The following is a 407,635-nucleotide window of genomic DNA, read 5'->3' as shown; positions in this document are numbered from 1 at the left end:
TAAATAAAGCAATAACAAAAACAGGAACATTTTAAGAAAGACCTACTAAGATGAGATGTAATCAGAAGGTTGCCGGTTCGAATCCCAATCCGCCAAGGTGACATGCCACTGAGCAAACACATACTGCTCCCCAGGCACCTGTCATGGCTGCCCACTGCTCACCAAGGGTGATGGGTTGAAAGCAGAGGACACATTTCGTTGTGTTTACCATGTGCTGTGCTGCAGTGTCTCACAATGACAATCACTTCACTTCACTTTCACTGTATGTAGGAACTGGCGGATATAAACTGAATATTTTAGGTGCTGATACAAATTTGTCGTGTTGTCTCGTGTTGTTGCATTTTTAACTACACTGTTGCCCGACTCCATATCAATTCCTCCCGGGTCTGTCGTTGTGACGTCATACATACGACTTGTAAAATGTGCTGTGTTGTTCAGGGTGGGTGTGGATCTGAATGATAGATGAATAACTGAGTAATAACTGAGTTGTGGTTTTCGGATAAAACTGTATGAAAAGTAACAAATCTTCTGCAATAATATTATGCCATTCTCTCGAAGTTTACCAACTGACTAAACTGACACTGGCTATCTAGTCTGACTTCAGCGTTCCGGTAAAGTTATTTTTATCTATTGTTCTTCCGCGGCAGGTGGTGAGTCAAATAAAAGTACATTGTCCCTTCAATGCAAGTACACATAATATAAATTGCAACATTTTGTGTTTATGTAATTGCAAAACAAGATAGTCACATGGCTTTATTCATTTGATTTAGAACACACCCTTTCCACCTCTCTAGGCTATTCCTGGTTCAGTAATAAAAATTTTAACATAAGGAGAACTTATTGCCCACTATCAGAACACTGGTCACAGGGAGAACCTGATATTTATTTATTTTGCAGCCACATTGATACGCCGGAAATCCGGTGTGGCACCTGAATACTATAAGCCCTGCATTCATGGTTCCATGCATTGTTTTGCATTATAGACCAGCTCTGTGGTGGGTCTGGGGTTTGCCTGGGTTCTCCTCTCAGCTGGGTATAACTGACGCCCAGACTACCTCCAAGAGAAATTACCCATATTAATCCCAATCATCTCCTCTGCTCCCTTTCAGTGCAGCACAGAGCTTCTGCTTGTAATGTCCTACAGAGAAACCCAATTTCCAATTCTCACTTGCAAGGTTCCACATTGACTTTGCCATTCCATCAAAGTGAAGTGATTGTCACATGTGATACACAGCAGCACAGCACACGGTGCACACAGTGAAATGTGTCCTCTGCATTTAACCCATCACCCTGAGTGAGCAGTGGGCAGCCATGACAGGCACCCAGGGAGCAGTGTGTGGGGACGGTGCTTTGCTCAGTGGCAACCTTGGTGGACCACTGCCCCATCAGTCATACCTCCTTTTTTTCCAGGACTGTTGTCATTAACACACCAGTGGAGCGTCTCCAGATCAATAGGATCATGCCCAACTACCCACGATAAAAAACATGTAATGTTTGGGTGGTAGTAGTGGTTAACACACTGGTGGCCTAGTGGTTAAGGAAGCGGCCCCGTAATCAGAAAGTTGCCGGTTCGAATCCCGATCCCCGATATAGATGTTGACTGTTAAACTCCCTGATCTCTCAAAAGTGGCTTTCATTTTTTCTTGCTAGTAGCTTGTTCTAAGGGGTGAAATATTCTTTGCAATCTTCTACATAACCTGCAACACCATAGTCACTTTCTTTCATAAAGGCATTTTTCATCAAGCCAAAAACGGGATGTTGCTGCTGGACCGGTACTGAAACTCTACTGCTACTGATGCAGCTGCAGCTGCATTTCCTACAGGTTGCAGACCTGTGGGATCCCATCAAGTTCTCTGCATCTGTTCTGAACCAGATCTACAGCATGTGAATCTGTTTATTATTTCATTTATCTTCAAACTTGTTGGATAAAGCAACAGCAATTAAGAAGAATGATGCCGGGAGGCTGAAAGTTAATCAAACACTTTCACAGTGAACAAACCCTCAGGTCCAACAGTGCGTCTCTGACAGCAGCCAGCTGTTGCTGTGGTGACAGGCCGCTGTTGCGTGTCATATATTGGCTGCCTGTGGCATTATGCAGAACGTTTGTGTGAAAGGAAGTGTGTTTTTCAGCTTTGGGCAGTCAGCTGAGAGACAGATAATGATGGGTGCCTATGTAGTACCGTGTAGATGTTAGTTGGGATAGTATCACAGGAAGTTACAAGAGTTCCACAAAACAAACAATGAGCTGAACATTTTCAAAAAGGATTTGTGTCCAGACATAGTCATTTCTAGGTCACAAAAACATTCTGCATGGAGGATTTTTCCTTTATTTGTTTCCTTTATAAAAATGCTGCATGGGGAATACTTTCAAATGTGATGTAAAGAACATTCTGAATATTTCAGAGCGTATAATAAACATGCAGGTATTCACTGGGTTAAATAGAATTGCATTACTAAAATAGAGATTTTATTAATGCAAGGACACACCTTCTGATTCACTGTGTTTTCTTTATTTTCGTGACCATTTTGTGACCATTGGTAGATTCTCACTGAAGGCATCAAAACTATGAATGAAAAAAGGTGAAATAACTGAAAACAGGTTTTATAAATTCTTCAAAATATCCACCCTTTGCTCTGATTACTGCTTTGCACACTCTTGGCATTCTCGATGAGCTTCAAGAGGTCGTCACCTGAAATGGTTTTCCAACAGTCTTGAAGGAGTTCCCAGAGGGGTTTAGCACTTGTTGGTCCAGCTCACCCCAAACCATCTGGATGGGTTCAGGTCTGGTGACTGTGGAGGCCAGGTACTTTTGTTAAGTACATAACTCATAACATAACTGTGTTCATTCATAGTTTTGATGCCTTCGGTGAGAGTCTAATGTAAATGGTCATGAAAATACATTGAATGAGAAGGGAGCTCTGGCTCTGTGTGGAGCAGCAGAAAGGAGGCAAGGAGATTATGGGGTGAACCGGGGCAGACTAGAACAGGAAGATGGCTGACTTGAGGATGGTCCAGGAGCATGGGTCGGACAACGCATGAGACAAACAATCTGGGTGCCTGTCATGGCTGTCCACTGTTCACTCAGGGTGATGGGATAAATGCAGAGGACACATTTCACTATGTCCACCATGTGCTGTGCTGCTGTGTATCACATGTGTCAATCACTTCACTTTCTTAGTGTATCTGGTGTATCTGGGAATTTAATTCAACAAAGAGCTTTTATACTGGCTGCTGCCCGCTCTCACTTCCTCTTCCGGTTCTGCTTGGCTGATCTTGCTCCCTCTGGTGGGCTGGAGGTGGTACGTTGGCTGTGACAAATATATATCCAAATCAAAACTTAATTTGACACAATTCTATATTATGTATTCAGTCATTTTTTGTCCCATTCTATCTTGTATTGAAATAGATTTAGAGGATGGATGGAAACGTTTTTGTAGCAAATAAAAGTAGAAAAAAAAACATAAGAGCTTGTGGTCAATTAATACCATACAGGGTTTCTGCAGATTTAAGGAAGCCACATTTAAGACTATATAAAAGACTTTTGAAAGGCCACTTTCGTTAAATTCAGGGATCGGGGCAGTGGTGGCCTAGAAGTTAAGTTAAATCCCGATCCGCCACTGAGGTGCCACTGAGCAAAGCACCATGCCCACACACTGCTCCCCGGGCACCTGCCCACTGCTCACCAAGGGTGATGGGTTAAAAGCAGAGGACACATTTCATTGTGTGCTCTGTATGCTGTGCTGCATTATATCACAATGACAATCACTTCATTTTTACTTTCATTGAGGCCTACATATCTCAAAGGGCCAGGAGTTTTTCTCGGCAGACACTGTGAGTGTCACGGTACCAGGGCGGGACCAGAATGTGAGTGGGTGTTTGAAGAAACGAGAATCCCTGATGCGTTTGGATGCAACTGAGGGAGGTAAGTTATCTCCAGTTTAATCTTCGAACAAGAGCCGGCATGAAGGGACAGGTTGAGAGGGAAGGAGATGAACTGAATAAATCTGACGAGTTGAGGTGACGATGTGCAGTGGCCATCTTGCCAATTTATGGGAGTCATGTCACCTCATCCCCGTGTTGCTCCCAGTCAAATGGATGGAATCATGTGACACTGAGAGCCAGATGCTCTTCTTACAATATTAATTGTATTTTATCTAAATTAACATATTATTATTTGATATATGAATTATTCAAATTAGTGTAATTTTTTTGCCTTTGTCAAAGTTACCAGACTCATATTAACTGTCCTGTAGCAAGCCACTAGGGGCAACTGCAATATTTTCCATTTCTTATTTCAGAGCTGCATGATTCCTGAAAATATTGAATGATAAATGGCACTTGCTTGCCTATCAATAAAAAAATTACTGAATCATGCAAATGTGCCCACTGCAGCTTAATGAAAATAAATAAAATCTCGATCTGCCAAGGTGCCACTGAGGTGCCACTGAGCAAAGCACCGTCCCCACACACTGCTCCCTGGGCAACTGTCATGGCTGCCCACTGCTCACTAAAGGTGATGGGATAAATGCAGAGGACACATTTTGTTGAGCCATCGTGTGCTATGCTGAGTATCACAATGACAATCGTGGGTCCTGAAGTGAAGTGTGTTAAACCACTCTTGCTATGACTGTTTGTTGGGGTTATTTAATAAAGCGTTAGCATTTTTCTACATCCCTGATGTGATGTGGTACCTGACCAGATTATAAAAAAGGTGGTTACACTGGGGGCCACGGCCGGTAGTCTTCCCCGGTGTCCGGAGGCCTGCTCGTTGTCCTTCCCGGTTTATATGCTGGGAATGGTCTGATTGGGCTGAACAGTTTGAAATGGTGGCAAGTGTGAATAATTGGGATGATGATTTGAAGTTAAAATGTGGGTATAGACACCCAGGATTTGCTTGCTCGCAATCACTTCATTACAAATATTGAGCAAGGGGACACAAGAATGCAGCTGTGTGGTGGCAAGCCCGGCACCATTAATGAGGCCTCAGAGATAGAAAGAGCTTACAGCTGAATAGTGTGTCTCCTTCAGCTCGAGTGTGTGGTGTGAGTGCGGCAATCAACACGGAACTGTTTAAAATGATTGAGGAGCTGTTAGGAGCTGAGCTACATAGGGGAGTGGCACCGGTGGCTCCTCCATCTAGTGAGTGGCCCGGGAGCCTGCATGGCATTAGCCCCCTCAACTTGAAGGCTCTGACGTGGGTTTGCGCTTGGAGCGTCCCCCTCAGGCTAAAGGTGTGTATCTGGATGTAAAGGTGGGGTGGTAGGTGATGGATACTGGAGCTCAAATTTCAGTTTGGTCTACTACCATTCCGGGGTGTGAGACTTTGGGAAGTTATTCAGGGAAGGTATATGTTGCTAAAGATGGGGAGATCTTGTCTCTCCCAGGACCACCACCTGCCAACTGGATACCCTGGCTGTGGTGACCAGTTTCCTAGTGACTGAGACCTTGCCACCAGATTTACTGCTGGGTAACAAGTTATTTTTGAAATACGGTGTTGTGCTGGATTTAAAGTTGCCGCTCTACAGGACGCACTGGATGAAGCAGATTTGGACATGTTCCGAAACAGCTCTGAAGATATCAATGTGTTTATGGAAGCGGTGTGAGTTTCATTGGGAAACTAATGGATGATACTGTTCAGAAAACGATCGTTAGAACGTTTCCCAATCAGAAGTCGTGGGAGGATAAAACCATCCCCGATGTTCTCAGATCTCACACCGCTACCTATAACGCGGGGCTTGCATCTGGGAACATATAAAACCATATAAAGCTGTGTCATACAACGTCAGGGAAGCGGTGAAGGAACTTGAACAGAGCCTGTGGCAGGGACTAAGAACATTAATGGACTATAAAGCACCAACATCCGGTATGATGAATGCGGACGTGTCTGTGGCAGACGAGCTGGATTGTTCGTCCCATGCGTTGTGGTTTTCTACGTTGGTTGACCCTTGTGCTTTTATAACCCGGCAGGGGTTGTATGAGTTTAATGTGTTGGGGTTTGGTTTGTGTAATGTACCATCTACGTTTCAAAGGTTAATGGACCACGTTCTGTCAGACTTACAGACTTACAGACGTACCTGGACGATATAATTGTGTTTGGTATAACATTTGAATGTCTGTCATGTCTGCATGAGGTTCTGAATAAAGTGCGGGGGAAAACAATGGAGTGTGTGGTTGGGTATGCTAGCTCTGACAAAGCAAGAGCGTAAGTACGCAACAACTAAAAAGGAACTCTTTTACAAAATATTGTTGGCTCTATTTGCTGAGGAGACCATTCGCTTTGTGAACTGATCATCATTTCCCTTGGAGGGTCAGCTGACGTAGATGGAGCAGCTTGCCAGATTTCAGTACACAATTGTGCATCGGCCGGGTAAGTTACATGCAAACACAGATACTGCGTGTTTTTGGGAAGAACGGGGGAGGAACTTGAGGTCCTTAAACTTTTACCTTAGAAATATTGCAAAAAATAAGAAACATCATCTCAATGCACAAAACAGAAAAGTTGGTCTATGCCTTTATTATCAAGGTTAGATTACTGCAAAGTATTATTGTCTGGATGCTCTAGTAAACTCCAGCATGAGTAAACTCCAGCTAGTACAGAATGCTGCAGCCAGAGTCCTAACTAGAACCAGGAAATTTGACCACATCACCCCAGTCTTACAATCACTGCACTGGTTACCCATCAAATTTAGGGTTCACTACAAAATCCTACTTTTGACCTATAAAGCTCTAAATGGTCTCGCCCCGCAGTACCTGAGTGTACTTTTAGTCTTTACGACCCGCCACGCCCCCTGCGGGGTCACTACTGGTACCCAAAGTACAGAAGGTCACAACTGGGAGCAGATCCTTCTCATATAGAGCTCCACAGTTGTGAAACAGTCTCAGTGTTTAAATCTAAACTGAAAACACATCTGTTTTCTCTGGCCTTCTGTTCAAGTCTCAAACACAATATCAATTATTAAATTTTCTTTATCACACAAGCACAGACAGTGTTAATTTCACCTTAGTTAGGCTGTCCTAGTTAGGGTACCAGGCCACTGAAGCACCAATAGAAGAGGGTCCCTATCTGTATCACTCTGTATCGCCGACCCGCCTTCCCTCTACCCGGACGCTCCCCAGCTAAACGGCAGCACAGCACCAGCGCCCCCACCTGCTGTAGAGGACGCCCACCACCCTCCACACCACACACCCACCACCATCTCCAGCAACACGCCCAGCCCTGTGTGGGATGTCCCTCTTGTCCCAGGACCCTTCAGCGGAGCAGCAGCTACATGCCAGTCTTTCATAACATCCTGTCGCGTTTACTTGGCTGCTCTTCCCTCCCTCTCAATACATGGAGAAGACCACTACCATCCTCACACGTCTGACTGGGTCAGCATGGGGCTGGGGCACAGCCCAATGGCGGCAGGGAGAGAAAGACAGAATGAGTTTTCAGGACTTCCTAGAGAGACTGAGGGCGGAGCTTGATTGGCCAGAGCCTGAGCTAGCAATTGAACCCTGCCCCACCACCACACCCAGTGCCAGTCAGGATCTGGTGCTAGAAGACCCAGCACTGGCGGGTGGTGAAAGGGTCGCGTCCCCCGTGATCCTGGCTGTGCCCCCTGAGGAGGTCCAAGAGAGACCAGAGAGGGAGCCAGATGACCCTCCCTTCTGTCTGTCTCTCTCTCTCTCTGTGTGTCTTTTTTTGTGTCCGTATGTTGCCCCCACTTCCCCTCTTTGTGTCCACCAGATGGCGACCCAGCAGCGGAGCCGAACCCCTGGGAGGAGGTTCCTGACCCGACTTTTCTGGTCCAAGATCAGCCCCAAGGTACCCCCAAGTCCAGTTGGGGGGGTGCAGTTCGGGTTGGGGGATCCTCCTGAGAGGAGGGTGGGTGGTAAAGCGACAGAGCTGGGTCCTCCGGTAGGGTCCCTTTCGGGGACGAGTCCTCTCTCTCAGGAAGAAGGATAGTGTAGCAGATTATGTCCAGGTAACATCAAATGTGATACCCTGTACTGCTGTGGATCTGTCTTTACCATAAGTCTCTTTATCTGAATTTTACTGCTTTGTGAGGAATAGAATCGCTGTGCTTTAATTTGAATAAATAGGATGGACATACCCTATAGGGCCCGGGATCGTAGAAACCAAGGCATTTCTAAATCCAGATTCATTCCACTAAGGTATAAATGCCATGGACCTGGAATCTTACACCGCCTTCACCGAACTGTATCATTGGTAAGCCCCTTCCTCACATATACAGCACACTCAAATATAGCAATCGAGATGTCCCTGCATCAGTCCATGTATAATAGAAATTGCATAATTTTGTGTTCATCAATTGCATAATCTTACATTGCGATTGTGCAACGCTACCCGGAAGTTAACAGCATATTACTGACAGATTGAAGGTTTGTCTCATTTGATTAAGAAAAAAAATAATGTAGGAACATACTACATGGGTGGTAATAGCCTAGTGGGTAACATACTCACCTATGAACCAGAAGACCCAGGTTCAAACCCCACATACAGTCATTGTGACCCTGAGCAAGGGGGGACTGTCCCTGTAACTACTGATTGTAAGTCACACTGGATAAGTATGCCTAAGTATTCCTGACTCAATAATATAAGCGAATATTTTATTACAAGTAGAACACGTTTGACGGTGAGTGCTGACTTGAGCCATCTAGCTCCATAGGCGCTTATTCCGATCTCATACATAAAAATGCAAAACACATATGAAAGTGAAGTGACAGTCATTGTGATACACATCACAGCACACGGTGTACACAACAAAGTGTGTCCTCTGCTTTTAAACCATCACCCTTGGTGAGCAGTGGGCAGCCATGACAGGCACCCGGGCAGCAGTGTGTGGGGACGGTGCTTTGCTCAGTGGCACCTCAGTGGATCATGATTCGAACCGGCATTCTGATTACGGGACCGCTTCCTTAACCGCTAGGCCACCACTGCCCCATAGAAATTTTCCAAATTATTTAGAGGTTACCAGTAAATGAAGAATTTTAACTCATCCGATTAATAGTTCTTTATAATGATATTTTAAACCTGCAGATAAAAAAAATATTATTTTTTAAGTATTAGTCTGTGTGTGTGGGTTTGAAAATATAAGCATACCCATCCCCAAGCATACCCAAGTATGGCACATAATATGAAAAGAATAAGATAAGCAGCTAGTTCATTCACATCATTCTTTCAGAATAATCCCTCAAAAGCTATTTTCACCATTGATTTATTCAATCTGTTAAATTTCTTGTAATGTCTCTCTTGTCCTCCCCATTGGAATATTTTCCCTTCATTGTTTCACATTAACACATGCAGACCATGAACTCCTTTTTTACTGAACAGTCATACAGTCATAGGAGCAATCTGATTACTGTCTCTTTCTCTTTCTTACTGTCTGTGAGTATATGGGTAACTGATTTATGGGCCTGTTGTTTTCTCAAGCTTTACAAGACACACAGCATTCCTGAGAGAACTGATTTATCCTTTTTAACTCAAGCAGAAGCCAGCTGCACACCAGGGGCTTACAGCTGGGGTCATATGTTTACATACATATACTCATCATGGACATGAATGTCATGCTAATTTTGGGCTTTCAGTTATTAAGTTCCGTTTACAGGTTGGGATGATTGCTTAAATCACACAGGGTCAAAATTATACATATAAGCTGAAATCTATATCCAGCAGTTGTGACGTTGATAACCTGACCAGTTTTGGCAGCCTTCAGACATAAACTGTGTGGGAACAGCAAGGAAATGCATTTGTGACAAGACAGTGAGGGAGCATAAAAGTAGGAAACATAGATTATTACTGACACATGAGAGTAAAAAAGGGCAGACAAGATATGAAAATGACACCACTTTCTGTGCCAGGGGAAGGAGGACATTATAAGGCTTCCATTGTGGAGACTGTTTCCCCAGTCTCTCCTGTGGTCTCGTGTCCTGGAGCCACCATCTTGCCATCTTCACGCTCCTTGATGTCATGATCCGGACCGGAGTTTCACTGTTGTCATGTGTAATGTTTCACCTGTGTAAATTGTATGAAGCTGCCCTGTTCGTTTCTGTTCGCGGTCAGGTCCCTGAAGTTATGTTCCATGTTCACCAGTCTCATCGGATGTCACCCCTGTCTTGTGCTTCACCCATTAAACCCCGGTTTCATGATGTCATGCGATTGCGTCCTTCCTTCCTTGTCTTCTCGTCACCCCCTCTCATCGTCTCCGAGAGAGAGACGATGAGAGGGGGGGAGAGAGCAACAGACATCCAGGGGCGGAACCCACACACAGAAACATGAAACATGTTAAGAATTATTTCATTTTTTAAAATGTAAACAGATTGTAAAATCTGTTTTCAGAACCATACTGAAGTTAACCAGATAAACATGAACCAGGCTTCGACCTTTTCTCTTGGTGTGCAGAACCTTGTGAAGATCGAGGCATCGCTGGGAGGCAGGGCTCATTGTCGGACTGTCAGTACAGGGGTTAGTTTGTGTGATCTGGCTGGGTGGGGAATGCTTTGAGGAGTGCCAGTGTCAGCGCTCGAGTGCCAGCGCTCAAGACTAGTCAGTGCGTGTGTTGGAGAGCACCGCCTGCAGTGTAGAGTGCCAGTTTCAGTGAGTGCAGAAAACGATGCACCAAATGATCCACCAAATGTCGCCCCAGAGAACCCTGTGTCCCAGTTGCTTGTCTTCCTCCATCTCCTAATGGATAGTCATTGAACCTGTGTGAGCTTGGCATGCTCTCCCTGTGTTTGTGTGGGCTTCTCCAGTTTCCTCTATGAGGCATGCACACTAGATGAAGTGTCTGTACGTGTGGATGTGCTCCTTTGGTGAGTGCCCAGTGTCCCACGGTTATGGAAAGTGAGTGAAGGAGTTTTGTGATGTTAATTGTTCTATTGTTATATTAATATGTACAAAACGCACAGGGTCTGTAATTTCTTCCTGGTAGAATGGTGATAGTACTTACTAAGACACGTGAAGTGAAAATGATTGTCATTGTGAAACGCAGCAGAGCACACGGTGCACACAACAAAGTGTATCCTCTTTTTAACCCATCACCCTTAGTTAGCAGTGGGCAGGCATATCAACAATTTTTGTGATCTGTGATCATAATGAGGGGTAATCAACTTTCAGAAGCAGAAACTGGGAAAATCCATAATGATACTGCCTCACTGAAAACTGTGGACAAACTGTTTTCCCTCTTCTCCTGGTGCACCTAGTCATCAACATGCCAAACTGAGATCCTCTCATACAGAGGATTCCAAATAAGGGCATTGAGATCTTTGCTGTAGTAGCAGATGCTTTACCTGAGCAAACTTATTTGTTTTGGGATACCAATTTTCCAAAAAAGTTGCATATGAGGCATAAATACAGATGCCAGAAGAGACATGTTCAGCAATTACTCCAGATGCTGTGTAAACCTACTTCTGTGGAAGTTGCTCCCTCATTCTGGCTTTGATACAAGAGTGGAGGCTTAGCCATGGCAGGCCCTGCCTCTCAGCAACTGTTCCCATGTTTACCCAACTCTTGTATTTAGATTGTACACTGCAGATTGGAAGACATGAGTAAGTTGTATTGTTTTTTTGGTTTGGGATTAAGGAATGTCATCTGGACTGGCATGAAGCTGACACCCTGGTCATTATGGACAATCTCAGGCACTGCCTGCACACTGCCATAAACAACCAGAGGAGCCTGTTCAGTGACAAGTCCAGACACGGCATCAAATTGGAGGCAGGAGGGGGAATAGAAGGAGAGAGGACGACTGGGACACAAACTGGACAATCAAACATCACTGACTGAGAAATAGGACACATGATTGTTCAATTAATAATCAGAATAATGAACTTTTATCCCTTCAATATTTTTATTGCTCAGTGTCTCTGCGTGATTGCTGATATTTTTATACTTTTAATATTTTACTTTTTGTTATGGTAATAATTTTATATTTTAATATAATTTTTATCTTTATTTATTTCATCACTGTATATATTTCTTCTTATATTTTATATTTTATTCCAGAGGAATCTTCCCGAAGAATTAATAAATTCTACTTACCTACCAATGTGATTCACCAGTTCACCAATCAGAAATCTCTCATTAAAGCTCTGGAGTCAACAATGTTTCTGTTTTCTGAATATTAAAATGCTCCAAAATATGCAGACTAGTGCTTTTTAGCAAATTTAGATAATCATGTATTGTATACATTTGTATACTTGTATAGCCATAACACAGCGGTAAAAATCGCAGCAGAGACGTTTGCTTTTTGAAGAACTTCACTCCAAGAGACAGGACACACCATTAGTATTCATCAAGGCTCTTCTTGATGAAGCAGCCTCTCTGTTACCCTTGTCTCTGCTCTCTTTTTTGTCCATCCTTCTATCTTTTTGCCTGTCGTTTTAGATGATAATTGACGCTCTTAGACAAGATCAACTGTGACCCAGAATAAAGCACTCAAAGTGTTTGAGACCAGACCTATTCACCATTCGTCTGTTGTGTGCTAACTAATTACACTCTGGGCAGAAAGATCCCCTCTGCTTATTGAATTCATATCAGATTAAAGGTAGCAGACAGACTCTCCCCACTCTTCATCTAATTCATTTTATTCTCCTCTTTGTGTCTTTTTCTCCCTCTGGTCTTGGTTTTTCTACACATTCTCTGCCATACAGTCTATCCCTAGTTGAGTATTTTTAGACTACTTTTTTACTCCCCTGTTCTGATGTACAGAACGGAACTCCACACCTGGAATACTAACCAAGCACCAATAGTCCACAAACATACCTGCATTCTGGAGCACAAGGGATGTACCATGTACAGACTTTTGGTTTAAGTGAATCCTTAATTATTGAGCACGGCATTCAATACAGGGACGATTGCAAGATGAGAGTTCATTCTTCTTGCCACTTGAGGGCAATATTTCCAAATGTATTAGCATTAGCCGAGATGGGGGTGGAATTTGTGTGTGAGTGCATGTGTGTTCCTGGAAGTGGCTGCTTCTTGTACTACCTTACCATTTGTTGCTAAATCAGGGCTGAGAAAAAACAGTGGCACATTAACCTTTTCCTCCACAGAGCAGTGTTCTCCCAGGGGTGTCATCTGAACGGAAATGGATTAAAAAGATCCTAGGAAGGGGGACCGTGTATGCAAAGAAATGCTCTTCATGTGAGGTTGTTAGCAGCTCAGTAGAAGAGAGAGGGATAATGGGTAAGGGCGATACACCCCCATCCATCCCAGCTGGTCCAGCTCAACTGAAAGGTGTTTACTGATGGAGAACACAGAGAACTGCGCTGGGATCATTTAATCATGCACACGTGGGAGAAAACACACATGCGTGTACACATGTGAAATCATGTTAGCCACTTCCATAATCTCATTTCCACTGAGCCTCTGACTCTGGCTTTTAGTAGTCTTTTTCCATCTCTAGAAAGCGTTTCATCTTGTCTGATGGTACACTGGGGAGGCCTGTTTTTCGCTGTGTTCAGAAGTAGGCTGGATAAAGCTCTATAAATTTGTAATGTATATTTATTTTAATGCAGAGCAGAAGAGTGAAGCGCATCGGTATTTTGTACAGGAATCATGAAAATTCTGCTTTATATATCAGGTTTAAATCCATGTGGCTCCAAAGAATACTAGTTACTCATTGACTAAAAAGTGGACTAATTAACAAATGATATACATAGCATACGTTTACTTATGCTTCTTTATTAAGAATACCAAAGTTTTTTTCAGATGCTCTAAATTACCAACTGTGTGTCCTGTTGCATTAACAAAGGGTGTATGTGGGTAAGCCCAGCGGCACCTGGGCATAAATGATAGTGAAAAGTAAAGTGAAAGTGAAGTGATTGCCATTGTGAAACAGTGCAGTGCAGCACAACACACAGTAACACAACAAATTGTGTCCTCTGTATTTAACCATCACCCTTAGTGAGCAGTGGGCACCATGACAGGCGCTTGGGGAGCAGTGTGTGGGGATGATACCTTCATCAAGGGGACCTCAGTGGTACCTTGGCAGATTTTGATTCGAACCAGCAACCTTCTGATTACAGATACATTTCCTTACCCGCTAGGCTACCATAACTACACATATGTAGTTACAAAACTATAAAAATATTCAAACTACACATGAACTATCTATCATAAAATATCCAAATATCCTGCAGTGTTATTTATAAAAGAGTTTATTACATTTAAAGGCTGTACACCTTCAAAAGCCATCAAAAACGAGAATAAGTAAATATGCTACAGTATAAAGTAATGGCATTTTAATATATATCCAATAATTGGTTGATCCATCATAAAATATCTACGCTACAGTGTTATTTATAAAAGAGTTTATTACATTTAAAGGCTGTACACTTTAGGAAGCCATCCTAAAATGAGAATAGCTAAATATGCTACAGTATAAAGTCATGGCATTTTAATATAATAATTGGTTGATTCAGGGCTGAAACTAATGAATCCTGCGTAACATAATAAGATAATGAATTAATATACTACTTCAGCATACCAATTAATAAGGAAAAAAAATACATCAAAAGAAAACATTGGCATATCAGCATATTTATCTCTATTAAAATGAAGCTTTGAAGCTCCTTTTACATGTCTGACTCTACAGTGCCTCAAGAAAGAATTCACACCCTTTTTTCCACATTTTGTTATGTTACAGCCTTATTCTATAAGAGATTTGTGTATACATATATTTTCTCCCATCCTTTACAGCTAATTCTCAGTCAGGTTGGATGAACAGTGACATTATATGTATGTATATGTACAGGGACAGTATGTGTATGTGTACAGTGCATCCAGAAAGTATTTACAGTGCATCAGTGTTTCCACATTTTGTTATGTTGCAACCTTATTCCAAACTTGACTAGATTACATTTTTTCCACTAGGATTCTGCACACAACATCCCCCAATGACAACGTGAAAGAAGCTAACTTGAGGTTTTTGCAGATTTATAAAAAAATAATAAAAAACGTATTATATAAGTATTCACAGCCTTTGCCATGAAACTCAAAATTTAGCTCAGGTTCAGGTTTCCCATGATGATTCTTGAGATGTTTGATGGGTGTGGATTTTTAATTGTAGTCCACCTGTGGAAATAACAACATCGACATGATGCAAAGTCTATAGAAGGTCCCACAGTTGACAGTTCATGTCAGAGCACAAACCAAGCATGAAGTCAAAGGACTTGCCTGTAGACCTCCGAGACAGCACAAATCTGGGGAAGGTTTAAAGGTCCCAATGACCACAGTGGCCTCTATAATCCATATATGGAAGAAGTTAAAAACCAACAGGACTCTTCCTACAGGTGGCCGGCCACCCAAACTGAGTGATGAGGGGAGAAGGGTCTTAGTTAAGGAGGTGACCAAGAACCCAGTGGTCACTCTGTCAGAGCTTGTATTGAAGATTGAAGCCCCTCCTCAATAAAAGGCACATGACAGCTTGCCTGGAGTTTGCCAAAAGCCACCTGAAGGACTCTCAGATCATGAGAAACTAAATTCTTTGGACTTTGGTATGAATGCCAGGCTTCAAGTTTGGATGCATCACGCTCATCACAAGGCCAATACCATCCCTACAGTGAAGCATGGTGGGGGCAGCATTATGCTGTGTGGATGTTCAGTGGGGCCTAGCGGTTAAAGAAGCGGCCCCATAATCAGAAGGTTGCCGGGTCGAATCCCGATCTGACAAGGTGCCACTGAGGTCTCCCTATAACTTTAATTATTGGTCCACACCATTGCCAAGGCAAGGATCAATAGTGAGTATAAAAGTGAGTATATTCAAGTTTCCTGGTCTTCTGCCTGCCTGTCTGTCGCTGGTCATTCAGTTTATCGCCTGATCCTTCGCCCGCCGCTCTTCTGTCTTTTGCCTGGCGTTCCACCTGGTCTCTCGCCTGCATTCCACCCAATCTCTCTCCTGCATTCCATCTGGTCTCTGGCTTGCATTACCTTGACCTGACTCTGCTCGGAGTCCACACTCAAAGTCCATGGCTCAACTTTGGCTTGACTCGTCAAGCACTGTATGACTTCATATCCTATCGTTTACATTACATTTACATTTAAGGCATTTGGCAGACGGCCTTACAACGTGCTTCCATGTTACCATCGATGAAGTGGTCAGTTCTGGTTCATTAGGACCCCCAATTATGAATACAATCTTTTTATTCACTCTGTTGTAGATTCTATACATAAGTTTGACAATAAAAAGGTTACAAATTAATCTAAATATTCTCTAAAGAGGAAGGTCTTGAGCTGCCGTTTGAGCTGCTGTTTTGACCTCGAGGGGAATTGCTCTATACTCCAGCAGTACTGGAGTATACGAGGTGCAATGCGAGGTGTTATAAGGGCTGTGAGGTAAGATGGCGCTACTCCATGTTTGGCTTTGTAGGCCAGCATCAGTATTTTGAATCTGATGCGTGCAGCTACTGGGAGCCAGTGGAGGGAACGTAGCAGAGGGGTGGTGTAGGAGAACTTGGGAAGGTTGAAGATCAGTCATTTTGTATGAGTTGTAGAGGTCGGATGGTACATAGAGGTAGTCCAGCTAGAAGGGAGTTGCAGTAGTCCAGTCGTGAGATTACTAAGGACTGAACCAGTATCTGGGTGGCCTGTGTTGACAGATAAGGGCGGATTTGTCTGATATTGTAGAGAAGGAATCTACATGAGTGGGAAAGATTGCTGATGTGAGTTGAGAAGGAGAGTTGGTTGTCTATTATTACTCCAAGATTGCGGGCTGTTGTAGAAGGAGAGAGCTGTGAGTTGTCCGTGTAAATAGCAAGATCCTGATGTGGTGAAGAATCTGCTGGAAAAATATTAGTTCAGTTTTGCTGAGATTGAGTTTGAGATGATGGGCTGCCATCCAAGATGAGATGTCGATTAGACATGCAGAGATTTTGGAAGCAGCATGTAGATCAGAGGGAGGAAAAGAGAAAATGGGTTGTGTGTCGTCGGCATAGCAGTGGTAGGTTAATCCATGTGAGGAAATGACCTCGCCAAGTGATCTCGTGCAGAGGGAGAAGAGGAGAGGACCTAGCACCGAGTCTTGAGGGACACCAGTGGAGAGTCTACATGAGGCAGTGGTGGATCCTTCCCAAGTCACTTGGTAAGATCGCTCATTAAGGTAGGAAGCAAACCACTGCCATGCTGAGCCATGAATTCCAAGCCTCTTCAGGATAGACAAGAGAGTCTTGTGGTTAACGGTGTCAAATGCTGCTGAGAGGTCGAGGAGAATAAGAACTGAAGACAGTTTTGCCAATCTGGCCGCATGAAGCTGCTCGGTAACAGCCAAGAAGGGCCGTCTCTGTAGAATGAGCTATTCTGAAGACAGATTGGCTAGGATCCAGGAGGTTGTTCTGTGACAGATGAAGTGATAGCTGTTTGTAGACACAGCGTTCAAGTATTGTAGAAAGAAATGAGAGGAGGGAAACTCGTCTGTAGTTGTTGATGTCTGTAGGATCAGCGTTTCTTTAGGATTGGAAAAACCCTGGCTGTGAGAAGAACCCATGGCCAGATGAGATTGAGCTGTTTATGATATAAGCAATGGGTGGCAGTGGCCTAGTGGGTAAGACACTCACCTGTGAACCAGAAGACCCAGGTTCAAATCCCACTTACTACCATTGTGTCCCTAAGCAAGACACTTAACCCTAAGTTGCTCCAGGGGGGGACTGGCCCTGTAACTACTGATTGTCGCTCTGGATAAGGGCGTCTGATAAATGCTGTAAATGTAAATGTAAGCAATGAAAGGGATGAGGTCAGGAGAGATTGCAGAAGGTATTGGATCTAGTGGACAGGTGGTTGGGTTGCCTGTAGATATTATCTGAATGATTATCAGATGTGAGCTTAGAAAATTGATTTAGAGCATTCGTAGACTCTTCAGAGGGTAGAGTAGGATTTGTGGTGGAGAATGTCTCACAGATTTTTTCAATCTTCCCTGTGAAGTAGTTGGCAAAATCATCAGCAGTTAGAAAAAAATGGGCAGGGGGAGTCGGTGGGTTGAGTAGGGATAAGAAGATGTTGTGGAGTTTTTGAAGGTTGTGGGCAGAGGCTTCCAGTTTTGCCTTGTAGTTTTAGCAGCAGTGAGGTTAGTGGAAAATTTGTGCAGAAGATTCTGGTAACACAGTAAAAGGCAAGATGATTGCAGTTTGTCTGGTGAAATATTAAGAAATATTAAGATGTGGGAGAGGCATTGGTGTGAAGGACCAATTTTGTGATATTAAAAGGCCAGTACCACCTCCTCTCTCAGTCTTTCTAGGGGTGTGGGAGAACGTGTAGGCAGAAGGGAGGGCAGCAGGTGTAGTTGTATTCTGTGGGGATATCCAGGTCTTTGTTAGCACCAGGAAGTCTAGGGAGTGGAGAGTAGTTAGACCAGAGATGAAATTAGCTTTTTTTAACAGCAGATTGACAGTTCCAGAGCCCACATACCACTCTTGTTTGAGAAGTAGAGGACAGGGTGGAGTAGATGAGGTTGTTGGTAACAGAGCCTCTGCAGCGTGAGTATGTTTGCCTGGGCCTGTAACTAGAATAGTTACTGGAATAGGTTTCAGACACATTGTTGCTGTGAAATAAAAGGCTAAATGGAAAAGGAGGATTGAGGAAAGATGCAAGGTTTGGATTGACAGACCTTCACTATAAATCCCTCAGTCCTGCCCCCTAATTTACACCTCAGAGGAACCTGAAACTATCACTGATTGACCACCTGAGTAAGATAAGGATGACAACACTTAGTGCTGCTTAAACACAATCTCCCATTCAATACACACCACACAACTGGTAGTTCTACAGAGTCCTACAGCTGAAATTACAAATACACACATGGACAAAATTGTTGGTACCCTTCAGTCAATGAAAGAAAAACTCACAATGGTCACAGAAATAACTTTAATCTGACAAAAGTAATAATAAATAAAAATTCTATTAAATTTAACCAATACATAGAGCTGGTGTGCCTTGGCAAAAAGTAAAATTTTTGTCTCATCTGTCCATAGGACATTCTTGTGGCTTGTCCTCATGTGGTTTGGCAAATTCCAGTCTGGCTTTTTTATGATATATTTTCAACAATGGTATCCTCCTTGGTCATCTCCCATGAAGTCCACATTGGCTCAAACAACGATGGATGATGCAATCTGACACTGATGGTCCTTGAGCTTGAAGTTCTCCTTGGATCTCTTTAGAAGTTTTTCTGGGCTCTTTTCTTACCATTCGTATTATCCGTCTCTTTGATTTGTCATCAATTTTCCTCCTGCGGCCACGTCCAGGGAGGTTGGCTACAGTCCCCTGGATCTTCAATTTCTGAATAATATGTGCAACTGTAGTTACAGGAACATCAAGCTGCTTCGAGATGGTCTTATAGCCTTTACCTTTGACATGCTTGTCTATAATTTTCTTTCTAATCTACTGAGACAACTCTTTCCTTCGCTTCCTCTGGTCCATGTTAAGTGTGGTACACACCATGTCACCAAACAACACAGTGACTACCTGGAGCCCTATATATAGGTCCACTGACTGATTACAAGATTGTAGACACCTGTGATGGACACACCTTGGATAAACATGTCCCTTTGGTCACATTATTTTTTTCTTTTCTAGGGGTACCATCATTTTTGTCCAGGCATGTTTTGTGAGTTTACTTTTTAAAAGAATTCTGTTGAAGCATGGTTGAAAATCAATGTCTGACTTTTATTAGTTAAATTTCATAACATTTTTATTTATTACTTTTGTCAGATTCAAGTTATTTTTGTGACCATTTTGAGTTTTTCTTTCATTGACTGAAGGGCACCAACAATTTTGTCCACGTGTGTAGACAGTAAACAAAGTCTAGATCCTACCTTTCCAGAAGAGACAGATACATCAATGGACTAGAAGCAACCACCGGCGAGAAGGCCCAAGCAAGAAGCAGAAACCGTGCCAGCATCCGGGATTTGCTGCCAGGCAATGCAAGAACACCGCCAGATGATGTCACAGCCTCTCTGAGAATAGGAGCACTCATACACGCATACCAAGCCACTGGTACATTTCTAATAATGGGGTAGCCACTCATTGCATCTCGGCTGTCAGCTTAAACAAGTTATCTGCAATACCTTTCAGCTCGTATGAGTTTTAACCTGACATCTGCTTAAATGAGAGCTACCATCTTATCCTTATACTGGTATCATGATTGGGTGTGAATGTGGGGATGAATGAAACCTTATCATATATGTTTCTATACTCCTGTGTTTTATGTGGTTCATTATAACAATAGATTTGTCTGTTTAATAAAACCGATAAAATGTACCCTACATATCCATTTAAGGCACCATATCCATTTTGTGTTATTCCCTGTGGGCTTGGAGCATTCCATGCATTGCCCCAACTATTTTGGCGCTCACTGCCATGCACACAAGAGGACAACTTGGCTCATGGGGTCCTGGACTGCACAACCCTGTTTATCCGCTGGATTGGGACGCTGGGAGACCGAAGTGTACATAACTCTGGCTCAACAATCTGGTTAACAAGTTTGTGGGTTGGGATTAGATTGTTTTCGTATTGGTTGGTGGGACCAGTAGCCTTGGATTTTGAACCATCATGTTGCTGTGATTTCCAGATCCTGCAGGTTCACTCTCTACAACATTCGCAAGATTAGGCCTTTTCTTTCATAACAGGCTACGCAGCTCCTTGTCCAGGCAATGTTCATCTCTAAACTTGACTATTGTAACTCTCTCCTGGCTGGTATAACGATAAGCAAAAGCACCGTCCCCACACACTGCTCCCAGGGCACCTTTCATGGCTGCCCACTGCTCACCAAGGGTGGTGGTTAAAAGCAGAGGACACGTTTGTTGTATCACTGTGTGCTGTGTTTCACAATGACAATCTCATCACTTTCAACACAAAGTCACATGTTTAAACCTCACTTACTTAACACTTAACCTGGATAAGGGCGTCTTCTAAATGTTGTTAATGTAAATATCAAGTAAGCATGATATGTACAGTACAGGCCAAAAGTTTGGACAATGTGTTTTCTTTATTTTCATGACCATTTACAAGGGATGCACCGATACCGATATCTGGTATCAGCCTCGATACCACATTTTCTAAAGTACTCGTACTCGTTAAAAGTCCCCCGATACCGGGGACCGATACCATGGTCTGAGAAATGTCTATGTTTGAGCGCGTGTAAGGGGTTAATCGCAGGCCCCAGTGCCCGCCCCTAGGCCCCGCCCTCAGCTCAGAGCGGGGAGAAGGCAAGGCGAGACATGTCAGCCGTGTGGAACTATTTCGAAGTGAATGAAGACGACAAAACAAAGGCGGTCTGCAAATTGTGCTCAGCGAAATTGTCCATAGGAGGCTCAAAAGGTAGCGCATTTAACACAAGTAATTTAATCAAGCACCTAAAATCCCAACACGACAACGAGTACAAAGAGTTTACCCACGCTTCTAAACCAACACAACCCACGCTGCAGCAAACTCTTGTAAGACGAGAGAAAATATCCAGAGACAATCCACGTGCTGTGAAAATAACGCAGGCAATTGTAGAGTACATTGCATTGAGTGACCAGCCACTCGCGAAGGTAGAAAATGTGGGATTCCTGCGTCTCCTCCATGTTCTGGAGCCCAGATATGATGTCCCAAGCCGCCGCTACATGACTGACACGGAGCTGCCTAAACTTCACGACTCCGTGAAAAAACATATCCACAGCCTACTGCAAGCCTCCTCTGCGTTTAGTTTCACCGCGGATATTTGGACAAGCAGTGTTAGCCCCGTGTCGCTAATTAGCCTAACCTCCCAGTGGATAGACGAGAGTTTCACGCCGCAACGAGCCATATTACATGCGAAACAATTCCGCGGCTCGCACACCAACCAGGCTATAGTGCATGTTTTTGAGGAAATGCTCCAGACATGGAGTATACCTAAAACATCAGTACATGTTGTTAGAAAGCTGTTACCTGTAAATTTAAATCATGTTTTTATTAAGTACTTGGAATCGGTATCGGCGAGTACTGAAATGTAAGTACTCGTACTCGTTTTACAAAAAAGTAGTATCGGTGCATCCCTACCATTGGTAGATTCTCACTGAAGGCATCAAAACTATGAATGAACACATGTGGAGTTACGTACTTAACAAAAAGTGGAGACCTGACCTCCACAGTCACCAGACCTGAACCCAATCGAGATGATTTGGGGTGAGCTGGACCGCAGAGGGAAGGCAAAGGGGCCAACAAGTGCTAAAACCCCTGGGAACTCCTTCAAGACTGTTGGAAAACCATTTCAGGTGAAGCTGAAGCTCATTGAGAGAATGCCAAGAGTGTGCAAAGCAGTAATCAGAGCAAAGGGTGGCTCTTTTGAAGAAACCCAGAAACAAGTTAACGTGACTCCTATAAATTGGCAAGATGGCCACTGCCAGCTGCTCAGTCATTGTTTGACACATGTCAACTTGACTCGGCTCATATGTACTGGCTATAAGTAAGACCTCCTATTCTTCTCCTCTCATCTCCTTTCTACTGCTTCCTCTCACCCTGCCTCATCCCAAATTGAACTTGAAACGCGAACGACAACATCCGTGTGGTGTTGCAGCTCTCGTTTGCATAGAAATTTGTGGGGGAACTTACCTGCCTTTTTGCGTCATTTTCTCCTACACATGCTCACGTTCTGGTGAGAATCTAACAATTCAGTGAGAATCTACCAATGTAAATGGTCATGAAAATAAAGAAAACACATTGAATGAGAAGGTGTGTCCAAACCTTTGGCCTGTACTGTATACCAAGCATAAACCCAAGCATACTTGTGAAAAACTTCACATATGTTATTGCAAACATTTATCCTGTTTTCTTGAGTGAGTGACCATCATCTCATCTTCTGTTCTTAAAATTGTAGACCTTTCCATTCCGGAAAATCTAAATAAATTTATTAAGGGGCAGCAGCTGTCTTCCAATCTTCATATGCTTTTGGATTTAATTTATTCAAAACAACCCTACGCTGATCTGGAAATCGTGATTTCCCTTGATGCAAAAAAAACTTTAACAGGGTGGAGTGGCAATACCTTTTTACAATTCTCCATAATTGCCCATTTTGGAGACAGATTACTTCCCTGTTTTCGTCTCCTTTATATGTCTCCTCATGCTAGCGTTCATACTAATAGCAACTGCTAAATGAGGACTTAGCATGAAACGAATCAGAGGGTCACCACAGCCACCACCACTGTAACAACTAAAGTTTCAGGGATTTCCAAATGCACCAGTAGCATCATAATGGACATGCAATGTACACCATGACACTGGACTACACTTTGGACATCTCCACCTCTACAACTGTAGGCCTTTTTCTCATATTGGACAAATAATCCCAAACCCTGCACTGACACCATTTGCAGGCTCTACTCTACCCTGGAAGGGGGTCCCTCTCTGTATCACTCCTTCCCAAGGTTTCTTCCTTTCTTTTTTTCTCTCTCCTAGAGTTTTTTGTGTGGAATTTTGGGCTACATAAGAAATAAATGTTGTTGTTGAAGAGTTCATGTGATGGGTGTGTAAAGCCCTTCACAATGCTGGTTGCTTCTCTGATGCAGCGTGTGTTGTAAATGTCCATTATGGAGAGAAGAGACACTCTGATGATCTTCTCAGCTGTCCTTAATTGCCGCTGTAGGGTCTTGTGGTCCGATATGGTGCAGTTCCAAAAACCAGACAGTGATGCAGCTGGTCAAAAGTAGAGGTTCTCTTCTAGTTGAAAGAACTTTGTGTTCTTGACAATCTCCACACAAGCTCTGTCGATGTTCAGTGGGGATTAGTCCCTCTGTTCTCTTCTGAAGTCAACATTCATCTCTTTTGTTTTGTCCATGTTCAGACACAGATTGTTGATCTTACACATGTCCATCAGTCTTTGCACCTCCACACTGTATGCAGACTCAATGTCCATGCTGATGAGACCCTCCATGGGTCATTGGTCATCTTATGACATGCCTCTCTACCCTGACCCCCATTTGGCTAAAATCAAAGCCAATTTGGAACCCAAGTAGCCCAAGTTGGATTGCTGCTGGATCCTAATGAGATCATTTCCCTGAAATTAAAGCTCCCTTTCCTTCTATTAATGAGTGTCACATTGGATCGATATTTTGTTTGCTGTCTTGCTCACACTCTCTCACCTTATTAAATAGAGATGACACAGCAGCTGAACAGAGCGCTTTTCCATAATTGTTGAGCTGGTATAATTGCAAGCATGCTACTGTTGTACACTGATTTGGAGTGCAGCGAAGTGCTTAGCCACGCATTAAAACTGAAGTGGAGAGACCTGTTACTTTAAATCAAGCACCCTTTTATCAGGGCACGTTCTGAGCAGCCATAAACATAGCAAGGCTGTGAAAAGTCCTCTAATGCCAGGAGCAATGTGGCCTTGTGGCAAAAAAAGCTATTATAATTGATGCTTCTCTGAAGTTTATCACAGACTCATTTTGTCAAGCTTTTGGTCTGTGAAAATGATCACATGGGGTGAAATGGGTGACAGTCATGTTCACAGATATATTTGTTCAGGTGTCACATGGATTGAGGTGCTGCTCTACTAAATAACAAGTAAACACAAAATAATGAATCAGTTTACCCGTGTGCAGAAAAGGAGTATGAGAATGTATTAATCGGTTTTCAATTAAATAAGCCTTTTTAAATATAATTCTGAGTCCACAGTATTTCTATGAGAATGTGGATATGAACATCAAATTCACTCGCCTTCTTGGACTGTGTGGTACACAATAAGGAGGACTACATTGGAGGCCTCAACATTGAAGTGTTGTCCAATCTTTGATTGATCGTCACAGCCTGAGTATCAACAGCTCCGCCCACTCCTTCATCCCGGCCAGCCCAGTGGGGTTTTGAGGGGCTGTCACCTTTTCCAGTTTTCAATAAAACAGGGCAGTGCTTAATCCAATCAGAACATGGTTATGAATGGGTAGATTTCCTCGATGTCCACCACAGAAAGAGCTGCAATGCACACCACTCTCCAGATTTCCCACCCGTCCATGGCGTTACATGCTGCATATATTCCAGAAGGACATTCAGGTTCCCCTGCACCTGGATTCTCTCCGAAAAGATCATGTCACTTGCGTTGAGAGTCCAGTTGACCAAATCGATGATTTCCTCAGATCAGAGAGCAGATCTGGGAGTGTCTCTCAAACTATGACAAAATAGACGAGACAAAGAAGCAAGCAAAGTGTCAGGATTGACTGCAGCTGTGCTCAACACCGGTGGCCAATCCTGACAGCGCTTAAATGCCAGATGTTTCCGCCCCTTCCAGGTCTCCGGCATTTTCGTGGACGTTAGTGCACTGTTGAGTAATTGTGTATTTTCAGTTCTGGCAATCGCCACACGCCTGCGGGCAAGTTTACTTTCTTTATTGTAGTAAAATAGCTTTCGGCCACCGCGCCCCTGTTTATTTGTATTTATTGTTTATTTGTTAATAAAACCCCCTTCACAGCATGTCAAACCTCTGCGCTTCCTTCCCCCGTACGTCCGTAGTCGTGACAGAAAGAGACTACCAATGTTTACCCAGGGTGACTGTCCCTGTCACTATTCATTGTACGTTGCGCTGTACAAAGGCATCTGATAAATGCCATAAATGTAAATGACACCAACTGTGGTGTCAGTGATGGCCTAGCGGTTAAGGAAGTGGCCACTGAGGTGCCATTGAGCAGAACAGCGTTCCCACACACAATTATTTCGTAATTCTGACCTGAGTCCACCATCAGCTGCTTATTTAAGCAATTGGCTCTAGAGGGCAAGATCATCATCATCACCCTAAAATGACACTCACAGAGGTGGATGAATGAAGCCACCCCTTCTCCAGGCTGTTGCCAGCATGTCCACAAATCAGCACTGAGCAAGGCCAAACCAGTATCCTCCCAATATAGACCCTCTAAATTAACAAATACCTTGACTGCTGTGTTCCTCTGATCACCCTTTAACAACTATACTATGATACACTGCCCTTCCCTTTGGGATGTGTGCCACCCTGACTTCCCACTTTATTATAGAAACAGCACCATATGCTTCTGCGTGTACTGTGTTCATGCATACTCTCTCTCTCTCTCTCTCTTTCTCTCTCACACACACACACACACACAGGCACGCACAATATTGAAGGAAACAGCTGACAAAGGACACGGCTGTGGAGCAGGATAGCCTGCAGACACAGCCAGTCAATGATTTGTACATCTCCTTCTCCTATTAATTAAAACCGGCACAGCACTAACAGACAGCATAGCCTGTGGGCTGAGCAGTGTGTATATGTGTGTAATAAAGATGGGGGCGTAATTATGAACCATGTTCAAGCCTATCTCGCATGCAATGCTTTCTCACTTTCCAAAAATTTTCCTTATTCATAAATCTTTTTCAGTTTTGTCTCTCAATCATTCATTACACCATCCATCACTTTAACAGCATTTCCTTCCACCCCACTACTTCTCTGAAATCCCTATTGTCTTTTCGAGTAGGAAATCTCCCAGCATCCCTTTTTCATTGTACTGTGCACTGACCAAACATCACCCTGTTCAACTGAGCCCTACTCTCAACTAAGCAGCAGTGGACAGAGGCTTAGCAATGACCCTGCCGGTTAATACTGGCACCTCTCCGAAATCTGTGCAGCTCCCTACGAATCCCCTTTCTGGGCAGTAGCATCAGTTTTATTCCTGGCACTGCCGGTTGCCATGGAAAATAAATGATCCCAGCATCAAATAAAATGAAATGCAATTGTGTGGTATTCAAAGTGGATTTGGCAGTTGTAATATTGTGAGGAAAAATGGTTATAGTACAGATGCACACCCAGATAACTGTGGGAAGATGGTACATTGCAGCATCTAAAGGGGGAAAAACCGAGCAGGATTCTTGATCTCCCTCTCCCTGTTGTAAATCATTTACTAAGCCAGGTGGTTTGAAGTCCGTTTCACTTCAGACAAACTAGAAAATTTGCAGTCCTGTCATAACATTCCTCAATTATGCATAATGCTTTTTTTACTGCTGAGGTTTTCTTTTCCCATCTGTTGAAGTTCCTCTCCAGCCATCCAAAATGTTTGCACAAAAGGAAAACAGTAATTAAGCAGAAATTAACATAAAACTGGGATAATACCTGGTGGTAATAGTATCTCAAAAGAATGATTATGTGTCTATCATGTTATTATTTTGAGATACTAACTCAATGTTACTAAATATATATATATATATATATATATATATACATTTCTATTTCTTAGTTAGTATCTCATATATATATATATTGGCATGCATTGTTGTTAGAGAACTTTACTATTGTTCATGACCATCTGAGGAAAAAAAAAGATTTAAAACAAAATTTTACATTTGTGTTTCTGTGCACTTTTGTGACTTTTATTCCAACCAGGGTCAGTAGAGCACACAGAATGTTTCGAGCAAAGCTCCAGACCAGGGAATAAAAATAATTTTAAAAAAGCTGTGCTGTGTGTTCTGTGGCCATTTAGCTGACATGTGATGAAAAAAAGTTGCAGAAAAATATAACTAGCATGAATGCTGTTTCAGACTCAATAAGAGGCATTGCTGCTCTCTGACACTGTGCAATGTAAAAGTTTCACCAACTAAAACTAAATCAAAATGTAAGCTAACACAAGCTTAATAAATGAACTGCAGATTCTTCAAACTTCATTTCAAAGGTTCATTTTAAAGGCATAATAAATGCTTTGGTTAAAACAGTAAGTACAGACTCAGTTTATTATTTTATGACTAAGAGACTATATTTGTATTATTTTAAATGGTTCACATTTTAAATTTTATGCAAAGCATTGACTGTTGAAGTACAAATTGTTACACCAATAACAGGCATTTCCTCAACTGTACTTACTGTACTAAAGTACTTGTTAGCCACTAGAATTAAAATGCCTCCAGAACGTCATAATTAAAAATGACAAGAAAGATGTGTACAACATGATAAACTCTACAAAGTGATTAATTCTAATAGATACAATTAACAACCCTGGCACCAGTAAGGACTATAGGGAAAAAGGCAAGCTGACGGAGGCAATGTGATACTTTGAACCTGTAGCTGTGATCCTCAAATTATTATGGAAACATAGTTCACAGTTCACTAAGGTACTACAGGGTGGTACCATTAAGTGCTTTATAGGTCAAAAGTAGGATTTTGTTGTCAAGCCTAAATTTGATGGGTAGCCAGTGATCATAAGATGTGGTCGAATTTGTGGTTCTGTCACAACCTTGAGGCCAGGTGAACATAGAGGAGGACGAAGAGGTGACGAGATGAGGAGGAAGAAGGACGCAATCGCCCTTTTGAACCGGATTATGACAGGTTCTAGTTAGAACTCTCTCTGCGGCATTCTGAACTAGCTGGAGTTTACTCATGCACCTACTAGAACACCCAGATACTAATGCATTGCAGTAATCTAATAAAGGTGTTGACTAACTTTTCTGCATCGTGCATCATATTTCTTATATTTGCAATGTTTTGGGATGAACCAAGATGGCGCCCGTGTTAGTGGCCTAATGTCCATCGCTACCCTTTCTTCCCGTGTTTTATTGTCTTATTTTTATGTGCTAGAGCTACTGTGTGTTCACTGTTAGCTTACGACCGTCATACAATTTTGGAATTTGTGTGTCTGCCGCAACGTGGAGTCACCGGAATCTGTGGCTGCTGTCGCAGGGCGGTGGTTTAGCTGCCGCCTAAATACAATAGGGATGTATTAAGTGAATTTTCTGACATCCTGGCAGATTTCATGTCCAGATACGATCAAATGATCATCGTAGGAGATTTTAATATTCATTTGTGCTGTGCGGACAAGCACATAGTCAAGGACTTTCTGGATGTACTGGACTCTTTTAATCTGGAACAATCTGTAAATGGGCCCACTAAGTAGCAGGGACTTACACTGGACCTTGTTTTAAAACGTGTGATATCAGTAGGTAAAATCAGTAGGTGACGCAGGGTTCTTAGATTATTTTGTGTTATTTGATTTATTTGTGTTATTTGATTTTATGCTTGCCATTCACCCCGTGAAGCTGTGTGTTCTTGCTCGGCTCCACTGTGTTTTAAAGACCTCCACTACTGCTTATTTTTGTGCCTCTTTTATGTGTAACCAACCCTCACTGTCTGACAACCCTGAGGAACTATTACTCTGATTATCTCTGCCTGCCAAGATGCTCCGGACCAGGTAGCACCACCTCAACAGTCAAGGCCAAAATCCGAACCATGGTTAAATGCCACCACTCGTGCTATCAGACAAGAGCGTAGGAGTGCTGAGCAAAAATGGAAAAAAGATTGCAGATTTTCTCTTGAAATGGTCCGTAAGCACTGACAGTTTTATCAGAGGGCGGTGAAAGTGGCTAGAAATAAATTCTATTCTAACCTAATATCTAGTCTTTCCATAACTTAATTTTTAACAAGCTAAATTCCATTCTTAACTCTCAGGAACCTGAGCCGTTAAAGTCCTCTGCTGATTCCTGTGAAAATTGTAAGCATTTTTTAAATGAAAAAGTGGAATGCATTAGGGCCTGGATCATGCCACCTATTGGCCACCTGTCAATTGCACCACAGAATGTGCAGTGTTAGACCAATTTGAGCTGGTCTTTCTCTCATATGTAGAACAACTTGTTGCTGTAATGAAACCCTTGGGTCCCCCTTAGACGTTCCTCCTTGCCTTTTAAAAGAGGCATTTCCAATTTCGGGGCATTTTATACTCTCCACCATTAACAGTAGCCTAGTCTCTGGTGTGGTGCCAAAAGGTTTTAAGCATGTTGTTCAACCCCTGTAAAAAACAGGTCTCAACACCACTGCATTGTCAAGCTTTAGGCCCAATTCAAAGTTACCTACAGCCCTTCTTGAACAGAACTGCAATAGTGGAAGTTTTTCAGTCTGGGTTTAAATCAACATCACAGTACAGAATCGGCTCGGGTTTATCAATGGGTATTAGGGGTCCAGCCCTCAAATTGCTCAAATTATATCTATGTGATAGATGCCTCTGTGTCTCTATTAAGTACTTTCTCATCTTCAACGTCGCTTCTGTGGGGGGGTACCACAGGGCTTCATTCAGGGTCCTCTTATATTCTCATTGTACTTACTTCCTCTTGGAGAATTTTTTTTCAAAAACACAATGTTTCTTTTCATTTCTGTGCAGATGACTGTGAACTTTGCTTTCCCCTTAAGTCTATCCAACTTTTCCTTGACTGTCTGACTGATGTCAAGAGGTGGATGACCTCAAATTTCCTGGACATAAATTAGAGTAAGACAGAATGTATGCTTTTTGGTAGTGGTGACCCCCGTATTGACCTCACTTCACTAACCTCTTGTGAAAAATCATTGATTATAAACCTAGGTGTTAAAATGGACTCAACTCTGAAAATGGATGAACAGGTTAACAATATTGTGAAATCTTGCTTTCATTACATCCTGCCTTGACTTCTGTAATTCACTGCTTTTTGGGATCAGTCAGACCTCTCTAGCTCGCCTACATTTAGTACAAAGTGCAACTGCACGTTTTCTCATTGGTACAAACAGGTGAGATCACATAACCCCGATCTTAGCCTCACTACACTGGCTCGTTGTCTGTTTCAGAGTTTAAAATTTGTATTTGTTTATAAATCAATGAATGGCTCGGCTTCAGCCTATTTGTCAGACCTACTTCATTCTTACACTCCATCCTGTTCTCTCAGGTCTTCAGACCAGAGACTATGTACGTTCCTAGGTCACATTACAAGCTCAGAGGTGACCCGGCATGTGCAGTGACCACACTTCGTCTATGGAATGACCTACCAATCAGTGTCAGGCAGGCTCTGTCAATAACTGCCTTTAAATGTAATTTAAAAACTCACTTTTACACCCTGGCTTTTAACCCACTATGAGGTGGTTCTAATGCTGTGTTGTATGTGGTTTCTTATGCAGTCCTTTCTTTACTCTTTTACTATGTTGTCTTATATGTTTTCTGTTTTATTCAACCCCTTGTTAAAATTCAAATTGCTGCATGTTCTTCCTTATTTTATTTTATTCTGTTTTTTTTTAATTCTTCATTTTTAATAAACTTTTGTCCATGTCTGTCCTGTTCCTGGTAATTTTAGCACTTGGTCAGCAAATTTCTGTTTCTGTTTATGGTACAGTATGGTACGGTATGGTGTACATTTGAATCGAACAATAATGTAAGGCTGGAATTTGGAATCTAAAAGACAGAATTGATGGTGGTCTCCTCTGACTTCCGGTACTGCACTGTTTTGAGTTGGTGATACTTCCAAGGACTTCTTGAATTTCCTCTAAATTAAGAATTACCTAAACTCAACAAACGTAAGACTCTAAACGTAAGTTTGTTGAGCTAGAGGAGCGCATCCGGCATTTTCATCTAATTAGGGAATCAGAAGTCTTCCTAGACTCATTTTTAGCCCCTGATGCACACCAGCCCTATCAGCCAGTCTGTGTCTAGCCCAGCGCCGGTAGCAGTAGGGCAGCGTAAATCACGCAAGCGAGCTACCGAGGCGACCTGTCAAGTTCCTCCACCACCAGACCGTTATTCAACGGTTCACATTCAAAACCATTTCTCCAACCTCAGCAAGGCATCCGCTGAGTCCTACAATCCACCGGCTCTAGTCAATGGCGACTCTACAGTTACAAATGTGAGGATAGTGGCACCAACGAATAAAATCTTGTGTTTTCCTGGAGCCAGAGCGGCCAACATCTGCACCAAAAAAATACAGGCGGAAAATAACCATAGATATAATAACCATAGTCACGTCGGCGAGCTGACCGGGGAAAGAAGCACTGAGGCGGGACATAAGGGAAACAATGATTTATTATTTATACAAAGAAACAAGGCACGATGGCCAAAAACGGGGAAAAAAGGGGAAAACAAAAACTAGCCCGCAGGCGTGTGGTGATTGTCAGAACTCAAAACGGTTACCAGGTTCACAAATAAGATCCCAGTTCATAACAAGAGTTCACTACAATGCAGCCGCTACAGAATCATGGCCACTTTATTTCCTGTCTGGATGGGGGACAGGTGATTTCTCCAGTATTTGGTGCAAAACGTACAAGTGATTGGGTGCAAATTAGGTCCTGCTACGCCAGTCAAAAATAACTAAAGATAATTTTGAATCACTTCTTCAACAGGTTTGATTCATCTGCCACAGACTCTCCCCCAAACTGCCCTCTTTGATGCAGTCCCTAACATCTGCTGCAGACACCACCACCCCCACCTCTGTTTACACCTCCTGTACACCCCCCCATTCACACCTCCCCTACACTTCACACCGCTTACACTGCTCACTGCCCCCGCCCCCCCCCCAACCACGGCATCCAGTACCCATCCAGCACACAGCTCCAGCCTGTCTCTCCAAACTATGCAGGTTAGGAGAGAACTGAGGAGGATGAAAGCCTATGGAATCAGCTCAAGGCTTGTCAGGTCCTGTGTAGATCAGCAGCTGATCCTGGCGCAGCTTCAGCCTATGGTGAGCTCATCACTGGACCCACTTCAGTTTGCTTACCAGCCTGGCATTGGACTGGATGATGCCATCATCCACCTCCTACATCGTTCCCTCTCTCACCTGGAGACCGCTAGGAGCACTGTGAGAATCATGTTCTTTGATTTCTCCAATGCCTTCAACACCATTCTACCCACAATCCTTAGGGACAAGCTGGAGTCCACAGGAGTGGACCATCATCTCGCCACATGGATCCTGGACTACCTCACTAACCAACCACAGTATGTGAGAACCCAGGGCTGTGTGTCAGACACGGTTGTCTGCGGTACGGAGGCCCCGCAGGGAATGGTTCTGGCGCCGTTCCACTTCACCATCTACACTGCAGACTTCTCCTACAACTCAACCAACAGCTTCCTGCAGAAGTTCTCTGATGACTTTGCAACAGTTGGCCTCATCACTGATGAGGACAACAGGGAGTACATAGAACTGACATGGGACTTTGTGGCCTGTTGCCAGCAGAACCACCTCCAGATCAACACCGGAAAAACCAAGGAGCTGGTGGTAGACTTCCGCAGGCACAAATATCCTCCACTGCAACCACTGAACGTCCAGGGTATGGACATTGAGGGTGTGGAGAGCTACAAGTACCTTGGGGTTCATCTGAACAATAAACTTGACTGGACTCATGACACAAATGCTCTCTACAAAAAGGGCAGAGCAGGCTGTACCTGCTGCGGAGACTCAGGTCTTTTGGGGCAGCAGCGTCTCTGCTGGGGACAGAAAGAGACTGAATAGGCTGATCCGGAGGGCCAGCTCTGTTCTAGGATGCCCTCTGGACCCAGTGGAGGTGGTGAGTGACAGGACAATGGTGGCTAAGCTGTTATCCCTGTTGGACAACATCTCCCACCCCATGCAGGAAACTCTGACAGCACTGAGCAGCTCCTTCAGTGGCAGGCTACTGCACCCACGATGTGGGAAGGAGAGGTTCAGAAGGTCTTTTCTTCCAACCACTGCGAGACTCTATAACCAAGACCTAACAGTTGACCACTCACACACAGACAAACACACACACACACTTACATCACGGTAATTACCAACTGTACAGATGTACCCTTTGCACTTTACCCATTTTACCCATTACTTTCCCCATTGCACATGTGTAGATCTCAATTGTACATTTGTAGATATATAGATATACATATTTATTTTTTGCTGCTGCTATTTACCTGTTTTTGCTGCTATTACTTCTGTTTCTATCCACTTTCTGCCATAACAAATGCAATTTCCCACTTGTGGGACTAATAAAGGTTGATCTTATCTTACCTTATCTTAAAAGATAGAGTGGGTTTTTTATTAATAACTGGCCAACATTTCAGGGAAGCCTGGTCTTTTTGGACTGAGCGGGTGCCACTCAGTTATTTAAAACACAGTGTCTGTTTCAACAATTTATTATCAGTTACCATCATTCCTACTGAACGTACCACCAGCACCTCCAATATAAGAATAGGGTCATTAAATGTTAGATCTCTCAAACCTAAAACGCTCATTGTCAATGAAATTTTTTCAGATCAGGTGTTTGATGTACTGTGCCTGACCGAAACTTGGTTAAAACAAAACGAATTTGTAGCATTGAACGAGTCTAGTCCTCCTGGATACAGATATGTACACCAACCTCGCTTAACTGGAAGAGGAGGTGGCGTCACAGTAATTTATAATGATAACCCTGGTATTACTCATAAATCCGGACATGGATTTAACTCTTTTGAGATCCTCTATAACAACCCGGTATAGCCCATGTATTCTCGCAAAATAAAAATTCATTCCATTGATTATAATTAATAAACCCCATGGACCTTACTCCGAGTTTCTTAGTGAATTTACAGACTTTGTTTCTAACCTGGTTGTATCTGTGGATAAAGTCATAATGGTCAGCGACATTCACTGTGATAAATTACAAGACTTGCTAAGAACAGCATTCCTGTCTATACTAGACTCAGTTGGAGTTAACCAACATATAACAGGACCTACTCATGAAGGTAGTCACACACTCGATCTCGTACTGACCTTCGGTTTAAATATAGAAGATATAGTTATTCTTCCGCAATCTAGAAGATATAGTTAATCTTCCGCAATCGCTTTTAAAATATGTCTTAGACACAATAAACTCAACCCCACTCAATATAGATTCAAACGGACAATTACATCAAGTACAGCACAGAGGTTTATTAATACCTTACCAGATTTATCAACGCTGATAAACTCACCATCAGACCCTGCTGAACTCGACCAAGCGACCATATGTCTAGAATTTACCTTCGTAGTTCTGCTCAAAAGGAAGATATTAAGAGACAAAAATTTTATACCTTGAGTGATCACACTCACTTGCTTAAGAAATGCCAAGTTAAACGTATTCCGAATAGTGTGGAAGGAGAGCCTCCTTAACTATACGAAGGCTCTTAGCGCAGCTCGATCAACGTATCTGTCCTTGTTAAAACAAGAACAAAAATAATCCCGGATTCCAGTTTAACACTATAGCCAAGATAACCAGGAATAAGACAGAAACAGATACTACCACTCAATATCATGATAGTACCAACGGTTTTATGAATTTCTTTAATACTGAAATAGTTACGAATTACAAGCACAACAAACAGCTCCATCGATATTACTATTGAAAATAATCTTCAAATAGCTGACCACCGATTAGAACGCTTCAACCTCCTTAAAGATCATGAATTAAGCATGAACAAAGATGTCCCTTTATTCCAAGCAGTTATCACCAGTAAGCTCAGTAGCAAGCAAGCTGGGAGCAGATCCTTCTCATATAGAGCTCTGCAGTTGTGGACCGGCTTGTAGGTCAGTGTTCGGGACTGTGTTCGGGACATTCTCAGTGTTTAAATCTAAATTGAAAACACATCTGTTTTCTCTGGCCTTCTTTAAAAGTCCCAGATGCAGTGTCAATTATTAAGTACACTTTATCACACAGTCCCCCTGTTAAATTCACAGTGTTATTCACAGTGTTAAATTCACCCTAGTTAGGCTGTCCTAGTTAGGGCACCGGGCCACTGTAGCACCAATATACTACTATTACCACATATTTCAGTACCAGTCATACAATGCCACCGTCTGACACTGCTTCTGTTTGTTCTCTGAGACACTGACCCAGAATACTGGCAGACTCCAGTTAAAACACCACCAGGTAAATCCTGGTTCATGGCAACTGCTAACCGATGATGTTGCATGAAACAAACCAGAGGGTCACCACAGCCACCAACACCGTAACAACAACATCTTCAGGGATCTTCAAATGGACCAGTACAATTATAATGAACACGTAATGTACATCATGACACTGGACTAAAACCTACTCAGCACTGTCCAGTACCTCAAAAAAAAACAAAAACAGATACTCTATATTACTGTTTGGACTTTTCCACCTCTACAACTGTAGGACCTTTTCCTTTCTTGGACAAATCATCAAAAACCTTGCACACCAATTAAACTTTGAAATTTGAGTGGAGCCTTCTACAAACATTTGCATTGTTTTTAGTGTATTGTGTTTCAGTATTCTTGTATTTCACTGTGTTAGTTTTTATCTTTTTATGTTCTATAATAAGTGTTAGTCTTGAGCTTATGCTAAAAGAAAACACCAGCTTTTTGATTTGCTCATTTGCAGTCAACCCAGGAGTTAGTACTTCTCATCTTTTTTTTTTTTGCACAATGCCCAGTCTTGACACCATTTGTCTGTAGGAATTCACTACAAATAGATAGAATTTTGTTTAGCTGCTGACCCATGGAATCAGATTGGTGTCAAAATTTGAAACAAAACTTTCCTAATATCAAAGAAAAATACGACATTGAAATGTAAAACATTGCTGGCACATTTTTGGCACAATTCTTGCTTCTGGGTGGGGCTTCCCCTCATTGGCTAAAATATGAGGCACGCTGGAAAGAGCCGAACTTCCCATCACAACTCTGAACCTTGAGATGCGCGCACAGCAGTAACAGCCATTTGCAATCATATATGAAACTAAATTTGTGCATACAATCAACTGCACGATTAATCAATTGTAAGTATTCATTAAATACGTGGATTATTATGTGATCCATATATGATCCTTAATTTCTGAGTCTGTTCTGTGTGTTCGTGTTCTTGAAACCCACATATCTTGCAGTGATAGAGTTGCAAGAAAAGGGTATGTGTTCTCTTATATTAAACTGAAGATTAGACAATTTTTCTGAAAATGTTCCTTTAATATCTAATAAATTGTTAGCATTGTCAATTCAGGTTAAGTCTTTAAAATAAGTTAACTAAATGTGAAATGCTTTGGTTTTGTTAATTATGTTTTTATACACCCTATGTAATCTGTAAACTACTATTTTTCTTTTTCACTTTATTTGATTTGCAATATATATATATTTTGCCAGTCATTTTTCTTGCTGCCAGTCATTTCTTTACTGTTTTATGGTATTTCACTATATATTTGTTTAAGAAAACAATATTTCGCTGCTGAAGGTAATTTATCATTATTATAATAAGAAAAACTGTACATTTTAATTGATCATTAAAATACAATGGGGAAAACTAAAATAATGGTATCTTTCTGCTGAATTGACTCTATTGACTCTGAATTACTGAAGTTATTTGATCATAAAAGTAAATTGGAAAGAAGTGTAAGATAACAGTATTTTCCATCAAAGCGTTACAGGCAATTCATGTGAATTTAATGTTTTTGCACGTAATTTGAAATAAAGTCTTTTACAGTCATTTTAGGAATTCTCTCTGGCAGCTGTACATTTCAACTGTGGGAGACAGGATTTTTTGTACACTTTTACAGAAAATAAGCATTTGGTCGATAGCAAATGTTCATCTCAATACTTTGTAATTTAACCTTGGTTGGCAATGACAGAGGGCAAATGTTTCCTGTAGGTCTTTACCAGATTTGCACACACTGTAGCTGGTATTTTGGCCCATTCTTCCATGCAGATCTTCTCAAGAGCTGTGATGTTCTGGGGCCGTCCCTGGGCACATATTCTCTATTGGATTGGGGTCTGGAGACTTGCTAGGCCAGTCCAGAACCTTGTAATGCTCTTTAGGTAGGCACTACTTTGTTGACCAGGCAATGTGTTTGGGATTGTCATATTAGAAGATCCAGCCATGTTTTATTTTCAGTGTTCTAACTGATGGAAAAATACATTTGCCAAAAATACAATTGCTCGCCATTGTCGGCGAGTTGACGAGGAAAGTAAGCGCAGAGTCAGGACATAATGGGAAAAAAATATGTATTAAACAATAAAGGAAGCCAGGCACGATGACCAAAAACTGTGGAAACAAAGTATAAGAACCAAAACTAGCACGCAGGCATGTGCCGATTGCCAGAACTCAAGATAATTTAACACAAACAGCATGACGTGAGGAGAGCCTTCAAGAGAGTGAACACCAGGAAGGCAGCAGAACCAGACGGCATCTCGGGGAGAATCCTCAGAGCCTGCATGGACCAGCTAGCACCTGTGTTTACAGAGATATTCAACCTCTCTCTATCTCAGTCGGTGATCCCCACATGCTTCAAGGAGTCCATCATTGTTCCGGTCCCCAAGAAAACCCATCCTGCCTCCCTCAACAACTACCGCCCTGTAGCCCTCACCTCATTAGTGATGAAGATCTTTGAACGGCTGGTCAGAGACTTCATCATTTCTTCACTACCAGACACACTCAACCCGCTACAGTTTGCGCTCCGTCCCAACCGATCCACAGACGACGCCATGTCATATCTCCTCCATACAGCACTCACCCACCTGGACACTCGAAGGGAAATTATGTTAAAATGCTTTTAACACAATAATCCCTTCCACACTCACCACCAAGCTGGAGCCTTAGACTCAGCTCATTTCTCTGTCAGTGGATCTCCAACTTCCTTCCTGACCACAGGCTGTAAGGATGGGCGGACATGTCTCAGCCAGCATCCCTTTCAGCACTGGAGCCCTCCAGGGCTGCGTCTTCAGCCCCCTGCTATACTCTCTGTACACCCACGACAGTGTCGACAGGCCCACCACGACAGTGTCGTCAGCAAACTTGATGATGGTGGTAGAGTTAGTAGTGGCTGTACAGTCATGGGTGTACAGGGAGTACAGCAGGGGGGCTCAGAACACAGCCCTGGGGGGCTCCAGTGCTGAGGGTGATGGAGGCTGAGACATGTCCGCCCATCCTTACTGCCTGTGGTCTCCCGGTTAAGAAGTTGGAGATCCACTGACAGAGAGATGAGCTGAATCCCAGGTGCTCCAGCTTGGTGGTGAGTGTGGAAGGGATTATTGTGTTAAATGCTGAACTGTAGTCAATGAAAAGCATTTTAACATAATTTCCCTTCCGAGTGTCCAGGTGGGTGGTAGTAGCCTAGTGGGTAACACACTCGCCTATGAACCAGAAGACCCGGGTTTGAATCCCACTTACTCCCATTGTGTCCCTGAGCAAGACACTTAACTCTAAGTTGCTCCAAGGAAACTGTCCCTGTAACTACTGATTGTAAGTCGCTCTGGATAAGGGCATCTGATAAATGCTTTTATCAGAGTGCTGTGTGGAGGAGATATGACATGCTGTCGTCTGTGGATCGGTTGTGACGGAACGCAAACTGTAGTGGGTCGAGTGTGTCTGGTAGTGAAGAAATGATGAAGTCTCTGACCAGCCGTTCAAAGATCTTCATCACTACTGAGTAGGGCTGCACGATTTGGGGAAAAAGACATATTGCGATTATTGAGATCAATATTGCGATATGCGATTGCGATATGATAAACATACAAACTACTTATAACCTGAAATGCCCAGTGCTTTCAAAATACAATATTCTACAAAATTAAATAAATCACAAAAAACTCTTTTACATTACTGTCGAACGACAAACCCTGGTAAGGCTAAACAACTGTTTTGATTATATTTGGCCATTATAAAATCCCATATTATAGTTCTTACGTTTAACCAAAACATTGTTTGGAGGTTGACTTGAACTCAGGGATGCATAGCTTTGCTAGCTTAGCTAAGGTTAAGATTTGTAAACAGAGGTGAATTTTTAGCCGCTAGCCATAGCATCGCTAGCGCCTTTAGCTGCAGCCTCGAAGTGAGCATAGAACGTATTTAGCTCTGGCCTAAGCTCTGTTGTATTTAGCTTTGGCATCCTCAACCAGGAGGTCACAGATCTTTTTGTGACATGCTATGCAGCTTAGACAGCAGGGCATTGCCTCATGATGTATGTAAGATTCATATTTGGAGTTGCAGCAAGATGCCCCATATGCCTCTAATGATGCTTTCTCAGGTTGGGTACCGGTTGGCTCTCAGAGGTGAATTTCTTTAGGAAACCTTCAAAGTTTGAGAAAAGTTAACTAAACAGCTAAGAACAGTCTAAATAGTTAATGCCTACGCTTAGCCAAAACGTTGTTTGGAGGCTGACTTGAACACTGGGATGCATAGCTTCGCTAGCTTAGCCTAGCTTAGCTAAGGTTAAACTCGCAAACTTTGAGAGAATGAGAGAATGGATCGGATATGTTGCCGATCCAATCCATGTACTAATCATTTAAATTGCAGCTTTTTGCGTTCATGTAATCGCACAGACTGACATCACGATTATGATTGCGATTAGATTAATCGTGCAGCACTAACCCTAACCCTACTGAGGTGAGGGCTACAGGGCGGTAGTCGTTGAGGGAGGCAGGATGGGTTTTCTTGGGGACCGGAACAATGATGGACTCCTTGAAGCATGTGGGGATCACAGACTGAGATAGAGAGGTTGAATATCTCTGTAAACACAGGTGCTAGCTGGTCCACGCAGGCTCTGAGGATTCTCCCCGAGATGCCGTCTGGTCCTGCTGCCTTCCTGGTGTTCACTCTCTTGAAGGCTCTTGAAGGCTTTCGGCATCCTCAACCAGGAGGTCACAGATCTTTTTGTGACATGCTATGCAGCTTAGACAGCAGGGCATTGCCTCATGATGTATGTAAGATTCATATTTGGAGTTGCAGCAAGATGCCCCATATGCCTCTAATGATGCTTTCAATGATGTAATGGCGCTCTTGGAACTGAACTCTGCCTTTTAGTGGTGGTAGTAGCCTAGTGGGTAACACACTCGCCTGTTAACCAGAAGACCCAGGTTCAAATCCCACTTACTACCATTGTGTACCTGCGCAAGACACTTAACCCTAAGTTGCTCCAGGGGGACTGTAACTACTTATTGTAAATCCCTCTGGATAAGGGTGTCTGATAAATGCTATAAATGTTTTAGTGGCTACCATCTAAAAACACCGTCTCCGATGCCCCGGGTGCAGGACACAGAGGAGGAAGGTGACATTTATTCCCAAAGCTGTCTTTCTTTTGAACTCCTGACATCCCCCCAAAACAACTACACTCCTCACCAGATTGTGTGTCATCTGTTGTGTTATATAAAAACTGTTATATGCACTGCTCCACTCTGCATGCCTTTTAAATTGGGAAATTTGAATTGAATTCCCAAAACATTGTGTCCCCATGCAACACCAGTCAACACCAGAATGCAAACTCATCCTTTCTCCAGTCCCAAGTGACTGGTTAGCTCACCTTTGGAGGTTGAGTTGAGCTGTCTTCAGTCAGGTTTAAGGCTGACCGATTGTGGGAGTAACATGGAAACGAGGACTCGGCTCCTATCTCCTCGCCACTTCGCAAGACCGTTCCTGCACTGATCGAATCCTTTTGTCCTGAACTATTTCCTTTTGTCCTGTCCCGTAATCTATTGTACCCTAACACGAACGTCAACATCCGTGTGGTGTTGCGGCTCACGCCGGTTCACGTTCGCAGATTAACTCGGAGGGAACTTACCTGCCTCCTTGCGTCCCACCACACCAAAGTTCCTTGTGTCCTCCTACACGTGCTCATGTTCTGATTCCGGTGACTGTGACACTGATTGTGTTATAGGGTCAGTCAGAGTAGTGTCTGGTGTGCCACCTGCTCTTAACCAAGCCTTTTCAAGCTCTTGAGTGAACTGGTGAACTCTTGAGTTGCCTGATGGTTACTCTTCGCCCAGTCTTCACCTCTGCGCTCATCTCATCCACTCCGGTGTTGGCGGGGAGTTGATTATCAGGATCTGCGCCCGTTGTTGCATCTTATCAGGCTGGGTTTGGTAAACGCCAGATCAAATCAAATCTACATCCTCAAGGACATTTTCTTACTTCACATAAACTGGACTTTTACTTCACATAAAACTGGATGTCTCCTGGTGAGCCCAGCGCTCTAGCTAAACTTCTGCAATATGTCTGTTAATATTTTAATTCACCATGGTGTTTGGGATGCAGAGGAGGCTTACCTATGTATTTAAATCCAAATTCGAGTGCAAACAAATCTTTTTGCTTGCCCCTTTGAAGGCGTTTTAATTTAATTTTTTTGTACTGGGTCATTTGCCTACGATATTCTGTGTGGTGGTTTATCAACCTAAATACAATAAGGACTTTTAAAAGAAATTTCTGACTTCCTGGTGTACACTGGACCTTGTTCTAACATGTGTGGTATCAGTAGGTAACCTGAAAATTGGGTTCTCAGGGTTTTCACATCATATGCCAGTGTTATTTGATTTTACTGTTCAACATGTGAAACTGTGTGTTAAATCTACCACTACTGCTTGCTTTTGCACCCCTTTTACTTAATTCTGCCTGCCAGTATGCTCTGAACCAGGTAGCACCACTTAAACTCCCAACAGTCATGGCCAAAATCTTAACCATGGTTAAATGACACTACTCGTGCAATCAGATGAGAGTGTAGGAGTGCTGAGCTAAAATTAAAAAAAAATTGGTTGCAGGTTTCTCTTCCATGAGCTCTGGTGGCATTATAAAAGGGCTGTAAAAGTCACAAGATGTACATTCTATTCTAACCTAATATCTAGAAATTCAAATAACCCCCACCTACTTTTTCACACACACATTGTTAATTCTCAGGAACGTGAATCTTGCAAAAAGAAATCTCTGACCAGCATTTCACCGGTAAACTGTAGTTCATTGCAGTAATCTAACCTTGATGTGATAAATGCATGGACCAACTTTTTTGCATCGTGCATTGAGATTATGTTTCTTATCTTTGCAATATTTCAAAGGAGAAAGAATGCTATCCTAGTGACATTATCTACGTGCAAATTAAATGAGAAACCTGCATCAATGAGGACACCTAGATACTTTACTTCAGTACTTGGTGAAATAGAAAAGCTATCCAGGGTTATGATGTAGTCAGCCAGCATATGTCTGGCTGCTTGAGGCCCAAGTACAAGAGCTTCCATCTTATCAGGGTTTAACAGACGAAAGTTGGTGAGCATCCACTGTCTAATGTCTTTCAGACAATTCTCTATTGTGTTCAGCTGCTTCCTCTCATCTGACATTGCTGACAGATTCAGCTGTGTTTCGTCAGCATAGCAACGAAAGCTAATACTGTGTTTGCGAATGATGTGACCTAAAGTTAACATGTAGGGAAAATAGTTAAGGAAAATAGTAACGGACCTAGGACAGAACCTTGTGGAACACCAAACTCTACTTTACTATGTGAAGACGAATCACCATTGATGTCCACAAACTGATACTGATCACTCAGATATGATCTGAACCATACGAGGACTATTCCCTTAATCCCAACAACATTCTCTAACCTGTCGAGGTGAATAGCGTGAATAGGTTGGATATTCATCTATAATTCGATGACTGCAATGAAAATCAAGTTTTTTAATAAGGGGTCTAATGAATGTTACCTTGAACAAACTTGGTATGTGCTACGCGACAAATGAATAATTTTAAGGATAAGATTTATTGCTACTTGTTTAAGGAAACTTGTAGGAAGTAGATCTAATGTGTTCTTGTTCTTGTCTATTAACGAGGAGAGATACGTCAATGTCATGATCCGGACCGGCAGGGGTGACTCCGGAGTTCGGACCGGAGTTTCATGTTTGTCCTGTGTAAAGTTCCCTGATCGTGTTAACCTGGTGTATATTTATATAATTGTATAAAACTATCCTGTTTGTGTCTGTTTGCCGTCGGGTCGTTGCGTGTTAATGTTCCCTTGTCTCGTGTAGTCTGTATTAATCCCCTGTGAAATCCTGCGTATGCGTCTACCTTCATCGCGATCCAGGGAGGCGTGGTTCATCGGGAGGACGTCTGCTCCACAGTTCCATGTTCAAGGTTCCATCCGCCATCTCGTCCGGATTCCAGCGACTCACCTCCAGTAATCGCCAGTTCCCCGCCATGATCCAGGTGATGTTTTTATTGGTTCCCCAAGCGTGACAGACTCTCGGCGGCCTACGAAAGCTACTGTGGGGTCGAGAGGATCTGTCACGCTGTCAATGTTCCCCCTGGCGATTCCGGAGGCGGGGAGTACGAAGCTATCCTGTTCGTGTCTGTTCGCCGTCGGGTCATTGCGTGTTTATGTTCCCTTTGACAGTCGAGTTAAGGAGGCACTCCTTCCATGCTATTCGGAATACGTTCAATTTACTTCGACAGCATTTACATTCTAATTCCCGGCCAGTCTTTTTCAAGTGAGATCATTACACCAAGGTTTAAATTTCTGACTACCTTCCTTTTGAGCAACATTAACGTAATATGCAGTGTTAATTCTAGGCATTTGGTCACTTGGTCAAGTTCAGCGGGGTCTGACGGTGAGTTGATCTGCAGTGATAAATCTGGTAGGGCATTAATAAACCTCTGTACTGTACTTGATGTAATTGTCCATCTGTCTCTTTAGCATGGGAAGTTGATTTTATTGTGTCCAAGACATATTTTAAAAGTGATGAGGAAATGATCTGAGATTATTTCGAATTGCGGAAGAGTGACTATATTTAAACTGTACAAGATCAAGCTTGTGACCACCTTCATGAGTAGGTCCTATTATAGTCTATAGTCTAGTATAGACAGGAATATTTCATTTATCACAGTGGATGTTAAAGTCGCCGACCATTAGGGCTTTATCCACAGATACAACCAGGTTGGAAAAAAGTCTGAAAATTCACTAAGAAACTCGGAGTAAGGTCCACGGGGTCTATAAATGGAATGAACTCATGATTTTTATTTTGTGAGACTACATGGGTTATGTTGGCATAGAGAATCTCAAAAGAGTTAAATCCATGTCCAGGTTCATGTGTAATACCAAGATTATCATTATAAATTACTGCGATGCCACCTCCTCTTCCAATTAAGCGAGGTTGGTGTACATAGCTGTATCCAGGAGGACTAGACTCGTTCAATGCTACAAATTCGTTTCGGTCAGGCACAGTACATCAAACACCTGATCTGTAATAATTTCATTAACAATGAGTGTCTTAGGTTTGAGAGATCTAACATTTAATGACCCTATTCTTATAACAGAGGTGCTGGTATGTTCAGTAGGAATGATGGTACCGGATAATAAATTACTGAAACAGACATATTGTCAGCATATTTATGAGTTTTATTATTAACGTTTCTTGTAGAATCTCTTGTTTTAATAGAGCGAGGTAAAGACACAGTGTCACTATTGTACACGCTGGGTGGCGACTCTACGCAAATTGCGGATGCTCGGTTTATCCAGTCTGTCTGCCGCCTGGTCTCAGCTCTGGCGAGTTCTTTAATTCTAAGACTGTGAACAAGATTTTTAACTGAGTGGCGCATGCCACATTCCATCTCACCCAAAACAACCAGGTTTCCCCCTAAATGTTGGCCAGTTATTAACTGAGAGGGGAAAAGCGGTTCTAAACATGAACCAGTCAGTGGCGACCTGGTGGTGGGGGAGATTGGTTGGTCGCCCCAGTTGCTCGCTTGCGTGATTTATGCCGAGCTGTCACCCAACTGCCCTGCTGTCCTGAAGGTGCTACTGGTAAAGACACTTACCAGCTGACAGCCGTGGATCTCCTGTGTTGTAATCATTGGGTCTAAGGTTGGCCTAGTGGGTAAGAAAGAAAAAAAGTTAAGTGATTGTCATACACAGCACAGCACACGGTGCTCACAACGAAACGTGTCCTCTGCTTTTAACCCATCATGCTTGGTGAGCAGTGGGCACCATGACAGGTGCCAGGGAGCAGTGTGTGGTGACGGTGCTTTGCTCAGTGGCACTCAGTGGCACCTTGGCGGATCAGGATTCGAACCAGCAACCTTCTGATTATGGGGCCACCACTGCCCTTAGTAACATCCCCACACACTGCTCCCCGGGCACCTGTCATTGCTGCCCACTCCTCCTTCAGGGAATGAAATAAATGCTGAGGACTCATTTCACTGTGTGCACTGGGCGCTTTGCTGTCTAATCCTCTGTTCAGTTACCGTAATTTTTGTTAACTTATCACTAACTCACTCTTTTCTTTATCCTTCAACATCCTGTGAGAAGAGTTTCAAAAGTATCAACTTAATAGTTATTGGCCTCCAGTTCCCAATCTCAATCAGTTGTTCTTGGTCAGATGACATGTGCAACAGAAATGATCTGGGATCTTCCCAGTGACCAACAATGCATTAAACTGTCCCATTTCCATAGAACCACTTAGTCCATGTTAGTCCATTGGGACCTGCGGCCGATTAGTGGTACATGGCCGACAGGTTTTGCCCAATTTCTTCCATCATCATCAGACCCTCGAACACAGTATTGTCAGCCATCACACAGTGCAAAGGACCCCAGACCCCCATATTGAGTGGATGTTTTCCACCTCTTGTGAATACTGCGGTCGCAGCTCTCTTCAGGTCATTGATCCCTCAGTGTAGTTCAAGGCTGTTTCCTCACCATTCTCAAGATCATTTGTACCCAATGAGGTGAGATCCTGCATGGAGCCCATAATTGCTCCAATATTTGATCTTTACTTTACTTTACTTTACTTTATTTAGCCAAAGAGACTTACAAGAGGAAGACACCAGCAATTCTCGTTCGATTTCTATAGAATATTGAGTTAACAAACTAAGAGCCCTGATAAGGCTCAAACTTGTCAGTGAAGAGCATGCTCAGAGATTGTTAGGTGCTAGACAAAGAAAAATTATAATGTATTTATACATTTTTGTATTGTTTGTGCAATGTGTACGCATGTGCGTGTGTAAGTGTTAGATTTGTCTGTAATATTTTTTGAACAAGAGGGTTTTCACCTGCTTTTTAAAAGTGGTGATAGTCTCGGCTAGTCGTGTGGAGGAGGGCAGGTTGTTCCACCAGCCAGGGACAACAACGGAGAACAGAGATGATTGGAATCGGAGACCCCGTGAAGAAGGAATTTTTAGTCTCCTTTCATTTGCTGATCTGAGAGAGCATGCAGGAGTGTAGCTAGGTAGTATTGTATTGATGTAGGAGGGTGCAGTTCCATTTACAGCCCTGTAGGCAGCATCAAGAATTTGAACTCAATGCGAGCAGCTACCGGGAGGTAAGAAGAGGTGTAACATGGGTGTATTTTGGCTGATTGAGATGAGACGGGCTGACATATTTTGGATCATCTGGAGTTGTTTTATGGTGACTGCAGAGGCTCCAGCCAGGAGAGAGTTACAGTAGTCGAGTTTGGAGATGACCATTGCCTGGACGAGGAGCTGCGTAGCCTGTTGTGAGAGAAAAGGCCAAATCTTGCGAATGTTGTAGAGAGTGAACCTGCAGGATCTGGAGATCGCAGCAACATGATGGTTCAAACTTAGTCTGTTATCTATCCAAACTCCAAGGCTTTTTGCAGATGCCGTGGGTGTTAACAGTAGCGAGCCAATTTGAATTGAAAGGTTTTGCTGAGGGGAATTGTTGCCCGGAAAGATCAGAATCTCGGTTTTGGATAGGTTGAGGTGGAGGTGTCGCTCAGACATCCATGCCGATATGTCTGAGAGGCAGGCCGAAATTTTTGTTGCTATAGTAGCATCTTCTGGTGGGAATGACAGATAGAACTGGGTGTCATCAGCATAAGAGTGATAGGAGAAGCCATGTGATTGGATGATGTGACCAAGTGAGCGAGTGTATATTGAGAATAGAAGGGGGCCAAGGACAGAGCCTTGTGGAACCCCTGTGGTTACCCTAGAGAGGACAGATGTCTCACCACCCCATGATACCCTGAAAGACCTGTCGTGAAGATAAGAGGTGAACCAATCTAGGACGGTTCCTGTAACTCCTAAATCAGAGAGTGTGGTGAGAAGAATTTCATGGTTAACTGTGTCGAAGGCAGCATCTCTTTTCACCAAGCTTCTTGCCTATAGTAAATTGTACACCTGTACAAGACTAGGAGCCAATCATGTCGCTGGTGTCCTTAGTTGACCAGTTCAAACAGGTTTCATTAATACAGGTAAAGAGGGAAGGATAGAAGACCTTCTTAAAGAAGAAGTAACAGGTTTGTGAAGGATAGAATTCTTGCTTGTTTGTATATGCTTAATACTTATTTTCTGTAGTATTATACAAATAAATTGTTTAAAAATCATACAGTGGGATTTCTTGGATTGTTTTTTCTTTATGTGTACATATGATGATACCCCTCTCATCATTTTAAGTGGGACAACTTGCAAATGCTTTTTCCCCACTGTATGTATCCTGTGTTGTTGTATTAAATGCCTGTCTGTTTCCATGGAGTCATGCTCTTGTGTCCTTCCTACCTGCGCAACTGTGACAGAATCTGCACACAATCCACTGGACGCAGCTGACTGCTTCGCTGGAGGACTCGTACACTCCCTGGGGTGACTTGAGGTCCAGATTCCTGGCAGGCTCTCTTCCTGGTTCCCGGTGAGGTCAAGGAGGTCTGCACTTCTGTTTCCCAGCTGACGTTGTCCAGGAAGAAGGGGACTGGTCTGTCCTGCCTCATGATGGAGGAGCATCTGGAGTCCGGAAGTAGTGGAAAATTAGTTTCCAAGATTTCAAAGAGTGTGGGACTTGGATCACTGCCTGAGGACCAAACAGTTCTTTCCCCTGGATATGCCCACTCTTCCTAAGATTGCCTTGGAGTTCCATGGCCTTTATGTATCATGTCTTGTCATATTAAATCCATGTCTGTTTCCCTGGAGGTGACAAAATCAAGTGTCACTGCATAGGAAATGGCTTTTTTTGGTGCAACTCATTCCAGCTGTCAAATCCAGGCATCTGCTCAGGAAACCTGTTGAAACATGCTCTTGTGTCAGCCTCCTAGCATGGTGGAGGGGGGACTGGAGGCCATGTTCACAAAGAATACCAGATGCTGGAAAGTATTAGTGGGTCTTATGGGGCTTGTCGTTATGGATTTCTGATGGAGCGACACAAATCGTGAGCTGCTAATGGCAGCAAGTAGAGGGTGTCAATGAAATCTCCAGGGATTGTTCGGGGGGGGGGGGGTTCTGAGAGCCAGAGTCGTTAAACAGAATTCTTAATGAGCACTTTAAAGATGCCATGAAACTTAGTAAGTCTTCACTTTTTAGAGCTACACAACTCAACTTATGTAAGTTCTTCAGAGCACATCTTATAATATATGACAGCCACATGGGGAGAAGTTATCTTCATATGCTTGACACAATTAGACAACCATCACTCTCAAGTAACCCCTTTATTTCTGAGACAGCCATTGGCCAGAGCATGACAGATGCAGCAAACATGAATTAAATGTTTCATTTTGTCGGAAGGCTGAATACAGCTGGCTACTTTAAAGAGGAACCACAATCCTTTGGTAAGATGAAGGTCACTATGCATCTCAGGACAAGGCGAGTGTGCAGAGTGTTGGTTTGCTAGCAATTCTTCTGCTGTGCTGCGTTCAAATGCTTTCAGCTAATGAGTGCTACACCATTCATATCTTTAATGATTCATAACCACACCAGTCCTCTGGCCCCTCGCAGGATAATGACTGGTTCTTATTAGCATTGCAGAATACTCTTAAGACAATATTATTCAGCTTGAAATTTTATTTTTTCATATCAAAATGACACTCTATGAAAACAGTGTAGGACTACTTTGTACAATCTTGTGTATAAAAACAAATGAGGGCAAGGCCCATGATCTATCCATATTTCAAGCCACTAAGGTCACACAGATCCTGGTGGGACAAGGGGCACAAATTCCATAAAACAACAAGACTTTGTTCTTCATAGCCTTCTTATTTGTGCACCATAACTCCAGCCAGTGCACTCTGAAGATCACAGGTTGGGCAGGGAATCTGTAGGAGGGATTTGGAAGTAAGCTGGATTTGGAAATAAAAAGACTGTTCTGTTTGAACAAATGTGAACCCCAGCTGACTGAACCTCAGAAAGAGGAAAAGATCCATAGACTTCATGGCCACGTCATCAAGAGGACTTTTCCTGAGCTTCACATCAGATCTACCACATCCAGCCCTGCTAGGATCCCGGGATCAGGGAGAAGATACACATTTTTTTTCCTCAAATTTGCTGCATCATTTCAAGGGCTGCATCCATCAGATAATCTTCAAAAAGGCTGAAGTCATTGAGACAGAGTTGCGTATGGATAGTTTCCTTTTCATGTCATCACTGGCATGAATCTTATAGGTCCACAAAGGATCCAAACTTTAAGCCCAATGAGTCTTAACCCTAACCCTGTAGGATTATTTACAGACCAGCAGAAAAAAGTTGCATGGGACATGCTTGTCGTGCTGCTGTGATGGATGCAGCCTCTGATCTGAGACACAACAGTTCAAGCTGCCTAAATCTTTACTTACCTGGAAAACAGATCAGCTGCAGAGTTGTCAATATAGCTGCAACATACTTTTAAATGAATTCCTTTTATTAATTCATAATGACAGGGCAGTGGTACTTGATTAGTTTCAGTTACCAACACCCTTTACTGCAAAACATTTTTTCTCTTTATTGGTATTTTTCTCAAAAAGGAAGAAACAAAAGTAAAGGATATGGATAATAAGACCTCAAACTGGCTCAAACTGGACTTTATATGAGAAACAAACATAAAACAGGCCCAGATAATATCTGATAACATTTGGTTGGAAAAATGGTGGCCTGACTCCAGGCGTGGTGGGTCTAGAGTCTGTCTTAAATAACAGCAGCTGGGTGCTTATATCCAGTGGGAAAGGGAAGACAGATGAACAACAATTCTGCATTGCTGCTCATTACCTCCAAAAGGTTAAAAAGGCAGACTCGTGCCTCACCATCTGTGGCTATACAATGTGCTGACATTACGAAAGCCTTTCAGCAGATGGTTTCAACTTTGAAAGAGAAAATGTCAGGACAAATCATTAGCCCAGGATAATTATGGGTTTTTACCTCTCTATTTAATGTCTCTTCTGTTGGAAGTCTGTTCCCTTAAACTGTGTGGCATAACAAAACTAAACTGGATGACCAAGGTTGTTGGGTTGGTAGTACAATCCTGGTAGTGCAGCCTGAATTCAACCCCGCTTTCAGACAGATATAATGGGAATTGTTCTATAATATCCATGTCAACCCACAGATCTCTGAGTCCCTTCTTAGCACCGGAAATAACACAGTGCAGGGCCTTTGCTATAGCTCATTAAATTACAGTCAGATTTCTCACAAACAGCTGCAGAAAGAACACTACTGAAAATAAACGGCATTCATAAACCCAGGTGAATGATCAAAGTGCCACTAATACAACTAGGCCCAAAAGCAGAAAGAGGTATGTTGGGCCAGTTCTGTAGAGGAAAGAAAGAAGGAAAGAAAGAAACAACTTCATTTCCTGCTTTTCTTGAGACCTTTGTGAAAAAGGTGGACTGTTTAAATCAATAAGGCCTCTGAACTCTCTCTTCATTTTGGCACATGTGGCCTTTTTAAATGGCACCACTCAAAGGCTTCAGTAAAGGCCTTCATCATTAGTTTTGCTGTAATTAAAAACAACCTGGTCTCATGGGAAATGAATTTTTTTTCGCACAAATTTGTGCTCCAATTTTTTGCGCAGATTCGACAAGCAAATATCCACCATTTATTAAAAGGGACCGTTTCGATTTAATTGCAGCAGTTGATACATTCAGTATAATTTTCATGCATACACATTTGCATCCCTACTGGTGTTAGTAGAACACCAGTAGTTGTGCTGTTTTGAGTCATTGCTAAATTAATTAGAGTATTGTCAAGAGCTGCACACATAACACTGTTCCAAAAAGACTATTTCAATTAAATATGTTATGACTCAAAAAGGACAGTTAAGTATTTTACTTTAGCACTGGCACATATGTACACCATCATTCAAAAGTTTAGGGTAATTTAGAAACGCTCATTTTTTGGATGAGAATCAAATCCCATTTCATGTTTATTCATTGACCCTAAACCTTTGAACTGTGGTGAATATGTGTATGCATGAAGATTATACAAAATGTATGAACTGATATTCAAATCAATGGCAAAATGGCCCTTCTAATAAATCTCAAAATATTACAATTCGATGGCTATGCCATCATAATGTTCTATCCCTTAAACTGCAGGCTTCTCTTTAGCACCCAAGGTGGATGTTTGGGTGTCGAATCTGTACAAAAAAATAGTCAGAGGTATGTAAGTCCAGGTTGTGGAAAAAGTAGGTCCATTTTATGGAGGGGGGGGATGACGACGACACCTCAGAGTCTATATATGCACTGTAAACAATTAGCAATTAGATCTTTTCTGATGATACATTGAGTGTGTGTATCAGGTATGAAATAGGTTTTAAAATAAAGGTCCCAGTAAAATATTAAGTGCTATTTTCACACAACAGATTGTAAGACAACCCCAAATAGGTTAAAATATTTTTTTCTCTTTTTTGGCTTTTACTCAAAAAAGCATGAAACAAAAATGAAAGACATGGCTAATAAAAATACAAAACAGAAATATAAGGGTGACTTAAGAGAGAATCATACAAGGGAAACTACAGAGCGGTCGAGGCTGCAAGAAAAATAGGAGAACAAATATCAGAGGATGGCACATATTAATAAAATGTCCCTCCCTTAACCCATACAAAGACGTGGTTGAGTAATCCATTAGGATAAGAAGAGAAGGAGGGATGAAACCCCTCTAGGTTGGGGACAATTGGGGGAAGTTTTTTTTCTTTGTTGCTCTATAAAAAGACTGGCGCAGAAATATCATTTTTTTAAAACTTCAAATCAGGTGAAAGAGAATGTTTTTTTCAGAATATAACCAAGACATTTCAGAAATAGTTTGTTTTAAAAAGCCCACCCTCCAATGGCCCCTGCATGTCTGAAAATATATAATTGTATGGTCCTCTCTTTTCGTAATTCACATTCTGTTCCATTCTGTCCATGGTGAACAGAAGGGCATTCCGTTTGGCCGATGCACTGGTGCATGTTTAGTCTGTAACAGGCATGTGTGGAGTGTGTCCATGAGACACGTGTGTGTGTGCGCGAATGTGTGCCCATTCTGTCACACTTCTGTCTGGAAGTCGCCTTCAGATGTGTCAGGAGAAAGGGTGGTGGAGATGTCCCAGTTCTTGTTGTGGAGCTCCAGTCTATCCTTCTGGTCACCAGGGAGACGTGAGGGATCAGGGGTCATGCTCTTGAAACTCTCCCAGGAGGGCTGGTCCTCAAGGGTGGATTTGTCCTACATGAAAATACATGTACATGACCGATCACACACAGAAAGAAAGAAAGAAAGAAAGAAAGAAAGAAAGAAAGAAAGAAAGAAAGAAAGAAAGAAAAAGAAAAAGTAAAGGTCAGAATCATACCTACTTCAATATTAGTCATACACTTGTGAGATATTTTTGTTCCTTTTCTGCAGCTTTGCCTCTTATTTTCTGAGCAGAAAAGGACATGCTAATGTGGGTCATGCACATCCTCATGTCATTTTTCTTTCGTCATGAAGAGATATAATAACCATGTATAATAACCTAATAAAAACATAATCAGCAGTTTGCGCAGAAAATGTTAACCTGATTTCACAGATGTTGTGCCTCTGCTCTGCTCCAAAACAAAGGTGCACTGAAATGGTTCTGCTCTTCATGAACCCCTGTGTATACAGTAAATATATGAACCTGCCCATCACAGAGGCACAGTGTGTAAAAAGGAGCTACAGAGAGCCATTTTATGATGCAAGGCCTGCTTTGTGTGTGTGTGAGAGAGAGAATGAGGTAGAATTAAACCTAAAGTCTCTGTATTTAAACTCTCTTTGAGTTTTTGTGTTATATATTCTCGCGTTTCAGACGTTATGGCCTGCAATGACCCAATCATATGCCTTAAATGTTTAAAGGTTTTCCTCATAAAAACAGGTAATGAAAATGACTTCAAACAAGTATAAAACCAAGAAACATAGTTGATACTAGACTGATGTGCAGAAACATGCAGAGGCCACACTTTACGACTTGCTTTTACATATACAATTAAAAAGATTCATCATAAAATGTCTTATAATAATTTACTATGCAGTATTTATGTAAATATATATTTTTGTTAGTTCTGGTGTAAGGTATTTCTCACACATATCAAAAAAACATTAAATGTGAAAATGAATTACGACTGTTGATTCTATTCTCACATCTCCCTGAAAATATCCTCTCCCCCCCCACCCCCACCCCCCCCCCCAAAAAAAAAAAAAAAAAAAAAGCTCATAAACATCAGTCTTGGTCCATTTTAAACAACATTTAGTTTGAAAGTGTTTTTTTATCATCTGAGCACGCAAGGAAATGGGTCATCTGCATTTAACTCATTATCCAACCTGCAACCTTCCGTATTTTGAGTCTGCTTCCTTTGCCGCCAGGCCACCACTGCCCCATATTCACAGTCAAGTGTTGTAGGCTGACAGTTTGCAAGTGAGTGAGCTGCATTGCATGTCCCCTGATAAAGGGCTAGCGCAGGGCTAATGCTAATGCAATGGTCCTGTCCAGACTCTGCTTCATCCTGGCCTTGCCTCCCTTTCTCTAATTTTCTTGCTTCCTCCGGTTTCTTTTCTGCTCTTTTCTACTTACACTCTGAGAGTTCTGTTCACCTCCAGCTGAAGAAATGCTCCACAGTTTTCCCCTCTGTTGTCATAAAAGGATAAATAGAAAGATATAGAAGGACAGAAAGGAAAAGGACAACAGTCAATGATGCTGGTTTACCTCCAAAAACCAGTCTAACCTGGACCTATTTAGCCAGTAAACAGAACAAAAGCAGGACAAAGAATGCCAAATAATATTCTCTAGTGAATCACCGGCAGTTCTCACTTTAGTTCTTCTGCCACATTAATCATGCATAGAGCTGTTTTGGACGAGGGTGGCTGAGTGCACTCAGAGGAGGACAAGGGACCTGGTGTGACTTGGATGAGAAAGTAAAATCGGTCCATAAAGGGTAGATGTTCTTAATAAACAGTTAGATTTAGAAACTGTGGCTACCTGATAATATGGACAGACTTCCTGTTGATGTTTGACACTGAGACAGATCTATTGAGAATTCAGTTCAAATTCCCTTCCACTCTATGTACATTACCAAACATAATATATTTATTATGAGCATGGTCCTACACTTATTAACATGACCAGTCAACTGCAACAATTGTGATATGTATTTTCTTGAACTCTTCCAGAATCTGGGAGAGGACACAGGAGCCCTGAGCTTCTGTACTGAAACAAGAATGATACTGAAGATTGACGATGGATTTACAAACTTCAGGTCCTCAGATGAGGGCCATATTAAAATGCAGACAAACTGTGCATCTTAATTTCCAGATACTAACTAACAGCTGATAACGCAGGAGTGAAAAAGGCAGTGAAAAGAAGGAACAACCAAAATGTATAAGATCACAACTATGGCCACAAATACTAGGAAGATGAAAGGCTGAAGGTCAGATTAAGGTCACACTGGTAGGAGACTGAAGCAGAAAGCATGTTGTGGCTGCACTGCATAAGGGGGGGACAATAAGAGCTGTTCAGTTCTACAGCTGATGGGTGAAAACACACACACACACACACACACACACACACACAATGGCAAGAAGTATGTGAATCGTTTTGAATTTCATGGTTTTCTGTCATAAAATGTTATCAGAAGTCAAGAGTCAAGAAGAGTAATGTACCTGAAATAATAACACAAAATAGATTTTTCATGAACAACCATAAACAACTCATATTGGCAGTGGAAAAAGTTTGTGAACCCTCAAGATAATAACCTCAAAACTAATTGGAATCACGTATTAGAATACCAGGAGGCTTGTTAAAAAAGTAAGTTTGGAGGTGTGGACCACAGCTTCTTTGATAAAATCCACTCAAATGTTTTGAGTTTGCTATACACAAGTGAATACATCTATGTGAGAGAGCTTTTAGAGGATCTACAATCAATTGTTTTGCATAAAGCTGGAAAGGGATACAGATAAATTACAAAAGACTTTAGAAATTCAACAGTCTGCAGTCTGAATTGGAGACTATCCTAGAAAGAAGTGAAAAAAGAGCACAATGAAGATTCAATAAAGAAACAAATACAAATAGGGACAAAAAGTTTTTAGAACCCACCGATTGCGCAAATTGTACCACTTAAAAAAATGAGAGAGGTCTGTATTTTTCATCATTCAACCGTGAAAGACAGAATGTAAAAAGAAAATACAGGAAATCACAGGAAATCTAAATTATTTGTATAATGAAATAAGTATTTAGCATCTACAAACAAGCATGAATTCTGGCCCTTGCAGACCTGTTACTTCTTCTTTAAGAAGCTCTTCTTTTTACCTGTATTAATGTCACCTGTTTGAACTCATCATCTGTATGAAAGACACAAGTTCACACCTTCAAACTGTCAGACTCCAACCTCCACAAAGGCCAAAACCAAAGAGCTCTCTAAGGACACCAGGGACAAAATTAGACACCTGCACAAGGCTGGGATGAGCCAATCTACAATAGGCAATTCAAATTGAATCACTGACATCTCAATTGACCTGGGGCTCCATGCAAGATCTCACCTCATGGGAAATGGCCCAGAAATACACAGGGAATCTGGTCAATGACCTGAAGACAGCTGGGACCACAGTAAGGTGGTAGCCCTACTCTCAGAACAAGATGAGTCTAGTTATGCTCTAGAACAGTCTTTGATAGTAGAGCCTAGTAGGTGCTGAGAGTGTGAACATCATCGGAATGCCCAGATACATTGCCAAGTAAGTAGAAAGACGCCTGGAGGCCCTGTGAAGGTGCAGGAAATTAGACCAAAATCATAGATCCTTACTAAGCCACCTTGTGAAATGCAAGGACGGGTGCACTCATGAGTGCACTCTGTGCAGTCAATCATCTCTGGTATATCCCAGCACAAGAGACATGAGGAAAAGATTGTGGCAGTGTCACAAGCAAGAAGGAGTAAAGAAAACTTATTTTTGCAGCAGAAGATCCAGAGACTTTGCCAGCTTAAAGTTACCTACAAGGGTAAAACAATCAATAAACTGACTGGCGCAGAACTGGGTAAAAAAGCAACATTCAAGTGGTGGAAAAAGGAAGGCAGTTGCTTGAGTCTGCTATTCTCGTGATCATGCCAAATGTGGGTAAGGACCCTCTTGTCTTTTTGATGACTGCTCCAAAGATGTTCTCAGCTCCATCCGAGACAGCACATACTCTGAAATGAAAAGAGCCCAAGCGGAGGAGGAGGGTGAGCTTAGAGCTGACCGAAGGTAGTGGTTAAGGAAGCGGCCCCACAATCAGAAGTTTGCCGGTTCAAATCCCGATCTGTCAAGGTGCCACTGAGGTGTCACTGAGCAAAGTACCGTCCCCTGTCATGGCTGCCCACTGCTCACTCAGGGTGATGGGTTAAATGCAGAGGACAAATTTCACTGTGTGCACCGTGTGCTGTGCTGCTGTGTATCACATGTGACAATCACTTCACTTTAACATTTACATTTAAGGCATTTGGCAGATGCCCTTATCCAGGGTGACTTACAACGTGCTTTCAAGTTACTATTGATGAAGTAATCAGTTCTGGTTCACTAGGACCCCAACTATGAATACAATCTTTTTATTCACTCTGTTGTAGATTCTGTTGTAGATTCACCACCGAGGGGCCAAGACAGAGAAGAGTCTAGATGAATGTCTTCCTTTTACCTTCAGAGATGGAGGGACCAGGCGAGCAGTACTATAGGCTCGGAGTATACGAGATGCAGTGCGAGGTGTAATAAGGGCTGTGAGGTAGGATGGTGCTACTCCATGTTTGACTTTGTAGGCCAGCATCAGTATTTCGAATCTGATGCGTCCAGCTACTGGGAGCCAGTGGAGGGAACGTAGCAGAGGGGTGGTGTGGGAGAATTTGGGAAGGCTGAAGATCAGTTGTGCATTTTGTTTTGATGGTACATAGTTTTAGGTACATAATTTGCGAGATTACTAAGGACTGAACATCAACATTTGTTTCTTATATAGCCCAAAATCACATACAGTATGTCTCAATGGGCTTTAACAAGCCCTACAGTTGAAACCCCCCACACTTGACCCTTCTGCACACAAGAGAGAAAAAAAGAAAGGAAGAAATGTTGGGAAGGAGTGATAGAGAGAGGGACCCTCTTCCAGGGTAAAGTGAGCCTGCAAGTGGTGTCAGTGCAGGGTTTGTGATTGTTTGTCCACTAAGAGAAAAAGGCCTATAGTTGTAGAGGTGGAGAATTCCAAAGTGTAGTCCAGTGTCATGGTCTAGATTACATGTCCATAATGATGTTACTGGTCCACTTGAAGATCCCTGAAGCTGTAGTCATTACGGTGATGGTGGCTGTGGTGACCCTCTGGTTCATTTCATGCTAAGTCATTGTTTAGCAGTTGACCAGGACCAGGATTTATTTGCTTGACTTTTCACTGGAGTCTGCCAGTAGTCTGGGCGCTTGATTCCGTGTCTTGGAAAAAACAAACAGAAGCAGCAGCAGACGATGGCACTGTACTATCGATACTGAAATATATGGTTATAGTGGTATATTGGTGCTACAGTGGCCCGGTGCCGTAACTAGGACAGCCTAACTAGGGTGAATTTAACACAGTCTATGTTTTACTAGGTGATTGTGTAATTAAGTGGACTTAATAATTGACACTATATCTGGGACTTTAACAGAACTTTTAACAGGGACTTTACTATGTGAAGATGAATTACCATTGATGTCCACAAACTGATACCAATCTGAACCATAAGAGTGCTATTCCCTTAATCCCAACAAGATTCTCTAACCTGTCAAGGAGAACAGCGTGATCAATAGTGTCAAACGCTGCACTCAGGTCAAGCAGGACAAGAAGAGAGATCCGTCCCTGATCAGAGGCCAACAGCAGGTCATTAACCACTTTAACCAGCGCTGAACCAGTAGCTGGGTGGCCTGTGTTGACAGATAAGGGCGGATTCGTCTGATATTGTAGAGAAGGAATCTACATGAGCGGGAAAGATTGCCGATGTGAGTCGAGAAGGAGAGTTGGTTGTCTATTGTTATGTGGCTGTTGCAGAAGGAGAGAGCTGTGAGTTGTCCAGGTAAATAGCAAGATCCTGATGTGGTGAAGAATCTGCTGGAATGAATATTAGTTCAGTTTTGGTGGGATTGACTTGGAGGTGATGGGCTGCCATCCAAGATGAGATGTCGGTTAGACATGCAGAGATTTTGGAAGCAGCATGTAGATCAGAGGGAGGAAAAGAGAAGATGAGTTGTGTGTCGTTGGTATAGCATTGATAGGATAAGCCATGTGAGGAATTTAATGAAATGGCTAAACGGCAATAGGTGTAACTGCAGAGTTACTTCTCCTCTTGTCATGTTCAGGAAACAGACTACATAAGGAAGCATTATGACAAGCAGTGTGGGACAAAAACCTGCTACAACTGGATGAAGAAGAGGGAACAAAACAAAGCCATATTTGAAAGATACCAGATACCAACCTGGTAAATTTATTTGATAACGGACCCGACTGTACTCCCCTGATATTCTGTCCATGTTCAGAAGTTGGGACAGTGCTTAGTGGTTAAGGAAGCGGACCCGTAATCAGAAGGTTGCCAGTTCGAATCCAGTGTTTCACAATGACACAATGATCACAGTGTTTCACAATGATCACTTCACTTCACTTTTTAATAGTACTTACTCCAAACACAACCTGATATGACAGCACTCCCTGCTGGTAGACCCTGGGTTATGATGGCCTCCCTGTGACCATATGACCTGCTTTAACATTCCCTCCCTTTTACCCCTTTTGTTAATCTGTGATGATTAAATTAACATCACTGGATGGAAAAGCAAATAATAATAATAATAACCCTGAAAGGACAGTACACAACAACGTACTGACATAAACTAGCCCAATCCCTTGTCAGCTGAGGGCAGTGGTGGCCTAGCAGGTAAGGAAGTGGACCTGTAATTTCCGTACAAATCCAGAGCCGCCAAGGTCCCCTTGATGAAGGTACCATCCCCACACACTGCTCCCCGGGCACCTGTCATGGCTGTTCACTGCTCACTAAGAGTGATGGTTAAATGCACAAGACACTTTTAGCTGGGTGCACCATGTGGGGCCATGTATTGTGAGATTTTGGGCAAAAACCTCCTTCCATCATTGAAAGAATTGAAGAAGAAACTTGGTTGGATCCACCATGACAACAATCCCAAACACTCCATCTGGCTACGTTAAAAGCATTACAATGTTCTGGAGTGGCTGAGCCAGTCTCCAGACCTCAATCCAATCCTGTGCAGAGTGACAGCCCAAAACATCACAGCTCTTGAGAAGATCTGGGCCAAAATACCTGCTATAGTGTGTGCAGACATGGTGAAGACATACAGGAAACATTTGACCTCTGTCATTGCCAACAAAATTACATTACAAAGTATTGAGGTGAACATTTGCTTTTGACCAAATATTTTCTGCACCATTACAAAAATGGGACAAATTGAACAAATTGCATCGGTGGCTGCCAAATACAATGACAGTGGTGGGGCAATGGTGGCCTGGGGGAGTGGTGGCCTAGCGGTTAAGGAAGCGGCTCTGTAATGAGAAGGTTGGCGGTTCGATTCCCGATCCGCCAAGGTGCCACTGAGGTGCCACTGAGCAAAGTACCATCCCCACACACTGCTCCCCGGGCACCTGTCATGGTGCCCACTGCTCACTCAGGGTGATGGTTAAATGCAGAGGGCAAATTTAACTCGGTGCACCGTGTGCTGTGCTGCTGTGTATCACATGTGACAATCACTTCACTTTAATTAATACTTTTTTGTCCAACTGCAGCTAAAATCTGTGTTCGTGAGTCTACAGTAAAACATTGTCCAAGCAGGATGTTATGGCAGGACATGAGATATGGATGTCTGAGGCTTGTGAAAAGGCTAATTGACACTCCACAACGGTTTTGGCTAAATGTATTGTGGACTGATGAGACTAAAACAGAACTATTTGTGAAGAGCATGCAGCACTACATCTGGCCTAAAAGGGCACTGCACATCATTGTGAAAACATTATAATCCAAACCATGAAGTGTGATGGAGGATTTGGGCCTGCTTTGCTGAATCAGGGACTGGCCATCTTGTAGTTATTTAGCAGAAGATGAATTCCCAAATGTATCTAAATATTCTGTAGGATTATGTGATTGTGTCTGTACATCAGCTGAAACTCTGCAGAAGTTGGGTTATACGAGAGGACAATGAACCAAAATACTGAAGCAATTTCACAACAGAACAGCTTCAGAAAAACAAAATCAGCCAAGTCAGAACTCATACCACAACCCAGTGGAGGTACGATGGGATGACTTGAAGAGGTCCAGGACTATGAGACGTCCAAAGAATATGACAGAGCTAAAGCAGTTCTGCCAGGAAGAATGTGCAGGTTTGAGAGATACAGGAAGCACCTAGTTGAGGTTATTGCTGCCAAGGAGGATTCAACCAGTTATTAATTCCAAGGGTTCACATACTTTTTCCATTAGCAATATGGTTGTTCTCAATAAAGACATTGATATTTTGTTTTGTATTATTTAGGCATATTACATTTATCAGTTGAAGATCTGATCACATTATGTGAGAAAATTTAATGCAGAGAACTATAAAGTTCTAAAAAAAGTTTTCACATATTTTCTCTTACCACTGTATACATAAATACAGCAGGACAACCAAGATGGAGAAAAGAAAAAGAAAACAAGCATTTGCAGTGGTGTTTTCGATTACACACACACCACACACACTGTTCCATCTAATGGTTTTACCTTTCATCTTTTTGGTCCCCATCGGCCTGGTGACTCCCTGGTTACAATCAGACTATGGCAGAAAATGCCAGAAGACACAACCCATTGAGAACAAACCACACAGATACACACACACAAACACAGATCATAATGACATTATGCACAAATGTCTTGAGTTCATTATGAGCTAATGCTAGTGTTGCATTTTAGCTTAAAATGAAAACAGCGTATTCAACGCAGAACCAAGCCTGCAAATTTAATAAAACATAAAATACAGTTATGATATGAAATGTAAACACAAACACAGGGGATGGCAGCCAAAGAGACACAGCTGGAGAGAAGTATGATTCTGTTGAGAAGAATGTGTATGGTTTGAAGAAAAAAACATGGCATATTATCTAAATCATGAAGATGAAAATTTCCAATAAATACCTTAATAAAATAATAATTAGAGAACCTTCCATGATTATTGATAGAAAACCCCTTACAGTAACCTGTAGTGTAAAGGCGTGTCTGTATTCAGTGTCATACTGGGAAACACCACTACAAAGCCTGGTTGTAAACAGCAACCATGGTTTGATGTTACCCTCAGAAAAGCTGTGCTAACATAGCAAAGACAGAAAAAGCAGCTCCGCACATGGCAAATCCATCTTAAATATCTGTCCGCTGTGTCATTGCTGTAGCTCATTAATACATTGATACTCCTTATTAATGGGGGAGAAAATATCAACTCTGCACACACTCAGACAAAAAAGGGCATAAGAATCATTTAAAAAAGTTTCAATGAGAGAAATCTATTTCTGAAGTAATGCCTTAGTAATGAAAATGAAAATAGAGAAAAAGTGTCATACTATGTTATTCAAAATATAAACAACTTAATTCTAACATTATTTTAACATCTTCAGTGAACTGACAATATCCCAGAAGACCTTAGAATAACATTGAATTCTGGTTCCAGTGATGTCAGCTGTCAGCTGACACTATTTTATGAGGCTTTCCAGGCTAATGTTTGTAGTATGATCAGGGTTAATGTAAAATGACTGTTTAAACTGTTATTGTTTAAGAATTAGATCAGTGCCCTAAAATTCACCTGAGCTAGGGGTGCAATAAAATATATGAAAAAATTCTAACTAACATATTTTACACAGTGCGTAACTGAAATATCAATTATCAAGCATTAACGCACAATATCAACACATTTGGACCGTGATATTACTTTAATATGATTACTTTTTTATTATAATTAGCATTTTAATATATAAATGAATGTGCTGATTAAGGATCAGCATGTTATTTCAATTACATATTGCTCACTTTTATGGCACTGAATACCAACAAGTCTTTCCAACTGAGATTTGGGGTTCATATCTAATTATCAAAAACTATTTTGATAATGATTGAGTGGGTTAAGGTGGTTCATCTAATGAAATGTCCCCATTGTTGTTGTTCTGATTATCAACTTCTTGTCCTAGAAATGAGGTATATAGCCTGTAAGGGTGCTCAGTGCTCTGACTGATCAGTGCCTGTACACGAACTTGTTTGTATTCAAGTTAAATCAGGGACATGCCATCAGAGAGACACAACAGGGAGACAGGGACTGAGAGAAACAGGCAGAGTAGACATTAGGGACAATACATATTTCAGCACCCCGGCTGTGCTTTTTCACAGCGGTTACATTAGGCTGAACAGATTGAACATGGGTATTAGACCACGATCTATTTACCTCCATGCTGGAGGTAACTGCATCTCAAACTGCATTAGCCCACTCACAGACTTAAGCACATGCAGTTCATCAGTTTTCACTGTTGGCCAAGGATGGGGGGAGTGGAGAAGGCCAGGAGATAATGACTGAGATAGGAAGATTTGACGAGAGGCAGGGGAGAGGGAGCTTCTAAGAGGGTCGAACCCATGGGAGTCTCACCATTCTCAGTACAGGGCAGACTGGGTCTTCTTTTTAGCAGCTAATGTCTGACCAATATCAATATTTTTACAACTCTTTTAAAAATGTACTTTAAACAGTACAAAGAATGTGTATTTATGAAGTGGTTTATGTGCAGATTATAAACGTTTTTGAAATTTTTTAATAATTATCATGGCTGGGTTTGCCGCAGAAACACACATAACGTTACAGTGAACTACATCACATCACACAAACTACTTCATTTTTATTCACAAAGCGAGCTGGGCAGAAGAAGGGGGTTTTGGGGTGCAGTTAAATGCTTACGTTGACTCTCTTTGTAAACGAAGCTCATTCGCCGTGTTAGTGGTTCAACATTTCTTGGAGGAGGTGGTGGAGGAACCTGTGAAGGCTGGATGGTTAGAGGGGCATTTGTGTCTTTCAGGGAGGAACGTGGCAAGACAAATGGTGTTCAAAATCTGATTACAGATACGAATACATTTATTTCTGAAACATTAATTTCCATGTTTCATCAAATACTGACTTATAAAATAAAATCAAACACCCAAACACCCAAGTTTGCTCCACAACAAAAGGCACTGAAGTAATCGTTCCACTAATCCAACTTTTTCATAATGCATGTGATATTATCCAAAAACATCAGTGAGGAAATGAATTTGGTGCTTAATGGGACCTTGCTAAGATCAGAATATTGTTGAGGTAGCTGTGTTTTAAAGAGGCACTTTGGGTTATGCATCTACATAGAGAGCAATTATTAATTGTTTTCAAATATAAAACTAATGAACAAAGAGTTAATAAAAATCTTAATATGGTGTACAGATTTGTTTTATTTGTTTATCTTTGAAATATAGAATAAAGCTGAAGGCCTTTTGTGCTCCTGTTTATGAAATGCTGTTTAGATATAAAATGCTTTATTCAGAAATGCTTGTTTTGTACTTCAACAAGATCTATTCTTAAATGACTGATTCACAGTGAAGTTCCCCAACAGTGAATGTGTGAGGGTAAAACACTACAGTTTTTTCCTTTCTTGGGACTAAATTCACATTTAGGATTAGGATCACATTGGGATGTCACCTGATTGTGACATTACAGAAAGTGTCTAAACAATCTCCATTCTTCACTAGCTCCATTACACCGTCATTGCTGTATTGTCACAATAACCTCCCTTGTTGCCTGATGGTAAAATGTTAAATACGATATCACTCATCAGCGTAATTGCACCTTCCTGTTAGACGAATTTGTTTGAGAGGCACTGTGAGGGCAATTGGGCAGCAGAGTATGTGATGTATGCTACACAATTGGTTAGTATGGACAAGTGAGTAATATTTAACACAATGCACATGTCCAAGAAAAGAGCTGGGTCACCTAAAATATTCTTAAGGGAACAAATTATGAGAAACTTCGTATTTGTTTAGCTCATAGAGGAAAAAGGTTAGATTCAAAATCTGAAAACCAAAATATTCTTTTTATTTAATTAAAATATTACTATAAGGTATATACATAACTACAACTTTATTGTGAAAATAAATAAACAATAAAAAAACCTGACTTCTGGCTTCTAGAATATTTGCCCCAAACTTTAGAAAGCCTTGTCTATTATCTTTACATTGCATGTGCAGTCAGTCTGTTACAAAAGTTGAGGACAAGATGTTGACAGAAACTGCGTTTCATTATGGCACAAATAAAAAAAATATGAAATAATTACTAATAAAATAAATGTGCTTCTATAGTCATGGTGAAGTTATAGAAATAATATTTAAGTGATACAACTGAAAAATGTGCACAACCCTCTCATGTTAGTGTGTCCCATGTGCTTATTATTAATTACTTGTCTGTATTAAACTTGATTGTGAAAGAGTGTAAAACCATTTTACACCTTCCTCAGGCGGTCATGGACCATCTCTGCCAGCTTCTGGACCTCAGTAAATTAAATCCCAGTGAATGAAAAGCTGCATTGTTCCCCACTGCAGGGACATTCCAGCATCCAGGACACCATCCGGACACCCAGATGTCCCAGTTGCTGTAAGTTCATAAATAAATGTTGCGACAACCTGTCATCCTGTTTTTTCTTCACCTGCAAGGTGGACAAAAGCAGCAGTTTCTGGATATTCCCTGGCTGCCACAGACAACGGGCTGGACTCCATTTCAGTGACAAGTAAAGTAATACTTCGATAATACTAATGAGTAATGTGGTAAACAGTGGTAATATTACAGTTATGAAGTAATGCTGCTGTGCACATAGGGCAGTTCAACAATGAGCATTAGTAAGCCTTTTAAATGCTCCCCGTCTTCAATCATGCGCTTGCATTAGCACTTGCAATGTCAAAGTAGGGCCCTATAAACCATCATGTTTTTTGGTGATAATGTGTGTGCATGTATATGCTCCATTAAATATGGTATGGATTTCTAAATGTTATTATGTCATTAAAAGTTTCAGTGGTACACAGAATAGTTCTGTATTACAAATTTTACTAAATGTTATAATGAACACAAAACACATTATCTACAGAAATTCTTTCATGTGACAGGTGAGAATGTGTAAGTGGGTGATTCTCACAACTGATAATCAGCTCAGTCATTAATGTGAGCTTGACCTCTGATCAAGTAAGCGCAATCCTTGGATAGCTCTCCCCACGCGGGTGGTCTTACAGACATTCGCATATTAAATAGGGTTTCCTGTCTCTTGCTGTTTCACACGCTAACCATGACAATCAACATAACAATATTACTTACAGCATATTATTGCTACATAAAACAATATTAAATTACATTTTTTATTTATCTTTTAAAGTGTATTTTGTCAAAATAATTGAAAAAAAAAAAACGATTTTGCACTTATCTTCAAGAATGAGTGAACTATTTGACTAAGTATAAGGATTCTGAAGTTAATGGTTGGGAATTCAAAGCAAAGCATGTAAATATATATAAAATACACACACACACTCACACACACACACACACACACACACACACACACACACACACACACACACACATATATATATAAAATTACCCCCCCCATTTAATTAATCTTTTTTGTGCAGGTGCATTACTTCAAATTGAAGTCTATTTGAAAATAGTGAATATTTTGGTTACAAGCATTCTTCTAACCACAATGTGGTCCTATAGATGTGCCTTTGGCTATCTGACAGCTATACGTTAAAGTAACTACTGCAAGCTTACAAAACCAAGCCACAAACTGGATTGCTATTACAGCATTCTGAAAATTTTTGAACTATCTTTATGTTACAAATACAACTTTCAGTTTCCCAGATGAAAACACAATTGATTTAGCAAGATTTACAATTGATGTGCTCATTTAGTAGACATTGAAGGTCATCCCCTTCAAAACATGGTTTTTATAATGTACATTGGTATACAGCGCCTCTCATCAGGACAGTGCTGATGGCTTCTGAGCAAGACAAAGGTGACAGAAGCAAGGAAATCCTTCCTGGACAAAAGAAGCCTCGCAAGTAACCAAGAACGATGGACCCATCCTGGATTCATTTATTTTCGAACACAAACATAAAAAATAGAGTCTTCATCCATAATACCTTGTTTAGTTAAGTGGTTGTGTTTGGGTGGTAGTAGCCTAGTGGGTAACACACTTGCCTATGAACCAGAAGACCCAGGTTCAAATCCCACTTACTACCTCTGTGTCCCTGAGCAAGACACTTAACCCTAAATTGCTCCAGGGGGACTGTCCCTGTAACTACTGATTGTAAGTCGCTCTGGATAAGGGCGTCGATAAATGCCGTAAATGTAAAATGTAAATGTAAATGTGTTTGAGCATACTTGGACAATACAATTTTTTCTTATATATTTTTGTCTTATATATTTTTTCTTATATATTTTGTCTGAAATTTTGTCTCATGTAACCAAATGCTGCTTATTCAAATCTGCCTTTCATAAATTATTCTGAGATTTACATTTACAGCATTTATCAGACGCTCTTATACAGAGCGACTTACAATCAGTAGTTACAGGGACAGTCCCCCCTGGAGACACTCAGGGTTAAGTGTCTTGCTCAGGGACACAATGGTAGTAAGTGGGATTTGAACCTGGGTCTTCTGGATCATAAGCGAGTGTGTTAACCACTAGGCTACTACCAGATAATGTATTCAAGATATTAATAATCAATAAGGTTTGCAAAGACTTGACCTATTCTATCTATAACCATTGGGTTAGAGGCTTTTCCTCAGGCTACATGTAGGAGACCAAGTGACAAGTTCAGAGGGTTAGTAGAGAAAACTGAACAGATCAAGGTAGAGGAGAGTTATGAGAGCCTCTTCTGACCTTGGGATGTCACATGACCAAGAACATGACTAAGAAAATCTGACACATCAGAATTGATTCACACTTAGAATTAATGCCCTGTTGAAAAATTCTCTTTGAAACAGTGAGGGGAAGAATTGTTCATTCAACAAAGCTACAAGCTTTTATATAGGTATTTTCTGAAGGACTCAAAAGCAATAATAAGCTCACATGCAAATCAGAATCAAGCACATGCAGTCACCAGGAGCTGTGATAAATATTAACCGTCTTTCATGGGTCCCTTTTAAGCTGATGCTAGCATTAGCATGTTAGCCTCTTTAAAGATGAGACACATCATGAACTCTTTGGAGACGGGTGCCACCATGTGTTAAAGAGTTAGTGCAAGGTGAGGGGATTGGGTGTGTATGATTTCCCATGTTTTGTTTAAAAGTGTGGGGCGGTTTGGTGCAAGTGGGCCAGTTTTGTTTTTACAGTAGCATATAGAGGTCACGCCCCAAAAGTAGACTCTTACCTTAAATGTGGAAAGGGCAGGGTCCCTGTTATACCTGTCTATGGTGTGGAACTTGGAGGAATGGTTGAGCTCATGGTAGAGTTCAGAGTGTCTTTTACGAGTGTGCATCACTTTCTGAAAGGCAGGTACAAACAAAAAAACAAAAGAAAGGGGGAAAAAGCAGAATAAAAAATAATGTAAGGGGGAAATTAGGAAGAGGGGCATCAGACAATGCAGTTGTCTGAAATGGGGAAAACACATTGGGTTGAACTGACTCAAACAGTCAATTATTTCTTGGCATTGTGAGTGATTTTGGGCAGACAGGGAACAGCAGCGATCTCCCCCTGCGCTGAGGGACCACTGCTTACTCACCGGTGTCCCAGTTTAATTGGCCGCAGTTTGGAATGGACCAAGGCCAGCTTATCGACACAGCTACTCTCCAGAGGAGACTGACACCAGGGCTTATCATGACCCTGGCCAACTCTCACAGTGAATACCAACTCCAATTAAGCCCTGCTTGGTACAAGGCACCCCCACTACTTACGCCTCTGTCTCAGTCTTCCTTTCCTCCAGTTGTCTCTGTCCATTCTGTCAGCGCTACTGACACTTTGTGGTTTACTACCATGCATACTTGACACCATTTTTGTTAAAAGTAGGGTCTGGGGTAAGGTGTTCTCCCTGAACAGAATCATGCAAAGCTGGACTAATGTCAACCAAATCTATTATTTAATTTTTTAATATGGCTCCTCCACAGCCCAAATAAAGGTATAAAACAAATCTCCAATCACTTTTGTTGAGTTTGAAGTTGGGGGGAATTATAAGGCCAATTGTCATTTGCTATTCAGGAGGCAAATAACTGATTAAAGAATTGTTTTCAATCATACAGTTCAATAAAATAATCACAAAAAGCTGGCTCAGAATACTAAAATGTAGCACAATGCCCTGCTGAATAGAAAGAAATTATTTAGGAATCATCTCGTGTTTTTTCTTCAAACAGGTTCATGCTGTGTTCATGCTTTTTCAGTTTTGTATAAAGCTGCATTGTTGTATACCCTCCATTTAAACAACCTGTGGACATGTCTGAATTCCTCAAAACTACAATCAAACTTTGTAAAGATCGAAAGCAACATTTTAATCAGATGGCTGAACTGCTACTTGCAGGTTGGTAGGTTGAGAGTGGAGATTTGCTAGATTCAAAAGGCTGGTCCTGCCACAGTGAGCACACTCTGCCTCTCCCAGGGCCATTACAATCCGCCAAAGGTCATCAACCACACACACACAGCTTTCTAAGACCAGCATGTCTTCAGCCCTAATCTACTGATATAGGATAATTTTTTTAAAGTTGCATTTCATGTGCTAATTTGTTAAGAATTTGTGAAAAATGTTCATGAAAAGCCTTGTGCCTCATAAACCAGGGCTGAAGAGACACTGCTAAAGACTAAGCACGGACTGGACAGCTCCAAATTGCCAAATGCAAAAATGAGACATAGCGATGCCATTGGCTACTCTACTTGCTAATTAAACCTCTGGCTAAAAGCAGACAGAAGCACATAGAACCAGGCTTGGGACAGAGGAATGGGGTCTTACCTCAAAGTCCAGCTCAGAGTACCGTACTCTTTTCCTCTGGGGTAGGGATAGGGTGGTGGAAAGGGGGAAAGAAGACATGATCAATGAAAGCAATTCACTTCATCACCTGAAACATCCCACTGTCCACTTCCGTAAAGATGACTGCCTGATACCACCCAACCGTTTCTTTGAGGTGAAGCTTATGGAAATTATTGTTAATGACCTTCAACTAGTCTGGAGCCTTGAGCCTTACAGCAAGAAACCGTTTGAACAGGCATATTTTTCAGGAGTAGGGAGAGTAGTGTTTGCATGTTTGAGAGTAGCAAGTGATGTGGAGCATATCAGAGGGAGCCCAAGCAGCATCTCAATAATTCATAGAAACTGACATGAAAAAAAAAAATCGCTCAAGGACATGGACATGACTTTTCACAGACAGCTTCTCAGAGCCTTTCCACCCAAAGCAATAGGACCACCAAACTGCATTGAATTGGCAAGTAATTTTAATGAACATTGTTCACAGTAGAGAGCATAGTAACTAGCACCCTGCAACTACAACCTGAATTCCAGAAACATTGCAACATTAAGTGTTCATTTTATTCAAAATATATATTCTATTCACAACAGAATACAGATAGCAACAAATGCATAATGCAAATGCAAGAAAAGCTTATATTAAATGAGATGCTTGCTGCAGGTCTCTAAATGGTTGGGACAAGGGCATGTTTACATCTCTTCTTTTCAAAAAACACTTTGAATACACCAATAGATTATTTCATCCACAAAGGGGTGTGGTCATTTTGATTTCCATTCTTTGTTTGGAGGAGGCATGCAAGAGGTGCATGAGTGTCGCTTATGTCACAAACACCTACATAGACGTCCCATGACTGTGGTGCTGAAATAAAAGTCCTGCTCTACTCATGTCATGTCTGTCTCCCTCTATCCGATCTCCCTGTATCCTGGTATATATGCTGCTTTTCAAATGAGTGAAATTCAGTGAAAGTCAGTAAAGGCTCTATGGCTGTGAACTCATATTTAAACACATGAATCAACTATCTTGGTGTTTTAATCAAAACAAACACTTGTTTCTTAATTAATTAGCATGCAAGCAGTGTGGCTTCTGCCAGTGAAACACATGACAAATCAGGTAAAGGCTAAGTGGTGGGGGTGACTTTCCTTATCATAGATAAAATATAGTTTCTTTTTCATTACTTAACCTTACAAATGTGTGAACCGCTTTTGGAGCCAGAGCCCCAGTGTGTGTTTGAGTGTGTGTGTGTGTGTGTGTGTGTGAGCCATGCTAAGGATCTCATGGTCATTTCCTATGGCTGTCTCCTTAGCCTTATTTCTTTGCATCCCTAGGGTAGGGTTGTAATTATAGACTTTGCTCAGGTGATGGCTTAAATGCAGAGACCACATTTCACTGTGTGCACAGGGAGTGTGACAACTAAACAATTTCACTTACACACACACATAAACACACACACACAGAGGCTGGAAACTAGAATGATATTGTATATATGAAACCGAGGTGTGCAAGGCTTCAGGTCTCCAATTTTCTCATGAGAGAACCACTCACAGTGGCTACACTACACATTTAAAAGTGGCATAAAATACCCAAGTCACTGTTTCCAAAGAGAGCAAAAACATGTCTCTCCTAGCCCTGACAGCCCTGGGTTCGAATCCCACTTACTACCATTGTGTCCCTGAGCAAGACGCTTAACCCTAAATTGCTCCAGGGAGACTGTCCCTGTAACTACTGATTGTAAGTCGCTCTGGACAAGGGCGTCTGATAAATGCTGTAAATGTAAAATCATGAAAAATCATGTATATGTTCAACACTACAAGGCTTTCCACACGATTATTGAAGCTAATCAGAAAGGTTTCAATTTGCTAGGGAGCATAAAAAAGGTCCTGGGGTCCGATGAGTCCAGCTGTACCCTGTTCCAGAAGAAAAGTGAATGAAGTGATGCAGCCATCCTGCCTAGTTCCTGTGGGGGCGGAGCCATAATCTGGACTTGCTGCAGTTGGTCAGGTCGAGGTTCAACAACAGAAAATGAGGTCAGCTCCAATCCTGAATCTACTGAATGACCAGGTTATTTCTCAGTGAATTTGTCCATCCCTGGTGGCGTGGACATATTCCAAAATGACAGGATTCATCAGGCTCAAATTGTAAAAGAGTGATTCAGGGAATAGCATTTTCACACACAGATTATCAAAACAGTACAGACCTTAGCCACACTTTGGGGGTGCCCTTCATCTCTACAAGATCTTTTTCATCAAAACAATGCCACACCAAATGCACGCTGTAACCAAGCGATACACTTTAAAAATGTAAAAAGCCACACGCTCTAATACTAATAGAACATTTGAGTGCAGCCTGCCACTCTTGTGCATCTGTATTGTGACCATGCTGTTTCAGGACTTACCCAGTCCATGCTTGGTTGGCCTGTGGTCTATGGTTCCGCTACATGGTTCTTTAGTGTGAACCCCAGTTCTCATTGATCTACAATAACTCTATGGAAAGTTATAATAACTCTGAAGACCGCAGTGTATTGTGAGGCTGTTTGTGACAGTTTGTGGGACAGGGTAGTGGATTATGCTTAAATTGAAGGAAAGAAATATTTATTCATGCAGAGAGAGATAGAGAGTATTCATTAAACCCTGTGGTGCAGAAATCATTCATTTCTAGACTGCTAACCATTTTCTGCACATGGAGGCTGAAGGAGTTTGCACCTGCGGAAGCAAGGATTACATTTCTAACCCTTCTGCATCTGCCATATTGTGTACAGTTCCCATTGTCATAAGGGTCAATAACTGACTTAATCATCGTACTCTCTTGGTAAAGCTCATTAATAGTTTTTAAATAACCTAACCCATGAAAAAGCTCTCTTTGGCAAATGTGTGAAAGGTCATTTTAGATGGAGAATGAGCTACAAAAGCTGATATCAGAACAGGCTTCTGACGTAACCTCAGGGCATAATCTGAAATCCTGTTACTCCAGAATGAAGGGAAACATAAGACAATGCAGCTGCCTCCATCAACTTCATACTCACCTCCAGGGATCCTGCAGAGAGGACGGTGTGGGTGCTGCCCATGTTTCGCGGCAGGGTCCTGGTTCGCTCCACAGTGCTGGAGGTGAGGACGTGCCGAACAGAGGGCCTGGGTGGCTGCTGCATGGTGTGGGCTGGCAGGTGTTTGAGTGTGCCATAGGAGTGACTGATGTTCACGCCTACATGATCGGTGACAGAGTAAGGGTCACCTTCAGTGGGTTGAAGTGTCATGGGTGATGGGGGTGGTGGGAAGGGGGGGTCTTCCATTGTGATGTTGAGTGGCTTCCCTTCATCCGTAGGGGGTGGTGGTGGCTTGAGGCTGATAGTCCTACGAGGGAGAACCATATAGTCCCCTTCACTGGGCCCTACACCAATTCCACCTCCAGCCGAAGCCTCTGTAGTGGCAGCTGGGAGGGCCTGGGAGGGCCGTGCCCATCCCAGTCCGCTTTCGGTGCACAAGTACACCGGGGCACCATGCTGTCGTTGGACCTGCTGCTCCACATTCATCTCCTTCTTGAGTGATTGGTCATTCAGCTCATTGAGGGTGGACAGAGGGGGCACCTGCACCAGGAGAGTGGCTGGAGGCACGTTGCCTGGCAAACTGCTAAAGTTAATGCCCTCTGTGTGGGATGCCAGTTTGGGGTCGTCCTCATCATCCAGAGAAATGCGGGACAGTGTGCCAGTGATGGTGGCTGGGTTGCAGGTGTTCACTTCCTTGAAAATGACTGAAGGAGGATACGAGGCAAAGAGCAAGAGGAACAGAGAAAAAAGAGAGAGAGAACAAATGTAGGTGAAAGGACAGAGAAAAAAGATTATATAAATATAGACAAATACATAACACACCAATGAAAAGGGGGTTGGGGCCATATGGAAAAGAGTTATTGAACAAAACTGCTGTGAGGGGAACAGGTAAGAGATATTACACAGAATGAAGGCAAGGAAAACTAAGAGGAAAGCAGACGGCTTATTTCTGGAGTCCTTCCTGCTCTCAGTGGTTGCAATTCCTGCCATTTTCCCAGGATGCAGGTCTATGCTGTTGCTGTGCTCTCTGGAGGTCCGGGTCTCAGCTGGGTAGGACTAACCAATGGCAATGCTCTCTGCTTGGCCGTCATTTAAAATCTTACCCAGCTCACACACCACAAACAAACCATTTATAAAAGGCGGGGTGTGCACAAGCTTTTCATGTACATGTGAGAAAAAAGATAATAACAGGCCAACTTTGAAGCCCTTTGAAAACTAAACTAAATACGAATTATTGCTGAAAAACATGTATTTTACTGTTTCTGTCTTGATTAAATGATGATGATCTTTTTTCAGTGAAACTAATTCATTTCAATTCATTAAACATAATTTGGTAGGGTTTTAACTTTTCATTTTTAACACAAATTGATTCATAAAATTCAGGTTAATGCAGGTTTTTCTACAAAAATGGGGCAGTGGTGGCCTAGCGGTTAAGGAAGCGGCCCCGTAATCAGAAGGTTGCCAGTTCAAATCCCGATCTGCCAAGGTGCCACTGAGGTGCCACTGAGCAAAAGCACCGTCCCCACACACTGCTCCCCGGGCACCTGTCATGGCTGCCCACTGCTCACTCAGGGTGATGGTTAAATGCAGAGGACAAATTTCAATGTGTGCACCGTGTGCTGTGCTGCTGTGTATCACATGTGACAATCACTCCACGACAAGACTTTTGTCAGGGACTGTATGTCTTAATCTTTTTGGTATTAAAATACTTCAAGCTACTTTGTTATTTACAGTGTAACCTTATTAATATTATTATCTAGCTCTGGCAACCCTCATCAATTTCTGTAGCACCACTGTTGCATTTAACATGTAGCCAGGCATTCTACCATAACCAAAATGTGCCCATTGAGAAAAACTCAATGGGCACTCAAACATTGAGTTTGAGCTAAATAAAAAATAAATGTTGCTGTTGTAGTATACAACATGGGTACAAATTCTGTTTTACTATGAACAGTTCAAAGAGTTAAACTAGGTAGTTTTGGTGCATTATCTCAGCAATGAAACTTGACCGGAACTAAAACAATCAGAATCAGAACCAAGTATTTACCTAGAACCAGAACGAATAAAAAGAAACAAATCCCTTCCCCATCCCTTAACACACAAATGTCTAACTGCAAATTTAAAAGATATTTCTTAATATAGCCGCAGTTCATTCATCAGATGATCTAATTAAATTCCCATTGTAAATAGTAAAAAAAAAAACTAAATAAAACTGCCATTGAAAACAAATATACTGAATATCTAAAGATGGCAATCATGTAGACATTTAGGACATACCAGCTGCTTAGTACAAGTTATAACTCCAGAGTTCTAGAGTGTTCTAGAGAGGTCTAGATTAGATTAGATTATTAGATTATTTCTCTGACTAAATCAACTACATATCAGACTTTTATAGTGTGAAAGTTCTGATAAAGTTTGGAGAATAACAGTTTAAAACGGTGAAGAAAAAAAAGAGCCTGAGACCTACCTGTTTGACATGCAAGGTCCACATCTTTCTCAAAGTCCGTCTGCATGTTGGAGAAGAGGATGAGAAATTATTAAGTGTGTGTCTGAAGTAATTGTTAAAGGGTGTATAAACACCCTGGCTCCATTGTTTGGTCACTTTTACAGATTTATTTGTTGAACGAGGGAATGGATAAATGAACACATACCTTTCAAACAATAAAAAACTGACCTGTCACTTTCTTATTTACACTCACTCAGTGACTGAGAATATTTGGGTGGTCTCTACCCACCAGTGACACTTATCCACTCTTACCAAAACCACACCAATTCGAGGGGTGATAGAGTGCTGTAATAAAACTGCACATGAATAGAGGATTGGTTTAAAACATCCATTTCATCACTCATCATCAATATTTAATTGCAGAGAACACAATTGAACTGCCTTGATTAGGCAAGTGCCAAAGATTAAACTTCCCATTGTTGCAGAGAAACACTTTGCTGTAGTGCATTACAGCATTAAAAGCTGGGTGACAGTCCGCAGTGCCACAAAATCACAATGCCACATCAGAACATGATCAAGAAGAGCATTCCTGGTAGGCAATTTAAATAAAAAAAAAAAGTCAACTGTGGTTTAGAGGTCTGTTTTATTTTTTCAACCTGTCAAAGAGGGATCAGGTCCCTGCTTGATTCCCTGATTCACATGCAGACCAGGTAAGTCCTTGCCTACCAAATAAAGCTTTGAGTGAAATCTTTCCACAGAGCTTCACTGGGGATATCACTGCAAAGAAGTAAAGTATAAAAGTAAAAGTTAAGGAAAAGTAGGATGAGAAACAAGGACAGAAAGAGAGTAAGAGAGACACACTGAGTAATCATAGTTAAAGCGCTTTTACTGCCTAACCAGACAGTAAAGACTGTACCCTGGAAAGGTAATATAAGCTCCTCTGAGTTTGTGAATAACATTCATTATGGATATGTAAGAGGTAAACAATTGTAGATTTTAAGATAATGAGGTCCAAAGTTTGGGTGCACCAGGGTGGTGGATGATAGTGCCAACAAATCTGTTTATGCAGAGCTTTAAATTAATTTGACCTGATCACTTGTGATGCCAGAAGCCACAATCATTGCAGAATCATTTTATTATTTTCCGTTTTTGTACTACTATTTTTAGATGTGTACAGCAGTCGTTTTGAGTGCAAAATTTAGGACTATCAGGCCAATGATCTGTTATGATCTGCGTATGCTTATTTGTTATGATCTGCTAGTGCTGCATTTGATTCGGTTGACCACTGCATTCTCCTGAACAGATTGGAAACTCTTGTAGGAATCATAAGCTGTGCACATTAATAGATTAACTCATATCTTACCGGTTGTTAATATCAATGGTGAATGACGTGTACATGCATTGGTCAAATATGGAGTACTCCAAGAATCCATAATAGGTCCTATATTGTTCTCTCTATATGCAGCATGTTACCACTTGAAAGTATAAAATCAACTTTCACTGTTATGCAGATGTCAGACAGCTGTACATCAGGCAGTTGCAAAGAGAAACCAAAATACCTAAAACAGAGAACTACCTAAAACAGAGACTGGACATTAAAGAGAGAACTTACATTTACATTTATGCCATTTATCAGACGCCCTTATCCAGAGCGACTTACAATCAGTAGTTTCAGGGGACAGTCTCCCTGGAGCAACTTAGGGTTAAGTGTCTTGCTCAGGGACACAATGGTAGTAAGTGGGATTTGAACCTGGGTCTTCTGGGTCACAGGCGAGTGTGTTACCCACTAGGCTACCACCACCCCTTCATCATGTTAAATTAGAAAAAGATTGAAGTAATGGCAGAAGGAATCTATCAGACTTCTCAGTAAATGTTGATTGTCCTCGTACCACCATATGTACGACCACCGAGGAAGTCATAACTGACAGTGATCAATCCTTTGACTCTACTTAACTTGGATGCCTGACAGCATCTATCAGTAAACTCCAAAAAGCTCAAAATGCCACTGCAGGAATCCTTAATGGAAAAAGAACATTTGAACACATTACTTCAATTCTGTCTAAGCAGGAAGGTTATTAAAGAGAAAACATGCCATGAACTCTCTCCTCAGTAAGGAGAGACAGGATGGCGTGCTCTGGCTGCAGAAGCTAGATAAAAAATGTGTGTGGTGTTAAGAGGGGATAAACTGAAACAGATAAATCACAACTGGAACACAGAGCAGCCAGAGGGTGCATTCTCAGGGCTGGGGTGAACCACTCTTGCTTTTTATGCTTATACTAATAAACCATAGATACATCTCTGAGTCCTTTATTAGTTTATGAATAAATTCCCCCAGCGTTAACTGCACTGGCCACCTGTAAAATTCTGCATTGACTATTAAATTGTACTATTAACATACAATCCTCAACAGTGACTGGACCCTGATTACCTGAGTGACTTGTTAACAGAGTACTGCCCTACACGTGACTTACACTCACAAGAATGTCCTAGATAGTCCACCGGGGTCATTGTTGCACTCGACATGTACAGAGGCATCTACCTTAGCCACTCAGAAAAAGCCACCCGAGTTTAATCTCTCCCTCTGAGTTACTCTAGACTCAGGGCATACCCTGTACCTTCAGATACTGATCGATCCTTTCTCAAATGCCCTGTTTTCCTGGACAAATCAATACCAGCCTTGCTCTGACACTCTACCCTGGAAGGGGGTCTGACTCACTCCTTGCCAAGGAGTCTCCCTTTTTTAGCTTAGCATGAGCATCTTAAATTTGCCATCATTACATTTTACTTTTATGTGCTAGGGGTTTTTCACTATTTTTCATTTCAAGAACTGATTAATATCACCTATTGAAGAGTGGAATATATAGATTGCAAGTTAAAAATGTAATTTACTTAACCTGACAACAGTTAGAATGTTAGGGACGATTCAATTCTGTAGCTGTATTGTACTGTTAACCTTACAAATGCTTATTTAGCTCTCGGCTCTGCTCACCATCTAGTCACAGCACACATCCAATACTACAGCAAACACAAATCTACCTAAGAAGCCATTTGCTCTATCCAGACATACAGTTATGTGGTTGAGCTTGTGGCTGACATGTTGACTTTGGTTGTAGTTGAGGCAGAGGTTGTGGTTGAAGTTTTGGTTGAGGCTGTGGCTACCGTACAGAAGCCCTGGGTGGCAACCTTGCTGGCAGGCCTGGTGGCACAGCACCGGGTGTCTGAGGGCATCATAGTCTGGCCCAAAGACATGAGGACTGTGGTGCCTTGGCTGGTGGTTGAAGAAGGTTTGAAAGATGAGAGAAAAGGAGGAGTAAGTGAGCAGTACTAGATGAGTGGAGGACTAGTGGGCTGTGAGATTTCCACAAAAAAAGGAGCAACGATTGATTGTTAAGATAGACTTGTGCCAGATAGTATATAGATTTCAAATGTTCCTCCATGAACCAATACATTCAGAGCATTTTATCAATAATCCTATTAATAACAATCCTCCTTAGAAAAAATCCTGACACCACTTTGGCTAAAGCCAAATGAATGTAATAAAGTGTTTTTTGTTTCAGAACATGCTCTCTTTAGATGAGTGTACTTCTTAGAGGAGACTTTACTCATGAATAATTGCAACACGCCTTGCCAAGATTCTATGGATGTTTACAGCTTTGTCTTGCCTCATACACTACATTGACAAAAGTACTGGGATGTATGCTTGGGCTATTTCAAAACTTACCTGAGTATATTTCTCAACAAGGGATGTGAGTGATTTATTAAAAATGGTTGGGTAATGGTTAATCTGTGTCTGTAAATGACTATGATTTTACAGGGATGATGTTTCCCAGAAGACGGGGCGAAGAGAATGTTTGTGATCGGTCATGACTGATCCTGCCTGTTGCCTGGATGAGATGGAGTGGGATGGTATTCACCATGATCTGCACCTGGCCATTCTTGCAGGAGTCTGGAGAGTTCTCACTGTTATCCTTACATCCACCCATCCAGCAGCGCACAGCATCCTGGACCTGTGGGAGGTGAAACTAAATTCAGCACACCTTGTTACTAATGGTCGGCATCTAACTTTTGCATCAAGTCAGACAGCCTTGTTGTTGTACTAAGATATCATTTATAAAAATTAACAGTACTAAAATATCCCTCACAGCAGGATGTGAATTAGATATTAGAGCTGACTGAAGAGCTGTTTGGTCTTAAAGCAAGTTTCAAGAATCTGCAGGGACATATTACAAATGTAAACATGTTAATTGTGGTAAAGGTTGACAGGGAAATAGGCTTTAATGTTGCATATTATGCAATGTTGCATACTATGCAATTAAACAAAATTATCCTGAATTTTCTGAAATGAGCCCACTAGTATGAGTTCTGTAGTTCCGTTACAGTCCATCCTTCTCTTCACATTCATCCCTCATCCCTTTCAGGCACAATGCCGGTGTTAACTATGCTAAACAAATGATCTTTCATTCTTTCAAACTCACTTACTGTCTTGCCTCTCTAGTGATCCGGCATTTTTCAATTACTATGCTGACCACAGCTATGCTCCCTCCCTCCCCTCCTCACTTCACACATCAAACTCGGTGTGTTCTTCTGGAATCCAGCCCGAATCTGCATGGCTCTGTCTCATTATTCTAAAGCTATTAGGGATTACACCAAATCCTTTCTGGGGATTTTCATATATTTACCAAAATAAGTCCAGGATTTATTCCATTCTAATCCCTGTGATATTGATTTAACATATATAACTTAGTAAGTCACCATGATCCTTTTTTATCCAATTTCTCAACAGAATTTGATTCCAGCCACTGTATTGTGATTAATGTGATAAACAGTGACACTTGATTGAGGGAAATGAGTGTGTTGCGTTGTGTCAGTGTGTTCAATTTTTTCAGGGAGGTCCCCTTTACTTTTTTCAAGGTATGCTAATCTATTTAAAATGCTGATACAAGGGTCTTTTGCAAGAATTCATGGTCTAAAATCACTCTAATCCAGTGCGTGCTTATGATTGTAGAAATGGAATGGGAAATGGATTTATGTCAAATTAACAGGAGAATTACCTGAACAATGCTATTGTAAAAGACTCAGTGGGTTTAGAGAATGTTGTGTAGCATTATAGCCTTGTCGTTATTATCATTTGTGAGGCAAACTGTGCTTTAAAAAATCACGCATGCATATGTACATGCAGACTCACCTCTCTGCGCATGGCACAGTGCACAGTGATGATAACAAAGCCCTGCACTGAGTCGAAGACGGCAAAGAGCACCTGGAACAGCGTGGAGCGGCGGTCTGTGATGGCCAGCACCGCACTCATCCATGTCAGGGCTAGTAGGGGGAGCACAACACACGAACTCCAAAGAGAAGCCCTGAGGGGAAACACAGCACCACATACTTCAGTCTCCAGCCAACAGGATGGTAACAACCAGGGCAAAAGAACTCACGGAATAAGAATTCTCAGTTTAAGTTTTGAACATCTGGTTCCTTCAGCAAGAAGACACTTCACTTTAACTTTTTAATACCGGAACTGACATGTCTCACAAAACCTGACATTAGTGAGATGGAACATATACAAATGAAATGATGTGTTCTAAACCCTTCATGCCATATTTCTGATTTTATATGCTTTTCACTATGGATAAGATAAAATAAGATGATTCTTTATTAGTCCCACAAGTAGAAAATGTACATTGTCATGGCAGGAAGTAGATAAGTAGACAATAACACAGACACTATGTCGACTGTATAATATACAAGTTCAATGTACAAATAAGCAAACAAATAGTTCTAGAATATAAAAAATAAAACAGTGAATGTGAGTTGTAAAAATAACAAATATGTCGGCACTAAGGAGAAGTGGAGATGGGGTACTGGATGTGTGTGTTTGTGTAGTCAGCTGTTGTAGAGCCTGACAACGGTTGGCAGGAAAGACTTTCTGAATCTCTCTGTCCCACATCGTGGGTGCCGCAGCCTGCCACTGAAGGAGCTGCTCAGTCCTGTCAGGGTGTCCTGCAAGCCCATTTGGGATGTACACAGGTATGTAAATTGGTGGCCCATATCAGCCTCATCTCAATATGAGCACAAATGATATGAATAGCAAAAGCCAGCCATGATTTACCCATGGTGCCTCTCTTTTCTCAAAACCAGGACTGAACCAAAATAAACAAAACTACTCCTCTTACCTAGTTTATAGTTTCACCTTTATTGTCAAATTATTTTGCTATGAATGAAAAACAAACTTGGATGGATTATTTATCTAACACAGGGTTCAGCAATCTCTAACACTCAAAGAGCCATTTGGACCCGGTTTCCACAAAAGAGAAAGCACTGGAAGCCCCAAATACTTTTTGACATGCAAAATGAAGACAAGTCTAAAAACCCAGCTGAACATGTTGGTGGAAAAGAGGAGATCTGGTCACACTAAGATATCGGTGCTATGCTATCTTTAAAACTCATTAAATATTGCAAGCAACAGTTCTGATTTTGAAACACAACTCTAATTGAACAAAAAAAGTTCCCCAGTGTGCCCCAGGTGATAAAACCCTGACTGGAAAAGGCTACACTGATTATGTCATTTTGTTTAAAAGGATAATATTAAACCTTTTCTATATAATTCCTTGAAATAATGAAATAAGTATGTTGTACAGTCATTCCACCCAGTAAAACAAACAGTTCAAAGAAATCACAAAAAAATGGTGTTCTTGTTGCTGTGCTGTTTCTGTATGGAGGTTACAAATGTCTGAAATGAGCTGGGATCAAATTTGGTCACACACCCACACAGACTTTTATCATGAGAGCAACATAACCCACCATATAGCCCAGTGTAATTAATGGCTGAAGTCTGATTGGATACACTCAAGCCCCTCCTAAGGGCACAGCCTGAACAAATAAGATTACCTGTCCAGTTCAAGAGAGGCCAGGCAACACACAGTGATTGGAGTTGGTAAGGAGTTAACAGACGGGGCTCTGCCTGGCAGGTGGTTGTGAAAAACGAGTGAAAAACTGGCCCAGTGGTGGTCAGTGTACAGAAAGTTTTACAGTTTTCTATTTATAGTCTGTATAGTATTTAAGTTTTAGTTTGTTTAACTAAGGGGGATCTGTGTGAAACAGTATTTCAATACACAGTATACTGTGTATACTGTTGTACTGATAATAAATCTCTCTTGAATCTTAAAGAGACAGTTTACAGTGCTCAACCAACAAACAACCAATTCACTATTGCATCAGACAAAAAGACAAGGATATTAGGTTATCAATAATCTAGTCATAAAAAAGAAACATCAAGAGATGAGAAAAGGATATTGGAGAAAAATAGATCATCCATCATTACAGACCTAAGTCATCAGAAATTCTTGTGCAGCATCTCTTGTGATTGTGTTTTGACCTTACCTTCCTCAAAGAAAAATGCATTGGATTAGAACTGGAAAAATCCCAATACACACTTAATAAATAAACTAAAATAGAGAAATGTGGCTGAAAAAAGCCTTCAATTATCTTTTTTTTACCCACCCCACATAATAACCCCATTCTCAGTTAAAGAATATAATGTAATAATATAATTCAGGTTTTTAATCTAATCAATTAGCAACCCTTTTCACATCTTAAGCACACACGGTCCCTCAACTATTAAGCATAGTAGTATCCTACACCTTCCACCTTAGTAGTATCCTACACCTAGCTAAAAAGAAAGTCGAAGATAATGTACTGTCAGATGTGCATCAGACAAAAAGTCAACTAGTGGATTAGGTTCTATATAGAGACAGTTAGAAATATTTCTCTCCAATATTTAGGCAAGGACATGAGCCGTATGGATAAGGAAAGCATCCTTAATCCCTTATTTAACGGGGGTCCACATTGGGATAAATTGGAATAAATAAATAAATAAATAAAGACTGGACAATTTACCCCTGGACTTATGCACAACTTTAAATTGTAGAAGACATTGGAGGCACAGAAGGATATTGAATTAACTAATTTGAGTATGAAATCCCATGTGTCCTCAGATAATCCTGGCCCCAAATCCATTTAATCTCATCCAGAAACTTTTGATGCCCACCAGTTTGTCAGAAATGAACTCCTTACGAGTAAAGTAAAGAAACGTAAGTATTCAGTGTACTGATGCTTCTGGAACAATTGTTATCTGAAATCGGAGAAAATGTCTGATATGCAGATATCTGAAAATGTCATTGTCAATTAACAGATCATTTAAATATATAATATATAAAATATATAATCTATGCAAGTCTTAAAGTATAGGATTTGAAAAGAAGTATGTGAGTTGTGAAAATTGTTCTATGGTAGCCAGTGAGTCTTCAGAGGGAAGAGTAGGGGTTGTGGTGGTGGAGAATGTCTGGCAGATGTCTCTGTGAAGAAGTGTGCAAAATCTTCAGGGGTTATGGAAGATGGAGCAGGGGGAGTTGGAGGATTCAACAGAGATGAAAATATGTTGTATAGTTTTTGAGGGTTGTGGGCAGAGGTTTCCAATTTTATTCAGTAGAAAGTAGATTTAGCAGAGGTGAGTTTAGTGGAGATGTTGTGTAGGGGTTTCTGATAATGCAGCAGGTCAGTGTCGAGTCTGAGGTCTCCAGCTGGAACCCCTGCAGTTTGCTTACAGGGCAAAAAGGGCAGTGGATAATGCAGAGACTATGGGGCTGCATTAGCCCCTGCAATACCTCGACTGTCCAGGGACTTATAACAGAACTCTGTTTGTGGACTTTTGTCTTGGATTTTAATACCATTGTCCCAAATCTCTCCTCCAAACTCTCCCAGCTCACTATGTCAGTGGATCACCAGCTTCCTGACAGACAGAAAGCAGCAGGTAAGGCAGGGGGATACCACTTCTGGAACACGGTCCCTCAGTGTCCTGTCCCCACTGATATTCTCCCTCGACACCATTCACTGCACCTCCAGGAATACAGATGGTAAACTCCTGAAGTTTGGCACGACTATCATTGCACTCCTTCAGGATGGTGAAGAATCTGCATACCGACAGAAAGTTGAGCAGCTGGTACTCTGGTGCTGTGAGCACAACCTGGATCTGAACAAGAATGTGGAGCTGACAGTGGAATTCAAAAGATGTCCTTCAACACTGCTCCCCCTCAGCATTTCAGACGGCCCAGTGTCTTCTATGGGTACCACCATTTCCCAGGACCTGAAGAGGGAGACCAACAGCTCTTCCAGCAGAGGATGTAGTTCCTGAGACAACAGAGGAAGTCCAATCTTCCACAGGAGCTGCTGACCCAGTTCTAGACTGCAGTCATTGAGTCTGTCCTGTGCTCCTCCATTACTTTCTGGTATGGAGCTGCCAATCAACAGCACAGGAACCAAGGGCAGAACACCTGATATTTCAGTCATTTGTAATCTTGTATATATATATCCTGTATATAATTTTTGTATATATAAACTTTTATTATATTGTATTTTTTTGTAGTTTCTATACTGCTGTGCTTGAGAAACACCATTAACTGGAATCAAATTCCGTGTTATGTGTTCACTCACATACTTAATAAATGTGATTCTGATTATGTTGGTTGGAAGAAGTCCAATGCAAATGTATTAAGATAATGTAGCACCAAACAATACTTGTTGTCCAGGTCTAGCCACACCACATGTAGTTCTTCTCCTTTCTCTTGATGGTCTGAATCTGGCATGTTCCATACAGTCTGAAAGCCTGGGACACCAACGTCTTATACATACAAAATGTAATAACTCTGAACTGGTGAAACATCCACTGCTCTCTGCTTCAGCACATAGCAAGATGCCATCAACTGACTGCTCCTTGCAGAGTTGCTATACTGGGTCATGATTTGTCTCACTATCTCTTTAGAGACCTCCAGTGATCCACTGGTTTTCTTCTCTAAGAGCCTCTGTGCTTGTCGGAACGCATTCTTAAAGAAGCTTGATCCCTCCTTTTTCTTCCTTTCGATGGATGCGCTCATCTCATCTATCCCTTAGGGCTTTTAGGCTCTTTTTCTCCATCTCATCTGCTTTCTTTCAGTGCTTGTGGTGCTGCATTCTGGTTGAAGCAGAGCATTCTGTTTCAATATAACTATACTATATAACTATATTAACTATAGATATAACTATATTAGACCTGAAGTCTGACCTTGTGATGGTTAGACTAATGATGTGAAGAATATTAATTTATAAAAGAATCAAGTGTAATTACTTTCAAATAGTAATATGACACTTATCATTTGAAACAAATTACATTTCCAGTGATTAATCTTCCCAACACTGGTTACCATTGCCTTGTTTGTCTCATTGTCTTAATCCCAATTTAGAATTTTCATGTGTATCCAATTCACAAGTATCTGAATACATAAACTCTTAAATTTAGTCGCTTGTCTCAGGTCCATATCCCCACATGTTCTTTTCTGTTCCCATTCAGTTTGGACAATACCTAAGATATTATCCATAGTGATGTTATCAACCCTCCATGCCTGTTTTCTGTTCCTGTTTTCTTAGCTTTATAATAAACTTTTACCATGTTATAAAGTTGTAGCTTGTCCCTTCACTTAAACAAAAGCCATGTAAGTTTCTTTCAATAACATAAGATAACCTAAGATGATCCTTTATTAGTCCCACAGGTTGAAAATGTACAATCTAAGTTATGGTAAGATTCTAAAGCAAACCATCTATTTTTTCTAGATCTTTCAACACCAACATGGCATTTGGCAACACCAACAACATTTTTATTAACAATATAGAAATAATTGTCAAACTGTCATCATAATCTGGTTTTTAAGAAATGACGAGGTGAGCACAACCACATTTAGAAATTAGTGTGTGTGCAGATGATTAGAAGTTGCAGTTAAAAAAAGTTAATGGTTTATACAGCCAGGGGTGGTGGCTAAATGACCATTAAAGAAAGAAATCAAAAAAATAAAAAGAGAAAGAAGAAGATGGTAGAAAAATGGAATGGGACTAACATGGCGCTGCTGGCGGTGGAGCTGGACAGGGCGGTGCTGGAGATCACCCCACACTTGGAGCATTTGAGGAGCAGCCGGCTACGGACCTCCAGCGGTGGACTTCAGGATGGCACGCATACATTCACAAACCAACACATACAAAGAGGGCAGAAGGAGTCACACATACATGCAAGAGAAAGGGAGGATCAAAGAGAGATGCAGTTCACAAAGGGCAACAGAAATGCACAAACACATGAGGGAGGGATTAAGAGACACACAGTGAAAGAGAAGAAAAGAAAAAATAATCAAATTAAAATTGAATTCAACAATTGTTGACAGCAGCAGCATAATGAAACACAGCTTAACTCTGTGAAACATACATAACATACAGAAACCAATCTGTGAGTCTGTGGATGTGTGTGTATGAGAGGGAGAGGGAGAGAGACACTTGAAAGTGAAGTGACTGTCATTGTGATGCACAGCAAGCACAGCACACTGCACACAACAAAATGTGTCCTCTGCATTTAACCATCACCCTTAGGGAGCAGTGGGCAGCCCGGGGACAGTACCTTGATCAGTGGCACCTTGGCAGTTAAACATAATAAAACATATGGGAGCTGCAAAGAACAACAGCATAATAAAATAAATGTGCCATATTGAAATCATACTAAAGTGAACTTCTGATGTACTGTAGATGTAACACATCCAGATAATGCAGTTGAACCACCCCTGCACATATACATTCAGTTGGACTGCAGGTGCTCTGCATTTACTCCAAAATAGCAAGAACTGACAGCACCTGCCTCTGGATTGACAAGGGATAAAATGTATTTCATTCACATAAAAAATTTACGCAAGCATGAACTGTACAGTGTTGTAAAACTGTCTGTTTGCTATTCAAATCTTTCCAACTACTGCATGAGTACTTGATGAGGGAAACTTTTTTCTTACTGCTCACTTTACTAAAAAGAGCCGACTTTCAGTTCCCAAATGGCTCCTCAGCTTCCTTCTTGCTCAAATTAGCACAATAATAAGGTAAATACTACAAGAGAAAATTTCAGGAGTAATTTCGATGGGCCTGTCCAGATGTTGGTGTTCTTAATAAAGTTCCGATCGCAAGAACGGGGTTGCTAAAGATTCTGTAGGCAGTTGCTGGTGTTTGGGGAATATTAGTCCCGTAATGTAAGGATACTAATGCTAATGTAACAACGGTCGGGGGCGTGACCAAGGTGCACAGGTAACATTTGGTGACATTTGGGACATGTTAACATATTAGCATGCTAATGCCAGCTTCTAGCATGCTAAGACGGCAGGTCAAAAACAAACGTTGCTAATTTTAAAATTAGCGGGGGGGTTTTAAAATTAGCATTCACAGCATTCTTATGGGGTATTTGATCCTGTTTGAGTGTTAATGGCTCAGCTAAGCCCACTTGGACCCCTTAGAAACATAATAGGACATTTCACACATTTCACACAGTACTAATTAAATTCACGTAAAATTAATTTCTAATATATGATATTGAATATGTGTTATTTATTTTCCCATTCTAACGTGCAACATATTGTTTTTTAAAATATATTTTAAAGTACTAAAACAAATTGTTTTGTACCTAGTTTGACAAAAAAAATTAATTAAATGTACACAATTTATAAAATGTGAACTACAGACAGTGAAACAAGACAGAGAAGGTTAAATAATAAAATAAAAAATTCTCCCTCCATCCGCTTTCTCTCGCTTTCTCAGCGCATTTGTTGTAGCCCCGCCCTCCTTCTCCTGCTCATCACTCACATTTCATGTAGTTAACCTATCATGTGCACGCAATCATGTATTTTCTATTGCCTAGTTTTTTACATACATAGTGAAACAGCTCATGATCAGGCTCAGGCTGAAGCACTGATGTGGGTTGAAGAATGGGGGACAGGTGTGAAGTGGCAGGCTTTAGTAGGATGGGCTAAGACAGATGAACTTCATAATGGAAACTGTATTTAAGTATGTGTAATGTCACATCCCTGTTGGGAAAAGAGCTGCAGATGGTGGACAGGTAACAGCTAGATATACCCAGACTCACCTCCAGCGAGAGTGGAGGTTCCTGAGGGGGGTGGAGTCTCTCACCAATTTGCAGTTGTTGCAGGTGTGAGGTCTCACTCTAATGTAAGTCGCTCTGGATATGGGCATCCAGAGAAACCTGAAAGGAGAAGACTGCGAGGAACAGTCTTCCGGATCTGAATCTGATTGCTGAAACATCATGTTCAAACAGTTGATGACCAAAGCAAATTGTCAGGATCTTTTGGGGATGATTGGCAGAGCTCATTGTGCAAGATTAGGTCAAATTCATGGTCAGCATGTGATCAGGGATAAAGACCTGATCTCCAAATCATCCCATGTGGGATTACATGAAAAAAAGACCAGAGGATGTGGGGTTTCTTCTCCAACATGTTTTGAATAACCTGGCAGCAGAATTTCTTTGAAAACATTGTTCAAGTGTACAAAAAAGAATTAACATTTATCAGACGCTCTTATCCAGAGCGACTTACAATCAGCAGTTACAAGGACAGTGCCCCTGGAGCAATTTAGGGTTAAGTGTCCTGCTCAGGGACACAATGGTAGTAAGTGGGATTTGAACCTGGGTCTTCTGGTTCATAGGCAAGTGTCTTACCCACTAGGCTACTACCACCCCAATTGATGGCAATTGAAGGCAAAGGGTATCTGTCCTGTTGGTCTTGTAGTAATGGGAATTCTGTCTCTTTTCTGGTTCGTATAGTTCAGCTCACTTAAAAGAGACAAGGACACATTTCGTTGTGTGCACCGTGTGCTGTGCTGCAGTGTACCACAATGACACTTCACTTTCATTTAAGTTTAGAAGAAGGTTTATCTTCCAGCTAGTGGTGGGCCGTCATCGGCGTTAACGTGCTGCGTTAACGTGAGACTCTTATCGCGCGATTAAACGTGCTGCGTTAACACGAGACTTTTATCAGCGATAAAAAAAATATCCACGTTAATCTATTCACAAAGTTGGGTTGGGAGCTGGGTCTATACTACGCAAGATATTGTGCCGGAGTTAATTGGTTACACTAGATTTATAAGTATATTTCTTCTTTCTTGTCTTTTATTTTCTTATTTCCTTAAGACTTTTATTTTGTTTTTGAGACCTGGTTCAGGTCTCTTGGACATTTACAGCATTTATCAGACACCCTTATCCTGAGCTGTGAGAGGTGCGTGGGGTTTGTGTGCCATAAGTTATTTCTTTCATTTTAATTTATCTACATATAATATTTTGCATGTGTGTTATTTTGTGAATATTTTTTTTTATGTTCTTTTAATACTGTATATTATAGAGAGAGGTGCAGAAAGACGCGACCTTGCTTTTTGTACAGAAAACACTTTGCACAGAAAATCTCTTGGGTGTCAGCTCATCATTTGTGGTTCAAGAAACGAAATCAAAAAGTTACACAACGCAGAAGAAGAACCGCTACACTATGATGACTTTCACCTTGATATTTTAGCGCGGATGTATACCTAGCCGAATTACACTGTAGGGGGCGAGAACGAGTCTTTGAACTGTGAAATTACCACATCAAACGTGACGTGGTAACATGGATGCAGCTTTTTAACTGAATAAACAGTTGGTAAACACAAGTACATCTTATTGAACATAATTTATTTTCATCACCAATTATCATAGTAGAACAGCTTTCTCAAGCAGTTTGTGATGCATTTTGGAAACAGGAGATGAGCCCCAGGTCTAATGCGCCACCTGGCTTGAGAAACCTGTTCTCAAAGACTTACTTTTAGTCATTATTTGGGAGGCAAATGCCTTTGGCAGAATTCAAATGAGCCATTTTAATCAAAATGAATGTAGATTAATGTAGATAAATTTTTCCTACTCTAGGTTAATCTAGATTAATTTTGTTTACTGTAGATTAATCTAGATTATTTCTAAAATTAGTTATATTAATATAGATTAAGAAAATTAATCTATGCCCACCTCTACTTCCAGCTGTATTTAGTTGAAGTATGATGGGCCTCATCAGTAGTGGCTGTAAAGCCCATTGCGACATTCTGCTTGTGACTTTGGGCTAAACAAAATAAACTGTTGTTGTTACTACCAAAAACAATGTAAATGTAATAAATGAATGATTAACATACAAAACTTTATATATAACATTTGTATTAATTTTATGGTTTATAACATAGTAAAGAATAATACATTTTAAGGTCCAAAAACAAAGCCATCTGAATTTGAGAAATAGATCCACTGTTTTTATTGTTTTTCTCACTGCATTGATGGATGTACAGTTCTCATGTGCTGATGCAGGTTATTTGTAGAACCTGTAGAGCCTGCACTCTGCCTTTGTATTATCAATGTAATTGGAATGTAATTGTATTTCTGTGCATGCGATTGCTGTGGGTGTGTTCGACTTTCACAGATTTTTTTGCCGACTTCAGCTGGCACCTCAAACGTCATCACCATGTCACATGGTATAAAAACCTTGCGAGCGAAAGATGATTTAAATCTCCCAAGTCAAACCACCAAAGCGCCGGTTACGTTAGATCTGGGGCAAATGAAAGGAATACACACAGGAAAACACAGCATACAGTTTCCAAGTAAATCACCAGTTTCCATTTACTAACATGGAGATGAAAAATGGAAAACAAATATTTTTTTCCTTTTTCCATTTCCCTACAATGAGTGGAAAATGGCCTATGATGCTATTTCCATATTGTTCTTTTCACAGTGAAAACTGATTGAATGCGGTATACACATGCTTTTTCTTGAATGGATGTTTAGTTGCACTGTGACTTTTTCAATAGTGCTTCTGTCTTTTAATATCAATTTTTCTCCAAAAATTCAGACCTTAATTTAACTGTGACGAGTTGCTCTGCTCTCAGTATTCTGTATTCAGTATTTTTCCAACAAGGGCTCTAGAGTTTTTGTACTGGTTGCACTGGTGTGCCAAACTCTATTTCTTAGGTGCACCTAACATTTTGTGCACCTAACTTTTCAACGGCATCGCATCTAACAATGCTGTTTTACAGGTTCATGTATTTTTTTTTTTTTATCTCATACAGGCAACATGAAAGTGAAAGTGATTCGCTGTCGCTTGTGACATCTCAGCACAGCACCAGGTGAACATGTGGTCTCTGCATATAACAATCCCCTGAGGGAGCAGTGGGCAGCCATGCCAGTCGAACGAGGAGCAGTGTGTGGTGATGGTGGCTCAGTGGCACTTCAGTGGCACCTTGGCGGCTCGGAATTCGAACCAGCAACCATCTGATTACAGATCTGTTTCCTTATTGCCCCTTGTTATTGACTTGTAAATGACAACAATCTGGTTAACAAAGTCCATTATTTGAAGCACAATTGTACAATTGAAAGGTAACTTACTGAAAATGTGTTTGTGTTCTAAAGGTCTTCAATGAGCTGAAATTAAACATGATAAATGAAATAAAAAGAAAATCCAAATTAAAGCAAAGTCTGAGGTGTGAAAAATTGACCATGACAAATGACGTTAAAAAAGTACAAAAGACTGGTAACACAAAGCATGTTTGTACAGTCATGTTGTTCAGCATCTGCTGCCACAATAATTTTATGTTTCGGGCTTTTAAAAGCTGTACTTGTTGAGACTGGGTCTACTTCTATGGCCTGAATAAAACTCTAAGCTGTGGCTAAATCCACTCCGTCTATCCGCACTTTCAAACCTACAGGAGTATCACCACGCCCAATCATGCTTCACAATCTCTCATTGGTTTAGAATAACACATGGACCTAATATGTGTTTGTTGCATGAACCACAGGGAGTTTGTCCTCAAGTACTGGTGATACCTATACCTATGTAGTCATACTGTTTTGAACAGCAGTACACGCGCACACCCACACACTTTAACACACACACTTTGGGATTTTGTATTCATAATGTTAATTATCACAAATCTTAGAATGAAAAGGCCTTTATTGTTAATCCAATAAACCATGTCACTAGTCACAAGAACCAGCAAAAAGACCAGGAAGATATAAATACACTATATACAATAAAATATCAATAGGATATCTGTATACGGTAATAGCATCTTCACCCTCAAATCACCTCATAATTGAACTCACATAATTAATAAGCATGGATCAGTCTTTGCAGCTTCCATTTGTAAAAGATATAAAGAAACAACAATAACACACAATCACACCATCAATGTAGAGGAAATGGGGAAATGAGAAGGCGTTATGGGGTGGAAGTGTTGTAAACACCGCAGGCTATGGATAAGCACAGCCCAGATGCTTAATGAAAGGCACTGTTCCCAACCTTGGCTGAACCTGGCTAAGCATTCAAGCAACACAACCGCAGCTAGCCAGAAACGTGGGTGGCTTTGAATACAAGTGATATTTCTCATCACAAGCGGGATAACAGATTGAAACGTTCTTGCTAATAAAGCTGTCATAACTGAACACCCACATGTGTGCGTTTATGAAAGAGAGATATTTTTAGGTGCAGTACATATCTCATCTGTAGGCCAATTATTTTCACCTAAGAATGCATGCTGCTGATGCTCAGGGGACAAAATAGTAGATCTTCTCAACCACAGTTAAGAATCAAGTTGTAATAGATCACTGAAAAACAATGAGGACAGGGAGGGCACCGTGCTGCTCCACCTACCCAGCTCGCTGCTTTTTAGACTTGTCTGAAATGCCATCCCTGGACATCAGCTTGTTGAAGACCACAATGCCGATCAGCATGTTGACCTGCAGAAGAGAGAGCAGAAATATTTAGTGTCAGGATCACGGAGGTTAGAAGTCGGGCCAAGTACCCCACCTTTCACCCTCTTCAATCATCTCTGTACCTCAAAATATTTCCAAGAAAACACAGAAAATGTACATTTCAAAAACAATTACAATGGCCTCACTCACATAAAAAGGCATGGTTGCAGACCAGTTCATAAATTGAGGCTTATTGACTAATATCTTTAATGCTCAAATTTAAGTTTTTTTATTTTCATGAATATAAGCCTGAAAAGCTTCACATACATTTATGTACACAGGCATGTTTCAAAGAAAAAACTATTACATATAACCGCCATTCCTAGCTACCATAGTCATTTACAATATGAAGAATGTCTGGACAGGAGTTTTGACCCATTAAATGTCTTTTTAATGGACCTAAAAATTGTTTCCTATCAAGACAAACCCTAATGATGATTCTTTGTACAAATGCTCTTTCTGCTAATATGGCTTAGGTCCAGCTAGCAGCTTTAAACCATAGTTAATAATGAAAACGGTTTTTATTTTGTGCAGAGGAAGACGTTTTCAGCTCCCTGTGACCAGCCGTCAAAGCTAGAAACACGGTAGTCGAGGCCTAAGGCCTCACCGAGTCACACAATCTGACATATTGGATGACCCCCAACCGTGAAATGCACAGAAACAATGGAGAGGCCTTTGGCCTGACCTATCCGCACAAAATGACTTGGTTGAATTGGTTGCATTGGGGACTACGGGACGGCCACAATTAGTGATTAAACTATTAAAAGTATGAAAATTTGCGATTTGCGGTTTAGTGCACAAACACGACTTTTATGTCAGGTCGTGTAGAATTTTGTTCCGAATGGTTTGACATATGGCTTGGCTCGGTCGGATTTACGGTCTGCACGTAATTCCCCAAGAAGTGTTTTCGGAACGCGTTTATTATCCTAGTCCAAAATTGGACTTTTTTGGACTTTGTGTCCAGATGGTTTGACATACAAAAAAGTTTTGATGTTGTCCCATAGATCTCACCAAGAACGACGTTTGTCTTTGTCTGATTTACAGATCACGCACAATTTTGGAAAAACAAATAAATAAATATTTATTATAAGAATGCACACCAGCGTGCTATATATCAAAAATTTGTACTTTATTGTGCAATTACTTTTATAAGCAATCGCACTGGGCGTGGCCGAGCTATTAATGCTCAAACAGGGTCATTTGCCCATTAGAATGCATTGAATGCTAATTTTAGCATTGGTAGCATTTGTAAGATGGGGCCCCTTTTAAGTGGTACAGCTACAGTGTCATTGCCAACAAATGGAGCCCTACAAGGGGTACTGATAGAGCAGCAGCGCCAGCATTGTAATTCAATGGAATCTTAAACCAGCAGCTTCATTAGGATGCCAATCAGCCACATTATTAAGACCGCCCGGTCCTTTGGCCACTTTATTAGGGACGACCTTTCCTTCGGCCACTTTATTAGGGACACACAGTCCTTCGGCCACTTCTTTAGGGATGCCCAGTCCTTCAGCAACTATAATAGGGACGCCCGGTCCTTCTGTCACTTTTTAGGGACGCCCTGTCCTTCGGCCAATTTATTCGGTATGCCTTGTCCTTCGGCCACTTTATTAGGGAAGCTCGGCCCTTCAGCAACTTTATAAGGGCTACCCGGTCCTTCGGCCACTTTATTAGGGATGCCCTGTCCTTTGGTCACTTTATTAGGGACGCTCGGTCCTTCGGCCACTTTAGTAGGAACGCCTGGTCCTTCAGCCACTTTATTAGAAATGCCTTGAGTTAACATGCAAATTTTTCAACATGCTCCAAACCTCACCTAATTAAACGTGACGCATCTTGGCCACACCCTGTTAGCATTTTTTATGTTAATGCTAATGCTAGCATGCTAACATGCAAATTTTTAAACATGCTTCAAACGTCACCAAATTTAATGTGACATGGCGTGTTTTCGTTTTTACTCCAAACGTCACCAAATTGAATGTGACACAGCCTGTTTTCTGTTTTAGTTTTGCTAATGCTAACATGCAAATTTTTAAATATGCTTCAAACATCATGTTTGCGTTTTTGATGTTAGCATGCTAGCATGCAAATTTGTAAACATGCTCCAAACGTCACCAAATTTAACGTGATACATCTTGGCCACACCCTCTTAGCATTTTTGATGTTAGCATCCTAGCATTAACATGCTAACATGTTATCTTTTCAACATGTTCTAAACGTCACCAACTTTCACATGACCATCTGTTGCATTGGATACAGCTGAGACTAGCTCAGGAGGCCATGCCTGCTCATGTGAAAAACGCCTGGACAGACCAATCAAAATTTCCTCTGGAATTTTGGTTTCTAGTTATTATTATGGATATGATTGGCTTGGTTTTTCAAGATGCTGGTATAGAGAGATTACCTGCAGCCAAGTCTCTATTTTATGCCTCAACCATCCAATAACACCAAACATTGTATTATAAAATGGTATTTTATCATATGTAGACTTTAACCTGGTACAATATGTTTGAGTGAGTGAGTCCCAGTGCTGGCTTCTGCTTTATGCACAGACTTGCTGGGTAAAATCCCACAATCTGCTGGGGGCCGAAATAATTATTTTTTCATTAATTAGAATTGTTTCTCGAAGGGTGGGCTGGACCAAAAAACTGCAAAGCAGAACACAAACTGAGGCAATTACCTAAACTTGAAAATCAATAATATTAAAATAGAGACACTTTTCCATGCTTTCTGTCATTGTATTGTGAAATGAAACTTACCAGAACAATAACTGCAGCAGGACCCACAAAAGCATAGAGGAGACCACCTTCAAGGGACAACCAGCAGCTGATAGAAGGAGAAATAGAGTACAGAGAAAAGGAGAGAGAGAGAAGCAGGAGAAGAGATTTTACAGCTTTCTGTCAGAGCAGTCAGGAAGATTCTCCATGTCTATCATTACGTTCTAGTTCCCTGAGTGCAACATGATATTCTAAAAGCAGAGATCATTATGAGATCATTGCTCACAATGTGTCTGTCAAAAGGAATGTTGTTATTTAAAATCATGAACTATTCAGAATGTTGTCAGGTCAGACTGAACCGCAAGGTAAATATGGCTTTCTTTTAAAACACATGCACACATTCAGTACATTGAAATAAATAATAGAAATGTAATTTTTTTTTCAGTTAGTTCAAATATAAATGGACCTTCCAGCTTCTGCTGCATTTACATATTAGTTCAATAGAAGACAAACTGCACTTCCCAAACAGGACAAATCTAAGTCAATATTTGATGGTATTTCCCTTTGCCTTTAAAGCAGCATCATTTATAAGTACACTTGTACAAAGGCAGGGATTTTGTAGGAATATATTCAGGCTTTATAATGCTCTACTTCATATTACCTCCAGACTACTTCCTAACACTAATACACTCCAGCACTTTCACTTTCAATCACTTCTGGACTCCATCCCCCCAGAATCCTTGCACAATCCTTACTCATTTGCACACCTTCACCCTACCTGTTACACTTTTTTATGTTAAAAACATAAAAGTGTAATATTTGGTTATGTTTGCAATATTTGCATATTGGTTCACTGTATACTTACAGTGCAATATTTGCAATACTGTGGTCTATAGCAGTCAATAAAGCATATCATACCATGTATGGCTGTGTATGTGACATATAAAATTTGAATTTGATTATTCTACCTCCATATCCACAGCCCAGTGATGTACAGTGCATCTGGAAAGTATTCACAGTGCATGACTTTTTCAACATTTTTTACGTTATTACAAACTTATTACAAAATGAATTAAATGTATTTCCCTCAGAACTCTACAAACAAATCTGTTCCTGCAGCTAAAAAATATCCACATGATTTGTGGCTAAAGACAATCCCTGTCTCGGAGGTCTACAGACAAATCCTTTAAATTCATGCTTGGTTTGTGCTCTGACGTGGGACCTTATATAGACAGGTGTGTGTATTTTTCCACAGGTGGACTCCAATTAATCTGCAGAAACATCTCAAGGGAAACAGGGGCAGTGGGGCAGTGGTGGTCTAGCTGTTAAAGAAGCGGACCTGTGATTGGAAGATTCAAATCCTGATCCACCAAGGTGCCACTGAGGTAAACTTGATCAAGGTACTGTCCCCACACACTGCTAACCGGGTGCCTTTCATGGCTGCCCACTGATCACTAAAGTCATGGTCAAATGCAGAGTACACATTTTGTTGTGTCACTGTGTGTTGGGCTACAGTGTTTAACAATGACAAACTTGGCCACTGCGACATCCTCCAGGCTCCAAGCGGGCAGACTGCACCACCACCAAGACCCCGTGGTAAACCGGAGGTTTGTCGAAAGCGGTGCGTGAGGAGGCGGAAGCGCGGTAAGTGATCCAACCTGCAGTATCATCACTGCTCCACTCCAATGTGCGCTCTTTGGACAATAAACTGGACTGCCTAAGACTTCTTCTAGCCTACCAAGAAAAGATAAGACATTGCTTATCTTCACCGAAACTTGGCTGCACGATGGCATCGCTAACTCCGCTATCCAGCTGGACCGCTGACCTGCTTCTGGGCTGAAATCTCTGCCCTTAAGCACAACATGCTTAAAGATGCAGCCACCTATGACCACTCTGTGGACTTGGAGGAGTACACCACCTCAGTCACCAGCTACATCGGCAAGTGTGTTGAGGATGTCACTGTCCCCAAGACCGTCACCACCCGACCAAACCACAAACCCTGGTTCTCTGCTAAGCTGTGCAACCTGGTGAAAATCAGGGACAAAGAGGCTTATTCTACAGCCAGAGCCAACCTGTCATGGGCCATTAAGGAGGCAAAGAAAGATTATGCAGAGAAAATGAACAGCCACTTCACGTCTTTAAAAGACACACACCGCATGTGGCAGGGGATCCAGACCATCACAGGCTACAATCAAACACATCAGGCCTGCAGCATCAAGCCCTCCCAGCCAGATGAGCTGGACAACTTCTTTGAAAAGTTTGAGGCAAAGATCATGGAGCCACTGAGGAAGACAACCCCTTCTCCAAACAACCAGTTTGGCATTCAATACGTCATCCTTCAGAAGCTGGTGTGGAAGTTGGACATTCTGGAAATAAGATATCTATGCTGAAGCTGAGCTCATAACAAACAGGCCCCAGTCTGTGAAATAACACCTCTAAGGTCCTCAGACAGAGGACAGAGATGCATGCTCAGCCCACTGCTGTTCACTCTGCTGACACACGACTGTGCTGCATAGTACGGTTCAAAACACATCAAGTTCGCAGATGACACAACAGTAATGGGGTTCATCACCCCACGAGTTTTCTTACAGAGAGGAAATAAAACATCCTAGACCACAACAACATTCATGAAGTATATCAATTGAGATTTCATAGCTGAGACAGTGCTGGTTAAAGTGGTTAATGACCTGCTGTTGGCCTCTGATCAGGACCGCATCTTGCTGCTTGTCCTGCTTGACCTGAGTGCAGCGTTTGATCACGCTATTCTCCTTGACAGGTTAGAGACTGTTGTTGAGATGAAGGGAACAGCCCTTGTATGGTTTAGATCATATCTGACTGATTGGTATCAGTTTGTGGACATCAATGGTGATTCACATTCACATAACAAAGTAGAGTTTGGTGTTCCACAAGGTTCTGTCCTAGGTCCGTTACTATTTTCCTTATACATGTTACCTTTAGGTGACGTCATTCGCAAACCTGGTATTAGCTTTCATTGCTACGCTGACAACACACTTGTATTTATCAGCAATGCCAGATGAGAAGCAGCAGTTGAACAGAATAGAGAATTGTCTGAAGGACATTAGACAGTGGATGCTCACTTTCTCCTATTAAACCCTGATAAGACAGAGGCTCTTGTACTTGGGTCTCATGCAGCCAGGCATAAGCTGGCAGACTACTTCATAACTCTGGATAGCCTTTCTATCTCACCAAGTACAGAAGTAAAGGATCTAGATGTCCTCATTTATGCATGTAGATAATAACACTGGGATAGCAGTTAGAAATATTACCAACAATTAGAAACATCTTCTCAGTGCACAATGCAGAAAAGTATAATTGCTCTATTGGGGTCTGTGTGAAACACAGACAAGAAAACAATCTTTATTCTTGAAATCTTTCATGGCAAAGGCAGTGGATACTAATGTACATGTTTTTATATTTTTAATAATTTTGACAAAACCTCATGTAAACTTTGTTCATGTTGTCATTATGTTGGGTGCATGTAGCATGTAGCAAGATTTCTATCTTGGAATAAGGCTGTTACATAACAAAATGTGGAAAAAGTGATGTGCTGTGAATTCTTTCCTGTCTTTATTGTTCATGTTGAACATTAATGTATTGCATTTAATATTTAGTGATTTAAGATAATCTAATTTGGCTCAATTAAAGTTGCACAGTCCTACAAGAGTGGTTTCTGTGGTTTGAGCGGGTCAGTGGTGGCCTGAAATGGACCCGTAATCAGAAGGTTGCCAGTTCGAATCCCGAGCACTACCAAGGTGCCACTGAGCAAAGTATCATGGCCATGGTTTCAAGATATGCAGTTCAAGCTCTTGAAAAAGCACAAAGAAATGGGCAATGTTGAGTATTGTAGATGCAGTGGTGCAGCCAGGGAAACACATCCAGCTCATTTTCCTTAGAAATTGGAAGATGTCCTGATCTGCCATTACTTTAGAACTGAGAAACCAGAAATGTCTGCATGCAACAGTAAAGCATGGTGGCGGTTCCTTGAATGCTTAAGGTTGCATTTCTGTAAATCGACTTTGTCCTGAATGTTGTGAAATACATGCAGATGTACTTATCCATCATGTAATACCATCAGATAGGTTTATTAAGAATCATTATATCATATATCTTTATAGAATCATTATATTATAAAGATTGGATTGATATAAAAAATGTATTAATGTATGCTCATTTTGCTCATTCAAATGGCATCGTAAAGATAATTCTATTACATTATATGTTTTTTTAACCATTGGTCATCCTGGACATCCTGCACCAAAATGTGCTGGTTTTGAGTGAGTACTGCATTGGGTGTGTCTAGTAAAGGAATCATAATTTCATAAACACTCACTAGCTTGCTGTGCCATAGCCTCTGGCGCGGGTGAAACCCACTGACACTGCCACAATAAGGGCAGGGAGACCTGCAGAGGGAGGATATGAGAGAGGACAGGAGAGACATTATGGAGACAGTGAGAGTAAGAAAGAGAGGTAGAAAGATTAGGGGAGTGAGAAAATTTCACATAAATTAAAAAACACTCATAAAATTTTTTTTTAGTTTTGTCCTTAAGTAAAATGAGGTTGTTTATTTATCATGTGGAGACACAGTGGAGTAATTTTTACTTTTTAACTCTGAGGACTGCTGATATCAGAGAGTATATCAAAGGATGTACTGGAAAGAGACACTCCACTACTCAAAGCTCAAGGCTACCTTGTCTCACACTCTACTGTCTAACATGCTCTCTAATCTGCATCTCTCACCAAAAAGAACAAAAGAAGTTGTCACTCTGGGAACTTATTTTGAGATTGCAAAACCAAGAACTATTAACTGTCATTGGTTCCTCAGATTCTTTTTCAAGGCTGCGATGAACTGAGCAGATTTCAGAAGTATGTAAGTGTATATGTCTGTGTACAGTAAAATATTGTAATTCATGTGAGTGCCTGCATCTGTAATATTAGCGTATTTTTGTGAGTTGAAGGGTGCTTTAGCATTAATCATGTCTATAAATTATTCTTGCCTATGCTGGGGCTCCTAATGAGTTTGTGTCTGAAATATTCATGTAATTAACAACGCACTGATTAATGCTGTAAATTAGACAAAACTGGAGAAACTTGCATGCAGGAAGCAGGAAAGGAGGGGGAACAAAACTAAGGCAACAAGAGTGCAGGAAAAAGAAAGTTTAAATGAAATAATGAGGCCCAGCTGAGCGCCGCATGGGTCGCCTCATTACCACCATAATCAGCATCCTACTCCCATCTTTCCTTTTCTCCTGCTCTTGATTGGTATGTTTTCATTTCCATAACAATATTCTAACTGTTTGCAGGTGAGGCCTGCCATTGGTGCTTCCATGTTGCAGGGCACAATCACAAAAGTGCGGAAAACCAATCCCAGCGCATTATCTCTGAACTAATGCATCTGATAAGTGGATAGTAAAGAAATGGAGCTGAATGTGGGTGTCTCCTGTAATTGCTTGGACATCATCCCAGATTTCCTCTGTGATGAATCTATAATAGAGATGTTATCCTGCTGCACCAAAATTACAAGCTTGTATAGAAACAAGATGCACAAGGTTAGGTGTTGACACTGAGCCTCAACATTTGAGCAGGGTGACATACCAGACTGTGGCAGTTGTCTCAAATGTGCAAACCAATCTCGACATGCAATATTCTGAAGCTTATTGATTACACACTTACAGGAGTAGAAGACATGCATCAAATGTGTTTATTTGCATCCTAAAGAAATGAATTAAATACAGAGCCAATTATTCTGGCATAAAAATGTGCACCATGAATAGGATTTACAGCAGATGCTGCCACACAAAATAAAATAAAAATGTGTGTGCCTCCTACCTGATTACTTGGTAAGTAAGATACAGCAAAAACAAACCACCTGTTTAGTACCTTTTTACCCCCCAAATGGGCTTGTTAGTTGGGGATGGGTGGAGTAACTGTGATTTAACATTGCATAGTGTGAGTTTTACTAAATGACAATACATATTCTAGAGAGAATTTTCTGATTTTAACCATGAATGAAGCTACATGAGTGAGATTAAACCACAACCATATGTGTTCCTGATGTCGCATCTGTGGTTCACTCAATCACTATCATTCCTTGTGGTAAGTGGCCCAGAAGAAATGCTGTATGTGGACCACATTTGGGCAAGAATAATTTTGTTATCTGGGTTAAGACTTCCAAAAGCTTTCTTTATGTCCAATAAAAATTACACAAACATCATTCCCTTAAAGACTCATTAATTGATTGATTAGATTGTGGTGGCATTTGAGTGGGTTTAAGTGGGTTGCCTACCCCAACCCAGGCACAGGAAGCGTTTTCGGATGAGACGGGTCCTCATCTTGCCAATCACGGCCAGGTAGGACTGCCACGCCTCCGTCAGAACCCAGCAGAAGGAGGCAAGGAAGAAGAAGTGAAGAAAGGCAGCTGTGACAGTACACAGTCCCTACAGCAAACAGAAGACAATGGGCCGCAAAAGAAGAAAAGACATAAAGAGTGAGAAAAAAAATGAAAGAAGAGCCAATAAAGGTGAGAAATCTTTTTTAAAAAAAAAATTAACCTGCCAGCCTCCTCATTGGCCCTCATTCTGACTATTACTGAATGCATAACTTACATAGGTCTAAAGGCAGGGGAAAACTGCATGTTTGATTTTAAATCTTGGTATATGAGGTTTGAATGTTGAGCGCAAGATCAGTGTGCGCCTGGATTATTACTACATTTAAAGAACACTCTACCATGTGAAGGCCAGTGGCAAAATTTCTCTAAATACCTTGAAAAAGGAATAAACCTTGTGAGGAACCAAGACTCAGGGAGCCTAACCTCCTCTAGTCAGAACTGAATTGTCCTGGTTTATTCAGGAATAATTAATCCAGGACTCCCCTTAAAGAATTTCCAATGAACAGAGCCAATATTATTTTTTGTGGACACCACTCAGTTATCCAAGTAGTCAGTGACGAAACGTGACTATACATTTCATTGCCACATTGGCTTGGAATCAGACCAGAGCTAGAAATATTTTTGCTTGTTCACAGATCTCTTTATTATCATTTTAGTAATTTCAGATTGATGCATGCAAACATCATTAATGCCAACATGTATTACAATTTTAAAGAACCTTTTTTTTGCCAGTACTTTTGATGGTTACTCTAGTCCCAGGAATGCAGTTAACTTTTAAAGATTGTTTTGCTACTTTCATGTTTCTTAAAATAGAATTAGAAGAATGCGTTCCTCTTCAGCAAGAAATGTGACTCTGCGAGTGGTGTCTGTTATGAACACAACTAAGCTGCCAATATTAAGTTTTGGACTTAATATTAAATCATGAAAGAATTGCATGACTTCATGTGAATGGCATCACTATTTTCTCACCCATCACTCTGGAACAAAGTAAATCTGGACTCAACAGACCACATGACAACAGACAACAACAACATTTATTTCTTATACAGCTCAAAATCACATACAGTATGTCTCAATGGGCTTTGACAGGCTCTACAGTTGACACCCCCCACACCTGACCCTTCCGCACACAAAGCAAAACCCCACACAAAAAAGAAAGGAAGAAACTATGGGAAGGAGTGATACAGAGAGGGACCCCTTTCCAGGGTAGAGTGAGCCTCTAATTTGTGTCCGTGCAGGGTTGGTGATGATTGTACAGGACTGTGGCATGGTGCACATTGCATGTCCATTATAGTGCTACTGGTCCATTTGAAGATCCCTGAAGCTCTGGCTGTTACGATGGTGGTGGCTGTGGTGATCCTCTGGTTTGTTTCATGCTAAGTTGTCTCATTAGCAGTTAATTGCTAGGGACTAGGATTCATCTTGTGGCACCCAGTAGGTGCTGCGACATTGATGTGGATCCAGGCAATCATCAGTGTTTGTTTAGTACCTGACAAATGGTCATTTGTCAAATGGTATTTGTGTTTGCGTTTTGTAAATAAATAAATACTTACAAATTGCATCTCTTCTTGAGCCTCGAGTTGTGACAGAATGCCACAGTCAACATAAAATTTCAAATTCAAATTCAAATTTTGTTTGTCACGTACACAGTCATACACAGTATGATATGCAGTAAAATGATTTTGTGACTGCTATTGACCTCAATATTGCAAATATTGCAAGCATTCAAGTGAAACCAATATACAAATATTGCAAGCATAACCAAATATTACTAATTTATTTTTTTAAACATCAAATATGTGTAACAATTTCTTCAAAATTCTGTGGGGATTGAGTCCAGAAGTGATTGAAAGTGATTGGAGTGTATTAGAGTGTATTAGATCTGTCCTATGTAGTGTTGTTGTTGTTGAGAGCTTGTATGGCCTGCGGGACGAAGCTCCTCGAAGTTCATAAGCACCTTAGAGGGCAGTCTAAAGTCTCTCAGGCGTCTGAGGTCGTAGAGATGCTGCCGGGCCTTTTTCACCACGGTGTTGATGTGACAGGACCATGACAGGTCCTGCGTGATGTGAACACGAGGTAACGGAAGCTCTCCATTGGGATCCTGCTGATTGTTCCTCTGGCACCAATTCTCCAGATTTCCAACCTCTTCCTGGTAGGAAATGGTGGTGGAGTTTGTAGTGCCGGACACAGTCATGGGTGTACAGAGAATAGAGCAGGGGGCTCAAAACACAGCCCTCGGGGGCTCCAGTGCTGAGGCTGAGACATCCGTTATTGTTCTTAGTCCCTGCCACAGGCTCCTAGAGTCACTCAGTTTGAGTTGTGACTAGTTTCTTCCTGTAGCGCTGCTTTGCCTCCGTCACCGCTTTCCTGACGTTGTATGACACAGCTTCATACGGTTCCATGTCCCCGGAAGCAAGCCCCGCGTTATAAGTAGCAGCGCGAGATCTCAGAGCTTTTTATCCACCCACGGCTTCTGATTGGGAAACGTTCTGACAATCGTTTTATGCACAGTATCATCCGTTAGTTTCCCAATGCTTCCATAAACATGTTGATGTTTTCTGAGCTTTTTCAGAACATGACCCAGTCTGTGTCTTCCTGCGTCCTTTTCAGCGGCCACCGATTGGTTGCCACCTCCCTCTTCCTGTTTGAGCTTTTGTTTGTATTTAGGCACGAGGAAGGTAGCGGCTTGGTCGATTTACCAAATGGTGGACGAGATTGTGCTCTGTAACCATCCTTAATAGTGTAACTGTGGTCCAATGTCCTATCACCCCTGGTGGGGCGTGTGACGTGCTGATGAAAGTTTGGCACTGCGCGTTTGAAGCTGGCATTATTAAAATCCCCTGCCACAATAAGCCCTGCATACCGATGCTGTGTCTGGTTACGAGTGAGTGCCTAATGCAGCTGGCATAGGGCAGTGTCCATGTCCGCTTTTGGTGGAATGTAAGCAGTGTTGATGATGACTGATGTGAACTCCCCAAGAAGATAAAAAAGACGACATTTGATGGTCAGTAGTTACAGGTTGGGTGTGCAGAAGCGTGCAAGAAGAACAATGCTCGCATTGTTGCACCAGCGGTTATTTACCATCAAGCACACGCCGCCTCCCTGTGTCTTCGCCGAGCCGAGAAGAACTCGGCCGGCTGGATGGCGTGGTCCGGCACCGCTGGGTTCAGCCATGTCTCGGTGAAGAAGAGGAGGTTGCAGTCCCGAATATCTCTCTGGAACTTTACCCTGGCCCTGAGGTCAACAAGCTTGTTCTCCAGTGACTGGACGTTGGCGAGCAGGATGCTAGGCAGGGGTGTCCCTCAGCATCTTCCTGACGCCGGCTCATTTCCCCCGGGGCTGCCGCTTCGCATCGCGTCCTTTGTATATTAATAGGTGTCTGTATTATACCAAATGCGCACAATGGTTATGGTTTTGCTGGTGAAGGGTTGCTAAAACTTAACTTAAAAGACAAAAACAACATAAACAAAGTCGGAGCACTCGCGACAGCAGCCAACCTCACCCCCTGAAGCACAGACAAAACTGTAAGCAGAGGAGAAGACAAAGGCAGGCACCAGCAGGGATCACTGGAAGGCCAGCCTGGGGAGTGTTGCGCTATGACGAGGGGAGCCGTGGTGTAGCGATGACCCCCACAATCGAAGACAGCGGTACATGTGACAGGGACGTATGGCGCTCCGCAACGTGGAACATTAGCGGTTTCGGTGTGATCTGTGAAACTCGGAAGTACGTCGGACTGTTTGTGAGTGGCTGGAGGGACAAGGCGGAGAAAGCAGTTGTCAGCAGCGACTAGGCTTTGTGGGTGGGTGTCGCAAAGGTTGCGCCCCCCCCCACTGTGCATGCACTGATGAAAGAGAGACTCTGTGCATGTGTGTCTGTGTATTGCCCCTGTTTCCCCTCTTCTTGTCCCCCAGATGGTGCTACCAAGTACACCCCCGAGGAGGAGGTCCCTGACCCGAAATCGCCAGTTGGGGCAACTGGGGCTGAGCTGTGAGGGGCCTGGTGAAGCACCCACACTGACAGAAGGGGTACTCGGCATCTGGGCAGTCTGGGACTGCCTCCTTGCACGAGTGCTGAAGGCAGCAGTGGTGGCATGTGGTGGCAGGGGCTGAATGTCGCCTGATGGCACAGCCCTGCGGTATGGGTATTGGTCCCTGGAAGGTCCACGACCACCTCACAGCGTGGCACAGGGATCCTTGCAGGCATCTGCAGGTATGTGTAGTGCAGGGGCTGCACATGCCCAGTAGGTTTGGCCCTGTTGTCTGTGTGCAGATTGCTGGAGGTACCAATGCCGCCATGCTGGACAATATCAGGGGAACAGCCAGAGGGGCAGGGTCCCCCAGAGCAGGAGCCCTGTGCTTGGCTGTTTTGTAAATAAATACTTCCATTCCAGTGTCACTCTTCTACACCTCACCTCTTCTTGAGGCCTGGGTTGTGACAACTATATGGTCAAATGTTGGTAGCTAATGTAAGCTTGGGTCATAGGTAGCAGGTACTATAATAAAAACTGCTACATAGGAAAAACAAACATATGTGAATAAAGTTAATCTGATAGCATGCAGTTGTATAGGACAATACAGCTGCCACTACCACTATGGGTGGATGGGAGAATATATTAATTGGTCACACGAGAATGAAAATTAAATTGCAGCATATCCTGTCCTGAGACCAGGCTTATGCTTTGAGAAGGAGCCCTTTTTCTTTTTACAATTGCCACATACAATCTCTCTAGGTCTATGACAGACTCAGTTTTTCAATAAAGTGGCTTTATTGCAATGTCCTTTGTAAAAGACAAAGAACATATAAATCTGTACTGAATGCCCCTGAAGCAATATTGAATGATATGAGTGGCTGAAGATGGTAAGGCTCAATTGCGCTCTCTCTCTCTCTCTGTTCCTCTCTTTCACACACGCACACATCTCCTCCGGTTGTCTGTCTTTGTTCTGTTCTGAAACGATGTCAGATCTGCTTATGCTACATCATCCTGTCAAAAGCTTGATGGGGTATAGTCCTCCACCAGCCACATTCTGGAAAGGAATATTTTACCTCAGGCCATACCACATATTTCCTGGCGGTATTTGTGCACTGGGCAGAGTGCTTGGCAATATAGTGGTACAAGATCGATGTCTTTTCAGAAGCAAAACAGTGGTCAGAAGTTCACATACAAGTTAAATGTAGGGTGGAATGACTACAACATACATCTTTAATGATAAAAACAAGAATTTGGTGTAGAATGTTCATATGCATTTGAATTTACTGAAGGTGTATTTTATACATAAGACATTATGGATTAATAATTTTTTTGCCACACCTTGGACAGGAGTGTTGGGTTATGATCACGCTTTATATTTCAGTTGTTGTTTCGTGTCTGCATCGGTCTTTAATGTTCTTTAACAACTGTTGCATTGCATTTTGATTTACTTTTATGTCCTGTTTTGCGTTCTCAGTACCTTGTGGCATTTATTTTTCCAATTTAATAAAACCCCCTTTTTGTGCCTACTCCTGTGCACCACCCTCATGATCCCACCACAGTTTACAAATTGAAAAGGCATGTAAGGTGTAAAGGTATCCTGTGCGATTTCTACACTGCCAACAAGCAATGTTCACGGTCTAAACACACCTGGCAGACCGAAAGCACCTTACATTTTCTCCTTCCTTGCAGTGTCACGGTAAGGTTAAACGGTTTATTAAGTCACCATAATCAAATTAAAATCTCTGATATATTCTGCCTTTCCTCCAAGGTGGTTTGATCGATGCTTTGATGCTTTGTTTCTATTGGTTGCGTGTCAATGCATGACAACGGCAGAGGTCAAAGTTCAACAATATTTAACTCTGACTGCGGAGTCTGCAAAGGCTGTGTCATGCCGCTTTGTGTCCTTAGTATGCTTCAGTCACACATCCCATAGGGATTTAGTGTGCAGTAATATGGTGGACATATTTAGTTTGTGAAGGACATTAGTGCATGCATAATCCGTTATATAGCTATATACCTCGTCTCTGTGACAACAGAAAAGGCTTTGTTTGATAGAACTTATTAGACTGCCCAATACACAGACAACTGAGTTATTCCGAGATAATCAGTTAAAACAATTGTGCATATGAACAAGTTAGTGAGTAGTTTGACATGAACTGGAATGGCAGTGCAATTGTCTATAGTCGAACAAGTTGAATTGTGACAATGCCATCCAGAAAAGAAGCCCCTGTCGCTAAATTGACACAGTCAAGCTTGAGGAATGATTTATTGTCAGATGAGACAAGATTTGAGATGTTGGCCACAATGAATAGATGTTTTTGGAGAAGTGAACATGGTGGTTTTCAAACTCAAGAATACTGCTTTGGGTTTTTGCTCTCAGAGGCACTGATACGTGAAATAATGACAAAGATAAATTAAGTAGGAGGACTACCTCAAAATCCCCTCAGATCAAAAGCTAGACAGTTGAAACTCTACATCATATCTATTGACAATGTGTGAACTATGCTTAAAAGAACACTTCATGCCAGAAAATCAAGAATTTTCAATCAAATATTAGTTTGGGTGCATCCTGTATCTGTATATAAGACCCAGTGCTAGTTTTTACTGTTACAGGCCATCAATCAAACAGGTCTCTGTTTTCTCTGAGACTGATCGGATTGTGTTAGTACAAAGATATAGAACAAAGTAGATGCACAGACACAGCCAACCCTTTTCAAATCTAGAGGGATGAAGAAACTGCTTACATCAGTGTTATTTCCTTTGCCTCCAAGCATACACTTACCTTGCTGAGTGTCTGGGACTGTCCCACCAAAATAAGTGTGTTGGAGGCCAGTATGGAGAGGCAGAAGTTCACTAAAATAATGGACCTCTCTGAACGAATGTACCTGTGGACAGAGAGAGAGAGAGAGAGAGAGAGAAACCACTTTATGACAAAAGTCATGTTACACTGAGGTCCCCGGGCCCCTTTCATGGCTGCCCACTGCTCACCAAGGGTTGATGGGTTAAAAGCAGAGGAAACATTTGGTTGTGTGCACAGTGTGCTGTGCTGCAGTGTCTTATAATGACAATCACTTCACTTTCAAAGGGAATAGGTGGTAGTGGTTTCTAATGGGTAAGACACTCATCTATAGAGCAGAAGGCCACAAAGTCCCAGGCTCAAATCCCACTTAACCCTGAGTGTCTCCAGGGGGATTGTCCCTGTAACTACTGATTGCAAGGCGCTCTGGACTGAATATGCTGGCTTCACAGGCTCTACCCTCTCCTGCTTTCAGTCATTCCTCTCTAACAGGACACGTTACATCCCTTCCAGAGACCTGTTCCAGTCAGCCACAGTTCTGAAACTTTGGGAAGTTCAGTCCAGCTATCTTCTTAATAATGACCAAATCTGTTTTCATCCACCTCATAACGGCAACAACTAGGGATGCTCATATTGACTGTTTAACCATTAACTGAAATAATGCATTTTGAGTGATTATTACTATCAGTTAAAGGGTTTAAAATGTTTATATATATATTTTTCATTATTATTATTAGTAGTATAAAGTTTTGCTGCATAAATATGGTAATAGGGCGTTATCATGTGCAACCACACGTGCCTTCAGACATATTTTGCCGGGCAAACAAAATGAAGTGAGCAAAAAGAAGTACTGTGTTGGACCATTTCAACAGAAAGGCCAATGAAGTGACTTGCAAAATATGCTACGGGGTATTAAAATACACCAGTAGTACAAGTACGATCGCAATATCACTGGCGAAGCAAACATTCACAAGCATTGTGCAATGAAGGACAACAAACATTGCCCTCAGTGTTATCAGGGAGAATATGTGATGCACAGCGATCTGAAGAGGTAACTCAGAGAATCTGCTCAATGATAGTTCAGGACATTATGCCAATCAGTGTCGTCTGTGGTGAAGGTTTTCGAGAGCTGCTGAGCTATATTGAGCCTAATTACGATATCCCATCAAGACCTACTATTACCCGTAGAATTGAAGCCTGGTTTGAGGAGAGGAAAAAATCACTTAAAGCACGACTAAGTTGAACAAAGTTTGTGGCCCTTATGACTGACTGCTGGACAGCACGTACAACTGAAAGATATTTAACAATAACTTGCCACTACATATATGAGAACTGGTAAGTTAATTCAGCTGTCCTACTAACACAGAGTATGTCAAGCAAACACACAGCTGAGAACCTCGCAGCTAAACCTTTCCGTTTTGTAATCTTAATTTGTTATTTAAGTCAAAAATATTTAGTGCAGGCCTATTTATTTTATTCTTCATTTGTTCATTCATTTGTTTTCGTCTGTTGTCAGAAACGCTGCAGGTGCGTGAAAATAATCCAGATTCTACATTTACATTTAAGGCATTTGGCAGACACCCTTATCCAGAGCAACTTACAACGTACTTTCAAGTTCACTCTGTTGTAGTGTAACACTCGTACCACCTCTGCCACGCCCCCAGCGGTCGACCTCTCCCATGTATTAGTGTGTGTTCTTCCGGGGTTCACTAGCACCCTGATTATTCCCACCTGTTCTTCATCACAGGTAAGTGGTGGTACTCACGGGTGCTTAGCGGGATAATGACTTCTGATCGGTGATTGGTTCGTTTAGCGGTAATAGGTCTGTCCACTCCTCTTTATAACCAGCCGGTCCCTTTAGTCCTGCGCTTGGTCCCCCTCACACAACCGGAGTTCATTGCTGCACCGTATGCTGTCCTTAATGGCAATGACAGTGAGCCCCACGGTAGGAATGCAACTCAACGCTCCCCTCTATTCTCACTACAGTTCCACCACGCAGTTTTTTCCCTGAGTTTAAATAAAATACGCATTTCTCATTTTCAACCTGCGTCCTCCACCTCAGCTAGAGGGGAACGTGACATGTAGATTCTGTACACAAGTTTGACAATAAGAAAGTTACAAGTTAATCTAAATATTCTCTAAAGAGGAAGGTCTTGAGCTGCCGTGTGAAGGTGCTCAGTGACCCAGCTGTTCTGACCTCGAGGGGAAGTTCATTCCACCACCGAGGGGCCAAGACGGAGAAGAGTCTAGATGAGCGTCTTCCTTTTACCTTCAGAGATGGAGGGACCAGGCGAGCAGTACTGGAGGCTCGGAGTATATGAGGTGCAGTGCGAGGTGTAATAAGGGCTGTGAGGTAGGATGGTGCTACTCCATATTTGGCTTTGTAGGCGAGCATCAGTATTTTGAACCTGATGCGTGCAGCTACTGGGAGCCAGTGGAGGCAACATAGCAGTGGGGTGGTGTGGGAGTACGGTGGTGTACAGGCTTCCGCTCACTTCCGCTTCCGGGTTGCTGTCTCCCTGGCTGATCTTGCTCCCCCTGGTGGGCTGGAGGTGGTATGTTGGCGGTGACAATATTCTAATCTGATCAGGTAACGGTTAATGTTTGGTTAACGAACAGCGGATTGGAAAATTAATCGAAATGAGCATCCCAAGCAACAACAAAACATCTCCAAGCTCCATCAGTCTCTGACCAAGGTGCCACTAAGGTCCTCTTGATCAAGGTACTGTCCCCACACACTGCTCCCCGGGCACCTGTCATGTCTGCCCACTGATCACTAAGGTGATGGCCAAATGCAGAGGAAACATTTTGTTGTGTCACCGTGTGCTGTGCTGTGCTGCAGTGTTTCACGATTACAATCATGTAACTTCTACTATATAACTTTTGCTGCTGTGAATTATGGGCGACTTTTAACTTGGAACAAGATGTTAGAAATTACCCCACAGAAAAGTGGGGAAAAAAAGCAAACCAATCTGAACATAATAAATGAGACAGAAATGGAGAAGAATCACATTGAAGTGACATGACAAGCTGTATAGGCAACATCTAATACATCTAGCAATGCTAAGAGTCTGAAAGGTAAGTATTACATATATGCACCTTAAGCTAAGTTCTCATACTGTAATCATCTAAATAAAACAAATTAACAGAATTATAAAAGCTAAACATTATACTCAATAGCTTTTTCAGAGTATTGTTTTCTTTTGGTGTAACAATATTACAGTAAATTATTTAAGCAATTTTAATCATGCTTAATCAAAAAAGTAACTTGTTTGCTTGACTTATGCATTATGAACACAGAGTGCTCCAGGTTTATTTTGATTGTTTTTGGCTCTCTGGTCTTACAGTTGAAAGATCACTTGTCCTGGTATTTCTGACCCAATGGCTATTGGGCATGGAATGGGGTGGTCAGAAAAGGAGAATACTTCTTGATCACTTCTTGGAATATGGGAAACTATCAACAACACACACACTAGAATGCAATGATGTTGTAAACAAGCCAGATGAGTGCAAACTTTTTAGATGCCATAATACTGTCAGGAATAATACCCTCAGTCTTATCAACAGGGGAATTTAATCATAGATTAAACCGGGTACAGGGACAAATGACCAAACAAGGATAGGACATGGCAAGAAGGCATCTATACTAATATTCACAGATTAACACAATCAGATAGTCAGGGATACACGACGGTGAACACAAAACTCTGGTCTGGGAAAAATATCCACACATGACAATATCATGTTTGGAGGCCAAAAGGCACTGTATATAATCCCCAAAGAACCATACCAGCAGCTGTATGTTTGGAGGTGGGAAAACCATGGGGTCGGACTGTATTTCAGCATATGGCACTGGCACGGTTCATATAATTGAAGGAAGGATGATTGGGAAAATGTACCAAGAAATTCTTGATAGAAATCGGCTTCCATCTACCAGGATGATGAAATGAGGGATGTTTCAGGAGGACAATGATCACAAACACACAGTCAAGGAAAATCTTAAATGGTTTCAAGGAAAGAGATAAAAGCTGCTAGAATGGCCCAACTAATTACCTGACCTGAATCCTATAGTGAATCTATGAAAAGAACAAAACCTCAGAGTTCATATTAGTTGCCCACATAACAGTCAGGATTTGAAGACTGTGTAGAAGAATGGGCCAACATCGCATCTGAGAAATGAATGGATATAATTGCTCCCTATAGGAGGTGTCTTGATGTTGTCATCTGTGTTTCCTGTGTTGTTCTTTTATGACACATAACAAAATTTATGGACATCTACGGTTTGATGTGTGAATTGGATGGGTTGTTACGGGCAACTGGTGATAATTTCTTGTCGATAGCAAAAAAAAACTGATTTTAAAGGAAAAGAAGGAAACATTTTATATTAATCTCAGTGTTTTAGAGCAACTAATAAGTTTTATAATTTGGCAACATTTTCTAAAACATTTGACCTATGTTCTCACATATGTTGTGCAATATCCAACAAGCAATCACCACTTGATCTGAAGATATTCATGAAGATATTTTTTTTTTTTGTGAGGAGACAGTAAAGCGATCTTTAAGTCTGCTAAATTTTCTTCCTACACACATTCTAGCTTGACTTACTTTGTAATTAAACCATTGCTGATGTGTCCAACAGTTGACACTGTTTGCACTGAATCAAGCGCCCAGAACACCTCCAGGGTCCAATGAAGGTACAACCAGATGAATCCTAGTCCCTAGAAGTGAACTGCTGACAAGACGACTCAGCATGTACCAGCACATGGGGTCACCACAGCCACTACCACCATAACAGCTAAAGTTGGACTTTTTCTTTTCTTGGACAAATCATCACCAACCCTGCACTGAAAACAATTGCAGGTTTACTCTACCCTGGAAGAGTTTTTTTTTTGTGGAGTTTTTCAATTGTGGGGGGTGTCAACTGTAGGGTCTGTTAAAGCCCATTGAGACATACCGTGTGTGAATATGGGCTATATAAGAAATAAATGTTGTTGTTGACACAACCCACACCTTGACCTTTTCTGCACTCAGGAAGAAATCTTGGGAAACAATGAGTCAGAGAGGGACCCCCTTTCAGTCCAGAGTGAACATCACATCCTGGACAGTGGCCAAGATGTGAGTAGTGAGTGAGTAGTGAAGTGAAAGTGAAGTGATTATCATTGTGAAACACTGCAGCACACCACACGATGCAGACAACGAAATGTGTTGTCTGCTTTTAACCCATCACCCTTAGTGAGCAGTGGGCAGCCATGACAGCAGTGTGTGGGGATGGTGCCTTGCTCAGTGGCACCTTGGTGGATCAGGATTTGAACCGGCAACCTTCTGATTAAAGTTAAAGTGAAGTGATTGTCACTTGTGATACACAGCAGCACAGCACATGGTGCATACAGTGAAATGTGTCCTCTGCATTTAACCCATCACCCTGAGTGAGCAGTGGGCAGCCATGACAGGCGCCCAGGGAGCAGTGCGTGGGGACGGTGCTTTGCTCAGTGGCACCTTGGCGGTTCCTTAAGCCGCTTCCTTAACCGCTAGGCCACCACTGCACCTAAAAGTAGTTCCCTTTTCCGCTGCAGGCAGGGTTTGAACCTCAGCCATTGCAGCTTTTAAATCCATATTACATGGTCTACTATGATGATATTGGTACATCTCTCCAGCTTTCAGGTGATCTGGGGTGATCCTTTATATAGAGGGCCTCCTAAAAATGGATTACTTTCTAAAAGGCAGTCTAAGTGTATTTGATGAGTTGTATGAAGTATGTGTGGGTGTGTGTTTACCTCCAGAAGGCAGTGTATATGAGTAGCAGGATTAGAAGTGCTGTGCAGGAGACCCCACAGCCCACCATCAGCGGCACAGATGGCATACTGGAGGGACCCATGTCCTAAGAGAGAAAAAGAGAATACTGATTATTATTATTTCTCAATGTAGTGACATCTACATGAATGTATCAATCAAAAGGCATTAAACTGGTAATCTACTTCACCCGGGGCAGGTGTATACACCATTCACTCAAACACTCACACTTACAGCAAATTTAGCAGGAGTTAACAGAGAACCTGGAGGAAACACAGAATGTGAAGGCAAACTCCACACACACCATTTCCAGATGGCAGTCCCAGCTTTCACCCAGTAGTGATCCTAAACAAATCCCAGACTCACACTCACAATTCAAGGTCATGGAGTTATAGACCACACCACAATTTAGTCCTTGTCTGTTTTTGGCCTTGGTCTTGGTCTTGGTACCCTCTGGTCCCCGCAATGTCTTGGCCTCGGTATAGGCAGTCTTGACTACAACACTACAAAGTTATGCTATTGTAATATATTTGGATTGTCTTGGTGAAATATCAAAGGGCTTCCCAGAGATCAAAAGTCATCTGAATGGATGAGAGCATGTCATTATTGCCTTTGCAGATGTGCAAGCTGCCAGATCCATAGTCAGGGCCAGGCCGTGGCATAGGTAATATAGGCCAAAGCTAAGGGCGGCATCCATCCAGGGGGCACCACAAACGGGAGAAGGAAAAAAAGTGTTTTTAAAACTAGTTGGAATAAATGTCTTAATATGAAAAGAACAAGACTATATTAATTTACTAAAGCCTATTATAAAGCCTTTCTGCATTTTTTGTGGTCCTCCTAGATTCATCAGGCTCTGACCTTCAGCTCTTACTGGGTAGGTTCGCAGCAGAGTCTGAAGCGGCTGGGTTGAGGATCAGCACCTCCAAATCTGAGACCATGGTTCTCAACTGGAAAAGGGTGGCTTACCAACTCTGGGTTGCTAGAGAGGTCCTGCCTCAAGTAGAGGAGTTTAAGTATCTCGGGTTCTTGTTCACGAGTGAGGGAACAGGCGGATTGGGGCATCGTCTGCAGTGATGCGCACACTGAACCGATCTGTCGTGGTGAAGAGGGAGCTTAGCCAGAAAGCAATGCTGTCGATTTACTGGTCGATCTTTGGGTAATGACTGAAAGAACGAGATAACGGATACCAGCAGCCGAAATGAGTTTCCTCCATAGCGTGGACAGGCTCAGCATTAGAGATAGGGTTAGGAGCTCGGTCACTCAGGAGGGAGTAGAACCGCTGCTCCTCCACATCGAGAGGAGCCAGTTGAGGTGGTTCGGGCATCTGGTCAGGTTGCCTCCTGGACGCCTCCCTGGGGAGGTGTTTTGGGCATGACCTGCCAGCAGAAGGCCCCCGGGTCGACCCTGGACACGCTGGAGAAATGATATCTCCAATGTGGTCTGGGAATGCCTTGGGGTCCTGCCAGAGGAGAGCTGGTGGAGGTGGCTGGGGAGAGGGCTGTCTGGGGTTCCCTACTTGGTATGCTGCCCCCGCAACCCGGATAAGCGGAGGAAGATGACGACGACTATTAAGTAGTAGTAGTAATAATAATAATAATAATAATGATATCTAACTTTACTATCGTGCCACCATGGCACACCCCCTCCTTTCCCACTACACTATGGGAAGCCAAAAGGGTCAATAATCTCCAAGTTCACGGCTCATTTTTTAAGCAAACACTATGTTCTGGGGGCACCACATAAAATCTTGCCTAGGGATCCACATTTGTTATGGCAGGGCCTGTCCATAGACACCAACACAGTACCTACCAAAAACTTCCACACAAACTGGCCTCTGACAGTAAGACTGGGACCCCACCAGTCCTCCACCCGAAAGATCGACGGCAACAACTATTGTTATTTTGTCTTGTTTATTTAACACAGAAACACAGCATTTCACCAGATTCTCAAAATATGTTGATAATATTATGTACTGTTGATGAAGAAGATATTACATCATTATGTAATTGTTCCACAATTTGTAGATGCATCTTTACTGGAAGCACACAGTCTGTGTAATATTATGATGCAGGGTTGCTTTAGTTGATCAAGTTCAGCAATATCGTGAGGGAATAAATGCTGAAAAAATACTGATTGATCAGTGATCAGTTTTCTATCGGATGGCAATGATTCATTCAGGTTTATAGTCTGGTTCAGGGTGCACGAGCATGGATTGTCTACTACAGAGGACCAACCTCAACCCCATTGGGAATTTTTGAGGTGTGCAGGAGACTTTACACAGTAGTTCGACCCTCCAATTGTGAAACTGAATACAATCAAATGTACGAGTGTGATACAATTTTTGTGTGTGTGTGTGTGTGTGTGTGTGTGTGTGTTTGTCAGGGCAGTATCAGGCACTCAGCAGCACTCACCACCCTTACAGGCAATAGCCCTCACAAACCATGGATAAAGTGCACACTGTACAGCTTTAGTTCTCCTTATTTTGCAGCTACAAGCTTTAATAATCTCTTGAATTATGAATGATAGGTAATTCAAGACAAGGATAGCAATTTGAAATTTAATGCTCTATAACTGTACCGGAAAGAAGGTATTGGAATGGCAATTGTTTAGAGAACTTTCATATATAGCATTCTTGAAGCAAGAGAACTGCATAATTTTTAGGAGAAGGACATGCTCCAAATTGCAATCTGGAGTATTCATCGTCTTAATTCCAGTCAATGGTTGAAGGCTTGAACTGTCCTGTGTGACCCATTGTTATACAGTACAGGCCAAACGTTTGGACACACCTTCTCATTCAATGTGTTTTCTATATTTTCATGACCATTTACATTGGTAGATTCTAACTGAAGGTATCAAAGCTATGAATGAACACATGTGGAGTTATGTACTTAACAAAAAAAGGTGAAATAACTGAAAACATTCAGTGAGAATCTACCAATGTAAATGGTCATGAAAACAAAGAAAACACATTGAATGAGATGGTGTGTCCAAACTTTTGGCCTGTACTGTAAATTAATGTCATCTTGACTAGAATACATTGCATCTAATTCATTTAATGATACATTTTTCCTAATCAGTTTACATATCAGAATGATATTTCTTAATAATCCGATACATTTTATTGCTCTTAAATTCAAAATTACAAAATAAATTGCAAGCAAGAGTGAAGTAGGTGCTAAATAATGTGAGAGGTCATATTAATAAGATTTTAAAAATATTTTTATTTAAAAAATGGAAAACTCTAACGCTCAAAGAGCCGGTTGCCGAGCTGGGATCCAGGAGATTTTATCACAGCATCATGAAAAGATGAATTAGGGGTTTTACAGTTCCCACTCTTCTTGCACTCGGACTGTCTCGCGTTACTTCTGCTCGCCGGCACTGGCATTTTTGCTTTGGTTCGGACGCATCGGCACACGTGTTTTGCGTCAACGCAGTAGATGACATGAACACATTGGGCCCGCCCTAATCTTGACCCTCCGATTCCAAGATCCAAATTCATTTGTGGAATAAAACTGCAGAAATGAAACTGCCCCGCTCCGAGATCAACTTGGCTGAGATGGCCAACATCAACAAACTAACAAATTATATTTTAAATGTATTAAGGTTCCTAAAGCTCTGGCTTCCCATGGGGCAGCGGACAAAGTAAAAATATTAAGTGACTAAAGGTCCCTGTGACGTCATCACTTAGAATGACAACAATACAATAAATTAATTTCCCTTCTGATGTGACAATCCCAGCAAAAGTCAGAGATATGGGACACAAAAGAGTTAAATGCCAATAATACTGAGCTTGCCAGCGCTAATCCAACATTACAAGAGGTGGGAAATGTGGAGGACCATGGTCAAAACATGGAGCATGTGCTGAGCAAGATGATAAAAGTATAAAGTACTCAGCTGGAAACATGATATCCACTGAGCTGGATATCTAGAGAGCACATCTGAAGATGGATTCTCTATATTTACATGAATTGTTTGAGTTATTATTTTCTTAAATTCTTACATTTTTAAAGTTGAATTTAACTTTTGACCAGCTGATGAACAGCCTGTTTGAGGTTAAATGCAGTTTTCAATAAATTACCTACTCTCTAGATTGTCTCTTCCTCATGTTTCTTCCTTTTTGCTTTTTCAACCTGCTCACTACAATGAGATTTTCCAAGGTCTTGCAATTTTGTTCAGGAGTGTGTGTGAATGCGTGTGTGGCAAAGTGGAAAATTAACAAAGCCACGAATAGGTAAGAGCCCCCAATTGGATAATTACTGCATTAATGGTTATGTTTCAGCTGCCAGCAAGTTATTTTAACTGAATTGATGCAGTGAGCAGTGTCTCATTTCTTAAACAACCATGTCGAAAAATACATTCTGTGGTCATGGAAGAGATATTAATAAGTTTCAGGAAATTCTAATTAATATCAAGCATCAATCAGTGCCAATCAAAGAAAACAGGAGATTAATAAAATGGCTAAGAACTGGGTATGTCTAATTAAAGACTAGAGGGAAAGTGGGGAACCGTGGAAGAAATATCGGTAGAATAAGATGTTTGGTGGAATCAACAGCTGAACTGACTACAAGCATTTCCACAGGCACAAAGTGAAGGAACCTCAAGGGTTTGGGACTAGTAAGTCATGTAGCCTTAAGAAAAACACTGATTACTGAGGCTAATCATAAAAATGGACTGATTGGACTGAAGGTCACGTTGCTTTATTTACCATGTTCCAGAGTGAGGGGGTGGATCAGGGTATAAAGTGAAGCAGCCATCATGCCTAGTTCCTACCATACAAATTTCTACCATTACATTTAAATTTACAGCATTTATCAGACGCCCTTATCCAGAGTGACTTACAATCAGTAGTTACAGGGACAGTCCCCCCCTGGAACAAGTTAGAGTTAAGTGTCTTGCTCAGGGACACAGTGGTAGTAAGTGGGGTTCTTAGGAACCCTAAGAGATTGGTTTTCCTCACTCATGGGAAAATACTTTAGACACAAAATTTAAAAAAAAATTGTTCATATACCAAGAAATGAGTTGGGCTGTGTAGGGTTTGCACCGGTGTATTTTGAGTAAAAGAGTAACTTTCTTCCATATTAAACGTGTGAACATTTATTGAAATAGCGGAGATCTGCCCAAATGATGAGGAGACTCAGGTGTGTCTTGTTTCACTTCCTGTGAAAAGGCAGCAAGACAGCAGAAATAACAGAGGGGAATCATGAGCTGTCTATCCTACCAGGCCCTGGGGCAGTGCTGGGGCTGAGCAATCAGGAACCAAGTCTATTTTGAGAACAGGAGGTTTAACCTACTTCTCCTCACTCTCCCAAGTGGTGATTCATCCCTTTCTCCATCTGTACTATAACTCATTATGACAATGAGCAATACTCATAGAACAAGAGAAACAATGAACAACAGACTAAAAAGACAGAAAAAGTGACAAGAAAATGAAAAAGAGGTGAATAAACTTAAGAGCAAAGCAACTGACAGTCACATTAATCTTTAAGAAGAGTGACTCCCTGGTATAAAGCATCCTGAGACATCTGAGATAAAGCCAATGTTTGTGTACACATGCTTCTTCCCCCTCCCTCTTTACATCCTCACTGGGCTAACATATTCTTCTGACCCAACTCCACTCAGTTCCCATGAAACTTGTTATTTCCAAGACCCTCAAAAAAAGTGCCAGATTGGTGGACTTTGAGACACTGTAGGGCCCAGGGACAAACCATCTTCCCAATCGCCTCCGGATAAGAGTTTCCTTAGCCCAGTTCCTTGGAACCCTTGAAGAGTTGCAGATGTTCAGGCGTGGTTAGCATGTAGCTATATGACCCAGAATAGGTGAAATGGGGAGCAGCAAAGCGGCCCTAAGAGCAAAGTTGGTAAGGTGTGGTTACTTTTAATAAAGAAAAATATTCTGCATAGTGCAATAGGACATCATGGCCGTTACTAAAGTAAATGATTAGCATGCTCCAAACCAAACGGCAAGTGATAATTAGCCAGTCAGTACTAGAGCAGAAGATCAGCATACCCAGCAAAAGGACTTATTGCTGCTTTTATTTTGTGTTCATAGGATCAATATTCCTGATGCGCTAGTGCTACTACGTAGGACATCAGTGTAGAATTGTTACTAACTGCCTTTTTTGCCCAGTCCCCTTCTTTCTGAGGTCAAGAAGAGTATAAATTCATTTGAGGTGTGAAAAGAGGCGTTAGACTGGTGACTATTACAGCAGTGGAGGTGAGTAGAAGACACGTGATCATACAACAGCCACAGAAAAGTCTTTTGTCCTTCAGCTAGTCCTCTGAGCGCTCTTAGCATGCAGGGTGGATCAGTTCACTGCTCAAATGTTTCATTTAGAGAATAGTGAAACATATGCATTATACAACAATCCATCCATCCGGGAAGGCGTCAGACAAGCTGTGTCTCATTTCATAAGACGCCTGCAATCCGTGAACAGATCAGCAATGATCAGGCCGGCGAAGAGCTGTGAGGCTGACTGTGTGGACAGATGATCTCGGTTAAAATAACGGGATGGAAGATCCACTGGCTTATACTGCACTATAATAGAACTTCACTTACTGTGCCTATTAATGATCTCTTTAATCTGTGTTGCTATTTATGTATGTGCCTCACAAATATAATGTTAGCTGTATTGCAGTTAAATTATCCAATTAAATTTCAAAATAAGAACAATTCCATCTTCTAGATTTACACAAATAAATCAATTAAAACAAGAAATGTTATTTATATCTTGGGTAGAAATAATGAATGAAGGAAGCATAATTACTTCCAAAGGCATACAATAAATAGTTTTAATTTATAATTAACTACAGAGGCAAACTCCAAATATTTTTATAAACTCAGATTAAAAAGGAGCCTACTTTCTGAATTATTTAAATTCCCGCCTCCCAACATGTCCCATAATCCTCCCACATTCTCTACACCCCTTAGAAATGGGTGGTATCAATGGGTATCACAAATGTGATCTCCACTGTAAGCATCTTAGGACTCTGAGGATTTTTTTTACATGTCTACGGCATCTTTGCTCTGTCAAACAAGGAATTTTTCACAGAACAGTAGAACTGTTGTGCTTTTTATTAATTTATGGAAAATAAAAAGAAAACATTTGATACAGTCTTTGTAACTTTGTGAGCAGAGAAGATTGTGTGTGTGCGTGTTTGACTGAGTGTGTGAGAGTAAGATGAAGAAGGTTTAGGATGCTGACCGGCATCCAGCAAGCGTCAGTGCATGTTTAATGGGAAGAAAATGACTTGCCTGTTAATGGCTATGTTTATTCCCCATCTGTAAATGTCATTGTAATACACAATGAGCCCCCACCCCCTCCTCTAACAGCACACTGTCATGCTGCTCATCAGCCTTGTATGGAAATCTAGCAGCAACAGGAAGCATTTATTTGACAGCGAGAGTGTGGAAAATTGAGTTGTGGGGGTGGGGTTTTGCAGAAAGGTCAGAGCTCCATCTGATGAGAATGACCCATTTAATACAAACCCAGCCCTCTGAGGGCACACACACATATAGAGTTTATTACAATGTGGAATTCTCACTCAAGCCAACCTTGAGCCTTTTCCTGAGATGTGTAGAAAAGAACAATGCAGGTTTAGGACCTGTGCTGGTGGCACAACGGGAGCCTATGAAAATGAGCTGGACAAAAACAGATGAGTTCAGAAAAAGATTACAGAACCTGATTCTGGGTTTTTGGTTGTAATTTTGCAGAGGCAATAGATTGTTCTCCATATTGAGCATGACGACAATCATGATAAATGTTCTCAAATATATGAAGGAGAAAGCAACTTGGCCCAAAGGCTGGTCATATTTAGTGAACAGTGGTGACAAAAGGACAAATAAAAAGCTAATTTTTTCATTAGTTTAGTGAAGTGAAAGTGATTGTCTTTGTGACACACAGCAGAGCACACAGAGCAGATAACGTGTCCTCTGCTTTTAAACCATAACTCTTGGTGAGCAGTGGGCAGCCATGAAAGTTGCCCGGGCAGCAGTGTGTGGGGACCGTGCGTTGCCTCTTCTGATTACGGGGTAGTTTCCTTAACCACTAGGCCACCACTGCCCTTAAATGTTCTATGTAAAGTGCAACAAATAGTCATCTGTGAAAAACAGGCTTCCACACACTACCTTTGACTAAATTAAATGCAAATTTTCTTATCAAATCAATTAATCAGAATGCTCTGAATGGAACCTTTCTTGAATCAGGATCATAATCTAATTCTACATTCAAAAGCTCAAAATAAACACAGTTATTCATATTTTATATCTAGACCTTTTTACTGAATCGATGGATTAACCAATGGCAATAGTGCAGACTTCAGACCTCCATACTGAAGACCTCAAATTGCATAGGGATGGTAGTAGCCTAGTGGGTAACACACTTGCCTATGAACCAGAAGACTACAGAGTCACAGGTTCAAACCCCACTTACTACCATTGTGTCCCTGAGCAAGACACTTAACCCTAAGTTGCTCCAGGGTGACTGTCCCTGTAACTACTGATTGTAAGTCGCTCTGGATAAGAGCGTCTGATAAATGCCGTAAATGTAAATGTAAATGCATTTGTCAAGTGGACATCACTTCCTTCTGGAATTGATTATTCTTTTTTATTTCTTAGAAACAGAAATACCCGTCCAGTGAATTTTATACCATCCTTTTGCTATATGAGTCGCAGTGTCCCATTCCTACAAAGTGACTGTCTTTTTTTCTTTCAGACTGGTGTTTTTGCACTTCATCACACAGTTGTTCTACCCTATTATTTTCTCACTGGCTTTACTTACTTTTCACTCTCTCTTTATAGTGTCAGGATAAACACAGGACCATAGGAGCTTTGCACAACTGTATAAATTGCCGTAGTAAGGGCTGTAGGTATGGGGTTTACCTAACTCCACTTTCCTTCTTTTGCAATTTTGGTGGAATAAAAGGAAATATAGATGCTGCTCAATGAGCAAATTGCACCAGCGCTACTTTGAGTCAATAAAAATACTTACTGAGCACTTACTGAGAAACTATTTATCTTCTATGATGAAAAGCAAATGTAATTCAGTGCAATGATAGAAGACATTATGACCATAAACAATGTACAATCATAAAGTGGAATGCTGGAAGTCCTCTCAGGCACTTTGGAAGTAAGTATGGCATGAAATGAATCTTTTCTTTTGTTCAATGCTCATGTTGTTTGGAGTTCAATATGAGTAGACAGGAATGGACCTTTATGTTACTTGTGTTGTCCTGACTCCACGGGAGTGAGTTGAGAGGTCACCGGAAAAAGAAAAAGATCCGGAGCGGAGCTTGAAGAGCCATATTGCAGGCTGCCGGAGGGGTCAGCAAGGTCGCTAAATGCAGATGTAGTGTAGAGACTGATCGGAAAAGGAATGAAGTTAGACTTTTAAGTGCTTCACAAACCACATAGAACTGTGGATAGTGAACTGCGAGTACTCAGATCTCCAAACACAGAGAACACAGAATCCATTTGCAGTGTGCAATGTTGAACTTTATTTTTTAAATTTAATCAGTAGTAAATGTTTGGTTATTTGGGTTTAAAGCCAGTTTCATGATAAGGTTAAAATGAGTACAAGGGTCTGTAAATTGCATGCTATATTCTGGGCTTTGTTAATGTGTGATGGATATAGTAAACTAGTTTACAAGTGTACAAGTTACAAGTGTTTGATTTATGTTGCCTGCTGGATTAATTACAATCCTAATCAATTTGTGTTAAATGTTAGTAGATTTATCTAATTAGATATTTATCAAAATATCTAATGAAGATAATCTTGTAATTATATTTTTGTGTTTATTGTTAATATTAAGTCAACTCAGAGTAGCCCTGATAGGATTAACAGTAAAGGGGCGCTAGCTGGTGCTGGCTGGTGCAATTCTGTCCTCAAGGCTATTTTCCATTTCCCAGCCACCCCTGAACCCGCCGTGCATATCAATCACCTTAATGGGCTGCTTTCAGCAACAGAAATAAATAAATATCATCCTCAAAGACAAAAAAGGGTCTCCAATCACTGGGGGCTTGACAGCAGAGAGTGAATATGAGAGGCTGGAAGAAAGATAGTGAGAGGTTGGCCCTTTACCAAGTGTTTAACAGAATAAGCAGCTACAGTCCAGGCATTAGCCTGGACAACTGATGGCCACTGCAGACATATTGCGCATGAAAACTGCCCATGGCAAAAAAGACACAAAGGAAAAAAAGTCTCCAGCTGAGTTGACTGCATGCTGAATTCTGCCATTTAAAAGCCACAAATTAATGCATTAAATGTGTACATACAATCACAAGAAGCCTACACTGAATGAAAGTAAATGGTAGAATTGTGAAAGAGGCATGTGGTTTTTCTAAAAAGACGTGACTGAAATTCCAATAGAAGTTCATGCCTGTTTCTCACTAAAAGAAATTGGGGGGGAAAAACAACTGAAATGATGTGGAAACTCAGGAGAAAAAAGGTTCTGTACCCTCAGTGGAAAGTGTGGTTTATTCGGACTGCTTATGTAACATCTAAACTCAAAAGGGGAGATACATATGAACAGCTATTCCATTCTGATGGACAGCAAACAATGGTCTAGGATTTTTAGGTCACAAAGGAAAAACCAAGGTCTTTGTCAGAAATGCCTGATTAAAAACAGGAAGAGGAAGAGTTAAACTGTGCTTAACTTTACTTTACTTTACTTTACTTTATTTGGCAGACGCTTTTATCCAAAGCGACTTACAATGGGAAGACACCAGCAATTCTCGTTCGATTTCTATAGAATATCAAGTATACAAACTAAGAGCCCTGATAAGGCTTAACTGTGCACTAGGAACTGAAAAGCACTGAACTGAACACTGGATAGTCTGGGGCAGTTAAGGAAGCGGCCACATAATCAGAAGGTTGCCAAATCTCGATCTGCCAAGGTGCCACTGAGCTGCCAATGAGCAAAGCACCGTCCACAGTCCGAGCGCCTGTCATAGCTGCCCATTGCTCACCAAGGGTGACGGGTTAAAAGCAGAGGACACATTTCGTGTGCTGTGCTGCAGACATAAAAACCAGTACGTAGTCATTAGAAGCACAATTTCACAACGGGTCTGTAACCACAACCATACCATAACTATTATAATACCTCATTTGCATAATTAATATTAATACTGCTATGGTGGAAGCACTAAGGTACTGAGCGGGCAACAGAACTGCTAGTCCAAGAAACCACCTCTTTTAAGAGTAATAAATAGAAACAGTGTGGAATAGTATATGAAATATTATCTGTAGCTTGTAGAATGAAATCCTAGCTTGTCTTATGTTAACTACACTCCATTTTCATAGCAAAGTCATCTCATGCACATGCATCTCATTTTACCAGAATTTGCACTAATTAACTATGAGTGCTCTTCTAGATGTATTCCATGTAACATGCAGATGTAGATCTACAGTGGATGTCTGTATCACATCATAGATAAAGCACAAAAGCTTGACATCATATTTATTTAAAAAGATAAATAAAAGAACAAAAACAGAACAGATGTCGACCAATGTGGGTGTCAGGATTGCCTGCAGCTGGGCTCCACACCGGAACCCAATCCTGACGCCCCATAAATGCCGGAAGTTTCCGCCCATTTGGGGTCGCTGGCATTTTCGTGAACTCTCTGCACGAACTTGACCTGGTTTAGTTTTATGTGTTTTGAGTTCTGGCAATCGCCACACGCCTACGGGTTAGTTTATGTTCGTAATTTAAGTTAAATTGTTTTCGGCCACCGCGCCATTGTTTATTTGTATTTCTTTATTGTTTGTTTATAAATAAAACCCCTTCCCAGTATGTCAAACCTCTGCGCTTCCTTCCCCCGTAAGTCCGTAGTCGTGACAGAATGCCAGCGACCCCCCCAAAAGCGCAGAGGTAAAAAACAGAGGAGAAGAAATGCCGCGAAGGACGCAGCGCGGCGCGGCGAACGCGGACGCCAGGGGAGAGACGCGCCGCCCGTTCTGGTGGAGCGTTTTCTCCCCGAGAAGCCGTGGTACGCGGCGCCGAGTGATGACGTCATCCCCGGGAAACTCCGCGAAACCCGGAAGCGACAACGTCGGCGGGTGAGTGGGCGGAGCGAGGACGTTGGCGTCGGCAGCAGCGAGGAAGTAACGTGGGCAGCGAGCGCAGAAGATGCGACCCCCACGATCTTCGGCATGTCGAGCCAAGAACTCTGCGCTCTGCTGGCAAGGCTCCCCGTGGACTGGGATGACACGGACGACGACGAGAGCACGGGAGACGAGAGTTGGGCTCCGCCCATCGCGCCAGTCTGCGATCGTCGCAAGGTCCGTGGGGACCCACGTCACTTCCAGGGGGGTGAGAAGCGGCAACAACGGCGGCGTTCCTCCAGCGAGGAGGTGGGCAGCCTCCAGCCCGAATGGCCAGAGTACTGCCCCTGGGAGTTGATCGCACCCTGGGTCCAGGATGTCCGCAGGGTGGACGACCCTCGGAGTCACAGGTGGGAGGACACGGATGACGAAAGCGACAATGACGTGGATTTTCGTTGGGCAGTCGGGGCCGGGATGGCTCCACCCAGCGCGCGCGTCCGAGATTGTCGCGACATCCGTCAAGATCCACGTGACTTCCGAGGGTATGAGGTCGACACGGACCAACACGAGGATGACGCCGATTGGGCAGTCGGTGCCGGGATGGCTCCGCCCATCGTGCCCGTCCGTTGCGAGGTCCGTGGAAACCCACGTCAGTCCCAGAGGTGCGACAACAGTGAGGAGGAGGACAGCGATGCGGGCGTAAGCTGGTGGAACAGGGCGACAGGAGGTCGCCAACCAGCAACTGCACTGTCGGAACTGCCTCACAGGGAAGATGCCCTCCCAGTTCCAGTCGCCGACCCGCCTTCCCTCTGCTCGGACGTTCCCCAGCTGAACGGCAGCGCATCACCAGCGCCCCCGCATGCTGGAGAAGACGTCCACCACCCCCCACGCCACACGCCCACCACCATCTCCAGCGACGCTGCCTGGCAGCAGGGAGAGACCGACAGGAGTTTTCGGGACTTCCAGCAGAGACTGAGGGCGGAGTTTGATCGGCCAGAGCCTGAGCCAGGGATCGAACTCTGCCCCTCCACCACATCCAGCGCCAGTCAGGATCCGGGGCAAGAAGACCAAGCACTGGCGGGCGACGAGAAGGTCGCGCCTCCCGAGATCCTGGCTGTGCCCCCTGAGGAGGTCCCGGAGTGCTCAGAGAGGGAACTAGACGACCCTCTCTTCTGTCTGTCTCTGTCTGTGTGTGTGTGCGTGGCATATGTGTCCGTATGTCGCCCCCACTTCCCCTCTTTGTGTCCACCAGATGGTGACCCAGCAGCAGAGCCGAACCCCAGGGAGGGAGTTCCCAACCTGACTGCACCGGTCCAAGGCGAGGTGGACGAGCCCCAAGGTACCCCTAAGTCCAGCCGGGGGGGGTGCTCCCCCAAAGAATTTTTTGGGGGGGGTGCAGTTCGGGTTGGGGACTCCTCCTGAGGGGAGGGGAGGTGGGGAAGCGATGGAGCTGGGTCCTCCGGTAGCCAGTGAGGAGGGCGGGCCAGGCATGGGCCTGCGTCTGCCTCCAGAGGGGTGGAGCGCCATAGAGCCCCCGGGTAGGCATGAGGACCCAGCTGGGACAGACAGGAAGAGGGCCTGCTTGTCCCAACGGACGCAGAAGGGGCTAGCCGGATGGTCTGGCAATGCCCCCCCCTTGGCACCAGGGCCGTGCAGCGAGAGGGGCTGCATAGTCCAGAAGGCACCAGCCTGGGGTGCCTGGAACAGTCGCCGGAGGCTCTGGGACAATCTCCCTGCGCGGTGCAGGGGGTGACACAAGACGTGTCAGAGGGGACATGTGGAGACAGGGCCCACACGTACCCAGATGGATTGGCCCTGATTATTGTGTGCAGGTACGGGAGTCCGGGGCCGCCATGCGGGACCACGCCGGGGAGCCAGGCCGAGGGTCCGGGGCCGCCATGCGGGACCACGCCGGGGAGCCAGGCCGAGGGTCCGGGGCCGCCATGCGGGACCACGCCGGGGAGCCAGGCCGAGGGTCCGGGGCACGCCAAGCGGGACCACGCCGGGGAGCCAGGCCGAGGGTCCGGGGCCGCCAAGCGGGACCACGCCGGAGAGCCAGGCCGAGGGTCCGGGGCCGCCAAGCGGGACCACGCCGGGGAGCCAGGCCGAGGGTCCGGGGCCGCCAAGCGGGACCACGCCGGGGAGCCAGGCCGAGGGTCCGGGGCCGCCAAGCGGGACCACGCCGGGGAGCCAGGCCGAGGGTCCGGGGCCGCCAAGCGGGACCACGCCGGGGAGCCAGGCCGAGGGTCCGGGGCCGCCAAGCGGGACCACGCCGGGGAGCCAGGCCGAGGGTCCGGGGCCGCCAAGCGGGACCACGCCGGGGAGCCAGGCCGAGGGTCCGGGGCCGCCAAGCGGGACCCACGCCGGGGAGCCAGCCCGAGGCACCGGGGCCGCCACGCCTGACCACGCCGGGGAGCCAGCCCGAGGGCACCGGGGCCGCCACGCCTGACCACGCCGGGGAGCCAGCCCGAGGCACGGGGCCGCCACGCCTGACCACGCCGGGGAGCCAGCCCGAGGCACCGGGGCCGCCACGCCTGACCACGCCGGGGAGCCAGCCCGAGGGACCGGGGCCGCCACGCCTGACCACGCCGGGGAGCCAGCCCGAGGGACCGGGTCCTCCAAGGGGAGGATACAGCAGGGCAGGAGCCCTGTGGTTGCCGCCGTCCGCCCCGCCGCCTCCACTGATGGTACTGTTGGGGCTCCGAGGACGTAGCCCTTGGAGGGGGGGCTCTGTCAGGATTGCCTGCAGCTGGGCTCCACACCGGAACCCAATCCTGACGCCCCATAAATGCCGGAAGTTTCCGCCCATTTGGGGTCGCTGGCATTTTCGTGAACTCTCTGCACGAACTTGACCTGGTTTAGTTTTATGTGTTTTGAGTTCTGGCAATCGCCACACGCCTACGGGTTAGTTTATGTTCGTAATTTAAGTTAAATTGTTTTCGGCCACCGCGCCATTGTTTATTTGTATTTCTTTATTGTTTGTTTATAAATAAAACCCCTTCCCAGTATGTCAGACCTCTGCGCTTCCTTCCCCCGTAAGTCCGTAGTCGTGACAGTGGGATAATATTCTAACCATAGTAGACTGAAGACACAGAAGGGCACAGGATCAACTGGATCACATTTGGATCAAGACATACATTTTTCCACCCTTTAATGGATCATTTACTGATTAAATCACTATGCTTTGGTCCAGACGGCTCCCAATTACAAAAAGGTGAAAACGTAATAAATCATTATTATTAAAGTAATACTGTCCCTCCCCAGACTCCCAGCAGGATTTTTGTTTTTTTCTGTCCAGCCGCATTAAACTCTGTCCTGACCCCAGCACGCCAGCGGTTCAAAAGCCCCTGACAGCTAAATAATTACCAAATAACATCCCCTGTGTTTACTGCCACATGGTGGAGCTTAGCCCAGATGCTCATTAACAAAGTAGACAGCCTGATTTCTGCCTTATCCAACAGCGTGAGTGCAGGAAGCTGGCTCGGGACACACCATCGCAGCCAGGGGAGCGAATGGTTGTTGATGTTACTGTTGACTGGTAGGCTGTGCTGAACAGGAAAACTCTGCTATTACCACGAGATTGTACAAGCAGCGTCAGTCAGTCTAAGTGAAACTAGAGGACACTGACAGCCTGCCTACAACGTTTCAGCCACAGTGTAAATTCAGTGAGTAAAGTGACAGGGCCGATTAGTGTCAAATCAGTGGTACAAAAATATAGCGAGTGACATTTATATATTAGTCTAGGATGAAGAGGAGGAGAAAGGAGTAGAAGAAAATAAAACATACCTGATCCTTAGCTTTCTGTGCTAGTACAGCAAAAGTGGAGATCTGGTTGCAGAGGCATTTGGTGTGGAGAGTTGTAGATGGGAGTGTCTGACAGGCCTCAGAGTCCCAGTAATCTTCATCAGTCTCCCTTTTGGATTTTGGTGAGGGAATGGCACAGAGGAAGAAAGAGAGAAAAAAGTTATGAATGTCATGGACAGGTCAATTAGCATCCAAAAGTTGCATCATCGCCTAATTTGCACCTTTGACGACTTTTACATTTGTGGGGTTGCATCAATACCCCAGTATTACTGTGGTGATAGCACAGTTTACCTGCTAGGTTTTAACTTCTGTGTATATCTGCAGATGTTCAGATGAGTGAGACACTCTGAACTGCAACAGAGGCAGCAGAGAATGTCCAGGTGGCCATGGACTAAGAGGAGTGATCCATGGCCTTATGGGACAGTCTGGCTGGGTCTCCTGGCTCAGAGTATACGAAACACCCAGTTTACCCTGGATACACCGCTAATGATGCATCCCAGTGCATCCATAGAATCTTGCAACATTTCAGTCTAGTTTTATAAGTGACTACCAGGAACAGTCTGGTTGATAACCAGAATAAATTTGGTGACTACTGGAAAGACAAACCAGCAGACAGACAGCAACATGGGGAAGGTAGAGGTGATGGCCCAAGCTGAACTTTCATGATGAAGAACCCAAAAACCAGCTAAAGATATATATTGGAGTACCTACCAAAGAAGAGGAAGACGGGAACCAAAATGGTGAGGACAAATGAATGTGGAATCATGTACGCCATTCCATACCACAAGGCTGAGAAAATGAGAAACCACCACTTGGTGAGGTCTGAGTGTATGACAGCGAAGTGGCATGGAAAGGAACAATTAAACCAGTTTCACCACCCATCCCTGCATGACCCCATGAAGATGCAGACAGTTGTGCGAGATGCTCGAGCCACCTCAGCCCATGAACTATAGTCATGGGGCTGTGATGTGACACGATGAAAGAGCGAATGTCAGTGGACGTGGTACCAAATCGTGAGATGAAGCAATGCGGTGGGTGAGTACACCATTTACTCACCCACCCACCATCCTGTTCATTTGTAGTTTTGATGCCTTCAGTGAGAATCTATCAGTGTAAATGGTTATGAAAATAAAGAAAACATGTTGAATGAGAAGGTGTGTCCAAACTTTTGGCCTGTACTGTACATACTGTATGTTCTCACTTGCTCATAGAATAGAATAAGATCATGAGCTGTGTAAATGAGAGCTGGAGTCATTATAAGCTCACGTGCCATTTTCAAAGGAGCCACAATTTTCAGCCATTACAACCTCCAGTTTCAAACATTCACATCTGTTTCATGTCTTTTCTTGTCTTGCTGCTTTCAATGCAGCTCTTTCTGCATTTTTATTCGCCTCTCTTTCCTTACTTACAATAAAATTGTCAAATTTGGTTATACTAAACACAAAAACCTTACAACAACCATGATAATGACAGTGTTAGGAATCTGTCACTGGGTAAAGAGGACCATTTTGGACAGCAAAATGGATCATATTTTCCCTCTGTACGTGGGGGAGGGTTCTGTGCAGAGTGCAACTCTGCTGCTAAATCAGTGCAAATTAACGCTCAATTAACTCTGCACATCTAGCATAAACACACGCACACACACGCACACACACTGCATACACAGGTGCTCATGCCACACACGCACACACACACACTTGGCTAAATTCCCCTATTGTTAAACAAAATGACAAAATGAACTGCAGAATACAGACATCATGTAAACCCGGTCTTACATGATAATAGTCATGCAATCTACAGCATTCATGGGTGGTGTTTCCATCTCTTCACTGTGTTCTTGAGTCCCATAGATATTGCAGGCTCTAAATTGATTTATGTGTGTGTGTGTATGGGTGTGACTGTGCATTCCATTTTTATATGAGGTCAGTCAGGAAAATCACTTCCAGGCACATGGACATAACATGCACAAAAACTAGTTATTGCATAGGAAGTCATGATTTACAGACACACTGACCCCAGTGTTGCCCCGACAACCCTGACATATGGACTCCACTCTCAATCACAAACTGATAAAAAAGGGCCATATACATGCCACATACATCCCAGAAAACACCTCAGAGTGTGATAGTGGCATAATAATGCTTTGACACACACATACACCCACACACACACACACAAACCATGGCATCTTCTGCAGACATCTGCCAGGTGAGTCACAGTTTCAGACTGTGATTCATGCATGATCTATATTTAAACCACAAGCAGCATCTTCCATCATTAAACATACTGCATGAGTCCCAGGTGTGTATTCAACATGCATATACAGACACAGAACTCACTAGAACAAGCTCTATTCCATGTTAGAAATGATCAACAACTGATCAAGATTATTTGTACGTATTCCCTCACAATATAAAGTGTTGTTCACTGCAAAAAGTAGGTCTGGTGAACACCGTCACTGTGCACATGGTTTTTGTGATTTGTCATTTTTAAAGCAGTCAGCCATAGACATGTAGGATATTCAGGGGTAAAGCCAAGGACTTAATTTGGAATTTTATAAGGGTGAGGGTGTCAGGATCCGGTCCGAAATGGGGGTTACTCCGGTCCAGGATCCGGACCGGAGTTTAATTGTTGTCCTGTGTAATGTTCCCTAATCGTTTTCACCTGTGTTTAATTGTATAAAGCTGCCCTGTTCGTTTCGGTCCGCTGTCAGGTCTTTGAAGTTCTGTTCCGTGTTCACCAGTGCCTACGTCTTGGATGTCTCCCCTGTCTTGTGATTCACAATTAAACCCCGGTTTCGTGATGTCAGGTGAAAGCGTCCTTCATCCCACGTCTTCTCGTCACTCTTCGTCCTCCTCTCCGTTCACCCGCCGCGTCATGCCCGCATGGACGTGAAAGAGGGGTTGTAAAACCTTAGACCATATTGTGAAACTTGTCACCATTCATTGTTCAATAAATGTTTTTATATATTTGTAATTTATTTATTATTTGATGTATTAACATGAATGAGTATGTGAAGGCAATTATAAAATAACGTCCACACACAGCTTGCCTGAAGCTTTTACTCATGGTGAACATTTGGGAGGAAACCCCAAAATTAGACTTATAACTTGATGGAATTCGTGTTAATATATCCCATTTATATATCAGTTATATGTCATTCAAATACGAATATGTCTTTATTTCACCTTTTTAGTATATTCCCCTTTTTCCATTAATTATGGTCACAATGTCATAAAACCAGCTGCTTTAGAACAATAGTAATATACTCCCTCAACATAATGATAGCGCTGCACATATTCATGAGAAAATATCTATATATTGAGCAGCATTTTATGAAACCTGAAACCAGTTGGAGGGGACTCCGGATCCAGGGTTTTGTAGTGTTGATGTTGTTTGCCTGTTCCCCTGATGTTGTCTGTATATAATTAGTCCATTTATATCTAGTCCTTGTCAGGTCAGTGTATGTCTCTATGCCAGTCGCTGTATGTTGTCCAGTATGCCGTGCTGATGTTATTAGTAGAACCCCTGTCTCCGTGAAGAACGTGCGTCTTGTGTTTCCTGTCTGTCATGCCGAATGAAATTGATTTGAAGCTACACAAGCCTTCACAGGCATTTCTGTGGAATTCTGCTGCATCAGTGCTGGCAGAACACAGCTAACATCTGTGTGTTGTTAGTACAGCACCCAGTGTCTGTTCCTGATCTGATGGGACGTGGTTATGGGGATTTGACGATTATTGTCAGATTTGACCCCCTTTTGTTTCTGAACCAGCCAGAGCTCTAAAGGGTTTTATTCTTTTCAAATCAAGATGGGTATGTTGGATCAACGGCGGATCAGTGCAGCAGACTCACATCTGATGGGCACATGCCAATCTCCTGTCCCCCCACTGAGAAACCTTAAAGGATTAGAACAGCAATCACCATGGTGACACAGTGGGGCAGAGGAGGAAGTAAGGGTGCATCCTGACTCCTGTGGAGATCTGAGTAACCTGGTATGATGGGCTAAAAATAACACAAACACTGGGGTCTCGTTTATAATAATTGCGTGTGCACCAAACGGGACCTAAAAGATGCGTACGGCTCTTGCTACACATACGCTGTGAAATAGAGAAAAAAAACCTGGACTGGAAGCATATGGAATCTTCAGCTTGTTCAGTCAGTTCCAGACAGGCATTTATGAGGGGGCAGAAAGAAATGTGAAGGGGGAAATGTTGTTTAAATGGATTGGACTTTGTCATGTTCAGTTTAGGGTCACACAAACCCCCTGACCATGATAAGGTGACAATCCTCCATTCCTAAATATATATATTCCTCATCAGATTATAACTAAAATATAACATTCTCTTAATTGGATGGCCTATATCAATTCTCACTGATGCCAGTATGAACAAAATTAAAAAGGGTTAGCATACTTGACGAAAGGATGCATCTCACAGCATTAACTTTCCCATTGTGAGCTGCTGGAGTGGAAACTTTCATTTGGGTCTGGGGGACGGCTCTATGCAGCAGACAGGCTGACAGTGCTGCTTGTGGGATCAAACTGGTACTGTGAGAAAAAATTGTACCCATTTACTGTACAAATGTAGTTATATTTATTTATTAGTTTTTAATTATCTCACAAGTTGCTAAGATTTTTAAGACAGAGATTTGCTTCTTATTGTAAGCCGGTTCATTTTGCTCTTCCCTCTTAAACAGGGCATACACTGCAATTTTGTTCAACGTCACTGCTGATGTGGGTTCTTCTTCTACTTATGCCTCCGATGTGTTTGTGTAAAGTGAAGTGATTATCATTGTGAAACACTGCAGCACAGCACACAGTGACACAACGAAATGTGTCCTTTGCTTTTAACCCATTACCCCTAGTGAGCAGTGGGCAGCCATGACAGGCGCCCAGGGAGCAGTATGTGGGGACGGTGCTTTGCTTAGTGGTACCTCAGTGGCTGTTTCCTTACCTGTTAGGCCATACAGTGTGCGCACATAAATCGTTTTTTCCACATTGCGATTTATTCGTACAGTTTTTAGCTGGGTATTTACCCTATGACGCGAAATAACCAGGCAAAGTCACACAGTGTATGTCCATCTTAAGTCTAGCACTCGTAGCCTATACTTGTCAAGTCAGGTTCGGGTCCAATTGTTTTTGGTTTTGTATGCCACCCCTCTACTGTGACCACCAAACTATCCACTTCACTCACAAGCACATCTAATTCAGTTTTAGAAAAATGCAAATATTCATGCAAACAGTCCCAGGTAGAGAGCGATTTATAAAGCATATATTACGTGCACATATTTTCTTGGCATACTTAATTTTGATCTTTTAATCGTATACGTGCACTTTTAATGAAACCCCCGACCTTTAGACCTAAATAATGACCTTTTATGACTTTTGTAAGGACTTGTAAAATAGATGTAACATTGTTGTAAGCCACTTTTACTGAAAATTGCTTCATTATTATTTTAAACCAGTGGGTACTTTCACCTCTGCACGCACTTACACACACACACACACACACACACACACACAATAGTGGGAGCCAGTGATAATCCGTCTTATTCTGAGGAGGTAATTATCTTCAGTCTGCTTCCACAACCCGGCAGCTTGCGCTAAATGGGTCCTGCGCTTTTACCATGAACACGGCTTCTTAAGGGTTCTCAGAAAGTGAGGGACAGCCAGAAAGTGAAAGCAAGTGGGCGCGAGAGAGCGAGAAGTATGGATAATTAATAAAAAAAAGCTTGCCACTACAGATCTCAAATTAAACTAAATTAAAGTTAATAGCACTTCACAGCATGCACACCCACAAAAGAAAAACAGGCTTAGGTCTGTCGATGTTTGATGGTTGTGAATTGAGCCTTTCTGAGAGTTCTCTGCACACTGGCTCATTTAGATGCTTTCTGCAGAAATGATCCATCTGTCCATGGCCACAGACTTTAAAAAAATGTACAATAACAAAAAGCATAAACGTACGTGAATCAGTCAGCTGCATATATAACATATATAACAACTCTTTTACACAATAAATGCTGCAGGACACAAAAGGACCAGAGCCATCACTCTGCAGTGTGTGTGTGTGTGTGTTACAGCCTACTTCCGACATGACTGTGAAGATATTGTGCGTGTGTGTGAGAGCGGTATGTGTCTTAACCAGAGGCTAAGACCAGGATAAATCTTTGGATCACACAAATCGGCTCATATGTACCTACAGCTTTATAGAGCAACATACAACACGCACACATGCACACACACACACTCCTGCCTATGGTTGCAAGCTCTGACCTACTTTTTTATAAACTGAGTGTTAGAGACCCGCAGGCTACAGGGCACCACTGTCAGACAGAGTGAATATGGAAAGTCAATGACGTCAAGTCAATGATGCAAATCTAACAAGGCTAAAAAGGAAAAAGGATCCTCAAATCTAGCATTAAAAGTGACTATTGGTTTGTGGTGTTATAAATAATGGTGTGGTGACTCGCTCCCTCACTCCTGATGCTAATTGCTAAGCCTATTTTGAAGATTAGCCATCCTCCTTATGTGCTCGATGTAGAGCTGGCGTCCTAGCGGAGTTAGCCTAGCATGAGCCAGGTAACGTGTATATACACACACACACACACACACACACACACACACACACACACACACACACACTTTTCTATCACAAACACTCTGTATGGATTCCTGGACACAAAATCCAGTTGCACTACATGCAGCACTGCAACACCAGCCACACTAGTGAACAACCACCTGCATATGAATACTGTATCTCACACACACACACACACACACACACACACACACACACACACACACACACACACACACACACACACACACACACACACAGAAAAACCAGATTTCCTTCTTTATCACATCACGTGCAAAAACCGCTAGAGAAAAGCTGTGTGTATGAAAATCTACTCACCACGGTGCGTGCTTGCTCTGCTGTTTGTGTGTCAGTGGGTGTGTCTGTGCGTTACACTCTGAGTCTCTTTGGGACTTGACAAATCAGGGGAGGGGCCAGGGTTAAGCCAACACCTTTGCCCTCATAGCTCCGCCCCCTCACTGCTCAGTTACCCCCCCAGGACAGTGAGAGGGAGAGACACGGGAAAGGAAGAGATGAGAGGATGGGTGTGACGTTCCTCCTTCAGGTGTTTCTTCTAAATATAGCAGAACATTAGCAACCCAAAACACCAGATACACACAAAAACTACACACAAACCCATGCACTTCCTCACTGTAGGAAAGAAGGAAAAAGAGCCAAGCATCCACATCTTTTCAGTACACACAACAGAGTAAACATGATAAATATTAGCTACACAAATATACACCAACATACAACCGTATGGACCCGCAAAAACGCTCCGTCTAAACTGTCACTGGGGATTACAAATTGAGATTGACACAACAGTAAATACACAAATTACATGAATACATGTAACAATGGAGTATGTGTGTGAGGGAGATTATTTTAAAAGGCATAATCCCCCGTCTCCTGTCCCATTTAGTGATTCTCCATATATATCGACCTATAATTTCCCCGCCCAGTCACTAAAAGCCTGTGGATGAGTGTGTGTCTGTGTGTGAAGTTGGGCTAAGTGTACAAAATCTGACCTTGGTGTGGATTAGATTCTGGATTAGGCAGATGCAGTGAATACAGCAGCCCCATCACCCAAAACCGACTAGGAGAATCCTGATCCAGTTATTTATCCGACACACTCACACACACTGATTTAGAGCCAGGATTAATGGTGAAGATGCTCTGCTATGAAGTGAAAAGTGAAAGTGATTGTCATTGTGATACACTGCAGAACAGCATACAGTGCACACTAGAACATTGGGCAGCCATGACAGGCCCCCGGGGAGCAGTGTGTGGGGACGGTGCTTTGCTTAGCTGCACCTTGGTGGATGGGGATTCTGATTACGGGGCCACTTCCTTAACCGCTAGGCCACCACTGCCCCTATGAGTTCTACATTAGTATTTACTACTAGTGTACTGTGAAACTACAATACTGCTCTTTGTTAACCTGATCTGATATTGATTCAATATTGCAAGTAATAATTTGTCAATTTTATTAATTATCTCCTCTCACATCTGAACAATGTCTTCTGCTCTAATGTTCATGTCAGGACCAGTTCCCACCGTGTAGCTCGGGGCTGTTTCCCACAAGGTCAGATCTGGCATGGAGCACCAGGTCGAGGGAGATGACCGGTGACATTAATACAGGTAAAAAGTGACGAATAGAAGAGATTCTTAAAGAAGAAGTAACAGCTCTGCAAGGGATAGAATTCATGCTTGTTTGTAGGTGCTAAATACTTGATCCTCTGCATCATTAAACAAATAAATTCATACATGTGATTTCCTGGACTGTCACACAGAATTACAGACCTCTCTCATCTTTTTAAGTGGGACAACTTGCACAATCGGTGGCTGCCAAATACCTGACTGTACAGATATATTTACAAATCGGTGTAGATTGATATACAAATATCTTGAAGAGCTGAATGCAAAATAAACCAGTGCCAAGATTATTAAAATTGGTGCCAGTTATTGAATGTTTTTTATTTGCACGCATCCTCCTTCACTTTGCAGAGTCTGCAGAATCTGCAGAATCTACTGTGTCAGAGCTCTACTAGGCACCAGCTATGCTCCTCTAGGTGGCGGATTTTTAATGTTTCCTGGGTTTTTATGGCTCTGGAGAAAACTGCATTTTGTCATTATACACGATTGACATGGAAGAATCTGCAGAAAGACCTAAAATTGGACACAATTCGACAAATATAAGATGACATATGATGAAGTTTGATTTGAATGAGAATTTCGTGGAAAATAAAGGTAAAATGGAATAAAAAAAAAAAAAATTATGTGATGCACATTCAGATTCCAAAGATGGGCCGAATGTTCACCCACTCACTTACACACACTCGCCCACATTGAACACAAACCGATCTCCACAGCAAGCAGCCACATTATTCACCAGGATGAGCAGTTAAGGATTCTGGGTCACTGCATAGATGTGCTCAGGGCAAGGTCAACACTGCAGAACAAAGTTATCAATGTACAAATGTAACACACACACACACACACACACACACACACAAACCAGTCAGTGTTGTTTCAAACCTTTCTTTCCTATAAATATTAGTTGATATTTCCTTCACGCCACAAAAAGTGTGTTCAGAAGAATCAGCTCACATGTAAATGATAAAAAGAATATGGTAGTGTGTGTGTGTGTGTGTGTGTGTGTGTGTGTGTGTGTGTGCCTTGTGAGCAAGTGTGTTGTATTGTGAGGGTGTGGGGCAGATGGTTGGGGCATATGGGCTGACAGAAAACTCCACTGTAAACAAAGCGAGGCAGCCAGTGTGCCATGTTCATGTGTGGCTGGGGTATTAGTGCTTGAACAGCAGCAAGGGGACACCGTGGTTGGATGGGCAGATTTGTACTCCAACTTGCAACGTAATCCCCAACTGGCTGCCAATGTATGCCTGCAAACACACAAATTATACACTGGCACCAATATTTCTAATACACTATAAATGGTGCAAATAAGGTCACCATCACACCAGGTAGTGTTTTATGCAGGTGGTAATGCCTCTTTGGATCGCTATGGATTACATTGGTTTACTTGTTTGCCGGCCATATGGTTCACCTATTTGCTCAGTTTTGTTGTTCATCTTTGTACCCTCAATTCCAGGTCCGGACAATGTGAATAATAATAAAAAGCCATAATGCTTGCAGTGATTCCTCCAGCAACAATTTCATTTCAGTACATATGTTCTGGACTTCTATATGTTAACTTACAGCAGCTCTAGCACCCAATATGGACTGAAGCACAGTTTGTATTCAATTCAATTCAAGAGCTTCAATGTCAATACAACCGTATTCACCTTCAGATACGTTAAAAGCAGAAGACACATTTTGTTGTGTCACTGTGTGCTGTGCTGCAGTGTTTCACATGACAAACACTTCAGTTTACAGTGACTAATAGCAGACATTGTTAGAACTTTGGCTTCATTTCTAAAAATCAATGTGTATGTGAAATGTTTTATTAACTAGTAGATAATATAAAGTGTCAAGTGATTTCAAAAGGCAGACCAACCAAAAAGATGTTCCCATTGTTCCAGGTTTCCAGAACATTTTAAGATCAGATCCACTTTCTGCTTTAGATACTTACTGCTGGTTTTAATTTTTATTCATTTGAACAGCAGAAGGATTCCACACAAGCAGATCCCAGCCCACACAGTTTATGACTTGGTTCACTCAACATTATTATTCATTATGAACACCTCTGGAGTGAGAATATTCTGTCCTGAGAAAAGCTGGCCCAAGGAGATTTCTACTGCCGTGTGTTATCTCCCGTCTTTTTATAATGTAATGCATAATGTATAACATTACATATAAAAATTCAGTGGTAGTGGTAGCTGCATAGAGCTTTAAAATAGAACTTGCTTATTTAGACACACATGTTAATCTAAGACAAGGCCTATACCGGCCTGCATCTCACTTACTCTCTTTCATCTCCAGCTGGTGAGAAGATGCGGTAGGAAGAAGTTGTGCTGTGAACACTGAACTAATTACTGAAGTGCTTCTGAAAGCTCTCGCCTGGCGTCCACAGCAGGTCTGGAGTGACAAGGTGTCAGATTTGGCTCTTTCATTCCCTTATGTCATCTCCTCTTCCTCTCACAAAATGTGTACCAAGATCAGACTCATTTTCCTTTGTGCTCTTCTACCATCTGTGCTGACACGAAGCAGGAGTGTTTTGCTTCAGTCCTCAAGGTTGGAACCACACACACACAGACACACACAGACACACATTCCTTCACTGATGCTCACAGTGATGCACACAGTTATACTCTTTCAGTGAGAATTACAGAGGAGTCACATAACCCAAAAAAACTTTCTTTTGCTGAGGGTTAAATATTCAGATGAATGTGTGAGTCTCAGTTTTGAGTCTGTATTTTTACTGAATGGGACTGGCGCTCTTTCTCTCATCATTCCTGTTGCAGAAGAGTAATGAACACCTACTGCGTACTTCTAAGTTTATCTACAATGAACAAGAAGCCTGCCAGTAACGTTCATTAATTCACTTTCTTATAGGTATCTGCTGTTTTGGCCATGTGAGGATGCTTTAGAAAGGGGAGTGACTTATCGCTAGGCTTAGCTGGCATAGGACAAATCCGTTTTTGTGTCTTGGGTTCAGTCTAACCTTATTCATTATGGATCAGCTGAAGTCCAAAAATGGAAGTTGCATTATGACACTTTCTGAAACTGTCAGGGATGAGTGGGAGAGAAAATATGGATGCAAAGCACGACTCACAAACAAGGGATTTAATAAATAATAAACAAGGGACAACAGACAAATGACAATGGTGACAGGACATGGCAAGGTTACATTTATACTGATAATCAGTGATGAAAACAAACAATCAGGTAACAAGAAGCACAAGACAGAGAACATGTCAGGATCGTCACAGAAACCCATGTACACTGGGACCTTTGTAGTTCTTTCTGATGAAGCATACAGGGAACAGAATTGTGAATTGTGTAAAAATACAATCATGTCAGCTTCTTTGTATTGTATTTCTTTTGTATTTTATATGTTGTATTTTATATTTTCATTCCATTTACATCTCTGATCCATTAAACATAATTCAGAACATCATTTGAAGGGTTTCTTGCTAATACATCAGGAGGAATTACACAGACATTTCCCCTCATATTTAATGTCAAGTTTAATATTGAATGATCATCCAAGGCTAATTTTACCCTTTAAACTCCAGCAGACTGCATTATCCACAAATGAACATTGGGAGATAGTTGACAGCCAGTGTGTTGGGTGTTTGCAATTTGTGTGATATTAACCAGCAATTTCTTTAAAGCATATAAGTATTCCCCACATTCATTTTCATGCTTCCCTTTGGTCTGCAAACATAGCAACAGTTTGACGAAGAAAGAGAGTGTCAGGATTGCCTGCAGCTGGGCTCCACACCGGAACTCAATCCTGACGCCCCATAAATGCCGGAAGTTTCCGCCCGTTCGGGGTCGCTGGCATTTTCGTGAACTCTCTGCACGAACTTGACCTGATTTAGTTTTATGTGTTTTGAGTTCTGGCAATCGCCACACGCCTACGGGTTTGTTTCAGTTCATTATTTACGTTAAACTGTTTTCGGCCACCGCGCCATTGTTTATTTGTATTTCGTTATTGTTTGTTATAATAAAACCCCCTTCCCAGTATGTCAAACCTCTGCGCTTCCTTCCCCCGTAAGTCCGTAGTCGTGACAGAGAGCTTTAAGTGTCTCTTGGGTTATTTCAAATCTTAAATACAAGAGATGTTTTGATCTGATCATCTACTATGATACTATGTCTACTTTAATACTATGACCGATGCATTCTTTCTTTTCCTCTCTCCCACCCTCGCTTTTATCTTACTTTCTCTGTGGAGATGCTAAAAATCCTGTCCTTTTCACACGTTCACTCGGCTGAAGGAAAGGGCAGTTCGACCTGTTGCCAATTAGCAGCCTTGGCCAGAGAAAGGAGAGGACACACAGGGCACATTTCGCTTGTTTGGTTTTGTAAAGTCAAAGACGTTCTTAGGATTTTCATAAACAGATAAAACCAGGACCGCTTGGTAGTTATGTTCTTTTTGTTGGAGTGTAATTATTTCTGTCACAAAGTAGATGACCTTTAATTATGTCTGCAGATGTGATGTATTCTCAGATTCATTTTTAAATCATCCAGAACAAGAAACTTGCATTTGTGAGAGCTGTCGATACCTACAAGTCTGATGAATGATTAATAGATTACCTTTTGTCATGATCCGGTCCGGCAGGGGTTAGTCCGGGTCCGGTGCTGGGACCGGAGTTTCATGTTAGTCTTGTGTGATTATGTTTCCAGATTGTTATCTGGAAACATAACTGTCCTGTTTGTGTCTGTTCGCCGTCGGGTCATTGTCAGGTGATGTTTCCCCTGTCCTGTCTACTATGTATTAGGAAGTGAAGCACACGGTGCACACAGTGAAATTTGTCCTCTGCGTTTAACCCATCACCCTTGGTGAGCAGTGGGCGGCCATGACAGGCGCCCGGGGAGCAGTGTGTGAGGACGGTGCTTTGCTCAGTGGCACCTCAGTGGTACCTTGGCGGATCAGGATTTGAACCGGCAACCTTCTGATTACGGGGCCACCACCACCGCTAGGCCACCACTGCCCATAAAAAAAAAATTCACTGATAAGAACAGATACTATACTTGATCTTAGCCAAAAGGCAGAGAAGCGATATGAATTCCCTGTCTTGTGACGTCTGTGTGTCCTGTGTGCATATGTGTCCTCCTTCCTCGCCTTCCAGCCATCGTGATTGAATGACCCGACCAGATTTGGATGCAGCCGACGCCACCCCGCTGACATCCAAGAAGCCACTTCCCACGACATCACCGTCTCGTCCGGATTTCATCGACGCACCTCCGGTAATCGCCAGTTTCCTGCCAAAGTCCATGCCATGTTTTTATCGTTTCCCCAAGCGTGACAGACTCTCAGCGGCCTACGAAAGCTACCGTGGGGTCGAGAAGATCTGTCACGCTGTCCATGTTGCCCCTGCCGATTCCGGAGGCGGGGAGTACCGGGCTCTCTGGCCTCTCTGTCGCCTTCTGGATGTATGTCGGTGGGGCCGTGGTCTGGAATACCTGGTGGACAGGGAAGATATGGGCCGGCGGACCGGTCCTGGGTTCCCCGGCGGAATATTCTGGATCTTGCCTTGCTCCTAGACTTCCACAATCACCACCCTGATCTGCTGGGCCCATCAGGTGCCGGGTCTAGGAGGGGGGCTCTGTCACGGCCAATACACCTCCAGTCCACCAGAGAGCGCCAGACCAGCCGGGAAGACGGAAGTGAGCTCTTTGATGAATTTATTCCCAGAGACGCTAGCTTTATTTAACCACGCCTGACTGATTAGAATCCATGACCACGACCTTTGCCTGTCCCTGACCTGGAGCCTTGCATGCCCCTTTTGTTACCGCGATCGCCCAGCGGATTTTACCTTGTGATCACGACCTTCGCCTGCCATTGATCTTGAGTTTGCCTGCCCCTTTTGCCAAGATGATCTCCCATGCTACCCCACCTTCCTGCCACCCCAGAAGTCCTTCCGTCACCTCATTCCCGCTACCCCCCACGGAGCCTGTGTTCCCCTGCGGCGCGTTCACGGCTACACTCCCATTCCCACTCACTCACTGCCTCGTTCTCACCGACCAAGTGCCTTTGGACCTCCTCCCCAGCTCATCCAGTGTCCTCGCCCAGTCCGACGACCTGTCCCCTCACTCCAAGCATGCCTGCAAATGCGTCCCCGAACTCGCCCAGTGACAATAATTGATAAGCAATAGTGCTAACTCTCCATGTGTTTTGCCTTTTATGATGCCATTAACTGTCCACTGGTGAGCCCTCAACACTTCAGTGCTCCAGGGTGTTCAGACAATTCCCCTCCTCAGAAGAATCAGCGGTCTTTGGTCCTGAGGCCTGATGTGTTGTTCTATTTCAAGCAGAACCACTCATGACCCTGAGTGCATTATTGTGATTATTACTCATTTTTTTAATAAACACTGAGCTCCATTAAACCGTTCCATCGCCTGTTGCTATGCAACACCAGTCAATTAGCAGACAGGTAAGCAGCAGACTCTTGACTGCTCACAATGTAAATAATGTGCAATGACATTTGCAGTGGTAATTGAAAGTTTGTGAATCACTTAGCAATTCTTATGTTTCTGCAAAATATTGACGATGACCAAATTAAACATATGAGACCAAAAATATTATTCCTGCTCATATATTAACTGAGAAAAAAATCTAATTCCAATCAAGAATCTATGGAAATCTATGAATGCACCACAAATCTGCAACAGTGCACCTTCAGAGATCCAGTTTTTGGGGACCTCCTCGCAGGCATGGTGCTGATGTTTTTCCACTATTTCCACTGTGAACTTGGAAACAAGCATTCTACTTTTATCTTCAAGAGAGCAGAATGCCAGAATCACACTGAGAATTGTGATCAATTAGAGCTACTTAAACCAGATTTATCTGGATTCTGTGTTAGTCGCAATATTCAAATGAACTGCACATTGGCAGAAACAACAATGACCCAAGTCAGAGATGATTTGGAACAGCATGACATCAGCACAACACATTGTTTTCACTGTTTGAATTAATATAAATTTTCACGCTAAAGATTTTTCTCTTGGCTGGCAGACAAATAAAGTGCGATCACGGGTGAGATGACGTTAGTCCACAATTGCACAAGAATTTCCAATTGCAAATTTCAAAAAGAAGCTCCCCCTTCCCCTTCTTACTCTGGCTTATCACTTCTGTGCATCCCTGGGGAAATTTTCCTTCCTGAAAGCTCATTTGAATGATCATATTTAAACATTGCTTCTGATTGATGCAAAGTAGCCTATAACCATGACAGCTTTCATGGATTTAAATCAGACTCAGGCATTTACTGCGCCATTCAACCCAGGCCAGCATCAACAGCAGCTAACACCGGGCCATGTTTACAGCAGCCCCTAGGCACAGCCTCACACACACCACTTACAGCTCATTTCAATCGAGCTGATATGTCGAGGACGTGGGAGAAATTGCACAATTATTTAACAATGCTGTCATAAAGCACGTTGTACATAGAGGGGTCACTGAAACTGACCTGAACCAACCTGGTACACTCTTTGTGAGGCATGTTGCATCAGGGAAGTGAGCATGAGCAAATACCTTCATTTGCATGTAATAAACTCTGAGTTCACGGCTGGAGAATCAGATTTTTTGACAATGGCATACCTGCAGCCTTGAATGCTGCTGAGCTTTAGATGATATGTGGCCACTCTAGCCTGTGCTCCATACGTTGAATTCTTTGTAGTTGGACGAAAAAAAAAAAATAGAATACAAATAATGAGAATGTGTAATGATTTAATAACATTGTATGGATTTTGTTCACATGGTGCCTTGAATGGTTCCATAATCGAAATTGCGTACTGCTTTAATATTAAAGCACAGAAAAATTGTAGAGAGTGCGAATGGTGAGGTGAGTGTGAGAACGTATGCAGCTCGATTGCTGTGCTGCTCAGGGGACTTATTTAAGAGGAAGTGTGGAGGTGTAAATAAAGCCCACAGCCGATAAAGCGGCAGATGAAAAATGACTTCAGGATGAAAGCCACTGCGGCTCTCAATTCATCTGAGAACTTCTCTCGCAAAGCTAAAGCATGGATTCCCCCAAGGGTTTCCACTGTCCTGGACTCAGATGGGTATCGCAGGACTCAGCCCTGCGATAAGGATCCCTGAGCCGCGTCACTGCATTCACCTTCCGCTGATTGAGAATTGACTTTGTTGTGCTGTTAGATGAGAGAGAGGCACGCTTCTACTGCCTTGTAATTACGCCCCGCCCCTCTCCCTCCACTGTTGGCCTGTCACCATGCCGACCACTGTATTAATGATATCTGCAGTATTCTACTGTGATACAGTGTGTCTTCGGGGAGTTAAAATGAAAGCTTTGTCTGCCACAGGTGCAGTGTTGTGACAAGCAGAGTCGTCTCCTCAGCTTATAATCGCTTTTCAACATGAACACAGGACGCTGCTCTCTTTCTCTTTCATTCATCTTTTTTTATCATTATCTAACAATGTCAGCATGTGAAGAGAGAAGAAAACAAACATATACACACACAGAATGTTCTACCACACAACCACAGAATAGGCATGGTAAATCAATATCTCAAAAGCGGATGCCTCTCTTGGCTCTGAGTGGTTAAATGCACCAAAAACAGAACCAAAAGTCCAGTGGAGTGAAACTCTGGACCCATCTGAATACATCTGCATCAAAACACTATGTCTTTGCACTAATGTGTAAAGATGAATGGTTGAATCACTTACACATTGCTGTATTCCCACACAACACACAGAGGATCGGTGGTGCCCTGGAAGTAGAAAGAGAATGATTTCAAATGTTTGCAAATTGAACAGTGCATTGCATAATTTTGTGATTAAGCATTAAGTGAATGCAGTTTATATATTGATAGATTGTATAAATGTAGGTTTTTCTTTTATTTACAGCCAATAGTTTTCCCTACTGCTCATAACATGTATCAATAGTTCATTTAGACATGATTGTAAATATGTCAATACTGACATAAAGCATCCCTAGTGGAAACTGCTCCTGTACAGATCCAGCTGCCATGTAAAGATCAGGCAACTGAACCACTGCATTATGGGATCTGCGGTTTTTATGTTATCAGTGCGTCATATCGCCAGGCCATAATAATAGAGCTATTTAAAGTGTTCACGCAGGATGTGGCCCACGCCCCCGAAAGCTTTGCCATGCTTACAGTAGTCTATTATTAACCAACAAGGATGTGATTGGAATACAAGGCTGGAGCTGCCCCAGAAGGGACAAATCAAAATCACTCATATTCCGGGATGCCCCGAAGTATAATAATGTAAATGCCTCTTAGTGGTGGAGGCTGGAACTTGAGTGAACTGGACTAAACTGATTATGCAACATATTGGTCATGTATTGGATGGATGGATGGATGAACAAACATTCCTTAGTCTGTCCCCAGTCAGGATCTGCTGCTGCTGAAGGCTACACGCATCTGCTCGCTTTTCATGCAGTCCATTTGTGGCAGTTGCGGTTTGCCGCCATGGTGAGCCAGTGTGATGGGCAATAGCCTAACAGGGGTGTCTACTGTATACTGTTTAATTACACATGAATATACAGATAAACATGTGGAGGGTGGGGGTGGGGTGGCTAAAGGACCCACTGACACATATATCAGCCATCTCACAGAGAGATATGCTGGCATCGCTGAACAGATGTCCACACAGGCAAGAGACACATATCCCATTCCCACAAAGCCTAGCACTCCAACATCTGTCGCCTTGGAGAAAGATAAGCATAGAGGCATCTATTTGCCATGAAAGGTTAGCACTCCCCAGCAGCTGATTACCCACAACTCCCTGCTGTGCAAGACAAGTCTCCCCTCCTCGGTCCTCTAAGGTATTACGGTGCGGGTGTGTGTGCATGTAAGATTCCTGACCCCAGAATAGACTCAGCGGTGCCTGTACCTCCACATAAATGTGAGTTCATAAATGCATGTTCATTCTCCAATGATAAATACATCATGATCATGGATCAGAAGCCATGCTAATTGATTTAGTACCTGCTCACAGGGCATGAAGGCCCAGATCTTTATTTTGTGCAATCCTCAACATATTAAAGGGTCACTGCTAAAGTTCAATCTGCTTCAATGAGAAACGCAACATTCTCAGAGGTATTAAAAAAACAAATGAGGTGGAATGGTCATTGAATGGATTGTGTCATGAAATCCATGTGTGTCTGTGTGTGTGGTCTTACATTAAGCAGAGGGGCCAGCTCAACAACCACCATGGGCTCTGTGAGTCTGGGTTGGGGTCGTACCATCACGGTGAGGATTTTAGAGTTGATCACCATTGGGTCTCTAGTAACACAAGAAAGAGACACTGAGAAATTAGTAAACAGCGGCATGGAGACGCTCTGTAAACTGTGAAGGATTGTGTGCATGGGGGTGTGTGTTGATGCCCGTAGGGCGCAGCATTGGCAATCTTCAACCTCTGTTCTCCTCTGAAAGCTAATGAGGCTTTCAGATAACAACCCCAACAACACCATACATATTCAACAGCATGATCCAACACACAAATACATCCATACCCAGCTCAATATGTACAGGACTGTGTATGGGAGTGGCTGTTTGTACAGAATGAAAGAAGGTCCATAATTTCACCAAAATGTAAACACACATGCACTTACTTTGCTGCTGGTAGAATGGATCCAAGAGTGCGATAGAGGATGGTTCCGATGACAAAGTAAGTGGTTTCATCTGATTCTGAAAATCCAATAATCACAAATGCAGAAATTGTATGTTTATTTTGCACAATAGTGAAGTATGAAATAAGCTTATGTAGAATCCAAAGATATATTAATTCTCAGACATTTCAAACACCCCAAATCAAAAAACATGCTCTGAGCGACTTAGCAGAAATTTTGCAGAATTTGAAGAATTTTACAAGGATGAAAAAGGGTAAAAATCACCCAAGAAAAACTGAAAGATTCTTAGCTGAATTCAAAAGCCTTCACAAACCGCAAAAGCATTAATTCAGTACTGACTATGCTTCAGATGCCTCTTTCATAAGAATTCTATATGTAGCTGACGGGAAGTATGTTTACTGACCTTTATTGTAGATGTGATACATCTACAGTTGATCAATAATATTTCATTTTCAGCCTCATTATTCCAATTATTTGTTTGACCTTCTAAGTGATAGCAAGTGAGTTATCATTGTATTGAACATGTGAACAAGAAATAGATCCAGACTGGATAAATTTGTCTGTAGGTCCATTGAAGGCTTGGAGAAACGGCAATTAGAAGTTGCTGAGACGCATGACTCATTCTAGAAAACCATAGCCGAGTCTATCATTTCATTAGCACCTAATCTGCCCCTGATGGACTGTGTCACTGCAGCCATTTAAAACTATTACCACAAGTGCTCTCCAACTCCCTTAACTGCTGCTCTGACACTAACATACTCAATGACGTCAATTATGTTTTAGTGTCACTTGCCACTGACAATAGTTACTGATCCATTACTGAGGTTGGCACTGTCACCTTAACACACAAACACAAGTGCCCATAGTGTCAATTATCACTGCAGTAGACCCAATTCTAAGGCTGCTGGACTGATGATGAAAAATTAATAACTTATGGTTTGTTAAGCCAATGTACACTCCACTATTGTCCTTTGTAGACAACCAACTTCAAATCATTGCTGTGGGTTGGTCTATAGCATTGAAGAGCGGGTAAGGAAACAGGATGGCTGCAGGGCTGCAATATGCAGTATTAATAGCTTTATTGTATTTGTATGCTCCCCTGTTCATTCTTTCTCTGCTTATCACTTTTTTATCAGCCAGTCACCAGCCAAACCCCATTTTTTTCTGCCATTCTATCTATAACCCTTTTTTATTTCTTGCATAAGATACCAGCACCACCATCATTAACTCTGGAAAAAGAACAGGTAAGACAGAAGAAGACAGCGAGACAGGGAGGTTCATGGACACCGGAGAGCATGAGATTTATATTCTTTGTGCAGAGTCAGTGCACCAAGCTAGAAATCTCTCTCTCTCACACAGACACACTCACACACACACACACACACACACACACACACACACACACACACACACAGACATACACACACTTGATCTTACCCTCAGAGGACAGGGTGAAGACCTCTTTAGGGATGAAGAGTTTGTCTTCTGCAGCACGGGCCCAGTCCTTCATCCCCCTACGTCCCTTCACTGGGAAATTGATGTCACTGGAAACGGCCGAAACTGGTTCACGCTGGATGGATATGACTGAAGAAGGAGAAAGACAGAGGGATTTCAAATAGTCTAAAATGTATTTTCCTCTCCGCACATCAGAGCCCATCACGCTGTGTACAAAATTACAGATGGAGAATGATAATGAACACAGCAGAGTTTAGGTACATGCTGCATGAGCTTTTACTACTCGGTATTTTAGAAGAGTTTGGCATACATACTGGGGTCGTTAAAAACGAATGCAGTATAAAAAATGATGTGGTGGACTGTGCACTGGCCCAGACATTTCAGTGGGTTTGCGTGCAGAGAGTTTAAGTTAAAAGATAAAAACTTCAAATTAACATCAGATTATTGTTAGTTATTATTTATGAGTGATTTAAAATGGTGGAAAACCTATATCACTTGATCTATACAGTTGTTTGATTTTACATCCATACTAAACTCCCTGTCATTAGCAAGAAACATTTGAAGGATTCCTAACCCTCATATTAAAAAACAATTTCGAATATCACTAGGCTTGGACCATGTCACAATCTATCTTGGGGGGTTAGTGAAGGTTTACACTCACTGAGGTTGTTGGTCACAACCAGAAAGGTCTGGAAAGGTTTCTGGGACTCCCCAATGAAGTGGATGAAGTCTTCAACCACTTTCATCAACAGAGCCGCACCTGGAGAGACCTGATGACAGAAGCAGAGAGAAAAAAATTATAAAAAGTCCAAATTCACACACTGACATTTACACTGGAGCCCCCTTGCAGTTGTGGGGACCAGTTGTTCATTAAATTCAATTTAAAACAGGAGTCCATTTCACTACGAATATTATCAATACCACAACGGAGACAGACATTATCGTAATGAACCAGGGAGATTTACAGAGCATATAAAGGAAGATGCCTTCACTTGCCCCACAAATATAATTTCAATCCATCTTTGTTCATCTGTCATGATACTCCCAAAGGAACGCATAAAATTGGCACTACAGTTTCTATAGTTTCTGTCTTTCATTTTTCCCATTTATGGACAGGGAAAGAAAGAAATTCTGTAGCCTTGGATTGCAACCCATAACAACAGCAGCACTGGTGGTGATTTCACCACCCTGAATAACCTTTTTTAACCTTTTGTAATTTGTAATTCTGTCATCATGTTGGTGTTAGTGGCATAATTATATAATGGCTTTGGAGCAATAAAATAAAAGTAATTTTTTTTGCTGACTTTCCTGATCACAGGAATAATACATAACATATTCATGCTGCTATTGTTCAGTCAATATATAAATATATGTGTATATACTGTTATTTGCATGCCAGAATAATGCCATAACTTCACTGCCAAAATGCTTATTGCCATCTTGGCAAGACCCTAAACCTATGGTAACTAATCCAGACCTTCTGTGTGTTGATAAAGCTGTTCTGAACTACACTAAACTGTAGTTCCAAGAAAACAAATAAAAAAACAAAAAAAATACACTGAAGTTAACAATTTTTTCAAAGCCTGCTGCCTGTGGCGTTGTTAAATGGCACAATCTAGCCTATAGATAATTTCCAATGTGTTTCACCAGCTGTCACTGAATCTGCGTGAAGGATTCACCCATCGGGACAGGGATGCATAAACTCAGAAAAGGAAAGCAGGCAAAGACCCAGAAAACTGATCCACTGATCTGGAATTTAATGGTCTAGTGTTGTTTTCATCAACAAAATGTATCTCTTTTGATATGACAAAGACAAGGCGTGATGCACTATAAATGCTGGTCATGTGATGATAGCTTTAACATAAAAATATCATATTGTTGATGAATATTGTTGATGAATAAAAATTAGGCTAAACATGGTTTATGAAAATAAAATCTATTCTAAAATGTCTCTTAATTATCGTTAATGATAACAAGATTAAATGTTTTTTCCTCTGATTTAATCGCATTATTATTATTTTTATTATTATGGTGTGTTATCAGACGCCTGGGAGAAAATGATAAAGCTATCTTTGGATGCACTTTCATTACAAAGAAGTGGAAAATAAAACATGGGATGTGTGGTCGAAAAACATGTCTGGAATAGATCTTTGATGTTGTTTTTGTCTGTTCTACTTTGTAATTGTACTATATCGACTGGGTTAAATAGAAGTGTGTTACAAAATAAAAGTAAAAATACAATACAATACAAATTAAAATTCATTGACTAAAGAAAATGGACAAGGGAAAAGGCAGTAGTGGCCCCGTAATAAGAAAGTTGCCAGTTTGAATCCCGATCCGCCAAGGTGCTTCTGAGGCGCCACTGAGCAAATTAGCGTTCCCACACACTGCTCCCCAGGAACCTGTCATGGTGCCCACTGCTTGCTAAGGGTGATGGTTAAAAGCAGAGGACAAAAAAGTACAGCCAGGAGAATAAAAGCGCAGTCAGGGATATTTTAATTTAGATATTTGTGTTTGGTCATGTATGTATATTGAGTCCAGTAGCTACTCCTTGAAAAGGTGTGTCTTTAATCACCACTTAAAGATGGACAGGGACGTTCGGATGGCAATGGGAAGTTGGCAAATGGTCTGATTCATCTGATATTTTAAAGGAGGTATCTGTAACACTGTCAATGTATGAGGAGAGGTCTTCATCTACTGTAACGCCAATACCTGATCAGTGGTGGGGCAGTGGTGGCCTAGCGGTTAAGGAAACAGCCCTGTAATCAGAAGGTTGCCGGTTCGAATCCCAATCCACTGAGCAAAGCACCGTCCCCACACACTGCTCCCCGGGCACCTGTAATTGCTGCCCACAGCTCACCAAGGGTGATGGGTTAAAAGCAGAGGACACTTCACTTTAACTTTCATTAATGTTCCTTCAAAGGAAGGGGCTCCAAGGATGGAGCCTTGCTGTAAACAATCTGGCTGGGGCAGACTGAATAGACTGAAGATTTGTTTGTGACTGAAATGAATTGAGGTGATTATAAGAAGTTCGTTCCAGGTTTTTGTAAAGAATCAATACTAGTCTGTAGCTGTAGTCAAGAAATGGTTTCTTCCGAATTGGTGACAAATCTGAAAGCAGAGGGGAGATGACCAGTCTGAGTATGTACAAGATGTGAGGGAACAGAGCCTTTGATGAAATGGGATCAGATAGAGATGTGTTTGAATTGATGGAAGTCCAAATTAGTGTCACATCCTCTGGAGAAAGTGGTGAGAGACCAGGAAATTGTGCATCACAGGATGGTAACTGGTTGGAAAGTAGCTTGTTGATGGTAGGGAAGGATTGTGCCATGGCATCAATCTTTCCATAAAAGAAGCTGGCACAGTCCTCTGGTTAGAGAGAAGAGCAAGCAGGAGCATGAGCAGATCTGAGGTGTGCTGAAGAGGGTTGGATTTTGAAGGAAATCTTGGCAGAAATTAGGTTGAAAGCAAACTGAGATAAAAGAGAGAGACTGTCACAGGATGTCTGATAGCCATGGAGGCTAGAGGGGAGACCTGCTATGATCTGGAAGATCCAAAGAGCCTGTTTATCTTCTTTATGCACCTGGGGCTCTCAAAACCTTGTATTTTTTTACTTGAAATGCAGAATTAGCAAGAAGAAGTAGTTGGAGTATAGGTACATACAGATCAGATGTTTAGATTTTCCATTGTCATTTGAAATATACTTTCCACTTGTTTTGTATTCAAATGAATGTCAACAAAATCTAGCTTTTTAGACCTACAACTTTACTTTTACTATACTTTATTTATTTATTATCCAAAGCAACTTACAGGAGGAAGACACCAGCAATTCTCATTGGATTTCTATAGATTTTGAGTTTACAAAACTAAAAGCCCCGATAAGGCCGAACTTGTCAGAAATTGTGGTAGTTGTGCAAGTGCTAGACGAAGAAAACATTTTTTTTACATTTATTTTGTGCAGTGTGCATGCATGTGCATGTGTAAGTGTTAGATTTGTCTGAAATACTTTTTGGACAAGTGGGTTTTCAACTGCTTCTTAATGGTGGTAGTAGTCTCGGCTAGTCGAATGGAGCAGGACAAGTTGTTCCACCAGCCAGGGACAACCATACTTCTTTTTTTTTAAATAAAAGACAACAATTCTGGTATGAAATGTGTATGCTCTACTCAATGATGATTCCTGCAGGAATCATTTGTGCTGGTGTGCTGTTTTTTTCCTGTGATATGGATGGGATAGACTCCAGCTTCCATGTAAATCCTGGATACGATGAGTTAAAGGGCAGATGGAGATTCCAATTTGTGGGAATTACATCTTCATTTGGAAAATGATTTGATGGACTGTGGATGTGTATTTCAGCTTTGAGTGACAGTGTCACTCTGAATTTAAGGAATAGGAGCTTTCCTCCTGAATGAAGAAGTGCAGTGATAAATGACAATGACCACTGTGCTTCCAGAGTGATGTATGGCCTGTTTTGTATGGAAGGGCAATATGATTGGTTATTGAGAACAGATGGGGCTCTGTTCCTGGAACAGGAGGGCCACTGAGAATGATTAACATACTCACACTAAGGAGGGGTGGGTGGGTGTGAGTTGGGGTGGTATGTAGTGGAGTATCCAAATCCGTATCCAAGGTCAGAGGGATGGCAACGCTGTGGTCTCACATCATTGAACTTAATGGCATTGCGCATCTCCCACACAAATCAACACAAATCAACACCTGTTCACATGTACTGACAGACATGCCCTATTAGCTGTGTGTCTGTGTGCCAGTGCCTATGAGGGTATACTGACATGACCATTTAACGTCTGCTATTTTTAAAAAAATTACTACCTTAGATGAACCTAGAGTTAAGCTGTACAATGAATCCTCCAGTTTCATCCAACAAATATAGTCAATCCAGAAAGTATTCACACTCCATCACTTTTTTCCACATGTTACAACCCTCTACATACCACCCCATAATGACAACGTGAAAAAAGTTTACTTGAGGTTTGGCAAATTTCAAACATTTAAAAAAATAAATAAATAACAAGTATTCACAGATATACTCAATATTTGTTGATGCACTTTTAACTGTAATTGCAGCCTCAAGCATTTTTGAATATGATGCCACAAGCTTGGAACACCTATCCTTGGCCAGTTTGGCCCATTCCTTTTTGCAGCACTATTCAAGCTCCATCAGGTTGGATGGAAAGTGTCAGTGCAGCCATTTTAAGATCTCTCTAGAGATGTTCAAATTCAAATTCAAATTTTACTGGTCACATACACCTTCTGACTGATATGCAGTCAAATGCTTTCAATCAGATTCATGTCTGGGCTCTGGCTGGGCCACTCAAGGACATTCACAGAGTTGTTCTGTAGCCACTCTTTTGATATCTTGTCTTTGTGCTTCGGGTTGGTGTCCTGCTGAAAGAAAAACTGTCGCCCCAGTCTGAGTTCAAGAGCACTCTGGAGCAGGTTTTCATCCAGGATGTCTCTGTACATTGCTGCAGCCATCTTTCCCTTTATCCTGACTAATCTCCAAAAGTGAAGCGAAGTGATTGTCATTGTGAAACACAGCAGCACAGCACACGGTGCACACAAAATTTTGTTTTTCATAGTCATAAGAGTCCTTGAGGTGCCGTTTGTCAAACATCAGGCAGAGAAGAATCTCCTCAGTTCATATCTGCAGGAATCACACAGTGCCCATCGGGTTCTCCCTGACTAAGGCCCTTCTCCCCCTATTGCTCAGTTTATGTGGACAACCAGCTCTATGAAAAGTCCTGGTGAATTAGAAATTCTTCCACTTATGGATGATGGAGGCCACTGTGCTCATTGGGACCTTAAAAGCAGCACAAATCTTCCCCAGATTTGTGGCTGGAGACAATCCTGTTTTGGAGGTCTACAGACAATTCCTTAGATGTCTTGCTTGGTTTGTGCTCTGAAATGAACTGTCAACTATGGGACCTTATACAGGGTAAAGAAGTTTACTTCTGGGTTGAGTGACCCCTTGGTCCCCCATTGCCCCCACTGTGGATGTGCATCTGCAAGGATCTCATGATACAATATGTATCACAATACATGGGTCACAATACGATTATATCACAATACTGTACATAACGGTCAACAGCACCACCTGGTGAAATAAATTTGTATACAAAGTAAAATTTAGCAATATTATGGAGTATAGATTACACCCCAAGTAATATTCATGGACAGTAAAGTATCGGGGAGATCAGTGAGGATGTGTCTGCCTCCTACAACGCTGTCTGCAGAGGTCCTGAATTGCAGATGAGCATACTGGAGTCCATGCCAAACCTCCTTAGCCATGTTAGCCTAACATGGCTAAGGAGCTTGGGGCAGTGGTGGCCTAGCAGTTAAGAAAGCGGCCCCGTAATCAGAAGGTTGCCGGTTCGAATCCCGATCTGCCAAGGTGCCACTGAGGTGCCAATGAACAAAGCACCATCACCACACAATGCTCCCCAGGTGCCTGTCATGGCTGCCCACTGTTCACTCAGGGTAATGGGTTAAATGCAGAGGACAAATTTCTCTGTGTGCACCATGTGCTGTGCTGCTGTGACAATCACTTCACTTTATTTATTTATTATTTAGCTGCTTGCTGAGGAGCTGCTTGCTGCTGCTTTTGTGATCACACCAGTGTTATGTGACCAGGTCAGATCCTCACTAATGTTGATCTCCAAGATCTCCACCTCTGGATGCTGTTGTTTGAGCAGCAGGCTGTTGTCCTGACACAAGGTTAGGGCACTCACTTCCTTCTCTGTAGACAGACTCGTCTCCATGAGAGATGCCGCTGACAATGGTGATGATGGTATTGTCTAAAAATGTAATAATGGCACATGCTGTGGAGAGTGAACAGGTCATTTTCATGTCCCGGTGGGGGAGGACAGTGTGTAGTGCCAGTGCTGTTGCATCATAGGCGAACTGAAGTGGGTCAAGTGTCGCAGCACTTTTTTCAAAACAGGGTGTTTGTGGTCCTCTTCAAAATGTGGGGATTGCAGACTGGCAAAGGGAAAGGATAGAAATGTCTGTTGAGACATGGTAAGTGCGTACTATGAGAAAACATCCTGGAACGTTTTACAGTCTAGGAGCTTTTTGTGTGTTTATTTATTTGAAGTTTTATCACACATCTGCTGTCCTTTTCCAGCAGAACCTCAGACTTTGTATTTCTCTCAAAGGGGGCATAGGAGGTGTTTAGCTCCTCAGGGAGAGAAGCAGCCACTACAGCTCTCTCTTGTGTCTTTAATATATTCCACATTTGTCTGCTGCTATAGTAGGACTCCTTTTCACAGTTTTTATCATCTTCCTGTACTCTCATGGGTCTCTGGGTTTAAAGCAGCATTGCTTCTGGTTTGAGTAAATCCAGTAAAATGTCATTGATATATTAATGAATGTATCCAGTTACGTGTTCTGCTTGTTTATATTATCAGCAGCAATCTGGAAATTTTCCCATTGTCCTCCGAGCATAATGTTTCCAGGTGTACAGTTCATCCAGTGCCTTTTTAGAACTTCTGTATATAAAGAACAGTAAAGAAAACTATTGTAAACTCTCTGAACAGACATAAGGTCATAAGGTGATCAAGGTCTGAAAAACTGTTGTAAGTACACCACCATTTGTTGGTCATCCATGCACACAGCACTTCAAATCCTTCTCTCCTGGACATATCTCCATATCTCCTAATGTAAAAATTATAGAGCAAAGTAGTTTTTATTTCGGTAAACAAGGTAAGACAAATCTATTCATGTCTGTTGTCTGTATATCTGCAACTACAGTGGGTATGAAAAGTAGTCAGATCCTCTTCAATTTTTCACTCTTTGATATAACTATAAGAAGGTTCTTAGCTCGGCTCGATCGACGTATCTGTCCTCGTTAAATAAAAATAATCCCGGATTCCTGTTTAAAACTATAGCCAAACTAACCAGGAATAAGACAGAAACGGATACTACCACTCAATATCATCATAGTAGCGACAATTTTATGAATTTCTTTAATACTAAAATAGTTACGAATACAACAAACAGCTCCACTGATATTTCTAAGGAAAATAATATTCAAATAGTTGACCACCGATTAGAACGCTTCAACCTTATTAAAGAGCATGAAATAATTAAATTAATCTCGTCGTCAAATCAATGTACTTGCGCTTTGGATCCGATTCCAACAAGGTTCCTTAAGCAAATAGCACCCGATATTATAGATTCTATAACTCGTCGCTTAGCACCAGCCACGTACCAAGTTCGTTTAAGGTAACAGTCATTAGACCCCTGATTAAAAAGCCTGATCTTGATCGCAGTCAACTTTCAAATTATAGACCGATGTCCAACCTTCCGTTTATATAAAAAAAAAAAGTCGTAGCCCAGCAGCTGAGTGCATACCTAGACAGTAACAATATCCACAAAGTATATCAATTGGTATTTAGACCTCTGATCAGGGACGCCTCTCGCTGCTTGTCCTGCTTGATCTGAGTGCAGCGTTTGACACTATTGATCACGCTATTCTCCTTGCCAGGTTAGAGAATGTTATTGGGATTAAGGGAACAGCCCTTGAATGGTTCAGATCATATCTGACTAACCGATATCAGTTTGTGGACATCAAAGGTGATTTGTCTTCACATAGTAAAGTAGAGTTTGGTGTTCCACAAGGTTCTGTCCTAGGTCCGTTACTTTTTTCTCTATACATGTTACCTTTAGGTGACGTCATCCGCAAACACGGTATTAGCTTTCATTGCTATGCTGACGACTCACAGCTGTATCTGTCAGCAATGCCAGATCAGAGGAAGCAACTGAACAAAATAGAGAATTGTCTGAAGGACATTAGACAGTGAATGCTCACCAACCTTCTCCTGTTAAACCCTGACAAGACAGAAGCTCTTGTACTTGGGCCTCAAGCAGCCAGGCATAAACTGGCTGACTACACAATAACCTTGGATAGTATTGAAGTAAAGGATCTAGGTGTCATCATTGATGCAGGTCTCTCATTCAATTCACATGCAGTTAATGTCATTAGGATAGCATTCTTTCACCTTAGAAATATTGCAATAATAAGATATATCATTACAATGCATGATGCAGAAAAGTTGGTCCATGCATTTATTACATCAAGGTTAGATTACTGCAACGCATTACTGTCTGGATGCTCTAGTAGGTGCATGAGTAAACTCCAGCTAGTACAGAATGCTGCAGCCAGAGTTCTAACTAGAACCAGGAAATTTGACCACATCACCCCAGTCTTACAATCACTGCACTGGTTACCCATTGACTACAAAATCCTACTTTTGACCTATAAAGCTCTAAATGGTCTCGCCCCGCAATACCTGAGTGTACTTTTAGTTCTTAGCGACCCGCCACGATCAATGGATACTAATGGTACCCAAAGTACAGAAGGTCACAGCTGGGAGCAGATCCTTCTCCTATAGAACTCTGCAGGTGTGGAACGGCTTGCCTGTCAGTGTCCGGGACTCAGTGTTTAAATCCAATCTCAAAACCTATCTGTTTTCTCTGGTTTTTTGTTAAAGTCCTAGACCCTCATTTCACTTCATTTTGACGCAGTGTCAATTATAAAGTCCAGTTTATCACAGAGCCCCCCTGTTAGACACAGACAGAGTTAAATTCACCCTAGTTAGGCTGTCCTAGTTAGGGTACCGGGCCACTGTAGCACTATTACCAAATATTTCAGTATCGGTCATATGATGCCACCGTCTGCCGCTGCTTCTGTTTGTTTTCTCCGAGACACTGAATCAAGCACCCAGACTACGGGAAGACTCCAGTGAAGAGTCAAACAAATAAATCCTGGTTCCTGACAACTGCTTAACGAGGACATAGCATGAAACGAACCAGAGGGTCACCACAGCCACCACCACAATTACAACTACAGCTTCAGGGATCTTCAAGTGGACCAGTAACACCATAATGGACATGTAATGTAGACCATGACACGGGACTACATTCTGGACTTCTCCAACCCTACAACTGTAGGACTTATTATTATTTTTTCGTTCATTCTTTCCTATTGTACAAATCATCACAAACCCTGCACTGACACTGACTTGCAGGCTCACTCTACCCTGGAAGGTATCCTATGTGTATCACTCCTTCTCAACCCAAGGTTTCTTCCTTTCATTTTTCCTTGTGTGGAGTTTTTCCTTGTGTGCAGAAGGGTCAACTGTAGGGCCTGTTTGAGACATACTGTATGTGATTTTGGGCTATATAAGAAATAAATATTTTTGTTGTTGGTATATTGCAGCCGAAAATCATTGCTAAATCAAGTTAATTTTTTTCCTCTTTAATGTACACACAGCACCCCATATTGACAGGAAAATACAGAATTGTTGACATTTTTTGCAGATTTAATAACAAAGAAAAACTGAAATATCACATGGTCCTAAGTATGATAAGGGGGTCTGAATACTCTTGGTACCCAATGTATACTGAGTCATTCTAATGTTTGTTATTGTCACAGCACCAGCACGGGACCAGAAAGTGGGCGCATGTGGGAAGAAGCGAGGAACCCCGGTGTAATTGGACACAAGTAGGCAGGTAAGTTTCATCCGGTTTAATCTGCGAACGTGAGCCGGCGTGAGCCACAACACCCCATGGGTGTTTACATTCACGTTTTAGGTAGGATTGGGGAAGGAACATGTTGAGAGGAAAGGAGTTGAGAGGTGAGGAGACAAAACTGGATATTTCTTACTTGGTGAGAGGTGATTCTGCACAGTCGGTTGCAAACACAAGCAATCAATGACTGAGCAGCTGGCAGTGGCCATCATGCCAATTTATGGGAGTTACCTTACCTCATGTTGCTCCCGGTCACATGGATGGAATCACGTGACAGGTATCAGCATACCACAGGTTGTAAAGAAACATTTACACTTACGGCATTAACCAGACACCTTTATCCAGAGCAACATAATAAAAAGTTGAATAGGACACTGACTGATTGAGTTTTATCACATCTGGAACTCGGTGTATGTGCTTGACATTAATTTAGATTATATGTATGGCTTTGTGTGTGTGTGTGTGTGTGTGTTTTTGTGTGTGCGTCTGTGTCCATTAACTGTTGAAAAAGATGAAGCAGGACATGTTCCACCTACCACAAGATTGCTAAGAAATTGGCAGCAGTCGTAACAGTGATATCAGTGGCCTGTTTCAGAAGGTCACATAACTAGTACACTGTAATGGTTTGACTGAACTTGTAAATGACTGGAGATGTTTCAAAGGGACAGAACTCATTCATAGTGAAGTGGTTTTAACACTGAGCCTGACCAGTCTGTCTACATCTAACTCACCAAACATGAACCAACACTATTCAGTGAAACTCAGATTCAAACACAAACACAAACAAATAAACACTGTCATTTACTTACCTGGTGAGCATCTTCCCATTTTTTTAGGTTTTCTATGTCCAACATCAAGCTAACTATCTGGAAGAATTTCTGCAAAGGGAAAGAGGAGATGTCGTGTAATCAAGGAAGAATCCTTTCAGAAAGTTTACTACAGCAAATATACCATTATTGTTTGGCTGTGTATGTGAGCATATGGATATTCCCCACAGTGGTGTCACTGGCACGAAAAAATGTGTGTGTTATAGATCAACCAATCATCGATCTTGATGGGTTGATATTAGGGTTGATATTAGGCATTTTGTTGATTATTGCTCGCTGTGTTTCATTTTATCGATCACCGATCTAGCGCTATTGTCCTTTTTGTAACACCCCACCCACAGAAATATTTCTAATTGGCTATGTTTCCTGACATTAAAGACTTTACAGTCATACTCACTGAACATCACATATTTCCTAGTTATACTGCGGAAAATGCCAGACTGTCCGAACTCTCGTTTTGCTGTTATTGTGAGCTTACCAAAAAGTGATTCATTAGCTAAATAAAAAAATCCAGGCGGAACACACTGCTTTAAAAAGGATAAGATGATTTGGTGACTGCAAGTGTGAGTCATCATGTCGGCATTGGACACCATTTATTAGTAATAATAACTATCAGCACTAAAAACTATGAATGACTACCTGCACGTCGTCGGGAGCTGGGGTGTAGGTTGCTCGTTTGAAGGTGTCCGTCACATTTCGGAGGATCTCCACGGAGAATAAGAGGTCCCCGCTGTAGAAGTTCTGCTGGGACATCAGCTCTAGGAGACTCCTCACGACCTGAGACATCCCCTCCCCCGCCAGGGTCCTCTGACCCTTCGCAAGATGCTCTCGCAACTAGGGAGACACACAAACACACACATTGACATTAAAAAGCCATATGCACACAGTAGTCACCCCTCACAAGTCAAGTTCAGGGAGCCAAGTTTTAGTTCACATTGCAGATGCAAATAAAACCCCACATACTAAAGTACGCACATTCTATCCAATTCAAGGGGATTCAAGATTGGTTTATTGTCAGTACAACAGTATGCACAGTATACCGTGTATTGAAATACTCTCTCACACAGACCCCCCAAAGAAATATATGTATATACACTAAACTAAATTATAATAACTAAAACGTAAATACTGTAAAGATCTCTATATGACAAAAATGAAACTTTTCTGTACAATGAACAGAACAAACAGGACAAGACAAACATGCAAAATGAGCAGAAATGTCAAAAAATAAATTGAGATGTGCAAAATTCAGCACTGAATGCAGGCTCATAAAGAAACCCTGTCTTAGTCACACCAGATCCCATAAGCACCCTTAGAGCTCATTATGTAATGTGGCATATGTGGCTAAAACCCTAACAAATTATGTTTTTTTCATGTTTCACTGAAAAAAGATGTATCATTTAATCAAGACAGAAAGATCAAGTTTTGGCAAGACAAAAGTTTTGTCGCCTATACCGAAATTGAACAAATTTACTGGAAAAAACAAAAATATGTCAGCAAATTAAGTAGTGGTGCTGTGAGATCCAAATGTAATATCTTGTATGACTTCCATGAGCTTGAAGGACTGCATCCATGCGGTTTGGCAAGGATTCATACAATTTATTGATGAAGTCACCAGGAATAGCAAAGAAAGCAGTCTTGAGTTCATCAATATTCTTTGGTTTCATCTTCCTCTTTCATCCTACCCCACACATGTTCAATGATGTTCATGTCTGGTGACTGTGCTGGCCAATCCTGCAGCATCTTGATCTCCTTGGCCTTGAGGAACTTTGATGTGGATATGGACGTATGGAGCACCATCCTGCAGTAGAAGTTGGCCTCTTTTATGGTTGGGAATATAAAAGGTAGATTTCTTGGTATTTCAGACTGTAAAGAACCACAATTGTCCTTTTATGGTTTTCTCATTTTTCTTGATACAATAATAACATCAATATATTTATAATTATATTTATTTATATGTTTCTAATGTGGGTCATTTATGTATTTGTGATGGTGTGTGTGTCTGTGTGGTCTTGTATTTTGTCCTGTGGCTGGCGCTGTGGTTTGCGCAGGAGGAGGAGTTTGATTAATATGGCCTGCAGGTGTTGATTGTTAAGTGAGCTGTGCCATATTCTGTTCACTGGTTGCCCAGTTTGAGCTCCATGTGTATAGGTGAAGAAGGTCTTGGCCGCTTGTAAGATAACAGAGGAATTGAATTGTCATGCTGTGTTTGCATTCCTTGGTGAGCGCAGCGAGGTATGTTCATTTTGGGATCCAAGGGTTGCTACACAGACTATTGTTGTTGCCTTCCACCCTGCAGATCTCTCGCATACCCCCATACTGGATGTAACCCCAGACATGATTTTTCCACCACCAAACTGTTTTCTGGGTGAATCTCGGGTCCATGTGGGCTCCAGTAGGTCTCCTGTAGGTCCATCCTTTTAGCCGGCTGTGGGCCTTGGCAAATGCCACACGGTTTTTCAATGGTCTTTTGTTTAGTGCTGTCTTCTGGGCACTGATTCCACCATGGAGGTTATTGTGAGACAGAATCCGACAATCTGTTCTGGTTGACACACGGACTTCAGGTGACCAGAACTCGTGGAGCTCTGCTGCAGTGGAAAATGGGCTGGCCTTGGATTTTCAAGTCAACAAATGGTCCTCTCAAGCAGTTGTCATGTGGGGACTGCCTGACCTGGGCTTCAAATCTTTTTTTTAATCCTCTGTACTTGATACTGAGACACATTGAAGGTGTCTGCCACATCAGCAGTGGATCTGGTCTTCAGACTCTTGATAATCAACACTTTAGTCTCAGGGTGAATCTTAGGCATGTTTGCAGAGGTCTAGTTGCAGTTGATGTGAGGTCTAGTGTACTGGGGTTCTTTTTATACACACTTCAGACCTAATTGATCCATTATTAGTGACAGGAGAAGCTCTGTCACACGGTGAGTTCTGTGACGCATTTGCAGACATGCTAGGGCTGGGGAGGAGGAACGGGGGCGTTTGGTCTGTGGGGGAGAGACTGGCGGGGAATGGGGACGTGGAGGAAGTAGTGGACGCGCTGCAGTGCGGCGGGAAGGGAAGTCGGGATCCGTAGGGGTTACCGGGGCAGAGGAGAATAGGAAGACGGCGGGTTTCAGGGTTGTCCAGGAAAGTTGGTGGGACGGGAGGACGTCTAGAGAGGCAGGAAGGAAGGCAGGGGAACATGGATGTCGTCGTATATCGAAGGGTCAAGCAATTCTCGGAGTCGGGGGCAGGCGAAGGTCGTAAATCATGGGTCGATAGATCTAGGACGTGGTTTAAAGGAGCGAGCGTCTCGAATGAGTAGTCTCATACAAAGAGCGTGCAGCGTCTCCTCGGGGTCACCCGACTTTTATACTTGACGCTGCACGCTTCCGTTTCCTCTTCCGGGTCGTTGTCTTTCTGGTTGGTCTGGCGCTCTCTGGTGGGCTGGATGCATGTTGGCCATGACAAGCTCATATGACAAGGTCAACAACACTTGTCTTTGCAAAAATTTACTCAATGGGCTTTACCAAGCTTTGAATATTAGATTACTTTTTGACAGTTTTGTTTTGCACTGAAACATTATTATAAAAGCTGTTGGGAATAATTTTTTTTTTTGTAAAAAATCTTGATTTTAAATATATTTCAGTGGCACTTGAAGTCAATTTGTACACAAGCAACAAGACTTTTGTCAGGGACTGTATTGTGGTCACTTAGCAACATTATACAGTTCAGATGGCCTTTAATCTAGTTTTTCCTGTATTTGACTAATCATGTTTTTTTCCATGTTTGTTTATAGTAGACATGTAATGGCTCAGGGGTGATCAGTCACATTTCTTCACTTTATTAACATATATATGCATATTTATCTGACAACCAACATTTATTACAAATATACGGTAGGTATTCAAACATACGACTTACAGATAAATGTAAATATCTATATTCAAGTGAGATGCATCGGGCGAAGCTCGGAGGACCCCAGTAAGCAACTCCATTAGAAGCCAGTAAACAACGACGACTAGCAGATCCTGGAGAAAATGGGGAAAACAGAAACACATCATTAACAAAGATCAAAGATCATCTTGCCATTGTGCAGTCAAATTGTGCCTGATGAGCCAATATTTTGTGTTGCGACCACTATTTTCCAGCACAGCCGTAACTCTGTCAGACCTCAAGACCCATTGGCAGATATAGTGTTCACAGAAGACGGCCACAAAATAGTAGAATGGGAAGTCAGGGGAAACGAGTGGAGATGTGGAGCAGATGCGTATGAAGCATTGGATATGAGTGTGATACCTACTAGGCTACTACCACCCTGTGAAAACTATGAGTTAAAAATCTAAAATACATTTATTAACTCATTAATTAAAATTCTGTAATTTTCTAGGGTTGTGTCCTGAAAAATTATTAGTTTGAGTTTGAGTCTTGTTTGAAGAAATTGTCAAGCTACTTCAACTGAAGTTGAATGAGTGTTTCACAGAGACCCACCAGTGGCGTTTGATGGACACTTGTTGTAGACGGTCTCTCCTGCTGATGTTCGCTTCCAGGTCATGGAAAGCAGATGCTCATCCTTGCAGATCTCATTGGGCGCTGTGGGAAAACAGCGTGTGTGAAAGAGTATATGAATGTGTGTAATAATGTAGAAATATGGAAAAGCATAAGAGCTGCACTTTGGAGTGAGTGATCAGAGGGCAGGGAAGAAAGAAATGAGAGAGAGAGAGACTAAAGTTGAATAATATCTCTGTTCTAAAGTGATTGGCTGATTGGCAGAAACTACAGTACTGTGAAAAAGTTTACTGCACATGTGAAAAATAAGTCTTTTAGATTTTTAAATGCTTTTAAAAATGAAAGTGGCTATTTTCATCAATTAACAAAATGCAGTGAATGAACAAAAGTGAAATGTATATCACATCAACGTTTGCTGTGACAATCATTGGTCTTCAAAGCTGCATCAATTATTTTATGTATGTTTGCACACAGTTTTAAAGAACTGTGCCTGTAAGTTTGCTCTTTTGCTTCTGTCTCATCATGTAATCCCAGACAGACTCAATTATGTTGAGATCAGGGCTCTGGTGGGGGCATATAATAACTATGCGGACTCCTTGTTCTTTGCGCTCTCCAGGCTTTTGGTGAACAAACTGTTTTCTGCTACAGCCAAATATTTTAAATATTGATTGTCACGCTGGTTTGACATTGCGAGGAAGAGGATCTGGAACGATGGCTGGACATGGCGAGGAAGGAGGACGCATATGAGCAATGTCACGAAACAGGGGTTTAATACATGGTGAACAGGACAGGGGAAACATTAACAATGACCCGATGGGGAACACAACAGGGCAGCTTTATACAATCAGACAGAGGTGAAAACAATCAGGAAACATAATAGCACAGGACCAACATGAAACTCCGGTCTGAACTCCGGAGAAGCCCCTGCCTGAACGGATCCTGACGTTGACTCATTAGATCAAAGCCCCCCAGGTCCTATGTTTCTATGCATAGTTGAGTCGCTTGGACTTGTTTCTATGTCGCTGGGGTGGCTCTTTGGCTGCAACTCTTCCATGAAGCCACTTTCTGTGGGATAGACCTTGGTGATGAAGCATGACTACCTTGTGTCTTGTTGCTGTGTTCAGTCTTGCCATGGTGTATATGACCTGATGACATGTTCCACAACCCCACTTTTGGCTGTTCCATATCAAATTTTAAGCCACCTACACAGTTGTTTCTGTTTCAGCAAAATAATCATACAGAATCTCAGTCTTTGTGCAAGTGTACCTATAATAAATGGTAATAAAACCAAAATACTATTTTTTATTTCGATTTTCCCTTTGTTTGCTCACTTTACATTTTGTAATTTGTTAAAAGCATTTTGTATACCTGCCTAAAAAACTTTGCACAGCACTGTATATCTACCACATCCTAGCAGAGGTCAGGAGCCTCTGCATTTTTTATCTTTCTAAAGCAACAGCTATAGGAACAATGGGAGAACAGTCAGCACAGACGAGTGAAGAATACAGAAAGAAAATGTTACCATCTATGTCTTACTTCCAATGCATGGTACTGGACTGATTTGACTCATTTGTCTGGTTTAATTCATGTACATAAATTCATATTCATATTGGCCCCATTAAAATATGTCTGAAAAAGTGGTATCAATCAGCAAATGGATCCGATTAAAAAATAAAGTGTCTTATTTTCATGGCCGTTTTATATTAGCCAGCACAGGCCGAAAGACACACACACATTCACTCACCTGGACACTTCTTTTCATTGCATGCTCGCACCTCCTCTCCAGAACCATCACAGGGGTAGCCCTGGATACCAGTACCTTCACACATCCTAAAACGACGCTGCCAGCCGGAGTCACATGTCTTGGAACAGAGGCTCCAATGGTTCCATGCCCCCCAGTTACCCCCCCCTGGAGAGGGCAGAGATGCAGGGAGGGGAGGGGTTTGGGTTAAGTGGAAGCGTAAGACATGGAAAATAAAATAAAAAACACGAGGCAGTAATGGAATGGTGTATACGTTCAAGATACAGAGCTGCTATCTCCCCCCAATGTAGCACAGTGTTAGCTGAGTGACATTCTGACATTTCCTGTTCTGCTTGAGACAGGAAAAGCAACCAGTGGTAGGTTCACTGCTCAATTAAATATTACGCAAAAAAAAAAACTACTACCTAAATATTGCTACAGATCCTGATGACAGTTTTACCAATGCAACCTGCTATTCTGCAGAAATGGTTTTAGGAACAGGAGTTGAGGTCCTCAGAGTCCTCAGATTTCAATCTGACAGAGTATCTTTTGGATGAGTAATCTATGGAGGCACTAAAGAGGCACTAAAGACCTAAGGACTTAATGGATTGCCTGCTAATGACTTGATCCATGTCTCAGTGGCTCAGCATTTCTGGCAATATATGAAATGTGTCTGGTGTGCAATATTTAAAGCCAGAGTGTATGTCAGGGTGTATCTGTAAGTATCTGCACTTTCATGAAAAATAACCATCCTTGCCTTTATCACAGTAGCACATCCTCTTTTAGAGATGAACAGCAGAAAAAGGTACCATACCGTAATGTTCTACTTTTAGGATATGTGTACTGTAGTGCGTGTGCGGGTGTGTGTAAGGTTATATATGAATGTGTATGTCTTACCCCCACAGCTAGGGTTGGAACACTCCCGGGTGTCCGAGTGGGAGCCCTTACACTCTGCCCAGCCGTGAACGCTCACACTGCAGCGACGCTGTCTCTGCTGAGAGCCCACCCCACACGACACAGTACACAGAGACCATGTGGACCATTCTAGCCACTGGCCCTCCACTGAGAGAGAGACAGGGAAACAGACAGACAGACAGAAAGAAACAATATTAGAAAGATGACAGAGTGACAGAAAGACAAAGAAGTACTATGAAACCCTAATGGAAAAAAGTCAAGTAAGAAAGAGTGACAGACTGTATTAGACACAAGACAGACCAAAATGAAAACCAGAGAGGAGCCAGCAGTCAATAAGACAAAGGTGACAGCAGCCAAAAGTGAAAAAGAGGACAGGAGGAAAGTAAACACTGCATACATCTTCTGTAGGACACTCATTAGCTTCCCTATGTAAAGTCTGCACTCAGCAAACCCTGCCTCTGTGTTGTAGAAGGTTCCATGGTTTGGTATTGTTTCAAGAGCTTTTTGTCATGTCAACCTTGTTTTGTGGAGCTTTATAGAAAAAAAATTAAAGAACTCTTTTCCAAAAGAATACAAGGGGTAAAGATTATAACCAGAGCCAGAATGGAACACAACTCAAAAGGTTTTTTTTATAGCTGGGTTAAAAAAATGCTTTCAGACTATTCTGTTGAATAAAACACAAAGAACAGCACTACTGCAGAACCAATGATTGTAAATTCTACAGTACTAGCACATTGCAGAGCATTTTCTTGAAGGAGGTACCAAACAGTTTAACCTGAATAACTGCAGAAAATAGTCCAAGAGTCTGTGCTATGAAAGTCTGCTGTATACACATAATTCTTAAATTTGGGAATATTTTAAGTATTTGTCAAGCAGCTACAGCATTCAGGTTAAAATGCCAGGTACATGATTGAGTAACTGACACAGATCTTCAAAATCATTTATTATTAATTTTTGGTTTTTATTTTTCACTTCTGTTTGAGGTTATTGTCCTGTTGTTCCACTGCACCTTTTAAGCAGATGCACTGAAGGTAATTTTGAGGGAGATCTACGTCTTGGCAACTTTGTGACTGTTCTTATTTTGTTTCTGTATTAACTGTGATGCAATGGCATGGACATTTTTGCACCCTTCTCATGCCTGATACCTTTCAAAAAGTAGATCTCTTTTGTGCTTCGTAAGTTCTCTGTGAACCAGGGCTTTTGCTGCAGCAGACAACAGAGTAAATGTCAGGGAAATCCCACTAGGAAGCTGGAGTTCTTTTGAGGGTTTAATTGATTAAATGTGTGTACTCAAGAAGACCTCTGCTGAAGTACCTTTCAATTCAATTACAGCTTTCAAGGTATTAATTTAAAGATTTGCACACTTATGTAATCAGCTTATTGTTTTTTTTATATCATTTCTATTTGTTTTCTAACAAATTGTGCAGATAATAGGCAAGGTGGTAGTAGCCTAGTGGGTAACATACTCGCCTATGAACCAGAAGACCCGGGTTCGAATCCCCCTTACTACCATTGTGTCCCTGAGCAAGACACTTAACCCTAAGTTGCTCCAGGGAGACTGTCCCTGTAACTACTGGTTGTAAGTCGCTCTGGATAAGGGAGTCTGGTAAATGCTGTAAATGTAAATGTAAGAGGTCACAATAAAGGTGGGGAACGTTTTTAAATGACTTCTGCTGTCTAATTGTTTTTTTTTTTTTTAAATGTAAAAGGTATGCATTAATTATGAGAAATTAGATCTTGCTAGATATTAGACAAGACAAAGTTCTAGACAAAGACTACACAAAATTCCTGGAGATATTGCTGACAGGAGATTAAAATCTGATTCCAGGACAGTTTCAATTCTCCAGTCAAGTGCAAACTTGATGATACAGACTTGATGATCGTAGTTGGTGGTGAAACTGTTTCTGCAGAATCTTGATAATCTATGTTACAATATGAATACAATAAGATGTATTCATCATACAAACGTTTGTAAGTCATAGATTTGTACATCAGCATGGCTCACAGAATAAAACAGAAGGGGAATTAATTAATTAGCAGTGGATTAAGGGTTAAAACTAAATTTCCTTTAATTTAATATTGAAGGTCTGTTAACGGAGGATAATAGTCTATAACAATGATGTTGAGATGCTTAGTATAAATCCAAATCCAATGATCCAATGACTGCTGAATGTTTTAACACACAAGGAGGTGCACAATCTTTTATACATAATGGATAAGGAGGTACTTTTCTTCCCCTTATTGATACTGCATATTTGATGCCACAAATGTCAGCTACTGTTTCATGTATGATGGATGAGAGTGAGCCAAGGCTGTCTGTAAGGCAACAGGAAGGACGACATTAGGCTGATTCATCCCGGTTTGGTCCTAGCCTCCAGACCTTTTTCACATGGTGATGTTTGCAAATCACACAGAGACTTGTGGAAGCATTTTGTTTGCCTGAAGGAAAACCCATCTGGGGTCTAATGATTATTTTATTAGCATATTCATACACTCTAAAAGAATGTAGAAAAAAAGGTCAGGTATTTCCAATGCACCTGTTTCTATTCTTTTTATAGTAAATAGCGATATCAAGCTTCCACCTAAAGCAAACCCTTTTAGCAAGGGCAACAATAGATTCAAGGTACAGATGTTCCCGCCAATTCTCAGTGTTCCACGAACAGTTAAGGGGGATGATTTATGCAAAATATAAGATGATCATAATATATTTGGGGTATATTACACAGTGCCTATATTAAAGGTAAATGGGGGGGTTGCATCAGGAAGGGCATCCAATGTAAAACTTTTGCCAAATCCATTTTGCTGACAACCAGGTTGGTTAATCCGCCAAGGCGACCTTTAATGGGAGCAGCAGCAGGGAGACAACAATTTAGTCTGGAATAGCTTTCCGTGACCTGCATTGGATAATATAAATTATAATGTTCACAATCAGGATGTAGTACTTATTTCAAAAGAGATTATGGATTTATGTGTTTGTTTAGTATTATTATTGCCAGGCCTCCATTTTCAGTTGTCCTCTGTATTATGACAGATGAATATGAAAATATTTCAGAGCAATTTAAAAGTTCACTGGAACCATTTTTCTAGCAAATGTCATTAACCTTGGGGTCTTTAGAGACTGTGATGAATCAGTCATGGTTAAATGGCTTGACAGCCTGTGGACAGCCATGTGTCATTTAAAATATGTCCTGTAATGCATGTATGCATTCTCAGGTTCCTTAGGGGATTACATGCTTCTTGTTCTTTGTACCAGGAAATGTGTGTAAATGGACCACTGGGACGGGCCATTCCTGAAAGCACTCCATTAATGAGCCCCTTCAGAAACAACTCTTACCCACTCTTGGCTCTGACCTCTACTCTGTTTAATGTCAGACTTTGGAGCAGGAAGCAGCCTTGCCCTCAGCCTCCACAGGCACGTTGCATTGGGTTAGCTAGCCCTGTCACTAGATTAGCCTAGTGGAGCAGTGGTTGGCAGAGCGGGTGAGGAAACAGACTTGTTATCAGAAGGTTGTGAATCCTGAACCACCAAGGTGCAACTGAGATGCCCTTGATCAAGGTACCATCCCCACACGCTGCTCCCTGGGTGCACTGCTCACAAAGCATGATGTGTTAAAAGCAGAGGACACATTTTGTTGTGTGCACCCTGTGCTGTGCTACAGTTTTTCACAAGGACAATCACTTCACTTGTCTCACTTCTGCCAAACCCAATTTGCAGCTCTTGAGAAATGTGCCTGTCTGGCACATCTGGGTCTTCATCTGTCTGGCCACTGCAGGACGCTCATAACACTCATAAAACAAATAAGACAATAAGAAGGAATGAGAAAAAAAGAAGAGCATTAAAGTATAACTATGTTTTAACTTAACAAAAAATAATGTATGGTTGTGCTTCAATTCTCACAGAAACATGTAGCAAGCTCACACAGAAATAATACAGTATGAAACACCAAGCCGCACACCCCTTCATGTCACTGCATGGCTTGGTATCTTGTGGCCAGCTATCAGTAGCAGAATGGACTCTAGAGAATGGTTCTAGAGAATTTGGAACACTATTGGAGCACCACATGATGATAAAAGAAATCATTCTTCCCCTGCTCCAAGGTCCACTTCTGTGATGCACTGTGAGCTCTGACACCTTCCTATCATAACCAGTATTATTGATTTCAACAACTGCGCTACAGTCAGATTGGACAGCCTGTGCTTCACAAGGGCACCAAAGGGCACACACACACACACACACACACACACACACGGAGGAAATATAAAAAGCATGAACTGTTACATTTACACACATTCATACATTAAAAGTTCCATAGCTGGTGCTGCTCATTTGAAGGGCTTGGACAGTCAAATCTGGTTGGGCACATTTATTTATTTTTTTACGTTTTATTCTTCTAAAATGTATAAAGCATTGTGCCAGACTGGTTAAAATATAAATTTTACTGACAGAAGACAGTAGTGAAAAATGATGTCGATTATGTCAGTGAATGTACAGTACAGTATGTGTGTGTGTGTTTTGAAAAAAATGCATGTTACGCTCCCAACTCCACTCACCATGACAGAGCTCGGCCTCAGAGTGTGTGTGTGTGTGTGTGTGTGTGTGTGTGTGTGTGTGTGTGTGTGAGAGAGAGAGAGTATAACAAGGTAGATGTGGTGCTATGGAATTCAGGATTGGTATAAAGTTGAGTCTGCTGACAGGCAGTAATCATTGTCAGTCAAACTGGCCACTCTGTTCATTTTTGACACTGTCCCGCATTCTGTGTCAACTCAGGGCCTGTTTCTTCTTCAGGTAAGAACAGTGCTCTCCAAACTGCTGCGAAACTGAAATGTAGCATTATGATGATTTATTGCTTATATTGGCTTGAGTATTGCAAATCTGAAAATAATGCAGAATGGTTTTATGGACATAATGATGCAATGATGTAACAAATTAACTCTGAGGGTTCAAAATGAAGATGGTCACTAATATTGGTTTAGCAATGGCCTCTGCATTAAATAATATGGGTTTTAGAGATAGTGAGAAATTGAAAATTTGGCCAATGTTTTCTGGCAAAGACCTGAGACTGAAGAGACTGGAACAGACAAATGGACACTTTAGAAGAGGTTAAAAGACACGAGGCAGACAGTGACAGTGACAATGAGAGAAAAAGGAAAAATGCATCATATTGGATTCAGAGATCTGAAATTGGGGTAAAACAGTGGCTGAAAAAAACATGGACACCACAGTGTTTCTAAAAACTGAAAACTGAAGCAACCACAGGTCAATCAGTCCTGCCGGTTTTAAATGACATCAGTCCCTTCCACTGATTCAGGCTCTAAATGAAAATTTGTGTAAAAAATGAAGGTGAAGGCAATCAAGCCACGGTGTCCATGTGTTTTACAGTCAATCATAGAAAATGATGAATGACTAAGAATGCTGCAATCATAAACTGATTAGAAATTTGACCAATTAGACCAATCAAGCCTCATGAAATACCAAAACAAATCAGAATAAAACAATAAACAGAAAATCAATCTGAATCATGGTTTTATACAACCCAGGTCGACTGAAAGTAGTTACATGTGGAATATAAAAGTTGACAGAACAGAGAGGCCAAGAAGTTGCAATAGAGAAGCATTTGGCCATTTGGTATTTCAAATAGATTTTACGTTACAAATGATGAATATACCACCAGATTTCTGAATATACAACCAGTTTTATGAATATAATAGTTTGCAGTTCGGTACAAATTCTAAATTGATAATGATGGGGCAATGCACTGATATTCAGTTTGTAAATATGCCCCCTGTCCTGTGTTGCTGGAATTAAATTCAAAATGAGTAAAGATTTGCAAAAAATCAGTTTAAACATTAGATATCTTGTCTTTGTAGTGCCTTAAACAGAATATAGGTAGAAAAGGATTTGCAAATCATTGTATTCTTTTCTTATTTACGTATTTACTTTATTGGAATAGGGGTTGTTGTACATAGAATTAAATTGAAGTTAATAAATGAAGGTGAAATGACTCCCTTCATGATGTTACATGGTCTGTGAGGAGAGTGAGGAGAGAGATGAAAATGGTACTAACCCGGGCACAGGGCTATATTGCAGAGTTTGGACTGCACCTCAGGGCCCGAACACACCTTGCCTGGCTGCTGGGGGGCCATGCAGTTACGTGTCCGGGTCCGGGAGCCACGGCCACATGTGACAGAACACAGGCTCCATGGAGACCACTCCTCCCACAGCCCATGCACTGAAAACAACAGCATACAGCCAATGGAGATGAAGAGAAATAGCAGAGGACATACCAGGAAGCAGCGGTCCCTCTCCTTGCCAGTGATGTAGAAGAAGATAAATTTCAGGAGAATTCAACCCCACCCAGCCCTCCAAAATAGCCTAGCCTTGGGGCAACAAATTGAGACTTGATCTAGGGAATGCTGATATGTGAGTGACTGAGAGAAAAAAGAGAGAAAAGAGAGAAAGAACATGGCACAAAAAGGAATGATGAAGCAGCCTCATCTTTTCTGGTTAAACGCCACAGATAATAGGTAAAAGGCTGAACATTCATGAAGGTTATTGAATTCAGTTTTTTTCTCCTCTTCCCTCTCAGATGAAAAGCAATAGAATTACTCACTATTCTGATTGAATATCAATAACTATATTCTGCATATGTTTTTTTCTCTGTCCTTTTAATAAAATCAAGATGTGCTGAGAGAATTATGCCTCACACCTTTATTCAGGAATAGATATAAATTGACTTGAACTATATTACAAGCACCGTCCTCACACACTGCTCCCCGGGCGCCTGTCGTGGCTGCCCACTGCTCACCAAGGGTGATGGTTAAATTCAGAGGACACATTTCGTTGTGCGCACTGTGTGATGTGTTGCTGTATATCACAATGACAATCACTTCACTTTTTATATGAATAGATACGAAAGTCTTTCATATATATCATGCATATGCAGAAGAAAACCAAAATATTCCAAACAAAAAACACTTTTTTTGTAATCTAATGAACAGAAATCTGGAATATAATTTACAGATGCATAAGGAATTACACATCAGATGCATAATTCCTTTGTATATGAAATATGCCATGGTGATGGGGTGTGCAGAATGTTAGAATGACTAGAGGTGAATTACAGAATATTGAAGGATGGAGAGCTGGAGAAGTTTTATAAAATGCACTGTAATTACTAAGAGGTGTAGTCCAATACAATAAATAAATACATATTTTAATGTAAGACCAACTAGTGTGCATATTGGCAATGAGTATAGTGATAGGGGAAAAAAGAAAGACAGATCAGAAAGTCCAAAATGAAGGGAAAATTTACTTGGTATCTAAAATCTTTTGACGTCATACACTGCACATGGAAGAAGAGTTAAATATTCTGCAGGAAAGAGAAGAAAAGCGAGCTCATGAAAGCAGAAGAGACAGGTAGAATGAAAAGAAATTCTGGAGAAACAGAACTAGCGAGAGACACCATCTTGAGAGAGATTTATAAAACAGCACCAGAGATCGGAGACCCTTCCTTGTTGGGCAGGAAGGTGGTATAAATTATGGATGTCAATGAATTATTGATCCCTGCTCTGCAGTGCAGGATCTGAATCTTCACTGTGCCTGGGCTGGTGTAATGCTCACGTTCCTGGGATCAGCGAGCAAGACAGAGAGTGCGAGAGAATGGCTTTGATAAAATACCTGTGGCTAGATTTTGAATGCATGAAAAAAGTCAGTTTTCATTTTGTCGACCTGTTAGAAGAGCTAGTCATCATTATGACTCAAAATTAGGATGAAATCACCATTAAAGACCCACCAGGTGATCCCACCAGAGTTCAGATTTTCACCTGCATGAAATCTCCCCAGTGCTCTCCGGTCCTGTTCGGTTACCAGGTTTCTGTCTCTTTTTTTTCTGTTTATACTTCATTTTAAACCATCACGTTGTGCACTTGTGTCTTCAGGACATCTATTTATTCTCAGCTGAATGTTTTTTTTCTCTCAGTAATAAACAGAAGGCCTGTTTCAATGCAGATAAAAGGCATTTTTAAATCTCTTTATTTATCCGTCAATGCTGGTACTGCCTCATGTTTTTGTGGAAAACCAATAAATATATTGAACTCATTTCTCAGTTCTCAGGCAAAATTGATGAAGAGTACAGCGTTCTTTTTTGGCCATACCTGTCCTGTAAATGTAGTTCACACCAGTTTCAGGGCCGCAGTCAAAAGGATAAGCTGCAGAAGCAATGAACAAGCTACTATATATTCTTATTTGCAGAATACAGAAAAAGGGACCAAGTAGGAAAGTAGGAAGGTGTGATTAGAAACGCAGATCTTTAATAGTGTTTGCATATGTGACATATTGACAGACATGTGCTTAAATCATCCAGAAGAGAGAGAGCTGGCAAAAATTGTGCATTTCCCATTTTAAACTTTATTAAAGATTGTACTCTGGCTGACAGAAATAATTACACACCAACAAAAGGGTTTTCTACTGGTGAAAGTTCAAAACCAGTGCTCTAAGCTGTAAATGTTTTTTTAGATGAACTTTCAACATTCCACATTTAAACGGATGTATTGTTGTGTGACATTGTTGAAATCTCCCCTCCTACCCAGACCCAGACCCAGACTCAGACCCAGACCCAGACCCAGGCCCAGACCCACAGGGAGGTTGTCTCCTCCCTGCTGGCTGAAAGTCCCAGGAGAGAAGAGCCCTTACTGAGGAAAGCTATCTTCTGACACCACCTATTGGCAAATGTCTGGAACTGCCCCTTCTGCCCTCAATATTAGAGTGAAGGTTGAAATCATACATTTTCTGCATCTCTGTGTAAGAAATACAAACACAACACTGGATCCTCAGGCTGCAGCCCTAAGAAAGTGATAGATTTGTAGGATCTGAAAAAAGGCTTTCACTAAGGGTTCATTAGCAAACAATATTCAATTTGCAAAAGGATCCTGACCTTGGCACGGGATTCCTGACTGTGCTTTAAAGATGAGATTAAGTCTGTGATGAATAAGAGCATGAACAATGAATTGAATCAGACCCATTGTTAATATAAAAGAGAGTTTCTGAAGAGGAGCACACAAATCAAATGAATTTAGCACTGCTAGTTAACATTTCAACTGGGGAAGTAAAACTGCAGTACAGAATATCACATCTTTGTTCCTCAACCATGCCACTGCTACTGTGAGGCGGACAAATGAAAAGACATGCACAGAGTAAGTCTATACTCCATTCTATTTTTCCATTAAACAGGCCCAGAGGGAGGATAAGAGGGGCCTGATTGCATCCTCACTGCTTCCCACTCATCAATCAGGACGTATCTTTGTCTTTGTGAAGTTGGAAGTCAGCATAAATGGCTTCATACAACAAGTGTTGCCATATTTCTCATCACCACGCAGCGTCTACAGATTATTTCATGAAAATATTCATATGTACATCAAAATCAGAAAATGGACAATGGTCATTATTCAGCCAGAGCCAAATTCACACAGCTCTACGTAGACATGATAAAACACTTTAATAAAAGTATTTCTGGTCGTAGGGTTTGTGAGTACCTTTTAGTTAGTATTGTTTATGAGCAAGACTACATAAAACTAGAGAAAGTAGAGAAATGTGGAATGCAGCCGACATTGTGCAGAGGCGTCATGCGAGCTCAGACGTTAAATAAAAGATGCTGGTTGAGGTCTGCCCAGAAACATGGTGCATGGCTCATTAATAGTGCTGCTTGGCCACTGTGTTCTGAATAGCACGTGTCAGGCGTTTTACCCCACGCTGTGGTTCTGGCAGATGTTAACGCTACAGTAGGTGCCAAGTGCCAGCTCAGGTGGAGTCGGCCGTGATCATGCATAACACACCATGGAGCACCTTGTAGGCCAATGTAGGTGACAAGCTCATGTGTCTGAGCATCTGCTCAGTATGGCATCTTCAATGGTAAAATGATTTTGGTTTCAGATGAAAAAAAACTGTATTGGGATTATGGCATCATGGGATTATTGAATGTGCACAAGTACATTATCTTCATTTGATGGTTGATTGATTGATAGCAGCACAGACTGGATCAGAGGCTCAGACCAAAATGTCAACTCATTCATTAAATACCTGCTAAAGTTCAAACCGAGCATCAGAATGAGGAACAAAGGGGATTTAAGTGACTTTGCACATGGCATGATTGCTGGTGCCAGACAGGCTGGTCTGAGTATTTCAGAAACTGCTGATCTACTGGGATTTACTGATCTAATGGTGCGAAAAAGAAATATCCAGTGAGCGGCTGTTCTGTGGACAAGAGGTCAGAGGAGACAGCAACCGAAATAACTAGAGCACCTTTGGGATTTGGTGGAACAGGAGATTCACATCATCGATGTTTAGCCGACAAATCTGTGGAAACTGCATGTTTGAGATGGCTCATCTCCTCCTTTACTTGAGAAGTAGTATTTTACAAATTATTTACAAAATGAGTAATTGAAATATGCTCTCAAGGCCATAGAGATTTCATGTTTATGTATCTGAGGTGCACCAGAGCTACAGAAATATTGCTAATATTCAATAATATATTAAATATTAGCTGTCAAGTTATTGGTGGTTTTTGTGTAGTTTCTCCCAACCTGAAAAGAGTTGCACATCAGAAGGAGACCATTTTATTTAGTTGTCTTCCAGATAGGTAAGAACACTTTTTTAAAACAGCATTTAAAACCCCATAAATAGCCTACATATATACAACCAAGTCAGTACAAATGTCTATCTTTAATTTTATTTAATTTATATTTAAATCATTATCTATATTTAAAGGTCCCTTATCATGAAAATTTGACATCGTGAGATTATTTAACATTAATACGAGTTCCCCTAGCCTGTCTATGGCTACCTCCCCTAGCCTGTCTGTTTTTCATACTTTTTCCACCCAGATAATTTCCCGCCCCTCCCCTTAAACATTATCTCCATCGACTGTCACGGCTTCCAAATGTGAGAAACATTGCATTTGCTGAGTGATTGGATGCAAAAATGAGCACAAATTAACTTTCTTTAGTTCTGTCACTTAAGACTCTGAAGAACCAGTGGGATCATTACATTTTTTTCTGGAAAAACGCTAACATAACATTGCTGGTTGTGGTTGGTGAATGGTGTTGATGACGTAATTTCCGCAAATGCCTGTTCAATTTATATAGGCCACTTTCCTCCTAATCCCGCCTATCTCCTCCTCATTAGCATTTAAAGCTACAATAACCAAAACGGTGCATCCTGGGGAAATTTCATTGTGGGACTGGATCAAAGTGGATGTAACAACTTCAGAAAATTCAGGAAAGGTTCAGCAGCAGTTACAGTGGCTCTTACATTCTTAAATTATCTTTCAAACGTTGTAAATGAAACCACCGCACAGCACCCACACAAGCCACTGCAAACAAAACCAGCCAGTCAGCTATCGAACACACCTTCTCTTTTCCAAACCGCATCGCAGGTGTAATGTCATGTGACTCTTTGCTGCCGCTCCTAATCCAACCTGTCTTTCCCTCATAATTCCTATTTATTTAATGATTTATAAATTCCCACTAAAATCCATAGAGTCCTAACCCAAGTGTAATTTGACATTAGAACATAACATCACTTACAGCTGTCCCCGTCGTGCTTCCGTAGGATACAGTACAGTCAAAGTATGGTATAAATAATTAAAACAAAGTAGAAGTTTTTCATTGCAAATAAATAGTATCCTGTAAAACCTATTCTTAGTGGGAAAATGCTTTAAAAAAATCCCACCTCAGCCAGAATGCCAATAAGAAGCCTGCAAACAACAATCTTTTCACTGGAGAGACTCAAAGTGACAGAACACTTCCATTGGTTACTTCCAAAAGTTAGTTACTTCCAAAAAGTTAGTTAGCATCTATTCTTCATACCCATATCACATAATAGCTAGTAAGATGATGCTAAACAAATGATCACATCACATCCACATTGCCATGATATGCAGTAAAATAAAACAATAATAAAAAAAAACGGCACAAAAAAGGAGCAACCTGATGGAGCTCACAAAAAAGGTCTTCCACACTTGTGGCATCAAAAGACTTGAGTCTGTAATTGCTGCCAAAGGTTGTGCACACTTAATTCATTTTAGTCATTAAATAAAATGTGAGCACATTTTTTTTCACAATTATAGGGAATGTTGATGTAAAAGTGAATCAGGCTGTAACATAACATTGAAAAAGTGACATGCTGATTTATTCACTGTATTTTAACCATGTTTTTCCAAACAGCAATTCATACATACTCAAAATTCCACCTCAAGCTTTCAATGTGTTGTCCTTATTTGTAATGTGCTTTATTTAATCAATTTTCAGCAAGTGCCTACAAAGGAGCAGTGTACAGTGCATCAGTTAAAAAGCAAATACAACAAAACTCCAGTGATGCTCACAAAGAAACGTTGAAATTCATGGAGCTTTCTGTTACTGATAAAAATTCTGATAACATCATTATGCATGAGACAAAAACATTGCATTTAGTTATACTATAATGTGCTGTGTAGATTATCTCTGTCATGCATATTTGATTTCTATCTGCATGCTTGAAAAAAAGAAACAGATTCCATTCAACGACTAACTGATAGAGTGGAAGACACAAAACGTGTGGGGAAGATACCCACATACTGTGACTTGTGATGGATTACTGTGCTTGTCTATGTCCTTTCGATATTTAGCTGATTCAACTGTTCAAAACCATTTGATTTCATTGTTTTCATGATCTAAGGTGAACACAATCAATCCACATAATCAGTAACATGTCACGCCCTCAACCTGTTTGTCCCGTTCACCTTGACCTCTCTTCTCAACTCTGATCCAATAATTCAGTCAACACTCACACCTCTCAGCCCTGATTAGCCTCATGATAAACCCCGCATACCAAACCACCAGTGGACTGGTACCCCTGCTGACTCTCCGTCTCTGTCTTGACACAGTTGTCAGATGTACAGAAATGAAAAGAACCTGTAAATGTCATTTTCAAATGACATCCACGGTGATGGATTTCAGGAAAAAACACAGTTCAAATCATTTACACAGAACGACATCAAGCTGAAAGTGAAGCGTAATTAAGTGAACGAGCGCTTTACAGTGTGACGTGAGTGTGTGCGGGGGACAATACCTGATTGGTGCCTCTGCTCACCTGGGCAGGTGGCGGTGTTGTTACACAGGCGTGTCTCGCGGAGTGGCCCGCTGCACAGAGTTCCATACGGTGATGACACACATGAGCGTGTGCGCACTTGCCAGCCCTGGCCACACGTCAGGGAACAGACGCTCCACTGAGACCACTCTTCTGCTGCAGGGTCCCCTGTGGGTTTGCGTATTTATGGGAATGCATGGTTTTGCATTGAATTGTGTACGTATGGGAACGTGTTGGTGTTGAAGTGAGTGTTAACACAGGTTTTTACGTTAATATGAGTGTTATGTCAAATTTGTTTTGAGTTGAAGTAAGTGGTATGTGTTTGTGTCCATTTGGGAACGAGCAGTTTTGGGTTTTGTGTTTAAAGGGAAGAAAGAGAAATTATGTAATTGGACCTACTTCACGTCTATACACCCATGTGCAGACGGCGCATAGAGCATAGATGGAGCATTTGGTTTGGTCTTAATTTTCTTCATATTTCATGCTGAGGTGACACAAGGACAGTGACTATGTAGCACTAGGCTTCTGTCATGAGGGGCAAGGCTCCCCTTCCTTGTATTAAAATGCTGTTGATTATTTTTAGGTTACAATTTTAAGCCCATGTCCTTGGATCCAGGCAACATCACACAGCAAACAGGCAAATCTAATTAATTACACGTCTTGTAATCACATTGCATCTTCATTTGCATGCCATGAGTCAGACCTCAGCATTACCCGCTGTGTGTGAGGGTGTATGTGTGTGTTTGTGTATATGTACCTGTCTGAGCTTGAAAAACTCCAGGCTGATCAGCTGATCTTGGACGCTGAGTCTTCACTTTTTGATCATCATCATCAGGGTCTACAGACAGAACAAAGCAAGAGATGAACACACACACACACACACACACATACACACATACACAAAATCAACTCATGAGTGTAAAAAGAATCTTGAATTAACTGATATCGAACAGATACATTTCCAATAAAATAATATTCCCTGGCAGAAGAAGATGTAAAACTATACCCTTAACTTTGACCTTTAAAATCCAATCCAGAATAAACACTTAATAAAATGTAGCCTGAAATAATACCACAAGGGATGACATTAAAAATAGTTCTCCTCAAAACATACACAACCAGGCAGACCAAATTCTGATTCCTTATATGAAACTAAATGACAACAGAAAATGACAACACTACAATACCTGACAATATCTCCTTTTAACTGGAAGTGATATACACTATAATAAAATACACTAATTGCACTAATACTGTTGCTTTCAAATCTTATATCATTATATCAGAGCAGTGGAGGAATCTCACGCCAACACCAACATGCAATGTCCATGACCTTTAGTTAGGTTCAATTACATTTGATTTGATTCCATTTTTAACCCAGCTGTTTACAACAATTCTGAGGTTGCAGTACCATTTTCCAGTGCACGATGTCAAACATCATATTCATATTCAGCAAGATCTTGTTTCTGAAATAAAACATTTGAAGTGGAATCCTATTCAAAAGACCCGTAATCTAGAGAGGGACACTCACGCAGAGAGTAATAAAGAATTATTTTGAAAAAACAACCACTTATTCTTACTTATCCTAGAGTAAATGTACATTGAGAATAGTTCTCCATTCCCCAAATAACCGCATTCCCAAAAGGAGGTACAGAACAAAATCATCGGCTCTTATTATGATTTATATTTCTGTGAGGTTTCGGGCCCTCTGCTACATTTATCATGGTTTTCATGCACCACACCAATCTGACACACCAGAAAATCAGCGTATTGTATTTATTTTGTGAACTTTATTTATGAAACTGTCACGGGGCTGTGGTGTGACGTGATGAAAAAGCAAATGTCGGCGGAGACATGGATGACACAAAGTGGTGGGTGAGTCTCCACCGTTTACTCTGCGAGCACGTTCAGCGAACACTGCAGCCCACACGGAGGTTAACGCTCGCATAACAAAACACAGCAAACCGGGAATCAGGGTTGAGGAAAGCAGCAGAAAGGATCGGATTACTGGAGATGAGGAGAGTTGAGGTGAGCTGAGTCGTTGCCACGCTGACAAAAAATGACTGAGCACCGGCCGGCAATCAGAACGCTGATTAAATCCATGCTACCATCCACGCTACCACGCAACAGAATTCACGTTACAGAAACTTCAATTAACACACTATTCATTTATGTACAGTGCCAACACAACGCAACTCCAAGTCTATCACTCTACTGTGAAATCAAACTGTCCACTTAGGAAGCAACACTGATTGACAATCAATTTCACATGCTGTTGTGCAAATGGAATAAACAGGTGAAAAATATAGGAAATGAGCAGACATCCCCAATAAAGGCGTGGTCCTGCAGGAGGTGAAAAAAAGCCAAAATCTAAGTATCCAGTGAAACTGTGAAAATGTTCAATTCCTTATTAACAAACTGCTTTTTTTCCTTTCTATAGCAGACATAAATATACCAGTTGTCTTTACTGACAAATGAGCACACTGACTGCTGATATAAGAAATAAAGGAAAGTGCCCTGCCCCACAGAATACTACAGTATTAGTTCAATTTGAGCAATGTAATATATGGAATACACAAGATCCAATGCATATTCCAGTGAATACAGTGCATCCAGAAAGTATTCACAGCACATCACTTTTTCCACATTCTGTTATGTCATAGACTTATTATGGATTAAATATTTTCCCTCAGAATTTTACACGCAACACCCTATAATGACAATGTGAAAAAAAGTTTACTTGAGGTTTTGGCAAAAAAAAACAAACAAACAGAGAAAGCACATCAAAGCATAACAACAACAACAACATTTATTTCTTACATAGCCCAAAATCACATACAGTATGTCTCAATGGGCTTTGACAGGCCCTACAGTTGACACCCCCCACACTTGACCCTTCTGCACACAAGGAAAAACTCCACACAAAAAAAACTCTAGGAGACCCTCTTCCAGGGTAGAGTGAGCGTGCAAATGGTGTCAGTGCAGGGTTGGATATGATATAATGATAAGTCCTACGGTTGTAGGGTTGGAGAAGTCCAGGATGTATTCAGTGTCATGGTCTAGATTACGTGTCCATAATGATGTTATTGGTCCATTTGAAGATCCCTGAAGCTGTAGTTGTAATGGTGGTGGTGGCTGTGGTGACCCTCTGGTTTGTTTCATGTTTTGTCCTTGTAAAGCAGTTGTCAGGAACCAGGATTTATTTGCTGGTCTGATCACTGGGGTCTGCCAGTAGTCTGGGTGCTTGATTCCGTGTCTCGGAGAAAAACAAACAGAAGCAGCGGCAAACGGTTGCACTATACGACCGATACTGAAATATGTGGTTATGGTGGTATATTGGTGCTACAGTGACCTGGTACCCTAACTAGGACAGCCTAACTAGGGTGAATTTAACTCTGTCTGTGTCTAACAGGGGGACTGTGTGATAAACTGGACTTTATAATTGACACTGCGTCTAAATCAAGTGAAATGAGGGTCTAGGACTTTAGCAAAAAGCCAGAGAAAACAGATTACTAGATTGAGATTGGATTTAAACACTGAGACTGTGTCTGAGTCCCGGACACTGACAGGCAAGCTGTTCCACAACTGCGGAGCTCTATAGGAGAAGGATCTGCTCCCAGCTGTGACCTTCTGCACCTTTGGTACCAGTAGTGACCCCGCACCCTGAAGGATCTAATGTCCTTCAGACAATTCTCTATTTTGTTCAGCTGCTGCCTCTGATCTGGCATTGCTGACAGATACAGCTGTGTGTCGTCAGCGTAGCAATGAAAGCTAATACCGTGTTTGCGGATGACATCGCCTAAAGGTAACATGTATAGAGAAAAAAAGTAACGGACCTAGGACAGAACCTTGTGGAACACCAAACTCTACTTTACTATGTGAAGACGAAACACCATTGATGTCCACAAACTGATATCGGTTGGTCAAATATGATCTGAACCATTCAAGGGCTGTTCCCTTAATCCCGATAACATTCTCTAACCTGGCAAGGAGAATAGCGTGATCAATAGTGTCAAACACTGCACTCAGATCAAGCAGGACAAGCAGCGAGGTGAGTCCCTGATCAGAGGCCAACAGCAGGTCATTAACCACTTTAACCAGCGCTGTCTCAGGGCTATGATGAGGTCTAAATCCTGATTGATATACTTCATGGATTTTGTTACAGTCTAGGTATCCGCTCAGCTGCTGGGCTACAACTTTTTCTAAGATTTTTTAAACGGAAGGTTGGATATCGGTCTATAATTTGAAAGCTGACTGCGATCAAGATCCGGCTTTTTAATCAGGGGTCTAATGACTGCTACCTTGAACGAACTTGGTACGTGGCCGGTGCTAAGCAACGAGTTAACAATTTTGAGGATAGAATTTATAACATTGGGTGCTATTTGCTTAAGGAGCCTTGTTGGAATCGGATCCAAAGCGCAAGTACATTGATTTGATGACGAGATTAATTTGATTAATTCATGCTCTTTAATAGGGTTGAATCGTTCTAATCGGTGGTCTATTAGAAGATTATTTTCCATGGAAATATCGGCGGAGCTATTTGTTGTGCTTTTAATCTTCTCTCTATTTGCGACAATTTTAGTATTAATGAAATTCATAAAAACATCGCTACTATGATGATATTGAGTATTCACAACCTTTGCCATGAAACTCAAAATTGAGCTCAGGTGCCTCCTGTTTCCCCTGATCATCCATGAGATGTTTCTGCGGCTTAATTGGAGTCCACCTATGGAATAAACAGTTGACAGTTCATGTCAGAGCACAAACCAAGCATGAGGTCAAAGGACTTGCCTGTAGACCTCAGAGACAGGACATCTGGGAAGGGCTACAGAAAAATGTCTGCTGTTTTTGAAGGTCCCAATGAGCACAATGGAAGAAGATCAAAACCACCAGGACTATACCTATAGCTAGCCAGCCACCTAAACTGAGCAATCTGGGGAGAAGGACCTTAGTCTGGGAGGTGACCCAATGGTCAGAGGAGAACCTTCTAGAAGGACAATCCACAAGTAAGGCATGTGTGGTAGAGTAGCCAGATGGAAACCGCTCCTTAGAGGTCCCTTTTATATGTCTTAGTGGCTCCCCCCTGAAGTCTCTTTCCACAACCAGGAAGTAGTGTTGCCGTTTTTCCAGGAAAAAATTATTACGATGATTACGATTACGTAATGATGGCAACCAGAACGCCCGGGGAATGAACGAGATGGTCCTTTGGCGTCCTGGATGGCCAGAGAGGACAGAGGAGTGACGCCAGTAAAGGACATTGGACTGGCAGGTGTTGGGAACGTACAGGCACCCTGGTGGGACGTTGGCGGGGCCAGGGTCGGACATCTGGGCAGTCCGGACCTTAGTCTCCAGGGACCACCGGAGAGGGCCAAGGATGCGGTGGGACGGATTGGTTCGGATTCAGAGGAAGACATTTACATTTACAGCATTTATCAGACGCCCTTATCCAGAGCGACTTACAATCAGTAGTTACAGGGACAGCCCTGTGTCGCTGCTGTGTCGGAGATAACTTCTGTGAGGAAAAAGCAACACAGGTGCAGTTTCTGGTCTAGGCCACGTTGTGAGAGGACAGTGCCAGCACCCACCTCTGATGCATCCACTTCCACAACAAAAGAAAGTGAAGGGTTCAGATGTTGGAGGACAGGGGCGTTGGTGAAAGGACGGCACAGGGACTTGAAGGTGTGGATGGCATCTGGTATCATGTGAAAAGGGCGTGTTGAGGGTTTGGTGAGAGCAGTAAGTGGGGCTGCAACTGTACTGTAGCCACGGATGAAGCAACGATAGAAATCATGTGACAATTTCATTCATTCATAAATGGCACTTGCTTACTTATCAGTAGAAACTCACATAAAATCAATAATCACCAAATGTTATTTTCCCAATACAGCATCTTAATAAAAATAGATAATAAATAATTCAATAATTTCTCATTTTTGGAAAGATGTACTACATGTAGTAATACATGATGGATGTAAATGGGATGTTTTAGGTGCTGATACGAATTTGTCATGTTGCCTCGTATTGCATTTTTAACCACAAGTTCCCTCCATATCTATTTTCACCTGGTACTTCATTGTGACGTCCCACATATGACTTGTAAAATGTGCAGGGTGCTTTAAGTAAGCAGTGCTGTTGTAGGGGTTGGTGTGGCTTTGAAATGCGAATAAACACGGAGTAAAAACTGAGGTGTTTGGATAAAACCCTGTGAAAAGTAATAAGCCCCCTGCAATAATAAATACTCTGTATTTATTTGGCTCACCACCTGCCATGAAAGAACATGAGTTAAACCCAGGGTTTTTGTCACGATGGCTGGACATGGCGAGGAAAACAATCACCAAACAACGGCCCAACGAAGAACAGACACAAGCAGGGCAGCTTTATACAGGCAGACACAGGTGAAAACAATCAGGAATCATAATCACAGAGGACCAACAGAAACTCCGGAAATGTATTACATTGAACATTGATGCTCTAAGAGAAACATTGTTCACAGTTAATTAATAAATCACAAACAATCTTGGGGATGCCCTTTCTGGTTGCATATTATTATAACCTTATTATTGAAATAATTGAATCATAAAGACTTTTTTAATGTTTCCTACATGCACATATGTGTATGTACATTACAGCTCTGCTAAGCAGCTTTGTTCCCATCACAAGATTAGTCAAACATTGATAATTATTCCTGTAGCATATAGATACATTAGATTAAATGCAAAAATACAATTTTGTATGTAGATTTTATATGTATCTCATTTACATTTACATTTACCTTTACGGCATTTGGCAGACGCCCTTATCCAGAGCGACTTACAACGTGCTTTCAAGTTACCATCGATGAAGAGATCAATTCCGGACACACATGATCTCATATATATGTTATATGTATCTCATATATATGTTTCATTAATACATGCATATAAAACAATCTAGGCATCTGCTAAACTAATTTAGTGTGATACAGACACAGACAGACATATTCCATTGATAGCTCTATCAGTCTAGGCAGATGGATGCCATACTCCAGAGAGCTACTTTTCCTGCTCTGTCCAGCACTGAAAGCCACAATGCACTGAGGCATAACCATAGCCTCTGTCATAGACATAGAAGGACAGTAAAAGTGAATGGATAAGGACAAACATAAGAAAAAACGCCAATACTGTTTATAACTTTTAGAGGGTCACAAAGAGTGTTTTACTTTAAATTGAGCACTTTTGTCTACTGTACAGCAATTTATCACTGTTTAATACGTGTAAATTGAGCACTGTTGTCTACTGTACAGCAATTTATCACTGTTTAATATGTGTAATACTACAAGAAAAGACCACATACTTTGACTTTGAATAACAAAGCTGATTCTGACCCAGAATGGGTACTCCCTTCACATTTGTACTTGTCCTTATAAATAGTCTAGAGTTGATTAAAGGAAATATTTTAAGGTTCAAATCCAATGTGCCACTGAGGTCTTATTGAACAAGGTACCATCAGCACACACTGCTCAACATAAAGTATATATATACACTCGCATTCAGCCTCTCAGCAGGTATCACTATCACTGCCATATTTGGGGCGGGGTCCAAGTTCATTCAACCATGCTTCTCTTATTTCAGACTTTTGCACTGTGTACGGCTGTAATAACGGAGGATCAAGGCTTAACATTTCATAAGTAATATTTTATTTTAGCATCTTGTATGTTATGAAATTTTGTGTTCAACAAATAATGTTATTACAGACCAGAGCATCTGTCTTCCCACCCCACCCCATAGAAAGACACCAACTTCTGTATATATATGTGTCACGGGTGGGCTGGACATGGCGATGAAAGAGGACGCATTCGCACGATCACAGGACAGGGGTTTAATATGAACTACACGAGACAAGGGAACATTAACACGCACAATGACCCGACGGCAAACAGACACGAACAGGATAGCTTTATACAATTATATAAATAGACAGCAGGTGAACACGATCAGGGAACATTACACGAGACGAACATGAAACTCCGGTCCGGACCCCGGATCCGGAGTCAAACCCTGCCGGTCCGGATCATGACAATATATTTTATATTCATTGTCTATAGTTCTTGATATATTTATACAAAACACCTCTGTGTATAGACCTGTCTTGTCTATAGTTTTTTTCCAAATAAGCAAGTAAATGGAAGTTAATGTTTTAAATATATTAAATATAAAAAATAAATTATTTTCATAGTGACCTGCCTTCAGTGATCTCTTAAACCAGGAAATGTTGACAGGCTGGTTGTTATCGCCTGTAGACCTGTATTATGTTCCTGTTCCTTGTTGTATGTGGCTTTAATAATAATAAAGTGTTTCCTGAATTTAGGATATCATGTAACTATTTTTATAATTATGAAAATTTAATGGTGATTAAATCATGAATGGCTCAACAGAAATGAATTACAAAATAAAACAAACAAAACACAGCAGACTAAGGCTATTTAGACTCTGATGCAGCAGCATTTGAGCTCCATTGAGCTTACTTATCGTGCCCTGTTGTTTGCAATCGAGGCTGCAAGGAATTAATGCAATCTGCTCATATTGGAACCATTTAATTGGCTGGCAGCATTATCATATGCAGAGGGTCCAATGAACCATTTAAACCACCCCACACCCTCTTCTTCTCTTTTACTCCTTGGTCCATCCATCCTGCACAATTATGAGACAATTATGAGGATAAATATTTCAAAGCCTCAAATCCATTTATCTTTATTACTGCTAAACTGTGTGTGTGTGTGTGTGTGTGTGTGTGTGTGTGTGTGTGTGTGTGTGTGTGTGTACTATAGTGGGTTGCCAAAGTATTCGGCCCCCTTGAACTTTTCCACATTTTGTCACATTACAGCCACAAACATGAATCTATTTTATTGGAATTCCACGTGAAAGACCAGTACAAAGTGGTGTACACTTGAGAAGTGGAACGAAAATCATACATATTTCTTTACAAACAAATAACTGAAAAGTGGGGTGTGCGTATTTATTCGATTCCACCTGCATGACTGGGTGACCACCGAGAAAGTTTCATGGTTAATTATGTGCCTTTCCAAATCAACTCAGCACACAGTGCACACAACAAAATGTGACCTCTGCTTTTAACCCATCACCCTTGGTGAGCAGTGGGCAGCCATTATGGGGCCGCTTCCTTAACCACTAGGCCACTGCCCCTCACATGTACATGTGCTTTATTGGCTTTATTTTCTATTTTTATTTTTATGTTTGAGTTGGACCATACAATACAGGATTTGGTACTATTGTGGCCACCACTAGGACCATTAGCACCTTATCTGATGAAGCTCTAGCTCAGTTGCAGGACTGTTTTGCCTTCACAGATTGTAGTGTCTTTGAACATGGCAACCTAGAGACTCACACAGCTGCAGTGTTGGGTTAAATCATGCACTGCATGGACACTGTCACCACGGAAAAGTGGGTCCGGGTGTACCCAAACCGTAAACCCTGGATCTCGAGTAAGGTTCAGGCACTGTTAAAGACACGTAACTCTGCATACAAATCAGGTGACCAGGATATGTACAGCAAAGCAAGAACAGACCTCAAAAAGGCATCAGAGAAGCAAAGCAGGACTACTCATATAAGATATTGGATTACCTCTTAGACAACAACCCCAGAAAGGTATGGGAAGGCCTGAAACACATCACCAATCACAAAGGCAGCGGAACAAATACGGAAAACATGGACATCTCTTTAGCAGAGGAACTAAATCACTTCTTTGAGAGAAATGTTTTGAGCTCAGCCCACACACACTCACCCTCCAAGAACACTAGGTTCGCAATGCGTTCAGAGCAGTAAATCAGAGGAAAGCTGCTGGCCCTGATGGAATACCTGGGAGTGTGCTCAAAGTCTGTACTGACCAGCTGTCTCCTATGTTCACCAGACTTTTCAACCTCTCCTTCTCACAAGTCACTGTCCCTCACTATCCCTGAAAACTGCAACAATAGTCCCAGTCCCACCACCATCAGTGGCCTTAGTGACTACAGACCCATTGCACTGACACCCATGGTTGCAAAGTGCTTTGAGAAGCTGGTCCTAAAGCACATAAAGGACCAACGCTGATCCCCCTCCCCTCTCCATAAAAGGTGATTATGTGGAGAGAGTGTCCTCCTTCAAGTTCTTCGGGACCCACATCTCCAAGGATCTGTCTTGGCCTACAAACACAACTGCCCTAGTGAAGAAAGCCCAGCAGCGCCTCCATTTCCTGAGGGTCCTGAGATGGAACAGGGTGCAGACCGACCTGCTGGTGTCCATCTACCGAGCCACAATCAAGAGTGTGCGGCTACACGACATCCCCGTGTGGTACGCTGGTTGTACAGTAGCCGACAAGAAGAAACTCCAGAGGATCACCAGAACAGCAGAGAAGGTGATCAGCTGCCCACTCCCTCCCTGGACTCCATTGCCAGCTCTAGATGTTTCTCCTGAGCCAGGGCGATCATAAAAGACCACTCCCATCCTAACCACCATTCATCATACTGCCCTCTGGTAAAAGGTTCAGATCCATCAGGTGCAAAACCAACAGAATAAAGAATACCCATGGGCAGTCAGAACTCTCAATGTGCGAGTGTGTGTGTGTGTGTGTGTGTATGTGTGTGCAGATTTCTTCAGTACAGTAATCCCACTGCTGCTATTGACTATGGGCATGTGCAATATCCTGGCAATGTGCAACTACCAATTTACCCAATAGTTTCACTTATTTCTACTGACCAAAGCCCTCCTCCCCTTATTTATCATACCCCCCACATTGCTCTTGTACCCATATATTGTGTATGTAGTGTTTTTATACTGTTTTCCTGCATCTTTGTGGTCTTGCCAACCAATTTCATTGCCCAGGTAACTGTACAATGACAATAAAAAGTTTTTATGGGGTGGTCTGAACACATTATATTTGCACATTATATTGCCTGAAAATTACTATTCTTTTTTTTTACATCAAGGCCGCCCTGCTTACCAGCTACCAGAGGAACCAGCACTGTCGCTTACAGGAAGAGCCCCCAACCTGTACTGGATATTTGGGGCAGCACCATCCGTGGCTGGACAAAGGGGTATTTTTGGGCCCCGATTCCCTGCAAGGCTGGCAACTTCCCGTCACCCACTTCCACCAGTTTACCCACGCGTTGGCGTCTTCCTCCTCGTTGTCCATCTCTCCCTCACTGTCCTCACACCACTGGAAGTCATGTGGGTCCTCACAGACCACTCAACGATCTGGGACGGGCACGATGGGCAGAGCCATCCCAGCACCGACCGCCCACAGGCGATCCTCCAGCACTCCCCAGGCGTGTGCCGATTGCCAGAACTGAAAACAACTAAACAGCTAAGTTGTAGGGTCCACATTAAAATGTTGCAGCCTCAATGGGCTGCTCAACAAGTCCTTATAACCAGGCTCCAGCCATGTCTACCTGATAAACCATGGCTGGAGCCCTGATGTCAAGCAGATTTGCGCCAGGTACATCTGTACCCAATCGTGACAGAAAATTAGAAAGAAAGAAAGTGAAGTGATTGTCACACGTGATACACAGCAGCACAGCACACAGTGCACACAGTGAAATTTGTCCTCTGCATTTAACCCATCACCCTGAGTGAGCAGTGGGCACCATGACAGGCGCCCGGGGAGCAGTGTGTGGGGACGGTGCTTTGCTCAGTGGCACCTCAGTGGTACCTTGGTGGATCGGGATTCGAACCGGCAACCTGCTGATTACCGGGCCGCTTCCTTAACCACTAGGCCACCACTGCCTAAAAAAAAAATTCAGGGGAGAGCGCGAACTCAGTCCCCTACTACAAGAAATTATGCAGTCGAGATTCCCACATTTGGGGAATTCGCAGGGGTCAGCACAGCCGAAGTGCAATGGCTGAGCCTCGCCCTGGGTGAACCGCCTTCTTGATCACGGTATCTCCCCTGCCAGGTAAGTAATTAGACTTTGTGAGATTATTTAACATTAATATGAGTGCAAACCAAACATGAGAAGCATTGCAGTTGCTCAGTGATTGGATGTAAAAAAAAAAGTCCCAATTTTTTATTTCAGTTCCGTTACATGAGACTGAAGAAATGGTGGACATATTACTCTTTTTCTGGAAAAATGGCGACATGACTTCCTGTTTACGCAAAACAGGATGTGTTCATGCCGTAATTTCCACAAATCTATAGCCTCCTCATCCCGTCTTGGGGAAATCTTAATGTGTGGGTTGTTAAAAGTTTGTTCGTTGTGTAGCAGCAACTGTTAGCGCACATCTTAGTTTCTGGTGATGGGTTTGGGTTTCTGCTACATTTCTGCTCCACATTCTTTGCACACCATTCTGAAGTGATGGATACCAAACATGATCTACTTAGTGTTTCATTGTAGCATAAAATACCTTTTACACTATTACACTTATTACAAAAATATGATGGCCAAATGAACATTGTCTGAGTCTTTTTTTGTGCACTGTTTTATTGATTTCATGTAAATGATTTCATGAACTGCTTGCAGGTGGTCGTCCCGTGGGTGTCTGGTGGTGGAATGACACCCAGTACAATTATATTAAAACAAAACTTGTTCATTTGCTGACCAAGAACCACAGCAAATGCTGTAATCTTTTCCAGTATTCACAATCCAGAAAACCCAGGTTGTCAGAAGAACCATGGAACATAACAGAGCAAACATTCATAACATCTGACCCTAAAAACCCCAATCCCATTCTCAACAGTGCCACAATACTAGTCAACCAATATACTTATAGTAGTACTAAAATAGTTATAATTCTCTACATTTTCATTCACAAACTATAATTAGTGCAACATCATCATCAACCATGAACAAACAATGTAGTTCAGAATTGCTAGCAAACCATGAATCAGTTGCTTGGTATAATGTCCTTGGAAAATTGTTCTGTCTACAGAATGTATTATGACTATAATCAGAGCTGTGACAACATTTACATGTGCAATATGCATAAATACAATGCAATTGTAATAAGAGAAATAATAAGAGAAATCGGACATTCATCTCCCAAAATCACAGGCAGTATATCAAAGGCTAAACTGTTTACTCCAGCACAGTCTCACCAGAACAGAGATGTTAGCGCCCATCAGGAAAGACACACATTAGTGCTCAGTGCCGACTGCCATTTCTCTAACCTGTTTATGAGCAACAGGCTCATAATCCATTTCCCATGAGCACCTGCTCTACAGTGAGCAATAGTGCCTAATGCTTCTCGTCCTTGCCATTCGACCCTAATCTGATCTCCTGAGCACTGCAGAGCAGGATTTAGCAGTAAACAAGACAGATAAAGCTCGAGATGAAATCTGCTGATAGATAACCTTTGAATGAATGCCACATTGCTACTGTTCTGGGTGTACCAGTTCTGCCTCTTTATAATTCATTCATTCCTTTAAAATCACTCACTCACTCTCTTTACCCCACCCCCACACACTTATGTTTATATAGTCCTTTTCCAGCACCTTCTATTTCCCTTCCCCCCACATCTCTCTTCTTCCATCCAATGGCAGTGAGGGCCTAGCGGGTAATGTTACGAGGAAGCGTACTCAAGGATTGCGGGTCCGAATCCCGAATTGCCACGGTGCCAATCAGGTCCCCTTGAGCCCCTTTATTATTATTCCATATCATATAATTTTCTCCACTGCCTCCTGCTTTCCATGGAAATGTGTCAAGGAAAGCTGGGAGCCCTGTGCTTGTGTATGCAGTCTGTAATATAGCTTAGCAAGGACCAAATGTCCGAAAATAAGCAGAAACTCAAATTTTGCATACACGTATACACATGAAACATTATATGAAACCATAATTCAGAGTGATTTGAAATCATTAGTTACATGTTCATTCTGCCAGGTTGAGGGATATTTGATTCAATTACGATTGTCGATGCATCATGATTCATCCAATCAAAATCCTACATTACTTGACATTATGTTTTCATATACATTGGTCACAGTGACTCTGGCATCCGTGGGGTCAGTGTGTGACACCACGTTGTGGACAGAGTGTGGACTGAATGTCGACCGGTTTTCTGCTCGGTCAGGAACAGAAAAAATAAAATTGTCCACATATGCGTTCAGCACCAACGTTGCGCGTTAGGATGGCTTATAAGTGCTGCTTGCAACTACAAAGCACAGAAAAAATGCGTACCGTGTTCAGAGGGAATTCATTTTGATGGTCCGTGTGGACGAGGCCGAACTCCTAACTGGAGCGCGCTGTACTCTGATGAGGCAGCCACAGTCACTACTGGCACTACTTTTTAACTAAAATTTTTATAACACCCCCCGAAAATCCCCAAGCAACAATATAATCGATTGTGTTCTACACTGCATCGATAGAGAAGCATCCACATCTGCATCGCGATGCATCGCTTATTAAATTCAAAACAGCCCTGTGAATTAAAAAAAGCTTAAATCTTAGAGTAAAATGTTTTATTCATCCACATGTCCATGTAGAACTGGTGTTCTTAATAAAGTGTCAGGTGAGGGTAAATGACTGTATCGCTGTGGGTGATTATGAGGCATCGGAGGATTAGACACAAGATGGCCTCTTTCCTTGGACGCGTTATCTGCTGCTGCAGCAGCCTCCTCTCACGTCTGCTCTTGGCAGGTATCAGGCCCAGGAGGTGACATCCAGCGTACCCAGCACTGGCACCATGTAAAGTCCCCCCGCTAATCCCATCCAGCAACGGCAGCAACGCTGGACATTACAGAACACACACGTCTAAAAAGTGAAGGGGTGCAGTTACACCTGACGGAGACGGAGCCCAGAGAAAGAGGATTTGGCACACAGCCAGCCTGAGCCAAAGTCGCCTTTTGTCACGGAGGATGTGGATTTGGCTAGGCGGAGAAAGGAAGGGGGATAGAAGGAGAAAGGGAGAGAGACGTTATTACAATAGTGTGGAGAAAGATGGGGATTTCACACTCGCCACCCTCTGCACCCAGCAGGGGGCTGGAGAGAAGTGTGTGTGTGTTGTCTATCGGTTCTAACAGACAAACAGCAGTGTGTTCATGGGAATGTTAGTGTGAACAACGAGCTGAAATATGGTTCCAGGAGGGGACATAGGAACATGTATTTTGAATTGTACAGATTCGCGTGTGTGTGAGGTCTGTTGCTCTTTATCAATTTGCAGAAGCAGAGCCATTCAGTACACTCTCCTTCCTAGAAACAAAATGGTCTCCCTCCCTCCCCCTTCTCCTTCCAGCTGCATAAAAAACACACTACCTACTGCCGGATGCGTTTAAGGGAAAAGGAGGACATCTGGGAGGAGAAAGAACAGGGAACTCTGCTGGGATATTAGTGAGTGGCTTAGTGATCAGTGAACTGCAACCCTTACAAATGAACAGTGAGCATGTAATACGGGAAAGAGCGCAACAAATACATACAAATACATATTGTATATGTAGGAAAAATGTGACTGCACCACCTGCAGGAAGAGAGAAGATGACGCACACCTCCTGTCACGTGTGTAGGCACTAATCAGGTAACATGCAAAAATTAAGATTATTTAACAGCTTAGTCAGCAGTGAAGAGCCACGGGCCACAATATAAATGAAAGAGTACATTTCCCATAGGGCCACCATGCTTACTACTCTCCCTTCCCTGAAATGGCCAGATAACAGTAAACAAGCAGTTAACAGGGACCTGTAGGACTCAGCAGCTGGGCTTCAGATTGCTGGAGCAAACATGAATCCCTGGATAAATCAGTGTGTGTGTATTATTTTCCCCACTGGATCATGCCCTCCCCCAGCAAATGCATGAGTACAGAGCTCAGGAGAGAGTTTATTTGCTTGGAGGTGCTCTGATCAATACCATCTGCTCCCATCAAGCATGTTGGTAGATCAGAAGTAATGCACTACATCACGCTAGAGACGGTCTACTGGAGGTGGTGGTGGGTGGAGGGGTTTTATCCTCTGTGTGGAATCACCATTTGAAGAACGTTAGTATTTCAAGTTTGCACTGCATTCAAACACCATTAACCAGCCTGGTAATGATAGGTCAGGCCCTCTGTTATTCAGGTTCAGAGAGGATCATGCCAAGCTTTGAAGATCTAAAGGTGGAAACTTTTAAGAAAGTACTTAGGGATGTCATGAATATGTGAGAAGGGAAGAGTGTTTATCAAGACAGTATCTTAGGTTTAGAGTGCATATGACATCTACATAAATGACACTGTGTGTGTATGCTGCTCTAAAAAGACAAACATGCAGATGTGTTCATGCTAGCATCTTTTTCTTTTTAACTAGCATCTTTTTCTTTTTCATGTACATGATCAACATATAGAAATCCACTTAATATGCAAATCATATAAAAACTGCTCAGACTCCTTCATTTTTAACAAGTTTAATTTAAATCATCCTAATTTTTGGTATTCTCTATACTTACATAATGAAGATGTTAATGAGCCAAGGGTTGAGATGAAATTCCATAATATTGAAAACTACAAGCACACACACATACACACAACAACAAAGAATTCTCTAAAATCCGCCATAAAGCAGATGACCCATCATGCTGTCAGAAATGAAACTGCACTCTGCAGAGCCATGAGGAGAATGATGGCTGGAATCCACCATTTATAGGTGCAGACAGGGAGGCAAATTGAGAAAAGTATGTGTGTGTGTGTGTGTGTGTGTGTGTGTGTGTGTGTGAGCCACCACTACTAATCCATCTGAATAGCCCCATTAAACTGGATTAGTTGTCTTCATATCTGATTGACCTTACAGCAGACCCCAGTGTCTCATCAGCAAGCATGGCTGGAAACAGAAAAAAAAGGTGTCATCCCTTATCACATGTCCACTACACTCACACACACACACACACACACACACAGTTCATTCTTTCATGTGATGTTTTTTGTCTCCCTCTCTCCTCATATCAATGTTCTTTGTGAATCATTGAATACCAAATGTAGTTCAACCAGACAGACAGAGAGAAAAGTCATACCAGACACATACAGTATTCATTTTAAATTGTCTCAAGTCACACACAAATGCACAGAAAACGGCCTTTAACTTAGCTAATGTCATGTTCAGTGGAATGACACAAAAGGGCAGCTGAAATACAGACATCTTTCGTGGAAGCAATAAGGGCCAATCAGGAGACCAACAAGTGGCAAGTTGGGGATGACAACAACCAACCAACAAAACAGCTTGTAAGGTCAGTATTTGTCAGTCTTGAAAAGTGCCTGGGGAGCAGTGTGTGAGGAAGGTCCGTTGCTCAGCAGCACCTCAGTGGCACCTTGCAGGTTCAGGATTCGAACCATCAACTTTCTGATTACGGTTCCTCTTTGGCTTGGAGGACATGGCATTCATAATTTCCAAAATCTATTTGAAATGTTGACTCGTCAGACCACTGCACACTTTTACATTTTGCGTCAATCCATCATAGATGATATGTTTTGACTTGTACTCGTCAGTCCATCGTAGATGATAAGTTTTGACTTGCACTTGTAGATGTAACGATGGACTTTGTTAACTGACAGTGGTTTTCTGAAGTATTCCTGAGTCCACGTGGTAATATCCTTAAAATACCTACAGAATGGTGTCGGTTTTTAATGCAGTGCCGCCTGTGGGATCAAAGGTCCAACCAGATGATGGTTTTCGGCCATGCTGCTTACATGCAGATTTCTCCAGACTCTCTGAATCATTTGATTATATTATGGACAATAGATGTAGATGAAATCCATAGATTCCTTGTAATTGTACATTGAGAAACATTGTTGTTAAACTGCTGGACCATTTACCCATGTAGTTGTTCAGAAAGTGGTAAACTTTGCCCCATCCTTGCTTGTGAATGATTGTAAAGCCTTCTGGGGGTGCTCCTTTTATACCCAATCATGACAAACACCTTTTACCAATTCACCTGTTCACCTGTGAATCATGCTGCAGGCATCAAAGTCAAATAAGTGAAGATTTGCAAAAAACAATACAGTTTATCAGTTTGAAGATTAGATATCTTGTCTATTTAGTGTATTGAGTTGAATAGAGTTGAATCAGAAAAGCTTTATTTATCCCAGAAGAAATTGTTTGTGCATGACTGCACATCTCAGACACAGACACAAAACAGTCGAATAATGTAGGGATAGAGAAATAACATAATTTAAAAGGAAAATAAAAATTGTGTGTGCTTATCGTGTGTGGAAACACTGTCCCTGATTCAACTGCGCTCATTCTAACAGATCCCACCTAAAAAAGGACAAACAAATGGCGACAACGAAATAAAGTCTCTCTAATAAATACACGCAAAAACAAAATAAAACTGAAAAATGGGCACAGGGACCTACACAAACTCTCAGGGTGAATCTTTACAAAATATACGTGCAACACAGATGAGCAACAAGGTGTGGAGAGCAATGGTGATTGTGTGCAGGTATTTGGCATGGAGACCAGCTGTGAAGGGACATCGCCCAGAAATGGTGTATTTTTTTCTCAAGCCACTCCAAGTAGTTAGGCTGGTCGAATTCTCTTTTTCTCTCTTGCAGCTCCATCAAGCTCTCCCAGGAGTAGGTAGGTTGTTTTATCAAATACATTAACTTTAAACGTGCCACTGGAGATTTATTAAGACCCAAACTATAAAAGCTGGTGTTGGAATTGTGATTTGCTTTGTTGAAAGTGTTGTTATGGCCATTACACTGAAATGTTGCTTGAGCCTGTACATTTTTATTGAGAATCTGAGATATTGACAAATGGCAGTTACTGGTGCTACCCCCACTATGGAAAAAAAAGCAAATTCAAAAAGAGCTACTGGCTTGTCATTTGAGCTTAGCCAGGCCACCAGAATCTATTAGTGGCTGAAACTCTTCTACCTCAGGGTTTCTGGACACATCCACTCTGCTGTCAGTGTCAGACAGGCGGATGGGAGCATCTCTCTGCCCTCTTTGGCTGAATGTCATCATTTCAGCAATGGTGACGCCCCATTTACTTGCAGGAGTAAGACAGCCAGGCCTCCATCGCCGGGTAGACAGCTGGACATGAGATGCTCGATACCACAAGGACATCAGTACTTGAGATTAGTGCACACTCTGAAGCTCAGCCGAGCTCAACTCAGAAAATACTGGGGAATAAAAAAGTAATAGGAATGAATCATTTGAAAAAGCAAAGTTCACATGTAGGACTGGTTTCTTTTTGCAGAATTTAGAATAAAAACTACAAGAACATAGTAGGTCCAGAAGCACCATAGCAACATCATGAGTGGGTACCTTCATGACTATCACTAAAAAAACAATTGAATAATGCTAAGCAGAGGTGCATCGCAAGACTTTGCAATATAGTGGTAAATTTTGAAGAAAAAGAAAGTTTTTCATCAATACTTTTAGATTTAGTTGCTTAACCAACAAATAAAGTGAAAAAAAATTCTATATCTGGTGTGATTGATAAAATTATACTGACAAACTTGATCTTTGTCTCAGTCACTCACATTCACACCAAATCCACCAAAAATTCTTCTGTACAATTGTACAAGACATCATCCATTATATGCTTGTTGATAGTAAAGTACCACAAAGGAGGTCTGACAGCTCATGCAGGTTTAATCCTGGATGAATCAGGTTGATCCTTGGTTCCTCTCAAGGTTTCTTCCTATTTTGCTCATGGACTTTTTACCGGCCACTGTGGCCTTTGGCTTGCTCACTATAGGGAACCTGAGCACTGTCCTAACTGTTAGGTGCAATGTGCGAATGTACATTGTAAAATTGATGCTACATAATAGGTGACAATGGGCATTTTTTTACTATTTATTCCTGTATGGCAGGAATAGCAATGTGGTGAAACTGCTTCAGTGAGTAAAGATATCTTTCGACTTTAAAAAAAGACACCTTTGTCAAAATGTTTCCTTAGGATATAAGGCTTTGGTTTGTAACCAGATATTTTTTTTACTCTTTTGAATTGGAGAAGTGTGGAAAAATACGAAGGGGGCATTGAGCAGAGTGACCTAGGCTGCATTTCAGATCATGAGTGAAGAGAAAACACAAATCTATATGAGGAATCATTTAGGAAATATTTCAGACTTTTTGTTACACAAACACATGTGAAACACATACACATTCACACATTTCATATATGTGTGAGCAGCTCATATGTGTGTGTGCGTCCATTTCACCTGTATCTGTGTGAGTATTTCATATATGTGTGTTTTCAGGTTTTTTGAACATATTTTGGATGTTTAAAGAAACATATCTCTGTAGTCCCATCTCTGATCACTGGTGGAATCTCACTGAATAATGACCCCACATCTGGTTAACACACTCATATTCCCACTGCACTGAGGAGCTTCTTGATCTGACTGCAGAGGATGGTTAAGTATCTGAAAGGGTCTAAAGTACATGATAGGAGAAAAAGCCTACTATTATCGTTTAAAGTGGCACTCAACACAAAATCTATATTTTTATGATTCAAAGGTTGGCTGTTTCTGTCAACATAGCACAGGGTTTTCTTCCACTGAAACAGACCACATCAAAGCTAAGGGAGGGACATTTGATTTTTCACTTTCTTCTTGTGATCAACTTTCTTCTTGTGATCTTCATACTCTGACTTAGTAACATATGCACTAATATGCTACGCCTTTGCAGTAATTTCAGAGGTCTTATTTTTAGAATATTGTAAAATTAGACTAATAGCCCCTGCTGTTGCTGAGATTTTTTTAGGGTGTGTTATTTTAATAGTGCTAGCTCTTAACGGGTTAAGAAGCACTTAGTGAGTGTGTTTGATAAAGCTCAACATGTATTAAGTTTCATCTGTCTAATGACACTCCCAGGAAACAGTTGCCGATTTTGCGTTTTGATTACTATTAATAAGCACACTTCAGAATAGGCCACATGATGGCAAAATGGTTTGTGTTGTGATCTCACACCACTGAAGAAGCAAGTTTTAATCCACTCCTAGTACTGCCATGGGTTTCCTCTGGGTTCTCTGGTTTCCTCCTACTAGACACTAGGTGGCTTAGCAACTCTGAATTGACCAGACATGAATATGTATGTGCATATATGAGTGTATGTAAATGGAAAAATGTCAGAATATAATTGTCACTATACATTAGTAGTTGATACACAAACATTTGGTTTGAAATGGCACAGATGCTGGGTCTGGTATCGCCTGGCCTAGACATTACACCTGACAACTTTAAAATAAGCAGCGATCAATCCTCTTCTCCTGCTGCCAGAAAACTTTTAAACAGGAGACAAAAAAAAGCGCGCCGCACAATAAAGCACAAACATGGAAATGACAACACTCTGAACAATGTAAATCATATGTTGCAAACCAGTTGATTTCCATGAAGGGAAAAGACACAAAGACTGAAAGATTCAGACCAGAAATAAGATGTCCAGTGAAAGAAACGGTATGCTTAAGGATTCACAATGGAAAGGCAAGTCACACAACAAAAGCATCCTAAAATGAAAAGAGACAGAATTGTACACACACAGGATCTTTCACATGAATAAGGCAGCAGAAATTGTACATTGGAGCGTTCACATAGGAAACACAGGAGAAATTGTACACTGGAGCATTCATAAAGCTAAAAGACAGGAGCAATTGCACCCTGAATCGTTCATACATGAAATGGTACAGTAGAGATTACAAATATGCTATGTCCAGCTCTATAGCTCTTCCATGCTCACCTGTGAATCTTCTAATATAGTAAGAAGGCGTGGTTACTCTTACTTGGCAAATATGAATGCTTTGTGCGTTCAAGCATTCATATGAGGCTACAAATGATAATAAATGAGTGTTAATTTCAAATGTCTGTGTGGACGAGGCTGAACTACCTGGAGCTGCCACAATCACTACCTGCATGACAAATTGTTATGCTGCTGCCAGAAAGTCACTATGATATGAACAATTATGTTCTACACTGCATCAATGCAGAAACATCCCTCTACAATAAAAGAGGTGCCACCCAGTTTTCAGGGTTCTGGCATTGAAACACAAACCATGAATACCACAGAGATGCCTGTTGCGCTCCTCTCGTTTTGATTCCGTTTTCTCATCTTATTCTTTGGGACTCCAAGTCCTGTGCACATTTAAGTTATTGTCTTGCATTTCATTGTGTTTTGTATTTTCAGTTTGAGGTGTGTGGCCCCCATATCCTTCCAATTTCGCTGTTTCCTAAAGTAGAGGACTATATGGCCTATAGAGGCCTACACTATCGATCACGCTATTCTCTTTGCCAGGTTAGAGAATGTTATTGGGATTAAGGGAACAGCCCTTGAATGGTTCAGATCATATCTGACCAACCAATATCAGTTTGTGGACATCAATGGTGTTTCATCTTCACATAGTAAAGTAGAGTTTGGTGTTCCACAAGGTTCTGTCCTAGGTCCGTTACTTTTTTCTCTATACATGTTACCTTTAGGCGACGTCATCCGCAAACACGGTATTAGCTTTCATTGCTACGCTGACGACACACAGCTGTGTCTGTCAGCAATGCCAAATCAGAGGCAGCAACTGAACAATATAGGTATTGAACAATATGGGGAGGTAGTGGCCTAGTGGGTCAAACACTCGCCTATGAACCAGAAGACCCAGGTTCAAATCCCGCTTACTACCATTGTGTCCCTGAGCAAGACACTTAACCCTAAGTTGCTCCAGGGGGACTGTCCCCTGTAACTACTGATTGTAAGTCGTTCTGGATAAGGGCGTCTGATAAATGCCGTAAATGTAAATGTAAATATAGAGAATTGTCTGAAGGACATTGGACAGTGGATGCTCACCAACTTTCTCCTGTTAAACCCTGACAAGATAGAAGCGCTTGTACTTGGGCCTCAAGCAGCCAGGCATAAACTGGCTGACTACACAATAACCCTGGATAGCCTTTCTATTTCACCGAGTATTGAAGTGAAGGATCTAGGTGTCATCATTGATGCAGGTCTCTCATTCAATTCGCACATAGATAATGTCACTAGAATAGCATTCTTTTACCTTAGAAATATTGCGAAAATAAGAAATATCATTTCAATGCATGATGCAGAAAAGTTGGTCCATGCATTTATTACATCAAGGTTAGATTACTGCAATGCATTATCCCACAGTACCTGAGTGAACTTTTGGTTCTTTACGAACCGCCACGCCCCCTTCGATCAATGGGTGCGGGGTCACTACTGGTACCAAAGGTGCAGAAGGTCACAGCTGGGAGCAGATCCTTCTCCTATAGAGCTCCGCAGTTGTGGAACAGCTTGCCTGTCAGTGTCCGGGACTCAGACACAGTCTCAGTGTTTAAATCCAATCTCAAAACCTATCTGTTTTCTCTGGCTTTTTGCTAAAGTCCTAGACCCTCATTTCACTTCATTTTGACACAGTGTCAATTATAAAGTCCAGATTATCACAGAGTCCCCCTGTTAGACAAAGTTAAATTCACCCTAGTTAGGCTGTCCTAGTTAGGGTACCGGACCACTGTAGCACCAATATACCACCATAACCACATTTTTCAGTATCGGTCGTACAGTGCAACCGTCTGCCGCTGCTTCTGTTTGTTTCCTCCAAGACACGAAATCAAGCACCCAGACTACTGGCAGACCCCAGTGATCAGACCAGCAAATAAATCCTGGTTCCTGACAACTGCTTTACAAACCAGAGGGTCACCACAGCCACCACCACCGTTACAACTACAGCTATAGGGATCTTCAAATGGACCAGTAACATCATTATGGACACGTAATTTAGACCATGACACTGACTACATCCTGGACTTCTCCAACCCTACAACTGTAGGACTTATTATTATATCATCCCCAACCCTGCACTGACACCATTTGCAGGCTCACTCTACCCTGGAAGGGGGTCCCTCTCTGTATCACTCCTTCCCAAGGTTTCTTCCTTTCTTTTTTTCTCTCTCCTAGAGATTTTTTTTGTGTGGAGTTTTATCTTGTGTGCAGAAGGGTCAAATGTGGGGGGTGTCAACTGTGGGGCCTGTCAAAGCCCATTGAGACATACTGTATGTGATTTTGGGCTATATAAGAAATAAATGTTGTTGTTGTTGCTATATGTTGCTATAAGTCCCATATAAGTAATAAACACTGTGGCAAAATGGGCCCTTCCCTTATTTCTGTTATATGACACCAAGAATCATGGACAGAATCTAGAATCTTACCTGTCTAATAAAGTCCCAAAAGTGAAGCATGGTGGTGGCAGCATCATGCTGTTGGGGTTTTTTACAGCTGCGGGAACAAGATGACTGGTTGCTATCGAGGGAAAGATGAATGCGACAGAGTACAAAGATATCCTGAAGAAAAACCTTCTCCAGAGGGCTCAGAACCTCAGACTGGTCCGAAGGTTTACCTTCCAACAAGTGTCTTGTGATGGCGTGAGATCACCCATGCCCTGTTTAATTGATTAAATCCCCTTTGCAGGCATCTTTTCCTTGCCTCGTCTACCTGACAATTCGCATATAAAACCTAACATGACTAATTCCTGCCTAATATTGAGAATGACCCTTTTTGTTTGCATCAAGACACCACTGGACACATCAAGACATGGACTCCACTAGACCTGTAAAAGTTGGTTGTTATGCCTGGCACAAACTCCTATATGTTGCTAGGTAGCGACTCCATGGATTGGATATTTCTAGCCCATCACACATATTGAATAGATATCTGGAGAATTAGGAGAACAAGTCAACATCTCAAACTGTCAGGTTTCGGTCCGGAAGGGAATACTCCGGGTCTGGGGTCAGAGTTACGTGGGCGACCTGTGTAAATATGATTCCTGATTGTTTTCACCTGTCTATTCCTGTATAAAGCTGCCTTGGTTGTGTCAGTTCACCACTGTGTCGTTGTTGGGTCGTTGATGTTTCCAATGTCCTGTGTTCGTGTAATAAGGTGTAATAAGTTGCCTTGTGTATATGTCCTTTTTCCCTCTGACTACCATGACACAAACTCATTTTGTATTCAGTTTTGTATGCGGTCTCACAAGACCATCCAAACTAACTCAGATACTACTTGACATTATGATGTTACATTATATTTACATTTCATTTTTATATGTAGATTTTTTTAGATATTTTTGTACATTGTATATTTATTATGTGTAACATGGATGGGGCTTAAAGTCTACTATTTACAATAGAAAACACAAGGAAATTAATTAGAAAATGGCATCACTTGATGGGCCAGGAGTGCAATGGCGTTACACTGAAAAAAGAAAACATTGGATAAATATTTTTAAAAAATTATGAATCAGTCCCACATAATATTTTAGCATTGAGGTAATGTAAATAAACCAATCAAACCTGCTGCAACCTTGTTTATTTACATTTTGTCAATGGTAAAATGATGGTGGGGAGGTGAGGCATTGTGGAAGAAGTTGGATCCAGTGAACTGGTGGTTTGGTTGTATGATGAGTTGTAGGATCTCTGTTGATGTCAGGACAGACAAATGTACCAATATGGAGTAAGGGGAGACCTGGGTGTGCACCAACAGATGTGTTTGATTTTTTCTCAAAAAACAACACATTAAAATGTAATGTAAATAGTATGTAATAATAATACTGTAATTTTGTAGGAATATTGAAGGAGGTTAAGTGCACAGCAGCGGCTCTCAGCATTTCCTTGTTGAGCTGATCATCTCATCATCAGCTCATCAAGTTGAAGAAGGTGCGTTAGTGTTGTAATAAAAAAAATAATGGACTTGAAATGTCTGCTGTTGAAATAGCAACACTTTTTGTAGGTGGTCTCAGCAGAGCTGTATGCCCCCAACACACAAATATTTTGCCCAAACCTCAGCAGAGGTTAACTGCAGGAAACTAATTTTAATGGTACTTTATGCAAAAATTGGTTCATTTTTAAAAATTCTGACTTCACCCTCCCCATTCACCAATGCTTTCCATCTAAAGTGGTGCTGAGGGGTTAGTCTGTCCTACATTGCGGTGGCATCTCTTCATTTCTACTCCTGTCTAGTGCACCTCTGCCCCCTCCCTACGTCTCTCACACTCTTCCCCTTGACCATTGTCGTGCCATCACGCCATGCTCTTTGTTTATACGCTACATTTACAATCCCTCTCCTCATCAGGAAACGGTGCTGACGGCACTTCTCTGACCTACATAGGGCTGAATGCTGCCATCTCACTGGCTCGTGATGGAGGTCTGGAATTTCATTTGAGACCTATGCATCTCTCACATGCCCTGCTATGAGACATGGTGGGAGAGGAGCAGAGGCTGGTGGGAGAGGAGCAGAAATTCATTATCTTTATTCACATCTCTAATAGCACTTTGTAGCTCAATCGGAATAATGTATACCAGGCAACTATCATAACTATTTCTAATTATTATACTGATAAAACATCTCCAGTCATTCTTCCACTCTGCTAACATATTTCTCCCACTCAGGAAAATTGAGGAAGCTTATATTATTTTGGTATAGGTATTTCTTTCTGTTTAAAAGCACTTCCTTGTCCACATTACAAAAGTTGCCCAATATTAGTACACTTAGTTATAAATCACTTAAAAGGGTCCCAGAGTGCTAGCTTAGACTTACATAACAAAAAATAAAGAATTTGTTTGTGGCAAATCATTAGTACTGAACTTATGAGCTCCTACACAAATGCACATTCATGTGCGGCATGCAACCCTACATACATTTGTTTAATCTACTTAATACTAAGGCCAGAAACAACTAAGCTAGTTTCATATGTATTACAATTCTGTGGTTATACTGTGTTCTTTGGTAAATGCCCCTTTCAGTTGTGCCCCTCTCTGCCCCTTTCAGTTGTGCTTAGCCCTCTGCCACCAGGTTAATATGAATACATTCTCTATGGGACATGAACTATTGAAAGCTATACAAATACTATTATATTATTATGATAGAGTAGTGAGTTAATTAAGACGGTGTTGTACAGCAAATTTCAAATGACTGTAGAAATCAAGAAGCCCTATGATTCCCTACTCAACGCTGCACATTCAGGATTGATGAGAGCAGTGACATGGGCATAAACCAATGCCACAAGAAGACCCCATCTCCTGTACAAGGAAAGAGAAACAGAGGATTGGTCAGCACCTCCGTTCATATAGTGTTCCTCAAACCACTCTGGAAACTTTTTGCAGCCTGGCAGTTTTATAGTGATGAACTTTGAAGTACTTTGATGGTAGTAGTAGCCCAGTGGGTAACACACTCGCCTATGAACCAGAAGTCCCAGGTTCAAACCCCACTTACTACCAACGTGTCCCTGAGCAGGACACTTAACCCTGAGTGTCTCCAGGGGGGGACTGTCCCTGTCACTACTGATTGTAAGTCACTCTGGATAAGGGCATCTGATAAATGCTGTAAATGTAAGTACAGTAGCTCTCTACATGGATCAGTGAGCCATGGCTACCCACGATCCTGTTGTTAACTTGTTTTCCTTCCTCAGGACACCTTTGGTAGGTCTTAACTACTGCAGAGCAGAAACATGACTTATTGGATATACTAGGACCATGTCATTAAGCCATGACAATTTAGCCCTAAAATGGTAGCTCAAATCCTTAAGATTGCTCATTTGAGACAATCAGTGATATTCACTTCATCTGTCAAGATTGTGGCTGAAAAATACTGTAACTGTAAAATATGAATATTTGAAAAATTAACTGAAGTGAAAGTGAAGTAATTGTGAAACACAGCACACAGTACTTGGTGAGCAGTGGGCAGCCATGAAAGGCACCCAGGGTATTTGCTCAGTGGCACCTTGGCAAATTGAGATTTGAACCGTAAACCTTCTGATTACAGGTCTGTTTCCTTTCCCGCTAGGACAACCATATCAATAACTAAATTGATATGGTTTAATAGCTATAGGTTTTTAATAAACATTTATTAACATATAGCCTTATCTTAGTTTCTTGCCATCTGCTGAGGTTCTATGCATGGCAAGGCAGGGAGGCACTCACACAAACTTCTCCTGATGCGGCATCCGCACATTCGGTAACCCGTGTAAATGGCTTGACTTCTTGGCAGAGGAGGCAGCGGAGAGGAGCGGCTCCCGCTGATTCTGTTTGTCAGGTGGAATCTGCTCTCCACTTGTGGACTGCAACTGGGAAAATTAGCCACAGCATTCACTCTAATGGGAAAAGAACATCCACTCAAGCATTTATTGCTGTAATCAATGCAATAAATGGGCGCTTTTTCATCTCAAGGGTGTTTCCAAACACGCTGAGCTGGGGTCGCAGTGGGTCCTGTAACAAGCTAAATTACTAACAATCGTTAGGAGACCATGGAAACAGAGAGCAGTTGCTCAAAGGTTCCCCCAAATACAGGAACTAGGCCTTGTGGTGATATGTTTCAATGTCTGTGTCCATGGGGAACAAAATCTAGTTAACTGGGCACACTTTGAGCTGGGACAGTAATATGGATTTCAATTAGGTTCAGTCAGTCTCCTTTAATAATCATGCAGATGTCTCCAATGTTAACCAAGTAGATTAACCTTCAATTTAAAAGTTATACTCACTTTGCTAAATAAACATGACAGTGGTGTATTAAATACCAGACAATGGGAAATATATGCTTTCAGAAAGGTGACGTAGCCTTCAAATTTTAATTAGCAACAATTCCATAGGAATTTTAATTAAACAAAAAAAAAAAAAGAAAAAAAACTGATCTTCAATACAGCCGTTCTACAGCATTATTCTCCAGAGCACTCAGATGTTGCCTACCTAGAAAGCATATTTCAGCACAAACTGGAGCCACAGTGTCACGATTGTGATGACATAGTAGGAATATGTTCTGCTCCATAATGACAACTGGAGGAGGACAGAGGGATATGGCAGTGTCTTAAGAAATAATTGGAGCAGTACAACTGACAGGTGCCCCCTCAGACACTCAACTTGACAGCAATGCCACTGTAGGAGCATCCTTTTCTGAAGCCCCTGACACAGACAGTGATCCAAGAGCAGCCAGACCCCACCAGTGATGCCTTTACACCAGCTGATGAAGATCTATTTCATCAGTTGGAGAACTGCAGTCTAAAGAGGGCCAGACAGTTAGGGCATAACCTTGACCATGGGTCATTACTTTCATTTACTGCATAATCCACACTATGCAAGCAGGCAATCATAATAATTCGGCCTGTCAATTTATTAAAATATTTTAACAAATTAAATCACACACTTTGCAATGCACTAATCACTACTAATTGTGCATAATTCTTTAACTTGCTTGCTTTAATTCTTGCCTACAGCTATGGCAAAGACAAGCTTGGAAAAGAGGCTGAAATGGGGAGTGACAGAAAGATGTGATAAAAAGAACCTGCTGACTCAGACAGTATTGAAAATGGGAAGATTGCTAAAAAGCTAACCCTAGAAAGCCCCTTAGCAAGAATACACAGTCGAGCATTAGCAGCAGACAATTCAGCGTGAGCATTGAAATGAAGGCTAACTTTCAACAGGAACACTAACCTAGCTTACCACAAAGAGGACAGGTCTTTACTCTGCTGCACGCCTTCTTGGACAGACAGACCGTCGTCTGCTCATTTTTGCACTTTTACACAGACTGACACACACTAAAGACAATGGGCTCTATTGGGCATAGAGCACATCAAGACATTTTAACTAATAAAAGTATCTTCCTTATGACTGTCATTAATCATATGTCCATTTGTTACCCACCTAGATTACATTGATTAAATACATTTTCCTCAGAATTCTACAAACAACGCCCCATATGTGTAGAAAAAGGCTGAAACATAAAAAGGTCATGCACTGTGAATACTTCTGAGTATTCCATTTGAGTCTGTTTTCTTAAAAATTAGATGGCTTACTTCCTATAAATTGTTTGATGATGGAATTTCATCTGAATGAAAAAAGTCTCCTTCTTAACTTTTACTCTTTTCCCCAAATGAAGACTTCCTGAAACCCCTGACCATTGGCAGAGGATGTGTGTTGCCCACCTGAGGGAATAAATATAGAAACTTCATGAAAGTCCTTGCTGGCTTCAAGACTCAAAGAATACCGTCATCAGTTATCAGTGCAAATAGTCTCTTCCTGAATGGCTTTTCAACCATTATTATAAAACAGGATGGAAGAGATATTCAAGCAGACAAGGAAGCTCACAAAATTCTTTGTCAGGAACACCACAAAATCCCAAACCAGGCAGAATCTCAAACATCGACAAAAATCTGAAATGCAAAGTAAGAAGAGCTGCACGAAAGATCAGATAAAAGAATGAGCTCTAAATGCAATGCTTTACATATACATTATAAAAGATAATTCTAGATAATTCCAGAATTATTTGTTGCACTTTATCTTTGATGATACAAAACACATTTTTTTAATTACATACTTTTGATTACTATTGCAATGGTTTATTCTTGGGGTAAGTCTAATACTATAAATGTAATAGTATTACATAAACAAAATGGTTATGCCCAAAAGTAAAATACATATTTTATGAATAAGTTCATTCAACTGATTCATAGAGCAGACTTTGGTTTGTTCCTACACATGCATATTCATGTAACCGGACATTAACCACCACACAACTAGTTCTCACATTCATAATCATTCAGTATACCCAGCAATGTTTCCTTATTTGACATTTTAATGTTGGTTTTGATTACTGAATGAAAAATACATTTCAGCATATTTAAAACAGAACATAAAGGCTTTGCTTGCAGCTGATGTGGGAAACATTAGATACAGAATTAAATATGACAACTGATGAAATTTAAATGGCTTAACTGATTGTTTTCAGTCAATATCTCTAGCAAAGAGAACATAACATGGATTCCAGGATTGCTGTTTGCAAGTTATCCCCTGGTTTCAGCTAGTTTTTATTAGTTGGTGTGGGAGACACAGTAGAGCCAAACAGCAGGCAGATATAATGACAAGTTTCTGCACTCTAGACTTTCTGGCAATTCAATGTGTAAACAGGCAACGTCTCTCCCTGTGCTTGACTCCCTCTCTCTTTCAGCCCATGCTCGACAGACACCTTCCATCTCCTACTGATCAGAAGAAAAATATTCCCTCAAATGAGGAGATGGCAAAAAAAATTCACAAAAAAGTATCAACTCTGACATATCGGTGTTACCATGGTTGTGTAGTTCTCACAATATCACATCGGGAGCGCACCGGAGAGAGAAAGGGACTGATGATGAGGCAGGGAGAAGGTGAGAAAAAGAGAGAGAGATCTCCTCTCTCCTCTCATTAGCCTGTCTGCTCAGCATAGTGTCTCACACTGCCTCCAGGGCAGTCGGGATCTTGCTGGTGTAGATAGCAATTTTCATGGGTAGGAGGTTTCAAGATTCTTTTCAAATCGACAAGGCAGGAGCACTTGGTAGGAAAAAATAAACACAAATAAAAAAGCCAGACCCTCCACTAATGGATCAGTCGTGTCTTTTGAAGGATCTGGAGTTGTTAGCCATCGATTTTCTAGCAAGCCAACCATTTTCTCTTCCAAGTCACTGACCAGAGTGGCTTACAGGCAGCCCTTGGGCACATATATTGAGCATCATGGTCACCTCAAACCTCCCCAGTGTGCATTTTGACTGCTTAAAGACCAACAATTAGTGACAATGGCTTAGGTGCCTGTCAGCTTGAACAGACAGAGTTGGCACTTGAGTGGAAGAATGGGAGGTCAGGGCCGTTTTCTGGAGGCCTGGATACCATTTTGATGTACTACTTGCTGATTTTTGCTCATATACTGTTACTGTTTGGGTATAAGAAAAAAAACACAACCTGAGCTTCTGTGCCTGGAGAGTCACAGCAGGCAGCACAGTTTTGGTTGAACCATTAGTGGAGGAGCATCACTCTGCCTCAGCCTCGGCCTCAGCAGCACTTTGGCCTGCTGTCTGACACTGGTTCCTAGTGTGGTGGGCAAGAGGATAAAAGTTCTGAGAACTGCCAGGAGAGAACAGATAACCAAGAACCATAGTTATGGGCATCAGCATGGAGTAATAAGTTGAGGCAGTGTGAGGGAAAATAGCTGGGAAGCATTAGAGATGGTGGCACAGGTGATAAGATCCATCTCATACATTCACCTGCTGGCTGTGCTGCATCGACCTAAAAGCAGTTGGTATTTTTCATATACAACACAAATTAAATGAAGAAGAACGGCTGGCTTCTTCTGGTCCAAACTATGTCAGGGGGACAAATCAGCATTTCCAAAACAGCGCCAAAGAGCAGCATTTCCTGTCTTTAGTATGATGGCTCTTGCCACTGAATAACACCTGGGATCCTCAATAGCAGTGGGATCTAGGAAACAGCACTCGCCATCCCCCAGAAGCAACATAAGAACAAGTTGGCTATTCAGCTCTCAACAGCACTACAGAACGTCACCTCAAAGAGGATTTCCTGAGAGTTTTGGAAAACTGGTTTTAACATTGCATGCTCAGAAGATCAGAATGAATATTAAAGGGAGAAACTTGAGGCATGTGCCCACTACTCTCCAAGTGATCTGGTCTCGTCGATTGTAATGTCTATGCAGTGATGCAGACACTTGACTAAGATAAATAGGCTAAAAGCCCCAAGTCTGGGCTCCTCACACTGAGCCCCCTCTCTTCCACCACAGCCTAGTTAACCCCAGCTAGCTACTCAAAGTGGTCATGCGATGAAGAGAAAGGGTTGCCATGGATACAAGAGCAGGCGGCTCAAGAAGTGTGCCGTGAATATTGAAAATGCCATTTCTCAAGTGCTATGAAAGGGAGGGATGAAATGTTGTAAAATCAGTATTGAAGAGGGATTCTAAATGTTGGATGGGCAGCCATGAATGCTGTATTTGGTAAAGCTGCACATCAACCCCATGATAATCTATTCTTTCATTCTGTAAACACAAAAAAACAGACCAATACAATAATTAATAATAAAAATGCATTATGACTAAACAAGTCTGATAGGCCAATTTTCTGTCATTTTTCCAATGCGTAGTTACTGTATATGCTTATTAACTGAAAAAAAGTCTGAAAGAACTGGTGAAAAAGATGTATTTATTGCTGACAGTTTTGACTCACTGACATAGCTTGCTACACACAACAAGGTTTTATTTGTTCAGTGGCTTTTGCGTTGGGTTTGTGGGTTTGTGTTTTGAGGTACATTTTTTCATATGTTTTCATGAGAAATGTGCTGAAATGTTTTGGTCTCGTAACGCATAGCACTGAAGCCATCCATCTGCAAATCTGTAGTTACAGCTGTTTAGAAGAACCCACCACACAGCATGAGGGTTCCCCATGTCTCCCTCTGCCTGGTTTGTGCGTCATGTTGTGTGTTTGTGTACCTGCCAGAACGGGGATTGACGGGGAGGGGAAGGGGAGGAGTGTGTGGAGATGTGAGTGAGAGTTACGCTGGGCTGGGAAGTGTGAATGCCTGGGCACGTTTGGGTTTACCATGGCGCTGGTTGAAGGAGTCGCTGGTGGCGTGGGAAATCTATATTGGCGGCTGGTCTTGGTGTCGGGGACGGCATGTGGGTCGGGCAGCATTTGTGGTCTGTGTTGTTTTTATACTGGTTGAACTTGACCCCTTTGTTTCTAGACATGTCTTCCTTTTTCCCTACCCTCGCTGTCCATCATTTCCATGACAGCTGGTTTTAATACAACAGGTAATATAAGTATTTAACACATTAACAATTGTCTAAATACACACATTTCTAACATGGAAATCTCACCAGATTTCAGTAAAAAGAAATCTAATACACGCATACAAAAAAGCAACCCATAGACCCGTAAAGTTGCATAATAAAATGGAAAAACACACAGAAATAGAACAGAAATTCATTTAATAATTGATTTTGTTGGTGAGGACAGCTTCAAAGTGCCTTTTGTATGGAGAAATTAGACACATGCATAGCTCAGGTATGATTTTGGTCCATCCTTCCACAGAAACAGTCAATGGACCCCTTCAAATCCATGGACCCCTCTCTGTACCCTGAGCTTCAGTTCTTGCCATAGATTTCCTATAGGATTCAGGTCCGGTGAATGGCTGGTCCATTCTAGCAGCTTAATGGGTTTCAGAGAAAGAAAAAGTTTCCTTTACTGTTTGTTTGGGATCATTGTCTTGCGGAGAGGTCCACCCTCATTTTATCTTCATCATGCTGGTTGGTGGCAGCAGATTTTTTTTTTATCAAGAATGTCTTTCCTTCATGATGTGGGGCTTTTTTTCAGCATGCAGCACTGATTGAAGTTCCTACCTCCAAACGTCACTGTTGATGTGGTGGTATTGGTTTGATATTCCTTTTGACCTCCAAATGTGGTTTGTCATATGGCATTCAAAAAGTTTAATTTTGGTTTCATCTGACCAGACTGTATTATCACAGTATTTCACAGGCTTGTGTAAATGTACAGGAAACTGAACACGCTTCAACATGCTCTTTCTTCAGAAATGAGCCTGTGTGGTGAGCCTGCATAGCAATTGAGTGCATTACTTATTATATTCTTTGAAACCATTGTACCTGCTGATTTCTTTCTTTCTCGAGCTGGAAATCTTGGAGGAAGCACTTGTTCATGGCCAATTTCTGGTGAAATTATGTTGTGTTCACAGGATTATGGCTCCACCCGTGCTTACTGGAACCAGTAGAAAAGATACCTAACAGATGCTATCAGTATGCTTTGCAAAGTGCTGGGGTGAATTTGTAGGTTTTTATCCATCATGAGACAGGTCACAGTATAGGTCATTTGGGACTGATCCAGCGGATTTTAATTTGCACTTACAAAGTTGCAAGATCGATAGATTTTAGTTGTTGTTATGACTTTCCATGTCTTGTTGCTTCTGCCTTTCTTTATGTGTCAGTTATGTGGATTGGTGACAATTTCATGTTAATAGTACTTTTAGGCGATGTGTTCAACACCTGTATTTTACCCACTGTAAATAAGTCACTATGTGCTTGAACTCTGAAGGCTGACTCTCTATTGCTCAATGCAGCAGAGATGTCTGATAACAGAGGACATGCTGATGTGGCGGACATGTCCAATCAATGTCAGACAAATATGTACACAGGCAAACAGCCCTGTACACAGGGTGTGTGCACAAACGCAAGCGCTTGGCTGCCATGTCAAACTGATTGATGAACCTCTTCACATATATTATATCCTATACACACACACACACACACACACACACACAATCACACAACAAATGTCTTTACCCAACAGTCAGATCTCAAGGACACAACTATCCGCTGCATATTTTTGCAAGTGTATGCGTGTGAGAGCACAGGAGATACAGATCTCAAGGTTTTATGTGTCAAGTTTATGTACATGAGGCAGTTCCAACACTGATCACGAATTCTTTACTAGCGCATAAACAGTGCAAATTGAAAAGCCACATCAGTGGTTTCAGACTCCTACTGCATTTTCAGAGGGAGGGGGAGAAAAAGAGAAAGTAAATCCCAGCATCCTGGTTTCTGATGTGTGACAGCAGGTGTATAATTGCAGAGACATCAATGAAAATCCATGAAGGTTTATTTCATGCATGCATGCTAGTGGAGAACATTTTACATGAGTTTCACATTTATTTATTTAACACATATTTTACAGCAGCCAATGCAAATTATGATTACTCTGACCCATTTTACATACGGAATACAAAGCAGTAATTTCCTTTATCTCTTCGCCCTCTTCTCCTCTCAGCTCAGTGTCTAGTGTAGGCAGGTGTGTGAATGTGTTGTTCATGTGGGTAAATTCTAACAGCTGTTCTTGACCAAATGTTAATCATCAGTTCGCTTTATTTTATGTTTAATGAACTCAAATGCAAAACCCAGAGCATTTTTAGTGCCAGTCCCATGCCCAGATGAGTGTGGACATTCACTACAGGAAGTGCATCATGTCTGATTTTCCTTTGCTAAATCATTTACTGGATCAGTCAAATCCCAGCTTAAGAGCTACAGCCATCAGTGCTGTTAGCAGACACTGTGCCAGTAACCAGTTGCGGGGACAAGATGGTGAAGGGCTGAATTTTGGGTAGGGGCAGATCTTATATGATAGAGAGTTGAATGTGTTGTATTCAGTGTTATTAGCATATATTCTCCTCAAGTTGGAAGACTTCTGGAGTGCGTGGGACGAGTAGGTGGAAAGTTGAAAGAGAGGTGAGTGGAGTGGACTTCAGTGTTGGCATGTTGGTGAAGCAAGCCGAGGTGATTTTTTTATTGGTGTAGTAACACATGATGACATAAGAGGTGATGAAGATGAAGATAAAAATTATGATCATTAGTTATTAACTGGGGTTTGTCCATTCCGAATATGTCACTTACACAAACATAATTGTCATTTACTCTTTAATCCAATAATTTATTTACAATAACCAAAACACTGCAGTGTTTGCAGAAGCTTGCAGAGTGCTGCATCGCAAGTCGTGCGCAACTTGCCGCTTTTCATGCCGCTTTTTGTTCCTCTGAGCAAAGGACAGAGGGCAAGGAAACCTGGTGGTGGAACGAGGAAGAACAAGGGAACACATGATGGTGAAGAATAAGTAGAATAGTCAGAAACAACAGACAGAAGTACAAGAAGATGAGGAATTAGGTGAAGGATAAAGATACGCTTTGGTGAGTTGTATGAACAGTTGGACACTAAAGAGAGAGACTGGCACTCATTTCAAATGGCACAGGGACTAAGTTGGGAAAGAAATGCAGCATGTTACGGTGATTACATTAAAGATGGATATATTCTCACATGCACGATAATACTGAATCAGGAAGAGGAGAGGGTTTAAAAACACACAGTGTTGGTAAGTGAGAGGATGCCTGAAACGTGGAGAAGTCCAAGGCTGATGTGTAGAACTATATTAACTAATGTAAAGTGAAGTGATTGTCACATGTGATACACAGCAGCACAGCACACGGTACACACAGTGAAATTTGTCCTCTGCATTTATCCCATACATTTTGTGAGTGGCACCCGGGGAGCAGTGTGTGGGGACGGTGCTTTGCTCAGTGGCACCTCAGTGGCACCTTGGTGGATCGGGATTCGAACCAGCAACCTTCTGATTACGGGGCCGCTTCCTTAACCGCTAGGCCACCACTGCCCCAGTGGTACAGAACATAGTAACTACTTAGGGTAGATGGAGGTAGAATTTCCTTTAGCTCTAAGCCTTTTGCAATGAAAATGGACAGGTCGACAGACAAGACCAAACATTTACAGCATTTATCAGACGCCCTTATACAGAGCGACTTACAATCAGTAGTTACAGTCCCCCTGGAGCAACTTAGGGTTAAGTGTCTTGCTCAGTGACACAGTGGTAGTAAGTGCGATTTGAACCTGGGTCTTCTGGTTCATAGGGGAGTGTGTTACCCACTAGGCTACTAGAAGTCCCTGTGGAGTACCATGTTTGCAGACTACATTGTGATCTGTTGTGAGACAGAGAGTTTTTCTGAAAACAGAAAATCAGTAAGGCTGTATTTCCTCAATAAATGCAGCTAACCAACAAACTCTATTCCTCCATCCCCACCTCAGTCTGCTGCCTACCTTCTCTCCACCCCTCACAACCATTTACCTGATTCAGTTATTTCCCAGAACACACAGCAAAGTCAAATATATGTATGTCATTACGCCTAACTGTCACATAGTCATGGTTAACTGGCATATTTTGACTGGTATAAAAATGTGTAATGCAAAGACAACAGTCACACAACACAAACACTATTTGTGCAGTCAGGGACATTCACTTATTTAACCCGCTTTTAAAAACCGAGGCAGCTCACAGACCACAGCAACAAAACTATTCAGGCATCTCAACACTTTTTGCATGTCTGGGTGTTCAACTCAACCTTAAATTGTTCAATTTGCACATATCAAACAGTAAATTAGTAAAATGTAGATTTAAAATCGCCATAATTCACCTTAAAACTAAACATCTGATCAGTAGATAAACATGAATCATAACCACTAATTAGACTGAGTCAGCCATGTATGACTAATTATAATGATGTACTCATCTAAAACAAATTCCTGCACATTGGGCTTTATAAAATAAAATAAAAATAAAGATAATTCCAAATTAACAAGAGAAATGACTGATATTAGTACACAGCGTTTCCTCTGTAATGTGACACCATCAATTACAGGTCCTCCAGTCAACACGCATCACTGGTGCCAGTTTTAGAAAGACCGAGTCAGGTAAACATGCCTCTTCTGATAAGTGCAGTCAGCCAGACGTTGCTTCTAACTCGGTGAAGCATTTAATACAAGGAATTGATATTGGTGTTAATGCAAACAGATGTAGACCATTCCCTGCATACCAGCCCCGTCCTCACACCGGAATTCATTGCGGGGGTCGGCTCAGCAGGAGTACTGAAGTGTGAGCACACAGGGGTGAGCACGTAGTAACATCTTTCACCAAGCTGAAACCCCAATGTTAATGCAGATCAGCAAAGGTCCAAACGGTGTCCTGTGGAGAGAGTGAGTTTTGGAAGAGTAAACTAAGAACCACTGCCTCACAATTGAGGATCCTGGGGTTCATTCGCTTAGTGCAGCCTGGTTTTACTGCAATGACAACATGCACTCATAGTGCATGAAGTATGAGCAAAAACTGCTCCGTATCAGTAGAGGGACTGAGAAGAATATCCTAAAACAATACCTGGTTCATAAATCTGCTTTTTTTGCCCAGATTACCATGCATACAGTGCAGTAAAATGCATTAGGCACAACTGACACTAGGTTTAGGGACTACGGTGTATTTGACAGATGCTTGCAATTTATTGTGGCATTTTATTCTGTTCATATCTGTTTAAACTTTTCCTTATACTTCCGTTACAGCCAACTGTGTGGTCTGGACTGTTTAAAGTCAGGTAACCACTGAACACAAATGCGCGCACACAGACACACACACACACACACGCACGCACGCATACACATAGCAGATGTGAGGTCATGATTAAGTGACAGCAGTGCCTTGGCATGGTAGTTTGGTGTCAAATGCCCATTGTTAACGCTGCTGCATGTTGTGGTCTGACTAGCACATGCCCTCTCTGTCTGAGAGGGAGACTGCCATTCCAACTCCCCCGGGCACCCACTGCCAATCTGCTCCTCATAAAACCTACTCCCAATGCACACCCATCAAAGGAAAAACAAGCCCCGGCATCCTCACAGCCGAGGCGATAATGGAAAAACCCTAAAATATGCACGTCTAGCAGCTATCATCTTTTTATTGTTTTATTTCTGTTCATTCTGACATGTCACTGGTAAGCCATCAATAGACTTTTGAAAAAAAAATTTTCACACTGAATATATTTACATTATATACAAGTGTTTATTTATTTTTTTAGCACAGCAAAAACATATTGTAATTAAAAGTTTGAAATATCAAATTGCTCAGGGAAGTAAGTGGAGTTTTATACCTGGGACTTCGTGGTCTTTTGAGTCATAGGTCAGTGCGTTGCCCATTATGCTACTACCACTCTACGGCTGTGAACAGCTCATCAGTTTAGTTCTGAATACGTGCGTGTGTTTATAAAATGCTAGCACCTCTTTAAGACATGCTCAGCTCAGGCAAATTAGGAATTAACTGTGAGAAGGTCTTTTAGTCACCAGCACGGCTTTTAGTCACCAGCCACGGCTGAATGACGTGATAATCAAATATTATGATGGTGCATGGATTTTGGGTGGCTAAAGTCTCATAAAACCTTGTACAACATGCTCTTTAAAAGCTCCTGCAGTGGATTTACAAAAAAAAAAGCAAAAAGCTTAATGAAAGCAAAGTAAATGAAGAAAAGAGAGGCAAGACATTTTATTTTGACACCCACACATGCACACAAACAGTACAACATCAGAAAGCACTGACATCAGCTGTGTATGAATAGCACATCCGCTCTCTGATGACTAGGAGTTTAGCTGAAGTTCTGCAAGTTGTGTCACTGAGAGAAAGAAGAAGGATTTATTCTTCACCTGGATTTTCTCCAACAAAACAAACAAAGCACTGTAAGAACAACACTGGAAGCACAAATAGTTCAAATATTGCTCAAATATTGAACACATTTTTATGACAGGCCCAGGTAGTCTACCGAGGAAGAGAACCATGGTTATCACCTTCTAAAACTGGACACAAGTTCCCTCAACCACTGAGCATGGATGGGCACAGCAGCAACCATTCATCTTAAAAGAACTGTCGACCTGGGCAAAAGAAATGCAAATGACAATGTGCAAACTTTTATCAGGGTCAGACATGCATCCTACTGGGAGTTCATGCGCCTGACTAACGTGTCCTGATCAGGACCTGTTAAATGCAGTAGACAGCCACAGGATTTGACTCAGGAGACTGACTCATACCTGGTGTTTGTAAGTTTCAGTTCCTGGCCTTAATGCCACAGTTTTTTTTTTCAGTCTTAGGACATGTCCAGTACATATGAATAAGAGAGGCCTCACTACTTGAATATTTGTCACAGCAAGGGCTCATGTCCATATATATATAGATATATCCAGTTTCACTTGTAAATGGCAAAAGATGGTAACAATCACACAGTATTGAGCCTCAGGAGTCTACACACAGAAGAACACCTAACACCTAACTACTAATACTAAATCTCGGTCCCAGGCATTTTTAATCCTGTAAAAAAGGATATTCCACGCATTCCAGTTAATCATTAAGAAAAGTCTCCTATGAGCAGGTTGCAACTTAAGATGTGTTCCATCTGCATATTTAAAGAAATGCGTATTAGGAATATCATCATTTTCAGAATGTTGACCCGAATGATGCAAAGCTGTCATTAAAAATATTTTAAAAGTACACAATGCCCTTTTTATTCCATTCTTTGAACACGGCCCAATAGATGCTCAAAAATGGGCATTGTTTAACCAAGGCTGCTTGCCTCTCCATACATGAATATCTAGAGAATATAAGAATAACACATGTATAATGATTGGTAAAGACTGAAATGAATACATGCAATTTTGAATAAAGACAGACAGAATTCTGTCATTTTGACTGAATATATTATGCACACATTTTGTAATTGTTCATTTGTATTGTTTAAAAGTAGTGCAAGGATTTTTTTTTTTTAATTGAAAGACATTTATGTATTCTTGTACATAAGTAAACTTATTTTCTGCTGAAATCTGTAAACTGTGATGTCGATGAACCCCCCACAGGAAAGAGCTCTTTTTTCACAGGTTTTATTTAAATCCTGAAAACAACAAGGAAAGTATTTATAAATTACATCATAATGTAAATGGACATGGTTTGCATTATTATATATGTTAATCATGAAGCATATGGTTATCTTTGAATCCATTTGTTTCACTTAAAAGGTGCAGTAAAACTGTGAAAAAGATTGGATTTGGGACTTTTTATGGAAGTTATGCAAGTATACAAAGAACCACCCATGATGGCCACTATTTCAAACAGTGGTATTTCCATGGTAATTTTTTCACATTTTTCATTGAGAAAAGGAAAGCACTAGACTCTTCTCTGTCCTGGCTCCTAGGTGGTAGAAGGAACTTCGACTGAGTCAATAAAACTCTTCAAATGCAAAATAGAAATTTATAAGATAGAATTTAGACTGAAATTAGCTCTTATTTTAACTTTTTATATTAAAAAAGGATTGGGCTTCGAGTTGTTAAACAAATGATATCTACAGATCGAGTTGTAGAGAACTAAACGATGGATTTCAATGATGCATATTTGAATGCAGTAATGTAAGATGCTCTGGATTTAGCATCTGCTAAATGCTGTAAATGTAAAAATGATGTGTATTTTTAATCAGCACTGCATGTGACAGCCCCTTACTGTTCCCCAAACTGGATTTCACAGAAATGAATGAAAAAACTTTGTCAGTCTGGGGCAGAGAAACAAAAACAACCAGAAATATCTGAGCCAGTGTCTGTAGGCATTTCAGTGGGTGTCATCACTTCATACCAAATTAGCAGGGAAAAGACGCCGCAACCCTTTCCCTGAGTGGGCGGACATACTTAGTGTCTGCTGTCAGGATCCCTCCTTACTAAGATCGCAGAACGTCAGACATCAATTCATTTCAACTGGGGGAGCAGAAAAGCCAGTGCTACCAGGAAAGTGGTTGTTGGTACCACCTTTATGGTCAGCAAGTAAGGGTTCTGACAAGAGGACATCTACTACAATTATTACATAAGTTTGGGTGATTGTGTGTGCATTATTGTGCAACTAAGGGGCAGTGGTGGCCTAACGGGTAAGGAAGCAGACCTGGTTGCTGGTTCGAATCCCCAAGCCTCCAAGGTGCCACTGAGCAAAGCACCGACACACACACACACCTTTCATGGCTGCCCACTCCTCACCAAGGGTGATGGGTTAAAAGCAGAGGACACCATGTGTTGTTGTGTGCATTGTGTACTGTGCTGTGTTTCACAACGACAATCACTTCACTTTCACGTTCAATAATTCCTGAACATGACCCTAAAGTTTCAGGGAAAAATATTTATTTATTCCTGGATCTGGCTTTATTCTTATTACCATAATAAGATTCAAACTTCAAAAAGTAATAAATGTGGTTGAAACATTACATTATCCAACCCAAATTCCATAAAATTTGGGACATTCTTTACATTTAAATCAAATGAACACAAATAGACTTTCAAATCAGGCAGTATTTTATTCACAAGACAGAAACTGATTACTTTTACTATTTAATACCCAAAATGTGCTAAACTCAACTTGACAGGTCACAGAACAGTTGGGTCAGGGGCATGTTGACCATGGTGTAGCATCTTCTCTTCTTTTTAAAAACAATGTTATGGCTGGTTGAGGTGAATCTGGGGACAGAATCTTTGTGACATATATGGACTGCAGTCTAATTCAGCACCCGGACTCTTCTCTGAAACAGCCATGCTGGGCTTCGTAATAGCTGCGGTATGATGTTTTGCATCGTCCTGCTGAAATACACAAGGTCTTCCACGAAATAGATGTAGTTTGGAGGAGAGCACCTTTTTATACATGCAAAACATGCAAGATGACCCTGTTTTATGAACTCATGCCCCCCATACCATCAGACATGCTGTCTTTTGAGCTAAATACAGATAACACACTAGAAGGTTTTCTTCTTCTTTTTGTATGATAGAGTTTTAGAAGGTATTTGCAGATGTTTAGATGGATCGTTTTTACGGGTATCCAAAATTGGTGTTTGACATTGTCCTGTACGCACAGAGATATCTCCAGTTTCTCTGAATCTTTTGATGATGCTATGCAATGTTACTAATCATGTTACAGACCTGATATCATTGAATTTAACTAGCTGCTAGATTCTAGTTGATCTGATTTTTATAACTCTAGCAAGCATCGAATTTGAAATGAGCTAATTTATTTGAAAAAAGGTGTATCATTTCTTTTTATGAACATTTGTTATGCTATCTATGTTCTGTTAGAAATATTGACTTTTCCAGAATTGGGGTTGTAACAATGCATTTCATACTGGATCATTTTTATGGGTCAAAGAGAAGTTCTGCAGTATGGAGAAGGCAGATTAGTGTTAGCAAATACACGCAAATAATCTCATTTTGTTCCATTCTTTTGTAGTTATATGCTTTAAAATGGTAAAAATTCAAGCAATCTGACGGGCTGGAAAAGAGGGAAGCAGGAAGGAGTTGCCGGATGTCTGAGGTTGAGTAATGGTTGCCTCGCTGTGTAGTGAAAGGGTCAGCAGGGATTACAGATGGGCTGTCTGAAATAAGAAAGCAGCTCTCACTTCCTCTCACCTCAACTGTACTCACTGTATGATCAGTAGTGCTGGTTGTGTGCATTCCTGCCTATCCCTAGACACTTCCTATTCATACTGAGAAGCTATGTTAGTGTAGGTGCATCAAAAAACAACCCTTATAGAGCTTATAGAGAGGTTAGATTTTTTTAACAAACGCATGTGTTTTGAGATTAGAGACACTTGACCTGCTTTTTACATTTCATATTATCAGGCTTGAGTAACGCCGTGAGACACAAGTGAACAACATAAGGAATGAATAAAAACAGAACAGAAAACAGGCAACGTGGCCAAAACCGCACTAGGTACAGTCAAGCAGGTCTAAAATGAACAGAAAAGACATGAAACACAGACAAGCTACTAGGAATGGAGATCCTAGGCAGCTTAAAGCAGCAATCTAATTATGTCAAACTGCATACAAGTACATTCATGCAAAATAATAATTATATATATATGTACTGGAAAGTACAATATTTACGTTTGAGATTTTATAGCAATAGTTTTCATGTTTTCATACACTCCAATACACACATTAAAACATAAGTGTCCATAAAATAAGTAATGTGGACAAGTGGTCCTTTGCACTTGGACAACTCTTCTGAAAATTATTTTCATTCATCTGTCAGCAAGCACCTGGTCATGGTCAGACTATGGTATAATTATTTTCTTTTCACTTCTTTATGGCCCCAAGTGTGCTCAATGGAACCTTCAGTAACTTTTTGGTACTTTAACATCTTTTTAATAGGCACCTATTAATAACTGCCTTCTATTTCCTGATCGATTTGAGCTGCTGTCATGACTTTCCATGCCTTCTGCATATTAATTTATTTGGTTATTACATACTTTTTCTCTGAGTCATTCTATTTTATTACACATTTGATGTCTTTGCATATGTGAACTACATGGGTTGTTGACATTAGTTACCTGTGAATTTAATGTAAATATAACCATTAAATATATTTAATGGTGACGTAATGCATCTTTATTTTACCCAGTGTATAAACCTGTCATGATGTCTGGACATGGCAAGGAAGGATGACGCATATGGGGCAGTGGTAGCCTAGTGGTCAAGGAAGCAGCCCTGTAATCAGAAGTTTGCTGGTTCGAATTCCGATCCGCCAAGGTGCAACTGCGGTGTCACTGAGCAAAGCACCGTCCCCACACACTGCCCCCCTGTATGGCGGCCCACTGCTCACTCAGAGTGATGGGTTAAATGCAGAGGACAAATTTCACTGTGTACTTCACTTTCACTAGCACAACGTCACAAGAAAGGGATTTATATAAAGCACACAACATGGAAAAACATCCCCAAACAATGACCCGATGACAAACAGAAACGAACCGGTGGTGGTAGTCTCGGCTAGTCAAATGAAGGTGTCCTTGGCTGGTGGAACAACTTGCCATCCCCTTTAAGAAGCAGTTGAAAAGCCGCTTATTCAAAAAGTATCTCAGACAAATCTAACACTTACACACGCACATGCAGACACACTGCACAAAACAATACAAAAATATAATTTTTTATAGACCGGATCCTGACAAAACTACTAAACATCAGACTTCAACCAGACTCATGGACAAGCTCTCAAGATGCAGCCAAGGGGAACTGGATGTGACTGTTATGGTGTTGTGTAAACCGGATGTCAGAAGATAATATAGCAAGGTCAGTGAATCCAATTGCAGAGCAGCAGGTGAATCCCGCCTTTACTATATGAGCATATAAAGCTGATTAACAGAACATGTGACGTTCTCAATGAGCGCCGGCTGGCTAGTAGTGACAAGTGTTTTTGAATGATTGTGTCCTCATGACTAACTAACGATGACCTTTGATATGCACTCACACTAAAGTGAGAGGATTGCTCTGAATGGTGAGCTAGTCTCAATATTGTGAGATTAATACAGGAATCAGATCTGAAGAGAAGCTAAGAAAGGGTATAAAGTATAAAAAAGTCTCTCCATTTACTCATGATTTTTGGGTGATGACGGAATGAAGTGTTCAAAAGTTGCTTTGTAGCATTGCTGAAGTAGCCCTCCTCAACAGGATGTGGAGCTGAGAAATCGAGAGTTAAGGTGGTTTGGCCAGGATATGAAGATGGCCCCTAAAAGGTTCCCATGACATCTTCCACTGGTCAGAGACCAATTTAAGATATGGGATGGCTGGAACACACACACACACGCACACACACACACACACACACACACACACACACACAACAACATTTAGCCCAAGATCACATAAAGTATGTCTCAAAGGGCTTTGACAAGCCGTACAGTTGACACACTAGGGCTGAAACGATTATTCAAATAACTCGAATGATTTGAAAAAATATTCAAGGAAAATTCTTTGCCTCGAGGCTTCGTTTAATTCGTCACCAAAATCTATTATCGTATCGCTCCTGCGGAGCTACGCAGTGCAGAGCTACACTGCTCCGGTATCATTGTTCTACACGGACTGTTTTAACTGACGCGCGTTTCAAAGATTTAAAGGCTTTCCATAAAAGTACTTCGTCAAAACTACAGCACCTTAACTCGGAGCTTCTACAAGTTATCGTATTTTTTTGATTGCTAACTAACATTAGCGCTTCTTAGAACGTATATTATTTGTAATTATTTGTGTTATGAGTCGATAGTGATGAGGTATGATAAGGCATGAGCTCTCACTCATGTAATTCATCCGTCCCGCACGACACACACACACACACACACACACACACACACTGATAGGTTACATCTCAAAACACGCCTTTACCATAATAAATGCAACAGATGGATAAATCTACATTCATTAGCATATAGATTTACTTAGCAGGGGTACACTGTTTCATAGTTAGGTTGATTAAATGGGCTTAATTCTGGAGCCAGTAACCCAAAGGTTTTAAGCTTTGATCTAATAAAAGTATTGAGTTTGAATAAAAAAAACTTTTTTTGTGAGGAATAACAGCCATTTGTTTGCTCATTTTAAGAGGATTTTCATGTTGCATTACACACTATAGAGTTGTTTATTTGCAGCCCTAGTTCACACCCCCACACTTGACCCTTCTGCACACAAGGAAAAACTCCACACAAAAAAACTCTAGGAGAGAGAAAAAAAAGAAAGGAAGAAACCTTGGGAAGGAGTGATACAGAGAGAGACCCCCTTCCCCTTCCACCCGCATACACATACACATACACATTAGGGCTGTTTGATAGGACCTAAATTTTTGTCAGTATGTGGGAGGTGGGAACGTGCTCGGAAGGTGCTGGTGACTGACAGGGCTATAAATCATAATGTGACTGAGCTATCACGTGGTCAGTTGGAAATTACACTTACTGTCAGAGCATATGAACATAAATGAGCATTCAGAAGACAAGGCCTTGACCCCACACACACACATACACGAAAGACAGGCAAGTGTGTGTGTGAATACAGTGGCCAACATACCTAAAAAGAGACTGCACTTTTCTGTAGTTTTTCTTTTTAGGCTTCTCCCCAGCCTTATGAAGATTAACATTGCCTGCACCCAAACAGAAGCCAGTCTGCAGTGGAGGAGGGTGAAGCTTTACATTTATTATTGTGCTGAACTGGCTGTTGTTCGGGAAGTTTAAGCATTACATATAATTACTGTTACATTTTAGTAGTATCCTTTTGGTTCTTTCTAGTGCACCTGTGCCAGCGAACCCCCACGAGCGAGGAAAAGTAGTACATGCGCCCACCTACATAACAACCGTAGGACCAACCGTTACACATACTAGGACTAGCAGGAGGGCACCACCCCATTGGGGTGACACCCATGCATGCTCTATAGAAAAATGTAGCCTGCAAGGATGCTCCAGTAACAGTTACTCTAGAGGTTCTGTAGGGCTCGAAATTTTTATTTATTTATTTGCTTTTGCATTGCCTTTGGTTGCGCTCGCCACTGTGGTTTCACTACTGTAAATATATGTAATTATTGTAAAGAAATATTGTCCCTAGGTTTACTCATCAGCACTGCTATGGATCAAATTTTATACACAATTCACCACTGTCACTCAACTTTAGATTCAATACCAGAAACTGAATACAGATACAAATCACACTGTTGCTCAGGATGGACTCAAGATGGACTCACATAAATGTCACTAGAGCAACATTACAACATTCTGAACCATTTATAATTTTCAGTCAGGTCAGCCACTATAATCACTAATGAATTGTGCTATCTTTGCTCATAAATTCCATACATTTTGTTTTGGGCAAAATTGTATATTGATGTGTAGGGGACATAGCTGGCTGGAGATAATGACACTGTCATTGCAGTTAACAGCGTTTCCAATATACTGGTGTGATGGATTCATTGTTTGATTTTTGGCCCCTTTTCCCCACATTTTGAGCTATTTGGAGTTATGCAGAGCAGAGGAGTAAATGCTCAACCCTTCCCATTAGTTGGACAACCTTACAAATAATTGTAGTGGGGGCCATTGACCCTACTTGTAAATTGAGTGATAAGACACCACAGGAATGCACCAGATGTCCAAACAAACTGGAGCCAGTAGGTGACCGCACTATTGGCATCCTGCCAAAAGAAAGAGCACGCAGACCGAATCCCACGCACGGCGGAGCATCTGATGCGACTCTACACCCCACAGCCGGCCATAAGTCTGTGTTAAACCTACACACCCACATTGTTGATACGTAGTAATAAAGGGGGAGTCCACCTCTGTCCATGAAGGTTCAGGTTGTACAGTCCTGTCTTGCTTCTTTAAATTCAAAGCCTGAACAGTTGAAAACCCATCTGTGAATGAACAGATTCTTGTCATTAAATGTTTGTCTGTGGTTTAAAAAGTTTAAAAAGTTTTCTGCATTGGAACCAATGGATCTACATTGTAAAGCTCTAAAAGAAACATTGTGGGCAAATGATTAATGATTGCAAACCATCATGGGGACACCCTTTAGTGGCATATTATTATAATACTATTACTAAAAGAAGTTTGTGTGTGTGTTTTTTACAATGATGGCTACATGCATGTGTGTGCATGTGTGGCGTGTAACCCTACAGATGAAAAGGGTTGTAGCTTTTCATTTTCCATTGTCCACTTCAGCATTTCTGTCTGTCTTGCTCTAGTGCCTTCACACGATTGTGACAAAAGCTTAATTCCATCTCCTCATTTAGGGAAAAGACTAATCACACAAATCTCTCATTCTCGCATACACCAGCAACACAAACCCCTACCTTTATGGAGTGCCTCTACTGAATTACACAGTGCTGTTTTTATTAATTTTATTTCTTTATTTAGTTTTATCACAAATGTTTACCGCTCAGAGGGTAAAAATGCGTACAATTCAGTGAAATAAAGTTGTCACCCTTTTCAGACCCATGCTGATGTATATTGGTTAAGGGAAGAAGGAGTCTGATGCTGCCTCAGTATAGGCAGCCCATGTGTCTGTGGTTACTAGAGCTGTAATGGAACGTGAATTAATACCAAATAGTCACAGTTCATGCAGTCATACAGAGACTACATGATGAATCTGTAATGGTTAATTAACATAATACAGAATCAAATTTACATGCATGAATTTCACATGGAAGCCTGTAATGAGGGGCTGATCGTAGGGATGATCGTTATGAGATTTTTATGGTAATGGAATGTACAATAACACTGCAATAAGTGTGGTGGAAAGGTGCGAAACATGTCCCTTGAATTAAAGAATGAATGTATTATTCCAACTGGCAACTTTCCAATTAATGGAATTGGAAAAAGGGAAGGCTCACTCGAACAGGGGGCGCACTGCACTCGCACCACATCTGAACTCTGAAACATTTAACAGTTAAACATAAACCACAAGCATTAAAACTGCTGGGAAGGAAATCACAGAGCAGACCAGGTCCACACCACACACCTATTGTACCCATGCACACCTTGTACACGCTATGACAATGACAATTCAACACCAAGCCCAGACCCTGAACACCAGGGATGAGCATTGTTACATCAAATGGTATCTTTCAAATATGTGGTATCTTTCCAAATTAATGTGCAAAAACTTGGGTGCTCCAAATGTGATGTCAAATCTGAATACTTGACCAATAACACAAGTTTGTTTTTGAGTAAATTGTTTTAGTTAATATTATGGGATGATATTTGTGCTGTAATATTAACCTGGAACATACAAATGTGAGAAATATAACTTGCTAAATTAATTTTATTATTGATTATATAACTGAACATTTTTGTTGATTGTAAATAATTGTAAATGCAACCTACTAATAAAAATTACACTTTCTTCTTTAAGAGCAACACTTTGCTCATAAACCATTATTGCATAAAGAACTGCTGGAGCAAAATCATACTGTACATTTATTTTAATTACAAAAAGAAATGACCAATGGAAATGTGGGACATTGTCTCAAAATGCACAAGAACTGCTAGAGGGCACAAGGTGAAAGTGAAAAACAGTGATTGTCATTGTGATACACTGCAGATGTATCTCCATGTGTATGGAGATACATTTGTGTCAAAAGCGATCATCTCACAATGGCATCGGAATTTTTTTCGACAAGAGGAATGTTAGGATAGACCTGAACACTTTTCACTTTCAAAGATCCAGGACCAGAACTGCCAGGATCATTAAGGATTTCTGCAATCCGGCAAGAGACTGAGAAGCATCATGGCACCAGGACTGAGACAACAATCAATCGATGTCCACTCATTGCACAAAGCACCTTTTTATATAAATCTGAACTCACAGGAGCCAAAAATCCCCATCTAACAAAACCACAGGAAACTCACTTTTTTTTTACAACATATATTGTAGCCACTTGGACCATATTTATTTCCTAATCCCTTCATTCCCAATCCCCACTGCTAGACGGCAACAGAGGGAGCACATCATCTTTATTTGACTACATCACAAATTTGAGAATCACAACATTTAATTTGCAAATATGAAAGTCAAAAAACTTTCAAAAGAGACCAATGAGGTGCAGATTTACAGGACATGAAGGTTCCAGCAACACTTTAATTAAATATGTCTGTTTGTAGACTACAGAGGGCCACATAGTGGCCACATAGCATCGTGGGTCTCTGGTTTCCTCCATTCATACAAGGTGAATTGGTGGTTCTAAAGTAGTCATTAGTATGGATGTGTGAGTGCATGATGTATGAATAGTGTGTCCAGTCCTGGATGAAGTCAGGATTGGCTCTGGCAGCCACAACACCTGATTGGGAATAAGCAGCTATGGATAGTGAAAGAGTGATTGTGGGCAACAATATACATAATAGTGAACGTGCCCAAAGCACAGCCCACAATATTAACATACACACACACTTACTGCCAGTATTGCTAGGAGTGCTGAGCTTCTTACATCATAACTCAACACACACACGAACGCACACATGAAAAGAGCTTCCCTCCCTCCCTCCTTCCAGCATCTGTCATATGTGGAAAAGAGAGATGTCCTGGTTCAGGGCCGTCTATCCCTTCTGGATTGGCCAGGACTCTGGGGATCTGTTCCTGTCCCCACATCCCCTCCCCTTTTCCCCAATCAACATCTGCATCCAGAAGCAGCCTGTGCTGAGGGACCACTGATGCATCTTCAGCCCAAACCTCTGCATTTCACACTGTGTGTTCCCTTCATCTGTCTTCATCTGCTGCACACTGTGCATATACAATTCATTTTCGTGTATAAAGAACTAACTGATTCAACAAAATCTATAAACTACCCAAGAGACCTCACTGAAAATATTCTACTTCACTGTACTGTTTCTGCTGTGACATCAGAGCAAGTTTCCCAACCTTCACTATTGGGTTCAAACACCACCCCCTTAACTGCTTCTCCAAAGAGATCATTTATAATCAGAATAACAGCTGGGAATGAACCACCAGCGAAGAATCATTGAAGCATAGTAATGGTTGAGTGCCGCAAATATATTTAACGGTATGGAATTTTAACCAGAATTAACATGGAGCTGTTAAAGTTGATAAGGCAGAGTAAAATATAAATGAGAAAAATAGCCTGAACAGAATTATGATTTCAAGCATATGCATGGACAATGAATATGTAATAAAGCAGCATACATTAAGTGTCTGTTATATGTCACATGTAATATAGGAAAAAAAGATTTTGTTATGGATTACTAAGCAGAAAATGTTTATGTATTAAAGAAATTAAAAGGATAAATCATGCTAATAACATTAGCATGTAAGAGAGGAAGCACCGCCATCATAGTCCACATCACAGCATTGAGGCACAAGCTGAAAAGGTGACATGTCACCTGAAACCAGACTGCAATTTATAAATTTGAAGACATATATTAATTAAAAACAAAATGTGTCTGACCTGCTATTCAACACACATTTATGTACCTTTTTGTGTTCTGAAAAATGATACAAACGCTTTAGCATTATAGCATAATTTAAGTTACATATAAGGAAGTACCACTAGATATAATGAAAGTGGTCAAAGTTGACAGAATACAAGGCCTTTGTTTTGTGTAGACCTTGAGGTATCCAGAAAGCTACAAACAGCTGCAAGAGGAAAAAAAGAAGAATCATGCTTTTATGTAGGTCCTCTAATACTGTCTCTGAAGTCTTTTTCTGAAATTCAGCCTTGGTGCAAAATTACAGCCACTTTGATCCAGTCACACAATGAGATTTCCCCAGGACGTGTGACGGTTGTCGGGAAAAGAACTGAAACAGAAACATGGCATGTAATGTTCGTCCACATCAATGCAGCCGTGCCATTAAGCAGCTGCTACCCTCTTTTATGGTTAGTGCTTCGGCACAGGCTGTAAGTACCCAACCCTTGGGCGTCACAAGAAGTGAGTATGCATTCACGGAAATTATGCCATCAACACTTCCTGTTTGGTGCAGACAGGAAGTACTGTGTCTTTTTTCCAGGAAAAATTCTTATTAACCCACTGGTTCTTCAGAGACTTGTGTGATGGTGTTAAAAAATACATTTGTGCTCACTTTTACGTCCATTCACCGAGCAACTGCAATGCTTCGCATGTTTGGAAGTCATGACAGTGGGTGGAGATAATGTTTTAGGTGAGGGGTGGGAAATTCTCTGGGTGAAAAAAGCATGAGAAACGAGAGGTAACCTTTCCCCCTTATGACAACATGGGGACAATGTTGTTACTAATGTTGGATTTTACAATATCCCCTACAAAGTTTCTACACATTATTGTATATTTGACATAGTGCATATATGGCATATATGGCATATACCATACCACAGTTGTAGAACAACCATATAAGAACACATTTAATGGATATAGAGAAGTAGACTGTCTTCTTGTAAGTATCTCTACTCACCAAGGTCACTGCTGTGAGATGCTATTTGAATAAGGGAAAAAAGAGCAGTTCTTTTTAAAGGAGATGGAGAAATGAGCTTGTCAACTCACCCTGCCTCCATGTGCATGCTGGGAAGTCACTTAGGACAGAGGTGAGCTTCATAAATCTTGTTCAGTTAAAAAAAAAAAAACATTGTGGCTCTTTTCTTTTTTCCCCTTTGACATATGGGATAATTTTGCACTAAGGAACCTTATTTCAGGCCCAGTGGTTCATACAGAAAAGTATGTGACTAGGCAACACATAGAGAGCATTAAGGGGACAGACAGTGTGCCATAATGGTCCCTATCTGTCTTCCTTTTTCCCTGCATAGTGGACCATGTTGTGCACACTTTGAAATGTAATGTAATGTAATGCCTGGGTGCTCCACATTCATCAAAAATGACCATCTGGTTCTCTTGCTTGGACACAGTGAGCCACCTCATGAAGATCCATTTCCTTTCTGTACACCGGCATTGAATTTGGTAAAAAGTTATCAATGGACCTTTAAGGTCAGAAAATCACCCAAGCTAGCGGAGTCATAGTTGAAGATATCTAGGATATTCACAAGGTGATCAATCCCAGACTAGACAACTACCTGCAAAATAGATGTTTTGTCAAACCACATGGCTCAAATTTGCAGAGATTCCAAGAACAGCTTGTGATCTTTACGTCCCAAAAGCAAGTTGTGTTATTTCAGAGCCGTTTTTTTATGAAAATCTGTCAGCCCCTGGCATGCCATGTTCTGTGCTGCTGGGTACTCCTGCATCAATCTGGCTAGCTGGCAAACCAGTGAGGATTTGATTATTACCACACTGCCATTTGCATACACCTGCTACCGTTTCAGTGTAGCACATTCAAAGAGAAGTGGACACTTCTGTGCACACACACCACTGTGCCTGCTGACTCATGCAACCTTCAGACTGATTTATCATCCTGGCTTGGAACTAAAAGGGACATTTTTTGTAACCACAGTCCTCACTGGACAGACCATTTTTCCCCTGTCTAAGTAGCCAGTTTGATGACAAAACATCACCGTTATCTGCTCAACATCTAACACCCAAAGACAAAAACTTCTATATTCACCTCCACTCATGTACAGTATGTACCTAGTCCAAAATAAAGCAGTGTAGTGAAGGCTATTTCTTCTAGGATATTACACAAAAAAGAAACTCCTTGCTGTGTACAGTGTGGACTGTCCAGTCAAACAGCAGGGTTTAAAATGTGCACCAAAAGATTGCTTGCTACAACTCCTTGTCACAGCAGAAAGAAGAAAGAAAGAAATGGAAAACAGCGAGAGCTCATAAAAGTCAAGGCTTCACATAAAACCCCTCAGTGCTAAAGCAAAGAGGGAAAGAAACAGAGTGATGGAACCAATGGATTCAGCATACTAATCCTGTTACCACAGTAATAAAAAGGTTTTATTTGCTCTCCCTCCATGTATTCTATCTTTCCTTTAATTTCCAAACTCTCCTCATCATAGAGTGCCAGTGTGGCTGGTAGTAACCTCTCTCTCTAGCACCATCCTACCTGACTATTTAAAACAAGAGGGCCTTACAATAGGGGTAATGTCCCTGTGGGTGTGGGTGGGGAGTTGGACTTCAAACTGCTGCTAAGCTTTGGGATTGTTTGCTAGTGTAAGGTCACAGGATTTTTCGGAGGCTAGGTAGTTATCTGTGTCATGGAGAATTTGACCATCACATCACCTGACATTAGAGTTGGATCTGGTTTCGTAGTAGGAAGAAAAACAGTCCTGGTGCCCCAAACTCTGAGACGCACACACCATATTTTTTCCAAACCTCCTGACAAGACAATTCGTCCATCCTCCCAGTGTCAGTTACTCAGCAGAGTTTAATCGTGTGACCCTCATGCCATAAAACACACACCCTGTGACACATCCCCAAGGCATAGCACCTGAATTCAGCTTAGTTACCCTGCCTACAATCCCCTTCCAGCTGTCTTCATCTGTGTGTGTGTGTGTGTGTGTGTGTGTGTGTGTGTGTGTGTGTGTGTGTCTAGAGATCATTAGCGCTGGGATGAGTGTCCCTTGACAAATTAGTGTGCAGAGCAGGAAAAAAACTGTCTGCCACAATGCATAGTCAACAAAACGTCCCCATTCCAAATACAGTGACTAATAATGTTGCCTGCACTGAATCTCACGGAAACACAAAATACACAAATCAAGCAAGATGAAAATCAAAACAGCCCCAAAACAGTGGAGCATGCATCCCTGCACACACAAAGATGAAAACCACACAGCCCGCTCTGGTTTTTATAAAACAGGGCATTCATTTGGTGTAGATTATTCAGGCTTCGGTAAGCTCATTTCAAGGTGGCCTGGGGAGTTTAACAGCACTCTAATCCAGGAGAGGGTATGAATCATCAGTTACACCGGTGTCACAGCCGCTCCAATTAAATACACACTACACTCAGACAACCAACCTAAACACCTCAATGGCAGATGGGTCAGGACACACACACACACACACACACACACACACACACACACACATATGAGCAGAACACTACATGACTAGAGCTAGTCCTAAAAGGCCCCTAAATATGCACCACGGCCCCAATAAAATGCATCAGGTGAATAGGGCTGTTATTTATGGGATTAAGCCATTTCAGAGACTGATTTCTTTCATTGATCAATTATAGATGACATCAACATTACGGGTGCTTTCACACCTACTGGCTTAGACCCACAAAAAGGGGTGGTCTCGATTTGAATCAAATCTCGAACTCGGGTGTGGTCCACCTGGTGAGAATGTGTATCAAATAGTGGTGGGCCGTTATCGGCGTTAACGTGCTGCGTTAACGTGAGAATCTTATCGCGCGATTAAAACGTGCTGCGTTAACAGTTGGTAAACACAAGTACATCTTATTGAACATAATTTATTTTCATCACCAATTATCATAGTAGAACAGCTTTCTCAAGCAGTTTGTGATGCATTTTGGAAACAGGAGATGAGCCCCTGGTCTAATGCGCCACCTGTCTTGAGAAACCCGTTCTCAAAGACTTACTTTTAGTAACCATTTATCGGATCAAAACTTCAAGGGGAGAAGTTCAAGTGTTGTGAAGAAGGCTTCAGAGTGTCCAAGAAAGTCCAGCGAGTGCCCGAACCGTCTCCTAAAGATGATTCTGTGGGATCGGGGTACACCAGTGCAGAGCTTGCTCAGGAATGGCAGCAGATAGGGGTGAATGCATCTGCACGCACAGTGAGGCAAAGACTTTTGGAGGATGGCCTGGTGTCAAGGCCAGGATGGCTTGGTTCTTTATTCTCCTCATCCCTTTACCTGATCCTGCCTCCCCATCTTCTGATTTATTTACGCAAGCATGTTGCTGTGTCTACACAGCATTCATGTGTGGGGATGCTTCTTATCCAAGGGAGTGGGCACACTCACAATTTTACCTAAGAACATAGCCATGAATAAACAATGGTACCAAAAGATTCTCCGACAGCAATTTCTCCCAACCATCCAAGAACAGTTTGGTGAAGAACAATGCCTTTTTATGAGGCCAAAGTGATAAATAAGTGGCTGGAGGAACAAAACATGGCAGGTAACTCACCAGACCTTAATCCAATTGAGAACTTGTGGTCAATCTCCAAGCACTGATTATGAAGGAATGGGTTGCCATGAGGGCAAATTGCAGTGGTCTTGTTAAAAAGGGCCAACACTGCAAATATTGACTCTTTGCATAAACTTTATGTACTTGTCAATAAAAACCTTTGGAAAATGCTTGTAATTATACTTCAATACACCACAAAAACAACTGACAAAACAAAAAAAAAAACTGTGTCCCTGAGCAAGACACTAATCCCTAAATTGCTCCAGGGGGACTGTCCCTGTATCTACTGATTATGAGTCTTTCTGGATAAGAGCATCTGATAAATGCTTTAAATGTAAATGTAAGTTGGTAAAAAGGTGTCAGGGCTGCAGTCACACCACCCGACCATCAGGGGGCAGGCGACAACGACAGACAACGGCAACCCAGAAACGAAGGAGGAAGGGGTCAGCAACCTACATAAAAGCCAGGCAGCCATCTTGGGGGCTGCCCACTCATTGAGTTATTTCTTTGACGCTAGCCGTTTACTAAGCCGTTTGAATTATGCACTTTCGACCCTTGCATTGCTAAACAACCACGAGACCTGCTTTTTGGCCTCCTGTCGTTTCTATGTCCTCTAGCCTGTCACGCTGCCGCTAGGACCGGTTCAGGGGGAAGATGAGACAAAAAGAACAGAAAAGTTATAACAAACAAAATAAAAGCTGTGTGGCGATTTCCAGGAACTGAAAACACTAAACATACGGTAAGCATCCAGTCTCCACATCATTGCAGCAGCCACGTTCTGTGGCTGCTATGAATATTTGAACAGGTCCTAATTGCCCTATCTCAACTACTCTCAGGAATGGAGCAATTAGGAACAATTCATCAGGCACAGGAGGCCTGCTGTGTGCCTTCAGCCCCTGGGAATCACATTCTAGTGCATAACTTTTCGAAACCTAGACCTACTCTTAACCCCTTTAACAAAAAGCATTTTTTTTATTATTATTTAAATGCTCATTTTTAATTCACGTCTTCATTTTGGTGTATTTTTCTGTGAATGTGGACACATACATAAACACTGGTCTCATTTCTGGCTGGTCTGCTGTTGTGTGGCCACAAACCGCAGGGGCTTCTTGGTTGGATGGGGGAGCTCTAATTATGAGGAGCACTACTCCATGAGGACATGAGCTCTGGCCCACATGGCCCCTGCTACTCCCAAGGGTCCAGCACCATTTTACACAGTAACGAGGCGTCCAGCAGCTTCCGACTGGTCAGGTAATTGGTGTCTTCAGGGAGATGTGAGGACTCGACCAGTCAGGCACTGAAGAAATGTGCATATCCCAGTAAACTCTCTCTGTCTCTCTCTCTTTCACACACACACACACACACACACACACACACAAAGACACACACCACTGTAGTAAAACAAAAAACTGCACACACATTAATGCAATTTTGCCATTATTATGAAATTTATCAGATCCACAGAATGGGAACTACACATCCATCTGCACAAGTACACATCAAAGATACACAGAAAGCCCACCTATCACGTCTTAAGATATGATGTATCTTTCTTCAGACATATTCACTACATAAGGCACATTTACTACTCGGAATATAGAGGATGATTTTCATGCTTTCCTTTAACTCTGATGATTACAAATTTTACCCATCCAAGATGTTACAAGATCTCCTGTACCTTACACAAAGCCCATGGGAAATATTTTATTGTGTCCTGTGCTTGACATGAACTGCAGACATGCACACCTTTCAGTAGACCCAGGCGATTGACAGCTTGACACACATCACACACACGTGGTGAATGGTGCCTGATGGCTGTAAGCCGTTGCCAAGAAATGAAACAAAGCAGATCATGTCATACGGCGATATGTGTGAACAATGCCCACAGAAACGGGAATGTGATTGGTGGTGGACTTGTGACTGACAGCATCCACATTCTTTCCACCTTCCCTCCACCAGGCACCGTCTGGGTGTCCTTCAGCAGCAAGACAGAGACAAAGAGGACCAGCAAGTAGATAGACGGCACTGTTCTTATAGAAGAAAAGCAGCCTTTAGTTGGGTGACTTTCCGCCCCTCACCATCCACACTCTGGAGAGGCTGAATTATACCTGGCATCAACACACACCTAGACACACACAGCTCTGTGCTCAGCAGCCTCAGTCAGTTAAGAACTTACAAATCCTTCTAAATTAATCAAATAAAATAGCATCTCTTTTGCTGTCAGCTGGTGCTTCCTGTTTTGGTTTTGATATTGTTCGAAAAATGTCATTGTCATTTAAGTGGTTTTATATGCAACTCATTTGTTAGTGCTGGATTACTCCAAAGTAAATGCACCCATCCCTCAGCTGCATATGTGTAAGGAAGAGAACTTTCCAATAACAACGAATGTAGTTTTTTTACCGGCAAAATTTTACAAGTCATCCAGCATTTGAGTAAGCTGGGGTCAGAAACATATTTTGACGTTCTAAATCAGATAAGGGGTCTTTTAGCCAATCTGTAAATTACTGAATAGACCCTGCACTTGAAATACATTCATTTAAAGGCAGTGTGCGAGGGCTGTATTTATGTACAATCGGTGTCTTTTTCATATGTTGGGGCTTGTGTTATTTTACTACTAAAAAGGAAGGTTTGAAAGTATTAAAAACTTTTATGGTTGAAGATGTTACAAACAATATTACTAATGAATATTACAATATAGGGTAGCACTATGGGCTCCACTTTCATTAAAGCATGTTTCATCTGTCATTATAACTGAAAATGTGCCATTAGACTTCTCATTACTCAGACCCCAGGGTTCTGACCCTGTTCTTCACCTCTGGCCACCCACAGATCCAGATGAAGAGAGATGATTCAGGTTCAGATGCACTGTACGTTCACAGAGCATCACCTCCTTCTGAAAGTGTGAGAAACTTGTAATCCATCATTATGACACATACTCTAGCTAACCAACATGCACACTTCAACTTCAAGTAGAGAACATAGCAAATATATTGGGATGGTAGTAGCCTAGTGGGTAACACACTTGCCTATGAACCAGAAGACTTCAGAGTCACAGGTTCAAACCCCACTTAATACCATTGTGTCCCTGAGCAAGACACTTAACCCTAAGTTGCTCCAGGGGGACTGTCCCTGTAACTACTGATTGTAAGTCACTCTGGATAAGAGCGTCTGATAAATGCCATAAATGTAAATATATTTACTCTCTCTCTCTCTCTCTCTCTCTCACACTCACACACACACACACACACACACTTTTTATAACCTCTTATTCTAAAGCAGGGCCACATTTATTTAACAAGTGTGTTTTTTTTTTTCGGTTTATATTCATGTTTAAGATTTAAAGGGCCTCCAGAACATTCACAGCTCCCTAGAACTGGAGTGAACGTGAAAGTGAAGTCACATGTGATACACAGCAGCACAGCATACAGTGCACACAGCAAATTGTGTCCTCTGCTTTCAACCCATCACCCTTGGTGAGCAGTGGGCAGCCATGACAGGCTCCCGGGGAGCAGTGTGTGGGGACGGTGCTTTGCTCAGTGGCACCTCAGTGGCACCTTGGAGGATAGGGATTCGAAACGGAAACCTTCTGATTACGGGGCCACTTCCTTAACTGATAGGCCACTACTGCCCCTAGAGCATCACCCTTTACCTTTGCTGTAACTGCATAACATAACATCTCGAAGCAAGTCTTGGCATCTCAGTGGTACCTTGGCAGATCGGGATTTGTTTTCAGGGTCGCTTCTTTAACTGCTTGGTGCCCTAAATCTATGGAAAAATTGTTTTAGTAAGAACGGTGACTAAGTACTTAATGGTCAGTTAGGCAGAGCTCCAGTATACCCTTATTAAAATGGGAGAACCACAGGTCAACTACAGGTAATTCACTCCACCAATCAGACCTTTATGCTCCACTTAGAGTTTGCCAAAATCATATTAAAGATTGTCAGACTGGACAACATAAAATAGAAAGATCAACAAAGTGATGGGTGGCTGGAAAACTGCAGCCATTCTGATGCTTTTCTTCAGCAAAATGGATGGTGTTTGCATTGTTTGTCTCCCTGTCTGAGTTCTGGACATGGAGCATGTTGTTGTAAACAGACTTTTGTTGCTTGTGTCTCATCTATATTTAATTTCTGTTCATTCTTAATAAAGTCAATGTAAGATGAAAGACTTGTGCCTCATGCCCACTATTAGGGCTGGGCATGATTAACCAATGATTGATTAATTACTCATGAAAAAATGTGTCAGTCATGTGGATTTTGCATCACTGAAACTATTAAACTATTCACATTCTGTTAGAATTCCACAACCTGCAATATAAAAACCTGGACACACCTGGCAGAGTTGCTATAACCACAGACTGTTGGACTGCCTTACCAGCAGAAAGCTATGGCACCATCACCTACAGCTACACTGGCAAAAACTGGCAAATGAATTCAGCACTCCTACTCACTGACCTTCAGCTGACCTTCTCACTGGAAGTGGCTCCATTTCGAATCCCTATCCGCCAAGGTGCCACTGAGGTGCCACCGAGCAAAGCACCGTCCCTACACACTGCTCCCAGCCTGTCATGGCTGCCCACTGCTCACCAAGGGTGATGGGTTAAAGGCAGAGGACACATTTTGTTGTGTGCACCGTGTGCTGTGCTGTGCATCACAATGACAATCACTTCACTATCAAATAACACTGTGTGATGCTGGGTTTACATTCAAGAATTTGGCGGTTGTCTGTCCGAATCCTGGCTGTCATGCTGTGAGGAACATTCCCAGCTGTGTGAGATGGCAGCTAAAACAGTATTTCCTTTCCATTCTGGACGTCTGTGTGAAACTGCTTTTTCTCACTTGATAGCAAAACACAAGTAGAGAAACAGGCTCAGAGCTGCTCGGACAGATACGAATTTGTTTTGACCAGTTAGTGGCGAGAAAGCTTTGTTCAGTGTAGACCTTGCCTGTAGTGACCTTTTGTTTGTTTCAGCCCTTGTGCCATTTAAGTTGTTCTGACCAGAGGGGAATGTACATTGTAAAAAGTGCCATATAAATAAAAAAAATAAAAAAAATAGCAAGATAAAGAGCTTTTAGATATTTGATAAGACTTTTCAGGCTGATCACTTGAGGAACACAATTGAGGAACACAATTTCCAATCCAATCTGCGGGAGTCCTGGTTGACGGGTGTTCGATGTACAATGGAGCCTTCTTTGACCATTAATGCATTTTTTTTATGGAGATGTGTTTGGATGGCAGAAGATGATGAGTAAATTCTGTAAACATGGAATTAGTAAATATGCTCTGTTCCTGGTATCTTGTGGGTATCAAAGTGCAGGGTGTACATTAAACATGCATTAAATGTGACCAAGGAGCGGTCTCAGAGAACCAGAACATGAGGCTGAGCAATCAGGTTCTCAGTAACAATACCAATACTAACAAGATCAAGAGTTGGTCCACAGTTATGGAAAGAGTTTATCACACTTTGGGTGACACCAAGGGAATCAAGAGTAGAAGTAAAATCTCTGTTTAAGGGACCATCTAACTTGTCAACATGAACACTAAAGTCACCAACTAGGATCATCTTGTAGTTGTCCACCACAATTTTGAAGATGAAATCAAAGAAAACTTCTAGAAAAGCAGAGTATGGACTTGGGGATGTGTAGATTATACCAAGGGTAAGTTGACCATCTGACTGATATCTGGTTCCAGTACCAACAATCTTCATATTGATTCAATGAAATCATAATCAAACTCATATGGCTGTGAGACACTGAAATCTAAATCAGTGGCATCTTGGCGGATCGGGATTTGAACCGGCAACCTTCTGATTATGGGACCCCTTCCTTAACCGCTAGGCCAACACTCCCCCTGTCCCAATTCCCTACACTGTTTTTTCTTCCTTTAAAGAAGTGCCTGCAACAGTGTTGCGGGTCCAGTCTTGCCAATCTGTCACTGTGTGTGTGAGTGGTATGAATGAGCGTGAGTATGTTGTGTTAGGTGTGTGTACTGTGTATGGTCAGTTCACTTTAGTTCAAGCATTGTACCTGGGTTCTCTACATCGTTTGGTGTCATGACACAGGCAAATTAGACCTTAACATGTGTATTTGAAAACATCATGTGACGCAATGTAGAAAAATGTATGGAGTGCATCGTGATTGATACTCATAATTGAATCAAATTGTGGGACCAGAGACCAGTGTCTTTGTTTATGAAGGTCCCTGCAACCCTAAAGCCTGACATTGACAAATAGATTTGGGAAATGCTGCCTTTACTCACTGGGAACTGCCCACTCTAAGACAAGTGTATTATATTCCTATCCTTCTATATTCTCCTTCCCAGTGAAAAATGAAGTAAACATATGTACAGAAAGTAGGATTTGAAGGCAGTACAAGCAAAATGATATTGATGTAACCTATTGGAAAAAGTCATGCAGTGAATGCATATCATAATATGTACCCACCCACACTGTAAAATTCAAACTATTTCTCTTTCTTTACCATTACCTCAAAGGTCACAATCACATGTTCTACAACTCATGTGACAGACAGTGAAAAAACTAAGGGGGGGGGGGGACAACATCTGTGATTGCAAAAAGTTATTTATTTATTGGATACTACATAGATGGCTACAAGTCATCAGTATTTGTCTAAAAAGAAGGGAGGCGCATGTGCGTCATCAAAACCTGTTCAAGGTTTAAAGTTATCTTGTCATTTCAAGGCCCAGCCAAGATACATTTTCGAGAGACATTTGTTCAATCTCAAGTGCACCCCATACAGTAATAACCCACAGAGCAAAGAAGGCACATACACACTTCCAAGGTCATGGGCAGGAATGAATTACTATGTGTGTTCTAAATCAAGCACTGGGAACTGTATGTACATGCGTAAAGTGTGTATTAACACTTCACACTACCTTAATTTAAGATTCTTTACATGGTCAGCTGGTGCTGAATGATATTAATAAAAGAAAATTCAACATTCAGTATGTAGTCTATCAATTTCCACACACACCCCTAGACACATACAGCCATTCATCCTAACACAATGCAGCAGTGTTAAATTCCCATGCTCCCATTGTCCTGCACTCAGAGATAAGCATATGCAGACACACACCAAAGAGAGTGAATAAATAAAACGATCAGAGTGAGATTCATATCAGCACAAACACTGGCAGTGTCTCACTGAGGAATCTCCCCGCAAACTGGATCTCCAGGACTGTAGAGTTATCATTGTTATTTTTTCTGTGAGCGGTTTCCAACAACATAAACCTCAGTTAGAAAAGCTGCACCATCACACAGGAAGAAGAACATGCACTTTTAGTGGAAGTTTTTAGAGCATTGCGGGAAAGGCTGCTTTTTTAAAAATCAGTTCTGTCAAAAGCACTTAGATACATACCAGGGAAAACACAGCTGGGACTCTACAAGAAGGGTAGCGAGAGTAAGCAAGAGGGGGAGGTGAAAGCAAAGATTATTGTCTCAAAATGGTAGGAAAGAGACCCTCAGCATATTTATGCCTATAGGCAATTATGTTATTAGCCCAATAAAGCTGAAGGAACACTAGAGGCTAATTAAAACCATTCAGTGGTGGCAGCACAAATGAACAGAGACGTGTTTTGATTCAAAAGTCCATTCTGAGACTCCAGCTGACAGTCAAAGTGTCACTTTTTATCTCTTTCAAATTAACAAAAATTACCAAAACTTACTGATGTTGATAATTTGATTCCTTATAAGACACATTGTGTACCCATTAAAAACAACACACAAACAACCTCACAGCAATGGGTTAAATGCATATGAATATGCATTTCAGTGATATCACAGTGCTCAAAAACACAATTGAACAACGTGGAGTTTTATTATTATTATTAGTAGTAGTAGTAGTAGTAGTAGTAGTAGTAGTAGTAATTATTATTACAGCATGAGGAAAAATATTGAGAAAAGGTAATTCTTCAGTACAAGTTCAAAAATCTTCCATAACCATCATGATGTCATAATATCACTCATAATTTTAATTGCATAGCACTAACATACCAACAGAAAATATTTAATAAAAACTATTCATAAAGGCCCCTAACTATTCATGTTTCTTCCAAAATATTTGTTTTCTTGGCAAAAGATGAACAGAACAATCAATAATTTTTACAAATGATAAACATGAGGATGAGTGGCATTCACTCTCATCTTAAAGCACAAAGCTCAATGGTTCCATGTGGCCCTATAAAATGTGGTATGAGTTTGTGGTTGATATGTAAAGAAAGAATAGCATGCTATTATTTCTTTTTTAAATCAGGAATATATCAGCCATTGAGATAGAATGACCATGGATTTTGTGCAGTGACCATGGATTTTTACAGCAGTTTTTGAATTCTTGTGTCATGCATGTGTCACCAATATGATCTGGAAACAACTAATTCATTTAGGAAAAAGACATTTTCAGCACTAAGAACTAAGCAATTGTCAGGTTTGGCTGCAGCTGGGCTCAACACCGGTGGCCAATCCTGACGGTGCATATAGACCGCAGAATTCCGCCCCTTCGGAAGGGACGACATTTTTGTGGACTCTCTGCACGAACTTGACCTGTTTTTGGTAAAAGTGTATATTTTGAGTTCTGGCAATCGCCACACGCCTGCGGGTTTGTTTGTGTTGTTCCCCTTTATTTCCCGTTTTTGGCCACCGCGCCATTGTTTCTTTGTATTTATTGTTTGTTATAATAAATCCCCTTCCCAACATGTCAGACCTCTGCGCTTCCTTCCCCCGTAAGTCCGTAGTCGTGACAGCAATATGGAAAAAATACACTAGCAGCTAAACATTTTCTCAAGGAATAAATGGCTAATTTCAGATGAAGACAATTTAAGTCTTTGTAACCATGATTCTTTAGTCAGTTTAGCTTGTGCTAACCACAAATTAATTCTGCATCAGACATTTTTCTACAGGTCTAAGTTGGTAGAATAGTTTCTACCATTATTCATTTGTTATTCATTTGCACTTTTTTGGCATATTTTCAGTTCTGTTTTATCCTGTAGTTCTTTTTGCTGAGTATTTCTAATCAGGACTGTGTAACATGGCTGGAAATAACATTAACATTTGCAGTACTAGTCAAACACAATTAAGGTCTTGTTTGCAATCTGAGACCACGCCCTCAGGGGATCTGTCGGCTCCTGCAGAGCCCTCTTTAAGTCAAGTTAATTTGGATATCGCTGCTCTCAAGGTCAAATTGCTGGACATGGCTGATATTTTTAAAAAGGGACTTCAGGCTACCCTCAGGGATGCTTTGTCTACTATCAGGGTGGATTTGCTGTGAAATCACAGCTGACGATCGATAAAGCTGCTAGCAATACTACCATGTCCAAGCTAAAAGGTGCAATTGGAGAGATGGAGCACACAAAAATGAAGCACAATTGACTGCACTTCAATTTTTACAATTTAAAAAAACATTGTTTGCAATAGCTGTTGTTTGTTAGACTCTGGAAACAACCTGCAATCCAACATCAGCCAAGGCTAACAACTAATGTAAGTGTCATATTGCACTAGTTACACTAGCATTAATGTTATCAGCTTGCTGGCTTCATTTTGTATTTTTCAGGAATAGAGATTGATCATCTCATAAGTAGTTATGGATAGTAAGTGAGTGAGAGATATGCTTTATAAAATTAGTGACACTTACCATTGACTCATTTGTACAGGAAAATGACATAATCATTTCTGATGCAGTTAAAAAGTTAGATGATTTATGACTTTCGAACCCCAGCATACATATAATTAACCTGTATTGTTGAAAAGCACAGCTAATCACAATCCTGCTTCCCTAATGAAATCACTAATACTGTTTTTTACTGCCAGCACTGAATTTATCGCTTCACTGTATCTCCATCTCCTTAAGTGCTTCTCAATAGTGAGTTCAGTTGGCATGGCTGCCTGCACAGCCACCCACATACTTCAATAGTGCTTTCCTACAGGCCTGCCTGAATTAGAATGGAGATCCACAGTATCTGCCTTTTCACACTACGGCTATGGAAATAATAGAAATATTGCTGAGTATGTGCCTCAGCCCCCTTCAAAAAGATCATCATCATGACGGCACTGCCATGCTGCTGTGGCTCCTTTGAAAAAAGGAGGAGGTTTTTTTTTTTTGCTTCTCAGGTTTGGCCTTTGAAGGCAGTCTTTCTCTTTTGAAAGAACAGGAGGAGGGGAGGGAATGAGCAAGACTTGCAGCTCTGCCAACATATTTCAGCTGTGTGAAGATCAATTCACACTCAGTGAGACACAGAGAAAATACACACACACACACACACACACACACACACACACACATACACTCTCTCCCTCCCTTTATCTTCGAACTGATTCTCTAATGAACTTTATCAATCCGCACCATCACCTGTTGGGCTTGACAACCCCTCTGCTGATGGGTAGAAAGTGGATTATGAAGTTTATCCTGACAAATGACACACACATGCATATCACAGAGATTGCTAAACCCTGACCAGTGCCCAAGATTGCAGGACATGAACAGAAACACGACCTTTCAACAAGAGGTCTCTTAAAAAAAGTCTTCATCCCTGATTAACATTTCTCTAACATATTTATTAATTGGATTTTTGTGTATGTCCTTTGGCTTTTAATTAGTGGCCAGCAAGTGAAATGTGAGCACTAAGAAAGAGCCAATCTGACGCTGCGAGTAACCTAAAGACTCCAGGCCTAATGAGATGGTCAGACCGGTCCCCATCAACAGCTTTACATGTCTACAGAACACAACAGCCAACCAGAGACAACCCAGCTGGGAAGAGAACAGCTTACCTTGCCGGACGTCCCTGGGCGCTATAGCAATGACGTTATTAGGGTGCGTCTGGGTGACGCAGCAGTCATCCGGTGGGGTCAGTAGAATGCTTGAAACGTGAGTGTGATTGTGGGGTGTGTCTGGGGAAAGGGCATCTGTTGAGGCGGAGCCAACATTTGGGCAGACACACCCTGTCTGTGTGATGCTGCACCCTTCCTCACTTTCTCCACCCAAAACACGCACACACTCCTCAAACCAGCGACACAACACTCCACACGTGAAGCGAGAGGAGTTCTCATTGTTGATAAGGAGCACCTCCACCAAACGGAAATCCATCATCTCCACAGCAACTGCCAGTGGTTTCCTGGTAGCTGCATCAGGCAAATCACCATGGATACCATCCTCCTCATCTTCATCTGTGGCTGACTCGGCAGTCAGGCACAGCTGGACAAAGTTCTTGTCAAACTGCAGAAAGGTATGTGGCATCCGTATAGGGCAGAGAGCCACAGCCTCAGGTTCCGGAGGCTGGTTGGGTGGTGAGCATGACTGGTTGGCCAGGTAGTGATCCAGGGGCAACACCACCAGTGATAAGACCCCACACACACCCCGATGGTGGTTGAAGCGGAAGTAGAGGGAGTACTTGGTTGGGTCCGGGTTCTCCACTGTCCAGGAGCAGCCAGGAGACAAGGATCGAGGCCCCGGAAAAAGGTCCTGCAGAGAGAAAGAGCCATACAGGACCCCCGACACCAGGGAGGAACAGGGGCCCGCTGGCCCCGCAGAGGGCTCCACTTCCCGGGCCAAAGTGAGAAGGAGGGGCAGCACAGACAGGCAGAGCCAACCAGCAGTGTTCATCCTATGTCATTTGTCCTGGCCAGAGAGAGAGAGAAAGAGAAAATGTTTCATATTCAATACTAATCATTTCATTCAATGATTCACAAAGCAGAGCCTCCGGGCCAGATTAGGTAAAGCCCACACCCTGTGTTAAACGGTTTAGCAATCAATGCTAAAAGCAGTAGCAAAGGAAAACACCTTCACTGTAATTAATTGCATTAGTACGCCATACAACATGATTGAACAACTTATTGCTTCCATGAACTAAAGCACTTCCTCTGTGTTTTAGCCTCATTAAATCAGGCTTTGAGAACAGGAAGGTTTTTGAGCGACATGTTCCTGCTGGTCCAATTATGACCAAAAAAAGTAGATGATTTACACACAGGGCAATTTGTTAATATAGTCAATCATTGTATATGGAAGCGTATTTCTAGCAAGTGAGCATCAGATGAACAGTTGGTTTCCTTTAGAAAAACATTTTAACATCATAAATACTTGATTAATTTGAATGTATTTTTGTTATAATAATTTTAAAAAACTGAGCACAGGTTGTGGAAAAATGCTGAGTCTCTCCAAATTAAACTTTCGCTATTATTGTTTTCATATAGTTTGCCCTAGATTACTGGTGCTACAAGGTGCTACTCATACTCGTAGCATGGTGACTACTATTATATGAAACATCATCATCCTCTGTGACATCAGTCCTGACCCATATGACAAGATTGGAACCCAACATGCAACATTTGCATCAGCAATAACTACCTTTTACAGAGCAGCCTCAAGGACTTCTGAGGTACTTCAGTGGTCAGTATTTCAAATTCCAATTTTATTTGTCACATGTATGACTGTGCATGTGACAAATAAAATTTGAATTTGAAATGCTGACCACTTAAACAGAGACAAAGATTGTCCATATGTAATCCAGATGTTTTTTTTTTATTAGATTCTGATTCAATACTCAATTCCAGACTGGTAGCTGCAATGTAAAGGTTCTAACCTAAAATCCCATATGAATCAAGGCCAGCAACATTAAAATAAATAAATACATAATACAGTGGCATCAGAAATGTGCCTGACCCTATGATTCAAAGTTCTGGCAATCAAGAATGAAAAAGTTTAAAAATATGCATTAGAATCAGAAAATATGTAACACAATACACAAATGTAGGTACAGCAGATGCCCCAACCATGACAACCTCATGAAGGAAATATGAATTAATTTATCACTCTGTCAAACCACAACACTAAGTGCTGAACAGTTTTCTTAAACTGCGTAGTTTAGGCTCTGTCTATACCCAGTGAGATGTATTATGGCATGTGCGACTTAAAATGCTTATTTGTATGATAATTAGCACACAACTGCATGAGAAAAAGTAATAAAAGTAAAAAGTAAAAGCCATACCCTAGAAGATCACAGGGTTTGATGGAGGGCTCTCTGAACATAATGCTACCTGCTCCCTCATCCTTGCTTATGCAACATTTTAAGGGCACTTCAAAGGGTATGAGTGAGCTTACCTATTTATGACCCCCATAATACCAGGAGGTCAAGTTATAAGTGCGTGGTTTAACAAGGACAAATTGACAGATGTCAAGAGCCTGTACACAGGTGCACACACATTTTAGCGGCATAATGGCATCTTCAAAGGAGGGGCAGAGGAAGATGAACAGCTCACTTTGACCGTGGAGCGCCCATTTGAAAGCATCTGTTCTTTTGTTCGCTGTAAGGGGCCAATAGAGGCCTAAAACTCATTAAATGGTGAAGGTGATGCATTCTGAATTTGAGCATCTTATCGTTCTGTAGAAATTACATCACTGTATATAAGACAGAAATTTTATTTATTTATTTATTTTTTTTAGAGATAAATTCTTGATGTCAAACCTACACACAAATGTCGAAGTAATTTTAAGCTTTTAGTGTTAACTTTTCTTCCATGTAAAAAGAACAGATCATTCTAGATCTTCAACGAGTTGGTTCCAACACACATGTAGACATAGTAAGCACAATGGTACCTACATAATATTTTGGTTGTTTGAATGTTTGGAAAGCATCTACAGTACACTTAATGTACAGACCAGACAGAACTTTGAAAATGGCTCATGATCTGATAACTGATTTGTATGGCTGAGACAGTGAGGAAGTATCATGTCTGAGCCTCTGACTTTGCACAAGCCTGAGTGCTCACACTGGACAAGGTCAGCTTAGAAAAAAGTAGTTCTGTTAAAAAAGAACTATGTGTTTGTTCACATTCTGAGCAGAATATGATTTCCTTCCCTCTGATTGAACAAAAACAGAAATCCGACAATAATAATGCAGGTTGGAACTGATTCCTGGACGTGCATAGTGAAAGTACAGAAATGACTGCATTCTGGCCCTTACAGGGTCATTGTTTGCAGCTGACCATCCCTGTAAAACACAATACGAGAGAGATGATGTTCATGTGACACTGAGCTGCTGTCAGTCTCTGTATAGACCATCAATCTTCCATCTTTCTTCACTCTTAGAAAGGTCAATTTGTCAGTCTGCCTTTCTGTGTGCAAGAATATGTAAACACTACTGTCAAGATTTGCAGTATTTTTCTGTGATGTATGGGTGGAATGCAGAACAAAATAGCTATGAAAGTTTAAAACTGATGGAGTGAGGCTAGCGTGCATGATACACACTCTTGTTTGATGACAGTATTTTCGGGGATTTTATATTTAATTTGTGGGCACAAGGGAGACACTATCAATGCACAGAACTTCTGCGAGACTTGGGATGTTTGACAGCCACATATCTCCATTTGAAAGTAATGCAAATACACACCCAAAACATATTAATTTCTGCCATTTTTATCACGAATGAGAAAAATTCCCATAGCTGATCACTGAGATCAAGCTGAAATTAAATGCGGTGAAGCATGACAGAAGTGACTGAAGTTGCTTCAGAGAAGGGGTTGCCAGACAGATATCAAGAGGTCACTGCCTGTGGCCCATCCCTGTGGTGGTCAGATTTCTCTATCTGTGTAGAAATGCCCCATCAAGACCCGTCCCAATAAAAAACTAAAAAAACTGATCCACTTCTGTAACCCAGGCAACCAGGCAATCAGAGGGAATCTGCCTGTTCGGATTCACCAAATCGCAACACCAGGAGCGACACAGTCCAACACACACATACACATGAGATTAGGGATTAGGTTCCCATGTTCTGATGCTAAACAACCCGAACAACACTGCAATCCCCCATGCTCTGGCAAATCACTAAGATTCCTGCACACATACGCACACTTGGCCAGGGCCTGGAGCCCAGGGCTTCACACGCTCACTCTATCTATTACCCTGGTCCTCCTTCAGCCATCGATTTATTCATCCAGTCTGCAGGGGGCTAATAAGCCTCCAAACCAGTAGGAACATAGTTTAATTTTCCAGGAACAAAGGGAGACAAAGAAGCAATTACAGCTGCTGAGGAAAAGACATGGGCGATCCTTGGCCTGAAGGTCAGTGCCAGGCTTGTAAAAAACCTAAGAGGAAGACGAAAAGAACAATAAGACGAGCAGGAATAAGTGAGAGAAACGGTGGGACAATGGCGACATATTAGGTTACTGCTGACGAATCAATAGCTGGAAGAATGAAAGCTAAGCTGGGGGCAGGCATGAATGGCAGCCAGCGCTATGACACATATCAACGCTAACTCCAAGCATTGACAAGGGTCGACAGATTAGTTACTAATAGCATAAGCCCCTGCAATATCTTGTGGCTAGGCAGTCTTTGATCTTGAGGAGAGAACGCTGCTTAATTAAGATAAATATTACATGTCAGCAGAAGCCTGACTTTGCCATTTGATAGGGAACATTTACATTTACATTTACAGCATTTATCAGACGCTCTTATCCAGAGCAACTTACAATCAGTAGTTACAGGGACAGTCCCCATGGCACAACTTAGGGTTAAGTGTGGTAGTAGACACAATGGTAGTAAGTGGGATTTGAACCTGGGTCTTCTGGTTCATAGGCGAGTGTGTTACCCACTAAGCTACTACCACCCAGACAGGAACATGTCTGAGGTGTCAAAATCATTGGCACATAGCATAAATAAATAAATAAATAAATAAAGATAAAAAAAATTAAAAAAAGCCCTAAATCATCAAATCAACCCTCCACAAAATTCATGCCAATACCCCAAAACAAGCATTGGACCAGCCCCTAAACATAGTAGCGAGAAACCGTGACATCATGAGTGGTGGGCGGAGTGATCAGTAGCTTTAGAAGAAAACATGGAGCACTGAAGAAATTAAAGCTTTTCTAGCTGTATGGACAAAAAAAGTGTTCAGAGAAAGAATGTGAATGAACAAATAAGGAAATAACTAAAAGTCGCAGACTTCACACAAACAACCGACCAAATTTAGTCAACAAGCTAAAAAATTGAAGTAAGGCAATAGGGACAAAAAGAAGAGGCTAATGTAAAAATGTGCTGGGATTTCTATTAAGTGGGCATGGCCTGTAACATATTATCATGCGGCTCCTTCTGAGCTCCTGTCTAGTGTAAATGCAAACTGGTTCTCGGTTGGTTCCCAGTTCAGAACCAGCACCAGTGTAGCGGAAATGAGGTTTTTTTTTTTCTTTGCGCTAAAATGCATAGATTACGCAGGGCCTCCGTTGCCATGGCAATATGAGTACTTGTTTATTTACATGTAAGGGATGTAATCTGTATTTTCATCAAAGATCAAGCGTTAGGAAAATAAAACAGCAGCATATAATGAAGAAATGTTGATGTAAGGGGTTTAGAGACTACCAATATCCATCAGTAAGTACCCATATTATATCTAATTATGAATATTCACTTCCTGTGTACAGAGAGAAACATTTCTGTTATTTGCCAAGTTTAGCATACACAAGACGTGTGGGATTATAGGTAAAGATCTCCCAACCTGCCGGGGTGGGAAGTGGCAGGTGTGACCGTGGCAGGCCTTTATGAGTTGGGTTTGCTTAAGATGGGGAGGGGGTGAGGACAGGAGGAAGTGACACACTGCTTGTGAATGTGAACTGAGAACTGGCCACCAATGTCACTCCCATTCTGCCCAATCACAGAGCTCACTCAAGCTCACTCCACCTGCTCTCTCTTTCTCTCTCTCACACATGCTCCTTTTAGTCATACATAATCTACAATCTTTCGATAGCAGAAATGCATAGACAACCACCCAGGTAAATTCTGGGGATTCTTTTCTCTTATCATTATCTTATCAACCCCTTCTTTCAGTATAAAACCAGATCATGTTTTTTCTTCCTTTCTTTGAAAACAAAGCATACCTAGCTGTAATGTAAGGCAGCCAAACAAACACAGAGTAAATACGATGATTTAGACAAGGTAAAAATATGACCAATATGTTCTATCTTGAACAACTTGAAGTGGGAAGCATCCATTGCTTCATTTGAGGGCTTTACTATGCAAAAGAGGCCAAAGGTGGAGCATCTATCTAGCATAATAATGCTGCTGCTGAACGTGGGGTGGTGTAGGTGACTTGCTTTGGCTGGAGGTAGAAACAGATGCTCCTGCCTCATCCCACTCAATAAGCCTCCATATGGCAGCATGTTAGAGTGAATCTTCTCAACATGTACAGCCAGCATAAGAAACTAAACACACAGTGAGCCCCGCACACTGAACCAGAAACAACTGCTGTTTATTCTTCAGAAAACTGTCAGAACAGCTGATGATCACATTAACAATGTTTACACTGTCATTAAATAATGTAGTATGCATTTTCTCAAGGATTACCCACAGACCTGAAATGGCTTTCTTGAGTCATCATTAGCAAGTCTTGATTCTCTAACCTGTCCTTAAACTCTCACTTTCCTGAAGCCTGACCTGGGTCTTCATTCCCATATGCTTTCACTGTTTTCCTGTGGAGTCTAAAAAAGTGCAGAATACTGGACCCATGGGGGGTGGGTCTATGCAATATACTGCATCAGTTAATATGAATCCCATATTAACCTATTAAACCTTATGCCCTTTTCCCTGCTTGAAAATGACCCAAAATAATCTCAGCAAGTACAAGGTCTATTAGTATGAATTTTATATCATAATAAAGTTAACACTTCTGAAATTACTGCAGAGGTGTAACATCCTGGCACAAGGGTCACCATATCCTGGGGGGCTGTATCACTTTAAACCCGCTACCTTCCGGTTATTCTGATAGGCCTTAAAACCTAGGCTGCCACTACGAACCAATGCCCCACTACCTCCCAATGACCTTCTCCATGTGTATTTTATCATCTAGTTAACTTACTCAATATAAGCTCCCATGCTGCTTCACTCCAGTGTTGCTTTGAAAAACTGATTCATCAAACATACTTCACTTTCTCCTGTTACAAAAATACTAAATATGTTTCTTCAAAATGGCCTCAATCATAACTGCCACAGAGTAGGTAACTCTGCCTTAAAATTGTAGATGTATAGAGACTGACTCCTTGCCGTCTGGTATGTGGGGTAAACAGACTTTATAAGAATTGTAAAATTCTGCTATTACACTTGAGCCCTTGATTCCATGCTTTCTCTAGGTGATCACAACCTGCAATTACTGAATGGAAGTTGTTCTAGGTATCAATTGCAGAAAAAATATAATGGTTTATTGAGCTTTGTCAGTGGTGCTCTTTTGTGGTCATGCGTGAAAATCTGCTGATGGAATGGCTCTCCAGTGAAAATGTCTTAATTTCCTGCATCTGCCACTCACTCCACACTCCCAAGTGAAACCATCCAGGTCCCACAGTGCCCCTGGGCCCTGCTGCTGTGGTGGGCACAACCTAAAATGTCACCATCTGTTACCTTCCGGAGCCATGTCCCTTTCTGGCCATACTGCAGCTGGAGCTTCTTTTTCTTTCTTTTTCTCTGTTGTCCATCTTTGGACTTGTACAGCCCACAGTGCTGTTACTTAGTACCTTACCAAGTTGAAACTTCACTTCCCTTAATCTTTTTATATAGTTTTTTGTTGTGGACGATCAGAAGCTTAACTCTGCATGCTGTAAGGAATCAAAAGTGCAGGAATATTTCCATTCTGACACCTACCTACCCAATCTAATAAGAACATGATCTAAGATTTTTAGATTTGTCAATCATTTCTTCATTCTTGGGTATTGGAACACTTACAATTATTTGAAGCTGCATTAACACTTGCATTAATAATAACAGCTGCAGTAACACTCTCTTGTCTTTCCCTTTCTCTTTTTCATTTTGTAGCACATAATTGCACATTTTGAGGCTTGAACAAGGCCTGCTTGCTTGTGCAATTTGGTTTTACAAGCTCATTTGTAAGCCACTTTGGAAGAAGCCAAGTTAAATGTGAAATGTGATCATAGACAGTAATCATGTACCAATGCCAAATACCTTTGAGTGGAATATTTTTCAAAAAGAAACAAGGACAACTATCCACCCATTAACTCCCTGATTTCAGACACGTGGATCCTGGATCCTTCCTGTGACATTATCATATAAAAAAACAAAAGGAAAAAAGAGATTTATTTGGCCAAAGCTGCATTTGTTGTCCATGTTCCATGAAAAACAGGCCTTCAGCATTGTTCTACCCACAAAAAAAAAACTCTAGAAGAGAGAAACAAAGAAAGGAAGAAACGTTGGGAAGGAGTGATACAGAGAGGGATGCACTTCCAGGGTAGAGTGAGCCTGCAATTGGTGTCAGTGCAGGGTTGGTGATGGTCCAAGAAAAGAAAAAAAAGGTGTAGTGGTGGAAGAGCAAAGTAAAGTAAAGAGTTCACCTGGCAGACCTTCACAATTTTTCTCCTTCCTCCCAGAGTCGCGGTAAGATGATACGGTTGAGGTATAATCAACTTATAACCAACCATCATGGTTTGAGTGCCACTTACTGTAAATGCATTGTTTCTATTGGTTACATGTTAATGCATCACAACTAGGGCTGTCCTAAATTATAATATGAATAAAAAGATTGTATTCATAGTTGGGGGTTCTAGTGAACCAAAATTGATCACTTCATTGATGGTAAAATGAAAGCATGTTGTAAGTCGCTCTGGATAAGGGCAGCTGCCAAATGCCTTTAATGTAAATGTAATATTTTTAAATAATTAGTCTAGTCATTATTTTGACGATGTATTGATGCATCGAACAATTCATTTTTCCTAATCAGTTTGGTTTGATTCAAGTGTATTCTCTATTATTTCAACATTAATTGATTACTATAGCAATTTATACATTCGGCGTGCATATTTTGCTTCAACATATTGAAGTGCAATAATGATGTCAACACTCTCTAGGCTCTAGCCACAATGGGCAGAGACTCATGGAGCGCTGCTCACCACTTTAATGGGCAGAGTGTTACGTCCCTGGACGTATGCTCCCACGTGTTCTGTGTGTCTGGTTTTTTGCGTCCTGTCTCTTTTAGGTTGACTTCATGGTAGGAGTTGAAGCCTTCCAGCTCCACCTACCATCTGCCATTGGTCATCTCCACCTATATAAAGAGACTTTGGATGGTGTTCGGGAGGTCCCTAGGGTCTGCAAGGCCCTTACGCGTTCGGGAGTTCCCCAGATGGAGCTCCATTGGGGATCTCATTCATGTGTCTTGTTGCTTTGTGTGATAGATCCCTTTGTTGTTAGCCTGTGAGCTGTTAGCCGGTTATTTGCCCTTTTTGTTAACTTGTGTGTGTTTGAGTTATCCATACTGGACCATCCCTTCCTTTAGGCTGTTTTAATGTCAGTTAGCTGTGTTGAGTCTGCTGTTTTATTGTACCTGTTAGCTCACTGTGAATAAAAGCACTGTTTGTATGCTTTGTTTGCTGGTGAGTGTGTAACAGTGGACATCCTCCTCTCCACACCCTTGTTGCGTTTCTGAGACCCCTAGACTTAGGAACGTGACAAGAGTGAAAAAGCGCGTCCCACATAAAACAATGGGATTCAGAGTACAGCTTGGCGCTAGACACATTTGGTCTGTGAAGGACATTAGTTGACTCAGTTGACAGAAAGACATCATAGTGAGCGCAAACTTTAATATATACTGGTGGTCTCATTTTCATAAATATTTGACTTTTTGACTTAAATTGGGTTAATTGTCGGACCACTTATATTTTTCAACTAAACATTAAATGAAACAATTAAAAATATATTTTGAACAAAGCTACATAAATGAGTAAAATGAATAGTTTAAAACGAGAAGGACTTGAGGACATTGCTTAATGTGGCTGCAGCTCTCCCATGACACAATTGTCCTCGACCTTAAGTTTTCCTGCAGTAAACTTTTTTTAAACCTGTTTTTAATGCGTTCTTGCTTTTTTTGGGCCACAGACAGCAAGTCACAGCTCCCTAATGGCTTCAATCTAATTTGTGCTTGAGCAGAAGACGATCATAGTTCCGGACTACAGCATCAGAATCTCCTAGAGGAGGCCAACGAAATGAGAGTGAAGATGGGCGATGTCACAGGGGATGTAATCCCAAAGCCCAACTCCAAACACAGCCAAAGATTACTTCCTAAAGTAGGCAAAGTCACAAGAAGTGTGTCTGTCGAGACTTAAAGCTGAGTATCCGATCCTTGGCTTTAGTTTATAGGTGGCAGCTGTAGAAATAGTTTCTGCTTTCATTTGGAGGTCATGCGTCATTTAGCATGTGTAAATGTTATGTTCACATCAAGATCTGAGGGGTTTCCTGCTTATACAAGATCATAAACAAGGCACTCGTATGCATTAATCTAATCAATCAAAAATTTACATACTTACATATGTCTTAAAATTATGTATTTAGTAAAAAAATATATATGGCTACAAATGGAGAATGGTGGTCCAAATGGTGGTTCAAATGGTGGTAGTAGCCTAGTGGTTAACACACTCACCTATGAACCAAAAGACCCAGGCTCAATCCCACATACTACCATTTTGTCCATGAGCAAGACACTTAACCCTAAGTTGCTCCAGGGGACTGTCCCTGTAACTACTGATTGTAAGTCGCTCTGGATAAGGGTGTCTGATAAATTCTGTAAATGTAAATGGAGAAAATATGTGAAACACAGAAAATATTCAGCTATTTCCACATCTTCTTCAGAATATGAAGCCCTGCCAAATTGCAAACATTGTCATCTTACTCAAATCATTCCAAAACAAACAGTTCCCTTGGCATCCAATTCTTGAGACATCAATTTGATTAGCCGTATATGTGCTGTACATTTACATTTAGGGCATTTATCAGACACTGTTATCCAGAACAAATTGCAATCAGTAGTTACAGGGACAGTCCCCCTGGAGACACTCATGGTAAATTGTCTTGCTCAGGGACACGATGGTAGTAAGTGGGGTTTGAACCTGGGTCTTCTGGTTCATTGGAGAGTGTGTTACCCACTAGGCTACTACCACCCTGTACAGTACAGTATCCCCTACACTGTGCTGTACATTGTAAGATCTCTTCTAGAGGATCCACTGGTGCTCAATGTTGATGGTACCAAAAATAACTGATTGCAGAGTCAATGTCTTCATTCATTGGGGCACATCATACACAATTTTGGGTATGCGGTTATAATGTTGTGGCAATCCAATATTGACAACAAATTCAAAATAACATATTTCAAGCATGAATAGAGACTAATATTTTTGTTTCACCTCTGTCCTTTTTTTTTTTTTTTCAAATAATACAGCTTATTATAGTGCTAAATGTAATGCCACGGTGTGGTAAGAAATGAGATATAAAATATAAAAAAAAAAAAACTAAGTTAAACAGGCAGTGCTCCTAATCTCCATAAACCCATAGAACAAGGTTAGGTCTTAATAACTGTGAATAGTGTATTGGTGCCTCCTGGTGTCTCCAGGGCACCATGGCATCACACTAAACATCACTCAAGAAGTGTAGGAAAAAGACTCAGACAGGGAGTGAGAACGGGATGATCTAGTCTTCTGGTAAATAAAATAAAAAAAATTAAATGACTTTTTCCTCAATGGTGCACTCAACCAACACAACATTTCTCAAATTAAATTACATATTTCAAATTGATTCAAATGACACACCAAAAATGCTGTAAACAGTGTGTATTTTAACATTTCCACTCTGAAAGAGATGCATGTGTTTTGCCTAGGGTCAGGGACATAGCAAAACGGGACAAGGATGCAGAAGCTCCAAACGACACGATTGCACTTAGGGTTAACTGTTTATAACAGACTTGAATTGTGATTGAAGTCTATGTTATGTTATTTTCTTTTCTTTTCTTTTCTTCTTTCACACTACTTCCTTCTCACTTCACACCACACACTCCTCTTGTCCCAAAACAGACACCATTTTGAACCCTCTGCCCTATTACAGACCACCAATCATGACAGGAAGGGGGAGGAGTCCATGGGCTGATGAGGAGCCACCCTGCAACATTACAGAGAGAGAAAGAAAAAGAGAGCAAGAGAGAGAGAGACAGAGAGACACACAAACAGAACATGCACTTATTCCGCCACGGGATGTGACACCCCCACCACCAAAAAATTATGTATTATGTTGATTCACCAAAACTAAAACTAAAAGGCCCATGACAAGGTGTCAGCCAAAACGTCCCATGTTTGTATTTGATTCCTAAGTTGTGGTCAGTGAAAACTAGTGTTGTAATGCTAAAATCAATGCTAACGCCTCCTCTTCGATGGTGCTGTAGTTCACCTGATGTTTCATGAACGTTTTTGAGAAGAAGCAGATGGGATGATCAACTCCATCCACATCTTCTTGTAACAGCACAGCCCCAGCTCCAACAGTCCCAGCATCCACCTCCAGTTTGAAAGGGCGCTAGAAGTCAGGAGCAGCAAGAACAGGGGTACTGCAAAGAATTGTTTTCAGAGACACAAAAGCATTCTGGCATTCATTGTTCCAACTAAAATGTACACTGCCCCGCACCAGTTCAGTCAAAGGACACACTACTTCTGAAAAGTATTTACAAAAAGCCCGGTAGTATCCAGCCATTCCAAAAAATCAGCGCAGTTCCCTTTTAGATGTGGGAACTGGGAAGGCAAGAATGGCCTGAATCTTAGCCATCACAGGTTTCACCTGGCCTTGACCCACCGCTTTACCCAGGTAAGTCACAGTGGATTTGCTGAAATCGGCAAGTTCAAAGTCAGCGATGCATCCTGCTGCCACTGGCAACACAGCAGTCAGAATGTGGATGTGCTTGGACCAAGTGGATGAATAGATGATAGTATCATCAATATAAGCTTCGCAGTTTTGAATTCCACAAAGCACTTTGGACAGTAGACGCTGAAATGTCGCCGGCACATTACGTAACCCAAAAGGCATAACTGTATACTAAGAAATTATCCAGTGTGACGAAAGCAGAAACTTCAGCAACGGAACTTGCCAGTAGCCACGAAGCAAGTCTAATTTACTGACAATACGAGCCGAACCAACCCTATCAACACAATCAACACAAATTAATCTGGCCTAGTTACTGCATTTACTTTTCTAATCAGTGCAGAAACTAACTGTACCATCAGGCTTAGGTACTAGCAGACAGGGACTTCTCCATGGACTATAGCTTTGCACAGAGAACCCATGTTCCAACAAATAATCTACCTCAGACTGCATCACCTTACGCTTTAGTTTGTACGGGTGCTGTCTGATTGGGGCATGTTCACCTGTAGTACATGATGGAACATCACCAATGTCATGTTCACATTTGTCATGTGTCATGTTCAATAAATGTTTATCTTATGTTCACATTTTACGTTTTCGGTCAGGAGTACGAATAACGTAATCAGTGTCACTTAACTGGGACTCCACCACATAAGAACATGAAAATTTGGCTTGGAGAGCAGACCCAAATAGTGGTAATAAAACCAGAACTCTATCACATGGCTGAAAAGATCATATCGGGCTTCCGATCCTATCAGGCTTTCATAGACCATTTTGCGTGTTCTAAGGAAGCTCGAGTGGTAGCTCAAGCCTGATGAAGTCGTTTACGAAAGGACCTGACATAATCCATTTTATTATTTCCTGTAAATGTTTTTTCAGATACCCAGCTTGAAAGGACGACAAATGGTGAGACCAAATACAAGGTCAGCAGGACTGAATCCCAAGGACTACTGAACAGTTTCACAAATAGCAAATAATAAAAATGGGAGACCCTCATCCCATTCTTTCGCTGAAACTAAATAATTAGTACGGAGCATATATTTCAGGATTTGGTGAAAATGCTCTAATGCTTCTTGCGACTGAGGATGCTAAGCACTTGATACCAGATGTTTTATTTTTAATTAATGGAAAACCTACCTAAAGATTCAAGACAGGAAATTTGAACCCAAAAGTAGAACAAATTCGAAGTCCAAAACTTCCCTAAGGCACTTAGCATTATATTTTTAACACTACACATTTTTGTCAGCAAGTATTTAAAACCTGTTTTGGTATGGGGCAGTGGACCAACACAATGTAAAATTATTTTAGAAAATGGTTTGGTTTGACAGGCACAGGACAGAGTGGCGCGGGCGGAACTGACTGATTCGGTTTACCAGCCAACTGACAAACATGACACGATCGACAACATTGAGCAACATTGGATTTCAGCTCAGGTCGAAAGAAATGCTGCAAAATCCGGTTATATGTCTTAGTTACTCCTAAGTGTCCAGACAGCACATTGCGTTGCCCTAAACACAGTACCTGAGACCGAAACTTAAGGGGAACCACCAATTGATACACTGAATTCCAACCTACGTCATCAGCAGTTGGAGGAGTCCACTTCCTCATCATGATCCCTTTATCCCCGAAAAAGCCTACCGATTTTGCAGTTATGTAAGCCTTCTCAACAACAGACGAGCGACACTGCGCTAAAGTAGAGTCCTTTTGTTGCTCCTGGGAGAACCCGGGACCACTATAGAGGGTGGAGCCCTAGGGTTATCGATGACCTCTGGAATGGGAAGAAATTTCCCTCCCGCCAAATTGTTCCCAAGAATAAAATCAATTCCCTTCATAGGCAGCTCGGGGCCCACTGCGCTTTGCACAAACCTGAAAACCAACCACAGTGCAGGTTCACAACGTGCAATGGCACAACTCCTAATTCAATACCCCGCACCAATACATGAGAGCCACAAAACATGTCATCAGAAAAGGGCCAGACCGTCGCTAAAACAAAAGACGGTGTCTCATAAGATGCACACTGCCACTGCACTGCTGTTTCCAGCAGCTGTGGAAATGGTACCAGGAAGCACAAAAGATCATAAACAGAGTCAACAATAGTGGGGTCACTAGCAGCAGACGGAACAACCCCAACCCCTTTTGGTGCGGATTTAGGAGGTGAACTGTGCTTTTTCATACATTTTGGGCATTTAGAGATGAGGTGGACGGTCTTGTGACAAAAAAAACATGCGCAACCATCAGTTAATGAAACGGGCAAAGATTGAAAAGCTTCTATCTCTCTGGCAAACACCACAAAAGTAATTTGCTCACCTTTCCTAGACTTCCAGAACTTTTGACGGTACAGACAAAATTCCAACTCACCCAGCCGCCATGGTCCACAGTCTATAAGAAATCCCGGACGAACCTCCAAAATTTCTTACGTCCATGGTCTAGGTTCAGGTACATAGCAAATTGGAAAAGGGAGCAGAAACTCCAAATGACGCAATTGCACTTACGGTTAACCGTTTATTACACACAAAGGTATATAGCCAGACAAAACACACAAAGCGGTTCTGGTCAGTTGAGTTGTGATTCAAGTCTATGTGATTTTTCTTGTCTCCGGTCATATTCCTTCACTTCACACCACTTCCTTCTCACTTCACACCACACACCTCTTGTCTCCTCATCTCCAGTAAGCCCGATCCTTTCTCCTGCTTTCCTAAACCCTGATTCCCTTTTTGTTGTATTTGCTATGTGAGAGTCAACCTCCATGGGGGTTATCTGGGGATTTGGTTCCACGTCTCCTCTGACATTTGCTCTTTAATTGCATTTGTCTTTGTCTTTGGCTAGGATTCTGTGTCTGTGTCATAGGTCAAATCCACACAGAAAGCAAAACACATTAATTCATGTATTAATTGTGTTAAATTTTTTACATTTATTTAAAACTTTTAGTGCAGCATGTGATTCTTGAGTCAGGCTGATGGGGTGGTAAAAGTCTGAAAAGAATGCACAATGCAGCAGCACACCTTTTCTCCGCAAGTGTAGTGTGGTAAGGGGCTAGAAATCTGCATACCTGTCCATCACTGCAAACCGAGTCTTGGTGGGGACAAAATTATGGCATCAGCCAGAGAAAAGAAGGGGTGTGTGCTGTGCCACTCACATTTCATTATGTGCCCTTCACCCCCACTGAGCAAAATCTGTATTACTGAGGATGCTGAAAATCCTCCCTTCTTCACAACTTTTCTTTCATGCCTGCTCTCATCCACCCCCCTGCTGTCTTGATGAATTACTCCCCCTTTTTAAGTTTGTGAGCCTAGCACGAGCTTCTAGGTTTTCCATTCAAAGTCTGTGACATTCCTCTTATCTAGTTACATTTTACAGGGAGATTAAATAATCAATTCTGTAATTCTATTCTATGGGTCTTGTATCAACATGATAATACTGAAAAAGAGCTCCAAAGTGGACGTGGCACATAGACAGATGATAATGAAGATTTACACAGTGTAGTGCCATCTCCGGTGGTGTATATAGGAAAAAAAAAAACACCCAGGGACTGCAGATTAATCCTGAGCTGTGCGCGCAGCATGGTCCCTTCATTTACATGAATACATAAATATTAAATGTGATTACACAGAAATCATGTAAATAGATTGTACCCCTACTGCACCCAAAATTTCATGTGCATGTTTTGTACTTTTTTGACTAATTGCAGTGGCTATAAAATATTAATAACATTGCACTAACGACAGCGGGATTTGTTGTAAGGAGGAGCTGATTTATGTTGCTTTGCAGGGGTGTCATATCTATTATCTCTTGAAAAATTTAAGAACCTCATTCATTACGTCTCATAAAGTATACATTTTAGGAGGTATGCATTGTACATTTTGAAGACCAACAGATTCCCCTGATTGCTTTCTTTATGGCAGGTCAAAGATCAATTTTATTTAAAACCCCTTTTTTTCAAGATGTAACTGCAACATGACGATTGTCTGATTCCCAGAGTTCCCAGACTGCAGCATTAAAGCAGAAATATTAATGAATCCCTGGTTATCTGAACTCTGAAATAAAAAAAACTACATGCATGATTGGTAAGTGATGTTGTGAGTCGTGAGATGACCACAACAAAGATATAATATATTATGACTGTTTTTATGAAAGTCATTAGGAAGTCTATGATGGAGCACAGCTCTGGAAGCATAAATTATAGAGGATTTTATGATTAGGGAGCCGCCTAAAAAAAAAATACAGTATACAAAGGGGTTAAGAAGGACGAGTGCCATAATGCATTAGAACATGGACTCCACTAGACTCATTCTGACAGTGTTCTGGGGTACATTATTTTGCTGAAAGAACCATTTTCATGAAAAGGTGTACCTGGTAGGTGGTGTGTATCAGAGTAACATCTGAAAGAATGCAGAACCCCACGCACAACATACCTTGTGTGTTCTAAACAATTGAAAGTACAACAGCTCTTCTACCAGATCAGGCAACACAGGCCAGCCTGCACTCCCCATGTGTATCACTGAGCTCCATCAAGAGCTTTTGAAGATGCTATTATAATGTGCTCAAACACTTAGGGTTCCATTTTAACCCCGGTCAGTGTATTCCTAATTCCGTCGTCACGCATTGTGCAAAAAGACGGGTAGAGGGAGGTTAATGTAGCGTATATGTAGCTTTGGACAATGGTGAAAAGAGCAAGGCTGTAATTCCAGTCCCACTACTTATAGCACATTTGGAATCCACATCTATTTTCTTTGCATTGTGCTCAAACAAGCTGTGGTACTTATTTTTTGTTACAACACTACAGAAACGGAGAAGATAAACATATCACATGCATTTAAACTATTCAGTTGTCTAAATAATTATATTAATAAATGAAGTGTCCTTCTATGGCCATTGATCAGTGAAGCATTTTATTTTTGGTAACTGATATGCTTAGTGATTAAAGAGAAGACTTTCAATATTTCGGGTGTGCTTTAATAAAGAAGCATGCCTTCAGTAAACTATAAAAAACTATAAAACTCTGCAAAACAGCTGGCTTCCAGCTGCATTATAACAAGATAAGGTCATTTATCTCACATCTCCGTGGTCATATTGTTATGGCTGACTGTGTGTGTTGTTGTTGCCAGTGGGTGGATGTTAGTGGACGTGTCCAGGAATGCTTTGCTGCTTCCATCCCTCTCCTCCTGTTTTGATGTGTAGCCAATCTGGTTCTTCATTTACTGCTCGCTTTTTCTGCTGCATGTGCCTCATCCACCACACACGCGCGATTCAACACGTAAAGCTAGCAAAGAGCAAAATTGCAGAAAACCGAGGAGGGCACGATAAAACTACTTATTATCTCAGGTGTATTTGGTTTCAGAATAATTTAATCATTCAATATGGGAATGTATATCATGCTAAAAAATTTTGCCATATCATCCAGCCCTTGAGACCCAGTGTGGTTTCCACAAGTCTGTCATGTCAGATGTCTACCCAGGTGTCTCCTCCTTAGACTGTAGCTGGACAAATTGAGCTGAGGACTGGAGGTGAGCTAGTTGGCAAGTCCATCAGGGAGACGAACACCTTATTTCCCCAGTTGGGTCACACCCTGGGGTGCTGAAGTTTTAGGAAATTGATTTGCATAATTTGTGCTGAAGTTAAGGAGCCATTTATTCAGGCCCTCCCACAGGCATACTATTCATACGATGACACCAAATACTAACAAACTTTGTGTCAAACCATTCGACCATATGATTACCCACACATAAATGAATACCGATGTTCCATGAAATATTCATTCTACATTTAGGTAACAGTCCAATCACATGTCCAATAACACAGATTGTTCATGACAATCTTAAGAAAGCCCATCTGGTATTTTCCTGTTTATTGCATGGAGTGTAGGAAGGATGTCCAACTAATGGAAGGGAGTGAGATTTTACACAAAAAACTAAGTGGGATGAAATTATGGTCAGCACAGCACAACAGATGATTTTTTTCAGCCATTTTCTCCAGATATCAATACATTCAAAATTTAAATGGAGTATCTACACAAAAAAAAATAAAAAGCCAGAGAGAGAGAGAGAGAGAGAGAGACGGCTAGAGAGAATACAGATGATGGAGACGCAGCTATCCCTTCTCATGAAATCATGCAGACACTGCCTCAGCTAGCACCCTGCATCACCACCTTTCTTTTCCTTACTTCTTTCTTCCATTCCTCCCCTAGTCTTACTCACGCCATCCTCACTACATCACTAATAACATCCCCAGCCATTTTCTCAATTCTTTCAGTTATAGAGATCACATTAGTATGCAGATTCCACTGCAGTGACTGACATAAATTATTGATTCATCTGAGTTTATATAGTTGTGTGTGTGTGTGTGTGTGTGTGTGCACGAGAGAGAGGGATGGGGAACACACAGACACCCTTATTAAGGGTATTAAGGCGCTGGGTATTAGGATGCAAGGCTCTCCTGTCCGGTCCTGCAGCTGTGATAGATCTACATGGACAGGGTGTGTGGTGATCTGTGCTCCCTGCACCATCACTCTCCCTCTCTCTCATGACCTGACTGATGCCTCTGCTTGTTCCACCGCCAGGTTACAGAGGTCACCTGAGTCATCATGTGCTGTCAGATAGACAAGACGCCATCAGTCAATAGCAAACACAAACAGCTGCTGCTATGCTTTCAGTCTCAACCCCTGGCGGGATGGCCTATACAAAAAACCTTTAGCTTACTTTAATAAAGGTAAAATGTCTAAAATACTGTACGTACACACACTGGACATAAGTGGGACGAAAAAAATGGCTAGCCGTTGCAATAGAATTTACCTGGCACCTCATGCATTTGATCAATCATCCTTATATGACACTACTTATGGATAATGTTTGTAAGGCGGATCAGCAGAATTGACCATTTTTAACATTTAGTGATTGTGAATTTCCCAAAACATCACTTGAAATTTTGACTTTATCAACATGTGACAAAGATTTTTTTTCCAATATGTTTTACAGAAAGGCAGATAGCCTGAACATGCTCCCTCTTTATTAGAACCATGACATAATATATGAGAGTAAGAGAGGAAGCAAGTGTATCACACCACAGCAACAAAATGTGAGAATGTGCATTCTGAGAGTGAGTTTACCTTATCAAGATTGGTATTGAAAGATGAATGTTGTGTGCTTGTCAGATGCCTATCTTGGCCTTTTGGCAACAGTAAGCGTGCTCTAGTCTATAATAAAATGGAAATTGTGATCTCAGGAACAGTGCCACTTTGTTTAAAGACTGGAAGCATGGAAGTAGTGGAAAATTCAGCTCGGCCCAGCTCCTGTCAGACTCTATCTCTCCATTCTCTCCTCCCTGCATCACTTCCTCTCGTTTTCCTGAGGTGCTTGCTATTAAAGTGTTAACGGTGAAGAGAGAGAGCTGTCTCCTCTCCAGTCAGTCGCGCGAGCATCTCCGTTGCTGACAGCTGAAAAAAAATACATCTTCAGCTGTCCCTCTTCCTCTCCTCCTCCACACCACCAGCCTGCCACGTTTTTGGAGTAATATTTTTATCCTGCTTTCATGTGCGACGCATCTCTGCTGACTGACAGATGTTTGCTGGCTGAGACAGAAATTCAGGATGCATTAGGTACAGCCCATCCCCCTCCACACAAATCATGTGAGTGAGCAGGACCCCTAAACTAGGCCTACACAAGGACTCTGGGACTTGCACATTTGAAATTTGGCAACCCAAGCAGGAAATTTTCCAGTGTCCCATGAGGCGTCCTGACCCACATGCACTACAATTCATCTGTGTTAGCATCATATGCTTTTCTGTCACAGCAACACACTAAAGGGACAAGTGCAGCCCCATCAGTGGAACTGCATCAGCATTGAATTCTTTCTTCTAATAAGCTCCTCCAGTGGTTTAGTCCAGCTCTTCAACTTCTGCTGCATGGGGTGCAGGAAGAGAAGATGACCTGGCCAATAATGGCAAAATAAATAAATACTTATTGTATTTATTTATTAATAAATACTTGTTGTAAGTCGTTCTGGATTAGGGTGTCTGCCAAATGCCTTAAATGTAAATGTATTTTAACTGTTTTCTAACATTCGCCCTACTGCCACCTAAAAGTGGGATAGTGGTGGCATAGTGGGTAAAGAAGTGGAACCGTCCCCACACACTGCACATTATGACAATCACTTCACTTTCACTTCGTCCACATGACCAATTTAGCACTTGGTGGCGCCTGACTCCACGGCTACCATGACAAAAGTGACAGAGAAAAAGCATACAAAACTGGTTCCAGTGTGCCTTGTCCAATTGTGAGATGTTTCTTCTAGTTGTTTACTACTAATTGATGTGATAAATACATAATTGATACAGAGAAAAACATTGATGACTGATATATAATTTGATGTTTATGACTGATATTTAATGAAACTGAAAGTTTGTTTCAATTCACACACAAAGTATAAAATCCTCAATGACACACACACACACAAATCTACTGTTGCATGGCACTGTTATGAAAACTTCACTAAATTAGAAATAGCTCTGCTGCAGATTGTAGGAGCTATTTTTGATCCAGCTTGCAAACCAAATGCCCGGTTATCAATCAGGGAAGAGCACAGCAGGAAAGAAGCAGTTGCAAGAGAATTCAGTGACAATCCACTCATATGTTATGGTCTCCTGTCCACACCATGTCTACAGCACAGATTTAGCCAATATAAGGGCTCAATATTTTGTCAGAAAATGTGAAAATGCCCTCTAGCATCTGGTGCTACTCACTCACACCCGCAAGACAACAGGATCGCCAACAAATGAAAAAGTGCCACAAGCAAAGGTATCATGTTCTGAATTTCACAAACACGCACACCAATCAAACTGAAGGTACATATTTAAATAGTTATGTGTATGATCAGATGTGACGGTCTCTGACCTTGCACTCATTGATGCAGCGGCCCACTCCAACGAAGCCATAATGGAAGGTCCTGCACGTTACTGAGGGCTCAGATGCTGCATTCATATCAATGAGAACCACACACAACAGCATGAGGACTAAACAGCCTGCACCATTTATCCTATCTCATTAGACAACATTGGTGTCTTAGTGTTATCTCCAGGCACAGAAACAGTTCATTAACAGGGAAATTAATCGCAGAAAGGACCATTTGTTGCAACTGAATCTGTTTGTTTTTTTATGAAGGTAAATTCAAGATGCACCCAGAAATTGCATAAATATGCAGCAATCCTAATCTGACAGCAATGTTAATGTTATTGTGCTAAGATGCGATTTGGTGAATAAATCTGGTGTAAATTTGGTACGGTACAGGCTTCTCACTTGTCACAACAGCTTTCTTATCCCAAGAAAATGTGATAACTAACGAACACATTTTGCATCACAGTGAAGTGGAATATCTTTCTGTGATCACTTGACCAATAAACAGGAATCACTCATTCACTTACTCACTCGCTATCCACTGCACCATCCAGTCACTAATCAATTACACTGTACATGCTCGCACCCAAGTCCAATTTAGCCTCACCAATCCACCTAGCCTGCATCTAGCCATTTGTCATATTTTCTACTAGGACCATAAAATATTATTATTATGTGATTTTTAACATTCATATCATCATTAATTGGGAAAAAAATCTCATGATACATTCAAAACACTTGTTTTCTTGCAAAATATGTATTATTTGGGCCTGTCAGTATGACCATTTACTATTGTGCTGAGAACACGTTTTCAGCTCCCTGTGACCAGCCGTAAAAGCTAGAGGCACAGGAGTCAAGGCCGAAGGCCTCCCTGAGTCACACAATCTGATCTATTGGATGTGTTGCTACCCCCAACAGGGGTCAGGAAAACCTGGAACATAAGGAAAAAACCAACTAAGACCTTAGAATTTGCGATGACACGGTTCACAGCACACACACGCCTTTCATGTCAGGTCATGCGGCTTTTCGTTCCACACAGTTTGACATTTTTTTTTCCCCAAAAATCGTTTTCGGAACACGTTTATTATCCTAGTCCAAAATTGGACTTTGTGTCCAGTTGGTTTGACATACAAAGAAGATTTTGATCTCGCCAAGATCGATGATTTGACATACGGATCATGCACAAATTTGGAAAAACAAAAAAGTGTCAATGGGTGAAAAAAAGTTTATTTATTTATTAATTTGGCAGTTAATGCGGGTCGTACCGAAGCACGCACACCAGCGTGCTACATATAAAAAATTAGTACTTTATTGTGTGAAGTGTGCTATTACTTTTATAAGCGATCGGACCGGGAGGGCCGAGTTATTAACGCTCAAACAGGGTCATTTGCCCATTAAAATGCACTGAATGCCCCTTTTAAGTGGTACTGCTACTGTGTCATTGCCAACAAATAGGGCCCTACAAGGGGTACTGATACAGCAGCAGCACCAGCATTGTAATTCAATGGAATCTTAAACCAGCAGCTTCATTAGGATGCCAATCAGCCACATTATTAGGGACGACCTGTCCTTCGGCCACTTTATTGAGGACGTTCGGGCCTTCGGCCACTTTATTAGGGACGACCTGTCCTTCGGCCACTTCATTAGGGACGCCCGAACCTTCAGCAACTTTATTAGGGACGCCCTGTCCTTCGGCCACTTTATTAGGGACACCTGGTCCTTCGGCCACTTTATTAGGGGCTCTTGGTCCTTGGACCACATTATTAGGGATGCCCTGTCCTTCGGCCACTTTATTAGGAACGCCCGGTTCTTTCGGCCACTTTATTAGGAACGTCCTGTCCTTTGGCCACATTATTAGGGATGTTCAGTCTTTCTGCACTAACATGCTACGCCTTGAGTCCAAACTCCAAACATCACCAAATTTTACATGACGCATCTTGGCCATGCCCTGTTAGCATTTTTTATGTTAGCATGCTAGCACTAATTTTTAAACACGCTCTAAACATCACCAAATTTAACATGACACATCTTGGCCATGCCCTGTTAGGATTTTTGATGTTAGCATGCTAGTATTAAGAATGCTAACATGCTATCTTTTCAACATCTTTCACGTGACTGCCTGCTCCATCGTATATTTTAATAACACAGCTGAGACCCGTGCTCCTACAAAAACAGCCCAGACAGGTCCATCAAAATTTCCTCTGGAATTTTGGTTTCTAGTATTATTTTATATTATTATAGACTTTTCCCCCCACAACACAACGTGTGAACCAGGCGTTTTTCTGCAGTTTGTGGCAGCACCGGCCCCTTCACTCAGCAACATCGTGTGGCTGCGTGTTTGGAGGGCATCAAATAATTGCTGCATGCAATGTTTTCTTGCCATCAATTTCTACCAGAATCCTGCCGAATGTCAAGCAAACAACAGTGAAACGGCAATCGACTGCAGCTACGAAACGCAGCAAAAATGCGCATGGTCTTCAGAACAAGGTCTTAAAGATGCAGCGCCTTACATTTTATGATGCAGCACCTTACATTGTAGCAGGAAGTTGTTGACCCCGCCATTGAACCGGTCTGATAGTATGCTGCAGTCTCCATTTGCCGTTTTCTGCCATCAGTAAAAGTTTAAGTGTGCATTGTCCTTGTTGTGTGGTTCCTTTCCCCACACCACACACTGCAGTGACACTGCTCCCTGTTATTTTGTCATTACCAAGTACACATTTTTAATATCTCCATAGCATAAATATTTTTTCTGAAAAATATCCAACAAGATATCTTCTAGCATCAAATTAGCTAGCAGGAAAAAAATCACTGAACCAATAAACCATAATTGCAAAACAGTTGTTGTTGAACATTGTAATAAATATTCACACAATTCACCAAGAATCACAAATGTATTAATTAGTTTGGATTGTATTGCTGTGAGCAGCTTGCTAAAACAGGTTAACCACGTAGCTATCATGGTCTCATCTAACATTATTACTTTCAGGACTCACTGGCATTAGTAATCCTGCTGCAGAACTGTCATGCCAAAATGAGATGAGGGAGGGTGGGATGGGAGAGAACAGGGGGGAAACATGAATGGCAATAGAAAGGTGTTCAGACAGGGAGAAGAATCAGGCCAGATGTCTGAATGAGGAAAAAGAAACTGAAATATTTATGCGGGGGGAAGGGGGGGGGGGGGTAATGAAGCTGACTGCATAGCAGAGCAGGTTGCATAAGACCATGTTTAATGATGTCACATGGTTAGTAGCATGTAGGTGTCTATTTAAAGACAGTTTTACCTGAAATGGCAAAAGTGATTTATTTTTAGACATTGCTATTACACTTGCTTACTGGCCCTCAGGCTATGACATGATGCCTCATTTTGCATGCAGTAGCCTGAGGGGCATTAATCACCTCTCCACTACTCTTCATTCCTCTAACTCACATCATGCTACGGAGAGGTAGAGAGTGCAGGTCCCTCGTTTCTCTCTCACTTAATACCAGAAGTCGTCATAGAAAAAAGTCAACACACACACACACACACACAGAATCGTTCAAATCCAGGTAAAGATAAAAGGAAACAAGTATCCTACTATTAATACAGTAAATGTTTAATATTTTGTGTAAAATAAGCTAGATAGATCAGATAATAATCATTTATTAGTCCCACAAATGGGAAATTTGCATTGTCACTGCAGAAAGTCGACAGTACAAGATAAGAAACTATACCAAACTATACAGTATCAAAAGTACACAATAAAAACCCAATCTGAAAAACCCAAAATATGTATGAGTAAATGGAATAAGTAATCTATGTGTGTTATTATGCATAACAACCCATTTTTTTATGCGAAAAAAACATTATTTATTTACATTGGAAGGATGTAATGCATATAAGAAGTTCATGCAGCAATACAGAATGGACATTTTCTCTCTCTATCTCAGGATAATTGGTAATACAAACACAATGAAACCCCCTTCAGATTCAGTTCCTGACAGAGCCCCCGGTCCTAGGCAGCTCATAGACAAGTGGTGACAGGTCCATGTCGCTCACCCCGGGTCCACCCCGTAGCTTCTGTCCAAATCCCTCATTCCTCTACCATCTGCCCCTCTATGGTCCTCGTCCAGAAAGGTGCTTCTCCTCACCGTCACACACCACCAGCGAGGTGACTGTGACGCAGGCATCCTGCAAACATTCTGGTTTATCAGCAAATTAAAAGAAAAAAGAAAAATGTATCCCAGAAACTTAACGTACACTTAACTTAACTTCCCAGAAACTGAAACATCTTCAAAAACTGGAATGACAGTGTAGTTATTGGAAACATGAGGAAAATAAGTTGGTAGCAACAGTGAAGCAAGTTCTGAAGTTAATTCTTTATAACAGGAAGCATTTGTCTTATGAGCATTTGTGATAAGAGATTATTATGCTTTTACTTGCTTGAGCAAGCCAGCTTAATAACAACATTGGTACAATGTTTCTTGGCCTGTAATGTTTTTGAAGATTCATTTCTCAACATAATGAATACTGCATCATTGTGAGGTGTCATTAATGTCTGCAGTGCACAGCACTCTATAGCTGCTCCAATGTGCTTCAACCCACCCAACCAAGAACAGAAGTCTAATACAGAAAAACACAATTTAGCTCTGAATTGCCATGACAACACTAAAGCAGGCATAACTGTACTGTAGTACACCAGCCAAAAAAAAAAAAAAAACTGTAGTCCACTAATACACGGATCGGTCACATCACTAAACCCACTGAACTGAGTGACAGACTGATTATCTGATAGTAGGTATTACTAAGGGTTCTGTGCTGCGCCCACTGTCCTGGGATGGGCTCTGTTTACAATGGTGCCTGTCAATGGGAGGATCCACTGGGCAGCAAGTGGCAAGTTGATGCTTTCGAAGGAGGGAAAATGGGAAAGTGTAATGGAATGGAACTGGATGGAAGTGACAAGATGACATCTCCAAAACAGCAGGGGGGTGATGCACTTTGCAACACTGGAAAGTTGAGGAATGCATTGACATTTACATTCATATTCACTGCATCTGGCAGTTTTTTTTTCTAGAATGTGCTTTAAGATTTCTATCAATGTAATTTGGATTTGATTTGCAAATAACCCAAGTCCAGGTAAATGGGGAGGACTGCATCAAGAAGGGCATTCAGTGTGGTCAGACCAAATGATCTGCTGTGGCGACCCATAACAGGAGCAGCCAAAGGAATACCAATTCAGAGGAATAACAATCTCAACCTAATTTAACATTTGAGAGACCTGCTGGAAAAAAAACTGTAAACATCTTGGTACTAGATGTTCAAAGATCATCTACAATCTTGGAATATGACTCAACTTTCAGACATCTTTGTATTACATTCCATTGAACACCCCCAGAGCTCTTGAAAAGTCTGTGCATCAATGGGTGGAGCAAGGAGAGTCTAGAAAATATGGCAGGTGCGTTTCATGTTGAGGTATAATTTTATTCCATCGAATGGTGTGGCTACTAGCATGATAATCTGCAACGTGCATCAACAACATGTTTATTCTTCAGAAATGTGATGAGCGGGGTGCACTTTCTTACCATTTAATTAATGTCTCCCATAAAACAAATGTGCAAAAATGTATGCGAGGCTCTGGGGCAAATTAATTATACTAATGCTGATGCCACCCTGCACTTGCATTAACGGGTTCCGCCAGAGCTGCACTTCTGTACATTTGCTCATAATTTAACAAGCCTTGCTCATCTTCATGCACAGTAGCCAGAATATTTTGGACAATAATCTTTGAACTCCTGTGTCTAATGAGTCATTATTTTACGCTGGAGGGGCGGTGATGTTTATTTTCCTCGCCTTCTGCAACATTTAAAAATGCTTTCTCATGCAATAACCATTACACCTGCCTTCTAAACTGTGCCCTTAAGAAGCATCAGTGGAGATCTGACCTAATGCTCACTGTCCTTAACCTGAGAGGATGCCTCTGGGTTGTTTATGGCCAGTGTGTGGGTTTAGCACTATACACACCAAGCGGAAAGAAAGGTCTGATGGCTTTTTGCGAGGGCCACTAGGAGGTCAGACATCTGCCAGACTCTCCCACTAGTCCTACATTTTACTTCATCTGCCCCTGCCCCCTCAGCTCATCCGTAATTGACTCTTTCCAGTCTTTTCCTCAAACAAATGGCCTGACCATAGCTCCCCATGAGAGTGCCACTGTGTTATAATCAATGCGGCACTGTGCATTAAAACACATTAAAGTGGAGAGTGCTGAACTGTGAGGATACACACACGATTACAAATACACGCTGGGACAGATACTAATGACAAACATTCAGAAATACACACTAATGAAGAAACAGGTAACACACTGTTATGAATATTGTTATGAAGATATAACATATAAAATGTTATATAGGGATAATTAAAAAGGCAAATTAGAGGGCATGTGAGATGCCACACTATCAAACAGGTGATTCCACTAGGTACAGTATATTCCAAGTCCCTGCTACATAGACTCTTAGGCAACATAGCAGTTAATTTAGCTAAACATGTCACCCCTTTAGTTTGTTTGGTAGCGTTACTGGGCAAATTGCAGGAAATTACCTGGAGCGAGGGCCTAAACCACCATCCCACTGCAGAATAAAATATCAAATTAAGATGAGGTGAAAACAACAAAAATAAAACATCTGATTGAGTTTTAACAGAATCAGGTTAACAACACATTCAAGCACATCTCCATCACTATGGCAGCTAACTGCTGTATGAACAGTAACAATCTCAATAATCAATAGTATTGATAATAACTACCAACCCCACCAACCCTACCAATATCTCAATAAGATTTATTCAACACCTGTAGTGACACAAAGTATCAGCTCATTTAAACACTTTCATTAAAGTCTCATCTCACTCAGAGGGGACATTCAAATAAATCAGACCACAGTCTGCAGGCATACTAATAAAGCACACAAAGTCCTCATAGAAATTTTCTCAACATGCACCCAATGCCACCATGGTCTCCTTCATCAAATCCATGCAGAGCACAAGTGCTGTTGGCCCGGCCTGATGAATATGCACGGGTACTGTGTTAATAACCACCTTTATTTGTGTGTGTGCGCGTGTGCAACTGCATGTTAATTAAATGGCAGAAAAGCCCGTGTACATGGATTTGAATCCAATTAAGCTGAAGATGAGGCACATGTGTCTCGCAGACAAACAGGCGCGGCTCCCTGGATGAATGGAGTAACAATGTCAATGCGTGTGATTGGACTGGCACAGCTTCAAAAGCATTCACGGCTTCCCTCGATGCATCCCACGCTCAATGCTCCACACTAATTGCAAAATGCAGTGTCTCCTCTCAAAGTGCATTTCCAAATGGAAAGTTGTTTATATGAGTGTGAGAAAATGTGATTTGAAGAAGTGATGCATAGAGACATTGATGATATATTACAAAAAGTCCACTTAACCTACAAAACATGTGATGCAAGAGTGTATGAACAATGGTTAAACAGAAATATATATTAAAAATAAATAAATAAATCATCCAAACCAACGTATTATCAGATTCAAATACCAGTAATCTCAGGAACTAAAAAACTGGCAGAGCTGCAGTCACAGGTGTAACATGCACAAAAAATCCACACACACACACGTCACACACGACCACACACCAGGGGTAAATTCAACTGACCTGCCTGTCCTCATGGTTGCCATGTTGGAGAAATTCATTCTTTAATCATAAATTTTCCCAATTACTGGTTAGGCTGTTTGTTCAGACAGGGCTTCCTGCACATCAGTTTCCTGGTTAGTGTAATGTGATTGGATTTAAGTGGACATGTTTCCCTGAATGGAATTCAATCACGCAGTTCAGCAGTTCAATTCCCCGACTCGCTTCCCTCAGTTGTGTGTTAGCCAGGAGAATCCAGACACTCCCATGAGTCTGTTTTCTTAGCTTATCAACCCTCACCGCCATGGCCAAATGCCTCGTCTTCACTATCACACCACCAGCACAGTGCTCTCTATCTTACTATGTCATCCCATTCTCACTTGCTTCTATCTTCCCATCTCTCCTGCCTGCCTTTCTGTCAGTCTCAAATGATCCAGAGATTAAACGTCTCTATTAAATTTATTTGCGGTGACCAAACACGGGACTGTTTATTTTGCTGCCTCCATCAGAATTCTCCACCTGTGCATGTATGGTTTGGGAGGGAAGGAACCCCCGTGGAAAAATAAACGTGGACATTTACTTTAGTCATTGTGTGATTTTGTCCTTGGTTTTGTAGCTCCAGGGAACCCAGAACCTGCTAGTGGAAAGAAAGTCAAGGAAATAAAAAAATATTTTGACACTGCTGGTAGATGCCTGTTTTTTGGTCTGCAGTCTGTCCCTTTTTCAATCATGTCTATATTAAGTATAAGCACTAATGTCATGTTGTAGTAGCTGTGTCCTGTAAATTATCATTAACATTAGTAATGTCCACTGACAGAATATAATAGACATTTTTATTAGAAATGTTTCCTCTTCAGTGTTATCACAGATTACAAATAAAATGGAAAATTCAGTTCAAATCACTTAACCTATTCCTCCCGTCTGGTGTAGAAAACTTCAACTGGGGTTCTCTTCCTTTCTATCCTCTTCTGCAATATTCCAAGAATTTATGGATTTTTTTGGAGCAAAGTTTAAAAGAAACTTGATGTTCCTGTCAGTGATTTGAGTCCCATCCCTGCGTTGGCAGCCTTCACTCTACTTGACTGACATCTTATGAAAAGACATACGGTGACATACTGTGAAAATAGCATTTTAATTGCTTATTATGTAACCATGGCATTGCCATTTGTATTTGTACAAAATGAATAGTCTGAAGATTTCATGTTAAAACCTCCTCTTGGCAAATTAACTTCTCAAAACCAACAAGATGAAAGAAAGACAAAAATGCAGGGAAAAATATCAGCAGTGTGAAAAACTTTCAGTGGCCAAAACTTACGGTTTCTGTTGATGCCCAAAAGCATGAGCAGAGAACAAAAGAACTGCAAATACGTTGCCGATCAAGCACCGCTATGTAAACTGCATAAATAACCCAATGGGCCACTGGTATGGTATGGAGAGGCCATTTCTGTTTGAGCTGGTGGCAAGGAGTGGAGCAGATTGATAAAAGGAAGGCATTCCCCCGGGGCGGAACAAAGACAGGGAGACAGGGAGCGATATTTATTATTCATGCCCAGATTTCAGAAGGTAAGGACACAGCTGTGACACGTGCGCTCACTTCCCGAGGCGTTCAAAGGGTCCAGATAAGAGGAATAGAATGAAAGGAACAAAAGGAAGAAAGTTCTGCTAAAGGAATAAAAAGCAACAACAGAAAGAGGAATAGTCACAAGGTCAAAGTAAAGAGTTTAAAGAAGCCTTGTTAAATCAAAATTCCAGCAATTCTGTTACCTGCAGCAAACAAGCACCCCTTCAAATATCATGCCAGTGTCTTATTAGTAAAGAGACCAGACTTATATTTGAATGTGTTCAAGTGAAGTGAAGTGAAGTGATCACACGGTGCACACAGTGAAATTTGTCCTTAGTGACCAGTGGGTGCCCGGGGAGCAGTGTGTGGGGACGGTGCATTGCTCAGTGGCACCTCAGTGGCACCTTGGCGGACCAGGATTCGAACCGGCAATCTTCTGATTACGGGGCCGCTTCCTTAACCACTAGGCCACCACTGCCCCAACAAAAAACCAACATCCCTTGATGTACAGTAAAAAACTGCTAAACCCTTAACCAGGTCGCTTGCACTACACCAAACTCTGCTTTTTCTGCCAAATTTAGCAGTTTCATCGATTCAATTTTGCATCCAGACCAACCTCCCACAATGAGCAGAAAAACATGAATTACCCTCCAAGTCTTTCAACAGTGGTCTTGCGTAAGCAGAGGAACAGCGTATGTGATCTGGCCGACTTGTTCCAGATCCTACACTCACATCACAGTGCCAGCCCTGGCTGTCTAGTTATTTTTCTCTCCCTTTTTAACTGCTGTTTTTTGCCAAACACTGCCAACCAAAACTTTTTAATGGCATTCCTGATTCTGGTTTATCAGAGATCTAATCAGGGATCATTCAGATGGCACATCCGTCATGATGTTCTAACTGGTGGGCTTGGTATTCTGACAACAATAGACAGCACATCTCAGGCTTATCTTAAAGAACAAAGCATGAGGTCTGCCACTATATCACACAAAGAGTAGACCTTGGGCAAGAGTCGCACAGGCTCAGACATTTCAATTATATACCAAGAGCAGAGCAAATGAACATAAAACACACTCACACACGGCGAAAAGTGCTACAAACCACTATATCAGCTCCATGGCCTTTGGGTCTTCACTTATTTCATAATTGAATCAACCTAGACATTTCGATTAAAGTTCAGATTAAACTGTGTTGGTACGAATGCAGAAGGAAAGTCTACCTATTGAGCATAAAGCAATGAAACAAAAAACATGACGTTCAGGCAAGCCCACTGTTGAAAGTTTTGCCGAAGGCTCATCAGGGGAGGTTTGTCTGGACGCAAAACTGAATTAATGAGATTTCCAAATTTGGAGGATGAAACACCTGACTAACTGGTTTAGCTTGATGAATCGTTTAGAAATGACACAATGACGAGCTACAAGCATGCTTGTTTGTACTGGGAATACTGATACTGTGACAAATCAATACTCATTTTCAAATGAGTTATATTGACAAATCTATTTACAGCATATCAACATCATATTATATACTTTCGCTCTGTGGTTCCCAATGTGTGTGTGTACCTTTTTTACCGGCTTCTGTAATGTCTGTCATTGTTGAATATTTTTGATGTTAATGCTGAAGAACACACAATTAGCTTGGTGGTCAGCACCAAGACTGGATCAATTTTACATTACTGTCGAACAACAAACCCTCGTAAGGCTAAACAACTGTTTTGATTATATTTGGCCATTATAAAATCCCATATTATAGTTCTTACGTTTAACCAAAACATTGTTTGGAGGCTGACTTGAACACAGGGATGCATAGCTTTGCTAGCTTAGCTAAGGTTAAGATTTGTAAACCGAGGTGAATTTCTTTAGGAAACCTTCAAAGTTTGAGAAAATTTAACACTAAACAGCTAAGAACAGTCTAAATAGTTAATGCCTACGTTTAGCCAAAACGTTGTTTGGAGGCTGACTTGAACACAGGAATGCATAGCTTCGCTAGCTTAGCCTAGCTTAGCTAAGGTTAAGACTTAGCTAAGCTAAGTCTTTAAAAAGGCCAAATATATTCAAAACAATATTCCAGCCTTACCTATGAAATGTAATCCCCCGGGATCTGATTTGGAGCGTACAGCGGTTTGTACAGCCCCAAGCAGCACAAGAGTGAGGCATTTTTATGCACTCTCCATAGACATGTATATGACATACGATGCAGCGCGGCATGCGCCGTCTAACCATATGTCTCCAAATCACTCAGATCTTAACCACTCCAGTTAAGATCTGGTGGGTTGTTCCTCCCAAACACACCCATCCAGGTCATGCTGTCATTGCCCATGTGAACACTGAAGTCCCCCAGCAGGACAATGGAGTGCCCAGTCAGAGCATTATCTAGCACTCGTCTCCGGGACTCCAAAAAGGGTGGGTACTCTGAGCTGCTGTCACGTCAACGGAATCAGAAAGTGAGCACATGTAGGAGACAAGGAACCTCGGTCCGGTGGAACGCAAGGAGACAGGTAATTTCCCTCCGAATCTGCGTTAGGGTACAATATAGGAAGGGACAGGACTAGAGGAAGGAGTTCAGGCATGGACGTCCAGCAGTGTTTTTGCAGCCAGGGTACGGAATTGGGGGGTGAATTGGCTGACAAACGAGGAACCCAGACGCAGATGATATAACTGCGACTCGACGTCTTCCACACCATCCGGATGGCAAAATGTATTCTTTAACTCTTCCACGAACGCGGGATATGTAAGTGACGCAGAATTGGGGGAGTTAAGCTGCGCAGCCGCCCACTCCGCAGCCGGAGCCGGAGAGGAACAGTGCAATCTGTGAACGGGAGCTGGGGTAACGGCAAGGCTGAAACTCGAAAATCAATGACGGAGTGGTTAGGAGTGCCTCGCCGCTCCCCTCGGTCCCGTTCCAGCACTACGGGAGTGCGAAACTGGGTTCAGGAACCGCGGGGGGGGGGGGGGGGGACCCTGCGCCACGTTCGCCGCTTCATGCTCCCGGTACGCGGCAGACACCTCATGTAAACGCTGCCGCAGGTGGCGAACCTGTATCAATGACTGAGCGGCTGGCAGTGGCCATTTGGCCAATTTATAGGAGTCAAGTTACCTCATTTCTGTTTTAATGCTATATGGCGCATAAGCGCAAACAAACGTCAGGACCATTTCCCTGATCCGAAGGTGCAGGGAAGTTACCCACTTGTCCCCCAGAGTAAACCCCAAGAAACAGGCTGAGAGTATCGGGGCTAACAAAAAGTCAACCCCAGCCCTCCACCTCTCACGTGCAGCAGCTCCAGCAAAGGAGAGGACTCTCTCAAGGACTTGGGTTCCAGAGCCAATGCTATGTGTCAGGGTGAGTCAGACTACATCTAGCTGGTACCACTCAACCTCTCAAAGCTCTTTCCCCACCAGAGAGGTGACATTCCTGGTCCCAATAGCCAGTTTCCTTGTCTGGGGATCGGACCACCAAAGCTCCCGCCTCGGTCTGCCACCCGATCCACATTGCACAGGACACCTTCATGTTCTTTCTGCGGGTGGTGGGTCCACATTTGGATGAGCCCATGTATCCGGTTCGGGCTGGGAAAAAGGGTGGGCTTCAGGGTGGGACCTTGATAACCCTCCAGGCCAGGTACTAGGACTCTTTGTTTTACCTTCCATGAAAGATCGTCTTAACCATTCTTTGTCTCACCCTTTACCTAAGACCAATTTAATATGGAAGTACCCCAGACAACATAGCTCCTAGGATCATTAGGGCTCTCCAAGTCCTCCACCATGATAAGGTGACGGTTCAAGGAGGAGTGCATTAAAATGCTTTTTTTAGTGAAATAAGAAAAGTCACAGAAGATGCTTCAGTTAGGTGGTGACCACTACCGAGTCAATAAATGATACCAGAGACTGAGACATGCTGAAGAGAATGAATCGTTGCTTACTGTACATAAAAATGTGAGTGTGTGTGTATGCATGTGTGTGATGTATAGCAGTTGCAAGGCTGCCACCAGTAGTAGCATACCTGCAGAGACAAGGCTCTCAGGTTTCAATCAGCAGGCCAATTATTCATAGCTTAGCGTGATTTATGACCACACTGTGCCAAAAGCCCCATTCATTTCCTTAAGCTCTGCAGTGTCAACACACATACAGATACAGCCATAGCAAAGCCACATTCTGTTAAAACCACTACAACCATCAATTTCTGAAAGAGAAAACACCCAACCAAACATTTTCTTCACTTCACACAGCGCAGTGGCCACTATGTGGATAGCGCCATGGCCTTTGGGTATTTTGCAGCTTTGACAGGGTCCATGTCACTAGTCTCATAGCACTCTCATTACCTCAGCAGGCTTGCCAACACTAATGGATCCATTAAAAAGAATGAGATGAGAGGAAAGAAGGAAAAAATATGGCAAATCTGATGAAGCAGAGAATAAATCTGACTGTCAGGGTTGGGCTCTTATTCGGTTTTTATTAGTACTTTCCTCAATTACTGTTATTCTTTCTTTACTTGGTCAAAAATTTGTCTAGAACTTTTGTTTCTCATGCTACTCCAACACAATGATGCACTGCCATTGATGATAATGGAGAGAGAAAACAAGCAATGTGTGAGATAAATGTGAGATAAAATTCTGCAAGCAGTGGCGCAGTGACATTATATCCATGCAATAAATTCTCAAATGGGATAAAGATGGTAAATAACTAGAATAAACAAATCTGTGCCTTATTTTAGATTTCTGATTCTAAAATCTGATCATTCAACAAATGCATTAGATTTATTTCTGTTTTTACTGCTTTTTGCTCAGCTCCTTGCAGAAAAATCACGTTTTAATACATATTTGTACCTTTTGGAAAAAAACAATACCTTTCCCAAGATTAATAATTTAATGTAGCAGAATTGAATAACAGAAGCAGTGTGAAGATGTGGATCTGTGACCCCATCTGCATAGTACAGCACTGCAGCACTGCAGATTAGCAGTGCTACCCTCTCAGTGGACCTGAATATAGTTTGCATTTGGACTAAAAGTTCTTAGAAATCCTTCCTAGCATAATGCATTGGTAATTAATGCTGATGTATGAACCATTGTTGGAAACAAGATGCTGATATCTCAATCACCCAAAAGATCCAAGATTGGACCCGACCTTCGTTTCTGCATATTGAATCATCTGAATGACCCTGAGCTGGGACGTCCAGCTCTCTGAACTCCACCTGTCAAATTCATGCTGGCTCCCTCTTGCTTTCTCAGCATGGCTGTGTAAGCTTTCTCTATTTCACCTTGACACACAGTTCTCTGAACACCTCACTGCTTTTTTTTTTCCTCATCTTCTTCATCTTGTCAGTTCCTGAGATTTTCAACAACTTTCCAGAATTCCTGGAGCTGTGAAATCCAGACTTCTTTCCTCACACAGTATTTTTTTTTATATTTAAATGTATTACACTTTTAATAATGACATCCTAGATATGAATCTGTTACCTATTTTTAGTTATACCTGGAAATGGCAGGAATAGATCCAGTTGTGATCACCATGGTGAAAGTAGTGTGCATGTCCTGTGTATGTTTTTTGAGCATGCATGTGATCTAGCATATTTCTGAATCTGAGCGCAAGAATGTGTGATGCACCAAGACTAACTTCTGATGCATCTGATAAAACTGTCACTGCTCCGGCATTGGAAGTTTCTCCCATTTGTCCAGTTGCACAGTGAAGGATGTAATTATTTGCAGACAACCACACCATCGATACCCAGGTACTAATCTGTAAAAGTGTAACTCTATTTCATTTAAAATTACACTGCTCAAAAAAATGAAGGCATAGATCTGAATAAAGGAAATATTCATATTAATAATAAAGTAAAGTGAAGTGATTGTCACATGTGATACACAGCAGCACAGCACATGGTGCACACAGTGAAATTTGTCCTCTGCATTTAACCCATCACCCTGAGTGAGCAGTGGTCAGCCTGACAGGCGCCCGGGGAGCAGTGTGTGGGGACGGTGCTTTGCTCATTGGCACCTCAGTAGCACCTTGGCGGATCGGGATTCGAACCGGCAACCTTCTGATTACGGGGCCGCTTCCTTAACCGCTTGGCCACCAAGCGGTTAAATACATAGCGGTTAAATACATAGTTGAATATGCTGACAACAAAATCTCACAAAAATTATTGATGGAAATCAACTTGAAGGTCTGGATTTGGAGTGACACTTTTAAAGTGCAAAAACATACTACAGGCTGTTCCAACTTTGATGTATTGTCCTTAAAACAAGTCAAAATGAGGCTCCTGATGAGGTGGTGGGATCTCCTTGACTAAAGCATCTGCCAACTTCTGGTCTGTCTGTGGAGCAACGTAGCATTGGTGGCTATGATGTCCCAGATGAGCTCAATTGGATTTACAGGGAAACAGACGGGCCAGCCCATAGCATCAATGCCTTCTTCTTGCAGGAACTGCACTCCAGCCACATAAGGTTTAGCATTGTCTTGAATTAGGAGGAACCCAGGTCCAACCGCACCAATGAAGAGCACAGGGTGCCAGTGGCAAATTTGCCAAACTTGTTGTTCTCTGGCAAATGCCACCAAAACTGCTGCATGATGCTGGGCTGTAAGCACAACCCCCATCTCTGGATGTTGGACCCTCATAACACCCTCTTGGAGTCTGCTTCTGACCGTTTGAGCAGACACATACACATTTATGGCCTGCTGGAGGTCATTTTGCAGTGCTCCTCCTGTTCCACTTTGCACAAAATCGGAGGTAGCGGTCCTTCTGCTGAGTTGTTGCCCTCCTACGGCCTCCTCAATGTCTCCTGATGTACTGGTCTGTCTCCTGGTAGCGCCTCCATGCTCTGGACACTACACTGTCAAACACAGCAAACTCAGCTGAACTACCTAAGTCACTTGTGGAAGTGAAGTGATTGTCATTGTGATACACTGCAACACAGCACACGATGCACACAATGAAATGTGTCTTCTGCTTTTAACCATTACCCTTGGTGAACAGTGGGCAGCCATGACAGGCGCCCTGAAAGCAGTGTGTGGGGACGGTGCTTTGCTCAGATGCACCTCAGTGGCAACTTGGCGGCTCGGGATTTGAAACCTTCTGATTACGGGGCCGCTTCCTTAATTGCTTGGCCACCACTGCCCCAAGATGTGTGACGCATGCTACCACTGGAGTGAAAACACCGCCAGCAAAAGTGAACAAAACATCAACCGGAAAGCATACGCTGTAAAAAATGTCTGTTAAAAAGCAGATTAAATGTACCATAGAAATTTAAAGGAATTTCTCATAACTATTTTAATCTAGGCATTTCACCCAGATTTTACATTTTACACATTGCATATTGGGAAAATGAAGCTCTGCTAAGCGTGAATTTTACGGACCGAACCGCAACAGTCAGTGGACAAGTTTCTTGGTTGGGCATGAAATTGGAGAAACCTATGTGGTAATTTAAAAACATTTAGATGTAGAAAAAAACATCTGTACATATTTTACAATATTTGAGGTTTTATTTAGTCTTACTTTCAGTCAGAAACATCTGTAACCGTTTTTTTTATCCAACTGTGTTTTGAGATTGGTACGCATAGGGATTCTTCAGATTTCCTGTTCGCAACCGATTTTTACTTATTTGCTGCCTAGGGTTAGGGTTAGTAAGTGGGATTTGAACCTGGGTCTTCTCGTTTATAGGCGAGTGTGTTACCCTCTAGGCTACTACCACCACACACCCGCATGGTCAGTAGTTCTCCTCAGGCACCTGTCATGGCTGCCCACTGCTCACTCAGGGTGGGATAAATGCAGAGGACAATGATGGGATAAATGCAGAGGACAAATTTCAATGTGTGCACCGTGTGCTGTGCTGCTGTGTATCACCTGTGACAATCATTTCACTTTAATATTAACTTTACTAAATTGGGGGGGGTTAATTGTCAAATGACTTATGCAGTAATAAAAAAGTTCATGGCACATTTTTGAAAAATAAATGCTTATCCATTAGTTTATTGATTAAAGGAATTGATAAAATTGAGACATCACAAGAAACGTCCATACCTTTTGATTAAGTCATTGCCATGTTTGTCAGTAACGTCTCTAAATGTGCATGCATCGAACTGTCAAATACTATTTTTAAGGTTAATTGTTGGAAAGTCTGTGTGAAACATTAAGATTATAAACTGTTCAATGTGTGTTATGCCGTTAGTCTGGTATACCAAATTTAAATATGCATTATTAAAAGACTGTGTTCAAAACTCTTCTCAGATTTGCTTTAAGCACAGATGAAGGGTGTGTGGTAAATTGCAATTTCAAAATTAATATTATTCAGTTTCAGTATTATTTTCACTTTCAGAAAAAACAAAGCATTATACCCCAAACTAGAAAAAGTTTTACCAAATGCCTGACAGATTTGTCAATTTATTGTTTAATTACATTTTTTTTTTTTGCTTTTTTTACAATTGTGGTTGCTGTTTGAAAAGTTGATTAATTGTGGGGACTTGATGCAAAAAACGTTAAAAATCAATAAAATCTTGTGTCATTATCAAAATATTCTTGCTGACAATTTCTGTGTTCTCTTATTGTACAGCACATAAATGTAATATCAGATTTGTTTTGTTTTATCAAAACACAAACAAAATTTTTATAAGCACTACAAATGTATACTGTGATATTACAAAAATATTTGTAAATATACTAGAGCATGTACTGTACAAATACAGAATTATCCATTCTTAGTTTAACAGGAGTAGAGTTAATAAACACATTATAATCTGTTAAATTTCAGGACAAATCTGTTTTATGGTTCAAGTAAATGTCCCTTAAATTAACATAATATATACTAGCAGAAAATTACCAGGACATTCTAAGTTTTTTTACTGATTTTTTTTACAGTGTAGGATCTGAGAAGTGGTCTTTGGTCACCACCTGAAAAAACACTTATTTATTGGGGATGTCTTGCATGTATCACAACAGCATGTGAAATTGATTGTCAGTCAGTGTTGCTTCCTAAGTGGACAGTTTAATTTCACAGAAGTATGATTGACTTGGAGTTACATTGTGTTGTGCAAGTGTTCCTTTTTTTTTTTTTTGAGGATTGTATTTAACTGCATGTGTAAGCCTGCATATGTGCGTATAACAGCGAGGTTGTGTCGGTGGGTCTGAAATCAAAACAGAAAAAGCAGAGTTAGACGATTTTTAGGGAATTCAGGTTGGAGTGGAAAAGAAATACAGACAAATAAATTCTACTGGAGGCTGTGCGTGCATGTGTGTGTGTGTGTGTGTGTGTGTGGTTCCCAACGCCTTGCTGATGGTCATCTAGAAGGACTAATGCCACCACAATGACTCAGGGCTAGTGCACAACCACTGGCCTGGCAGAGATATCCCACCAGCCACCATAATGACTGGTTGCTCCAGATATTCACTGAGGAAGGTATTTGCTTTTAAGGAAGGTTTGTTGAGACAATGTCCTACTACTCAACACTTTGAAAATGAAAAAGACGAAAAGCCAACAGTCAAATATGGCATTTTATCACGCCTACATAACACTGCAAATGTAGACCTGCACAGGATCTAATGGAAGATCTATGGTCAGTGTGGTACTGCTAAAAAGAACATGCCTACTAGTTTCAAATGGAAAATGCACCCCGAGCAAGAAATATGGAATATGATTTGTGCCAAAGATTTTCCTGCTGTGGGTGTTCTTGAAGCCCACATATTTTGCAGTGATAGAGTTCAGGGGACTAGAGCTGTCATTCAAATTCCTGTTGGCCAATGAGGTGAGGTCCCACCCATATGAGAGATCAGTGGCAGAACTGCAAATGAATCCTTAGGGAGTGTTAACGTAAAAAACGAGTGAGATGTAAGCAAAAATGTACGTCAAAAATTTGAACCTCTTATTTTATATTTAAAAAATCTATTTTCATTTGATATTAGGAAAGTTTTGGCACAAATCTGATTACATAACAAAAGGGGGGTTTCAAAGAAAATATGCAAGAATTTGCCCTTTTTTCTGGAAAAAACGTGACAGAGCAAACAACAAGTAAAAAAAAAAAGGCACACAGAAAGGAGTATCACAGCTGGTCAGAAGACCCTGGCCATGTTTACACTGAGCATACAGAGACCTATGGGTCAATTCAAAAACCAAGTGCAGTAAAATGTGGAGCACAGTTTCTCAGTGGGGCAGTGGTGGTCTAGCGAGTAAGGAAGCGGATCGGCAATCAGAAGGTGGCCGGTTTCAATTCTGAACCACCAATCCTGAACCACTGCTCTCCGGGCGCCTTTCCTAGCTGCCCAGTTCTCACGAAGAATGATGGTTAAAAGCATTTTGTTGTGTGCACCGTGTGCTGTGCTGTTTCACAATCACTTCACTTTCACTATTTAAAGAAGGGCTTATTGACCATGTCGTTATCTGCATAATTACTAATAAAGGGCTCATTTGCTGAAATCACTTCATACCTGGGTTTTACTCCATTCTCACCTTAAGGTTTAGAGAGCATAAAGTTGGACATATACACTGCTCTTTCATCATCTCTTTCGTTCTAACTGTTGCCTCCTCTGCATTTTGTAATAAAAAGCAGGCCAAAAACTCAAGATGCAAAAAAAAAAAAAAAAAAAAAACACCAGGCTTTCTTGCTTGCCATCATCATCAAAAAAATGTTTCTCAGTCCTGGATGGAACCATACTTGGTCACAGCACACATGTTGCAATGCAACCCCCGAAGCACATCTACTTTCTGCATTTCTGACAAGGGAGAGTGCTCCACAGAGGCCTTGCCTCCCTCTCTTAAGGCATCTGACCTCCTTAACAGACAAAGCAGCCAGACAGCTGGAACACAATGGGCAAAAGAAGTGGACTTTTTCTTTCCATGTCAGTGACCAGAGAAGAGGAAAAAGCAAGCAGGAGAAAATGTGAGTGGTCAGATGAGCAAGCCCTGGTGTGTGCGCCTTGTACATGCTGGGTACAGGAATTTCATGCAAGCAGTTTGTGGTGCAGTTGAAAGTGACACCCCCAGGCAAGACAGTCATAGAGGAGCCATTTGGGTCAACCAGTGCTCTTGAGAATGCTACAAAGGCCACTTCACTATGCAGAGTGTCGTCACAGGATCTTCAAAAGCCAGACCTTTGCAGAGGAGGTCCCTATTGGTCTCAGAGGCTGAATGCCCAGAGATTCTAAACAGGGATCTGGGTCAGTCAGACACGGCCACATCAGATCTGTTGCCTGACATTCCCACACTGTCACAACAGACAAACTTTGATGGTTGGTCCATGTTAAGATGCGAAACTAATTTAGCTACTGCTCATGCTCTTTGTATTGAGCAATCCCATCATCCTCTCCAGCACCTCACCAGTTCACAAATGAGCCCCAAGTGGGCCAATCTGTTCCTGTTGTCCACCCCTTTTTATCCAAACCAGAGCTGAAGTACAGTTATCTCTAGGGCTGAACTAAAGTGAAGTGATTGTCACATGTGATACACAGCAGCACAGCACACGGTGCACACTAGAGATATATCAAAATCAAACCAAAAATGCGATTTGAATAAACGCGATTCTGCATGCGATTCTTCCACCCCCAGACTCTGCTCCATAGGTTAATACCAGGGTATCTGTGGAAAGACGTATGCACAAACTTGCCGGGTTGGCTGGAGACAGTCAGTGAGCAAGAGAAGCCAGCTACAGGGCTTGCTGCGGAACGCAAAAAATTGACATGGTTTTCTAAACTCCTGATAAGAAAATAATGTGGTGTTGTAGATCTCTGGACACCCAGACACTGATAATATCAGCTTCCTCCATTCCTGCTTTGTTTGTGTGTTTTGAAGGAAAAGACCAAACACTGCCAACTTCGATTCTTTGATTCAATTGGTCGCACAGCTCTCTGCAACGCTTTTTCTCCAAAGACGTATTTTCCCTTTTTTTCTTCCGGCCCTTGCACGTCATCATAATCACATCACTCAAACCCACCTACTTCAATTTCGGCCCCAGCACCACACAAAGCCGTACCGATCCGATGCTCACCGATCATATATGTCCCATGTTAAAGCCACACGCCACAATTAATCAAATGGAAAATCACCTCCAGTGGAGTGCAAGTTAGGGCGCAGTTGATATTTTGATGTACGGTTATGCTACAGTTTTTAATACACTTAATGTAGGGAATGAAATCATCATCAAGTTTTTTGTCAAATATATAGCGATTCGATTTTTTCTTAAAATCGTCCAGCCCTTGTTATCTCCTCTTTTTCTTCTACTGGCTGGCTTTTCCACGTTTGTTGACTCATTGACATTATTTCCTAAACATATTTCATTAAATGTAGATAATGACAGTGGATGAAAATAATAACATGCAAAAACATGCACACTTGCAGATCAGACAACAAGTAAACAGTTGTTCTCTTTTGTGTTTCATGTGTTAAATAATTGTTAATTTGTTACTAGAATTGACTTATTTAATTGAAAAAAAGAACAATATGACAGCATTAGCCGATATATGGGCCAATTTAATTTTGTAGTCCTGAGTATTTTGTACATCATTCTAGTTTGAAGACTCTGATCCTATGACATGGAACCTAAACTGTTGTCCAGGATGGCAGCTGTTGCCAAACTTGGCAGTTTAGTTAGACTAGAGAAGACTGTACTTTGAATGGCAGCTATTAAGAAGCCAGCGGCCACAGATGGATGAAGCTGTGAGGGAAGCCACCTGCCAACCAATTTCACTCCCTCATTAATCTCTCTCAACATTTTATCCACACAGGAAATCAAGCTGACAACATGGGGGACAGACATGGGGGGTGGGTTGCCCATCTGATTTCTCATAGCCCAAAAAATGTCAGACTCCAAAATGTACAGCAGCTTCCTTCAAGGTTCAAAATCACAGAAGAAAAATCTTGTTGTTGAATAATCTTGTAGCCTTGTGATGATAGTAGTGGTAGTAGCCTAGTGAACACACTCGCCTATGAACCAGAAGACCCAGGTTCAAATCCCGCTTACTACCATTGAGTCCCTGAGCAAGACACTTAACCCTGAGTGTCTCCAGGGGGATACTGTCCCTGTAAATACTGATTGTAAGTTGCTCTGGATAAGGGCGTCTGATAAACACTGTAAATATAAATGAGAAATGCTGTAAATGATTATAAAATAGTCTTTGCTCCCACTTCACTTACGAGTAAAAAAAATATATATTTTACCATATTGCCTAACTAAAATTGGTAAAACAGATGCCCTTTGTTATTAGGCGTGTCAATTTGTTAACTAGCTGACTAACTGTTTTCTTCAAACAGCAATTTAATTGTTTGTTAATATTTGTATTTTTTCCTATCGGTGCTTGATTAATGACATTATTTCTTTGTGATGTTTCTTCTGAGTGGAGAATCATGGGTAATTTAGGATCAATTACCACAACCTAATGTATATGAAAAGATATAGTGAAAAGATATATATATAAGAAATATGATCAACATAGGTCTTGCAGACATTTCCAGAATCTCCGGAAGTCTCCCACATATTAAAAGTTACTATCCCTAAAACATGTAAATAGTAAATAATCTAGATTTTATTAAAATGCACTTAATGAAACTAATATATCATGATGGTTATAATAGAGGTAAACCAGAATAGGAAAAAAAATGAAAAATGAATAAATGAAAACCACCGCAAAAGCACACAAAACACATCCTGTCTTTGTCAACTGCACTAATGAACACATAATTAGCAGCTTCTATTAGACTGCAGGATTCAAGGGATTCAAACTCATCACTAACCTCTGCACCATCTTGCACTCCTATATAATGAATATAATCCTACAAAATGTCTGCCAAATTATGTAAACCAGTTCAATTTCTGATGTGTTCTTTAGAATGACCCTGTTCTTCTAATTAGCATCACTGTATTTCCTTACACTTACATTAATTGCATTTAGCATTAGTTACATTTAATTGCATTTGGATGCCCTTATCCAAAGTACCTTACAATCAGTAGTTAGAGAAAGAGTCCCCCTGTAGACACTCAGGGTTAAGTGTTTTGCTCAGGGGCACAAGGGTAGTAAGTGGGGTTTGAACCTGGGACTTACTGTTCATAGTGTTTTACCCACTAGGCTACTAACACCCATTTGAAACCCTAAAAAGAATTTATTGGGCTGTTTAGGTTCAAACATGTGTCATATTCTATAGTGTATATTATTCAGGCCTATTGGAATAGTCAGGATCTTAACCCTAATCTCTTCACAGTTAATTTCCATCAACAAAAAAGACAGCATACGAATTAGAGGAAGAACTGTGTCAGAACAGTGAAGCTTTGATGAGTCCCAATTATCTGAATAACAAAGGACGCTCAATCAACATGCATCTGTCTGGACTGATAACTAATGAGTCTGTCTATCACAAGACAAAATGGCAATCAATCCAACACTTTTTCTTATAGCTGATACTTCTATACTTTTCAACTCCAGAATCCTGTACTCCTGTTGAGAAATGAATCTGCTTTTCGATAAATGCCTGCCGAAGATCGATGCCAATATTTCCCACATTTGTTTAAGAATAAAGCACTCGCCGATCTTCTCTGATAGCCTCCATCAGGCCCATGGGCCCTAACCATACAAATTTGTTATAAAAACACAGCCACAATCAATACGCAGCAGCTTTTCGCTGTTGATTTGGTGGGATTCATGCATATCAAGGGAAAAGGGAAGATACAATCGGAAAATGGAGATGCACAATGGGGGAGTGAAGAGAAATCCAATATGTGCGTGCAGTGAATTAAATATCAGCCGATCCACAAAACAATTGATTATCATCCACATCAGATTATCAGTCGTATCGCAGTCAGATCCCTGCCACACACATTTCAATACCAGTCTGCATTTGCTCCTTCATGTGGCTGCCAGTCTAGAATGGTAGACAACTTCTTTAATTTATCCATCTCAATTCATGGCTTCTATTATTTGTTCTCCCAGATTTTTAGCCAATGATGCATGAGCCCTAAAGCCCTGAGACAAAAAATTCCAGAGGAATGCTTAACCATGCCCAACTCAGGTTTTATTATTCACCATAAATAAGCCTGTCCGTTTGACAGAGTGTAATAAGCACCGATATACTGCACCACATTTCACACCTTCCCTCACTTCCGCTCATCACCCCCTCCCAGCCTTGATCTTTTCTATTTCAATGGGTCTCCAATTCCTACCTTTAAATAACTTTTTTCTTTGCTGCTCATATCAGGCTTCTGGAACTAATTTCTGAAGTGCATATTGATTGCAAATTGATACCTTGGGTCAAGGGCTCTTCTCTATTAATAATGAAAGAAAAGGCTTTGCCAGGGTGGCTTGGTGGTGAGCACGGTGAGTATGGCTCTGCTTAGCCAACCCAAAGAGACTGACGTCAGCATGTACGTCCACAACGAGTACAAGAGACTGAAATGAAATCTCAAGGCGTGGGCTGAATGCAATATTTTTGTAACTACTCAAGCAATAAATATTGCTGTGTGTGAGTTGTTTTCTGCACTTCCAGATGAACGGTTATCACAAAACACAAAGTACCTAAACACGGCTGAGAAATTGTGAAAATAATTGAGACATGGCACCTCATAAAGCCAAACAAAAAAGAAAAAATCAATACAGAAGAGACGCCAGTATCAGTTTCAGAAATTTACCACCAAAATTGGCAAATATTATTCCCATCCACTGTGCCCCTATAGTCACAAGATGGACAACCATTTCTTACACAATGAATGAGAAAAAGGCCTTTGCTTATTTTTATTATTTCCTACTGATCACAATGACTGAACGTTTTTCACGAAATGCTACCCTAAATTTTATCAGTCACACATCCTCATTCACATAATCAGAACAGGGGAAAAAATCTATTTCACCCCATTGTTACTGTATCTTCTGCAAGTGAATCATATAGTTCATCATCAAACACTGCATGACACTGTGGTACTCTGCTGTAACTACAAAGTAAAGAACATCTGTAGAGTCTCAACCCCCCATTTCACAGCTTCTTTCAGCATTTCTAACATGACGAGGCTGAAGAACAACTTTTACCTGAAATGACAGAGTGGCAAATGAAAGAAAGAAAGAAAAAAAAGTGAATGCAAGGGCTCATTAATTCACCTTCTCCGGTGGCCACTAGGGCAAATCAGTAGCCATTACAGGGGTGGCACTCAACAAACCAGGGAATTGTCCCCATAATACACCTCACAGTTTCTCTAATGGAGGCAGAATTGGTCAATACCTGCACAGAGGTTATTTGAACACAGTGATGGTGCACAGTGACATTAAAGCCGGTCAATTGCACTGTGTGTGTGTGTGTGTGTGTATATATATATATATATTTTTTTTTTCACATATTGATTTTAGCTTGTTTTAATATTATTTAAAATGCTGTAATTATAATTGACAAAATGCCATTTGCTATGTTTGGTAAATTTGACCATTTGTAATACATTGCCACTTAGTCAAACCTGGGAGATGTTGCAGGGAAATGTGTGGTAATGTTGAAACAATACATGGTAAATCACCATGAAGCCAAAATTCTGGCCACAACTACCCTGGAATGGTACCCTGGAATGTCACTCCCACTGTGGTCATCTTCAAAAACAAGCTTAAAGAGAAAAGGCACGAGATACACATGCACGACATTTAGAAATAAACATAAGCGGAAACCATAAACCGGGAGAGACAAGACCTTTAGCACATAGACACAGCAAAGTCACCAGGAATTAGGATGTTGGGAAGCTTATATAAGCAGGAGAACTGGACACACACAGAATTAAAAATCTGGACTAAAACAGGGGCAAACAAAAATATGGTCCTTATTGGACTTTTGTCTTAATTATTACTTATTTATTTTTGAACGATCCACCTACTTTTAATACACTTTTTCTTTATTTGAAAGTGAAGTGATTGCCATTGTGAAACACTGTAGCACAGCACACGGTATGCACAATGAAATGTGTCCTCTGCTTTTAACCCATCACCCTTGGTTAGCAGTGGGAAGCCATGACAGGCGCCAGGGGAGCAGTGTGTGGGGACGGTGCTTTGCTCGGTGGTACCTTCCAATTATGGGTCCGCTTACTTACTAGCTAGGCCAGAACTGCTCCTGAGACATTTGGTTTCTGCTATAATGTTTTATAAAAATAAAACGTACCTTGTCTTGCCTTACGCTGCCTTGTTAATTAGATAACACATGAATATAATTAAAAACCTAATTTAAAGTTAGGAACACCAGAAAAAATTGTTTTGCAGGATTGACTATTTCATTTTCAGAAGAAGAAAAATATCATACACATGTGGACGGTTCCTGCCCTCCATTTCAATCCAGACCTGCTGTTTTTCACTGTAACAGTGCAAAATCCATGTAGATAAAAGCCACAGTCTAATGAAAATGGCTGTGAGCCCACCATGACAGACGTACGCAGTGACTCACATCAAGCAGAATTGACTAGCGCTAAGCACTAAACTCCTGGAGCTTTCTTCTTTTGCTCTATGAAGCAACCTAATCAGCAGGATGCCTGCCAGCAAACTGCCCCATTCTAAGCATAATAAACATGACATTAAAGGCCAGATTCAAACGGCAGTGTGTTGCGCATAATTAGGATCTAATAATTTAATGCTGAGCTGGTTCAGGAGTCACTCCACATCTAAGCACATATGGGTGGCTGTGTTACTGTAGGGTTTGTGTCTTCACTGCTGCTTTCCTAATAGCATGAAATGTTGTTGGAAGGGATTTACATTGAGCGGATAAATATGCTCTACACTTCAGCTTAAGATGTTGGGTCATGGACATGTTGCTCCATCTCAATGGTACATTTTAATTTAATAATTTAACATGTGACCATTAACAATTTACCACACCCTCACATACGCCTATATTTGCTCACACATGTCTCTCTCACATTAAAAAAGGAGCCTTGTATATAGACACGTTTGAATTTGATGGCACTAAACTTTAATCTTAGCACAGGTCTGATACCCACTTATGACCCCTGAAATCAACATGATAAATGAAGCTGGCTGCCAAACCCATCAAATCATACACATGTTTGCTCTGACAGAAGCAAGTGACAAGCTGGTGATTGATGGCAAGGCTAATGCATTAACACAAGTCTGACTAATAGCATTTAATTAGCTGGTGCATAAGTCAGACATAACTGGCTTACATTCACGCACCAACTACTCAGAAAAGCCATACACATATTCAAAATAGCCAAACACACAACAACATTTAAAATAAAATTGGGTTGAAAAATTGCATTTGTCATGGTTAATTTTCAGTTCTAAGTATGGGTAACAAGTCATATATAATATAATTAATATAAATGAAAAATGAATTCCTGGCTCTTTTCACATATAAAAATATTGAAAAACAAGGTGTTATAGTTTTGACCACTTGCATGCCGAACCCCTGTGTGAACTTGACCTCCCCATTGCTGACGCAATGCACCAGCCATGGTAAAAACTGAAATTCATAACGCACTGTGTCCTTCCCTAGCCTCTGGCCAGCCTCCTGTTTCATCATATTGGACTGTGCCTTCTCCTCTCCTCAGTCTCCTCTGGCCAGCCCAATCACCCACGTCTCTCCTTCCACTACATCTCCTGTCATGTCTGCAATTGCAACCTCCGGCATCCCCCGTGACATGAGGTCACGGTGAAAATTAGTTGCCTCTTCATTACATGAAGCTATGTTCACATCACATGCTGAGTAATAAGGGAAAGTTTATGGTGCTGACCACTGCAATTTTAGAGACTAATAACACATAATGGTGGCTGCCAAGCAACAAATATCCACCAATTATCAAGCTTTTTTCACAAGACTGTTAAACATGTAAGCATGTCAGCTTTTGTTATGTAATTAGTTGATGTCCTGTCTACAAGCTCAACCCTCCAATTTCTCCATAGGTTAAATGTATCTTGAACCCTGGGCCCTTTTCAGAAATCCCTGCTTTAAAATTACATAACCAAAAACAACTGATAATAACTCAAAGGTTTCAGTTTTCACACCAGAGGGGGTGGGGTGGAGGAATGATGGACTCCAAAGGGTGAATGAAAAATGAACAAAGTTTATTTGACAGAACACCAAATGCAATCAAGCCACCACGCCTCATGCTGAAGAAGGTGTCCTCTGGTGTGGACAGTGTCTCTAGCTTAGTTCAAAGTTCATAAGATGTCCCAGTTCACTGGAGAAACGACATCCTCAGGAACCTCCCTTGGTATCTCACATAAAGACACACAGCTTCAAGCACATGGCACATGATAATCCAGTCTGGTGGGATGAGGGACGAGGGGAAGACTCAGGATGTTGTGTTGGAGATCAGATCTGTAGACTTCAGATCCCATGTGGCTCTCGCAGGGGACCGGATGAGACACAATATGCACCCTAACGTTTGTTACAATGGGGAGGTTCACTATCCATGCCGAAGGGACCTGGGAAGGGAACATGATGAGGAACCCACAACCCGGAAGTGCAAGAGAGGAAACACCAAGTTTGCACTAGGATTGGAACTTTACAGGGCTACAAGTGACATGACACGCAGACACAGACACAGCGCCAGTATGGACATTTCAATAGTTTTGGTATAATATACTGTGAATATAATAATGTTATTTAATGTTAAATAACATTATTATACATATATAATGTTATAAATTAATTGCGTAAACACAATGCTTGTCTATTCGGCCCTCGCCAAAGAACTGAGAGCTTGTGTTTAGCGTCAGGTGTATAAGTGCTTCCAGCATTGCTGCAGATGACGTGCGGTGGGGGTCAACCTGTCAGGCTCAGACTGTACACGCCACACTAAATCAAACTGCATCACACTGCCTTAACCTCAGAAGGAAGCCACTTCTAAAAAGAATTCAGAGTCCTCAGTTTGCTGAGGACAAGGATAAGGCAGATTCTGAAAGTGAGTGAGCAGGTATTGCCATTCTATGTTGTCTAGTATGTTGCATTACATAAAAAATATATATTTTTGCATCTTTGCATGTCCTCATAATGCTCCCTCCCCATACATTTTTTTAGCTAAATGTTACAAAATTTGCATTTCATTGATAATTCACCAAGGAGTAAAACACAATGCTTGTCTGCAGGTATCCATGTTCAACAACAATCTTTTCTTGTTTCCCTTTCAGCTCGGGGCCATAATTATCCACACTGCAGAAGAGCTGAGACACTGACAAACACTTAATAGACATATTCCCATCAGATTCTGCTGCAGCAGCAAGGAAGTCTTAAGAAGACATTCAAAGAAAAAGACTTAAAAGGGACACAGAAAGTCACAGATTCAAGTGGTTTTTGGGATAGCAGCTAAAATGATACCATTTAGTCACACATCATTCAAGGAAAATGCCTTTACTGAATTCAATGAGGAGGTCAAATAACCTGAGAAAAGTCAACACTTGCTTAGGAATAGCTTCATCAGAAACATTAGGTTGAGGTTTATATTTGCACTACAGAACAGATCTCAAACAAGATGAGACGCTTGGAGTGTTTATTCTGTACTAAGATTAGACGGATGGGGAAAAGGTCAGCAGTCTCTCTGCGCTGGCTGACATGGGAGCAAAGAATGTTCAAACGATGCTGACAGTCCCTCAGTAGATGTGATTACAGCACATTTGTGTGGTGAAAACCCTGTCTTTGGCCATTAATATTTATGGATAAGAGGTGAGGTAAGCTGCAGATAGTGGTGTAATGGTTCAGGATGGAAAAGGCGATCGTCAGGAGACACGTTGTCAGCCGTGGGATGCCAATCTCAGGCGAACTGATGGATCTGTGGACCACAAACAGAAAGTTTCATATACCCTCCGATTATTGCCTGCCTCTCCCCCATCGAGCAGGGAAACGAGGAGTCTTGAGTCGCTGAATCGATGCAAAGCTCCCGTCGCTGCCGACCTTTTCCCCAGAGGGGACTTGGGAGTTGGAGGAGCTCCATTTCATTTTCAATTCCGGAGAAAAAAAATGTCCACAGCTGGAAAGCGGCAAAAGATCATTCAATTATGACACAAAATGGCTTACTACAGAAAATGTTCTACTGAATAATTATCAGTAAGCACCTTACAAAAAAACTGATACTAGATCTAAAATCAGGAGAAGATGCATGTCTCATGCAGGAGAATCAGGAGAAGATACATGTCTCAAGCAGGGTTTCTGCAGGTTTAAAGAAGCCAAATTTAAGACTTTTTAAGACCTTTTTTAAGGTCACTTTCATCAAATTTAAATTTCATTAACTAGATTTGTCCAGGTACAGACTTTTTCTTGGCAGACAATGTTAATATATATTTATATTTGATATATTAATTTTCTTTCCTTCCAGCTGGAGAGGGGCATAGGCCTTGCAGAGGGCACCAAACTGGCTATGACCGTCCCTGGTTCTCTCCATGTGTGCGCCGCACTTAGTAAACCCAGAAGTATGCAGTGCAGTGACCAACGAATTCCTGACAGGTTGAATGCTTGTTTCATTTCATTTATTTGGCCTGCAGTATTTTTAAGACCTTTGGATTTAAGGATTACCAGTCATTTGTAATGATATTTAAGGCCCTAAATGAGGAAAATCGAATGTAAGCCTTTTTAAGGATCCTCAGAAACGCTGTCCAGTGAAGGTTTTTAAATATGTAGCAGGGCACAACATGCTTCTCCTTTCAACACTCCTGCATTTAAGTTTTACTGCCTTTAGAAACAGGTCACTACATTTTGGAGTATCAGTCTCCAACAGCAAGTTTGCTGGTACAGTGCAGTGGCAACATAGAAGAAAAGTTCCTCAACACACCACACGATCCAAATTACAGACCTCATCATTGCTACAGACTAATGAGTTTTTTTTAAGGGGCAGTGGTTGCCTCGCGGTTAAAGAAGCGGCCTCGTAATGAAGGTTGCCGGTTCGAATCTCCATCTGCCAACGTGCCACTGAGCAACTGGTAGTGAAGGGCACACCCTTACAATTGGGGGTACAGATTGCAGTAGTGAGTGAAGCCACCTCAGCAGCACCCCAAATGGCATTGGGTGACACTTACAGCCACTTAGTACAGCAAGCCCAATAGTCAATGCTTCTGTGTTCCATCGTACATATTTGTGTTGTAGTATAAATGTGGCTATTGTATCATGTCTTCGTGGGATCATGAGTTTTGTCATGACTTGGTATGTGCTTGTGTTTTTTGTATTTAAACACCCGTCCTCCATATTTCTATAAATTCTGAATTGATTTACAGTGTATTACACCCCTGCTAGCCCTACCACATGTTGGACTGCTAGATATAGGCACCGTGTGCACATTTTGGTCAATTTCTATTTAAGTATATATACATTTAAGGAAACTGTGCCGATTCACCAAGAGCTCTGCTTCAAACTAGTTTTAATATGGTGAAGGGGACAGCACCAGTCTCTGCTACAGAATTAATTATGCACAGCTTGGAGACACATAATAAAAATAGCCTAATATTTAATTAGATTTTCTTGGGCCTTATTACTGATGAATGACTTTTCCCAGTTCTAAAAGGTATGCCCCGGGTGACCCTCTAAAACTAACACCACAAAACCCTTGTGGCTCTTCAACCCAGCCCACATGTCATATAATTAACACAGTGTTGAGGACATGCAAATTAAAAAGACAAGTCATGGGGGAAAGGATTGTCTTCTGCGCTGAATCCCCAAACTTGCCTTTTGCAAGTTCAAGAACAAGACAGTTACAATCCAGAATTCTCCCTTGTGTTGCACAGCATTCAGCACTCGCTGGTAAAAAATAACTCCGGCATACCAAAACATGTTATTATGATTTAGCAAACAGTGCATTCAGTTTTTACACACCCTCAGATTCAGCCAGAGGGAATACTAAATGCTAAATACTAATTCTGGAATATTATTTTCAAGTTTCAAGCCACTTAAAACACTCTTATTATGCTATCTTATTTTGGCTCTAATATCCCAGAAATCCCATAACCACATGATCACTGTTAAAACAAAGATGGACATGATCTGGAGTCCGCTCTGGTGCAGGGTTCTACAAAAATAGGTTCTTTGCTGCTTGACTCTGTATCATCCCACCACAAGTACAAATATAAGCCTCATTTTCCTCCTGAAGATGATTTTATCATCACCTCCTTCTGACAGTGTGGGAGAGCAGCAGTCATTCATTTTGGTTCAGAGAACACACCAGACAATGAAAAGTGTGTATGGTGTGCAGGGGACCATGTCAAACTGGGGTGACATACAAACACGCCTACGGAGAGGACAAGGATGCAGGGTAGGGGCACAGACACCTCGCTGGCAGCCTTTCCAAAGATGACTTCATTTTTTACCCACAAAAACAAGCGAACCTCATCCCTCACAAACACCAGTAGCTGTATAAAAAGTGTGCAGCCATTTCCGGCAAGGTTAACGGCAATTATGCACTTTCGTTTAGTCACAGCACTTATTGCTTGATTTTCTACACTAATGCAGAACAGCACAAAAGGACCCTGCACAACCTTGATTATACAGTTACAGTAGGCAGAATGTATTCAAAATGTAGTTTAATGACGACAATTTCAGGGCCATCTTCCCTTCAAAGGGAATGTAGTACCTGAAACAAAAGAGATCAGTGTGCTTTCACTAAAGCTGACAGTGATAAACAACATTTTAATAATATGAAAATAAAGTTAAATCTGATAAATCTCTTTCTATAAAATGGTACAAAATGGAAACAAATCTATACCAATTACAGAATCATGAGCCATGTGTATAAAACACATGCATGTACTGAAATAGAATGGAATTATTTTATTATTTTTAGCATCAGCATGAAAACAATAGCATGTTAAATTGTTATGTTGACACTGTGAAGACAATATGGTTACTATCAATTATAAATCAAAAGAACTGATGTGCAGAATCAATAGTAGTATCAATTAAAATTATATTATCATTATTTTTATGGGAAATTAATGTTTCATGTATAGTCTTTTAATTATGAATAACTGTTCTCCACAACTGTACAGTTGTTTAATATAAGTACTCAACATTTGCACCACTCATTTTCCCATGCATTTGGAATGTTAACATTCATGAGAGTATGATACTGTCATCCCCTCTTTCCAGCCAGTGGCAAATGCATTGCTTATTTAAAACAATCTACTAACATAGAGACATGAACTGTAGTACAAAATCTCATCTTAGAAACCGTTTAAAATTTCATACAAAATGTATATAGACCATAGTATTAAGATAGAGTAAATTAAGTAAGTATTGACAGAACCAACACCAAATTTATAAGAGTGCGCCACCACTCCCTAATGATCCCATACTTTTTAGCACAGGTGGTCTCATAGGACTTAAGCAGACAAAGAAAATATAATTTTGTATATCCCAGAACCATTCACCAATTTAAAAAAACAGAGGCCGTCACAGCATCATACCTACTTTAATTACACAAAAAGAGCTAATGGGAGAATATTTTTCTGGACCAATCATTTAACAAAACATCATTAACCAAATGAGTTTGACCCCAAGGGCACATGCACCACATAGACCAGATTCAATCATTTCAACTCCAAAGCCTCCACATGACCAGGAAACAAGATCTAAGGCTAAATGACCACCTGCAAAATTCAAACTGTGTACAAACTCAGGTGAGATGCCTGGGAGAACACATTATACATTTAATAAAAATAACAAATGCCACTACCACATGGGCAAAGCATAAATTAATAGCAGTAATAAAATGTTCCCTAGGCAAATGGAACAAAAAGCGATTATATGAAATGCTGTCCAAGCCTATAAATCCTATAAAGACCGGAGAAAACAATGCAGGGCAAAGGGTATGGGGAAAGATATGACTTTTTTAATATAAATCCAGTGTAGAAGAAGAACCTCGAGCTGACATTTTACTTTCCAGTATTAAACTGCAGTAATAGCGCCTCCGCCATGGACACACATGTAACAATAACCTTGGGTGAGATACTTCCTCCTGTGGGTGGGTGTTAAATTATATAGAAAGAAGCTGAAGCCTTTAGAGGAATACCAATGGCTTCACAGCTACATTTTTCATACAGGAACCTCCCAGCAGATGATGCAGGTGGATGAAAACCAGACAGGCGCCAAGGCTAAGAAGGCTGAGCTCCAGCAACCCAGTGATTTCTGTTTCATTACAGATCGGGGCATTTAAAAACCGTGGCCTGCACTAATCATTTGCAGTGTGGGGGGTTGTGGTGGGCGTTTGGGGGCAAAATTGGCCACATAAATTAGTCCTAATATATTCCCACACACTCCTCCCGCTCCCTTGCTCCCTGTTTAACAGTGCCTGAAAAGACTTTTGTGATGCTGCCGAATTGCCGCATTTGCATTCATGCTTCTGTCCACCGTCTAAACTAATTAGGGCACCGAAAATAGAGACTTTTGGGGATGCAGGGCACACACCCTTGACTGGTGATTGCATTAGTGCTTTGCACCCTTCTGAAGTCCAGCACACCACATGAGAATCCAGACGCAAGACGCAACCAGCAATCCCGCTTTCACGAGGTGTATAATGAAAAAAAAAAGTGTAAGTGAAGTGATTGTCATTGTGATGCACTGCAGCACATTCACACGGTGCACACAACAAAATGTATCCTCTGCTTTTAACCCATCACCCTTGGTGAACAGTGGGCAGCTATGACAGGCGCCCAGGCGCCTTGGCGGATCAGGATTTGAACCGGCAACCTTCGGATTAATGATATCAAATGCAAACGAATACATTGGTTGACAAACCTTCACATGCCTGGACAGCAAAAAAAGAAATTTGGTGAATTCTGCAGTACTGACCTCCATGTCAAGGAACAGTATTTCAGCATCGGTGAAAATGAATAAAACTGATCTCAAGACTGCATCTTTCAACAGGCTCCTCAGGGGGTCCTTGTCACCGCAAAACCGAGGCTTAAGAGAAGGTGAATCAATAAAATCCCTTCTAAACAGTCAAGCATAATGAAAACCACTACATAACACGACATTTCACTGCTGGCCACTGCATTGGTCCTTCTGCTGCACTCTACCCAGAATCTGCAAGAATAGAAGCCTTGTCCAATTTCCCTTTTACGACATACATCCTTAAAACTGGGTGGTAGTGTGTGGTAGTAGCCTAGTGGGTAACACACTCGCCTATGAACCAGAAGACCCAGGTTCAAACCCCTCTTACTACCATTGTGTCCCTGAGCAAGAGGGGGGGGGACTGTCCCTGTCACTGCTGATTGTAAGTCGCTCTGGATAAGGACGTCTGGTAAATGCTGTAAATGTAAATGAAAAAAAAAAAGTTTCACCTGTAGCAGAACACCTTGAGTTTAAAGAACTTTACACACCAAGATGAAACAGCCCAAAATATTGACACACTGTGACAACGTATTGCATGAAAAAATGACATCTGTGCCTCGTTGCAAGTCCCTCTTGCCAAACACAGAGAATTTGCATAACAAGCACTGGCAGTGTCTGAAACACAGGAATGGTGGGCCAGGGAAGGAAAAAGAGCAGGGCCTTTTGACAGGAGGGGGACTGACAGGAGAGCCTACGCTGGCTATGACGAGGGTCTGAAGCTTATTGGTCAGACCAGCCTTACTCACCAGAGCTTAGGCTGCCGGCGTGATTCGTCCTGACAGCGTTAGTGAGAATTAAAACATCGGGCCGTGTCCTGCTGCCTGAATGCGACGTATCGTTTCTTCCGCACGCTGCCGCACCGTTCAGGTGGGGACCAGAGGACAGGGTAGAGAAGATGGAGAAGAAACAAGGGTCTGGCCAGGGAGCAGTGAACCAGGCAAGGCCAAGCTGTTGCCTGACTCTTGGTCCATATGTAACCTTCCCTGGACCACCGAACGGGTGATGGCGAGGGGAGGGGGCATCAATCTCTTTTACAGGACTCTGCGGCATGCACAGAGCCAACAATATCCCTGCAGCTTGCTCCGAGGCAACAGATGCATTAGTGGCAGCTCTCCTCCTGCCCGTGTGTGTGTGCGGTGCATTCTGAGTGGACTCACATTGTGAAATGAGGCGGGACAGGGACATTGGTATTCCTTGTTCAGAGGCTGAAAAATCATGCAGAGCCTCCCCTGATCTGTAGCAGCCATCTGATGTTCTCAGCTGCCGGAGGATAGAAGGGATCCTCACTTACTGGTCAGTCATCAGCAGCTGCCTTCCATGTAAAGAGAGGTCACTGCGCCCCGCCAATTTGGGCTCATTAAGAGTCTTTATGGATACTCATTGTGCATCATCGAATTCAGATTATTCCAATCGTTTAGCGTCTGTCAAAGATAAATCGAGCGACTTCTGGGAACATCGGTGCCAGTTACCCTCTAACGGAAATCCCTCCACGTGACGGTTCCAATAAAAATAGATATTATAAATCAATTACTTCAGTATAGTACCTGATGCACTGAATCCCACATCCCCCAACAAAAGGGAAAGACAACTGTTACCCCCCAACACACACAGAATAATGGCGATTAGAAGAACACTGCGCTGAGATGTCTTTTCCACGGCACCTGGACCCTCGGGGGTTCACTGTTAATCGATCAGTAAAAAGTCGCTTCCTGATTATTACCGATTAACCAGCGTTCGTGGAGAACCAGAGGGGTTGATAATCCAACGCCGTCCACCAACTTCACTTCCGAGAAGGTCGGTAAGGGGAGGAGACCCCGTTTTAGCCCCCAGAAGAATGAGAAATAAGAAAAGGAGTGCGCCATACCTGATCTCTGTCAGACACGGTTAGAACATATTCCCAGACTGCCGAGGTGGATGCAGATGAAGTTTCTCGTCCATCGCAGTTTGAGGGAGCGAACGTGGCTCGGTGGTGCAGAGAAAGCAGGAGCCAATGACATTCAAAAACGAGACTAACAGAAGGACTGGAAATGAAGCGAAAGAATACTGACTAAAAGGAAAACGCACCAGTTAAATGAAAGGAAGAGAAGGAAATAAAAGAAATGATAAAAAAAAACTAGGAACAGATTATAAATGATGGGGGAGAGGAAATTGTGGATATTCCGCTCCGCGCCTCCATCCGGATCCACGATATTCCAAACGGTCTCCGGTAAAATCCCGAACTGTCGCTACTTCCACGGCGTCTCGATCACGCCTCAGATCCCTGTCCCCGGTCCCTCTCTCTCTCGTCGAGCGACCTGACTTTTTTTTCTCTGCCCCCCCCCCCCCCCTCTCTCTCTCTCTCTCTCTCTCTCTCTCGCTCTCTCCTTCTCTCTCTCTCTCCGCTGCACCGGCATTCGCTCTCCCTCTCGCTCTCTCTTTCTCGCCCCCCCCCCCCTCTCTCTCCGCTGCACCGGCATTCTCTCTCTCTCTCTCTCTCTCTCTCTCTCTCTCTCCGCTGCGACGCCGAGAGAGGCGCGCACGCGCTGCGCTCGTTCGTTCCGTTCTGCTAAGTGACGTCAGAGGACGCAGGTTCCCAAAAAGGCAGCGAATGAGAAAGTTGAAGACGCCCAGAGTTTTATCTAGATTAGCAGAGACTTGTTTTATGTTTGCATTATGATTAAATGACTGACAACCAAAGTTTGATGATGATGATGATGTTGCAATTAATATAAGTGTAAAGTGTGAAGTGATTGTCACTTGTGATACACAGCAGCACAGCACGAGGTGCACACAGTGAAATTTGTCCTCTGCATTTAACCCATCACCCTGAGTGAGCAGTGGGCGGCCATGACAGGTGCCCGGGGAGCAGTGTGTGGGGACGGTGCTTTGCTCAGTGGCACCCCAGTGGCACCTTTGCGGATCGGGATTTGAACCGGCAACCTTCTGATTATGGGGCCGCTTCCTTAAACGCTAGGCCGCCACTGCCCCTGCAGTGCACTGCACCACTGCCCCTTATTATTGTTGCATTTATATTATATTATTAACTATTGTGAACTGAGTACTTCACTGGCGGTGACATGGAACCATGTTGTAAGTCCCTCTGCATAAGAGAGTCGACCAAATGCAAAATGTAAATGACTATTAATAAACTTTGTTTTCAATTTATCCTGCCCTACACCGTGTGTGCACCGTGTGCTTTGCTGCTGTGTATCACAATAACAATCACTTCACAATTACCCCTTTAATGAGGCAGACATACTGCCTTAGAAAATTATGACCCAAAAATAACTTCTGGTCTAACCTTGCACTCATGGCCAATCTTACTGAGCATATTATTTCTCAGTGCTGCTTTTATGAGACATGTGTGACCATTTATTACCTTTAGCTGTATTTAGCAGGTGTAGAAAAGGCTCTGAGAGCCACTTTAGTAATCCAATCCCATAGAATTGTTATAGAATGTGTTGCACACATAGGGACAGGCGTCTGCACAAGCCAACATGTGATTCAGCACCACAGACAGCATCACCCTTATTGTTCACTGACTGCAGCCAGGCACTGGGGCTCAGGACTACAAACACTTAATGGATCCTTATTAGGATGAAAATAAAAAATGCCACACCATCAAATGCATATGGACTGATCCATAGGATCGTTTAAATCCTATCAAGTCCCACATAATTTATTCAGAGAATTTAGTAGAAGGAGGCATCTGTGTAGCACTTTGACAAGCTCTAGTCTACAACACAGGCATCCATATGAATGCCTGGAGATGTAAGCACCATAAGCGTTGATTCACCTCTGGAACAAAGATAGAAATGCATGATGCACACAACAAAATGTGCTCTCTGCTTTTAACCATCACCCTTAGTGAGCAGTGGGCAGCCATTAAATGGAACAGTGTGTGGGGTAATGTGGCACCTCAGTAGCACCTTGGCATCTTGGGATTCAAACCTGCAACAATCTGATTATGGGCCTCTTTCTCAGCCGCTAGGCCACTACCGCCCCATAATCAAGATAGAAAAAAACATTTAAAACATGGTATAAAATTGTGTTTCTGTTCAGTGAATGCAGTAGTCAGCACCTCATTTTCTACCAGTAGATGCAAAGTGGCAGGTCCACAAATGACTGTTGATCAGTGTAAACACTGATTTCTGGAATATCCCAGTCTTATTGCAAGGGACGAAATGTAATATGAGGAGTGCTTTGCACTGCTCTGCAGAAACAGGTCTTCATAAGTTTGTTTAGTGGTGTCTGAGTGTGTAGAAATGATTAAAAGTGAAAAAAACAAATGATGTGAAGTGATACTGGTTAAGTGGATTAAATTAGAGATAACCATCTCAGCATTCTGGAAGAGAAAGGCCAAGTGAGAAAAAAGGCAGCTCAGCATTTTGTACAGTTTAATTGCGGCATGTTAGGGAAGTTCAATAGGTCTGCTTTGGGATTTATTGACTGTAACTAAATTTCAGATGCCAATGGATGATACATAATGAGATGCTTTACACACACCACTCAAGAGTGAGGTCTAGAAATGTGGCGGCTGAATAATGTGTTTTCAAGGTAGATTATGAACAAAATAAACAAGGACTGGACCCTAAATAACAGAATACATGGCTGAAGGAACATGCAGTATGGCTTACCCTTGGTTAGCCCTGGGCAGCCATGAAAGGCGCCCAGGGAGCAGTGTGTGTTCAATAGCATCTATGAGGTTCGAGATTTAAACCAGCAACCTTCTGATTAATGATCCTGTCTTCCCTAAGGCACCAGAGATACTGGTGCCAGGGTGAGCAGTGATGGATTTGTGGCTGTCCAGTGCCCCAAGGTTTCTGGCTGAAACCCCTCTTGGTACCTCGTGTGCAGCAGTTCTCCTGGTCATCTCCACTCTCTACCTGATCCTTTCAGGATGAACCACGTTTCCTCACCTTCTCCCACTGCCAGCAAGCACATCGGGACCCTGCTGGACATGAAGCCAACTCTTCACCATGGAACAGGGAGCTGGCTGTGTCTCCTGGTGTACTGAGAAGCCAGGATGGTACTCGTCTACGAGGTCAAACTGGCAGTGTCCACGGTATGGCACGGTATTATTGTGATACACTGCAATGTGTACCCTGTTTTTTACCCATCACCCTTAGTGAGCAGTGGGTAGCCATGACAGGCTCCCGGGAAGCAGTGTGTGTGCTCGGTCACACATTATTGCTACCTTGGTGGATCGGGATTCGAACCGGCAACCTTCTGATTATGAGGCTGCTTCCATAACCGCTAGGCTACCACTGCCCCAAAAAGAAATGACGACGTGCACGTGAACTCGGTGAAGGGGTGAGGTATAATATCATGTTTTCAATATGCACACCTGTTGTAATATTTATGTACATGATGTGCACTAGTTATATCTGACTGTTTAATTGCAGAGAAGCCCAATGTAAAAATGTGGTGGTATCCTTTCAGTGTGTTGAAATAATAAGAAACATAAACATAATGCACATTAAACATAATAAACAATAATAAAAAACATGATGCATATATATTTTTTATTTAATAAGAATGTATGTTGTCATTGTATTATGGTAATAAAGGCACTTTGGACTAGGAGGCTATATTTTTCCTCAGGAAAACAGGATATTCTGAAATAAATATTCTTTCTGGCATGCCCATGCATCAGATACAGATACAATCCATTCTTTTTCTATTATAAAATGTTATATTTTATTGCCAGGCCAATTCACATCTGTGCTCCTTCGAAGATGTTGAGCAGCTACATCCTAAAAGACGAAAAACAAGAGCTTCATTGTATAAGACAATGCTCCCCTAAACTGCCTCAGTAATTCATTGAATAAATCAATCAGTGACATTTTCAAGAAGGTCATCTAACAAAGCCATGGTAATGTGATATGTGAAAACTGCTGAAGTCATTTGAAAAAGTCTGTTCTCATTCCGACCAACCTTTTTTAGTCACGAACACTCCAGGACTTCTCAATGCTACATGAAGTCCCCACTTTTACCTTCAAAATCAAACTTAATTTCCATTAAGTTCTAGTGACTGGTGCACCCCACCCCAGGTCAAGTTGACATTAGTGATGTTTTTGTTAATTAAATATATTAAGAAATAATGCAGAAATAATGCGGCAATTTCATATTGCAGAAGTGACATCGTCTGTTTTGTCGTATTCGGTGCAAAAAAAGCCCATTCCATGGAGTCACATGTGGTCGGCATCACTCCGCACCCCCCACTATTTGAGAAACACTTCTCTAAACAAATGATGGAAAATTGTGGAATGATGTTATCAGGTGTCTGATGGCTTGTGGGATGAAGCTGTTTGAAAGTCTGGCAGTGAGGGCCCGAATGCTTTGGTACCTTTTTCTGGATGGTAGGAGGGTGAAGAGTGCATGTGAAAGATGTGCAGATTCCTTGTGGGAAGAGAGACTCTGATGATCTTCTCAGCTGTCCTCTCTATCCACTGTAGGGTATTGCGGTTCGATATGGTGCACCTGTCAGAGAATGCTCTCAATGGTCCCTCTATAGAAGGTGGTGCGGATGGGTGGTGGGAGATGGACTTTCCTCAGCCTCTGCAGGCAGTAGAGACTCTGCTGGGCTTTCTTGTCTGTTGAGATGGTGTTGAGATTCAAGGAGAGGTTCTTCTCTAGATGAACACCAACAACCGTCCCCTTTGACGCTACCTTCGTCTCTCCCTGCCCCGCGCAGGGAGGCTGTCCCAGACCCTCCGGCAATAAATATTTATGCAAGACAAAGCAATAACTACTCACATACATCTACACTTATATTTCAGTGAATTAAGTCAACCTGAAAAAGTACATCAGATAAAGGTAAAATTACAAATACAATTCTGCAATAACTACGCACTACAATTGGCCAACAATGCTGTGCTATGGACTCAGGTATAAGTTCAGGAGGTTACTCCATCCCTACTGATATCTGACTGTAAAGCAGCAAGTGGTGAGTAGTTTTGTGATTAGACTGAAGTGAGACGAGCCATGCATACTGTCTACACCATTTCAATGCATTTCAAAGAGAAATAAGCATCATTGTTTGCTGTGTGGTAGCATCTTGTTGTAAGTGCATCCTTTGAGGTTTCATTAAACCTCTGCCCTTTACGTTTAGAAAGAGTCAGCTTCTGATGAAGTGCAGTTGTTGCTTTAATTGCTCTCTTGCTGGTATTCCCTCTCCCTCTGTAATGTGGCTGCATTTTTACTGCTTTCATAAACATCTTATTAGTCTCTCCAGTTTATGAGGAGTGGAGACCACAACATGGTTCTCACTATCCATAACTGCTTAATCCTAAACAGAGTCCCAACTGCCATAGCCCGCCCCAGGACATTTGGCACAGGGTTTACACACACATACCTTTCATGCACACGCTCACACCTTTAGCCAATTTGAAGTCACCAGTCGTCTTCTCCTGCATTTGGAGAAGCCATATAGGAAACTAAAGGTACGCACAAATTTAAAATAAGATGGAATAGTGTTTAGAGGGCTAAAGTTCCAATATAATGAATCTCTCTCCAGTCAATAGGGATGAGACATTCTGTATCACACAGCCCCATCAATGATTCTCAAATAGTGAATATGTGTCCTACTGTCAATCAATACATCAATATCAATTCATCAATACAGAGAGACATTTGTTCAGGTGTATTAAGATACCAGCTATCTCTCTCTCACACACATACACAGATTTATTCTAGCAGCAGGGATACAGTTGTATTATTTTAGAAACAGTAATTGGTCTAGGGTACTGTTGATGGTGGGTCAACAGCCTGTCATGGGAAAGTGGTACACCCCACAGGGAGCTGGCTGCTCCTCAAAAAATATCTCCCTCATATCCTTTAGGGACCATTAATCTTTCACTCTGGTCCCTCGTTTGCAGCTTCCTTGCCCTTTCTGTTCTTTACACAATCACTTACCCTGTCGCCTTCTTTTAAAGGCATAATATCCGTACTTACACTACACACACACACACACACACACACACACACACACACATGTATTCTGCAGCTAGGAGGCCCAGAGTAGCATGACCTCAGGCAGCATTGTACTGATCAAATATGACAATTATGATGGTTTTCCCTGCACCACCCAGCCCTCTGCTCTCATTCATCACAGGCGCTCACTCATCACTGAGCCTACCTGAGTAAATAAAGCCTGCCTCATCACCAGAGCAACCATAAATCATTGCCGCTGTGCACTGGAGCCCACACGCACACAGACCTGCATGCGCACAAATACACACACACACATACATACTCACTTTTTATATCTTAAAGAGAACCTAAAGCAATAATTATGCAAGCTTTGCTATTGAAATACTTCTGCCACAAAGGTACCATACAGGTTAACGAAACTCCTGACTTGTTCATCAATCATGAGGTGGAGCATCTTAGAATTGGATTTGTTTATGCAGAACATACCATGTGCTCCTCAGGTGATTCTTCAACCATATTTGCAGTGTTGCAGGGTGCATTATCCAGCTAAAAGAGGGCGCTGTCTGTACTTAGGGAGTACTTAGTACTTAGTTGACAAGAATATGTTAAAGTGAATGCAGGACACACAGTTTCGTGGAAGATACCACAATGCCTCGGCTTGCTTCCAGATAAGTATCCTAGTGCCATATATTCCACAGGTAAACAATGCTCAGTCACGTGTTCATTCATAGTTTTGATGCCTTCAGCGATAATCTACCAATGTAAATGGTCATTAAAATAAAGAAAACACATTGAATGAGAAGGTGTGACCTGTACTGCTACCCCACCTTCCTGCCACCCATAGGCAAGCAACGGTGTCTATCTGTGCCACCCCAGATGCCCTCCCATCTGACCATCCTCTTCTTGTTCTCCTCTCCCCTGGTCCACCCCAGCCTCACCCTGCCTCCTTCCCTGCTACTCCCCACTGAGCCAGAGCTCCCCTTCCACCTCTCCACCGTGCCCCTGCAGCACGCCTGCCTGTCGGCCTAAGAGTTCGGCCCACCCTCGTAACTGACGAACCCATGCAGATGGGCCAAGACCGACCCCTACTCACTCCCCAGGAGCGAAGTCGACGAGAGCAGCAGTAGTTGTGCTATTACTCTGGGGGACCGAACCACTTCAGCACCAACTGCCCTAACTGCCGACCCAGGCCACAACCATCGGAAAACGCCCCTGTCCAGAGCCCCATGGTGAGCACTAAATCCTACCCCCGCTCCACCATCTGCTACATCACAATCTGCTGGAAGAAACCCAGTGCCAGTCAACATCAAGAGCGAGCGCTGGTGGACTCTGGAGCGGTCATGAATGTGATTGACTTGGCCTTGACCGTTGCTGATCCAAAAGACATACGTTGGTGCTTGTGCCACCTGCGCCTCGCACAAGGCCTTCTCCGTCCTCTACCATTATGGTCCTTGTTGAACGCTTCTCAATGATGGCATGGTTTGTTGCCCTTCTTGGACTCCCCACCGCTGCCCAGACCGCCAACATCGTCCTCCCAAAAGTGGCCCCCAGTAGACCTCCTATCTGACCGAGGCCTTCAGTTCGTCACCAGATTCTGGCATCGCTTCTGGGGACAACTGGGGGTGTCGGTCAGTTTGTCTTCAAGGTACCATTCCCAGTCCAATGGCCAGACCAAATGGATCAACCAGGAGATGGAAACGTACCTCCGATGCTACTGCTCGACCTGACTATCCTCCTGGTCCCAACACCTCCTCTTGGCGGAACTTGCTTGGAACCAACAGTGTTCCTCGGCCACGGGGCATTCACTTTTTGAGGTGGTCACCGGCCTCCAACCCATATGGTTTCCGACGTCCACGATTGAGGGACCGGTGCCAGCAGTCAGCAGCTGATCCTGCCAACTCCATTAAGTCTGGTCCCAAGTCCACCGGGCCCTCAACCACACATCCGAGCGCATGAAGCGACAGGCTGACTGTAATCGTCGACCTACCCCGGAGATAGGGTTTGGGTTTCTGGGGTTTGGGTTTCAGTCCTGGGTTCCTCTGCATGATATTCTGGATTCTGCCCTGTTCCTGGACTTCCACAACCATCACCCTAATCTGCCGGGTCCTTCAGGTACCGGGCCTAGGCCAACATACAACAACAAAAAAATGTATGTCTTATTTAGCCTAAAATCACATACAGTATGTGTCAATGGGTTTTCACTAGCCCTACACTTGACATCCCCCACACTTGACCCTTCTTCACACCAAGATAAACTCAAACACAAAAAAGGGACCCTCTTCCAGGGTAGAGTGAGCCTGCAAATGGTGTCATTGCAGGGCTTGTGATGATTTGTCCAATAAGAATAAAAGTCCTACAGTTGTAGAGGTGGAGAGTCCAAAGTGTAGTCCAGTGTCATGGTGTACATTACGTGTCCATTATGATGCTACTGGTCCATTTGAAAATCCCTGAAGTTTTAGTTTTTATGGTCATGGTGGCTGTGGTTCGTTTCATGCTAAGTCATTGTTTAACAGTTTCCAGGAACCAGGAAGTATCTGCTGGTTTCTTCACTGGAGTCTGCCAGCAGTCTGTGTGCTTGATTCAGTGTCACAGACAGAACAATCAGAAGCAGGGCAGACGATGACATTGTACAACTGATACTGCAATATGTGGTTATAGTGGCATATTTGTGCAACAGTGGCCCAGAACCCTAACTAGGACAGCCTAACTAAGATGAATTCAACACCGTCTGTGCTTAACAGGGTGATTGTGTGATAAAGTGGACTTAATAATTGACACTGTTTCTGGGACTTTAACAGAAGGCCAGAGAAAACAGACGTTTGCAATATTTCTAAGGTGAAAGAATGCTATCCTAATGATATTATCTACATGCGAACCGAATGAGAGACCTACATCAATGAGGACACCTAGATCATGTACTTCAGTACTTGGTGAGATAGAAAGGCTATACAAAGTTATGATGTAGTGTCTAGTGTCTTCTTGTCTTGTCTATGTCTGGCTGCTTGGGACCCAAGTAAAAGAGATTCTGTCTTATCAGGGTTTAACAGAAGAAAGTTGGTGAGCATCCACTGTTTAATTCTCTATTCTGTTCAGTTACTGCCTCTCCTCTGGCATTGCTGATAAATACAACTGCATGTCATCAGCATAGCAATGAAAACCATGTTTGCGAATGATGTGACCTAAAGGTAACATGTATAAGGAATATATCAACGGACCTAGGACAGAACCTTGTGGAACACCAAACTCTACTTTACTATGTGAAGAAGAATCCCCATTGATGTCCACAAACTGATATTGGTTGGTCAGATATGATCTGAACCATACAAGAGCTGTTCCCTTAATCCCAACAACAGTCTCTAACCTGTAGCATGATCAACAGTGTCAAACGTTGCACTCAGATCAAGCAGGACAAGCAACGAGATGCGGCCCTGATCAGAGGCCAACAGCAGGTCATTAACCACTTTAACCAGTGCTGTCTCAGAGCTATGATGAGGTCTAAATTCCAATTGGTATAATTCATGAATGTTGTTGCTGTCTAGGTATGCGCTCAGTTGCTGGGCTACGACATTTTCTAAAATCTTCAATATAAACGGAAGGTTGGATATAATTCGAAAGCTGACTGTGATCAAAATCAGGTTTTTTTTTTTATCAGGGGTCTAATGACTGCTACCTTGAACGAACTTGGTATGTGGCCGATGCTAAGGAGTTAATCATTTTATAGGATAGGATTTATAACATTGTACTTGTTTAAGGAATGCATAAGTACATTGATTTGACAATGAGATTAGTTTAATTAGTTCATGCTCTTTCAGAAGGTTGAAGCGTTCTAGTTGGTGATCAGATATTTGAAGATTATATACAGGGAGTGCAGAATTATTAGGCAAATGAGTATTTTGTCCACATCATCCTCTTCATGCATGTTGTCTTACTCCAAGCTGTATAGGCTTGAAAGCCTACTACCAATTAAGCATATTTGTCTAATAAGTCTAATGACATCAACACCCTATATCAGGTGTGCATAATTATTAGGCAACTTCCTTTCCTTTGGCAAAATGGGTCAAAAGAAGGACTTGACAGGCTCAGAAAAGTCAAAAATAGTGAGATATCTTGCAGGGGGATTCAGCACTCTTAAAATTGCAAAGCTTCTGAAGCGTGATAATCGAACAATCAAGCGTTTCATTCAAAATAGTCAACAGGGTTGCAAGAAGTGTTTGGAAAAACCAAGGCACAAAATAACTGCCCATGAACTGAGAAAAGTCAAGCGTGCAGCTGCCAAGATGCCACTTGCCACCAGTTTGGCCATATTTCAGAGCTGCAACATCACTGGAGTGCCCAAAAGCACAAGGTGTGCAATACTCAGAGACATGGCCAAGGTAAGAAAGGCTGAAAGATGACCACCACTGAACAAGACACACAAGCTGAAACGTCAAGACTGGGCCAATATCTCAAGACTGATTTTTCTAAGGTTTTATGAACTGATGAAATGAGAGTGAGTCTTGATGTGCCAGATGGATGGGCCCGTGGCTGGATTGGTAAAGGGCAGAGAGCTCCAGTCCGACTCAGACGCCAGCAAGGTGGAGGTGGAGTACTGGTTTGGGCTAGTATCATCAAAGATGAGCTTGTGGGGCCTTTTGGGGTTGAGGATGGAGTCAAGCTCAACTCCCAGTCCTACTGCCAGTTTCTGGTACAGGAAGAAGTCTGCATCCTTCAAGAAAAACATGATTTTCATGCAGGACAATGCTCCATCACACGCGTCCAAGTACTCCACAGTGTGGCTGGCAAGAAAGGGTATAAAAGAAGAAAAACTAATGACATGGCCTCCTTGTTCACCTGATCTGAACCCCATTGAGAACCTGTGGTCCATCATCAAATGTGAGATTTACAAGGAGGGAAAACAGTATACCTCTCTGAACAGTGTCTGGGAGGCTGTGGTTGCTGCTGCACGCAATGTTGATGGTGAACAGATCAAAACACTGACAGAATCCATGGATGGCAGGCTTTTGAGTGTCCTTGCAAAGAAAAGTGGTTATAGTGGTCGCTGATTTGTTTTTGTTTTGTTTTTGAATGTCAAAAATGTATATTTGTGAATGTGGAAATATTATATTGGTTTCACTGGTAAAAATAAATAATTGAAATGGGTATATATTTGTTTTTTGTTAAGTTGCCTAATAATTATGCACAGTAATAGTCACCTGCACACACAAAATAGCTAAAATAGCTAAAAATAAAAACAAACTAAAAACCACTTCCAAAAACATTCAATTTTGATATTAATGAGTTTTTTGGGTTCATTGAGAACATGGTTGTTGTTCAATAATAAAATTATTCCTCAAAAATACAACTTGCCTAATAATTCTGCACTCCCTGTAGATTATATTGACAGAGCTGTTTGTTATGCTTTTAATCTCATCTCTATTTGTAACAATTTTAGTATTAAATAAATTCATAAAATCGTCACTACTATGATGATATTGAGTTTCTGTCTTATTCCTGGTTAGTTTGGCTATAGTGTTAAGGAAGAATCTGGGATTATTTTTGTTCTTGTCTATTAACGAGGAGAGATACGTCGATCGAGCCACACTAAGAGCCTTCCTATAGTTAAGGAGGCTCTCCTTCACTGCAATTCAGAATACATTCAATTTACTTCGACATCATTTCTAATTTTCGGGAGGTCTTCTAAACCGAGCGCATGTGATGACTATACCAAGGTATTAAATTTTTATCTCTTAATATCTTCCTTTAAGGGAAGCAACATTATCTAACGTAATATGCAAATACTGGTTGCTTGGTTGAGTTCAGCGGGATCTGACGGTGAGTAGATCAGCATTGCTAAATCTCGTAGGATATTAATAAACCTCTGCGCTGTACTTGATGTAATTGTCCGTTTGTCTCTATAACAAGGGGAGTTGAGTTTATTGTGTCTAAGACATATTTTAAAAGTGATGAGGAAAAGATCTGAGATTATTTGAGATTGCGGAAAAGTGACTGCGACGACTCGTTGCACGTTTACAATAAAATATTTACATGAAAAACACCACATTACTCATATAATGCAACAATGTTATTTTTTTTTGGTTTGTTTCAAATTAACAGTTTAAAGTTAAGTCATTAAGTAGGTTTAGGTTTACATTTATGGCATTTAACAACCTGTCTTATCCCTGTAACAATCAGTAGTTACAGGGACAGTCCCCCCCTGGAGAAATTTAGGGTTAAGCGTCTAGCTCAGGGACACAATGGTAGTAAGTGGGGTTTGAACCTGGATGTCATGGATGTTCACAAAATCTTGCTTTTAATCTAGGAAGGTTTAACGTGGAAAATAAGAACATCCACCAGTGTTCACGTTTGAGTCAAAGCATGAGACTTTGGACACAGGTTTAACCAAAAATAGAGGTTTAAAGGCTTTCTTGGTTGGAGAGTTGAGTATCTAGGAGACTGTCATCTACTTCCATGTTCCCATGGTCAGGTGAGTGGTGCCACACATGCGGTTCTAGCGTAGTACCCACTAGGCGGTAGTAGCCTAGAGGGTAACACACTCGCCTATGAACCAGAAGACCAAGGTTCAAATTCCACTTACTACCATTGTGTCCCTGAGCAAGACACTTAATCCCTGAGTGTCTCCAGGGGGGTGGACTGTCCCTGTAACTACTGATTGTAAGTCGCGTTGGATAAGGGCATCTGATAAATACTGTAAATGTAATGTAAGGTTCTGAAAAAAATAAAGTTTATTCACTGCCACGTGTTAGTAGAAGTGTGTGTCTTTAAGATAAGAGGAGGGCCGTGACGTGCATGAACATTAGCCATTGACTGTACCCTGCTGTGTTCCCACAGGTATGTTAAATGTGAAATGTATGTAATGTAGCCACTATACGATCATCATTTTCTTTTTTAAATTGTATTTTTTACTGTCGTTTAATATCACTGTTGGGTTCACCTGTAAATAGTTGTACTATTAATGACTGAGTTACAGTGGTGGGTTTTTGTATGTATTTTATTTCATTTTATTTCACAAGTTGTATTGACGTGCAGTTGCCTCAGTGGGAGCAGAGAGGGGATGAGTGAAGAGCCGCGACGTGCATTAACATTAGCCATTGACTGTACTCTGTTCTGTGTTCCCACAGAAATAAAATCTCCCTTTTTGACACCAACTGATGTGCATGGGTCATTGAATGCTGGTGTGCATCCGTTACACACATAACTTACATTTTACTTTTTTTTTTAATTTTCCATATTAATTCAACATCTACTCACTCTAAAGGCATACGTATATTGTTGCTGCACACTAGAAAGACAATGAAAAATAGAGACTAGACCAAAAAAAAAGAGAAAATGTGTATGACACTTAAGATGCTTTTGTAACGGACCCTGTATTGGAACAGGCTACCCAAATAAAAGTAGCAGATGCCAGAGAAGAATTTAAAAGTGTAGACAGGCAGTGTGTGTATTTCTCTCAAAAGCCAGAAACAATGAGGAATGAGGGAAAATGGACTCTCTGATTGTCACAAACAACTTCATCCCTGGCCCCGCTACTGGAGAGTCAGGCCCAGAGTGGCAGTGGAATGATAAACTATCTTCTACATGCACAAATGAAACAGTGCTAAACTGTGCTTCCTCCATGATTTACCTGTACTCTATAACACTGTCTTCCTCAGCACTTCTCATTTGAGGAGAGTGCTTCCTGAAGACTGATTGGCCACTTTGCCTGGAGATATCGCTTTCTCCTTTCTCCCTCCCTCCTCCCCTCGCCTTATCTGTCAGAACTTATAAAAGGAACGATTCCAGTTTCTCTTTTCAATTGACTTTTTTTCCTTCTCAAATGTACTGTAGACAGCATGCCCCAGTAATAGTGCAAGAATATCAGCTAGAAAGTATAAAAGTTCTATAAGGAAATAATTTCAATGTCCTGGACCATGGCTTTTCTGGAATTTACCTATCATTAGCCTTAGCTCTGTACTAACAGCAGGAGCTGTAGACATACAAAAAAGAAAGAAATTAGTTTCTTGATATGTCAGGGTCACTTGATATGTTATAGGCAAAAGGCTGCAATAAATGGAATTAATGCTTAGCAACAGTAATAGAAGTCCATGGTCAATTTTTGAGTAATTTGGCTTTAAATTCAGAAAGCCTAAACTTACTTTGTCAGAAATACTTTATCTAAAAAAATGCCGTAAATGTTGCCAATTTTGGTGAAAAAAAAATCTGGCATCTTTATGCATGAAATGTGACATCTTTTTTTTCATTCTGTGCTTTCATACTTGGTATCTGTCTGGTATTATTTAGTTCAGTAATACACTATGGTTTAAGTGGCTTATTTTTGTGTATCTTACCCGACTGGCACTAATGGAACTGATATTGGGTGTCATTTTGTGTTTGTTAAATTTTCTTTTCCCATCATTCACTTAAATAAACCATAAAGGACATGCAGTCAGGTTTGATTTTAGTTCATTCACAGCTGAAAACGAATTGCTATGAATATTTGGACGATTTATTTTCAAAAGATTCTGTAAAGGATGCAATGAATCATAGCTGCTCTGCTAAAGGCAAGGGGTGGTTATTTTGATAAAAAGTCAGTTTCACATCTACATCACATACATTCCACTTCAATCCAGTAGATTACACAAAAAAATTAAATGTTTACTTCCAATATAATTTGAACAAAACTTCTGCAATCAATATGTTTAGTGCGTCATTATCTGTACATTCTAGACCACAGACATAGTCGACACCATGCACTATAAAAATGTTCCTCCCCCCAACTGCCATCAGGCCATCATCAGCCCTCCAACAGTTAACCACATTGTATTATAGCATTTACGGTGGGTGATTGTCACAAGTCTGCTTCCTTAGTCACTTGGCCACCACTGCCACCATAATATCTATTCGGTCTGTTTAAATAACAATAAGACTTAAACATTTTATTTTATACTTAAAATAAATAGAATACAATTAAAACAATACAATGCAATACAATGACAATACAATAAAAAATATAATATGCAACATTTTATGAAAATTGTCAAGATTGGGTGCACTTGGAGACACACCTGGGACCAATCGGGAGAGCGATTATAAGGCGCTGTTGAGCAGCCCATCGGCGGCTGCAACATTTTTGTGGACTATGCAACATGTTGATTTCAGTTCTGGCAATCGCCTTACGCCTGCAGGTTTGTCTTTGCTCCCCCCACCCTTTTCCCCCTGTTTTGGCCCTCGTGCCATTTTGATTTGTTTTATTAATAAATCTTGTTTCCCGCATATGCACTTCCTTCCCCCGTCAGCTCGCGGACGCGACAAAAATATATTTTGTGTGCTTCTTGACTGCCTTCATCAAAACATGATCATGTGACCATCTGGTTATCTGTATGTTTTTGTAAGTGCTAAATAATGCATTACATTTCAGATTCATTTGTCCTCCCAGTTGTGCAGGCCCCAGCAGTCATCTCCAGAAGTAATCAAATCTGCACTCTGCTCTGCTGTAATCTCAGGCCCTTCAAAAAAAGAAAATTGTGTCATCCCCCTTTGAAAGTGAAGACCCATCTTACTGACCATACTGACCTCACAAAGAAAATCCATCTACCTACAGGGATACTTTACTTAATGTTGCCTAAATCTGCCACATACCCTTCTTTTCATGTCTCCACAGTCAAGAGTTTACAGACTCTTCACAGTTTATAATACTAATGTAAATACCAACCATCAGACCTTTGGAGAGTTGGACTGTTCTTGTGTATTCAGACTTTTAGGGACTGGGAATCTCTCCTTTGTATATTGCTTTTTGGGCAAGTCTGGAGAATATGAGCATTTTTTTTTTTTTTATATTTAATTTTAATTCACTACATGGGAGCACAACTGTTAAAAACGTGGCTTCACATTTCCATGGTTAAGATATACTTGTACTTTTATGAAAACAGATACTGCAGAAAATTATTATCAGAAAATTCTGAATACCCCAGGGTTTGATCTGGGATATTTTCCTTTAACCACCCCAGATCAAACCCTGGAGTATTTAATCATAAAATCATCTTTTATTACAACAGATACAGATAAGAAACCTAATAATATAAAACAATCAATTTAAAAGAGCGGATGGACAGCAACATTCTAATGTTCAATAAAAACAGAAGAAAGAAAAGAAGAAAACAAAATATTTAGGTTATTTACATCACAATGAATGGGGATGTATATTTTGACATTACACATAAGAAATATTTATAAGAATACTATATATTTACAGAATATTGCAACATTCTGACACATACTTAGATGGACACTATGCAAGATGCACTTCACTGATTACACTGGTGAAATTCAGAGTTTTAAAATGGATGAAATTTCTCCATATTCAGTCCACACTACCTCGCACTGTCCAACATCTTCAAAAAAAGTACTTTCTTCAGTGCATCATGATGGACATTACTACACCTATGGACAATTTTGGAAAACTTATTACCAACCTTTTGCACATTAACTGTACACTCTCTACTGTTAGGGTCTGTTAAAGTGCATTGAGATATACTGCAGTTGATTCTACGTAAGAAATACATATTGTTTTTCTTTATATATACAGTAACCTGAAACCAAGTTTCACACCTTACTATTCCATCAAAGGTTTGGAATGCAATGTGTCATATCTTACAGCCAATGGATGTGGAGCAATACCTCTACTTGCAGTTGCTGTCTTCAGACAGCAGATGAAGACAGTTCTGTCTTTAATGACATCATTCAAAATAGTTCATTAAATTGTTCCTACATTAAACCGATTTGCCCTGTTGCTACAGAAGACGTTAATTAAAATATGGTTGGTGTAATACTGTAATTACAATGTAATACTGTAATATTGTAGCAGTGCTCTGCTGCTCTTCTTCAGTATAATATAAAAATCATATTTTGTAAATTCAAACTATTTTAAATATTCATATAAACTCAAAGGTCCTAATCCTGCTATATCTATTGGCAGTGTTTGAGAATAAATAATTCTTAATTGTAGCACCACTCTGCTGTGTGGTTCCCCAGGCACCCATTGCTATTGATTAACTAAATTCTTCCTCAGTCTTTTATTTATAATTATTGTTAAATATTGCAAACTTCCAATTTCGTGGCAATAGATTTCAAGACAAGATCATCTTAATTTACCTTTGACCTCTATTAAATTTAGTTTATCTGAAATAAAATCCTGACAAAGCCACTGAACAGTGAGGAGATGGGACCACAATCTACACCACCAGTACCACACCTTCATCTCAGGATGCCTTGACCTTGCCTTGACAAAAAGTGTTGCAAGACAAATCTCCCCACAAACTACAGATTTTTTTAAACTCAACTGCCTGCCTCCACACAAATATTAACAGTAACAGGGATTTTAACCAAGGAAGCTTAAACAAAGTTTTATAAACTACATTCAACTGCTGTAGAGTAATAATTATTTTAGACAGTAATAATTAATCTGTCTGCCAAACCAGCAAAATGATCTGTTGCTGTACCCAGACAATGACTGTGGGTGCGATTAATACCAGGATGTTACATATATTTTATATATATTTTAACATCCATTGTTTTCCATCATTGCATCGCATTTACTGTTATATTATTATGTAATACATTCTAAAAACATTTTGTTTTATTTTAATTTCTCTTTCTCTCTTTTTAAATATTAGCAGATTTTCTGTCCTCAGTCATCACTACTGACTGTCATCTGATAATACAGGAGCATCACCTGTAACCTGACATCAGGGAGGGATATACTAGATATTCCAAAATACCAAGCTCACCTTTGATATGCTATTATTTTACTGGCAAATAAAATGAATAAAGATAATTCATATACTTTGTAATTGGAATTAGGTGGTTATAATTGGGGGGTTATATTGGTTGGATCTAGCGGGGCAGTGGTGGGGGCAGTGGTGGCATAGCGGTTAAGGAAACGGCCCTGTAATCAGAAGGTTGCCGGTTTTTTGTTTTTCCTTTGGGCAAGTGTTTGGGTGTCAACTGCATTGAGACATACTGTATGTGATTTTGGACAATATAAGAAATAAATGATGTTGTAGTAAGTAGGGTTTGAACCTGTGATTTTGTGGCATTGTCATGGCCAACGCACCTCCAGCCCGCTAGAGGGCGCCTCACCAGCCTGGGAGACGACGACCTGGAAGAGGAAATGGAAGCGGGCGGTGGCAAGTATAAAAGTGAGGTAACCCCAAGGAGACACGCCCGCTCTTTGTATGAGTTTACTCGCCAGAGATGTTAGCTCTCTCACCCACGCCCCAAGATAATTGTGATTCCTGAAATACGACCTTCGCCTGCCCACGACTTCGAGAATTGCCTGATCCCCTGGAAACCACGAACAGAACCCCGACCGGAACTTCCTGGCTACAACCTCTGCCTGCCCCTGACCTTGAACCTGCCTGACCCATCGGTTAAGATGGGATTCCATGCTCCCCTACCTTCCTGCCGCCCAAAACCTACTCCCGTCCAGTCCAAGATCCCGGACCATCCTGAAACCCGCCGTCTTCCAGTTCTCCTCTGCCCCGGTGCTTCCCAAAGATCCCGAACTGACTCCCCGCTGCGTTGCAGCGCGTCCATTGCGTCCTCATTCCTCGCCGGCCTCCTGCCCCGCTCGCCCAGTGTCCTCAACCGGTACAACGGCTTATGCCCATGGCCATAGTATGTCTGCAAGTGCGTCATCGAATTCCCCTTGTGACAGGCATGTATCCATATGAGCTGAATTAGCTGCACACAATCAAGATCAGACCTGATATATACATAAATTTGTTTATTTATTTCATTTGCATTTTAAATCAAGTTAAACGATCACATGTACCCCTCTCTCTCTCTCTCTCTCTCTCTCTCTCTCTCTATATATATATATATATATATATATATATATATTCTTTTTCCACCCCAGCAAGTCAGAAACTTATGAATTCAATTAAATTACTTTTAAAACTAAAACTAATTCCAGTTTTTCAGAAGTTCAGAAGTGTATGACATTCATTACAATTCCGCAAATTCCGCCATTGTTTAAAAGTTCAATGTTCTCATAAAATGACTTAAGACATACGTGTACATTTTGCAGATGTTCGTCTCAGTTCTTTCGCCTTATTTAATTGAGGTTAGTTAGAGGCCACTCAGGCATAATTAAGGGAGGCTGTTGCATTGCATTGTCTCCACGCTGTTGCATTGTCTCCCACCAGTTCTAACCATGATTCTGGGTGCTGTAAAGGACTAATTTTGCAAATATGGAACACAGGCAGTGCAGGAATAACATTTAAGGCAAACAAAACACGTACAGACCCTGCCAAAAGTCTTGTCGCTTATCTATTTAGTAAAAACACCTGCTATTAACCTGACTTTTAATTAATCAATTAGTGATAAAAATAGCTCATATGAAAATCTAAAACCTACCAAATGATGTTTAATGCATTGAAATTAATTAGTTTCACTGAAAAAAGATTTATCATTTAACCGAGACAGAAAGATCAAGTTTTGGCAAGACAAAAGTTTTGTCGCCTATACAGAAATTGAACAAATTTACTGCAAATACAAAAATATGTCAGCAAATTAAGTAGTGGTGTTGTGAGATCCAAATTTAATATCTTGTATGACTTCCATGATCATGAAGGACTGCATCCATGCGGTTTGGCAAGAATTCATACAATTTATTGATGAAGTCACCAGGAATAGCAAAGAAAGAAGTCTTGTATGCCTCCCAGAGTTCATCAATAATCTTTGGTTTTGTCTTCCATGCTTCCTCTTTCATCCTACCCCACACATGCTCAAGGATGTTCATGTCTGGTGACTGGACCAGCCAATCCTGGAGCATCTTAATATTCTTTGCCTTGAGGAGTTTTGTGGAGATGGAAGTATGCAATGGAGCACCATCCTGGTTTTAACAAGATGCCGCTTCCTGAAGTCCAACACAAAGAGAATGAGGAGGAGCTTATTCCCTCAGGCTATACGAGCTCTAAACAATAACAACACTACATAGGACAGAACTCCAGCACTTTCACTTTCAATCACTTCTGGACTCTATCCCCCCAGAATCAGAATTTTTTTACTTTCACTTTACTCCTTTGAATACCTAGTTAGAAACATAAAAGTGTAATATTTGCTTATGTTTGCAATATTTGCATTTTGGTTCACTGCACACTTGCAATATTTGCAATATTGAGGTCTATAGCAGTCACTAAAACATTTCACTGCATTCCACTGAATTTGAATTTGCTGCAGAATTTGGCCTCTGCAGAAAAGGTAGCTAAGATTTCTTGGTATTTCAGACTGTTGATGTTGCCTTCCACCCTGCAGATCTCTCGCACACCCAATCTGGATGTGATTTTTCCGCCACCAAACTTCACTGAGTGAATCTCGGATCCATGCGGAACCTAGGGTGGTAGTAGCCTAGTGGGTAACACACTCGCCTATGAACCAGAACACCCAGGTTCCTGCTTACTACCATTGTGTCCCTGAGCAAGACACTTAAGCCTAAGTTGCTCCATGCAACTGTCCCTGTAACTACTGATTGTAAGTCGCTCTGGATAAGGGTGTCTGATAAATGCCGTAAATGTAACTTTAAATGTAATGCGGTCTCCAGTAGGTCTCCTGCAATATTTGTGGGCACTGTGTTGAAATTCAACAGAAGATTCATCTGAAAAATCAACCTACTGCCACTTGTCCATCCTTTTAGCAGGCTGTGGCAAATGCCACACGGTTTTTCAATTGTCTTTTGTTTAGTTTCTGGGCACTGATTCGACCATGGAGGCCATTTTGAGACAGAATCCGACAAACTGTTCTGGTTGACACATGGACTTCAGGTGACCAGGTCTCGTGGAGCTCTGCTGCAGTGGAAAATGGGCTGGCGTTGGGATTTTGAGCAAACAAACAGTCCTCTCGAGCAGTTGTCTTGTGGGGTCTGCCTTACCTGGGCTTGTCAAAAACATCTCCAATCTCTTCAAATATTTTTCTGTATTTGATGCTGAGACACATTGAAGGTCACATTGAAGCAGTGGATCTGGTCTTCAGCCTCTTGATAATCAACATTTTAGTCTCAGGGTGAATCTTAGGCATGTTTGCAGAGGTCTAGTTGCAGTTGATGTGAAACTGTTCCAGAACCTGGCAACCCCAGTGTACTGGGGTTCTTTTTATACACACTTTTATACACACCTAATTGATCCATTATTAGTGACAGGTGAAGCTCATATGACAAGGTCAACAACACTTATGTCTTTGCAAAAAATTGACTCATGGGCTTTACCGAGCTTTGAATATTAGATTACTTTTTGACAGTTTCATTTGTCTCAGCTGGAATAAAATTAGCAATTTCTTGTAAAAAAAAATCTTGATTAGAAATATATTTCAGCGGCACTTTGTACATAAGAAACAAGACTTTTGTCAATGACTGTAGACACAAAAGAAGACAGGCTCGCAGCGCTAAACTAGTAAAATCAATAATGAAGGTGCAAAGTAAAAATAGTGCAATTACTGCTGTGTCATATTCTGGCACCTCTGGCCTAACAGGTTGCCAGGTTCTGCACAGTTCCAGTTCCAATTTGCCTGGCTCCAACTGTGTCTGAGTTTACAGCTTCACTGGGGTTGCCAGGTTCTGGAACAGTTTCAGCACCACTTTGTCTGGACCCAGCCTCATACACACCAATGAGGGTTCAGGGCTAATTGCATCAGCATGACATGACGAATTTCACAAATAGATATCCAGCATGCACAACATTTTCTGATATCTAAATTATTGATCTCTGTTCCTTTATAATAAGCCCCAAAATCACAAACAGTAGGTCTCAATTGACTTACCTTTATGAACCCTTTTTGAACACAAGGCAAATTGGTCAAAATGGTGCAATAGGGATTTCATTAAATAGTCCATTTGTTTTTCCTTTACTGTTAATTGATTAGAATATGGTGGTCAGGGGAACATTTCTGATTCTGATTTCTCATTACCAACTTACATAGTCAAACCTTTACAATGCAGCTGTAGTTACCAACTATGCTTTTAGCAGTAACTGCCAATTTGGGTTCTCTTTGTAGCACTAGAGTCTGAACAAATTTATATTGTTCTACCTTATTTTATTCAGCTTGCTCACATTTTCTTTCCTCATTCAGTGGGCAGTGGTGGCCTAGTGGTTAAGGAAGTGGCCCCATAATCAGAAGGTTGCCCGTTCAAATCCCGATCCGCCAAGGTGCCACTAAGGTGCCACTGAGCAAAACACCGTCCCCACACACTGCTCCCCGGGTGCCTGTCATGGCTGCCCACTGCTCACTTTGGGTGATGGGTTAAATGCAGAGGACAAATTTCACTGTGAGTGCTGTGCTGCTGTGTATCACGTGACAATCACTTCACTTTACTTCAATTCACTCCTACCTCCAAATATATATTGTTCTACCTTCTTTTATTCTGGCCATTTGAAATGCTAACCATTTACTGGTAATGGAGTCTTGTTAGAGGCTGGGAGACGGGATCTGTTCCCCACAATGCAAGCCTAATCACTTTATCTGTTTATAGAGCCACAGAATAGGTGATTGGGCATTTAATAGTGTAATATACACAAGGAATGCTTTTTTCACTTTCACTTTTCCAACCATGCACCCCACTCTCACTCTCGCTTGATGTATTGATTTGTCTCCTGCCCTTTTTTTATGCCCAGACCTCCTTTCCTCTGGATCTTTGGCAGCTTACATAATTGTGTAAAGAAAAGGGACCCCAGTATTGGTTGTGAGAGCATGACACATACAGAAGCAATCCCAGGAATTTCAAGAAGCTGAGTGTCATATTGCACAGTCATTCTCTGGGATTTACTTGGCAGGACATTCCTAAGTGAAAGAAAAAAAGTTAGTCACAAAAGGTTATTAAGAATTTGATATTTTCAGAGTAGGGACAGTGTTTTTTCCAATCCCACTTGGTTTTTCCAAATCACACTTCCAAATGACCCTCTAAACCCAGCTTCCACTTTTTCTACAAAGAATTCTTTGCTGCAACTACTTATTTACTTGTTTTTTGCAGTATGTCTATTGTGGGTAACACACTCGCCTATGAACCAGAAGACCCAGGTTCAAATCACACTTACTACCATTGTGTCCCCGAGCAAGAAACTTGCGTGTCTCCAGGGGGGAACTGTCCCTGTAAATACTGATTGTATTGCTCTGGATAAGGGTGTCTGATAAATGCTGTAAATGTAATGTAAATGATGATAATCATTGTGCTGTTGTTCAAAAATAAATTACAGGAGAGAAGTATGCAGAAATAGCCAGTTGTGATAGATAACAAAACAAATGAAGACCACCAGAGTCATTAAGCACCTAGGGTCAATAACATGAGACAAGCGCAACCTGAGCAAGGACTTATTCATTGGGTTGGCCATAGAAACTAGCATCAGTCCTAACAGATACTCCTGCATTAATGACCACACGGCATTAAAACAAACCAAAAGACTAAGGACACAAATTTATAGCTCTTCATTACCTCTCTTTATTACTGTTAGTAACACTGAGTAATCGTTTGTAATCTAGATGGCGGCGTGGGTGGGAAGACTTTCAGCCTGCACTCATATATCACTAGTCCTAAGAATGCACTGGCTATATAACCTTGCATTTGCCTTCCTTTTCCCACATTACAGATGTATAACCAAGCCTGCTTATTAGCAAAGTGCAATTAATCACATGGCGTGAACAGTCTCTAAAGCCGGTGATTAATTGCATCACTTAAAAGTGACCAGTTTCATTGTAAACTAAGTGGTTTTGAGCGCAATCCACTCTTTTGTTCTACTGTATTGTTTATTGGAAAAGGAACCTTGGCAGAATTAATTTAGCATGTAAATGAACAAAAGCATGCAATTCTCTCTGAAAAGATTAAAGAATTAAGTCACACTCGGTCAACTGTGCACTACTTTTCGACATGAGTAACAGCAAAATAAAGAAATTATCTCTTGTCAACATGAAAACAAACACTGAAGCTGCTGGAATCTGTCTGGTTGCCAGGCAAGAATGAAAACAATTATGTGCTTGGTTAAGTGCAGAGAAACACAGGTGCTCCCCTCAGTCATTATTTTTTTTCTGCTTTAAGGGTACAGGGGTGATGTTGGGCTCCAGTTCAACTCCTCACATAAACTGTACTGGTCTCATAGTAGTTCTCTGGACAATTCATGGACTGAATAGAAATTGTCTCTAGATTGTGTAAAATAAATATTGTAAAAAAAATAAACATTAACAACCAAATAAATGATGCATGGACACTAATCAGCACATCAGCAGACAGGATATGCAGTACCTACACAGAGAGCAAGGCTAGGCTGCAAAAGATCTTAAGGAAAAGTATTTGAGTAGCGGTGCCATTTGAATGTTAGGGATATGTCTTTGATCTGAATTAAACATAAAAACAAGCCTCTTGCCCTTTGGAAATTTACCTTACATGCCTTTTGGTAATCTGTCCATTGTCTGCTCAGTTAATTATTCTCAGTAACAGGCCAGCTAGAATGGCCAAACTTTTGGGTGCAGTGTGTGTGTGTGTGTGTGTGTGTGTATGTGCACACATGTTTGTCTCAGGTGCACAGACACTCCACCAGCGATTCTGAGGGACTTTGAAAAAGAAAAGCAAAAAAGACCATTCTTTCCAACACCTGGTTTCTGCTTCCTGCTGCTGTGTTTGGATGCCTGGGGACGTTAAAATGGTGGATGCTTCAATTTATCCACAGGACATATTCTCAGGAATGTCACTGAAGATAAATAGCATGAAGACTGAGATCGACACTGTTTTGCACAATGTTCAAATCTGTACTGCACATAACTGGATGCAGCATTTGGCCAGTGGGAACAATTTGTGTAGATTCTCAATGGCTTTGTGACATTCCTCTTCTTAGTGTCACATGGGTGTAGTAAGGAGGACACAGATGCAGGTCTGACATGCCTTTGGTTTATTCTGAGACTAAAATAATACAAAATGACAAACAACATAAAAAAGGACACGCACAAATGCAGTCCATTTTATGGAGACAGTCCCTGATTTTTGCAATATGGGAAGAACCAAGAGCAGCGTTTTATTTGGAGCTTACATCCTTTCTAGGGCTTAGTCCCACCCGTCTTGCATTGAACCTGACAGGGAAGAAGCATAACGTTCTTCTTTGAGTGGTGGTATGCAGTGTAATCAAGCCTGACTGGCCATGACTGAACCATGCTTTCCTGACAGTGGCCAGACAACAAACTCCAGGCTAGGCTGACTATTAAATGCTGCCCATGCTTAACAAAAAAAGAGGGGGTGTCCTGGTGGGGAAGTAGTTATTGTGCTCACTTATGAACACATCCTTCTCATATGTTTAGCATTTTTGCATTTGCATTAATTTTGTATCAGTTTTGCAAAGCCGCAATACAAACTTTCATCTAAATCATGGTACAGTTTTTGTGATTTTGCTAAATCACTGCTAAAAGGGCTATAGTTATTGGATTAAATTGTATTTGTATTATATGTCATTAAAGTCAGAAAACAATAGAACACTAATATGTTTATTGACAAAACCAAACACTACAGGGATGATACCCAACACAGTAATATAATAGAAAATAAAAAGGTAAGGCACAACCATCACACTTGCATGCATGAGTCCAGGCCATGAGTGAGCTGAGCATATGGGTATCAGAATGAACCAGTCTATGTGTATGACCTGAAGATCAATGAGCCATAGGCATCCTTGTGGTTGTCTTTCCATGATTCACTTTAGACGAGTAAGACCTGTTTTGGAGATGATCTGACCAAGTCATCCAGCATCACAATATGCTAATTTTACTTCTCATAAGCCAACTGAAAGCCTAAAATAAAGACTGCATAGTGGCTTCATCTGACTGTACAGTTGCCATTGGTCCCTTAAATTATGGAATTATCACTTAGACTAGAAACATTGAAGTGAAAGTGAAGTGATTGTCATTGTGATACACTGCTGTACAGCACACAGTGACACAACGAAATATGTCCTCTGCTTTGAACCCATCACCCTTGGTGAGCAGTGAGCACCCATGACAGCCGCCCAGGGTGCAATGTGTGGGGACAGTGCTTTGCTCAGTGGCACCTCAGTGGGACCTTGGTGGTTCAGTATTTGAGCTGACAACCTTCTGATTGCCCGCTAGGCCACCACTTCCCCATTTTGTAGTTAATACAGGTTGGACTTTGTCCGGTATTACCTATGAATGCATTTTGTTTGAAAACTGATGGATTGACTGGTGTTGTCTAAGGCTCTAAAGAAAGCATATAGGGTCTGATCCAAAGAGTCTCTTATTCGAGGGTGGAGAGTCTGTAACAAATGTCAATGCCCATGCAAAAGTGAAGTGATTGTGAAGCACAGCACACGGTGCACACAATTAAATGTGTCCTCTGCATTTAACCCATCACCTTAGTAAGCAGCGGGCAGCCATGACAGATGCCCAGGGAGCAGTGGGTGGGGATGGTACTTTGCACCTCAGTGGTACCAGGCAGTTAGAATGGGTGACAACAAATTCTCCATCACCAGACTGAGCACCACAGCTGCTCAGTCATTGATTGGCATTCATCAACTCGACTCAGCTCCTTTTCCACCTCACCTAAGTAAGATTGATCCTGTTCATCTCCTCACCTCTCAACTCTTCAATCTCATCCTGTCCCTTCCCCAATTCAACCTAGAACATGAACCTCAACATCCGCATGGTGTTGTGGCTCACAACGGCTTTTGTTTGCAGATTTAACTGGAGGAAACGTACCTGCCTCGCATTGGGGTTTCAAACACGCGCTCCATGTTCTGGTCTCGCGCTGGTACCGTGACAAGAAGAAGGTACTGCAGCATCAGAGCCAGATCTGCCAGGTTGAGGAACAGCTTTTAACCTCAGGCTGTCTGGGTCCTCAATATGTTGCCCCCAAGATCATCCACATCACCTCACCTTTTTTTTTGCTGCACCCTGCACTTTAATCTCTCACTACCTCACTCTGTGCTGCTGTGTTATTATTATTATCATAACATGTCATATCACTACTACATAAAATGATTATTGAGGTCAGAAAAAGTTTATAGTCCTAAAAATGTTTTTACCATTACATTTGTGTGTTCACATATTTTCAGTACTATACATTACAGTTATAATGTTTTTTTGATTTTTAGCCTCTCAAAAATTCCTCACATAAAGCATAAAGGTAGAAAATGTGGACATTTGCTGGATATAAGTTGGCATTGCAAACTTTGCACAATAGCCTTAAATTTACATTACTTTATTTTGCAGACACAGAGGAAGAAACCAGCAATAAATGCTAAAAAATATAAAATTAGGCCTCTCTTTTCCAGCTGTAGTTGGGTTCCTTGCTCTGACAAACAGATCTGTTAGTTTGGCAGCATTTGGCAAGTTGAATTGTCACCTTTGTCAGAAAGTAATCATGTCAACAGCTGTTTTTTAACCGTTTTTCACAGCACCTTGATGTTGCTATTATTGTCTTAAGGATTTTGTCTAGAATGGGCAAAAATTCACACCCATAATGACAAAGACATAATGAATAAATGGACTGAAGAGTAGTAAGAGTAGAGGAGTAAAAACTGTTTTTGTTTCTCAGTGACTGCCATGTAAGAAAATAGCAGTTGATGGGCAGAGAAATAGCAGTTGATGGGCAGAGGCATGAGACATGGCTGTTGGAAAGGGTGACAAACAGGAACTGAATCTGAACTGAGCACCAGCAAATATGAGCAAATTTAACATGCAATAGAGCACCATGGATGGCCTAACAGTTTTCTTCAGACTTAGGACAGAGGTCAGTGGGGTGGGAATAAATAAGAAAGTTGTGAGAGGTACTGACGGGAGCTTAAGTCCAATATCTGTGATACCTGTCAAAAAGCAAACAAAAAACCCTGCTTCAGCACTTCTGTAACAACTTATAGCTTCTCTCCAGAACACTGTCTCAAGAAGAAGAAATGGGGATTTGTCGGACATAGGAGTTTTCCCTCTTTAAAATAACTATATGAAGAAAGAAGATCAGTAAATAATTTCATTATTGCAATGACCATCACTGTTAAAGCATGACCCTTTTATGACAAGGTGTTGACCTAGCTTGATCTTGATCTACACCTTTTAAAGTGATTCATCCACCTGGAATGGGATGTGGAAGCTGCACACATCAAGCAATCCACCGTACAACATCTTGGTCATGTAAAGTCACCGCTGTCAGCCAAAAAACAGAATTCAAATCAGCGGTGAATGGCTTATGAAGGCTTATTGTGTCTGATAGACAAATTGACACACTGGATGATTAGTGTGCCCACTGTGATATCCCACAGTAGGTGCCACCAGCATTAGAGAAGGTGTCAAAATCAACATACAGTGTTTTTAATCCAGACCACATGGCTTCACAACCTGCCACACTCATATTAGGCTATTAAGAAACACCAAAGTCTAATTAAGGTAGGGCTGGAGTGAAGACTTTTTGGCAGGAGCAGGGTTGAGAAACAATTATTTAGGAAATATTGCAAACTCCACAGTCTACTTTTTACAAAGTCTCTCATGCTGACAATCTGCTGATTCTGTTATTTATTTAATGGACACACTCACAATACAGATCAATACAGATCATGGAGGAATATGTACAACCTTCAAGCACAAGCAAATTAATTAAAAACAGTTTTGAGATAAAAAAAATATTCATGCCTGCCGATAGTCCACACATTGTCTATACAAACCACCAGTGATTCGTTGGCTCAGTACTAAACTCCAACCCAAACAATCATCCCACACACTGTCTACAAACGATCAGCAAATCCCATGTAAGATGTCAGTAATCCACCAACTGACTTGCTTGAATGAGCCAATCCTAATACTAACACACAAATACGTAAACCAAGCCAGGCCAGGATTTAACTAGAGAAACATGCGGAATGTTCCATCGCAACAGCTGTCAAACAAGTAAACAGCTTCAAAATAAAAATACAATAAATACTCTTCACCGGTAACTAAATGGTAAATGAAATATTGATCAGGTTGTTGTTTGTCAGACTGTGAGAATTGAAGCAGGTTCAGTGGCTTGTCATGCTATGTGTCAAGAAAACATGGCATATATATTAATAGTTTACAGTTTATAATCATTTATTATCATTGCAGTGCATGTTCAAAACCTTTAGTCCATAACAGAGCAGATTCATTTATGACCCATTTGATCTGTTTCTTTTTGTTGGGCCAAAATCCAGGGTCAAGTATCATTCATCTCAGGGGCGACCTCTTCTCTGGCCTGATTTGGAATGAATACCATTTCACACACCTCTCTCACAGCGATAACATTCAACAAAGCTTTCACTTTAACACAGTGCCAGTCACAGAGACAGACTGGTGGTGCTTATCAGGAAATGTCCTGTAGGAGAGACAACAGAGGCTGTAGTGGCCAGAGAGAAAGAGGGCGGGGAGATCTGAGGAGATTTTTGGAGGTCTCTTCTGGGCCTAATGGATCACAAAGGCCACTAGGAACTACATCAAAGACACAGTGAAGGAAGTAAACACATTTGTTGTGCTGGTAGCAAACATGTTTGTCTGTGACAGGAGCACAAAAGGGAAACATTGGAGACAGACATTGTGGGATTTGAAATGAGCCATTTTTTGCTTCTCTTTGTGGAGACCTGCAGACCCACTTCACATCTTTCAAAGAGTGTGTTTGACTGTTGGAATATAATGGTGGAGTAGATCATTGTTAATAGTAAAACGTAACAGTCTATTATCCCATATTGAACTTCACTATTTGCTATGTTATATAGTGTTGACATTGCAGTTCAACAATTCAGATAGTAAAATGATTTTAGAAGCAAGTTATACGTACCTGTTTTTTTACTCAGGCACCCCAAATTGTCCCTATTTATACAATACAATCCAGCATATTCCAAAAAAAACATGTAACACATAAAGCACTATTTAAAACTAGCACCAAGCACAGTGCAATATGCCAAGAATATAGTTCATTTGCTACTGTAACTTAAGGCATCCTCAAGATTTACATAAATATTTCAAAGATGAATAAAAGTAGTTATCAGTCATCATCATTACATCATTAAAGATCATGTCTTTATTATTGTCAAATAGTGCCCATAATTTAATACTATTTATTTTTTATTATGCTAGCTTTTAGCATATGTGAATCTATTAATATCTTTTTTCACATTAAACTATGCTCTTTATTGTAGTTGGATGGTTGCTGGTACTTATGGGTGAAGCCCTCCTAAAAATGTGTGCAAGAAATTATTTAGGGCATCAGTGGCATAATCAGAAGGTTGCCGGTTTCGAATCCCAATCCGCCAAGGTGCCACTGAGGCACCTGTCATGGCTGCCAACTGCTCAGTAAAGGGTGATGGGTTAAAAACAGAGAAGCAATTTCCTTCAGGATTAATAAAGTAAAAAAAAAATCAAGATCTATCATAATCAATCAATCACACAATCTTTATTTGTATAGCACATTTTAACATCCTAGGTTGTACATTACAATCCTGAGTCCCACAGAGCCCCAGGAGTACCATCAGTGGAGGAGGTGGGGCGGGCGGCAGCAACCACAGGGCTCCTGCCCTGCTGTGTCCTCCCACCGAAGTCACGTGGATCATCACAGACCTCGTGACAATTGCGGATGGGCGCTATGGGCGGAGCCATCCCGGCCCCAACAACCCACCAACTCACGTCATCCTCGCACTTGTCGTCGTCCGTGTCTCCCTCATTGTTATCACACCTCCGGAAGTCACATGGTTTGTCACGGACCTTGCACGCCTTTCAACTCACATCATCCTCGCTCTCAACGTTGTCCGTGTCATCCCTCCCTCGTCATCATTGCACTCCCGGAAGTCATGTGGGTCGTCCACCCTGCTTACCCCTTTGAGCCAGGGCGTGATTAGCTCCCATGGGCAGAACTCCGGCCATTCCAAGCTGGCATGATGCCTTTAAGTGCCACTTATTAAATGGCACCTGAAAAAGACTGGTGTTCAGCAGTAAATTCACCAGCTGTTGTGGGTGTGAAGATGCAGCAGCACTGAACTGGGATGAGAGATTTGGTTGCAGGAAGGGGGATTGACATCTCAAATATGACAGGGAAATGATCTGAATTGCATGTATCCCATATTTCTAGGAGCATTGACTGCTTGAGTTAGGTCAAAAGAAGCCAAAAGCCTTTGAAAACTATTTACCATTTAGCTAGATGGACTGCAGATATGAATATTGAAATCCTCACAGATGAGCAAACAGTCATATTTTGGTAACAGTTCAGACAGCAATTATGATAATTCAGGAATTAAATCCATAGTGTTTTTAGGTGCTGCTGTAGCTTTTGGACTGAAGGAAACGACAGCTGAGGTTCTGTTTGTAGACAGTAGTCAGGCCGCCACCATGACTGGACACCCGCAGTGTGTTCTGGAACGAGTAGCCAGGAAACAGGAGTTCGGAGAACCTGGAGTTTTCCACTGGTTTTACCCAAGTCTTCAGATTGTGAGTGGAAATTAGATGATTTAAAATGAAAGTCTCATTTGCGATCGATCTGGCATTGAACAGGGCTGCTCACACCAATCTGAAGCTCACTGACACCTCAGTTAAGTTAGGAGTTAATTCTGTATTCGACAGACATTCATAGAACTTTGCTGGATTTTCTCTTACTCATTAAACCAAACCTAGATTTCTTCACTTTCACAAAGTCATGTATGTCTGTGAGCCTACCCCAAAAATAACCCTTAACATTTACATTTACAGCATTTATCAGACGCCCTTATCCAGAGTAGTTACAGGGACAGTCTCCCTGGAGCAATTTAGGGTTAAGTGTCTTGCTCAGGGACACAATGGTAGTAAGTGGGATTCGAACCAGGGTCTTCTGGTTCATAGGCGAGTGTGTTACCCACTAGGCTACTACCACCCATAACCTATTATCTACAGCTTTCACAAGTGCATATAGCATATAGCCCCAACTGGGACTTGTTCATAGGTGAGTTTCTTACCCATTAGGTTACAACCATCTTACTTTCCACCCACTAACTACACGTGAATGGGAAACACATGGCAATAGTGGAGCAGTGGTTACCTAGTCAGGAAGGAAGTGGAGGTTGGGGTTCCAAATCCCGAACCGACAAGTTTCCACTGAGGTCCCCCTGATCAAAATACAGTCACAAACTGCTCCGTGGAAGCTTTTACTTTACTTTACTTTACAGAAAAAGAACATGCTCAGAAATTGTTAAGTGCTAGACGGAGAATTAAAAAAATATATATTATTTATTTTGTGCAGTGTGTGCATGTGTGTGTGTAAGTGTTAGATTCATCTAAAATACTTTTGAACAAGTGGGTTTTCAACTGCTTCTTAAAGGTGGTGGTAGTCTCGGCTAGTCGAATGGAGCAGGGCAAGTTGTTCCACCAGCCAAGGACAACAAAGGAGAATAGAGTTGATTGGGAATGGAGACCCCGGGATGCCTACTACATAGATGCCTACTGCTCATTCAGGGCACACCAGATGAGAGGGCATTTGGAGACCATATACATTTATATTAATGATATTTTAACAGATGCTCTTATCCAGATCATCCAGGTCAGTCAGTAGTTATAGTGACAGTCCCCCTGGAGACACTTGGTGAGTAAGTGTGGTTGGAACGTGTGACTTAATTGAGCAACAGCAATCTTGACATTCTTGAATGATTTGACAGGACATGTGGAACATTATTTTCCTGACTAATGCACAAACAATTAGAATAGTTGCTTCATACATGTCTTTAGATTTGATCCTATTACATACTATATTGATTTTGGGAGAACATGTCAAATTATGCTGGGACTCCTTGTTTTTAGGCAGCAACGCTGACCCTGCACTGCGGTGTGCAGTTATAACCGATAATGAAAAATCCATTAACGGCTCAAACCCAGTGTGCATAGCTTATTATCTGTAATTGATGTGACTTTTAAATGTATGAAATCCTTTTTGAAACAGCTCACGTGTAGAGAATAATGCATGTTTTTCAAATTATTGTTCAGCAGATTGAAATCCTGAGTATATCTTGTGAACAATGCAGACAATTTCATCCCCATACGGCAGCTCTGTGTCCATCCTGCTGCTTTAGTAATTTAAGAGATGCCTCTTCTTTTTCTTCCTTCTTTGATTCTTGATATCTCCCCACCTCTCTTTGTAGAATATTTGTTGTTCTTATGAATAATATGTGTCTGTCAGAATGAGTGGACCCTAGGTTGCCTCTCAGCTTCAATGCTCTTATGATAGTGTTCTTTAATTAAGCCAAGAGCAGTGGGAGACAACTGTGATGAATCAAGCTTGTTTTGGGAATGTCTGCAGAGTTCTTCCTCTACCTCTGAGTCACTGTGGCGCTAATGAAACAAGCTTTCTCTTTTTTTCTGAATACAGCAAACACAGTGTTCATTAGTACATACCTGCAGGGTCCACACTTGTCTTTCATTTATTAAATAAATAACTGTCTAGGCTTTTAATAACTGTTTATAGCTGCCCTGCTTCTGATTAATAGAAATGAATGGTGGAGTGGTGGAGTATATTTCCCAAGACTAACAAACAGGGAGGTGGTGTGCTGGTGAGTTGGTAGAGGGCCTGTGTTTCAGCCTTTCTGAAGCAGCTGCACTCTACAGAGGGGAATTTTCTATTTCTGTTTGTTAATACTGTTTATGCATAATTTCAATAATTGTGAAGGTTTTTATTCTCTATTCTTGTCAGGCTTTCATCAGAGTGCAGAAAATCTCAGAATGTGATGCCATCTAGCAGGCTTGGCCTCCTGTGAACTCACAGGTGAGGCAGTGGTTGATGTACTCACTTTTTATTGATCATACTGGTAAACCCCTCTTAACATGCATAATAATTTGCTGTACTTCCACCTAAAAAGACAACAATAATTTGTCTCTGAACATCTGAGTACTGAGGAGTTTTAGGTAAGCAGTATTTAGATCATCAGATCAATCATTAGAAGGTGTATCTAAGGTGGTAAGTTATGTGTAATGGAATAAGATAATGGTTAAAGCACACACGGTTAAGTTACAATAAAATTACAAAGAAATTACAAGATATGACAAGACATACAGAATGTAATACAGAAACAGACAATGAATTACGGATGTCTTGGTGTGGAGTAAGGAGCATTAGCCGGTGCCTGTCAGGCTGCCTGCTGGACTGTAAATATGAATTGGTTAGTTTTTATGTGTATGTGTAGGTGTGATTCCTGTTTGTATGTGCTTTGACCTTGTGTGTGTATTTCTGTATTTCGGTGCAGCAATGTGTTAGAACTGAAAATTCCTGCATATTCAGGCCTATTGTACCGGTTGAACAGGATCACTGTGTATGGCTTTGTGTATTTTACAGAACAAGCTGCTGTTTATTTTCAGTTTTATCTGCGGAATAGCAAACAAAATCCACCCTTGAACTCTCTGTTCATCGAAAAAGTCAATGTGTTTCAGGGAGAGGGCAAAGCAATGATACCAAAGCCAGCTGCACAATCAGAGCTTCCTGATCTGAGGTGCAGAATAAACAAACAAATGTAAATGCAAAAAGATAGTTTCATCTTCATCTTCACCGTGAACCACGTTTTTCTCTACCATTCATCCTCTTCATCACACTACAGAACCTTTTTTCACACTTCCTCTCAGGGTTCTGGTAGTTGAGGTTCATCATGGATTCTATCATCTCCCTTAGGCTTTTACTCAGGATGATTTAGGATCCACCCAAACCCAATCAGATGTCAATACCAGTAGAAAGTTGAGATGATGTTACCCAGAGAAAATTTAAATAAATATTTGAATAATAACTAAATGAATCAATACATGAACACAGATCTAAATCCCCATATACACTGTATTAAAGGCTTTAGTATGTTCCTCACTGCCCCCTTTCCCATCCCTTGGCCATCCTTTGATGTCACCCCTCTCCACTCCCCCTTCTCCTCTAATTTAATTCAACTAAAATCCAATCAGTTTCATTTGACATTTAAATGGACTCTTGGAGGGGGAACATTTTGTGAGCTTTTCCCACCTCACTCTGTCCTTCTCTCTCTCTTACGTTTCATTAGGATGCTGTAGTCGATAGGGTAGGGTATCAGGGAGAGTTCAGTGGCACTGGAACAGCACCCGAGTCACTGACAAGGCCCCTAATGAAACACTGGATTCTGATTGACTGGCTGACACAGCGACCTCGCACATAATTACATCTTAAATAATACATGGGCACACTCATATTTTCATTGCACAGCACCCAGAAGGGCCTGGAAAAAATTATGGGAAAAGCCAGAGGAAGAGGGAGGCATTTTGCATCATTGATTCACAGAGAGAAAACTGTGGAAAAGGAGGACAAACAAAGCAAAGGGAGAGTTAGGGAGCAAAAATATAGCCTGTCTTATTTTAGCTTCTCTCCTATTGGATGGCGACACCTCATCTGACTTTGTAGCTGGCGATGGATCAGGTGAGATTGGAGATGCAGCTCCTGGAGAAGATAATCAGTGGAGAAACATAATCAGTGAGGAAGACCGAGCGAATCACTCACAAAAAAATGGTCCTGCAAAAGTCTATATTGTCACGGGTGGGCTGGACATGGTGATGAAGGAGGACGCATTCGCACGATCACAGGACAGGGGTTTAATACAAAATATACAAGACAAGGGAACATAAACACGCACAATGACCCGACAGCGAACAGACACGAACAGGATAGTTTTATACAATTATATAAATATACACCAGGTGAACACGATCAGGGAACTTTACACAGGACAAACATGAAACTCCGGTCCGGACTCCGGATCCGGAGTCAACCCCTGCTGGTCCGGATCATGACAGTACTCCCCCCTCAAAGGCACTACCACCTGGGAATGCCCCACAAAACGGTCCATGAAAGGAGGGAGAAGTCCATAAGGACGAGTGGCAGTTGTCCTGCACCGGTGGCGTCAGGCCCGGGCCAAAGCACGGCTCGTCCGTGGGGGACCGGCGTCCTGTCCGCCGTCCGGAGGCACCGTCACTCTAGTCAGTCTCCGGCACGCCCCGCTGGGAAGTTCGCCGCCTCCCTCGTCTCGGTTAACGCCGGGAGCACCTGAACTGCGCGACCGGTCTCCTCGACCCCACGGTACCTTTCGTAGGCCACCGAGGTCCGGTCGCACGGATTCGTGGGTACTCCCCCGCCTCCGGAATCGCCAGGGGGAACATGGACAGCGTGACAGATCCTCTCGACCCCACAGTAGCTTTCGTAGGCTGCCGAGAGTCTGTCACGGTTGGGGAAACATTAAAAACATGGACTGGATCTTGGGCAGGGCACTGGCGATTACCGGAGGTGCGTCGCTGGAATCCGGACGAGACGGCGGCGTCGGGGGACGTCCATACATGGAACCTTGAACATGGATCTGTGGGGCAGACGTCCTCCCGACCATCCATGGCACCCTGGATCTCAGCGGGGCGTAGATCGGCTGCGTCCACATGGTCGGGTCATTGTGCGTGTAGATGTTCCCCTGTCTCGTGAAATTTGTATTAAACCCCTGTCCTGTGATCGTGCGAATGCGTCCTCCTTCATGCCATGTCCAGCCCACCCGTGACATTCATGACCGGGCAATGCCATTTCACAGCTTCAACTATGTATTACAATTCACTTTGTCAGCTAACCTCCTTTTACATAGACCACCTGAGTCTAAAATATTTGTGTGAGTATGCTTGAGGATCTGATAGAGAAAAAAAATGATCTACCTAAATGTGAACATCTTCATAGGATGTCTGCTGCTGCTTTAGCCTCATGTACCCAGAGTGCAGTGCAAGCCTATTATGACTGGAAAGTGATGTTCTTGTCTTTCAGCAATGCGATCAAGAATGTTATTTGAGAAAATGGCTGATACACAGGAAAAGCCTTTCTTTTCCTGTTACCAATGTGATGTATTTGAGTGATGTCCCAGTATCTGAACCATTTTTTAAGGCATGGCTATATATTACTGTAGTCTTTATAACAACTTTTCAGATGTGGGCAACACTTTGACTGAGCTGCTTTGTCGTATTTCAGAGTTTTTCTGGTGTTTTGAATGCCCCTTTGAACACTCAAGTTTCCTATTCTAGCTGACACTGACATCCAGAAACCTTTTAAATCTGGATCATTTTCATTGTTGTATCATAACAAAGTAAAAGAAAATGAAGTGATTGTCATTGTAAAAAAACTGCTGCACAGTACATGATGCACACAACAAAATGTGTTCTCTGCTTTTAACCCATCACCCTTGCTCAAGGAGTAATCTTCTGATTACGGGTGATTACTATCCACTAGTTCAACTACTGCACACATTATTACAATTCAGTTCTCAAGAATTTTTTAGGAGCATGTGTACTTTAGTCAAGCTATTTAAATTTTGTCAATTTTCACTTCACCATTGCATACTTTTACATGCATTCATGTTTTCTCTCCAGCTCTTAGTTTAGGTCACTGCCACAAAAGCTTGAGGAACCTGACATGTCATCGGGCTATAAACCACACTCAACCTGTTGGCTATCTGTTGATGTGAACAGTGAGCAGCCATTCTGCAAGCAGTCTTCAAGGAAGAAATAGCGGAAGCAGCATTAGCATTATGCTACAGACATCCAAATTTTGGCTTTTAAAAACTCCCCGTCAAATCTAAAGAAGCACATTAAGTTTTATGGTAAACACCAGAAAATTAACTTCAGTTATCATGATTAGCCTGGATAAAAGCTTGGGATGAGCTTTGTGTCTGGTAAGGTAAACGTTTTCTTTTCTTGGTGATAGGAGAGTGAATCACTAATATTTCAATTAAACATTGAAAGTATATAAGCTGTAAATCCTTTCAGTTCAGTGTGCACTGCCAAATAATTTAGAGACAACTGTGAATTATGAGCTACAGGGACCTGACCTGTCCTCTTCAGCTTGCCCTACTGTTGTTATGTGGGCTGACAAGCATGCTGTTTTGTTGTGGGAGGAGAAATGGGCAGGTCAGACAGGGCGTTCTGGACCAGGTGTCTGCTTTGGACTAGGCCTGTGGTTGTGTTGGGCACGTGCACAGACCAGGGGTTTACTTAATGCCTGCTAGCGTGAGGGAACAGGTGTTAGAAACACCGTTCAAAGCGGTGCTTTTTTTTTTTCATAAAAACCAATTATGGCCCGTTTGGCCTTCCATACATATGCTCTGACATGCATTGTGACCTGGAAGGTTTTATACAGACAGGTGTGTGGCTTTCCTAATCGAGTCCAATCAGTATAATGAAACACAGCTGGACTCATATGAAGGTGTAGAACCATCTCAAGGATAATCAGAAGAAATGGACAGCACAGGAGTTAAATATATGAGTGTCACAGCAAATGGTCTGAATACTCAGGACCATGTGATATTTTTTTGTTAATAAATATGTTTTTCTGTTAATATGGGATGCAGGGTGTACATTAATAAGGAAAAATGAACTTAAATGATTTTAGCAAATGGCTGTAATAAACCCAAGAGTGAAAAATGTAATGTCCAAACACACTGTATATTGAAATTTTGTTTCCTGAAATTGATTATTTGATCTGAATGTGGGTGTGGGATTATCAGAAGAAATTATAACCCAGGACCCAGGTGTTCCCCACAATTCTCTGAACAACTGCTGAGTGTCAGGTGGGACTGCTCTCTCTCTCTCTCTATATATATATATATATACACACACACACACACACACACACACACACACACACACACACACACACACACACACACACACAGAGAAATTGTTGTCTGGCTACAATTGGGGAAAGATGGGGAAAGATAGTACAGAATGCAACAACCATGAAGATTTATGCTTCTGGATGCACTATAGTTACTATTGCTATTAACAAAACAGTGATTTTGGCTTAACAACTCACTTGTTCGCTTGAGCCTGGTTGTCTTCTGTTTGATCTGAATGCATGTATGCAGGTCACAAAAAGTTGGCCTCAGACGGCTGCAGCCTAGGTTATGTAACACGGGTTACAAGAAAAAAAAGACACTTCCATAAATATGCAGTGCTGAAAATATAGGAAAATGAAAAACACGTTGAAAATTGAGAGGGGTGTTTATTTTTCTTGATCAGCCATTTAACGTTTACTTAACAGAACAGGGACAGTGGTGGCCTAGCAGTTAAGGAAGCGGCCCAATTATCAGAAGGTTGTTGGTTCGAATCCTGATCCGTCAAACTGCCACTGAGGTCCCCTTGATAAAGGTACCGTCCCCACACACTGCTCCCCAGGCACCTGTCATGGCTGCCCACTGCTCACATTTACATTACATTTACATTTAAGGCATTTATTAGACGCCCTTATCCAGAGCGACTTACAATCAGTAGTTACAGGGACAGCCCCCCCCCCTGGAGCAACTAAGGGTCAAGTGTCTTGCTCAGGGACACAATGGTAGCGGGATTTGAACCTGGGTCTTCTGGTTCATAGTCGAGTTTGTTACCCACTAGGCTACTACTACCCCCTCACCAAGGATGATGGGCTAAAAGCAGAAGACACATTTCGTTGTGTGCACTGTGTGCTGTGCTGCAGTGTATCACAATGACAATCATTTCACTTTCATTTTCATCAGCACTCTAACAGAAGCAGGAGATTCAGCTAAACCCAATGGTGGAAATATGGTGTTTCCTGCTTGTCCTTTTTGTTATGTTAATGTAAAATGTCACTATTCATGACCACATTGAGCCAAAAGATGTGTAAATGAAATGTATTTCAACAGGCCAGAGCATTTTAACATTTGTAAAGGGTGAAAATGGTCACTTTTCCAACAATCTGCTTTCTGTGTATGTTACTGTCAGGTCAGTGGCACTGTATTTGCAGACTATACAAAGGACCCTGACATTTTAAAAAGCTATGATAACTGGCAAAAGAAAAGTGATGTGACTCTCACCCTGATCAGAAGAGCCAAGAGAGAAACGATAACAACTCAAATAGCCATCTAACCCTTCAGTGAACACACAAACCTGTGTGACAGAAGAAAGGGGTGACTCTAGAAGTTTAACTGCCAACAATCTATGGATCTGTGTGGTGTGAATAGGAAAGTGATGCCTCTGAGCAAAGGAAAGCAGGAATAGAAAAGTATATGTCAAGGAGCCATTCGGAAAACAGCCTTCACATTTCATGGAACAGCTTACTGATAAAACTGTGGTTTGAGCCTGACGGTGCCGTGGCATAGAAAGGATGGATCTAATGAGGAGGGTCTCATAAAACAACCTTTAGCAGAGGGCTGGATATTTATGAAGGAACAAGGTTTACTTTCTCAGTAGGATACTTTACCTGACAGACTCAGCAGGAATTGAATGAAATATTTAAATCCAATATGATATAAAGTTAAGAAAAAACAGATCTTAAAATGAAAGCAGAGTCTTGAAGAAGTCAGGATGCTTACTACCAGATGCTTATTTGGAGACCAACTGCTTGCAGTGGAGAGGACGAATGGCTTTTAAATAAATTAGCATCAGTCCCAATTGCACAACAATTGCACACAAAAAAATAAAACTTAAACAGGCATGGGAGCCTATAAAGAGAAACTGGGAAATAGCAAGAAGTGCACCATAGTAATCATACTGTTATCAACTGGACGGTGAACACTCTACTGCCATGTTAGAATTGCAAGGTCATCCAAACTGACATCAGCAGAGTACATTTTAGACAGGTCTATGGTTCATGGTTTGCATTTGCTGTCCATCACTGCAGTTAGAAACTGCTTTTCAAATGACTATCAAATAAATTATATATTTTCATATTTAATAGCTGCTTAATTGCTACAGTGCATGAACCTGGAAATCTGTATCAATCAGGTAAGTAAGAGAAATGTCAGTAGATTTGGACTGGCAATGAAAAACTATATGTACTGTATACCCTTTTGGAGGATGAACAGAAATATCTCAGTACAACTAGACTGTGGTCTGGACTTTGTATTGACTTTGTATTTGTTCACTAAAAAAACAGTCATTAAGTCAAATAAACTGTCTTTGTCAATAGAGACAAATGACATTCAGATTGAGCAGTTGCATTTGAATAAATAACAGTGGCACACTATTAACTGTATTAATTTACCTTTACATGGCCTAGCGGGGCAGTGGTGGCCTAGCGGTTAAGGAAGCACCCCCGTAATCAGCAGGTTGACGGTTCAAATCCCAATCCGCCATGGTGCCACTGAGGTGCCACTGAGCAAAGCACCGTCCCCACACACTGCAGGCGCCTGTCATGGCTGCCCACTGCTCCCTCAGGGTGATGAGATAAATGCAGAGGACAAAATTTCACTGTGTGAACTGTGTGCTGTGCTGCTGTGTATCACATGTGACAATCACTTCACTTTACTCATTTGGTAGATGCTCATATCCCCTGCAGAGATTCAGGGTTAAGTGTCTTGCTCCTGTGTCAAAGTGTCAAGCTACTCCTCGTTCCTTAGCAAATGTGTTACCTACTAAGCTAGCATTTAAAATATCCCAGTAAGTTTGGAGATTGGATAATATTGTCTTGTTTCAATGGACTCATTTCAATAAAATCAGAAGTGTGGGACAGGGTACACCTGTCATTAAATGAGTCTTTGCAAATCTGTGAGTTGCACAGAAGCCTTAAAATGGTGTGCAGGAGTTTGGAACCTCAGGCCATGGTTCTGTGCAAGTCACTACAACAGAGTGGTTGCACTGTCACATGATTGAAGTCACATAAATGCTGTTAATTAGCTACAAAAGAAAAACAGATGTGATCATTTATATCACACTGAAATCAAGTTAATTAATAATTTACACTAAATATACATATATGTAAAATGGTTTGATCTGATTGAACTAACACACCCTGATAATGGTCAAGCTACTCCTGCATATTTATTTTCAACTGGATCCATGTTGGACTAGGCAGTCTGCACATGATCCAAAATTTCCACTCCAGATTTAAAGCCAAAAGAGACAGTTTCAGTCTTTGGGTAGAAGCTCCTTTCTGGCCTACCACTAACAAGACCATGATGACCATCCACCGGTGTAGAGTGGCAGCTGACAGTGGATCATGGAAATCTGACAATGCTCTGGGACGTTGCCAAATGCAAGGCTTGCCAAACGCCTGCTGATGGAGGGATGCAGAAAAAAGGCTGTCAGAGCCTCTGTGAATCTATCAAAGTCAGCTGCCAGGAGGTTATACTTGTTACTCAATCTGCAAAGCTCTGACAGGGCTTGAAGTAACCAGAGCAGAGAAGAACGGGGAAATTCATACCACAATAGAAGTCGCAAAGGCACCAACTGGGTTTGAATGAAGAGGACAAGCCTGTGGATTGATGCTGCTGAGATAAAAACTGGGACTGGATCGACCATGGCTTGGTCACCTCGGAAAGAAATGATGATATTGAAAGACTCAAAAGCCCTCATGGAGCGAGTTATGGTAATTACATCTTATATCCATGTCATGACTAAAATTCTTCAACATTCAGACCTTATCAAAGACAAGGGATTATAATCTGTTGTTTTCAAACTGTATACAATATACAATGAATGAAATATAAAGATTTATAGTGAGCGTGTTAGTGTCCTCTCAACTGATTAGTGTCCTCTCAATTTTGTGTTCAAATGCCATGAGAGTCAACTTTTTAAAATGATTTTTTCCTGATCACACATGCTGTAGGCATTAATTATTGTTTGTTAACTCATCTTATTATGGATACCATGACATTGTATTTTATCACTTCTGAGTCTGGATGGCTTAAGGAAGATGATGGACGGTGAAGGGGCAAGGCAGAAAAAAGTTTATTTTGCAACTTAAAAAACAAAACCAGAGAACCAAGACACCACTTAAAAACAGAGATGGGGCTCCAGTCGGTCCTGGGGCTGGTGCCGAAATAGTCAGAGTAGTCCACACCTATCAGGGTCATGGCAACACCACCAGTCTCCTGCACAAGTTCCTCCCGAGAGACAACCTTAGTAATTTAAAATAGGTTTGGAGATCCCAGAAAGTTTGGAGATTGGATAATATTGTATTGTTGCAATGACATTTCAATAAAATCAGAAGTGTGGGACAGGGTACACCTGTCATTATATGAGTCTTTGCAAATCTGTGAGTTGCACAGAAGCCTTAAAATGGTGTGCAGGAGTTTGGAACCTCAGGCCATAGTTTTGTGCAAGTCACTACAACAGAGTGGTTGCACTGTCACACTGGGAGGAAACGTGTTTAGGACACTATGGAATTGGGGCTTACCAGGGCGCTGTGGCTACAGTCGACACGACACGCTGACACAGACACACAATCTAGTACTCTGGGGAAGGTGAGTGTGTCGTGGGGGGCAGGGCCAGCACGGATGTGACATATTTAGATGACAAGGTTGCCAGAAATCAGTACCCATGAATACTGAATGTTCAACATTCTGTCTGCCCACTGTCAGTACATTGTAGGTGGCATTGTAGGTGGCAGCAGTACATTGGACTCCTGTCTGCAACAACAGGTCTTTTGTTCATATCAGAATGATTTTTATAAATGGCATGATGGTAAACACATGGGAATGGGATGGGGAAAATGTTTTGGATTACTTTATGTGACATTACAGTAAAATAGAGGTAGACATTCCTACTAATGTCTACCTGTACTCAATTTTATAGATACAAACAGCTCAGTCACAGTGCAGTGTGCTGCTCAATGGGAACAATTTAAATGACTGGGGGAGTTTAAATGACTGAGAAGCACATGAAACATAAGCCAAATCTAAAAGTACTCTAAAAGCCATATTTGTATTCAGTTAGACTTTTACACCAGTGGTGTATGCTAATAGGTGTGTTTTTTCCTACTCTCTTGAATGTGCTCTCATTTTGCTTTGTTTTTGTTGTGCTTTGTTGCGGACGGTGATTCATTTAGCAATTGCCCCCTCTGTGTTGATTGGTGTTGTAAGGCCCCCCTAATTGGCAATTAACAATGCTCACAAAGCAATCAGACTCTGGGCAGGCAGATGGGAGGCATGGAAATGAGTTTGTTTATAATTTTCCCTGCTTAACTTTGGATCTATTTTAGAGGAGAGGACTTATAATGAGGTAAATGACAGTGTTTTGTATTTTTCTTTCTTTTCCTCATGGGAGATTGTAATTTATTGGATGTAGCCAGATTGACTGTGAATGTGTTACAATTCTTGGTCATTTCCAGGTCCTCTGGTCCCATGTACAGCTTTTATATTTCATAATCCTTTATTAATCCTGTCCTAAAAGCATTCTCAAAGCAACAAAAGAAAATAAGAACAGAGGTATTAAATAATAAATAACTGTGACAGGTACTGTAAAGTAAATAGATAAGTGATTTGAAAAAGTGACAATGTTTGCACCTTCATTATTCATTTCACTAGTTTAGCACTGTCTGTTTGTTCTCTTTGTTGTTTATATGTTTTGTTTGCCTCAAATATTATTCCTGCACTGCCTGTGTCCCATGTTTGTTCTTTATGTAGCCTGGTTTGTTGACACAGTTACTTTGTGTCAAGACGTAACTTTGTTTAAATGTTTCATGTAGACCTGGTTCCAGAGAATCATTGTTTTGTTTCACTATGCACCATCTAACATGCTCACTTGAACTTGAACTTGAACTTGAACTTGAATTCAGCCTTGATAGACATTGTTCTGGAGGTTCTGGACTATGTCACCACCCTACAATATAAAATCTAGTATTTTTGTAATTAGTTGAAACAGGCTCAACAATAGTGTGTGTGCTAAATATATTCTGTTCATTTATTTTTGGAATATTGTTTTTATTTAAAGTTTTAATAATGTTCTACTCAATCTCTCTAATTGGACAGAGGGAAAGAATAAACAAAAGCCCAGGTACAAATCATAGAAATTAAATTGGAGGGATAATAGTTATAGATGAACACCTCCTGACACAACACAGCTTCCCCCTCTTTTTCTGCTGATTTTTATACAGTCTTGTGTTAGTTCTGACAATAAAGGTTCCTGGACAATAAAATTAAACCATGAAAACAACTTAATTATTTAAGGTTTACTGAATACTATTTATGGGTTCTAATGTTTAAAAGATCTAGAGTCTTCAAATCTGGCAGAGAGCTTTACTAATTATTTCACAATGCAAAAAGTATCAAGGTGACATGAAAAGAAGACATTGTTCATGAAGACAATTGCCAAAAGTGTCTAATATTTGTACAGTACACATGCAGTGCACTTCCCTTTTCTTGTCACCTCTGATAATAAATAATTTTTAGATTTAAAATGCTTTTCAATGCCAGCATATAAATGAACTCTAATCGGATTTCACAAATCAATATCTCTGTGGAGTTACACTATTCAGTAATATTTCAGGAAGATTACAAGCTCAAAAATGTACATCTAGTCAAAAGTGGGGTTGTAGCGACGATAGAAATTCTCAAATAGAAGGACAGGCCACAATCACTTGACTTTCACTTTTTTCACACACTCCAACCCTTTCTCTCAGGTCATTAAACTATTGTTAGAAACTATTGTCTGTTCCTAGGTCACGTTACAAGCTCAGAGTTGACAGGGCCAATCAGTGTCAGGCAGGCACCATCAATCACTGCATTTAAATCTAATTTAAAAACGCACTTTTACACCCTGGCTTTTAAACTAGTGTGAGGTGGTTCTTCTATTTCACTGGAGAGTCATGTTGTTGCTACACATCAAATTAATTGAACAGTAAATTAAACATGTATTTCATCTCATGTTGCACAATCTATTCTTCTTTTTTTACAATTTTTTGTTTAATTTATGAATCATCTAAACCCAATCAGTGATCCCCATTGATTTGACTTAATACCTCGCTAACAATCCTTTATATCCCAGCAGGGGATGAAGGGTGTGTGGTGAAGCCTCAAGTCTCATTTATTATTTCCACCTCCATTTTGATAAGTTTAAAATGGCTCCTCTTTTGGTTCAGTCACTATCTGCAGAATGAATTCAAAGATGTGTGGGTGGGAGATGCACAAACCTCACAGTTACACTCTGTACCTTTGTCATGGGTCTTAAGCATGTAACCTTGTGACCTTATTACAGATTAATTTCTTACCTTTCACAGGGGCAGCATCCCCACCCCTGTGTTTCCCAGAAGGAGTTGGCTAATATATGCGGGTGTAGCTGCATCTTGATTAAAATCCCTCTATAACCACTTTGCTTGAACTCTTGAAAAATTGGAAACCATGGACTGATCAGTCAACAGAGCTTTGAAAATTAGCATTTAGACCACATGCTTGTTGCATGCTTCTGTTTCTACAGAAATTAGGAGTTAATTTAGTTGAGAGAGCTTGATAAGACAGATAACATTATGAAGCTGGCTATACAGAGAAATGTTGAAGAGACTGGTGCAGAAAATTTGGAACTGATAGAGAAAGGTAGATGATTATACCACATTTTGTATTAATAACCAAAACATTTAAGGATGCATGACAAATCCTTGATTATTTTGCTTGAAGGACAATGAGCATTCTATCAAGTAGGTGAGGTTTTCTGGTCTTTTTACAGAAATAGAAATGTGGTGAAAACCATAGCTTATCTAAATAAAAGTAAATTTTTGACATTTTTATTTACTATCAGTTTCTATCCCAGCCACTGGGGATGCACATGACAGTGAATTTCTTGGTGCCAGGCCCAGGTAAATGTGGAACAGTGCGTCAGGAAGGGCATCTGTCATAATTGTATGAACTGTGGGAGATGCCAAAGGAAGAAGTTTTGCTTTGAGTGTCTTTGCTTGAAAATGGCCAGATCACCTACGTATCACCTACATTTCCCACACTTGTCTCTTCATTGTTTTAAATACTTAAAACAATGAAGAGACAAGTGTGTCTCTGATAGTCTATGATAGAAAGCTTTAGAATAAAGAACTCATCAACATTACAATATTATAATTTAAACTAGCAATACAAATGGTCCTGTAACTTTACTTTGGGGTTCCTCATTATGGAATCAGATGTCTATTGACACTGTGTATCTAATAAATTCCCACTGATTACGGTCTGCAACAATTCCATATGTTCCCAGTGCCAAAGTAGAAGTTATACATCTATGACTACATCAAAGGTCATCTGGAAAAAGCCAAGTCACAGGTTTGCTGATCGTATGCAGTTTAGAGCTTAGCCAGGCACGATGATTTAAATCTAATTTTGTAAATATAAATTATATATATTATATATAGATCTGTCTTTTTAAATGATGTGCCTCAACCCACTTTAGAAAGAGCAGCTGGTCTTGATGTGGAGCTAGTGTGTGTCTTGGATGGAGTGAGGTGCAAATGCTTGACATGTCAACATGGTAACGTGACAAAGTTTGTCAGGATACATGACTGCAATATGACCATGTTAATGCAGGAACAATGTCTATCTCCTGCGTACATCTTATAAAGAGACCCAATAAATCGACTGAGTCTCTCTCATGGGTTATTTTTTATTGTGTTTGATCTATCTTGTACAACAGCGTTTCCCAACCCTGGTCCTGGAGGAACGTCTGTCAAAACATTTTCACTCCAGCCCTAACTTCATTAGGCTCAGGTGTTTCTTAATAGCCTTATAATGAGTGTGGCAGGTTGTGAAGCCATGTGGTTGGAATGAAAATTTACTGGAAGACGTTCCTCCAGGATCAGTGTTGGGAAACACTATTGTACAAGATTAAAACTACCAGACTCATAATTAATTAATTAAAACAAATTTAATTAACATAGATATACACAATATATTTACTGAGTGCTGTTTGTGCAGCTAAAAGTTTTTCGGTTTCCTTTTTGTACCTGGTATGCATCAGTATTCATAATCTGGCATATGATGCATACATGTAACAGTATCCAGGTAACATAACTCAAAACTGAAATGGGCTAAAGAAAATTGTGATGTTTGCATGTAAAAACACATTGCATTTACTTTTATGGTGCCTTCATCCACTCCACTCTCCACTCAGAGGAGACAGAATCTCCAGGCACCACTTGTGCAGCTTTAACCACATGCTTAATGAAGGAATAAATACATAAGTTAATAACTTAGCATCTAATAAACTGTGGTGGAGTCACTCCTGAAGCAAAGAGTCTGTTGTGTGAATTACACTGAAATATAACAACTATAGATTTATTAGTTAAAGCTTTGCTTCAGTTTGCAGCAGATTATATCTGAAGGATAGTAGATGTGTATAGGATATTAAAATGGCTACCTGTGTGATTAATTCTGGCCAGTGTGCTCTTTACATTTAATCACTGTTCTAAATTAATGTCACACGTTAGCGACCTAATGTCTGTCCCCTGTTGAATGAGTATGTAATAATCTGACAGAAAGGGAGATGAGCGAGACACACTCATTCCTAATGAATCTGGATATTCTGTGACTTCATGTACCTGAATTAAGATCCTTACCAAATCCATCTTTGAACCTGTGTTGCAGATCAAGGTCATAAGCACACTCTCCATTGCCTGCTGTTCTTTCCCTACAACAGCCTCTCTGGAAGAGAGCTTCTGTATTACACCTTAACACTGTCACACATACACTCCATTAATGTAAAGGCTTAGAAATACATAAACCTGATTTTTTTGCATTTTTTAGTTTTGTCGGGGAAACCGAGTGTCACGTCCATGCGGGCATGACGCGGCGGGTGCACAGAGAGGAGGATGAAGAGTGACGAGGAATGAAGGACGCTATCACCTGACATCATGAAACTGGGGTTTATTGGTGAATCACAGGACAGGGGAGACATCAGCGATGTTGACATTGGTGAACACGGAACATAACGTTAAAGACCTGACAGCAAACAGAAACGAACAGGGCAGCTTTATACAATTAACACAGGTGAAAACGATTAGCGAACATTTCACATGGATCTCGGACCGGATCGTGACACCGAGATTGTAATGCCACACCAGACCAGATTACAGAGCCCTCTCTGTCGATCTAAAGATAAGGACAAATGTGCCATAAATCCAAGACACCCCAGGAGACTGGGCCAGAGGTCATTCAGCAGAAAATGCAGAACGTATGTGAATGATACATACCTCCCTTTTAGAACTAATACAATTCCCAAAAGGCATTTCTCTTGAGTATGTGGAATATGTGGAGTCCCTACACTGATAAACTAATTAGACTAATTTATAATAACTGTGGGGACGCCCTTTTTGTCCACGGCTTGTTATAAGAACCACACATTTGGGCTCAATTTACCATAAGGTTATAATGGTGGAGTATATGCGCAACAGTGTGAGACCCGTTTTAATGCAGAATACTCTTAACATCTAGTCCAACAACAACAACATATATTTCTTATATAGCCCAAAATCACATACAGTATGTCTGTTAGGTTTATCTGTCAGTATAACATTTACTAAACAAAGAGAAGAAAGACACAAAGCATTTGAGTCCGTTTTACTTGCAAGGAGAGCGAATGGAAGTCACGCCTTACAACAGGCTTCCAAAAGCTCTGGCGTCCTTCATCGCATCTCCTTCTTTTATTTGGTAGGTTCATTAGGGTTCACATAAAATCACACCATATTAGTTAATAATTGTGTATTACACGTAGTCTTATGAATTGATCTTTGGTCGAGTCATGGTGACATGGTGACATGTTCATCTTCGTCTGTAGATTCTTCAGGTGATTGGACTCTGGTTCATCATGGTCTGCTTGTTGTTGGTCCTCAGGTCGCGGTCATGCAGTCCTGCAAACTTAAAACCTTTGCTTTGAGGTTTGTTAATGATTAAGAGTTGTCAGTAATATTCCAAGGATTAATACATATTCGTGCTTAAAGGATATGAATAAAAGAAGTAATTACATGATAACATATATACATTTTTCCAACAATGTCTAAATGGGCTTTGACAGGCCCTACAGTTGACGACAGGTCCTACAGTTGACAAGGAGAGAAACAGGAAATTATTAATGCAGTTTTAATCAGTTTTGCTAAAGAATAGGCAAATGACAACAAAAGCATCGGTTAGTATAAAATCAGACACACATTGTTTATTAAATCATTATTAAACCATTAAGCCATTGTTAAAACTGTATCTGACTTTGTTCTAATTTGCAGTCTTTTAGACTGTTTAATGCTCCTTAACTCAGTGCTGAGGCCTCGTATCTTTAATTTAAGTCAGACATAACCCAGCCAGAAAAAAGGTATGAAAAGTTTCCAATCCCCTTTTAATAATCTGCACTGAAAAGGGTTGTCTGGGATGAACCAGTCATATTTGTGAATTAACTGTGGTGCTCAAACTGCTCTGTTTAGGACAAGTTTCTCAATCATAGGGTTTTGAGTGTAAATCTCGCCTATCAGCCCAATAACGGAACCTGATACGGCGGTGAAAGGTTTAGCTTGTATGGCTGTTTTTGACACAAAATAAAATAACGATTATAGAAAACTAATCTATTGATCAACCGGATATAGTTTTAGATTCGTATTATCTGACCCCAATATAGCTACCAAGACTATTCACTTTAGTTGGAATGAAGAGGACTATAGGGACTGAATAATTTATTAGGTTAGGGAGAACTAAAGACTCTGCAAATTTTCATTGACAACAAATCTTGATCAGCAAAACAGTGGCCAATTAGTATATCAAGTATAATTAATAAAATAACTTACCATGCAGACTTACAGGCTGATCACAGCAGGGGCAGGAAGAAAGGAACTCTATGGTTCACACAAAATGCCTGCTTACATGCTATCAAGTATTTCTTTAAACATACATAAATCTGGCATGTTGCCATACGATCAGAAAGCTCCCCCTATAACCAGCAACTTTAGTTGACAGAATATTCTAAAACAAGACTGGAGATTAAAGATACCAATGTTTATATTTATTTTGATACATAGTCTTCACAGCTCTACAGAGATAGATTGTCCAAAACAATGATTGAATGAAAATCCATCCAACATACCAAACAGATGTTACACACAGCACTGGATAAAAGACAGGTAGCAGAGTTCTTAAAACCGCAGCACGTGTGGGAGAAATTGAATGCAGTGACTCCCTGAGTGGCACGTTACCTTCCCTTTTGTATCCTCGATCTGGATCACTTTTGGGGGTGGTGTTGGAGACCTTTGATGTTGTTATGGTTTGGTTTAAGTACTAACATATTTGTTATATCTTAGATCTGTTTAATTTTTGTGACCGGGGACATTGAGCCAATGAGAATAAATCTAAACACGCATGTATTGCCATGATACATTTGTCATGACCGTAAGGTTACTTAATGCTCCCTTTTTGTCCACCCCAGACACAGGCAACACGCAAAGTAAAATTCAAACATACACTTTATTTGTTTAAATAAAAATCAGACAAGATGCATGTTGGGGGCGTATGAGAATAAATACTGCCAGGAACGGTTACACCTCACTAGTACTACAGGGTTGATGCCACCCTCCCCGGTACACACAGCAAATCATGACCACAGTTCAGAGCACACGTACAAACCCACAATTCATCAGAAATCACACCAAACACACATTTACAAACCGCAAGTGAAGCACCACAAATGCACATTTTAAGAGGGTTGGGTGGGTAATAAAATCAGTATGGTGACAAACCAGGCTGGTTATCTTAACCCCCATACACAGCATTAATAATTTTCTAATAACATATACCTATATAAAAATACCGATCTTAAAAACTAGTCTAACCAAACCCACGAAACAAATAGTCACACGAATTGTCAAACCGGAATTGTTCACACGTCGGTCTCCAAGCGCTCCACTCCGCAGCTGCGGCGGATCACGCAGTCCAGGATCTCGCGAACACGCCCACGTCGCCCTCCGGAATGCTCGGAAAACAAGCTCCGCCCAGTTCCCGGCCAGGCAACAAGCTCCGCCCAGTTCCCGGCCAGGCAACAAGCTCCGCCCAGTTCCCGGCCAGGCAACAAGCTCCGCCCAGTTCCCGGCCAGGCAACAAGCTCCGCCCAGTTCCCGGCCAGGCCGGAAGAATGAAAACATAACAAGAGTAGGCGCCGTTCCACTTTGTCCACGCTTCCTTCTTTCGTCGGCACCCGTCGCTATACGCCGATCCCGCTGCAACACCAACACAGTCGGGCTGCTAGATGGAATGATTCAGGTCCACATACAATAACGCGTTAACCGGAAATGACAACTCCAACGTCCCTTCGCGGGGTACTTAGCTCGCGTTGTCGGTTACTGGCTGTTCCGCCCTCCACTACGCCGCCGGTCACGGTCCGGCGTCTGGTCGCGTCGCCGCCGTTCGCGCCGCTGGTGACCTCACGAGTCCCGGTTCCGGTTCCGGTTCCTCGTCACCGCTCTCTCCGGCCCCATCACGATGCAAGGTGGGCCCTATTTATAAGGCATACAAACCTACCCACAACCAATACCCAGTCTCCACCAATCAGTCCATCAGAGTCACTGAAAACCAGGCTGATGCAACACACCAGTCCCTGGTAGGACCATAGCCAGTTATTATTAGTGTTCATTTAGTCCAGGACCCATTAATGAGCACCAGTCAGTAAAAAACACACATTACAGCCAATAACACTGTACTACAAGCCACTGTACTTGACACATTCATATATATATTGTACTCAAATTAAACACCTAAGGAACCCTTCTACTTCCCCCAGAAGTGAGAGGGGCTTTCCCGCCATCCTCAGGATGAAGAGTCTGTGGGAGAGATCTCATCCACCCTTTCTCGTGACTATTTGATAATAATTGTCCGTGGGGGTCAATCACCGGTTCTTTGATCTTTTGACCATTTGGTAAATAATAGTCTGTTGGACCAATTACACTCTAACTCAGTTTGGGTTATTTTGGTAACCCAGCGCTGGGTCAAAAAGGGACCAACCCAACGCTGGGTTATTTTGACCCAACAAGTTGGGTTACACGTTTAACCCAGCATGCGGGTTGTGATTATTAACCCAACTATTAGTTAAAAATGACTACGCTGCTGGGTTGAATGGAACCCAAAATGGGTCAGAAATTTAATATAGAAACTTGTGATTAAAATTACTAAAATAAAAACAATTATACAGCAATACATATTTCAATAATGGAATTTTATTCATGACAAATCATGTAAAAAATGTGTCCATATGAATTTAAGACTTTTTTTCCATCTCCACCTCAACATTAAGACAATTTTTATGAAAATGTATCAAACTGTAGTCACAGTGTTTCTGGAATAAAGTCAGTAACAATGAATCAGATTGAAGCCAAATTAACTTTAGAAAAACACAATTTGACATGTAAATGCAATGAAAAAAAGTTTTCTTATCATGCATAAACTAAGATATAAGAGTCATCTGTAAGAAACACACAACAAAGCAGGCATTAAGAACATCTATGCAGTAAGGATCAGATTTGGTCAAAATAAACTTGCAACTTTCCTAAAATGTGCCCTCTTTAAACAATACTAGACACATCAAGCACAAGAAGAATCAGATACAAAATGAACAACTGCAAGCCTATTTGCTCTAATCTTTGCAAAGTAATTGTACAACAATCAGGCATGAAGAGCTGTGCTATAAGCTCATTCTTCAGGTTCTGAACCTTTGGAGGTAGCTCACTTCTACCTTAATTTCACATTGCCTGCTGAATGAAGGTAAACGTGTTTTCAAGCACTTTGGGTGCTGCAGGTGAAGTGCGTAGGTTAAGCCAAACAAGAGGCACATTGCTTGAGGTAGGTTGGTGAGTGCTTCCCTTGCCCTCTCGGTTGATGCCCAGTCTTGAGGGGTTGAGTTATGGTAATGCTGGGCTTGCTGAACTGTTGTCCTCATAATAGAGGATTCCCACTGGGATGTCCATGGAGTCTCCATAGACTCTACATAGTGCAAGAAACAAGACAAAAAGAGAATATTCAGGTTAACAGCAATTTGTCTACAATCAACTGTATAGAATTATCTAATATTACATATTTTGTAATTCAATGTGATTTTATTTTAGGCACTGTAAACAATCTATTTTGTGTGTTTATATATAGGCGTCTTTCATGTTGTGACAGTATTCCTCTCAGAGTAGTCCAAACTTGAGAGAAACAGACAAATGTAGACAGAAAGGTATACTGCTAAAATACAACATTAAACCCCAAAACCCCCTTTCACATTGTATTTGCAAAATAAAGCTTACCGATCTCCGTGTGAGTGAGTACACACAAATTGGTGGCTCCAATGCAGTCGCAAGATATTAAGCATTGTTAGCATAGCAAGTGTTGGTTAGCAAGATATTAAGCAGTGAAAAATGTCTCCTCTGTCCTTCTACCCGCAGCTTTTGCCTCAGAATTTTTTTCCGCCTGTCTCCTAACCCCACGGCTTTCTCTCATAAAATAATTTTTTCGCCCTTCAGAAATTTTTTTTTTTCGCCCCTCAGAAACTAAAGACGGTGCAAAGACAATGGCGGCTTCTCTCGCTGATGTCCCAGGTAGTTGACATGACGTGCGTGCTCTCTTTCAGGTCCGCGTTCCGAACCCAGCACCGCTGGGTTACAGATCGAGACCGATTTTCAACCCAAATTGGGTTAAATCAACCCAACAGCAGCCTCAACCCAGCATTTGGGTTGAAAAAACAACCCAGCGTTTTTTAGAGTGTATATTTCCTGGTTCTCGTGGTTTTTCTGAGGTGTAAGGATGTCCCCTGCTGTGACAGACCTGGTCCTGCCGGGAACCTTACATGAGTATAAAACTCAGTGTTAAGCACTCTGCTGATCTGAGCTGCTGATGCAGAGCTGGGAAACTCTACCAACTCGCCGTGGTTAACAATGCATCCAGTCAGTACGTCCTTTAATCAATGGCATTGGTTATTGTGAAGTTGACTGTTTTATCAGAGTAAAGGGGCAAGGGGCAGTGGTGGCCTAGCGTGTAAGGAAGCGGAACCGTAATCAGAAGGTTGCTGGTTCGAATCCTGAGGTGCCACTGAGCAAAGTACCATTCCCACACACTGCTCCCTGGACGCCTGTCATGGCTGCCCACTAATCACCAAGGGTGATGGTGAGGACACATTTTGTTGTGTGCACGTGTAGCAGTATATCACAATGACAATCTCTTCACTTTCACTTAAAAGCAAAACTGTGCTTCTTGTTGTGTTCTGATCTGCTGACACATGCTTGAATAGCATAGTAACTTAGTAACATAGTAACTTAGCAAAGAAATAGCATCGAAGTTCACGCTTATTTCCACATAACCTCAATGGTTCATTTATATGTAGCTAACTGCTAAAACTAACATAAGGCAAACACTAAGTAGCCTAGCCCTTAGCAAACAAAGTATAACACATGTAACCCTTGTCTCACATTATGCAATATAAGAAGTAATACTGTTATACTAATATATATACCAGGAATATGGACCAGATGCCAGGTTCAACAGGATTACAATTGTCAGGATTGCCTGCAGCTGGGCTCCACACCTGACTCCAATCCTGACACCCCATAAATGCCGGAAGTTTCCGCCCCTTCTGGGTCTCTGGCATTTTCGTGGACTCTGCACGAACTTGACCTGGTTTAGTTTCATGTGTTTTGAGTTCTGGCAATCGCCACACGCCTACGGGTTAGTTTCAGTTCTTTATTTAAGTTAAATCGTTTTCGGCCACCGCGCCCGTCTTTATTTGTGTTTATTGTTTATTTAATAATAAAAACCCCTTCCCAGCACGTCAGACCTCTGCGCCTCCTTCCCCCGTAAGTCCGTAGACGTGAAAGAATGCCAGAGACCCACCCAAAAGCGCAGAGGTGGAAAGCAGAGGAGAAGAAACGCCGCGAAGGACGCAGCCCGGCGCGGCGGACGCCAGGGGAGAGACGCGCCGCCCGTTCTGGTGGAGCGTTTTCTCCCCGAGAAGCCGTGGTACGCGCCGCCGCGTGATGACGTCACCCCCGGGAAACTCCGCGAAACCCGGAAGCGACAACGTCGGCGGGTGAGTGGGCGGAGCGAGGACGTTGGCGTCGGCAGCAGCGAGGAAGTGACGTGGGCTGCGAGCGCAGAAGATGCGACCCCCACGATCTTTGCCATGTCGAGCCAAGAACTCTGCGCTCTGCTGGCAAGGCTCCCCGTGGACTGGGACGACACGGACAACGAGAGCACGGGAGACGAGAGTTGGGCTCCGCCCATCGCGCCAGTCTGCGATCGTCGCAAGGTCCGTGGGGACCCACGTCACTTCCAGGGGGGTGAGAAGCGACAACGGCGGCGTCCCTCCAGCGAGAAGGTGGGCAGGCTCCAGCCCGATTGGCCAGAGTACTGCCCATGGGAGTTGATCGCACCCTGGGTCCAGGATGTCCGCAGGGTGGACGACCCTCGGAGTCACAGGTGGGAGGACACAGATGACGAAAGCGACAATGACGTGGATTTTCGTTGGGCAGTCGGGGCCGGGATGGCTCCACCCAGCGCGCGCGTCCGAGATTGTCGCGACATCCGTGAAGATCCACGTGACTTCCGAGGGTATGAGGTTGACACGGACCAACACGAGGATGACGCCGATTGGGCAGTCGGTGCCGGGATGGCTCCGCCCATCGTGCCAGTCCATGATCGTTGCGAGGTCCGTGGAAACCCACGTCAGTCCCAGAGGTGCGACAACAGTGAGGAGGAGGACAGCGATGCGGGGGTAAGCTGGTGGAACAGGGCGACAGGAGGTCGCCAGCCAGCAACTGCACTGCCGGAACTGCCTCACAGGGAAGATGCCCTCCCAGCTCCAGTCGCCGACCCGCCTTCCCTCTGCCCGGACGTTCCCCAGCTGAACGGCAGCGCATCACCAGCGCCCCCGCATGCTGGAGAAGACGTCCACCACCCCCCACGCCCACCACCATCTCCAGCGACGTGCCCAGCCCCGTGTGGGACAGCCAAATGGTCCCAGGACCCTTCAATGGGGCAGCAGACACGGATGAGATCACTACCATCCTCACGTGTCTGACTGGATCAGCATGGGGCTGGAGCACAGCCCTCTGGCAGCAGGGAGAGACCGACAGGAGTTTTCGGGACTTCCAGCAGAGACTGAGGGTGGAGTTTGATCGGCCAGAGCCTGAGCCAGGGATCGAACTCTGCCCCTCCACCACATCCAGTACCAGTCAGGATCCGGGGCAAGAAGACCAAGCACTGGCGGGCGACGAAAAGGTCGCACCTCCCGAGATCCTGGCTGTGCCCCCTGAGGAGGTCCCGGAGAGCCCAGAGAGGGAGCCAGACGACCCTCTCTTCTGTCTGTCTCTGTCTGTCTGTGTGTGCGTGGCATATGTGTCCGTATGTCGCCCCCACTTCCCCTCTTTGTGTCCACCAGATGGCGACCCAGCCGCGGAGCCAAACCCCAGGGAGGAGGTTCCTGACCCGAATGTGCTGGTCCAAGGCAAGGTGGACAAGCCCCAAGGTACCCCTAAGTCCAGCCGGGGGGGGTGCTCCCCCAAAGAATTTTTTGGGGGGGTGCAGTTCGGGTTGGGGACTCCTCCTGAGGGGAGGGTAGGTGGGGAAGCGATTGAGCTGGGTCCTCCGGTAGCCAGTGAGGAGGGTGGGCCAGGCATGGGTCTGTGTCCGCCTCCAGAGGGGTGGAGCGCCATAGAGCCCCCGGGTAGGCATGAGGACCCAGCTGGGACAGGCAGGAAGAGGGCCTGCTTGTCCCAATGGACGCAGAAGGGGCTAGCCGGATGGTCTGGCAATGCCCCCCCCTTGGCACCAGGGCCGGGCAGCGAGAGGGGCTGCATAGTCCCAGAAGGCACCAGCCTGGGGTGCCTGGAACAGTCGCCGGAGGTTCTGGGACAATCTCCCTGCGCGGTGCAGGGGGTGACACAAGACGTGTCAGAGGAGACGTGTGGAGACAGGGCCCACACGTACCCAGATGGATCGGCCCTGATTATTGTGTGCAGGTACGAGGTTCCGGGGCCGCCAAGCGGGACCACGCCGGGGAGCCAGGCCGAGGGTCCGGGGCCGCCACGCCTGACCACGCCGGGGAGCCAGGCCGAGGGTCCGGGGCCGCCACGCCTGACCACGCCGGGGAGCCAGGCCGAGGGACCGGGGCCGCCACGCCTGACCACGCCGGGGAGCCAGGCCGAGGGACCGGGGCCGCCACGTCTGACCACGCCGGGGAGCCAGGCCGAGGGACCGGGGCCGCCACGCCTGACCACGCCGGGGAGCCAGGCCGAGGGACCGGGGCCGCCACGCCTCACCACGCCGGGGAGCCAGGCCGAGGGACCGGGTCCTCCAAGGGGAGGATACAGCAGGGCAGGAGCCCTGTGGTTGCCGCCGTCCGCCCCGCCGCCTCCACTGATGGTACTGTTGGGGCTCCGAGGACGTAGCCCTTGGAGGGGGGGGCTCTGTCAGGATTGCCTGCAGCTGGGCTCCACACCTGACTCCAATCCTGACGCCCCATAAATGCCGGAGGTTTCCGCCCCTTCTGGGTCTCTGGCATTTTCGTGGACGAACTTGACCTGGTTTAGTTTCATGTGTTTTGAGTTCTGGCAATCGCCACACGCCTACGGGTTAGTTTCAGTTCTTTATTTAAGTTAAATCGTTTTCGGCCACCGCGCCCGTCTTTATTTGTGTTTATTGTTTATTTAATAATAAAAACCCCTTCCCAGCATGTCAGACCTCTGCGCCTCCTTCCCCCGTAAGTCCGTAGACGTGACAACAATAGAGAGAACTGGCAGTCTTCTGATTGTCTGAAGAATGCAGTTTTTAGTCAAAAGATCAGTTCAGTTCTTGGCACAGGCAGGATTTTCATCCAAAGAGAATTCAGAATTCCACCAATAATTTCTCTTTTTACTTCTATCTCTTTTAACCATTAGACTTGATTAATAATTATCTGTTCAATCTGTATCAGTAAACTCTCAGAGCTCCTGGGTTCTTGCAATTTCGTGGAAATTTTGTAACTTTCAAATGTTTTAAAACATCAAAACAGTCAAGGATTATTTTCCATGGTTTGTGAGGCCAAGCCTATGGATGAAGAAGAGCATGGCATGTTATTTTCTGAAACAGAAAGTGAGTGAACAGAAAGTGAAGGCACATCCTCTGTGGTCTGGCTGACAAGGATGACAGTGTCATGAAAACAAGACGAGACAGGACAGTGAGCACCTGTGGCAATGAAATCCCTGGTGCAAAGAAGCATAAGGAGGCAGGTGAATTGCCACAATGTTAAAAAGACAAAAGAAAATATGAGATGGCAGGGAGGCAGGAGATGAAAACTGAGCTGGGGCTCCATATTTATTCCTCTGGTCCGTAACCGGCCCAGTGGATCAGATATTGGACACATCCTGTGTGGTGGTGAGATGGTGAAACCCAGGAACTTGGTGGAGCGCTGGTGGAAAGCACATTTTTCCAACTTATACAGGGAGTGCAGAATTATTAGGCAAGTTGTATTTTTGAGGAATAATTTTATATTATTGAACAACAACCATGTTCTCAATTAACCCAAAAAAACTCATTAATATCAAAGCTGAATGTTTTTGGAAGTAGTTTTTAGTTTGTTTTCTATTTTTAGCTATTTTAGGGGGATATCTGTGTGTGCAGGTGACTATTACTGTCACGTCCATGCGGGCATGACGCGGCAGGTGAACGGAGAGAAGGACGAAGAGTGACAAGAAGACGTGGAATGAAGGACGCTTTCACCTGACATCATGGAACAGGGGTTTAATGGTGAATCACAGGACAGGGGAGACATCCGAGACGTAGACACTGGTGAACACGGAACATAACTTCAAAGACCTGACAGCGAACAGAAACGAACAGGGCAGCTTTATACAATTAACACAGGTGAAAACGATTAGGGAACATTACACATGACAACAATGAAACTCCGGTCCGGAGTAACCCCCATTTCGGACCGGATCGTGACAGAATCCCGCCTCCTATGGCACGACACCTGGCGGGCCAGACAAAGCAGTCCATGAAGGAGGGAGGAAAATCCAAACACAGAGTCTGAATGGTTCGAGTGGACAGGAGGAATCGAATGGAATCGACTCCAGGAGAGAAAAGATGATGAACAGGGAGGAATGATAAATGACTGAATGAATGAATGGTCCAGTATTCACGATGGACGAGCGGCGGTTCTCCAGCGCAGACGGCTTTGGGCCAGTTTGGTACCGGCACCTCGTCCGCAGTCCGCATGCGTCCGCCGCTCCCTGTCAGTCTCCGTCTCGCCCCGCTGAATGGCCGCTCCTCACTTTCAACACCGCCAGACACGGGACTGAGAGGCAGGGGTCGGGACCCTGCTGAACATGAAGCCATGGAAGGCCAGGGACAAGGAAGCTGGTGGCGTCCTCCCGGCGAGTCGCGGCTCCTCCGATCTCAGTGGGGCTGCGTCAGGTGGCGTCCAAATGTGGGTCAGGTCTTTCTGTCACGTCCATGCGGGCATGACGCGGCGGGTGAACGGAGAGGAGGACGAAGAGTGACGAGAAGATGTGGAATGAAGGACGCTTTCACCTGACATCACGAAACAGGGGTTTAATTTAAAAGACAGGGGAGACATCCAAGACGTAGACACTGGTGAACACAGAACATAACTTCAAAGACCTGACAGCGAACAAGGCAGCTTTATACAATTAACACAGGTGAAAACGATTAGGGAACATTACACAGGACAACAATTAAACTCCGGTCTGGAGTAACCCCCATTTCGGACCGGATCGTGACAATTACTGTGCATAATTATTAGGCAACTTAACAAAAAACAAATATATACCCATTTCAATTATTTATTTTTACCAGTAAAACCAATATAGCACCTCCACATTCACAAATATACATTTCTGACATTCAAAAACAAAACAAAAACAAATCAACGACCAATATAGCCACCTTTCTTTGCAAGGACACTCAAAAGCCTGCCATCCATGGATTCTGTCAGTGTTTTGATCTGTTCACCATCAAGATTGCATGCAGCAGCAACCACAGCCTCCCAGACACTGTTCAGAGAGGTGTACTGTTTTCCCTCCTTGTTAATCTCACATTTGATGATGGACCACAGGTTCTCAATGGGGTTCAGATCAGGTGAACAAGGAGGCCATGTCATTCTTTTATACCCTTTCTTGCCAGCCACACTGTGGAGTACTTGGACACGTGTGATGGAGCATTGTCCTGCATGAAGGATTTCTTCTTGAAGGATGCAGACTTCTTCTTGTACCACTGCTTGAAGAAGGTGTCTTCCAGAAACTGGCAGTAGGACTGGGAGTTGAGCTTGACTCCATCCTCAACCCGAAAAGGCCACACAAGCTCATCATTGATGATACCAGCCCAAACCAGTACTCCACCTCCACCTTGCTGGCGTCTGAGTCGGACTGGAGCTCTCTGACCTTTACCAATCCAGCCACAGGCCCATCCATCAAGACTCACTCTCATTTCATCAGTCCATAAAACCTTAGAAAAATCAGTCTTGAGATATTTCTTGGCCCAGTCTTGACATTTCAGCTTGTGTGTCTTGTTCAGTGGTGGTCGTCTTTCAGCCTTTCTTACCTTGGCCATGTCTCTGGGTATTGCACACCTTGTGCTCTTGGGCACTTCAGTGATGTTGCAGCTCTGAAATATGGCCAAACTGGTGGAAAGTGGCATCTTGGCAGCTGCACGCTTGACTTTTCTCAGTTCATGGGCTGTTATTTTGCGCCTTGGTTTTTCCACACGCTTCTTGCGACCCTGTTGACTATTTTGAATGAAACGCTTGATTGTTCAATGATCACGCTTCAGAAGCTTTGCAATTTTAAGAGTGCTGCATCCCTCTGCAAGATATCTCACTATTTTTGACTTTTCTGAGCCTGTCAAGTCCTTCTTTTGACCCATTTTGCCAAAGGAAAGGAAGTTGCCTAATAATTATGCACACCTGATATAGGGTGTTGACCACACCCCTTCTCATTACAGAGATGCACATCACCTAATATGCTTAATTTGTAGTAGGCTTTCGAGCCTATACAGCTTGGAGTAAGACAACATGCATGAAGAGGATGATGTGGACAAAATACTCATTTGCCTAATAATTCTGCACTCCCTGTAGTACAGTCGGTAGGTGAGCAATCTCTTAGGAACTGCTCTCACCTGTTGGACATCATCTTAGAGTGATGGTGAGTATACAGTGGGGCAAAGTATTTAGTCAGCCACCAATTGTGCAAGTTCTACCACTTAAAAAGATGAGCGAGGCCTGTAATTTTGATCATAGGTATACCTCAACTATGCGAGACAAAATGAGAAAAAAAATCCAGAAAATCACATCCTCTGATTTTTAAAGAATTTATTGCTTTGGACAATGAGTACAGGTTTTCTTCTGGGGGATTTTGTTTCAGTAAGCATATCGATGGCCATGTCACTGTGTCGATGTGGTAATTGTGCAGCTTTGGAAGGATTAAATGCAGAGGCCAGGTAGCAGGTGGTAGCAGGAGGGTAGAGTGTTGAGGGCAGGGAGTGTTATGGCAGCGTGGATGTCAAAGACTGGGAAGACTGAGGCTGGAGGCACCGGTGAGGGCAATGGGCTCCCCATTCCAGTACCAAGCCCAACGACCAGAACAGATGGGGCTCGTGGATGGCCATCCAGAGAGGTCATGGTGACCAGGGCAGGCAGCAGTTCCAGGGAAATGTGGTGTTGAATTGCTAAGTCATGGTCGATGAAACTTAAGACTGCCCCAGGGTCAGCGAAGGCAGTGTGGCAGAAGTGAGAGCATGAGGGCGATTTGGGCTCATGAAGAGGGAGCAGAGAGAAGAGTCCATTGTTGGGGTGGCTGAGGTCCTTCACTATCTTCCTGACGTTGGTCCAGCACCGCTTGCTGTAGATTGATTGAAGGTCAGGGAGCTTGGTACAGATTATGTGTTTAGCTAATGGAAGGATGCTCTCTATGGTGCAGGAGTAGTAGTTCCTAAGCACCTTGGAGGGCAGTCTAAAGTCTCTCAAGCATCTGAGGTGGTAGAGACGCTGCCGGGCCTTTTTCACCACGGTGTTCATGTGACAGAACCATGACAGGTCTTCGTGATGTGAACACCGAGGCATCGTAAGCTGTCCACTCTCTCGACTGGACTCCTGTTGATGACAGGGGTCTGGTAGGTCCTCTCCTGTTTGGTACTGAAGTCCACTATTAACTCCTTTCTCTTGCTGATGTTGGAGATTGGTCCTCTGGCACCAATTCTCCAGATTTCCAACCTCCTCCAGACAGGCTGTCTTGTCGTTGTCAGAGATCAGGCTCACCACGACAGTGTTGTCAGCAAACTTAATGATGGTAGTGGAGTCCCAGATGTTCTCATTTGGTGGTGAGTGTGGAAGGGATTATCATGTTAAATGCCAAACTGTAGTTGATGAAAAGCATTTTAACATATTTTCCCTTCCGAGTGTCCAGGTGGGTGGGTGTGGAGGAGATAGCATCATCTGCACATCGATTTGGACGGTAAACAAACTGGGCTACAGGGCAGTAGTCATTGAGGAAGGCAAGAGGGGGTGTCTTTGGGACAGGAACACCGACTGAGATAGAGAGAGGTTGAATATTTCTGTGAACACAGGTGGTAGCTGGTGAGTGCATTGTTTGAGGCTGCCATTGTTGAAATCCCCTGCCACAATAAGCGCAGCGTCCCAGTGTTGCGTTTGGTGCTGTGTGAGTGCCACATGCAGCTGGAATACGGCAGTGTCCGTGTCCACTTTTGGTGGAATGTAAGTGGCGCTGATGATGACTGATGTGAACTCCCAAGGAAGATAAAAAGGACAACATTTGATGGTCAATAGTTCCAGGTTGGGTGTGCAGGAGCGTGCAAGAAGAACAACTCGGCTGGCTAGATGGAGTGGTCTGGCACCACTGAGTTTAGACATGTCTCAGTGTAGGAGAGGAGGCTGCAGTCACGAAGGTCTCTCTGGAACTTTACCCTGGCTGTGATGCCTTTTGGTCAAAGGCAGTAATTAGTGTATAAATATTTTCATTCATATGTTCATAGTTAAAAATAGTATAAGTAAATAGTATAAGTAAAACTGTTACAATGTTTTGGGTTTAAAATCTGATCCGAGTGGGACATCTGTATCACAAATGATCTTGTTGTGTTGTACGTGCAGAAACATGAGCGAGTGGGCACTCTCACAATGGAGTTGTCTTTGACGCTTTGACGTATTTTCTCCGGAAATGTAAACGAGTGCTTCGGCAGAACTAGGAGAGAAAACAAAGCATGTACACGCTAAATGTGCCCTACACGCTTGTGCCTTGGGAAACTTTCGTCTTTGTGAGTATTGATGTGTTCATGAAGCATGCAGATATGTATGGGAATCACTTTTTGGTTGTTAAAATATGACGTTAATGTAATGCAATAGGCACATGTGTAAGCTAGGCTAATAATTAAGTGTGGCATTGAAACGTGTTAGCTAGTAATTTATTTTTTCCTTTGAAAGTGAAAGTGAAGTGATTGTCACATGTGATACACAGCAGCACAGCACACGATGCACACAGTGAAATTTGTCCTCTGCATTTAACCCATCACCCTGAGTGAGCAGTGGGCAGCCATGACCAGTGCCCGGGGAGCAGTGTGTGGGGACAGTGCTTTGCTCAGTGGCACCTCAGTAGCACCTTGGCGGCTCGGGATTCGAACCGGCAACCTTCTGATTACGGGGTCGCTTCCTTAACCGCTAGGCCACCACTGCCCCAGTGCCTTTTTGAATCTTTCAGTTACAATATAAGAAGAGTTCTTCAGTAAAAACAAGAAAAGCAAGCCTTGTGTGGAGACCTCTTTTATTTGTTCGCTGGCTGTCTAGCTTCACATGGTCATGTGTTGTGAGGACAGCACACTGGCCTTGAGGTCAACAAGCTTGTTCTCTAGTGACTGGACGTTGGCGAGCAGGTTGCTAGGCAGAGGTGTGCGGTGTGCACAGGCTCTCAGCCTGTTCCTGACACTGACTTGTTTCCCCCCCGGACTGCCGCTTTGCGTCCTTTGTTGTTCCTCAGGATCTCACTCGGCCAGCTGGGATCTGGAGCAGTTAAAAACTTCAAGTTGTGAGTGCATTGTATACTAATAGAAACAAGAGTGTCTCTATTGTACTTAATGCGTACTTAATTGTAAATGAGGTCGGAGCAGTTGCAACGGCAGCCGATGGCAGCCGACCTCACTGGCGGCATCTTGGAACTAGTCATTCTGTCATTCTGCACTACTTGCACTACTTCACCTTGCCTAACTATGACGGCTGATAGCTCAGGCCTACCAGCCCTGTCTGCGTCCATGCTTCCTTGTGTGATCCACATTTGGACTGCTGAAGGCACAGGATCTGTGTCTGTGGCACTGACTGGGAGTTTTGGTAAACCTTAAGCACCTCAACAATGTCTATCCCATCCTTATTTATTTTTGGCAGTGTTAATCAAGACAGATCATCTGCATTGGCATTGTGAATTCCCTTCTTGTACTGAATGGTGTAATTAAGTGCAGCAAGAATTAGAGCTGCCGGAATTCACTTGGCTGCACTGAAGATGGAGGTTAGAGGTCAGTGGTTTGTGAGCAGCATAAATCTCCGCCCATAGAGATATTGATTAACTTTTCTCAGTCCCAAAATGACTGCTAATGTCTCCTCTCTATTTGTGCATAGTCCTGCTATGCCTTACTGAGCATTCAAGCTATTGCCATTTTCTCTCCACTTGGAAGCACATGTGATATGACAGCACCAACTCCATATGGTGATGCATCACACTAAGCAAAAACTGTGCTTCGGATCATAATGTGTCAGGACCTTCATGGAGGCCAGAGTGGGTATAAACCATGCAACATAGTTTCAGGCCCAGGAGTTACCTTAATTGGTTCACATTGGTAGGAGCTGGAGCCTCCATTATGGCTTGTACTTTCTCTGGTGACTTGTGCAAGCCATCAGCATCAATTATGGGACCCAGGTACTCCAGTGACCCAGGTACTCACATGACTCTTTTCCCTACATGTAGGCCAAAGTCCTTCAGGCGTTCCAGGACTGCATCCATGGTCTCTAGATGTTCAGCATTGGTGCTTCCTGTGACTAGGATGTCATTGCTCATCCACCCTCATTTGTAGGTAAGCAAGTCTAGATTGATGAATCGGTTCCCTCCCACCACTGATGTGAAAACTGAAGTGGGGTGGGGCAGTGGTGGGGCAGTGGTGGCCTAGTGGTTAAGGAAGTGGCCCCATAAACAGAAGGTTGCTGGTTCGAATCCCGATCTACGAAGGTGCCACTGAGGTGCCTCTGAGCAAAGCACCATCCCTACATACTGCTCTGGGTGGTAGTAGCCTAGTGGGTAATACACTCACCTATTAACCAGACGACCCGGGTTCGAATCCCACTTACTATAATTGTGTCCCTGAGCAAGATTGCTCCAGTAACTACTGATTGTAAGTTGCTCTGGATAAGGGCGTCTGATAAATGCTGTAAATGTAAATGTCCCCAGGAGCCTGACATGGCTACCCTCTGCTAACCAACTCTGATGGGTTAAAAGCAGAGGACAAATTTCATTGTGTGCAATGTGACAATCACTTCACTTTTACCTTCAAGTGTATTTTTGCAATAGAGAAACGCATTGATTATTCATTTGGACTTTAACATTGATGACCCCCAGTGGTCGCAAAGCTTCTCCAATGTAGGTTCTCAATATAACATTAGTTGGACATAGCGGTAAGTGTGGCAGCAATACATCACATGTCTCAGTAGTTGACATTTGTTTATATCGTTTACATTTCATTAAGTGTTTGCAGTAGCTGCCTCTTCAGCTTTCTGCAATGTCTGTGTGGACTCCATCATTAAGTGTTTCTGTGTGGCTTCCCATTTGAATCTGTCAAATCTGTCGCAGAGGCAATCCTCCAAATGTATGCCAAGTTTACAGTGTTCAGAAAGTATTTCCAGAAAAAAATTATGCTTCCAAACTTAACTGTTCTTGGGGTGGTGGGCAGTGACATCTCTTCATCAAACATGGTGTGAAGAATGACTTCCAAAAAGTTTTACTTTCCTCTGACCACACTATAGTCTCACAATAATCCACAACCTTCTCCAAATGCTGTTTCGCAAACATTAACCAGGCCTCAACCTGCTTTATGTTCCGCAATGGAGTCTTGCGCTGTGAGCGTGCATGAATGCCATGTCGGTTCAGTGCATTGCTTTTAGTTTTCTTTGAAACAACAGTACCTTCTGATGCAAGGTTCTGCCCGAGGGGTTCTTGGCTCTTGGAGAACTTTCCTGATTATTCTTGGGACTCCTGGACAGGGATCTTACTTGGAGCACATGATCGTGGCCGGTTTATTGTGAACTAATGCTATTTCAATTTCCGGATAATGGCCCCCAGAGTGCTCACAGGAACATTCAGGATTTTGTAAATGTGCCTATAACATTCCCATCAGAATGCTTTTCAACGATAAGATTACCAAGATCTTGGGAAAGTTCTTTGCTTTTACCCATTATGAAATCTTTCCTGTATGCCTCCGGGCTAATGAGAAGCCTTTATAGGCCATCAGTTAGGACTAAAGTACTAGACTCAATACTGACACATTTCATGTGATCTTCTAGCTTTCTATGCCATTTTGCACCTTGTTATCTTCCTTGTGTAATCTAATTTAATTTATTATGACTCAACTTATATACTTAAATGTTCTGATTTCTTTGTATGCCCAAACCTGGACACTTTTTTCATCCACTGCAAACCAGTTTTCTTTTTTTGTTCTGGTCAGAGTTTACATTCCTCCTCAGGCCAACGCGAATGACGCCTTGTGCACGCTGGCTGACCAGATAACCACCATGGAAAGGAAATTTCCTGATTCTCTTTTTATTGTCCTTCAACAGAGCAGAACTGAATCATGAGCTTCCAAAAAACAGACAACACATCGATTGCCCCACCAGGGAAAAAATCACACTGGACCACTATTACACCACCATAAAAGATGCATATCGCTCTGTTCCCCGGGCAGCTTTGGGACATTCTGATCACTGCCTGGTCCATCTTATTCCAGTTTACAGGCAACTACTCAAACAGGCCAAGCCTGTGGTCAAAACTGTGAAGAAGTGGACCAATCTCCTCATCTCCAAACTCTCCCAGCTCAGCGTGTCACCTGCTACCTGCCAGTGGATCACCAGCTTCCTGACAGACAGGAAGCAGCAAGTGATGTGTCCTCTCCCCACTGCTCTTCTCCCTGTACACCAATGACTGCACCTCCAGGAATTCAACTGTAAAACTCCTGAAGTTTGCAGACGACACCACCGTGATTGGGCTCATTCAGGATGGTGATGAATCTGCATACCGACAGAAAGTTGAGCGGCTGGTACTCTGGTGCAGTCAACACAACCTGGAGCTGAACATGCTCAAGACTGTGGAGATGACGGTGGACTTTAGGAGACATCCCTCAACATTGCTCCCCCTCACCATATCAGACAGCCCGGTGTCTATTGTGGAGACCTTCAAGTTCCTGTGCACCACCATTTTCCAGGACCTGAAGTGGGAGACCAACATCTCCTCCATCTTCAAAAAGACCCAGCAGAGGATGTACTTCCTGAGGCAACTGGGGAAGTACAGTCTTCCACAGGAGCTGCTGATCCAGTTCTACACTGCAGTCTTTGTCCTGTGCTCCTCCATCACCGCCTGGTATGGCAATGGAGCAAAAGTTTATCTTTCAGCACAACAAAGCTTTAAAGAGTTTCTTTGTTATTTTTCATGTGAATACAATCTGGGCAAAGTAATCTGCTCAAGCATCTATGGAATGTGCTGAAAAAGATGCACACCAAGAGAGCCCTACAACATACTTCTCCTGTAAACATCATGGTTTTAGATACCACTGGAAACCTTGCACAGTACATATTTCATCAAGACAGAGCACAAGAAGGGCCGTTTCATTTAATAACTCAAAACAAGTCTTCATGCCAGACTTTTCATTGTTTAAAACTGTGTCAGAACACATTGTTGCCTAGGAAGAGAACAATGAACGAAGTGCATTATCAAATGGCTCATTAATTTAGATAATGTGAGATTACAAGGGGTGAAAATTGAGAAGTTGTCTTCGAGAATAGTTGAGATCAGTTAGTATAGCAGTTATTTCACCCAAAAGGCCCCTGGTTCACTTGTGTCCCTGAGCAGGCACTTAGCCCTGAGTTGCTGCTGTGGGGTACTGTCCCAGTAACTGCTGTTTGGAAATTGCTCTGGATAAGGGCATCTGCTTAATGCCATAAATGCAAATGTATTTACTTAACTCAAATACAGATCAAGTACAATCACTACAGTGGAGTACACTCTACAATGTTAACAAGCATGGCTGTTCAAAACCACCAGGACTCTTCCTATAGCTGACTGGCCACCTAAACTGAGCGATTGGGGAAGAAGGGCCTTAGTCAAGGAGGTAACTCTCTCAGAGCTCCAGAGGTCCTCTATGGACAGAGGAAAACCTTCAGGGATGGGCAAACCAGGGGTGGAACAGGAGTGGGCAAACTGCAGCCTGTGGGCCAAATCTGGCACATTGGACTGTTTAATCTGGCCGGCCGTAGATTGGTACCAAATTGCCAATAATTATAACTGCATTAGTTTGACCATTTCCTGTACTGCCTGGCATTAGAGCAGGTGGGACATCAGGCGTAAATAGAGCTGAAGATCTTTGCCCAATCCTGATGGTTTTTACACTGGCTTGTGCAATAAGTGAGCAGTCATGTATGGCAAGCAGTTAGGACCAATAATCTGATGCATTTTTATAGGTTGCAACAGAATGGTGTAGAAGACATTTAATAATAAAACACCCTTTTATTTGGTGTGAATGCCAGGCTAATACCATCCCTACAGTGAAGCATAGTGGTGGATCTTGCATCATCCTGTGGGGATGTTTTTCAACTGCAGGAACTGGGAGACTAGTCAGGATAGAGAGAAAAATGTACAGATACATCCTGGATGAAGGCCCAGCCAGAGCCCAGACTTGAATACGGTTGAACATCTTTGAAGAGATCTTAAAAGAGCTATTCATTGACACTTGCCACCCCACCTGATTGAGCTTGAGAGGTGCTGCAAAGGCTGTGAATACTTCTCAGTTGTAAAATGTGATTAAAAAATTATGGGTTTTTCTTTTACTAGAGCCAGAGCAGATGTTGACAAAACTGGATTTACCTGCCAGCCCCAGCAGATCAAAGGCCATGAGGCCACATGGTCTGACTTCGCCATTCACAACACAGGAGCTCTACTTTGATTAATGGCTGCTTTCTCTGCTTCACCCAATCAGACCTGACCTGGAAGTGGTAGGACCTCAGGACCACAGGGCAGTGGGTCCTTGTCCATCAGCTGTTGGAAGATGGCTGGGACCCAATACAAGTTGAATAGGAGAGTACAGTACTGCCAGTGCCAACTTAGGGAATCTTGTTCCAAGTTGTTGGGGTCACTCGCCCCTGTCTGTAACCTCTGGTGAGGTCCTTCATGGGCTGAACTGCACCAGACCCAGTTTCTCTATTAGTTTGTTGACTCAAAGTATAGGGTAACTGTCAAAGAGAGAGACGTCATTAATCTTACAGAAGTCATTGCATAGGATTTATATATCTTCGATGCTACCCAGAATCCACATCCATTGCACCTGCTTTTTGATGGGCACACTGTAGGGCCGCTGATGAATCATGACACTGGAAAGTGTGTAGATGTTGTGTTGAATGACATGGGTCTTGTTTGAGACAGAGGAGAAAGTGTAAGTGAAGTGCTTGTCATTGTGAGACACTGCAGCACAGCACACGTGCACACAACAAAACCATCACCTTTGTTGAGAAGTGGGCAGCCATGACAGGCACCTGGGGAGCAGGGTGTGGGGACGATACTCAGTGGCACCTTGGCGGATTGGGAAGGTTGCCGGGAACTGTCTGATTACAGGGCCGCTTCCTTAACCACTAGGCCACCACTGCCCCATTACAGAGCACATCACTGAACTGATTGATGAGCTCTCTTATCTCCTGGCACTGGTCCATTCAGCTGTTTTTTCTTTCCCAGGGGTCTTGTCATCCATTATGTGCTCTCATTACCCTCTGTCTGTGATTCTCCATCTCCTGAATGTGCTCAGTAGATGTCTGGAAGGGGGCGGGATGCTGCACCCATGCCCATCCCGTCCCATCTTCTAAAAGGAGCCAGCAGCAAATTCACTACCAGTGCCTGAGCCCAATGATACAAATTTTGAGCTTTCAGAATTGATTGCTCTCTCTGGACATGTTGGAATAACAAGGTTAGTAGTGAATTGCTACTCACCCTCATAGTCCACCTCCTCTGCTGAGCTCTGACTGAGCTGGGCTAGCATCCTGGTGTCACCACTGGCAAGTCACTTTTTCCATACAGACACTTTTCCCCTCAAAGCCTGAATCTTAGCCCAGGAAGAAGAAAACTGGGAACCCTGACAGTAACCTACAAGTCCCAAGTCCTAGCCAAGCTTTGCTCACCTGGGCAGCTGATTCGACCAACAGTTTAGCGGGATGTTTTGTCAGTTCTGCAATCTGATTGGCTACTAACAAGATGAAGTTCTCAAAGTCAAAGGTGACCATGCTTGGATGCCTACAGAGAAAAACCAGAGAACTAAAACCATCCCCAGTCAATATATAGTAGTTTTCTGTGACTCGCAAATCTGTATTTTTCACTCCTATGCCTGCATTCTCCACCAGATGTCACAAAAGGTGGGAATAGAATGAAAACCATCAATACCTTTGTTAAATAAACAGCCTGTCCAGGCATGTTGAACCTATGTTGCGAAGTGCAAAAGTGAAAAGGTCCCTTTCCCTGGTGCTAAAGAGTCCATTTTGCTGCCAGAGCAGTTAATCTAAACTTAGATATATTCACCCTTCTGTGACTTATTATTTATTGCTGCTGCACTTTGTCTTCTATGTCTTCTATGTATCATGTTTTATGTTCTGTCTACGTGGGAGAGGTTTTCAAGTAAGAATTTAATTGTGCTCTGTACGCTGTACTATGTACATATGACAATAAACTTCAACCTCAACCTAATCACCAATAATTTAAATACAATACTGCTTTTGTGCAAAAACAGAGTAAACAAGAAAAACACATAAACAAAGGATAACCTCTCACAGTCTTAGTTAATCAATGAATCCCTGGGTCCAGCCCTGTTAATTTTTGTGCAACCCAATATCACGAAATTGGTTGGGTAATTATCAAGCACAAATCTCTTTTGCAGCTGATCCATTTTCTTGAAGGTGATTATGGAAAATAAGAAAGCACTAGTGTTTACATCTGAACAAAGTGTTATAACAAGCTCCCTATGTGGTATTGATCTCCTAATTGTTGCTGGAGTAAGAACCGGGATCAATGCTGTGTAACACAACAAACAAATGGCATTGGAGCTAAATTAGTTATCCAAAAAAATAATGGGCAACCTGTGGTGGGACACCCCACAGTGAACAGATAGCAAAAGGAAGGAATGACAGCAAAACATTAGGTCTGGTAGATGAAAGACAATAAAGGTCTGTGTTGGTGAATGAAAGTTGGGTGTTTAGGCTTGTGTGTCCACTGCACACGATAGGTTAAATGCAGAAGACACATTGTATCGCTTCATCTTTGCATACATAATGTTGTGTTCTTGCATACATGCCATTTAGTGTCTGTAATTGGGAGTGTCCATTTGTATGTCTGTCCCCTTTTGCATATTTAGGTCTAATTGGCAATGAACACAGACTGTTTTGGTAAAGCTTGTGTTATGTGCACATGGGCTATGTAAGATGATTCTTTCATGTATTTATAGGTTTCTGAGAATGAAACTTTGTGAATATGAGCTGAAATGTTGTATTTGGGTGTAACTACTCAGAAAAATGGTTTGAATGTACTATTTGCAAATCTTTCTCTACTGTGTGCATGCGCATTTGTGTGTGTTTTGACATTTGAAGTAATGATTTGGTGCAGAGGTGACTCCTCTGTGTAAGAAATGTGGATGTCTGCCAGGTCTCAGTGCAGACACTGGCCACAGCTGACCAGCAGGCTTTTATTCCCAAAGCCATCTTATTGATGCCAGAATGGCCAGTAAGGGCATCCTGGCACAGTGGCAATGGAGAACAGACAGTTCTGTGAAGGGCATGCAGAGCTGAGCCTATTTACTGGAACATAGCAATCTGAATTTCTAACCACCTCCATTTTATGCTCTCCCTTTCTCCACACTGCCTGCACTCACCAAGGAATCAGAGGGTCTCCTCTGTGTTCATTTGCTGATGCAAGCATCAATACAAGTCTGTGGCAGTATATGCATTTGTGTTTGCTGTGTCTAAATTACATATTACTGCGGGGGAAATTCAATATTTTCTCATTTCAATCACACAACGAAACACAATCCAGTCACACAGTGAGTCTCTGCAACATCTGCAGCGACACTGGCTATTTCAATCAATCTACGGTCTTTTCTTCCACTCAAACGTTACTGTCTTCTGTGTGGTGTTTCAAACTCACTTTAGAATAAAATAAAATATATTGATTAATATTTTTAATTTGACTTAACTAAATACTGCACCCTTTTCATTGATCTCAGCTTGAAAAGGGCATTTCCAAAATATGTACAGTACAGGCCAAAAGTATGGACACACCTTCTCATTCAATGTGTTTTCTTTATTTTCAATACATTGGTAGATTCTCACTGAAGGAATCAAAACTATGAATGAACACATGTGGAGTGGTCACAATGTAAATGGTCATGAAAATAAAGAAAACATATCGAATGAGAAGGTGTGTCCAAACTTTTGGCCTGTACTGTATGTCTCAGCAATTAGGATATTAGGATAATTTTGGAATCATAATAAAGATAACTGTGAGGTTACTGCAGTGGTCTAGGAAATTATAATATAATAATTACATAACAAAGATGATATGTAATAATTTGTAATTAGGGATCTAAATATATTAGTATTCTATCATATATCATTTATTGTAATTCTTAAATTACAGGGGCAGTGGTGGCCTAGCGGTTAAGGAAGCGGCCCCAAAATCAGAAGGTTGCCAGTTCGAATCCCGATCCGACAAGGTGCCACTGAGGTGCCACTGAGGTGCCACTGAGGTGTCACTGAGCAAAGCACCGTCCACACACTGCTCCCTGGGCACCTGTCATGGCTGCCTCACTCAGGGTGATGGGTTAAATGCAGAGGACAAATTTCACCGTGTGCACTGTGTGCTGTGCTACTGTGTATCACATATGACAATCACTTCACTTTTTTTTTTTTTGTGGTGATGCTTTTCTTCAGCCAGGACAGGGAAGCTGGTCAGAGCTGACTGGAAGGTAGATGGAGCTAAATACAGGGCAATTCAAGGAGAAAACTTGTCCTTAAAAGTCCTTAAAGTGAGGCTGAGTTTCACCTTTCAGCAGAACAAAAGGCTAAACATTCTGCTAGAGTTGCAAAAAAGTGGTTAAAAGTGGTTAAGATGCATTCCATTCAGTGTGACCTGAGCTAGAGCTTGTAGACATATCCCAAAAAGCTTAATACAAATGCATGCCAAGCTTTTCACTTTTTTTATTTGTAAAAATAATGCATACTTATTTTCCACATGAAAATTAATATACCAGTAAAATTTAAGTTAGTTTCAAGGCCCTGTTTCTTGAGAGACACTAGTGGCTAGACCAAAAAGCATAATTCTGATGTAACCAGAAATAGTCTAAGGTAATTTGTTTTAATATTGATGTTTCAAGATGTTATTAACCAGTTAAATGTGTTGCAAAAATGTAGCATTAGAAACTAACTACAGGTGTAAGGCCATTTCTTGCTTTTTTTTGTTAATCAAGTCGTTTTATTACTGTTTTACATCTGTTTGTTTAATCCACTGACTGTAGATGCAACTGGTCCCCACTTGGATTGTTTTGTTTTTTTCAGTTTTTTGGCTAAAGTGTTTTTAATTTTTTATTACGGGTCCAAGCAGCAAAGCTGCAGGAACCCTATTGTTTTTGGTCAGATTTTAATGATCATTTTCTGCCTTAAAATGCATAGAGCTTAGTTAACTACATAGGCAGGGCCGGTATCCCACCCACTACTCAGGCACTAAAATTCATGTAACTGCACCACTGGCTGGCGCTATAATGAGATATTAGGCATTTTGCATAATGACTATTACTGTGCATAATTATTAGGCAACTTAACAAAAAACAAATATATACCCATTTCAATTATTTATTTTTACCAGTGAAACCAATATAACATCTCCACATTCACAAATATACATTTCTGACATTCAAAAACAAATCAGCGACCAATATAGCCACCTTTCTTTGCAAGGACACTCAAAAGCCTGCCATCCATGGATTCTGTCAGTGTTTTGATCTGTTCACCATCAAGATTGCATGCAGCAGCAACCACAGCCTCCCAGACACTGTTCAGAGAGGTGTACTGTTTTCCCTCCTTGTAAATCTCACATTTGATGATGGACCACAGGTTCTCAATGGGGTTCAGATCAGGTGAACAAGAAGGCCATGTCATTAGTTTTTCTTCTTTTATACCCTTTCTTGCCAGCCACGCTGTGGAGTACTTGGACGCGTGTGATGGAGCATTGTCCTGCATGAAAATCATGTTTTTCTTGAAGGATGCAGACTTCTTCCTGTACCACTGCTTGAAGAAGGCGTCTTCCAGAAACTGGCAGTAGGACTGGGAGTTGAGCTTGACTCCATCCTCAACCCGAAAAGGCCCCACAAGCTCATCTTTGATGATACCAGTCCAAACCAGTACTCCACCTCCACCTTGCGGGCGTCTGAGTCGGACTGGAGCTCTCTGCCCTTTACCAATCCAGCCACGGGCCCATCCATCTTTTTTAGTTTAGTGATTGTCACATGTGATACAAGCTCACAAGCTCATCTTTGATGATACCAGTCCAAACCAGTACTCCACCTCCACCTTGCGGGCACGCTTGACTTTTCTCAGTTCATGGGCAGTTATTTTGCGCCTTGGTTTTTCCACACGCTTCTTGCGACCCTGTTGACTATTTTGACGCTTGATTGTTCAATGATCACGCTTCAGAAGCTTTGCAATTTTAAGAGTGCTGCATCCCTCTGCAAGATATCTCACTATTTTTGACTTTTCTGAGCCTGTCAAGTCCTTCTTTTGACCCATTTTGCCAAAGGAAAGGAAGTTGCCTAATAATTATGCACACCTGATATAGGGTGTTGATGTCATTAGACCACACCCCTTCTCATTACAGAGATGCACATCACCTAATATGCTTAATTGGTAGTAGGCTTTCGAGCCTATACAGCTTGGAGTAAGACAACATGCATGAAGAGGATGATGTGGACAAAATACTCATTTGCCTAATAATTCTGCACTCCGTGTAAGCAAATTAATGTTGTCAAATAAATGTTGTTGACAGCAGCATGAGTCCAGGTCCTCCTGTCCAGGAGCAATTGCATGCTTAGAGCCCAGATGTTGCCGTCACCAGATCTCCCCTGCCACTGGGCAGTTTTTGGAGGAAATTTGAGAACTAACCAAAGGTCTTATGTTATCTTCCTCAAATCATTTTGTCTCTTCATGAAATTACACACACAGAGAAATAAATGTACACACAGGGTACAGTATTACATTTCCAGTAAAAAAAACTGTTCCTTTCAGTTGATTGTACTTCAAAAGGTACAGGACAGGTCCTCCAGTCAGTGAGTGTCTGCTTATCTGTTTTGTCCCAAAGTTTTGTTTAATGGCTTCTTTTGTAAAACAGAGAAAATAAAGAGTGTGTGTTCTGTTCTGCACCTGGGGCCTCCATTTACTTTTCTGCCCCATGGAACATCACATCACATTTATTGAACAGCCAAATCTATTACTACAACACCAGAAAACAGGGGAGGTGGAAATACGTGTAAACACTGTGCATGTGAATGAAATTTTCAAACCTAATCGTAATAAATTGTGTAATGGTAGGGTGGTCTTTTACATTTAATTAAATATCAGGTTCAAATTAATATGAGCAGGATAAGGAGGAAGAGATGTAAAGAATCAGAAAGTTATCAAGGAAAGCATATTTTTGGATTTCGAGTGACTTCACGTGCCTGCTGTGAGGGTTTTCTGTAGGGTTGCTGCTGCATACCATGCCCCGTGGCAGATTATTGGCTATAAAGTTGTGAGGTGAGTGATCAGTTCAGCCAAAGTGCAAAGTCCAAGTGGAGGTGGGTCAAGGACTGAACCATAAAGAAGTGGCGACCTTCTGATACGACCATGAGTCGACCATGTTTCTGGGTTTGTCACCACTTTTTTTCTTCATCATTGGTCACTGCCTTAGAGCTGGTTCTGGACTAATCATAAGAGCATTTTAGGGTCTGATTGATGTACTCCCACATACAACAACAACAACAACAACAACAACATTTATTTCTTATATAGCCCAAAATCACATACAGTATGTCTCAATGGGCTTTGACAGGCCCTACAGTAGACACCCCCCACACTTGACCCTTCTGCACACAAGGAAAAACTCCACAGAAAAAAAACTTCCAGGGTAGAGTGAGCCTGCAAATGGTGTCAGTGCAGGGCTGGTGATGATTTGTACAATATAATAATTAAGTTTAATAGTTGTAGGGTTGGAGAAGTCCAGAATGTAGTCCAGTGTCATGGTCTAGATTATGTGTCTATAATGATTCTACTGGTCCACTTGAAGATCCCTGAAGCTGTAGTTGTAACGGTGGTGGTGGCTGTCGTTTCATGCTATGTCCTCGTTTAGCAGTTGTCAGGAACCAGGATTTATCTGCTGGTCTCTTCACTGGGGTCTGCCAGTAGTCTGGGTGCTTGATTCCGTGTCTCGGAGAAAACAAACAGAAGCAGCGGCAGACGGTTGCACTGTATCACTGATACTGAAATATGTGGTAATAGTGGTATTTTGGTGCTACAGTGGCCCGGTACCCTAACGAGGACAGTCTAACTAGGGTGAATTTAACTTTGTCTGTGTCTGTGTCTAACAGGGGGACTCTGTGATAAACTGGACTTTAGAATTGACACTGTGTCAAAGTGAAGTGAAATGAGTGTTTAGGACTTTAACAAAAAGCCAGAGAAAACAGATAGGTTTTGAGATTGGATTTAAACACTGACACTGTGTCTGAGTCCCGGACACTGACAGGCAAGCCGTTCCACAACTGCGGAGCTCTATAGGAGAAGGATCTGCTCCCAGCTGTGACCTTCTGTCAAAAGTAGGATTTTGTTGTCAATCCTAAATGTTATGGGTAACCAGTGCAGTGTTTGTAAGATGGGTGATGTGGTCAAATTTCCTAGTTCTAGATAGAACTCTGGCTGCAGCATTCTGTACTAGCTGGAGTTTACTCATGCACCTACTAGAGCATCCAGACAGTAATGCATTGCAGTAATCTAACTTTGATGTAATAAATGCATCCAGGCTATCCAGGGTTATGGTGTAGTCAGCCAGTTTATGCCTGGCTGCTTGAGACCCAAGTACGAGAGCTTCTATCTTGTCAGAGTTTAACAGGAGAAAGTTGGTGAGCATTCACTGTCTAATGTCCTTCAGAAAATTCTCTATTTTGTTCAGCTGCTGCCTCTGATCTGGCATTGCTGACACATACAGCTGTGTGTCGTCAGCGTAGCAATGAAAGCTAATACCGTGTTTGCGGATGACGTCACCTAAAGGTTACATGTATAAGGAAAAAAGTAACGGACCTAGGACAGAACCTTGTGGAACACCAAACTCTACTTTACTAAGTGAAGCCGAAACACCATTGATGTCCACAAACTGATATCGGTTGGTCAGATATGATGTGAACCATTCAAGGGCTGTTCCCTTAATCCCAATAACACTCTGTAACCTGGCAAGGAGAATAGCGTGATCGATAGTGTCAAACGCTGCACTCAGATCAAGCAGGACAAGCAGCAAGATGCGTCCCTGATCAGAGGCCAACAGCAGGTCATTTACCACTTTAACCAGCGCTGTCTCAGTGCTATGATGAGGTCTAAATCCCGATTGATATACTTCGTGGATATTGTTGCTGTCTAGGTATGCGCTCAGCTGCTGGGCTAGGACTTTTTCTAAGATTTTTTATATAAACAGAAGGTTGGATTTGTCTATATAGAAGGTCTATAATTTGAAAGCTGACTGCGATCAAGATCCGGCTTTTTAATCAGGGCTATAGTTTTGAACAGGAATCCGTGATTATTTTTGTTTTTGTCTATTAACGACAGATACGTTGATCGAGCCGCACTAAGAGCCTTCTTATAGTTAAGTAGGCTCTCCTTCCACGCTATCCAGAATACGTTTAATTTACTTCGACGCCATTAATTTCCGGGTGGTCTTTTTAAGCAAGCGCGTGTGATCATTTTACCAAGGAATTAAGTTTTTATCTCTTACTATCCTCCTTTTGAGGGGAGCGACTTTATCTAACGTACTACGCAGTGTTAATTCTAGACATTTGGTCGCTTGGTCGAGTTCAGCAGGGTCTGATGGTGAGTTTATCAGCGTTGATAAATCTGGTAAGGTATTAATAAACCTCTGTGCCGTACTTGATGTAATTATCCGTTTGTCTCTATAACGAGGGGGGTTGAGTTTATTGTGTTTGATACATATTTTAAAAGCGATGAGGAAATGATCTGAGATAATTTCAGATTGCGGAAGAGTAACTATATCTTCTATATTTAAACCGAAGGTCAGTACGAGATCGAGCATGTGGCCACCATCGTGAGTAGGTCCTGTTATATGTTGGTTAACTCCGACTGAGTCTAATAAAGACAGGAATACTGTTCTTAGTGAGTCTTCTATCACAGTGGATGTTAAAGTCACCAACAATTAGGTTTTTATACACAGATACAACTTAGTTGGAGACAAAATCTGTAAATTCACTAAGAACTCAGAATAAGGTCCAGGGGGTCTGTAAATAATAATCAATGGAATGAATTTAGGATTTTTATTTTGTGAGATTACATGAGTTATATTGGTATGTAGAATCTCAAAAGAGTTAAATCCTTGTCCGGGTTTATGAGTAATACTGAGGTTATCCTTATAAATTACTGCAACGCCACCTCCTCTTCCAGTTAAGCAAGGTTGGTGTACATAGCTGTATCCAGGAGGACTAGACTCATTCAATGCTACAAATTCGTTTGTTTTAACCAAGTTTTGGTCAGGCACAGTACATCAAACCCCTCATCTGTAATAATTTCATTGACAATGAGCGTTTTAGGTGTAAGGGATCTAACCTTTTAATAATCCTATTCTTATATTGAGGGTGCTGGTGGTACGTTCAGAATACCACATTCCACATCCCACTTTTTTTCCCTACAATTGCCCCTTGACCCCGCGCCTCATGCATCATGTGCCTGCAACAGAAACTGTGACGCAAAATGTAGATGCGACAAGAGAACCTGTTTTATGAAAACTATTGTTATAGAATAGAGAAGATAAAAAATTCTGATTGAGTTTTTAGAGCCTGTGACATTAATTATTGCGGTGTAGCATTAGATCAATGATTAGTCACTGATGAGTTGACAACAGTCATCTGATAGAATTCTGTCATTGTATACGCAAATGTATGTATGTCATATGTCTATATTTAATTTTCAGCATGACCTCATGTGATTTTGCAATGTCGTGTTCAGGGCTACAATTTTGGAGAATTCTGAATGCCAAAACAGGTTAGCTCCCCCCAGGGTCGACATGGGTGTAGGAGGCTGATTGGCTCCAGAGACAGGAAGGCAGAGGGCAAGGTGTCTTTTTAGCAAGGGTGAATTACTTTGACCAGTCAAGCTTGGCTGAGCAACACTCCATCGCCCCCATTTACCTCTAGGGTTAAGTGAAGTCCAGGTGGGTGGAAGAGAAGAAGATAGAGAGTGGAAGATGGAGGAGAGAAAATTTGAAAGGAAAAAAGATTTTCTGATGCACTGCTGATGAGTTTAAGAACATAAGGGAAAGAGGTTCAAATCTTGGCTTTTATTGCTTGATCCAACCATCAATTGATCGTTTAGCCTACCAATAGGCCATCCTGTTTTTATAGTAGCTTCTTTTCCCCTCTATTAATGTAGGGTTTCTCTCTGGAACCATTTGAAGGCGAGAACTGAAAATAAGACTTGCCCTCTGCTATCAAATGAAAGTAGTTAAATGCCACTATATTCAACTTGCACTAGGCTTAGCACTAGAACACTGAACATGGAGTTTGTTTAATAGTATGAGGTCAAAGACATCCTCAGAATTTGCATGAAACATCTTCCATTTTGACAGCTGGGGATTTAAATGATCCATAATAAAGTAGTAGAGAGCTGTCAACAGCTTTGGAATTCCTTTGTTACAATTACAAGTTACCCAGTACTTGACCACATGAATTTACCTGTGTAAAAAAGCCTATTAAGTAGTATTATTTTATATAATAATATAAAAGCAATGTAACTAATTTGTTTACATTTTGATTACTTTTGTAAATGATAAATGAATATTCTTAACAGAATATTCTTTGTTTACTTTACATAGCATTACAAAACATTGTCAAACTCCTTTCAATATATAAATTAACATTATTATAATTGATCAGTTAATATAATATAATAACAGGCCCTACAAATTCATTCAGGACCACTGAATAATGTGTGGAACTTTATGGTTGGTAGAGGGACCTTCACCCTTCCTCACCCATCTCGGTAAACCAGAACATGTTCACTGCCAGAACACACCTAACAGCATGTGACGTCCCGTGGCAGAGCATGGGTGTGTTCTGTTTGTGTGTGTGTGTCTCTCTCTCTCTTTCTGTCTCTCTCTCTCTCTCTGTAATGTTGCAGGGTGGCTCCTCATCAGCTCATGATTGGACTCCTCCTACTTCCTGCCATGATTGGTGGGCTGTAATAGGGAAGAGGACTCAAAATGGCGTCTGCTTTGGGACAAGACGAGAATGTGGTGTGAGGAGGGTGTTGTTGGTGAAGCGAAGAGAATGTTGGTGTGAAGTAAGAAGGAAGTGCTGTGAAGTGAAGGATTGTGACCAGAAGACAAGACTAACTTAGACTGCCCAGACCTGTTTTGTGTGTGTTTTTATGTTTCAATGTCCTTGTTTGTAATAAACGGTTAGCAATAGTGTTGTCACGGCGTTTTGGAGTTTCTGCTCCTATGTCCCATTTGTTATGTCCCTGACCCTAGACCAGGGTTCAAAACTTTGTTTCTATTGATCGCATGACAATGCATCACAAAACAAACCACTGTGCACAGAAGCTCTACATGCCAATGATTTCATATTTATTTGAAGTGCGTTTCTGCCTTTGATATATTTTATTTTATAATGCTGGACGCTGACTAGTGTGACCTGTCCCTTTACTTTATAATTGAAGATATTGACTTTAATTCACAGTGATTTTTATGGGCATTGAGCACAAATTTACTGACAAATACCACTCCCACTATTACACCATGGCAGAGGTTTTGTATAAAATATAAAGATGTAAGTAAAATTGTATTTGTGAATGTTTAAAAAAAACAACCTTTTAAGTGTAAAAGATCGAATTTTATTTTTACTGGCTTCATGCGTTTACTAATTTGCTTTTCTCCATAAGGATTTGAATCTCTGTCAACACATCTTGCACTCCTCGATAAATTTGGTATCTAGAAATTGCTATTTATCAACAGAGTCATGGTCTATGGAATCAGATTTGTGTCAAAATTTTGAAGCAAAACTTTCCTAATATCAAACAAAAACAACATAGAAATGGAAAATAAGAGGCTGGAATTTTGACAAAATTGTCTCGCTTGTTTCTCATTTTTGCTTGAGACTTTCAGTTACGGTGCTCGTTTTTACAGTTTTGCTGCTCGCTTTTCAGTTGCCCCCCGTTTTAAGTTTACACTGCCTGAGAATACGGTTGAATTTTGACACAATATTTTCATGTGGGTGGGGCTTTGCCTCATTGACCAGGAGGTATTTGAGTGACACTTTCCCCAGAACTAGTAATGGGAAGTTCGGCTTTTTTCAGGGATGTGACTCTTGTGGCATCCATAGCTTCATATTTTAGAATATGAATATTTTGAATGCTTTGTGTATTGATTAATCATATTTGCCATGAAAGGCTAAAATATGAGGTACTCTGAAAAGAAAACTACCAATCACAACTCTGAACCCACAGCTGAACACACAGCAATAACAGTCATTTGCGATTAAATATTGAATGAGATCTGTGCACACAATCAGCTGCATGATTAACCAATTGTAAGTATAGATTCAATACACCGATAATGATCCATATGTGAAGGCTAATAGCTGATGCTGCTCTGTGTGTTCTTGAAGCCCACGTATCTCGCAGTGATAAGAGTTTCGAAGAAAAGAACTGTCACTCTAATACAGCATATAAAACCATCCAACCATCCAGAAGAAAAATCGACAGATCAGAAGATTAAAAAGGCCTGTTTTTATGTCTCTGGTTTTATCTAGTCACGACTTATTAGAATTTTGTACTGTGTGTATACTGTTAAGGTGTTATGAATGACCTGGTGCAGCATTTAGCATTTAACGATAACAAAATGTTAATATTTAGGCAATACATGAAATACATGAATTTTAGGTTGGTATACCTGAAAGTATTTAGAAATTATTTGAGCTGAAGATAATGAAATAATTCAATTATCCAGTTAATGCCCAAAATAACATTTTTCTGTCATTGGTGATTGTACTGTTTACAATGTAGAATGAAAGGATAAAAAGCAGAGATGACAAAAAACATCTATTACATCTACCAAATGTCAGGATTGACTGCAGCTGGGCTCATCAGCTGGGCTCCGTGCCGACATCCTAGTGAACTTTCGTGGACCTGAGCATGAACTTGAGTTTCTGTTTGGTGTTCTGAGTTCTGGCAATCGCCACACGCCTGCGGGTTTGTTTTAGTTATTCCCCTTTATTTCCCGTTCTTGGCCACCGCGCCATTGTTTATTTGTATTTATTGTTTATTTTATAATAAAACCCCTTCCCAGCATGTCCTGCTTCTGCGCTTCCTTCCCCCGTCAGCAAGCCGGCGTGACACCAAAAGAACAGCAGCATTGTGTTAAGTGATAAATGGTCCCCACTCTCCGTTTATCTTTCCCCATAGCATGTTCACCATGTTTAAAAAAAATTATTTGTTCATCTTTATTATATAAAGCCAATTGAGCCATACTGTATGTGATTTTGGGCTATATAAGAAGTAAATGTTGTTGTTGTTATTGAGTCCGGAGGTTTAATGAAGCCTTTAATCGCTCTATTTTACACAATAACACTGTTTTTTTTACTTTAACCAATCAGATATATCCTTTATCCCGTCGGAGAAAGAGAACAGCCATATGCAGGTGACACGCAGGTCACAACACCTGGGGGACACAAACAAGATGCTAACAGGCAATCGTGTCAGGACCTCTCTCCCCCTCTGCACATGGTAATGCAGCAAAATACTGAGCAGTCAACGTGAGTCAGTGTAGTACAGCAATTCTGCTTCAATCTAATTGGTTACGGTGTGTAAGCACAATGAAGTATGAATCTTAAACAGGAATGTCTACATTAAGACCCAACTTGAGGCAATATGCCTGAATGCACCATGACAATATGTAACTCAATTAATGTTTTGTACCATCAGCTTAATAAATGGTGCAGTTAATTAAGTGCAGTAAGTCGACATTTAGAGATTGCCTATAAAATCAAAGTTTTTAATGTATACTAGGCTGATGAATAAGAGTGTGCAACAGGGAAACTATGCATAGAAGGAGAGAGAAAGCTATTAAAAGCTACATTTTAAGGAATGAGAAAAGCCATAGAACAGAATGTACCACCAACGTCTCATTTCCTTAGTTATGGTTTGGCCTCCTGCCTCTCTCCACTAAGTGTGTTTTGGACATTAAAAATAGGCGAATGAAATGTCAGAAGCAAGATGTGATGTAAGCACCAAGGCCTTTCCCCAGGCATCTAAAAGGAATGGATTAACACAGTAAATAAAATAAATGCAGTTATCAAAAATTAGGTGAATTTGCATGGCCAGGTGGTGAGATGATGCAGGGCAGTAACAAACCTGTGGAGATACGTATGGTTGGGTGAAATATACACAAGAGAGGGGGTGTGTTTCAGCAACTTACTACCCGTTACTATCATTCCTTCTGAACGTACCACCAGCACCCCCAATATAAGAATAGGATTATTAAATGTTAGATCCCTTACACCCTAAAACGCTCATTGTCAATTAAATTATTACAGATCAGGGGTTTGATGTACTGTGCCTGACCGAAACTTGGTTAAAACAAAACAAATTTGTAGCATTAAACGAGTCTAGTCCTCCTGGATACAGATATGTATCCATGTACACCAACCTCGCTTAACTGGAAGAGGTTATCATTTATAGTGATAACCTTGGTATTACTCTTAAACCCGGACATGGATTTAACGCTTTTGAGATTCTACATACCAATATAACTTATGTTGTCTCACAAAATTTAAATCCTAAATTGATTCCATTGATTATTTGTCACGTCCATGCGGGCATGACGCGGCGGGTGAACGGAGAGGATGACGAGAAGACGTGGAATGAAGGACGCTTTCACCTGACATCATGAAACCGGGGTTTAATGGTGAATCACAGGACAGGGGAGACATCCAAGACGTAGACACTGGTGAACACGGAACATAACTTCAAAGACCTGACAGCGGACAGAAACGAACACGACAGAACCTGTGTTAATTTATACAATTAACACAGGTGAAAACGATTAGGGAACATTTCACAGGACAACAATGAAACTCCGGTTCGGATCCTGGACCGGAGTAACCCCCATTTCGGACCGGATCCTGACATTATTATTTACAGACACCCTGTACCTTATTCTGAGTTTAGTGAATTTACAGATTTTGTTTCCAACTTAGTTGTATCTGTGAATAAAGCCTTAATTGTCGGCGACTTTAACATCTACTGTGATAAATTAGAAGACTCACTAAGAGCAGCATTCCTGTCTATATTAGACTCAGTTAGAGTTAACCAACATATAACAGGACCTACTCATGAAGGTGGTCACACGCTTGTACTGACCTTCGGTTTAAATATAGAAGATATAGTTACTCTTCCGCAATCTGAAATTATCTCAGATCATTTCCTCATCGCTTTTAAAATATGTATCAAACACAATAAACTCAACCCCCCTCGTTATAGAGACAAACGGACAATTACATCAAGTACTGCACAGAGGTTTATTAATACCTTACCAGATTTATCAACGCTGATAAACTCACCATCAGACCCTGCAGAACTCGAACAAGCCACCAAATGTCTAGAAATAACACTGCGTAGTACGTTAGATAAAGTCACTCCCCTTAAAAGGAAGATAGTAAGAGATAAAAACTTAATTCCTTGGTATAATGATCACACGCGCTTGCTTAAGAAGACCACCCGGAAATTAGTAAATGCCGTCGAAGTAAATTAAATGTATTCCGAATAGCTTGGAAGGAGAGCCTACTTAACTATAAGAAGGCTCTTAGCACGGCTCGATCAACGTATCTGTCCTCGTTAATAGACAAAAACAAAAGCAGTCATTAGACCCCTGATTAAAAAGTCGGATATTGATCGCAGTCAGCTTTCAAATTATAGACCGATATCCAACCTTCCGTTCATATCAAAAATCTTAGAAAAAGTCGGAGCCCAACAGCTGAGCAGCATACCTAGACAGCAAAAATATCCACGAAGTATATCAATCGGGATTTAGACCTCATCATAGCACTGAGACAGCGCTGGTTAAAGTGGTTAATGACCTTACTGCTGTTGGCCTCTGATCAGGGACGCATCTCGCTGCTTGTCCTGCTTGATCTGAGTGCAGCGTTTGACACTATCGATCACGCTATTCTCCTTGCCAGGTTAGAGAATGTTATCGGGATTTAGGGAACAGCCCTTGAATGGTTCAGATCATATCTGACCAACCAATATCAGTTTGTGGACATCAATGATGTTTCGTCTTCACATAGTAAAGTGGAGTTTGGTGTTCCACAAGGTTCTGTCCTAGGTCTGTTACTTTTTTCCCTATACATGTTACCTTTAGGTGACGTCATCCGCAAACATGGTATTAGCTTTCATTGCTACGCTGACGACTCACAGCTGTGTCTGTCAGCAATGCCAGATCAGAGGCAGCAGCTGAACAAAATAGAGAATTGTCACCAACTTTCTCCTGTTAAACCCTGACAAGACAGAAGCACTTGTACTTGGGCCTCAAGCAGCCCGGCATAAACTGGCTGACTACACCATAACCCTGGATAGCCTTTCTATTTCACCAAGTATTGAAGTAAAGGATCTAGGTGTCATCATTGATGCAGGTCTCTCATTCAATTTGCACGTAGATAATGTCACTAAGATAGCATTCTTTCACCTTAGAAATATTGCGAAAATAAGAAATATCATTTCAATGCATGATGCAGAAAAGTTGGTCCATGCATTTATTACATCAAGGTTAGATTACTGCAATGCATTACTGTCTGGATGCTCTAGTAAGGTGCATGAGTAAACTCCAGCTAGTACAGAATGCTGCAGCAAGAGTTCTAACTAGAACCAGGAAATTTGACCACATTACCCCAGTCTTACAATCACTGCACTGGTTACCCATCAAATTTAGAATTGACAACAAAATCCTACTTTTGACCTATAAAGCTCTAAATGGTCTCGCCCCGCAATACCTGAGTGAACTTTTAGTTCTTTACGACCCGCCACGCCCCCTTCGATCAATGGGTGCAGGGTCACTACTGGTACAAAAAGTACAGAAGGTCACAGCTGGAAGCAGATCCTTCTCCTATAGATCATTGCAGTTTTGGAACGGCTTGCCTGTCAGTGTCCGGGACTCAGACACAGTCTCAGGGTTTAAATCCAATCTCAAAACCTGTCTGTTTTCTCTGGCTTTTTGTTAAAGTCCTAGACACGCATTTTACTTCACTTTGACACAGTGTCAATTCTAAAGTCCAGATTATCACAGAGTCCCCCTGTTAGACACAGACACAGACAAAGTTAAATTCACCCTAGTTAGGCTGTCCTAGTTAGGGTACCGGGCCACTGTAGCACCAATATACTACTATCACCACATATTTTAGGACCAGTCGTATGATGCCACCGTCTGCTGCTGCTTCTGTTTGTTTTCTCCGAGACATGGAATCAAGTGCCCAGACTACTGGCAGACCCCAGTGAAGAGTCAAGCATATAAATCCTGGTTCCTGACAACTGCTAAACAAGGACATAGCATGCAACGAACCAGAGGGTCACCACAGCCACCACCGTTACAACTACAGCTTCAGGGTTCTTCAAGTGGACCAGTAGCATCATTATGGACACATAATCTAGACCATGACACACACTGGACTACATTCTGGACTTCTCCAAGCCTACAACTGTAGGACATATTATTATATTGTACAAATCATCACCAGCCCTGCACTGACACTCTACCCTGGAAGGGGGTCCCTCTCTCTATCACTCCTTCCCAAGGATTCTTTCTTTCTTTTTTTCTCTCTCCTAGAGTTTTTCCTTGTATGCAGAAGGGTCAAGTGTGGGGGGTGTCAACTATAGGGCTTGTGAAAGACCATTGAGACATACTGTATGTGATTTTGGGCTATATAAGAAATAAATGTTGTTGTTGTTGTTGTACCAGAACCATGTCCCTTTGCTGGCGGTGGGAGAAGGTGAGGAGATTTGGTTTGGCCTGGCGGGGTCGAGTGGTATTCAAGTTATAAAACCCATGCAGAATGACATGGAGTAACTCCAAACTGAGAGTTGACACTTATTATTTTTGTTTATGAAACAGCGGTGCTCCTGGATCAGCAGGTGGCAGCCATCGTCATGTATGTTTTAATAACAGGGAAGTACCCACACTTCCCTGTTATTCAATAATCCACTGTTATGCTGCATGTTCTCAGAATTGAACTCACTCCACTATTGTCATTTTGTGTGTATGTTATGAATCTTTTAGATTCTGGCCAGGCAAACCCTGCTATTGACAGTATTAAAATGGCTGGTACCTAAAAAAGGCTGAAGGGCACATTCCGCTGCACTGAAAAAAAATGTAAAGTTTTTTTTAAAGGTTCCATCTCACACAAGCAATGTACAGATGTGCTGTATATATTTTTATCCAGATAAGCAAAGATCAGGGTGACAGCAGGGAGGTTGGCGGAGGAGGAAGCAGGGTGCTTCAGTGAGGGAGCTGTCGAGGAAAGTGGGTTGGAGCCACTCAGACCTTCAGCACAGACCAGTGGAGCGACAGACACCTTAAAACACAGATAGGCGCAAGGCTACACACATGCTAAAAGACACACGTTCACAGCCAGTGACTCACACAAAAAGAAATGCATAGACACACAGAGACTGACTCGCTGGTCGACCCAAAAATGAAATCCAACTCAGCGGTGAAGGGTGGACATCAGAAATTGCTTTGACCTTGTTAATCTGTGTTTTTCTGATCCCCATTAATTATTGATAATGTACTTTAACTCCCCTGATGTTACAGGAATTAACATCTTTAATTTATTAACACAGGTAGATTAATATTTCTGTTACATGGAAATGTTGCATGTAAATTGACTCAATGTAACAGAAAAATCTGTGAAAAGGAGAAAGAGATTGAGAGGGAAAGTAAAAAAAAAGGAGCCAGAAACGGAGAGAAGCAGGGAGAAGGACAAGAATTAACACATGATAAATTATGGACCTGGAATCTCCCATTTTACAGATTTAATAAATAACTCACATATATACATGTAAGAAGAAGGGGAAAAAAGAATAAAAATATTTATACTTAAAAAAATTGCTTTTAACTAAGGTGATGGGTTAAAAGCAGAGGACAAATTTCCTTGTGTGCACTGTGCAGTGTATCACAATGACAATCACTTCACTTTCACTTTCATCCAGCACGCTGATGCAGCAAACTGATGCTTAATTTAGTCTTGCAGGTGAAGGGAAAAAATAAACAGTGCTGATTTCTTCCATTGTAAAAATGGATGTTATTGATGAACTTACAGCAAATGGGACATCCAGCTGGGAGAAGCTCTGGATGCTTGAATGTCCCCACAGTGAGGAACAACACAGCTGTTCATTTTATGTAACTGAGAAAGGACAGTTCACTGGGACTTATTTTACTGTGGTCCAGACCCAGCAGCTGGCAGAGATGGTCCATGACCTGCCAAGGAAAGTGTATAATGGAGGCACCACAGTGTACATGTGCCATATTAAAAGAAGACAGTTTAAATTGTCCAAAATGATAACATTTGGTGTGTGAGAGCTGTCATCTTTGATATGGGTAAATACTTCACTAATTATAAATGATTCACTAATAATACGCTAATATAGTGATGTGGAAATTAAGCTCGTACCGCTACTATACATTGAAATATATAAAAGTGTACAGGCACAATCTGTCCACTTTTTACCCAACATATAGCTAGAATGAACGCTGCACGCTGTTTTGTAGTATAGGCCAAAGGGTTATCCCATGGAAAGGAAGTGGAAATCGAAGAGACATGTGTTCAACACTCATGCCCGCTTAATAGCTGGAAATCAAAGTCAGCATTTCTCCTCTCCTTTCATCTCCTCCTGCTTTCCTCCACTCTTCCCCTGTCGCTTTAGCCTGAGGCTCAACCTCTCTCAATATGTGGCCCTACAGGAGCATGGGAGAAAGAACAAGGGAAAGCACGGATGAAAGGAATGGGTGGGGCTAATGCATCTCTCAGGAGATAAAAAGGCTGCTGAATTTTCCTTTCTTCCCAGCCTCTCTCCTTCCTTGTCGGTGCTAGGATGCTTCCCACTATCTTACTCTCCCTCTATCTCCCGCCCTCCATCTGTCTCTAGAAAAAAGAAACTCCGCCCCGTTGCTATTGCTTTATGGTGTTTATATGAGATCTGTGAAGCTGATAGGAGTCTCAGGGCAATTGCTCAGACGTTGAAAGTTTCATTTTGCTCAGCCTCATGCATCAATCTGAGTGCTCGCTTTGTCTCTCTCTGACAGGTACAAAGGAGCCTATGCCAGCCATGGCATATTTATTATTTTTTGTAATAAATTTGCTTCCCTGTGCAGGTTTAGGTGACTGATAACACTGGTAAAATGTTATTCTCTCTCACCCTCTCTCCCACTCTGCAGGTCTCATGGTATCACTCTTGCTTCATGCAGCATCTTTATTTGTATTTGAGTGCATTGAATGCTTTTTTATTTTTTAATATTGAATTTATTTACTTCAATCATGCTCTCCTTTATAATAGTGGAGCTCATAGCCACTGACAAGAATAAATATTAAACTCTTTTTAAACTTCAATTTCATCCAGCTGTCCTCCCAGATCATGGCCGCAGAGAAACGGTCAGTCTTCTTTAAAATAGATATTTCTATTTCAAGGTTTTTCTAATACAACCCTAAAGCCACAAACCAGCTTAAGTCTAAAGAGAATAAGAGTGTATATGGGACATCATCTTAAAAAAAGAAACAAAAGAGCCATCTGTGCTTGAGGTGTTCCATATTAAAGTTATTTTCGAAAAGCTCTTCCCTCAGTTATTACATTACATAGTAGATAAAAAAAAAAAAAAAGCTTATCTGAATAATACAACACATACTACCATTAGGGCCCTTTTCTCTTTAATTTGGCAAGCAAATCAGAAAACAGGGGCATTTAGCTGTCTCTGAGTGTGTGCTGCATTACAATAATCAGGCATGCAGCCAGCACCACTGATGTGGCACATACATTTGAGCGCTAAAATGCATGAAGGGGAATATTCAGATGTGGAATATGTGAGGCAGCCTTTCTTTGGAAGAGGTCACCTATAATTAAATAGCAAGCATTCAAGAAGTTATCCACCATCATGTCACTACAACTGATGTGTTTTGTTCTCCAGCAGAGCATAACCTCAGAAAAAAGAGTTTAACAAACACTGGGGAAACCACTCTGGCTAACACAAATGGAAAAGTGTTTCTATGTTTCATATGTAGATAAACACGGAGGAAGCATGTGCCGCATCTGGTTTTTACTCCTGTGACTGTCCTATTTCCTAGCAGTTCATTGCAGCGCTAACCATTCATTCAACCAGTCACTTTTCCTATTTTTTTATTGTACAGTAGAAAAACCAGCTACATGGATACAAGTTGTTCCATTGGCAGCTGGAGCAAAGCAAAACAAAACAGCAATTTCAATCAATCCTTGTAACTCCTCTGTTCTAACTGGAGTGTCTGTTCTAAAACAGACATGAGTCAAAGAAATGAACACACCCTCTTTCTCCAAAAAACATTCACATTGTGGCACAGAATGCAGAAGCAAAGCAGGGAAAAAAATGATGTTCAATTCCAAACAGTTTGGTCAAAAAAGGAAGATGCAGGAAGCTCCAGAGAGAGAGCAAGCACAGGGTGAGAAAGCAGGAGGAACGGGAGGAAGCAGGAAAAAAGCGAAGCCACAAGCCCTGGAGACTCCTTTATACTACAATTTTGTCAGTCAGAATGGCTGCCACAGACCAATCAAATAGTTTTTTATTTCTGCCCTCTCCAAATGGAACATCTGATACAGAAATGCCTGAAATTTCCTGTCATACGCCAGCATTGGTAAAGTAAAGTAAAGTGAAGGGATTGTCACTTGTGATATACATAAGATAGTGTGTGGGGACGGTGCTTTGCTCAGTGGCACCTCAGTGGCACCTTGGCAGATCGGGATTCGAACCGGCAACTTTCTGATTACGGGGCCACTTCCTTAACTGCTAGGCCACCACTGCTGGTATTCAGTCAGTTGTGGTGATCTTAAGGTGATCCAAGACAACCAGGAGATATAAACTCACCAGTGGTTCATGAGTCTTCCCTGAGGTGTCTGCCCAGTGGGACATGCCTGAAAGTTACAACCTCTTGCAGGGGGCAACCTTTTGATATGCCCAAACCATCTTTGATGGCTCCTCTTGGTGCACAGCAGCATTGACATAGATTTACTGTGCCTTGTTTCTAAACTCAACTCTCTTCACCATAAACAGACTGGTGTACAAATGATTTTTTTTCTGTGCACAAAATACATTCTGTGCCACCAAATTAAAATTATTTTTTACAAAATATATAATTATTATCAGCTTCACTGATATAAGCATCTGTCTTTTTGTGGACATAATCAGTAATGTATGAAGGACTGAATATTGTTTTGTGGCAAAAAAAAAAAGTAATTTCCGACATAGAATGCATTTAGTCAATTACTATCTTTCAGACAATTTAGATTATGTCTACAAAATGGCAGGTGTTGATGTTGGTTAACAAAATTAATCACTGCTTTTGATGCTTATGAACCAAATAAATTAAACACAAAATTTATTAAAAAATAAAGAGGTTTTATCTTTTTCTGGTGAAAATGTAGCAAGGTGTAAGTTGATTTCATCATTTTATTAATTGTGTGGCTTTGGGCCCAATAGTGCATTGTCCACAAAATTGCTCATTCTGATTTAATCTCACAATCTCCCAACCCTTTTCCGTCACTTGCGAAAGACTGTCTCATCCTTGAGCTGAAAGGAACAAGTCACACTTTTCCAGAAGAGAAGTGGCCTCTGATTTTGAGAAGCTGATTCTCATCATTGGAGTGCCCACTGAAGGTCATGGCCATTGAGGACATCAACCTCCAGGTTCCAAAACTGGTGCAAGATACACTTTTTGCAAAGTTAAATAGTCCACAAAACAAAAGTAAACTGGATATTGTCCAAGGTAGTACCTTGGTTTTTAACTAGTACCTTGTTTTGAAGTCATGTGAAAGTCATTCTCCAAAACCACTACCAACTCCTCCCATGCCCTAGCTTATGCTATTTAACAGCATAAGATCATATTTTACAGCACATGATTTTCTAAATAATAATAAATCAATTCATATTTTTGTTATGTGATTAATATGAATCAATAAAACAGCACAACCAATACAAGCTGTTTATTAATAAATAAAGTAGGCAGTGATTGAATGGATTCACTGTGGCCCTTGAGATTGTGAACTGGTGTGATGGTTCCCTGAGTAATAATCACCTGGTAGCTTTGAAATTAATAAAATCCAAAAATGGCCAGGAACAATTTTTATTACTGTATTCACTTTTTAGTTAGCTTTGTAATACTTGCTTACTGATTTACACAGAACATTTATCACAATAGATACATTTAATTTATTCCCATTAGATGGTCAACCTCAGTCTCAAACTGCCCACAGGTTAAGAGTGTTTTAAGCGATGCACAAAATGAGGAGGAACAGAATCAGGTGTTGGCAAGCATTAGCATGCAACTGTGCCATCCTTTTTAAACTCTGTCTATTGGGATGCTAACCAGGCCGAAACTTGCCTTCAGAACAGATGGTTAAGCCTGTACAAGCAAGACACACAACCGCAAGCCCCATCTTGCTAAGATGATGTGTATACACACATGAACACACACACCTGCCAGATGCAGTGTGTTGCCATCTGAGGCACTGCGGGTACTCATGCCAAATTAATTAGCCTAAATAGAGTGACAACGAGAGGTCACTGGCTGTCCATCAAACACTGTGTGAAGACACAGTGGCCAATACAAGCTTTGTACTCCAGACAGTCTATCTGATTATTTAAAGTGAAAGTGAAGTGATTGTCTCATGTGATACACATCACAACAGCACACGGTGCACACAGTGAAATTTGTCCTCTGACAGACACCATGACAGGCGCGGGGGACTGTGCTTTTGCTCAGTGGCACCTCAGTAGCACCTTGGCGGATCGGGATTCGAACCGGCAACCTTCTGATTTCGGGGCCGCTTCCTTAACCGCTAGGCCACCACTACCCCAGATGAGAGAAAGCCAGTGCTATTGACCTGACAATAGGCCTGAATATACACAGAAAAAATGCTGTCACAAGGCAACACACCAGTTATTCTGTAGGGTCTAAAACCACACAAAGACAGCATAAAATGAAGATGAGGGGTCCAACAGAAGATATGACACATTATCAAAAGTCTGCAAACAGTTCTGACTCATCCTGAGTGATCTTTCTTCCAGTACTGCACTGGTTGGTGTGTTTGTTTTGAGATTCTCTATACCAACAGTCTCTATACCAACAATCATAAGTTTATTCCATTTATTATTATTTATAATCTCGACCAAGCGACCAAATGCCTAGAATTAACACTGCATGGTACGTTAGATAAGATAGTAAGAGATAAAAATGTAATACCTTATCCACATTTAATATCCATGCCCGGAAAAATATAACGTAAACGGCGTTGAAGTAAATTGAACGTATTTCGAATTGTATGGAAGGAGAGCCTCCTTAGCTATAAGAAGGCTCTTATCGGCTCGATACATAGACGAGAACAGGAATCCCAGATTCCTGTATAACACTGTAGCCAAACTAACCAGGAAAAAGACAGAAACAAATATTATCACTCATTATCATAATAAAAGGGACAATTTAATGAATTTCTTCTAAAATTTCATCTTGTATTTCTTCTAAAACTGTCACGAATAGAGCTAATATTAAAAGCAAAACAAACAGCTCCGTCGATATTACTACAGAAAATTACCACTGATTAGAACGCTTCAACCTTCTCAAGGAGCATGAATTAATTAAATTAATCTAACCGTCAAATCAGTGTACTTGCGCATTAGATCCACTTCCTACAAGTTTCCTTTATAAAATGTGTCCTTAAAATGATTAACTCATTGCTTGGCACCAGCCACGTACCAAGTTCGTTCAAGGAAGCAGTCATTAAACCCAATTAAAATCGAATTGATCGAATTATAGACCAATATCTAACCTTCCAACCTTCTTAGGCAGCAGTGGCCTAGCAGTTAAGGAAGCTGCCCCGTAATCAGAACGTTGCTGGTTTGAATTCCACCAAGGTGCTACTGAGGTACCACTAACCTAATCACTGTCCTCACACACTGCTCCCCGGGTGCCTGTCATGGCTGCCCATTACTCACAAAGGGTGATGGGTTAAAAGCAGAGGACACATGCTGCAGGAGCATCGAATGGGACGAGCCACTTCCCAGGGACTTGCGTCCACATTGGTAGGAATGGAAGACAGCTCTTGAAGGGCTGAGAGAAGTTTTAATCCCTAGATGCAACTATCCATCACACCTCGGCAAGAATGTGAGTGTCAAATTACACCATTTTTCAGACGCTAGTACCGTGGGATATGGTGCCTGTTCCTACCTTTGATACAAGAATGACCACAACAAAGTACATTGAAGTTTCCTCATAGCTAAAGCAAGGGTTACTCTGTCAAAGGTCACCAGTATTCCTCGCTTATAACTTTCAGCTGCTGTGATTGCAGCTCGACTGAGAGTTTTGCTGAAATCAGAGCTGAACATGAAGATTGATAAAGAATTCTTTTGGACAGTTTCTCAAGTCAGTCTAGCATATATCAACAATGAAGCACAACGGTTTCATGTGTTCGTAGCAAATCGTGTCCAGCTAATAAGAGAGAACACTAACCCGAGCCAGTGTGTTATGTCCTTTGGGCCGTAGAATGATTCGTGGTGCTCTGTGTTTGTGCGTCTTTCCCTAGGCTGTCTGCTGTATCTGTATAGTTCCTCCTTTCCTGGTGTGTTGTCCTCCTGTGGATTGTTGTGTAGTTCTTGTGTATAGCATTTCAGGTTTGGTTGGATGTTCACCGCTCACTGTAATTAAAGCACAATATTTCACTTGGGCCTGGTATCTGTGTATTCCCACCGCACACATTCCCCTCGTTTGTTGTCATGTTTCCCAACCCCCAGACAGGGACGTGACACAGATGCATTACGTTGATACAGCAGAAAGCCCAGATGACCACGCCTCTAGGGAACTTTGTGCATCAGAAATTCAACCAATTGGTTATCAGGTCCTGGGTTTCTGTGGAGAGAAGGGATTAAACTTGAACCTTATCCATCAAATTATCTCTTGGTTCGTGACCTTAAGGTTAAAACAGTTCAAACATTCGTATCAAGTGTGAAAGCGTGCATAGATATGCTCGATCTCCTGTCTAGATTTTCATCTTGGACAACACTCCTTAAGGTAGTTGCAAGAATTAAATGACTGTGCTCTAAACAAAAGTGTTTTACAGATGTTGTGACTGTTAAATAGTGTGAGAGTACAGCTAAAGTTTTAACAAGCCTTGTCCAACAGCAGTCAGTCATTCAGACAAGATATGAAGAAATCCTTCAGTGAACCCAGTGGCAGTTGGGGCAAGAGGTGGAAATGAATGTGGACAGTGATGGTCTGGTTCGAAGAGTACACAATTGGGAACAGAAATCACTTAAACAGAAATCCTAAATTAAACTCTCAATTATAGAAAGACCAATACAAAAGCTAGTCTTGCTACTTGAAAGTGAATCTCTATGAGCTATACACTCATACAAATATACGAAAGGATGTACAAATATAATCCACTTTGTTTTGTGCTTATTTGCACTTTTTTGTGGTGTTATAGATGGTCCTTAGAATTTGAAAATCATGGCTGTGACAACATGACATTATTTGTGGGAGTGTAAAGGACCACAATTGTCCGTTTATGGTTTTGACATTTTTCTTGATACAATAAAAATGTTTTTCTATAATGTGGGTTATTTCTGTATTTATGATGGTTTGTGTGTCCATATGACCTAGTGTTTTGTGGTTTGCGCAGGAGGAGGATTAATCTGTTTGAATATGTGAATATGTGGTTATGTGAGCTTCACTTCACTTTCACCTTTCACAATTTAGCTGCTGGCAATATAGTGATAGCCCAGCAGCTGTGCACATAAATAGACAGCAACAACATTCATGAAGTATATAAATCGGGATTAGGACCTTATCATAGCACTGAGACAATTAATTAAAGTGGTCAATCACCTGCTGTTGGCCTCTGATCAGGGCCGCATCTTGCTTCTTGTCTTGCTTGTCGTTTGTCACTATTGATCACACAGTTCTCCTTGACAGGTTAGAGAATGATTAAGAGAATCACCCTCATATTGTTCAGATCATATCTAACTGATCGGTATCAGTTTGTGGACATAAGTGGTGATTCGTCTTCACATAGTAAAGTAACAACAACATTTATTTTTGATATAGTCCAAAATCACATACAGTATTTATCAATGGGCTTTGACAAGCCCTACAGTTGACACACCCCACACTTGACCCTTCTGCACACAAGGAAAAACTCCACACAAAAAAACTCTAGGAGAGAGAAAAAAGAAAGGAAGAAACCTTGGGAAGGAGTGATACAGTAGAGGGAGCCTGAAATGGTGTCAGTGCAGGCTTTGTGACTGTCCAATAAGAGAAAAAAAATAAGTCCTACGGTTGTAGGGTTGGAGAAGTCCAGAGTGTAGTCCAGTGTCATGGTGTACATAACATGTCCATTATGATGTTACAGGTCGATTTCAAGATCCATGAAGCGGTGGTGGTGACTGTGGTGACCCTCTGGTTTGTTTTATGCTGAGTCATCGTTTAGCAGTTGACCAGGACCAGGATTTATTTGCTGGTCTCTTCACTGGAGTCTGCCAGTAGTCTGGGTGCTTGATTCAGTGTCTCGGAGAAAACAAACATAAGCAGCGGTAGACGGTTGCACTGTACGACCAATACTGAAATATGTGGTTATAGTGGTATTTTGGTGCTACAGTGGCCCGGTACCCTAACTAGGACAGCCTAACTAGGGTGAATTTAACACTGTCTGTGTCTATGTGACTGTGTGATAAACTGGACTTTATAATTGACACTGTGTCAAAGTGAAGTGAAATGAGTGTCTGGGAGGACATTAGACAGTGGATGCTCACCAATTTTCTTCTGTTAAACCCTGATAAGACAGAAGCTCTTGTACTGTCTGACTACATCATAACTCTGGATAGCCTTTCTATCTCATCAAGTGCAAAAGTAAAGGATCTAGGTGTCCTGATCGATGCAGGTCTCTCATTCGATTTGCATGTAGATAATATCACTAGGATAGCATTCCTTCACCTTAGAAAAATTGCAAAGATAAGAAACATCCTCTCAATGTACGATGGAGAAAAGTTGGTCCATGCGTTTATCACATCAAGGTTACATTACTGCAATGCATTACTGTCTGGATGCTCTAGTAGGTGCATGGGTAAACTCCAGCTAGTACAGAATGCTGCAGCCAGAGTTCTTACTAGAACCAGGAAATTTGACCACATCACCCCAGTCTTACAATCACTGCACTGGCTATCCATTCAATTTAGGGTTGACTACAAAATCCTACTTTTGACCTATAAAGTTAATTAAAGTTCACCACACCCCCTGCATTCGAAGGGTTTAGGGTCCCTACTGGTTCCCAAATTACAGAAGGTCAAAGCTTGGAGCAGATCCTTCTCATTTAGAGCTCTGTAGTTGTGGAACGGCTTGCCAGTCAGTGTTCGGACTCAGACACAGTCTAAGTGTTTAAATCTAAACTGAAACCACATCTGTTTTCTCTGGCCTTCTGTTAAAGTCACAGACACATTGTCAATTACTACGTCCAGGGGCAGTGGTGGCCTAGCGGTTAAGGAAGCGGCCCCTTAATCAGAAGGTTGCTGGTTCTAATCCCGATCCACCAAAGTGCCCCTGAGGTGCCACTGAGCAAAGCACCGTCCCCACACACTGCTCCCCGGGCGCTTGTCATGGTTAAAAGCAGAGGACAAATTTCACTCTGTGCACCGTGTGCTGTGATGTGTATCACAATGACAATCACTTCACTTCACTTCTTCTATTTCTGTTCCAGTTGTACAATGCCACTTTCTGCTCCACTTTCTGTTTGTTCTCTCTAAGGCACTGAAGCATGTAGACTACAGACTCCAGTTAAGGGACCACAAGATAAATCCTGGTTCCTGGCAACTGCTAGCAGACAACTTGGCATGAAACAAACTAAAGGGTCACAGCAGCCACCACCACCATAACAACTGAAGCTTCAGGGATCTTCAAATGGAACAGTAGCATTATAATGGACAGGTAATGTACACCATGACACTGGACTAAAACTTACTCTGCACTGTCCAGTACCTCCAAACATGGATGTCCAAGTAGGTGCTCTATATTACACTTTTCCACCTCTACAACTGTAGGACTTTTTCTCTTCTCGGATAAATGCCTGCACTGACACCAATTGCAGGCTCACACTACCCTGGAAGGGGGTCCCTCTCTCTATAACTACTTCCCAAGGTTTCTTCCTTTCTGTTTTTTGTGGAGTGCCTCAGGTGTGCCCTGCATTT

The 407,635-nt window shown here is 41.8% G+C and overlaps 1 protein-coding gene, 1 long non-coding RNA gene, 1 other non-coding gene and 1 pseudogene across 17 annotated transcripts; 1 reads left to right on the top strand and 3 right to left on the bottom strand.

The window, feature by feature from the left end:
- Positions 1 to 49,164: 49,164 nt before the first annotated feature.
- adgrb2 (adhesion G protein-coupled receptor B2) lies at positions 49,165 to 308,276 on the bottom strand. Of its 14 annotated transcripts, XR_003743371.1 has the most exons (35): positions 307,862 to 308,276; positions 249,285 to 250,131; positions 182,891 to 182,971; positions 182,116 to 182,301; positions 175,079 to 175,243; positions 168,996 to 169,160; positions 168,102 to 168,266; positions 166,340 to 166,441; positions 165,773 to 165,879; positions 162,509 to 162,703; positions 161,852 to 161,920; positions 151,155 to 151,263; positions 150,476 to 150,622; positions 149,021 to 149,096; positions 148,589 to 148,691; positions 147,109 to 147,152; positions 130,207 to 130,333; positions 114,367 to 114,470; positions 108,578 to 108,680; positions 101,724 to 101,874; positions 99,771 to 99,840; positions 95,462 to 95,528; positions 92,605 to 92,690; positions 85,975 to 86,073; positions 80,241 to 80,412; positions 78,970 to 79,062; positions 78,123 to 78,323; positions 75,077 to 75,116; positions 72,592 to 73,313; positions 69,560 to 69,595; positions 67,994 to 68,107; positions 63,514 to 63,589; positions 61,311 to 61,362; positions 54,143 to 54,196; positions 52,753 to 52,782 (listed from the first exon to the last, which is right to left on the bottom strand). XR_003743371.1 is itself a non-coding variant. In XM_028964752.1 (34 exons), the coding sequence occupies exons 2-33, from the start codon at positions 250,114 to 250,116 to the stop codon at positions 54,159 to 54,161; spliced, it is 4,821 nt and encodes a 1,606-aa protein (XP_028820585.1). In that variant the 5' UTR covers positions 250,117 to 250,131; positions 307,862 to 308,276; the 3' UTR covers positions 52,645 to 52,782; positions 54,143 to 54,158. The 14 variants fall into 14 exon arrangements, 11 of the variants coding, with proteins under 11 accessions (XP_028820579.1, XP_028820580.1, XP_028820582.1 ...); XM_028964752.1 differs by lacking the exon at positions 63,514 to 63,589 and having other exon boundaries at positions 52,645 to 52,782; XR_003743369.1 differs by having other exon boundaries at positions 52,740 to 52,782; positions 61,311 to 63,589.
- LOC114770911 (uncharacterized) lies at positions 143,307 to 143,486 on the bottom strand (annotated as a pseudogene).
- On the bottom strand, positions 193,904 to 194,067 carry LOC114770900 (U1 spliceosomal RNA). Its single transcript, XR_003743491.1, has one exon. It is a non-coding gene; the product is annotated as a U1 spliceosomal RNA (small nuclear RNA).
- A 63,498-nt stretch (positions 308,277 to 371,774) lies between the features above and the next one.
- Positions 371,775 to 407,316, top strand: LOC114770541 (uncharacterized). 2 transcript variants are annotated; one of them, XR_003743357.1, is made up of 3 exons: positions 371,775 to 371,870; positions 373,565 to 373,670; positions 407,196 to 407,316. It is a non-coding gene; the product is annotated as an uncharacterized LOC114770541 (long non-coding RNA). The 2 variants fall into 2 exon arrangements; XR_003743358.1 differs by lacking the exon at positions 407,196 to 407,316 and adding an exon at positions 378,581 to 378,830.
- The last annotated feature ends 319 nt before the right edge of the window (positions 407,317 to 407,635 follow it).

This window comes from Denticeps clupeoides, chromosome 20 (assembly GCF_900700375.1).
Source record: "Denticeps clupeoides chromosome 20, fDenClu1.1, whole genome shotgun sequence".
Classification (NCBI taxonomy): Eukaryota; Metazoa; Chordata; class Actinopteri; order Clupeiformes; family Denticipitidae; genus Denticeps; species Denticeps clupeoides.
This window is presented reverse-complemented; position numbering and strand designations above follow the sequence as displayed.

Excerpts from the sequence above, each read along its gene's own strand:
- adgrb2 (XM_028964746.1), bottom strand. The coding sequence starts at position 250,116 with ATGAACACTGCTGGTTGGCTCTGCCTGTCTGTGCTGCCCCTCCTTCTC. Across the intron at positions 161,921-162,508 it reads CAGCTCCCGACGACGTGCAG|AAATTCTTCCAGATAGTTAG; the intron begins GTAGTCATTCAT and ends TTCCCTTTGCAG. Across the intron at positions 92,691-95,461 it reads CTGCTGCAGTTATTGTTCTG|GTCAACATGCTGATCGGCAT; the intron begins GTAAGTTTCATT and ends TCTCTTCTGCAG.